Source organism: Heterocephalus glaber, unplaced genomic scaffold (assembly GCF_053883595.1).
Source record: "Heterocephalus glaber isolate CG9 unplaced genomic scaffold, H.glaber_assembly_v1.0 deba00001593, whole genome shotgun sequence".
Lineage (NCBI taxonomy): Eukaryota > Metazoa > Chordata > Mammalia > Rodentia > Bathyergidae > Heterocephalus > Heterocephalus glaber.
In genome coordinates this window covers 10,212,264-10,755,710 of record NW_028258368.1, presented here as the reverse complement: position 1 = coordinate 10,755,710, position 543,447 = coordinate 10,212,264, and the positions used below count along the sequence as shown (strand labels likewise).

At 42.5% G+C, this 543,447-nt stretch overlaps 3 protein-coding genes, 2 long non-coding RNA genes and 3 pseudogenes across 13 annotated transcripts; 4 read left to right on the top strand and 4 right to left on the bottom strand.

Annotated features, from left to right (window-relative positions):
• Positions 1–5,671: 5,671 nt before the first annotated feature.
• On the bottom strand, positions 5,672–26,959 carry Sft2d1 (SFT2 domain containing 1). The gene is made up of 8 exons (XM_004856930.3): positions 26,795–26,959; positions 15,787–15,873; positions 15,176–15,258; positions 14,066–14,147; positions 10,988–11,023; positions 9,425–9,480; positions 7,948–7,977; positions 5,672–6,182 (listed from the first exon to the last, which is right to left on the bottom strand). Exons 1-8 carry the CDS (start codon positions 26,855–26,857, stop codon positions 6,143–6,145), a joined length of 477 nt encoding a protein of 158 aa, XP_004856987.1. The 5' UTR covers positions 26,858–26,959; the 3' UTR covers positions 5,672–6,142.
• Positions 26,960–59,293: 32,334 nt separating this feature from the next.
• On the bottom strand, positions 59,294–74,757 carry Mpc1 (mitochondrial pyruvate carrier 1). The gene is made up of 5 exons (XM_087193523.1): positions 74,558–74,757; positions 73,130–73,133; positions 61,020–61,116; positions 60,108–60,240; positions 59,294–59,816 (listed from the first exon to the last, which is right to left on the bottom strand). Exons 1-5 carry the CDS (start codon positions 74,626–74,628, stop codon positions 59,792–59,794), a joined length of 330 nt encoding a protein of 109 aa, XP_087049649.1. The 5' UTR covers positions 74,629–74,757; the 3' UTR covers positions 59,294–59,791.
• Positions 74,758–74,844: 87 nt separating this feature from the next.
• Positions 74,845–80,277, top strand: LOC147823342 (uncharacterized). 2 transcript variants are annotated; one of them, XR_015444058.1, is made up of 2 exons: positions 74,845–75,089; positions 79,773–80,277. It is a non-coding gene; the product is annotated as an uncharacterized LOC147823342 (long non-coding RNA). The 2 variants fall into 2 exon arrangements; XR_015444057.1 differs by having other exon boundaries at positions 79,768–80,277.
• Positions 80,278–86,029: 5,752 nt separating this feature from the next.
• LOC101709205 (histone-lysine N-methyltransferase NSD3 pseudogene) lies at positions 86,030–89,312 on the top strand (annotated as a pseudogene).
• Positions 89,313–106,200: 16,888 nt separating this feature from the next.
• Positions 106,201–111,948, bottom strand: LOC110344353 (PRELI domain containing protein 3B pseudogene; annotated as a pseudogene). The gene has a single exon (XR_015444056.1). The product of XR_015444056.1 is annotated as a PRELI domain containing protein 3B pseudogene (transcript).
• A 161-nt stretch (positions 111,949–112,109) lies between these two features.
• On the bottom strand, positions 112,110–501,089 carry Rps6ka2 (ribosomal protein S6 kinase A2). 7 transcript variants are annotated; one of them, XM_013076709.3, is made up of 23 exons: positions 500,683–501,084; positions 497,046–497,111; positions 416,298–416,348; positions 215,403–215,519; positions 209,155–209,236; positions 194,624–194,704; positions 181,513–181,592; positions 179,067–179,173; positions 175,351–175,388; positions 173,788–173,930; positions 167,282–167,352; positions 166,005–166,093; positions 155,306–155,370; positions 147,270–147,372; positions 139,937–140,067; positions 138,651–138,776; positions 127,434–127,523; positions 125,514–125,672; positions 123,480–123,641; positions 120,473–120,549; positions 119,571–119,688; positions 116,215–116,352; positions 112,110–115,449 (listed from the first exon to the last, which is right to left on the bottom strand). In XM_013076709.3, the coding sequence occupies exons 1-23, from the start codon at positions 500,743–500,745 to the stop codon at positions 115,324–115,326; spliced, it is 2,283 nt and encodes a 760-aa protein (XP_012932163.1). In that variant the 5' UTR covers positions 500,746–501,084; the 3' UTR covers positions 112,110–115,323. The 7 variants fall into 7 exon arrangements, 6 of the variants coding, with proteins under 6 accessions (XP_012932163.1, XP_087049643.1, XP_087049644.1 ...); XM_087193517.1 differs by lacking the exons at positions 416,298–416,348; positions 497,046–497,111; positions 500,683–501,084 and adding exons at positions 240,049–240,122; positions 240,385–240,495; positions 294,032–294,345; XM_087193518.1 differs by lacking the exons at positions 416,298–416,348; positions 497,046–497,111; positions 500,683–501,084 and adding exons at positions 240,363–240,495; positions 294,032–294,345.
• Positions 314,770–316,250, top strand: LOC147823341 (uncharacterized). Its single transcript, XR_015444054.1, has 2 exons — positions 314,770–315,003; positions 316,125–316,250. It is a non-coding gene; the product is annotated as an uncharacterized LOC147823341 (long non-coding RNA).
• LOC101724831 (E3 ubiquitin-protein ligase MARCHF9 pseudogene) lies at positions 368,487–373,923 on the top strand (annotated as a pseudogene).
• Positions 501,090–543,447: the final 42,358 nt, after the last annotated feature.

Sequence of the window (543,447 nt, the reverse complement as noted above, 5' to 3'; positions counted from 1 at the left end):
AATTTAAAAGTTTCATATGAGCAGTTCCTGCATTACTTAAGGCTTATCATCAATTGTTTAGTTCTCCAAAAACGACTTTTCCATTCAGGAAGCTTTCCTGGTTGAACCTGGGTTCATAGCCAGATTGTGATGGTTATGGCCCCAGGTTAGCTCAGAGCATATGCAAACGTGGGTAAACTGGTGGCCCCTGCCAAGTCACAGCAGGATGGCACCCCCTCCCCGCCAGCTTCTTCCTGTCTTGAAGCAGCAGCAGCAGCAGCAACCAGATAGCTGCTGGATAGAGTAGTCAGGGAAACTTGATGGGTGGTAAACATTTCTCACCAGACTTGGGAGTGAGGCTGGCCATAACTTCCACCAGCACCTCAGAACCACCCCATATTTACATACTCAACAAACTGGAGACACCTTCAAAACTGAGTGCCAGGCCACAGGAGCCTTCCCTATCTCTGTCAAGGCCTCAGGGAGAGCCACCCTCTGCCTGTGGGCTCAATTTAAGTCCTCAGGTGCTGGAAGCACACACGGAGTTTTATTCCAGGTTAAAGTGTTTAGGAGGGTGTGGATATGTAAACTGTAGCTGGGGCCAACAGTTCTGTGCCAGGAAAGGACTAGGGGGTTAGGGGTGAGATGCCATCTGATCTGTGGGCACAGTTCAAGAGGAAAACCAACTAACAGCTGGATAACAGAATATCACCTATGGACCCAAGCAGTTCAAAAGCTGTGTTGGAGCCTGTGATAACATACAAAATCTAGAGTCTGCTTCTCCAGGTGGGCTGATGGATTGTGTCCTCAGGCTGCTTCAGAAGTAATGATAGTTTGAGGTGTGGGTGAGAGGCAGGGGTGGCCAGGCAGCCTCATAACAGTCAGAGCTTATATATACTCATGAAAATCCAAGAGGCAATTACTCCTCTAACTTCCATTTCTGTCTATTGAACTGAGAAACTGGGGCACTGGCCCAACACCACCCACCTCCAGTAAGTTTCAACTCCAGGAACGTGGGTCCAAAGCCAGATGGGACTATCACGCTAAAGAGAAGGAAAAGTCAGTTGGCGGGGGCTGGACTGTGTGAGTTGCCACCCCCAAACTAGTAGAGATCTAGGCACACCTGAGACAAGAAAATAAGTTTTTTTGGACTGATGTACATGTGAACCAGACGAGGAACTGGGATTTTCCATGTCCTCCAAGACGGTCTGTCCAGGCCCAGAAGCTGGGACCTGGGAAACTGCAAGTTGGCCTTCTCCTTGAGAGGCAAAGGGGAAATGCCAAGTGCCCAGGAAGGGCACTCTGTCTCCCCTACAAGCCCAAGTCAAAAGGCATGCTCTTGGGGAATGATATGTGCTCCTGTAGCCCACAAAGGGTGAAGAGTTATAGTTCCTGAAAGCACTCTTCCATTTTTTGACGCTGACAACAGCATCCAAATGCTGGCAGCACTTGCCCTTTGCCAAGTTACCTCTGACTTGAGACCTTTTGGCCTCTTAGAAAGTAGAAGAGTGGCTTGGCCTGGAAGGGAGCATGAGAAAACAGCATTAGTTGTTGGCTGAAGTCACTGGCACCAGTACGCAGGCCACTAGGTCAGCATGGCCAGCCAGTGACAGTTACAGCAGGGAGATGACACCAAGAGAAAGTGACCAAACGACTTTGGGATAGGAGGTGCACTGAAAAGTGATGAGAGAGTTAAAATAACTCAAAATTTAATGGGATTTTGTGGAACATGCTAGAACACAGCAATAGCCATACTCAATAGTGAAACACAAGCACTAGGACACCTAGATCACCTGTCTGTTTCAGAACCATTATTTGTGCTGGATGGATGGCCCATGCCTGTAATTCCAGTTACTCAGGATGTTGAGACAGGAGGATTATAAGTTCCAGGCCAGCCTGGGTAACTTAGGTGACACTGTCTCAAGATAAAAAGGGACTAATGTCTTAGCTTGGAGTATGGTTATGTGCTCTAGGTATGGGTATACTAGGGTAACTGGCCGGTAACAGGCTGATGTCATGAGCAGTCCACTGTCAAAGCTGAGGTACGCATTCAGTATTTTTCAACTGAGCCACTGGAAATTCAACAATGGCTTCAAAGAGGCCTCAAAAACACTTTCATGGCTAGTTTTACACTTGAAGAGATGATTTAATCAGTGTTTATGGGGATGCATAGTGTGAAGTCCAAGGTTTCATTCTGGGGATAAAAGAGAAGTTTGCAAACACCAACATGAACTCTTCCTTTGCCTATGCTCTACCCTCTCGTGCTGGTCCCTGTGCAAAGTCCCCCACTCAACCTCCCTAGCTACTGGAACCCTCAGTTCCTGTCAGTTACCTGGGCCATTGGTATAGAGGGTCCAGCTCCTGACCCTAACATCAATGCTGGTGCTCCAAGGATCTGTGAAATGCCAGGGGTCTTGCTGTGACAGCTCCCACCGACCAGTGGCCAGAACCCTGGGAATGATGCAGACACACCAACACTGCTTCTTCCTGACACCTGCCAGGCATGGACCAGCCCCAGCGGCCTGTACCACTGACTTTGGTGCCCAGGCCCTAGACATGCTTCTCTCTGGCTCACTGTGGGATCACTCAGGCACTGAGTTCACTATGTCCCCAAACATCAGAGAGATGTATAAAAGCAGCCTTTTCTGTATTTTACGGCAGCCCACTCTAACAGACAATATACCCATACCCTTTTTAGTAGCCTATACAATGAATGCTAAGAGTATGTGCCAGCAGTGCTCACGCGGTTCTTCCTAGGGAGCCTGTGGAGTCAAAACTAGTTCAACCTCAGTCTTGTTTTGTTTTGTTTTTTGAGATAAGCAATCTGAGGTCTAGAGTGAAGCACTTTCTCAGGCTTGCATGGAGGTGGATGGGCCCCACTCAGACCCCCATGCAGTGGTGGAAGGCAGGCAAACCTGCTCAGGGCCCTCTGCCCCAGCTCCAGTGCGCCTTCTTTCCTCAGAAAACACCTGCCGAACTCATGAGAGCTGTGTCACAGGTGTTCATGCCAGTAGATTTCAACATTTGGGGATGGCTTTGAGGATCTGGAAAAAACAATGGAACACTAAACTCAAACATTAAATTCTGCCTCATGGCGGGTAAAAGTGAACATGAAACTCTAAATTCTATCCATGGGCCTCTGTTGTGAGCCCTTGGCATGAATTCTCAGGAAGGCTCCTTGCACTTTCATGTGAACTGACCTTGGGTGCTGGCCACACCAAATCCAGCACACATTAACGTATACTCCCAGCTGCAATTCCTGCTCCTCCTGTTGGCCGGTTGCGTAAGTACCTAAAAGGCAAGGAAGAAGAGGGCCACAAAAGAGGAAAGGCAGGTAAGGACAGACATGCACAGTCACACAAAAGATTTGACTCAGAAGCCAGAGCTCAGAATGGCTGCAGGGTCCCTCCTTGAAGCCCAGCCAAAAGAATCCTGCAGGAGCTAAGTAAGACTCACAGGAGTCCTCTAGCTGGACCAAACAGAAGCTGAATTATAACTACTGCATTTAAGTAGACTCCACTCAAAAGGAGGTTGGGGCACAGGCTTCAGCTGACCCTCTTCATGTCCACTTCCACTGAGGACAAAAATGCAGCCAGCCTCCTGCTCCTCCTAGTCGGCCCTGACACTTATCCTCCCTGCACTGCATCTTTGTAGGGGTGGAGATGGTACAGACTCAACTGGATCTGCACTCAAATCCCTGAGGTGAAACCAGACTCCGGCCCCCTGCACAAGGGGACACCAGGTCCCCCAAGGCACAGTCCCAGCCTGGTGCAGAGCCTGTACTCACGGCTCACACCCCAAACCCTGCAGCCCAGGCCTTTCGGATGCCTGGGCATGCCAGCCATTACTGCCACCTCTGGGCTGGGTCCGAGGGCATCCTTTCCATCCAGGAAGCCTGAGAGCTCTTAGCAGGGTGAAACCTTGTGTGTCTTCCGGTGCATCTCCTCACAGCCTCAGAAGATCTAAGAACCTACTTCTCCATCCTGAGCCATGCCCCACCCCACAGTGGACCTCTTTACAAAGGTGCTCTATGTTCTCCCTAGGACCCTCCTCACCCATACAGCAGCACACGCCAGGGTGGGTCCTGGATGCACATCACCCTCAACTGCCACTCTGACAGGGGTCTCCACTCTATCTTCTGCTTCTGGAAGACCAGGCTCCCGGGCAAGATGGGTACATTGCTCTCTGCTAGCCATCTGTGTGCTCTGTCCCGCATGACTCTCACGCAAGGACTCCGGAGTTCAGCAGCTGGGCTGCCTGGACTTCAGGTTTTCCAATTGACTCCTGCTTCTCTCAAATGGATTCCTAGAAAGCCCTTCCTTTGGTCAGGCTAAACCCAGCCCAGCCAAGCAGAGAGCATTTCAACTTTAAAGTCAACAGCCATTTCTCAATGAGGTTCCCAATTCTGCTTTCTTCCTTGCATAATGTTCCTGCTTTATGCTGACAGACAGAGAAGCAGACAAGATGATACACAGGCACAGGCAGAGCACAGTGGGCGCCAGGAGTGGACATGCCTCTCAGACCTGGCTACCCACAGCATGTGCCTTCAGGACCTCAGCAGGACCACGTGGAACAGCCAGGTCCGAAGAGGGTGTGCAGCACATGAGGGCTTTTCCCCAATCTGTTCTGAGAACTAAGCTCTTTTATTTTATTACTATTGCCATTTATTAATTGGCTAAAGCAAGACTCTTCCTCTGGAGAGCGTTTTCCACAGCCAGTTTCCTGCACTGGCCCTACCTCCTCCACACCAGCTCCTTCCTCTGCCTGGCTGCCACATGGCCTACCCCACAGATGGTGAGCTGCATTCCACACCCCAAAGCACCTGTGGAGCCTCTGTAGCAGCAGCCCCCATGCCTCATTGTAACAACTGAGACCTCCTTGGGCCCAAGACACTTGTCCTGCACAGTTACCTCCTCATTCCTCAGAACATGCTCTTCTCTGCACCAATGGAGGAGGGTGCTGGCCAGGAGGTTCAACTCCCATGGTCCTTGGGTCTGACCCTGGCCAACCCTCCCCTCCTACCACCCATCTTGTATTTCAAAACCAATGACCTCAACTACTCACAATACCCTACCAATCACTACCCTGTCCTGAAGAGACTCATCTCCACGAGGATCTGCCTGCTGTCCCAAAAGAACATTTGCCACCCCTTGTTTACCAGGCTAACTATGCAAAAGCGATTCTTCTGCTACCCTCTTATGGCTCTTTTCCCTAACGAACCTCACTGGCCTGAGATAGAGCCGCCTTCTCTTTGCACTACTGTGCATACTGGCCATGCCTACTTGCCCCTTCTTGCTGAACACTGACCAGGCTGGGATCAGCCCATGGAGGAGGAGGGGCAGCAGGCTGCAGCTCCTCCCTCCCTGCTACCTCTCAATGGCCATCTCCCCCGCACTTCCAAAGTGGTCTCCTGCCCTGATCCCCACCTTGGGGTAAAGCAGCTTCCTACTGCTGGTGGCACCTGGGTCCCCTCCCCTCCACTAGCGCCTTCATAACCAGCGCCCCACTGTCATCCCTCCCAGAATGCCTCACCAGTGTTATTTTCAGTGCTAATAACTTTCACACACCTTTCTCAGCAGTATTTCTTAGGACAGAGTCTTGTATATTATTCATTTGTTTACATAAAGACAGTATGAAAAAAATTTATTGAGTTGAACCACTTAAAATACTACAAATTCGATCCAGAAAATTGTATTTTTCCAAGAATGCATTTATTTCAAAATTGTAAATATATATTATTTTTATTACATGTATGTAATAAGGAATTTTATGCTTAAAGTAAAACGTTTCACATTTTTAAAGTTAAAAAACGGGTATCTTAAAAATGTAGATATTTTTAAAAGCCAAAGAAACTGCATATATCTCACAGCACAGATTTATCCCTTAAATATTCACATTTCAAAAGCTCCTTTGTAAAGATTAAAAAGTGGCTAAAGATTATTTACAATTGGCAGTGGAAATCTCCTTATCTTTGGAAGATCATGTTAATAACACACAGTGCACTTAAAGCTACGAGCACAGAACAGTTTAACTAAGAGTGGTTTTACCAGGACATAGAATGGGCCTGAGTTGCCGCTGGAGTGATTACTGCACCAGGAATAGCCCCCAGAACAACAGATGACCCCACATTCCAGTGTTCTTTCCCATGAGACGGTTCTGATTTTCAACTTAGGATAGAAGAACAGCATTTAAGTACTGCATCCCTGGTGAAAAGGAGGAAAAAAGCAGATATAACAATATTCCTCAAGAGCAAATCTGCAAAATGAGTTCCTGCCAATTGCAAGACAGCCTCTTCACAGTGGAATTCTCTGGACTCTAGTCCATGTTTTTTGATTAACTAGAACTTTGCTGAATATCACCTAAGATCAAGAGCTAAGTCTGGAATATTTTGCTACTTTCCAAAATGGTGTTTACCTTAGGAAATCTTCACCAGCACACAGGCTGATCTTAATACAAAGAAGACTTAAATACCAAAAATAGCCTAACAAAAGAATTAACTTTGAAAAAGAATGAATGAACTGGATTTTATGTTTTATTCTGTTTTTGGTTTCCTGAGACAGGATCTCACTTTTGTAGCTCAAGCTGGTCTTGAACTCATGGCAATCCTCCTGCCTCAGCCTCCCAAGTGCTAGGATTATAGGCATGTACCACCACACCCTGCTAGAACATAGATTTTAAAAGCACAATGATTTATCACTTCATCCTGAAAATTACAAAACATTAATGTGATAAACCTCATTCACCTTTCACATTTTTTCTTAACTATATGTTTGAATTATTACATAATACATTTATTCATTTAAAAAAAAACATCTTTTACTTAGAATGTTAAATATAGCCACCAAAAAAATGTGAGTCTTATTCTACAGTTTGTTTAGTGCAGGATCCTACATTTCTGGGGAAGGGGCAGTCATTTTCCAGACCTGTGCCACCTACATAAGCCTGGCTCTGGACGGCACAGACCTCAGGTCTCCCTAACCCTCTCTCCATGCTGAATGCTGGAAAGAACTGGGAGGCCACCAGGTGAGAGCCTAGGGTGCACTATGGGATCTCTCAGAGCTCTTGTTCTAGCTTGACTCTAGTTCATTTTTTCTCCTTATAATAAATGTTTGTCAAAAAGAATAATCTGTTTGAAACCAATTTCCTTCACTGTTTATATTAAATACATAATTTTGCTTTTTCTAAGTATATACACATAAATATACAATATATAAAATATATATATATGTATCTCACATGTCTAATTTCACATAATACATATATATATATATGTATATATCACATGTCTTCTAATTTCACAAAGAAGCAAAGTCACACCTCTCCAGAATTTTTTTCCAAATTTCTCAGGTCTAAACTGGAATTAGTTTTGGTCTTCCTCCACGACTAAATTAAAATATCTTTGGGCTGGGGATTTAGCTCAGTGATTCCGCTGCCTGTCTAGCAAGAGCAAGGACCCAAGTTCAATCCCCGGTACCAAAAAAAAAAAAAAAAAAAAAAAAAAAAAAAAAAATATATATATATATATATATATATATATATATATATATAGTTAGAAAAGTTGAAGAAAATGGCAATTACCTCTTGATTATAGTCTATATACACTTCTGCTTCTAAAAACAAACATTCATCTATCACATCTCATTTTCCCAGTTTCTACATCCTAGTTACTGAACAAATTCAGACTCTCTTGTCAAAATCTCCGAACTGCAAATGTTCACATGATAAGGCAGGAATAAATTCCCACTCCATTTCCTCCACATATTCAAGATGCTTCCACGTGGATACTACAAGTGCCAAGCATCTTTTCAACTCATTTAAAAAAAAATAACTTACTTCCTTTAAGCAAGAAAGTCAACATCAACCAAAAAAAAGCCTCTTAAAATAATGTAAAAATTATTTAAATTTGTGTGATTTTTTAAAGATTATTAAAGAATCAGAAATAACACAATGGAATTCAAACAAGCTCACCTTGCATACGGGATATATGACAGACTGTACCTGCAAGAAAAGAGTCAAGAATGTTGATTGATACTTGTTCTACACCACAGCTTCCTTTATGCCAAGAGGCTATGTCTAACACCATGGCAAACAACAGCAGAGTGCCCTCTGGAGGCTCTTGGAGTGTGATCTCAGACCAAAGGAAAAAAAAGATCACTTGTGAACTTGGAGCATTAGGCCCCACCCAGACATCTTCAATTACAAGACTGTTTTATCCAGCAGTATTTCTTTTTTCCTTTTTTAATTTTGTTCTTTTGTTTTGTTATTCAGTGCTGGGGACTGAACCCTGGGTCTTGGCAAGCTAGGTAGGTGCTCTACCCCTGAGCAACAGCCCTAGACCACCATTACCAAACACTCCAGGTGATTCTGATGCATGCTAAAGTTTGAACATCCCATTATAAAAAGTTACTTTTATTTTTTAATAAAACTATAAAATAACTGAGAAATATATTCTCCTTTAAGAATAAATCAGTTACTGAGTACAGATTAGGCAACAGAAATCAAAATAAGAGAAAATAAGAGATTCAATTTCTTCACATTGCAGTGAAAAAACATCACCATTATATGATAACTTTGAAATATGTAGACAACTATAAACATTTGTTGATGTTTTATCTATCAGTGGAAAAGAGGAACAGGGCCAAAAGAACAACTGATTCCAGGCTGGATGACATCGAAAAAAAGATTTAAAACTGTAAAACCAGGAAGGGGTTAACTGGTACGAAGACATACCTCTAGAAAACAAAGGTAAACACTCCTCATCATCTAACATGGAAGAGGACAAGGAGCCAGCAGAGGCATATTCAATCAGACCAGTATTTGCAGCCTCTACACAGATGGACCAGATGTGGGGTGAGACACAAAGGGGTGCAAGGAGCAGGACAATCTGACCAGGGAGATGTGCACTTAGATGTTCAGAAAGTGGGGGAAAAAACTGCTAGTAGAATAGCTAGAGAACAGTACTGAACAAGTGTTCAAGTCACTGCCCACATAGAAAGCATCTCTAGATTATCACAGGACCACACAACTGACACTGGCAGGAGCTCCTGCTCGTAATTACCCAGCAACAGAGTGCAGAATGCCTGGCAGACTGACCTTCACTCATGCTCATCCTGTGATATGGCCTCTTTTATAAGATCATGAGGCACTGCATAGATTTCTTATCATTTTTCTTTCACAGAACATGTCACTGTATTTCTACATAAGCATACGCCCCACTGCACTACTGATGCAACAAACTTCCATAGCTCCCCCTAAAGGTACCACTGAGGCACACTGTCCCCAACAACAGGACTTAGCCCTGACCTCACCTCACCTCACAGGGTCTCACAAGATCTGGCTCCAAAGCACATGTTTCTAACCCTAATTTAAGAGCTTTACAGATTCCAAACAAAATGCTTCATGTGAGCTCATTTTAACTTTTTAACTAGTATGAGAAAAGACTTACCAGGTCATTGACAAGAACTGCAATATGCAGAATAATAAGGCCAGTCCGTTCTTATGCTACCAACAAGAGCAAAAACAGGAATGCGTTCAGGAGTTTTTAAAATACTTTTTATAATTAAATTCAATTTTTCTTTCCCCTCACAAATATAGATGATGGCTCCATTTATTTTCTTTATTAAATTTTAGTCGACATATTTAAAAAACTTATACATTCACAAAGTACATTTCATTTCAAAAACTCTTATCTATTAAATATCACTGAAACAATTGTGAATAAAAGTAACAAGCTTTTAAAGGTTAGATCTTAAAAAAAAAATTGATATTAACTTTTTTAGGACCGACACTTAAAATCCCTCTTAGACTCTCATGTGGAATTTACTTACTCATGCCCCTTTGTTCCTTTTCTTGAGTTATTTTTTGAAGTAAAACTGTTTATTATTGTGATTTTCTGGAATAATATAAAGTTTCCATGCTGATTATTTCTAAAAAACTAATCTATTTTGAAAATCCTGGTCTATCATTTTTTTGGTTGATTCATTTAGTTTCAGTGCTGGGGATTAAACCCAGGACCTTGTACATGCTGGGCAAGTGTTCTACCACTGAGCCCCAGCTCCAGCTCTATTGCTGTTTTTATTTAGTTGGTTCTTTATTGTTAAATTGCTTACAAACAGAATGCTAAAACATTCCAAAGATGGAAATCAATGTTTCCTAGGGATCCACAAAAAATTTTAAAGAATATTCTTTATAGTGGTTCCGCTGCCTGCCTTGCAAGCAGAAGGACCCGAGTTCGATCCCCGGTACCAAAAAAAAAAAAAAAAAAGAATATTCTTTATCACTGGGAAGTGAGACTAAGTGAATCTCATATAACTTTATATCATCAAAATAAAAAAGAAAATCAGGAGATTTCTAATAGAACATTTTAAAACTATATTATACATTGCCTTTCTTTTTAAAAAATGTATTATTTTCTTGGTAGCTCAAGAACTGTCACCAAGCCCTTTAGGAAGGAGGCATGGCACGATAAATGAATAAAACTGAGAATCAGGAGCTGGAGTAAGTGAAGCAGATTGTAATGATGTAACTTCCTAAGAGGCTAATGAAGAGCTGTTTACTTATCCATAAATGGTAAAAGACTGATTTAGGTTCTTTTGTCTCTTTCAGTTATTCTCTTTACTTTCTAGTCCTCTTCCCTGTTGGTTTAACCATCTTGTCAGCCATCCCTGCTCCTGCCTCCTTCTGAGCTCCAGGGTCAGAGCACAACTCACAGCAGTCAGAGCAAACAGAGGACCAAGACCTGCATGAGGCCTTTTCCCATCAGATGGTGTCAGAGACATCAGGCCAGCCTCAGCTTGTGAAGATTTACACATTCAACAACTAACTCCTTGTACACTGTAGACAGCAGACTTCACCTTATGCCTACGCAACTGGACTTACAAATTCCATTTTAGGAACACTTAATCTTTGGAGGGTTTTAAAAATTAGACTTGGAGCTACTTTGAGATGATGGTGAGATGACACTGCAGGTGGTGAGAACACACAGCAGCAGAAAGTCATCATGGCTTACCCAAAGCGCAGCACACAGGGTGAACACCAAGCATAGCTATAGGGAAGGAGAGGTAAACAGTTAGTCTGAGATCCTTCAAAAGCCTGATATAAATGTACAAACTGGTCTGCAGTCATCGGCATAATGTAATACAGAATAAATATGAGATGTGGACTCTCATTTAACTTATATATTCCATGACTATCATTTTACTTTAAAGACCATGACTGCACTATTCACAGTGTTATGGCTTGTATCTAGATGTCCCCCAAAGCCTCATGTGGTCATAGGTTGGGCTTTTCAAGGATGGCAGGATCTATGGTATATAATGCTGAAATTAAGGGTATGTGATTACTAAATTAGTCCACTGACTGGTTTAGCATAGTTCTGGGTAGGATTAAGGGTGTCCCACCCTGGATGTGTTACCCACCCTAAGGGTGGGTAGCCTGGATACAATCTAAAAGGACAGGAAGAATGTGCCAATTATTTCTTCCTGCTTGTTGCCTTGCTTCTTTCTGCCTGCCGTGAACTGTTTCTCCTCTGCAATGACCCTCTGCCCTGCTACCATGCCTTGGAGCCAGCTAATTATGGACTGAAACCTCTGTAAACTGTGAGCCAAATAAACCTTTCCTCCTTTAACTTTGAGCATGGGGGATTTTGTCACAGCAACAAGAAAAAAAACTAAGTTACTTGGCAAGCTGAAACCCCTAATAATCTGTTGATTAAATAAACTGAAAGAACTTCTGACAAATGTTTAGAGACAAAAAGCCATTCTATAGATGTTCCTGTTAATGTCTAGCAACAGTGATCATTAGTACAAATGCCAATACGCGGTGAATTTAATTGTACTCAGCTTAATGATTCCAGTGATTTTCATACAGAAAAAATGCATTACCTCCTGCTCCTATGAGAGCAGCTCTAGTGCCTCACCCTGTGTCACACACAGGCAGGCACTAGGGTGAGCAGGAGAAGTACGAGTCTGTTAGACTTAATAGGATCCCAGTCTTGACCCTGTCATCTCAGGAGCCTGATAATGGCAGTGAACCTGTCTAGACTTCAGTTTTCTTCTAACAAGATCTCTACCTCCCACCTCCCCTGCCTCGAGGGCTGCTATAATGAGAAATCAGAAGATGACTTTGTACAGTGTACCTGTGGTGGGCTGATACAAGAATGATTTCCTCAACATTATTATAAGGCATAGTCTATGTGAGTAGCAAATGAGACAGAGGAGAGCATTCACCTAGAGATACTGACTAAAGCTGATGCCCAAAATGTATCCCATTAAATTATGATGGTCCCTTTGGGAAAGTATTTTATACTTCTAAAATGTTCTAACATTCTCTCAACTATGTTGTATAAGGTATATTACTAAAAAGGTGAAGATACCTTAAATAGAACAAATCAAGTAAAATTTTAGTGAAATAAAAACTTTTCGCAGACTTAACAGTGCAAGGGAATTTCCTAGTTATTTAGGTTAAATTAAATGTTAATATTTTGATATACTGTATATAATACAGGTGATTCAAAAGAATTGGAAGTTATAAAAATAATAAAATATAAAATTAAACACATAAAAATAAAGCCCCCAAAAATGTTTTTGTTTTTCTGGTGAGAAAATGGAGTAAGACTGCCAAATTAATATAGGCTGGTTGTGTTTGAAAAGCTAACATTAACAATTCAATACTGGGGAGGGGGGCACTTTAAATATACAAATGCTCTATAGCAAGAGATCTCTAAGAGATGCTGATCAAGTGAACTGGGAACCAAAGGTATGATGTGAGCAAGGGGTTGTTTCTCCACCCATGCTACACAAAACATCAATTACCTAAAAACCCAAAGTGTATGATGATGGAAACACTTTACCCACAGGTATAAAGCACTGATTTATACCCCACACCCAGGCTGAAGATAAAGAGAACACTTAAGAATAACAACTGCTGGTCTTGGGCAGGACCCACAATGTATGCAAGGGTGATTTAAAAGTACAGTATTGGCTGGGTGTGGTTGCCCATGCCTATAATCCCAGTACTTGGGAGGCTGAGGTAGGAGGATTGCAAAAGATGAGTTTGAGGCCCACCTGAACTAATAGTGAGAAGTTGTCTCAAAAAAAAAACATAGTATTGTTATAGAGGTCACAATCTTCAAATTATTTGTCAAGTAAATAAGGCAGGTATAAAATCCAGATGACAAATAATGCCAGTTTTCCCTGAGAAGATTCAAATGAACTCAGAATTAACCTATCTTCTATCCTTACCCTCCAAATAGTAAAGACAATCCAATAATCTATAGGGCTTAAAGCTCTAATTTTCATTATACATACACACATGTACAATGTTAGTTAATATATAACAGAAAGTGTGGGACTGCATAACTCTGTAATCATAAAACTCCCCTAGCCCCAACTGTGATTGAATGTGAGTAAATACATAAAGATGCTTGTTAGTTCCGGGACACTAGATAAGATCCGTATCAGCCATAAGGTCCCAAAGTAAATTATTCAACTCTTCGTTCGAAAACTGATGTTCTGGACACCGCTATCTATAGAACAATCTACAAAACATCTGCTGACCATCAGTACACGTCAGGCTAATTAACATACAAATGTAAGACCACTAACCTTTGTTCCCTCTTCTGTAACTTTTGCCTCTTAACTTCCCTGCAATCCCCTATAAAAAGAGTCTCGGACTCTGGGCTGATTGCCTCTCTAAGCTACTTTGCTTTGGGAGTGCCGTCTGGCCAGACTAAGGTCTGTTTTACTTTCCAACTTGTCTGGGTGTTCTGGGTGTTCTTCGCTGCAGTCAGTTCCTCGGAGCGTTTGGTAAGGCCCTTGGTCTTACATTTTGGAGGCACCGCTGGGATCCCTGGGTGTGCTTCACTACAGTCAGCTCCTCAGAGCGTTTGGTAAGGCCAGTGGTCTTACAAAAGCAGGCTTTAACCAAACTATAATTTTAGAATACAGTATAATCCAAACTCTGTAATCACATAGCTTTGAGGATATAATTATTTTATTCAAGAACAGAGGTATAATATACATACTTATGAGCAATCATTCACAAAATACTTTTATAGTAAAAGTTTTTAAAAGCAGTATTTACTTACCAGCATAACAACTGTTGCAAGCAATCTTGTTGTTTCAAACATTTTCTTCAGCTGCTTCATGGGTCCCATTAAAAAGCATGTGCTATTGAAAAACAAAAAACAACAGAGATGGTTGGAATTTTTCTGGATAGGCAAAAATAAACTGCTTTTCAAAAAAACCCTGTTTATTTAATAAAAATCTCTCCTTGATGTGTTTTATTTTTTCTTAACTTTAAAAGTACACCCCACAACATGCTATGGTTCAAATGTACTGTTGAAGTGACAGCACACAGATGCAATGTGGCCGCAGGGCTGCTCCCTTGTAAATGAAATCAGGGCCTCGTGAACGAGGCATTGCCAGAGGCTTGCTCCTCCACTCTCTCCGCTGTAGGACGAGCCCTTGCCAGACAATCTAAGCCTTGATCTTGAACTTCTAGCCTCCAGAATTGTTAAGAAACAAACATTCACTTTAACTCAGTCTGAGGTATTCTCTTAAAGCTGCACAAATGGACTAAGACAATCCACATACCCAAAGATGCAACAAAAGTCTCAAAAAGGACTCTGAGCACACAAGCTAACAGCTACTCAGTCACTGAATTCTCTGCACTGTACTGATACTGTCACATTTTTTTCTGGCTTGTTGTTCAACCACCTCCTTCAGTAAACCTGAGCTCCACAGGAGCAAGGACCAGGGCATAGCACCTACAAACCTGGGCTCTGGAGCCCACTGCCTGCTGATAAACCTGCCCCAGTTGACCTACAAGGACCACCACTGTGAGCAGGTGACTCATGCTCTGTCCGACCAGATCCAGCTACCCCACAGGAATGAGACAGGCCCTTTCCTCATAAACCTGCTATAACAGATACAAGGCACTTAGAACAGTTCCTGCCATGTGGCATGTGCTCCCCAAAATGCTGCCCACTCTCCTCATTAGTGCTCTCTGTTATGGTAGCTGGCATGTAGGAGGAGTCAATAAGTATTTATGGAATGAACATAAATTTTGTGGCTGAATTTATTATATAGAGAGAGCTACAGAAACATCCTACTGGCAAAGTGCATATTACGAAGGTAAATTTGATAGTGAAAGCAAATAATACATTTTGAAAAGCCAAACATGCACACATACCTACCTAGCCAATGCTGCAAGATTTCCAAGGGTATAAAACACTGCAAAAAGCTTTATGCCACCGGGAAGCCACAGCAATCCAGTTCCCTAAGTCAGAAATTATAATTAGTTAAAAATAACTTCATGATCATAATGGTTGAAATTATAAATGTGGCATTACAGTAGTAATATAAATATTATGTAAATGAAGATTTCAATAAAAATATGCTAGTGTATATAGTCTCTGCATAGTAAAAACAATTTTCAATGTTATGCACTAATTTGAATCTTCTGCCTATTTGCATAAGTATACACAAATGTGCCATAACAAAACTAACTCTGAACTTGTCAATATATCTCACTCTATTAAAAATACTCATTTTAAAAAGCTAGTTAAAACAAGTAATAAACACATCTAAATTACTGACTCTCCAGTTCTCAAGACACACTGATTTTACCTTAGTAAAATCAATTCAACAATTTGTGAAACTCCATAGCTTCTACATCTTCATTTATTTCTAACCCTTTATTTCAGGTGACTAAATATGTTCCATCAAAATAGTCTAACAGGCACTTTTGATACTAGATGGGATTATTAGCTTAACACTAATAAAAATTATTAAGCAATATACTCACAAGGATAGAAAAAAAAATGCCAGCCACGAAGCATATGACAAACCACTTCAATCTAGTGTTGAAACTAAGGGATGACGCATCCAGGACCTTAGGAAGAGAGAGACAATTTAGAATTAAATCACCATGTGCTAATTTGACTCTACACTAAATAAGGCAAAGTTTTAACATACACACTCAGTGTTTGTTTTCCATATTGCAGCGTCACATATGTGGTTGCAAGAGTTATAAGAACAGGATCTCGGTATCAGATGACGCTGGGAATTTCACTAAGTCCAATAATTGTATTATTGATGTCTCACAAAATGATGTTTCTATTCTGGACAGTAGATATATACTGATGGGGATAAAATGGCATAATGTAAGAGATATAAGATACAGGAGGAGTGAAAAAATAGGGAACAGGTAAAACAAGGCAGGCAACATGCTGGTAACTGCTGAAGTTGGGTGGAAACACACAGGAATCACTTATATTCTCTTTGAATTCTGTGGTTTTTGGGGACTGTGATATACAAATCTCTCTTAGCAGAAGCATTTGAGGAAGTATGAACAGCTGAACAGGGAAGAGGAAGGTGCTAAGCAACAATGTGGCTTCAACTGGAGCTCAGCCTATTCAGGCTTCTTGAATCTCTTCCCTCAGTAATCACGGGCTGTAGCTGGGGGTGCAGTGGGAGTGACTGCATGGGGAAGCAGCAGTGCAGGAAGCTGCACAGGCTAAGGAGGGACCCTGGGCAAGGCCTGTAACAGTGTCCTGACCACACAGTACAATTAACAACTTTCATTATAAAAAGATTAAACTGAGTGTGGAGGCTCAGGCCTGTAATACCAGCACTCTGGGAGGCTGAGGCAGGAAGATTACCAGTGCAAGCCTAGAAAAATTTGGGACTTGGAGAGACCCCGTCTCAAAATAAAAATTAAAAAATAAAGGGCTGGGGATATAGTTCAGTGTGACGGCCCAGAGTTCAGTCCACCAACACCAAAAAACAAAAAAAGGAAAAAGTTCATTTTAAGCCAATTCACAAGAACACTAGGTACCTCAACTGTTGAAAAAATAATTTTTTAAAATGATTATTTGGCTGGTGTGGTGGCTCACGCCTCTAATCAGGAGGCTGAGGCAAGAGGACTGCCACGAGTTCAAGGCCAGCCTGGACTACATAGTGAACCCTGTCTCGGGGAAAAAACAAAACAAAACAAAACAAAAAAACACACACAATTAAAAAACCCCAAATAAACAAATGATTATATGCCATGCCCATGCAAATTCTAACCAAATTATGTAGGAAAAAATAGAAATTACTATGTATCTATTGAATATAATGATAATCCAGCACACAGTAATGAGTAAGCATTTAGATCACCAAGTATACTACTAAATTTTAATTTCTAACTTATACTACCATATACTCTCGTTGTGGTTTGGATCTAGAATGTCCTGCAAAACTCTCACGTACTCAGAGGTGGGACTTTTGAAGAGTGGGTTGTGGGGGCACTGTACTTCTTGGTGGATTCATCCACTGATGAGTTATGGGGCTGAATGTGGTGTTAAGAAGTGGGGCCCAGGTGGGAAAGGTGGGTCACTGGGCTCCCCAACTCCTCCCTTTACTCTCTCCTTCCTGAATGCCATGACTTGGGCAGCTTTCCTTCCCATCCAAGCCCTTCCACCACGCAGTTTCTACCTTGGAGACAGCTGGCCATGGACTGTAACAGTGAGCCAAAATAAACCTCTCCTCCTTTAAACTGTGGGTGTTGGGTATTCTGTCTGAGCAACAAGAAAGTGAGACAACACTTAAAAAATAAGACTACAGGGGCCGGGGATTTTAGCTCAGTGGCACAGCACCTACCTCGGAAGAGCAAGGTCCTGAGTTCAATTCCCAGTACCCCCCCCCAAAAAAAGACTACATATTTATGATATGTTTTTGAGAATAATGAAACAAAGACAGGAAATTTATATGAAGCAGCTCACAATGCCTTTAGTTATACTCCTTACCTCAGTATTTAACCTCAGAATCCTTGTGCAGCATGAAAAGCAAATAAAATAACTAAGTATTCTGCCAATGTAACACAGATTTAGCACATCTCAAACATTTTTTAAAATTTGCTTTAATTTCAGACATTCTTATTTCCAGTAGTGTCATCTGTTTATAGCAAAACTGATCACTTGATTAGACAAATGAACTTGCCTATAAAAACATTTAGTATTTATTGTTTCTGATCAGGAAGAATACATGATATACAATTTAACAAAACAACAAAATAAACCCCAAAGATTGCCCTTAGTAACTGATCTAATGATTCTCTAAAAAAATAGAAATATTAGCTTACTTTTGCCATTCCACAATGTATGTATATGTATATCAAAATATCCTGATATACAACATAAATATATACAATTTCTATTTGTCAATTTAAAACACGCAAACAGTACACTAATCACGATTTGAAATGGGTGATGTGAAGGGATGGGGATTTAGCTTAGTGGTTCTGGCCCCTGCCTCACATGCACAAGGTCCCAAGTTCGATCCCCAGTACCAAAACAAAACGAAATGGTTGATGTGAGTCCACAATGATGTGAGGACTAATGGAGAAAGGGAAAAGCATTCATTTTTATTTTTCTTTATAAATTTAAATCACCACATTGTTTCTAAGTGCAATGGTTAGTTCATTTTTAGTAGCTAGATTATTTTTTCCCTCAGTAATGATAGGACAGTTATCTGTATAGTAGTCACTCTTTTCCTCTTATTGCAATCTTCTGTGTGATGATCTTTAAAAATGAAGCCTAAGGACAAATTATTCTCATTTGTGAATATGGAATAATCAATGCACAAGCAAATGACTTTTGTCCTGGAGACAAAAGCAAGTCAGATTTCCCAACTCCTAACTGGAAGAATTGTGTAATACTTCAACATGCAAGAAAACCTCTGCGTTTTCCAGGTAGAAGATATAGGACAACCCCCACCCCACCCTAGTTCTGCTTTGCAGAAGCATCTTCATGTTACTTTCTTTTTCAACTAGCATGAGGAACAACCCCCACCACCTTGCTGATCTCTTAAAATTTAGCCCTAGAACAAAAATACATGCACGTTAAAATTGCCACCTTATCCTTCTCAAAAAAACTGCCACCAATTATTTTACTTTTGTTGCCAAAGGCAGAAGAAGCAAAGAGGGACGGGAGAGCAAGGTTCACTCTCCTCATTCTCAAGGGCTTCACGGCATCATGATAAAACAGCACTGCCTGTGACAGAACCCATGAGAAATTCACAAGCAACAGGGAAATAACAGGAAAAGCTGAGCAGCAGCTGCATCAGGGATGAGTGAAGGGATCCTCTGCATAGCCATGGACAAACTAGATTTGGTGGGGAGGGGGATACCAGGGACAGCTGGCTCCTGGGCTATTGCCCTCCAGGCGAAGGCTTCTGATCAGTGAGTACACCAAGTCCTTTACTCCTACCATTTCCTTTTCAAAATAACAGCAATATATAACAAGATAACATTATAACAGTGATGTATAACAAGATTAAAGATCTGTAGACAAATAAGCACAAGCCACAATGATTCTAGCAGTACCGCCGGCTGCCCGACTTGCTTGGGGTAGGGATGGTGGCTGACATGCTCAATAGCCACCCTTACTCTCCTCCTCTGTCTCCTCCTGGTATCATTCTCTCTCATTCAGAACTCTGATCACAGGTCCTACCTGGGTCCACCACATCCATGAGGTCAGCCTGACCTTTCTGTTCCTCGTCTCAAAATCTCCAGTGGTAACTTCCAGGGCTCTCCTACCACCTGAGATGTGTTCATCTCAAAATCCAAGCTCTTGTTCAACAACCCCAATTGCCTCCTGGTTAGGACCTGATTTAACCACTGCCACCTGACTGCTCCTCTATCGGGTCCGTTTATCTGGCCCACGGCCCTTTTCTTCTTTTGCAGTGGAAATTACAGGGTACATAGTTTCAATAAGACACTCAAAATTCTCGTTCTGCTGCAACCATCTGACAAATTCCCACTGTGAGGTAAACCTTCCTTCCTCCGCTCTTAGCAGTACCTCAACTAAGCACTGCTTGGTGGTGGTGGGGCATCATGGGACAGGGCAGGAGCATCTACAAGTGTCACCAACTTCAGCAAACCTAGAGACCTCTCCCTGCCTCTAATATCTGGTATTTTTTCTTTCTTTCTTTTTAAATCAGCCTGTTTTCTAACCACTGATTATATCAAGCCTTGGACCCGTGCCCCAGTATTTCACATCTCAGTGGGAACTCCCTCACCACCTGCTGTGACCAAACCACCACACCCAGCTAGAGAAGCATCCCTGCCTGTCCTCTGCTCTCCTTCCTAGGGTGGGACTCTTCCTCCTGTGAGCATGATCCACCCTCTCACCTGTAGTAGGGCCCCACCACTTAGAGCTTCTTCAGGAATTTACACTATCTGGTTTTTTCTGTAGAGAACTATCTTCTGTCTGAGACCATGACCATCTACTTTTACACGCTAAGCCTCTTCCACCCTAACAAAAATCTCACTTGTCACCACCCAGCCTCCTCCAACACACATTCCTCCATTCACTCCTTCACTAACTCATTTAACTAACATGCACTGAGTCCTGCTATGGGCTTCTCTAAGTACTGGATGCGGGATCCAGTGCCTGATTAAATACCTATGTGCTAGCTACTCTAACTAAAACACCATAACCTAGGCGGCTTCTAAACAACATAAATCTATTTCTCACAGTTGTTGAAGCTGCACATCCAAGATCAAGGAGAAAGCAGATTGAAGGGTCTGTCAGCTGGTGTTTGCTGCTGCCTCCTCACATGGAAGGAGCAAAGGGTCTCTTTTATAACGACACAAGTTGGGTTCCTAATCATGCCTCAAAGGCCTTACCTCTTAATATTCTCATTCTAGGGATCAGGATTCAAAATCTGACTCTGGAGGGTGAGGGGCCACTCAGGCCTGACCATACACAATCGCCCAGACTACCCACACCACTGCAGTCTAGGCCTCAGCCTTTGGCTGGCCCCAGCCTGCCCTTGCCCCTTCACATAGTTTGTGCCTCCCTTCCTGGGCTGTGTCTGAGGTGGGCAGAGGTCTGCTGGCAAGGGGCTCTCTTTGACCACTCTAGCTGCATCCTTAAATGACTGACGACTACAGACACAAAAGGCACCTTCCTGGCTTTGAGTCACAAGGTGCTTTGAGACGTGAATCGCCTTTTCATTTTGACAGCACTGGACACTTGGGCACTCACCCTGGATCTACCCTCTCTGCGACTCATTCCTGTGGCACTGCTCTGGACTGTCTTGTTCTTTGTCCCTCTGCAGCCTTGGATCCCTCTCCCTGGAAAGATAATGCTTCTTTTCCAGGCTCTCCTTGTCCTACTGTTCTTGATCTCTCACACGTTCCCACTGGCTTGAACCAATGGTGGTACATCCATGACTGTCTCATCAGGCAGCTTGAATGAATCCCATCACTCTTATTAGTCATTTTATTAATAAAATAAAAAGCCACCCAATGGAACAGTCATGCATGTACCACCAGTAGTTCAAGCTGCCCAGTAACAAGACATATGGATTATGTCCCTAACATGAACATGTTAAACACTTGTCCATCTGCCATGTGAATGTTGAAGAGCCAACAGGAGGCAACTTCCACTCAATTCTGAAGCTACACACCATGCAGGCTGCACTGCAGGCATGAACACAGCAGGCGTACTCTGATCCAAGTTGGTTCTGATGCCATGTATGTGGAAACAGCATCAGACCACAAAGGGCACTGGCTCAGTCCCTAGACTGTACCCCTTCAGAGGCCAATCACAGGCCTCAGGTTGTTTTGCCCATGCTTCTAGGGAACCCCTATCAACTCCCTCAGGATCTGTTAGAGTGGCTCACAGAACTCAGGGAAACACATTTACTGGCTTATTATAAAGATGTTACAAAAGACACAGATGAAGAGATTCATAGGTCAAGGTGTGGAAGCTGAGGTGCAGCGCTTCCACACTTTCTAGGCTTGGACCCTCCAGGAAATTCTACATGTTCAATCATTCCAAATTTCTCCAAACCCTGTCCTTTGGGGGTTTTATGGAGGATTCACTGCATAGGAATAATTAAATCATCAGCCACTGGGATCAATTTAATCTTTAGCCCCCTTACTGTCCTAAGGTTGGGGGACAGGACGAAAGGGCTCAACCTTCTAAACCTGCCTAGGTCTTTCTGGGGACCAAACCCCAACCTGAACCCAACAGAGGCATCCAGCCATCAGCCAACTCATTAGCATACAAAAAGACAGAACTGATTCAGAGATTCCAAGGATTTTAGGAGCTGTATGCCAGGAAACAGGATGAAGAACAAGTATGTATCTTACAGTGTCACAGTAAGTACACTACTTAGTTTTGTGACAAAGGCAGCAAGAACTTAAATTTGTATAATAGCAAGTATTTTTCTATTACCATCTTTCATGTAACTTTAAGGTGAAATACTGTAACAAATTATTTCTATTTGTAAATATGAAATAATCGATCCACAAGCAAATGACTTGTCTCAAACTTTGTGCTATGATCTGAATGTCTGCCTCTAATTCATGGGATAAAATCCTAACCCCCAAGGTGATGGCATTAGGAGGTGGAACCTTTGGGAGATAATTAGGTCATAGTATCAAAGCTCTCAGGTCTGAGACCGGTGCTCTTTCCAAAGAGGCTCCACCCCAGATAGCTCTCACTCCTATACCACATGAGGACACAGTAAGAAGGTACCATCTATGAACCAGAAAGCAGTTCTTACCAAATAAGGAATTGGTTGGTACTTTGATCTTAGACTTCTAGACTCCAGATGAATAAGAAATAATCTTCTGTTATTTATAAGCCACTTGGTCTAAGGAACTTTGTTACAGTAGCCCAAACAGACTAAGACATCTTGCAGACTTTTAAATAAAAGTGTATGGTAGGGTGTACAATAAGAGACCTTTGTAGACTGTTATGTTCCCTCATTAGATTCTTGCCACATGATTACGTAAGTGCTCCTCTTTAGCACCTGTCCAAATCCAAACCACTTGGGATCTGCTGGGCTAGTCAAGTCTTTATAAACATACTCATTGCAGGTACCTGGTAGGCTCTGGATGTACGACTGGAAACAAGATAAATGAGATTCAGCCCTTATGATGCTTACATTCAAATGAGGAAGGACACAGATAAATGAGAGGTAATGAGAGAATGGGGCAAGTTCTAAACAGGAAGCAAAGAGGTAGAGTAACTGGGATAAGAAGGGCCTCACTATAAAGATAGGCAAGAGATAATTCCAAACTTGAAAAGAAATGGGTTGCAAATGCCAAGCATCCTGGGCAGAAAAAAATGCTCAGCATGAAGAACAGAGATGGTGGAGCCCAGTGTGCCCTTGGAGGAGGGAAACAAAGTCAAGTCAGCAGAGGTCTGAGTGGCCATGGAAGGAATCTGGAGGGGAGAAACATGATGGGATGCTCTGAGATGTAGATCAGGCCTCTCCTCTTGAGTTCTTTCCAGATATTTCCTAATGAGGGCCCAGACTCTGGCTACTCTGCCTCTTCCCAGGCCTCAACCCCTCTTAGCAGCAGGACTGAGCAGCCCTGACTCCAGGAGGTCCCATGAGCCTCATTGCCTTGCCCAGCTCCATGGCCAGTCTAGAACCAGTCACATCCCAGGCCTCTTCCACTATGTCCCCTATCCTGCTTAGATCCAGCTGTATAAGAAATTTAACACTCAGGATACCCCACTCCAGGCCTGTGCATCTGTAATCTAAGCCCATTTCCCACCACCCCAAGCACCTGATGATGCTCCACATATCCTCACCTTCCTCTGATCATCCCCACTACTTTCCTGCTGGGTCTGACTTTGGTTTTTCTTGCATCCTCTCCAGGGGCCTGTGTTCTTTCCATGCACCCTTACCACTGGGATGGATAGTGGGGTAGGTGTCCCCCCTCCATACTCTCCTGCCCCTTCCTCTTTCCTAGAGACACCTACTTTCAAGTCCCCCTGGACAGTGTGCCTCTACTCACCTTCTTCACTGTGTTACTAACTCCCTCCTTGGTCACATTTTTTATTTTTCAAAAGTTACTGTTGTCTGTCGACCACATCTTAGTCTTAATGGCCTCACCACTGGAGTAAACAATCCTTTCCAAACTCTAGGCTATTGGTTCCTTATCATCTCCCCTCCAATTATCCAATCCTTCCCATTACTGCAGCCACTGAACCATGTATTCATTAATAACAAGCACTGCCAGTTGTGGTGGCACATACCTGTAATCCTAGCACATGCAAGGTGAGGGAGGAGGATCCATATGAGTTTGAGGCCAGCCTGGGCTACATAGTGAGTACATAGCGAGACCCTGTCTCAAAAAACCAAGCAAGCAAACAAACAAGCAAACAAAACATGTACACTTGTAATATTCACAGTGTGTCTGTAAGCTCAAGTATTTCACCTTACCCACTGACCCTACCACTTTCCCTCCGTTCCCCCATTCCCATTCTCTCTGGCTCTCCTATAATTACTCTCTGTATACACTCTCAACTTTGCCCTTTGCTTTTCTGATGTATTTATCAGACAAAATCTAAATTCCACCATGCACTCCTGGCTGGAGAGAAAACTGAAATTATGCTCACTTCTCTTTTTGGTACTCTGAAAATCTATGTATATCCCTACCTACTCTCCTATTGTTAACCACTTCACACTTTCTCCTTGAATGTCCAAGATCCACCCCCTCCAAACTTGAAGCTGGTAACCTAATTTCTTATTTCAGAAGGAACAATTCAGGAGTCCACAGTCCCACCCACAGCATCTGCATCTATGTCTCTTCCAGGCCACTCCAGTTCAGCCACTCCTGGTCAGCACCCTGACCCGTCAGCACCTCTCTGTGATCATCATTTTCCCCTTTTCTGGACTATTTCCATCTAGTATTTTCTAACTTAAAAAACAAAATGTTCCCTGATCCTACTTCATCCTCTGATTACCTAACCCACTTCTTTGCTTTACAGCAAAAATCACAGGGATACTGCACTGTCTTCACTTCCTTTCTGTACTCTGCTGAGCCACTTCTATCAGGCTTTCATCCTATCTATCAAAACTGTTCTTTCAGAAGTGATCCATGGCCTCCACTTACAATCTCAATTTTTAATTTAGAAGCCCTATTAGAGCACACAACCCCGCCTTCTAACACTCTTCCCTCACTTGCTAGGGCATCCCTTGTACTTGGTTCTCCTTCCTCAAGTACCATTCTTTTCAGTCCTCTTTTTAAATTCCTGCTCATTCTAACTTTTGCATAGTGGAGACATGTCAAGTTTAAAGCTTGTGTCTTATCTCTTTTCTGCTTACACACAACCCTTTGGTGAGCTCATCTCCCTCTTCTTTCCTCCCATAGAATTCAGAAATGTATATCCAACTGCCTTCCTGACACTTGCCTACCTGAAACCTCAGACTTAGCATCCACAATGAAGTGATTTTTCTCCTGAAACCTGCTCTTCCCACATCCCAGATAAAGGAGCTTCCATCTTTCCAGCTACTCAAGTCAAACACCACGGGACAACCTTGGCTCCTCTGGTTTTCACACATCCAATCTGTCAAACTAACAGGTGGCTCTACATTCAAGCCATTTAAAGAATCTGTCTCCCTGTTTTAAACCACTGTTACTTCTAACACTGATTCAAGCCCACGCAGTAAGTCATTTCTTACTGGCACTGCTGTACTAGTCTCCTGACCAGCTTCTGGGCTTCTAACTTCTACCTTCACCCTACACTTTGTCCTCCAGGGTGAGCCTTTCAAATCCATCAGTCATGTCACTATTCTGCTCTAATACTAGAGACAGCCCAACCCATTCCCAGTAAAAGTCAAACATACAAGCTATAACAGGACTGAGAATCCCACTTCCTGCCTGCCTGTCTCCTACACTTGGTCCGCCTCTCTCCCTCTTCTCCAGCCACCCTGGCCTCTGTATTGGCCTGGAACATGCTGACCACACTGTTCTCAGGGCTCCGCCATCAGGTGTACCCTGTGCTTGCTAGGCTCTTCAGAACTTGCCCTGATACCCCAAAGGCCCTTCATTCAGATCCATGCTCAGATGTCATCCTAATTGGGAGGCCTTACCACCACTTTATGTAACATGGCAATCTCAAGCTCCTCCACTTGCTTTAACTTTTTCCACGGCACAAAAGCTGCCTGACACATTATATACTTACTTGCTCATTAACTGTTCGATTTATAGAGTTCACCGTGTGCAGTTACATACTTATAGACTCTGGACCCTCACAGGCTAGTCCAGAGTCCTGCCCACAAGATATGCTGAATAAATATGATGACAGGTAAATCAGAAAAGGGAACAAACGGAAAAGATCCTCACGTAATACAAATCAGCTTCAAGTGTTCCACTTCTCTCAGTCACACAAAAATATGTTAGCATGCAAATAAGAAAACAAAGCAGTTCGGGCTCCACTCCTATTTTTAACCTTCTTCCTGGAGGAAGTAACCCTTATCAAGTCTCATGGGTAAAGCGCAAATACAATAAACAAAGGTTTTTATTTTTAAAAAAGAAAGAACTCTTAACTAGACCTCAGTGCCTGACAAAACTTTTAATTGTTACTTCACCTATCCATGCCCTTTGTGTTTACCTCCAGCCTCTCAATATCCAAAAGAACCCCCACACCTACAGCACCTCATTTACCTGCACACCGACTCAAGGCTATGGAGCTCGGGCTTCCCACAGCTCGCAACTAGGAGCCCCGCTCACACCTGCCGCACAAGGCCGAACCCGCCGCAGCGCAGGGGCCTGTCGCGCGCAAGGCAAGGACACCGGGGCTGAGGGCCAAGAGGGCTCCTGAGAGGAAGAAGCCACCAGGAGCTGGGGGTGGGGAGCAGGGGGTGGACCTCAGGGCGTAGCAGTGTCCCGGGGTAAAACCTGAGAGCGCCCCGCGCCTCCAGGAGGCCGGCCCGAGCCAACCGGACGTCCCTCGCCCGCTCCGCCCTTCCATCCTCGCTGCGGACGAGCAGACCCCGAGCCAGCGCAGGGTCGTTACCTGGGCGGTCAGGCCCTGCTCCTCGTCCTCCTGGCCACTCAGGACCCGCCGCAGCTTCTCCATGGCCCTGTCAGCGGGCCGCAGAGCGGTCCACTCCCTTTCTTTGTCGCGCGCGCGCAACCGGAACCCGTACCCCAAGGCTTCTGCCGGAAGTGCGGGTTCGCTGCATCCGGCGCTCCCCCAAGGCAGCCGTGGCAGTCCGCGCACGCGCGCAATTGCTTTCTCGCCCGAGAGCTATCCTTCCCACCTTCTTGCACGGTCCGTGAGTACTGCGCGGGTGCGTTGCAGGCCCTGGATGAAACAGCCTTAAGTCCAACCCTGCAGGCCATAGCTGTTCAGCCTGCAGGCCCGGGGTCCAGCTGACTGGCAGGCGAATCCTTCGGGCTAAGGTCGCTACGCGGATGGCCCAGAGCGTGCCTCTAACGGCCGCCCTGGGATCACCAGAGGCCTCAGCAGCGCTGCCCCCTATCCCGATCCTTCCCTGGCCTCCTGATCATAAGGGACAAACGCCTGAGAGTGGATAACGTTTCACGATGTCTCCAGAAATACAATAGCATGCGGCTTTGCCTTTTGTGTTGGGAAGGGGATTTACTTATGCAGTTCTGCTACTTAGGAATTTGAAAGAGTGAATCCCTACTTATAAGAGGAATAGCTAATCCAAACCTTCTTTCCAGTTTGGCATCAAACCTGCAGGCCTTTGAACAAGTGGTCACTGTTCTCCATCCAAAGCTGGGTAGTTGACACTAGCAGATGGTGTAGTGGCATTTTTTTTCTTCTGTCCTTCACCATACCAACAATGGAGAGATTAAAGATTAGGGCTGCCTGTCCAGTGTGCATTCTAGAGGAACTTAAAGCTTTCCAAAAACATGCCATGCCACTCCAGTCTTTTGAGTGGCTTTCCTCTTCCAAATGCTTTTAGGTTTGATTAGATGGTAATGAAAATGTCTTATTTTGTTCAAGTCACCCACTTTTCCCTCCCTAAAATTTGATCATTAAAAGGGGACCCCCCAAAAGATTCGTCTGTCCTAGTGCATTCAATATAGATTTTACCTACTTTTAGATAAAAACAAGTATTATAAGGCCCCTTAAAAAACAGGTCCATATACTTTCTCAGAAAACAATCCAGTGTTGGTATCCTTCAGGCAGAAAATATATTTGGTCTATTCGTTCTCCACTGTGAATTTTTATCCTTTTGTCTTGTGAAAGATCAGAACACAGATGATAAAATTTGTGAAACAGTCCAGCATAGTGGCACATACCTGTAATCCCAGCTTCTCGTGAGATGGAGACAGGAGAATTCCAAGATAGAAACCAGCCTAGGCAGTTTAGCAAGCCTCTGTACAAAATTTTAAAACTTAAAAAAAATTTTTATATTACCGTCTCCTGGTATTTGTTTGTTTGTTTTTGGTACCGAGGATCAAACTTGGGTCCTTGCGCTTGTGAGGCAGGCGGCAGAACAACTGAGCTAAATCCCCGGCCCACCATCTCCTGTTATTAAAAAAAATAAATTTTAAAAATCTGTTTTACTGTGCCTGCCTCAAAAGCACAAGGTCCTGAGTTCGATCCTGGTACCAAAAAAAAATTATTTTAAAAACCCCTCTATGCTTCTATTTAATAGCAATACATTTATAAGTTCTTTCAAAATTTGGCTTTTGAAGTATTATAACTTTATTTTTCCATAAAAATGAAATAAACTAACTCCTTTAGTAATGGAAAAAATGTTTTCCAAGCATACATGAGGTTGAAACACACAAAAGTGCCAAAGCTCAAGTAATAAAATTAAAACTAAAAAGGACATTTTCATGTGGTCAGCCTGTACCAGAGTATAAGAAATTTACTTAGAGGAGGTCCCCAGTCACGCGGAAGACACCGAATCAGCCCGCTACAGACAGGCAGGTCTGCGCAGGCCCTACCGAGGTCCCGAGTCGCAGGGAACAAGCAGAATCGGCCCGCGCCCCAGCAACAATCCACTGGACCCCCACCCCCGCTCCTCTATACAGCCACCTGGTTCCACACTACAAAGATGCAGAGGACACCAGACCACCAGACCACGGTACAGAGTCCCGCTGCTCCCTGCCCAGAGGTAGGGGCTTCTGAGCCACCTTCCCACTGCTCCTGATCCAGAGGAAGGGCCTTCCTGGCCACCATCTCTCCCCCTGCTCCCAGCCCAGAGGATAGGGCTTTTGGGCCACCTTCTGTCCCGCCGCTCCTGGCCCAGAGGAAGGGGCTTCTAAGCCACCATCCCACTGCTCCTGGATCAGAGGAAGGGGCTTCCCGGGCACCATCCCTCCCGCTGCTCCCAGCCCACAGGAAAGGGCTTTTGGGCCACCATCCCTACTGCTGCTCCTGGCCGTTGCCCCACCTCTCCCAGCTCAGAGGACATAGTCTGTGCAGGCGCCAACAACCCAAACCCCAGTTGAAATGAGAAAAAAAGTAAATAAGTCTCAAAACCAGACTTCCAGATCACCTACAGCAACCCCAAAGGGAAATGAGATGGAACACTCTGATACTCAACCACCTGGACCCACTGAACTGGCAACAAAAGGGGATCTGTAAAAAATGAAATCAGAAATAATTTCTCAGATAACAGGAGAAATTGTGCCCCTAGTGCAAGACATGATTAATAAATCTAGAGAGGAGCTCAGGAACATGATGGAATCCCAACATAAGAAACAAATGAAATCCATAAAACAGATGGAAATAGATTTCCAGGACATGAAAAGCTCCACTGAAAGTCTACACAGCAGGATGAGCCAATGTGAGGACAGAATTTGAGATATAAAAGATAAGATTGCAATTAGTGACCAGGAATAGAAAAATTGCTTCAAAATTATAAGGCAACATGAGAAATCAATCCAGCAGCTGCTAGATGATGCAAAAAAAATAACATAAGACTGATTGGGCTCAATGAAGAAACAGGACAGAGTGCAGATGACATGAAAAATCTCTTCCCAGAAATAATGGCAGAAAACTTCCCAAGCAGGGGAAAAGAGCTTGACATACAGATAAGTGAGGCATATAGGACTCCAAATAGCCTTGATCAAAAAAAATCTACACACAGTCATATAATTGTTAAGATTCCAGAAACACAACAGAAGAACAAAGTTCTCCAAGCAGTCAGAGAAAAGAAACAAATCACATACAAAGGAAAGCCCATCAGAATCACAGCAGACTTCTCAACACAAACCATCAAGGCAAGACGAGCTTGGAGTGACATATTCCAAGCCTTAAAAGAAAACAGCCTCCAACCCAGATTGATGTACCCTGCAAAACTCTCTTTCAATATGGATGGAGAAATAAGATACTTTCATGACAAAGAGCACCTTAGGGACTTCGTGAATACCAAACCAGCACTCCAAAGAATTTTACACAATAGCCTAGGAACAGACATTGAGGATCACAACCCCAGGAAGCAAAGCAGAATGAACCCATCTGACATGACAAGAAATTAAAGGTAAAGGAGGAGAACCCAACAAAAAGAAAAAGTCATGGCAATGACAAGTCAATACCTTTCAGTTATAACCATCAACATCAACGGTCTCAATTCACCAATCAAAAGAAATAGACTGGCAGAATGGGTCAAGAAGCAAAATCCAACAATATGCTGCATACAAGAAACACACTTCATTCAAAAGGAAACTCATAGACTGAAAGTTAAAGGGTGGAAAACAATACTGCATGTGACAGGAACCCGAAAAAAAGCAGGAATAGCTATCCTCTTGGCAGATCCAGTAGATTTCAAACCAACACTGATTCAGACAGATGAAGAAGGACACTACATCCTTGTAAAGGGAAGAATCCAAGAGGAAGAGATAACAATCATAAATATCTATGCACCAAACACTACTGCACCCAACTATATAAAAAAAATACTAATGGACATGAAAAGTCATATATGCACTAATACAATTGTAGTGGGGGACCTCAACACCCCACTGTCACAAATAGATAGATCAACTAGACTAAACATAAATAATGAAATACTAGAACTCAATTGAACTCTTGAACAAAAGAACTTAACAGATGTTTACAGAATGTTCCACCCCACAAAATCAGAATACACATTCTTCTCAGCTTCACATGGGTCATTCTCCAAAATAGACCACATACTCACACACAGAACATGTTTAAGTAAGGGCAAAGGAATTGAAGTTATCCCCTGTACATTATCAGACCATAGTGCGATGAAATTGGAGATCCATAGCAAAAGAAACTCAAAAAATTTCATAAACACGTGGAAATTGAACAACACACTTCTGAATAACCAATGGTTCACAGAGGAAATGAAAGAAGAAATCAGACAGTTCCTTCAATTAAATGACAATGGCAATACAACATATCAGACTCTATGGGACACAATGAAAGCAGTCTTACGAGGGAAATTCATAGCAGTGAATACGCATATTAGGAAAACAGAACGAGCCAATTAAGCAGCCTGATGCTGATGGTCAAGCTTCTAGAAAAAGAAGAGCAGGACAACCCCAAAGCTCACACAAGGGAGGAAATTATAAAGATCAGACCAGAAATCAATGCAATGGAGACTAAGAGAATGATACAAAAAATCAATGAAGCCAAGAGTTGGTTCTTCGAAGGAATCAACAAAATTGACAAACCTTTAGCCAACCTTGTCAGAAAAAGGAAAGAAAAGGCCCAAATCCATGCAATTAGGAATGAAAAGGGTGAAATGACAACAGACCCAGCAGAAATCCAGAGGATCATCAATACCTACTTCCAGAACCTATACGCCAATAAGATGGACAACACAGAAGAAATGGACAGATTCCTAGATACATATGAATTACCAAAGTTGAACGAAGAAGACCTAAAAATTCTGAACAACCCAATATCAACCAATGAAATTGAAAATGTAATTAAAAACTTATCAACTAAGAAAAGCCCGGGCCCTGATGGCTTCACTGCTGAATTCTACAAGACATTTAGAGAGGAACTGCTGCCACTACTGTTTAAACTCTTCAATGAAATTGAAAGGGAAGCAATACTCCCAAATTCATTCCTGGAAGCAAGCATCACCTTGATCCCCAAAGCAGAGAAAGACCCAACTGAAAAAGAGAACTATAGGCCAATCTCACTAATAAACACAGATGCAAAAATCCTTAATAAGATAGTGGCAAACAGAATGCAGAAGATCATCAAGAAGATCATACACCCTGATCAAGTGGGATTCATCCCAGGGATGCAGGGATGGTTCAATATATGAAAATCAATTAATGTAATACACTATATCAATAGAGCCAAGGACAAAAACCATGTGATTATCTCCATAGATGCAGAAAAAGCATTTGACAAAATCCAACATGCATTTATGATACAAACCCTACAAAAACTTGGAATAGATGGTCTCTACCTCAAACTGATAGAAGCCATCTATGAAAAACCAACAGCCAACATCATACTAAATGGTCAAAAACTGAAATCCTTCACACTAAAATCAGGAACAAGACAAGGATGTCCACTATCACCACTCTTGTTCAATATAGTTCTGGAAACATTAGCCATGGCAATTAGACAAGAGAAAGAAATAAAAGGAATAAAGATAGGAAATGAAGAAGTCAAATTGTCATTATTTGCAGATGACATGATGCTCTATATAGAAGACCCCAAGAACTCCACCAAAAGTCTTCTAGACTTAATAACCAAATTCAGTCAAGTAGCTGATTACAAGGTCAACACACAATAATCAATAGCTTTCCTCTACACCAATGACAGACTCACTGAGAGAGAAATAGGGCAAATAATTCCTTTCACAATAGCATCCAAAAATCTGAAATACCTAGGAATCAACCTCAGGAAAGAAATCAAAGACCTATTCTCTGAAAACTATGGCACTCTGAAAAGAGAGATTGAAGATGATATCAGAAAATGGACAGACATCCCCTGCTCCTGGGTAGGAAGGATTAATAGAGTGAAAATGGCCATACTTCCAAAACTGCTATATAGATTTAATGCAATTCCAATTGAGATCCCAGCAGCATACTTCATGGACCTTGAGAAAACAATACAAAAATTCATTTGGAACAAGAAGAGACCCAGAATAGCAAAAGCAATTCTAGGTAACAGAGACATGGTAGGGGGTATCACAATCCCCAACCTGCAACTCTACTACAAAGCTACTGTGATAAAAACAGCATGGTACTAGCAAAGAAACAGACTTGAGGACCAGTGGAACAGATTAGAAGATGCCGAAACAACTGCAGACACACTCAGCCATCTCATCTTTGATAAAGGTGCCAAGCACCCTCACTGGAGGAAAGATAGCCTCTTTAATAAATGGTGCTGGAAAAATTGGGCTTCAACTTGCCAAAGATTAAAACTAGACCTATATCTCTCACCATGCACTAACTAAAATCAAAAAGGATTTAAGATCTAAATATTAAAGTAGAAACCCTGAACCAGTTGGAACAGAGGTTAGGTAGAACCCTTGAAGACATCAGTGTAGGAAAAGATTTTATGAACAAAACCTCAGTTGCCCATGAACTAGCACAAACAATCAACAAGTGAGATCTCTTCTTATTAAAAGGCTTCTGCACAGCAAGAGAAACCACCAGCAGTGTGAAGAGACAACCCACAATCTGAGAAAAAATCTTCACCTGCTCTTCCTCAGACAAAGGTCTACTATCTCAAATCTATAGAGAACTTAAAAAGATCAGACCTCCCAAATTTGAAGACCCAATCCGAAAATGGGCATCTGAAATGAACAGACATTTCTCAGACAAACAAGTAGAAATAGCAAATAAATACATGAAAAAATGTTCAACATCACTGGTCATTCAAAAGATGCAAATGAAAACAGCGCTGAGATTCCACTTCACTCCCAAAAGAATGGCTGCTATCATGAACTCCACCAATAACAAATGCTGGCGGGGCTGTGGGGAAAGAGGAACCCTGCTCCACTGCTGGTGGGAGTGTAGACTGGTGCAACCACTGTGGAAATCAGTATGGAGATACCTCAAAGAACTAGGACTGGAAGTCCCCTTGGACCCCGCTATTCCACTGCTGGGGATCTTCCCCAAAGAATTAAAAGAATCATACCACAGTGATATATGTGCACCTATGTTCATAGCAGCACAGTTTTTAATAGGTAAAACTTGGAAACAGCCCAAATGCCCATCAACTGGAGACTGGATCAAGAAAATGTGGTTTTTTAATAAAATGGAGTACTACTCAGCCATAAAACATGAGAAATTAGAGACATTTATAGCTAAGTAGATGCACATTGAGGCGATACTCTTAAGTGAAATAAGTAGGACACACATGTATAAATACTGAATAGTTTCTCTGGTGTGAGAAACTGAAAGTGTAAATAAGGACTAAATGTATAATAGGTAATGTGAAATAGGAAGAAAAGGGGCAAAGGGGTAGGAAGTGGGAAGGATAGGGGAAAGGATAGAAGGGAATGGGATTAATATGAGAAAATGGAAAAATAGGAACAAGATCTTTGTAAATAGGGAAAAATGGAGGGGTTGAAGGGAGGGCTGGGCAAGTGTGAAAAATAAGAACCAAGAGAGACTATGTAAAGGTGCAAATTTCCAATGATGAATGTCATTATATTGTATACCTAAAATGTACCAATGATTAGAATGAATAATTGATAATGCAAAATAGGAAGAAAAGGTCCAGGCAGGTAGGGGTAGTGGGAGGGGAAGGGGAAAGGAAAAATGATGAGAAATGGAAAAAATGGAAATAAAGTCTTTGTAAATAGGGAAGGGTGGTGGGGGTGAAAGGAGGGCTAGGAATGGGGAAAAAATAAGAACCAAGATGCATCATGTAAAGGTACAATTCCCAATGAGAAATGTAATTGTGTTGTATACCTACAATGTACCAATAAAAGAATTTAATACAAAAAAAGAAATTTACTTGGAAAGTATTATAGAATGCTTAAGAATGCTGTGTTTAGTTGTACCCTAGAAGCCAATCTTGGTTTCCTGAATAGTACAGAACAAAGGTAATTTGAGACATAACCTCTATGGAGATGATAAAATGATTGAGAGTCGAGGCTCTGGAATGAGACTACCTGGATTTGAATCCTGGTTCCCTCTTTTTCTAGCTGTAAGCCTAAACTTCAGTATCATCTTATATGTGAAACTGGCATCATTCTGACCTTGCAGAGCTGTGATGAGAATTAATTGAAATAATATTGTTATCAGTCCCTGTCATGCACAGGTTCTGTATTTACAAATGCACTGACCCACTAAAATGTATTACCCCAAATCAATAGCACTTTGGAGGTCATTCAGGGACATAGGCATAGGGATGAACATTTTACATTGCCAACAACATACATTACCAGCTAAGATGGAACAGGGCAAGGCTCTGTCTTCCTGTTTCAGCTTATAGTTTAAACAAGTGTTCTTTTCACAATTATTTAGTGGCATGCTTTTTGCATTATGTGCTTTTTTTGTTGAATTCATTGTTGAGGATGCCCCTGGGCCCCAGCTGAAGTGTGCAGGCTCCTGAACACAAAGCTACGGCATCCCTTGTTGAAAGACAGTTGTGTAGAGAAGCTTCATTCAGACATGACTGATGGTGCTGGTGGCTGTGTGTTTGATTATATATTAAAGTGTCTTTGACTGTAAAAACATATAAAGCAAGGTTATGTATTGATGAGTTGGCAAAAATGTTGCGACTAGAGGCTTTCTACTACCAACCTTTCTATTTCCCCTAGGAGCAATGGTTCAGTACAGTATATTTCCAAGTTCAGTGTTTGTGCTGACTTTATAGAAGCCCTGTTACTAAGGATTGACCATACCTGTAAATACTTGGAATAGAGCCTAGTGCATGCCAACTTCTGAATAAATGTTGGTTTTTATAATTATTGTTTCATACAATTTCTGCTCTGGATCCCTGTCTTCCCAGCTGATCTGTGCGTTTCACTTGGGAGAGGTGCTACTCCCTCCTTCAAGAGGCTTTCCTGGACCTCTTAAGTATGCTTCTGTGCCCTCCTAGCTCCTGTTTCCCTCAGCATAGAATTACTAACCATCTCAGTGACCACCTTGGCATCACCTGGCCATGGCCCTCTGCCCAGATAACTTGGCTCATTCATGTTCCAACTGTCCTTTGGTACCTAGTTTGGTACATTACATGATAGTTTAGTGGATGCTTCTACAATGAATAAATGAATACATAACTAGAGCATAGTAAAGAATCTGAGACATAACTTGACCTCCATATGATAAAATATAAAATTAATTTTAAAGGAGAAAATAAATCTCACATGCTAATAATGAACAATAACTTATTGAGAGTATTTGTTGACAGAGCAGGTAAACAAATGAGAGAGAAACTGCCCTATGACAGGGATAGGCTGGCAGGAGAGGAACTTGAATAATTACAGTGAATAAACAGACTGTGGTATGACCAGACAAATGAATGAATAGTATTCAATGGTAAAAAGAAAAGAGTTGGCATTCAGAGTGGGACATCGTGTCCAATGCTGTATGACACCCATATGAGGATATTGCAGATAGACATTTGAGAGGCTAATCTGGAGGGAGGCCTGGAAGTTAAAAAAAATCCCCAGGAAGCTTGTGGCACTGAAGACGGACCAATCAAGTGCTGGGAAGCATACAAAGGGGAAGAGCAGTAAGCAAGTGGCAGGAGAATGAACTGAGGGGGAGGTGGTCAGGAAGCCTTAACCTGGGGGTTGCAGGGGGTCCAGATCACAGCTGATGTCTCCATATGTCTGCAGGTGTTCTTTCATAGAGCTGGTGAAGTGGTGACATCTGGAAAGGTACAAAATTGAGTATTCAAATGGTGAAAATAAAGCAGGGCCTCATTCTACTTTGGGGTACTTGTGGATCATCACTCCATGGCTAAAGAAAAAAGGCTTGGCTGTGTGAGGATTCATAAGCAATGATGCCCAGGGTGCCTTAGTCTGAGCTTCTCTTCCAACTTTCTGAGTATGTGAGCCATTTGGTAATGAGTGGGTGTGATATTTTCCCTGAATATCTGGTCTTGTAGAAAATATCCTGCTTTTAAATTTTGCTCATTACTGAAGCTGAATCAAGAAGATATAGACATTCTCAGTAATTTAATGAAGTTGAAACAATTTAAAAGAAAAAACTCCCAACAAAGAAAACCCCAGGTCTTGAAGGATTCACTGCTGAATTCTAGAAATTTAGAGATGATTTAATGCCATCAGTCCTCAAACTCTTTAATGAAATTAAAAGGGAAGCAATACTCCCAAACTCAATCCTAGAATCAATAATTACCCTGATACAAAAACCAGAGAAGAATCCAACTAAGAAAAAGAATTACTGGCCAATTTCCTTAATGAATATAGCTGCAAAAATCCTCAATATGATACTGGCAAATAGGGGCTGGGGATTTAGCTCAATGGCACCATGCTTGCCTCACAAGCGCAAGGTCCTGAGTTCAATCCCTGGTACCAGAAAAAAAAAAAGATACAGCAATTCATCAAAAAGATTGTACACCATGATCAAGTAGGATTCATCCCAGGAATGCAGGGATTGTTCAACATACACAAATCAATAAGTATAATATACCACATTAATAGAACCAAGGGACAAAATCCACATGATCATCTCAATAGATGCAAAAAAAAAAAAGCATTTGACAAAGTCCAACTCCCATTCATGATTAAAAAATAACTCTACAAAAAATTGGAATAGAAGGTCTTTATCTCAATCTGATAAAAGCCATCTATGACAAACCAACAGCCAATATATACTAAATGTTCAAAAGCTGTAAGCTTTCATTCTAAAATTGGAACAAGAGAATCCTATCACCACCCTTGTTCAATATAGTTCTGGAAACATTAACCAGAACAATTACACAAGAGCAAGAAATAAAAGGAGTGAGGATAGGAAAGGAAGACATTAAATTATCATTATTTGCTAATGACGTGATACTCTACAGAGAAGATCCCCCAAAACTCCACCAAAACTACTGGAATTAATACACAAATTCAGCAGTGTAGCAGGATACAAAATCAACACTCAAAAATGAATAGGATTCCTGTACACAAACTCACTGAGAGAGAAATTAGGGAAACGACACCTTTCACAAAAGCATCAAGAGAAAAGAAATACTTAGGAATCAATCTAACGAAGTGAAAGACCTATACATTGAAAACCACAGTCCTCTGAAAAAGGAGATAGAAGAGAGTATCAGAAAACGGAAAGATATCCCCTGTTCCTGGATGGGCAGAACCAATATAGTGAAGATACTCGTACTTCCAAAACTTTTATATAGACTTCACCCAATCCCAATCAAAATACCAATAGCATACCTCACAGAACTAGAGAAAACAATCTTAAAATTCATGTAGAATCAGAAGAGACCTAGAAGAGCAAAAGCAATTTTGGGCAACAAGGGCAAGGCAAAGGGCATCACAATTCCCAATTTGAACAGACCTGAGGATCAATAGGACAGAATAGAAGATGCAGAAACAACTTTAAGCACATTCAGCGACCTTATCTTTGACAAGGGGCCAGACACCTTCACTCGAAGAAAGATAGCCTCTTTAATATGTAAGTGGTGCTCGGAAAACAAGCTTTCCACATGCCGAAAATTGAAACTAGACCCATATCTCTCACCATGCACTAAACTAAAATCGAAATGGATCAAATATTTAAATATTAAAACAGAAACACTTAATTTGCTGGAAGACAGAATAGGTAAAACTCTGGAAGACATAGATGTAGGCAAAGACTTTATGAACAAAACCCCAATCACACAGGAAATATTATAAAGAATTAACAGCTGGGATCACATCAAATTAAAAAACTTTTGCACAGCAATAGAAACCATCAGCAGAGTGAAGAATCACCTCACAGAATGGGAAAAAAATTTTTACGTTGCTCCTCAGAGGACTAACATCTGTAATATATAGAGAACTCAAAAAAATTGGACCCCCTAAATTTAAAGACCCAATCCAAAAATGAACATTGGAAATGAACAGAAATTTCTCAGATGAAGAGGTAAAAACAGCAAATAAATATATGAAAAAATGCTCGACATCACTGGTCATTCAAGAGATGCAAATTAAAACACAGATTCTATCTCACTCCAGAATGGCTATCATCAAGAAATCAACCAATAAAAAATGCTGGCGTGGTTGTGGGGAAAAGGAACCCTTCTTCATTGCTGGTAGGAGTGTAAACACTATGGAGATCAGTATGGAGATTTCTTAAAAACTAAAACTAGAGGTTCCATTTGACCCAGCTGTTCCCCTCCTAGATATCTTCCTGGAAGTGTTAAAAGCATCATACCACAGTGATATATGCATACCTATGTTATAGCAGCACAATTTATAATAGCCAAATCTTGGAAACAGCCCATATGTTCATCAACAGATGAATGGATAAAGAAAATATGCTATTTATATACAATGGAGTACTATTATGTCATAAAGGAGGATAAACTTGAGACATTTATAGGAAATGAATGCACCTTAAGACCATAATTTAAGTGGAATAAATTGCAAACATAAGTTTAAATATGCCACTGTTTCTCTTGTATGAGAAACACAAAAAACATAATTGTCTTAGTTACTTTTATTGCTGAGACAAAATACCTGACACCGAAAGTTAAAGGAGAAAAGGTTCATTTGGCTTATAGTTCATAGAGATTTCTGTCCATAATCATCTGATTCTGGGGCACGATGGCACATAGCAGAGGGGCATTGCAGAGGAGAAATAGTTCATGATGCCCACAAGGTAGCAAAAGCAACAAAGGGACCTTAATAGTGTGTTTCTGCCCCTTTTATTTTATTCAGACTACTTAGGGTGGGCAAGTAGCACTCACACCCTTAATCCTAGTGGCCTTGGTCCTAACCCCACCATGAATCAATCACACTGTAAATCCAGCCATGTCTGAAAAAACATGAGGCTTTGGGGGGACACGTAAACACAAACCATAACAATAATGGAGGAGAGATGTTGAGAATTAGGTATGTTCAAATGGGAAAGGCAACAAGGGGGGCTGGCAAGGAAGGAAGAAAAGGGGAACAAAAAGAATGGAAGGGAAAACTGGAAACAAAGTTTTTGTAAATGGGGAGGGGAAGAAGCATTAAAGGGAGGGGAGGGAAATGGGGGAAAAAAAAGAATTAAGATAAATTCTGTACAGATACAAATTCCCTATGATGAATGTGATCATTATTGTGACAAATACGTACTAATAAAGAATAAAAAATGAAAATTTTTTTTTGCTGATACGTACTATTTCAAAGAAAGGCCCGAAGATGGTTTTTTAATAATTATGTGTTAGGGTTTATACTTTTTAGAAGATCACTTTTTTTTTGGTACCAGGGATCGAACTCAGGACCTCATGCTTGCCAGGCAGGCACAATGCCACTGAGCTAAATCCTTGGCCCATAGAAGATCACTTTTCATACCTCAAACCCTGTAATGAGAGAAAATACCTTCCCCATAACCGAGTCTCCAAAGAAAGAGCAGGGAGAGGCTGGAGCCCTAAGGTCACACTGCCCTTTGCTTTCTCTTTCTGACAGCAGCTGGCGGTGGCAGCCGTGAACCTCTGTGGCAGTCACAGCCATGCATGGGATATCGCTGCTGTGCCTTTGTGAATGTCCATTTGAGGCCTTAGCAGAGCCATTTGCTAGTCCATGAAAACAAATGCATCTTTCATGAACCAGTGCTTTTAATTATCAATGATCCAACAATAAACAAGGTTGAATTGTTGCTTGCTTAAAAGCAAAAGTAAATTCAATACCCGCCCCCCATCCATTGGCCATATTCCTGTTTGACTTCAGTTGATGGAAATGCAACTGTGGTATTACATAAATGAATAAAAATGGCCCCATGATAGCTGTGGCAGCAGCCTGGATGTAATCTGTAGAAAAGAATGTCATCAAAATGACTATGTACCAATTCCCCAAGATGAAAGTAATTATTATTATCACACATATATACTACTAATGAAAATATTTAAAAAGAAATTTAGAAATAACATAATCTCACCTTAAAGGCATCAGTGGATTAATATGCACTTGTATATTCCACACTTGATTTAGATTTTAAAAATCACTTATCATCTCTGCCCTCTAAGAATTCACAAAGTGGAAAGACAAAAGAAAAAAATTCACAAATTAATTTTTGAGATAAGATTTAATCAGAGATGAATGGAAGCAAGGGGACTTAGACCCATAAGGTCTCACTATTGTCAGCATGGCTGTGGACCAGCAGCAAATGCCCCTGGACACAGCTAGAAATGTAGCTTCAGGTCCTGTGGCCAGCTGAGTCAGAATCCCATGGGAACAAGGCACACAGGACAATGTGTGCAGTGTTTGTTTAGTCTGTAGTTCTGTGAGTGCTCATGGAAAGAGACTGGAAAGATATTTATATGAAAACAAGGACTTGGAGCCAAGTGTGGTGGTACATGCCTGAAATCCCAGCACTCTGAGAAGCTGAGACAGGAAGATTGCAAGTCTGAGCTCAGCCTGGGCAACTCAGAAATTTAGTGAGACCTTGTCTCAAAATAAAAAGGACTGGAAAGCCAGGTGTGGTGGAACACACCTGTAATCTCAGAACTTGTGAGGCTGAGGAAGGAGGATTGCTGTGAGTTTGAGGCCAGCCAGACTGGGCTATACAATGAGTTCAAGGCTAGTCTGAACTATATAGGAGATCATATTTCAAAAAATGAAACAAACAAATAAATAAAAAGAGCTGGAGATGTAGCTTAGTGTGAAGGCCTTGGGTTCAATCCCCAGTACTGAAGCGGGGCGGGGGGGGGGGTGTGCTCAAAAAAACAAGACCAAAAAAACCAACCAAGAACTTGGCTGCCAAGCTTCAGAGATCCTACTTTGCAAGTCTCTATTCATTTCCTCTTCCTTTCTCTGTCTCTATTTTTGTCAGAGTCTCTGCCTTGCACCCCCTAAGGAGAGAGCCCTCCCTGTCCCCCAGGGCCCTCCTCTCCCCTCTCTAGCTCATTTCCCATTCCATCTAGGAAGTGAGCACTGGGCTGAGATGCAAGTATGATGTCACCTCTCAACTTTAATCCCTGGATTTCCTGCACTTACCAGGATATGAACTGCTGCTGAGGAAGCTTGTGACCTTTGACGAGATGGTTTTCTGCTGCAGAGGGCAATTCCTAAAGATGGGCCCAGCTGGGAGCTGTCAGCAGCCAACACTCAGGGACATTCAAGATTACACATGAGAGCAGTGGCCAATCCGGTGATCACAGAGAGGTCAGCACTATTCTAATTCTAACGGCCATGTCAGGGTTGGGAGCTGGGGCAAGGCTAGCATCTGCTGGGGAAATGCTGTGGCAACTTCTGTAGACAGACTAGTCCTGTGTAGGGTGGAATGGTTCCCACAGCCAGCAGGGCTTTTTGATCACCAAGGGAAATTTGTGAGGGAACATGGGAACAGGGGGTTCTGTGGCTAATGAGGACAAAGATGACAGACTGGATTATACTTACATCCTAAGACTTCTTGAAGTCCACTGGCTGGAGAACTGAAGGTGACTTTAGGAATACCTTCCCAAGAGTCTATAGCAAGGGTAGGGGAGCAGTCCATATTTGAACCCCTATTCTTCTATTTAATGTGATCAGTTTACTCTGTATCTTCCCTAACTCCTATGACCTATACATTGAGAAGACTGTTAGTACCTACACTGTAGGGTTTTTGTAGAATTCAATGAGATCATTCAAGCAAATATCTTTGAACCACGGCTGCCACATACCAAGTGCTTACTCAGTGAGTGATACAAGTGGCCACCATTGCTTGGACAAAGCAGTCATTGTTTCCCAGCTTGGTTGCTTACTTGCTCTGTGATCATTGTTTTGTTTTGTTCTTAACTTCATGTCTCTGTTTAAAAATAACATTATTCCATGCACTTTTTTATTGATCACATCTTTTGAAAATTCTATTCCCTGGATAAGAAAGTGAACTGCCATTTCACTTGCGGTTTTTGAGCAATTGATTTAGGCAATCAATAACAACAAAAAGTTGTTTTTAAAAGTATTGTTTTGTGCTGCAGTAGGGAAATTAATATTCAGGATGCATGTATTATGCTCCTACTTTGCTCATAGCACTTTCTTTCTTGGTAGTGTATGTATTAAAATTGCTAAGTAAATTGCACACTGCCTTCACTCCAGAATGATTCAGGTTTAAATGTCCGAAAATGTATTGAACTGCACAATTATCAAGTCTTGGTGTCATCACCAAGACAGTGAATACATTTTAAAAACATTTGGCAGGGACATTTCATGTGCTGTAACCCAGTCAAATGCAAGAAATAGAATCTATGCATAAACATTTCTAAAAGTTAAAAGGAAAACTGTCACAGGCACACATGTTAGTTTCATATTTCCCTTAAATAAATGGGGTGATTTGTGACCATTGTGAAAATGGGGAAATTCTAGAGCTATGTGCCAGTTCTCCAGTCTGCCCACCAGCTATCCTCAGAGCCTTTGGAAAAAACCTGAACTGCTTTCTGGATGTCCAGGTGGGCTCTCCAGTTTCACCCCAGGATGATGACTAGTGTACATAGGAGTTATTTTTCTAAGTTCTGTGAAGAATTTTACCTGTGTGCAAAGTGATTCTTCACTCCTTTATATGGGTTTCCTAAGATAGATGTGGGTGCATGAGTTTTGCTCGATAATGAAGTAAGTCTTCAGAGGCCCATCCCTGCACTTTTCCCATAGGAACATCTTCCTGCTAGGAAAAACCCCAGGACTCTAGGCACCACATCCTTCTCATTTTGTGTATTCTTCTCTGTTGGGGACCAGCCGTGATATGCATAGATTGGTGGAAGAAAGGCCACAGGCCCCACAGTCCTAAGGCCAGATGTTGAATTGCCTCAGGAACAGAGAAGTATGCAAAAGGTCGCAGAATTCCTGGCTGTGTGGGAAGGCCATAACTACAGTGCTTCTGAGGCAAATTAGCATTCTACTGAGGACAGTATAAAATGTAGGCCTCCAAGTATGGGAAAGGACCTTAATTTGTTTCCATTGAGATCCTAAACTTGGGCCCTAGCTTGCTACCCTAATCTTAACTGCAGTTGCTGTTCCTGAACTAGTACACCACCCCCTTCCCTGCAAGCCTTGCTGGCTAAATAAAAGTGGGTCCACCAAGGAGTTTGTCAAAGCCTGTCCACTAGAGGCAGATTCCTCCTGGTCCCCCTTTTGTATATTGAATATTGAATATTGACTCTGTTTCTTTCTTTCATTCCTCATCATCCTCCCTACAAGTATTCAGGGGTCTGAAGAGCTCCTAACACTTCTCTTTATGTAGTCCCAGAGTCTAGCACAATCACATCGCATGGTAGATGCTCCACAACTGTTTTTTGCATAAATGAATAACCCAAGCATTATAATTCAAATTGTTTACTAGAAATTGCCTTGTATTTTTCTATTGAAGATCCTAGCCAAGAATCTTGATCTCCTGGAAGGCAATTCGATGCAAGACAAAAGTAGAACATGGAAACAAGACTTAAATAGAAAGTGAGGAACTAGGCTGAGCCACACCAAGCATGTGGCAAGGACCCCAAACAACCAGAACTGTCAGTATTTACTGATTAAAAAGGCATAGGTAAGAATAGGGTAGGGGGATACATGTGGTGTGGTATCTGGTGATATCAGCTGACACAGGCAAGGCTTGTAGAAAAGAGGATGAGGCACTCTTGCAAAAGGAGAAGAACAGACCAAAGGTTATTTCTTTGAGAATGTTTTTTTTGTAGAATGATTTTTTTTTTTTTTTTTGGTACTGGGGATCAAACTCAGGTCCTTACACTTTCAAGGCAGGCGGTGGAACCACTGAGCTAAATACCCAGCCCAAAGGTTATTTCTTATAACCTAGGTCCATGTGAAGGTTCTTTCTTAAAATTTATTTATTAACACATGCTTGCAATACATGAAGTTTACATTCACCTTAGGGAGTAGGTATATATTTATAACACTTCTTGATTCTTTTTTATTCATCTTCCCCCCCCTCGTCTCTAGATCCTCTTTCTCCATTGCCACTGTTACTGTTATCATCATTTTTAGTTCATGTTTATGACATATAATGTTTACATTCATTGTGGGAGCTTACTTTCCCTTCCTCTTCCCCTTTCCCTCATCCTTGGTCTCTCAGACCCCTCCTCATTTAAAAAAGATATATCTCCATTTCTTCCTATGTTCCTGTACTTTATTTTTGCTTTTTATTGACACTTTGCCTTACTCAAATGAGAGATACCATACAGTATTTAAGCTTATGTGTCTGATTTATTTCACTTAGCATTATATTTCCCATGTGAAGACTCTTGACCAATTCCTGAGAATGAAAGCCTAAACTTCCTCATGATTACATTGGGATTGTGGGAGACTGCAATATTGATTATGCTCAAAGCAGGCTATAAGCAGTGTGGGCTGTTAAGAGTTAACCCCACAACTGGCTTGTTTATGCAAGTGAGTCCAGCTGAAGCCTATGTGCTGAGGTCAGAGTAACTCACACCCAAATTCTGTTCCCACAATTAAAACTTTCTAACTAGAAGGACAATGTTCTAATTACAACAGTATATTTTGTCTATTCTATTCCTAATTCAAGAATGCTTTGTCTTGCCCTTCATGAGCCTTGCTTACATCAATTTCCATAGAAGCTACATGTGGTCCTGCCCTTCCATGTAGCTTGCCTTTACCCCAGTTGAGTGCCTGGGACTGGCCAGCACCTTTGTGGGCTGCACCAGCATTGGTCATCTTGGCACCCCACTTTCTCTCTCTTAGTTCTGTCTTTTAGTTCTTTTTTTTCCCTCAGTCCTGCGACATATACTGGGCAGGAAACTGAAACCTAACTGCAGGGGTCTCCAGCAGGGGTGATGCATTTTGGACAATGATGCTGCAAAAGTGATGCTGTGTTCTTCCTGGTGCACTCTGTTGGGAAGGTCATGATATCCATACATCTTACATGTCCTTTTACCAGGACTGTGACCCTGATCACCTGCGTAAGGTGGCAACAGCCAGGTTTATTCACTGCAGAGCCACTGTTTCCCCCTCTGTGGCTGATGCATGCCTTCTGGGGAGATACGGCAAATATTGCTTCTCATTCATTTTTTAAAGTTAATTTTATTAGTACACTTTTCATATACATAATGACCACATTCATCATAGAGAATTTGTACTTGTCCATAATATATCTTGATTCTTCTTTTTTCTCCATTCCCCTCCCCTCTCTTCTTCTCCTTATTTACAAAAGCTTTGTTTCCATTTTTTCCTGCTACTGTTTTCTTTTCCTTTTCCCTTCCTTATTGCTTCTGATTCTTACCAATACTTTTTATTATGGCAGTATTTGCCTAATAGAAACTTTAATTTATAACATTAATGCTACATGTATTCTTTGGAATTCTACTGTAAGGAAGAGCTATCCCTTCTACCTTCTTATATATTCAGTACTCATTTGTTTATTCATTTATATGACTGTGGACCCGCAGGTATTTATTTTATTCCACAGATTATTAATTACCATCTTTATTTATTTTGTTGTTTAAGTTGTCTATACCGGGCCATGGGGAGCCTCTTCATGCTCACTCTTGGGTTCTCTCACCATGTTCATTACCTTCTGAGAATTTCCTAAATATTTTACACCAAGCTCATCTTGGATCTTCCCACTGTAGCCTTGGAATCAACATTTCTCCAAGGAACTCTGGTTCGCTTTATTGGAAATTTTTGTTTCAAAATCAATAATTGGACTCTGGGTGTGCTCAGTGCCCCTGGGATATCATTGCTTCTGGACCACCTGAACAGATAGAGCTGGGAGGGGGGTAATGTATGTATGCACTTGGACTTACAATCATGTTTTCATGTAAGTGCCTCATATATAACTCATGGTTCATGTGGCTCATGGTTTATATAGATCTACATGATCTATAATTTGATGATATATAAATAAATATTAAAACGTATAAAATAGCTCATATGTTAGTAATTATGTATATTAACTATGAGTTCATATTGATACTTGCCATCCATTCTATCCCCCCCTTTCCTTTTTGTAACTTCTTTTTCTGACAGCTGAAAATCAATTCTCATCATCCATAGTATATTTACATATTTACTCAATCCTAAATTAAACATAGTTTCAGAATTTCTTACACATTTCCAAGAAGAGTAAACTCTGTGTACAAGTTTTTCTGTCTTTAGCATTATAATGCACAGTCAATAGTCTGTTTTGCACATTATGCAAAGTAGTTCTGTTCTTCCCAGTTCTTCAGGGGATTCACTTGTAACTTATACAGGCCCACGTGGCAGTGTGTGCAATCTATTGTTGCTCCCCTCACCCCAACTGCCTTCAATATTTATTTTTGTGAAGAATGTGGAAAAGCATTGTTCTAAGATCAGAATAATACCAGGAAATATACTCAGAGGTGCATCCCCCTTGTCTCTTTCCCTTTATTCCCTTCTACTCATTCTTTACACTCCATTGCTACCCATCTCTTATAGTAAACTGTCTTAGTTACTTTTCTTGTTGCTGAGACAAAACACTCAACATCCAAAGCTAAAGGAGGAAACATTTATTTCAGCTCACAGTTTATAGAGGTTTTAGTCCATAGTTGGCTGGCTCCAGAGCAGAGTTGCATGGCAGAGGAGGAACAGTTGATGGCATGGCAGGAAGAAGGCAGAAGGCAGGGAGCAGCAAGAACAACAGCAGCTGCCTGCCTCTCTCTTTTGTCCCTTTTAGGCTACCAACCTTTCAGAAGGTACTATCCCACCCAGGGTGGGCCTTCCCATTATCTACACCCAGAACTAGGCTAAACCAGTCAGTGGAGTAAATTAGTAATCACACATTTTTAATCTCAACATCATACACCCTAGGATCCAGCTACCTCTGAAAAGCCCCACCTATGCCCACATGAGGCTTTATGAGGTCATCTAGATAGAAGCCATAAGAGAAACTGAGTTAATTTCTGTTTTTGTTTTTGTTTTTAATTATTTAATTATTTATTTTGGTTTTTGAGATAGGGTCTTGCTATGTACTCCAGGCTGGCCTTGAACTCACTGTGTAGCCCAGGCTAACCTCAAAATCATGACAATCCTCTGGGATCAGCCTCCTGAATGCTGGGATTATAGGCATGCATATCACCATAACCAGCCTAATTTCTGGTTTATACTCATATATATATATATATATATATATATATATATATATATATATTTTTTTTTTTTTTTTTTTTTTTTTGCACAAAAAAGCAGATTCATCTATACTTTCCTACATCCTTCTGCTATCTTACAGAGAGGATATTTTCTTAGTTACTTTCCTCTCATTGCTGAGACAAAATACCTGACACCCAAAGTTAAACGGGGAAAGGTTTATTTGGTTTACAGTTTGTTGAGGTTTCAGTTCATAATTTGCTGGCTCCAAGGCAGGGTAGCAGAGGGGCAACAGTTCATAGTGGCAGAAGACAGCAAAAACGACAAGGGACCTTAACAGTGTCTTTCTGCTCCTTTTATCTTTTCAAGACTACTGGATCAGTGTGGTGCCAAACTAATCAGTGGACTGACTTAGTAATCACACACCCTTAATCCCAGCATCACACACTAGATTCACCCACCTCTGAAAAAGCCTATGACTGCATGAAGCTTTGGTGGGACATCAAGACACAAACCGTAATAGATGTGATACTATAGACCATGGATGTCCAATTTTTTGGCTTGCTGGACCACATTGAGTGAAGAGGTATTGTCTTGGGCTGCATACAAAATATAGAATATAGTTAATGTATATAAGTAAAAAAGAAACCTTCTTTTATTTTTCTATTTTAACTAAATAAGTTATTTTATGAAATAGCAAGCCCAAGTTTAATAATTAAATAGGAAAACTTACATGTCTGCTTAATAAGAATAAATGCCTGTCTTCAGAGGCCCACACACATGTAGGTGTGTTGAAACACTGTTATTGGTATTCACCCAGTTGCAAAGCACATCCAGGGCTGATATACGTGGTTTTGATTGGACTGTGTGTGGTGGGTGCAAGGGGTGGAGTTAGCACTGTTTTGCACCCTCTCTACACAGCATTCTGTTGTCCCCTACACGGTCTGCACTCAGGCTCCATCAGTCAAGTTATAAAAAATATCTCTAAAATTCAATTGACTTTAATAATCTTATCAGTTTGCAATCTTATGGGGCCACATTACCAGCTGCTGAGGGCCAAATATTCTTCATAATTGCTATTTTCATTCAGCAATATATTCTGGAAATTAGTCTTAGATATATCAGCTCTTAGAGTTGTTTTTATTTTTGTAGTGACTGCTGTGACTGAACCCAAAGCCTCATATCTGCTAGCCAACTGCTGTACCACCGAGCTATGTCCTCAGCCCCTATTTTTTTAAAAAACATAATACTACCTTATGTTCCATAGTTTTCTCATTGAATAGTTAGATTGTTTTGAATGTTTTTCAATAACAAGCAGTGCTGCCTGAATAACCTAATGAATTGTTTGAGTGATTAATTGTTGGCAATCATAAGTTATCTGTTGCTGCAGTCTCACCCAAGGCTCAGCTGAGGGAGAAATTGCTTTACAGCTGTCACTTGGCTGCCAGAAGGAAGCAGTCCCTTGGTTGTCCACAGGGAGGCTCACAGTTTGGCCGCAGGTTTGTATCAGAATGAGCAAGCAAACCAGCAAGACAAATTGAGCAAGATGTGAATCAGTCTTTTTTGCAAACTAATCTCAGAAATGACATTCCATCACTATCTATTCATTGCAAGAGAATTATGGTTCAGCAGCCACTTAGAAGGATGGGATTCCACAAGAGTACAAGTAACAAGGTGGGGAACACTGGGGCCACTTTATGCACTGCCTGCCTCAGAGTTGCATCTTCAAGGTAAAATTCCCAGAAGTAGGAGTTCTGGGTTAGAAGTAAATGCATGTGTGTTTTTGCTAACTATTGCTACATTCCTCTCCAGGAGGATTATATAAATTTGTATTAGATCAGTAATGCATGAATGGATATATTGCCAATGGGATATATTATTATGCTTTTGTACTTTTACCAAATTGACAAGTGAAAAAATAAAATATATATAGTCAGTCCTCTGCATCCACAGGTTCTGCATCCTTGGATTCAACTGAATACTGATCAAAAATAATTTTTAAAAAATCAAGAAATTTCCAAAAAGCAAAACTTGAATTTGCCACTTACTGAGTACTGTGTTGAAACCACATGAAGTGATATGTAGACATACTCTGTGTTATAGTTCAGATCTGGAGTGTCCCCAAAAGTTTCATGTGTTAAAGGCTTTGTTGCCAGCCTGTAGTACTACTGGGAGCTGTTGGAAACATTAGGGGGAGTGCTTAAGGGATGGGTATGGGTAATATCACTAGGGTATGCCCTTGAAGGGTAAATTAGGACTCTGGCCCTTCCCTCTCTCTGTTTCTCAGCTGCCATGAGGTGAGCAGCTTTGCTCCACCACGTGGTCCCCACCATGACATTCTTCCTCACCACAGGGCAAAGCAAGGGGCCCAAGCGACCATGGACTGAAACTTCTGAAACTGAAATGAAATAAACATTTCCCCCATCAAATTGATTTCTCAGGTATTTTTCATGGTGATGGAAATCTGACTGACACATTCTGCTATATCCTCCTGCTACTTCACAGATACTCGGTTTCTCTCTGGAATTCACTGAGCATTATTTGCCTTGGGTCTTGTTAGTATACTATGTAGTTAGGCCTATGATGGTGGCATCTGTCCTGAACATGTGCACTTTTTCAAAATTCCTAAACATTAGGGAATACTCTCTCTCTCTCTCTCTCTCTATATATATATATATATATTGCATCTCTCTCTCTCTATATATATAGCATTTCCCTGTATTAAGTATTATAAACAATCTAGATATGATTCAAGATAAATGGAAAGATGTATGTAGGTTATTTGAAAATACTATACCATTTTGTATAAGGTACTTAGACATCCACAAATTTTGGCATCTGAAGGAGTTCCTAGTACTTGTCCTCCGTAGATACCAAGAAATGACAATTCATGTGTGTGTTTATATTGTCAACCAAGAATAAAATCAATGTGGTTGAGAACCAAAATAATTACATTTATTTGGGGCTAATTAGGATTACAATCCAAGAAAACAGATTCAAGCAATCTTGAAGATGTACTATTAAGCCAGGAGACTAGGGAATACCAAGTCATGGCTGGACAGCTGGGTGTGACTTGTCAATTATGGAATGCTGTCAAATCGCAGCCAAGATGCATCTGTAGAACAGCTTTGGAGCCTTGGATCTGATGTCAAAAGAAGATATAAAAATGGCAGCCATTGACTCTCTTGTTTTTGCAGTGGCCCATCCTTGCAGGACATATCTTCATTTTTTTTCAGAGCACTTCTTCTTGAGTAATTCTTTTACCTTTCTTTTTACCTTTAAATAAATGTTAAACTGCTATGTTCATCAGTCGTCTCCGTCCAATTCTTTGAATAGGACAAGAGCCTGGAACCACTGGATACCACACCATTTGACTCTGGGGTTTCACAAAATGGAAGCTGTATTAAGAACATTAAACCACAAGGAGAGTTAGAAATTATGTCATCTATTAGTCAGGAATTATGATTGGTGCTGGAAAAACCTAATTCGTCTCATAAGAAAGGAGCTACGTGTGGTCTCAGTCATGTTTAGGAAACTGCAGTTTGGCCTAGTCCAAAGGTTAGTTGCATCTAGGGATGGGCATGTCTGTAGTCCCAAAGGTCTGTGTGCACAAAGATGTGCCCCAAACCCATGCTACTTCATGTTTATTTTCTTCCTTGACATTTTCCACTTTTGAACAAAATCTTTCTGTAGGAAAGCATTCATAATCAACCTAAGAATTAGAGATCGGGCGTGTTCAGGGTGGTATGGATGTAGATTCAACCTAAGAATTAGAGCTCACCCATTGCCAAGATAGATCTCTCCTGGGAAGTCATGTCGCTCATTTGGAGTTGTATTCAACATCTGTGGTGATGGAGCAAATTTTGGAACTATAGACCAAAAGTCAGTTAAAAAACCAGAGCCTCAGGCATGTCAGAAAAGATTTGTAATCTCTGAGGATAACAAGAAGTCAACTGGGGCCATGGCATGTTGCATATTTTCTAGGCAATGTGCTACCATTATTTTGGTTTTATTAGTAGTTGTAAGATATTGAGATACACAAAAGACATGCAGTTTAAACAAGGCAAAAACAGAATGGGCAATGATAACTAACAAAAGAACATTTGAAATCCTGACCAATACTGACAGTAGCCAAATAAATATTAAATTTGGGTCTAAAGATATGAAGTATACTTAGTAAGAGGTATCATGTAGAGGGTTTTGATAACTAGTCTGGAATGGGGACACAATAGGGAAACTGATGATAGGAATGGGTCACTGCTTTAAGCAAAAGCTCCAGGAGGGTATTAGTGACAGATCCAATAGTCAGATAGCTCCCCAACAAATGCCAGAGACTGTGAGGTGTTTGGACTGTAGCATTCTTTTTCCAAGATCAAGATTCGGGAAGATCTAAATTTAGGTCTATAAGGGAAAGAATGAGAAACTGAGAATTAAAAGCCCGGGTGCAATTTTTAAAGCATTAAGGAAGTTAGGGATTGATTAGATGCCAAATGTCTTTAGGGATGTTTTCTAAGGAAGGGCCAATTTGGTATATTAAGTGCAGAGTATCTGGAGTATTTGGTAAATAGTTTTTTTCAACACTATGAAAATAAACAGGAAGGTTAAGGGAGGATTCATAAGAGATTCTGCACAGGATTTAAGGTGAAGAGAGAGGCCTCAGTTTCAATTAGGACCCAATAAAGTCAGGTCCAATTTGAGTGAATGTCTCTCCCGAGGCATTTAGAGAATGAAGGGAAGCAACCTCTTTGTTTCTTCAGGGCCAGATTTTATCTTTGGGAGTTTAAATTAGTGGGCTTAAAAACAGGTTGAAATAGAAGGTCATAGAATCCCATAGCTCTTTTTCATCAGTTTATTTGGTGACATGTCAGTTCTTGTTCTTCCTGATTTTGGTTAGTGGTTTCACAAACCCATTGGTTTCTTCATCAGAGTTCGGGAACTTCTTACCCAGCCCAAAGTTATTGGAATCCTATACTTGTTAGAGTTCTTTCTGTCCTTTCCCTGAACCTCCTTTAATTAGAATTACAGTTGCTTGCAAACACCTTCCAGAAAGGAATCCAAATAAAGCTGCTTAGTTGTACACAAGAATTAAAAGTCGTTAGATGGCCGGGGATTTAGCTCAGTGGCACGGCACCTAGTCGCAACCGCAAAGTCCTGAGTTTGATGCCCAGTACCAAAAAAAAAAAGTCATTGTTAGAGACAAGTTTGGTTATTTCTGTAAAATATAATAACATTAGAATTATGACTGATAACATATACCAGGATATATTACATTTCTAGAAATCACACATAGTTTGAAACATATATTAATAATACATTCATACAAATAGAAGTATAAATGTGATGGTACCCACTTGTAATCTCAGCACTTGAGAGGCACAGACCAGAGGATTGCTGTGAGTCTGAGGCCAGTCTGGGCCACACAATGAGCGAGCTCTAAGCCACTGGACTGACTACATAGTGAGAACCGATCTCAAAAAAATCAATCAAGAAAATTTTTAAAAATTTATGTATATGTCTAATATATGTGTCACTTGGACTTTCAGTCACCCCCTGGAAGTCCCCAAATTAGTTGTAGACTGAAAAGACTTAATTTTGGACTTTGACTTGGCAAAGTTTGCCAAGCATATGAGAAGTTTAAAACAGTTAGATAGGATCAATATGAGTTAAAACTGAAGTAAAGCAAACCTGCTAATTTCCAATAAGTCCAAATCAAAGCTCTGAGAAAATTCTGCCGAATGCAGGAAGCAAACTTAAATTTCACACCAATGTACCTTCGATATCGATACTCAGCCTCTATGAAAACATATTTTAACCAATTTAATCATGCATAAAATCTTCCACAACAGAGTACATACCTGGCATGCAAGGTGATGAGTTTGTTTTCTAGTATTGAAAAAAATTTTTCCACAAAATCTACTTCTTTCCATAGTCCTTTTATAACTTCCTCATGCCTTTCATAACTTGTCCAAGTCTTTAGTTTTGTCCTATATCTCTCTTTCCTACTTTGGAACAACTATTCACTTCTAGGGCAAAAATTAGTTTTTTTCCCTTAAGACACCTTTCCCTTCCCCAAGGCAGCAGTCCTTCAGAGACATGGAGGACGAAGCAGCTCTAAAAGACTTTTTAGTTCAGAGACACTGTGTTAATTTGTTGGAGGGATGCCATCTTTTTCTGAGCTGTGTTTAGAAGCTCCTAAGTACTGTTGAAAATAAACCCTTTATTCATTTACTCTTTGTTTTAACACTAAGGTTCTCCAATTAATTTGGAGATTTTCCATGGGGGCCAATGGACTTTTAATCTTCCTTGGTTATTTAGGCCCATTTACCAGTAAGCAGTAAGTTTACATGAAAAGAATCCATAGGTGTTACTCATAAAGTCTCAGAGGGGGCAACCTATCAGCATTATTTTAGAGCTTACCCATTATATTTAGGTTACTACTTCTATTGGCCAAAAATTAAGGAAATAGTGTCTGGGGTTGTGATGTGTACTTCTCTCCAGGGCACCTCACCAAAAGTGTCATCAGTTGGGTCTGGAGCTTCTCTATTATATGTATTGGGATGGATCTTTGCCTCTTGTTAAAACTGACCAAAGAAATTTCTCTCCAGTGTCCTTTGAAGAATGTTTAGCTGTACTAGGAAGTACACAAATAAAGCAAAGCCTGCATTTTGACTAAAGAGTGGAAATTTCAGACAAAAACCCTAAAAGTCTTGCATCATCTTTGTTTATCCTGTGGAATCTGCAGATATTATATAACTCATTGAAATGCCCCCATAGGAAAATTAAACACCAAGTCACACTAGGTCAAGGGAATGTCACCTGAGATATTTTATGAATTTATACAATACAAGCAGTGGTGCAAAAATACATAGTATGGCATTTAGAAAGTTTGGGTATGAGTCATAACTTAAAAAGGACACAAGATAAAACTGTAACATGATAATCTCTCAGGGCAAGTTCAAAAAGTTAAAATATCTAGGTTCTAGTATAGTGCTAGAAACTCAGTGGTAAAAGGCAGAATTGATTGTTCACCCAGAGCTCACTGGGCTTAACTGATGAGAATGGAAATTTGAAGCTATTCCAGAATGAATGACACAGAAGGTTGACCATCTCAAAGGCCATAGGCAGAGTGGCCTCCAATCCTTGGTAGCCAGGTGTCACCTTCTAAGAACAAGCAGATGCTAGAGTACAGAAGCCGTTACAGTGGGCGGGTGGGGGGGGGGACCGCCTTGCTAAATTTTACTTTGGCATAAGTCTTCACATAATGGAGTAAAAAATGACTTCAAGTGAATTTAGAACGTTTACTTAAATGTACATATTTAGAAGTTGCATTCTAAGGACAGAAATGTAAAAAAATTCTGAGCTTTCATTCCATAGTTTCAGTTTGGGGTAATAATGGTATATTTTTTGTTAAACTATTTTTCTAACATAAAACAAGTATGAAATGTCTGTTTTATGAGAAATGTTATTCAGCATAAGACAAAACAGTTCAATTATTCAAACCAAAGAAATTGAACAGAAATATCATGCTAGGATTGAAGTGGAAATATTAATATGAATTTGTGATTTTAGGGAAAAATTCCCGTTGGCACTGTCTACTGAAGTGGCTAAGAAGTGGTGGCCCTTTGGTGGCACAAGCTTGACAAGGGTCCCTGCTGGTTACCAACACCACTCCTCCTAACCAGAGCTCCTTGAAAAAATATCCCTTCCTTGTCAGAGCAGTGAAGAAGCAGGTTAGCAGGAGGCATCCTGTGCCAGAAAACACAGAAGCTTTTGAAGATTAATGGAATTGTGTCAAAAGGATATCTTTAAAGGGTTTCCTTGGGAGCAAAGTTATGACATGAGTGCCCCCAAAATAATCATAGTCATAGTTGTTAGAAATGCATTAAATCTACGAAAATTCATGAGCCTATTACCATGCTTAAAACAAAAAATTCAATGTAATTATTACAGCTGAAATAGCCATGACACTAATTCCTTAGTTGCAAAATTTGATAGAAAAGGATAGATTTAATTGAGCCTGTATCCTGTCTTTTCAGTAGGATATTTGTAAGGGGAACGATTTACAAATAATTAATAAACTTCCACTTTACAGGAGACCACCCTGTAAATAGAAATAGAAAATCATTATATCACCCTTAATGAACTTACTAGTTTAGGTAGGAATTATCAGTTGTGGCCGAAAAACTTTAGATAGACGGTGCTTTTAGAGCATCTGGAAAGAATGAGCTGGAGGTCTTTAAAAATATGGGAGAAGCTGGGCCTGGTGGCATACACCTGTAATCCCAGCACTCTTGGAGGCTGAGGCATAAGGATCACAATTTTGAGCCCAGCCCTGGCAACTTTGCAAGATCCTGAATCAAAATAAAAAATAAAAAGGGAGTGGAGGGCCAGGAATGTAGTTCAGCAGTTCAGTGTCTGCCTGGCAAGCTCCAGCCCCTGAATTCGATTCTCAGAACCAAAAAAAAAAAAAGGAGTGGAGATGCAGCTCAATGCAAAGGCCCTAGGTTTAATTCCCAAATCCCAGTAATACAGAGAGAGGGAGAGAGAAATAATATGAGAGGATCACAGCCTGGGCAATTTAGCAACTTAGTGAGACTCTGTCTCTGAATTAATTAATTTTAAAAGGGCTGGAAATGAGAAGCTCAACCAAAAGGCCCTAGGTTCAATTCACAGCCCCTCCCCCAACAGGTTATGGGCGAAGAGCAAGCATCTGTGCCTGCAGGCTAATGAACTTCAGCTAAATGCAGATAAGGTAGATTTTGGCCTGCAGCTAGCTTTCCCAACAAGATTGGCAGAGGAGCCAATCCTGCACTTAATGTTACATCAACCAAAAATAACAACAACAAAAAAGTGCTGGGAGTCCTGCAGAACCGAACTGGCTGAGGTCAGTTCTTAGCAGCTGCCTGGGGCAGAAACATGAGGACTGCACCTTCCTAACTTTGATGGCTTCTCTCTAAGTCCTCTACAGTCTCCACCTCTCTCAGTCTCTAAGGACACTAATCCCCCAGGACTGTCCTCAGAGCTGCTTGTTCTTTGCTTGTGATGACACAGCCTAGATGTTTAGTATTCTCCTAGACCTTAAAACAGAAATGACAATTTTGACGTTACCAAATGTCTTCTCAGCAATCTGATGTAATTTCAGTGTCCTTGGGTATTAGGCCAATTTGGGCTTCTCATTCCTGTCTGTACACTCTCCATCCTAAGTAACCTAAGAATATATCTGAGAAACCCAAAATAAAAATGTAAAAAGAGTCATGGCACCAAACTTCAGGTTCAAAGTAGCAGAACTACATTGCCATTACATGGAGCGTGGAAAGAGGACTATAAAAGATGAGGTCTGTGACCTGAAGGCATCTCCACTCAAGAGAATTAAGGGAACAAAAGGCCATTGACTCTCATTTCCTCACCCTGGCAGCCTGGGGATGCACCCTGTGGGCCAGGACATAGTCAGGCCTGGAGGTTCTGGGTTGTGCAAGAAAGCCTTCAAAACTGTCACCTCTGCCCTAGGATTATGAAGGAACTGCCATTACCGCCTAGACCAGTTCAGTACTCCACTGTTGACAGCTGGTATCAAAGTCATGTTGGAAGTCACAACTCATTTGACTCTTCAAATTATTTGTATGTTACTTTAAAAATATTTGGTTTTAATTTTTAGAATTATTTTGGGAGAATGTCTTATGTAGTCACTTAAGATTCTGAGTATACTATTAGGCTTTTACATCAAGAGGCTGGCTTGCCACGTTTTCATCACAGCCACTCCTGTGAGCAGTTGGCCATTTTCATCGTGCCATCACCATTACTTTAATCCCAATCCTCTTGTAGCAATGTGTCTTCATCACTTGATGTGTTCTCCAATTCATGCCAGAATGCTGAGGTCACCATGGCTAGAGCCAGTGCAGATGAGGCTGGATCTCAGCTCTAGTCCTTGAGACTGAACACTGCCATGTACACTGCTTTCTTGGGACAAACTGGATGCTCACCAAGTGCTGAGATAATGTACTTACACGTCTCCAGAAGAGAAACCTCAAAGAATTCCCAGGAGAAAGGAAAAAGTTGTAGAAGCTTCCCAGGGCCTGGGTCTTTGTTTTGCCCAAGATTTCTGTCTCCAAGTCCACTGGGGTTAAATGCGTACCTCCTAGTTTTCTTTTGACAAAACCACTACTTATAAGCTGAACTCCCAGCTGTCCTGAGTGTCCTTTTTGCTAACAGTTGACGTTGGATATGGTGAATTTAAAGCAATTGAGAAATTTAAGAAAAATCTTGGAGTATATTTCTTCATGGCTGGTCTCAATGCTGTAGGAAATTACGAATCAGGTTCCAATAGGAAAATCTATACCCTGCCCTGTTTCAGTCATTTACTTTGCTCTCTTGCTGCTGTCTCCTTAGTGCTCAGCTGTGTGCAATATGACAGCTCAGATTCCTGTGGTGCTCTCAGTGAGCAAGGTGCTTGTGGCTCCCTTAGTGCACTCAGAGGCTGCCTTCTGCATTTGCAGATACTGATTGCTGGGTCACAGGGTGCTTATACCTCAAAGCTCCAGGGGCTGATGGGCCTGTCACTAAGTGGACTGAACCACTGACTGAACTCCCATCATGGCCTCTCTTGCTCTTATTTCCTGTAGCAATTACTCGTGCATCCCTGCAGCTCTTTGTGCTTGTAGCTGGTGTACCTCAATGCCACCCCTGTGAGAAGCTGGCCAACCTTCCTGAGAATGTGTGAAGAATCTCCTTGCTCCTCAGTACTCCAGGTGGAAGAGAACGATTCAAAACTACAAAACTTGGTGGTGGATAAATCTGGAGGCCATGCTGGGCCAAGAAGAAGAAGGCCTAGAAGGGTCATGGTTGTTATGTTCTGCCTGTGTGGTTTATATGATAAATAAAATAAAATAAAATAAAATAAAATAAAATAAACTGTTAAACTTAGTGATACAATTCATGGGCCCAGTACTGGTTCCTTTAACCAACTTCAACTCTAGCTTACTGTGGAAGAATGAGCCCAAGGGAGGTAGGGATTGGCACTGTTCCCAGCTGAGTCTGTCCTGCCATGGCCCCAGATGCACTGGCAGGAAGGGAGCCAAGGGCAGATGGAATGGCCTGATCCTACAAAGCACCGGGTATTTCACAGCTTCTGCACTATGCTCCCTCTATAAGAAGGGGTGAGTGAGGCCCCAAAGAAAGAACAGGCTGGTGACCCCAGGGCACATACATTCTGAATAGCCGGGGCTCTGGTGTTTTCCAGAAGAAACTGGCCTTCCAGTTCTATATACTATTGGGCTTTTAAAATAACCAGGTTTTACATCAACCCAAGTCTTTGCTTACACATTTCCACCATGCAACCACTATTATTTTAATACTGTCCTTCTGTTTTTCACCTGCATCTTTTCAGGTATACAGTTCTTAAGTTTCCTAACAAATATAACAAGATAGTCATACTCATATAACAAATATTTAAATCATTTATTGCCATAAAGTTACAGCATCTTAATATACACACTGCATGAAAATACACAGATACTTTTGAAATACAGGAAATCAGATTTTAGGTGTATGGTCAGCTATTGGATAGCATGTGGTCATTAAATAAAAAGCCAAGGATTTTGAGGACTTAAGTGCAACTAGTTACAAAATTTTGTTCTCTTTAATTTTTCACTAATACTAGATAATATACATATTACTGCAGATAAAACCATCATCAGAAATTATTAAATTAGTTGCATATTTTGAGCTACTCTTCACAAAGAGAAATAAAATAATCAGTATCATAAGGCAGCAGAGAGTTGGTTTAGGGACTCTCAGCTATTTATATAAAAATGGTATGGGTAGTAAAAATAGCATTGTTTGTTTTCTCCTTAGCAAGACTATTTATGCTGATGGAATCTGTGAGTTGGTAGCAGTGGCTAGGGTGCTGTCCCTTAAAGAGCTGGTTCTTCCCATTGCTAAGCAGATGCCTTCTTACTCATTCTGGAAATAATCACAAAGAAATCAAATGAAAAACCAATTTCACTGCCAGGCTGAGACTCTACATGACTTTCAAAGACACCTTTAACTAACATTTATTATGCCTTATGATTTTATAAAAACAGTAATCTCCTATTTTTTGTTAACTTTGATGTTTAATAAGTCAGGTTTCCCCATCTAGACAAGTTCCCCACTGCCTCATACCCAAGTTCCCTACTCCCTCTTAAGATAAGATTTCAATTTCATTGACCCCAATTCCCCCAAACAAAAATAATTAAACTGGAATCTGCTTACTCGTATTTGATCAACCGACTTCCCTGAATGAGCTGGGCTACTTCATTTGTTGCATGGCATGCAAACAGAAGCCAGTTTCGAGGCTGTACCTTGTAGGCAAATCTCATGAATGTCAAAGAATAGCAACAGAGGGCTGCAAAAATATCAAAGCAAAGAACATCAGTAACTCACCTAGAAAACTCAGGGGGCTGGGGATGTAGCCCAGTGGTAGAGCACTTGCCTAGCAAGCACAAGGTGTTGGGTTTGATTTCTAGCACCACACATACACACACACACAAACACACACACACACAACTTAGGGTTGAGAGGCCCACAGAGATTAATAGGTCAATTTTGTTAGTCAAAAAGAACTCTTTTGCTAAACCTTAGAAGATGGTAAAAGCTATTGCTTACATGCCTCTAGGAATGGAAAGTTCATGAAATATTTTACTGTACTGTGGGCCCTTTTGTTATTAACTATTTTTTTAGAAAAATATTTGTGAGAATAAGTTGAAATTAGCTCCTGCTGTTTTTTCTGTCTCCCTAGAATTGTTTATAACCCATTATCTGAAAGAATTGCTATTTATTCCTTCAATAACGGTTTTATGTTTAAATATTGGGGTTTTCAAGTAAGCTTAGTGACACTTTGCCAAACTGAGTTTACAATATAAATCTGTTGGGCTGGCTATTAAAACAACACATTCTTCAACTGGATGTACTAAATCTGAAAGGCAAATGGGATGTCAGTATATCTCAAATACTTCAAATCCTGTTCCGTCGCATAGACAGGTAGTATACTCTTCAGTGCCATTATATTCTTTTAAGTGACTTTCTAACAGTGATCATAACATAGCATTTAGTGCTATGAATGTAGGATATAAGCAAAGGCTCTCGTAGGTGTATAGTCCTCCTTATCCCAGTCTGAGTCCTTACCGAATGTCATCCGCCCACTGATAATCTCTGGAGACTTTTTCATGTCACTGATGGCAGCAATTGGGAGACCCCAGTTGGCTACTGGGCCCCAAAAGTGCTACAAAAAAATGAGAAAAGAAGAAGGAAGAGGAAAAAGTTAGGGTGGAACTATAAACAGCTGAAATTTCCCTCAGTTCAAACAATGTGAATATGTGAAAGCAAGCTTCATCTTTACATTTTGCAAGTTTGCTGGGTTAATTTATTGATGGTTAATAGTGAGGTTTGATTGTTCAAGTGTTTTCATATGAGTTAGCAGTTCTACCAAGAGAGCCCAGTGCTAGAAAGGATTTGGCAATTTACTAACGTCCCTACCGATTTTCAGATTACCACTCAGCAATGTGTCCCATTTGGACAATTTAATAATAAAACTACTCACACAATTCACTTTTGTTATAATTTAGACCTTATTAGGATTATTCTCCATAATATGTTTAAATCTATCAAAATGCCTTTTTTCAATTTTTATATTTGTTAAAGATTCGTAAAATTCAGAACTTAAACTGGATACCTTTTCTTTCTTTCTTTTTTTTTCCCCCGAGACAGGGTCTTGCCATGTAGTTCAGGCTGGCCTTGAACTTACTATGTAGCCCAGCCTAGCCTTGAACTTGCAAGGATCCCCCTGTCTTAGCCTCCGGAGCACTGGGATTACAGGTGTGAACTACCACGCCCAGATTGGATACCTTTTCTGAAGAAAGGAACTTAATAAAGGAAGAGAATGCTTTTCAATTCATATGAGCTATACTAAGATCAGAGAACTCAGAAGTCAACACTCAGGATCCCAAATATTAAGAAATTAAGATTGGAAAAAATACTTCTGAATAGTAAAAATTTACAGTAAAGAAATGGACCAACAGTTTTTCACTCTGCAACTACGACCACCCAAGGTTATCAAAATTAAGTTGTCGGTGTGTAAAGTAGCCATGTCCAATTTAATTTCTGAGGCTAAAGAAATAAGGCCTATGGCTTTTATCCATTAAAATTGCTCTTTATATGAGATTTATAAATATTTTAAAATCTGAAAGAAACCACACATTGTTGGTTAAATGCCCCCTTTAAATATCAGAACATTAAACAGTGAAAGTGGTCCTCACAGGACTTCTGTGTATCACAGTAAAAATTCTGACTGTGGAATACATTTCTAGACCTTGCTTTTCTATTATTGAGTAGGGGTAGTTAAAATCCAAAGTACCCTAAGAAATGAGAAACCAAGGGATATACAAGAAAAATAAATGAGAATTACATCTGGCATGATTTTTTTATGTAAGAATATTTTGAAATGCTTACTTAATATCTGAACTATGAACTGTGAGACCCATGCTTTCTACATCAAAATTCCTGTTCAGGCAGCATGGCAAGAACTTCAGGGTTGAATTTCAGTTATAATCTCTCTAGGCATGGTTGGTTTAAGGAATCTCTGAGATTCTGGGCTGTCTACTTAGTCTTATATATATTCTTATCTGAGTAAAACACTGAAGTTTTAATTTCTTATATTTAGATAAAGTATAGCCTTTTCTCCTTGCTTTTTACTCCCCATACTTTTGTAAGAAAAGTACTTATTTCTCCATTACCCACTTTACCTACTTCTTTTTCTACCTGTCCTTTTATTGGGTGACATTTTATTTTTTAACTCTGTTATTCCATATTCATTTTCTTTTTCCTCCTTTGTTGACCAGGCCTCTCTCTATTTGGTCTATTTTTGTCTCTTTTCCTGTTTAAATGTCTTCCCACTGCAGTGTAGTGCATGGTGGTCTCAGTGTCTACTTTTTCATGCACAGACTTGGAGGACGGTAATAGACCCCCTGAAGAGTTATTCTAAGAGGGGCTTTCAACCATGGTTTATCTACCACCAAGTGCACATGTGCCCTCTCTCATTGCAGTAACAGATAATGGCATAGATCCAAAAGCTTAAGCAGCCTTCGTTAAATGATGATATTAAAAGTTTATGTTAGATTATACAAGACTGTTCTGCAAGCTAAGAACTGTATATACTACTTACAACTGTAAATGTTGAGCTATATCTAAACTATATTCCTTAAACAACACGAAACCCAGCACAGTGGAGCATGTCTATAATCCTACTTACTAGAAAGCCTGAGGGCCTGGGCAACGTATGAGACGTTGTCTCAAAACACCACCAACAACCAAAAACTCTTCCAAAACAAAAAGAAATCAAAGGGCTGGGGGTGTATTCAGTGTTAGATTAATTGGCTACCATGTATGAGGCTCTGCATTCAATTCCCAGAACAGCAAAAACAAAACAAAACCACACACACACACAAAAGGTATAAATTGCTTTAGTTTGCTAAATACCTAACCTTAGAAAGTTTTTAATGCATACTTTCCATTAACTACAAAATTCTCTCTTCCTTTGTTTAGAATAACATGTTTGATCTACTCAGTCAATTTCTAGAAAAATAAGGAATTTCATGATTAATATTTCAAGAGGAAATTAATGTGTTTTGGATAGGATGGGAATATAATTTCATTCCATTATAATTCTTAATTATGACTGTAAAAATTTCCAAAAGAAACAAGTAGCATTTTGGGGAAATCAAGCCATGAAAGCAAGCTCCATGCTACAGAAAGAACCATCACTCCCTGCTTCCTCTCCTTTCTATTCCTTTCACCAGCTGCCAGGCTCTGAAGTGACTGTAGTCATTCAAACATCACGTGGTCCTTTCTACACAAGAGAGCCACAGCACCCTACACATGATCCTCACAGAGACAGAGCATGGGGGAGCACTCACCCACAGCTCACTGTCTAGCAGGGTGACTAGATAGGCCTCCCCAAACAAAGGATATCATGTCAGTTGTCCATAGCTCTGCTAATGCAGAAAGTCTCTAAGAGCCTGGAATGCATAGAAACAATTTTCTTACCGTACTATTTTGTGAGGAGTCACAAAGGTTCAGTCAGGGAAGACATGGAAAAAAAAAAAAAAAGATCAGACGGTTGCAAAGAGCTGGTTCTACAGGTTACTTTAACTTTACACATATTCAAGATTTAGTAACAGGACTGCAGTATATTTTCTCTTCTTTTTTTAGATTAAATAGTATTTCTAGTAATAACTTTGACCTATGAAATTAAATCTTAAAATTATTAAAGTAACCTTAATGTTTAGAGCAGAGCTGTCCAAACATAATGTACATTATAAAACCACATACTCACATGTAATTTTAAAATATCTATAAATCATATTTTAAAAAGTAATAACAAAAGTTTTATTAGTTTATTCTAATTATAAAAATATTTTGAACATGTAATCAGTAAGAATTATTAGATATTTTATGTTGTTTTGTACTATTTGAATCCTGGTGTGTACTTTATAGTCACACTTTGAACATGCCACATTCCAAATACTCAGTAGCATCCTGTGGCTTGTGGCTCTTAAGTTGGACAGCACAACCTTGGAAGGGTACTTATTGGGAAAGGACAAGTTGGAGAGAGGTGCTCTACTGCAGATGTTACTAACAATGAACTTTCCATTTCTACTGACTGCTGCAATCTCACCAGATTGTAAAGCCCATGGAGGTGTGCATATTTGTTACTGCTGAGTTATCTAAAGTGGTGCTGGGAATTTAAAGTAATTATCAATTGTAAAATGAATGGACAGTGAAACCCTGTTATCTTTTAAAAACATCAAAAATTGTATAGCAAGTTAAGTTGATTTCTGAAACGGTAATTTATTTTGCCAGAATACAGTACAACTATTCAGCCAAAAGCTCAAAGTTTAGCTACTTAAAAGTTATTGAAATAAAATAATAACATTCTTTATTTATGCATTCAAGTCTAAACAACTTTGTGTGTTGTTTTAATTTAGAGGTCACAGAATTTCTAATTTGTAACACAAATATAATCGTTCATGGTGCTAGTATACTTCAAATAGATTCCATTATGAAATATCCACAGCTAAAGTCTTGTCTAATAAATTATATCAAAATTATATTTCACAACAAATACAAATTGAGCACAGCATTTTTAGCAGAGAGGCATCAATTACCTCACCAGATCAGACAACATAACCTAGCTAGAACAGTTACCCACAACATTACTCTCCCTAAAATATCCCTAAAATAGGATGAGAATGCAAGCCTTTTATGTAACTAGAAATTATCAAGGGCATTTTTATTCCCTATAAAATATTTTAAAAGGCATAATACTTGAAATATAAAGTTTCAACTTGGAGATTACTATAATTTGGATGTGCTTTATCCCTCAAGGGTTCATGTGCTGGAGTTTGGTCCACAGAGCGACAGTAATGAGGTGACAATCCTTAAAAGGTACAGACTTATCTTAGCTGTTTTCTTGGGAAACCGATCTTTAAGGAGGTCCAGGCTCTCTTCTCAAAACTTTATAGTTCTGTACCTTTGAGCTTGGGAAGGAAAGCATGGGGGTCTGATTCCTGAGATTCCTTTAAGGCATTTTTTCCTATTATTCCGATGCAAAGTACTTGGCTTCATTTTAATGCTAATCTTTTCAACAACCATGCTCTCCTTTCCCCCAACTTTGCAGGTACTTCTTTTCTGGTGAAGTGCCAAACTTTTCAAATGGGCTTTTTGTTCCTAATTCTCACTGTAAACCTGGATGAAAGCAGTCACAAGTACCACTGCAACAGACTGAATGCTGGGCTACCTTGAAATTTCCTCTACCAGATTAATTAATCTGCTCTTGCTGCCCTTAATTTCAGTCTCCCACAAAGTCTAAAGACCTGGGCAAATGTATACAAATTTTTTGCCTTCAGTCCATTTGCCAATGGAGTCCTTTTTCCCAAATGAAACCTCCTGAGCCTGGCCTTTACCATCTGCATTTCTATTAGCATTCTGGTCTTCTGAGATCAAGCCAGAATTTTCCATTAAGCTCAGTTTATACCATTCCAAGTCTTTTCTATCCTGCATCTCCAAACCTTTCTAAACTCCTATGATGAACCATTTCAAGGCTTTTGAACCACATGGTCAGGTATAGTCACAGCAATGACCCTACCCCTTATATCAAAATCTGTCTTAGTCACTTTCTCCTTGCTAGGGCAAAATATTTGACATCCACAACTTAGAGGAGAGGTTTAGTTTGGCTCATAGTTATAGTCCTTGGCTGGCTGCTTCCAAGGCATAAAGGGCACGGTGAAAGGGCCTGGGATGAAGAAAGCTGCTCACATCATGGTGGCCAGGAAGCAGAGAGAAGAGGGAAGACACAGGGAGGGAGATATACCTTTCCAGGTCATACCTCCAGTGACCTGTTTCTTCTGATCAGGCCTTATCTCCAAACATCACACTCAGTGGCTGAACTCATCAGTGGATGAATCCACCAATGAGAACTGTGCCTTCATGACCCAGCCACTTTTCAAAAGCCTCATCTCTGAGTACATGAGAGTTGTGAGGGACATTGCAAATCTAAACCACAACAGGCCTAGTTCAAGGTAATTAGGTCACTGAGGCGAAATCAGTTGGCCTTATGGAGTAAGTTCTCATAAGAGCATATTGTTATAGAGCAAGGTCATCCCATGAACTGGCCCCTTCTGCATGCTGCCAATAACTTTGTTTCTTTGTCATGTGACACAGCCAAGGTGGGCCCACTTGATCTTGGACTTTCAGCCTCCCAAACTGTAACTTAAATGAGCCTCTTTTTCATATAAAGTGCCTAGCCTAAGGTGTTTTGTCACTGCCATAAAAAAGATTAAAATAGATAATTCAGTTTTTAATCTAGGACTCTTTAAATCATACAATAGTTCAATTATATCCTATTTTATAGCAGGTGATCTTAATATTGACTACAAAAATATGTGAATAAAAAATTAATTTTTGCCCCCCTACTCTACTCAATCCAAAAGTTCTACATGAATATGCTCAGAAAAATAATAGTCACAGCTTCACTTTAATAGAGGTTTACTGATTGTAAAACAATTTGAGAATGGTCATTCTAAGCTTTAACATTAAACACAAAAATCTATAACTCAACATTCCTCAATTTTATGTCAGCATTGTCTAAAACATGAATCAACTACTCAGTTAAAAAAAAATTTAAAAATAGGTGTCTAATATTCCCATGCATGAGGCATTAATGTATTTTGTATGTTTTCTCTTCTGTTTTAAAAAAAATTTAAAAGCATTTCTGGGCAGAGCTAACTGGGGTGGCGGGTGCTCTTAGTATATATTAATACCTGTTACAAAGAAAGATAAATTTGTAATCACATATACACTGTGATTTGGGAACACCAATATAAAGCTGTAGAAAATATCCTTAATTTTCTATTAGGTATGGTGCTTTTATGTTTTTATTCTTTATTTTTTGGTACCGGGGATTAAACTCAGGCCCTTGCGCTTTTGAGGCAGGCAGTGGCACCACTGAGCTAAATCCCTGGCCCTAGTGCTTTTATTTTAATGAAAGTAACAAAAAGAAAAATACTAGTAGAAATTTCTTGGGTGTTGGGAGCCATTCTACATAATTTTGGGGGCAAATCATTTCACAATTAAATTATGATTAGGGCTGTCTGATGCCTAGTCTTCTTGCCTGTGGGCCGGCTGTGGCATATAGAAAGCTCTGGTCTGCCTCCAGTCACAGCTGAGGCCTCAATGGTCCCGTGATACTGTGATGCTGTAGGGTAAGATTATATCAGCTAAAGACACCCTGCTTTGAGCACCAATTAGTAATTAAAAAAAAAAAGCTTTCACCTGGGGAGGGACAAATTCCTTATCAGTTTAACTCTTCCCACCTACTGTTGTAAGAGGTTTTGCTTATCTCACTGTCCTCATCAACATAAGCTCCTCATCTATGTAAGATCCTCATTGCCACAGGATTACCTTCACCCTCCCAGTCATCTGATGCTCCCTCCAGTTATAAAATCCTCCTCAACATAAGATTACCACTGCCCTCTGAGTCATCTGATATTCCCTCCAGTTATTGCATGAACCCAATAAATAGTGGCAAACTTGGAGTGACTGTCTTTGACCACTCTGAGGCACTGACCTCCCAGCCAACATACTTTGAAATTATACAAGTTTCTATTGTCTTTTTCTCTTTAGCCCTCACTATCTCCCTTTCTAGACAGTTGAAGGATTGATCACCATCACTTACTTGGGCTTACTTATGATCTTAAATTCTCAAGGTGGATTGTCAGTTTGAATTAGATTTCAAATAAAATCTGAAGAGAAAAAAAAATTCTCAAAGTGGAGAAACTATATGTTCTCTGGGTTTGGATAAAGGTATAATGGCATGTATCCATTATTGCAGCGTCATATAGGGGTTCCACTATCCTAAAGATCCTCTTATCCTAAAGATCCTCTGTGCTCTCTGTCTCTCCCTCCGCTCTCATTACTGGCAACTACTGTTCTTTTTACCATCTCCACAATATTGCCATTTCCATAATGCATATAGTTGGAGCCAGGTACAACTTGTAGTTTTCTCAGATTGGTTTCTTTCACTTGGTAATGGGCACTTAAGTTTCCTCCATGCCTTTTCATGGTTTTACAACTGATTTCCTTTCACTGCTGAATAATATTATATTACCTGGAGGTACCACTGCTTTTCCATTCACCTACTAAAGATGTCTGGTTTGATTCCAAGTTTTGGCAGTTATGAATAAAGCTGCTATAAACAACAATGTGAAGATCTTTGTGTGGATGTAAGTTTTCAACTCCCCTGGGTAAATACCAAGGAACATAATTACTGGATTGTATGGTCAAAGTAGGTTTATTTTTCTAAGAAACTGAAAGCTGCCTTCCAAAGTGGCTTGTAATCATTCTGCATTCTCACCAACAGTGAATGAGAGTTCCCGGTGCTACACATCCTCAGTGGGATTTGGTGGTGTTAGTGTAGAGTATTTTGACTGTTCTAATAGGTGTTAAATGGTATGTTGCTTTAGTTTACATTTCCCTGATGATACATGATGTGGAATATTTTTTGTATGCGTATTTGCCATCTATCTTTTTGGTACAGTATTTGCTAAGATCTTTTGCCTGCTTTTTATTTATTTATTTTTATTTATTTATTTAGTTAGTTAGTTTTTGAGACACAGTCTCACTATGTAGTTCAAGGTGACCTTGAATTCACTATGTAGCCCAGCCTGATATCAAACTTATGGTGATCCTCCTGCCTCAGCCTCCTCAGTGCTGGGATTGTAAGAATGTACCACCACATCCAGCTGCAAATGTAAATTTTAAATAAATTTTGTTACAGGTAGAGAGTCTGTGTCCAGTTTTAAAAAAATTTTTTGCATATGTATATCTACCACCATTTGTTTAAAAGACTATCTCTATTATATCATTTGCCTTTGCTCCTTTGTCAAGTTCAGTTGACTAATTTACATGGGTCTATTTCTAGGCTCTCCATTCTAGTCCATTGATCTATTTGTCTATTCTTTTGTCAATACCATACTGTTTTGATTATTATAACCTTACAGCAACTTTTTCTTCTTTAAAAAAATTTTTTTTGATGACATGGGGATTGAACCCAGGGAACACTGAACTATATCCCAGACTTGCCTCCACTTTTGAATTAAGGTCTTGCTAAGTTGCCTTGACAACACTGAATCTTCCTACCCATGAATATAAAATATCTCTCCATTCATTTAGTTCTTTAGCATCTTTCATTGTTTTCTTCATATAGATCTTATACATATTATCTAGATTTATACCTAAGTATTTCATTTTAGGGGGTGTAGTGTAAATGGTTGTTGTTTTTTTTTGTTTTTTTGGTACCGGGGATCAAATTTGGGACCTTGTGCTTGCAAGGCAGGCACCAGAACCACTGAGCTTAATCCCCGGCCCAATAAATGGTACTGTTTTTTAATTCATAAATTGCCAGTATATGGGAGAGCAATTAACTTTTGTATATTAACATTGTATCTTTTTTCACATTTAGTTTATTGGTACATTTTAGGTATACAATACAGTTACATTCATCATTGGGATCTTGTACCTTTACATGATGTATCTTGGTTCTTATTTTTTTCCCAATACCCCTGCCCTCCCTTCACCCCCTCCATCCTTCCCTATTTACAAAGACTTTGTTTCCATGTAACATTGTATCTTTTTTTTTTTCCTTTGGTACCACGGATCGAACTCGAGTCTTTGCGCTTGCACAGCAGGCGGCGAAACCACTGAGCTAAATCCCCGGCATAACATTGTATCTTAATTGCTTATAATCCCAACACTAAGGAGGCTGAGGTAGGAGGATCCCGAGTACAAGGCCAGCATGGGCTACATAGTGAATTCAAGACCAGCTTGAACTACATATCAAGACCCTATCTCAAAAAAATATAAACAAAGAAACAAAAATCTACACTGTATCTTAACCCTTCCCATAATTACTTATTAGTTCCACAAATTCATTAATTCTTTCAGATTTTCTCTATGGAGGACTATATTATCTGCTAACAAAGATAGTTTTGCTCCTTCCTTCTCAATATGCATTTTTAAAAAATTATTTTCCTGTATTAGCCAAGACTTCAAGTATAATGTTAAAAAGCAGTGGTGGGATGGAGATGTAGCTCATTGGTAGAGGGTCTATTTAGCATGTACGAGGCCCTGGGTTTGACTGCCAGCACCAAACAAAACCCCAATAAATACTAGTGAGTGGGGCATCCTTGTCTAGTCAGAACTTGGAAAAATCTGAGTTTCTCATAGTTATTCTTTCTTAGGATAGGGTATTTACATTTTTTATAGACAGTTGAGTCATCTACTGTTAATTCTTGGAGTCTATACTGGGAAACACACTTAAGTACTACCCTTCTAATAAAGTATTTTCAAGTACTTCTATTATTATTGCAATCTAAAGTTTGATGAAACAGGGTGATGCAAGAGGACTACCTTGGAAAAGACTTTAACTTTGCTTTCCCTTAATTTGGAATAGTCATTGGTTGGCTCAAGGCTTTTTCTAAGCTCATTTTAATTCTTTGTCTGCTGAGTACTGCCAATCCTAGTCTCCTATTGCATAAAATAACAAGAATTGACAGCTTTCTCTAGAGGTACAGGGAATAATAAGGGAATTTACAACTAACCTATAAGCTTATTTATAATTTACTTTAATACTTTCACAATAGTAAAAGGAATCAACTGAGGCCTACCCCAGTCTTTTTATAGTAGTATGTAGAGTCAGGGAGGATTTTGAGATATTCTAGATTGTAACTCTATACTGTGCTAAAAATGCTCACCTAGATTTCATTTATTATCAAATTTTATCCAATTTTCTAGTTTAAATTAAGATGAGAAAGAGTTTTAATAAGTAGAATGTGTGATGTTTAACTGTATATTTAGCTGGCTAAAAATGAATTAAATGACAGTAAAGACCTCTTTAAACTGGACTATCCAGGTATCAAGAGACCATTAGGCCAGTCTTGCTTTAAACACTTTCAGTTTGATTAAATTTCTAGCCAATTACATGTCAGGCAAGTGCTCAAAGAGTGTAAAGGCAGAGTGTGAGAAGCAGTTTGTAAAACAGAACAGAGATGCACAGTAAAAAGTATCTAAAACCTTATTTCCATTTAAAACCATTTCTATGCATGACTATTCAACTTTAATTCCCAAACTGACACTTCTCTTTTGGCTTCACAAGTTTGAGAACTTCTTAAGTTGTCTGTTTGGTCTGGATATCAATTTTCTCATGTGACAAGTGAAGCACTGGACTATCTGATTTCTAAAATCTGTTCTAACTAATATTCCATAAGTTTGGGAAACATTCCCTTTTATTCTATTGTAACTTTTTACCTGAGTAATGAGTATAAATTCTTAAAGCTGTCCTAGAAATTCAAACATTAAAGTTAACTTAGAATAGGACACTTTATTAACTTGAGAACATTCACTGTAAACATCTCACTAACCTCAAATTTGTAAGTGTGCTAATGATTAACAGATTTTAAAACACCGTATGATCTAGGTTCTAACCTAATAAAAGTGTGTATGTGTCCCCATTCACCTCTACTGTAACATGTATATTAAAATTAAGGGAAGTTAATCTCTAGAATAAATCTATACAGATGTTAACTCAGTTCTAAAATATATTTACTACCTCAAATTTGTTTGTGCATTCTAATTTATTCTTCTAAACTAAAAATCCAAAAAGAATGAGAGGAGAAAAGAGCTAAGGTTAGCTTCTTTAACTTTGTTACTACAAGTGAGAATTAGTTTCTATACTGAAATAGAAAACAGGAAGTTCTTGATTCAAAGTCCTTATTGATGAGAAAAGAGAGATGTTCCCACCAAATGGCTCCTGTAATAAAGTGAGCATAAGCCAGGTGTAGTGGTCCATGCCTGTAATCCCAGGACTCAGGAGGCTGAGGCAGGAGAATTGCTACATGTTTGAGGCCAGCCTGGACTACACAGTGAGTTCAATGCTAGCCTGAACTACATGGCAAGACCCTGTCTCCAAAAAACAAAATAAAAGAACAAAAAATAAAAATAAACAACAAAAAAGTGAACTTAGAATATTCTGAAGTTTAAAAAAAGAGAAAAAAAGGGTTGCCAAGAAGACAGCCAGAGTAAATCCAGATTAAACATGCAATATTAATTATAATTTAAAAATCAGCTAAAAACTTAGTTTTGTCAAGCACTGTGCTGCATCACTAAACAGCTGCCAAAGCACAAGAGCTTTGGCCAAGTTCACAAAACTAGAAGACTTTAGGGCTATGATTCAAACCCATTGCTCACACTCAAACTCATCACTTGCGTTAACATCACCATCAATTCATCTAACAAAACTCAGTCATTACTTAATATTATTTAACATTGACATCATATTTAAATGATTTAATTATTGGCAGAACTCTTGCCTATATATATATATTCCTATGTAATATATATATTTATATATTCTTATGTAATAGAACTGTTGAGTAATAAATAGTAGAACCTTTATATTCCTAAGGCATAATTAACTTTATTCTTAATCATACCATATGCTATCCTTAGCTGTACCTAACTATTAGGAAGGCTTATTATACAAAAAGGAGACATTAATGAAAAGCTAAAGAATGTAATGTTCAATGCAGTAAAGAAATTTAACTGTAAGGACTAAGAATATGTCTTTACATTCCTACTTTGCTCAAATTTTCCTCATATTAACCTGATAAACTGCTATGCTCCACAGTACTAAACATTCATTTTAATTAATCAGTCCTATTTAAGCATTGAAATTTCTTTTCTGGAGAGTCGGGTGAAGCTACTGTTTCCAAGTTTACCATACAACAGATTAAAATTTCATTACTCTACTCCTTTGTAAAATTAGGAGTAAAAAGTATCTGAACTAAAATTTGGGATTTAGAAAATTTATCTTAATTGCTGTAATCAAGTTGCCTTTATACAATACCCTCTGGATCGTTATAATAGGACTTGTTTCTCCGAGGCTTTCATCACTTTACCTCATTAATACACTATTAACTAATGAAAAGAGAAAGAATAAAAAAAGAAACACAGACCTGCAGTTACCTAGCTTTAAGATCATATGAAAATAAAAACACTAAAACTATGCTCCTAAATAACTTTAAATGGTTTCAAAGTTATGTTAGATACTTAAGAAAAATCGGCACCTCAAGACTGGAAGTAAAAATAAATTACTGAATTGTCAAGTCTTTCGAAGGAACTTCCTTTGTATTAGAATAAAAGGAAGAGTCCATGGAAAAGAAAACTTTTTAAAAAAGGTATGTTTTTAGAAACACATCAGTTTACTTTGGTTGAGAGAATACTCGTAAATAAAGGCATTTGAACCATATTCGTTCTCGCGCGTGTAGTCCTTAAAACTGGAAAAAGGGAAAAAGACCTCCTTATAGCACATTCTGTTTTCGTATCACAAAAGCAAGCTCTGGACTCAGGTTAGAGGCTCATCTGCAACGCGAGCGGGGTTAAATTCGGAGGACGAGGACGAGAAGGCGCCCTCGCCCGCACCTGCAACAGCCTCCACAGCCCTTTCCTGTCCTACGCCCGGCGCTGCGGCCGAACACCTGCTCGCAGGTACCAGGGGCGGTGCCTGAGCCCACAGCCACCCGTTCTAGGCCTTTGGCCAAAAGGGGTGCCCAGGGTCACCCGGAGGGAGAGGTGTCCCCATTGTCACCGTTCCAGAGAGCATCCCCTCTGTTCCCAGTGTTAGCGGGAAAGAGGGGCGTCCTGACTGCCACCGCACCAGGGAGAAATGTCCCCTCTGTCACCGAAGGGTAAGTGCTCCAATGTCACTGGGGGGAGGGGTGTCCCCAATGTCACCCCGCCCGGAAGGACCGTTTCCTAAGTCGCCGAATGGGAGGAGCGCCTCAATATCATCAGGGGAAGGGGAGTCCTTATTGTCACCCTGCCCGAAAGGAGAGTCCCCTGTCACCGAACGGAAGTGGCATCCCGCTGTCACCTGGCCCGAGAGGGCATCCTCTATCACCAGGTGAGAAGGGCACCTTCCCTGTCACCCCGCACAAGAGGTGCGTTCCCACGGCCGCCGGCTCAGCGCGGCAGGGTCCCACCGCGCCCTCCGGCCCTATTCGCGGGAGCCCCTCCCAGACTCCGCCTCCGCCTCCGCCGGCTGCTTGCCTCACCTCATGAGGTAGTCCCGGAAGTCCTTGCTCCGGACATAGTCCGCCGCTTTCCGAACCAGAGCGCTAGCCATGGCAGTGTCTAGACCCAGGCCGCTCCTACTCCCCGCGCCGCAGACGCTCCTTGGAGCCCAATGACACTACACTGACCCAGCTGCGGCCCAGAGAGCTCTAGCCCCGCGGGCCCGCCTCACGACAGTTGGCCACGCCTTACGTCAGAGACACGCCGCAGCTCTCGGCCTATGGAAGAACCCAGGACCGGCGGTAGCGGCGTGGATTGGCTGGCGCGGGCAGCACACCTCCTTCTCGCCCCCAGTGGCGCGCGAGGGGCGGGGCTTCTGTCGTAACAAAAGGCCGAGCCCTGGAGCAGATTGGTGGTTGTTGCTAGGCCCCGCGGCTGACTCCTCAGTGCAGAGGTGCCACTCAGCCGTCTGTAGGGCTGCGCGCCATCGTGAGGAGGAGGCGGGGTGGCAATGTTCTTGCACCGCCGGTCGCCTGGAGCCGTGCCTTTGACCGTCTCCTTGAGGGCACTTTAGTGAGTGACTTTCCTACTTCTCGTCTGCTAGCCGGGTGGACCTGCGGGTGGGGGGAATCGCGGCGCCCAGTGTGCTGGAGACCGCAGCCCGGACTGACCCCGCCAGAATCGCGGAGGAATCCAGGCAGCCAGTGATCAGTTTAGGAGGAATGAGCCCGGAGCCGGTCAGGAACGAATTTAATAATAGCACAAAGCCTTAGTCCCCAGAAGTGTGACAGCCTACAGGCTGAAAAGAAAGGTTATGTAAGTCCTGCTTTTATATTGAAAGAAAGACCATTAGCCAGGGACCTGCGTCAAGAGCTTGAAAATAAACGTTGGCGTTTAGAGAACCATACCCCTAATTTGATCTAGAGAAAACTAAAAGACCTTAAAGACATTTTTGACCATCTCGCTCCAGGGCAGGGAAAGGCTTACTAAAATTTCCCTTTTCTAAACCTTAAAAAGCCAGACTGCAAAAGAGTATACAATTACTTTCCATCCTCACGTTAAATTCTCCTTATCTCAGAAAAATAAGACATCATGACCACACAAGAAATTACTTTCCTTATGTGATGATGGCTATAACTTCAGCTAATTCAAATATCAAAGATCTTCCAAGTTACAATGTCTCAAAAACCATGTTTTCCCCATTCTCCTCCTCCTTGGTAGAAAAGAGGTACAATAAATTAGTTTCTGAATAAGTGGATGGATGATCACACTCCTGTGATTTTCTCCTTTTGCACATTAATAAATTTGAATGCTGAGCTAGCTGTGATGGCACATGCCTATACTGTGGGAAGCTGAGGCAAGAGGATCACAAGTTTCATTGAGCCTGGGCAATTTGGCAGCTTGTGAGACCTTATCTCAAAATAAAAATTGAAAAGGTCTGGGAATATGAAGGACCTGGGTTCAGTCCCAGTACCACACACACACACACACACACACACACACACACACACGGATACCACTTGTCCTATTTTATCAGTTTATTCCAGCAAACCTTGAAAGGGTGGAAGGGAAATTCCCCTTCTGCTTACAAATGCACAATTTTCAGATTCTGCACCAAAGACAAGAAAATATGGAGGGCTGTGTGTGGTGGCACATCCTGTAATTCCAGCACCTGGGAGGTTTAGGCAGGAGGATCACAAGCTCATGTCCTGCCTGGGCAACTTAGTGAGACCTTGTCTCAAAATAAAAAAGGGATGGGATTAGTTCAGTGTGAAGGCCCAGTGTCAGTCTCTAGCACTGAAAAAAAAGGAGGGGGGCTTTTGTACTTCACTTTTCCAGGTTTTTCATCTTTAGATATAGCTGATTAGACTACTGTATTTAAAATGCTTCTGTTGAGCAAGAACTTGAGAATGTTGGAATAATTTACATGCCCTTTGGCCCAGCAAGCCCATTTCTAGAGCTATCCTAGGATGACAAGCAAGTATGTGCAATTTTGTAGGTACAGCATTATTTTTAATATGGAAACATTGGAAAAAATTTATATACCCATCCATAAGGAAAAATGTTAAATACAGTGTGCTGCATCCATTCAATAGGTTAATATACAGCAGTCAGAGTAAGGGACTACTTGATGTGCTGATGTGAAACATCGCTAAGATGTATATGCAAAGCCAGGTCTGATGTTGCATGCCTATAACCCTACCTACTCAGAAACTGAGACAGAAGGATTGTGAGTTTCAGACCTGCTTGCTCAATAGCAAGTCCTCCGTCTTTTTTTTTTTAAAAAAGGACTTATTTGCAAGAAAAAGTTTATAACGTTGTATAAAGTGTGCTACTTATTTATGCAGGGGGACAAAAAGATACCTGAGATGTGTTAGCAGTGTCTGCCTGTAAGGATACTGAGGGGGTGAGGAACAGAGGAAAATTAATCTTCACTGTGTATATTCTTCTGTTTCTTCTGAAGTTTGTACAGTGAACTTATGCTATCTGTGTTAGCTTTTCATTATTGGAGATACTCATACTCGAGATAACTTATAAATAGAATAAGGTTATTTTGGATTAGTTTTGGAAGCTCCAGTCTATAACTTGGCCCTGATGGTTTCAGGCCCATGGAGAAGTAGTGAAACAGTTAATTTTGCACAAACTGAGCTCCAGTCATGAAGTTGAATAATGAATTCACAGACAAAAGGAGGAAGGTAGTAAAGTATTTATTGAAAGCAAGGAGAGAAAAATAGCTCCTGGATTTCCAGGAGCAGTCTTGAGTGGGTTGTCAGGTGTCCACTTAATCCAGAGCTTCTTATGGATAAGCTGAGTATAGAATTGCTCTATTACTTAATGACCACCTATCACTGGTGGCTCTGTGGATTTAAAATGACAATTGGAACTCATGCTGTCTTACTCAGTTATTCAGCACATAGGGTTTAAAGGAAACCAAGATTTTAAAGAAAAAAAGTTATTTTGCATTTTAAGTTCCTCAAAACACAGGAATTTAGTAAGCAGAGACTGCAACTCCCTTTAGTAGGAAGGGGCTGGATTCCATGTTTCCTGAGAAAGTTCGATCTTGGTTCAAAGTCCTAGTTCACTGCCTATTCTTAATTTTTAAATATGGATGATTGCCCAGTTCTAACTCAGGCCCTTTCCCTAGGCAGCTGCTTTTTTATTTTTTGAGATGAGATCTTGCTATGTAGTTCAGGCTGGCCTTGAACTCACTATGTAGTCCAGGCTGGACTCAAAAGGATGCTCCTGCCTCAGCTTCCAGAGTGCTGAGATCATAGGTGTGTGCTACCATGCCAAGCTAGCTGTCTTATTCACAGCCTAACTAAAATAGTTTTCAATAGTAGTACATCATGGCAGAAGCATATAGCAGAGCAAAACCCCTCACTTCATGGTGTGGAAACCAAAGAGAGAGGAAAAGAAAGTGCAGAGGATCCCAATATCTCCTTTGATGGTGTCCCTCAAATGACTCAATTTCCTTCCAACCAGGCCCCACTTCTTAAAGGTTCTACCACCTCCTAATAGTGTCAAACTTGAGACTAAACCTTTAACACATAGCATAGACCTCTGGGGAACATTTAAGATCAAAACTAAAGCCCTAACTATTCAACATAACATTAATGAAACAGAAGAAATGTCTTTGAGAATTAAAATAGCAAGGCTATGATTGAATTTGATCCATTTTGTTAGGATCAGTGGTCTCTGGGATACATCTGACCTTAATCTTCTATGAAAGTGTATCTAGGCATACAACATTGCCATCCCATAATAACACCAGGATGGTCCTTTTACTCTATAGACACTTCATGTTGGGGTGAGGAATGCACACACTAAGAAAAGCAAGGGGGCCTTGATTTTTAATGATATGATTAGGAATAGCTATCCCTCATTGACAACTAGGCACTGTGTGTACATCAATTCTTACTTAAACCCAGAAGGCAGAAAAATGCAATGATTTCTTTCATTAAACCAAAGTGCTGCTGCAAGGTTGGTTGAAATGAAGACTCCTCTGTGAGCTAGTGCTCCTGGATTTCCTAGCTGCTTGGTCTTATCTGCTAATATTTTTCTTTCCCTCATGAACAGGGTTCTAAAACTTGAACTATGGGAAGAATTCTCTACACAGGGCCAGATGCCTGCTGCAAACTCAGGAATGTGGAGTGGGCCCCAAAAGCTGTGTGGTTAGCATACAGTACTGGAGATTCTGAGCTTACTGTCCTGAACAGCATTTGGAGAAATGCTAGCAAGGCCATTCGCCCCTGATTTACCATTTCCACCACTGGGCCAGCATTGAGAAACTTTGCTTCTCACATCTGGGCCTACAATAGACCATTAGTTCCCATGCATAGAGTATTAGCTGGAGTGTTTATGTCAAGAGATAGAAGGGATACTGTGCATCTGCATCTAAGGAGCTAAAATCCCAAAATCTGAGCCTAGCTTTCTTCTCTGCTACTTGAAGTAAGAAGCAGGCAATGTGATCTAATGCCTAAGAGAACATAATAGTAAACAGACCTGGCTAATGATTCCCAAGAGTTCAGAAAGGCCAAGTGTACATGGTCCACTCATGATTTCACAGTGTGTGGAAAGTACAAATGCAAATACCACTGGCCTCTTTGAATCTCGTTGTGCAGAGTAAGTCCAAACCTCACATGCGTATCAAAGTTCCAAAACAACAATCACAGAACAGGGTGCCTCAGGCTTTCCTGTTGACTGTTAGATGTAGGATCCTTGAGCTTGGATTGAGGCAGCAGATTAGAGCACAGTCAGCTGGCTAGGCAAGTGGGTGTGATCTGTCAATCAGAGATCCAGGTCATGTGCAAAAAAACCCAGTTAAAAGTCCTGCAATTTGGACCAATTGAAAAGGGCTATTTTCAGTTCTTACTAAAATTCAAACAAGGTTTTGATAGGACAGCCTAGATCTGACATCTGCCTGAGGACAAAACATGGCCACCATTAAGCTGGTAGCCACTATGACAGTGGTAACAAACCTATAGCACGTGTGTAATTGTGTTTTTAAGACAAAAGATGTTAAACCTAAAAACCTCAGTATTCAGGTTTAATTGTAGTGTTGAGACTTTGCAATAAATACATGGGTTTGGGTTGCAGTTTGGCACTTAGTCCCTAAAAGGTTTGCCATTACCGCACTATGAGCTTCCTCAGTGGCCCACACTCACTCTGTAAAGGATATTTCTTTTTCTATGTTTAATAAATGTAAAACCTCACTACCTTTTCTGGTTGTCTTGACTAATTCTTTATTCAGTACAGCAAGAACCTAGAAGGCATCTCTAGAAGGAACACCCCAGAACCTTGTAACAGGATGGGTTTCTACAGTTGAAGCTAGAAGGACCTCCACTGTTGGGAGCAATGCTACATAATTCTAGGGAAAAATCATTTGATTAGGCCTAGTTCTTCCACCTACAGGCCAGCTATGGCATTCCAAGACATAATTCCATTTTGGCCTCGGGTCACAATTGAGACCTCAGTGATCCCGTGATGCTGTGATGCTCCAGGACAAGACCACACCTGTGGGAGACACCCTGGGAGGAACCAAATCTTCATCTGTGTAGTTCCTGGGAGGAACCAAATCTTCATCTGCATAGTTCCTCATTGTTCTTAGATTTCCACACCTTGTTTATCCCAATGTGAAGAATTGAAAGCTACATGTTCATTTGTTACATTTGTTTCTCCTGATGTACTGAATAAAAGGTGCTGCAAAGTAGGGGTTTTTGTCTTTGCTGCCCAGAGCAGCACTGATCAGACCCAAAGCTCAGCTTCTTCTCAGTCTCATTTTTCTACCTTTCCTGTAATTCGCCATGTGCTGCTGTGGCTCACAGGAGACTAGGACTTGGTGCAGAGGTTCTGGTAACATCCCCTTCCCCTGTTCCCTACACTCCACCATAGCTCAACATGGTGCGAATAGTTGGCAAGCACCATGTGCACATGATGACAGGTGCAGGAAGGGCTGCAGGAAGGGCTGCAGGAAGGGCTGAATGCCCTGCCCAGAGCCTTGAAAGGGGCCACCATTTAGCAGACATCTGAGGTCATGTCCTGTCCAAAAAGAGCCTCCCTCTTTCCAGAGGTTAGAGCCTTACACAATTCATGACAGCAATTGCTTGACTCCAGTTTTTAGTTCTGTGCTCCAGAATGATAATCTCCCATCATCTGAAAAACTCTTATTCATTTTAGAAATGAAGGAAAATGATCTCCTTTGAAGAGTTTCTATTGCTCTTATAACTATCTCAGACAAAAATCATTATCTATATGTTCAACTACTGACTAGGATTAATGTTACTGTTTCCATTTTTTCAAGAACAAAATATATGTATTATTAATTTGACTATACAATCGATCCTGCCTTTCTTTCTTTCTTTCCCTCCCCACTCTCTCTCTCTCTTTCCTTCTTTCTTTCTACAGAGTCTCACTATGGCTGAATTTGAACTCACTATATAGTTCAGGCTAGCCTCAAACTTGCAATGATCTTCCTGTCTCAGCCTCAAGTGCTGGGATTATAGGCATGTGCTACCATGCCTGGCCTGAAACATTAAATATATTTTTATTTTAAATTGACAATTATAATTTTACATATTTATGGAGCACAGTGTGACTTTTTTTTCCATGGTAGGAATGGAATCCAGGGCCTGGCATAGGCTAACCACATGCTCTAGCCACTGAGTGGCATGCCTAGCCCCAGACTTTTCAGTACATGTATATTATATTTAATGATCAGATCAGGGTGGCTAGCATATCCATCACTTCAAATATTTATAATTTGTGTTAGGAACTGTATTAGTTATTTTTCTCATTGCCTAGACAAAATACCCAAGACTCACAAGTTAAGGGAGGAAAGGTTTAATTACCTCACAGTTTGTAGAGGTCTGAGTTCATAATTGACTGGCTCCAAGATTAGGGTGACATGGCAGACAGGCATCACAGAGGAGAAACAGTTCATGGTGGGCAGAAGGTAGCAAAGCAAACAAGAGACCTTAGCAGCTTCTTTCTGCCACTTTTATACTCTAGCTAGGCTATTTATACTCTATCTAGGCTATCAGGATTAGGGTGGTGCCAAACCGGTCAGTGGACTGATTTAGTAATCACTCATCCTTAATCCTAGCATCACATACCCTAGATCTTGCCACCTCTGAAAAAGCCTCACCTATGACCACATGAGGCTTGGGGGGGGGACATCTAGATATAAACCATAACAGGAATTGAAAGAACTTTTTCTTTTTTTTTTGGTACCAGGGATCAAACTCGGGACCTTGTGCTTGCAAGGCAGGCACGGGAACCACTGAGCTAAATCCCTGGCCCTTGAAAGAACTTTTTATGTCATTAAGATGTTTTTAGTCATATACATTTTCTGCATCATTATGGATTTTTTTCACATATCTACACAGCATTGTGGGACTGCATAACTCTGTAATCATAAAACTCCCCTAGCCCCAACTGTGATTGAATGTGAGTAAATACATAAAGATGCTTGTTAGTTCCGGGACACTAAATAACATCTGTATCAGCCATAAGGTCCCAAAGTAAATTATTCAACTCTTTGTTCGAAAACTGATGTTCTGGACACCGCTATCTATAGAACAATCTACAAAACATCTGCTGAACATCAGTACACGTCAGGCTAATTAACATACAAATGTAAGACCACTAACCTTTGTTCCCTCTTCTGTAACTTTTGCCTCTTAACTTCCCTGCAACCCCCTATAAAAAGAGTCTCGGACTCTGGGCTGATTGCCTCTCTAAGCTACTTTGCTTTGGGAGTGCCGTCTGGCCAGACTAAGGTCTGTTTTGCTTTCCAACTTGTCCGGTGTGTTCCTTCCCGGGTGTTCTTCGCTCCAGTCAGCTCCTCAGAGCGTTTGGTAAGGCCCTTGGTCTTACATTCTGGAGGCACTGCTGGGATCCCTGGGTGTGCTTCACTACAGTCAGCTCCTCGGAGCGTTTGGTAAGGACAGCGGTCTTACAGCATTTTTATACTGATGCAATTAATTTTGATCCATTCACTTTTCTATCTCAACAGCTTTCCCAGTAGGCCCACACACTCCATCACACTGCTGATTAGCTTTATGCACACTTACTTCCATTCTTTCTCCTGTTGACCTTACATTCCCAACAACTTCCCTGATAGAAGAGTATCCAGTTGAATTAAAGTGACTATTTTTTTCTTCTAACAATCAAAATAGTTCTGAGTATGAGCTAGAATACTTCATCCCCCAGGTTACTCATCATATTGTCTTCATCTCAGCTTCATCTGGAAGGGCAGAGGGGGGGAATGTCGTCTGTCTGGCAGGGTTGTTATGATGACAAAGGCAATTTTCCTGGCAGTGCACATTGGACTGTGAAAGTGCTTTATAAATACAGAGGTACATGTTTTTGTGTTGCTGCCCAGCATTCTTTTGGCATAGCCCCTGCCTCTATTTGGCCCCAGCAATGTAGCACACATTGATTTGATTGATTCATAACTGAAAGAATGTAGGAAATGCATAAGCTAAGAAACAGTGACACCTAAATTTAAAGGCCAAGGTGCCATTTCAAATATGAATACACTATGTGGGATGTGTGAGGCCCTGGCTTCCAGACCTAGCACTGTAAAAACAAAAACAGCCCCCCTTCCTAATACCTAAATGCACATGGGTAACATTTTAGTCACCTTATCCCTTCCTGTCCTGCTTCTGATGAATCCATTGTGCCTGCCCAGGGCTTAGTAAATCCTTTCAGGCAAGCAGATTCCTCTTCTCTGATCTCTTTAAAGCTAATTGAGATAATTAAGCTAAACTATTGGACTTTGTCCTTTGATAATGTGTTGCCCATAGGCGCTCTTGCTCACCATCTTCATTACAGGTTTAAGGCTCTTGCCCTGTGGACAGAGAGGTCATGAAGAAATGATTTCATGGGCAAGAAAGTACAGCAGCTCAGTATCTTGCCAATGAAGAGGTAAAGGGAAAAAGAAAATAGAAATATTACTAGTTTACAGTCCCTATTGAGGGGAGTGACTCAGGCAGCAGTCAGTAGATACTAAAAGCATACATAGAAAGATGGGAAGCAGATGGGGCATCACAGGGTGTAACCTAAAGGTGATCTTTTGTGGAGAGACACTGAGTTACTTATAATTATTTAAATTGTACTACAGGCCTTTAAGGGCTTCCACGTGTGCTTCTGGGAAGACATAAAGAGAGAAAGGAAACAAAGGAGAGAAAAGATGGTATCCTATTTAGGTCCCTGAGATCAGACGAAGTGAGTCACAATGCTTGCACAGCCTACCCCAAACCATGTCACGTGTGTGCAGCCTGGCTCATTTCCCAGAGCCAGAACTAGGGAGGGAGCAGCTCTGCTCTGTTACCCCAGGTTCAGAACCACCTGCAATTGGCAGTTCTGCCCTGTTACCCCCTGACTGGAACTGCCCAGGGGCAACAGCTCTCCTCTGTTAACCTGAGTAGGAGCTGACCAGGGTAGCATCTCAGCTGTTTTCTGCCTTTGACTAGCCCAGGCATCCCTGCTAGTCATGCACAAATCTTTTTCTTTGTCTGGAACAAATGTCTTTCTTCCTGGAACATACCTACACCAACATTCATCAACAGATGTGGAAAGCAAGAAAAGTTGTATGCAACAACCAGACTTTGCTAAAAACTTTACCCCAAAGATCTTTATATTTAGGAACCTGTAACACACACAAGGATATCATGGAGGGTTTAAAAAGTCCAGAGAAGTCACTTAGAAATTACAAATCACACATCATTTCAGATAGGGAGATAAACTTGAGGCCAAAAATCACTATAAGAATATCAGACAAAATCAGATGGAGGGAAGAAGCAAGCTAGAATTAGAAAAGCAATCATGAGAGGCTAAAAAAAAAAAAAAAAACCTATAGGCAGGGTTCGAAAAGCAGACCTACGACCCAGGAAGGTCATGGAAGGCACCTGCAAAGGGACAAAACGATGCACTTCCTGCAGGAAGTAGTGTTCTTTCCTACAGGCTGGAAAAATTCAGAGACCATGTACTTCCCCTCCTCACTCCCATGTCAGGGTACACACTCTTAAATGTCCCTGGATTTATAAAAAATTTTCTGAATTCCCTAGCACTCATTAACCCCTTCCACCCTCCATCTCCCTGCCTCTCTCTGATAACTAATTCCAGAAAAAGTTAAAGGATTTGAGGTTTCTGACAGGTGAAATCCTGAGTTGGAGATAAGGGATAAGAAGGGAATTGAGGCTTTCCTAAGGGAGAGAGGAGGAAAAAAAAAAAGAAAGAAAGAAAACCAGTGGGCTCTTTCTTGATTTGAGTCCACAGATTTCATCAGGTTGAATGACCAGCTGAATCTGTGTAGCTTAGGAAATGTTCCCAGCTACCTACAAAAGGGGAGCCATGGCATCAGCCACACCAAATTTATGCCCTTTGGGAGGGATTGGGAGGGGGAGATAGAGAGCAAAAGAGCAGTTTAGAGTATCTCTTTTTATCTAAAGTTTTTAGGATCCGAAAATGTGTGAGATTAAAGAGATTGCTTCCCTTGGGTACCAGCCCAAAGATCAATCTTTTCCACGGTGTCTCAGGCCACATGAGATTCCAACCTCGTGCTGGAGTCATGCTGCTTGCATATCCTGCCCCAAACCATGGTCAAGTGTGTGTAGCCTGGTCCATTTCCCAGAGCCAGAACTGCCGAGAGATCAGCTCTGCTCTGTTACCCCAGGTTCAGAACCACCTGCAATTGGCACCTCCACCCTGTTACCCCATGATTGGAACTGCCCAGGAGAAACAGTTTCTCATGCCAGCTGGTTGATACATCGCTGAGAACACTGGATGGGTCTAGCTTTATGTGTCTCCCAGGTGAGGAAAGTTTAGTTCCATCTGACCCATGAACAGAGTTTGTTGACCTGAGGGCATACCTAATGAGGCCACCATACCATATAGAGAATACTCTCAACATCTCTTTCCATTTTTTCTTAGAAGGAGCAAGTGTTACAGTGAGACAGGAGTTAAGAGTCTGTTAGACAGTAAGGGCAGCAGCCCCAGAATGGAATCAGGAAATCCAAAATGAAGTCTGCTATTTTATGATTCACCAGAGATCTTACAAAAACAGCTTCAAGGTGTCCTTTGGCTGTCTGGGACCTCCCTAGTTTGTGATCAGGCCGCCATTGGCTCACAGGAGTATGGGGCCTACATAGGCACAGTGTAAACCCTGAAAAATATGTAGTCTCGTATAGGGTAGAGATTATATTGCTTATATAACAGCCAAAGCTCCCTTCTGAACCCCTTAAAAATCCTACACAGAGGCAGAGGGAGCGGTGGCCAGCGCGGAGCCGGTGCAGGGGCGAAGGCCAAAGTCGGGGGCTGAGCACTGGGCGTCGAGGGCGAGCGAACTCCGAACGAGCCCCGAGGACCCCGCTGCCCCGCCAGGCCGTCACCACAGGTTCCACTCGGGCACCGGTGGCAGCGCGGCGACCCCGGTCCCGCCGCCTACCCTCCGACGCTACTGCCCGCAGACTCGCTCCTACTGCAGCGCGCCCAGCCCAGCTCAGCCGTGGCCCTCCTAGGTGCCGGCCGCCATGGCGGGGGCGTCCGGCGCGGGGTGGGGAAATCTAGTCCCGGGCTTTTTTGGGGCCTAGCTCGGTTCTGTCTCTTCCCCTCGCCGCCGCGGCCCCTGGCCGTGCCCCAGCCCCACTCTGGGCCTCCGTGTCTCTGCTGAGATCTCGACACGGCCCGGTGGTTAGAATGGAACAAACTGAAGGCCCGATGAGATAAAGGAACAGTTAAGAATGCTGGAGCAGAACAATGGATTTTTCTTTCTCTTTCATGCAAGGGATCATGGGAAGCACAATTCAGCAACCACCTCAACTCATTGACTCCGCCAACATCCTTCAGGAGGTTGCCTTTGATAACAGCAGTGACATTGTTGAAGGTGGCCAGACACCATATGAGGCTACCTTGCAGCAAGGCTTTCAGTACCCACCTACAACAGAAGACCTTCCTCCACTAACAAATGGTTACCCACCATCAATCAGCATGTATGAAACTCAAACCAAATACCAGTCATATAATCAGCATCCCCATGGGTCACCCAATGGCTTTGGTGCAGTTAGAAACTTTAGCCCCACTGACTATTACCATTCAGAAATTCTAAATACAAGACCACATGAAATTCTAGAAAAACCTTCCCCTTCACAGCCACCATCTCCTCCTTCGGTACCACAAACTGTGATTCCAAAGAAGACTGGCTCACCTGAAATTAAACTAAAAATAACCAAAACTATCCAGAATGGCAGGGAATTGTTCAAGTCTTCCCTTTGTGGAGACCTTTTAGATGAAGTACAGGCAACTGAACATACAAAGTCAAACATGAAAGCAGAAAAGAAAAAAGGAAAAAAAAAGCAACAAACATGACTCATCTAGATCTGAAGAGCTCAAGTCACACAAAATCCCCAAATTAGAATCAGAGGAACAAAATAGACCAAATGAGAGGGTGGACTCCACACCAGAAAAGCCAAGAGAAGAGGCAGTGCTCAAAGATGCCATCCCGGTTCAGCCAATATTGTCTTCTGCCCCAACCATAGAAGTAACTACTGGTGTTAAATTCCAGGTTGGCAATCTTGTTTGGTCCAAGGTGGGAACCTATCCATGGTGGCCTTGTATGGTTTCAAGTGATCCTCAGCTCGAGGTTCATACCAAAATTAACAGACGAGGTACCCGGGAATATCATGTCCAATTTTTTAGCAACCAGCCAGAGAGGGCATGGGTTCATGAAAAGCGGGTACGGGAGTATGAAGGTCATAAACAGTATGAAGAATTACTGGCTGAAGCAACCAAACAAGCCAGCAATCACCCTGAAAAACAAAAGATTTGGAAACCCCGACCTCAAAGAGAACGTTCCCAGTGGGATATTGGCATTGCCCATTCAGAAAAAGCATTGAAAATGACTCGAGAAGAAAGAGTAGAACAGTATACTTTCATCTATATTGATAAACAGCCTGAAGAGGCTTTATCCCAAACAAAAAAGAATGTTGCCTCCAAGACCAAAGTTAAAAAACCCCAAAGACCAAAATTTGTGTTGCACATTCAACCAGAACAGACCAATACAGGGGAGGTGGCCTGTGCTCAGTCAAGTACTGACCTTCGGAGACACAGTCTGAGGCGGCACACAAGTGTGGAAGAGGAAGAACCATCCCCTGTTAAAATAGCCTGGAAAACAGCAGCCACAAGGAAATCCTTACCATTATAATCCTTTCCATTACAATGCAAAAAGGGAGCCTGGATTTGCAGAAGAGTAACATGTCCCTAGTTGTAAAAATTGAACAAGTGTTTGCTCTTCAAAACGCGGCAGGAGATGGGAAATTTATCGATTGGTTTGTTTATTCAACAAAGGGAATTGGTAACAAAATGGAAATAAGTGTCAGGGGTCAAGACAGGCTTATAATTTCCTCATCAAACCAGAGAAATGAAAAGCCAATACAGAATATATCATCTCCTGAAGCAACATCTGGTCCTACAGGCTCAGTAGAAAAGAAGCAACAGAGAAGATCAATTAGGACTCGTTCTGAATCAGAGAAGTCTGCTGAAGTTGTGCCAAAGAAGATCAAAAAGGAGCAGGTTGAAACAGTTCCCCAGGCTACAGTGAAGACTGGATTACAGAAAGGGTTGGCGGACCTTGGAGCGCAGGGCTCTGTCAGATTCAGTGACAGCTCTGTCTCCGCAGTGATTGAGGAAACTGTGGACTGAGATTCCTGTACAGTTTCATCCCAGAAACTCCAGACTTGTAGTCTCCATGCAAGATTTCTTTGTTGGAGGCTCAATAAACAGTTTCTTTGTTTTTGACTTCAATTTTGCCAATCATCATTATTGGCATTCTCCTGCCTGGTTTCTTCAAGACTCTGAACAATTGCTTTAAACACTCAGGTGATTTTTTCTTTTTTTTCTTTTTCTTTTCTTTTTTCTTTTTTTAGTCTGAGCTGGATGGATACAGCTTAAATCATGAGTCCAGCCTAAAAACCCACCATTTAACTTACATTGATCAATTCCAACATGGACTATTTTTGAGTTTTTTTGTTTTTAAATAAAGCATCATTAATGCAAAAAAAAAAAAAATCCTACACAAAGAGCTTTTGTGGATATCCTAGTCAGAGTCCTCTCCTGGCTAGCAGGCATTTTACTTCCTTGCCTTTATATCTTTTATATCTTTCAAATAAATTTGCTTGCACCCTATCTTCTCTGTCCATGTTTCATTCTTTCTCACTGATGGACATGACCCTGGTGTTCTGGTAACACAAGTTCCTCTTGTCTTTGGTGTTTTTATGTACAAGCACTCATTTTCTAGGAAATTTGGGAGCCTCTAACTTCTGAAATAGAAAAAACCTAAAGCTACAGAAGTTTGTAAACAAGGAGAAAGAAAAATGAGAAAAAAAACAACGAAACTATGCTCAGAGGGCAAGTGGTTGGGGGAAACTATGCATTAGAGTGAGGCAGGAGATTCAGGTGTGGCAGACTGACTGGGAAAGACTGACTGTTAATTGCAAAATCCCAGGACATATGCAGAACAGTTCTCAAATCCCTGCAGGTGAACTTCTCTTAAGAACTCAAACAGATTTCCAACAGGATGGCTGGGATGTGGAGATGTGACTCCAGCTTCAGGAGTGGGAGATACAGAAAAGGACAGTTACCACTGAACTCTTTTTTTTTTTGGTACTAGCGATTAAACTAGGGACTTTGCTCTTTTGAGGCAGGGAGCGGAACCACTGAGCTAAATCCCCAGCCCACCACTGAACTCTTGTTACTGCATTTGTTTCACAGTAGCCCACTCTCATCCTGTAGAGCATACCTATTTTTCTATTTTTACTTGATCCAAACTCACTCTGCAGAGCCTTTTCTCTTTCTTAAGTTTAATAAATTTAAAACCTGATACCATTTACACTTGTCTTGACTAAATATTTGCTCAGGGCAGAAAGAACCTAGAAACTACCTCTAGAAGGAGACTTCAGCACCTCCAAAACCTGGTAATACGCAGAGAAATGAGATGAATTATGACCTGGAACTGGGAATATTTATGGGGCCTTAGGGGTATTTTCAAGATGGGTAATATAAGATGTGTATTCCTGAGGTAGGGTAGAAGAAATAAAAATTAGATAGAAAGGAGACAAGGAAATTGAGATTTTTTTTTTTTTGAGACAATCTCACTATGTAGTTCATGCTGGCCTTGAACTCTCTATATAGTCCAGGATGGCCTCAAACTCAAACAAATACTCCTGCCTCAGTCTCCTGAGTACTAGGATTACAGGCATGTGCCTCCACACCCAGCAGAAATTGAGATTTTTAAAATTATACTTTTAAAAAGAACTATACCTTCAGGACACCACACCACTCTAATTTATTTTTCCTTTTCTCCCAAAACAGAGTAAAGCTGGGCAATTTCCTTTCACCTAAAAATAGGTTTGTCCATTCCCTTTTTACTTGCAAATGATCTTCCTTCATCTGTGAATAGACCACCTTTTAGTATTTCCCATATGAATGACCATTATCCCACCAGGATGAGCCATCCTCTTTTGTCCACTAGACAAGAGTAAGACTATAGGTTATCAAATTCCACAGATTTCCACCACCCAAAAACACAAAAGATTCTCAGTTCTCAACTGTATCATGTCTCCTTTCGCGGGGCACTAATACTCAGCTCTTGAGTGCGCCCCATATCTACCTCTAATAAATCCTTCTCGTGTCTCTTTTACTGACACGTTTTGAAACTTCTTTTTCCTTAATGAGACTTTGAGAAACTACAAACTTATTTTAATAGAGTTGTTACCAGGTTTTGGAATGTTGGAGTCTCCTTTTGGAGGTGATTTCTAGGTTCTTTCTGTCCTGAGCAAAGAATTGGTCAAGACAAGCACAAACAGTAGCAAAGGTAGGAAAAGAAACAAGCTCTGCAATTTGAGTGTGGGCCAAGTAAAAGTAGGAAAAGAGGTACAACCTACAGTGTGAAGGCAGGCTATTGTGAAGAGGCAGATAGTGAGTGCTTAATGGGGACTGTCTCTTTTTGTATCATCCACTCCTCAGGTGAATATCAAGTCTAGGTCATCCTATCAAAAACCTATTCAAGTTCTCGCAAGAAGTCCAAATGCAGGGCTTTGGGAACTGTTCTGTGCATATGTCCTGGGATTTTGTAATTAACAGATCACATCTACTTTCCCAGCCAGTTTTGCCATGTCCTAATCTCCTGTCTCAGGGTAGGTTAAATTCTTTATTTCTGATCTAGCCTGGGGACATTTCCACTGTCAGGTTACACATTGGGCAGGCTGAGAATGCAAGCCATTTATACGTGTTTGAAGTTGGGATAGTTCCTCATTAATATTGCTGCTTCCTTAAGGATGGAGAAAGAGCAATTTACAGGTGAAAAGGACAGGTTCAGAGCCCAATTTATAGGCTTGCTCTGTCTTTAAGACCTTTAGAAATATTTTTTTGAGTAAATTTCTTGGAAGGGAAAAAGGCTGGAGTAATTTTGTGTCCTGAAGTTGCAGTTTTTTAAAAAAGAGTACAATTTTTAAAAATCTCAATTTTCTTGCCTCCTTTCTTTTTAAAAAAAAATTTCTCCTATTCAACCATGTACTTATTTAAATTCTGTGAATTTATGATCCTCAAGGCAAAACAAAAAGTTTCAACAAAAGACCATAGTATGGGAGAAAAATTTTTCAAATTATATGTCTGATAAATGACTTGTACCTAAAATGTATAATAAACTTACAATTCATCATTAAAATTACAACCCAATTAAACAATGGGCAAAAGCTATGAATAGACTTTTCTCTAAAGAAGATATATAGATGGTCCATAAACAGGAAAAGATGCCCAATATCTTTAGTCACCATGGAAATGATAACCAAAACCACACTGAGATGCCCCTCCACACTTTCCAGAATGGCTATACAAAGACCAGAGAAGGCAGATGTCGTTAAGGTGTGCACAAGCAGAAACTCTGTGCACTGCTGGTGGGAATTTAGAACAATAGCTGCTTTGGAAAATAGGCTGGCTGCTCTTCGGATGTCTAAACATAGAGTTAGCATGTGACTCAGCAATCTTAATCTTCCTGTGTACTCAAGAAATGAAAATATATATGCACACAGAAAATGTGGACATCGATGCTCTTAGCAGCACTATGAACAAAGCCAAAAGTGATAACCCAAATGTTCAATCAACTGATGAATAAATTAAATACAGAATATCTATATAATGGCATATTGCTCAGCAGTAAAAAGAAAAGTATGGATATAGGCCACAACACCAGTGAATCTTGAAACAATATGGCCAGTGAAAGAAGTTAGATGCAAAGGACCACATATTACATGAGTCGTGCATATGAAATACCCAAAGCAGGCAAATCTACCAAGACAAGAAGTAGGGTGGTGGTTATCAGGGACTAAAGTGGCTGAGGGAAGTAGGGAGTGACTTGAGAACGCAGGCCAGCTGTCTTTTTGGGGTGATGACAATGGTCTAACATGGACTGTGGTGACAGTTGCATAGCTCTGTGAGTACACTTAAAAAAAAAAACCTCAAGGGGCAACAATCCACTTTCCAGTCCCCCTTCAGTCTCTCTTAGACAGAAGCTCTTTCTCTCAATAAATTTTTCCTACTCTTAGCCTCCATTGTTCCTAGAATTCATTCTTCGATTTTAGAGAAAATGAACTTGCTTTTCAGATATCTAGCAGGTTTGAGAGTTATATCTATTCCCCTATATCATTTTTGAGGTCTTCCACTGAGATTATAGGATAGAGGTAAGAGTTTGCTTTTGTTCCATGGGTTCTAACTTTGGTCTTCTTGGTTCATAGATTGTAATGTTTTGTTTCATAAGTTCTGGTTCTTGTTTTATAGATTCTGGTTTTCGTTCCATAAATTCTAGCCTTTGTTTTGGATTTTGTTTCAAAATTGTCTTAAATTCCAGGTTGTATGTTTATCCCCATTTAATCAATATTATCTAAGCAACTGTAGTTGTAATCTTACTAGTTGACTATAGTTCTGTCCCACCTTCAACCCCCTCACCTTGTGGCTTTGTCACATAAAACACCTTTAAGAAGCAGGGTGAGTGGGCAATCCACTTTCTGGTCCCCCTTCTGTCTCCCTTAGACAGAAGCTTTCTTTCTCTCAATAAATTTTTCCTACTCTTAAAGGAAAAACTCAATTGTGAACATTAAATAGGTGAATAGTATGGTTTTCAAATTACAGTATGGTATTCAAAAAACAAAGAAACAAACCAAAAAACAAACCAAAAAATGTAGAAAAAAAAGAAAACAGAATAAGAACACTGGACTCTTGTCATAATCAGTGCACTAACTCTTTTAGTAATGGAAGAGAAAAGAGCACCTGGTTTCTCGAGGTACTTCTGAGAGCCCTAGTGCTAGAAGAATGCTCTTCCCATACTAACTCCCACTAATAAGAATGAGGAAGATGAGAAGAGCACTAGTTTGCAAACCTGAAGTTATTGATTCAGACAAAAATCATGAAGGGACACTGAAGCCTGTGAGTCAGTGCTGGGCGGGGAACTGATGGGAGCAGGACAGCAGAGTAGTGCTCAAGTGCTCAGGGAGGGCACTGCTGAAGCTACTCAGCCTCGCCAGGCAAGGAGAAACACTCTGGCCACCTTCCCGGCCAATACTGTGCCAGGTCAACAACCCCATGGTTTGTATTGTATATAGCCAAATTCATGATCCCAAATCTCATCAAGCCATTAGCTCTATCCCACAGCTTATAGGAAACCAACAGGAAATAAGAGAAACCAGTTAAAGCAAAGTGTGAGGAAGGGATCGAATATATCCAGAAAGTAGAACATTTAGCAGGGTAACCAAGCTGCTTTCCTCATGTCACTGGCACGAAGACTGGGGATTCTGAGTCAGTGCTTATTGTTGCACCCAGTGAGAAAGAACCAACCAGAGACCGATATTAAATCCACACAGGAGTTTTTTTTTGGTACCGGAGATTGAAATCGGGTCCTTGCGCTTGCACAGCAGGTGGCGAAACCACTGAGCTAAATCCTGGCCCAACACACAGGAGTTTATTACCAGCCAGCACCCAAGCCGAGCATCAGACTTGAGCCCCGACTCCTCAGGGGAGACAAACGTGTTTTATACACCTTTGAGGCCAACAGTTTCTATGGGATAGAACTAGCAAAGCAAGCAAAAGGTACAGAAGCAGAACGTCCTGCTGTTAGAACATTTGTGAAACAATAGTTGATTAATTGTTATTTCTAAAGAGACTTTCTAAGGGGAGGAGGTTTTTAAGCTTCCTCCTTCTGAGTTCATCTAAAGGGCAGGCAGGTGGGTCAAGCAGCAATATGGAGTTTGTCTTGCTAACTAGGGTCTTTCACTTATGAGGAGCACAGAGCTGTGCTGCCTTGCTGCCCAACCTAAGGGTCATGGCTGACGTTCCTATAACAAGAGTCAGGCTAACAAGAGAGGAACAACAAATTTCTGTAATCCAAGTCTCATGTGGCAGGGAGTCTCTGCAGTGGAAGACCCAAAGATGCAGAGAAAACTGCTGTTTGCGCAATTAGGTTTGAAGCATGGACAGCATGTAGAAATGTGATTGGATACGGTGTGAGTGGATGGAAACAGACCGAGGGCCCATAGGCCTGTCTATGCTGATTCTCCTTGGCTTCTCTAGGTGGCATTGCTTCATCCTAAGCACAAGGCAGGATCACACTGGAATGAGCTAGAATCAAGATCTTCAAGGGAGAAGGGAGACTGTAAATAAAATCTTATGGCTTACTCTGAGGAAGAAAAAGGGAGAGGAGATGGAGGGGAGCATGTCAGAGAGGCCTTCCAATGTTCTTCAGTTCAAAGTACCCAGCCCTCCCCATTGCCACCCTTTCGGGTATTGCTCTGAGTCCCAACGTAAACAATAGAAATGTAATGGGAGTAACATTTGAACTTTGAGGTTTCAGTAGCCATATTTATTTATTTATTTTACTCTTTTTTTTTGCTTAAATTCTTTTATTGGTACATTTTAGGTATACAATACGTTTGCATTTATCACTGGGTACTTGTACCTGTACATGATGTATCTTGGTTCTTATTTTTTCCCCATTCCCTGTGCTCCCTTCCCTATTTACGAAGACTTTGTTTTCATTTTTTCCTTTTCTTATAATTTTTCCTTCCCCTTCTTTTCTTTCCCCTTCCCCTCCCACTTCCCCTACCCCTTTGGACCTTTTCTTCCTATTTCAAATGATCAATTATTCATTTTAATCCTTATTTACACTTTCAATTTCTCACACCAGAGAAACTATTCAGTGTTTACACATGTGTGTCCTACTTATTTCACTTAAGAGTATCACCTCAATGTGCATCCATTTAGCTATGTCTCTAGTTTCTCATTCTTTATGGCTGAGTAGTACTCCATTTTATAAAAAAAAACACATCTTCTTTATCTAGTTTCCAGTTGATGGGCACTTGGGCTGTTTCCAAGCTTTAGCTATTACGAACTGTGCCACTATAAATATGAGTACACATATGTCGCTGTGGTATGATTCTTTTCATTCTTTTGGGAATAGCTGGGTCAAATGGGAACTCTACCTTAGTTCTTTGATGTACCTCCATACTGATTTCCACAGTGGGTTGCACCAGTCTACCAGTCTACACTCCCACCAACAATGGAGAAGAGTTCCTTTCTTCCCACACCCCCGCCAGTTTTTGTTATTGGTTGATTTCTTTTTCTTTTTTTTATTTTGGTACCAGGGATTGAACTCAAGTCCTTGTGCTTGCGCAGCAGATGGCAAAACCACTGAGCTAAATCCCTGGCCCATTGGTTGATTTCTTGATAGCAGCCATTCTTTCTGGGGTGAGGTGGAATTTCAGGGTTGTTTTCACCTATATCTCTCAAATGACCAGTGATGTTGAACATTTTTTCATATGTTTATTTGCTACTTTTACTTCTTTGTCTGAGAAATGTCTGTTAATTTCAGATGCCCATTTTGGAATTTTGTCTTTAAATTTGGGGGTCTGATTTTTTAAGTTCTTTGTGTATTCTAGATAGTAGTCCTTTGTCTGAGGTACTACTGCTAAAATTTTTTTCCCACATTGTAGGTTGTCTCTTAGCTCTGTTTGTGGTTTCTCTTGCAGTGCAGAAGCTTTTTAATAAGATGAGATCCCAGGTGTTGATTCTTTGTGCTAGTTCCCTTGCTACTGAGATTTTGTTCATAAAGCCTTCTCCTATGCCAGTGTCTTCAAGAGTTCCACCTAACTTATCTTCCAGCAAGTTTAGTGTTTCTGTTTTAATATTTTGATCTTTAATCCACTCCGATCTTAGTTTAGTGCATGGTGACAGATATGGGTCTAGTTTTAATCTTTGGCAGGTTGAAATCCAGCTTTTCCAACACCATTTATTAAATAGGCTATCTTTCCTCCAATGGTGGTGGTTGGCTCATTTGTCAAAGATGAGGTGGCTGAGTATGTCTGGAGTTGTTTTTGCAACTTCTAATCTATTCCACAGATCCTCGGGTATGTTTCTTTGCCAGTACCATGCTGTTTTTTTTTTTTTTTAATCCCAGTAGCTTTGTAATATAATTTCAAGTTGGGGATTGTGATACCCCCTGCCATGTCTCTGTTGCTTAGAGTTGCTTTTGTTATTCTAGGTCTCTTATGGTTCCAAATGAATTTTTGGATTGTTTTCTCTAGTTCTGTAAAATGTATTGTTGGAATTTCAATCGGTATTGCATTCAATCTATATAGCAGTTTTGGAAGTATGGCCATTTTCACTATATTGGTTCTTCCTACCCAGGAACAAGGCATGGGTTTCCATTTTCTTTTATCCTCTTCAATCTCTTTTTTCAGAGTGCTGTAGTTTTCAGTGTAGAGTTCTTTTGCTTCCTTTGTTAGATTGATTCCTAGATATCTCATTTTTTGGGATGCTATTATAAAAGGAATTGTTTCTCTAATTTCTCTCTCAGTGAGTCTGTTATTTGTGTACAAGAAGACTATTGTTTTTTGAGTGTTGATCTTTTATCCAGCTCAGTAACCATATTTAAAATGTAGAAAGAGGGTTGGGGGTTACAAGTCATTGGTAGAGTCAGGCCCTGATTTCAATTCCCAGCAAATCCCTCCGTGGCTACACAAAATTCAAAAAAGTAAAAAGACACAGGTAAACCTAACTTTAATAATACATTTATTCAGTATACAGGATACAGTACATTCAAAATATTATTTCAACATGTAGTTAATATAAACATTATTTTTGAAATATTTTGTTTTCTTTTTGTACTGTCTTCAAAAATCTGTTGTGTATTTTATAAATGATTCATCTCAATTCAGATGCCCAATTTTCCTTTGTAACATTTGATCTGTATTTGAATTTCATAAAATTTATAGTCTTAAAAAGTACACCCCCCACCCCCCAAAAGTACATCCAGCCAGATGTGGTGGCTCATGTCTGTAATCCCAGCTACTTGGGAGGCTGAAACAAGATGATGGAAAGTTCAAGGCCAGCCTGGATAACGTAATGAGACCCTGGCTCAGAATAAAAAGTAGAAAGAGCTGAAGCTGTAACTCAGTGGTAAAGTTCTCCTGGGTTCAATTCTCAGTGCTGAAAAAGAAAGATAATCATGTACCCGTTATTCCAAATATTGTATACTGAAAAGTTTTCTAAAATTGAATTGAATATCAGAAAATAATTTTCCATTAACATTTACAGGCACATTAACAAAACAATTTCTTCATTTTTAGGAGAACTGACTTACTTTGAAGGAAGCACATGTCAACTTCAATATTGTATCATTTCAGGTTAATTCTATGTGCTTTTTTTTCAACTCCATTGCATTAACATCACAAATGAGTACATATTAGGTTGAGCATGATGGCCACAGCCACGAACTTCCTGTGTCATAAGTTACAGCCCCACCCCTCCTTTTCTCCAGGTGGGGCAGGTGCTGGTTTCCTCTAGCCACACATAGGTTGTTTCCTGTCCTGCTCCATTAGGTTTCTTCTTGGCCATGGCAATTCTGTTACCTCCCTCTCGCTCAGGTTTTACCATACAGTTACTTGCAAGCTCTGCTTCCGGTCAACCATATATATCTTTCCCAGGAAGCCAGTGCGGGTGGGGAGTTGTAATTCCGAGGGCTCTGGTTGGTTCATTTTCTTTTTTTTTTTGTATTAAATTCTTTTATTGGTACATTGTAGGTATATAACACAATTACATTTCTCATTGGGAATTGTACCTTTATATAATGCATGTTGGTTCTTATTTTTTCCCCATTCCTAGCCCTCCCTTCACGCCCTCCACGCTTCCCTATGGTTGGTTCATTTTCCAAATGTGATATGAGATGTGGAGGTTAAAATGCCAGCTCAACTAAATGTGATGCAAGAGAAAGGATAAATCACTGTGCTGCTCTGTGGCATATTGAGGCCAACATTAGATAAAGACAATACTGTGACATGGGCCTGTTGGGAACATTAAATGCAGAATGTGGCCAGTCTGTTTCTTCAGAAATCTCTGACTCAGAGAAAAGGTTAAAGTTTGACTGGGTTTACTTTGTTTATTTGACCTCAAAGACATTTCCACGTGGTCAGTTCTGGATTATTATCCCTGTGGTACATCTGGAAGCCAATATTTGGTGTGTGCTCATCTGTCCCCCTGGCTGGTCAATGAAAATGAGATGCATCATACAGAATCCCAGGCTGACCGGGTGGTGAGTGTCCTTGCATTGTTTCAGGGTCTGGATGGCAATTATTACAACATGACACAGAGGGAGAAAAGAGCCTGGTCAGCTGCCCACCTGCACAAGCTCCTGTATTTCCATAGCCCCTGAGCTCTCACAGCTCCCAGGAGAAGTCACCCTCCACATCATAGCCCTCTTCCCTGAGGCTCCTAACATGCTACTTTTCCATCATGCAGAGCTGGAATTCTAATCCATGACTCCCATGCGCCAAATTGTATGCATTTTCTACTCTTATAACCAGTACCATGTGTCCAAATTAAGTTTTACAGTGACTCATTTTGGGTGGGTGAGGTGGGAGCGGAAGAGGAGAGTTTTTTCTAATAAATCAACTCTAGATCAGACCTTCTGTATGGCTTGCACCTTGCTCTGTGGGTTTTCAACTCTCTTGTTTCACTGTTCACTCTTCACCTGCCGTACTAGTGTCCCTGAGTGCCTACCTCATGCCAGGTGGTGTCCAGGGACAGGCAAAATCAAGACACAGAAGGGTTCTGCTGCACTCAGAGTCCCATGACAGAAACAGGTTGAAAGAGAGGGAGTAAACTGTTCAGAGATTATGCCAAGAGGGAGGCAAGCAGATGAAAGAATGGAGTAGAGCTGGGGTGGGGGCAATGAGGAAGCCTCTCAAGAAGGTGACACCCAAATCCTGAGCAAGCCTCCCAGCTCGGGTTGGATTGGGTGTGTCATAGGACCTTGAACAACCCAACAGTTCACGGAACAGTGTGATCACACTCAGACAGTAAAGGTGCTGTATGTGTCCAGCAGGAGTCCTCACTCCAGGGAGGTGGATGTCTGAGATCCTGCTGGTTGGGTCCTGAGCACAGGTGGGCAGCATGAGCATGTGGCTCAGGCCCCTGGGGCACCTGCCCCTATACTTTCCTTTTGGGCTGAGAAAGGAGGTGTAAGACCGAGGGCCTTACCAAACGCTCCAAGGAGCTGACTGCAGCAAAGAACACCCGGGAAGGAACACACCGGACAAGTTGGAAAGTAAAACAGACCTTAGTCTGGCCAGACGGCACTCCCAAAGCAAAGTAGTTTAGAGAGGCCACTAGCCCAGAGTCCGAGGCTCTTTTTATAGGGGGTTGCAGGGGAAGTTAACAGGTGAAATTTACAGAAGAGGAACAAAGGTTAGTGGTCAGCTGACACATACTGATGGTCAGCAGATGTTTTGTAGATTGTTCTATAGATAGCAGTGTCCGGAACATCAGTTTCAAACAAAGAGTTGAGTAATTTACTTTGGGACCTTATGGCTGATACAGATCTTATCTAGTGTCCCGGAACTAACAAGCATCTTTATCTATTTACTCACATTCAATCACAGTTGGGGCTAGGGGAGTTTTATGATTACAGAGTTATGCAGTCCCACAGAGGGGTCCCCTCTGGTCAGGTGGAACACTTGATTCCCACCTTGTGTGATGTGTACTCCAGGCTGCTAACCTCCATTCCGGGCTTCTACAGCACAGTGGGAGCTGGTAGGAGGCCCCACCCTCATACTTCCATGCCCAGTGTAGAATATTAATGTAAGACAGCCGAGATACCACACATGCCTAGCTGGGCACAGGCACAAGAGCTCCAGATACATAACCCTGTGAAGTTCAAAACAAAAGTTTCTGCTAAAGTGTGGATCTCGAATGTCTCCCCAAGTTTGGCCCATGTGATGAAGTCTTGGTCCCCAGCTTGGCACCACTGAGAGGTGGTGGAGTCTTTAAGAGGTGAGGCCTACTGGCAGAAAGTTAAGTCATGGTAGGTGTGTCCTGAAGGGAGTTGTGGGGCCAAGACCCCTCCTCTTTTTGTCTTTTGAGTCCTGAGGTGAGCAGCCTCCTCTGTCATGTGGGTTGAGCACCCATTTTCAGGTACTAAGCCACCACAGGCCCAAAGCAACAGGCCAGTTTATCATAGACTGAACCCTCCATAATTGTGAGCCAAAATAAACCTTTCTCTTTTTAAGTTATATCAGGTATTTTGTTACAGGAATGGAGAGCTAACACAATTCCCAACCAGCTCAAGTGCTACATGGGGGGAAGGGAACATGGGAGTATAGCATGGGGTCAGTTTGAATTGCCCCCACCTCTTGGACCTACTTGGGGGAGAGGGTTGTAATACTTGTACTGGCTTCCTGGGCAGCCATAACAAAGTCCTCTAAATGGGCAAGTTAGGCAACTTCTATGGTTTAGCTCTAAAGTGTTCCCCATATCCTCCTGTGTTCAGAGGTAAGGTTTTTGGAAGATGATTGGGTCATGAGGGTACTATAGGCATCAGTGGATTAATGCATGGGTGAGTCCATAGCTGAATGTGCTTCTCAGAGGTGAGTCCTGTCTGGAGGCAGGTCGCTGGAGGTGTGACCTGGAAGGGCTATTCTTGACCCTGGCTCCTGTCTTGTTGGGAGCAATGCTACATAATTCTAGGGAAAAATCATTTGATTAGGCCTAGTTCTTCCACCTACAGGCCAGCAATGGCATTCCTGAGACATAATTCCATTTTGGCCTCGGGTCACAACTGAGACCTCAGTGATCCGGTGATGCTGTGATGCTCCAGGACAAGACCACACCTGCAGGAGATGCCCTGGGAGGAACCAAATCTTCGTCTGCATAGTTCCTCATTGTTCTTAGATTTCCACACCTTGTTTATCCCAATGTGAAGAACTGAAATCTACACATTCATTTGTTACATTTGTTTCTCCTGATGTACTGAATAAAAGGTGCTGCAAGTTAGGGGTTCTTGTATTTGCCACCCAGAGCAGCACTGATCAGACCCAAAGCTCAGCTTCTTCTCAGTCTCATTTTTCTACCTTTCCTGTAATTCGCCGTTTGCTGCCGTGCAGGAGACTAGGACTTGGTGCAGAGGTTCTGGTAACGTCCTCTTCCCCTGTTCCCTACACTCTCTTCTTTCTCTGTTTCCTTTCAATTGTGGATTGAGCAGTTTTCCTCTGCCAGGCCCTTCTACCAGGCTATTTTTTGCCTTGGAGCTGACCTACCATTAACTGAATCTTCTAAAAGCATGAGCCAAATAAACCTTTCCTTAAGTTGAGGCTGTCGTGTATTTTGTCCCAGTGACACAAAAAGCTGACTAATATGGCAACAGATGTACATTTTCACAGATCTGAAGGTTGAAATCCCAAGCTTAGGGTGTTAGCAGTGTGCTTTCTCCTGAGGTCTCTCTTCTTGGCTTGCAGATGGTGTCCTCTCCCCATGTTTTTCCTCTGTACAGTGTCCAAATTTCTCTTTTTATAAGGACTCCAGTCATTTTGGAATAGGGTCCATCAACCAAATGACCTCATCTTCACTTGGTGACCTCAGTAAAAACCCTGTCTGTAAATACAGACACATTCTGAAGTTTAGGGGGCTAGGACTTCAAAGGGAAACTTTTTTTTGGAGGGAGATAAGGGACACAATTGAGCCTGTAAGAGGAGCTATCCCGGATCTTTTCCTAGATCTGATTATAATTTTCTTCTTTCCTCTGAAGCCCATGTTATCTCGGGTATGTTGACAGCCAACTGTCCACATTGCTCATGGTTTTCCTGTGATTCTGAACCAAACTGGAAGGGGATGGTCATACCAAGCTGCACACAGAGGCTATCAAGAAGACAGGCTTTCTCTCAGGAAGGACTGGTGCTTTCACTATTTGTGACAAGTAACTGTGTTATGTTAGAAGAGGTGTGAAATTGGAATTGCTGCGGTCATTACGGCATTGGAAGCTAACGGCAGGACCTAGAAGGCTGTGTGGTCTGAGTGGCTGCAGTCCGGACTGTGGTGGTTATAATAGATGGGCTTTTTCTTCTGACATTTGAAAACTGGAATCCAAATTTTTTAGATGTCCTTAAAACACAAATTTCCCAGTCTTGAGCTTCCTGGAGCAGTTCTCCACATGAGGGTGGAAGTGAGAGGCAGCCACACACAGGGTGTCATTTTTCTGCCAGCAAAGAACACAGCAATGGTTTTGTGCAGAGTGCTAGAGCAGATGCAGCAACCAAGGCCCAGCAAGCAAGCACTGAGTGGCGCACAGAGCCCTGGGGCTGGTGTCTGGCCGTGTCGCATCTAGACCTGATTTTTCTGCTCTCTGAAAGTTCTGCAGATTATGTACCATTCTTTCATGCTTTCTTTCGTATTTGAACTTGCAAGAGTCATTTCCATTGTCTGTAAACCCTGATCAATGTACCAGAGTGGCACAATCCAGGGGACATACAGTAGCCACCAGGCTCATGAGGGTAATGAGCATTTGGAATGTTGCTGTGTGGCCACAGGGCTCAAATCTGAATTGTATTTCAATAAGTGATTTAAATGTGAATAGCCAAAACTGGGTACCGTGGGAGAGCACCATACTAGAACGTGAGTTTGTGGTTGGGTGTGCCTGGAGAAAACTGGTCATGGCCCATACCATTAGACCTCCAGGGCAGAGCGGGAGCCTGGACTTCCTCTTGAAAGTCAAGAGGTGCTGTGGATCTTTTTAGTAGAGTGATGAAGTTTCTTGAGAGTTTTGGGCTGTGAGGTGGAGTAAGTTGGGAGAGGCACCGCATACCAGGAGGACCAGGCAAGACTATCTTACAATTGCCAGGTGAGGCTGATGGAGGCAGAAGGGGGTGGCAGGTAGTGGGATGAGGGAGCCAGGTTCAAGAACAGTGAGAAGGACACCTCAGGTTTTGATAGTGGATGACCTGGTACTCGGCCATGAGACAGAGACTTATGGACCAAAGGATCTCGGATTTACCCCTTGGAAATAGTATTTATAATGGAGTCTCCACTGAACTGGGGAATTAGGAAGACTGGCCTGTTGGAGGCCAAGGCTGGGATGAAGACAGTGAATTTGGGGTTGCAGAGCCAGTGTGAGATGCCAACATCACATCCATGTGGAAATTTGTAGCACATGATGGATGCAAGATCAGGGGCCAAGTCCAGATGGGGGAAGCACTTTATTATTTTTAAGTCCCAGACCTCAAAGCTGCACTTGGTGTTGCAGAGCAGATCAGCCAAGTTATACCAGCTGCTTTGAAAACATAGATGCTTGGCTTCCTACCAGGCACACTGGAAAATCTCTTAGGGGTTCCTGGAGGGTTTGATTCACAGCCACTTCACAGTGAAGAGGCCTTTGTGAATTAAGCTTTTCCTGCAGACCTGTTATATTAGATTTTGTCTAATAAAGAGGTAGTTAAGTAACTTGTTTGCTCCTCTAAAGGAGACATTTTAAAGTTTTCTCCTGGATGTGAGATAACCAGTGTTAATGTACTGGATTCCTAAACCAACCAAACTCAGAGTCTTCTGTTTTCACTCGTGCAGGTTTACAGTGTGGTGTGTGGATTATTTGAATCAGCTTTCAGTCAGATTCCTTATTCTAGTTAGAGTTCCACACAACAATGACTTTTGAAGAGTGTTGTAGGAGGAGCCAGAGGCCAGATTCTGGGCCGGCAGTGTCGCCTCAGGGGCTCTGTCCAGCACAGTGCCCTGTTCTGTCTGATAGAGTAAGTGACAGAAGGCCTGGTTTTGGCTTTGATGCCTGCAGCTCCGGATCGCTCAAGGACCTTTTTAAGAACGTGGACCTCTCGCCCTCTAGTGGCAGTTTGTAACAATTGCAAACACACGGAAATAGCGACACTTAGGTAAAAGATTCTGGAAGGAAGTCAACCTGCCCATTCAACAAAGCCCCGGTCGCCCATTCAACAAAGCCACGGTCACCCACTGAAGACATCGAGGTTCATTTAGGGTTTTGTATGGGCACGTTCCCAGTGGGAACGGAACACGGAGCTCGTGCACCCCCGTTCAGCGACCTACCGTGTTCGTGTTAAAGCTCTCTGAGCTGGGAGGGCTTCCTTCTCTGAGGTGTAGGGAGAGCTTTGTGTGCAGAGAAGGCAGGTGCAAATGGTGAAGGAGCTGCTCTGATACCCAAGGCCCCTTAAGCAAACAGTGGTGCTCAAACTGGTTTCTGAATACCCTTCCCACAGCTGTGGGAGTTAGGCTTCTGTTGTTTTCTACCTGTGAGTTCCCACTACTGAAATAATTAGAAAAAGAGATGGGTAGAAATAGAAAAGAGGTTAAGCATGTGGTAGGGTCAGTGGATGTGCAGTTTACAGTCTCTTATCCAAGATTTTGGGACTGTCTGTATTTCAGAATTTGAGATGGTCTGGATTTTACAAGGGTAAAATAGTGTAAGTCCATATATTATGTAAGAGCCTCTGTTGTCTGGGACGTACTTTATAATCCTGCCAATAAATATTTCGGCAAAACAACATGAATATTTATGCACCTATGATAGTTAAGGTATTTAGAGGCCACCAATGTTCTCCCTATATCAAAGTCTTGCTTGGATGTACCATGTACAGGTGCAAATTCCCTATGATGAATGTTAGCATTATGTATGCCTAAAATATAACAATAAATGTTATGCTATTAAAAAAAAATAAAGTCTTGCTTTGCTGGTCACTGTGAGTGGTTCTCTGTGCTGCAAGCTTGCTGGAAATGCAGGTAAGACATTACAACCCTGAACTGTAATCCTGCTCTTCAAAGATGGCAGAAACAGAAGTGAGGCATACATGGCCTCAGGGTTGCATGGTAGCCCCATGGTAGTCAGGAGGCAGATTGGGTGGACTGGAGGGATCACATGGAACGTGCTTGGTATCACACTGCCTTAGGGCACTTTAGCCTGCTGCATAGGAGAAAGTTTGGGAAATATGACTCATATATGTTGACTAGGTGGCCAAATAAAGACTCTACAAAGCATGTCAAATAGCCAAACTATTCTGGGTCCTCCCTGTCTCCCACTGTGGCACATGTGTGCTGGAGCGAAGAGCTCATTTCCAGTCTGCTTGCTGCCATCCATGAGCTATAAAGGGAGGTGCTGCATGGAAGCTTGAGGGAAATTTTTTTGTCCTCCTGGGTTTTTAACCTAGGGCCTCCTACATTCTAAGCAAGGGCTTTATCACTGAGCTACATCCCCAATCCTTTTTAAATTTTGCTTTGAAATAGAGTCTCTATAAGTTGCTCTGGGTAGCTTTGAACTGGTGATCCTTCTGCCTCGGTCTCCCAGACTGCTGGGATTATAGGTATGTGCCACTACACCTGGCTTGATTTTGTAAATTTTTGAATGAGAGCATCATTCCTAGCTTGGCCAAATCCCTTCTGAGAAAGTTAGGTCTTTGGCTTGTGAAGCACAGGATCCCAGTGATAGTTGGTACTTGGGTGACTTGGCCCTTTGAAGCCTTCACGGGAAACACTCTAGAACATGCATCTGGCTTCAGCATAGCCTGAGCAGAAAGTGCAGAATCAGGTAGCAAAGAGCAAAGCTGAACTGGAAGGAACTGCAGGACTCCTGGGCAGAGTCTGGCTTGAGGATGCTCAACTGAGAAGGGTTGGCCCTACTTGTTGATCATTCTGAATCTATTCATGCTCCATGTTCCAGAAACCCTGTATTTCCCAAGAAGCCTGGAGACCTGAATGCTTCTCTGACGGTCACAGTGTGAGCCTGAGGACCCCCTAAACCTCTGGCTGCCTTTTGTCTAAGATGTCAAGTAGGGCAGTTGTGAGGACAAAATTCATTATTTTATCATTATTCATGGGAGTTTAGAAATTAAACTTTGGCTTCTTTTCATACCAAATTCTTTTAGATTGAGGTCTCTGGAATTTTGGAATTCTTTTGAGGCTTTCTAGATTTCAGTGGGAATATTCTGTAACTAGGCTAGAGTTTGTGTTGTTATTGAAATTTAAGGCTCTAAAATATGTTTTAAATTTATGAGGAGCCAAATTCTAATATTTTTTATGGTTAAAAGAAAGTCTTTATTAACAAAAGCCATTTCAATTCTTGTAAGTTCATCTTAATATTAAATAGAATAAGGTGCTTAATAGCTGTAATTCAACACTTTATTGCAGTTCAGTCCTTTTCAATGAACTTGCTGTGAACCTGTTTATATTTTAATAGAAGCCAAGAATCAAATATTTAGATGGATGTAGCTAACTGCATTGGAAAATGAAAATTTATAGATGTTTTATCATTAGAGCAGAGTAAAAAAATCCAATGAAGGATATGATAAAGTTTGGTTTAGAAAGAATTTATTGATAGGCATTATCCCTTTTTTAGAACAAGTATAATTTACACAAATTAAATGTCTCTTTCTGTCAAATATTAATACATACTTAGCACCTTTTTTTTTTAAGCTGAAATAGTATTTCAGTTGTTGGTTACAAAAAAAAACCAGAAACTTTATCAGAATTTAACATAATTTACAAATGTCCTAAGGATTCATAAGCCACATAATATTTTAAGTAGAAAAATACTAATTTTAAAAGTTTGGTACTGTTTCTGTGGTTTATATGTATTAACTGATCTCTTTAGAGGAAACCCAACTAAAAGTTGATCATATTAAGTTCTGTAAAATAAAAGCAAAAGCTAATCACTTTCTAACAAAAATTGTATACAACACCTCCGAGTACCAAAGATATCATTTAGTGGTTAATTGCCCAGTACAAAATACTAAATAAAATACATTTTCTGTATTGTTTTCAACTTGCAGCCACTCTGTTATCCAAAATAAGGATTTCCAATAGATAAAACCTGTGGTGCAATTTACTTAGTGTAGACCATTCCATTTCCCCCATTAGGTACTTAATTTTCTCCCCCAAGGCCTCCAAACCCCCACTGTGGCACCATATTATTAAAAACATTAAGTAACTGAGATTTATACTGCAGATCAAGGCATCATTTGAGTAATTTCAAATGATGTACAACTCCTCATGTAAAAAAGATGTTTTGTGGTCACAATTACCTCAAACAGTAATTATATTCAAATAACCTGACATATCATGCCTTATCAATTACAGAACCATGATTTTGACGCATGGCAATTTATAAGTTAAGCAACTATGAAATGCTAAAAGATGTGAACAGCTGTTCTTCCATTTAAGTGTTAAGTATTCAGTTTAAGAGTGCTGCAAAACTCAGGTAATGACTTTATTTTTGTAGTTAGCATATCCTACCCGCGGTACAGCATGCTGTCATAAAGTACAAACCCAGGGAAGGTAATCCCTTTACTAAGTCACAAAACTTTTAGCAACCAATACAGTGCTCTTTAATACAAGAAAATATTATTGTTGGAGTCATATATTACTTCAAAAATATCACTTAAGTACCAAATCAAGACACTGTGGTTCTTAGCAGAGCAAATTATTTTATACAAATTAATGTCTTTTACAACGATACAGTTTCTTCTTTTAAAGGGGGTTCCTCTCACACACAGTTCTAGTTTGCAGCAGGGCAACTCTGTGCACCTAAGGGGTGACTCTGCTTTGTTCTGGGGTTGGTCCACAGCCAGGTGAAGTCCCAATGCCTGAAAAGCTTTAACATTCTAAGTTAAGAAGATTCATTGTCAATACCAATTTTTTCCAAGTACTTTTTAAAAAATGGTTACCTTTTCATATAAATACTGGAACCCTAACAAGTAGTCATTTCAAGTCATACTAACAGCAGATGATCCCTGTGCTTTAGAACCTCTGTATCTCTGTGTTGATGAAAATCACACAGCCTCACTCCAGTCTATCAAAAAAAATTCTACCTAATAGTTGTGTTTTTTAAATAACAAATAAATATACTGTCAGCTTGGAGAGACCTGGGGGACCTGGTGCTGTAAACCAATTTTCTTTATCATTTCTCTACAAATGTGGCCACTGCCATTGGTGTCCTTACTCTTCCTCTTGCTGAAGCTGCCAATTCTTCAGTCTCAGCATTTAATTTGTGTATTACCCATGCCATTGCTTCTTGGGCCTTTATTAGCAATGGAAGATATCGTGCTTGCTATCAGTCCTTCAAGGTAACTGCTGAGGCTGACCCCTTTCACCGTGATTATGGCTTCCTGAGTCAAAACAGTTTTTTCTGCATCCTGAGAATGTGGTTTGTATATGTCTTTCATCTACTGAAACCATATTTGTAAATGAAATAGTAGTAGATTTAAGTTCCATTGTTTTCTCTACAAGATCAACTACAGAATGTTCTTAAACATCTGTTTTGGTTCTTGCTGCACCAATAATAGACTTCACAATGGAAGGCAGTCCCCACTCTGTGCTAAGAAGTCTGTGGCTGTGGAGCTTTCCAGAGGGATCCATATATCTGTCCAGCACGTCAACTCCAACCACACTGGGGTGCATTGGGTTTGGGTATTTCTGCATCGCAGCTGTTGTTAGTTTCCCAGGGGTGGTCAAATACGTGCTCCGCAGTCCAGATCCTCATGGTACCGGCGGCCTGCTCAATGTTTCCACGGCTTTAGGGGACAACAAGTCCCAATTCTAATCTTAACTTAAAAAAAAATCTTTTCCTCTGACAGCACCCTAACCTTTTTATCTGCTATTTAGGACAGAAAAACAAAACCTACTGCTTCGAGTTTGCCTAACTCTAGCCTGAAATCCATAGTTTTAACTAACAAAAACATGGAGTCTGGAAGCCTGGAAGTTTTGTCATTTCTCCTCATGCCAAAGTTCTCAGTCCTACCATGTAGCTTCCATACAAACACAGAACTGCTAGGATCAGCAAATGATTCCACACATCCCTTGGGCTGTGGGCAAAACCACAGGAAAACATTTGAATTGCACTCAGGGTCAATAATGTTGTTGTTGCTAAGCTGAAACTGTAATGTAATTTGGAAGATGTGGCTTTCTTGCTTGAACTCAGGTGTGATGACAAAAACATCTTGAAGGTTGTTTCTAAGCCATTTGTTTATCTGATGTTTTTCCTCATCAGAGCAACGTGACAAACACAGTCAAGCTGGACAGATATCATATGTTTTTTTAAAAAAAATTTACCTTATTTTAATCTTTTATTATTACTGTCTTTTGAGATGCGAATCTCATTGTGTTGCTCATGTTGGCCTTAAACTCCTGTGTTCAACAAATCTTCCTGCTGAGTAGCTGACTACAGGTGGATGCCAATGTGCCAGGCTTACTTTTTTTTTTTTGGTACCGGGGATTGAACTCAGGACCTTGTGCTTTTGAGGCAGGCGGCGGAACCACCGAGCTAAATTCCCAGCCGCCAGGTTTACTTTTGATGTTAGATCCTGAGTTTCACCCATCAGTGGGGGGCAAAGTGAGGAAAGCCATACAGGTGGTGCGTTAACTATGGGAAAGTAGTAGACTCAGACCTCGTGCTGATTTGCATTCCTCCGCTTCCTGAAACCACAGCAGCCCTTCTGGCCCTGCTCCACTCTCCATCTAGGGCAGTTGTGGCAAAGTTACAGCATGTGTGCTGCAACTGTTTGTTATCATTGAAAGCTCCAAAAAGTTTGCCATCCCTGATCTAGGGCATTCTGTGCATTTTACTTAATTATTGTTTGTTTTCTCTCTCCCCTTGCTGGAATATTTGCACTCCTTGAGGGTCAGGCCCAGGCTCAGCAGCAGGGACAGAAGTTGAGGACCCCACAACAGGGCTGCAGATCCAGGACCAGCCTGGGCTCTGTACCTGAGCAGCTATGTGTTATATCGGATCTTCCTTTGCAAATAAGATTTGTCTATTTCACCTGGAAGCTCATGGAACAGAAAAGATGCAAGGGTTTGCTGAACCCTGAAATGGGTGACTCAGGAGATTTTGCTCAGGGCCCCTGAGGCTCCTGTGAAATGAGGAGCTGGAATCCTGCAGCCCCTTGCAAGCCTGGCTTCCTGTCAGCAGATACTGCTCAGACCTAGATGGCCATCTCTTGGGACAAGTGAGTGCCTGAGCTTTGAGGAAACAAGTGACATTCTGCGTTAAAGGCAAATGGAGGACTATAAGTCCTATAAGAGACTAGTATTTACATCCTTAGATACATTTGAGGTGGAGACTTTAGTGTCTCCATAGGATACAGCCCAGCCCAGCCTCACTTTCCTCTCCTAGGCCTCAGTGGATGCTTGGGTAACACTCAATTCAATGGCGACAAGCCTGAGCCACTCACTGTAGGGAGGCAAATCTCCACCCTTGTCCTGCATTTCCACAGCAAAAATGCACAGTTACTTTGGTTCTGGACCAGCTTTCCAGGTATATCTGCAGAGTGGACAGCCTGGGAGGACTGAGGAGTCTCCTAGGGAAAGAGCAGGCCACCTTTGTCAGTGTAATAAAGACTGGAGAGGTGGCAGTTTGGTCTGTTGGGAGCACTGCATAACACCCACCCAGCCCTTTCTCTCATTCCACGTATAAGGGTCAGGGGCTGAGGGCACCAATGAGCACACTGGCTTGTGCTATGTGCTGTGATCTCTGACCCAGGAGCTCTGAGTTTTCCCCACATCGTGAATCTGGCATTGAGACTTGTCAGCTTTCAAGATGGGCACAGCCCAAGCCTCTCAGTTCTTACACCCTTTCTTCCTCTGGCAAAACCACACTGAAGCTGGGTACCAGAAGCAATGTGGTGGAATAGTGCTAGCCCATTTATGAAATCTCTTCCAGAAATCTCTGGAACCCACGTATATGTCAGGTGATGTGACTCAGGGGAATTCAAGTCGCTAATTAGCTGATCTTAAATTCTGGGAGCTTTCTTGTTTACTAGGCAGCAAAATAGCTGCTGCTTTGAATGATGCTGCCTTTAGGGCAGAGTTTAACAAATTTTAAAATTTGTAACCTTAGACATTGTCCTTTTCTGTCCATTTTCTTTGTCTTTGCTTTTTGTTTGTAACAAGTATAAATTCTTGTGTGCAGCCTCTAGAAAGCAAATGGTGAGGGTATCCTGGACTGTCCCAGTGGCCCATGTACTCTAGGGCTTCAAGGTGGGTGAGGCAGTAGAGAGGGGACCGAGTGGCAGGCTGGTGGGGCTGAGGAAGAACAGGTGAGGTCTGTCTGTTTTCAGCTTGGTGAGACCTGTCTGGGGCTTCTGCTCTACAGGACAGGAAGACAATGAATGTTTTGTGTGTCACAAATTTGAGGGACTTATTGTGGCAAACAAAATAATAGATGGGACATACAGATAGCTTTTCAGTTTACATTTGTTTCAGGTGGCATTCTTCGAGCATTTGTACTGGGTGTGGTGAGAGGCAGGATTTTGTGTGCATTTATTGTTGTCCTGAAATTCTCTTAGTAGTCCCCAAGCTCTTGCTCGTACAGAGGTGTAAGAGTCCAGGAGGAGCCCTCCTGTGCTGGAGTAGGGGGAAGCACACAACATGCAGCAAAGGTGTATGCATGTGAGCTTGTGTGGTGTGTATGGTGGGGTATGTGTGATGCTTCTTGGGATGTGCTGGTTAGGAATTTTCCAAATGGGAAAAAGAAATTAGGTTGGAGAACCAAAGACTAATAAAGGTTTGCTTTCTTCTGTGTTCAGAAAGGAAGGGCCTCCATGGCCTGGTAGCACAGCATAGAAAACAGAGTAAGGACTATCCCTGGCAGTCACCCCTGGTCATCTGGTCTGTCTCACAAGATGACTGAACATTGCCTCCTTCCAGCGTACCTGCCCCAACACAGCCGAGCTCCTCACAGGACTGGAGGTCTCACAGAGCACACTCAAATGCATACACATTCAAATGTGCACACACATACATATGCACTAGCAACCCTCATATACATACGTGTGTGTACACTTATACTTGTAAATTTACTCATGCTCACACCTCTACACACACACATAAACCTGCAAACGTGCACACACATGCATGTCATGCTCCCAAGCATGCACACATTCATACACACTTGTGCATCATGTACCCACATGTGCATGAACTCACACAACCACAGATACGCACATGTACACACACACAGGCTCTCAGCTTGCAGTGACTGTGATGCTGTCCACCTCCACATAAGTTACACACACACACACACACACACACACACAGAGGTATCTCAGTGGAGGGATGGGAGGCTGCCCATCATCCTCTGAGGTGCCACGTGGTATAGCAGAGGCTCACAATACCTGTAAACAGTGGGAAGAACAGAGGAATGAGGAGGTTATCCTTGGGCTGTTATTATAACAACATAGAAAACCCAAAGGTTCTTGTTATATTAGAAAAATATTACACTTCATAAAATCCATGTTTATTCAAAAAATCTATTCCGAAAGTCTGGAAAGCATAATAAATATCTGTACAGTGGCCGCCCGTCTCAAACATGAAATATAAAGCACGAACATGAAAATGATCTGTAAACACAACTGCTGAGCTTGTAAACAAAGTGCCAAGTTGGAGGAGCGGGACAGAGCAGCGCTTGGGGCAGGGCAACCAGGATGTACGTGGCGTCCCCTCCTGAGCTTTGAAACCACCCTGGGTCGCACCTTCCACTTCTCCCTACCACTCAGGGACTTGTAGCGTCCTCTCCCAGTCTAGAAGTTTTACAACTCTTGAAAGGGTGAGGGGCAACCGAATATTTCAGAGACGGAAGCCTGAAACAAATTTTATCCTGTGCTTGAGAGAATGGGTAAAGCATAAGGTAAAAATCCCATGTGCATTTTCAGGAATAACACCATTTACCACTCAATACTGGCTAACATTAAGTACTACTGTCGCTCACTGAACGATATTCCAGACATCAGCACACACAGGGCTGGATTAAAATCTTGCACAAATCTCACCTTAGGATCAAGTTGAAATCCTCATGCCTCACCTACATTTGAGTTTGGGGTTGGAATCTGGCAAAGCTCTCCCACCAGTGGGGTGAATTGGGTGTTCCTCCCAAACTGGGGTTTTGCTAGGCAAGATGGATCTACAAGAGGGCCAGAAGGGGCCACTCAGCACTGGGTTAGAAAGCCTGGTGCAAAGTAGTTTTTCTTATGAGAAATTTTAATTATGGTTTTGTGATCTCAGGGGCTATGATTCTGGGAGCAGGGAGGATTCTGAGCTTCCCGAGATGTCTGTATCATCTGCTAGAGCTTGTGGAGCCTTTCACAATGGAGGGAGGGTCACTGGATGGGGAGATACACACTAATGCTATGCACAATCTTGCACTTCCTACTGCTTATAAACTGCAGTCACCTGCTGTTACACTTTAGATGTTTAAAAGCTGAGTTAAAATATTTCTATCATAACCCCTTTAGGCTCATATTCTGTGGGGGACTTCAAGTATTGCTGTGCTCTGAGCAGGGGCAGAAAAATCGAGGTATTGTACAGACTCTCATCACATACAGGTTAGGGACAGTTGGGTGATGGTCACCTCTGTCCTTTTGGCATGCTTGTGGCTCAGAAGGTGAGGCATGTGACGTGGGCGTTACTGAAGGAGATGGTGAGCTAGCTCTAGAAGCCCACACAGATACTGTGTGATGACTCTTCCTCAGCGAAGTGCTCTCCTTTATTTCCCTGGTTCTTTGCCCTCATGGCTGGAAACTCATGGCTGGAAGCAAACCAACCAACCTAGGCAAAGGCTTCGAGCAGCTGATGGGCGAACCTATGCCAGTGTAGCAAGCAGAGGATTTAAATGACTTTTGCTCATTTCTAGGAGGATGAAATCTATGACCTAAGTACTATCCACTTTTTCTAGGTTTCTAATAAGAAATGAAATAATTCAGATCTAAATCTTGAAGTGATTGGGAAAGTTACTTTAGCCTCAGGAAAAAGCATTTTCCACTGAGAAAATATGAGCAATGCCCAGTAGGTCCTCTGAAGACAGGTACATATCTGCTCCCTACTTTTTAGTTTTTTGTAGTTCTCTCTAAAATAATAGCCTCATGGAATAATTAAAGCTTGTGAAACAAGTTTATATTTTAAGGTCTGAAGACAATTAAACCAAGCTGAGTTATTTTCCAGAATGCAGCACTTTCTTTGGGTTGTGGTGTTGGGTTCTAGAGTGAATCAAGATAGAGGGCAAAATAATGACATATCTATGGGCTTCTTAGTGCAAGCCCAGTGTGACCCACAGGGGCCTCTCAGTCACTGCCAGGTGCAGAGGGGGATATTCTTCAGTGGTACCAGGAGCAGGGGCCGCGAGCCACAGGTGACAGCATTCCCTGTCCAGCCTGATCAGCAATCCCCCAGTTTAGGACTGGCTGGGGCATCCTCAGTATCCCTAAGGGACGCTGGAGAACACACATGTCCTTGTGGGCTGGGCTGAGCCTGCCACGCAAGAAGGTTCTCACTCAATTCTACTTCACAAGTAACACACTTGCGTGCGCACACCACATTGGCATAAATGAAATGTTGATTTAAAAACATCTCTGTGCAACAGAAACACAAAACACAACATAAGCTACAGCTTCTACAAAGTACATCTCTCCTGTTGATGGTGAGCTCACTCTCCTGCTTCCATGAGTGAGTGTTGGGCTGATGTCTCTCTCCTTTCCCCAGTCCTACAGAGGTAGAGATGGGGGAGGTGGTAAAGTTCCATGTTCTACCCTTTATAGCTTCTCTGCAGACCAGAATGATGAAGGGAGTGAACACACCAAAACCTTCACCTTGGAGGCATGTGCAGACCCAGTGCTCTCTAGAAAGTCTCTGCTGCCCTTGTCACCAGTGAGCTGGGGACGTCAGGTCAGCCTCTGCAGGGACAACCTAGACAGAGTCATACTGGTTCCACCTGGCTCCTTCCCAGGGCCCTGCTCCAGACCTTTGCAAAATGGGACTGAAGTGCATACCTGGCTGACTGCCTCCTGCATGGGCTCTCTGCTCTCACAGGTCAGGGGCAGGGAAGGAGAAAGCAGCCAACACCTCCCTCATGCCCAGAGGAGAGACCACAGCTCTTTGGATGATATTGGGTAGGACCAGGCCTCGAACCTGAATGACCCTGTCACCCAATCATGTGTCTATCAAGAACCAAGACACCAGGACATCTGGATGCATCCAGCCCCTCAGAGGGGCTCTGCAGTTATCTGACAGCATCCCACACTGACATCCTTCTCCCTGTAGTAATAAGAACACCTGTACTGGGAGTCTGACCACATTACTGGCTTCAGAGCTGGAAAGAATCTCTCCCTATAACTACACACCATTATATGGACAGACCAGGACCCTGGAAGCAAGCCAGGCTCTGACATGGTGATGCAAGTTGACTGCATTCATTTGGTTTTGCTTGGGAGTGAAGGAGAGAGCAGGCGGCAAGTTCAGCACAGCAAGACTCTGAGGATCACTGCAGGACTCTCTTTGGGGCCAAGAAGGAAAAACAGAAACAGTGAAGGCCAGTTCTGCCTTTGAGTTGGACTTGTGGTCACTTCTGGTGCCTGTGAGCGGGGCCATGTCCAACGCCTAGGAGCCTGAGAGGGCACCAGGCAGGACAGTGGGGTTGGCGTCCAGGTGCTGCTGACTGCTACAACCTTGTGGACGTGAGTCTTTTCATGCCTCTGCGCTGGGCCAGGCTGGATGACAGCACGGGCTCCAGTCGTGGGGCCTGCGGTGTCCTGTTTAAAGCAAAGTAGGTTGCTGCCATTGCACCCTAAAAGAAAAAGGGAAGGCAAAGGTGAGCATGGTGCCCTGTCACTGCTGAGGGAGGTGCTGGGGCCACAGGACTCCATAGAGCCTTAGATCTCCCCAGGATTACTGGGGCTCTGAGTGTAGTGAGTCTGCTGCAGTGTCAGGCACACAGTGGGCCCATAAATTTTACTGTCACTGCATCCAGCCACCCTGCTACACCAGCCTCCAAAGGTGCTTGTGCCTCAGGAGTAGGTATTGTAGACCTGCATGGAGCCTGAGGATGAAGGCATGTGATTGGCTGGTTGCTAACAGGGAGGCCAGGTCTGTTTTGGGGCCTGCTGGGTCACCAAGAACACTGTCATGGCCACCCAGGGACCATCAACTTCAGTTTCTGCCACTGTAGAGTAGACTAGACTAACATAGTGACCGGCTTATCCTGGAGTAGCTCCAAATCCGCGGATGGATCTAGAACAGACCATACCTAACTGGATCACGCCATAGCGTGCAGGATGTCTGAAATGGAGTCCTGCCCAGAATACAGCTGCCTGAGAGATGAGTGCTATTCTGGCTGTCTATCACTAGCACAATGGGGATGTCTGCAGACCTCTGGTCTAGAACTGAGGGCCCTGGAACATGAGGCCATATGGCCGCCACTCTTTCCTACCCAGAAGTTGTCACTCAAATATGAATGCTGGGTGTGGCTGCACATGTATGATGAAGTGGCTGGTTGGTACCTAAGGGACACCTGCAGTTTCCTGCCCCCATTTGTCCCACAGCCACTTGGTACCTTCACTAGGTGAACATCTTGTCTGCTCAGCTGGTTCTGGGACAGGAACTCTCTGTTGACAATCCATGGGTGCTTCAGCACTTGCATAGTTGTGAGGCGCTGCTGTGGGTCCACGTGGAGCATCTTGGACACGACATCCTGCAGAGGGTCACAGGCAGAGGGGAGAGAGTGCTGGGTTGGTTGGTGGATGCCTAACAGAAGGCCTTCCATGCTTTTATGCCTTCAAAACCCAACAGCTCTTTTGAGGATGGCTCTTTGTGTTTTGGAGTCCAACGATTACTTTTAGGTTTATGGGCATATCATTTGTTACTCCTTATTTCTTGTTCTTTGTATATTATTCTTTCATCCCCCTCTGTCCCCTCATCAGGCGCCCAGGCATTCCCTAGTGACTGGTCACTCTGTCAACTTGACAACTGGTGGGGCTATTAACCCAACAAGATTTCCAATTGGAAATATGTGAAAATGTTAAAGGATGCAGGTAAGTTGCTGCAATACTCTTTTAATAAAAATGACAGCTTTCCAAAGGGGAGGCTGAAATAACGAATGTCCCACAGATAGAAACTATCACACAACAAAGTATTACATTTTTATCAAAAATATCTACAAATTTACACATCATCACAGAATCCATATAATATATGTCATTCTATATGCCAGTGGCTCATATCCAATCAGAGTAATCCTTATTTTATAATAACACAATAAAATTACTAAAATTGGCTTAAATATAGAGCTCTACATTATACTGTATATACATATCGGCAGTCTATGGGTGTGCTTACACAATGCCATACATGGTCAGTCACAAGTATGTTACATTTGCATTGTGTCTCATGAAACGACTTGATGTACTTCACACACTGCACTATAGCTAGTCCTCATATAAGCTTTGAGGTGAACAGAGCAAGTATTGTTTCCTCTATTCTGCAGATGAAGATATTAAAGTTCACAGGGATGAATTCCTTAAGGAAGACCCAAGATAAGAGTCACATTCTTCCCACTAGCCTGCCCTCCTTCCTTTGGTATTCCTCCCATATTTAAATATGAACTAAAATGAATTAGAATGCATAAATAGTGTGAGTTTGAATCCCTTATTAGAATTTCTCATCATAAACCACAACAAAGAAATACTATGTACTGTAATAATACCCTTTGTTATGGTTCATATCTAAAATGCCCCAAAGCACCATGTGCTCAGAGGTGGTGCTTTGGGGAGGTGATTGGCTCATGGGTGTGTGATACTTAGCAGTGGATTAATCTGCTGATGAGTTTACAGTTGAATGTGATTTTGGGAAAAGGTGGGGCACTTGGGGTGTGGCCTGGAAGGGTATACATCGCTCCCTCTTCCCTTGATCTCTCTCTGCTTCTTGCCTGCCATACCAGGAATTGATTTTCCTCTGCCATGCCACCCTGCCTTGGAACCAGTCGACTATGGATGGAAACTTCTACAAACTGTGAGCCAAAGTAAACCTCCCCTCCATTAAGTTGTGGGTGTTGGGCATTGTGTCTCAGTGATGAGAAAGTGACTAGGACACCCTTCTTCTGAAGAGATAACCAATGCCCTTTATTATTTGATAAAATCAACCTCAGTACCTCCTTGAAGAAATGTTTCCTGGAAGTGGGACCGTTCCCAGGTCCAGATGTGAAAACGGAAGCAAAGAGAACATTACTGACTTGCTTAAGATGACACAGCAAGAAGTGGTCCATTTTCATTCGGTACCTCCAGGATGTGGATAAAGACATACTAACAGGGAAGGAGTGTGGCTCAGTGGTAGAGCACTTGCCTAGCATGTCAAGGCCCTGACTTCAATCCCCAGTAATCTTCCTTCCCCTCAAGACATGCCATCCACAGCTTCACCTGAATTTGGAGGACTGGAGGTTCTGCTATGCAGTGAGTGAGAGAAGGAAAGGGACAGGGGAAGGAAGGAAGGAAGGAGGGACGATATGGCAGCGGCAGGCACTGGTGGTGACTGGTGCTGAAGGCAGGAAGAGCTGGTCAGGTTCTAGGAGGTGGCAAAGCTCCTTGCCTGCAGCAGTGGTCTTGATAATGCACCTTGTACTTGACTCCATTCATTTCCTGACACCTTCTCCCTGCTGCCCTCAAGCTCTAGATCACCTCCAGAACAAGCTACCAGCACTCACATTCTGGTCTGAGGCTCCATTTTGGGAAGCAGAACTAAGACAATACCTACACTCATCTGGGGAAGAATGGGTGTGTGGGGGAGCACTTGCAGTGTCAAGATCCTACCCACAGGAAGTGGTTACTAAGTGCCAGCTACTTTCTCCTTCACCATTACCCGCCCCATCGTTTTCACTATGACCTTCACTACCATCACCTCTACTCCACACTGCACCATCACCTCCTCCATCTCCTCCTCCATCTCCTCCTCCACCCCTGTCTACACCAACATTCACCACCCCAATCTGAGTTGATGGAAGATTTGGAACCAGAGCCCCAGCCTCCTACTCCTCTTTTAGCACCTTTACTATAATGCAGAAGGAAGGGTTTTAGTGTTTCTTACTGGTGGTTGGATTATAATTTACTATTTGATTAGAGAGCAATTTGATGATGTCAACTAAAAAAGAGTGAGTTGAACGGTCAGGAGTAATGAGGATGATCACAGTGTGGACTTCAGACAAGCTCAGATTCACACTGATTTAAAGTAACACATATATACCTTTGTACCAGACCTTGACTCGGTCAGTCTCGGGCATTCTGGGCAGTCATCTGATGACATCATGAAAAGTGAGGGGTTAATTGTATGTGTCAGCTTGGCTGCTTCGTGATGCCATTGTATACGTTGCTGTGAATGCATTTGTTAGACATGACTATCATTAAATCAGTGGAGTCTGAAAGAAGCAGCTATCTTCTAGTGGGGTGTGCCTCATCTAATTGGTCAAAGGCCCTAAGGAAAAAAAAAATTGAGCTCCCCAAGGAAGAGGCAATTTTGTCAGCAGACAGCTTCTGAGTCAAACTGCGGCCCTGACTCTCCCCTGGGTCTCCAGCCCCTTAGCCAGCCTGTAAATTCCAAACTTGCCAGCCAGCGATCTTATGAGCTAGTTCCTCAAAAATAATCCCTCTACTCCTCCTTTTGTCTCTAAATATTCACACCTGTGTACGTCTGTGTCTATGTGTATGTCTCCTGTTAGTTCTGTTTCTCAGCAGAACCCTAAGTAAGATAACAGAAAATGTGATTATTTTGCAAATAATTTTTTAGCTGTAAGACTTAAAAACATCATGAGATTAGACTACCTACAGTATTTATATGGAAGGTATCGTCTAGCCTCCTTACAAATAATATGGCTATTGGAAACCTCCAGGATCAAGAGTTAAGAACACTGGGAGGTGCACTCACTTTTGCTGCATCAGATATGGAGTCCCAATTTCCTCCAGAGAGGGCGTACTTCCCGCTGCCGATCCTTGCCAAGATCTCCTCAGGAGTATCATCAGGTCCATTGGCAAAAGGGGTAAATCTGTAGTGAGAGAATTGGTGGCAATGAGCTTCCATTTTATAATCTAAAAGAAACTTTACACTGCTCCTGAGAGGCTAGCTCCTCGCTGAGCACATGAAGTACTGTTTTATCATGAACTTCCTAAAATTCAGGCCAGCCTCCTTCCTCCTGTGAGGGCTACAGAAGCCAGGATAGATGGTCTAGGGTACACTCTAGTATTTAATAAATACCTTGGGGATGAATGGATGTTGTGGGGCCTGGGTTCTTCCTGGTGAGAGGGAGCCCTGTCACATCTTCTCCATTCTTGGAGAAGGAAGTGAGGCTGACATAGGGAAGGTTCAGCCCAGAACTCAGAGCTGCAGAAGCAGAGCTCAGTGGGAAGCAGGTGTCTAAACCTGGTCTCTTGCCATATATGTCATGTGTCATCACCAGGGACTGGCTGGGCATGCCTGAGGCCAGTAGGGCCCTGAGGGCAGCCATCCTCAAGAGGCTCTTTGACCCAGAAGCTCCTGGATGCTTCCTGGGCAGGAGAACACCTCCAAGACATGGATGTGGCTCCCTGCAGTAGTGGCCCATGCAGCCAGCAGAATGTAGACTTGAAGGCAAAGGCCTGAAAGTTTTGTTTCTGACCCTTGATCTGTAGTTGTCCTGAGGGGATAAAGAAGGTGGGTCGTGTCTATCCCAGCTGGGGCTGTCTCTTGTGGTGTTTGCTTGAACTCATTTCCTGGGGAGGGACCAGCCCCCTGCCCCCTGCTGAGGAGTGTGTCCTTGCTCTGACACACTGGGGAGCAAGGCCATCCATTACCCTGCCAGCATGGTGTACAACAGGATTCCCAAGCTCCAGACGTCACATGCCGCATCATAGCCTTGTCGCTTCAGGACCTATGAAGGAAGAAAGACCTGGGAAGTACTTCAGTAGGGCACTCAGCCTCAGAGCATGCTTCTCAGGGTACCACGAGTGGCAGAGTGATCATCAGCAGCAGGCCCTTCACAGTCTGCTCAGTGCAGAGTGCTGCCAGGCCGGGTGGACAGACTTAGAAGGAGGCACCTGTATTTGAGGGCAGAAAGTTTTATAAATTTTGTTTCACACACTGGGGATTGAACCCATGGCCTTCACACTGACCTACATCCCCAGCCCTTTTTATTTCTTATGTTGATACAGAGTCTTGTTAAGTCACTAAGCTGCCCAGGTTGGGCCTGAACCTGCAATCCTTCTGCCTCAGGCTCCCAGGCTGTTGAGATTACATGTACCCAAATGGGACACCATGCCCAGCAATCTTAATCATTTTCAAGTGTGCAGCTCAGTGGCATGAAGCACGTTCACAGTGCTGTGCAGCCTTCACCACTGTCCAACAGCAGCGCTTTCTCATCTTCCCAGATTGAAACTGTCCCTGTTAAATGCCAACTCTCCAGTGCCCTTCCCCAGCCTTGACAACCACCATTCTACTTTCTAGCTCTATGAATCTGACCACTCTGGGGACTTCATATAAGTGAATCTTCCCATAGGATCCTTTTATGACTGTTTTTTTTTTTCACTTAGTGTAATGGCCTCAAAGTTCATCCATGTTGTAGTATGTATCAGAATTCCTTCCTTTTTAAGGTTAAATAATATTTCATAGCGTGTTTGTGTGTGTGTGTGTGTGTGTGTGTGTGTGTGTGTGTGTGCATAATTTAAAAATTCATCCACCGATGGGCTTGAGTAGCTTTGGCTATTGTGTTTTGGCTATTGTGAATAATGCTGCTATGAACAGGGGTGGACAAATAGTTTTAATTGTTTTGTGTATATACCCAGAAGTGGAATTGCTGGATCATATGATAATTCTATGTTTAACTTTTTGAGGAATTACTGAGGCAGAAGAATTTTAATGCATCCTAGGGTTACATACTTCCATCGAGGGCAATCCTCTTGATATATTTATAGTTGAATAACAATGAAGAAGGCAGCATAAATGCTCAGGGATTACTGTAGGTTATTATAACAGTGTTGAACACGGGGTTAGGAGAGTTGCTTTCAATTCCTTTGGTCAGTTTCCTTTTACACGCTGAATTGCTTGGATGCTCACTGTCTAAGATCTAGCTTTATAATCCATTGGCTGAGTGCTTTGTAAAAGCCACATAAACACATGAAATTTGTTTTTTTCTGAATCTATGAAAGATGGATAATTGTTTGTATCCTGTCCTTAAGGTATATGAGAGAGAAGTAAAAAAAAGTCAAAAGTACTTTGTAAATGGTAAAGTTATATAGCAATACAATGCACCTCAAAACTAATAAACTCAATATTGTGGGACACCAGATCATGGTTCCCCAAATGTGCCTCCTTCTTCATCTGAGGACTATTGAGCTGTGGTAAATAAGCAGCAGCAGGTGCAGGAGAGCTCCCACCCCTCTACTGCCTGGAAGCAGGACACAGAGTCACAGGGACAGAAGGTACTTGCCCCCACCTGAAACACAAAGTTTACCACTCAAGATAGCTTCAGACCCTTCTGCCTGGATAAGTACAAGAGGATCTACACTGACTGGCTCTACCAGCAGCCATTATCTGCCCTCTCATGAATTGCTGCTTCCAGTGCCTCAAAGTCCTTCTCTGTGCCCTGCCCCTTCTCTAAGAATCCACTGATCTGTGGTGAAGATGCCACGGAAGCCACCCCTTTGAGACTCACCCCTTCCCTGAGTGTCTCCCATGTACCTGTGAAACAACCATATTCATAATCTTGTGTTTCTCTTGCTGGTCTGAGTTTTTGGACTGAGACCCTAAAAGGGCTGTGGAAAAATTACTTTCCTTCCTAGCAATACTCTATATTAACACCGATCAACTAGGGAATCCATGGAGGTTGTTTTTAGAGTGGCACAGGTTGCTCAAGTGTCTGGATGACCCCTAATAATGGCCTCTCAGCCTACTCCCCACTGCATGTCCCAGGACACAGGGGCATTGCTGTTGTGGAGCAGTGGCCCTGAGTTCCTCTTAGCCACTGGGCCACTATAAGATCCCAGGCTGCCTTTTTTCTCAGACTTGTCACTTGGCCACACTCAGGCTGAAGTAGCTGGGATAATTTCAATCAGAAGGACCCCCAGAGTCCAGTCTGCTTCATTCCCCACACCCTACTCAGTCCAGCAGCACCACCACTGTGCTCCTCCATTTACCATCAGCCCACACAAAGAAAAGTGGATTTATTTTCACACCCACAGTAGTGTTAGTAGAAATTGGTCCCACAGAACTTGAAAAGGAGGCTTCACAAGATGCTCAGGCTGAGGTTCTCTGAGATGGGGCCAGGAGCAGACAGGATCCTAAGTACATATGTGAGCTTTTAGTTTTAAGTTGCTATGGAACCTGGTATTCTTAAATTCAATGGCTATAAGTTCTGTCAGAGAAAGCAATGTGGAATAGGAACTATGGTGCAGAGAAAGCTCATAACTTCAATCTCTCTCCTGGGACAGGTGGGTCTGATCACAGGCAACCTATCAGCTCTGTGTCCCCATGTGTTATTATCTCACTTTCACTTGTAACAGATAGGCAGATTTGATCCAAGTTGTTGACAGCAGGATGACAATTTTACATGAAAATGTCACTGTTTAAAAGTTTTTCAGACAGGAAAATAAAATGATAAAATTAACCATTGGAGCAAGCCTGGCTGACTTCTAGGAGAGCCTGCTCTTCTTTCTGTCTCTACAGGAAGTCCTTACATCTTTCCTAATACACTGCTGGAGTCTACCATGATGTCACCACCACCCCAACCCTCTGGTCACTTTGCACACAGAAGCAGCAGGAAGCTCTCTTTGACCCTGCTGGGCTTGTCTTCCCCAGGGACCTCACCTCAGGTGCCACAAAGTTTGCAGTATAGCAGGGGGTCATCAGCAGCCCGTTCTCAGCACGCAGCTGCTTGGCAAAGCCAAAGTCACAGATTCGGATGGATTCGGGGTTTCCAGATTCATCCATGTACAGAATGTTACTGGGCTTCAGGTCCCGGTGTACAACCTGGAGGGCAGGAAATATCACGCAACAACATTAGGAGAGAGGAGAAGTGTGCTTGGGAGGGACTGTTTGCTTAGGGGCAAGTTCTCCAAAGAGGTACGGCCGGCAGTCTCACCTCTCACCTCTCATGCTGGCCCACGTTCACATCACCATCCCCACTGCAGAGAGTGACTGTGAATAAGTAAGTAAACAAGTGTCTGTCTCGGGGAGGGAACTGCTTAGTGGAGCTGGTCCACAAAAGGACCTGGGTGGTGAGTGGAAGAATGAAAAGGTTTCCAACGGTTGCTCTCATTCCCGAAGTATTTATTGGTGCCTCCCAGATATCAAGCACTGTCAGGTGCTAGGCAGCACCAGCATGTGGCCTGCTGCTATAGGCTCAACTCGAGGTGGTAATGAGCAGGAACAGGGCTGCACAGACATAGCAACTGTGCCTGTGCCCGACTTAGCACCAGCACTCCCCGCACACCCCACAGGGACAGTGACAGCTGCCACAGTGGCAGGGCCAGTGACACCTCAAAGCAAAGTAGCTATTTAGGGCACAAAGGGATGTCTTCTGAGGGGACAGAGGGCCACTGTGGGGACATGTGGTGTGTGCCTTTGAATGGCTTGGACCAGAGCATCTCAATTGTCCTGTTACAGCCCAGTGAGAGCATCTATAAGGGAAATTAAAGGGTCATGCTCAGGCAAGGAGCTTGCTTTGCAGACTCCTCTGGACAAGGAAATAAAAGGCCTGGACTCAGTTCTGTCACTTCCCTCTTTAAACAGAAGAACTCTGTGAAAGCCTCAGCTAGACGGGCTGCCTCCAGTGCTTGTCTACCGGGGGAAACTGTTGCAATACTCCTGGACCACAGGGTGTCTACACAAAAGGAAGCCTTGTGTGGTCCTGAAAGAATATTCTGTCCAGAGATGAGTTCATTTGAAAGGTTTACAACCTTGCATACACAGCTGCCATGGCGGTATCGCTTGCTTCCTGAAAATCACGAAGAAGGATGGAGAACAAGGGTTATTCATTGTTGGAGGCTGGGTGGGCCTAGAGCTGGAGTGTAACATTGGGTGGACCCTCCACCTTCTCAAGCTCTGGTCGCCTCACCTGTGTTGCCTGTGCAGTAATGAAAAGCTCAACACAGCTGGGGCATCTGAGGGTTTTCTGAACCTTAGCTGTCATTGTCATTTCTGTTGAGTGTCCCTTTGCACTGGTTAATAAAATTGGCTTTATATACTGCAAATAATGATAATTCTAAATGTCCTTTTATCAAGGCCAGATTTTACTTTTCCCCCCTAAAATCGGTCCAGGTAAACTTAATTTATTAATGTAGCTCCTGGATATACTATATATACAAATTATTTTAGACCCTTGAAGGGTAGCAGAACACGTCACCCCACAATACACTACTCTGGCATATCGATTATTTTGAGCTTCAGGAATTGAAAGAAATACATGGGAAAGCTCTCTGGCCTCTGCCTATTGACTTAAAAACAGGACCCAAACTGATAAAAGTATGTGCCTCCCCTTTCTACCAGGAAAGACAGAAGTTAATAATCCCCAGACAATCTAGACCCTTGCTAGCCTGTGATGGAACAAATCTTACGCGTCAGCTTCTGCTGGTTCCTGTGTGTTTACCTACTCAGCTGCTGAGAACAACGATCTGTTTGTGTCTTGCTTGCTCATCTGCCCTTTGTCACTCTAACTTACAAAGCCTCAGCAAAGAATACTCTTCCTCCCTCTGCCCTCAGGGAGGCAGACAGAATGAGAGACAGACAGTGGTCTGGAGGGACTCAGCATAATCGGAGGTCCTGCCTGGAATCCACATCTCCTCCATAGCTTCAGTTGGCCCATGGCTATTTCCGAAGCTGCTCTGGTTTCCTCGGCCTTACCCCCTGGGAATGCAGGTAGTCCATGGTCTTGGTGATGGTGCACAGCACATCGCTTGCCTCCCGCTCTGAGAAGCACCGCTGCCGGAGGATGCGGTCCAGAAGCTCCCCACCACGCATCAGCTCCATCACCAGGTACACGTATTTGCCGTCGTCATACACCTAGGAGCCGAGAGGGCTACATGCAGGCCTCAGTGGGCTGCAAGTCACCAGGGCCATGCTCCCCAGCTGCCAGCTATTATGAAAGATGGGCCAGAGGACAGAGGCTGCATCCCTGTGTTCCCTGGCGTAAGAGCAAGTAGGCAATGGGTCATGCCACAGTAGCCCTTCTGGGGGAAGAGAACAGTTGTGATACTCTCCTGCTAGGAGAGGAACAAGCGAACAGGCTCACCGTGGAATGGTTGGGGATTCACAGAAATGCTGGTGATGCTGCCACCCCTGTAAGGCAGAGACGCCCAGCATGGATGTGAATGCAACACAGCACTACCTACACTGTCCCCTAGGACTCAGCTTTCCAAATGTTCCTGTGCACGGCCCTGGGGATTCTGTCAGGATGCACTTCCAGCTGCACAGGCCTTGGGGAGTGGGCACCCTACATCTCTAAGCAGCCCTGGGGGCATCTGCTGCTCCCTTGCATCAGTCAGTTCCAAGGCCAGTGTCAGGTGCCAAAGCAGCAGGATCTGCAGCTAGCTCACCCTATTGAAGCCACTTTCATGTCAGAGAAGGGACAGAAAGAGAGAGCTTTTGTCCACTCTGGCTTTAATCTCTTGAACTCAACATTAAAAAACAACCACAGCAAAATCTCTGGCTATTTTTGTGCCCAGCCCCCATGTACAGGGGAGCCCACAGGCATTGGGCACCAAGGACTTCATGCAAAATAGAGCAAGGGACTGAAATAGGCTTGTTTTTAGCTGGTTGATCATCATTTAATCAATGCACTTTCAGAACAAATTAGTAATTTGCCTGACTTTGAACTTAGTAAAAGGCATAAGGTTAATTTTGGAGTGTTTATTCTTGAGTTTATGAACTCCAGTGGTCTACTTTTGAAAACTGAAAGATGATGCCATCACTGAATCACTCATCCCAAAAGTAATAAAAATGAGTTGAGGATCTTAGGAAGTCTCAGATGAGTTGATTTCTGCTTGTCAGTCTTATATTGGAAACAGCATTGAATGTGTGCAGTGGGGAGGTGACTGTAAACCTTGGGGACAGCGAGGGCTTCACATAAGCTTTCTGGACATAAGGCACTTGTTTACTTTGTCCTTCAGTAGTAAACTGCACCCTGAAGTCCACTTACTCCAGAGTTACCAGCCAGAAGGGACACTGAGGTGGCCCTGGCATCCAAAGGCTCTGGGCTCATGAAGAGGATGAAAGCTATCTTCTCTCCTCAGCCTTAAACCCTGCACTCCATTGCCCTTTATGGGATGCTGTGTGCTTCCCGACTAGCTACATGAGGCCAACTCCCACTCCATCCCCTCTTACTAGAGACAAAGACCAGCAGCCACCCACAGAGAGAGCCAGAGAAGCTTTGAGGAGAAGCTGCATGAGCCAGCCAGGCCTGGCACTGGGCCTCCCCTCACTCCTAGACTCCTCACCTCTCTTTCTGTTATAGTTAGGATAAAAACGATCCATGACATGTCTGGGTTATGACTTACACAAGGTGCCATCTCCCCTTATGCTGGTGCATTGTGTGATTTGGGAGCAGTAGGGAGCATCCAAGAGACATGCACACAGATCTCATATTAAGTGACCAACCCCAAGGGGTCAGAGGTACCCAGGGTGGGAACTGGCTTTGGCAAGCAATCCTAGGCACAGGAAACACTCAACATGTGCAGGGAGCTTATGCAAATAAATGGTAGTTTTTCTGTCAGCTGAAGAAACAGAAAGCGGAGGCACTGTGGCCACTGCACAGAGACCACTCACGTCTTTGAGGGTGATGATGTTGGGGTGCTGGCCATACCGCAGGAGGATCTCAATCTCTTCTGAGGGATCTCTTTTGCTCTTATCGATGATCTGGAACAAATACAGCATATAACAAGGACAGGCTTGCTGCTGGACTTTTAGACAGGTGTCTGGTGGATCTTTCAAAGAACAACAGACCCAAGTGGCCTCACCATACTCTCCCTGAACTTTTAGCCTCACACTCTACAAGACCACTTAAATCTCCTGGGAATTCAGAGCCAGGCCTTTCTGCCTCCTCCAGCATAAAAGAGTCACATTTATGTGAGGTGGGATAGGGTGAATTTTTAAATGAAAAAAAATTTCCTACAGTAAAACACACATAGCCATTAATCACCTTCATAATATCCCCCTCTTTTTAGCCGCACTTATCCTACCATTCTTGGCACTTTCTGAAGCAGTTCTGGAAATCCTCTTTCATGATTGTCTTTATTAGGTGTGATCCGAAATATGATAAATGCAGCCACCGAGTGCCATCCAATGGAAAGGCAGACTTGTAAAAACATTATGGTGCATCCTCATTCACCGGATTCCCTGGATCTGGCACCATGTGGCTTTTGGCTCTTCCCAAAAGTCAAAATGACCACGAAAGGTAAATGTTTTGGATTCAGGATGTTGAGGCAGCCAGTGACAGCACAACTAAAGTCACTAAGGAGCTCTTCCAGATCTACTTCAGAAAGTGGCAAGAATGATGGGTAAATGTGTTCCAAGTGGGGGGAAGTACTTTAAAGGAGAATAATGGCAATGTGTCTTTTACTGTAATAATTTTTTAAAAAATTTAAACATTCACTGTATTTTTCAATTAAATCTCATGAATGTAAACCTTTAAGCTCTAGCATATCATAAGGCTAGGTGAAGAAGGGTGGGAGAGCTGCATGGGCAAGTCTCGCAGGCACTAGCAAAGAACACAACCCATGTTTCACTGCTGTGCACCTCGAGCATGTTCTGCAAGCTACACACCAGCAACTCCATGAGGTGAAGTTCATGGTTCTCAACAAGAAACACTGGGGATAGAGAGCAGGCTGGATTTTCCTCAGGAGTGAGGTACAGGGAAGCCCTTTCACATTTCACACCCCTCCACATGCAGCACTTGTACCCAGTGTCTTAGGACAGTAGATAAAATTGTTTTACCTCATAAAAATAGTTGGCTTCCTGCAACAGAATGGCATGAATCCAACCAAGCCTGTCTCGAGACAGGAAGTCTCCTTTGGAGGTTTCTCTCTTAGGCCCTGCCCCCACCTTTGTGGGAAGGGAGCTGGTAAGGCAAGGGGATCATTCAAGTTATAGAGATGGCACAAACAGTGCAAACAACACCCGGGATAGAAGACTTTAGAAACGCCTAACAGCAATGTGTACTATTCTTGTGTGTTAGCTCCCCCTATGTTTAAAACTTTTACTCTGGCGAATGTGCAGCCACGTCACCACTAAAGTATGGGCATGATTTGCTTTTGGTCTCTGTAACACTGGGAACTCAAAATGGAGCTTTGCATAAAAGTCAATTCTTTCCTTTAGATGAACTCAAGGCTGTGGTAGCCTTTGACACACTGCTGTTACTTGATGCCCTCCTCCTCACTGCCCACATTCCATTGTTAGAAAAAGCCCTGAAAATCCTCCAATTGCAAATCCTCCAATCCATGTCTGTTTTAAAGGGCAGTCTGTCCAAGCCAGTCACATCCACGCTGGGCTGCGAGAGGCCTATGAATGGTCTTTGATGACAAACAGGCTGACCAGTGAGGCACCCTTTCCAACACAGGCTCTCCTTTGGCTACTTTTAATTCATGAAAGGGGACTCCTATTTCTGGGTAAGCTGGCACACAATGCATTGTTCTAAAAGAGAGACACCGAATAAGGGCCCATGAAGCCTGGCTCAGGAGCCCATACCTGTAATCCTACCATGCTGGGAGGCTGAGGCAGGAGGATCACTAGTTTGAAGCTAGCCTTGCCAACTTAGTGACTTAGCAAGATCCTATGTCAACATAAAAAATATCAAAATACACTTTACACATTAACCTGCTCCCCACTGTGAAACTAAGGGGCAGATGGGGCAAGGGGAGCCACGGGGGAAATGGTTAAAGTATGTTATGTGCATGTACAAAGCTGCCAAAATGAAATCCATTAATCTGTATAACCAATATGCATTAGTAAAAAAGTAGGAAAAAAGAAAAACTAAATTTAAAAACTGCTGGGGATATATCTCAGTGTGAAGGCTTTGAGTTAAATCTACAGTTCCGCCCCCCAGAAAAGAAAAAAAAAAGGTCCATTAACAGGACTGGGGCTCTTTACAGTGCCAAAGCGTGCTGGTGTTATGAGCCTGTCTTTGCAGCCCTTGGAAGGGACTCAGCTGAGAGGGGCCCAGACTCTGCCCCCTGGGCTAGGGTCTGTCTTTGTAATTCGAGAAGGTTAAAATACATTCATGAACTTAACAAAAAATCAGTAGCAGATCTATTTATTTTTGCGAAGCCCATTTCATGATAAAGTGATATATTTTTAGCATAAATATGTTTGGTTCCCTCCCAAAGGAACAGGATACAGAATAAACAAGAAAGAGGAAACCTTTTCTGTACTGCCAGGGACACTTGTCAAGAAAGACACAGTGCAGATGCATCCTATACTGTCACTTGATTTAAACCTGGGGAAGGAATGTAAGGAGACACCTCTACTTCCATATACATGCATAAATAACTGTGAAAGAAAAGAAAAATATTAGTAACCTTCCCTTCCTGTGGGGAAGGGAACCTGTACCTGGGGACCCCGAGTGAGAGACCTTGCTGTATTCTTTGGTAAAGTTTTTGAATTCCAAATGTGACTTTTTAATCAATTTAAGCAATGAAATATGAAGGCAATGTAACTATTACAAGAAGCACTTGAGATTCTGAATGATAGATTCATCTATTTACCCAAGTATCTATTGTATTCCTACATGTACTTTTGTTTTAAGTTAGGAGAAAATTTTTCATTTATACTGATAATTGTGTGTAATTCAAAAACAATTTACCTTAAAAATTGTACCAACATTGAAAAGTATTTTAAGATTGTAATAAAAGTTAACATGCATGTGAGACAGTTAGGATGGGACAGAAGGCTGGAACAATAAAATAAAGCCCCGGGCATGATAGATAAACTCTGACCCTTTGTAGCATGGCACGATTGTACTGACCATCACAACACCTCAATAAAACCACAGAAGCAGAATGTCTGCATGAAATGAGAAACTATTCCCATGCTCAGTTTCTTCATCTTGAGAAACTGGGACAGCCTCATGCATTTCCCCAAGTCCTGGTAAGATTAAATTGACATGTATCTATCTCTTCACACTCCATACAGAAAGCCCTTCACACAAATGAGTTATTCTCACGGCGGTGATAAAATATAGCCACCCTTATTACCCCACGTCAGGGACCAAGTGGCTGTGACTTGCCACACTTACGCTCCTGAACATCACTTTTGGTTTCTGTCTCTGAATCTTCCCTTCACTTCGATACCATGGAGCAGAACAATGTTCAAAATAATATCAGGGTAGAAAGGCCCCAGGAAAACATCAGCAGCCACACACAACTAGAGTTGGAGGAGGGCTTAGTGATGGGGTGGCTTGGTGAAGTTTGGCTGGAGTTGACGTGAACTTGGAAGGGGCACACTGTGCAGAGGGGTGGGCAGTCACTGCCTCCAAGGATGCCCGTCATTCCCCGTGAAGGAACTGTGGGTGCTCACAGGGGTTTGAGGGCCTTGACTGCTCACTAATCCCCTCCTGTGGGGTTTGTCTTCAGCTGTAGAATTGCCCAAAGGCAGAAGGCAAGGCCAGAGCACAGAATGTGACTCTCAGCTTTAGGGAGCAGGAGGAAGTGTGCAGAGGAAATGGAGACCTCCATTTGAAGAGGTTTCCCACTGCGGAGCTGTGACTGGAGTGGGTTCTTACCCTGCTTTCCCTACTCTCTGCCTTCTCCTAATCTGGGTCATTTCAACCCTGCCTGAGCAACTAGGTCCCACACTCAGACCAGATTTGAGCAGATCTAGGTTTGGTCCTCATGTCACAAGTGCTGGCTGCTTTCATCTGCAACTCTTTTTTTGAACGCTTTTTGGCTTAGTTTGATTTTCTTTTCCTGTTTGCAAGGAGGTGGAGTTATTTGAGAGAGTGAATGAGGGAAAGTGGCAATGAGGTGTGATCGCTGGTCCTTGAGCTCCAGGCTACAGTGAACCAGGGACAGCCTGGCCCCGGAGATGGGTTTGGAGTATATCGTTCAGAAACATCAAGTGATCATCAGTGAAATTCTTCTCTGTGAGGTTGGTTACTTGAGATTGATATTGTTAGACTTGTTTCTAATTAGAGAAAGCCCTGGTAGATCAAGTTCTTTATTCTGAGAATAAATTATTTTGTAATCTTTATAATGGAATGAGACCTAGAGAGGGATTGTTAATATGGGTGATTGAGAACCAGCCCCTGTCTCCACGGGCACGCTCCGTAAGACCCATGATCAGGAGCAAGGGCCAGGGAAGGGAAGAGATCATTCTGCTTCTCTCCTTATCATTCTCATCTGGCAGAAGCTGAGCGGGAAGGCCACCTGTCAGAAAGAAACACCACCCAGTGGGCAGTGCATGTTGAGTAACAGACTGTGTGTGTCCTCTGTCCTTAGAAATGCCAAGTCAGTGCCTGCACCTCCAGGAAGCAACTGTGGCTTCAACAATCAATGGCACAGGATGGTGGCTTTTCAAAGTGGGTGAGCGTACAGACCCAGGTCAAATACAGTGTTATCCCTGGTGGCCAGAGATGGTACATTCAAGGCTTTGCTACCACTGACTCCCCTTCCCCCTTTTGGTGTCTGGATCTCCCTTTGTTTTTCTCATATCTTTCCATCACTGGAAATACTCCTGGCCATTGATTGGGGTCGTAGACTGAGTTCAGGAGCTTGCAGGACATTTGTGTCCCCTGATTTGTCAAAGGATCAGTATTATGTTTGAAGAGAAGTAGTGGAGCATGTAATTACTTGAGAAATCTAACAGGTACTTTTTTTTTTGTAAAATCAATTTAAACAAATCACACAGAGAAAGAGCTCCCATGTTTCTCTTGTAGAAAAAATTAAAATTTCCATGTCAATCAGACCTTCTAAATATAAGCTGCATTCAGGCCAAGCATCTGCTTTAATTACATTTCTTTTTTTGGTTGACAAATTACACACACAGTATGAAAATGAGCACGGACATGGGAACACTGTTTCACAGAGCCTGGTGTGGATTCAAATTGCTGCTCCTCCTAGGGGAGCAAGCCCTGGCCCCAGGCATGTGTGTGGTAGCCAACCCTGACACTGTGATTAAGAACTGGGTGACGCATGCTCTGGTACAATTTTAAGGGTCTCTCCTTATTTTCATACAATTCCCCTGCCCATGGAAACTAAGGTGTTTTAACAACATGACAACAATGTGCTGCAGAAAGGCCTATGGCCTCCTCTTGAAGCACATGGCTCCCTCCAGGACAACTCAGCCACTGCTGACAATTCAGGTCCATCTCCTTACACAGGAGGGGTCTGCATGCCTGTGTCCATGTGGGCATGTTTGAAGAGGAACTGGGCCAAGAGAAAAGGCTAAAACCACAGAAAATTTCATTTAATTTCAGATTCTTAGTTCCATTCCAGTTTTTGCTGTAGCTTCTGGTTCTGTGAGTAATACAATTCCTAAAGGGCTGGATTGTGAGCTTCCTGAGGGCTGGACTGTGCTCACTGGGGGCCTAGCATGGTGTCTGCCCTCTATCCAGTAAAACAGTGTGTCTACAGCCCCAAAGCAACTAGCTTCCTATATGCAGCAATCTAGGTAGAATCAATACGATCATCAGCCCAGAAGTGGTCTGAATAATTTTATTGTAACCTTGATTTAAAAAAACCAAATTTGAAGTAAAGCGCCTAGTAACACTCATCCTTGGTACTACCAAGTAGTATAATGAATGATGATAAGAAGCTTCTTCATGTGTCTACTAAAGGTTAGTTTGCCTCTATTGGTGCCCAGCTTTCTTGAATTGTTGGACCTACTGAAAAAGCCTCAGAGGCCTCTGCTCCCTAGAGGCCACATCCAGGCAGACAGGCAGCACACAAACCACCAAACAGGTTGCGGTGATGAGCACTACAGGGAAGACAATGCAGGCACAGGAGAAATGAGTGACATGGACAGTCTGGAGACCGTTACAGAGACCCTAGCCCATGCACAGAGTTTGCAGGAGTGAGACTGCTGTCTGCAAGAGTCTGGAAATGATGCTCCAGGCACAGGGACAAAAGGAACTTCATGTGTTCTGGGAAGAGTATAGAGCTCAGTCCAGCGAGAAGATTGGGTCAAGGAGACAGGTGGTGAGGCCAGGACTGCAGTGGCAAGGACTCTCCACCTCAGCTGGGTGAGACAGAAGTACTGGAGGGGAGGTTTAGGTAGAGAAGACTGAGACCTCCCCTCTGCTTAACTTAGTCTGCATATAGAAAACAGACAGCAACAGGCAAAGGATGGACTCTGAGGCCCTGCAGGGAGGATGGGCCCTGCACAGGTGTACAATGGCACACAGAGTACGGCTGTGTATGGGGAGCTAGGATGTTTGCCACCACCACAGGCCAGACTCACACTTCTCATCTATTCTGAAGCATGACCCACTGTCCCATCCCACATCAACATCACAGTGGCTCACTGCCTTCCTTCCTGGGAGGCACTGTATGAAGAGGGTGTTAGGGCTCCTGAGTGGCATCAGGAGACAGAGTTGTGAATAGGCAGAGGGAGCACACAGGGGATGATACCAGGAGGCTTCTGATGCACTACCTGGACATCCTTCCTGGACACACTGGGGTCAGTAATCCTCTAGCAGTGACTACTCACTGGTGGGGATAATGACATGACTATGTGATGAGAACTAAGTGAATTAGCAATGCAGTGCTCTTGGAAAGCCCTTGGCATGAGCTTCGGACTATATTCACTGTCACCATTCTTGTCATGGCAGTGCCATTGTGTTAAGTTTCAGTGCTGCCCCGTGACTGCTGCTCCTACCCTTACGAGTGTTGGCTGTTGGGCTGTTTGCTCCTGATGCCCTTGCGTGGAGTTTGGAAAAGAGGTCAACATGGTGACATTGGAGCCTTTGTAGTGTAGGTTAGTCCTGTGCCCACCAGCCAGGCCCTGCAATAAACAGACACTGGTCAAGAGTGCTCTCAGGGTGAGCAGTAGTGAGACCAGGAGAAGCCAAGACATTTGTGTAACACTGTCAACTCTTCAGTAGGTTATTTCTGACGTGTTTGTTTATTTACGTATTTCTATCTCCTGCTCCAGAACACGGCCAGGAAACCTTCCTTTTATAGAAAACCGTACTGTCTAGAATATGTGCCGGGTTATATTGAATCATAAAGATTTGAGAACAAAAGAAAAATAACTCCCTCTCTCAGTTCCTGTAACATGATTGCAGTACCTTTGGTGGAAAGCAAATATTTTTCTTTCAAATACACCTTCATCCTTCCTTTTAATTCCACTCCATCACATGGCCTTTAGGACTTCACAATCAATTCCATTTAAATCATTTTCTAAATGCAGGAAGAAAGGAAGGCGACCTGAAGCCCCAGTGTGCACGCAGGTCTATGTCTGTCTCTGCACAGTCCAGTATGACATCTCCCCCCCACCAGCCTCCTGGGCGGGTTCTCAGGAAGCAGGGCTCAGCTGTCAACTGCAATGTGTCTGACAAAAGAAAGAGGAGGTAGGAGGGACGTGATGGTTTTCATACTCAGCCATCCTAACACCAGCCGGGGCATGGGTGGAGCGTCCGTATGGAGTCAAACCCGGAGTGGTATGTGTGAGGAGGAAAATGGGGTGGCTCTGCCAGAGGCTGTACTATCCATGGAGGATGCTGGACATTTGGTGACCAAGCCTAGGAAACCATATATATATATATAAAACAAGTAACGTGACAACTACTATGATCCTGCGCATGACCCAACATTGAGAAGTGACAAGCTGCTCACCTCCTCTCAGAGGGACCTGCAATCTGAGTCACTGCTGTTACTGTGAGGTGCTGACAGGGCACTGAGCTCATAGTCAGAGCATCACCCCATTGCCAAGAAAAAGCCCCTCAAAATTCAGTGAAGAAGGACCATGCCACCCTCATCTCCACAAGAACTCCCTGGAGCTTTATCTAGCTGAGCTCCTGCCCCAGCAGAAGGCTGCCCTTGGCTGGGCTTCTCAATCTGCCAACATTCATGTTATGGGCTGGATGATTGACAGGGTCAGGGAGGGGTGCTTACGGTGTTAAGCTGCAGCCCTGACCTCATACATCAATGGCAGAGGGATGTCCTGCCCTAGTTGTAAAAACTGAAATGTCTCCCCACCTTACCAGGGTCCCTGACTGATGATATCTGCCCAGGGCAGAAACCAGTGTCCCAGTCACAGTTGGTTGTGATTGCTGCATTCTTTGTCCTGCTCATTCCTGAGGGGACAGTTCTGAGCCATCCACGTACTAGATGAAGAGGCTGCCTCATCTCCCCGACTGGATTGTTCCTCAAAATGAAGCAGGTCCCCTTTTCATGTACAAAGTGTACAGGAATTTGGGTGGCAGAGTTTAGAAACCATTCAAGTAGTGGCCTAGAGTGCACAGCTGAATTTGAGTGCAGGAGTAGTTTTCCTAAGAGGAGAACCACGTTACACACCAAGCAATCCCCTGCTGTACCCCTAGCTGGGGGTCATAGTAGGAAACACACTGAAATGTGTTTCCTCATTACTCTATTCAGAAGCAGGGATTGTGCTAATTATCAACAGTCAGCTGACACAGAAAAGCCAAAGTAGTTCAGTTACATTCTACCTGGAAAATACTAAAAAGACAAAGTGGCCTGGCCTCAGCTAGAGCTGTTCTGGTGACCACCCTATAGAACGAGCACTTTGCCACAAAACTGGTGGCTCTTCCATCCTTGGAGAACCCAGACAGTGGCCTGGTTTTAGTTAGATGATGGACTTATTGTTGCCAGTCCAGAAGGCGGCTCAGATGTGCTTCTGAAATAGTTCTGGGTCCAAGGTGGCATGTGGGTCCCGAGCTACATCTCACAGAGAAGCCCATGATCTTCCCATGGTCCTGGTCCTTCCTGTGGTGGTTAATTTAAGATCTTCCAGAAATAAATCATGACCCATTGTTGTCTCAGGAAAAATGAGGGAAATCCCTTCATGTCTATCAGCTAAATTTGTCCAGGGAAGTCCAAGGCTTATAAAAAAGAAACAGGAATGTCTGGCTCTCTCTTCTACCATCAGCTGAAGGTACAGTGCCAGAGAGAGAGAGAGAGAGAGAGAGAGAGAGAGCTGACTTCCGATGGATCTTTGTGCTTTGTGTGAGGGTTGGATGTGGGAATGTTATAGGAGGACGGGCCACTGCCCTTGTCAATGGGGCTTATTTGCAAGGCATAGTAGCGGGGTATCTTTGGAAAGGCACTGGGACTGCCAAGAGGGCCACACAGTGGGCTTATTTCTCTGTACTTGCTGGAAAAATTGTTTTTTTCTAGTATGGCTGCTTATCACCTGATAAACAATCTGAAGAATTTCTGTAAGAAATAACTCACACAGAGAGGGTTCTAAGAAGCCTGTGTACACTTATGAAGCATATGGGAAACATGTTTCAGAGCATAAAATTCTCTCATTTAAGGCCAAATAGAGTCTCCTATCCATCATTAGTCCATCTGGACATGGGGCCAACATCTGGTGTTGCCTGGTGGGCATCTGTCTAGTTTCTCTGTAAACTCCCCCAACAGTGAAGTGGAGAAGCAGGAAAAAGAAACCTGGCCAAGAATACAGACATAGAAATACACAAGGGGTGGTGTCTGTGCTGTGGAGAGAATCAGCTCCCACCCACCTCAGCTTCTCCTACTCTGGCCTCCACTGAGAGTCTGCCATGACAGCTACCCTCCCAGAGCCTCAGCCAACATCTTTGGGAGTTTAACCATGATATGTTTACTTCCTGCAACCTCTCCTGCATGTGTTTAAGGCACTGGGAAGGCTGAATCTGGAGAATCCATCAGCTGGACCCACACATTACTTGTTATTCCATATTAAAGCATTTCTTTTTGTTTGAGAAATTAAAAGATAATTTTGTCAAAAAGTTAGGGTGTTTGGGCTAGTGTCTTTTTTTTTTTTTTTTTTTTTTTGCCAGTACAGAGTATTTTCACAGTCCAAGAAACCCAGGGCAGATGTCCCCAGTGGATATGCAGGTACTTGAGGGGTGGCTCTTGAAACACCTTTGGTTCAGCAAATGGCAGTGGAGATGAGGGCAAGCTGGGAGGATAGGGTTGGCCGTGGAGCCATCAAGCTGGGCAGTGTCTTCAGAGCCAGGAAAGCGACAAAGGGTGGCCATGATTCCTGCTACACTCTTCCTTGACAGAAGTCCCTTCTCTCCCCAGACATTCTTGGCAGAGCTGGGGCAACACACATGCTACAGATGCATTTGGAAACAAGCAAGAACCATGCAGTCATGAGATACAGGCTTGGGCCCTGTCCCTCAGAACCCCTGAGGAAGAGTGGTGGGCTTTACAGAGTCTCTCAAAGTCTAGAAGAGAGAATATACTATGTATACTTTTTATATGTTAGGTTCTCATTATAGAATAGCTTTGGCATTAATTCCTATTTTACCAACTAGAAAATTCTAGAAACTATCATTTTAGACTTTTAGTTAATTTAGTTAAAATGTTTACCAACGAAGCTAAAGTTAATATGTAGAGATTCAAGAACAATATATACTGTTCTTGATGGCTGAGAGTAAAACCACTAGCTCTGCTTAAGCTTTTGCAAATAATATTAGTTTCTACTTATTTCTTGGATTATTTTGGGGGGGGCTGTAACTTCCTTCTAACCCTCCTTTCTCTTTCTCTCTCTTCCTATTTTCCTCCCCTCGCCAAATGTCCTGCCTCAATTGTATTTTCTCTAAATGTTGTGTGGTCAGAGCTGTTATTCTTGGCATGTATTATACGTAAAGTTGCTAATGGTGGTAGCCCTTATATGTTGCATATGAAAATGTTAATGTTTTGCAAAACAATTTTAAATGGATGGGTGACCTCATCTCAAATCTAACAACTCCATCGTACCTCAGCTTAGAAAATGGCAAGCGGAGGGAATGTTTAGTTACGCTCCTAATGTTCCCATTGGTACTCCTGTGCACCTGAACAACTGTTGCACATGCACTGTGCTCACAAAATAAGCCTTCCCTACCTTCACAGCATACTCCGCATCCGTGGCTTTGTGCACACATCGCTTGCATACTGAGTAGGAGCCCACTCCGATGTCCTCCTTGATCTCATAGCCATCAGTGAAGTGGATATTGTTCCCATGTAGCTGCTGGAAGAGGTCAAGACAGGAGAGGGTTTTTAGTACTTTCTTGAAAAGGTCCATGTGCCCATAGAACTGCAGCATGCACTGAGAAAGTGAGGAAATGGAGGTCCAGGAGTTACAAGGTTCCTTTGCCCAAGGTCTAGAGCTATTTAGTGATGGTTCTAGATCTAAAATTCAACTTGTCTGGTTCATTGTGCTATGACACCTAATATTTATTTATTTATTTATTTATTTATTTTTGTTACCAGGGATCGAACTTGGGTCCCTGTGCTTGCGAGGCAGGCGGCAGAACCACTGATCTAAATCCCCGCCCCGACACCTAATATTTAGACAAAAGATTATTCCGTATCCATTGACCAGCCTTACTTCTTCCAATATTGTGAGAAAATGGGTGATTAGAAGCAAAAAGGCAGAAGCACTTGCAGATATATGGGATGTGGCTCAGAAGCCCATGTCCAGAGAGTGTATCTGGATAAAAACATCTAACTGGAATATATAACTCCGTGAGTCACAGCCTGCTACTGAACTACACACGAGGTCTTCACCTACCCGCTGTTAACCCAGAAAAACATTCAGCTAACAGGCACAGTAGGCCTTTACTTCACACATGCCACAAGGCCATAGGAGAGAGACCTTGGGGAAATGCAATGTCATTCAATCTACCTTGTAAGTTGAGTTTAATTTTAACTCTTCTAGAACTCTCTGTGTATGGACATGAATATGGTTAAAAAAAAAACTCTATAAGTCTTTGGCCTCCCAAAGACTTGGCACCCACAAATCAAACTTCTGTCTTAGGGTATTGGGTTGACTCTACACAACAAAGACACTTCTGGCTCAAGATACCTAAGGAGTCTCTGGCACAGATACCCATAGTGACATTCGTCTCATGGTCTTTTCTTCTTTTTTGAAGATGGACATACAGCAGGGGCAAAAGTAATGACTCACATCAGCATGGCAAAAGCCATGGCAACACTCAATAACCAGGAAAGTGTCAGGGAAGAGTAGGTGTCTGACATCCACCCATCTTAGCACCCAGCACCCCGAGGAAAACAATGTCCACCCAACCTTGACACCTACCACACCAGGGGGGCCAAGTTCATAGAATCATCACTGCTAGGCATCAGCTGAATACTCCTCATGTCTTACCCTGGGGCAAATGCAGTTACCTGCACAATCGGGTGAACAGGAGCCTTGTTCAGGTCTTGCTGCGAGGGTTCCTGGACCAGGCTGGAGGCCACAAAACTGAATCCTCTGAACAAGTGATGTGCATTGGCACTGGGGGGGACACCAGGAGAGTCTGTGGGAAACAGTGGCAGAGCTCAGGCTTTAGGAGAGTGGAGTGAGTTCAGGAGAAATGACAGTGTACATGTGTGCATGTGATATGTGTGTGTGTGGAAGGACATGTAGAAACCCTGAACCTATGAAATGCCTTTATTTTCAGTGGTGCCAGTAGTTTGATTTTTAAATGGACAACATACCTAGAATAAAAAATTTAGGATAATCATTAATCACATCTTTTATTTTGCTGCCTTCTGAATTTACTAATATTCTTCATCACAATACACCACCCATACCTGCTCCAGACTGAGAGAAAGAGTGGCCAATGATCCAGGAGGGATTGTCAGGGAACAGGGACACCACATGCTGTGCAGCTAATCTCTGGGTCCAGCAGGCACCCTGTGCAGGGGTGCAGCCAGTGAAGACCTGGCATCCTCCCATCCTACCTTCCGTATGTACACATCTCTCCTAGAACACTGAGGCAAAGTCATTCAACCCCACAGCATGTCAGGAGTGTGAAAGGAGCCATTCCATGAGTTATAATTTCTCTAAACTTTGTAAGATTTGTTCCAAAGTGTGACAGCAGTGAGACTGATCCCACTTCCCATTCATCATTGAGTAAAACAAGAGGATAAATGACCACAGGAGGGAATATTTACATTGTTTATAACAGACAAGAAGCTAAACTCTCTATTTTGCAAAGTGCTCCCAGAGTCAATGAAAAAGAGCAAAAGACCCCAAATAAGTAGTGATGGCTACCAAATGCATGCAAAGATACTCAATCTCTCAGATGAGAGGGTATATGCATATTTAAATGAGATTACAGTTCCACATAAGGAATTACCAAAAATAAAAGTAATCAGCCATGCTCAGGTTTGGCAGGGGTTGGGCAGACTTAAAGCTGAAGGAGGGAGCAGCATCAGCACAACCTCCTTAGGTGGGTGGGCCATACTGCCACATTTAAAGTTCACATGTCCTCTGAAGATCAGCTCTGTATCTAGAGATTTATCCTACAGGATTACTTTCGAAAGTACTTAAAATTAATGTAGAAAATGCTGGCTTCAGCAGTGTTTTTGTTACAGCTAAAAAGGAGACTGTAGCAGACATCCCTGCCCGGTAGTAGCAGGCTAAGAGTGACACCTGCTTCTTGCTTTCTATAATTCAGCTATATTGTTTTATATCAGAAGTCAAACTGAAGCTCTACATGATGCAAAACGGTATGTCAGATGGTGGACTGGATGAGTACAGCCCCTCCCCCAGTGGCTGCTGCAGAAACCTAGGCCCTGGTCTATAAAGTGGCAGGGCTCTGCTGAGTTATGTGGAGCTGGGTCAGTGTGACCCCAGTTAAAATTCTTTCCCCTAAGTTATGGCTTCTCACTGACCTAATGGGTTGCTTGCTAATTGCAACTGGTCCCAGTACCAGTTTGTTCTATCCAAGCAAGATAAGCAGTGCTCACTCCCTAACACCCCTGCCTGGCGCCATCATGCCAGGTGTTCGGCAGTATTTCACCAGATGCCTTCAAAGCATATCCAGCTCCCCAATCCTTCCCATGATTATATTCAATAAATACTGGATGCACTTGGGGGCCTTTGTCTTTGCTGCCTACAGCAGCACTGACTGGGTCCCAAGATGCAGCTTCTTCACTCTAAGTCTCATTTCCTGTCTTTATTCTTTAATTTGCCTTGTGCTGCAGTGGCTCACAGGAGGCCAGAACTCACTGCAGAGGTTCTGGCAACAGCCCCTTCCCTGTTCCCTATAGGGGACAACCTAAAGGCCAACCTCCATTAGGAAATCATGGTCATGATCAATAATGATCTGTGCATATCCAGGGGCTTGGCAATGCTTGTGATTAATTCTAGGAAGACTGCGATAATCAGATGATATGCAGCTGTGTAAACTACTGACACAGACACAAGCTCTCAACAGTTTGCCAAATGAAAAAAGAAAATATAACCTGTACAATATGGAGAACATGTACATTGTAAGAAAAATATTTGAATATATGTCTTAATGTATATTATATTGAGTACATGAATATATGGAAAATTCTATAATATTTAAATAAGTAATATTCAAAATATAGCCTATATCTTCATTTTTCTTACAAATATAAAGATTTTAAAAATACATGCTATACACAATGTTTTTAAAAGTTGCATATCTATATTCTATATTTCATATATATGCTAGAATCATTTACCCAAGGTGGGTCTGAAAAGGCCTTTGCCTTTCTACTCTCTACCCTTGACTATTTCTATCCTAGAAAGTTCACTTCTGTCCCTCATGGGGGCAAGGTGTGTTGACTGGGAGACATACCTGCAGAAAAAAACATGGCTTTTATTCTTTATTCGATTGTGAGGTAGGGTTATGAGGGTGTTTGCTTTGAAATCCAGGACTGAGACCATATGCTGCGAGGATGCTTTGAGGACTTGGGCTAGTCTTCAGCATCATGGACAGAGAGTCAGCTAGACCCAGGTCTCAGCTCAGGACTTGTGACCTTACAAAGGGCCTTCACAGACAACCCAGGTAGACAGGCCCACATGACCATTTAACAAGTGTGACCAGGGTTGATTGCAAGTAAAGTCCCAAAATCCTATTTGAGGGAAGCTTAATTAATAGACAAGGTGCAGGTCAGTATGTTTTAGGACCTGAAGTTACACTTCGTGAGATAGTGGAGATAACACGGTACTTTCTGAAGGCTGCAGCTTCCCAGTGACACTGAGCCCTTCAGATGAGCAGGCCTCTGTTCTGCCTGGAGTGCTCTGAGCTTTGTCTTTCTTTTCCCTGCATGGAATTCTGGCTTTGAGGTCTGCCTTCTCTTTTAACTCCCCAAGCTACGTTGCACAGCAGTGAAAGTCTCCATTGGAAAAGAGCAACTTGACAAATGGATACATCAGAATTTAAGAAATCTTCAAACCTCAGAGGTGCTTTAATGTGCTCCCTTAGGGCTGCAGATTTGAGAACTTGAGCCTGTTCTAGGACTTTGCCTGAGCTGTGCAGTGGTAAAGGCTGAGCACAGATTGGGATCTGTTTTACACACATTGAAGTGAATGTGTGTGTCTGTAGAATACAAGTCATGTTACTGGAAAATCTGTAGATCAAATAAGCAATGGCTGTTGACCAATAAAGAGACAGAAAGTACCTGGCACTGCCCAATATGGACATGGACTTGTACCTCTTCCTATATAGAGCAAGAGAGACAGTGAAAGCATGAGAACAGTTAGGGGGTCTTTACTACAAGTTAAAAAGCTGACATTTGATTGGTGTGGCTGGATAGCAATTGAATGTGAGTGGTATAAGTAAAATTTGGAGTGCTTTATAATTATGAAAGGGATGTTGATTTTTAGCACAGGGCTCACAGAAGACCAAAAATACAGGTTAGATAAGAAATGTAAAACTAATTGCCTAATTACCTTTGATGACTCCATGAATATTTTCTGATCTATAGTAGATGTCTCGTGGTTTTCAAATCTTAGATTGGCATCTCACACCAGTCAGCATGCTCCAGTGAGCAGCTGATGTGTGATCAGGAAGCATAAACCAGATGATCTCAGTTTAATTAAGAGTGAAAGTCAATTACAAGAAATGCCCTGTGTGCATCCAGAGCCTAAAGTAAGGGACTGGTAGATTATCCACTCTATAAGCCTCACCGCTATGGCTGCTCTTTAACCCAACCATGCAGTCGCCTACCTGCTTAGAGAATCTCACTCTTGTATAAAATCAGAGTGACTTTTATGCATCTTTAGCACAGCAGTTACTGCCTACCTCAATTGCAAGATACATGATGTGATAAATTAACTCGAAGTAAAACTGATTGAGAATCTGAAATAGTAAGGAATCAGAAGCCAATTTTTTTTTTTTTTTTTGCTGGTGGTGGTACTGGGGATCGAACTCAGGACATTGGGCCTGCCAGGCATGCACAGCGCCACAGAGCTACAACCCCAGCACTACAGTACCTTTCTATGATAGCCTACGCTGTGTTTCCTAGACGAAGGGTGTACTTTTTTTTTTTTTTGGTACCGGGGATCGATGAAGTGTGTACTTTTATCTTCGCTCTCACCCTTTTTTTTATTTACTCAGTCCAAGCAGAGCCAGTTTTTCTCTCACTCTTCATTTTTGCTTTCTTGAATAAACTTTGCCACTGCTTTTGCTCTTTTGATTCAATTCTTTGTTTGAGGTGAGAAGAACCTGGAATGCAACTCCAGAAGAAGTGAGCTATCTAGAACTTGGTAACTTTTAGTTGTCAAGCCACTATTTAGAAACAAGCTTCCTGATGACAGCACTGGGACAGAGATGGCTCATTGCCCTTTGGCTGGAAAAGACACCATTTGTCTTCCCTGGCATCCTCTAGAGCTTGGACTCTGGAGTGGCCTAGGGCTCCTGCTTGACAACGGATGCTTTCCATATGCCCCTCAATCCTTGGTTTCTTCTATTTTTTTGGCGGGGGGAGGGTAGCATTCTCCCTGCTCCCTGCTTTCTACCCTCTCCTCTGCTACTCTCTCACTCCCTTCTCCTCTCTTATGTTCCTGAAATTCTTTCTTCTCCCCTGCAGATGTTGCTTCTGTTTCTTGCCAGAGGTCCCTCTGCCAGCCCTGTGTCTCAAGTGCCTGGCACCCAGTGACAATTGGTGTCCTTCTGAATCTAAGCAATGAGGCAGGATGATTGGCACATGTTCGAGGCCAGCCTGGGCCAAATAGTGAGTTCAAGTTCAGCCTGAACTACATAGTGAGACCCTGTCTCCAAAAAAAACCCACCAAAAATCTTCTATTATTCTTTTTTTTCTTCTATTATTCTTATATGAGTACTACTGATATAGGGGAAATACATAATTCCCAACTAGATGTCAGATATGCCAAGTTCTTGTTCCCCAAAGTCGAAGAATGAACTCTAAGGAACAAATGGAGGTATAGAGTAGGGAAATTTATTGGGGAATAGGAATAGCTCCTGAGAAACAGGAGGGGTCCTGAATGGGTTGCCAGAAGCTAATTCTTGATGGTGTTGGAATGCACAGTGACAAAATATGTTTTTTTAGGCCAATATTAAAATAAAATTGAATTTTCTATGTGCATATAAGGATTATGAGGGTCATGGTCACACTGGCCAGCCAGGTTGGAGTCTAAATTCTCCATGAATAAAACAAAAAGCATATTGTATGAAAAATGTAGAGTTGACTGCATTAGTATCTTCTTACCCAGTGGCATAAGTGTGGTCTTGCTTTAAATATTTTAAGCATACAGCCACACATGATGGCAACTCAGGAAGCAGAACTGCCCACCCCATAGAGGACTCTCCAGGCTGCAGGGGTATGCACAGACTCACAGACAACCTGCTCCTACTTGGAGGTATGTGGTCTCTTGTTATTTTGCCTTTGGGTCAGCCACAGGAAAAGAAATAAAATAACATTTTCCAGTGAGCTGTGGAATCCCCAAACACTGACTTATCTTCCCAATTTTGGAAGCTAAAAAGAAATCCTCTTCTGCAAACTGGATTAATTCTGTCAATGAGAAGGACTGAGCCCAATACCTGGAAGATTCCTCTTCCTTTGCTTCTCATTAACATGCACCAGTGATGACTCAGAACTTTAGGGACAATTGTCACACAAGCCTCCTCATTGATGATGGCTTTGGTTCTCTGGGGACTGCATGGGACCCAGAAGACAGAGCAAGTAACCCGTCATGGCTCCTGGTTGAGGTGCACTGAGTCAGGCACTCCTTTTCTTCCTTCCTTGTTGCTTAGGCTTAGGGCAGCAGTGGAACCAGGTCCCAGGCACATCCTGCTGCAGGCTCTTGGCCCTGTCCATCTGCATTGGCTCACACCCACCCGCACGCCTCAGTGCATGGCAGCCCAGACCCAGGGCAGATAAAGGGTTTTCTGTGCTCAGACCTGGTGGGGGGGGGTTCTGTTTCTGGACCCAGAGAGGATGAGGGGTTTCTCCCTTCCAACTTTACCTACTTGATACTCACTGTTGACCTTCTACTTGTTTCATGATTATCTTTTAGAAATGCTGAGCAATTTTAGATGCAAAAGCAGTGAGGAAATCACGGTGAACCCTCAGTCCCTCAGTACCACCCCACACACCCTGAATATGCACAGAGGTTTTGAGCTACTATGAACATAATCACCACCCCATCACTGCTGGGCTGGTCCTAAGCCACAGTGTGGCTGTATTCTGAGACAGGCCTTTCCAAGAATAATTAAACAAGTGGGTCTTAATCGGATATGATTGATCTCCACATGAGAAAGGAAGGAGACACTAGAGCCTACATGCTCTCTCCACACTCAGAGGAAAGGCTATGTGAGGACAGGGAGGTGGCTGTCTTCAAGCCAAGGAACCCACCCTGTTTGAACCTTGATTTGTTTTTTAATTTTTTGAGGCAGGGTCTCACTATGTAGTTCAGGCTGGCCTTAAACTCACTATGTAGCTCAGGCTGGCCTTGAACTAACTCATGGCAATCCTCCTGACTCAGCCTCCTGAGTGCTGAGATTACAAGTGTGCACCACCATGCCTGGCCTGGAACCTTCATCTTGAACTTCAGAACTGTGGGACAGCTAATGTCTGTTGTGTAAGCCCCCAATCCTGTAGTGTTTTGCTACGGCAGCCCTAGCATACCAAGTCAATTACCACAGCAAGAAAAGTAAACACTAATTCATTAATATCACAAGTGATAATTTTAAAGGGAGCTGACCAGTTCTGATTGAACTTGATGGACTTTGAGAATAACTTTAGACATATCACAAAACTAAATTTATGTTTCTGCTTGCTATGCTGAGATCTAATACTGATACAGCTTTTCAAACAGCTTTTTGGATTTGCATGAATAATAAATGTAGCTCACAAATGCACAGACTTAAGTGACAGCCTCCCTCTTCCCACAGAAACCCTCTAGTTAAGTGAGAGATCTACTTCACCTCAACTTCCCTTTAGGGTTCTCAGCTGAGTGTCTCCTGAGAGGGGTGATCACTACCTGGTGACTCAGAATGGGAGGTGGGCTACCTAACATCTTGCTGAGTTCCCAGGTGGGCATTACTTAGGGAATACCACAGAACTAGTCCTGCCACTTCAACTTTTATCTTGGGGCAGAGAAAACTGGAAAGCGAAACAGAATTGGCAGTCATTTTTCTATTGGGAGCATCCTTGAACATGGGTACCTCTGCTCTACCTCTGTCCTCAGGGGTCAGATCGGACAGCCCCCCCAGAAAGGCCCACCACTGTCACACACCTGTGGGTGTCCGTGTGGTGAATTCAGGATCGAAGTGGAAGGTGTCCTCAGGCCTGCCCACTGCGGGCTTGAAGGGTGGCTTGATCTCCTTCCGGTACAGCTTCTGCAGGGGAAGCAAGACAGGCTCAGGCGAGGCTGGGATGGGCATGGGCAGCACCGGAGATATGCCTGGGCGTGTTATAGGCACCTCCACCTTCACCTACAAGCAGCCCTCCACACTCTGAACTTGTGAGGATGTACACAAAACGCAGACTATGTCAATGTGTTCTATTACATATGTCATACATGATAAATGAAATGTGATAAAATACAGTGAATGTTTAAAAACATCTTACAGTAAAAGATACATTAACACTAATTCCCCTCAAAATTCTCCCCCTGGTTTCAAACACATTAATTTCATCGTTCTTGCCACTTTCTGAAGCAGTTCTGGAAGTCCTCTTTCATGAATGTCTTAGTTGTGCTGTCCTGGCTACCTTGATGTCCTGATTGATTCAAACTGTTTACCTTTCATGGTCATTTTGACTTTTAAGTGGCATGGTGCTAGATCCGATGAACAAGGTGGATGAAGACACACTGTAATGTTTTAATAAGCCTGCCTTTCTGTTACATGGTACTTGGCAGTAGCATTCACTGTATTTTTTGTCACACCTTGTAAAGACACTCATGCCAGAGGACTTCAAGAACTGCTGTGGGTGCAAATCAGGTCAAAGGACCCTGGAAATGGAAGATGCTAACAACCATAATGTGTAGCAGGGCTGGAAAACTTGAGAGGGTCTTGTGCACCTACACCTCTAGTACCCTGTTGTCCTTATATTGCTAGGGGGTCAGGTTATTGGCTAAAAATACCAATTCCCAGACACTCTGACTAAGGGGTCTCGAGCTCAGCTCTGTAGCCACGGATCCACTGGCAGGGCAGGTCTGTGTGGCAAAGGCAGTAACTCTAGATAAAAACTTCTATGAATGTCTCAATGACAAGGGAAAGCAGATTTCATTACCTTATCAAACAACAAAACTGAGACTTGAATTCACAGAGCAACTTATCCAAGGCCAAGAATGACTGGAAGGAAGACAAGGAGGGGTAGGCAGGTCTCCTGACCCTTCTGAAAGTCCCAAGTACTGAGCAAAAGGTCTGGGTCTGGGGAATGGGGGCTTAAGAGGAAGTGAGCTCAGAGGCAGGGTGCTGACACCTGCCTTTTGCCCTGGGCACACCTGCTAAGCCAGTCAGAAATGGGGGTGTGGGGGGGCAGCAGAAACACTCAGTCCAGAGGGCCAGGGACTGGGCATCCACAGAGAACTGTGTGGAATTCAGCCTGCGCTCCTGGCCATTTCCTGGCCTGGGTGAACAGCTTTGTCAGGAACTGAGTCCTTCCATAGACCCTTTCCAGACAGAGAAACAGGCTGCATCCTGCAGTGATGGAAGCACAGGGAAGGAGCAAATCTCCTGAATGCGCACACTCCTTGGAAAGCTCTGGAACCCTGCTGCTGCTTTGTGTCCAGAGCTTTCCTGTCATGCTTCAGCTGGGTTAGCAAGTGAAATCTGTCCCACAAGAGTAAAGACATGTCTTCCTGGCAGGGGGACAGGGAGAAAGAGAAAGAAAAGGAAGAAAAAGAAGGAAAGAAAGAAAGGAAGGAAGGGAGGAAGGAAGAAAAGAAGGAAGGAAAGAAAGAAAGAATCATGAGGAGATAAGGAGGGAAAGATGAGATAGGGAGGTGAGAGAGAAAGGGAGACACGGAGACAGGGAGAAGGGAGAAGGGAAGGCTCCATTACAAAGGCAGTCTTCCTACTTTTATGAAAGGGATTTATTCACACGAAAGATTTCTATTATAAACAAAAAAAAGCAGACACAAATGGCTGCCACCCATGCATCCAATTCCAGAGAGAAGTGTTTGTCTCTGGGAAGCCAGAGCTCACATGGGCCATTTCAGTTTCTTCTCAGGCCTACAGGGACCCTGTGTGGGGAAGGAGGTGCGGCTTCACATGCAGGAGAAAACAGTCCCTCAGATCAGTGCTCCTTCCTTCCCTGAGGGCATCTGCATGCAGCGGGCCATCTGGCAATCTGTGGAGAGATTGGTCATCATCCTGTGCCTCTCGGAGTCCAGTGGGTGGAGACCTGGGCTGCCACTGAACTGTACAAAACTCAAAGAAGCCCTGCAACAGCCAGCATCTCCCCCAGATGTCAGTGACACCCACGTGGCCTCCTTGGCCTTTCCTCCCTTGCCTGCAGTCTGTCCATCTGCAATGTCACCACACATCTGGCTTCATGAAGCAGATGTGGATGTTAGGGTGATTGGGCATTTGTCCTCCCTAGGGGGATCCTGACATGGGCAAAGGTGACTGTGTGTCCTTGACCTTTCTTATGACATCTGGTAAAGGGCACATGCTGTCATTTCATGAGGAAACTGATGGTTTTTGAATTCAGGCTGCCCATGAAAGCAAGGTTTATCCCTGACCAGTCCTACTTGGCAGGGGGTTCACACCAGGAGGCTCCAAGATTTTATCCAGAAAGAAAAAGGACTCATTAGAGTCAGAGTCAGAACCTAGCAAGGGTACTCTGAGAGCCTCACTTGGGCTGAGAATAGTGTACAACACATCAGGGAGCCAGAGAGAGTAGGTAAACAAGGTCCCTCTCTCCCAGAGCGCTGCCCCAGGGAGCTTAGCCCAGGCCCACCCTGTTCACTGCCCATATTGTGCCCAATTTCTTCCTCTCCTGTCCACACCTCTGCAAGCTCAGCACTAGCAGCCACTAGAGGGTCCCACTGAACTGCCACAGAATCCAGTAATCATGTGGTGCATTTGTGTTCACACTGGGCTTTATAAAGCCATAAGCACAGGTGTCTCTCTTTTGCCTTTTCCCAACCAGGCCTGTGAGCCTCTGTGCAGGCTGCATAGCACCTGACCCAGCCATCGGGAGGCAGGCATGAGAGCTTGCATGGAGCAGGACCTTCCAGGGTCCACGTGCTGGTTATTTCTGGGAACATAATCTGTCCACTGGGGGCCACCACACCCTCTGCCCCTGAGGCTGCTGTAGTTTCAGTCCGGTTTCAGTGTCTGTTTTGGGGAGAAAGCAGCAATCTCTGCATTGCTCTCCTAAGCTCTTTGGAGCCAGGCACTCTGCCCTTTGCTTTGTCATCCTGGATGCTTGTTGAAATATTAAAGGTGGCTCAATTTCTTGCTGTTGTAGCATAAACATTCTGGAAGGTGCTAATATGTATTATTACTATATATGCTTTTCTTTTTCCTGTGTCCAAACCTAAGAAAGGATTGGAACGGTGTGGTGATTTTGCCTCTGCTTCTGAATGTAAGTTGCGGCACACACAGTTGAACTGAAGAGAAAGCAGCAGCAGCGCCCTCATAGACTTTGAACTTGATGAGGTATGTGCTAGGCATTCTGACCTGGAACCCCAATCTCTAGGAATCTAGAACAAGTCACATCCACCCTGATGGAAAGAAAATGGACCCTTATAGTTTAATTCGCCAAGCATCAGTTTAAAGCATCTCATTTGTTTGAAGATGTCAGATTGCACAAGTCTAGCAGTGACTTTGAGACAGGTATCATAACACACATGGATATGCAAGGAATCTCTGAGAAAGCACATTAGGATTCTGTTTATACTTAAAGGACCTTCGGATAAGTAAGAAAAGGACAGAGAGGGTACAATAAAAATGGTAACTGGATAATGGAGGAGGAAGCTAGTTCTAGTTTGGGGCCACAGACCCTAACGTCTGTTTTCTGCTCAGTGTTGGTCCCAGACATTTCAAATTAACATGTCCCAATAAGGCAAAGGACACTTTTATAGATTGTTCCTGAAATAGTAAACCAAACATATGCAGGTGCAGGAAGGTGGAAAAATGGAAGGAACAGGGTGAATTTAAATGATTTCCAGGGCATCATGGTAGGGCAGAGCTTTGCCTACAGTTTATCCCAGCTGTACGAGATTCTACAGAGCCATCTAGATTTACAGAACTGCTAAATCAAACAGTCTTGGTTGAGATCTTGCAAAGGTGAGCTCCCTTGATACAGTAAGCATAAGGATAGAGTGATGGAAATCTTTCTGTGGGCATTGGGAGTGGAGATGGTGTCTGGGCCCCTGATTTGACCCAGTGCCTGAAATCAACTCCTGTGAGGTGCTAGGAATGCTCTTCCTGTAGGCAGCAAGATCAGAGTGACCTAGAAGTCCCCACTCTGCTCCTGTCTATGAACATAACAGCCAGGGTGAGCACGCTTCTGACTGCTCTGTGCCTAAGTTTCTCCTGGGAGTCCCTCTCACCTCATAGGCTGATGTGAGAGTTGCTGATGTGTTTGGAAGGGTTTGAAATGTAAAAAGACCGTAAGTAACTCAGATCAATACAGTAATAATAAAAGTAATTGCAATCACACATGGGAAGTGGTTACTCTTGGGGTCCTGGCATGCTTGGTGCTCTGGGAACAAAGAAGCAGAGCAACCAACATCTTTTCCCCATGACAGTGTCTGGTGCAGCCCTGAGCTCTGCTGGTCTCAGCCAGGTCTCTGTTTAAAGGAGCCAGGCTGGGCTGGAAGCTACTGAGGACTGGGTGATGCAGCCTGCATATTACCTTTTATGAAGCTTATTTTAGGTTCACACTAATCCTGTGTTCTCAGCATTGCCTCAGCCACGGAGGAAAAATAAACACAGCTTATATTTGCTGGACTCCAGCACACCCTGTAAGAGGTTTCCAGTCTATAATTAACTTGTGATTTTTCACTTAGCTGGTCACACACGAGAGCCTCCAGAAGGCTGCCCTGGAGCAGATGTTAATGTGCCAGGAGCAGAAAGCCAGGGCAAAGGCAGGGCAGATGGGTGCAACCCTCTTCTCTTGTTAACGATGTGTTCTGCTCCAGCAGGTCACCTGAGCCCCCAGGGGATGGTTGGTGGATGGCAGGTGTTTATTTAAAGAAAAAAAATCTGCTGGCAGTTTTGGGTCATAGAAGGCGGCAGAGAGGAAAATAAATATCTTTATGTTTGTCCAGCTGGGTCCTGAGGCAACAGTCTGGGTGAGGTCCCTCCTGGCAGGTTTTCTCCTTCACTTCTGAGTGTCAGTATTGCAGTGGGAAGCCTCTGGCATCATCTTGCACCCAGGACTGACCTGTGGCTGACAATCACAAGGGCACATCTGGACCACAGACTGCTGAGTGAAACAATCCTTAAGTACATTCCCATGGACATTCTAAAGCACTGAGTGTAGCAGTGGGCCCAGGCTAGTCACTGAGACACAGGGGCTGTTACCTTGGCCACAGGTGCAAGGACAATGCCCAGGCCCCGCTTGTGGGGGAAGGGTCACGAGGGATGGTGAAATCGCTTATTCTGCTCAGCAGGGCCTGCACGGCTACCAAGGCCATGGAGACCATGTGGGCCCAGTGGTTCTTGCCAAGACCCTGCACTGTCATGCCCATGGACTTTATTGAGAATATCCTTCCTGTCCTCCCTGTGCCCTCTCTTGGTGAATTCCCAGGCTTCTCCTCTCCTCTGCTTGGACACTCACACTGTGTACTGCTTCTACAGTAGGACAACAGTCTTCTGGTGCAACAGATTCCACCAGGTATGAGTGGCTTGAGGATGGAGCTGTATTTTCCAACCATTATGTTGAGGCTAGCTCAATTATACTTAATTCAAGCAGGTGTCACACATTACTTCTTGAATAAATTAATGGATGAACAGCATTTCAGGGCTCTCTACCACTTACAGGCTCAGTTAATTCAGAGGGCTAGATAGAATGAGGGACTTGCCCCCCTCCAGCCTCTATGAGGGAGCCTTTGGCAAGGGCAGGAACAAGAGTAAACATGCTTGATCCTAGCGGACAGAAAGACCTCTCTCAAAATCCATCTTCCCGTTCAAACCCCAAGACTTTGCCAAGCTTGCCTAGCACCACTAGCACGCCCTCCTGGACACTACACTTCCAGCTGAGACAGCATCTGTCTGCAGCATTTGCCAAGGTCCCCTTTGGCAAAGTGCTTTGTGGAGCAGTCACCAGGAGACATGGCTGGGGATCTCCTTTGGATTCCCCACCCTAAGCTTCTTCTCTTCCCACCTGCAGCTCCTTGCACACCATATCTGCCTAGCAATCCCCTTCTCCACTTCCCAGGCATGGTCTCTGGAGGTGACAGAGAAAGGGACAGTCTCTTTCCATAGCCACCACTCCTGTCCTGAGGTCCCTCCTTTGGCCCTCAGGATACATGCACTTGCTCTTTCCTTTCTTCCTTCCTTCCTTCTTTCCTTCCTTCCTTCCTTCCTTCCTTCCTTCCTTCCTTCCTTCCTTCCTTCCCTCGGTTCCTCACACACTGGCATTCATCAGGTGCTCTGCTCCGGCCTGGGGGATGGCTCCAGGCCAGAGCCCCAATCTTCTGTAGCTTGCACCCCAGAGGCAGGAGGCAGAAAATAATACACAGCAGACATCAGTCATATGGTGTGGCACATTTAAAGGTGACAGGTGGGAACAGGGCTGGGTTTGGAGGTAGGGTGAGGGGACACAGTTGGATGCCTAGGAGAGGGCAGGGAGGAGGAGGTGGGGTGGGCCTGCAGAGTTTGGGATGAGGCTCCAAGAAGATGGGCCAGCTGGAGCCCAGCATGGAGGTGAAGAACACACTGTCCTCCCACCTTCCCACTTATCCTGCCCTGTCCCACTTCCTCCCCCTTCACAGCAGAACATTCTTCCGGTGAGGAGGTACACATTCATCTGTTCAATAGGACATCAGACTCCAGAGGTGGGACTTTGCTTCCGCATTGGTCTATCTCTTGCCCAGAAAGTGCCAGAAACACAAAATACCAACATAGGTGGCTGGGTAATATCTGCAAATATGCAGATGATAAATGAACAGAGCTGTGCACACTGCCCTGAATGCCAGTGGGGAGCCCCAAGTCATATTGACAGTGTCACCAATACCTGCCCACCAATGCAGGTCCCAAAGTCCTGGCTCCAAAGCCCAGATGCTGAGCTGTGCGAATCTTCCTGCAGGGACACATACTGGCCACTGTCAACAAGAGGTGGGGCTGGTCTATAAGCCAGTCTCCATGGATAGGAAAATCACCCCAGAAAACACTCCAATCATGAACCATGGACTGGAAATGATCTTTAGGTGCCTGCATGAGACTGAGTGGCCTAAGTATCTTACAAGCCTAAAATTTCAGGAAAGCTAAGCAGAAGCTCAGGGGGAGGCATTGTTTTACCTCTTGGAGAGCCTGCATTCCTCCTACTTTCTCTGGGGAGGAGGATATAACCTGATTTCGATTGCTCTTGGAGCATGGAATCCCACCTGCTGGGCACTGTGGGGATCTTAGAGTAGATACTTCCCTCCATCTTACTTGGAGTAGAAGCCTCATTTAAACAAGTTGTACACTTGTACATCAGAGCTTGAGAGTTGGGGTGGGGCATAGAAACTCCCCAGACTCCCCAGTGTGAATGGGGCTCAGGTGGAAAGAGGAGGAGAGCTGGTTTTACCCAGCATCAATTAGCACGCTCTCCACTCTTGGAGGCCCTGGACCAGTGGGGACACAGAGCAGAGACAGGAGGCCAGAGTACACAACAAACTCCATGCTCTCTAAAGGGGATTTTGATTTTTAAAGACATTCCTTTAAAAATCCTCTGAGATTAATTTGTGAGCTCAGGAAAAGAAAATCTCAAGTGGTTTTTTTTTTTGTCAACTTAAAGGAAAGGGCTGTAGGCAGCTGTTATCAAGGGGGGAGTCTCCTCTGGACAGGACAGTAGCCTGTTGTTCTTGGCTTCCTGATGCTTCCTGGTCACCCAGGCATGAGAAATCAATGGTATCCATATCCCAAACAGCTGGTGCCTGGGCAGAAACTGGTGGGGCTGGGGGTGATACAGGGGCCATTTACACCTGCACCAGTGAGTCATAGGTGGGGCGGGGTCTCAGTCTGTACCTCTTGCAAGCCAGCCCTGAGAGTTCTCTGCCCACAGGTGGTTCAGTTTGGACAGAGCTGTATGTGCCAAGCAGCTGTCTCCTCCCCCACCCCTTTCCCTGTATCTGTGTACCGTTGGGGACTGTGGCATACAACTTACATTCCAGTCGATAGTAACAAAGAAAGGATGACGCTTAATTTCCTCTACTCCATCAATGCCAGCACCTGCCATAACAATAAAGCAGAGATGGTGCATCAGAAGAGATGTAAGATCACCTGTTGTCTCTGACAGTTCCTAGTACGGCAGTGTGAGGGGCTGGGGGCACAGGGGAGGACCTGTGAGCTCAGGTTGCTCCCACTCCCCTGTAAAGCCCCCATTCAGCATGTGACAAGGATGGTGGGTGAGAGGTGGTGAAGAGAAGGCAGGGGTGTGGAACTGGTGCTCCCTGCTCCAGGCCTGAAAACGCTGGACACCCAAGAGGGGGCAGGTGGCTAAATCATGGCTGAGGACTTCCTGCTTGAGATGCTTAGAGTGCAGCCTCAGGCAGAGCCTCTGGGAGCCAGATAAAGCCCAGCAGAGTGGAAGGGGCCCTGGGCAGAGCCCCTGGTTCTGCAGCTGTGAGGCCCAGCAGGGAAGGGAAGAATGCTGCAGGCAAGGTGGAGTTTAGGCAGGACTGAGCCCAGGGCACATGTAGCCTGGCCCTGCATCCCTCTGTCAAACCGTGGGGCGTGCTCAAGACTGAGATTGCTTCTCTCTGCAGACAGCTGCAGCTCTGTCTGCTTTGTCCCTTACTCTTCCTTACTTGGTTGCTTATATCAAAATCATAAGGCCCTGGGGGGAGGGGGAGGGAGTAGGCAAGACATGGGGATGACCAGATCACTCAGCATGAGGCTGGGATGCTTGGTGGGAGCGTCCTCACACATCTGCCAGAACTCTCACTGCCCATCAGAGGGAGCCTGATGTAAATGGTGGACTTTAGTGACAGTGTCAGTGTTGGTTCATCAACCGTGACAAATGCCCCAGTCAGGTAAGATGTTCACATTTGGGGAACTGAGTGGCAGAGGAGGTGCTAGCATACTTTCTGTTCATTTTTAGAAGTAGACTTAAAACTGCTCTAAAATTAAGGACTATTAACTAAAAGAAAGAAAGAAACAACCCTTCAGTTGTATGAGGTTGGTGCTTTCCCCAGGATGGCAAGGCTGAGGAGAAGCCTGATTCCTCCCTTCTGCCAGTCAGGGAGTGGGATGGAGGGGAGAGTGGGTAGGGGTCTGGGTCTCCTGCCAGCTCCCACTCCAAGTCTGGGGAGGTATGGGCCCCCCACTCTGCACATGGAGCTCCCTTCTGCTGCTCTGATCGGGCCTCCTCTGAGTCCATCTCCACGCAGCCTAGCAGATCCCATTCCATCCTGTCCCAAGGTTGGCTCCTTCTGTGTGAGAAACTCAAAGCAGCGAGCCAGGAGTGAGGGGCAGCACAAGGTCATCCTGCAATGCTGCGGTGACCTGTCCTTCCTGGAGCCTTACTGTCTGGTCTGTGGAGTTAGGGGACTGACCCTTTCTCTACAGCATGTGGGTCACTGGAGACAGAGCCACCATGGGCTCCATGACTCCCACCCTGGTCCTTCTGTTCCTACTATGGGAGGGACATGGACAGGGCTTCAGAAATGCTCTCTAGTGGATGACAGCCCAGGGCCACCTCCCATCTCTCCCCTAGAGATTTTCTGGGCCTTGTGATTCAAAAGAGCTGCTTTGACCAAGTGTCCCATAGCATTCTCTGGTCCCTCTCTACCTGGGAGTGTTCAGGCAGCAACTGTGCTTCTGTATGAAACATACAGGTGGGAGGCTAGAGAAAGGTCTAGGATCTGAAAATGTCACTGCCCACAAGAGCCTGGTAGAGGCACCAGCACATCCACTCCTCACTGTGGCACAGAGATAACCTCAGGGTTATTTGCCATGCATGAAGTGGTTGCTTTACAGATGAGAAAACTGAGGCAGAAGTAGGGTCGGTACCTTGCTTCAGGGTACCTTGCTTCAGGGCACATCAGCTATGAGTTGTAGAAATGGGATTTGAAGTTGCACCTGCCAGACTTAGCTGAAGTCTCCCCTTCCAGGGACTCTACTTTGATCTTTAGATCCCATCTTGGTCTTTCCTCACTGGACATCACGCTCTCCTGCCCCATCTCTGTTTTACTCTAGAGAAGGGTGCAATGTAAATTTGAGACGTGGTACAGTGCGGGAAAGGGTCTCATTCTCCCATCACCCTATCCTACCGAGCTCCTCTGCTTCACATGTTAAACATGGTAACTCCCTCATTTCACTGTGGGCTTCTTAATTCTCAGAAAATATTCCCCAAAGATGTTATTATCCACCAAGAAGATTTTCGTTATTATGTTTGCAGATAGCTCTTGGAAATAGTTGATTCCTTTGCAACATTCACATTTTTGCTGTTCTTTTAGAGTCATGCAAAATCCACTCGGAATTCTTTGGGAGCATCCTGAATGCACTCGCTGTGGCCCTCTTCCTGGCACACTGCCTGCTTCTCCCAGTGGCAGACTGGAAATGTCCAGGCGGTCACTCTCCAGGTGACTTCCAGGATTCATTGAAATATACATACTAGCTCTACTGTTTTGTTTCTTAATCATTTGTGGATAATCTACCTATTACTTCTTTAGTTCTTAAGGTATTTTCTGCTCATTTGGAATTTCATCCATTTGATCATTAAGATTCTTGCCTAGCAGTGGCTGTATCTTGAAGGGCACCATAGTCAACAGCCAGGGTAGGTGGGTGCAGATCACCAGACAGCCCCAGCCCCATGGGTCCTTGAGGTTTCCCTGGGCTGGATGGGAGTAAAGCAGCTCCAAGAAGGGGTGGGAGCTGTTTGTGTGGTCTCAGAGCAAGTGGCCAGAGGTTGGATTATAGCATGAGTTTGTAGCACTGCTCATGGAAACCCAGGTGAGATTTTCAGCAGCCAGGATGGACAACATTTGATATCATGACTGCACATCTTTTAGAGCTCACTTCAGGGCAGGAAACAAGAGAAACCAAAACCCACAGGTGCCTTGGAGGAGGACATGATTGCATTAGTCGATGATTGCTTACTTGCTGTGCTATTTTTGTGTACATCAGCACATTTAATTCCTTCCTAGTCTTTGCCTCGAGTCACCTTGGAGAATCTTCCAAGAGTTTCTGGGAGAAGCAGTGGATACTCATTAGGTGTGAGCTAGAAAGCTCTCAACTTTGGGAAGAAAGACTGAGAAGTAGATTCAATAGGTTTATGCTCCCTGTAACTCTTCCTGTCCCACAGGAAAGTCAGGAGAGGAAAAACACCGGTTTTGAAAACCAGCTGTCCTAGTCCCTGTCACACTGTGGTTAGACATTGATATGACATAAACTTCCGTCAGAAGAGGCTTTACTCAAGTCAGGATGCACCAAAGAGCACTCCACCTGGCGCAGCCCACAGAGCCTATCACAGACCTGCTCCCCAGGCTGGAACTGATGGCCACCTGGGTCCAGGCAGTGCAGCAGAGCCCAGAGGCAGTGCAGGTCTGATGAGCTCTGTTTTTGCAGAGTGTAACCCAGAGCCTTTCTCAGTCTGCATCTCAGTCTGCATCTCTCATGTGATGACTGAACCCTGGCTTCCACCTCTTCTTTCTCTTACACTATTCTGAAATTCCCAGATTTGCAAATTATCGACAGTCACAGCAGGCTAGGCTTGGGAGGGACCTTTCTGGGCACAGGTAAGGGACCTGAAGGGCAGCAAGGGATGAGAATCCCCAGGGCTTTAACCATGGAACATGCCTACTCCTCTGCCCAGACCTGTTCACCCAACACAGCTATACCTAAGCAACTGTTCTGGTTGAGGCTGATGTGCCCCTGTCTTCCTCCTTCACAGATCCTCCAGCCAGTCCTGCTCCTTTAGGGCCGTCTCCAGCCTGGTGGAAATCCTACATATCCATAGACAGGTGTGCCATTTTTTTTCTTTTATTTTCTCCACTCCTCTGCAGAGTACTGGGGATTGAACCTTAGCACTGTGCTCCATCCCCAGCAGTTTTTGTTTTGTATATTTGAGACAGGGTCTCGATAAATCCCTAAATTGCCCAAGCTGGCCTCAAACTTGTGATCCTTTTGCTTCAGCCTTCTAGAGTTCTGGGGTTACAGACCTGTGCCACCATGACTGGCTGGGTGCCCCTTTCTTTGCTTTTGTGATTTTGCACAGAATGCTTCTTGGACCTGAAATGCCTCTGACCCCCAGCACACTGCATACTCTGTGAGCAACCTGAGCATTCTCAAGGAGCAGCTCCACCACCTTGCTCCCGACCACAGCTGTTTTGGAGTTTTGAACTCTCTTTTATCTATGATAATCTCACAATGTGTAATAAGCAAATGTATGGCCCAAACACTATTGAAGTGCTGCCTCTCCCGTCATGGCCTGGACATGACCACAGGTTGCCTGCATGCTAACTTGGGAGGTGAAAAGGGCCAGCACTCTTCTTAAAAGAGAGGGAGGAGGATAAATGATTACAGCACAGTAAAAGACTAGGGTGTAGGGCACACACTTCGCATGCAAGAGGCCCCATGTCCAATTTCCAGTATAGGAAAAGAAAGTACAAAACATTCATGCAAACAAGAAAAACAGTGTTCTATATGGTTCTTCCAGAGGTAAGGAGGTCTTTAGGTAAAAACCTTCATAAAATGTTTGATTTCAGAAATACAATCTTATATCCTTAAGACTATGGTTATGTAATTATCTTTCTTATTTTTCTAAACCTTGATAGTCTCTTCACCCAGCTGCTCTATGAAATGATAATTCTATGTACAATTCAATGACACAAATAAATTGAGGTTTTTTTATACAATTCATTATATCCAACTAATGTGAAATTTCAGGGAATTCTCCTCTACAGGAGAAGAGAGGAAAATTTTATCTTCAGCATAAATTAAAGTAAAATAGAATCAACTTGTGAATTAAAGATAGCTCATTTTTCAAGCCTGACAGGCAAGTGCAAGAACTCCTGTGAGAAATATAAAACTATGCACAGGAGTCTTCCAGAAAAACCTCTTAATTTCCAGTTAAGACTTTGAGGCACAGAAGGGGGCCTTTGTTGCTGCGTTAGAAATGTTACCAATACTTAGTTCTGATTTATGGCTTCTAACACCTGACATTGCTCTAGAATCCAGCCAAAGCCCCCTTTGCAGTGGAACTGATGGATCTTACACTATGCGCTCCAGGGTGAAGGTCCTGCTCTGAGTTCTTTGATGAGAATGTGCATCTCGACTCTCTCTGATCCATTGTTTTTGAGGCACACAGGCAGTGGGAACCCTGACAACCCAGGCCCTTTCTCATTTCACTTGGGTTGTCACTGGGAATTCTGCACCAGCTTTTTGGAGCCCCAGAGCCAAACCTGCCCCTCTAAGGGGACTCTCAGAATCTGGAGTCCCCACAGCTCCCCAGGATGGGCTCTGTCCAGTGTTGCCCTGTTGCGTGGGGAGGAAGTTTCCTCTGAGCCCTGTGCAAAAGACTGGCTGAGAGGTTCAGTGCCACGCTTCCTCTACCCGAACCCAGAAGAAGGAGATCGTCTTCAGTAGTTGACTATTTTTTGCCTTAGAAATCCTGAGCTGGGAGAAGTGATGGAGCCCCAGATTGATTAGATGACAGCTTGGCATTGCTAAGGCTGTGATCTTGGTCAGTTTCAGGTATCAGTGACAACTCAGGCTGACTCTGAATGGTTTGTCATTAGGAGAGAAAAGTAATTTAGAGAATCAAAAATGTTTTAATGAACTCCAGTTTCAGTAAGGGAAACCCTGTTTCTTGAGAAAGGAATGGCGTCTTGTAAATCCCTGCCTTGCCCTTGAGAGACTGTGAAAAGGATGTGACCTGACCTCCCACCCTTTTCACAGTCTCTCAGGGGCAAGGCAGGGATTTACACTCATTCTGCAGATGTTACCATGGCAGGGACAAATTAAGGTAACATTCTGAACTAGTTATCGCCCCAAAGGGAGCATTCTTAGCAAAGGTGACTGCATCAGCCTCGAGACTTTCAATATCGAGTCCTGATATTTGCCTGACTGTCTGATGAGGTGGGAGAAGCCTGAGAAACTGTGTAACAATAACACATGACTACAGGGACAAGTGTGGGGGGATGGATGGGTGTCACGCACAGGTGTCACAGCAGGGATGAGGGCCTGGGATGCCCATGGAGGGAGGGGGTATGTACAGAATCCCAGGCCATCAAAACTAGGCAGGATCACAGGCTGTCCACCTGACTGTTTGCCAGGGTGATTGTCCCCAGTGGGTTTGGCCTGGACTTCAGCGTGCTGACGACCTGGCCACTGTGGACATGGACAGAGAACCACCTTGTGGGCACTGTAGCTGTTTGTGGCCATAATGCTTTCCACCACTGCCACTACAGTAAGGCAAAGAAGCTCCTGTAGCCCTGGGACACCACCAAGGAGAAGGGTGGGTGTCCTCTCCTCATGGAATCTCAAAGGGTCAAGAACACTGATTCTTCAACTCAGGGGCCCAAATCCTCTTCCAGTGGCATGAGCATAATGAGCAACACACCCTTCCTAAGTAAGGGACTTGGATTGCTCTTCCCTGAAGCCTCCAGAAGAGATCATAGGGAGGCAAGGGCGGACAGAGACCCTTCCACTGCCACGTTTCTCCCTTTGCTCTCCTAGGTCTTAGGGGGCCTGAGGACTCACAGCAGAGTCTGTTGAAGCAGCTTCTCCACACTGGCCGGCGAGAGGTCAAGGGAGGGGGCAGATGAGACTGCTAGGGAGGATGAAATGCCCAAAAGATGAGAGTGTGACAGTCACCAGGGAAAAGCACATTGTAAGTGAGAATACTGGGTGAGCACAGGTAAAGAGCAACTCTGTCTACACACAAGGCCCATGCTGTGCTGCACCGGGGGCGTGACTCATCTGTACATGCTTATTGTCATCGTCTTTTCTGATTTCTCTCTGGACAAGGAAATTGGAGAGTGATGAATAGGAACACTGAGAGTTGGATTCTGCCCTGGCATTCAGCATGTCAGAGTCAAGAGGTTTCAGGACGCCCTAGAGAACACTCACCTTCTTCCATTCACTCCAGTTCATTCAGTGCCCATTAGGGGTTTGGTGTGACCCAGGAGCCAAGGTGTGAAGGTGACCCAGACACTGCCTCTGCCTCCCTGGAGCTCACCACTCTCACACATCTGAGTGACCCTTGGTGGCTGCTAATGAACCCTCATATCCAGCCCTCTGTTCCTGTCGCTCCAACCATAGATACATGTTTTCCTGCCTTTCTTTTAGCTAGAAGTGCCAGGTGACAATTCTAGCCATTAAGAAGTGTAGGGAAGTCTCAGAAGCTTCCTAACAAACTTTACTTTCCTAATGAGAATGCAACTATCTGAATCCGTTTCCTTCTTTTCCCTCCTTCAATATGCATGTGATGCCTGGAGCTGTTACATCTATTTTGTGATCATAAGACATCAAGCATGAAGATAAAAAGGCCATTAAGCACTGAGGATGGTAAACTAAAAAGACAGAGCTTTTGATAACAACAGTCCAGCTGCCAAAGCAATGCCTACAACTCATCCACCACCATATGTTTTTTTTTATGTGAGAAAAATAAGCTACAATTTGAAAAACTAAATTGAATTAAAAAATTTTAAATTATTAGAAAGTTCTGCTCTTTGTGGCTAAAAGCAATTCTTATGGATGTACCTGTTTTCATAAATGAATTGAGTTTCTCCTTTTTATCACCTTTCCAGTATTGCCATGAAGATTTAAATATATAATGGTGGCTCCAGCACAGTCTTAATGAATATCATTGTTATTGTCCCAGAGAGGAGCCTGAAGCTGGGGAAAATGCAATGGCTTGTTCACCTAGCTTGGTAAGAAGCTACTTGGGCAGAGGGTGTCAGAGGCTACCACCTATTCTCCTCACCACTCTCCGGGCATGTCTCAGGGTCACACTAGATGTGGCCACACATGCGGGCCAGTACAGAGTGCTTGGGAAGGAGCAGCACAGAATCACAGCCAAGATGCATCCCAAGTTGGGACCAACTGTAGGAGAGGGGTGGACCAGGGCCAGGACTCTGCCATGGGTGGAATTGCAGGGCTGCAGAAATGAGCACAAACGACAGGTAGGGATGTTCATGTGCACTTGCAGTGGCTCACAGTGTTGTAAATCAGTGCATTCTGGTCGGGCTGGGATCCACTGGGTTGGGAGGCGGGTCCCTGATGGTAAGCCTGGAGTGGTGGTCTAGGGAGGTCATCTCAGCGCTGCTTTGGTACCCATGGAGACTTTAACAGAAGCTAACTTATTTAACTCCTGACTCAGATGTCAGGTCAGAAGTGCACAATTAGGATTCTGAGGGGGCACAGAGACAAACCCTAAGGTTCTGCAGTGATTGGCTTAGCTGAGTGCTATGGTTATCATCCTAACTTATGTCTGCCTCAAAATACGGGCTTACAGGAAAGATGGCCTCTCCTGTCTCTACCTCAGGCTGTGTGGTGAGGCCGCCAGCTGCCTGGCCAGGCTGAGCTTGAATTGAAATCTGCAGTGAGACTGCAGCTCCAGCAGGACACAGGGTTAGATATATCTGGGGTCTTGTGACCCTGCTGCTGCTCCGTGAACTACCCCCTGCCTGGGTGCTGACCTGCAGCAGGCCCAGAGCTGGCGTGGACTCCATCCCCTGAGGGTGAGCACTGAGTGACTACTTGTCATTGCTGGGCATCAGGGAGCAAACACAAGGAATTCCTAAACACAGTTCATGGCGCAGACAGCAGAGGAGTGGGCACTGCTGGCCTCACAGGTGTGGGATGATGTTGCCCAGCAATGGCGTCGTAAGCCATTAGTCTCTCCAGGAGAGTCACAACAAGGCCGTGGGACCTGTTTGGGATTTTCTCCAGCAACAATACCTCAGGGAGGTTCTGTTGAGGCCACACAATTCCCCTGCACTGAGAACTTAGCACACACAGCCTCAGGGCCACTTCAGTCACAACCAGGAGTCAATGGGTCCAGACTAGAGATCCCATGGGGGCCGCCTTGTAAAAGGCTCACAGTATCCCACCAGCTGGTGTTGATCACTCTCTCTAGCCTGGATCACTGCTCTTATCACAGACACAATCAAGATGCCATATTGGGGGTTTTGGCGGGCTCAGGCCAGGGCCTACCCATCCCCATAACAGGCTGGACTTTCTCTCTCTGCATCCTGAGCTAGCCTCTGGGTACCTCTCTGTCAGGTCCCAGTGGTCCCCCGTACCAAGGGACCTGCTCTAGGGGACCTGCCAGTGTTGTCCCGAGACATGTCAGAGTCACAAGTTGGTAGAGAGGGGGTGCCGCTGGCCCTTGGTGACTACAGTAGACGTTGAAGGAATCTGACTGCTCCCATCCTGACCAGAGACCCCTCTAAAGCCCCTCCCAGAATAGCGCATCTGGTGACTCATAACATTATCAGCCCTGCTACTGATAACAACCACTACTCTGCAGGTTCCCAAGCCTCGTCCTTGGGGAAGCATCCTCGGCAGGCAGCCACAACCCCTTTCAGGGAACTCCCTGCCCTCCCTCATGACCCTATGAAAGACCCCACAGCCTGTAGAAGAGTTACTGGTCTGGTCTAAGTACTAGAGTGGTCCCTCTCTCTCAGGTTTGTTCTGAAATAAACCTGTCTTGTTGAGCTCACATCTGTTTTTTTTTTTTTTCCTAACAGATGTGTCACTGAGAAGCTTATAAAACAGAAGTTTTAAATACTCAGTTATATGCAACTGTCATTAAAGGTAACTATGGAAAATTTTTATAAAGTTTATTTTGAAAATAAATCAGCAGGAAAAGATAATTGCATAAAAGATAAAATCTGGATTACATATAATTAATAATCAGAATAACATTAATAATTCATAATAATATAAATTTATGTGAATTACTCAATATTTTAAATGCATAAATATTGATTAAAGTTATGTAACTGCCCTTTTCCTAAGGTCATGAAATTGTTGCACATAAATGATTATATATATTGTGAAATATTCCAAGGGAGTAGATGGTACTTTTAATATTAGTCTTACTTCTAATAACTGAAGGATAATAAATTAATGCAAAAGTTCCCTGAAATTAAAGCTGATATGTGAAAGAAATTTAATGGGGTCTGAGTTTCCTGTGGGGTTGGGCCAGGCAGAGAAGAAAATCTAATTATTTTCTCCAAAATGAAATATTTCCTGACTTAACTTTTGCCTTCCTTTCTTAACTGTCTTGCATCTATAAAGTTAGAGTTAAAAGAGCAGTAATTAATTTGTTCCTTGCATCTGTTTGTGTAATGACACAACCTGGACAGCCCCCTGTGCTCATGCGGCACTATGACTGAACCACACTGGGCCTTACCCTGGACGTCTTAGAGCTGCCCTGAGATCTGCCAGGCCAAGTAGGCAAACCCTTCCATAAATAGTCAACAGAAGAGAAAGAAAAGGAATCAGGGCTTAGTTAATGCTAAGGTAACCCTGGATTCTAATAGCTCTTGAGTTCCTTAATTTAAGAGATAGAAAAGTACAAGTGGCTTTTCAATGGTTCTGTCCTTAGTTTGTGGAAGTCCCAAAAGTGAAGGAAGTGAAATCAGGAGGAGAAAGTGCCACCATTTTGCGTGAAAACCAGCAACTTTATGCTTTGGTGTGACTATGTTTAAGAAATCACGACCAGACCTGGTGACCCGGGAGCTCAGACCGTATATGAAAGTATTTCCACCCCTGTCCAGGACCCTTGTGTTTGGAGTGAACTTAGCCAGGCAAAGTGCAAGAGTAGAAGTGGAGCTGAGGCAGTCCTTTCACATCCCCAGGGGATAAGGGGGGGCCCATGTCCCCCAGGGAGGGGTGTCATGGGCTCTTACCCAGTCGGTTGCAGGGGTTCCTCTTGAAGAGGGCTCTCAGCAAGCTCTGGGCCTCCATGCTCAGGAACTGTGGCATCCCCAGCTTGGCTCTGAAAAGCAAACACACTCAGGATAAGAATGAGCCACTGAGGGATGGGGACTTGCTCATTCAGCACTAGCAGACCCCAGAATCACCCAGGGCTGCAGTGCCCAAATCTTGGCCTTAGATCTCTTCTGCACCTTAAAAGTTTTTGAAGACACCGAAGAGCTTTTGCTTATATGTGGCTTGTAGCTGTGATATTTATTATATTAGAAAAAGAGAGTGCAAAACTTTTACAATTATAATTTACTAATTCATTTAAAGTATAATAAAAAGATTAAAATAGCAATAATGATCCCATTAGCATCAACAACATTTTTCATGGAAATCAGCTATGGTTTCCAAAATCAAGACAAAAAAAGCCTTTAGCAGCCAGTGGCATCATCTATGCTGAGGTGAGCCTCTGCCTGGCTCTCTGGGGACAACCGCACTCTCACCTGCCTCTACATCAGGCCATTGCAATACTGTGAGGGACACCTGGGGAAGGAGGACTCTGCAGACCCAAGGAGGGCCACTCACCCCAGGTGACTGGGGTTCCCTGGCCCATCTTGAGGACCCAGACAAAGACCATGGTGTCTACTCCTCAGAGACCCTACCACTCCCTAGCGACTGGCATTAGTTTACCCCTGGGCTTGCTGGAGGGATGATTCCAGCTGTAAACCACTAAAGATTGTGCTCCCCTTTAAAGTTCCAGTGAGCAGGGGTGGTCACCTCAAGAATCATAGTCATAGCTACAGGCACCCCACAATCAAAGCCACTCTCTAGAAGAGAAAACTAATTAAATAAAAGGACAACACCTTGGCTTTGCATATAGGCCTCAGCTCTAGGATTTCCTCCATCCATCTCTCATTGCCTGTAAAGGAGGACAGAATTTACAAAAACTTAACTGACAGCATCTTAGGTGCCTCTGATTTTATAAAAGCTATTCGACCAATTGCAGCAGAGTTCTTGCTGTGGTCACAAGTTATTCCATCAAGTGGTCCTAATTCTGCTGCCTTGCTCTACAGGAACAAACTGACTTGGAGTCCCACCCACCTTGCTTCTTGCCCTTCTCTGACACTCATGCTCAGCTCACATCTGGGATCTTGTGATCAGGTGGCTCTGAGAGCCCTATTTGTCCACTTGCATGAGAAACCATTTTCTTCAGGCTCAAGGCTAGTGATGCCAACTTGCACTCTGGGGTGCCTGCCCCACTCACTTGAGGATGAGGGCCATCGTCTCCTTCCGGTCCTTCCCCTGGAATGGCAGGGACCCAGTGAGCATCTCAAACTGCAGAGCAACAGAGAACAGGGTGAGTTTGTTCCTTATTCCCCAGTCCCATAGAAATGCATCTGCTGGCCTCTGCTGGGCACATCACCAGGGAACAATGGTCTTGGGAGTTCTCACAGGGAACAGGTAAACTGTGTGGGACTTAGGGACCCTCCTTCTCTGCTAGGGGTTGGGGAGGAACTCCACCAGTAGCTGGAGGAGGAGGAAGGTGGGTGCAGTGTTGCCCCAATTATACAGCCCCTTAGTGCGATCTGACAATGTGGCACTGGCATCTCCCAGATGCAGTCAGTGCACACTGGCCAGGAGGGAGCTGGAGGTGAGGGAGGACTGAGGGCAGCTTTTGCCGAACAGGGGTTCCTGCTCCAGTTGCCCTCGGCAAAACCAGGGTTGATTCCATGGAGGAAGAGGCCCAGAATCCCATGGTGTGAGAACACACACATCTGACCCCTCCTGGTACAGGAACCAGGGCAATCACCACAAGAAGTCTTTTTCACATACATAAAACCCTGAATCTAACAGTAATGTTCCAAGGCATCTGCTCTGCTCTGTCATGAGAAGGAAGCCTAGTCCACGTTTTTCCTGGTTCTATTGAATCTGCTCTAGTCTTGACATTTTAATTGCATATGTCTCTGTCCCTTTGCAATTTACCCTTTAGCGTTTTCCTTTGCATTATGAAAATATTGGGAAATGCAGAAAAGTAGAAAGACCAAAACCAATCACCCCACTCCTATTAAAGATACCCACCATGACCATTTGTTATCTCCTTCTAGTACTTTATTCAAGCTGTTTTGTCTGTTTCATTTTATTTTTATTTTATAAAATCATAGATAAGGCTTGGTATACTAATTCTTAAGAGTAATATAAAACTTTCTGCACTTACTAGAAAATATGTGCAATATCATTTTATATGTGAGCATATCAACACAAAACAGTGCACCGACTGCTGGACACTTAGGATGTTCCTAATTTCCTGTTAGTGTAAGAAGTATTTCTAAATGTTTTCCTAAGATTTGGAGGTATCTGTAAGATAGGATACCATGAACGAAATTACAAGCTTAAAGAAACAATGCAGTTAAGACCTTATTAGTATTACTCATCTGATTTCTGAAAACAAAAATTTAAAATAGGTTCCTGCCAGTTCAGGAGTTTGAACCCCTTTCCATCTTATGAAACCTGCTGTCCACACAGAGCTTCCGGCCTCAGGCAATAATGAATGGATAAGTAAAAAAACAAGAAAGTCCAGATGAGAATTTAAAAATAGACAAAAGTAATTAAGTTGAAAGGCTAGAATGCACCTACTTGCAGATGAGCTATTTATCTGATAAAACAGGACAAATATTTTAAAGCTGATTATATAAATTATAATCTCTCTTAAAATAGGGTCATATTAGGAAAGGGAAATTTCTTCCTCTTTTGGTTCTTTTCTTCTTTCACTCTCATTCTGGCTTTCCTGCAGTCTACTAAGAGAATTCATAAAATCCCACTTCCAAGGAAGAGCCCATGGCTACATGGAACAAGAGGGCTGCCCCTCCACACTTGCCGTTTAACCCTTGCTGCTGGAAGCTGCCCATATCCTGACACCTGCATGTCATCAGCTGCTGGTTACTGCTGGACTAGTCTGCCTCATATGTGCTGACTACTACGATCCTCTCATGCTCAGGGTCCCTGTTTTTTGCGTTCCCTCCCCCTCCCCTTCCTCTGCCCACATGGTTCTTTCCTCTGTAACTAGGCCACATGGGAGGACACCACCTTCTATGAATCCTTAGGACACAGCCCCAAGTGGGCACTTAGTAAATATTCTCTATGATGAACATGATGTGAAGAAGGTGATAATGACAAGTTATTTTTGCCGCTTGCACAAGTCTTGGCACTTTGGCTTCATTTCCAGGCCCCTTGAGGGCCCCCACAGAAAGGGGATCATTTCTGTACCATTGTTCTGAATGGAGCTTCTGGAGAACATTTTAGTCTGAAAGTATCTCATTAACTCAGGGTACAATGGATGAGCTTCCTGGGACATCACCTGTGATGAGACTTTTGCTCTGGTGTTGGATAACAAAGGCTTCCAGGAAACACTGGTTAAAGTCATGGTTCACTCTGGGGCTCTACCCTGGAGCACGCATGCTTTAGGGGAACACTCCAAGTGATGCATGCACAAATCAGCACCAAAGTCAGGCTGTGGAAACCTACAGAGGGACTTTGACCAGACACAGGCCTAGCTTCACTGGAATAGCTATGATGTTACTAGGATAAGGAATAATTTGATATATCTCAAGTGGAATGTCTCAGATTCCAGGGGGCATTTCCCAAATGTGAGACAGTTTTGATTTTCATGGCAGGAGGTGTTGGTGATACATGCATCCAGTCTGGGATGGCAAGGTCAGGAAGGCTGATAAACATCCTATGATGTACAGGATGTCCGACAACAAAGAACTTTTCAGGCTCGAACTTTGATAGGGTTAGGGTGAAGTGTTGCCTTAAGGGACGTCTGATGAACCCCCAGGCAACGGCCAGCCATGGGGGTCAGGCATGACCCACCCAAGTGGCCCAGAGAGGGCTGAGGACAGCTGAAAGAGAAGATTCTCTGTGGTCCTTGAGAGCCTAGGATGTAAATTCATTTGGTGGGTCAACATTTTTAAGAAGAAAGCAACAACAATATAGTAATTTAATCTGAAAACATAAGGATAAACCAAACTGTATCATAGATGGCTGCAGGTGGTGGCAGAGTTGCCTCTGTGAAATGGGGTGTGGTGGGGCAGTATCCAGTGGGCAGACTTGCATGTGTGAGTATATAGATGGGCCTGAGTGCCCAGGTAGAAATACTTGCCCTGATAGTCACAGGTGTCCACCACAAAGCTCTGCAGAACCTCTCTGCTGTGGTGGAAAATCACTGTCTTTAAGCAAAACTGACTAAAGTTCAAAGCTTAGAAATGGAAAAGAACCTGACCAAATGGCAGCTGTTTCTACAGTGACGGTGAGTCCTGGTTCACTCTGTACTGGCCTGAAGTCAATCTTCAGGAAGGTGTTTAGGTGAAGGCTTGTAGACCTTTGAAGACTTGGAAACTGGCTGCCTCTGGTCTGTGAGATTGCTTTAGATCAGCGATGGCGAACCTTTTAGAACTTTCAGTGATAACAAACAGCCCACTGTGGCACACGTGCCATAGGCTCACCACCACTGTCTTAGATCCTCTGTGGTCCTGGACAGTGGCACCTCAGGCGCCAGGTAAACTGTGCTGGGCCACCTCAGCAAGTACTGGGGGCTCAGACCTCAGTAGTTGTCCCAGGCTCTGCCTTTCACTGTGGGGCCTATCCCTGGTCTGTGGGGTCATGAGGACAGTGCCCACCTCCATGGGCATTTCAAGGTGCATAGCTCATACTCTCTCAAGCCCAGACCAGGGCAATTCCCTCAGGTGCTGCCTATGTGGGCCTCCAAATTCTGATGAAAGCCCAAAGTGGCACCTCACAGACACACTGACTTCTAAAGTAATCCCTTCCCCAGGCTCGGGTAAGGCAGGACACTAAATGTCACACAGGCCCATCTCTTAGTTGCAAAGGAGAACTTGGAAGGAGTTTCTGATGTCGCCCAGGGAATCGTTGAGAGCCTGAGGCTGACATGGTCCAGCTGTCTGCTGGGAGCAAGTTATCACTCAGGCCAGAAGGATGAGGTGGCTGGACACCGCATGGATGCAGGTCAGCACAGGTGTTGTCTGGAAGCTCATCAATGCTCTGAGCCCTGGTTTGCATATCTGTGTATGGGCAGAACACCATCTCTGGCTCACTTGGAGATCTTTTGTGAGGATCAAGATCAAATGATCAACTTGATCACAGATCAAATGTGGCGATGTCTATAAATTCTCAAGTGCTATGTAGACTGTAACATTCATGCCCATCTCATGCTCATGGGCAAATGGCAGTTCTGGAACCAATGTGGTTGTCCTTCCTAGCTGTCACAGAATACCGAGTCAAATCGTTTTGGCTGAAATAACAGGATGATTCTGCCAAACACTGAGCAATTTTGTAAGGAGGGTCCTACGTTTGTAGGGAACTCAGGTGACCATCTTGGGGATGCCATGATGCCACCAGCTGCCTCAGTGAGGGTGCCTTTGGGGGCAGGAGCCACCCCAGTGTCAGCTTCTCAAGCTCTGAAGGCCGAGGGGCATGTGGTCTGGGCGGTGCCTGTACTTTCACTCTGTCCCTTGGGGAAGCCTGGGTGTGCTGGTGATGTGGCACTTGAGCACTGGGAGGTTTGCAGACACTGCTCACTGTGGAAGGTGGGTGATGTGGAGCAGCCACACACCAGAAGTGCCAACATGCGAAGACGGAGCCACAGAACCAAAGGGGGAAGCCAAGAAAGTCCCCAGAGATGGCTACATGGAGAAACAGCACGCAAGGGTGCCATGCTGGAGCCAACTCACAGTCGGTCTTGCTCCCACCTTGGGGGCTCCTCACCTTCCCTTTTGCAACCGTGCTGTCCTCCCTGAGCACTGCCACATGCCTCCCTGATTTCCAATAATTTTAATCAGAAAGGTGTTGAAAGGTACCGTATATTATGGGATAGATCTCATGGCCACTTGTTCCTACAGAAGAAACAGATCAGAGGAACGTCCAGGGTCTCTGGAAGTCAGACTAGTCTAGCTGGCTGTGCCTATGTCTGTCGTTTTTTCTGTTGACACAGCCTCATTAGGTTCAGGCCACTTCTTGCTCTCTGAGTTTCCAGGTAGCCTGGAGATGAGGCACAGCATTTCATGGCTTCCATTCCTTAGGTAAAGGTTTATCTGAAGCACTGGCTAGGTAGACGACTCACAAGCTCAGATTTACTTGCTCCATTAACTTCTTTGAGGACAGAAGATCACCCAGCAATCACCTAGTAAAGGACATGCAAGGACAGGGTCCAGAGACCAGAGGAAGCCAGGAGTCCTTGAAGGAACCTGGACTTACAGCATGGTGGCCTTGCATTCTAGGAGAACTTGGGTCTCAGGAGGGCTGGGGGACCTCAGGGAGGTGCATCACCCCCACCTCCCAATTACTGTTATCAGGGACTCAAAAGAAACTATTAGGATGTGAGCAGAGCTATCTACCAAAATCACCTTGAAGAGAGCAGAGATAACTAATTGTTTCATTAACATATCTAAAGAAAGACACTTTTGATCAGATAAAAGCAAAAGGAAAGCCTTAGAGACACCTGTGGTCTTCAGGAACAAGATGAATTGTATTTTAGCTCTTTCCATTACAGGCCTGAATAATCATAAACAACAAACATCACCACCCTCCTGGCTAACATTTACTGAGCTTTTATGAAGTCACTCTGCACTTTGTGTATATTAACCATTCAGCCAAAGAACTCTGTTGTGACTCCACTTGACCGAGCTGGTTCTCATTAAGACTTAACTTCCCTCATAGTCGCCAGCAGGGGTAAGATGTGCTGGTTCTGTGGGCAGGAGCAGCCTCTAATGTAGTGTGTGCATCTCTTACTGTGAGCTGAGTCATCTCCCCAGCTTGTCTGATGGACACTGTGCCCCAGGAAGAAGTTAGCAGTCTGTGTCACCAGAGCCAGGATTTCTGAGCCCTAGGTAGGACCAGGATCTAGGGGAATTGGTGACCTCGAGGTGGGTCCCTAGGACCTCAAACACCAGCATGGGCTTCCCAAGGGACACATCTGATTGGAGTCCTGTGGTGATAGTGGAAGAGAGATGGCAGGTGGGTGGAGGCATCTGGGTTTGGATGCACATGGCCAAACCTGGTGCTGGTTGGGTGACTGTCATCACACTTAATAAAGCTTTCCTACCTTGTTTCCTCCTTAGGAAATGTACAGCATTCCATGATTGGCTACCATTCATGTCCCATTCCAGAGTGGCAGAGAGTCAGGCCCACAGAGAGGCCATGCTGGGTCATGAGGCACTGCCCTGCTCAGGGAGGAGGGGTGGGGTCATTACTATGAGCACATGTAGGGACAGAGACTGTGTTGGTGGAGTTCCTGGTCTCAACAGCATTTGATTAGAGGCTCTGTCTGAGAAGTATATTCCTTTCTAAAGGTAGATGTAAAAATGTTTAATTCAATGTATACTTTAGCTCATGCTAAATTTTATGACTAAGTTAAAGGATTTTATGTTTGAAATAAAAGTATCTTTCGTGTGGAAATCACTGCATCCCTTAGAAATCCTTGCTAAATCTGTAAGAGTGTTAGTATAAAGGTTTGACCTTTAATGCATTTACATTCTTATTTAAATCCCACTTCCACTTTGTGATGGGGAGGCTGGGATGGGCAGAGGAGGATGCTGCCAGGGCATGCTCTGAAACTCACTGTCTCTTTCTCATGCCAGAGACCACGGTAGGCTTCCCCCCCCGGAAGGCTCCAGGGCTTCTGGACCAATTTGAGTGGGAAAGTCCACCTGGGGACAGCTACCCCTGCACAGGAGGCCACCAAGGACAAGCCATTACCATCAGCACTCCAAAGGACCACCAGTCGGCACTCTGTGTATGTCCACGCCGATTCACCACCTCAGGCGCCATGTATTCTATGGTCCCGCAGAATGAGTAGGCTCTCTTGTCATGATCGATGGCTTCCTTGCTCAGGCCAAAATCTAAATGTAAGCAAAACACAAGGTACCGCCTCGGACTCAGGCTGTGCCTAGGCAGACCCTGTTACTCCTGTCAATGTTGTCAACTGACCATAGAACCCTTCATCCCTCCCTCCCTCTCAATCAGGGGCAGCAGAGCCTTACTGAGGGTGGCCACCAGGCCTGAGTGAGCATGCAGTGTGGCCACTTCCTGAGGACAAAATCCACCAAGTGGGGTAGTTGTCTGTAAGTCTGTAAGTTTTGGTGGGCCTTGAAACAATACCAAGAAGCTTATTGGTAGCTGACATGAAGTCCCCAGAGATCCTTGTCCATATAAAAGCATGAAGGGGCCTTGGATCCAAACTGAAGGTTGGGGATGCAGGGTTGAGGCACATGGTGCTGCTCTGATAACACAGGAGGAAGGCAGAAGGAAGGATGGGTGGCTCGGGTGGGAGGTTCATAGCTGGCAAGGTTCAGGGGACCGGGGAGCCTTGCTAACTGTGAAGAAGAGACCAAGACTGGAGTGAGAGGGCAGAATGCGGAGCCCAGAGATAGCCACCTCCTACTCCCAGAAAGTGAGAACAGGTGATCTTACAGGGCACAAGGGACTTGCTGGTGTGGTTAAGGATCTGAGGTGGGAGATTGTCCTGGGTTATCTGGGTGGGCCCAACATCATTGCAAGGGTCTTTGTGTGAAGGAGAAGACAGAATTCAAGGACAGTAATTGGAAAATGGTGCTTTGCTGGTGTTGAGGGTGGAGGACAGGTCCGTGCCACGTGATGGGGCAGCCTGTAACAGCTGGGGAAGCAAGGAAGGGGTTCTCCCCAAGGCTTTGGAGGGAAGTTGGCCTGCTGACATCTTACACTCACTCCTGTGAGACTTGTGGCCTCTGAAACTGTGAGATGATAAATTATTTGTGTTGCTTTAGTATACTAAATTTCGATTTGCTAGAGCAACCATAGGAAGCTAATGCCAATGGGGCATTGTACCATAAGATGATGTTTTCAGTTTGGCTAAATTTGCTGGCAGCTACATGGTTTGGATGCAAAAGGGAGACCAGGTAAGTGGCTTCCACACAGGCTGGTCATGGCCAGGGATGTGATAAAAGTCACAAGACTGTAGCAGTGCTGCACAGGGTGACGCACTACAGAGAGACCCTGACATCTACCTGGGGGTCACCACTGGCTCAGGGTCACCCTCAGTGATGCCCAGCACAGACCCTGAGAGGGGCTTAGACAGGGCATGGGGGTGGGGTGAGTCTAAATGCTCCCATTCTATGAGGACACACAGCACAGCTAGCCCATGTCCTTGAAAATTCAGCCACATCAGAGGTGAACAAATGGTTGGCAAATGCTTGTGGGACAAAGAGCTGTGGCTGTGAAGTAGTCTTCAACTTATGAGGACTGAGATGAAGTCACCGAGGGAGACTATTGTCTCTTACAAACCTGTGATCTTGATGTGCCCTTCTTCATCCAGCAGGATGCTGAAAGAGAGGGACAGAAAACACAGGCTTAAGAGAGTCCAGCCCTGCCTGCCCCATGTATGGCACTTAGAGTCGGGTCCTGGGCAGCTTGAGCATCCTGTGCTTAGCACCATGGAGCCTATTGGGTGTGAAGAGCGGTTCTCAGATAGACACTTCCCTGTCTCATGGCCTCTCCCAGTCCAGGAGAGTAGTCAAAGCATCTTGTTCTTGAGCCTGAGTGCTGCAGGTTTGATACCTTTCTCAGTCTCCATAAAAGGGCTGGGACCCTCCAGCCTATTCTGCAGGAATAAGAGGAGGCCCCAGACGAGACTGGCACATTCAGGATGCTATGGCCATAGACATAAGACCTGAATAGACTTTTTTTTTTTTTTGGTACCAGGGATCAAATTTGGGACCTTGTGCCTGTGAGACAGGTGGCGGAACCACTGAGCTAAATCCCGAGCCAATAAGCTTGGAAACAGCCCAAGTGCCCATCAACTGGAGACTGGATAAAGAAGATGTGGGTTTTTTAGTAAAATGGAGTACTAATCAACCATAAAGATGGAGAGACTAGAGACATTTGTAGCTAAATGGATGCACATTGATGCCATACTCTTAAGTGAAATAAATAGGACACACATATGTAAATACCGAATAGTTTCTCTGGTGTGAGAAACTGAAAGTGTAAATAAAGATCAAAATGAATAATTAATAATGTGAAATAGGAAGAAAAGGTCCAAAGAGGACCCCCTACCAAAGGAGTAGGGGAAGTGTGAAGGGTAGGGAAAAAGAAAGAAGGGAGAGGAAAAATATGAGAAAAGGAAAAAATGGAAACAAAATCTTTGTAAATAAGGAGGGGTGGAGGAGTCAAAGGGAGGGCAGGGGAATGGGGAAAAAATAAGAACCAAGATACATCATGTACAGGTACAAGCTCCCAATGATGAATGTAACTGTACAGTACACCTAAAATGTACCAATAAAAGAATTTAAGGAAAAATAAAAGAGGAGGCCCCACAATTGCCCTGGCCCCATGGATTACTGGGGAGGTTCTCCATGCCCAGAGACCTCCTTCTCTCTTAGCTCCTCCCTGAACCCAGCCTCAGATCTTAGGACCACCCCTGGCCTCTGGCTGGATATGTGCCTAAACTTGGGCTTCAGCAAGGAGGAGCTCTGGGGTTCCTCTGGCTTCACCTTGTGACGAGACCTGCTCCCAGTGAAATGATCCCCTAGGGTACTGGTCTTGTTCCTGCTCAGCCTTGTCACATCACGAGTGGAAAGCTGGCTTTGCTTTTCCCAGTGATCATGCCTGATAGCGTGACTCCTCGTTAGAGAACAGAGGTGGGTCTGTAAGGGTGAGGGGCAGGGGTACCTCCATCAGCCCTTCTCTGGGCTGCAGGAGGGGGCTGGGGTTGTAACATCTCCAGACCCCAGGGTTCCTACCTTCCCCGTCTATTTTTTGGGCTGTCATTAAATCTCCAGTGAGATCCTGGGAGGTACCAGCCCAGCCCTAAAGAGATAAAAAAGTGGGATGGAGAGAAAATAAAAGCACAGTTGTGAGGAATGATATATGGTTATTGTTTTTTAAAAAAATCTGATAAAGAAGGAAGCCCAGCCCTCATAGACTACAGCCTGGATGACCTTAAGGATGCTATACTGAGGGAAGTCATCCAGCCACAGAAAGAGAAATCCTGTTGGTTTCCATTCACCTGAGCCCCCTTGAGTCATCAAGTTCACTGAGACAAAAGTAGAATGAGGTCTTGGAGGGGGTAGGGGAGGGGGATGTGGGGATGGAGTTTAACAGGAAGAGAGTTTCAGTTCTGCAGAATGAAAAGGGCTCTGAGCAGGACGGTGGTGATGGCTGCACTGCTCTGCAAATGTGCTCAGCACCACTGCACTGTTTAGTTAACCAAGGTTAAAGTGGCAAATGTTATCTGTATATTAACACAATTGTAAAAACCTGCCATGGGGTTAAAGCACATATACTATTTTATGGAAATGTGAAGAAGGAAAAGGCTATAGAATATTAACTAAGATGACAAGTTATAATTAAAGAAGCAAATGTTTTATCTTCGCTTTTTGGTTATACCCAGTCTCTGGCCAGAAATCAAGCAACTTTCAAGATTTGTTCCCTAATGACTCTAATTGAACAACAAAACCTTTCTCTTCACCCTGCAATTAAATATTACTATTTTTAGATGCAAGGTTCACTCTGTTCTTTAAGAAAAAGCAAGGACCAGTGCTCCTTGCTTAACAGGTACAGGGTGTGAGAGGGCTCTGTGCTCACGATAGGCTGCAGGATAACTACTAGGTCTGGGGGAAGGAGGATCGGCAGTCAGTGCAGGACTTCACCCTGAGACTCTTGAGCTGGAGGACAATTCACATGACTCTGACCGCTGAAATGACCTTCACACATAGCCAAATCCCCTTTGAAAGGCAGTTTGGCTTCGGGTCCCTGCTCCTTGAGGGAGACAGCTGCAGCTTGTAAGCTACTGCTCTCTGGGGCACTCAGCACAAGGCCTTTTATGGTTGTCTGCAAATGTACACACAGGTGCAGTCAGAGACATTCTGCTGACTGGTAGCAATGCCAGAGCTGGTGCCATGTGTCATGCATATGGGCAGATATGCTTCACTGATGTGCTGTCATCTGGCAAACCTAGATGTTTCCTATAAATGACAGCCACATCTAACCAGCTGGCCTCAGAGAGACATTTGTCTTTATCTTTATCTCAGCACAGTGTAGGTGGCAGGAGGGATGAGGAGCAGGGGCCGGCATCTGCCCTGACCCTGTGATCCCTTGCAGTTAAGGCACAAAGTGGGCTGTCCTGGTGTGCCCATGCTGGCTGGCTGTACCAGGAGGCATCTTATCTGGGCAGGTGTGAGCTGTGGTCTCCAGGCGGCACAGCTCAGCCTCACAGGTAGTGAGTAGCACGTGAGAAATCAGTGACTTCACCTCTGGGACGTAGTGTACCTCATCTTCTCTTCTAAGTGGGCCCATCGCAGTACATCAGTCCACAAAGCACACATAACAAAAAACTCTAAAGTGAGAGCACTGTTATTTTTGGAGGGATGTTAATACTTTAATTTAGACTAGATTAACAGACTATCCTAGAATTAATAGATGAGAGATTATGGTTTTGGTGGGATCTTGGCCTGGGGATTCTGAGGCCACTATCTCTGGGGTGACTTGTCACCTATAAATGGATCAAAAAGTCCACCAAGAGGAGGCAAAATGGACCATATTCCTTAGGTTTGTTGAAGTAGCTCAAAAGCTCCCTAAATCTGGAGCCAGGAGATAAGAGGGAGAGAAGCACAGACCAATGTCTTGTTTGGGGTGCTCCCTAATGGCAGAGGTGACCTACTTGAGAGGGAGTGGGAACATGGAACCAGAGCCACGGGCTCCCCTCCAACCTACTGGGCACCCACATGCCAGCCATGTGAACCTGGGCCTTGCCACTTTTGGGGCTTAATGAGGATTGGGTGTGAACAGCCGTGGGGAAGAGCTGCAATACAACTGGGCACCTTTCCAGGGTGGGAATGTGGCATCTCTCCCTACTGGAATTCTAACATGAGTCTGTCTCCAGCCCACTGTCTGAAATATTTACTTAGGAAATAAATACTGGGCAGTGGCCACTAATGTGGATAGAATATCCACAGCCAGGTGATGGGGTGATGGGGCTCTCCCACTTTCTCCTCACTTACTTCTCGGGCTTCAGGTCCCGGTAGATGATCCCCAGGCCATGCAGGTGGTCCAGAGCCAGAGCCAGCTCTGCCAAGTAGAACTTGACATCCTCCTCGGTGAACATAACCTACAGGGGAGAGAGGGACCTGCTGGTTAGCTCATCTCCCAGATGTTTGTTCTAAGGAACCCTGCAAGGACCCCAGGACTCAGCCCAGGAAGGCACACATGATACAAGTCCTGGGCCTGGAACAAGGCTGTTCTGGCTTCTCTTTTGGAAAGGTGAGTTCTCTTCACAGTTTCAAGGTCAGTGAGAAGCAGTCTCAGAATCCTCAGTCAAGGCTCCCTCTTTACCAATCTGTCCTCCTTGCCCCCCTGAATCATGAAGCTCTGGAGTGTGTTTCTGGGTTTCTATTCTAATATGAGTGCTTTTGATGCAAATTCATCACATCTCAGTGCAAATAACTAAGTCACACTGTGAAGGATGGAAAAGCAGTATAGAATGCAGATCTCAAATCTCACCTCTCTCCCTCGGGTTGACGCAAAGTAACCCTAGTAAACCACTGCCTGCCTGAAGGGATTAGTTCTACCGAAGGCAGCACACAGGTGGTGCTTCTAGCCAGGGAGGCTTGCTGGAGAGGGGCTCATAGGTGTCAGGGGCAGAGGCTCTCAAGTGGCTGGGACAGCTACGTGCTTGGCAGAGACCAGGCTGTCACTGAAAGGACACTTCCAGTTGGGCCTGCAAGGTCCTGGACAGCGACTCAAATCCTTCCTTGGATTCTGGAATCCCTGTTCCATTTCCCATGGGTTAAAAGCCCCTTTCCTGCCTGGCTGTTTTTTTCTCTAAACTGGCCAGTTTGTCCAGTGGGCTTGCTGACAGTCAAAGTTGCCTGCTGTCAGATTCTCCCTCCGTGGACTCTGTACACTTTTGTGCTGACACCACAGGTCCTGTGTGCAGTACATTACTCAGAGGACCACTGAATTTTTCTACTTGCCCAAGTCTCAGTGTGGTCCCCAAGGAGAAAGACAAGCAATTTACCATAGATATGGGTCCCTTGAAGGCGGTTACGGTACCCTGCACGTGGCAGGATGCTGCCTATGGTGCTGTTGACCAAGAGAATGCAGGGGAAGTGCTTTTCACATTTCCACACTCCAAGAACCTGCTTGCCCATGTGAGACAACCTCTGTTCTACAGTAAAGAGTCTAACATGTCTCCACTGTGAGGACTGACAGGGCCTTTTGCTAATTATTCTTGCCTTTGGCTAAGAAGCCTGACTATAGGTTGGTTGAAAGCAGACCCCAGAGGCTGGTTTCCTATAGAAGAGATGGGCAGAGAGCAAATTGATGGATACTGCATGAGAAAGTGGCAGGCGCCTATCACTGGATGGGTCCCTGCACCCAAGAACTTTGTCCAGAACATGAAATAGATTTCTCTCACCCACTGTTGTCCCCTAAATAAGCTGCCCCACGTGTACAGTGTGCCATGGCCCCAGGGACACCTGATGGTAGAGAGAGAGCAGCCCTTAGACCTGGGGACCCCTGCCTTCATCTACTGTCCCGTTTGGGTTTATGTCAGGCAGAGGGTTCCTGCTGAAACATGGGGAAGGTGAGAGAGGGAGAGGGAAGCTGACACCCATGGTAACAGGGAGCTAAAACCACCACAACAGAAGGGCATCTGGAGCACAAGACACCAGTTCCCCATGCTAAATGAGCATGTTGCTGCCTTCCCGCTTCTTTGCGGTGTATAAAATGGCCTCACACAGAATCACTCGAGTGAAAGCCTGGTGTGAATGGAGCTCTGGCCTTCTCCATCCCATGGCACCCAGCACTCCTCAAACCATGAGGGCCCCTGAGCCTCTCTGGGGAACCCAGTTGACACCCTGGGAAGTCCCCAGCTGAGTTGCAGGAGGTCAAGGTCACTCCAGGCTTTGAAAGAGCTGACAGAGCTCAGGCTGGGCCAGCAGGCTGCCGGTTTCTGAAGCTGTGTGTGTGCTTGGACACTAACACACATGCACTGTGCACACACACACACCAAATGCCACACACATCGCACCCCCCCACCCCATACATATCACATACATCCCACACCATGCGCACCACACAATCCTACATGCAATACACACTACACACCACACGCACACACTACATACTACACACATCCCACACAACACACATATAACATACACTCCACACCACAAATCACACATCTCACACACCACTTCACACTCAGATACCACATGTACATACAACATACATAAACCACACATGTACACCATACTACACATACTATACCACACACCCCACATACATTCCACACATCCCCCACACGATACAATTGTCCACACCACATCACACAGCACACACCCACACATCCACACACCATGCACTCACCTTCACAGGCCATTTCCCCTCAGGTTCCCCAACTCCAGAACTGCAGGCAGAATCCCACAGTGGTGGCAAGTGGCTCACCTCTTTGGACAACCTGGTGAAAAGGTCCCCACCACGCAGGAAGTCGAGGATCAGGTAGAGTTTTCCTTCTGTCTGAAAGGCTGCAGAAGGAGACACAGGTGAGTCCTCCACAGTGCACAGGGGTCCCTCTAACAATCTCTTTGTGGTTCCAAGCCCAGTTTCTCTTTGGCTTATACAGGACTGGGTAACTTGTAAGCTGTCACTTCAGAAGTGCATGGGAAGCCAGGGGAGGACAGGGACAATAAGCTGTGTCTCACTTTCCTTGGAGTCTTGAGGTGTTTTTTTTCTTTTTTCCTTCTTCCTTCCTCCTCCCCTTTTAATCACAAAGGGATCCACAGAAAGAAAGGCATTTTCATGTCTAAATTATTCTCAGTGTCCCTACAGTTAATTAGCTTTGGTTATAGCTGTGTTTGTCTAGGAAGCTGACTTTTGCAGAGTGTTAGTTAGTGAATACTGTGTGGATGTCCTTATAATGTTGAAGCAATGTCTCATTTATCTGCATCCTAACAACTCAGAAGACGAGATGACCCACCACTGGCCTTCTTCTCTGGCAGTGTTGGTAACTGGTCATCTGGGTTATTTGCGTGTGACAAGTTCATGTTCCCTGGTCTGGTCACCATGTGTGACAGTGGGTTTATTCTTTATGGTTCAGGGCACAGGCAACCCACACAGGAGGACCAGGAGAAACCAGGGACCATTACCACTGCTGTGACAGCCAGGTCACTGTGAGCAATCTGTTAGGTCTGTTAGACCAGTGTTAGGGCCTGTTATCTGGAACCTGTTGATAGACACAGGAAGCACGGCTGGAAAGAGTCCTGATACTTAGGTACTCCAAAACTTCCAATTTTCTAAATGTAAAAGCTGGAATCACTATTAATGCTGGGGTTTAGAACCACAGTCTCTAACTAGAAAACCCTTTATGGGAACTGTGTACCATAGAACGTGGAGCACATATCCATCTTGTGGCTTGATGAGCAGTTGCTGATATTGTGGCCACTTACAGAGGTAATGCAGAGAATCTGCTTTAAAGTCTTTGTGCCAAATACGGTGGTTCATATTTGTAATCTCAGCTACTCAGGAGGCTAAGACAGGAAGATTGCAAGTTTGAGCATAAATTGGACAACTTAGGAAGATCTTGTTTCAAAATAAAAAATAAAAAGTGCAAGGGATGTAGTTCAGTAGTAGCATACCCTGGGGAGTGATGTACCACACACCCACACACACACCTATAAAAGTCTTTGTTTTTTTAAAAAATTAATTTTATTGGTACATTTTAGGTATACATTATAATGACGTTCATCATTGGAAATTTGCACCTTTACATAATCTCTCTTGGTTCTTATTTTTTCCCCATTCCCCTACCCTCCATGCAACCCCTCCATCCCTCCCTATTTGCAAAGGCTTTGTTTCCCTTTTTTCATTTTCTCATATTAATTCCATTCCCTTCTTTCCTTTCCCCTACCCCTCCCACTTCCCCTTCCTCTTTGCCCCTTTTCTTCCTATTTCACATTATCTATTATACCTTTTAATCCTTATTTATTCTTTCAGGTTTCCAAACTAGAGAAACTATTTGGTATTTACACGTGTGTCCCATTTATTTCACTTAAGAGTATCACCTCAATGTGCATCCATTTAGCTATGTCTCTAATTCCTCATTTTTATGGCTTAGTAGTACTCCATGTAAAAAAAAACCCCACATTTAATTTTTCCAGTCTCTAGTTAATGGGCATTTGGGCTGTTTCCAAGTTTTAACTATTACAAATTATGCTGCTATAAACATGGGTGTACATATATCACTGTGGTATGATTCTTTTAATTCTTTGGGGAAGATCCCCAGCAGTGGAATAGCTGGGTCAAATGGGACTTCCAGTCCTTGTTCTTTGAGGTATCTCCATACTGATTTCCACAGTGCTTGCACCAGTCTACACTCCCAGCAGCAGTGGAGCAGGGTTCCTCTTTCCCCACAGCCCCGTCAGCATTTGTTATTGGTTGATTTCATGATAGCAGCTATTCTTTCTGAGGTGAGGTGGAATCTCAGCGTTGTTTTCATTTGTATTTCTCAAATGACCAGTGATGTTGAACATTTTTTCATATGTTTATTTGCTATTTCTACTTCTTTGAGAAATGTCTGTTCATTTCAGATGCCCATTTTTGTATTGGGTCTTTAAATTTGGGAGGTCTGATTTTTTAAAGTTCTTTATAGATTTGAGATAGAAGACCTTTGTCTGAGGAACAGCAGGTGAAAATTTTTTCCCAGATTGTGGATTGTCTTCAGTCTGTTGGTGGTTTCTTTTGCTGTGCAGAAGCTTTTTAGTAAGAAGAGATCCCACTTGTTGATTGTTTGTGCTAGTTCACGGGCAGCTTAGGTTTTGTTCATAAAATTTTTGCCTACACCAATGTCTTCAAGAGTTCTACCTAACTTCTGTTCATAAAATCTTTTCCTACACCAAGAGTTCACCTTCAAGAGTTCTACCTAACCTCTGTTCCAGCTGGTTCAGCATTTCTGTTTTAATATTTAGATCTTTAATCCATTTTGATTTTACTTTAGTGCTTGGTGAGAGATATAGGTCTAGTTTTAATCTTTGGCAAGTTGAAACCCAATTTTTCCAGGACCATTTATTAAAGAGGCTATCATTCCTCCAGTGAGGGTGTTTGGATCCTTTGTCAAAGATGAGGTAGCTGAGTGTGTCTGGAGTTGTTTCTGCATTTTCTAATCTGTTCCACTGGTCCTCAGGTCTGTTTCTTTGCCAGTACCATGCTGTTTTTATCACAGTAGCTTTGGGTATAGTTTCAAGTTGGGGATTGTGATACCCCCTGCCATGTCTCTGTTGCCTAGAATTGCTTTTGCTATTCTAGGTCTCTTTTTGTTCCAAATGAATTTTTGGATTGTTTTCTCCAGGTCTGTGAAGTATGCTGCTGGAATTTCAATTGGGATTGCATTGAATCTATATAGCAGTTTTAGAAGTATGGCCATTTTCACTATGTTGATTCTTCCTACCCAGGAGCAAGGGATGTCTTTCCACTTTCTGATATCATCTTTAATATCTCTTTTCAGAGTGATATAGTTTTCAGAGAAAACTAGGTATTTCAGTTTCTTGGATGCTATTGTGAAAGAAATTGTTTACCTTATTTCTCTCTCAGTCTGTTGTTCATGTAGAGGAAAGCTATTGATTTTTGTGTGTTGACCCTGTATCCAGCTACTTTACTGAATTTGGTTATTAAGTCCCTTTTGGTGGAGTTCTTGGGGTCTTCTATATACAGTATCATGTCATCTGCAAATTATGACAATTTGACTTCTTCATTTCCTATCTTTATTCCTTTTATTTCTTTTCTCTAATTGCCATGGCTAATGTTTCCAAAACTATATTGAACAGGAGTGGTGATAGTGGACATTCTTGTCTTGTTCCTGATTTTAGTGTGAAGGATTTCAGTTTTTGACCATTTAGCATGATTTTGTCTGTTGGTTTTCCATAGATGGCTTTTATCAGATTGAGGTAGAGACCATCTAGTCCATTTTTGTGGGGTTTTTATCATAAATGCATGTTGGATGTTTTCAAATGCTTTTTCTGCATCTATTGAGATGATCATATGGTTTTTGTCCTTGGCTCTATTGACATAGTGTATTACTTTTATTGATTTGCAAATGTTGAACCATCCCGGCATCCCTAGGATGAATTCCACTTGGTCAGGGTGTATGATCTTCTTGATGATCTTCTGGATTCTATTTGCCAGTGTCTTATTTAGGATTTTTGCATCTATGTTCATTAGTGAGATTGGCCTATAGTTCTCTTTTTCGGTTGGGTCTTTCTCTGCTTTGAGGATCAAGGTGATTCTTGCTTCCAGGTATGAATTTGGGAGTATTGCTTCCCTTTCAATTTTATTGAAGAGTTTAAACAGTAGTGGCAGTAGTTCCTCTCTAAATGTCTTGTATAATTTGGCAGTGAAGCCATCAGGACCCAGGCTTTTCTTAGTTGTTAAGTTTTTAATTATGTTTTCAATTTCATTGATTGATATTGAGTTGTTTAGAATTTTTAGGTCATCTTTGTTCAACTTTGGTAATATATACATATCTAGGAATCTGTTCATTTCTTCTGTGTTTTCCATCTTATTGGCATATAGGTTCTCAAAGTAGGTACTGATGATCCTCTGGATTTCTGCTGGGTCTGTTGTAATTTTACCCTTTTCATTCCTAATTGTATGGATTTGGGCCTTTTCTTTTCTTTTTCTGATAAGGTTGGCTAAGGGTTTGTCAATTTTGTTGATTCTTTCGAAGAACCAAGTCTTGGCTTCATTGATTTTTTTGTATCATCCTCTTAGTCTCCATTGCATTGATTTCTCCTCTGATCTTTATAATTTCCTCCCTTGTTTGAGCTTTGGGTTTGTCCTGCTCTTCTTTTTCTAGAAGCTTCAGGTTCAGGATCAGGTTGTTTAATTGGGCTCGCTCTGTTTTCCTAATATGCGTATTCACTGCTATGAATTTCCCTCGTAAGACTGCTTTCATTGTGTCCCATAGATTCTGATATATTGTATTGTCATTGTCATTTAATTGAAGGAACTGTCTGATTTCTTCTTTAATTTCCTCTGTGACCCATTGGTTATTCAGAAGTGTGCTGTTCAATTTCCACGTGTTTATGAAATTTTTTCAGTTTCTTTTGCTATGGATCTCCAATTTCATCACACTATGGTCTGATAATATACAGGGAATAACTTCAGTTCCTTTGCACTTACTTAAACATGTTCTATGAGCGAGTATGTGGTCTATTTTGGAGAATGACCTGTGTGCAGCTAATAAGAATGTGTATTCTGATTTTGTGGGGTGGAAGACTCTGTAAATATCTCTTAAAATCATTTGTTCAAGAGTTTGATTGAATTCTAGTATTTCGTTGTTTATTTTTTGTCTAGTTGATCTATTTGTGACAGTGGGGTATTGAGGTTCCCCACTACTATTGTATTAGTGCTTATTTGATTTTTCATATCCGTTAGTATTTGTTTTATGTAGTTGGGCACACAAGTGTTTGGTGCATAGATATTTATGATTGTCATCTCTTCCTGTTGGATTGTTCCCTTCACAAGGATGTAGTGTCCTTCTTTGTCTCTCTTAATCAGTGTTGGTTTGAAATCTACTTGATCTGCAAAGTGGATAGCTACTCCTGCTTTTTTTCTGGGTCCTGTCACATGGAGTATTGTTTTCCACCCTTTAACTTCCAGTCTATGAGTTTCTTTGTGAATTAAGTGTGTTTCTAATATGCAGCATACTTTTGGATGTTACTTTTTGACACATTCTGCCACTCCATTTCTTTTGATTGGTGAATTGAGGCCATTAACATTGATAGTTATAACTGATACATATTGACTTATCATTGTCATGACGTTTTCTTTTTATTGGATTCTCCCCCTTTGCATTTAATTTCTTGTCATGCCAGATGGATTTATTTTGCTGGGCTTCCTGGGGTTATGATCCTCATTGTCTTTTCCTAGGACATTGTCAAAAATCTTTCGGAGTGCTTGTTTGGTATTCATGAAGTTACTAATGTTCTCTTTGTTGTGAAAGTATCTTATTTCTCTATCAAATTTTAAAGATATTTTTGTGGGGTACATCAATCTGGGTTGGACACTGTTTTTCTTTAGGGCTTGCAATACATCACTCCAAGCTCTTCTTGCCTTGAGGGTTTGCATTGAGAAGTCTGCTGTGATTTTTCTTTTTTATTCTTAAATTCTTTTATTGGTACATTTGAGGTATACAATACATTTACATTTGTCACTGGGTGCTTGTACCTGTGCATGATGTATCTTGGTTCTTACTTTTTCCCCATTACCTGTGTGCCCTTCACTCCTTCCACCCTTCCTTATTTATATAGACTTCATTTCCATTTCTTTAAAATTTTCTCATAATTTTTCCTTTCCCTACTTTCCTTTCTCCTTCCCCTCCCATCACCCCTACCCCTTTGGACTTTTCTTCCTATTTCAAATTATCAATTATTCCTTTCAATTATTTAACCCTTATTTACATTTTCAGTTTCTCATACTAGAGAAACTATTCAGTATTTACACATGTGTCCTATTTATTTCACTTAAGAGTATGGGCTCAACATGCATCCATTTAGCTATAAATATCTGTAGTTTCTCATTCATTATGGCTGAGTAGTACTCCATTTTATAAAAAAAACCCCATTTTCTTTATCCAGTTTCCAGTTGATGGGCACTTGGGCTGTTTCCAAGCTTTAGCTATTACAAACTATGCTGCTATAAACATGGGTGCACATATATCTCTGTGGTATGATTCTTTTAATTTTTGGGGGACGACACCCAGCAGGGAAATAGCTGGATCAAATGGGACCTCTAGTCCTAGTTCTTTGAGGTATCTCCATACTGATTTCCACAGTGGTTGCACAAGCTTGTACTCCCATCAGCAATGGAGAAGGGTTCCTTTCTCCCCATACCCCTGTCAGCATTTGTTATTGGTTGATTTCTTGATAGCAGCTATTCTTTCTGAGGTGAGGTGGAATCTCAGCGTTGTTTTCATTTGTATTTCTCAAATGACCAGTGATGTTGAACATTTTTTCATATGTTTATTTGCTGCTTTAACTTCTTGTTCTGAGAAATGTCTGTTCATTTCAGATGCCCATTTTTGAATTGAGTCTTTGAATTTGGGGGGTCTGACTTTTTTCAGTTCTTTATATATTCTAGATAGTAGTCCTTTGTCTGAGGTACAGCTCCTAAAATTTTTTTCCCACATTGTAGGTTGTCTCTTAGCCCTGTTGGTGGTTTCTCTTGCAGTGCAGAAGCTTTTTAATAAGATAAGATCCCAGTTGTTGATTGTTTGTGCTAGTTCCCATGCTACTGAGGTTTTGTTCATAAAGTCTTTTCCTATGCCAATTTTTTCAAGAGTTCTACCTAACTTATCTTCCAGCAAGTTTAGTGTTTCTGTTTTAATATTTAGTTCTTTAATTCACTTTGATCTTAGTGCATGGTGATAGGTATGGGTCTAGTTTTAATCTTTGGCAGGTTGAAATCCAGTTTTTCCAACACCATTTATTAAATAGGCTATCTTTCCTCCAATGATGGTGGTTGGCTCCTTTGTCAAAGATGAGGTAGCTGAGTATGTCTGGAGTTGTTTCTGCATCTTCTAATCTATTCCACTGATCCTCAGGTCTGTTGTTTTGAGAGTACCATGCTGTTTTTATCACAGTAGCTTTGTAGTATAGTTTCAAGTTGGGGATTGTGATATCCCCTGCCATGTCTCGGTTGCCTAGAATTGCTTTGGCTATTCTAGGCTTCTTCTGGTTCCAAATGAATTTTTGGATTGTTTTCTCTAGTTCTGTGAAGTATTTTGTTGAAATTTTAATCAAGATTGCATTAAATCTATATAGTAGTTTTGGAAGTATGGCCATTTTCACTATATTGGTTCTTCCTACCCAGGAACAAGGGATATCTTTCCATTTTCTTATATCCTCATCAATCTGTTTTTTCAGAGTGCTATAGTTTTCAGTGGAGAGGTCTTTTGGTTCCTTTGTTAGATTGATTTGTAGATATTTCATTTTTTTGGATGCTATTGTAAAAGGAACTGTTTCCCGAATTTCTCTCTCAGTGAGTCTGTTATTTGTGTACAAGATGGCTATTGTTTTTCGAGTGTTGACCTTGTATCCAGCTACTCTACTGAATCTTGTCAATTAAGTCTAGAAGACTTTTGCTGGAGCTTTTTGGGTCTTCTATGTAGAGTATCATATTGTCAGGAAATAATGACAGTTTAACTTCTTCCTTTCCTACCTTTATTCTTTTTATTTCTTTCTCTTTTCTAATTGCTGTGGCTAATGTTTCCAGAACTATATTGAAGGAGTGGTGATAGTGGGCATCCTTGTCTTGTTCCTGATTTTAGCAAGAAAGTTTTCAGTTTCTGACCATTTAGTATGATGTTGGCTGATGGTTTTTTATAGATAGCCTTAATCAAGTTCAGATAAAGACCTTGTATTCCAATTTTCTATAGTTTTTTTTTTTTTTTTTTTTTTACCATGAATGGGTGTTGGATTTTGTCAAATGCCTTTTCTGCATCTATTGAGATGATCATATGGTTTTTGTTCTTGACTCTGTTAATATAGTGTATTACATTTATTGATTTATGAACTTTGAACCATCTTTGTATCCCTGTGATAAATCCAACTTGTTCAGGGTGTGTGATCTTCCTGATGACACTCTGTATTCTGTTTGCCAGTATCTTGTTGAGGATTTTTGCATCTATGTTCATTAGGGAGATTGGTCTGTAGTTCTCTTTTTGGGGTGGGTCTTTCCCTGGTTTTGGAATCAAAGTAACACTTGCTTCCAGGAATGAATTTGGAAGTATTGCTTCCCTTTCAATTTCCTTGATGAGTTTAAAGAGTAATGGCGTTAGTACTTCTTTAAATGTCTTGTAAAATTCAGCAGTGAAGCCATCCGCACCTGGGGTTTTCTTTGTTGGTAAATTTTTTATTACATTTTCAATTTCACTCATTGTAATTGGGGTGTTTAGAATTTCTATATCTTCTTCATTTAACTTTGGCAATTCATATGTATCTAGGAATCTGTCCATTTCTTCTGTGTTTTTCATTTTATTAGAGTACAGGTTCTCAAAGTAGGTATTGATGGTCTTCTGGATTTCTGTTAGATCTGTTGTGACTTCACCTTTTTCATTCTTAATTGCATGTATTTGTGCCTTTGCTTTCCTTTTTTTGATAAGGTTGGCTAAAACTTTATCGATTTTATTTATTCTTTCAAAAAACCAACTCTTTGATTCATTGATTTTCTGTATCATTCTCTTAGTCTCCATTGCATTGATTTCTGCCCTGATGTTTATAATTTCCTCTCTTGTATTCGTTTTGCTCTTCTTTATCTAGGAGCTTGAGGTTCTGCATTAGGTTATTTATCTGAGTTTTCTCTGTTTTCCTAATATGGGCATTCACTGCTATGAATTTCCCTCATAGAATTGCTTTCATTGAGTCCCATAGATTACTGTATGTTTTACTGGCATTATCATTTACTTGTAGAAACTGGCTAATTTCTTCTTTAATTTCCTCTGTGACCCATTGGTTGTTCAGGAGGGTCTTATTCAGTTTCCATATGTTTGTGGGGGTTTTGCGGTTTCTTATGTTATTGATCTCTAATTGTATTGCACTATGGTCTGATAATATATGGGGGTAACTTCAGTTCTTTTACATTTACTTAGACATGTCCTATGGGCTAGCATGTGGTCTATTCTGGAGAATGACTCGTGTGCAGCTAAAAAGAATGTATATTCTGATTTTGTGGGGAGAAACACTCTGTAAACATCTATTAAGTCCATTTATTCAATAGCTTGGTTCAGTTCTAGAATTTCATTGTTAATTTTTTGTCTAGATGATCTGTCTATTTGTGATAGTGGGGTATTGAGGTCCCCCACTAAAACTGTGTTACTGCTGATTTGGTTTTTCATGTCCATTAATATTTGTTTTGTATAGTTGGGGGCATTCATATTTGGTGCATATATATTTAGGATTGTCATCTCTTCCTCTTGTATTGTTCCCTTCACAAGGTTGTAGTGACCATCTTTGTCTCTCTTAATTAGTATTTTTTTGAAATTTACTTTGTCTGCAAGTACTATTGCTACCCCTGCTTTTTTCTGGGTCCCTGTGGTGTGGAGAACTGTTTTTCATCCTTTTACTTTAAGTCTATGAATTTCTTTTTGAGTTAGGTGTGTTTCTTGTATTCAGCATATTGTTGGATTTTGCTTCTTAATCCATTCTGCCAGTCTATTTCTTTTGAGTGGTGAATTGAGGCCATTAACATTGATGGTTTTAATTGATATATATTGACTCATCCTTGTCATGATGTTTTACTTTTGTTGGCTTTTTAATTTATTTTTCCCCCTTCCCTTTAGTTTCTTACCTTGCCTGGTGGCTTCCCTCTGTTGGGCCTCATGGAGTTGTGACCTTCATTGTTTTTTTCTAGGATATTGTTTAAAATTGCTTGTAGTGCTAGTTTGGTGTTCATGAAATTTCTCAGGTGTTCTTTGTTGTGGAAGTATGTAATTTCCCCATCAATTTTGAAAGATAATTTTTCCAGATTCAACAGTTTAGGTTGCAAGTTATTTTCTTTTAGGGCTTGAAATACTTCACTCCAGGAACTCCTTGACTTGAGGGTTTGTGTTGAGAAGTCTGCTGTGATTCTAATGGGCTTTCCTTTGTAGGTGATTTGTTTCTTTTCTCTAACTGCTTGTAGGATTTTGTTCTTCTGTTGGGTTTCTGGGATCTTGACTATTATATGTCTAGGTGTAGACTTTTTTTTGACCATGGCTAGTTGGAGTTCTGTATGCCTCATTATCTGTATGTCCAATTCTCTACCTCTGTCTGGGAAGTTTTCCACTATTACTTCTTTTTTTTTTTTGGTACCGGGGATCGAACTCTGGGCTTCCCGCTTGCAAGGCAGGTGGCACAACCACTGAGCTAAATCCCTGGCCCTCCACTATTACTTCTATGAACAGTTTTTTTTTTAATGTCAATTGTACTTTCTCCTGTTTTTTCATGTACTCCTATCAGTCTTATGTTATTCTTCTTTGCATTATCTAGCTCCTGCTGGATTGATTTCTTGTGGTCTCTTACTATTTTTAAGAAATCTCTGTTTTCATGGTCATTAACCACAATCCTGTCTTCTATTTCTGATATTCTATCTTCACATTCCCTTAATCTGCTGTGCATACTTTCAATGGGGTTTTTAATATCCTGGATATCTGTTTGAATCTGTTTCATGGATTCCATTTCTTTCTTATGCTGGGCATTCATGGCTTCCAGCATGTTTCTGAGCTTATCTATTTTTTTTTTATCTGTTTGTGTTCTAGAGCCTCTAATCATGTCTTTCACTTTGCTCACCATCTCTGTAGTTATCTGGGAGATTATTTCTGCTTTGAACTTTTCTAGCACCTCATTCATCTGTTTTGTTACTTCCTGTGCTATCAGCTCAGGGTGTCCAGGTAGTTGATTATCAAACTTTTCCACCTCGTTTCCCCCAGAGTTTATCCTTGGTGGGGTGGAAATCTGAGTTTGTGCCTTGCTTAAATGCGTTCTCATTTTTGTGTTTGGTACTGTCCTTGGTTTAACTCCTGGGTTGATAGTTTGAAATTGCTTATCGTAGGTATCTTTGTTGCTTATAATTAGAACCCTTATGGAATGATTGCTTCTTAGAGGTGTCTTCCAGATATATCTGATCTTTAGGTTTTGAGTCTCTAATGACTCTGAGACTATCTAATTTTCATTATACCAGGAAGGACCACTGACTAGATCAATAACAACACCTTAGCCCAAGTGATACAATCAGCAACACCATAGCATCAAGTACATCTTGGAAAATGACATTTTGTGGTAGTTATTAATCTAACACCTTTAACTGTGTGAATTAAATCAAAATCAAGGACATATGTTTATAGTGAATAAACTCTTCAATACAGCAACTTTACCCTTTGGGATGGGGAGTTGGAAGGAGTTGGGGAGGGAGGGATAGATAGGTAGAAGGATAGGGGAAGGTTAGCAGTGAGGTCAGAGGACAAGGGTGAGAGAAGGAAAAGAGAAGAAAAGATAAAGAAGAAATCCAAATTAGAGCCAGAACAGGAACAAAAAGGGAGATAAAGAACAATGTGGGACTACAAGAGAGTGAGTGTGAGAGAGAGGGAACAGGAAAGACAAAAGAAAGACGGAAAAAAAAAGAGAAAACAAAAATTTGCAAAGAAATTTTTGCAAAGGAAAAAAAATTAAAAATAAGAGAAAAAAACACACAAACCAATAATACTAATTTTGGAAATGAAAAATAAAAATGAAAATGAAGGGCCTCCTTCCGGGTATATTTCTGCTGTCACAACAGACAATGTGGGCAGCAGTGTGCAGATATAAGTCAATGAGTCTCAGCAAGCCAGTCACAGGCCTGTGCAATTCCAGCAGATTTCTGGCTGTAAGTCCCAAGTTGAGCTCCCTGTCCTCCTGTAGGGTTGAACCCTGCAAGGCTCTACTGAAGGTTCTAGCTGCCCTTCCCCTGAAAATAATCCAAGTTCCAATGGGAGGTGATGATCCCTCAAACTTACCCAGTATGGTGGTTTGTTTTGTTTTTTTTTTTGGTACCAGGGATTGAACTCAGGAACTTGCATTTGTGAGGCAGGTAGCTGCACCACTGAGCTAAATCCCCGACCCCCACCAGTATGGTGGTTTGGTGGTCTGGTGTCCTTTGTGTTTTTTTAGTGTGGAGCCAGGTGGTGGTACAGCCAAAAGGCCAAAAGAGTGGGGGGAGGAGGGGGGAGTCCTTCAGGTGCCTGCACGGCTAAGTGGATCACTGCTGTGTGCGCAAGCTGTATGGAGTGGGTTCCTTGTGACCTGGGACCTCTCTCAGGCATCTGCTGATGTCAGTCTGCTGTGATTCTGATGGCTTTCCTTTGTATGTGATTTGTTTCTTTTCTCTAACTGCTTGTAGAATTTTGTTCCTCTGTTGGGTTTCTGGAATCTTAACAATTATATGCTTGTGTGTAGATTGTTTTTGATCAAGGCTAGTTGGAGTCCTATCTGTCTCACTTATCTGTATGTCAAGTTCTTTTCCCCTGCTTGGGAAGTTTTCTGCCATCACTTCTGTGAACAGTTTTTTTATGTCATCTGCACTCTCTCCTGTTTCTTCATTGACTCCAATAAGTCTTATGTTATTCTTCTTTGCATCATCTTGAGCTTAGTTTTTAAAATGCTTGTCATATGGCAGTTAAAAGATGATGTTAGCACCAGGGTTTAAAGAAATTAGTGGGTCACACAACATTTTATTCTGAAATAGCACAAAATGCATCACAGTTCACACCAATCTAGGTCAGAGACCTTTGTACCCATTACCACAGGTGACAGATAATAATGGATAGGCCATCTCAGATTACATCTTGGGAATGAAAACAGGTCATCATACTCTTTGAGGGAAAATAAACACAAGAGAGTAAGGATTGGGGACCAGCCAGGACAGAATTCTGTGACACAGGGAGGATTTTCTTCTTCCTTATCTATTATTTTGTCCAGTTTCCTTTGATATGGAGGAAGCTGCCCTGAGCCCTTTCTGAGCAGGTCCTATGTCACCATGTCACTGTACTTACCATAATGGAGCTTGACAATGAAAGGATGATTCACTTCAGCCAAGATGTCTCTCTCCATTTTTGATCTGACTCGGTCCCGGACTGCAGGACAGAAATAAAAGGTTTTCAAGAGGTGGGAAGTAGGAATTCTGAAGAACACTGAATACAAAATATGAGCTAAACTAATCTCTCCAACTTTGTATTAAAAACTTTTCTAATGTATACAAAACCTGGAGTAGTACAAGGATTACCTGATATTCTCAGTTACTTACATTATGTAACATTTGCTTTCTCACTCTTTGTGTTTGTCTCTGTCTGTCTCTCATGAGGAAGGGGAGGGGAATGGAATGTAAAAAGAATGAAGATGTGTCTTGTACATGTACCAGCTACGCACAATGAATGTATTCATTATGTACTAATAAAAACATACTAATGAAAAACACACTAATAAAAAAATTGTAGAAACCATAGCATTTTATAAGATCTCAGGTGCCTTGGCCCATATCTTCTAAGAATAAGGACAATTCCTTACATAACACTAATCTGGCATCACATCTAGGAAACTATTGATCATTCTATGATATCATCTGACATCTAACCCATGGTAACCTCCTTAACTTGTGCGATTTACAGCTCTTATTTTTTCCAACCTATGATCTAGTAAAGGGTCACACATTATATGGGTGGTAAATTGCTTTATTTGTAAACATCTACCTTTCATGGTCATTTTGACTTTGGGGAAGAGCTAGAAGTTACATAGTGCCAGATACAGTGAATAAGATGGATGAAGACATACAATAATGTTGTTATTTGACAGAAATTGCCATAAACATTTCGAATCAATTGAGGGCATGAGGCAGCTACACAGTGCCATTAAAGACACTCACAAAAGAGAACTTCTGGAACTGCTTTAGAAAATGGCAAGAATGATGAAATAATTGTGTTTCAAGGAGGGGTGGAATTTTGAGGGGGGATTAATAGCAAAGCATCTTTTACTGTTAATATTTAAATATTCACTGTGTGTTTTGATCATATCTTGTATATTTTCTTTTAACTTAGTGTGTTTTAACAAATTACATTATTCTTTTTGGTGCTTGCACTGTTTTAAGTTCAGCCATCTGGGAATGCAGATGTAATTATTTCTGAGGCAAACGAGTAAACAAACAGAAAGATAACTACCTGAGAAAAAGAACTATTCTGAGACTCCACAAGCTAATTGATACACTCAGGAAGTATCGAAGTGGCTTCCTGCAGCCTCACAGGAATGAGGGTAGAAAATTCTTCAGATTTTCTTCTTGTGACAAATACAGCAAGTATCAACTGAACTGGGTATTGAAATTCACCCATATTTTACACTTGCAATATGTACTCCTAAAATTTTATTTAAGAAATCCTTCCTAATGGACAACAGCAATAACACTAAAGTGAGATATTATCAATGTTGGTAAGAATGTGGGGAAATCAGAAGCTTACTACACTGCAGGAAAGAATGTAAAATGGTGGAGTCACTGTGGAAGATAGCTTGGTGATTCCTCGAAAGGATAAACAGAATTATACTATAACCCAGGAATTCCATTGCTAGGTATATAACCAAAGGATTTGAAAGCAGTAACCTGAATAGGTATTAGGCTATCCATGTGCCTAACAGCACTATTCATAGTAATAAAAGATGAAAGAAACCTAAATGTCCATGTGCAGAATAATGGATAAAAAAATGTGGTAGAATATTATTCAGCCTTAAAAAGGAAAAAATTCAGACACATACCACAACAAAATCAATCTTGAAAATGTTATGCTAACTGAAATAAGCCAGACGTAAGGGGACAACTCTTGTATGATTCCACTTATAAGGGGGGCTTAGAACAGGCAAACTCACAAACAAAAAATTGAACAGTAGCTACTAGGGTTGAAGAGAAGGGGATGATGGGGTTTCTGCCTAACGGGTTCAGAGTTTCTCTTTGGGTGATGAACAGGGTTTGGGGATAAGACTGGTGAAGCTACTCAGTACTGTACATTTTAATGCAGATAAGAAAACAGAAATTCTTCCTTATCCTTGGGCCCCCAGGGTGGTCTCCTACAGTCTGCTCTACACTCTTAGTTTTGACATTTGTATTCAGTTATTCAAGCTCTCTGGATCCACCTGTGTCTCTGCCTGATCGCTTTCCCTGGCTGCTCTGTGAGCATGTCATGTCATTGCAGGGTGCTCTCTGCTTCTGTCTCCTCGTGGATGCAGGGTGGATAGCTCTGACCCACAGGGTTACCATGAGGAACACAGGAGGTGAGATACTGATCACAAAGATGGCTGGTGCGGCACTGTGCCTGCCTTAACTGTCCTCTGCAGTGGCCCTGTTAGTGCTCTGTCCACTCCTGTGCCAACACTAGCCAGTCACTGTGGTGCTCCGTGACATTCCTTAGAGCATAGAGATCAGCAGTGTGCACGCTGAGGACATTGTGATGGGCAGCTGCAGGAGCCCTAGTGGCTGCCTCAGCTGTAGCACTTGCCTCTATGTCCCTTGTTGCTCTAATTCCCTGAGATCAAAGCACCAAGGCAGAGGGGGAAAGGAACTAAGGTACCCACAGTAGGCCCTCCTTCTGCTTAATGAATGAGGAGGAATTTCATTGCCTGATAGACCTCGAAGAACACATCATTCAATTGGGCTACTTTACAGAAGAGGAAAAGGAAACAAAGCTTTTGTGGGATACAGGTGCAATGTGCACCTTTCTAGGGTATGGTACATTATTATCGCCTGAAATAACAGCAGCACAGAGGATGAGATGTCTGAGAGGAGGAGAGAGACACAGTAAGCTCAGTAGAAAGGGGTGGACAAGCAGGGTTAGGAGTGAACACTCTGACCCAAGTGTTGAGAGCAGAGCACTGTATTCTGAAGTGAAGAGAGTTGCTGAGCACTTTTATCTCATAGTTTTATATTCATGTCTGTGACTCAATGTCTGGAATAATGAAGTTCTGAGGTTCTTTCTCTGACTATGGTGGTCTTGTGTGAGCTGTCTAGAAGGCCATTTTACAGGGTTAGACCTAACACCCTCTCATTGGTGAGTTAACATCGTAGTGATTTGGATTCTGAATTTCTGTCAAGGTAGTTTTGCTTTTCCATGTAGATGAACTGGAAAATGGGCCACAGGGTGGCGAATTTGAAGTTGTTGACAATAGAGTGGAGGTTGGGACATGGCTTCACATTCATTTTGTAAACAGTACAGCTGAAAGGGGAGGCCATAGCTCTTGCCAATGGCCTCAGATTCCTGCTGCCTCCCACCTTCTCCCTGCCCACCCCTTTCCCATTGCCACTTCACAGTCTCTCTGTACTGCACTTGGAGCAAAGAGCTAAGGAAGGGAGAGGTTAGTACTGCAAACTCACCCTTTCTTGTGGCCAACCAGCAGTATGTAGGAATAGGGTGATGTGCTTGTTAGGTTGTCTGCTCAGCAATCTGTGCCTCTCATTAAGAGGGTGCCTATCCCTGGCCTGAGACAGTTGGAGCACCTTTAGTTTACCTACTCTGAAGGGCTTGCTTTCCTTCCCTGGAACATGTGAGAGGAAGTATTTTGCTTTCCCTCTGGTGGGCAGGAGATGTAGACACACAACTAGGACCAGTGACTGGAAACTGTCTCTTCAAAGTTGGATGCTAATGCCTGAATCTGTCTGATTTAACAAATATCCTCATTAATATGTATCATATGTATATTACATCATATATCATACTATGATGTGTCAACTTAGCCAGGCTAAGGGATACCCAAAGATCTGGTAAGCATTCTGAGAGTCTAGTTTTTTTTTTTCAGTACTGGGGCTTGAACCCAGGACCTTTATACATCATCCTTGGCTCCTTCCTCTCTGATTCTCCTCTCCTCTCTGCTTCTTGGCTGCCATGAAGTGAGGAGTTTTTTTCTTCTGTGCCCTTCTGCCATGTAGTTTCTGTCTCACCACAAGCCTAAAAGCAGTGGAGCCCATTTTTGGATTGGGTCTTTAAATTTGGGAGGTCTGATCTTTTTAAGTTCTTTATAGATTTGAGATAGTAGACCTTTGTCTGAGGAAAAGCTGGTGAAGATTTTTTCCCACATTGTGGGTTGTCTCTTCACACTGCTGGTGGTTTCTCTTGCTGTGCAGAAGCTTTTTAATAAGAAGAGATCCCATTTGTTGATTGTTTGTGCTAGTTCATGGGCAACTGAGGTTTTGTTCATAAAATCTTTTCCTACACCGATGTCTTCAAGAGTTCTACCTAACCTCTGTTCCAACTGGTTCAGAGTTTCTGTTTTAATATTTAGATCTTTAATCCATTTTGATTTTAGTTTAGTGCATGGTGAGAGATACAGGTCTAGTTTTAATCTTTGGCAAGTTGAAGCCCAATTTTTCCAGCACCATTTATTAAAGAGGCTATCTTTCCTCCAGTGAGGGTGTTTGGCTCCTTTATCGAAGATAAGATGACTGAGTGTGTCTGTTGTTGTTTCTGCATCTTCTAATCTGTTCCACTGGTCCTCAAGTCTGTTTCTTTGCCAGTACCATGCTGTCTTTATCACAGTAGCTTTGTAGTATAGTTGCAGGTTGGGGATTGTGATACCCCCTGCCATGTCTCTGTTACCTAGAATTGCTTTTGCTATTCTGGGTCTCTTCTTGTTCCAAATGAATTTTTGGATTGTTTTCTCAAGGTCTATGAAGTATGCTGCTGGGATCTCAATTGGAATTGCATTGAATCTATATAGCAGTTTTGGAAGTATGGCCATTTTCACTCTATTAATCCTTCCTGCCCAGGAGCAGGGGATGTCTTTCCATTTTCTGATATCATCTTCAATCTCTCTTTTCACAGTGATATAGTTTTCAGAGAAAACTAGGTATTTCAGTTTCTTGGATGCTATTGTGAAAGAAATTGTTGCCCTATTTCTCTCTCAGTTAGTCTGTTGTTCATGTAGAGGAAAGCTATTGATTTTTGTGTGTTGACCTTGTATCCAGCTACTTTACTGAATTTGGTTGTTAAGTCTAGAAAACTTTTGGTGGAGCTCTTGGGGTCTTCTATACATAGTATCATGTCATCTGCAAATAATGACAATTTGACCTCTTCATTTCCTATCTTTATTTCTTTTATTTCTTTCTGTCTAATTGCTGTGGCTAATGTTTACAAAACTATATTGAACAAGAGTGGTGATAGTGGACATCCTTGTCTTCTTCCTGATTTTAGTGTGAAGGATTTCAGTTTCTCAGACAAGGAAGTAGAAATAGCAAATAAATACATGAAAAAATGTTCAACATCACTGGTCATTCGAGAGATGCAAATGAAAACAATGCTGAGATTCCACCTCACCCCAGAAAGAATGGCTGCTATCATGAAATCAACCGATAGCAAATGCTGGCGGGGCTCTGGGGAAAGAGGAACCCTGCTCCACTGCTGGTGGGAGTGTAGACTGGTGCAACCGCTGTGGAAATCAGTATGGAGATTCCTCAAAGAACTAAGACTGGAAGTCCCATTTGACCCCGCTATTCCACTGCTGGGGATCTTCCCCAAAGAATTAAAAGAATCATACCACAGTGATATATGTGCACCCATGTTCAGAGCAGCACAGTTTGTGATAGCTAAAACTTGGAAACAGCCCAAATGCCCATCAACTGGAGACTGGATAAAGAAAATGTGGTTTTTTAAAATAAAATGGAGTACTATTCAGCCATAAAAAATGAGAAATTAGAGACATTTATAGCTAAATGGATGCACATTGAGGCGATGGTCTTAAGTGAAATAAATAGGACACACATGTATAAATACCGAATAGTTTCTCTGGTGTGAGAAACTGAAAGTGTAAATAAGGACTAAAATGTATAATAGGTAATGTGAAATAGGAGGAAAAGGGGCAAAGGGGAAGGAAGTGGGAGGGGTAGGGGAAAGGAAAGAAGGGTATGGAATTAATATGAGAAAATGGAAAAATAGGAACAAAATCTTTGTAAATAGGGAGGACTGGAGGGGTTGAAGGGAGGGCTGGGCAAGGGTGAAAAATAAGAACCAAGAGAGACTATGTAACGGTGCAAATTTCCAATGATGAATGTCATTATATTGTATTCCTAAAATGTACCAATGATTAGAATGAATAATCGATAATGTAAAACAGGAAGAAAAGGTCCAAAGGGGTAGGGGTATTGGGAGGGGCAGGGGAAAGGAAAGAAGGGAAAGGAAAAATGATGAGAATTGAAAAAATGGAAAGAAAGTCTTTGTAAATAGGGAAGGGTGGAGGGGGTGAAGGGAGGGCTAGGAATGGGGTAAAAATAAGAACCAAGATGCATCATGTAAAGGCACAATTCCCAATGAGAAATGTAATTGTGTTGTATACCTAAAATGTACCAATAAAAGAATTTAAGAAAAAAAAAAAAAAGCAGTGGAGCCAGCCAACCATGGACTGAAACCTCTGAAACCATGAGCCAAAATGTACTCTTCCTATTTTAAGCTGTTTTAAACTGGGAAAGTAAATTCCTTGGCTATTAAATATCCTAAGTGTAATTAGCCAAGATGTGGCTTCCTGAAGAGTAATTCAGGAAGTCTGATGCCCAGGTACATGGGAGGCCCCAGGTAGAGGGCAGCTATCATAGGATCAGCATAGGATTGGCTGTCACCATCTCCAAGCAACATGATTTTGAACTGAGTTTTGCTGCTTTGAGTTGAGTTTTCCCACTTGTAAAATAATATCATTTCTCCCACTAAAAAGAAAGGAACCTTTAAATTTGCCTCATATTCCCTTCACAATCTGAAATTATTCAAAAGAAATCAAAAGAAATAAATGAGGTAGCACAGAAATACAATCTGAACTCAGGCAGCCACTGAAACTTGGTTTTGTAGTGAGTCAATGTTTTCTCGTGAAGCAACTGGGCTAAGAGAGAAACAAATACAGAGGTGCTGGAAATAACATTCTGGGGGACTGCTGTGGGCTGAGCCTGAACATGGTGCTTCATCTCCTCCCTACTCCCTTTCTCCTCCATAGACTAGATAGACCCTGGATAGCACGGGCACAGGAGACAGTTACATTATGTATCCTTCCTTGTTCCCTTTCTGTGCATGCCCCGATCACGAGACAATCATGCTACATTCAGCCTAGGCCACATAGCACTAGTTACCTCACCTTCTCTTCCTGTTTGTCTTACACTATAGATAAAGATTGCGCTGGACCCCAGGCGGCCATTAGCTCCTGACAGGCTATGGCTCCACCTGGTCTCAGCTTTCAAGCATAATCTTGGTGTTTCTCATTTTTCTTCATCTCCCACTGCTCTCCCTGGCTTTGGACCCCATGCCACGCAGGTCGCGGGAGGGGATAGGACCAACTGGGCTAACTCTGATTGAGGACTGCTTCAAGATGCTATAATCAGCAGAACTGTCATCAATACATGTGTGTATATGAGTCACTACAGTCAGTTCTGCATGCCCATTGTGTCTGCAGAGAGAGGCAGTCAGTGAGAGGACCGAGGGACAGCTGGCAATATCCTGATCAGGTCCCCCTCCCCTTGCTGATGTCCCTTTGCTGACATCCATGTTGCCATGTGACCTGCTCAGCCACCAAGAAGCCCAGGTGAAAATATCTTAACTGCCAATCCATGATTTCACCCACTTGAACAAATATGTCTGGCCAGAAGGGCATTGTTTTCTTCCACAGTTGACAGGACATAGCCTCCCTCCTTCGAAGAAGGGAATGCATATCACCTCTGGGCTGACAAAGCTGACTTGTAGGGAAAATAGTTGGATATTGAGGAGGCATGAAAACACAGGTAAATCCCATTAGGAGACAGGAGTGGGCCTGTGGTTTCTGCTATAGTCCTGGTCCTCGTGAGTACTTATCATGTTCTTTAATCACACAGACTCTTCTTAGTGTGACAACAGCTTAACCAAGACAGAATTCTTTCTAACAGATGGCAGTTCACGTTCAGCCAGTCAACCAAACCTAACTAAAGAAGGCCTAGTGTCACCCAATAGGGTCTGAGGAGGTCCCACAAAGACAAGATGGGGACCTAAAATTGCCTTATGGAATAGGTCCATCAACTCTTGTCACAGATGTGTCAGTGTGAGGCACAGGCAGATTTATTAGTCAGGGTTAGAAAGTAAGCAAAAATAGAGAAAAGGCTTCAGCATGAGAAGCTGAAGGAGGTCACAGCTCTGATGGAGAGGATCAGACTGGCTGATAACAAAAGAAGATCAGCTTTTCCACATTAGCTGGGTGGGAAGGTGGGGGAGGGTTCAGATCACCATCTCAGTTGTGCTTTGGCAAGACAACTCCCAGACAGTCCCGATTGCTTGAGAGGGTACTCTGGTCCCCATGGCATGATAATTTCCTATTCCCACCATCTATCAGGAAAGCTCCATGTTATACGTGCTAGAGGCACAGAGGAGATTTAGGATTTTCTTGCTCCGCTCAACTAACTTAGATCCTTGGGAGTGGCCACAGGCAGCAGCAGTTTGTGACAGTCCTCAGGCAATTCAGGTTTGCAGCCAGGTAGAGAACAACCATACAGGACCTTTCCTAAGGCAGGTAGCAATCAGACGTGCTCTGAGACTGGTCCCAGGCTAGGAACCTCATGGCTCAGCAATGTACAGCATACACCTGTCAACCAGGTTACTTTGCAGCATAGTGCAGGGAGGTTGCCTGAGGAATGGCTATATTTGGAACACATGATACCAAACTGTTACCTGTGATCACTCTATCCAGTCATGAGTAAGGAAACTATGAGTTTCAAGAAGCTGGAGATTTTAAAGCGTCCTTAAGCAGCCTCATTCCTTGATGAGTGTGAGGTGGGAAAATGAATTGGGAAGAGCGTTGAGCTGTGGTGGGTAGTGGGCGGCCATACATGCCCGCCAGCTCCTTCTTCCTCAGCTGAAAGCAGGTGACATCCCCTCAGGAAGGATGTGTCATCTCTTTAGAAAAATGAGGGGGCTGTGCTTGACACCCCAATCTCATTTAAAGGTAAAATAGAGCTATCAGAAACTATTATCCTATCCGCGATGCCCATGCCGAGTTAAGTGGACTCCCACTGACAACAGTCCCGCCCGCCACATGACAATCACCCACGTTTGTTAGAAACAATCTGGAGTTTTAAAATTATTTCCACAAGCTCCCACCCCCTTTTCATTTTCCCTTTCCAAAGTGATGGCATGATTCAAGTGCCTTACATTTTCCCTTGGGTGGCTGCCTGTACTCCTGGAGTTTTGTGCTTGGCGAGCAGGGAATGCAACTGTGGTTGTTGGTTACAGTGCATTCCTCTGCTCTCCACCCCACTGTTCAGGGTTATTAACTGGCTACTTGAATAACTCAGGTTAATGAGACTCAGAGGTGTTAGAGCTAAAACTTATGTAAATGTTCCTTTGAGTAGACTCTTCTTCCACCCTGTGGAGGTGGCTCAGGTCGGGGGTGGGGGGTGGGGGTGGGTGGATGACTTCCCCAGGCTAAGCCTGGGCAGAGGACACCAGTCTCCTCCCCGTGTGACCTCTGCCTCGTGGTGAGACCCTGTGGCTGTCACATACAGAGCCCTGTTTTGTATAAGACCTTTTTTTTTGGTACCAAGGATTGAACTCGGGTCCTTGCGCTTCCGAGGCAGGTGGCGGAACCACTGAGCTAAATCCCTGGCCCCAGAGCCCTGTTGTGAAGCCCTCTTTTCTCTTGAGAAAATGAGCTCCAATGAGATTTCTAGAAAAAAATACCTATTCCTTAGTGATGGCCCATTACAGAAAGCTAAAATGGCATAGAATATAAAATAACATTTAGTTTTCAAGCTGACTTTGAAAGGAACACAAAGAAATGTAATATTTTTCCATTTTCTATGCTCATTTTCACAATATGAAAGCAGTTTTATGGTTTTTCCTACCCCGCACATTGCCGGGTGTAATGTCCATCTATCTGTGCTTCCTAGGATCAGAGTGACCTGTGCTCAGGTATGTGCTTCAGGGAGGTCATTCCTTGGTATGCAATGGGTCACCAGGTCAGCAGAGGAGCCATGCCTGGTCAGGAGAGGTAGGTGGCCAGGATCTGCCAGGCATCCAGGTCTCTGAGTCCCCAGCACTGAGCTCTTGCCTGCTGTCCTATACCATATTATGGCTATATCTCCAAAGTATTACCAACTTAAGGAAGACTCTTAGGACCAAAGCACTGTAGAGAAGGTTTCTGTGGCTGGAACTCTGGGTCCTCCTCAGTGTCCTGAGGGGGGCTCCTCTCCTGCCACCACCATGGCTGTCACTCCATTGAACAAATCCATGGGGATTTTCATGGGGGCAGCAAACAATGAGAGAGTTCATTCTCCTTGTGGGCCCTGCTAAATGCTGAGTCCTTGATTAGTGTGGCCATAGGTAGTAAGGTAGCTGAATTGGTGGAGTTCCTGGCTCTTGTGTATCTAATGAAGGAGCCGACCACCAAGGCAGAACTGCTGTCTGCAGTCACTAAAAAGTATGAGCTTCATAGAAATCTTCCAGTGCATGCGGCCAGTCTTTGGCACTGATGTGAAGGAAGTGGTCCCTCCCTGCCACTCCTATTCCTTGTCCCTACCCTGGGGCTCATCTTTGATGAGACGGTGGGTGATATTTGACCTGGGTGTCATCTTCATTCAGGGCAACATGCCAGTGAGGAAGTCACCTGGGAAGTGCTGAGTGGGATGGGGTGTATCCTGGGAGGGAGCACTTCATTTAGGGAGAGCCCAGGAAATTCATCACTGAGGATTTGATGCAGGAACAGTATCTACAGTATCCACAAGTGCCTAATAGTGATTCTCCTCAAGTTGCTGTGGGGTCCAAGGGCCCACACTGAAACCAGCATGAAGAAAGTCCTAGAGTTTTGGGCCAAGGTCAAAGATATCACCCTCAGAGCTTTTCTTATCTATCATGAGAAGAGTTCAATTCCCAGGGCCAGTGTAGGGGTGATGCTTAGGGCCAGGACCTGGGCCAGGGCATATTCCAGGGCCACATCCAGCAGCTTCTCCTATTCCCTGTAATTTCTGAGGCAGATTCTTCACTTTGTGTTGGCAAAGAGCATTCACTTTTCTAAATAGTGCAGATGCAGAATGGGGATTGGGTAAATTCAGTAGATAATATTTTTGCATTTCTGTTCTATATGGGTGACTAGAAGAGTTTCTTTTTGATATTTTTTCACATGTTCTTCCTTTTAATAGAAGATTTAATTAACTTCAAGTTGTAAAGACTTTTTGTTTTTTGTTTTTTTTTTTTTTTATACAATGTCTCATAATGTAGTTCAGACTGGCCTTGAACTCACTATCCTAGGCTGGCCTGGAGCTCACTGAGATTCTCCTTCCTCAGCTATGAGGGAGTGCTGGGATTATAGGTGTGCCCAGCCCAAGCTGTAAATTTTTAATGGCAGTGGTCACAAACATACTTATACATTTTAAGAGTTTTCCTAGTTTGTAAAACAAATCGTAACATCTTCCATTCTATTTTGTGATCTAGAACAAGATAACTTGTCATTGTTATAAAAGCTTTCTTGGAAATGTGAGGAAAAAAATGAAGTTTACATACCCAAGAATATTGTTCTAGAATATTTACAAATTATACTACAAAAGTTCTTTACATTACAAAAAGTTTTTGTTGTTGTTTTTGAAAATTTGAAATACAGAGCATAGGGAAGACAAGCAAAGCTACTATAATCTTGTAATTCAGACAAAGCCACAACTTTTATGTCTTCTTCCCTATGAACATGAATCTGCCTGCCATGCATTGCATGTGTGTGTGTCCCACTGGTGGCCCAAGGCACTCAGGTGCCCAACAATGCCATGCTTAGCCTACGGCACGGCTGCACCTCTTGCTGATTCTGTATTGGACTGGAATCTCTGGGCTTCCCCTAAATTCTGTAGCAGCCTGTTCTGAGGAGCACTTGGGATAGACCATAAACAAATATGAAAGTTTATGCATCCAAGGAGACTGAAACCTGGAGAAGGCACGCTTTACACGTAAGTTAAGAGGTTAGGGTCAACCCCGATGGAGTTTAGCAATGGTTAGACACAGAAGAGCTTCCTGGCCCCTGCCTTAGCTGCACTCCCAGGCCCAGGGCTGGACACGCCAAGCTCACCGTGGGTTTCCTCCTTCCTTTCTCCTTTTCTCCCTTCCAGCCAGGAGGGTGGAGCACACTGAGGGGCAAGAACTGGGAGTCAGGGAAAGGAGGAACTGTTCAGGTTACTTCCCAGACTCAGCTGGGGTTAACACAGAAGCTGGACAGAAGCAAGAGGGGTGAGTGGCTCCCAAGACCAGTCCGATTGTAAGAATGGATGTCTCTGCTTCTACTGACTTTGTCTTCACCTGGGTTTGAGACAGTACATTGCCACCACCACCACCACAGTCAATTTTAAGACATTTTCATCATCCAAAAGAAGCCCCAGACTCATGAAGAGTCACTGCGTGTCTCTAACCCCCCACCCCAGAAGCCACTAACCTAGGCTCTGCTTCTCAGGGTTCACAGGTTCTGAACTTTCATACAAATGGAACCACACAAAGTGTGCAGCTCTGTGTCTGGGTTTTTTCACTCAGCACCCTGTTTTTAACATCCACCCACACTTCTGAGAGTATCACAGATCACACTATTTTCCCTTTCCAGTTGGGGGCCATTTAGTTGTCCCCACTTGGGGCTGCTGGGAATTGACCAGTGCTACTATGAACATTCCTGTACACTGTTTGTGTAGATATGTATTTTATTTCTCTTAGTTATCTAGGAGGGGATAGCTGGGTTATGTGGTAATCTGTTCTTAATCTTTTGAGGAATTTCAAGAGAAGTTTGTTTTTTGGGCATTCAGATGATCCTGAGTTAGAAAATGTTTAATATAATCTGTTTCAATGAGACAACTTTTAAGTGATTCTTTCATTAAAAGTTGGGTATAGAAAGTCAAAAGTTGCTGTATTTCTTGTGCCTTTTCATCAACAAAGATTCTGTGAAATAATACAGCCATGAGTATCTTGGAATATTGTGTTATGATAAACAATTGTAGGAGCATTATTGTTCAATAAAAAGGGTCAACTCTGAACAGCATAGCTTAAATTATGTCACTATTGGTGACACTTGACTAAAAACTCAAGTCCCTAAAATAAACTAGAATGCCCCATAAGTAGTTTTTAGGTACATGAGAATTACTGGAAAAACTTGATTAAAAAACTACGACTCACTAGTCTGTGTTTACAAGGACCTCTCCCAAGTACACACAGGTGACTGATATGGTTCCATGCTGGCCAGAGTGGTTGGTGTTTGCATTTTCTAACCATTAGTTGTGCTAATGACGCCAAAAAGATTTCTCTCTTCCATGGAAATAGTCATCCATCTTTTAATCCTCGGCTCTCACCTTCTAACTCCTGGGATTCCTTCACTTGGAAGAGTTCTTTCCTCTTTTGTAAACCTAAGATTTTTAGTCTGTGTATATTTGATCCATGCATTTATTGCTGTATATTATTAGTTATATGTGGATCTAAATATATATCTTATTTACCCAGGTGGATAGCAAATGACTTGAAGGCAGAGAATGCCATATTTCTTGTATGGCTCTCCTTATTGCTGCTGAGGGGATTGTGTTATAAAGACTTAAATGACTAAATCCTGGCTTCAGTTGACATCTTTAGCCTTATGCAGCACCAAAGGCTTAGCCACAAGCACTTATGCTCTTACCAAATAAGCTCCACTCAGGGGGAAGGGCCCCATCCCACTGGTCCCTCCCAAGCTGGGCTAGGTGAACCCCATCTCGTTTGCCACCTGTCAGGCTTTCCCTCCCTGCAAGCCCCAGAACCACTCACACATGCCAGCTACATCATCTGCAGGAATCAGGCCACCTCAGCCCCTTGTTCCTACAGAGCTGCCCTCTGCAGCCCCTGCTCCTGAGTGCAACCCCTTGTGACCCACGTTGTTCTCTTTGGGGGCAGGGCGGCATGTGGTGCAGGTGTGTGCACTCATCCATCTTGTCTATGCAGGTGGGATTTCCACCCTGCCCAACAGAGAGGACAGGGCTGATCAGAGCAGAGTAGGTGCTGGGAAGTTGATGCCCTCATGGGCCCGACGGCTGTGTACTTCAATGGTGGCTTTGGGCAATGTCTTTATTTTGACCCTGTGTTTACTGCTTACACCTCATTTGGTGCATGGGAATTCTGGGAGACTGGAGCCCAGTTGCTGAACTGAATTTCTAACTCCCAGTCATGGGGACAACAAAGGAAAGTGCCACAGTTGTTAGTCATGTCCTCTGTGAAACTGAGCAACCCAGTTGAGCCAATGGAATCAGGCTGTCTCACCATACAGTCATAACAACCTGTTTCCCCTTTGCTGCTCTTTTCCCCAAACGGCTCTCCACAGTGGAACATGTGTAGGAAACTGGTATTTATGCAATATGGCTCTTTACTGAAAACTGTGCAGATTTTGCAGGGATATTTTAAATATCCAGGGAAATGTTTACACTATTTACCATCAATCAGAGAGTTATGTGCCTGGTACATCCCTTTGGAGATAGCTTCAGAAATCATGAACACTGAGGAATCAATGATCTCTCAAATAACAGAGTGGAGACTGCAACAATGTGTTTCAAAAGCAGCCAACTCCTTCAGGAGGTCCTTACCTTTCAAGGTGGCTTTCTTAAGGACCTTCATCGCATATAGCTGGCCAGCATCAGACCCCGTGACCTTCCTCACCAGGAACACCTAAGAAGCAGAGAACATTTGAAACTGATGAGACTTCAGACTCACTGTTCCTATTGACTAACAAGGGGACACACAAAGGTTTAGAAAAATTCCAACAACATAAATGCCATAGGAAATCTGAAACTCTCTTCAGCATCTAGGGTGCCAGGAAAAGCTTCCTCTGATTTTCTGTAGTTCCCTGAATATTGTCACGTTTGTAGGAAGAACTGACTGTTTTTGGTACCATCAACCTTCTATTTGAGGCCAGTTGTATCACCCCTCCCATTTTTGAAACTTTAGAAAAACAAAATATTTAGAAGTTTTAAAGGAGATAATTTATTTTGTTTTAAATATCCTTCTATAAATCCTGCATCCGGGAAGACACCTCAGTTTAGTAGACCACACAGAACAGGCTGTACTCAAATGTCAAGATATACTAGTTTGCCCTCATTTGAACTTTCTTTAGTCCAACTTTAGCTAGGGATAGCTTAAGTTTACAGATTGAGTTAGTTTCTGAGAGGGTCTTAAAATACTCATGTGGCTATTTGATGCCACCATTAAAAACCATTATTTTTTCTGTAAAACCGAAAAGAAAGGGGAATTGACAGGCTGAGTTTAAAGTTATCTTAATGATTTCTGAACAAAATCAGGAAAGAAACAAATCTAGAATAATCTTTTTTTACCAATAGAAGCAAAATGTGCTCACCTGACAGGAGTCTGGTGAAGCAGTGGATGGAAGTGGGGTGTGGGGTGTGACTTGGAGGGTGACATTACATTTCTCCTTTCTGAATGTCTCCTTTATCAAGCCTCAGAAGCCAGAGCACTGGCCTTCCTCCATCCATGTTGGGGTACTCTAGATCCATGCAGACTCTGTCCCCAGCCAGCCACATATGCAGAGCCTTTGTGAGCCCAGCACTTGGAGGGAGGGTGGCAATCTCTCCCTGCCACTGGCAGAGAGGTGCAGTACATAAGCCCAGCTCCACTGGGCTGGGGGGAGAATTTACAGGGCACAGGGTGTCACCAAGACACACTGAAGTAGAGAGCAAGGAGACGTGTGGCCTAGCATAGGAACATGCATTCATGGAGCCTGAGCATCAGTTCCACATCTACACCAAGCATCACAGAAGCCATTCAGCTGCCTCCTGACCCCGGTGGTGCCCCTGCCTGTTCCTGAAATGCCAGACAGAGACAACAGACAAATAGAAACAGGTTCTCTCTCTCTCTCTGCATGCTTGCCCCCCCCCCAATCTTTCTTTAGAGACAGGGTTTTGCTAAGTTGCCCAGGTGAGGCTGGCACTTGTTATCCTCCTGCTTCAGCATCTCAAAATGCTGGGATTTATAGTACTGTGCCATAGTTCCTGGCTTCTTTAGGGATTTTGGATGTGCTGTCTCTCAGAATTATCTTTTCTGGAGATGTGTGGAGTGTCTGTGTGTACATATATGCACATCTCCACGGCTGGATACATGGTCATGAGCTGCAGGTGTGGGGGACAGCCTGTGCTCACCCTCATATGTACTGACTGTACATAAGATACGAGGCACCGAGTCCTTCTGCAGGACCCAGCGTCTCTGTTGCCCCCACAGTCCTGCAGTAACCCAGGAAGTTACTGCAGATAGGACATAGCTATCTTGGGAAATGTCCTGCCAGGCCAAGACCACTCCTTTGGTGTGTGGAGATGAGCTTCTTGACAGGCAGACAGAGACATGACAGCAGTGGTCAGAAGAAGGCAATTTTGCAGAGAGAAAAACATTGGTGCTTAACTCCTGAGTGTCTCTGTCCTGTGAATCATGGCAAAGCTGAGGGCTATGCACAATTTCAGTTTCCATCCGATGCCGAAATTCCATTTACTCCTCCAACTGTGCATGGAGTTTTGTGTATCCACTTTGACTTGGTTATTAGTGCTGTTGTGGCATTCCTGACCCTCACCCCTGATGGTACTGGGTTATTGGGAAGCAGGAGGCAAGGCAAGGAGCTTAGGAGGAGGGCGAAACTGAGTGAGGGAGTCCTGTGTTCCCAGAGGGCCATGCAGGCTGAGGATCAGCCACTGAGCACCCATCCCCTGACCTAAGAGGGGGCAGCCCTATGGGCTGAGCACAAAGAGGATAAAGCAGAACATTTGGCTGCACCTCCCTGTGGCGGTGGCTGTATGTACAGCATGGGTCACTGCTCCAGAATAGGTATCCTTGCTGCTGCCTGACCCTGGGTGGAGTCTAGCTGGGAGATAGAAGAATTCCTTCACTCTACTACAGTGAGGTTGATATGAGCCCAGGAGGAAGTGTCTTTGTAGCCAGAAGACAGACAACAACAACAAAAGCCCTTTCAAGAAGGGAGGGAGAAGGGAGAAAGTTCACAGAGGATGTGGGCTTGGATGGTCCAGCCTTTGAAAGGTCCACAATCGATCTTGTCTGCTTCCTCTTCACCCAGCCCCTGATAAGATAAGAAGGCGTTATGGCTTGAATAAGTCCCCAGAATTCATGTGCCAGAGTCTCGATTCCTAGTGTGGTGGTGTGGGAAGTGGAGCCAGATGTTAGGGCATGAGCATGCCTGCTGCACTCGAGGGTCAGGACCACTCTTTCAGGACCGGATCAGCAGATCTCTCTGGTGCCTTGGTTCCAAATATAGCCAGCTCTTTTGCACTTGCTCTTGCCCTCTTCCATGAGATGCCTTCTACCATGTAGGATGCAGCCTGTACAGATGCCAGGAGACCTGCTGCCCTTTCCTGAGACTTCCCAGCCTCCAGAGTTGTGAGCCAAATAAACTTCTATTTTTCATAAATTACCCTGTTTCTATTCTGTATCCGTTATAGCAACACAAAACAGACTAAGAAGAAGATATGACCATATGAATTCAAAGAACAGAGAAAGCCCATTCCTCTCAAGTTTAAACTGAAAGCTACATCCACTTGGGCAGTGGGCAGCTACCAGTTATGATTTAGTTTAAACAATGTCAAATTTTGCATAGATATTTACATAACCCCCTTTCCCTATTGTATTTCAGGCTTTACAAACAGGGTGCCAGATAGCGAGGGCCACTTATCTGTTTAAAAACAGGAACAATCCTGTCCTGTCAGTACTTATCGAGCTCCCATTGAGTGGCAGGAATTGCCTAGGTATTGTGACAGGTGGTCCCTGTGGGTGGCAGGGGGCCCAACAGGAGACACATGGCACCTTGAGATAAACGACAAAATACCGTCAATGCTTAAACAGGAAGTAAGTGACAAGTGGAGTGACACACTGGATCCACAGCAGGGATTTTGCTCTAGCATTACAGCACTGCTTCCCTCACTTGCTCTTTGGTCCCCCTCACACAATTTAGGAATTGATTTTGATGTAGTGAAGTAAGTTTCAAAACAACGCTGGCAATTTTAGTAAATGTCATCACTGGAACTCTAACACCTAACCCAGCTCTACATGCCACCTCATTGCATTTTTAGAACAGCTTCTGCAGCAGTGCAGCATTCCACACCACAAAGATGACGGTGACAACCAGGGCCTGGTGACAGACATGATGTCATCCCGCATTGCCCCAAGTTGTCAGGGATCTCAGTAATCTGAAAACTCACTACTTGACTCTCTTAGCCAACTTTTCAGCGCTCTCTCAGTGTTGGAATGTGGCAGGCGGTCTGCAGAATGCTCCATGGTGAGGCCTGATCCAGCGAGAGCACTTTCAAGGGCTGTTAGGGTAACAACCTCCTCCAGAGAGGGGCATTTAGAGATCACTGGAAGACCAGCCCTGGGTCCTAGGGATGCAGGGTCTGCACTTGCTGGGGCAGAGGCAGCAGGTAGAGGGTAGGCAGTAGGAGCTTTGCAGGATGGACATGCAGAGATTTCTTTCCCCTTACAGGTGACAAAGAGGATTGCTCCTGCCCAGAGACACAGTGTCTTTTATAGAGAGCAGGAATAAGATTGCATGGGGCAGCAGAATACATGGCTTTCCCCTGCTTGTCACTGGTGTTTCCTTTCTGAAACACTAATAACAAAAAACCCATTTCATTTGTGTGGACAAATATAATTTGTACTTGTGACTGCCTTAGTTCCTAATGTTGGCTCCAAACCCATTCCAGGCAGATTTGGAGTGAGGATCCCAAGCTCATCCTCTCTACTTCCCAGAGGCCAGGGCAGGTCAGTGCACTAAGAAGACATGACCTCACTCCCCAGGTCAGCTGTGGCTTAGACCAGCTGCCACAGACAATCTCAGAAAGCAGTAGTTGTGCTAGCCAGGTAAGGGTCTGGGGTCCAATGTCCTTGGGTGCTTCCTGTCTCCTCCAGACCATTATTCTCTCATTTATTCCCCGAATAACAGTGACATATGTCGATATAAGATTAGAAGTTGCCAGGGGCTGGGAAAGAAATGTGTGGCGTGTCATGAGCATTATCATTCCTAGAGGATTCTGCTACACATCAATATTTCACTTGCTGTTTTCCAAGGAATGTCTCTTTAAAAGCAAAAGTAAAATTCAGAATTTGAAATTTGCATGAGGGACTTGGGGAAGCCTTTTCTCCTGTCACTTTTAATATCCAGTTCTCTGAGCAGGACATTTTGATGGGTATTTCTTGTTCAGGCAGGTCACTGACAGGACACCTGGAGCTTCAGTCTGATTCCAGGGAGCTCAGGAAGCAATTTGTGTCTTCCTGGGACCAGGCCCTCAGGGGTGTGGCTTTGGGATGGGGTTGCAGCAGCCACAATATCACAAGAGATAGTGGAGCCTGTCAGTCACAGCCCATGGAGACACCCCTGGTCATCACCCTCCTCCCTGGAGTGAGCACAATTTACTGACATGTACTCACTTAGACTGCTTTGCTCTCATGGAACAAGACCCAGGCAATGCCCTCTAAGGGAAGTGAAGGGGGAGGACCCTTGTCTGTGTTTTCAAATCAAAGACAGAATGGTTCCTCTTGCACTTTTTCCTACTTTTCTGATTAATAGCAAGACATTCCATGGCCACCTTAAATGGGCTCTGTCATCTTGTTTTTAGTAATGGCTGTTTACATCATGAGAAACTGAAATCATTATTTCATTCTTTCCATAAAGTCCACATGGACTATATTAACAGCCATTTTTATAGATCAAAAATGATTGAATACTAATACATTCTTTATCGCATTCACATGTGGAAAAGAAAAAAATAATTCTACCTTATAAGTTTAACAAAAGATAAATTCTGCAAATACTCAAAGTTATGTGGTCTGTAAGCAATTATCCAGAACATTAACATACTCTTAATCCTGTGCTTGAATCAAATTGGATTGTATCCAGGTCCATTTTGGCTGAGTCATGTGAAGAGTGAGGATATTTGGTTAAATGTTCACGAAAACAGTTAGAGATCCAAGGTTGTCCAGCTCACATTAAAGAATGGCTGGCTTCATGGTGCTCTAGGAATCAAGTTGTCAGAGCCTATGTATATTACCCAGCAGTTAACACCAAGGATGTAGAGAAACCACCTATGACCTGGAATAAGTCACATTTTGTAATCAAAAACCACTTATTGACTTCCCATTGTGTATGGATGTGGCATTAAATGAAGAATCAACATTTATCATTTCCTGAAAGGAATTAGCTTTTATTGCTACAATTTGGAGGTGAAAAAAGAAAAGAAGCAAGCAATTTTAGTGTACAAATGTATCTTAGGCAACTGCTAGATGGGATTCATGTCTGTTTAATTTACAGCATTATTATCAAAAACAGGTTACATTATCCTCACTTTATAGATGAGGAAACTGAGGCTTTGAGAGGCAAAATAACTGTAGCTGACATGGAAGTTGAAAAAGGAGCCAGGCTGCAATCCTAGCCCCTCTGACTCCCAAGTGACAGACATGTGGTTTAATCCAGAGAAGCATTTCTCCTTTTCTCTTTCTCTTATTTTTTTTCTTTTGAAAAATAGCTATTGAGGATGTACTTTTAACAATGCATTGGCTCATGTTCAATACCGTACTCCTCTGGTGACAGACCTAAGCCCAAAGAAGCCAATAGAAGAGGGGATAGATGAGCAATAGCTTTGAGAGCACAGCCCTGTGGTGATGAGATTCTAGCTATGCACCACCTGGTCATAGCCCTGATGTACACAGGTTTCAATGAATGGCTGTGCCAAGCAAGGACCTGCAATGTTTGGCCCATCAGGCTCAGCCCAGGTATCCTTTATGTTCAGGAATAAGACTCACTCTGCACAAATCTGAGAGTTTAACCTACCTTTCCATAAGATCCTTGTCCTAAAACCTTCAACAGTTCAAACTGGGAAGGGTCTGCCTTTTCAAATCCCTCCTTTACATGATGACTGATGTCGATCTCCTTCACAATGCCTTCCTCCTATAAGAGAGCAGGGACACACGGTAAATACATCAGGGGTCCCTCCATCCACCATGACTCCCCTCCACTGAGGTCCCTATGAACTGGCTCTGCTGGGGACTTCCAGTGCTTGATCCTGGAGTCAGCCTACACAGCTTTGTACCATCATCTCCAGCTATGTGAGGCATTAAGTGTCTCTTTCTTCTAGGGACTTCTGTCAGTTGGTCTGACCAGTGCCATAGGAGAACGGAAATGTACTCTCAAGGAAATCCATTCTGTGTCTTAATCGTTTGGGCAGGAGTTTTGGTGGGGATGAATACAACAGCTACGGAACAACATGAGCCCAACTCATGTTGTTCATGAGTGCTTCAGCATCAGAGGGCATGGACCGACTCTCACAGTGAAGTCATTTACAAAATGCAGATGGCTTATTCCCTTTCTCCTTCTCATTCACACTCTCCCTGATATTTTTGACATAGATAATGTGAAAAATGCTTTCTTGCCATCCTACAGATTATATTTCAGAAACAGCAGTGAAGATTTTCTGCCAGGCTGGAAATAAGATTTCTCCATAGGAGAAAGAACCCTTCATCTTTAAGCTAAAACCTTGACAGACACTGCTACGAATTTTCATCACAGAAGCTCTTGACCCAAAGACACATGACTTCACTTGTACAGAGTAGGCAGGCTCTCCGCCTCAATATCAGCACTTGGGAGTGGGGAAACTGGAAAGCAGGTGGTGTGCCCCACACCAGAGCCCAGCCATTTCCCGAGTCCAACCCTATGCTGCTTGGAGAAGCTCCCCAAGCAGCCATCTCTGGCTTTTCCTGACCTCCCACAGTGTGGGCCAGATGACAAGCAGGCAGTGAGGTGCTGGGCAGCATCAGAAGTCAGCGCCCAGGAAGTGCACACCAGGCCTATTTATAGTCATTCTTCTGTTCCTTACAAAAACTCTGAGGTGGAGATTTCCTTCCAGACTTGGTCAGGCCAGAGCTTGTCCTCCAAGCCAGGACTAACTTTAAAGTCACACACCGCTTCCCACAATTTCAGTGCAAGAGCAAAGATTTCAGTTGAAATCCCAATAGTCACCACAGGCATTACAATGTTTGGAAAATGCAGTTAGTTACTTATGTCCAAGTAACTTCCTACCTGCAAGAGCAGAAGAGGGAGAGGATGTGTAGTTTTTTCTGGAATCTCCATTCTGACACTTACAGGAAATATTTCTATTTCAGGGACTATTTGCCATGTTTGTAAAAACACTTTTAAAATTTGTAAAAGCAAACAGTGAGTACTGTCTCATTGTCACTACTTTTTGAATAAAGAGATTAAAAATAGTGGAAGCGCAGCCACCCAACAGGTGCCAAGATAAGACTGTAGGTTTGGGATGTCACCTCTGAGGACACTGAGTACTAGAATGCAGTCTTTCTGGGCCTGCAGGACCACATGGTGCCAGAGCTTCTGTGCCGAAATCTCTCAATTTACAACAGGGAAGAAAAGTCACGGGGGACGTTGGAGCTCTGTGTGTCACTGTGTCTGTGAGGAAACTGCAGGTGACGGAATTCTCACTAGGAAAACAAAGCCAACAGCCAGGCTCAAAAAATTCCCCAAGTCCCTCTAGAACATACGCTATCTTTCCCTGCCACTGACCTACCAATGGCAGGAAGGGATGGGAGATTATCTATCATTTAGATAAGAAAAAGAAACTTTTCTGTCACAAAACAATGGCTTGAGATTGTCCATCCTCTGCCTACAGGACTGAGGCGGGCAGGGATGTGAGTCAGCCAGAATCCTGGCCTTCTTCCTGAAATAATTCCAGCCACACAGCTGTGTTAATGCAGCAACTGCGTCACCAGGAAGGTAACAATTCATCGAGCACACTCCAGTGATGTAAACACATGGGCAACCACACTGCTGAGTAGAATGTCATACTCAGTAACACACGGAGTCTGGCTAGGGGTCGGGGAGAAAGTGGCCAAGGACATGGTTGACAAGAAGTTCAGATTCTCTCCTTCCTGAAGTGGGTTTCACAGCATTTATGTTCTGAGAGATTTCCAGATCATTTCTTCTCAGCAGCTCTTTTGAAAGGCCAGAGGGTCATAGGTGTGGTAAACGAAGTCACAGTCCCCTGGCTGCCTTTGAGGAACACATCCTCTGACAGGCTTGCCCAGCAGAGCCTGTGGCATCCAGGCCAATGCCTAGCCACAGATCAGGAGCCTGGTCACATTCAGCCCCTCAAGATTCCCACCCACTTCCCATGTTCCTGGCAGGCCAAACGCTCAAGTGGCTTCACACCAACTGAAATTTCTAAGAACATCAGCCCAGCATCCCAGGTGCCCTCAGCTTCTTGCAACCTTGGCACTCTGACCTCCATTTCAGCCATTCATCTTCTTGAGTTATGGCCCTAACATTTCAAATCAAAGGTTTAAAGACAAGTCTCTCATGGTGCTTCAGCTGCAAGCATATTCACATTGTGGAAGAAGAAACAGACTCAAAGCCTGTATATAATTTTACCTCCTAGAATGGCATTTAAAACTCCAGATTTCTCCTCTGATAATACTGCAGTAAATTAACTTCTCCTTTAAAATCAATGATGTATCTGGGTGTGGTGGTGCATGCCTGCAATACTAGCACTCTGGGAGGCTGGGGCAGGAGAACTGAAAGTTCAAATCCAACTTGGGAAAATTAGTGACTTAGTGAGATATTGGCTCAAAAAAATAAAAATAAAAACGGCTGGGGATGTAGCTCAGAATAAAGGGCCTGGGCTCAATCACCAGTACCACAAAGAAAAACAATCAATAAGGTCTTCAACAACAAAGGATCTCAATAGAAAAAACAAACCTAGAGGGCTATACTTAAGGTTTTAGAGTTCTGCATTCATACTGATGTTTTGGCTTGAACTTGTGCGAGGTCACCTAACTTTGTTCCTTTCTCAAGAACTAAAGTGAAACAAATGGTCTGGAGCTGAAGGCTACCCATGTGGACTGCAGGCCATGTGAACCAACAGCAGCCTGGAGAACAAGGGGGCACCTCTGGGCAGGCTGCTCCTACCTGCCTCTGGCATCCTGTGTGCTGGGTCATTTCCTGATTACTGTCTTAGAAGGCAACTAGAATAAAAATATTATTCCTGTCTCATTTTGAAATTGTATTTTCCTTTTCTCTTTTGTGAGATTGGTCATTATATCTAGAACTCGATGTGGGTTTTAATTGCCATTCCCTTAGGAAAATAAAGCCTATTTCTAAATCAGCTGCATACATGGCACTAGGCATTTGGATTTTAACACAGTGCTTGTGAACAGTATTTTTAAAAGTAACTTGAGAGATGTAGAGAGAGAAGCTGGTTTCATAATCAGGGGCTAGCTCCACAGCAAAGATTCCAAAAATTTTGCAATGTGAGAGATAGAAACTAGAGATCCAGTTTATACAATGTCCATATATGATAAAATGACTTGTGACGATGAATTTTTCAAATCTCAGCTGAACAGTGTTTGAAATTCTGACCAACTTCAGGGCCCATCAGCAGACCAGAAATTTGCCCAGAGCCAGCTGCCTGCTCAGACTCTGCTTTCTCCGGCCACACCCCTCTCTCCTTTAGGGGATTTCCTCTGTTCTGAGTCATCTGTGATTCATGTCATTAAAAGTATAATATTTATAAAATCTCAATACAAATTAAAAGTTGTGAAATAGTAATAAAAAGCCATAATAAATGAATTTAGACAAGTGTTAGGTTTATTTTTGAAAAAAAGGGGCAGAGGTCATTCTAGAAATTACCAAATCACACATAGGAGGATATCAATTCCTAGAAAAATGATAGAATGTAGTATGTGTTGAATGTTTAAATTAAAAAATTTATTATGGTAAAAGACACTGCCATTAATCTCCCTCCAAATACTCCCCCTTACTTCAAATACACTTAGCCCTTCGTCCTTGACACTTTCTAAAGCAGTTCTGGAAGTCCTCTTTTGTGAGTGTCTTTTCATAGCTGCCACAATATCCTGAAGTGAATCAAAATGTCTACAGCAATTTCTTTCAAATAAAGCCATTATGGTTTATCCTCTTTCAACTTATTCACCAGACTTGGCACTGTGCAACTGCTAGCTTTACCCCAAAGTGAAAATGAACATAAAAGGTAAACGTTTTGTTTTTTTCTTTTATTTTTTAAAAATTTTAAGTAGCTATGTTTATTATTACTTTTTTCCCAGCAATCTTGAAAGAGGCAGAAGTGTGACACTGAATTGAGTGAGACGAGCATGTGGTTGGGTTGGCAAGGAGCCTACCTCTTGACTCAGGCCACTGGCATGTCAAGGAATGGCTGGTTCCACAGCTGAGCTGTGTTTACTCTTTTGCTTCAAGGAAAAGGGTTTCTTGAGGGAAGAACTTTGCTTCCAATAATGATCTATTGGGATCTCGCTGAGTGACATCTCTCCTAGGAAAGGTGCTCAGTAACTTGAACTCATCCCATGGAAATCCTTTGGAAGCTATGAAATTAAAGACAATCTGGAGCTTATTGCTGGCTAGGAAACGTCACTCCAAGGTGTCTGGATCTGAAGTTTGCGTACAGGCTCACCATTTTCTTCCTTTGGCTCTGGAGGCAGGGCTTGTTCTAAGGAGAATCTAATGGTCTCATGTTCCTCTTCTTGCTCTTTGCAAATCTGCTCCAAACAAAACTGTTCTGCCATCTCTCTCTTACGAGCTTCCCTCTTAGCCCTGTCAGCCTCAAGTGAAAGATGATAGGCTTTATCTTGCTCTCTCTTTACATTTTCTCTGGCTTCACGTTCATCCTTGTCTTTTATATCTTCCTGTTGTTGGGCTGAGAATATCTCCATTGCAGCCAGGGGTCTCATCATCAACTCATCCACTGTAGTGTTACCTTGTATCACATTCAACACTTCATTAGATGATCACTTTCCCATAATAATTAGGGAAAGTGGAAAATGATAGGGTTTTTGAGTCTGAACAGTTTGCACAACAACACTGCCAAAGTGTTTATTGCACATTTGTCTTTTGGCAGATCCCAAGCCCAGGTTATAAAATTTTGACTCAGAGAAGAAACAATGGCACAAAGCACAAAGCATTTGTGAGTAGAACACGTTGGTTAGTACATTTTCATCGTGATGGAGGTAGATAGCAAGAATCTTTCTATCTCAGTCTTTGAGGTAGAAGGCCTCTTGAGAAGCAGCTTCTAATGAGCCAATAAAAAATACAGGATGGCAGTCACCAAATCTTGAAGAAAACTCTGCTGTAAATTGTAATAAGCCATCTCCTTCATTTTTTGTGTTTTCTGGCATCACTGGAGATTTGCTCTGTAAATGTTTTAAATTGATTCAGGACATAGAGGCAGCCATGACAGCACAATCAACTAAAGACATTCACAGCGAGAAGCAGGTGGCCATGAGCCTGGCTTTGGTGAGAGCTTAGACCTTCCCATGGCTCAGCACATCAAGAGGCTGACTTACGATAAAAGTTCAAGGGTGGAACACACAAGCCACTCTTCCATGGAACAAAATGTGACATGCTCTCCCAAGAAAACACTGGTCTAGTGATTCTCAACCTGGCCATGGTGCTCACTGGTGCACAATGAGCCCAGGGAACTGGCTGGAAATGTAGATCTCAGGGCTGGACACCAGGCAAGCACTCTACCACCGAACTGCATCACCAGCCCTCGGACAAGGCCCCCTTGGTTTGGATTCTCTGGACAGGGATCCCTAGCTATGACCACAGCCATTTACAACTGGTTTCTACCACCAGGTAGAAACTGGGCTGTTGCTGAAACATCAACCCCCCTGGGTTCCCATATCATGTGTCAGATTTAGTGGTCAGATTCAGTCCCCCGTGACTCTGAACGCCACAGACTACCCTGGATTCTAGGGCCTTCTTTCCTCCTGGATTCCAGACCCCCATTCCTCTGCTTCACGGTGGTTCTTTCCTAATCTGCTTGTCTGCTAACTTCACCCTTCCCAGGGTTCAGTCCCTTTTGCCTCCATGCATTACCCTCTTGGGGCCCCACTTTGTCACAGGTCTTTTCCCCTCGCTGTGATACCATGGCTGTCACATCTCCACCTCCAGCTGGAGCCTTTCCCAGATCTGTAGCTCCAGAGGCTGGGCATGGGCAAATGTCCTGAGACACATGTGTGCTGTGTGAGGCGTGTGTGAGGCATGTGTGTGCACATGAAACACATACATGTGTACTTGAGGTTTCTAATTTGTGCAGGGTGGCCAGAGGGCAACGGGGGGTGGCGTGGAGACAGCCCGAGTTATGTCACAGGGCCCCCTGGCCCAAGCTCAAGCTGCATAGGCAGTCACTCCAGAAAAATGGGTATCTGCTTGTCTTCCTCCTGTGGGCTCTGGCTCTCACCAAGGTCTTGGCCTGAGTGTGCCTAACTCCCAGACTTACAAATGCATTTACGTAGTTTTAAAAAGCCCTTATATCCAGCATTTTTGTTTTGAGTCTGAGGGCTGGTCACACCAGCTGTACCGCATTGCTGGAAATTAAGTTTCAGGGAGCTTTGATAGTGGAGAGAAGACCTAGTGGGTAGCTCCTTAGCCTCCTCTAGAAAGCAGTGAGGAGGCAAGCTAGCCTGAGAGTACAGAGGTGCATCCACGGGAGGGATGCTTCATCCTTGCTCTGACTGGATAACTTGAGAGTCTGAGGTCTTCATTACCAGTAAAGCTTACTGTACCAATACACACTGTGGCTCACTAGGAACAGCCTCCAGGAGGCTGTCATTGTACTTATTATTCCTATAAGGGAAAAATAACTAGATCTTTGAACCATAGACTCTAAGAACCAAAAGGAGCCATCTTGTTTTAGATGGGCTGGGCATCTTGTTCATGGAGCCAGGTGTCCAAGCTACAAGCAGAGTTCCAAACTCTTGGTGCAGAATCCACACGCTAGGCCATTAGGCATCTACTCTGGCCAGGACCTAGGGAATGTTTGAGATGAGGGCCACTGAGCTCCACATCTTCTCTGCTTGCTGAACTCCCCATCTTCTCTGCTTGCTGAACTCCCTTTCCGTGGCTCCCTAAACCTCCAAATGTGTACCCTTTCACTGGCAATAGTAACATAACTTGAAGTCACAGGCCCAACTATACTTGTCCAGTGCATTTTGTGGAAAACCCTTTCTGCAGATGGTGTCTTCACCATCTCCAAAAGGCTTCATCTGGGCTGAGCCACTTGGTACAAACAAGAGCTAAAACAAGGCTGGTCACAGGGGCACCTGCAGGATGCCAAGTAAAACAAAGATCTTTTATTTCAGAATAGATCTGCTACAGAATCATAGGAGGACAAAAAGCAGGTAAGAGAGGGAAGGAAGGGGAACAGGAAGGGTTGGATGAAATGTCAAGACAGTAGATAGAAGTTCTGAAATTTCAGGAGGGTGACACAGTACACTATGTAGAAAGAACAGAGACATGATTGGCTATTTGGCACCCACTTTCCAGCCCTAGTGATGTTCAGTGGGTGCTGCAGAATTCTGGAGGGACTGGAATTGTAACCACATGGCTGAGCGCTCTCTTCATCTACTTGCAAAAGATTAGGAGCACAGGAGTGCTCACAGAAGTCGGTGCGAGTATGACAGGAAACAAGAGCTGTGCCTATGGCCTTGGGCTGAGGGCTCCCTCTTCAGAGAGAAGTCTTAGTGAAGCCACTGGCCAAGGCTCCCATTTCACCTCAGCTGAAGGCACCATCCTGTGATATCACCACATCGGGAAAACAGCCCTGGGAACAGAACATGAAGACCAAGAGAAAGCAGTGCCAACACTCTTTGCTTTCTACTCAAACTTGAGTCTCAATCTTCTTTCCTCCCTGACCCCAACTGATTTTTGTTATTAAGGCAAAATAAATCCTGCCCTGTCCCATTTTTTCAGTTTCTGCATGAAAGCTCTACCCTCCTCACTGGCTCTGTCTTCCTTTGCCCCTGCTGATAGTCTGTGCTCCTCAAACTGTCTTCCTTCCACCCCTCTGTGAGCCTCAGTCTGCTGGTAGTTTCATCAGTTATCACCTATGCAATGGGGCCCTGAAAGCTGGGGTTCTAGCAGATGGAGCCTCATTTATGCCTTTCCACGGTAGGCACCGCAGAGCAGGTCCTGACACCCAGGAGGGACTCAGAACTGTTGCTGGGGTGGGCTGATCCTCGTCAGTCCTTAAGTTCCCAGCTTGCTGAAAAGGCAACATGCTGGAACATTGCCCTGAGACACCATCACAGTGGTGCCTTGACAATTTCCACCTTGCCTCACTAGTTATACCTCCAAGGATGTGCTTTATAAAGAATCATGTCTGACCTAAGGAGGTGAAAGAGTTGTTATCTACTGACGTGGATTTGTTAGCATGCAGGGAACAATTTCCCAAGCACTTCAAAGCTGTGTGTGGATGGGAAACAGGAGCCCCATAGAAGCTTCCTATGGGAAATCTGCTGCAGGGCAGGAGATGCTGCCCAAGGGGCTAAACAGATCTGAACTCTTGAGCACAGTTTTGAAAGTAATGCCAAGAAGGAACCTCAGACAGCAGCACCGGGGCGCATGCCTGCTATGCACAGAACGGGAAATTACTTAGGCTGATATGTCACTCTAAGGTAGAAAATCACACTTTTCTTTTTCCCTGATTCTTGCTAAACATCTTTGTTTTGGCTTTGAGTATGTAGTAAGAATCTTCACTAAGAGTTGAGAGAAAACTGGTAACATAGGTTCTTAAGTCACAAATGACAAACCTATATAATGGGAAACTGCATGATCAGTATAAGGAAATTAATGTAACATTCCAGTGAACTAGGTTCACACAACAACCTGTACATAAATGTCCACAGCAGCTTCAGTTGTAACACACAAACTGGAACAGCCCAGATGCCTCAGTGGGTGAGCAGTTAAACTGTGGCATGTTGTACCTCAGAATACAAGGTAGCAATGAAAAGGAATGAACAACTGGTGGGCACAGCTAGTTGTCCAAGTCTCCGGAGAATGGCAGTGAAAAAAGCCAGTCTCAATGTATATTGCATCCTTGAAATGCAAAATTACAGAGAATAACAGATTAGTAGGTGAACAGAGGTAAGATGGTTGGTGTATGTGTGTATGTTCTTAAAAAGTTACCATGTTGCCACAAATCCTCACATGAGAACTTTACACACAGACAAACGCACACACCTATATAGACATGAGCATATGTAAAACTGATGAAATCTGAAGCAGGTTTTTTGATTGTACTATAAGTCAAATTCCTAGTTTACATTATCCTAAAAATATATAAAATATTGGGGAGGGGGTGAAGGGTAGACAGAGTCCCTCTCTTCTAGTTTTTGCAGGTTCCTGAGACTCTAAAATTATTTAAAAATGAAAGTATTTTTAAAATGATTTTGAAGGCAATATTAAAAGACTTTTGCTTTTGGATTTTAAAAAGACAGTAAAATAGATTTCATGTATATTATTATTGGTGTGACATTTTATAGGAAAATATTCATGGAAATCACATCAAGATATTAAAAGTGATAGTATTAGAGAATATAAATGATTAATTTCTTTCCTTAGTTTTCTAAATTTCTTTTCCAGAAACAGAAAACGGATCAAGATTAAACAGTCTTCTGTATAAGAAAACCACTATCTATATGGGTTCCCACACTTTACCCAGTGCTATCATCTACAGATGCACTGAAATATGGTGGAAAGATTTAGGCAAAATCAACTGTGAATTTTGAAAAACAAGTAAGATCAGATAATTTTCTAGAAGGAAAAAAAAAGATGGAAGCCAATGGAAAAGAATCTGAATAGCATTTCTGGATACAAAGAATACAACTAATTGGTGAAAAAGTATAACTCAATATTTTTAAAGCTATTAGAATTTGAATACTCAACAGGAAAGATTCAATTTGCGCATTAATACAGAATTTCCAACCAGGGAACAGATAGCAAACAGAAACCTGTGTGATATGAATAGCCACACAAACTTCCTGCCGGGCAGAGAGGCAGCGAGTTAATGGAATTTTTTTTTCCTCTGGGAGAGGTGGCATGCATGGATATCAATTTACTGGCAATGATAAAAAATTTTATCTAAAAATTATGGCTGCTACAGCTAATCAGACAAGTGAGTTATATGTAATAAACTTATTTCTTTTTTTTTTTGCTTCAATTCTTTTATTGGTACATTTTAGGTATACAATACGTTTACATTTATCATTGGGTGCTTGTACCTGTACATGATGTATCTTGGTTCTTATTTTTTCCCCATTCCCTGTGCTCCCTTCACCCCCTCCACCCTTCCCTATTTACAAAGACTTTGTTTCCATTTCTTCCTTTTCTTATGAATTAACAAGGATTTTTGCATCTATACTCATTAAGGAGATTGACCTGTAGTTCTCTTTTATTGGCTCTGTCCTTTTCTGGTTTTGGAATTAGGTGTAATAAACTTATTTCTCTTAAATAGTTTCCTAGGTATGAAGATGAAAGGTTTTTCTTTCTTGTACAGTCATTAGTAGTAACACAAGTGATATCGATGGTGGTCATTTTTGTAAGGTGTATGGGCTGGATCCATAACCTTTAGTTCTGAGGGGGACACAGAATGGGGTTTCTATATAGAAGGCGAATGTGTAAATGGGAAACTCAGGGCAGTGGGAAAGAACTATTTCTGTTCATACTCTCTGGTCTCAGCTAGTTCCCAGGTTCCTGATGAAAACAGATGATTGCTACGGTCTTTTGTGAAGATGCCAGTCCGGTTAGCAGAGCATCTATCTGCACAGGTGTGGTATGTAGCTGCCTCTGTTGTATGCACTATTTTTCCTAACCTGATCATTCTTACAAGTAGAACCCAGACAGAAGGCAACCAGGAACTTCAGAATAAAGTTCAGTGACTTCAGCAGGAATGTGCAGATATCTTCTCTCAGTTCCCAAAATTGTTAACTTTTGTGCAAAAAAAAAAAAATCATTATGAAAAAAAGTTAACTGAATAACCATTGTTTTTTCTTTTTACAGTCAACTTGATTCTTTTACATCCTAAAAGACTATGAAACATTGTAGTAAAAGAAAAAAACTAAGGGCCCAGGATTTAGCTCAGTGGTGCTGCTGCCTGCCTCACAAGCTCAAGGTCCCAAGTTTGATCCCTGGTACCAAAAAAAAAAGAAAAAAAGAAAAGAAAAAAACTAGATAGGGCTCAAAGTTTTCTGGGGGCCCAACAGCTCACTTGATGTCATGCTGCCCAGCACGCTGACTGCAGAAGTGGCACAGTCGGCAGCTTGGCACAAAAGAATAACTCAGATGGGGACAAGCTGACTGTTGAAATCAACACATACATCAGTTTTTTGCCAACATGAGCCATAAATTACAGAACACCAAACAGTTGTGAGCAAAGGCAAATTTCAAGCAAAGTGACAAAGTGAATTCCTCTGCACAGCACGGTGTTCTTTTGTAAAACACAACTTACTTCTAAGATCAGCATTTCCATGGTTATTCACAAACACCAAGCACAGATGATTTAAGGAGCTACTGTATGGGCCGCGAAGACTCTGGATGATTAAATATTTACAACAGAGCTGAGCACAGTGGCACATGCTTGTAATCCCAACGCTCAGGAGACTAAGGCAGAAGGATCACTAAACATTTGAGGCTAGCCTAGGCTTCATAGTAAGTTCAAGGCCAGCCTGGACTACAGAGCAATACTGTTTTAAGACAAAACCAAACCTTTTTAACAGATGGATCCCATCTCTTCAAGCTCCCAGTGACATGTGACACAGTTAGAAGGAAGCCCCCTTGCCTTGCCCACCCTTCTAGGAGAACTGAGACAGTGTGCATGGAGGAGATGTAGCAGGCATCTCCCTATGTGTAGAATTCCCCTCAGGACAGGATACACTGGTACTAACACCGGTTTTATTCTCTGTTGTGTCCTCTTCTATTGACCAAAGTGTCCAGCAGATGGTATTTCCTCAGTGAGTATTTGTGCAGGAATCAAGGAAAGCATCATAGAACAGTGTCAGGTAAATACTCCCCACACCGCATGCTGGTACCCCAAGGATGCTTGGACCATTAATGTCTGTGTAATGACCTCACCATCATGATGAGACAGTACCTACTTGTGGGGTAAGATGTGGACTAGGGAACTTCTCATACCACTGATACCATTATACACAATTCTTAAATTCAAAGAAATCACATTAAAAGTATGAAGAATCTCTCCTAGCTTGAGGTCTGGCAGAAGGCTTCAGCCATGTGCAACACACCCAGGTATGTACAACATCAAGATCATGTGTCTGGCCCAGATGAGACTCTAGTGATGGTGGAGAAGATCTCAAAATGTTGTGAGGCTCTGCTTGTGATATGACAAAAAATTACCTAACTAAAATGAGTAGCTTGTAAACTTGGTTAGGAAACCTATCAGTTGTGGATACTATTCTGATTGCTAAGTGAAAGGTCTATATTTTCCCAAGTCCAGAGACAATCAGAGCTGATTCTGATGGCTCAGAATGATGGGTCCACACTACCTACAAAGCCCCAAATGTGGGTGCAGCTGGGATCCTGGCAACAGCCAGGCAAAAGCTCAGACTGGTCTATTGGCTCTGCAGTAAAGTTGTGACTCTTATCTACCAGGCTCCATTAACAGGGTGAAATCTAATGTTTCATTGTCTTTAGCACATGAACACATACCAGCATCATATTGCTAAATTAAAGATTCTCATGTAGGCTGAACTCAGATCCCAGAGGTATCAAGTACAAGTGGCCACTTATGCTTATTCCACTTTCTGTTTTGGGGTTAAATCTCTTAATACAAGACAATGCTTAGGAAAAAAACAAGATTTGTGAATGAATGGGCCTCACTGGGGGTGTTCATGGGTAGCAAGCATCCTGGGGCAGCAGGAAGGATCCTCAGGGTTAACCCAGTGGATGGATCCTCTTTTCAAGAGCAATGGTCCCTTTTCTCTCTGCTGGTTCCTGACTCAGTCAGTCTGCCCTCAGTCAGCACAGCGCCACATATTTGGCTTATCGCACTGTTAGAAGACATCATTATGCAGCCAAGTACAGGACACTGCTTTAAATGGTCTTGACATATTTCTGCGTCAATTTTAGGCTGAGACATTTCAGAAAGAAAAGCAGCTTACTATCATCTGTTTTTGAATGTTTCCAATTTGCTCTTCTGTCCCAGAACGACAGCTTTGGGACATTAGCCCAAATCCCCACTGAGATTGGCATCCATATCCTTGGATCTCACCCAGAACTTACCCCTGCTGAAAAATACAGAGTTAGGTCAAACTCTGCTCATGGGAAACTGGCATTAGTGTCTCAGAATGGCTCCCACCAGTAGGCTGCCCAAAGCAGAGGCACACATGTGTCTGGGGGAGCATATGGAATATTCTAGAGCATTTCTTGGAGCTGCTGTTGTTGAAGAAATTCATGTGGTTCATAAGTTCAACTTTCAGCCACTTCTTCCCACAGGGTGACATATTTTTCTTATTATAATTTGAACTTTTAAAATAATAGTTACCAGGAAAATTACTATTGTCCCTTTCCCATAAGTAAGATTTCAGTAAATTCACTAGATCATGAAAATTTTAACTTCACTTTCAGAAGTAACACATTCCCAGACTGTCAGGTCAGTTTTATAAAGCTAAATGTGATACATAGCTTAACCTGCCCCCTTTTATTGTGAAAATTGAATCCAAAAGAATAATTAACAATTGAATTAGGTGCTGCTGGCTGAATGAAAATCCCATAGGAATTTCTGTTTCATTTCTATTCTTCCCAAGCCTGGATGTGCATTCTGTTTAGGGGAGGCAAAGAGAAATGCTCTGAGTCACCCCCACCCAAGCCAGGAGACCTAATCTGATGTAAAGAATCAAAGAAGTGTGCATGCTGGTGGGATGAGGCCACCGTTCTAGCCTGGGACTTTTTACTCCATCGCTCTGCCCTAAAAGAGGTGTGAGGGGGGTAAGCATGGCCAATGCACTGAGTCTGGCACTGCTGGCCTTGTTGCTCTGAAGAGGCTTACTGTGATGGGGTGCAGACAGCACTGATGATACACTGTCTCGGGTGCAACCACAGTGCAAGTCTTAGAAACACATAGGTAAAAGTCAGGCAGGGTGGTCCATGCCTATAATTCTAACACTGGAAGGCTGAGACAGTAGGATCATAAGTTTGAATCTAGCCTGGACATATTAGCAACTTAGCAAGACCTTGTCTCAAAATAAGAAAGGCTGGGGATGTAGCTCAGTGCAAAGGCCCTGAAATGAATCTGTAGCTGTTAAGGAAAGATATCTATCTATCTATCTATCTATCTATCTATCTATCTATCTATATATATATAGAGAGAGAGATAGATTACACATGCGTCCAGCTTACTACATGGAGAAGGTTATGAGTTTTACAAAGATAAATTGATAACTGACAAAATCTGGTACTGAAATGACTCAGAATTATTACAGATTCTTTTTTACCAAGCTGGAATATTGTTCAAGTAACATCAGAAAACATCAATTTGCTAAACACTATGGAAAATTACCAATGAATCCAGGGATTTGGGCTTAAATATACTGTAACAGCTAGAACCAGACCATGCACCTGAGCAGACACATTTGCTTTCTTCCTATCTGCGTGGCAGGTTTTACAGCAGGAAAGGGGAGTCCTCCCCAGGTCATGGTTATTCATCTATCCCTTTGGAGGGGGCTCCCCACCACCTCTAATGTCTGAGACTTCCTTATTTTGGAAAAATACAAAATGTCTCCTGGAGAGTGGGTATCCTTCCTTCTCCTCGCCCAGCTGTGTCCCTTCATTCTGAACCTGGGGTGTGGGCATAGTCACTCTGTTTGTAGGTAATAATATACAGGGTCTGCAAAAAAAAATGTATACACACTTCAGGAAAAGAAAAAAGTGTATATTTTAATACTACATTTATTGAGACATCATGAGATTAACATAAATTACCTTGGCCTCTACAATTACAACAGGTGCTCAAAGTGGTAGGAATTAGCTTCCAGGAAATTATTAGTATTGCAAACTGCTGCTTGGACAACCTTGGTCACTGAGATTGTTACACACGCATTTTCAATTTCTTCTGTAAGGCCTGGGATGGTGGTGGGTTTTCTGTGATATACTGCATCCTCTAGGCTCTCTCATAGGAGGGTAACATCATCTGTTGAAAAAACATTACACTATTTTTCTTTTCCTGAAGTGTCTATACATTTTTTGGTGCACTCTGTATTTTCAGCAGACCATACGAGGAAGGAAAGAGATCATGGGGACCCCAGATAAAGGACCACTACAGATGAAGTTGATGAGCTTTCCTAGAATGCAGCCATTGCGTATGTGTGTGTGGGGGGGCGGGGCAGGGCAGATGCAATGAGGACAATCTGAGCTCATGGGCTCAGATTCATGTCTGGAAATTTTGGGGGAAACAGATGCTTTCTGTATCCCTTTCTGTGATCCAGAGACTATCAGTGATGCAGCGAACAACCTGGTCCTGGGGGGGTGGGGGTCTCTTCTCTCCTTCTCCAAAGCTCCAGGTCAATAGACAGTCAGGAACAGCCTGTTCTGTGGGAATCTTTGTCCCAATTCCTGAATGTTGATGTGGCATCCCTAATCCCACTGGAGGCTCACAGTCTCACCCTTTGGGTGCTGAGCATTCAAACAGACTTCCTTGTCACAGATTGCTGGCCACTGGTGTCATCACAATGGTGCTTTCATTTCTCTTGACTTGTGAATCCCTGATGATTTCCTTCTTAAACCATTACAGGAATGGCCATGCCTAGCCTCACTGCAAAGCACCCACATGTGTCCATCTCTACGTCTGATTTAACTGGTCCTTTCAGCACACCAGTCTTCACACCTATAAGGATGTGAAGATGAGTGTAATGTGGCTGAGAATATGGTACAGTTCGCCACTCACAGGAAGAGAGATGGTTAGGTTCATCCTGGGACAGATCCAAGAGCTGGGAAACAGTATTGGGAATACTTGAAAAAGCACTGTAAATAACATAAATAACAACCCTTCCTCTGTAATTAGGACTACAATGTTCAAAAGAAAATTCCAAGTTACTGCTTTCATGTAGAACATAATAACTGCACCCACTGTCTGAATTTAGCATCGTTATTCTTGGGAGAGTATCTAAAATCCTTGGATAAGTTCCACCAGAAACCAAAACAAAACTAAACTAAAGCCTGCAAAGTGTACTCCTCTTGCTCCTGTCCTCTGTTCTCTGCTGAGGCAGGTCTAGAAGCCCATTGGGGCTGGTATGTGGGGCATGAACGCAAGGTGTAGTACATGCCCTGTGCTCCAGTCACTTCCACAGATTTTCAGTTAGCCAATGACAGAAACCCACCTGCAACATGCAGTCTCTGGGGCATGAACCAGTCACATCCTGTCTCACAAATCTGGTTTTCTTTCCCATTGCCAAAAGAAGCTGGCCATGATAGTGAGCAGCAATGACCCTCACCTTTCCCTTCTCCGTAGGAGGGAAATCCTGGTGCTCTGCAGGTGGCTTGGTGCTCCCACACATAGCAGGTAATTCAGCTCTCCTGACTGAATAGCAACCTTGCTTGTGTTTTTTGGGTTTTTCGGGGGGGGGGCAGTACTGAGAATTGAACCTAGGGCCTTCACACTGAGCCACATTCCCAACCCTTTTTATTTCGTTTTTGGTGACAGGATCTAAGTCACTGATTTTCTCAGGCTGGCTCAAATCTGTGTTCCTTCTGCTTCAGCCTCCCAAAGTGCTGGGATTACAAGCATGTACCACCAGGCCCAGCTTGCATGGGTGTTTGAATGCGCTTCCACATTTGGTCTTAGCCAAAAGGTTGAGAAGAGATCTGAATGTGCTTCTAATGTCTCTTTGAGCTGCTCTACACTGTTAAAGAAAAAATTCTGCTAAGTGGAAGACCCTATGAAGAAACATAGGCACCCAAAAACCTGGAAAAGCCAACACAACAGAAGATTCAGTCACTATACACCATGAACATGGCCTGGGAGATGTATACAGCCTCTTTGTGACACAGCGCATGAACTTACTTGGCTACTGAGCTACACTCCATTTAAAGTAATGAGACATTTGGTGTTTCAAATGCTTTATGTGAGGCAGAAAGATCATCACACTGGAGTTTCAGGAGTTTGGGGGCTCTTTGGGGAAAAGGGCTGTGCTTTGAGTTAATCAAGCTGGAAAAATAAGTTCTACCATTTAAAATTAAGGCTAGGAAACGTGGAGGTGTTTGGTGTCAGGCTGCCATGCCCCTAGCACTATCCTGTCACTGTGTAGTGGAGCTGTGGGGTAAAGGACATTCAGGAGAGGAAAAAGCTGTGCACTTCCCTTCTTAATACACAGGGTTGGTGGTGTGTAGTTTAGGAGAAAAGCATGGATGGGAACATATGACAAGTGAATTTTATCTGCACTTCTCATGACGCAAAAGTGTATCAGCCAAACATGCAAACATTCATATGCTTTCTCGACACTGAAATCATCATGTCAGATGGACCAGAATGAACTGAGACAAATGTTTTTCTTATAAAATATTATTAGTTCTTAATGACATTGTTGTAAAAGAACTATACCATTTGTCTAACACTAGATTTGTTACTGCATTTCAGTCACTTATATGAATAAACATAGTAATCATGGTCTCCAAAACATGACCAAAAAGAAAAAAAAAATCTACCCTAGAATCAATGACCAACATTTTACAGGAAGTATCAACAACTATCTCCTTTTGACATTTGTGAAGAAACTAGGAAAACATGAAGTGTGAGCTCACTAAAATGCAAAAACCCTATGAAGTTCTTCATCATTACTTCCTGTCAGATCCCCAAAGAGGCATTTCAACTATGAGATTTATGCTCAGGTGGTATTAGTAGGCACCTCAGGTACACTAGACCCTCAGACTCTCACATGGTGCTAGGTAGACCAGATGTTCCAGATATACCCGGCCACACCTCCTGTCACATTTGAATGACAGGCCATGGAGAGAAGACATCGACAAACACTGCTCAGCATGTACTTCTGACCCTATATGTTTGGGGTGGGGGTGGAGGAAGGATCTTATTATTGATTGTCCAAGTTCCTGGATTTTAAGCAGATATTTCACTGTGTTTCAAGGAAAACAACACATTTTTATTTCCAAGAACAAGTAATCTTAGCATTTCTTTCAAGGTCTCAACAAGTGCCTCTAATACAACAAATAATAACCTACACAGTGCAGGGAAACAAAAAGATAAAACCATCATTCCAATGAGAATGCTTGCTTTGTTCTGACAGAAGCAACCATCCCAGGCCATTGTGCAAAAGGCAGCATTAGGAACAATGATGCTTTCAATAAATGCCCCTGGAAAGGGTTAATCAGAATTCAGAAGAGACAGGTCTTGGTGTGCTTAGGGGCGTCCGAGGGAGGAAAATCACAAAACATATGTCCATGGTGATAGGGAAATCAGTGTGGAATAAAAAAGAAATGGGAAGGTCACCCACAGGCAAAGTGCCTGGAAGCGGGGGAGGGAAGGCTTGCTCAGGGAGTCACAAAGGCAGCAGGGCATGAGCTTGGGGACACAGTGCTCAGATGAACAGGAGGGCCAGCTTCCCTACCCTGAATCTGCACCATTCTTCCTACAGTTTTATTTTACTTCTGTTCTTCCTCCCTTACCCTTCACCAAGTGCACAAGAAAAACAAACCCTGATAGTGACCACTGATTCTCCTGCAGGTGCCTTGATCTGACGTCCTCACAGTAGATTTATCAGCCCAACTTGGTGTTTTTGCCCTCTCATCAATGTGTGTCAGCAATTTAAGCCCCATAAGTGAAGCACACGCAAATGCAGACATCAGTCATGACAGGCCCCCAAGTCGGACCCCCACCCAAGCAGACCCGCTACCCACATCCACAGGAGCACAGAGATAAAAAGATGCCAACAGCCACCCTCTCACCACCGCCCTGTTTATCAGCCACCCCCAGGCCCATCACCCATGGGACTCTAAAATTTGCCCCCCTCTTGACCAGTGCCCCCTCCCCTACCTAAAATGCCTCATATCAACCACCATCATCCTCCTCTCAGTGCCAACGGCCTTCTCGCCCTTGGCCCATCTGTACCCAGATGGCAATAAACTCATCTCATGTTGCTTAGACTTTGCCTGCCTTGATGGTCTCAATTGTGCCTCAGTCTGACCTTACAAGTCAGTCAGAGAGAAGGGCTCAACTCATCAATCCTTTAACAAATCAGCCTGGTGCTTTTGCAAAACAATGATGTCAATGGATTTCCTCTGAGTTAGAAGTGTGTCACATGTATATAGGTGTGTACATACTCCTTCCAAATCCCTGCACATTCAGGGGACCTGGGAGCCAGTCAGGCACAACTTGATCTCCACATCTGCAAATGTGTTTCCATCTTTGCCATCTGCACACCTCTGTTCCAGCTGGAAGGATGAAGGCCCTGTGTCCGGTCCAAGGTCCAAGCCTGTCCCATTACCTTGAACTCTTGGTCTTTCTTCCTCTGGCCTCTGGAGCAGCCTCCTAGTGGGCTCACTTCCTGGACCTTCTCACCAGCAAGCAGGTGAAAATAATCTGTTGAACATGTTTCTTCACTAACCTGGCACATATCTGGTCTTTCTTGTCTTACCCATGACTCTCCCAAAATCAAATCAGTTCTTTGCTGTTTTCGCTTTGCCCACAGCTGCATTCCAAAGCCACAAGCCTGACTCAGGGATAGAGACTGGTGCTTGGTGTTTCTGAATCCTTGTTGGTGCCACCTCCCCTCACCAGGAATCACCCTCATCATCCTGCCCCCATGGGAGTAGTCCTGGGGAATGCTAGCTTTTAGGAACTAGGCTGTTTGAGCTTTGATTTTACCTTGTGACATAACTGCTACCATACCCTAGTACTTCAGCAGAGAGTGTGGTTCTGGAGAAGTCACAGGACACTAACTGACTTCCATGCTGAGCAGCAGGCATACAGAGGAGAGCAGTTGCAAAGCTGGGGTAGCAACAGCACTGTGAGTGGGACTCAGGGTCAGCACCGCACAAAGCACTCTGCACATGTTGTGTCATTCTGTCTTCAGAGCATGCTGAGTGGGAGGCATTGCAGACCTGGAGAGGGAGCCCAGGATGGTGTAATGTGGCCAATCAGCAGCCTTGCACTGCAGGCCCCAAGGTTGGAAACTGAAAGAGAGGCCTGCAGGACATGGAGCAACTTAAAACTACAGGCGTTGGGTAAGGCACCCAGAACTAGACTTCTCTCAGGGTACAGAGCAGGTGGCTTAAACCATGTCCCGGAAGGGTGATAGAGAAGGAATACCTGACAGAGGGCCTAGGGGGACCCACAGGAAACCCTCATGGACTCTGGCCATGGAGCACTGTGGATAGTGGCAGAGGCCAGTCCATGAATCTGGATAAAAGGAGCCACCCTTCATAAAAAGTTCAAATGAAGTTAAACTTATAATATTGTTTACATGGAAAAAATGGTTTGAAACTCAATTTACACACAAACTTTATCAATTATGAGTGTTTCATGTGCAGGTGGAGATGGGGAGAGAGAAGGGACTGTTACTTTCTATTCTCCACAGGAAAGATGACAAACAGGTGAGCCTGGGCACTTTACCATGGACCAGGGTCAGTCTGCAGAAACACTGGCCGATCTGCTGTGAATCAAACTTCCCAAGAACAGTGATATAGTTAGAGAAGCCTCTTAAAGTTTCCCGGGAACAATGAAAAATCCATTTTCTGAAGACTTTAGGCCCGTTTGTTTTTTTACAGCCCTTCCCCTCTGCTCTTGTCCCCGTGTTCTGCAGACCTCTCTCCCATAATCAGATCATGGGTTGGCATAATACCTTCCATGTCCAGTCACTATGATTTGCCTAATTGTCAGTGGCACCCCCTGTCCCACCTGTGTTTCTGGGTTTCTAAGTCCCAGGTGGACTCTGGGGACTTAACAGGGTGGGGGCCTCATCTCTCCTTTCTCCACACCTTGCTAAAAGTGGGTCACCAGCAACCAGCCTAGAATACCCCTGAACACTGGATCCTGCAAAGCAATGACAGGTCACAAGAGCTTGGTTCTGGGGGTGTCATTTGTGCCTAGAAGTGTCTGCTATCTACCATAGGCAGTCTCTTCTTGTCTCTATCTCATCTCCATTGTTGTTTTTCTCTTTTTCTTGTCTTTTTTTAAAGTGTGGGACTGGGGATTGAAACCAGGGCCTTTGTACTGAGCTACATCCCCAGCTATTTTTTTCTTTTTTCTTAACTATACTTTCAGACAGAGTCTTAGTAAATGGCCATGTTTTGTCTAGGCTGGACTCAGACTTGCAATTCTACTGCCTCAACCTCTTGCAGTGCTGAGATTATAGAAGTGTGCCACCACACCCAGCTTCATCCCCAACTTTTAGAAGTCTCTGAAGAAGATAAGCTTGAGAGCTGACAAATTTCTAGATGAATGTTTAAGGTTTGCTTTTAGGTCTCTCACATCTGCCCTTAAATTGAAGTGTTACGAATATTTTTTCTCTGTAGGAGACATTCTCATTCTGACACAATAAACTGGATGTTTTTCTGATGTGCAAATGACACAGTCTAGAAAGTCCATGGGAGAAAGACTTTGTGTGTCTTCTGAGGTCACTGGAGAAGGTTGCATGTTGGTGTATCCAGTGACCCTTTCTTTCTAGGGATATTTTTCTCCCAGCCATGCTTCCCTGCAGGAGGATGGAGGCGCTTTGGGGTATTAGTCTCCTTTGCACATCTGAGCCAGCCCACATGGCCATGAGACTGCTCTCAAGGATGTCATTGTAACAACCTACAAAGAAGCTTTTACTCAGTCACCCATGCAGAGGCCACAGCAGGGAACAGAGTAGAAAACCACCAGTCTTTAGATAAAGTAGGAGGGGCTGGATCAAAGTGGTCACTGTCTGCTGCTGCGTCCAGCTCACCTGAGGTCAGTGGCCTCCTGACCTTCTCCATTGTGATTTCAATATTACAGGGCTTTAATGCCCAGAAACTGCCTCTTATGTGACAATGGTATCAGTTCTATTTCCTTTCCAAGGCTCCTAAACCTCTTAACTTTAAAAAGAGAAAAGGAAAATGAGTCTTTTACAAAAATCTTACTAAAGGTACCCTTTATGTTCTACCGTACATAATAGTTTTAAACAGTGGAGATGTGTTAAAGAGACGCCAACTTTATTCTAATGCTAAAAATAATCTAAGTACTGAATCTGTGTGAACAGTTACGATGGGCTTCACAAAAGATTTTTTAAAAGTTCCAAGATTGGTCTTGGCACCTGGGCCTGTAAGAAAACAGCAGGTTTAGAACCATGTGGCACTAATTCACCTCTGCTGGGTAGTTCCCCAGGTTCTTGTGTCTCCTATTGTTACCCCAAATAATTTATTTCATAACCAGTTCCAATCACTAAACCAGATAGGGAGAGGTTCATTGTCTAAGCTGGAAGATGGTTGTGACAGAGAAAAGGACTTGGTTCCCCACTGTACTTGGTCACTTTCTTGGTCCCCCTCGGGTTTCTCACCCCCCAGGATTCAATGTCCTGTGCAGCAGCTTGGCGGTCCTTTCTGCTGAGCCACCCACTCTGTTTGTTTTTCAGTGCCGGGGATCGAACTTGGGTCCTTGCACTTGCGCAGCAGGTGGCGAAAACACTGAGCTAAATCCCTGGCCCTTGAGCCACTCACTCTGTTCAGGACCATCCCCACCAGAACCATCCTGGCCCATCTCTCAGCATGGAACACCCCAGGGACCTAGACATGCTCACAGGGTGGAGATCTCCAAGCAGACAGTCTCAGAGAGTTTAGAGTCAAGTCAGTCATGGACACCATGAGCCAGGAACCAGGTGCTCTTGGCCAGCTACACAGCACAACCCGGGACAGGGTGGCAGCCCTTGGGGAGCCAGTGGTGACCAAAGTCCCGACTTCAAGCAGAATCCTGAAGCCTGGGTCCTCTGAGTGCTGTTCTGGGAGCACCACATGCAGCTGGGGGGGTGGGTCACCAGGGATTAGTCCTATAGACACCAGGCCTGCAAGCTGTTGCATTCAGCAATGCTAGGCAGAGATGTCCCCAGGATGGACATTTCTAACAAACAAAGTGACCTATTTCGGCATAAAATTGCCATGAAGTTCTGACAACATTCTCAAAAGAAAAACATAGAACTCGGGACGGGATGGGAAAGAGGGTAGGGAGGATATCACTTAAATCTAGACTGGAATTTCAGAGTTAACCTATTGAGCTGACTGAGGTATGTGACAGTTTATAATGTCATGAAGGTACACACAGCGGTAAGGCCATTTTCCTCTTGACTACCCTGGGAAGGGCCTACATTGGCAAACAACCTCTAGAAAGTACACCCAGGTCATATCCTGGCATTGCCACAGGGCCAAGTAGTGGTGTGGGCACCATCTCTCAGGCACAGTCAAGGGCTTCCTCCCTTCTGGGTTCTTCATCCCTCGGTGTGACCAAGGACCAGGCCACCCTTGTTACCCCAGCAACACCAAAGTTGGTGCCAAGGGCTCTGTTTCCAGACATGGTCGAGGTTCTCTAGGTGATTCCAAGTCTAGCCCAGCTGCTGCAAGATGGCAGGGTGGGGAGAATGGCCTTCCACTTACTCAGTGGCACTCTCTGGCTCTCGCTTGGTCCAGTTGGCCAGCTTCTGAGCATCTCTCAACCTTCACTTGAAATCTCATTGGGCCTCATAATGAAAGTTCTGTCTAGCTGGGGTTGCCATGTACCTGCCCACCCATTCCTACCCCAGTGGCCAAGACCCCAAGCTCAGCATGCAGCCCACCAGCAGTGGCGAAGCAAGAGGGAAAGTCTCACCACCCCGGCCTCTCTACCATTGTCAAGTCAAAACTGCCTCAGCAGATGGGCCATCCTTCTGTCGTACCTGAGAGACTTCCTCACACACTGCTATATGCAGAAGCCAGGGAACAGGGAGCACAGTGGAGACAGAGCCAGTGGGGGAAACCCAGCCAGGCTTTGGAGGCCCATTGGGAGGATGACAGGGGTCCCAGGCCTGACACCATCACGGAGCTCAACTCCACCAGGTCCACAGGTGTGAGTGATTAATAAAGAGACTATGACCTGGGGGACTCAGGCCTGTGACTTGAGAATCAATGGTGAAAATGGAGCCACGTAAGAAAAAGCAATGGTATATGAACAGACACTCACAAGGAAAGTCATTTAGTCTGAGAACAGAGACATGGACAGATTATCCACAGGGGATGCCAGCACATCACAGCACCTGGTTTCTAACAGCAACTTGTGTCCAGGAAACCAGCTTAAACAGAGAGGAGAAAGCCAGCAGCTGACTGATTTGCTTTGTCTGATGCATGATTCACAGTGCCACTGAACTGAGCCTAGGTGACAATACAGCTGGGTGCGAGAGAAACCACACACTCCACTGTCTGACCTAGGGAATCTACTCAGAGTCCCTGTGCCATTTCCACTGACATGCAGTTTCGCATACCAGCAGAGTATGCTACAGGGGGTTGTGTCTTTTCCAGAAGCCTATGCTAAACTTAAATTTCCCAAGGGCCTGTTGGGAATAATGACTTAGAGAAACTTATTTCCTTCTTCATCTAAAACCTGCTCACTTAGGGAAAAGAGCCTGAGAGAGTGAATACCTCTACATGTGCATACCTCCTAGAACCCAGGCAATGACATCCCGGGTGTGGATGCAGGACAGATCACACTTGTCCGATGCTTCCTGTTTCCTGAAACCAAGAAAAAGGGAAACCTGGCTGCCTGTGATGGTCCTCAGCTGTTCAAGTGACAGAAATCTTTGAGAAAAAGAAGAGACTGCGTCATTTTCTTCCCAGAAAAACACAACAGCACACATCTACAGAAAACCTGTCACAGAAAGTCAGCCACATGAGGAAACCATGAGGAACCCCAAATTTCTTACTGATTAGGATATCTCAGGGCTGATTCATCTCACTGTTCTTAAAACATACCAGATTTCAGAGATCCACTAACCATACACAGCTATGTCCTGGAGCTGGTGTGACAGGTCTTCATGTAGCTAGTGACCGAAGCCCAGACTCCAAGTCTTCTCCCACTGGGACTTTGAAGGTCTCTGGAGTAATACTACACAGCAAAAGAAGCAAATGACAAGAGTGTTTTGTCCAAAGGATACAATATTTTGAATTAGGAAATCTCAGTTTCAATCTGGATTCTGTGCCTTCCTTCTATAATTTTGGACAAGTCTCCTCATTTCATTTACCAAACAATGTATGTTCATTCAAGGTATATTTAAAAATTAAACTTATATTAAGAAATGCATAAAAAGTATTATATTTTGGATTTACTAACAAAGAAATTTACTGAGAGAAAAAAAACCAGGAAAAGCCTGTAAGTAAAAAAAAAAAGCAAGTTTACTACAAATGAAGAGGTATGCACAGATGTGTTTCCTTTGAACTTGGATCTCTCCAAGGACTGGTCTGGTCCTCAGCCCCAGGAGCTGAGAAGCCATGTGGAGCTGCCTGACTCCTTCTGCTCTGTCCCCAGTCTCCGAGGCAGGACTCAGGGCCTGCACCACTGTAGCTGCTCTTTACATCCGGTGTTCTCTTCATACTACCAGCTTCCTGTGTGCATTGTAGGAACCAGTGGGGTAATCTGGGAGACACACAGTCCATTGCTAGGAGTGCCTGGCTCCTGGTCCCCCATCTACAGCCACTCTGGAGTCTGCTGCTCTGACCCTTGAGCCACTAGGGATGGGCTGTGGGGAGGATCGCCAGCCAGTCTCTGAGGCTCTGCAAGGAACACATACTGTGGGCAGTTGCACAGGCTTCTATGTCTCCATGACTGCCCTTGGGCAGATGTTTATTCTGCTCCTGAGGTTTGGTAAAGGAAGGATGGTAAAGTCCTTGTACACAAAAACAGAAATGACAGTCTCCGTGCACTGGCTCTGAGCTATTTCTCGGAAAGAACATCTTCCCAAATCCTACACCACTGTAAGGCAAGAATAGGCACTGCCTCATTCTGCTGCCCAGGAGCAGAGTCCTGTGCTATGCTTTTAACTCTCTACCAAGAATGGCAAGAGTCATAAAAAAAGACCGTTTTTTTTCACTTTGTAGGTCTTAAGCTCAGAATAAAAGTATTGATTAGATAAGTGTCACTTGAAGGAAATTCAAGAAGTCACATGCATGCAACTGAAGACAAGGCTCAGGAGCACAGGATGACCTGGAGCTGGATGATATGTGAACACTCTGCAGTGGTGACCACAGCGCTATCTTCATCACAAGCACACTGATCTCTACCCTTGGGGCTGCGCGCCATCCACAACAGTGTGTCTGCTGGTCCCCTGGCCCCCTGGTCCCCACCCCTAGGGAAAGAGCAGGACCCAGCACATTTCAGAGCAGGCGGTGGCTCCGCCTCACCAATAAGGACAAAAGGGTCATTCCGTGGGGGCTATTGTACCCTTACAACAGGGAGTCACTTCTGGGAGCTGTCACTGTCCCATAGTCAGAAATTCATGTCAACAGTAAAGTGTAATTTTTACTCTGTGCATTGCATCTGCAAAAACAACCCCCCAAACTACAACACTTATAAAGATAAAAATTATCACCATTACTTAACACTCTCCTAGAAATCCTGAAGAATGAAGCAAGCACAGAAAGAGAAATATGAACTACAAATATAGCTCGGAGGCGGTATGCTGGTGTATTCAGCATACTGAGAACATTAACCAAATAAGCATTATAGATCTAATAATAGAGGACTTGATGTAAAATACCATGCACAAATAAATTCTATTCTTATACATTAAAATTAGCAAGACAGTGAATACCATAGGGAACCAGACAGCAGTCAAAGGAGTAAATATTAAATATGTACAACTAAATGTTTAATGATGAATATTAAATATTGAAGACACAACAACTAAAGGGTATATTGAGAAGCAAACTGAAGCGTGAGAGTTACAAGGTAGATTTGAATATGTAGAGACATACGCTAGGAAGACTGTTGATTCTTTCCAAAGTAAACATATTTAACCCAGCACAGATCTACAGTGTAAGGGGCTGGCTTCCTCAGGAATTTAAAACATGACCATATTTTCCTTCACTTCACATGAAATAATAAAGAATAGTATAGAAATTTTGAGAAAATAGAACTACAGAAAGCTGTGCTGTCATGTGCTGTCAGATCCTAAACTAAGATGCAAGTCTGGACCAATTACAAGAGTGGACAGAGGCAGGAGCTTAGCTGGGAAGAAGAGGAGACTGGGGGCCTAGAGCTTAATGCACAATAAAGAATCCACATGAAACACGTGACCACGAGTCCACAGGTGGTCCTGGGAGAAGCATTTTCTCTTTGGAGGCGGGAGAATTGAGTCCATGTCCAGGTGACATCACACACCAAAAGACTTTCCAGCTGGTTCAACAGTAAATGCTCACACAGGCATGGAAACTAGGAAAAGTATACTCGAGTATCTCCCTGCTTTCAGAACACGAAGGCCCTCAGTCTACAAATAGTGGCACAGTGGGAAGAGAGAAATTTAACTACATAAAAGGTCTTAACCTTTAAAAGCCCATAGGCAAAATGAAAAAGCCAATGACAAATAGAGAAAATATTTGGCACCAAAACAATAGTGTGTGTGTATGTGTTCCTGCCCCCATATAGGAAAAGTGGTCAGAGGGATGAACAGTTTACATGTAAGGAAATGAAATAGCCAAGAAATATATTTCTTTAACAAGTAGTGTCACTAGTAATCAAATAAATAAAATTAAGTAGATGAGAGTCTTTCTCTTTTTTGCTATCTATGTAGATAGATGCTGAGAATAAAAACATCCAATATTTGCCAAATCAAAGTGTAGTGATCACTCGCTGGAAATGATGGTGTAAGCACAGCCTAAATGATCATTCTGGAGAGCTAAGTGACCGCTTTGAATCAAAAATCTCAACTTTGAAACAACTATTTTTATTTTGTGTATTGGGGGGAAAAACAGACCTAGGAACAATATTTACACCCAAGGATGCCATTTCAGTATTCCTTATAGTGAGGGGCACTAAGGGGAAAAACCTCAAATAGTCTGTATTGTTTAAATAAATTAAAGGCTTAGAACAAATAATTACATAAAACAAAATTCTTTTTTCTTTTTTGGTTCCAGGGATTGAACCTAGGGCCTTCACGCTGAGGTATATTCCCCCGCCCCACCACCCTTTAAAAAGTTTTTATTTTGAGAAACAGTCTTGCTAAATGGCTAAGTTGCCCAAGCTGGACCCATACTTTCCTGCCTCAGCTCCCCAGAATGCTGGGATTACAGGCTAGGCCTAGCTCATTTATAGTAGTATTTAATGACATAGGAATATATCTATAACATTCAGTTTCTTTTTAAAGAACACAAAATTTGATGTCCAGAATTGTATTAGTTTTATAAAAAGTTTCCTATGTAGGTACAAGTTTAAGAAAGAACAAAAAGATCTTATAATATGGAATATTTATATCTGAGTGGTGGGATTTTTGAGGGATTCTAATTTTCTTTATAGTTTTCTGATTCAGACATCTTACACAACATCTCTCACATAAAATTTTCTCAAAAAATACTGATGAAAAGAAGAATTTCAAATTTTCAACACAAACATATGAAATAGTGAAAATTGAGAAAGGAGCAAAGATATGTCATGAAATGACACTTAACTAAAAGAAGTATTGGTTTAAGAGAAGAATCCTCCCTGCCAGGCGGCTGGAGCCTGGCAGCCTCGCTAAAACAAGGGACGTTGGTCATTGGTTTAGTTTGTCAGATTTCACAGAAAGCACCCAAGTGGCCACTTTGTGGTGGGGATGAGGGCATCTATGCCTGGATCTGCCAACCCTGCCCCTGTGCCAGCCCAGCTAAAGGGTGAGGGAGGCACAGAACCCGAACTTGAGTCTACCTCCTTCAGGGCATGAGGCCAGGGAGCTGTTCCCATACCCTGCATGCCCAAGGAAACCTCATGTTTGGTCTCCCAACTGCCTGCTGTAGAAGGACACTGAGGGGAGGGGATGGCAGCTGTGGAGACAGGGCCCTGGCAGCCCGTGTGTGGGCAGAGGACCTATGGTAGGGAGAGGCCACCTCTGCACACATGGCCCTTCAGCCCTCTCCATGGGGACATTGGTAACCAGGAGTTATCAGGAATCTCAGAAACCCTCCTTTCCTGGCAGAGTTGGGGGTGGCTTGGCACATTGGGGCAGGCAGGAAGACATGGCCCTTGGTCAGAAGCCACACCAGACCGAGAAAGTCCATTTCAATACAACACTGACCCTGCACAAATCCTGTGACCTGCAGGGCATCACGGCCCATCTTCAGAGGCACCCTACTCCTAGCTTGGACCCTGTGTACCCGTTACACATGTGTGGACAGAGAACGCCACTGCAGTCTCAGGGAAAGCAGAGGCCACCACTGTGGAGAGTAGCCAGGCCTGGGCCTGCAGGGTGACTCAGTCTTTGTGTCTGATGAAGACAGTGTAGTGCGGACACACGTACCAGTGCTGGAGGGTGTGCCAATCCACTTGGACGGGGACAGGAGAGAACAGCAGAAACCAGGAGCAAAATTACTGCTGAGGGGTCAGGGAACATAGGAAGCTTCCCTGCCATGGGCCTTCATCGTGCCAAAGTGGGCTGTCCATAGGTTGCCATCCAGTGGATATTATCCCACCCACCTCTGATGTACCTTGGCGACTCGCTTTTCATGTTGTCACTGTGGCACTGATGTTCTGCTGGGAACCCTGATAGTATGAGATCCCAACTAGGAATAGAAGCTGGGGAGGGAAGTATGCTGGAATTTTGCCAAGTTTGAAAAATAGTCAAAGTTAACTTATAAATAATTCACATGGACTTCAAGGAGGCAGAGGACAATAGCCTCTATCCCTGGGGAGCTACTGCACATGCAGAAATTCACTTCAGAGGTCACACTGACCCTGCAAGGTGCAGCTCTGATAATCTTTAGGAGGAACTTCAGTCCTAAGAAGCTCAGAATAAAGCCATCTCCCTGCAGTCCAATCAGAACGCACATGGGCAGGGCTGAAATGGCCTCTTCTGGCACCCAGGACCGAAGCTCGATGTCTTGGCCTTCCCAGGCCCATGTATCACTAGGCTCAGGAGGCAGGGAGATTTTAAACAGCACCTCATTCAGAGGGAAAGGGGAGCTGGAAGTGGAAGCCATGAACATGATGACAGAAGATCACACCAATGCATCTGGTAAGTGGAAAAGCAGGACTGAAGTGTAAAATCTCTGAATGGCCTTTAGAAAAAAATGTCTATCACCTTCAGATACAATAGTTTTAATAGGACATAGCGAATGGGCAGTGGAGTGGAAGTGCTACTCTGGCCAACAGACCAGTGATTTTGCCTTAGAAATACCCCTGTTTGCCCCTCTGTTTTTCTACTAGCCACTGGTGGGCCAAGCAGGAAGTTACTTCTTCAGTGACAGTAGGTACTCCTACCACTGACAATATAAACACAAAATGCCAGGCTCCTTTAAACACAGCTTCTGTTTATAAAGGCTATACAGTTTCTTGGAGCATGTTAGAGGGAACATTTGAAAACTATAAAAGCAATGACGTGAAACTCTGAGTAACTGCAATGACTGATGATTTTTTTCCCCTTTTTGTCTTAACTTTAAAAGCCACATGCATACCACAGGTTAAGGGTCTGGTCAGTGCACGAGGAGCTCTCAGAAGTGTATGAAGAAAATCCTTTTCAGTACTGGCTTCTGCCTAGGGCCCTGATATTTGCCAAATCCACCAAGGGTGGGCACCAAATTGTGGGGGTGGAAAGCAATTCAAGAAGGCCAGTGTTTGTTTCCTGTGTATCTTATTTATATCTTATTCTTCCCAGAGCAAGAAGATGTCAATTCCTATTGTAAATGATGATACACTAATTAGCAAATGAGTTTAGTAATGCTTTTTAAAAAATTATTTTCTCTATACCTAAAAATACTTCAACATTTAAAGTACACAGAAGTACTACATGTGGGTTTCTTTCCTTTTTACGTGCTGTCATTATTAAACAGTTAATCCAAGGAGACTTCAGAGCTCACAACAGTACCCAATCATGACTGGAAGGGAGGAAATGACAGTCCCTGGCCTCTTTACCCATCAGAATAACTGCCTGTCCTTCAACAGAAGCCCTCCACCAGTTCATTCAGAAGAATAAAGTCTTCAGGCAAAAAGAAGCTCATTGAAACAGCAATCGATTCATTTTAGAGGAAGAAACCAAATTTCAAAGACAAGAGCAAATGACTGAAGGCTGTAAACAGGCAGGATAAGCAGGATTGGACCTTCCTGGATCCAACTGCTGGGACTTGTGTCCCTTTCATGAAAGCACATTGCCATGGGCTCCTCCATCACCCTGCATCTGGGCAGTGAGTCTCATGGCTGCACACACAGGTGCTGTTCTTGGGCAGAGTCTATGACTGGGCAGCCCTAGGGAACAGCACCTGTGGAAGCAGTCTGATGAGCTGAGGTAGCCTCACACAGTCCGGTGCTGCTGAACCCTGCCAGTGGACAGGAGGATCCAGATCTGGCTCCTGTGTTTAGGATCTATGTGACCTTGGACAAGAATCTTAAACATTCTATACCCTTCGTCAATTCTGCAAAGCAGCAATGAGTGCTTTTGTTCTAGGACTGTGACATTTAAAAGTGTTAAATGATGTTGAGAGCAAGCATTGAAGATTCTTTGCTACTACTACAATACAGTTCTTTCTGTAAAATTATGGAAGCTCAACAACCTGTTCTTAATGCTCCAGTCTAGGGAGTGAGATTTTATCAGGCTGGTGCTTAGGGACCCACCTGTGCTGAGGCAGTAAGGAACTGCCTGGAATCAGGGTGCTGGGACCAGGATGAGCCAGTGGCCCAGCTCAGCGCCATGGACTCTGCCACATGCCTGTGCTATGCGTGTGCAGAGAGCAGTGTGCACTCAGTCCGACCTCTCAGCGCTCTATAGACGCACCAGCTCCAGCAGAGGTCCAGCATAGAGATGTGGCTTTTAGAAACTGTATCTGAGATGCAACCTGACTGAACGGCATGTTATGACATAGTGAGAAATAGTCAGTACATAGTGAGAAAGCCCAGAGCAGAAGAAAGTGACAATTCCAAAGTGGAGTCATGTGGACTGCAGGAGCAGCTGAGGACCAGAGAGGAGAGGATGGTCGCCCAGTCCAGAGCCCTCAGTGGGCCACATGGCCGCATCCACCTGAGGATTTGTGATCTTACAAGTATTTGTTTATGCTCTTCAGTAGCTGCTTACGGTTGTTTTCTAATTTCTACGTTCAGCCTTTTATGAGTAACATTACTATAAAAAAATTTAGAAAATCTAGGTTGCACTGAGGTAAGAAATGATGACCACCTTCTATAGGGATGCCACTCACCCAGTAAGCAGTCTGCATGGCACTGTCACCCCTTGTCCATTGGTCTCTTCGGAGCAGACAAAAGTGTGCAGGAATGCTATGCATGCACCCACAGGCCTTGATGGCAATTCTACTGTGACTATGCAAGACACATTGTTACTGTATATGCTCGTTACAAGTGAGTTCTATTTAAAGAGAAAAAGTTTTAAAAAATGTTGCCAAGTATAAAATTGGTTTGGGAGAGAATGAAGCGCCTGTGACATGTGAAATTGGCATACTTGAGATCAAGCCATCGGGAAACATTATGAGTCACACCGTGAGAATGAGGCAGGCCTTTAAAACACGAGAACAGTGCATTTGGCATGAAAAGACCAGTTCTGCGGCATTTCATGTTGCTGCATTTCATGAGTTATCATTCTCTACCTTTTCCTCTTTCTAAGGTCTAAAGATCACCTTATTACAGTTTTATTTTTAGATTAAGAATGGGCCTTTCGAAGAATCTCCCTTTTGATTGTGTGAATAACTCACATACCAAATACTTTGAGAACAGTTTGTCTGATATCCCAGCTGAAAGAATAAGGAAGACATAATTACGATGGATTCCTAACTAGGCAGTACTTTAACAATTTACACCATTTAACGTGTTAAAGAATTGGCTCTCCGTGGCTCACTCCAGCATTCTGGCATTGCTGCCCCAACACAGAGGCCCCAGGCCCATGGGCCCTCTCTCTCCACCCTGATGACTAACCGTGTCTTCACTTCAAGCCTGCTGGGCTGTGGAGTCCCAGATGACACAAGGGTGACCGAGCTGCATGGACAACAGCTGGATGTGAGAGCAGCAGGGATGGGCGAAGCTAAACTCATGTCCTCAGGCCCCAGCAAGATTGGCAGCCTCAGTCCACCCTGCCGCACACCCGGGCTTACCCAGGACCCCATGCAGATACAAAGGTGTAGTCTGGGGATGTAGCTCAGTGGCACCGCATCTGCCTGGCAAGTGCAAGGTCCTGAGTTTGATCCCCGGTACAAAAAAGAAAAACAACAGCAAAGGTCTGAGAGAAAGGAGATCCTACCAGCCCCTGCATGTGATGGATGTGATTAAACTGAACTAAATGTCCTGATTCCATCTGTCCTTGCCCCTGCTCTAAATCCCCAGCAGAGATTGGAGGCTGAACAGTCTGTATGGGGTATTGCCCTGGGGAGGAGATGACAGGTGGGATTATGGGGAGGGATGGTAAGAAAGGACGTTAAATATTTATTTTATTTTATTTTGCAGTAGTAAAGATTGAGCCTAGGGCCTTCCCTGAGCTGCATCCTCAGCCCTTTTGTATTTTTTATTTTGTGATAGGGTCTTGTTAAGTTGTTCAGGCTGTGCTCAAGCTTTTAATCCTCCTTCCTTAGCCTCCTGAGATTAGAGAAAATAAACATTTAATGGTTAAAAGTCCAAAACCCAGATCAATTATTTTTGATGAATAGAAAAACACTGAGAAATTTTAAATCCTTACTGAATATACATATTGCCTAGCATTCTTTATTTGAAAAGTTGCTCAAACATCACTTCTACTTTTGACATTTATCTGCTTTTCTCATTACAAAAAGTCCCACTGAGAGGCAGGCATGGAGGAACACAGACAGTGCCTGGGCACCCCAATGTCCCCTGTCCTGATGCCTGCTCTGCTCAGCTTGTTACCTATCTGGACAGAAGGTCAAGCAGTTTGGATGTGATGCTTCCTCCCAGCCTCACTCCTCCCCTCCCTTGGCCTGTGAGACAAGATCTCCCCCAAGGTGGGACTAGGTACTCTCTCAGAACTAAAGATGAACCACATAGCATGTGGCCCACCCAAGTTCAGATGTGCCAAGTGCCTCAGGGCAAGCATTCCCCATACACCACCTTCTGTTTTAGTGACATAGAATAGTGCTTAGATGAAGACTGGTCTAGACCAGAAAGCCTGAGAAACCATTTAAATGAGGAGCCACTGGGGCAAGACATTCCACTGGGCAGGTAGCCCAGGCAGCAGGCTGAGCGGAGCTGGTATACAGGCCTTTAAACAACTGTTCAGGGTGATCAGGCCTGTAGGCCACCTTCTAGGGACACAAGCCTTTGTGAAATAAAGCCTGAAGCCTTTTGCCTTGAGCAGGACATGTACAGCCCAGCTCAACATGTGAGGAGAGTGGAGGGTCTCTAAATGCCCATTCCCAGCCCACTGTACCCACTGTCCACAGCTGCCTACTGTGTGCAGATGCACAGACTATAACTTAGAAGCACACATCTCTCAAATGTGGCATGAATCTGTGAAGGCTGTTAAAAATAAGTCTTGTAGAATTTTTACCAAATTCATAACATAATGTAAATGTATATACCCTATTTTGGAAAATTAAATAAGCACTTTCTTTTGCTCTAGAAAAAGTGTCAAAAATTAGACAATAAATTTTCCATTTTTCAAAAATGTTAGACAGTATATGATTTCTATGTGACTGGAAAAGCCAGAGTACTTTGAAAGAACTTGTTTTAGAGGATATATTCATCAGCTGTTCATCACTGTGAGAAAATACCTGAGATAATCAAGGAGGAAAAAGTTATTTTGGCTCATGATTTCAGAGGGTTCAGTCTATCATCATTTGGACACAAAACATCGTGGTGGGAGCATGAGGTGGCTGCTTACCTGATAGTGGCCAGGAAGCAAACAGACAGGAAGATGCTGGGTCTCAATAAATCCATCAAGGACATGTCCTCAGTTACTTCACTTCTTCCCACTAGGCCTCACATGCTAAAAGTTTCACCACTTCCCAGTAGCTCCACAGGCTGGTAAGCAAGCCTTCAGCTCATGGGTCTTTGGAGACATTTATTATATAAACTATAGCAGAAGGTCTAATGCAAAAATTGCTACCATGTATCCAATTTACAGAGAAGGAAACCAAGAACAGAAAATCTTTTGCATAACAAAAGCTGTATCATGTGTAAGTGTAATAATAAGTTGGTTTTGAACGTCAATATTTTTGATAATTTAATGTGGATAATAATTGGAACATTCAAGAAAAATAACTCACACTATTTTTTATCCTCTATCTTTTCTCCTACTTTAAAATTTTTTGCCTTGTCTTAATTTGGTGGCTGACTATTTTTATTCATAATAAAGTCACTGGGGAAAAATGGAATTAAAGTATAAACACAAGATGAACTTGGAAAAACAAATTAATTATTTGAACATCAATTCTAATTAAGATGCAGTGATTTGGTAAGTTTTATTCTACATCTGCATGGTCTTCAAAGTATTATACAACACATAATTAGTTGCTAGAAACTACCCAGTTGCTATTTGTGTGCTTATGGTGAAGAAGTCACGCATGCAGAGAGTGTGTGTAGCCCTGTCTGTGGGCAGGGCACCTGCGCAATTGTGCAGAAGGAAACATCCTTATTGGCACTGTCAGTTTGAACCTGTAGAAATGACTTGCTCCAGTTTGCATCTGTGAAGTTTACTGAACAAGGATCTTGTTAAATTCTTGCACAGTTTAAGAGTATACAGTGAGAGCCAATGGGAGAAGAAACTGGTCTTCCAGTATCAGGGAGTCCTGGTCTTTGTCTCTCAGCCATGGCTGAGACAGCACTAGGATCCTTGACTGTCACATGTAATAAGGATTCTCCACTGCTCAATGGTGACAAAGGAGAGCTGTCCTGAAAAAAATATCTGCATGGGACAATGTGTCACAAAGAACTGCAGCTAAGCCAATCAAGTTCTGGGAGATCAAAGATACACTGCTGCCTCTGTGGTGGTGGATGTCCCTGATAGGTGAGGAGGCACTATGCAGTGAGAGGCACTGTGCAGGATGGAGAGGGTATCTGTTCAAGAGAGATGTGAAAATTCACCGGTTTCCACATTTTCTTGCACCATCTCACATCCATAAAGGCACCATGGCTTCTAGGTAATGGTAACACAGCTTACAGCAAAACATGGCTCCTATACTGGATTCATTTATTTTAATTTCATTACCCAGTAGTGACAGTGACACCATAGTTAAGAATCAATAAAAATTCACATCCTAAAATATATTTTATAGCTCCTTGTCAACCAGTTATGCCATGAAATAAAGTCCATAAATGAAAAATGCCTTGGCATTTTTTGATACTAAGTCTGTTTGAGCAGCTATAAAATATTACAGACCTAGTGGCTTAAAGAGACATGTATTTCTCATGGTTCTGAAGCCTGAAAGTCCAAGGTCAAGGTGCTGGCCAGGTTGGTCCTGGTGAAAGCCATCTTCCTGCCTTGCGGGTGCCTGCCTTCCCATTGTGCCCTCCCACGGTGGAAAGACTGCTTTCTCTCTTCCTACTTGAAGGACAGTAATCCTGTTGAGTCAGGACCCTACCTTTGTGAACTCATTTAAACTTAATTACTTCTTTACAGATCCTATTTGTAAGTAAAGCTACGGGCATTCAGGGAATCAACATATGACCTTTGGGGGAGTCACAGCACAGCGTGCTACCCCTGTGTGTAGTGATTTCATTATTTACTCTATACTGAGAGGTTAACTCTTAAGACTCAATAATAAGTTATACTTTAAAATACATTTTATAGTTCTCTTAGATCAGTGATGTTGTGGATGACATTAATAAATGAAAATGGCTGGACATTCTATGGGTACAAGATAGCTCTTCGTTATCTGAAGGAATCTAAGCAATGTACATCAACAAATTTAAATGAAAGCAAGGAGTCATGCCACCATGCCACATTTTCAGTATGTGAGTTGTTGGAAGGGCTGTGAGCAGAGAAATCATCCAATAGGATTCATTTCTCACTGAGAGATCATGAATGATCTATTTGAAATGTGATATTGGTTTAGAAACTCAGAAACATTTGGCAGAACTTGGTGTTTCTAATAACAACATTCACTAATGTCATATTTTAAGATTCTGGCTGGGGGTGGCACATCAGAGCATCAAACCAAGATGTCTTAGAAACACAGGCTGGTTTCTACTATGTGTTAGCGTGGAAACCCTGCAAGCTCCCCAGTGTCTCTGTGCTTCTGAATGTGGGCGCACACATGGGGCTGGGTGGCTACTAAGACACGAGGCTCAGAGACAGAGGTTCCGAAAGAAGACTTCAGCTAGCACATTTTTCTCTCCACTCAAAATGTCCTGAAATTAATAAAGGATACAGCTGGCTGTATAAAAAAGAGACAGTGAGCTACGTGGGATTTGGAACCAAGACAGCCACCTGGGGACCATGGTTCATTCTCATGGTGCTGGTGACTTTGGCTTCTTCATTGTCACTTGTCTTTCTTTTGGATGGTGAGGAACTGAAGCTTGCTCATTTGTCTGTATTGATTAGTGTGGGTCTCTGATATTACTGTCAACTTAATTTTACTGAATCTATTTTTTATATTTATTTATAACCATTTGTAATTGCCTAGGGTTTTGACATTAAATTTTTTTTAATATTAAAGAGAAAAACTGCAACATGACATCAAGAGACTTTTTTTTTAAGCCTATCAACTACTCTGTATTTAAAAGAAGAAAAGAAAGGCCTGTGCATATTCTGAAGCAATGACAGATTTAACATGAATCAGCTACACAAAAGGTCAGAATTCCTCAACACACCCCGGTGGAGGGAGCCAGCAGCCCACCAGGAGTCCATGCTCTTCTACTGTAGGTGGGGCTGCAACGCCAGGACTTCCAATTCCCACTCCTCTCTGCAGACAAGCATGGTCACGTGACTAGTTTTGGCCATGGAATATGAGCAAATGATGTTCCGTTAAGAAGCAGCATGGATTAGATCCCTGGTACCAAAAAAAAAAAAAAAAAAAAAAAAACAAGCAGCAGTATGGAATGCAGAGGAAGGGGGTTCTGGGCCACCATTCCACTGCTCCCAGCAGAGAGAAAGGGGCTTCTGGGCTGCCATTCCACTGCTCCCAGCACAAAGGAAGGGGCTTCCGGACTGCCATACCACCACTCCCAGCACAGAGGTAGGGTTTCTGGGCGGCTGTTCCACCACTCTCAGTGCAAAGGTAGGGGCTTCCGGGCTGCAGTACCACCACTCCCAGCGCAGAGGAGGTGAGCTGTGTAGGTGCCAACAGCAACCCCCACCCCCACCCCGTAGAAATGAGAAGACACATAAACAATTCTCAAAACCAGCAACCCTAAAGGGAAATGAGATGAAACACTCTGATACTCAACCACCTGGACTCCCTGAACTGGCAACAAAAGAAGATATGGAAAAAATGAAATCAGAAATAATTTCTTGTGTAACAGCAGAGATTGTGCCCATAGTGGAAGACATGATTAATAAATCTAGAGAGGACACAGATAAAAAAATAAAGGAGCTGAGGAACATGATGGAATCCCAACATAGGAAACAAATGGAAAAAAGATGCAAACAGATTTCCAGGAGATTAAAAACTCCATTGAAAGTCTACATAGCAGAATGAGCCAATGTGAGGACAGAATTTCAGATATAGAAGATAAGATTGCAATTAGTGACCAGGAAAAGAAAAATTGCTTCAGAATTGTAAGGAACCACAAGAAATCAATCCAGCAGCTGCTAAATGATGCAAAGAAGAATAACATAAGACTGATTGGAGTCAATGAAGAAACAGGGGAGAGTGCAGATGACATAAAAAACTTTTCACAGAAGTAATGGCAGAAAACTTCCCAAGCAGGGGAAAAGAACTTGACATACACATAAGATCCAACTAGCCTTGATCAAAAAATAATCTGCATATAGGCAGTAGTTAAAGATTCCAGAAATCCAACGGAAGAACAAAATTCTACAAGCAGTGAGAGAAAAGAAACAAATCACATAGAAAGGAAAACCCATCAGAATAACAGCAGACTTCTCAATGCAAACCCTCAAGGCAAGAAGAGCTTGGAGTGATGTATTTCAAGCCCTAAAGGAAAACAGCCTCCAATCCAGATTGATGTACCCTGCAAAACTATCTTTCAAAATTGATGGAGAAATAAGATACTTTCATGACAAAGAGCACCTCAGGAACTTCATGAATACCAAACCAGCACTCCAAAAAGTTTTAGACAAAATCCTAGGAAAAGACAGGATCACAATCACAGGAAGCACAATAGAATGAATCCATCAGGTATGAAAAGAAATTACATGTAAAGGGGGAGAATAGAACAAAAAGAAAAAGTCATGACAATGATAAGTCAATGCATTTCAGTTATAACCATCAATGCTAATGGTCTCAATTCACCAATCAAAAGAAATAGACTGGCAGAATGGGTCAAGAAGCAAAATCCAACAATATGCTGCATACAAGAAACACACTTAATTCAAAAAGAAACTCACAGACTGAAAGTTAAAGTATGAAAAACAATACTCCATGCAGTGGGAACTTGAAAAAAAGCAGGAGTAGCTATCCTCTTTGCAGATCAAGTGGATTTCATACCAACTCTAATTAAGAGAGACAAAGAAGGACACTACATCCTTGCAAAGGGAACAATCCAACAGGAAGAGATGACAATCATAAATATATATGCACCAAACACTAGTGTGCCCAACTATATAAAACAAATTCTAATGGACATGAAAAGTCATATATATACTAACACAATCGTAGTGGGTGACTTCAATACCCCACTGTCACAAATAGATAGATCAACTAGACAAAAAATAAGTAAGGAAATACTAGAACTCAAACGAACTCTTGAACAAATGAACTTAACAGATGTTTACAGAGTCTTCCACCCCACAAAATCAGAATACACATTCTTTTCAGCTGCACATGGGTTGTTCTCCAAAATAGACCACATATTCGCTTATAGAACAAGTTTAAGTAAGTGCAAAGGAACTGAAGCTATCCCCTGTATATTATCAGACCACAGTGTGATGAAATTGGAGATCCATAGCAAAAGAAACTGCAAAAAATTTCATAAACACATGGAAATTGAACAACACACTTCTGAATAATGAATGGGTCACAGAGGAAATTAAAGAAGAAATCAGACAGTTCCTTCAATTAAATGACAATGACAATACAACATCAGAATCTATGGGACACAATGAAGGCAGTCTTATGAGGGAAATTCATAGCAGGAAAAACTCATGTTAGGAAAACAGCAAGCCCAATTAATAACCTGATCCTGAACCTGAAGCTTCTAGAAAAAGAAGAGCAGGACAACCCCAAAGCTCATACAAGGGAGGAAATTATAAAGATCAGAGCAGAAATCAATGCAATGGAGACTAAGAGAATGATATAAAAAATTAATAAGCCAAGGGTTGGTGCTTTGAAAGAATAAAATTGACAAACCCTTAGCCAACCTTATCAGAAAAAGGAAAGAAAAGGCCCAAGTCCATACAATTAGGAATGAAAAGGGTGAAATTACAACAGACCCAGCAGAAATCCAGAGGATCATCAATACCTACTTCCAGAACCTATATGCCAATAAGATGGACAACACAGAAGAAATGAACAGATTCCTAGATACATATGAATTACCAAAGTTGAAGGAAGAAGACCTAAAAATTTAAACAACTCAATATCAATCAATGAAATTGAAAATGTAATTAAAAACTTAACAACTAAGAAAAGCCCAGGTCCTGATGGCTTCACTGCCCAATTCCACAAGACATTTAGAGAGGAACTACTGCCATTACTTTTTAAACTCTTCAATAAAATTGGAAGGGAAGAAATACTACTGAATTCATTCCTGGAAGCAAGCATCACCTTGATCCCCAAAACAGAGAAAGACTCAACCGAAAAAGAGAACTATAGGCCAATCTCACTAATGAACATAGATGCAAAAATCCTTAACAAGATACTGGCAAATAGAATGCAGAAATCATCAAGAAGATCATACACCCTAACCAAGTGGGATTCATCCCAAGGATGCAGAGATGGTTCAACATACGCAAATCAATCAATGTAATACACTGTATTAATAGAGCCAAGGACAAAAACCATATGATCATCTCCATAGATGCAGAAAAAGCATTTGACAAAATCCAACATGCATTTATCATAGAAACCCTGTAAAAATTGGAACAGACAGTCTCTACCTCAATCTGATAAAGGCCATCTATGAAAAACCAACAACCAATATCATACTAAATGGTCAAAAACTGAAATCTTTCACACTAAAATCAGGAACAAGACAAGAATGTCCACTATCACCACTCCTGTTCAATATAGTTCTGGAAACATTAACCAGGGCAATTAGACAAGAGAAAGAAATAAAAGGAATAAAGATAGGTAATGAAGAAGTCAAATTGTCATTATTTGCAGATGACATGATACTCTATATAGAAGACCCCAAGAATCCCACCAAAAGTCTTCTAGAATTGATAACCAAATTCAGTAGCGTAGCTGAATACAAGGTCAACACACAAAAATCAATAGCTTTCCTCTACATGAGCAACAGACTCAGTGAGACAGAAATAGGGCAAACACTTCATTTCACAATAGCATCCAAAAAACTGAAATACCTAGGAATCAACCTAACAAAAAAAATCAAAGACATCTTCTCTGAAAACCATAGCACTCTGAAAAGAGAGATTGAAGATGATATCAGAAAATGGAAAGACATCCCCTGCTCCTGGGTAAGAAGGATCAACATAGTCAAAATGGCTATACTTTCAAAACTGCTATATAGATTCAATGCAATCCCAATTGAAATCCCAGCAGCATACTTCATAGACCTTGAGAAAACAATCCAAAAATTCATTTGGAACAAGAAGAGAACCAGAATAGCATAAGCAATTCTAGGTAACAGAGACATGGCAGGGAGTATCACAATCCCCAACCTGCAACTATACTACAAAGCTACTGTGATAAAAACAGCATGGTACTGGCAAAGAAACAGACCTGAGAACCAGTGGAACAGATTAGAAGATGTGGAAATAACTCCAGACACACTCAGCCATCTCATCTTCGATAGAGGTGCCAAACCCCCTCACTGGAGAAAAGATAGCCTCTTTAATAAATGGTGCTGGAAAAATTGGGTTTCAACTTACCAAAGATTAAAACTAGACCTATATCTTTCATCATGCACTAAACTAAAATCGAAATAGATTAAAGATCTAAATATTAAAACAGAAACTCTGAGCCAGTTGGAACAGAGGTTAGGTAGAACTCTAGAAGACACTGGTGTAGGAAAAGATTTTATGAACAAAACTCAGCTGCCCATGAACTAGCACAAACAACCAACAAATGGGATCTCTTCTTATTAAAAAGCTTCTGCACAGCAAGAGAAACCACCAGCAGTGTGAAGAGACAACCCACAATGTGGGAAAAAAATCTTCACCTGCTTTTCCTCAGACAAAGGTCTACTATCTCGAATCTATAAAGAACTTAAAAAGATCAGATCTCCCAAATTTAAAGACCCAATCCAAAAATGGCCATCTGAAATGAACAGACATTTCTCAGACAAAGAACTAGAAATAGCAAATAAACATGAAAAAATGTTCAACATCACTGGTCATTCAAGGGATGCAAATGAAAACAATGGTGAGATTCCACCTCACTCCAAAAAGAATGGCTTCTGTCATGAAATCAACCAATAACAAATGCTGGCAGGGCTGTGGGGAAAGAAGAACACCGTTCTACTGCTGGTGGGTATGCAGACTGGTGCAACCACTGTGGAAATCAGTATGGAGAGATCTCAAAGAACTAGGACTGGAAGTTCCATTTGACTCAGCTATTCCCCTGCTGGGTATCTTCCCCAAAGAATTAAAAGAATCATACCACAGTGAAATATGTGCACCCATGTTCATAGCAGCAAAATTTGTAATAGCTAAAACTTAGAAGTAGCCCAAATGCCCATCAACTGGAGACTGGATAGAGAAATTGTGGGTTTTTTTTTTTTAATAAAATGGAGTACTACTCAGCCATAAAGAATGAGAAACTAGAGACAGTTATAGCTAGATGGATGCACATTGAGGCGATACTCAAGTGAAATAAATAGGACACACATGTGTAAATACCGAGTAGTTTCTCTAGTGTGAGAAACTAAAAGTGTAAATAAGGATTAAAAGCTATAATAGATAATGTGAAATAGGAAGAAAAGGGGCAAAGGGGAAGGGGATGTGGGAGGGGTAGGGAAAGGAAAGAAGGCAATGGAATTAATGTGAGAAAATGAAAAAAGGAAACAAAGTCTTTATAAATAGGGAGGGACAGAGGCATTGAAGGGAGGGCAGGGGAATAGGGAAAAATCAGAACCAAGAGAGTATGTAAAGGTGCAAATTTCCAATTATGAATGTCATTATATTGTGTACCTGAAATGTACTTATAAAATAAAATTTACAAAAAAGAAGAAGCAGTATGTGCTAGTCATGATGGCATATGCCTGTAATCTCAACGTTATGAGAGGCCAAAGCAGGAGGAACACAAGTTCACACCTAGCTTGGACAAGTTAGTTACTTAGGAAAATTCTCTTTCAAAATTTTAAAAGGGTGGGGCTGGGGATGAAGCTCACAGTGAAGGACCCTGGTTCAATCCCCGGTACTGAAAAAGCAAAAAAGAGAAGAAGAAAGAGAAAGGGAAGGGGAAGGAGAAAGAGAAGGAGAAGAAAGAAAAGAGAAGAGCAGAAGGAAGAAAAGGGAAGAGGGAGTGGAAGAGGAGAAGGAGGATGAAGAGGAGTAAGCCAGATGCTTTCTGGGCTAGTGGAGCTGGAAGACAAAGGAGCCTGGGTCCCTAAATCACTATGTGGAAGAAGCCACTGCCCAGAAACACTGACATTAGAGAAGCACATAGGCAGGAGATGTGTTTTCTTTGACAGGCTCCCTGAAATCTCATCCATAAGCTCAGGCTGGAATATGGATAGGGCAGAATCAGGACCCTGGGCAGATCAGTCTTCCTGGCTGCACCTATACCCGTGGGCAGAATGTAGCAGTGAGGAGTAAATAAGTAAGACATGCCAGACCCTTGGTCTGCTTTGGATCAATCCCAGTCCCTATCCTGCCCTAGGGTGGCTTCAGGTAAGGTCAGGACTTGCTCTTGGCTTCACCTACTCCTCTGCAAGGAGAGGGAATTCCACCTTAACCTGCATGTGCGAGGACTAAGTGAACCTATGCACTCAGACCCCCAGAGCAGTACCTGACACAGGTAGCACTCAGTCCTTCCCGGATACCTCATGCCATAATACAACATCTTTCAAATCAAGAAAGCAAATCATCATAAAATAAACATAACAAAAATATAAACTATATAAGTCAATTCAGAAGTATAAGGAGGAAAGCCTTATTCTCAGAAAAATGGTGGCTTTAGTAGACAAGCTGGAAGCCTGCTCTTTCTGAAGTGTAGCAAAGCCTGAGCCTCTCTCTCCAGCCTCCAGGGCTCAGCTCTTCATTCACTGCCTTCTTTGGCCCTCTCGGGCCTCTTTTCCTCACTGGCCACTGTGGGACCTTAGATGTTTCTCCTAGGGGAGGATTTTGTTTGGTTTCTTATTATCTCCTAAAGGAAAATTCCTGGAATAAAGTGAATGAAAATTGAGATTCCAGTGATAGAGAATTTCAGGGCCATGAACTAAATTGGAACCTCTTTCAAAGAAGCAGGAAAGATGATCTCTTTGCCTCCCAATATGGAGTTGAGATTTGAAATAAACTAGGTGCCCTACCAATGGCCAGGTAGGAACTCAGCCCACCCTGAGGCCCTCATCCTCACTGCTGTAAGTGGGTTTGAAATAAGGGGTGAAGATCGCCAAAGAGTTTTCCCCATATTAAAGAGGGAGAGTAGAAAGAAATCTTCTCAACGAAATAGCATATGGCTATGTCTACAATGTGTGTAACATACACACTTGTGAGTACGCATGTATGTGCATGCATGTGCACTCATGTTTGTATGTGCACATGCACTTGTGTGCAGGGCCCAGTGTATTATGTCTGGATGAGTGTCCCCCAGAGGCCCATTTGTAAAAGGCCTTGTCTCCAGTGAGGCACTATAGGGGACACTGTGAATCTTTAAGAGCTGAGGCCTCTGGAACGTTCTTAGGTCACTGGAGTTGTGTCCCAGTTTTATGCCCTCTCTCTGCTTCCTGGGTTGTGAACTGAGCCACTTTGTCCCACACCTGCTCCCACCACTGAGATCCAGCACCATCCCCACAGCATCAAAGTGATGCAGCTGCCATGTCTTGGACTGGAACCTCCAGAATTGTGAGTAAAACAAATCTTTCCTTTGGTAAGTCAACTGCTCTGGGTACTTTGTAAGGGGAAGTATGGGGAAGATTACTAAGACATGGAGGCATGCTCGCTTTGTGGAGAAACCTAATCTTAGATGCAAGGATCCTGAGCTGAACTCCATTCTCTCCACCATTTTCCAACGGTGGCCCTCCCTTGGGGGACTGGGCTCATTTTCACAGAATAAAGAAAAAGATGGGAAGTATTAGCATGCAGACTACACGTGCAGTTCTTTACTTTTTCCCTCATTGAGATGGTGTAGATAATAACATTTTAGTTTCAAGGATTCAATAAAGAATTTTAAATTTTAAGACACAGTTCAGAGCACCATTTTTAAAGTTTGGCATATGGCACCTGCACAAGAGATTAAGTTTCTATTTTCAGGCCAGGCATGATGATGCATGCCTGTAATACCAGCACTTGCGAGGCTGAGGGAGGAGGATCACTGTGAGTTCAAGGCCAGTCTGAACTACAAAGCAACACCCTGTCTCAAAATAAATAAATAAATTTCTATTTTCAGGTGACATCAGAAGCAAGTTACCTCAGGAGTGGCACATGCCTAGAATCCCAGCTACTCAAGAGGCCAAAGCAAGAGGATTGCAAGTTCAAGTCCAGCCTGGGCAACTTAATGACTTAAAAGAGACCCTGACTTAAAAGAAGAAGGAAAAGAAGCTGGGAATGTAGCTCAGTGCAAAAGGCCTGGGTTCAATCCCTAGTACCACAAAAAAAAAAAACAAAAAAAACTGGGGTGAATGAACTGGACTATATAGGCTACTGTGCACACAGAACTTGGGGTCTCAGAGGATTCCTCTCTGCAGAACAAGAACCCTTCACTGCCCTTCTCCACAAGGACCGTGCACTGGAACCCACAGCTCCCAGCTGAGTTCTGTGGTCCAGGAATTCAGCTTGCCCCACTCCTCTATACCCAGCCAGGCTGACATTATTAGCACATAAGAATTGCCTGTGGAGACTGGAATTTTGCAGGTACACAACTCTTGCCCTACAGAAAACCAAGCCACAGCAGGACTGGGTCCTATCATCTCAGCTCCCAGAACCATTGGCTTTGTTGCATGGTCTTTTGTCAGTTCCCTGTAACTGGGGATTTCTATCACTGCTTTGATCATGGATATGGAGTTTCTGGAAGCTCGGGGCCCTAAGGAGCCAGGTTGTATTATATCATGGTGCACAGGCTGTGGTAGACTGAGCTCCTCACTTGTTCCCAGTGCACCCAACCAGCAGAGTCCATGCGGGCTATCTGTACAAGGGGCTGAGAAAGAGATAAGTGCTTCCTTGGAAAACTTCCAACTGGGAGGAGGAGTGGGTGGCTAAGACCATGGGGAAGTTCATAACATGGAGTGGCTCTGGCCAGGGTAGGGGGAAAGCTTGGAGTTCTGGGTGAGTTACAGCCCAAATTAATAACACTGGGTGGTCACTACTCTTTCAAATTAAGAACTTTAAAAGACAGCTCAGGTCTTCTGGGAACTGATGGTCACAATGAAATAAAAACACTAGCTATGGTAGCAGTTCCCTCCTACCATCAGCAAACACAAAGGTCAGTTCATGTTGGACAGTCAGTGTGGAGAAAGGTCAACTGCACAGCTTTATAGGAGATGAGAACTGTCCCAAACTCCCCAGAGCACCTGGGCTCATTTTCACAGATTAGAGAAAAAGGATGGGAGGTATTATCCTTCAGATTACATATGCAGTTTTGTGAACACATGTCCTAAAATATTGCCATTACATATTGACACTGGAATTGAAAAGTAAGACATCTGATTCCCAGGCCCACCAGACTGACCTCCCTGATCAAACCGGCCTCTGTTCTTGGTAGGGTAAGGAGGGATCCACACCGCCCAACTAAAAATAGCTGAAATTCGTCATGCTTCACCAATGTTAGCATTCTACCCTTAGGACTTTTGTTCTATCTTTATTTTTTCAAGTCATGGATAAGTGCCTACAGATACACTAGGAAAGACTGGACTTTCAGGTTTTATTCAAGCTCCTATGGTGACTTTTAATAGAAAAAGGGCCCACATTACCAATGTCTCCAACATCTGTTCATTAAAAGTATAGATCACACTATATCACTCACATAAAGAGTTTCAGGAAATGTTTACACCCATACAAATGATATTTGTTGCACATATTTTCAAAATCTCCAACTCAGTACTTTGTATATAATGTAATTCAGGTAACAGGAATAGAATGGCAAAAGCGTGTATCTATCTAGAGAGATAAGATCATGTACACCAAGGACATCCAAGGTCATGGCAGGCCAAGAGACCAGCAGAGGCCACAGGGAGGGGGTCAGGCCAGCTCAAATTTGGGGTGTGTCCAGGAGGAGGCTGGGCCACGGGGGGAGTATAGGCTGCTGGGGTGGGGTGGGGATTCAGGGGTTGGATTGGGCACTTCCACTGGATGATGAAGACTAAATCTACCTGGTAAAGCAAGCTCTGTATTGTTTTTACCTTTTTACTTAAATCTTGGAAATAGTGAGCAAGAAAATCAGAATAATTACTTTACTAGCTTCACATCACTAGTCTCAGAGGAGCTAGGACTTATCAAGAGCTGGTGGACCTGTAGTACTAGCTCCTCAGGGGGCTGAGGCAAGAGGACTGCTTCAGCCCAGGAATTCAGGACTAGCCTAGGCAACATAGAAAGAATTTATATTTTGAAAGAAAGAAAGAAAGAAAGAAAGAAAAAGAGAAAGAGGTGGTAAAAATAAATCACAAAGGCCTGACAGATAAAATCCACAGGAGGAAGAAGATCTTATTTGAGAACTCCAAGTCCCCCTAAGTGGACCCCTAAATGTGACTTGGCTGAGAATTACAACATCAACCTGCCCAGGGAAACCCAAAAATGCTGCAGCAAGACTGGAAATCCCACTACTGGTGGGACTATGGTTAATAAAATTATACAGAATATGGGTATGCAGGTAATAAAATTGTATAATAATAAAATATGTACAGTATATGGGGTTCATGCTAAATAAGTGAATCATAGTCATTCTCACAACCACAGAAATAAGTAACTGTGAGACACTGGCTAGGTTCGTTTGCTTCACAAGAATAACCTTTTCATAATCAGTTTGTATCCCCTGGCATCATGTTGTATACCTTAAGTATATACAATAAAAGCATTCTAAAAAAATAGAAATAAATACAATCCTCCTTGGGGCCAAAGCAAGTATAATTGACCCTGAAGAAAGAACCAAGGAGCTGTTCTCATTACACAAAGAAAGACCAGGATGAAAATGTGGAGAAAAGAGTGTAGACTGAGGGGACAGACACTTAATCAAGGTTAGGAAGTGTCACAACCTTGAGCAAAAGACCAGAAAACCTGGATCAGAAGAGATAAACAAAGATAAAACTTCGAGTACAACCTTTTTAGATTTCAACAGAACAAAAAACAAGCCCTTGAAAATAACATAAAGATGTCTTCCCCAAAGAGTCAAATCTGAGCATTACTCAATTATGAGAATCCCAAAAGCAGAAAACCAGGTTATCTTAGTCTGACTTGGGAATTCTCTTCTACACGTTAAGCACCAGAATATAACAGAATGTAATATTTGTTGAGCTTTAGGCACCAAAAGGCTGCACACAGAAATTTTACAGGTCACTAAGTCACCCCAACTGGATGGCGTGATGGGGAAAGAACTAAGGAACGAACCTCAGCCAACAGGCATCCATGCACCCTTCTTGCAGGAGGCCTCAGAGGCACCTAAATAGTGTTACCCTTGGAGCAAAGGTAAGGGCTCATTAGTGGAGAGGTTCTATCTGGTGTCAGCAGAAGGTTTCAGAATGGCAATGGTGGGGTGGCCACAGTTAAGGTAGTAATCAGCACGCATTATGGGTTAAATTCTGTCCTTACCCACAAAAAATATGTTGAAGGCCCAGGCCTCAGCATATGGCCTTATTTGGAATAGGGTCATTGCAAATGTAACTGGTTAAGATAAAGTCATAGCAGAGGAGGATGAGTCCTAACACAGTATGGCTGGTGTCCTTATAAGGGACATGAAGACACAGGGAAGATGGCCATGTAGTGGTGGACGCAGAGCCTGGAGTGATGCCTCTATAAGCCAAGGAGCTGAGGCCACCAGAAGCTGGGAGAGGCAGGAAGTGTCCTCCCTTTTGGCCTCAGTGAGATCTGCATGCCCACAGCTTGATCTCAGTCACCTGACCTCCAGGCCCATGAATTCACAGTCTTTAGTGTTTAAGTCACCTAGTTTGTGTGACATTGTCACCAGAGTCCCAGGAAACTAACCCGGCATGTAGCAAACACTGTGATATTTTACTAAAATATCCCCAGGACACCAACCCCCTCCACTGCAACCTGCTGCTACCACTTTATAATTAATTCCATCAAATCTAATGCTGTAAGAATAACCTCCAAATCTGAATGGAACAGTCCAGTGGACGGATGGGACCTTCCACACCTTCTCCGGTGGAAACATCTATGACTGAGAAATCATTCAGCACTTAGGAACACATGAGGAAAGTTTTATGGAAATGAGAAAATTATCAGGGGGAGGAAAGGTGGGAAAGACTGGCCACTGGGGGCTAAATTGTGCTAAGGAGCAAGAAGCTATGGTGTGCAACTGCACAGTAGGTAACTACTACAGATGACAGTCATGTACTGTTTAAGTCAAAAAGCTGGAAGAGAGGACTTTGAATGTTGTCACCATAAAGAAGTGATGAATGTCTAAGGAGACATATATTCACCTTCATTTAGACGTTACACAGTGTATACATGGATCTAAACATCACTTGGTGACACCTCATTAATATGTACACGTTTTATGTTTTTAATGTATCCCTTAAAATAAATATAATTTTAAAAAGTAACCAGCCAGATTGCAGCAGGAGATGAGAAAGGTTTTAGCTATCCTGAAGGGTGGAAAAGAGATGAGACCTGCTTGTTGAGAAAACGATGGCACAGAACATCAGCGGAAAGATAATTACTTCTCAGGGGAACTAGAGCCAAAAAGTATAAAGTAAATAGGCGTGGGTCATGAGGATGGCAAGGGCATAATTGACTGGCAGCTGTGTTTGGGACAGCTGCCCGAAGAGGACGTCCTCTGGGTGCACTGCAGAACCAGCCCCCAGGGGAGTAGAACCAGTGTAATCTTTGCACACTGGCCTCCAGGCTCTACCCCTGGCTTCAGCTGGGATAACGGCCACACAACCCTGGGAATCAGGCATTATGTGAACCTCACTTTATATAAGGGAACCTGAGGTGTGGACTTACCAGTTCCTCATGTAGCTACTGAGGAGCTGGAATTTGAACCCAGAGTCAAAAGTCAGTGTCTCTGACTGTGCTGCCACAATGCCTTCTCTATGAAGAGGAGGCAAAGTAGGACCTAAGTCCATGGCTATTTCTGCCTCAAACCCTGAGGAATGAGGGAGCCACCTAGAAAGGGCAGGAGGGGCAGGGGGAGGACAGACAGGCATCACTCCCAGGAGAGCTACAGCTGGTGATACATTCCAGGGATGCTCCTCCTCCACACTCACCATCTGTTCTTCACACTCTGGGAATACCCTTGGGCATGTTGCCCACTAATGCTTAAGGGCCAGGCCTATAGGAGCCAGACCACAAGGCACCTGCCCTACCTGTCCCTGTGTACCCAGGATTGTCAATCAATTAGCATGGATTGGTAAATGCCTAAGGGCAAAAGTTCAGCACAAACTTGTAGGGAAAGTATTTTTGAAACTCAAATTCAATATGAAGAAGACAAAATGGACAATTTTGGTTGTTCCAGAATTTTGGCTGTTCTTCAAAGCTTAGCACTCACATAACCTGTATAAGAAATGCTGGTGCAAAAGGCCAGTAGGGAGGAGGGCAATACAAGGACCCTGAAGAGTAGTTTCTGAATATAGTATAAGAACCAAAGAGAGCAGATATGAGACTGAACGAGAATGCAGAGGATTGCCATAGTTCATTTTCCTGGATAAAAAAAAGTGACTTTTAATTTTAATCAAATCCTAATGTATACTTCAAGATTCTAAGCTTTTGAAAGGAGAGTTCTTTATAAGTAATACTACTGCTAAAAGAAAAAGAAAGATGAATGGATAGGAAATAAATCTAAGACTATATATAAAAAAGAAATACCTAAGACCAAAGTGGCATTTAAAATTGCGGGTAAAAGATAGCAAGTTCCAGAAACTATGCTGTCCCACATTCTACAGCCATCTGGAAATACTGTGACAAAGTATTAAAAGTAGAGTTGTTACTTAAGTTTTTCTTTTATTTCTATCATAATTTTTATAGACATGCATATTTTTCAATAATTATAACAAGTATGTTTTAAAAATGAAGTGTCAAAAGTAAAAAAAAGAAGAAGAAGCAAGCCATTCCAAACACATGGATTTTTCAAACATCTGTCCTAAAACATCTTTTCTTTTTTTTTTCTGGTACCAGGGATTGAACTCAGGACCTTATGCTTACGAGGCAGGTGCAGAGCCACTGAGCTAAATTCCCAGGCCCTAAAACATTTTTTTGATATAAGAACATCAAACGTTTCTATTCAATGTGTATTGGAATGCAAAGAAACAACAGGAGTATAAAGATAAAGAGATATAATAATGTAATACAAAGAAATCTGGTCACTGGGTCTGGAGTTTTTAAATTAACTAGTCCAATGACCTAAGTGAAAGTTTTCCACCTTTGTTTTATAAGCCAGGGAAATGGAGAATTCTGACTGTAATTTTGCACTCTGTAATTCTACAAAGCTGTGTCATGATTCCAAAACCTTTGGTTCAAGGACAGGAAAGCTGGCCCGGGAATCAGGCCGAGGCCTGGCATTCCCCAACCAAGCCTTCCATGGGGACTCTGATTCCTCAGACCCGTATTTGTAAGCCTTTTGTCTCTAAAACACAGAAAGCTGTTAGGTCACAGATGGTGAGTTCTATTTTTCCCTTGCCCACATTTTCACACACCAGGAACTTCAAAATCAACCTCACAGAAGGCTGTTTGACAATGATCCTGAGACCCACACTTCTAGACAGGAAAACAATCTAATATAAACACACTAAGGGAGTTGTACTGTATTCATAGGAACTACTAACAAGGAAGACAGGCAGAGGGGCACAAAATGGTAAGGGTGGATGAATGGAGAACTAACTGGGAGTTGTCTTCTGTGTACTGTCACCACAGAAGGAACGGGATCCCTTCCTCTTCAGTGTGGTGAGGTGAACACAGCTGTGCCAGTCACATTGAGACCTCCAGAAATGCAATGCCCTTGGAATTTATTGCCACAGTAGAAAACCAATTTTTGAAAGCCTAAAACATGGCAAGCCTGGAGGTTTAGACCAGGGTCTGGATACAGAAACCTCAAAGAGTCACTAGTATCTGAACTTACAGGAAAATAGAAGGCTTTTTGATGGGTTAAAATCTAACAGCTGTGTGGTGATGCCAGGGATAGCTGGAGGCCACAGGGGAAGTCAGCTTGGAGAGGAGGAGGAGGAGGAGGAGGAGGAGGTGGTGGAGCGCCCAACCCATAAGCTAGAGAGATTGCAAACAAAGACATCTACTATGCAAAGGGAATTATGCTAAACTTCAAGTGATTTCACAAAGGATCTTTCTGCAAAACAATGATACTGTAGTTGATAATATACAAGATTATAGCTCTAATGGATAATATATGCTAAACCAAAAATTTCATGAATTTTTCTTGGATTTAACTAATAGCATCAAATAGCCATTTCAAATTATTAGACATCAGGAGACAAGAAATACCCCAGGCCATCATTAGGGCGAGAAATGCATTTCTGAGTTGAGGGGCTGGTGACAATGCCTCCATCCCCAGGATCTGCTCCCTGCTCTGCCTGTCCCAGTGCACACTGTCCTGTCTCTGGTTTCCAGCACGCAGTTCCGGCTGCTGTGTTGGGAGCACGTGATCACCTGAGAGACCACTATGATCATGTAATCAACCAAGCTCTATGTCTGGGGTATTTTCTTTCTATGAAGATGTTCCTCTCTGTTCTACCTCTGTGAGTCAGGAGCAGTGCCCAGGCTGCTTTCAGCTTCACTGAGGCACCAACTACCACAGTCCTTGATGTCACCTGCCCCTTACCGTTCACCTTTCCAGTCAAAAGCAAAACAAACACCTCTGAGAGGAGAGGTGAATGAGAAGGAAAGAGGCATGTGTGCCATGAAGGAAAGAGGCTTGCTGAGCACTCTGGATTCCTCCAATGCTCCCCTCCCTGGGGTCCTCCTCCCTGAGCCTGGCTGAAAGGATCCTCACAAAGGCAACATGGATAGAGCTTCATGTTTGCCTTCCCACAGGCACCTAGGTTCTTACAGCAGCAACTTGGAGAGACTTGAAGATGGGTAGAAGGGCTGCAAAATTAAGACTGGACTCTACAGTGTGGACCGATACAGGACAACAAAAGAATAAGAAGTCCAGCTATATTTAGAACTAACAAATTTCTGCTGATTTCTGCGTTAGAGAAGCTGGAATCAGATGACCTGAGCTGCAGGATGTTTGAACAGCCTGGAGCTAATCATGGATGGAATCACGGGTGGTTTGTGGGGGTCAAAGTTCTAAACATGGGCTGCTAAGGGCCTCTGTGTACACTGCATTCCTTCCTGTGGCATCAGGCAGAGGAAGTCTGCTGGCTCTGGGCAATGAGGAAGGAAGAGGAACAAGGTCCTGGCATTGTAAGATTGTGGAAGAACCCAGGGAGTGAAAAGGGCTGTACAATCATCAAATGTGTTAGTTACTTTTCTTGTTGCTGATACAAAATATCTGACACCCAAAGTTAAAGGAGCAAAGGTTTTTTGCCTTACAGTTCCTAGAGGTTTCAGTTCATAGTTAGGTGGTTCCCAAGCAGGATGGCATGCCAGGGGCCATCACAGGAGAAATAGTCTGTGGCAAGCAGGGGATTAGGGCAGTGCTAAACCAATCAGAGGACTAATACAGTAATTACACACTCTTAATCCAAGCATCACAAACTTTAGATCCAGCCATCTTTGAAAAAGCCCCACCTATGACTGCATGAAGCTTTGTGGGGACATCTAGACACAAGACATAACATCCAAGCATATTCCCTTCCTGACTCCTTTCTGTCTTTTCTCCATCTTTGGATTCTTCTATAGCTGACCAGGACTCAATCCTGTCCCCATTGGACATTGCTGTCCAATGGCAGCTCCAGAGCATCCACCAGCCAAGCAAGGAAGGGTGTCAAGGGCAGTGGAACTGGGAAGGCCTGGGTGACCAGCATATCTACATCAGTAAAACTGCCCACTCAGGTTCATAACTGTTGTCACAGCTCAGTTATCAAAAATTCTGAATGAGTTTCATCTCAAGAACTCACTACAGAGCAAGGGGATTCCTTGTGTGCCCAGAATATGAGACCACTCTGGCTGAACATTTCAGAAGCATGGGTCAGGGTATTGGTACTAAGGACCAAAATCAGGCAAAAGTCTTCAGAAAGGTGAATTCTGCAGATCACAGAACAGGGACATTGAGGCAAATTTGAGGACGTCTCAGAGAGGATTCTCTGACCAACAGTCATCAGAGGAGTTACACCAAATGTAAGCTGCTTCCTTTTCTCCTGTGATGAGCCTGCCAGGTGGGCAGATGTGGGAAACATGGTGAACATTGTATTTCTCTGGTCTTCAGGAAGACATTTAATAAGTTTTTCTTATTACGCACATTGAATAAAATAAAAAGAGATGAGTGGTAGATTAATAACTGCCCCAACCAAAGGGGATGACTAATCAATCACGTCCACCAGGAAGGAGGGTGACAGGCATGTATTGGCCTGTCCCAATCAGCATTCTTGTAAGTGCCTGGGTGACTCATGCAGCTTTGTGAGGCTGAGGGACAGTTCTTTTGTCAGATGACAGGGTATATATCTCTAAAAATACTAGCAAATTGGAGAGTGAATTTAACCCCCAAAATGACAAAAATAACAGAAATAAACATAAAGTCTTACTCTTGTTAAACACTTCATGCATTCCACAAAGCGAATAAAAATGACAAATGAAATTCTCATACATTTGAAACTAGTCTTATCAAAATCAGTAGGAAATTAAATTTTAAACTCAAAGTTATTTTTGTTATGTTATTCCTATTGAAATGTACCTTGCTTTTGCTCACGGCATATCTGATAAATACAATAAGTTGCATTCGAATGCATACGATATGGCTCCACATATATAATGCGCAAACCACAGACTTCAATATTATATAGTGTTTAGAAAACATACACTAAAACATAGAGATGGGTAGGGATGAGAGACAGCAAAGTCAGGGCAATGGCAGATGAGCCTGGGGTGTTGTAAATGTGTGTTCAGTTAAATTGAAACATTATTATTTCTTAAACTAGATTTACAGTACATAGGTGTCTGTTATAGCATATTTTGTTTGTAAGATGTCTGAAATTTTCCATTAGAAAATTCTGAAAAAGATTCAAGTCAGTATTTCTGTTTACTCAACTGAGAAAGTCTTCTGCAGGGCAGCAGACTATCTGGAGAGTGGGAATCAGAGTGGGGGGGGGTCCCTAGAGACTCAGTTTGCATTTACTTTCTGAATGACTTTGCTCAAAGACTAAGAGACCTCATGTTTGGAAATGTAAATGCCAACTTCAGTCTACCTAGCTATTCACTGTTGAGTTGTTCTGAAATGGTATTAGTATTAAAAGGGAACTGGGCTGTTAAGAATGGAGCATCCTAGGTCCAGGAAGGTCATTCCTTCTGCATCCTAGCTTGGCTCTGAGGTCTCTGTGTGACCCACATAAGGTTTCTCTTGGATAAAGGAGCAGCTGAGACTGCTGCCTGTGCTCTTGCTTTGTGTGGCCGAGGGCACTCCACAGAGGACTGTGCTGCTCCATACAGGCCACTCAGCAACTTTATGTAGGTTGGAGGGCACAAACTTGGGTGGAGCTCAGGAGGATGTGTGGTGACTCCTGCTAATTTATGGTTGACCAGTAACCTAATGGGCAGCTGGAGTCAGTTGTCGGATATGAAGTGCTGTCTGGCCTCAGATTGGGCTGACTAGGGGGTGGTGCATGACTTTCTGGAGGCGAGAGTGCCTGGACAAAGAGCTGCAGCAGGGAAGAGTGGGTCACTGAGGGGTGCTGTGAGGGGATTGACTCACTGCAGCGCAGGAAAGGGGCAGGTGCCACGAAAGAGGGCCCAAACTGTGAGCTAGATGAAGTCACAGGCACAATAGGGGCCCTCAATATTGCCAGTATTTCAAGACCTATGGGAAAGAGGTCATGAAACCAGCTGTGGCCCAGGTGTATCAATGAACACCCCCACCCTGATGCCCGGAACATAAAGTTGGGGATGCAGGAGGATTCAAGGACATGCCCCAACACCTGCCAGACTGCAGTTGTTTAGTGTTGTTTTGGCAGACAGTGGCAAAAACTGCAAAGCTTCCAAGTCAGAAAGAGTGAGACTGTACCTAATAACTTCTCCAACTCTCCCTACTGCATCCTTCTTCCAAAGGTCACTAAAGGAAAGGGGTGAGCCTATAAAACAAGAAGAATAGCACACAAGCCAAAACACTTAAAGATGGAAAGAAAGCTAGCAATAGTATTGCATACCTGTAATCCCAGTGCTCTGAGAGGCTGAGGCATAAGGATCACAAGTTTGAGTCCAGCCCGGGCAACTCAGCAAGACCCTGTCTCAACACACAAAATAAAGGGGCTGGGTGGGGATGTAGCTCAGTACAAAGGTCCTGGCCTCAATTCCTAGTGATATGAAATAATGAAAGAAGAAACGGAAGGAAGGAAGAAAGGAAGGAAGGAAGGAGGAAGGAAGGAAGGAAGGAAAGATCCATGGCCCTCAGGCCAGGGCCTGCTGAGACTGAGAGAGGGAGTATGGACTGCAAGTGTGTTCTCAACCATCCAGTGCCTCATCTGAGGTCAGAGTTCACAGAAGGACAGACCTCCTAGGCTTATTACAGGGATCAGACATAAACACAGTAAATACTTAGAACATGAGCATCTCAGGACAGGGGAGGCAAACTATTATCAAAGGCTAACATTTGTACAGCAAAGCAGTTTTCATACGGTCCACGCAAAGAGCAAGCTGTCTGATATCACTCTACAGGGCTTTGCCACCCCAGGCTTCCCCTGACACTCAGGTCCCTGAGCAGGATTCACCTCCTCCCTTTCTTGGGCTTCAGTAACTTGGTGCCCTCATGTGGGAGATCCCTCCAGACCTGCATTCCAGGGGCACTCCCTTCAGCCTCTCCTGGAACCAGCTCCAACCAGCCTTTTCTTGAAGATCCCAGACCTGGAAGCTGCAACCTGCCACACAACCAGCAGCACGTGGTCCTGGCTCCTGGGACCTGGGTATCATCTGTATTTGTTCATCTTATCAAAGGCTCTTGTTTTCTCTGAAGCATTGCTATGTTTAACCCATGACACACACTAGACATAAACTCCTCTAGCATCACAATTACTTCAAAATATTACTTTTTCCTCCTTAATTAGATGGCAAGCTCCTTAAAAAGCAACCTTTGGGACACTGCTCAGTCTAAAAGATGGACAAGATTAAATTCAAGGTCCCCAAAGTACTGGCTTAAGACTTCAATTTACTTGTTAAAATTAATCCAATTGAAATACCGGGATTTATAAATCTCTCATAGACATTCCTACTTAGATTTTTAAATTCATACTTCCTTTCTAGGCACTTGAATTATGTAGAATTTTTCTTTTTTTTTTTTGGTACCAGGGATTGAACTCGGGACCTTGCGCTTGCGAGGCAGGCGGTGGAACCACTGAGCTAAATCCCCAGCACTAGGTACTTGAATTGTGATACTTGATTATGGTGCAATATGTTAACATGTGAACAAAGATTCTACCTGAAAGGGCTTTCTGCAAGAGGTGGAAATGCACATGCACATACATGCCCTTCACCTAGTCATCAGAAAGGGTTCAAAGGTGACACAGAAATGGAAATAACACTCCAATCCAACTGGAAAGAGCAAACCAAAAAACTGCTTCCTGTGCTGATAAGAGCTAAGAGGAAAGCTTGTTCAATGCTGAAGAAATGGGGCATCATCCTGCCTAAGCCATGGTGATCAACATAGAAAGCTTTCACCTTGAAGGGGACGTGAATTTCACAGAAGAAACAAATCACTGCCCACCCATTATCAGTGCTCAGGCCTTTGGTCTTCATTTCCTACTGCCAGCTCAGCACCTTAATGAATGTCTATAAGAGGTGAGGATACCATGGGGGGAGGGGCTCCATGTGTTTGGCTTTTTATTATAGCTACCACTTGGGGCTGCAGTTCTGACAATTCCTGTTCTTATGCAAATAAAATGGACAGGACTATTTAAACAGTCAAGACATCTGCACCTTATTTCTTTTGAGAGCCACAGACTTAAGCACATTTGGTAGACATTCAAGTATTTCCTTTGCAATACACCTCCCCACTCACCATGGGGGGACCAACATGAAAAAGACCCTGCCCTTTTCTTGTATTATCCACAAAAATTCCAGGAGAAAGAATTTAATTCTACACAAGGATAACTGCTAGAGATCTCAGTATTATGCAGGCTGCATAGGGCCTTCAGTATGACTGCAAATTATGGTGTGATTAGACAGTTCTCTCAAAAGTTATGGCCTTTATGCCACAGGCAATACCATCAAGAATGGGAAAGACAGTCCACTGGGGGAGAAGTATTTATAAATAATGTATCTAATAAAGAACACATACATAATTGTTACAATTCAATACTAAAGTCATCAAATTCTTAAAAGGGAACATGAGTCGAGTAGACATTCATGCAAGGAAAACATACAAATGGTCAATAAAAACATGAAAAGATGCTCAAAAGCATTAGTCATTAGAAAAATGCAAATCAAGACTACAAGGAGATATCGCTCCATACCTACCAGGAGGGTGATATCCAAAGAAGTGAACACTAACAAGCACTGGTGAGAAACTGGATCCCTCTATCACTGCTGGGAGACTGTAAATGTTGGAGTCACTTGGGAAATGAGTTAGAAGTTTCTCAAAAGCTGAAACATAGTGTCACTGTATATGCAGTAGTTCCACTCCTAGGTGTTAACCAAAGAGAAATGAACACACACACATCCAAACAACAACTGCACAAAAATGTCCAACGCAGTGTGAGACAATAGCCCCAAAATGGAAACAATTCAGATGTCAGTCAATTTATTAATAGATAAATTAAAATGAGATACATCCATACAACGGAATGTTATTTGGCAATAAGGAGAGATACCCATTATGATGTGAAGTGAAAGAAGTCACCACCCAGCAACACCTATTTATTTTATCATTCCATGTGCAGAAATCTTTCACAGCAAACCATGCTCTAGGGACAGACGGGGCTGGAGTGGGAGGGACCAGGCGGGAAAGAACAGAAAGTACGCACAGGATTAGAATTTGAGGCAACGAAGCAGTTCTAGATTGTGGTGACAGTTGTACAGCTCTGGGAGAACACTAAGAAAAACATGGTCTTGCACACTTTACATGGTGAATGGTGTGGCTTGTGGGTCAGACCTCACACAGAGTGTATGGCGTTCAGGACAGTCCAAAGCAGTTCATGAGAAGAAACTCCTACTGCCTTTCATGATGGTGGCACCTAACAGAGTAGGAGGCTTTCTTGCCACACGTCCATTTGCAGCTCTGAGCCAATACTCAGGAAAGATTGGGGGATTCTTCACAAAGTCTTTGAGGATTCACTGGCTTAGGGTATAATGGGAGAGCTCCTCCATATGTTTGCTGGCTTACAACACAAGAGAATTTAGGACACAAGCAACCAGACATGTTTCAGACTGGAGTGGAGCATGGTATAAACAATGTTTAGTCATTATATAAAACAACTATGCACTATTGAAAAGCTGGATAATTATTTGCATACTGATAACAAGTACCTCTATATCTATTTAATCTTAATTAAATGCTACAAAAACAAGGAAAGCTAGACTCAAAGTTCTCACAACTAACTTAGCTAGAGAATCCATTGGTACATACAAGAAAAATATTCCCATGTAAGAACTGCCAGTTCATGAATTCAAAATTATTTTTCTCTTTGTACGAGGGGGACGGTGGGGGGAGAGTGAGAGCAGGGGTTGGGGGAGAGACTGAGGATGAGAATCAGGAGCAACTCTGAAATCTCATGGAGAACATAGCATTTTGACCACTGTTTAAATCTAAAAGAAAACAAATGCCCTTGGTACCAATCTGATATGGGCAATATATTACAGATTCATGAAAAGCCTCCCATGAGGCCAAGAGAATTTTCCATTAGTTTTCGAAGATTCTTCTTAAAAGAAAGACTTTCTCAACTTTGGCTTTACTGGCTCAGGACGATGTATAACTATCTTCTAGTGTTTATTCTGTCTCTTCTAAAGTTGATGCATTGTAAGACACAGAGTCATGTTTATTTGCAAATCCAAACATCCAGGAAGTTAAGGATATTTTTTTAAATAGAACTTTTATTTAAGGAAAAAAAAGGATAACTAAACAACTTCTGATTGCAAATTTACTCTGAAGGTCAACTTTCAGAATATGCAATAGGGCCAGCCCCAAGTCAACTGTGTGGATGCTGCCAGGTAGAATAGAGGCTGGGCATTTTGTTCTCCACACTCAGGACTCACAGGAGGAAACAACAGGACACCCAAATAACAAGGTTGTCCCTTAATCCCCTCATCCTTGGAAAGTGTTTGCAAAGACTCTAGATTCTTGTTTTTCAAACTTGGGTTCTTTGGGACCCTGAGTTCTGTGGAATAGGCTGAGGGAGATGAAGCAGGGATCCCACTCAGCCGAGGGACCCTTCTTCAAAGTGTGTTCTGACTCTGGTCCTGCATGCAGGGTCTGGGAACAGGGGTCCGTGTACCACGTGGATGTCAGTCTTGATTCAGATCTGCATTCAGGGCAATCACAGAGAGGACTGTGGGGCTGCCCAGCAGCAGAGTGGGTGGCCCTCATCATCATGTTCCACACAGGGTGCTGCTCCGTCACAGCCACGGTGGTGCGCCATGACACCTGCTGTTCACCACAATGGCTCAGGGGCACTTAAACAGTGTAAAGCATACTCTGCACTGTCCAATGTCTGTGTTTAGAAAACTTACTGGCAAGTATAGCATGTCAACTTGTGATTATTTGGAAATGGGAAATTTGCAAACTGGAATATTCAGGTAATCAGAAAATATCTTTGGACACTTATTTCAAGATAAAGAAAATGTATTAGTCTCGAACCTCTTGTTCTTGTGTCCTTTTGTATATTTTTGTCAGGTCCCTGGCCTCAAGCCCCGATCTCCTGCAAGGCAATATGAAACAAAACGAAAGACACAGAAATAAGACTTAAACAGCTAGCAGGGAACTGGGCCATGCTGAACATGTGGCATGAAGCCAAGCATGTGGCAAGGACCCTAAGTAACCAGGTCCATTGGTATTTATTGATTATACAGGCATGGGTAAGAATAGGGTAGAGGGACTCAGGTGGCGTCCGGTGATATCAGCTAACACAGGCAAGGCTTGCAGAAAAGAGGATCAGACACACTTGTAGAAGGAGTGGAAGTGACCAATGGTTGGTTGTGGTTTAACTACGAAGCTACTGAAACAATTAAGGGAGGAGTAGCTCTGGGGATGGAATGTGGATGGAGCCCCGAAGTACTGGGCTGCAGTATTATCACACTAGGAGCCCTGCAGCTCACAGATCAAGACTTAGATCTCTGTGGCAGCCATTGGTGCAGAAGCTGTGCTAGCCCTCAGCACCATCCATGCTCCTATGAGTCATGTAGGCTTCAGTCCAGCTCCGGGTACATTATAGCCAATTATGAGGGGGAAAATGCCTGCTCCATATTACAGCCTGATCTGACTTTAGTCATGGTGGTCTGCCACATATTTTTCCAATCATTCCTACTCATTTTTATTTTCTTGTTTGGGTTTTTCTCCACTCCCATCTCCTCACAATATCTTTTGCTGTTTATTTCAACAAGAGAGCTTTTACTACCAAACCGCTTGTTGGTAAATAGAGTGTAGAAACCATGTTCCATCATGCTTATATAAACACACAAGACAGGAACTATAACATGTGGCCTGTCACTGAATGAATGCATAAGTAGCAAGTCATAAATTATTCTTTTCACTCTCAAGCAGCTTGGCAATATCATGGAAGGTAAATACAAATGCCTCGTCATTTCTTCCCATAAATACAAAGATAATCCAACCAACATAGACAATAGAGGAAGGGAGAAGGCAGAAAATGAATGTGAATTTTCTGAATTCTAAAGGAATTAGCTGCCCATGAATTTAAGCAAAAAACAAGGACATAATTTGAAGGAAAGAGCTCAGGATGAGTAATATATGTAGATAAAATCCTACACAGTTGGGTTACACATTTCATGCCACCAAATACTTAAATGTGCATTTACTATATACGTGTTTCTGTAGAAGCCTATGAATACCTCTGGGCCAGAAAAGCCTATTTGTGTCCAGAGTTCATCAGGAGTCTTTAGCTTGTAAGTCATACTTTTGTTTTATACAACAAATTCCTTCTAGTATTATATCAAAACATGATTATAGCAGTTAGAAGGTAGTCCTAGCAAACATTTAACCACAAAAGCATATGGAAAGTAATAGGAAAGAAAATGTTACAGTGTTTCCATAGCATTTATTTTGCCAGTGAATACATAGTATGCATTTATATGTAGTGTTATGTAATAATAGAATGGTTTTAAGAATTGGAAAGCTAAATTAATAAGATACTGTTTCTAAAATCAATATTCATTTCTAGCTTGCTTTTCTGAATCCTTACTTTTTAAAACTATTGTCTACCTAATCTGGGAGATCGTTATGAGAAAGAAAAGTAGACATAAAAGGAACAAAAGAATCACGAAAACGACTAAACACACTGACAGAATAAAAGAATGCTTGTGGATAAAAACATATTTGTTTTTTCTCAATGAATGAAAGAAACCTAATTTTCCCAGCTTACCATCTCAGTTAAACTGGTAAATTTGAAAAAGCATGTATACTACGGTTTGAAACATAAATATAAAAGTATTATTGTATTTTCCAGATCCACATCCTATTAAGACATATCTATATTTTTTTTAACATGTGATTGTTTAGGAGAATCCCATCAAATGTGTCCAAAATTGTCAATTACACCATATGTGCCTGTTTATTCTAATGATCCAATAACACATGTCCATCACCGGAATCAAGCCCCTCCTCCTGCAGATACTGGTTGACAATAAGGACACTGAGAACCTGTTCAGTCTCTCATGCCTTCCAACATGGCTGATCCTGCTTCTTGCCAGGTTCTTACCATTTATTATACAACACACAAGCACAGAGGGAAGGTGAGGGTGGCAACAGATACCTAGGGTCTGAAACCTTAACTCCAGTTCCAGGGTTCAGCAGCAAGAGGGCCTGCAACCACAGACCTCTACGTTCCTTTGGGAGACAGTGGGGACACGCACACACTCCTGTCTTCTATCTGTGTCCAGCGAGCACCCATTACCTACCAGGCATGGTCTAAAACAAAAGCACAATGGATAGCTGGTAACACATCTCCTTGTGACTTTGTGTCAGAAAACATCTTTAGGATGGGTTTTTCATGAACAATGTGGATAGAACAGGTAATCTGATATACACATGTCACACTAAATGAGACGATATATATGTATGTCAGGATGGCTTTACTTGCATAAGAGAAAACCCAAAGAAAACTGGTTTAAATAATAAAAGGAATTTCTTAGATCTCATAACCGAAATGTCCCAAAGTAGTATGCACTTCAGGCTTGGGTTGATCAAGGCTCCAACCTAATTTTTCTGTAGATTTCTTTTCTTTGCTTCCTCTGCATGCTAGCTCTGTCTATAGGATCTCCTTTATGGTCACAGGTGTCTGGAGAACTACATATCAGTTCTCTTAGCTTTCTTATTCCTCCATAGCTGCTGAATAAAGGTCTCAAGGTACATCCAGTATGGACTGTTTGGGCCACATGCTCAACTCTAAACTTATCACTGTGGATAGGGAAAATGCTATGTGTAGTGCATATGCACATAAATGCACACATGTATGCACACACATGCAAACATATATATGCTTATATACAAATAATATATACACAAAAACATATATATAATATGTATTTATATATATACATGCAAACATACATATATTCATCTAAACATTCCTAGATATGATCAACTTATTTTAATCCCCAGAGTGTCAAAGGGAATATTCATATTCATCTCTGTTGGAAGAGAAAACTTACATCATTTATGACATAAGTTTATGGCTCAGTCCTCTTTGCCTGAAAATCTATGAAATGTATGAAAGACTTGTTGGTTGGAAACATAATGCCCATTTCACCGAGGCTTGCCTCTCCTATTGTTCCCCTGGATGCAGGCATTCTGGGAATCTTTCTTATCTGTCATATTTCAGTGACAGATGAGTGTCTGCAAACACGGAATCTGCATACACAGTGATTACAGCTAACTTCATGTTTTCAGATGCTGAAGTTGGCTGCCAGCAATGACAGCACTGTGGAAGTGTAGGGTCCAGGAGATGCTTTAACAAGGATGTGGGGAAGGAAGACAAAAACCTCGTGAGCTGTCATTCTGGACTCTGTCATTGGAAACATGGGAAGAGCTCTAAAAATTTCAGTCATGTGGGTTCCCAACAAATATTTTCTACCACTGTGTGGGTTAAAAAGTCTTCTTACATTTCCATAATGCTTTCCTACTTGTCAGAACTCATCAGACCTCACCAGGGGCTGTGCAGGTCAGGGAAATGCCCGCTGGACTAGAGGGAAGGGCTCAGGACAGGGGTCTCTCTGGGCTAAACATAAAACATCCCCTGCAAACAACTCCTCTCCACCTGCTGCATCCTCTCTGACCATGTGGAGATAAACACTGTGAAATAACCAAGCACCCTGCTTTCTCCAAATCCCTTCATAAAAATCTGGTTTTTTTAATCCTTCCATTCCTTATTCTTTCTTCTAGGTCCTCTGCTGCCAGTCTCAGTGTGAGGAAGGACCAGGCCAGCAGACGGTAGCTCTGCTGACTGCCTGGGGAGCTGAGGAGCCTGCACATATTCCCTTGGGGGAGTGGGGCTCACATGCTTCCCACCTCCAAGTGTGGTGTGGGCAAGGGTGAGAGAAGAAAAAAACTATGACTCCACCATTTCTGGCATCTCAGTGGCCTGCCAATCGACAGTCCTCCTCCTCTCCATTGTGCACTAGTGAAATTCCAAATGCATAGCTCTTCCTTTGGGGGAAGATGTAACCCAAGATGCATCACAGCTCCGCGGACATGTGTTACGCACAGCTGGCTTCCTCTCCTTTCCCTCACTTAGCCTGGGGGTGGAGGGGGGCAGTGATGGCTCTGTCCAGGCTCTGTCACTAGCTGAGAAGCTACTCTGCAGAGCCTGGGGCTGGACTCCATTTGTCCCGCCCAGACCAGCGTTACCATCCTTGCTGAAAGCGTGCTGAAATGGGCTCGTGATGTTTCATGGTCTAGATGTTCATTTCTTCCCACATTTGTATATTTTTTCCTTGGTGACCACTCCCAGTCTCTTTTACCTATCTTTCTCCCTTTGCCCTTGTCCCTGGGTCTCCCCGATTCCTACATTTTGCCCATTTCTCTGACTCACCTTCTACCCTTCTCCTTTTTCTTGTTTTTCTCTTTCTGGTCTCCTCTACTCCTACTCCTCAATTATTGTTTAAAAAATAAGTGATACACAGAGGTTCCAGGGCCTTAGATAAGAGCACTGGGCAGAGGAGATGGCACTATCCTTTTGGTTACATCTTCAGGACCCAAATCTTCACTGGAAAGTGCACAGCTGAATGTTCCAGCATGCTTGCTGGGTGCCTTTACTCACAAAGCAGTATCTGCAGTCTTCCAACAGTGCTTCTGACACTGCATTTAATAAACCACTGATTTGTACCAAATTGTGCTGCCACTGATCCGATCCTACTGCAGGGCTGGTGTACAGGAGGTGGGTGCAGTGTGGCTGAGAGTTATTGAGACTTCAGCATAGTAAACAGATTGTAGATCACACAGGAAATGTGATGCTTTCTCAAGAGCTTTGAACCTTGCTCAAATCTGCAGGTGAGTGGCAGTCTGAGCCATCTTGGATTATGCAGAAACCAGAGAACTGTCTGCTTTGCCAGCTTATGCTCTTGTGCCATTCTGTCCACCTCAGGATGTGGTGGTGGGCAACAAAGGAAACATCTGGATCTTCTCTTCTGCTCACAATGTACATCTAGGCCACAGGCATGACTGGTACCTGCTGGTGTTAAGTGGCAGTTCCAGGAGCTAGTTAACTCATTTCCCACCCTTTGCCTACCTTCCTATGGTCTATTTCCACAGATCTTATAAAACTGAGATATAATTCCATAACCTCTATTTCGGGCCTTCAGGATACAGCCAAACCCCTTGCAGAGGCCCCATGGCCATGCCCACTTGCCTGCCCCCTCCCTGGGCACACTGACTTTCTAGCAGGGTCTGCTCAGCCATCACCTGGCTCAGGACCTCAGCCCGATCTCCCACACTACCCCTCATACCACTCCCCTCCACAGAGGGCTTACCCAGATGCCCAGCCCAACCTGTTTTCCTCTGTCTTGTTTAGCCCTGCCCAAGCTGTGGGACTTTCCTCCCTCACAAGTTCTGCTATTTGAGATGGCAATATTTTTGTAGGTAAACTCTCTCTCTTTTCTCTAGTGGGATTTGAATGCCATGAGGACAGGAGCCATTTCTCTGCCCTGTCCTCCCTCAAAGCGGGTACCGAGTCAACCCCTACAGAACTCCCCTACAGTGCTGGACACGACGTAGGATGCTGGAATGCCATATAGACAGCCAACAATCTTAGCCTGGATTATTTTAACACCTTAAGCACTACCCCCACGTGGACCCTCAGACTCATGCTGACTGGTCGTATCCTGGGAAGGCTCTGAGTGCTGGTGTTCACCTTCTGTGCCCCAGGCCTGCCCTGCTCTAGAGTAGATGACTCTTACCCCCACGGAGACCTCCCTGTGCTGGCCTCTGCTTCTATCTGGCCAGCTGTCTCCTCTGCAAAGGGAACTCTACCCTGATGGTGGCATTTTTTGCCACTGTTGTGGTAGCAAACTGCCACAAACACAGGTTGGTTTTCTCTCTCACAGGTCAGGAGAGCAGAAGTCTGAGTTCCACTCCACAAGTCAGCAGGGCTGGACCTGTTTGGAGGCTCTGGGGATCCGTGTCCCTGTCCTCTTCAGCTTTGTGGATCCCTAAGATCAAGGGCCACAGCCCCTTCTGCTCACCACAGTCACCTTCTGATATCACTTCTTTACCTCTTGGGATCAGGCTGTGGCTATTAGGGCCATCAGCTAGCCTTCCACACCCACCAGGGAGACTGTCTGCCCAAATTGAGACACCTGCTAAGTCCATTCCTGGACACTGGCTGGGACTTTGGGAGGCCCAGGGAGGGTGGGGGTTAGATGAGGGGGCCACTGAGCAGTCCCAGAACTGGAACAGGCCTCAAAGAACTATCCTTACCTTATTTCTTGCCCCTGAAATTTCAGCAGGAAATACTGGCCTTGTTCACTGGCACCTTGTTTCAGAATTTTGGTCCTGCTGCATTCCGGCTAATGCATATGGCCAGAAAACAAACATATGTGTCCCCTGTAAGTGGGCCATCTGACTGTTCTGCACCTGATGGTAAACATATTTCCCCCATCCTGCTCTTCAGATCACTGCTGAATTCACTGCATGATGTGCTGGCCAGAGATTGCAGAAGCAGACAGGAAAGCAGGAGGTATCAGGTTTGGGCAAATGGGAGAAAGTGTTTTAAAATTGCAGAAGATACCAGGTATGCTGCCTTTTTTAAAAAAATTAAGAGAAGAACTGGTTGAAGGTTGGAATAAGTTTTAGGATTATGTTAAAATGAAGCCCTGACCTTCTGAACTTGATGAAGCCATGCCTGTCCTGCCTGGAACGTGGAGGCAAGAGGTACACAGCAGTGTAACACAGAGCAATGCTTCCTCTGCTTGGACAGGTATGCGACAGGCAAAAGCACAGGATTTGAAGACAGAGGCTCTAGAATAAAGGTGGGATCTAGAATGAGCAGGAATGCCTGTTGTCCCCCTCTCCCCAGTGCACCCTGTCTTGGATAATCCTGAGACTCACCAAAGTGCCCCAGGGAAGCTGTGTGCTCCAGAAAGGAGACAAAGCCATACACAGGTGCTCTGTCTGCTGTGGAGACATGGCTGAGACATATGCACTCACTGGGCTTCTGGGTCAAAGCACCACATTCTTGCCTGCTTTTCCATGAACAAACAGATGGCTCTCCTGCTTTTGAGAGGCGCTACTGTGTGCCAACACATGGCACCAACTGAGAGAGTTCTTCATGTTGTCATTTCTACTCAATGTAATGCAGCTTAAATGGCAATTTTAATTTTTTTAATGTGAAAGTTAAATGTTTATTGAAAGTTAAGAAGAAAAGCAAAAGTGAAAAAGAAGTGAATAGAAGAGAGAAAATACGCCCTGCACTCAGAGCATGTCCCTACAAGAGAAAGAGGGCAGTGGTGACAAGGGCCAATGCCTAAGGTCTTTAATATCATACTTCTGATGTCAGATCCAGGCTGTCTGAAGCTGTTCTATGCATGCATCTCAGCTGTGTTTTGCCAGCTCTCCTGAGTGACAGGTCAAATTAAATGGAAATTTTACAGCCCATGTAAGACCTGTTGCTGTGTGGAGCACTAAGTCTCTTGCATCTACACTGTACCACTGTTTGTGGAACAGAGGACCAGAGCTCGGCAAGCCATGAGGAAGAGAAAGAGTTTGTCTAATGCCTACCTCACCTACCACACTGCCCTTTGCTGGGTGCCTGCAAGACCCTGTGGACAGGCCATTTCATTTACTGCTGGCCCAACCTTCTAAGGCAGCTGTGATGCTAATTTGGCAAAGGAGGGAACTGAGCTTCAGCAAGTTTCATTGGTGACCTTGCCAAAGTCATGCAAGTAACAAATGGTTGCACAAGGACTCAAATCATGGGGTCTAATTGCAAAGTCATACCCTGCCTACCCCCCATAACATGTGTCATGGGCCAGGCCACAGACAGACCAACTACCACAGGAGGATGAAGTAGACATAGGAAATCATTATGCATCACTATCAAAGCCTGTACAACTAACTAGCAACCAGCACATGTCCATTCCTCCTGACCAGGACCATGCCAATCAAATCACCTTTTGTCCAGCAATATGGCTCTGTATACCTGAGGGTACAGCTCAGAACAGCCTTGTGTAGAGAACCTTAGACAGGCTGGGTGCTCTTAGGTGCAAGATGCAAAGATGAACAAACTGCCCCCAATTTCAAGATGCTTACACTAATGGCCCAAGTGACAGACAGTCTCAGAGGGAAAGATTACTGGGATAGAATGCTGGTGTGGAGAGAGGGTAGCAGATGAGAGGGTATCTGGGAGGGAGGACATGTGTGACAGTAGAGGGTCAACCTCACGGTAGTGAGACACTCTGTTTTAGCTCACTGCAAGAGTCAGCTTTCCTGTTGCTGGACACAATACAGAACACCTACAAATTAAAGTAGAAGAGGTTTCATCTGGCTCAAGGTTTTTTTGGTACTGGGGATTGAACTCAGGTCGTTGCGCTTGCAAGGCAGGCAGCGGAACCACCGAGCTAAATCCCTGGCCCTTGGCTCAAGTTTTAAGGGGATTCAGCCCATGGTCAGCTGGCTTCAAGGCAGAAACATGGCAGAAGGGCCTTGTCTTAGTCACTTTCTTCATCGCTGAAACACAATACAAGACACCCACAATTTAAAGGAGGAGAGGTTTATTTTGGTTCATGTTTTTAGTCCATAGTTGGCTGGCTCCAAGGCAGGCAGACATGGTGGAAGAGTCTGGCAGAGGAAAGGGGTTCACCTTATGGCATCTAGGAAGCAAAATGGGAAGGGAAGACTGGGGAAGGAAGCATACCCTTCTGAGTCATGCTCCCAGTGACCCACCTCTTCTGAACAGACCCCACCTTCTAATAGCAAGTCAGCTATAATGCCCCTATAATCCAATCACCTTCCAAATACATGAGCTTTGGAGGCTATTTCAGGGGTGATGGAGCTTAGTTCACAGTGGCCAGGAAGCAGAGCAAGGGAACAGCACCAGAGTGGAAGTGGCCAGGTACCAGATGTAGACTCCAAGGTCTCCATGACCCATCCTGCTACACCCAAAAGTGTGCTCCACCAATTTCCAGGATAGACAACAAAGCCAATCAAGTTGACATTCTGCCCTAACCCCCACACTACCTCTGGCAGGGTGGGAGGATATTGACACAAGCACAGACTGATGCTCTATATTTCCCATGATGATCAATCTCATAAGTGTGAGGCCCACCAGTGTGGGGAGGACATCCCAGGTTTACATCTCTTCTCCCTCCTTCACACATATACAAAATGACTATGGCCAGTTCACTCTCATTTTTCTATACCAATTGCTGGGTTCCACTGTCATAACCCTCAACACCACAGTGAATCAAAGGAAGGTGTGCTGATGAACATTCAAAGTCAAGGGTCCAGATATGTCTGATCCCTGAAGGGCACACTGGACAAGAATGGACAGGAGCTCTTTGTATATCAGCTCAAATACACCCACTATCAGGTTAAAAAGTTTTATTCACTTCTCTGTTGTGGTGGATTCCGCAAGGACTTGATTGAGTTATATATCAAAGTTCACATATTTTCTTTTTTGCTAAGATCTACAAATATATAAGTCATACCCACTCTTGTGTTGTTTCTGGGGACTCTCTGGGATTAGGGCAGTTGGCTATAACTGCTGTTTTGAGACCAGTAACCCAACTGTCCCATCTCCTAAAGAGACAGCAAACTAAGCAGAATTTAAGAAGCCGAAAATGTTCTAAAAATAAATGTTCTTTTCTATTTTGCCTGTTTTTCTTTCCTTTAAATTCTCTTCAATGTCAACCAACCAACCAGCATGGCTTTAGCAAGTCACAGGTAAGAGGGTCTCTTCAGACCTTTGCAAGTGTGCCTCATGTGCTGTGGTGACGTCATGTACCAGTTTCTCCATGGCTTCGCCCTTTAACAGGAGCCTCTGGTTGCAGGTGACCACAGGAGCTGGCAGCCTCTTGCTTCTCTATACCTCCCCAGCATCAGTCCCACCCACTTCCACCCCCACCACTTTTCCCCCAGGCCTCTCCAGGCAGTTTCTCCATCCTCCTGTGCTTTGTGGGCCTTTCAGAACAAGCTGGTTTCTTGCTTTTTCATGCTTAGAAAGAGACTATCCATGGGATACTTTGGATGTAAAAATCCATGTGGAAATTAACAGTCATCTGTATTCAGGTCCTGAAAGAGTGCACTTATCCTGGGCTGAAAGCAATCAGACTGACCTGGGTGAGCAAACGCTTAAGCAGGCACGGGAGCATTTCTACCATGACCATTCCCAAATAAGGCCTTTTAAAGTTGAGTGCCTCCACCCTTTCTCTTATAAATTTGGCTGCTAGGTTTAATGAGTAAAAGCTGCAGGGCTGTGGGCTGTGGGTAGGAGGTATGGCAGAGCAGCTTGCGGCACAGGCCCTGAAGGCTCAGGGCACTGTGGAGACCACTCTCCAAAGGAGGCTCCAGACTTGTACTCTGGCTGGTGCCTATCTAAATCCAGAGATGGTGAAAGTGTGGTACTGGAGCCATTGCTCAGTCTGAAACACCCTTCTCTACTTCTGCCACCGGAGGAACTACATCAGCCAGGAGCCTGCACACTTGTCCTCTGACTCACTTTTTGAATTTTACTAGTTTCACAGAGGATATAAATGGCCCAAAGGACAACCAGTTCTTTAAGAACCTAGATCCTTTCCGAGGGCACCGTGCACCCCTCTGGCACCCCTCCTGCTCAGTCATTCTATGAGAGCCCATTAAATACAATCCCAACTCCAGAAACAGTCTGAACTTACCTCTTCTTTACAATAGCTCCTATTTCCATGGATTATGCTTTTAATGACAGCAGTGAAGATTAAGCCTTCATAGCAAGTAATTTTAACTCGGCTACAACCTAGGAAAGCTGTCTGGATGGTGATAGTACTAATGTGAAACAGATGTGCATTCACAGGGGCGAGGGTGAGGAGGCTGGCAGAACCTATTGTGGTGCAAAATCCTCTACAGGGAGGGGCCAGCCAGTCAACACAGTGCAGCCCTATGGAGCACCCACTGCAGCTTTCCCCCACAGGCGCAGGTCACTTTGCAAGTACTGGCCGCTTGAAGATGACTGTCACTCTAGGGTTAGCTTTCTATTGCAGCTGGGCAGGCAAGTGATCAAAAGGATTAAGGGCTCTGGTATATGGCAAGAAGATGAGGGAAGTGGACAGTCTAGGAAGGGGTAACCAGTGGAGTCTCAGAGGAGCTTAGCGCTGGAAAGGGTGGGTAGTAGGGACAGACACAGCCTGGCCCCAGGGTACAGAATCTTCCTCCACTGCTCAAAGACAGCTGAATGAGCCTCTGCAAACCAGTCACTGGGGAAAGACCTGACTGCTGCTGGCATCAAACAGGGCTCTCTGCTCTGTGGTCTTATCAGGATGCCCTGTAATGCACCTCAAGGAATTAAGCAAATGACTGCATAAGACCTGGTTGGTCTGCATACTTGTTCTTGCTGCTTAGTAATAAATCATAGGTGTGTGCTTACTGCACATTCATCCTCCATAGCCTGGTGTGTAGGTTCCTCATGTTTAATGATAGCTGCACCACTATCATATTGCCCCAGCTAAGTAGTCAGTAAGAACGTCTCATAGCTGTGAATCAGACATAATTAACAGTATTTTATATAGAATATGTTTGCCTGATCCATTTACATGATTAAATTACACTTGTAGCTTAACAGGTTATTTGTTGAAAATTTCTACTTCTTTGAGTTCAACTTCATAGCTCTTAGAAATGAAAACCTATCAGCAAGCACAGCATGCCAGCAAAGAATGTAACAAAACATAGCCCAATGCAGCCAGAAATAAAGGCAGGTCATTCTAGAGACTCTGCCTAATTGCAGACTAGCTTTGAGTAGTTAACAAGCACAAAACTTTGAAACAGAAGATGCACAGTATTTCTAGCTAAGTCCCTGGCTACCAACTCCAGATTGTATAAAACAGACTCAACCTTGGTTTCCTGCATATCAAAGAAGAGCTGTCCACAGGCACCATCCTGGACATTTCCAATGATGCACAAACACTGGTCACCATGAACGTCCATTCATCTCCAAGCTCCAGCCCCAACATCTCTCTCTCCATTCTCAAATCTGCACCCTATAATTGCCTCAGGGAGCTCATGAGGGTCCTGACTACCCATGTGTTCTTCTGCCCCATCTGAGAAAGGTCTCACCTTGCATTTGAGAAGCAGAGTGAAATCCAAGGTAATTGGTAAGCCGGATAGGTGGGCAGATGTTCCATCTTTTATTTGTTGATCTTTAATTTTATTCTACTTCTGAGTGTATGAAAAATAGAACCAATAGTCTTCACTGCATAAAGTGAATGATGGAAGCTGGCTAGCATGTGACCTTGTGGAATGAATGGGGCAAGGTGACCAAGAAAGAAAAAGGGGCAAAATCTCAATTGCTTTGATTTTCTTTTCACATATTTTTGAATAAGCAACATATTTTGAGGTATTTCTTGGATATAAGGAGAGAAAACATGTAAAGAAACTGCCCAGATAATACAGATCAGGGACACCATGACCACAAATAAGAAATTAACTGTAATGTCTTTAAAATAAAGGATAAATGCACAAAATGAGTAAATTAAGTAATCACTAATATGGACTATTATTTGTATTATTTGTGGTCTCTCTGGTTAAAAAAAGCACAATAAGACCAGGTTTAACAGAATTTCTTTGGGTACATTTACTGAGAGTACCTGAAAATTATTTTAATTAGAGATGGTTTTCCTGGAAACCACCCAAAATCTAGAAAAAGTGCTTACCTATCAAGCACCAAGACTAACCCTTGATGGAATACTTTCCAGGAAGCTTTCTTTCTACCCATCCTGAGAGCCAACACCACTCGCAATATTTGCTAGGAGCCTCGTAGCATTTACATTATCAGGATACTATGTTTTTCTTAAAAAGGGACAAGCAATTGATATATTTTCATGTGTGGGCATAGACAACTTTTTATTATCTATAACCATGAGGAAGAGAAATAAACTGACAATTGACCTAATTGAACTATTTCAATCCAATAATACCAAGAATCTTATAGGACTTAACTCCAAGAGCAGGCTTCCAGAGACTTACCTCGGTTGCTCTATAAGTTCACTGAAGGCAGGAGTATATCTTTATGACCAAACTGCTTATCACAGTGATAAAATTTTTTGAGCATATGAATAATTAAACAAATAAATAAGTGAAATGAAATTCTTCTTCCACTCAACAATTCACCATTCCAACATCCCAGTTGAGGGCTTATATTTCGTGCTTCTCACCACTAAAAATCTTTGAGTAGAAATGCCATTTTCAGGTAAAATGGCCCAAATAATAGATCACTAAAGAGGACCCTCTGGCTTTGGTAACCCCATACAAAATAACTCTTGCCTATATCAACTGACCTTGCATAGTGATATCTTTAGCAAATTAGTTGATATTTTACCTTTAGTAAATAATAATTATTTTAGAACCTATATTGCCTCTGGGAGGACTACAAATCAGCCTTTGGAGCCTCACACCCTTTGAGGCTTTGCTGACATATAAGGAAGTTGGCGTGGGGCATTCCTTCCTGTCCAGTGGGCCTGAAGCTCTCTTAAGTGGAACATACACCCTGGAGCATTTTCTTACCCTAAAAGCTGCCCTCGCTCAGGGCGAGGTGACCTGCAACAGTAATGCATCCCTGGATAAGTGCAGCTGACTCATGAAGCAGACGTGCATGATAAGAAGAAGGTCTGCTGCTATCCCAGCCAGAGGATGGTAACTCCATCTGAGCAAATGAGGCTGATCTTATCTTGTGAACAGCTTGGAGAAACATCCTGGGAGAATTGATCTTCCCTTTGGCACAAAGGAAGGGAACAGGAACTCTTAAACACCAGGCAGAGAGTTTACCACTGAGACCGATCTCTGGTTTACATAGAATCTGCAGCCATAGAACAGTACGAAAACCTCAAATATTAGCCCAGAAAATATTAACAATATCAACAATGAATAATTAGCAACTGAGTGTTTTATCATCCACAGTCCTAAGTTAAGCATATATATATATATATATATATATATATATATTCACTTCTTAATCACCAATGATGTAGGAACAATTACCATTTTCATTTTGCAGTGGAGAAATAGGAGGGTTAAAGTGGTTAACTATACTGCTAGTGAAAGGAAGAGTAAGAATTTATGTGCACCTAATCAAATTCATCAAGAGTTTTCTGACTTCAGAAAAGGCTTCCTAGAAAAATTTTAGGTTATGGAGAATATTCCAAAATATTCCATGCAGTAATTTCCTTTTAAAAATCACAACAACAGCCCCCTCTTTATGCCTCACTTACTATATGGTATATTCTAATAATCATCTGACCCTACAGGGCTAAAATGGATAAGAGACAGCACTGTTCCTTGAGCAGTGGGAGCATGAGTGATTCACTTGGACTCCCTGGTCTTCCACTTCCTCATCTATAAAATGGACCACTGAATGAGCCCATGGTCACAGCTTGGCCACGTCATCGTGCCCTAGAAGCCCAGATTCTTTGTCAGACATGGCTCAGAAACTCATGCAAGGTGTCCATCTTTCCTTCAGAACCTCCGAAACCACATCTGCTAGAGTGAGTCACCTGGCCATTTCACCTGATGTAATGCTGATATGTGACAAAAATATTTAAGTCAATTTAAGCTATCATTCACAAAATGTTTCTGAATATTATTAACTGGCATGGGTTCCACATCAGAGGCTTAATAAATGTTAGATTCTAGAAATAAAATTTATTTTAAAGCAAGCATGACATCATCAGGACAAAGTCTCTCCTGAAATAAAGACATATTCCTTTAAACTTAAAGTAACAACTGTTAATTTCCTGTTTATTCCACTGGTCTTTGAATTGCAAAGGCAACATTTTTTCAGTCTCTGTGTATATTTAAAATACAATTCTCACAGTAACAATTAAAAATGTTTCTTTTTATACTATGAGTTTTCTTTTTTATTCATGCTAACAGGAAATATACAACTAGGCTCAGGACTTTAGGTCCTACTTCTCAGTTCTTCTAAATTTTACATTTTTGGATGAGTGCTTCTTGACCTATATAACCAGTTGCCATTACAAAAACAGGCAGCTTCTTTGGAAAAATGTGGCTGAGGAGGAATATGGAACTGTAACACACTGGTCTGAAACACAGAGTATGCTGATTATTAGATACCCCACAAGGTAGAAGTGCCCGAAGGCCTCTTGAATCTGCATTATTTTGGGGTCTGTAATGCCCAGAAACAATCTTGACCCTCAGAACACTTCCATAAACATGTGGAGAATGAATATGTTGGTAAAGTTTTTAAACAAGAACCCTCAATTTCTCATGGCTTGTTTACCCTTTGGCAATAGAATAAAGATAGTAGAATATGTTTCCTGGATTTTCACAAGCACCAAGTGACAGAAAATTTGTGAATACACTTGTAAAAAAATAGAACATTGTATTAGTATCGACCTTCTCTTCAGTATCCAGGATGGGATCTGGAACATAGGAAAAGCGCTGATTCCTTGCTGAAAGAACACATTCTTTTTCAGTCCTTTTGACCTTCTGCATATCTGATAGTTAATTTCATTTTCACGTTAAAGAAACTTCTTTCTGTTCCTCACTCTGTTCCTCCTTATAGTTTTTGGAAGTCTCCCTCCATCGGCTCTTGGGACTTCCAGGGTCACCGGTGTCTCCCCAGTAACACTTGGAGTTTGCCTGGATGGTGTTTCCCTTAGCAGGGACAATAAATGGAAGGAGACAGCGAGCTGTACAATAAACCCTATTTCAATGAAATAGGGAATAAAAATATGCTTGGTATAATGATAAATACTGGTCTGAGTTTCTGTTCTTGTCGACTCTAGATTTTTACAGGGCCAAATTGCATAATTTCTCTCAACTTTAGGTTTAAAGCAAGCCCTCCTCCACTACTGGATTAATAATTTTATTTTTCTTAAGCTGATATTTCAGTCTCAGGGATCCCATCTAGCACTCTGATCCTGAGCTAAAGTAGAGCAATAGAAATTTTTTCAAGAAGTAATTCCCTGCTGCTTTCATGTCTATTCCTTGAGCTTTGCTTAAAGATCTCTTAATTGCTACAGAACACTTGTGTCTAATATCGTGGCAGCTGGGGCAAAGATATTTAAGATGAAATTTGTGACATCGTTTCAAATAAAACCAGAAAAAAAAAATCCATAAGGCCTGGACTGAGGCAAAGGGGAGGGCAATGTCAAACGAAATCTCCAGGTCTTAGGTCCTGTAAGCTACCCATCACAATGCCTCTATTCAACACATTTCACCATTTTGTCCCCTATGGACTCAACAACGTGATGTGAACAATGAGATGAAGAGCTTAAGATTTGGTTGCTGAAATAAAAACCACCATCAAAGAACCATCCATTGACGACTCTGAACATCCGAAGATGCTGAGACGAGGGACACTGGGGAAGGACAAGATTTTTCAGAGTCCTCTGGGCTTTCAGGACAAACCCTGTCAAAGGCAGGGCTGCAGGATATTGCATCAGGCGCTTTGCTCCCAAATCAGTCTTCCACCGCCCTGAGCCTTTGTGCCGCTGCCTCCAACCCCGTCAATTCTACGCTGATTTCAAATACTCTCACCATCTACACTATGAGGTAGTGCTTGCCTACCTCTGGGCAGGGCTAAAATAAACCAGATCCACGCAGCCGTGGGCAGGGCGACTCCCGAGGTGCTTTCCAAGCGCCTCCACACCATGCGGGAGTCCAGCTGCATTGACCGGCTCCCTTCCTCGGGTGGGAGGGACCCCCAAATTTTTTGCGGACAGAAGTACCGAACAGGAGTCTACTGGGTTTAGCCCCTGCCAAGGATTCGTGTCCGTCAATTATTATGAAGTCCCAACAACATTTGGATCCGTTTTTATTTGCTTTCAGGAAAACTGGGCCAGCTTTCAAATAACTTTATGTCCCAGGCCTGGGCATGGGGTGGCCGCCAGCGGACAACCAGTAGGACAGCGTCCTGCACACGCCCACTCCGGGCGAGGGGACTGGGACCTGCGCGCTCCCCCGGGCGACGCCTTTACCTCGAGCCGGCTCAGGCTGGAGCTCTTGGAACGCGACTTCTTGCGCAGGTACACGGAAAAGAACCTGCGCACCGTGAACTTCTTCATGCCCAGATCCATAGCCCCGCGCCCAGCCGGGAGCAGCCGCAGGGCCGGCGGGAGCGCATTCCCGGGGCATCCCAGGCGCAGGAGGGGTGCGCAGGCGGGCGCGCGGCCCGGAGCCCGGCGCAGTGGCGCCGGTAGCAGGCGCAGGCAGCGGGCACAAAGGGCAGGCCGCGCCGGCCACTGCGGCCGGGCCCAGGGATCACTCCCGCCGCGCCTCCACCTCCCGGCCGGAGGACTAGCTCTGGCAGCGGGCCCCGCCCCTGGACCCGCCCCTTCCCCGCCCCCGCCAGACCTCCAACCAACGCCCACCACAATGCCACGCCCACTCCACAGTCCGCCTATCAGTGCCCGCCGCCCGCTCCCCCGGGGGCTCAATCTCCTTCCCTCTACTCCTCTCCAAAGAGTACCAGCTTCTGGCGGCCCCACTCCTTTCCGCCCACCGCCAATCAGCGCCTGCCGCCCCGCCCATAGGTGCTCCGCCTCCGCCACTGCCTCCAATCAGTGCAAGCCGCTCACTGCTCCAGGCGCTCACCCCTCCCCCTCCTACTACTCCATCCTTCAGAGTACCTGCTCCGTGCACACCGCCCCCACACGGCCTCACCCACTACCCGCTACCACCAATCAGCAATCGCAGCCGTCGCATGCCTAATGAGCCCTACCAGGACCGCTCCCAGCTATGCCGGCTAGTGCGGATGCCCAGAAGCTGCTCCCGGAGCTGGCTCGTCTGCTCCTGGTCTTTTTGAGCCTTTTCTATCTTGGAGTGTCATTATGTTTTCTTTCCTTAAAACATCCGTGTTCGCATCTTAGCTTCGTGCATTTCTCCGCTGAACAAACTTTAGCGGTTAATGAGCAAGCGCTCTAAAAACGGCCACCACGAAAGCTGCGCTGTCCATCTCTCCTCCCGGGCCCGCGGGTCCCTGACAGCCGGAGGTCTGGGCCGGGCCAGGATGAGAATGGGGGTGCCTCTCCTGCTATTCAGAATCAGTCACCCTCTTCCTGCTTGCGGCGAAACGTATCCCTCACGTGGCCGGGGGACCGGGCGGCCGGCTGGGGAAGCCTCCCTTTGCAGAGGCTGGAGAACAAAGACACATCCGCTCTCCGTGACCTCTGGCTCCATATATAGAAAGTTATCCAAACAGATGACTTATCAGGCCCTGCACAGGAATATCCTGAGACGCGGTGACCTAGGTCTGCGGGTGGGAGCTCTTGCAGGATGGCACAGGATTTGCCTTAAAGACCCCCCCCCCCCCCCAACATGCTCAACAGAGAGCGGCAGGCAGACTCTGGGCAGCCTGCTCTGTTTTTCTCTCTCGCAAAATTCGCTCACTGAGCTTATGTTTTAAAAGAGGGGGAACCAAAACGCACTGATATACTACTATAACCGCCAAGAAAAACCCCAAAACATTTGTGTGGTGTTGAGTTTTCAAGAATCTTTTGTAAAGCAAATTGCAAACAAAACAAAACAAAACAAACCCTGTGTGTGCTTTTCTTCCTTCTGCTGAATAAATGTTGCATTAATACTTGCAGTAGGCCACATTTTGCCACAGTGGATAAAGTGATTGGAATATCCCCAAATAAAAACTTGTAAACTCATACAGCACCCAGGTGGAAGTGAAGTCAGACAAGCTTTCTGGATTTACTAAAGACCTGTTTTTACGGTGCTCCCTGGCTACATGGTGAACAGTAGAAAGCATTTAGCAGCAAGACTATGCCTCTTCCTTAATTGATAACCTTGGACACATTTGCATGCTAAGTTCCCACGGCTCATCTCTAAGATGAAAATACCAATAAAATCCACCACACCTTCCTTCCTGGGTTACTATGAGGCTTATGCAAGATATTGGATGTCATTGGTGCTTTGCAAATTAAGAAGAGTAAGTGATTTTCATATAACATATTACCCAACGTGAATATTTTTCTCTGAAGATCTGCAGAGCCCCACAATGAAACCGAACATTCCTTTTGCTGCCTCTCAGGCCAGTTTGACAGTGGAATGCCCATCAGAGTTGGTTTCTTGCTTCCCTGTGAGATTCTGGTGGGAGGATGGCTATTTGCTTCCTGGTGGTTGTTACCTGCTAAGTCCCCCTGAGACCACTTAGTCATCCTGGCTGAGAGCAAATACAGTGGACTCTGGAGTTATGAATGGCCTGACACACAACTTGGGTTATGACCGGAATTTTAGTTTTAACTTATGACCAAAGTCTTGAGTTACGACCTGAATGCTGGCCACTTGTGCTTCCAGATGGTCTCAGATACAGATTTAACCCTTAAAGAGTTCTGGAAGGAACATTACAACATCCTTTCCTTTGTGGGGTTAATTGAGAAATCCTGGGCCAATGTTTCTCTAAGGATACTGAGGTCTGCCTGTATACAGGAGAGAGACTCTGAAGGTTGTGTAGAGGAGCCTGAGCCTTCAATTGACCAACTTGAGTTACAACCAGCCCTCAAGAATGAATTGAGTTTGTAAGTCAAGGGTCCACTGTACATAGACAGTATGGGCCACACAATGTTGTTATTCTGGCAATGAAATCAGCCAACAGAGCTTGGACTGGTCACTGTCTCCAGGAATGAGGAAGGAGCCAGCTTAGCCAAGCTTCCCACTATAGGGGTGCTGGTAAAACTTCTCAGACAGGAGAACAGTATGCCCACTATTCCAACTCATGGGCATCCTGTTCAAGATGCCTCAAGACAGGAAGGTTTGCATTTTACCAACACAAATATTGGATCTGGGCCTAATAGAATTAGAAAGGAAATGTCTCATTCATGATTCCCTCAAAGTTAAGGACAACAAAATTCATTTATAAAACAAGTCTGTTTGCTCTTGTTGATGTCTTGGTAAGATGCTTAATGTAAGGAAAACCTCCAGACAACCAAGTTTGGCATAGATATCAGAGCCCACTTTAACCTGGGTCCAAACAATCCTTCCAAAATATTAGAAAAGAAAATACAAACCTAGCATTAAGGTTTGTGTCCAGATAATGGAGTGAGACTAGACTAAAGAGAAGACAAACAGCCCAAGTGATCTCTGAGTATCCTGAACTTTGCTCTAACCTAGGCATAGTAAACTTGGAACTAAATTCCATGACTCCTGTTGCTCTAGAATAGTACCAAATTAGCTAGTGTGCATTCAGTCAGCTCAACAGGTAATAATTAGACAATTGCTAGCACATGGCACAGTGGGTGGCATCAAGGAATCAGGAGTATAGCAGCTCAAGAAGTCCACAGAATCATGGAAGAGAAGATAAGATAAGCAAATTGACAATTGTGACACACTTTTTTATGTAACATGAAAAAATATGTAAGAAAATGCTATGCAAACAGATAGGTGAGAAGTCAATTCTACTTAAAGAAGTTGAGGAGGTGGTGGGCCTTGGTCTAGACCCTGAGGGGTAAGAAGGCATTCCTTGGGCAGGTAAGAGGAGGCTCATCTCTCCACCCGAGACAATACAGTTTATTGGCAAGGTTGGCATGGTCTCTGCATTTTTAAAAGATGTCTTATTCTCAGGGCACCTGACAAGCATGTAATACTATTTTTCTGATGGCCCAAGAGGTAGATCCAAAAGCTTCTAATAAGTTCACTTCTACCCAAAAGTCTAGTTCTGCCTGAACAGTCTTGCATGTTACTGAGATTTCCAAACTTTTAAAACTCATTTATTCTTGTAATTATTTCTAATATAATACCAAATTACACTTAGGCCAAATTTTCTGTCTCGAAAGTAAAGAAAAATTCTGTCTTCATTAAAACAAAGGTTTTGCATGTTGCTGGCCCACCGTGGCTAAATTCACCAAGATCACAGGTCATGAATTGTGTTTTTTCAGAAGGCTCCTTGGTAACAGAGTTGTCTTACTTACCAGGCACTCTAAAGATAGCACTGCCCAGCTAATATAAGGCAGGAAGTCTTGCTAGAGCACTGTGCAAACAACTTCTTGTGTCTGTATTATGAATACATTTAACCAAGATTCCCTTTGTGGAGTCCCTGAGCATACAGAAAGCACACCCTTTGGTGGTAGGATTATAGGAGAGGGTGCCAGGATTAGCCCCATCTAACTAAACTCCTCTTCTCAGCTGTGTCCCCATGTTCCTAAAGCGCTTATTACTAGGATGCTTCCTGGAGGTGGGAACTCAGGAGGACAGCCTAGTGTCGATGAGTCTCTGGACAGTAAGTGGTGATGAGCTATCAGCTGGGGCACGTCCAGAGCAATGCCATGTCAAAAAGAGGCTTGAAACTCTCAGGGAAGGGTCTCATTTGCCTTTGCTATCCCAGCTCATTCCTGGCTCCTCACAGGATGCTGATCTCAGGTCTCATTTCTATACCTGGGGACCCACTGAGTCATGTCAAAATGACAACAGGCCTCCAAGCTCAGGAATTTAATATCTCTGCAAATATTTGTGATTTAGTAAGAAAATCTTAATGACCAAAAAGTCTTTAAAATATTGGAAACAAAGCTATAATGATGAAATTCCAGGCAATGAAATTTGGATTTCAAACACAGGCCTCAGTTTCCAGGTAGAGGTTGCTGGAAAAATACAAAGAATGAATGAGGGAGGATATACAGAAATTGATGTTGTTAAAATAAGACAGAGAGAATATGAGGCATAAAGACCAAGAAACCAAGAGGGAAATCCTGAGTAAAAGAAAAGTGGGAATGGGGAACTTAATGGGTGACAAGAAAGCAGAAATGGATGGTGTGACTTGGGGGTTGGGATTGGATTGAACCAGATACAAACTGAAAGACTGTAGAAAAGCCAAGAAGAGACAGTGATGAATACGAAATACATCCGAGGGGAAATTACCACATTCACAGAGTGAGGCATAAAAGTGAGGCAGAGTGGAGGAGTAGGTCTCTTCCACTCTCTCTGGATGCACATGTGAGGATGCGATATCCAGAGCTGGTACAGCTATGTTGGGACCATGAGGGAGCCAGTTGTCACGAGAAGCATGTCGAAGCTGACACGTGGAAACACCCCGGGTCCTGATGACCTGGCTGAGCTGCTGTGCTAACTGATCCTGAAGCCAAACTTCTTTGAGGGCTATTTCTATGGACAATAACAAATCTCTTTTATGAGCTGGGTTTTTTTTGGCTATTTGCAGCTCAAAGAATTGTAATTGAGATATTGAGCAAGATAGTCATTGTTTAGTCAGTTATTTAACTAGATTTAAATTTAGTTATTAAATCTAAATTCATATATACATTAAATATTATTTTAATATTCATGATATTTATAAAATATTGCAATAGAAAATGCTACAAAATTACAGTTATAATGATAGAAAAATTACTTATTTGAATTCATGAAAATGTTATGCATACAATAATTTCTCTCTCAGTACTCAGCTCTGTGCACTCCTTCAGAAAGATCACAGGCTAGTTACTAATTATCAGATATAAAAATATTCTATGATGAAGTGAAAAGGTCTAACTTTTAAGGAAAATAAGCAAGCACCTAATCCATCTGAGGAACAGAGGGAGCAGAGGGACAGAGAAGGGACAGCTTTTCAGACTGAGCAAAGCAGAGAAGGGTGCAGAAAGAAAGAGCATCAAGTGCAAAGACTTTAGGATTTGACATGCCAGTGAGCCAGGCCTTGCTAGGTGGTGAGTACATGGGCTCAAGGTATGGAAAGCAATAGAGAGAGTGTGACATTTGTCCTAAAATGACAAGTGAGAGATGAAAAGAGTTGATGTGAGTGAGATGCAAGATCACATCAGTGATTTAGAAAGTATTCTTGGCAACAGGTGCAGAGTACTGAATCCATGGAAAGTAGAAACTGTTCCAGTGAAAGAGAGCTTATGACAATCTTGGACATGACAGTGTCTTGATGAAAAGTGAAGCCACAGCAGGTGCAGTGATGAGGGAAGGGAGAGACGTAAGAGAGACCCTCAGCAGCAGAGCTGGACCACTGCCAGGGTTCCTGGGCAAGGCTACAGTCCACAGGCTGCACAGTGGTGCTTCTCCTGCTGGCCCTTATACTGAGTCTTATATGTGGGTTCAGAGGATTCCCTATAAACCTGCAGCTTCAATACCATCCAGAGTGACCACAACCATGGAGAACAAAGACACCTGTAAATCACTGAGATGAGAAAGAAACAACTAAAAATGGCAATGTCACTTTGTCAAAATTTAAAATTGTTTGGTTTATTTTCATACCATAACTATCTCAAATCCTAAATATACAGAAAACATATCCAAACATTAGGAACTGAGACAATTTTTTAAAATCCAAAGAAAATAAAATCATAATTTAAATAAGATCAATAATCAATATAAATCAACTTGTACAATTAGACCAGCAAACTAGGATGTAAAAATTCAGTTGTGTTTGGAAGTCATTTTGTGACTCACTAATCATTTGTCAGCTCTCTTCTACATAAATCTGAGCATGAATGAGTGAGAGACAAGCTGTCCAGGACATCTGCCTGCCAGGGCTCACTGTCCTGGGCTTGTTGCTATAGGGCCTGGTGAGCCTGGGTACCCAAAGAGAAGGTGGCACTAAGACCCTGTCCTGGCAGCTGCTGCAGTCACAGGCAGGGCAGACAGACTTGAGCAGCATTTACACCTATGGGATGACTCTGAGCAGGAGTGGCCAGGAAGAGTCTATTGCCCAGCTGTGATTAGAAAGGAACATTTTCATTCATACTTGAGTGCGGGTGAACATTCACCACCCACAGGCTCCAGAAGGTTTCTCCTCGATTTTCAAGTCCTGATGATGACTTCCGTGGGGCAACCAGAGAACTTCAAGATGCCAAGACCCAGCAGTTAGGTCTGACTCCATCTCCCAAGAAGGGGTACAGAAGTCATTCCTGAGAGCTGGACACTGAGGAAGCCTGATCTCTCAAGGTGCTGGGCAATGGGGCTGTGGGATGGGCCAATGAGGAGTTCTCAAGGCCCTGCCTAGAGCCCAGCAAAGATGGCCCTCCCAGTTTGTCTTTTATCTGTCCTCACCTGTCCTCAGCTCCTAGTCCTGACCCTGAAGAAGACAAATGTCTAGCCAGCTGGGGACTCATAAGGTGGAGAGTAGAAAAGCCTCTGGCATGTTTGCAGCTGGCATGAAGGCAGCTAGAGATAGGCACAGGAAGCAGCTGCATGGGGCCAGCTTGAGCACAGAAATGCTGACTACGTGTCTCCAGCATGGGTATGGGCTACCTGTTGTCCAAGAACAGCAGAAGAGCCTACAAAGCTACAGGTCCTCATGAAGAGCAGAGGATGCTCACGTATGAACAACACAAATGTATGTATTTTGAGCCAAATCCAGCATATCAGTGACACCTGGATGGGGTGAGCTCAGATGAGGGAGGGTAAGGATGGTGTCCAGGCAGCTGCACAAGGTCCCATTGCACAATCCTGAGAGCAAAAAGGACAAATCACCTACCCATGTGGGCAGTCCACCAGGCTCTGTGCTCCACATGAGGGGCACTCAGTAAACCCCTTGCAGAGGAGGAATCCAGCTTAACAGGGGCCAGGGAGGCAGTGAGAAACATCTCCTAGGAATTGGTGGTCACTGCCAGCCATTACACAAGGCTGTGGCTCTGAGTCACTATCTGTGTAAAACTATCACCAACAAAACCTCCAGCTGAAAAAGCCTACCACAAGCCAACACAAATGCTTCTAGAGAAATCTATATTAAATCCATACTCCAGAGAATCCCTCTCAGAGCTCCAAGAAACATAATATTACCATCATCAGTCACAAGTTCACAGACATTGGGTGTCAGGACCAAAGCCAGCAAGACCCCAGGCCCTAGAATCAGACACAAGAAGACTCTCTCTTGTGGAGTGGGCCTCTGTAGAACACAAAATAGTCAAATTAAGTATTTTTAAGGAAATGAAAATATGGTTAAATCCCAAGAGACTATGAAAGTGACCAAATAAATATAAAAATGAATAAAATACTTCTGGAGATGAAAAGTTGCAGTACTTGACATCAGTTAGATACAGTTGAACATAAGTGGACTATTTAGTAGAGAAGTTAGATACAGCTACCAACAGGCCAAGGGCTGATCTAGAATGGACTCCACCGAGCAGTCCTGCAAATGGAATGAATATCGGAAGGTAAAGTGTCTTGAGTTAGATTTCTACCCCTTGTTTGATCATGTGATGGATGCACCCTTTGCTGGAAGTCTGAGTCTGAGAACAGTGGTTCTCAACAGGGGTGATTTTGCCATTGATGGTAGTTGGCATCCATGTCTAGGGACATTTTTGGTTGTCATCTCTGGGTGGGAGGTACTGATGTCTGGTGGGTTGAGATCAAACATGGTGCTGAATACCTTACATTGCACAGGACAGGCTCCCAAACAAAGAACCATCCTGCCAAAAATGTCCCATTGATTTTTCCATGAACCTAAAATAGTACCTAAAAGAGTAAAGTCCATATAAAAAACACTTGCTCATGCTGAGTTGAGCAGCCTGCTCTGCACAGCAAGGAGAGAAGGGGAGAAGAGATCTGTGGGGCTTTGTCACAGGTGGCACCCACGGAACTGGCAATTATATTCCTTACCCAATATGTAGAAGTGCTCGTAACATGCATGGTGTTCACTGAAGCTATGATTTGTAAAAACCCTTCAGTTCCACATAGAAAATTAACAAAACCATGAGAGAAGCAGATGCCCAAATTCCAGAATCTTTACCTAAAAGCTCCTTTATGTCTGTCCTGTTGTGTTGCTTTCTTGCTCATACCAGAAGTAAGAATCATCATTAATTTCTCTGGGTTACTCCCAGGTTAGATAGACTAGTCAGCATGACTTCTAAGTATCTTCCTGTCTTCCCTTCTTTCCAACTCTGCTGTCATTGAGTCGGGGCTCTTGTCATTTCTTGCCAGAATTTAGTCATCACTGGCTAAATGCTTTCCCAAACTCCACAAGCAATCCTGCCACCGAACCAACCTTTTTAGAAGCAAATCCAGTCAAGTGACTTGGCGTACCCATAGCTCTCCATGACTTTCAGAAAAAAGGGTCACACTCTGGAGCATGACAGATGTCCCTGAGCGTAGTCTCTACTCTTATAGGCTTGCATCCTGTGAAGATGAGCTATTCATTGTGGACATGTGTGACTTAAACCTGGGCCATCCTCCCTACCCTACCCACCTGCCCTGTGCCCTCAGTGTTGCTCCCAGGAATCGATCCTCCCCATTGTATCGAGGAATTTTCTGTGCTCCTCCAACCGGCCCAGTATATGGTATTGCAGCTCTCATTGATCATTTTGCCTTTTTCATCAATGCTAAATGGCCCAGGAAAGCATAAGTCTATAGCATTCCACATCTGTTTGTTTAAAAGGATTTTACTGCTGGCTGTAGTCTACATTATTATTTTATCTCCATAACATGTTTAGTTTCCAGACAGAACAAACCCCGCCTGATTCAGTGAGAAGACTGAGGCCCAGGGGTTAACCGACTCCATCAACTAAGAAGAAACTTTTTCTCATCAACCTAGGCCTGAGCTTCAATTATACAGGAACTTTGAAAGGAAGGGAGTTAGCAGGAAAGAGGAAACAGGTTAAAACTATAGCAGGAAGGACTTCTGTAATTAAAAAGAAAAAGAAAGCCGTTATAATAAAAAAAAAAAACAACCCTGGAATAGGTATAAAGGAGAATGAAAATCCTTGCTAGAATTTTTTACAAGACTTTTCATCATTTAAAAAATATTTCATAGATATTTATAGCCTTTCAGACACTGAATACATATATTAGAAATGAGAGGTAGATGAACACATAGCAGTACCCCTCAGGGAAAGCGAAGACAACAGGGTGGATTCTTTGAGGTGTGCAAACCCTTAAAGGGGGTGCTCTCCCTCATCACAGCAAAGGGCCATGGAAGGAGGTAGGTGCTGGAGGGCTTATTCTGGGACTTACACTGGAATATATTTGTCAGTAAAGGAGAAGTTAGATCTGGACAGAATTGAGGGAATGCAAACCAGGAAGAAAAAGATAGGAATAGAAAGAGTAGTTAAGAGATATGAAAGACAGAGGGAAGAAAATCCAGCAGGCCCTTGAGTCTTAGAATGAAAGAGAATAACAAAAGCAAAGTAGAACAGTGTTCAAAGAGGTAAGACAATAGTTGAGAATTTTTCAGAGTTGATAAAATATACCAATCTTCACATTTATAAAAGCCTAAAATTCCCAAGGAGGATTAAATAAAAACAAATCCATACCTAAATACATCATATTAAATCTGCAAAATACCAAAAACAGAAAAAAATCTTTCCAGAGCAACCAGAGGAAAAGACAGATTTTCTAAAAATGAATGTTAATTAGAATGTCAGCTACCATCTCAACAGCAATGTTGGAAGCCAAAAGAGTGGAATAATTTATGCAAAATCCTAAGAGAAAATAACTTCAACCTCAAATTCTCTACCCAACAAAAAATTTTTCACAAACAAGAGCAAAATAAAGAGATTTCCTCATAACCTGACAATGTCCACCACCAATGAAATCTTACAGGCAATGATAAACACACATGGACTCAAAGAAAAGAAGTGTATTTGTGGATTGAAATCAAGTTAGAAATGAAGTCTTGGTTTTAAAAAATTACCTATGGAGAAGAAGGTTGGTCATAGTTAAAAATTTGCAGTTTTCTGGACATAAATGAGGAGGTGACTAATTTTAGGTGATGTTAAATATACATGCTAAAATTCCTAATGTAATCAAAACAAAAATACAGACACAATGTTAAATTACCAAACCAACAGAGACAAAAGTGTAGAACAAGAGAAAAATTTCACAAGTGAAAAAAAAAACACACACACACAGAGAAAGCAGGATAAGCAGAAAATGTAGTATCAGGCATGGCCACCAGCATGGCCCAGAGTCTCTGATTATTCCTGCTGTGATAGGGAGAGTATCAGCCCCAGTCATCCTCAGCCCAGGCCCTTTTCCAGGGCTGTTTGTAGGGAGCTTCCTTTAGAGATGAGGTAATGCTTCCTGCCAAGATGAGAGCAGGCTTGCTTCCCACTTGCTGGGGAACCCTAGGTTCCCCAAAGCTCAGCATTCCTCCACTGGAATGCAATGGCACTAGGAGTACAGTTCCCTTCTGGGCCATCCAGCACTGCCCTTTAGGACCTGTAGGCAAAGGAAGCCAGTGCAAACATATTCATGCTGCTGCCCCTGTCTCTGACCTTGGAAGTTTAATGTCTTCCTCCAGGATCCACAAAACAGTGCCTGCCTGACTATTAGTCTGTAAAGCAAAATCAAATTTCTACACCTTACAGGGACTAAAGGGTAGACCATAAAAATTACAATCAACATTGATGGGTCAAATTCTCCAGTTGAAAGAAAAGGAGTGCTAAACTGGTTTAAAATAAATGTAGTTACAGAGACATACCTAAAACAAGACACAGAATTTTCCAATAAAAGAATGAAAAAGAATACATCATGAACATAGTAAAAGAAAAGTCACAAAGTAATATTAATGTTATACAAATTACACAACAAGCATTCATAGGCATAAGAAAAGCAATACATAATGGTGAAAGTTTCAATTCAGAAGGAAGATGTAATAATTCTAAAATTGCACACACCAAATAATGTAACTCAGAATATATTGATCAAAAATTGACAGAACCAAAAGCAGAAACTGAAAAATCCACTATCATTGGGGGAATTTTTAAAAACACATCTTTCAATAAATGACAAATCTAACAGAAAAACAGAAATCAGTATTTTAATAAACAATATACTTAAGAAAGTTCATTTACTGTAGATATACTGTACAATATTCAACCATGTTCATCTTGCATATTTTCTAAAGTCCACACGTAATATTTTAGAAGACCACATTGTAATCTAGACCCCAAAGCACAGGTGAGTAGCTTAGCTAGAAAATGATTTCACGAAGAATTGCTACTACATAAACTGATTTTTTTTTGCCATGCTTTTAACTCAACTTTAGTTTCACTATTTAACAACCTTATGACTGGAAATTTTAAAAATAAAAATTTAATTACCCCAAGTCAAATACTATATTACGATAAAAATTGGAAATCATTTGTAACTGGGAGATTAAAAAACCATTGTCTATCAATCTTTATGAAATGCTATTAGCTTAAATTGGAATTAAGCTGCTTATGGTATTAAATCCTCCTGTTATAAAGAATGATAAAATTAATAAGCATATAACTTCAAAAATTAGGGAGGGAAGCTCCAGCAGAATAAATTCAAGGAAAATAGAAGGAAAACAATAACAAAAGTGAGAATCAAAGTTAATAACAGAGAAAACTGGGCTATAATAAAGAAGATAAGTAAATTTAAAGTGTATTTAAAAACAATGCAGTGAAAATTTGGGAAACAGTTTTAAAGGAGATGAGAAGCCATGGAAAACCAACAGCCTTGAAAAATAGCATGTTGAGGCCCTACCTGCCAGGTGTCTGGGGTTCGCACAAAGCCTTAATTCAGTGATGAGTCCCCTTTGTACGGAAGACAGGGTGGCCCCAGTGCAGGAGTTGAGTGGACAGAGGAAGTGCACCCATGCACAGAGGCCATGGACTCTATCACAGGCTCCATGCACACAGCCACAATGGTGCCACACAGATCTTGGCCCTATTCCCAGATCTTGCCCCTATTCCCTATTCCCTTGGTCTCCCTTTGTCTTCTTACAAACTCAAGCAAGGCTGCAATCTGGAGCCCATTCCATGGAAACTACTTCATACAGACGTGGAAACTGACCTGGGCTTTCCATGTTTATCTAACCTTCCTCTTCTTTTGCTCCCCGGGACCTGCCACTTGGACCTTCTGAAAATCCTTCAGGTATATCAGACTCACTGTCTCGGCCACCGTACATCCTGCTATCCCCATCTGGGCCATGCAGCACCCACTTTCACTCAGTTATCAACACTGAATCCTCTTCCAGCTCTGGCTTCAGCATCAGTCTGCAGGGACAAATCCCATGAGCCCCGGAATCACTCAGACTCTCTGGGAAATGCTCCTAAAGTGATCAGAATTACTCAGATGGGAATACTTTGACTCTTAGGAGTACAAGCGTGATAATTTGATTGATGCTTTATCAGACTATAGACTCCATGAGGGCAGGAATTACACCTATTTTGCAAACTATTATACACAGTGCCTATTATTAAGGTCTGATTCTCAAAATAATTATCTGCTGAGTGGATAGATGAGTGAAAGCAGCCTGCCAGGCAGCCACCTCTGCCTCCTTTACACGGCACACTTGTTTTTGTTTTACAGGAAAACTAAAGTGAATGTTTTATTTTAACAAGGTCAGTGCTGCATCGCAGGGGGTCAGTACGCAGGAGGGAGCCCTTCCAGAGGAAAACCTGAGAAGCATCTGGGGCGTCCTGCTTATATAGCAGCTGCAGGCCTGATTCCAAGAGGCACACTTGTGATGCAGGACAGAAGTGCAGAGGAAGAATTAACTTGGGACTTGCTCAGCTCCTCCCGTCTCCTATCTCCTCATTCTTCTCTTTTCTTCTGTTTAAATCAGTAAATAGCACATCACTTTGGGTAACTAGGGCAATATCAGTAACCCTAAATAATATTTTTAGGTTTGCTAAAGACATACAACATGTAGTTAAAAAGAAAGAAATTCTTTAGTAGGGAACAGGTGCTGTCATCACAATGGTATATCCTGACTTCCTGGCACCCAGGCCTGTGTGAAACCCATACTTCTGAGCTGCTGTGTGCCTATTTACACTGCCTGCTCTCCAGCCTGTGATATCACTTCCTCCATTACTCCTGTGATTGTGCTTACTTCCTGGAACACCAGGCTGGGGATTCTGGTGATTTTCCAGGAAGTTTGACACTAATCCCATCACCATATGCTGGATGCCATGACATTAGTTAATCTTCCAGGCTTCTCAGGGAAGGGTAAGGCTTAGGTTGTGAGCATAGAGCTATATTAAAGGCATATTTTAGCTTGGAAATATTCTAAAGGCTTGAAAATATGAAAAGTAAAAAAGAAATTAAGGCCTTGAGAATTTGTCATTTCTATATAGCATTAACATAACTAGGGTTGTTGGCTTAACTGTATCCCCCCAAAAGATAAGTGTAAGTGACAACCTCTGGTACCTGTGAATGTGACTTTATTTAGAAGTGGAGCCTTTCCAATTGAAATCAAGTTAAGATGAGACCATAGTTGGAGCCCTACATGCAGTCATGACTGGTGTTCTTATAAAGACACACACACACACACACACACACACACATACACAGAAGAACTCTATGTGAAGATGGGAATAGAGATCGGGGTGAAGTGTCTTCAAGTTTAAGAATGCAAGGGTTGCCACAGACACCAGAAGCAAAGGAGGGGCATGGAGTAGACTCTCCCTTAGAACCTTCAGAGAGAGCAAGGCCCTGCCCGCAACGTGATTTCAGACTTCTCCTTGGAGCTGTGGGAAAATAAATTTCTATTGCTGTACGCTGCTGATTTGTGACATGTTGCCACAGCAGCCCTAAGAAACTAATGTAACTACTCATTCATCCTTTAAAACTGACTGTTGAACTTTGCATTTGACAAAGGCTTTAAAATGTAACAAGGTCCATAATAGCATCAATAAGTGTTTACTTTCCAGTGTAAAAATTGACATCAATATGCAATGGATATTATGGCCATACTCTTAAGTGAAATAAATAGGACACACATGTGTAAATACCGAATAGTTTCTCTAGTGTGAGAAACTGAAAGTGTAAATAAGGATTAAAATGATTAAAATGAACAATTGATAATTTGAAATAGGAAGAAAAGGTCCAAAGGGGTAGAGGAAGTGGGAGGGGAAGGGGAAAGGATAGAAGGGAAAGGAAAAATTATGAGAAAAGGAAAAAATGGAAACAAAGTCTATGTAAATAGGGAAGGGTGGAGGGGGTGAAGGGAGCACAGGGAATGGGGAAAAAATAAGAACTAAGATACATCATGTACAGTTACAAGCACCCAATGATAAATGTAAATGTATTGTATACCTAAAATGTACCAATAAAAGAATTTAAGCAAAAAATAAAAATAAAAAAAAATAAAATAGCCCTACCTGCCACCCCAGGGCCAGTTCTGCCTCACTCTGGGGCTTGGTAAAAAAAGAAAATTGACATCAACAATTGATGACAAGGCTACCAAGAAGATCAGTAAACTGCAAAATGTGAATTAGAACTATAACTTTGGTTTCTGAAGGACCAATCTTGTGGAAAGCTCACTGAAATAACAGGTGCTAGAAAAAGTGTCAGAAACCCAGGTTTATGCTCTAGTTTGGCCACTTTCTATAAATTGTCCTCAGGCTTTTGTACACCCTGTTCCTCTGCCATGACTCGCTTTTCACCACCTCATCTCCCCTCTCTTCACCTGCTGATCTCCTCTCCTCTCCCAGCCTTGGGAAGACCCTGGCTCTTCCAGCTGCAGTAAGTTGCCCCTGGCATCTCCGCATCTACCTGTGGAGAAGGATGCCTGTGAAGCCTGGCCCCAACCCATGACAGTAAAGAGGATAAGTGAGGTCAAATTCCTCGTACAGAGTTTGTAGCACACAGTGATTAGTTTAAGGATCTAAACGAATATATGAATTAAACAATGACACTAACTGCCATGCTTCTGTAAGCTCAAATGATAGTTTACATATTGTTACTTTTCAATTATCTGTGTGTGTGTGTGTGTGTGTGTGTGTGACGTCCATGTAAAATAACAGTTCTTACCCAAGGGTGATTTTGCCTCCCAGGAGACATTTGACACTTTTGGCTGTCAGAATCTGGGGCTGCTGCTAGTATCTATGAGGTAGAGACCAGGGTGCTGCTCAACATCCTATAAGACTCAGGGCCACCCCTACAAAAATGTCTTATCCACCCTAAGTGTGAATAGTGCCTTGTAGGAGAAGCCCTGATATAAAGAATTACAATCACTGTATTATCAGCAAGTAATAGTTTGTGACCTTGTCCTACTAATTATTGTTCTTCCTGGCATCTCACTAGAGAAGGACTTAAATATTTGTTAAGTGAATGTTGGCCTAATAGATTTATAAAGGCAGTGTTTCATCAAGAGGAGACACTTTCATGTCATTGCACATTTTAGGGATTTTGGAATAATCCAAAAGTGTGTTTTAAAGATTGGAGCCACTATAAGAGATGGGAAAGATGAGGTTAAGTCTGTGCCCAAATCCTAGTAGGGTGGAAGTATGCAGCTCTGTTCCTCTCATACCTGCAATGACTCAGGTCAAGCCATGCACCCACTTTGATGCTGTCAGGGACAGCCGCAGGCCCCACAGCCTGGCATACAGACCATCCACCAGCTCCTGAAGACCAGCCCCGGTTCTGGCTGCCAATACAAGACTAAGTTCTGAGCAAGGGCTAGGGCCCGCTATTCTGGCACAGAGACCTAGCCCCCAATAAGACCCACATACGTAAAGTGGCCCTAGAAGACAAAAGGCAAAGAGGAAAAAATCCTTTTACCAAAAGAAGAGCTGTGGTCATCAAAGAAGACACCTTGGCAATGAAGGTCAGAGACTTTGATCTCAAAGGACAAATTCCAGTGAGGGAAGAGGAAAGTCCAAGGTTGGGACTGTGTCTGTAACTGAATTTGAAGATGCTACCACAGGGCACAAAGGACAGTGGCACAGATGGGGAGGAAGGGCATGTCCTGGGTTCATAGTGCTGTGGTAGTTTGTTTTTCAGGGGGCTTCTCACTCCAGTGCTTCACCCATGTAGGGCCCTGTAAGCCCCCAGGTCTCAGGCTCCTCACTGTCTACCAAGCAGAACTGTTTTTGGCTCCTTCAAGAGTCTCAATTCAGCCTTCTCTTCTATTCCAGCCCCAGTTGTTCCCTCTCTAGCAAATCCCCCTGTGTCCTGGGCCTTCATGGGCTCCTATGTGGGCTGTCCTTCTGCGTCCTTTAAACCCCATGGATACCTCAGCACTCCTTCAGCCCAGTCCTTCTCATGGCCAACACTCATCCATCCCTTCCTCCCAGATCCAGGAATGTGAGTCCCCACCATCTACACAGGCTCTGGTGAAAAGTTCACTCCACAAACACTTGGTGCCTCATGGAGCTCTTCCCCTCACCCACACTCAGTGATTTCCTCCTATACTTTGCAGGAAAAAGCTCAAGTTCCTTTCTGACCTCTTCCCTACATTACCCTGGTAGGAGCACCTTACTACTGAATCAGTGCTCCTGTTTTCAGTTTTCTGAAAAGAGCATATAAGGTATGATCAAATGCTACAGTGAACATATAAATTTTTTAAAATGTATTAAAGTAAAAGACAGATTATCATTAATCCCCCTGAAAATATTTCCCCTCACTTTGAACACACTTATCCCATTGTTCTTTCCTCTTTCTGAAGCAGTTCTGGAAGTCTACTTTCCTGAATGTCTTTAGTTTTGTTTACATGAATCCCTTGATATCATAAATTGGCTCAAAATGCTTATCTTTCATGGTCATTTTGACTTTGAGGAAGATCCAGAAGTCACACGGTGTATGGTGCCAGATCTGGCAAATAAGATGGATGAGAACACACTGGAATGTTTTTGAATAGAAATTGCTAAAAATAGTTGATAAATGAGGGGGTGATCAAACTATACAGTGAATATTTAAATGAAAAAATTATTACAGTAAAAGATACATTGTTATTAATTCTCCTCAAAATACTCATCATTTTGAACACATTTATCACAGGGTTCTTGACAATTTACTATAGTAAGTTATTTTAAATTTTAAACATTCACTGTATTTTCCCATCACCCCGTGTAGTTCTAAAGACCACTCCCATTTAGCCAATTCCTTCTCATTCTTCCAAACTTCACTGACAAGTATGCTTCTCCAGGAAGTTTTTCTATACACACTCACACAAATACATATTCACATCACACCACACACACACACACACACACACACAGGCACATACCAGATGGATAGCATACACATATGCCCCACTTCTAATTCCCACACTTTTTCTCTGAGCTCCCAGAGCACCCGACACATCCCCATTATGTAATTCTTAATTTGCTTTTGTACCTATCACCAGACAAAGAGCTACCTGAGAAGAAGTCGTGTTGCCTTGGCAAGTGGTCAGACATAGACAGAGGATAGATATTTCATAAATGTTTCTTGATTGAACAGATGATTGAGTCTGTGTATTTGTGAACCAGTGATTCTCATCCAGAGACTTGCTATCATCCCTCACCATGACATGGTTAATGTGTAAATCTCTGTTTCCATTTCCCACATCTCCCAGTAGCCAGCACCTCCATTTCTCAGCTCTGTGATCACTCCATGTGCCTGTCAACCCACACTTCATTACAGAGTTTTCTCCTGTGGGAGACTGCAATATTGATTATGCCCCAAAGCAGGCTGTAAGTAGTGTAGGCTGCAGAGGGTTAACCCCACAATTAGCTTGTTTATAGAAATGAGTCCAGTGGAAGCCTACATGCTGAGGTCAGAGTAACCTGCACCCAAGTTCCATTCCCCCAACTAAAGCCTTCTTAACTAGAAGGACAATGTTTTAATTACAACCATATGTTTTGTCTATTCTGTTCTTAATTTGAGAGTGCTTTGTCTTGTCTTTTATGAGCCTTGCTTACATTAATTTCCATAGATACCACACAACTGCACATCCTTGCACATAGTTCTGCCCTTGCATGTATGTGGCCTTTACCCCAGTTGATTACCAATAAAAATCAGTGCCTTTGTCAGTTGCACCAGCATTGGTTGTCCTGGCACCCCACTTGCTGTGTCTCTTAGTTCTTTTAGTTTTTTTTCCGTCAGGCCTGTGTCATATACTGAGTAGGAGACTGGAGCCTACTTTAGAGGATTCCAGTAATGTTTCAGGAGTCCCCAGTAATTCCAGTGCAGCATCTTGTTCCATATTTTGGAGCATGGTGATGGCCCCATTCAGCTCCAGTCATCAGATTCAAAATGTGGGTGCCTGGCACAGGAATCATCTCCACCCTCCTGTTCATAACCAGCCTGCAAAATTTATTTTTGCCAAGCCTCAGAAATTACCATTTCCTCTTTGACCACTGACAACATGGTCAGCTCTTATTGCGGCCCCTTCCTCCTCTCATTGCAGCCCAGGAATGCATTGCCATCGCAACAGTCACCATGTACTGGTTAGCCTATTAACCTCATGTGCCACCAGTGCCAATGCCATTAAATCCACACTACCATCCAAACCCCATTGCCCATCCCTATGTGTCCATGAGCCTCACCTTCCACACACATGAGCTTGCACTGCACTCTGCCAATGGCAAGGACAACAGCTCACCCTGTCCCACACCCTCCACCTTTAGATGGTCTATAGAGCTTTCAACAGGACTTTTTATTCATGCATGTCCTGATTTTCCAATAAGATGAAACTTTCTTCTATAAAATCCTTAGCATTTTATAACTATTATGCCACTAACAATATTTTAACATGTTTTCTAGTAAGTGGTTTTTCTGTTAGCTTCCCTGTTACATTGCCTAGGATTACCCTTCTCATCTATGCAGGACAATGTTCCCATTTCAGGCCATTGTCACCCAAATCAAGGAAGGGATTATGGAGTTGGCTGAATTCCAGGCCTCATGGCACCTAATGAGGGAAGAGTGGTGCAAGGTGCACACAGAGCAGATATCCTGGCTGCTTTGGTGGATGCACTACCCAGCTGCAGGGCTGTTTCTAGCCTTGTCTCATGTTGACTCTTGTGACCAGAAGCGCCTTAGCACAGATTTCAGAATTGTCTTCACACATCACTTCCACAGGCAGATCACCATGGAGCTTAGAAATTGTTCTTACGATTTTTTGTTCTTATTGTTCTTTAAGTTAGTGTTATGAAAACAGGCCTTTGTGACCCTTACAAAAGTCTGGTAGGCTGCTGTTTTTCTTAAACACCAGGGGATATATTTGCATGAGGAAGACTCTTGGTGGCAAGCTCATTCTTGTTGTTGGAAATTTCAAAAGACTCACAGTTGATGCACAATTGATTTAATTTCCCTCCTTAGCCATGATACTGGGCAAAGTCCCTTTCTGCTCATGCAGGTGAATGAGAGATCCCCCGGGATTTCTATTTTAGGGTCCCTTATAGGAGATCTTTCATTGCCACTTTCTTGTTCACAGACACTAGCACACCAATATAAAATTTGCATGGGGACTAGGATATACAAAGGTAGTGTGGTCTCAGGATATCTGAAGGCAGAGGGGAGTGGGGTGGGAAGAGGATCCATAGCATCATCCCTGGTTCACTACTACATTTTTAGGGTCAAGAAATGACATAACCTGCATTTGCTGTGGCTAGCCTCAGACATGTGCAGTGGCCTTAAAATGATATTGTGGACTAAGAAAAATCAATCAGCATGTCTGCACCAATGGGGTCCTGTGGTGGCTAGAAAGCTACATTGCTAGTTTCAAACTCACCCATCCCCCTTCCCTCCATTCTAAGTGATTTTGCCTCTGGAGCTGTCCTTACAGAAGGCCTCTCCAGAGGATCACGGAGAAGACTGCAAGAAGCAGTTTGGGCAGTTTGTAAGAATTTGAGGTGGGTGCACAGAGCCCACAGGCTGAGGGGGGTTGGGTTTAGCTCTGAATAAGCCATTGGGGGAGCGTTTTGCTTTCAACACATCTCTGTTCAAAGATCCCTTGACTGCTTGTTATGAGTTATATCTAGCTGTCTGCAAAGCCTCACAGGTTCATAAGTGGGCCTTTGGGGAGATGACTGGATCATGCGTGAGTGACACTAGATCATGAGCATGTGATACTGCATTAGTCAGTCCACTGATGCATTTATACCTGGGTGTGATGTTGGAAGGTGAAGGTTGTTGGGAGGAGATGGGTCACTGTGGGTATGGCCTGGAAGAGTATATATTACAGATATCCCTCCTACTCCCTCGACTCTACTCTGCTTCCAGCTTGTCATGCCACGGGCTCTTTCTCCTCTGCCCTGCTCTTCTGCCATGCTGCCCTGCCTTAGAGCCATTTGATTATGGACTGAAACCTCCATAAACTGTGAGTAAAATAAACCTTCCTCTTTAACTCACGGTTTGTCCCAGGAATAAGAAAGTAACTAAGACGCTGCTGGGTGTGACGGAGATGTGTCATAATGTCACTAGATAATCAATCACTTTTGCCAGCTCCTGACTACTGCTGCCGAAACTGAGGCTGTCACCAGAAAATGCCAGTGTTTTCTCAGATCACTGTGCTGCACAGGGGTAAACACATTAGAGCCCTCATCTCTTGCCTTCAGAGTGTTATTTTTCCTACTTTATCTCATAGTTACATCTTAATATATGTTGCTTTTTTTGGCTAAAAGCAGAACATATCCTCTACTTCTAGATGACCATCTGCAACCATTTATACAATTCAGCAAGTACAGAAAAGCGTATCATGTGGGCAGGAAAGTTTTTTTTACACAATTATGCAATTATTTCAGTACACAGCATTATGTAAGTGTACCTGTATGACAGGTTGTAATAAGAATATAATCAGATTTGTAGTTGACTTTCCTTATGTATTTCTGTACTTTGCAATGGATCTGCAATGTTTGCTTAGTTTAACATTTTATCTGTAGCAGACAATTCTGTACAGACAGACAAAGAACACAAGGAAAGCTATGAATGCTTTTATTTGAAAGAAAAACTTCCTTAAAGTTCTTTACCTGTCACTTTGAAATACTGGTGACATCATTTGACGATAATCAACTGGGCCATATAGTACTAAGTTTGCTTAGAATCCACAAAGATCACAAAAGACCTTCTGCAAGACTCTTGGATGTTCTATCCTGACCGGCTGGTCAGTGATAACTGTGACATTTAGGTGGTGATGTATGGCTCATAAGATGCATGTACACATTATGGTAGCTGACTATTCTGTTCAGTCCTTTGTAAGGACCATTTCTCTGAGTCCATTTGAGTGGACCAGCATATCTGATGTTATGGTTTATATCTAAATGTCATCCAAGAGCCTCATGCACCCATAGGAGAGACTTTTACAAAGTAATTGGATTATGGAGATTATAGCTGACTACTGTCAGGAGGTGGGATCTGACAGACGAGGTGGGTCACTAGGGGTGTGGACTGGAAGGGTTTCCTTCTGTCCTGGCTTTTCCCTTCACTTTCTCTGTTTCCCAGCTCCCAGGTCTTGAAGGAGCTTTCCCTCTGCCATGTCCTTCTGCTATGCTGTCCTGTCTTGGAGCCAAGGGACCATGGACTGAAACCATGGCAAAGTGTGAACCAAAATAAACCTCTCTTCCTCTAGTTGTGGGTGTATAGTATTTTGTCCCAACAACAAGGAAAGTGACTAGGACCCCTGGCTCCCTAAATGTACATAATGTGTGGTGATGACAATTAGTGACTATGCTACTCATTTATAGATTTACTAACTGCTTTTTACCGTTACTTTATAATCCTTTTACTTACAAAACCAAGCTTACTGTAAAACACTCTGCCACATGGTACTAAGGTTTACCAGAATGCACTCTGTCCTTAAGTGACAAATGACTGCTGCATGTGTCTGTGTGTGTATACTGGCTCTGTCACCAGTTGTGCCCAGCTGTCCAGGGTACAGGTGTGAGTTTCCAAGCTGTGGGAGGGGGCAGAAGTTTATCAGTTTACAGTTAACTGGTCTCCACACTCCACTGATACCAAGGGAGGCTGATTGGAAGGTGCAGCACTGGGGACATGCCACTGGGAAGAAAACTGCTACCAATGGCCCATGACAAGCCATTGGTGTAAGACCTGCCCCGGTGTCAGTGATGACACTCAGTAGTAACATCTGTGTACCTCAAGCCAGTGCAATGAGGTGAATGATGCCATATATACCAAGCAGCACAAATCAGTCAGGACACATAAAAGGCCAAATTTCGGAACTTGTATAACCATCAGATCAGCTCAGCCATGCAAGCCTCCTGGGGACTCGCCTGCCTAGGGCTGGGGGCTAGTCACCCTGCAGAAGGAACTGAGACAGGGTTGGGCTGGGCTGGTGGGTTAATAACTGAAGGACAAACAAGGGAAATTCTAACTTCACATGAGAACAAATAAAAAATTAAGACTCTCTGAAAGAACTAAGATCCCTATTGCTTTCTTATAATTCAATATCTCTCACAGCTTTCAAACTGGTGGGAGCAATGTGGAGCACCCAGGCCTTCCATTTGCAGCTGGTTTGGAGAACACTAAGATTCTATCCGGTCAGGTGGATGCACACAGTGACCTAGGACCACAGGAAGCAGAATGTACACAGATGTACAAAGAGATATCCAGGGCCACCTGCACCCCTGCCAGCTCCATGGAATTCCTGAGGAAGCATGGAGAAGGGCCCTGGCCCATCATGCCTGTATGTATGACAAGAACAAGGTGGATTTCCTCACACCATGCAGTTCTTGAACTGAGGACTACAGTCACCTAAGATGCAGCCCCTGGCATGCAGAATCCCTCTGCCAATACACATTGACTTGAGCAAAACAGAGCAGCCAGGAAGAGCTGGAGAGATGGAAAGACATGTGCAAAGCCTCCTGATTTCAAGATATTCTCAATCTTGGTTTGAGAGGAATAAATTCATTTACACAGGAAGTGTGAGTGTGGTACCCTGGGATTTGAGTGAGGTGGGCAACAGCATCTCTGCTGCTCAGAGGCCAGAATTCAGCGAGGAGCCAGAAAGCTGTGCAGGTAATGCCAGCAGTCCTTGCAGGAAGACTCTGGCCTCTTGGGGCTGCCAGGCAGATTCAAGGACCCTGGTTGGCAGGTGACCTCTGGAGCCAATATTCTCAGTGTTTGGTTTTGTGAGACTTTATCAGATGCAGATACAGAAAGAAGAGGAAAGGACAACTACCCTGTTTTCAGGACCTGAGACCAGAGCTGGAGTCACCACTTGGGTGTAGGACACTCAAGTTGACCCGAGCTTTGCTCCATCATCTGCAAGACTGAAGAATGCAGTGATGGGCTAGCAAGATGCTAGGGGACAGCAGGGCCCAGAGCTGTGAACCACATCTATACATCTGCGTCCTCGTCTGAGCCTCACAAGGAAAACCAGAACCTTGTGTGGACTAGGAGACCACAGCCTGGGTCTGAAGGTCACTTCTCACTGGGAAACACTGAGCAAGAAGCAAAGCTGGACAGCAGGATGAGTGAACTCACACTGGTAAATGAACATTAGACAGTAAATAAGCACTTGTCTGGACATTGTTGATTTACTAAAAAGAACATTAGGAAAAGTTGCAACAGACACAAGGGAGAAACATGGCTTATTTTTCACAAGCATTAGGAAAATTCACCAAAAGATGGCGTAGATGAGACTCAGGTATATATAGCAATAACAACATTCTTCAGCTGTAGAAAAGGAAAGCTGCCAGCTCATTATTGTAACTAACAATGTGGACTGACCACTGGTTCCAAACACAGAACCTGGGAAGGCTGGGCAACACAAGGGGTGATCCACGGGCAAAACTCAGACAAAATATAATTAACAATAACTCACTATATATCTCAAAATGGTCAGAAGCGAGGAATTTGAATAGACTCACCATAAAAAAATGATAAAAGTTTGAGGCGATAGATATGCTAATTGCATGTATATGCTATGCAATGCAATGTATATATGAATCAATGTATATATGTATGTATCAAAGCATCGCGCACCCATAAGTATGTATGGATATTATGTGTCAAAAACAATTTAGAAAAAGAACAGGGACTTTTTAGGATACCCAGGAAGGAGGGATTAGTGCTATTACTGTAATGAGCTTATGAGTTGTGGAAGGTCCTCAGTACACTTAGCACATGACAAAGGGAAAGGGATCTACCAGAGCTGGGCTGTGGGATTTCTAATAAAGGAACATGCAGTCAGTGTCCAAAGTGGAAAGAGGTAAAGTACAGATGGACATTGGTCTCAGATGCTTAAGAAAATATTGTTCAATACAGGGCCATGGAGGAAGCACTGTTTCTGAGGTACAAAGTCACACAAATATGTCTGTGAGGCCTTGTGACAGAAAAGCAGAGCCATATACTGAAAGAGGCCAAGAGGATGAGTCCACCACTCAGGGCCAGGCTGACTGAGACTTCCCCGTAGGATCTGTGTGTGGGGAGTGGGCAAGTGTCCTGAGTCTGCACTTGCTAGGTGTGCACTACAGGTCAGTCGCTGTGCCCAGAGCTCCCTGCACCTGTCCCATGCCCCGCAAACATCAGCCATGGCACATAGGAGGGGACTGATGCTGTGACTCTGCCTCCTGCTACATGCCTTCCTCCCATGTCCTGCCCACTCTTTATTCTGCAAACTCCAGGAATGATAACAGTGGAGGCCGGGCAGCATCAACGAGTCCAAGACAACTTCCAATTACACACTGAAGTTTTCTCAGAGGAAGAGCCTAAACTACTCAGTATGCCACCTTCTATTGTAGGATGGCCTGGAAACCCTGACTAGACCATCCCAGGGGCCAGGCAGTGGAAGGCACTGATAACAGCAAAACCTGCAAAACGAGGGTTTTTCTGAGCAACTCCCTAGTGTAAGACACTGAAGACAGCAATGGTCCCCATACAGTAGGAGTCTGGTGTCTTCCAGCACAAGAGAGGCTCATGGTGTTAAGTTGGCAGATCCCACTTGCATTCACCTATGGGGAACTTGCTGGTCGGTGCAGTCCTGAGCACTGAGGCACTGCTCTTCCCCGTCCCTCAACACTGTCATGAGTAAAGACCCTGAAGCATTGCTGTACCATGCCCTGAGGAGGGTCAGGTGGACAGAAACCAAGTGCTCACAACCCTGGACACAGGCCACTGTGTGGGTAGGTTCTTGGAGGAGAGGGGAAGCATTTCTGCAGAGGCATTTGCCATGGGAGCACACTAGGTCACAGAAGACCAGACTCACTCACCGCTATGCCCTTTTCCAGAGGTCAGTGTGTGGCCCTGAAAGCTCCTGGGAGAGACGATGCACCTTGGGAACATGCCCTGTCATGTGGCTGAGCAACCAAGCAGCACTGGCCACAGACAATGTGCTTCCCCTGAGCCATACACCTTTCCCAGAATTCCATATAGGTCTCCTCTCTGAGGACCTGGCTGCAGGGAACTTTCCATGCCCACCAGTCTCCCCTTTCTCATCCCCACTGCAGGTGAAGATAAAGCAACTTCCTTTACTCAAGGCTTTTATGGTATTTTGAAATGCGTGGTCAGAGTTGTCAGCTGAGTATACAGATTGGACAGAAATTCAAAACAAAGCGTTAATGATGCAGGAAGAAAAGAAAGTCAAATGTGCTAAAAATATTAAGACAAAAGTGCCAGTTCCTAGTTTCAGCCCTATTAATTAAAAACAAAATTAAAATTGTATAGGATCACTCATTAAGTCTTTAATTTATACAGGCTGACAAGCTAACACCACTGACAACCTCCCCTCGCTGCACCCTATAAACCCCATGCAGGGCTGGGAGCTCTGGAGAGGGCAGGGGGTTGTCCACAGAGGGATGCTGTCTGCAGGATGGTGGAGCCACAGCTGCAAGGCCCACAGGCTCAGAAAGGATGGGCAGTTGTGTGTCACGTGAGGATGTTTCCAACAATGACAGGCCACATCCAATTATACCACCTGGTGATGTCATGGCTGACTTGGTTTGTGTAAGCACATGCTATAATGCCCACACACTGATGGAGTAGCCTAACGAAACCTTTCTTGGAATGTATCCCTGCAACGCAAGCCTGGATTTGCTTCCAGATTTTGTTTTCTTCTTTTCTAAACAAAGGCTGCTGCCATAAAATGGGTTGTATTGAACGTCGACTCTGTGCAAGAAGGGACTCAGGCAGGAGGAGAAGGATGTGGTGGAGCCACGAGAGCATCACACTGAGGTAATCTGGTTACTTCCCAGCGCTGGCACTGGTTCCCAGGCTCTGTGGGTCAGAGAATGGAGACAGAAGTCTTGATCATTCTGGCCTGTGGCTCTAGCACTAATTGCACCACGAGGGCCAACTCAGCTTCCTGGGCTTTACTTCCTTTATGGGGATGGGAAGATGTTTACTCTTATGTTACTGGACGGTTATAAGAATTAAAGGAAATTAAGACTATAGGAGAATTAATTTTGTACACTGGAAGGCAGGGAGTAAGTATAAGGCACTGGTATTTCCTGTTAGAAGAACTGAGGAGTTTCCAATTCTGTTTTAATTTCTTTATTTACTCTTATGGGTTTATTTATATTTTGTGGTGCTGAGGTCCAACCCAAGGCCTTGAGCTTGCTAAGCAAGCTCTACTACAGAGCTATACCTTTAGCCCAGTCATGACATTTATAGATAACTGCCATAGATCAGATGGAAACATGATGCCATTTTTAAAAAGTAAAGAATCCATTATCTTCCTGCCCACAGATAATCCGGGCTGTTGTTTTCCCCCCGTGAATGAGTACGTCTAGTATCTCATTTTCTATTTGTGTGTCAGTGAGGGAGAGCGATAGATTATGGAACAAGCAGCGAAGTCCCTGCCTAACACACAAGACATCAGGCCGCCGTGGGTATCCTCTCCAGAAATCCAGTGGCAAATGAGATGAACAGATTCCTACCTCATTGGCACAAAGTCTATCTTCAAAAACATAAAGCAAACCAGTACTTATACAATTAATAGTTTAACCACAAGAAGGATGCATATTACAAAGAATAAATTTGGTGATGTGAATGTGGGTAATAGAAAACCCATCAAATTAGGACATCATGATAGATACTGTCTTACACCTGATTTCTCCACAGAGCATTGCTGATGGCTGCCTCATATCTTCATCATGTAGAGAAACACCTTTGCTCTGTTCCCCCATTTGGGTTTTTTAAAAATAAAAAATGCAGAATATAGTGTTCTTAAACAAAAATTATTAACTGATGTCTTATGGTGTTCGTAGAATACATCCACAAACATTGGAATATTGAGATAAAAGTCACAATAGCTTTGAGGTTAACGATCCAAACATCAGCTTTTTCCTGAAAGTATGAATCAATCTACATTCTTACCTGCAGAGTTGAAATATATTTCACAGAAAGATAGCTAGTAGTATTGTCTTTTTCAAAGACAATAATTTTTTTAAAATTGGCAATTTGTATGGCCAAAATTTTTACTATTTTAGTTTGCATTTATTTGATTAGTAGTAGTGCTTAAAATTATTTACTGGTTCCTTGTATCATTTTTCTATTTTGTACATTGTATCTGTGTCCTTTGCTCATTTTTTTCTATTAGAGTGTTGGTATTTTTCTTACTGTATTCTAAGAGAGATTTTGTACATTATGGTGTTTTGTTTTATTTTGTTTTACTCATTTATCTATCTGATTTCTTCTTGCAAGTTTTTTTTCTCTTTTATATGTACTCTTAGAAAGACCTTTCCCAGAAAGAAGGGAAATGAAAAATTATGAGAAATGGAAAAAATGGAAAGAAAGTCTTTGCAAATAGGGAAGGGTGGAGGGGTGAACGGAGTGCAAGGAATGGAGAAAAAATAAGAACCAAGATACATCATGTAAAAGTACAAATTCCCAATGAGAAATGTAAACATTATATAACTAAAATGTACCAATAAAAGAATTTAAAAAAAAGACCTTTCCCATTTTGAGTTCTATTAAATATTCAACTACATTTTCTTTATTATATGATTTAGTTATTTTTACTTAATTCCAGTCTATATTGAGTTTGTTTTGGGGTACAATATAAGGTGAGTATCTTCTTTATCCATTCCCAATTTTCGAATGTGCTTTATTGAGTTGTATAAAGCTGCTCCATGTTTGATGCCTATTTTAAGACACATTACACATTAAAGGACAACTTCAGGATGTTTATCTCCAGGGCAATGCCTCAGTACTTCTGCATCTCTTCTGGTGGAAGTCCTTGCTGTGTTTCTGACTTAATGGGGAGGCATCCAGTGAAATAGATAGGTAATTTATCATGTTATGAATATTTCATGCTTTATTATGTTACGAATATTTCTTAACTCCTACTTACTTAGTATTTTAAAATCTGAAATGGCCTAAAATTTTATGAAATTGATATTTTCACAAAATCTGTTGTGATTATCACAGGTGCAAGAATCCACTGCCTCGCCGGCATCTAATTCATTGTCATTTTTCTCCCTGGGATACTGCCATCCCAGGATTTAGCTGGAATTGTGGAGGATGCCCTTTTCAGTGAGGTAGGTTAACCTCTGATGGACAGGCAAAAGGCACATTTGATGCAGCCGTGGCAAGAACAAGATTGATGCTCACCCACCAGACCCCAAATCATCCCTGTGTTAGGCAGATGCTTTTTTGGAGGGCATGAGAACAGGCTGGGCCTGCAGATCTCATGCCCACATCATGGCAGTGTTCATTTTCCCATTTGAAAAAAAGTCACTTAGCATTTTGAGGGGTCATTTGTGTATCAACACCAATAAATTAGCACCAGTTCCAAGGGCATAGAGATATAACAGGAGACCAAAATGAAACACAGAAGAGAAGATTGATTTGTTATTTAAGCCCATCAGGTGAACACATTTCCTCTGGAACCAACACGTTCCAAGAGCCACCTGTGCTGTTCTGGCTCACAGTGTGAATGTGAGAACAAACTGAAGAATAAGTAAAATGCAGTGATGACCTGCAATGCACGTGAATGTAATCAGACATGAGCGTGGCTTATGTAGCATGTGCTTGCCTCTCTAAGTAGCTCACAAACCCAGTAATTCATCAAAACCCACTAAACCAGATGAATTACTGTAGTCTGAAATGTGTTCTCAAATTCATATGTTGAAGCATTGATCCTCGGTATTGCAGAATGTGACGGTATTTGGTGATAAGGCCTTCAAAAGTGACTAAATTAAAATGGGTTCACAGAGGTAGACCCTAATCATATTTGATGGACATCTGGACACACAGACACCAGGGATGCATGTTCATAGAAGGACAATCATGTGAGAACATGGCCAGGAAGTGCTGTCTGCAAGCCAAGAGTGGGACCTTGGAAGAAACCAGCCTTTCAGCCTCCAGAACTGTGAAGAAACTAATTTCTGTTTTTGAAACTGCCCAGCCTGTGGCACTTAGTTAGGGAAGCCCAAGCAGATTAATGCATCAGCAGAAAACTGAGCACATCCTACTTTTCCCCTCACCAAAGACCTGAAATCAAGAAACAAAAACCAATACATAATCTTACTCCATCCTCTCAGAGCACAAGAAGAAGAACTCTCTGCTAGGTCAGCTTTGCTTTAACGAAGATCCTAAGCACAGTGAGAAAAGACAGCTACAGACAGAGTTCAAAAATCTGGACTCACAGTTGTATGGGTCTCATCACCTCCCACACCTTGGCTCCCCCTTAGAATGCAGACTTTGTACCCTGGCAAAGCCCAAAGCCAGGGCACTGCATACTGTAATGCCAACCTCTACCCTGGCCAGTGGGTCCTTCAGGGAAGACCCAGCTTTGCCCAGTGCACAGGAAGACATAGAAAGCATTAGACCCCACTGGTTGCTTAGTTTGTCACCTCTCCTAAAGGAATTCCTTATTTTCCCCAAAGCCTCGCAGCCAGACAGTCAGGAACTTTATTCCTACAGTCCCTCCAGTTTAGAAGCAGGTGCAGAGTCTTTTCTGTGGGGCCTTGGGGAGGGTCCTCGGTCAGGGGAGAGGATTCAGGCAGGAGAGGGAGAAGAAGCAGGCATGGGGACCTGGGGCTGCCAGGCCAGCTTATTCACTGCTGCAGACAAGGAGGAACTACCCCAACTTCCCCCACTTTCCTCACTCATTCTTATGCCAGGCAGGTTGAAGTCCTCTCTGCTCCTCATAAATTCACAAACTGCTTCATTCCTGCATTGTTCAGAACACCTTTTAGGCATCGTAAGTGTGCTTCTGCCTCCCATGCAGAACCAGGTTCTTCTAAAATTGTATTCCTTTCTTTCTTGCGGCTGTGTGTGTGTGTGTGTGTGTGTGTGTGTGTGTGTGTGTGTGTGCTAGCACCTGCACGTAAGGGAGTGAACCCAGGGGGTTCCTTTTTTATTTTACTTTGAGACAAGGTCTTGCTAAGTTACCCAGTCTGGCCTCAAACTCACAATTCTTCTGCCTCAGCTTCCCCAGTAGCTGGGATTACAGGCTTGTGTCACTGGCTTAAATCTGTATTCTTCAAGACTGCATTGCAAAATCCTAGGAAATCACATTCTTCAACAATTCAGCTCAGAGTACTCTCTTCTCTAATGAAGTTTAATTTTACATAAATGCCATAAATGCAAAATAAAACAACCCTCAGTTTTCTCCCTTCAATTCTTCCCTTGGTCATTTCACATAAGAAACTTTGGTGATCCTGGATAAGGTTTCTGCTCTGTGTCTTTCCCAACAGGAGAGAATTTTCATGTAGACTCAGTAATGTGTAAAGGCAGAAAATGACTGTGATTCTGTTGTGCTTGGGATCCAAATGTCCCCTGAAGGCTTGCAGTGTTGAAGGCTTTGTTGCCAGCTGATGGGACTTGGGGGAGCTGAATAGAGCATGAAGGCTCTGACTTCATCAAGGGGATTGATCCACTGTGGAGCTTAGTAGCTAAATGGACTGTTAGTGACCTAACAGTGGGTCACAGGGTCATGTTCTTGGGACTATATCTTATTCCTGACTCTCCACTCTTCCTCTTCCTCCTTCTCCTCCTTCTTCCCCCTCCCCCCGTCTCTCTTTCTGTCTTTCTCTCTCTGCTTCTGGCTGCTATGAGATGAGAAGCTCTCCACCACCATGCCCTGGGCCATGATATTTCTCCCTCACCACAGGCCTAAAGTAATTGAGGCATATCACCATGTACCGAAACCTCTGAAACTATGAGTCAAAACAAACTCTTCCTGTTTAATCTGTGTGTGTTAGGTACTTTGTCATAGTGACAGAGAGCTGACCATCACAGACTCATCCTAGGGAAGGACCAGGGGAGGTGGGAGAGGGAATGACAGGGGTGGGAGCTTCACAGAGACCATGGGACCTTCCTCAGACTGTCATTAGCAGGGGGGAAGAGGAGGCCTCCAAACTTTGGATCTTCTAGCTCTAACTTCCTGTGTCTTCTGCTTCAGTCAGTACCCCAACATACTTTACAGTTGTGGCCAAATGCACAGCAGACTCTGGGAGGGGGGTAATGAGAATTGAACTGGGGGCCATTACACTGAGCAACACCTTCAGCCCTGTTTTATTTTTAATTTTGTGGTGGGGTCTCGCTAAGTCACTAAGTTGCCTAGGCTGGGCTCCAACTTGCAATTATCCCACCACAGCCTTCCAGAGTGCTGGGATTAAAGGCATGTGCCACCACCCCTGGCTCAAACATTTGTTGACCGTGGAAAAAAGTTTGGCATAAAAGTTTTAAAATCCTAGAAATTATGAATATTTGGATGCCTGTTTTCCAATGAATTTATTATTTATTAGAATGACATTTTAAGCATGGTCACTAGGAGATGAAACCATATTTATTTACAAAAAATATTAATTCTATAGAATTTAATTAAAGTATGTACCCTGGTTGTCCAACTACCCACATGAATAGGTAACAAAATGGTAAGCCTGGAGACCAAAACTACAGATGACTTAGTGGAGATACTGCTTTTTAAGTCACAACACACATGGAACAAAATATTTTTACTTAAATTGGGTGATGTAAAACAGTGCAAATCTAGAAAAAAGGGACAAGGCAGATCAGGCAGGACACAGCCAAAGAAAACTGAGAAGTAAAACAGGGCTGCCTGCAGCCACGGCATGGGCCAGGCTACAGCCAGAGACTGACCCAGGAGGCTCTCAGCCTTGCCGTAGCTGCCAGGCCTCCCCTCAGTAGTCCATAAGGCCTGTCTGGAACAGGCATGACCCAGAGGCTTGAGTAGGGACTGCTCTGCTGTGCATCAGCCCCGAGTCTTCCACTTCCTTTAATGCACTTCTGCTCTAAGTCAGTCTCTGTTTTACAGCGAGGAACAGATACGGCAGGAGAGTGAGAAAATATACCAAGAGAAAGAGCAGGGCTGTGAATTGGCACCAGAGCTGAGGAATGCTGTATTTCCACAACACACTCCAACCCACGGATGTTTGGGAACTGCAGCAACTGCATCCAGACTGAGGAGTCATCTGGGCCTAGGAATCTGAGGCCACATTCCAAGATGTAAGGGTTCATGGGCTGGCTGCACAGTTGACTTCTATTATTTCCTAACACGATCACTCTCATTTCCCAACCAAAGCAGAAGACACAGTTATTGCTCCAAGGTGCAAAGTTAAGAACTAAACCATTGGTCCCCTGGGAACCATGCCTATTCCTGGCTCAGGACCCAGGCCCAGTCTCCTCAGCAGCACCTCTCCACCAGTGTCTTGCACCCTTTGTCCAGTCTCTCTCTCACGTCCACTGCTGGCCAGCACACCCCAGCAAGGCAGAACTTTCCTTCTGCCGGTAGCACCCAGGTTTCCACATCTCAGTTCCTCTTTCTCATAGATTCTCTGCCATAGGACCAGGCCTTTCCTGTGTTTCTGCTCTGGAATTTGCTCTTGGTGGCATCTCTATCCCCAGGACTCAGGGATGGAAAATTCACCCCCACATCTGGCCTTCTGGGATGCTGAAGGCACCAACTTTAGTGTCCCCTGCTAAGGATCGCTTGTCCCACAGCACCACCTGCAGCAGGGACCACCAACTCATGACCCTTGCCTCCCGTGCTCTGCACCCCATCATCTCTCCTGAAGGCTCAGGTCAGGTGTCCATCTTATGACACCAAATGAGAGCGCAAAAGATTAGTGGCTCATTGTTAGGTTGCTGAACAGTAGAATCTAATTCATCTTATGTTTTCAGATGCTGCTTTTCTGCTTAAGCTACAGGTAATTTACTCAAGGAATGGGTTTCAGAATAAACTTCCACTTATTATAGGCAATAAATTGTACCAGATTTCTCCTTTCCTCTTCATTAATGAATTGAGTAACATAAAAAGCTCAATTAAAGATAAAGAATCATGGATCATTTTGTTCTTTTTAGTTGCTTTAATTTAATAAAACTTTGCTATTGCATTGTTCCAGTGGGGAAACAGAGTATTATTGCCTTCTCTTCCTGGCTCTGATTCACACTGAGCTAACATCATAAATACTAGAGGTGTTGTGTATGTGTCCGTATACACGTGTGTGCATGTATGTGCATGTATATGTGCATGTGTATGTTCACCCAGCTCTATCACAGCCTACAGCCCTGCCAGCTGTAGAGGGTGCCAGCCATGCAGGCCATGGTGGGAGGCAGAGAACCAATAGCCCTGGGCAGGAAGGGCGGTGGCAGGAGGTCAGGGTGGAGCTTTCTTACTCTCACCAACCCCAAATCCAGAATAGAGAAGGAGACATAATGGGGACCTGCTGAATAAGAAGAACTTCAAGATGGAATGGGAGCTCTGGGTAGACCCCAGTGACAATGACACAAAGGAGCAGAGGCCATCTTCCAACCAGAACAGTGGAGGAGCCCCCAGGCTCAGAGGACCCTCTCTCAAGGGTCCTCGGCCATATCCAGCAAGCACACAAGCCCAGAAGTGATCCATCCCAGCCATCAGTATCCTTGTCTAATTCCTGCTTCTATGGGTCCCAGGTAGGCATTTGAACCCTGGCTTTTATAAGTGCAATTTTACAGGCCATTCACCCTAAGTTCAAAGGGTGACAAAATCAACAAGAAAATGAAAGGAGAGCCTCTGGGCAGGTCAGCCAGCTGGGAACAGGCTTTCTCCCAGGCCTGGGGCCGGGGCAAGTGGAGTCACTCTCAGGTCCCCGCTGGATCAGCCTTCATGAGGCCCACAGTGTCGTGCCTGTGGCAGAGACAACCAGTAAGACGGAAGGACATACCACCCTGTGCCCACACAGGCACATGCCTCTGCAGCACACTGCAGTGGGGACAAGGAAAGTTTTAAAATGTGTAAGTTATATGTGATTGTAGGGTCTTCATTTGGGAGAAAACTTTGCAATGGTCCACCCAAGCAATGGGTAAGCAAGAATAAAACATTTATTTCTTGGGTCAATTAAAATCTATAGGCCATATTCCCTGGTCCTAGGGATATGAAAATATGTTTTTAAATTATCTTATTAGTTTAGATAATTAGTTCTAAAGTTACCTAATTAGTTTGAGTGATTAGTTCTTAAATTACCTTATTATGTAGCCATATAAGAAATTGGATTTCAATTGGAATAAATCAATCAATGACTCATATTTCCCTCCACTCATCAATACACCTTTCTTTTTCTAGCAGTGCCCCACTGTCAGGGAAATCAGTGTCCCTGTCCCTGGTCATTGTGGAGGCATGCATGCTATCAAGGCATCTCCTGTTGAAGACTACAGAAAAGAAGATGCATGCTAGAGCTTCATGAATCCAGAGCCCCGATTGCAAACCTGGGATGTAAGAGCTAATTCCTGTCCTACCAGGAGGCCGAGAGTGAACAGGTGTCCATGGAGAGTGGCAGTATCCAGGGCAACATGCAGGTGTATGAGATGGAGCAGCTGATGACACATCTTAGATGGTCGGTATGCTGTGGAGGTAGTCAAAGATGGCCAGTGCTATAAGACAGCTGAGGAAAGAGGACAAGGGAGGGGGCAGCACTACACTCTGGGGCCTTGAGGGCATTGCTTTACAGTCTTGGGTGGAGGGGTAAAGAGAGCCGGCACCTGGAGCAACTCATGAGCTTTCCCAACCATGTAGAGTCAGGAAGGGTCACATTCAGCAGGTACCAGCACTGCCCCGAGGAAACAGGGAGTGGTCAGGACCGTGGTGACCGGGAGGGCCATCCTACAGGCCCCTACACTGTGCACAGAAGTCAGAGCCCAATCAAGTTGCTAGGAATGAAGTTCATTACCAGATATGTGGAGCCACTCAAACTTGCCTGCCAAGGGAGCATCTGGCACACAGTGCACCCATCACTTAGTGGACTCCTGAGCTCCTCTACCACCGCAGCTGTGGGGGCCAAGGTGACCTGGACTGAGCTGTAAAATCCAAGCACAACTGTGTGACCTCCTGAGACTCCAGTACCCGCCCCGCCACCTGCCAGACAAAGTAGACCTGACATACATGTCAGACCCATGGCCATCGTCCTCTGACAACACAGCCAACCCATCAGTCTTCTGTCCTGGTCTTCATGGCTTAGCTTGGGCTCTCCTCTGTGCCACCTCTGCCTAGAATGACTTGGCTCTAAAAACTACAGTAACAAAAGTCAGGATTCAAGATGGTTCAGTGGCACATGCCTGTAACCTCAGCATGTTGGGAGGCTGAGGTAGGAGGGTCACAAGTCTAAGTATCACTTGAGCAACTTAGTGATTAATAAGACTCCCCCTCGCCCTGCACTTTATCAGCATGCAGTAGGTCTATGTTCTACCAGGAATCATTAGCCGCTCCCCCCCAGCCATGCTTATTTGCTGGATCCACATCTAGCCATGGCTCTGGTACCATGCATGCTGGGACAACACTACACTACTTCCTTCTCCAGTGGCTTGAGCAGAAAGAGAAGGACAGTGGGGATAGTGGATGTAGGCATGAGCAGGAAAGATGGCCTGAGCCCAGGGCAAGACAGCAGCTGGGGACACATGCTGGGGCTGGTCTGTGCCTTGACCCTGTGCTATCACAGCAAGCTCTACAGAAGAGAGATGATGGGTAGAGAGTCTTGCTGTACCTGGAGCAGCTCCTGCTCTATGGAGCTCCATAGAGACAGCAACTCCTCAATATGTTTCCATCCCTTTGGTGGCCATGCAGCAGTACAGCCACTGCAGTAGCAGAAACCACTCTTGTCCTGATTTTTTTTTTTTTTTGTACCGGGGATCGAACTTGGGACCTTGTGCTTTCGAGGCAGGCGGCAGAACCACTGAGCTAAATCCCCGGCCCCCTTGTCCTGATCTTGATGGGTCCCCAGTAGCAAGGGCAGGCACTCAACAGCTTCATCTCATGAGCCCTGATGAGGAGACTGAGCTGCAAAGTGTGCTGGAAATACATATGTGTCCATAACTGAGTGCAGAGCTTGGTGTTCAGTGTAGATGGATTGTTTGCATATTCGTGGTCTAGAGAACAATGGGCACCTCACCTGTAGTGGGGCAAGCTAGGAGGCCAGAGGAACTTTCTACCTCCAATGTGAAAGAAGTGGAAGAGGTAGTGTGGAGGAAAGGCATCAACTAAAAACTCTTCAAATCTATTGGAATTTACCTGACCTCACACAGTTTACTGTGTTTTTTGGCTGCATGAATCCAACCATTCTTATTGCTAAGATGTGGGTTGTTCACCTTTGATTTTCTGTGCTGAAGAGCAAACAGGATGTTTTGGCACTTGGGAACATTGAGGTCAGGGCAGCAGCCTCTCTGTGGCCTTGTGGCTGGGGATCCGAGCTCTCGGCAACATATTATTAGTGTTGGCTCAGAATTCTATGCTCAGAGGCGCACACCTGCCTTTCAGTACAATTGCTCTTAGATTATACGTCTTTTCAAAGGTGACTCAGCCCCTCCCAGCAGGCATGAGACCTGGGAAATACATCCCAGGAGATTCAGCTGCCACCCACCTTTGGGGCAGCTCAGTCCAGTGTGGAAGCCACTGCACAAGATCAGCACAACACCACAAAGCCTCGAGGGGTAGACAGCTGCTCACATGGAGCCCTCAGTGCCCTTAGCTGGGGACAGGGCAGTGAGGTCCCTCTCAAGAACAAGGCCATGAAGCTTCAAGGAGGTTCATGATGTTGAGGGCCAACTGCTTAAATGGAGGAATCTACACGTTAGTTCTTGCAGGATCTGACTCCATCTCAGCCCTTTGCTCTCCAGATTCAAACCCAGAAGCCCTCGAGCTCAGCTGTGTATAGGTATACAGACACACACACACACACACGCACACACGCGCGTGCACACACACACCCCTATGCCCATTTAAGCACAGGAACACAAGTGCAGTAACTTAGGGTGAGGAGCTACAGCAGGTGACTCAGAGGGGATACTTTCAAGGTGAAGTCTGCACAACCCAGATCCATGGGAATTGGCAGGGAATGGGGGATGGGCCCATATCTCAGCACACAGAGACCAACCCTAGGAGTCCTCAGAGGCTCTGAACAATATACGTTGCTCCAGCTCAGGTTGGGACATGAAGAGGACAGTGCCACCCTAGCACAGGACTCCAGATACCCCAGACACCAGTGCTGTCAATGCTCCAGGTGCAGAGCCCTCCTCTTCTCCTCCCACCTGCACACCATCCCCTCTTGATCCTGTGGCTGGCCTGTGGCTCCTGGGGAAAGAGAAAAGAAGTCTTGGCGACTCCGGGGCCCCATCTTTGATGACACAGCATGCTTCCTGCTTCATGTCATGACCTCACAGAGGCAGGGAGTCTGCCGGGTTTGTGTCATGCTCACTTCTGCCAGAGGCTGAGGCTGCCTTTACAGGAAAAATGTCCCTATTCCTATGGACTGTGAATGCATTTGTCTCTGAAAGACACAGCTGCCTAGAGGGGTCTTCTGCACTGACTGCCTTTTAAGCTTAGTAGTAGTCTTTTCCAAGTGATCTACATTTTCTGCTGTTGATCCCCCTCTGCAGTACAGTCAGTATACAGAGTGAAGTGCTTCAGCTGAGTGAAAATGCATTTCACACTTTCTTCCCTGACGGCACTAAATGATATCGCTTAAAACTCCAAGAATCTAAAGATAGCCAGAGCTGCCACCCAAAGGTGATCTCTGTCCTCCTGATGTGGATGGTCCAGTCCTCGACAGGTGAGAATGCAAGCCATGAGACCGTTGTTCCCATGAGAAGCATTTGTCTTTCCAATTTGTTGCACCTCATGTTTCTGAGTTTGTACCATTTCTTTGGTCCTACAGAAATGACCTTTTTCCTTTCACAACTAAATTAACACAAAAGTTCAGCTGGGTTCTGGGATGGAGAGCAGCCTTTGAGGTCCAGATGTGTTCCTGAAGCATGTTCCGGGAAGTCCCTGAGGATGGCCTGTGGACCACACCCACCCTGGATGTGTGTGTGTGTGTGTGGGGGGGTTGTGTGACCTCCCAATCTGAGACAAGGAAGAGTTTTTTAAAGTCCACAGTGTAATATTTACTTAAATGAATAAATAAATAAGAAAACTTAAGAAAAAAAAGTAGAGTTAAATCTGAGCAAGACCAATGCCATTTAAAAAATTCCCAGGATGACTCATGGAATCAGATCCTTCCAGCTGTACACCTTAGGTTTTCCAGCACTACTGGTGTTGTGCATGAAGCATGTGCAGAGGCCTCATGGAACAGGCACGGTAGCCAAGTGCAAACAGCCAAGCCCTGGGAAAGTGTGTCAAATGGTCCTTCTGTTCAGGAGGAGGGGGTAAATCAACCAATCAAAACTTTCCATTCTGCAGAACAGGATAAATGGCTTTATCCCTTAGCACCGAGCACCCTAACCCTTGAGCTAATGCAGAAAGGCAGGTACGAAAGTGCAGAAGCAGATGGGGTTCTGTCAAGTACCTATCTGAGTTCAGTTTGATGGACCTGTGTTGTCAGAACTGTGTGTGATAGCCACAAGCAGTGTCTCACAGGTCTCAGGATGCTTAAAAGGGCTGGAAGACACACACTGTGGTCTCCGCACATTCTGACACACAGATTCGACTCCTTGAAATTTGCTTTTTCTTCTGTAGACAAGGCCCATGTTCCTTCCCTGGGGCATAAGTATGCTGTGGTCCAGCTCTGAGTTGCACTCCTAGTTTCACTACTACCACTCCGAGTAAGATAAGCCTTCACTAGGTTGGCCTCAGTTCCTTCAGTATAAAGTGGACCCAAACTTTGTATTTAGCAAACACACTCCTTTACCATAGCAAGTCCTGGAAGTAACTTGTCTAGGATTTCAATGGCCACAGACACAAACACAGTTGCTATGTGTTGTGCTGAAGACTGAGATCTGTTCTTTTTATTTACTAGGGAAACTTCTGATAACAGGGTCCTCTGAGTGTGCCTGTCATGAATGGGTGTTTGGGAACTTACTATAGGACATGTAATTCTAATTGTAACATTGCATAAGAACACGAATGAAATGAAAATATTAAATTGGTTAATTTGGTACTAAATAGTATACAACATCTATGATAATTAATAGCACACACAGTGTCAGCATATTCTTAATGGTTTTCAAATACAGAAGATTCTACTTCCCAGAAGGTCTGAGCATCACCAACTCATTTTGGGAGACCAGATGTCTGTTGTGAAGCTGCATTTCTTCTGCCCAGTGGCTCTAACAGCATGGAAGTGAGGCCCCAGCTCCAGACTCCCACTAGCCTGTGAATCCAACCTCAGATCTCAGCATCCCTGTGAATTTTTCCATCTTTGCTCTGTGTTCACTGCCCACAGCCCAGGTGAGGCCCTACTCACTCTAACACCCTCCAAAACAGTTTCCCAATTTCCATCTCTCCCCTGCTATGATCCAGTGTGACACCTGCCAGCCTAGTATTCCCAAAATAACTTCTGTCTTCTCGTGTGTCACCCTGCTCAGTACCACCCCTACCTCCCTCTGCAACCTGGCTCTTGTCTCTCACACACACTCCTCTTCCCCGCAGGGAGGAGCCCAGGGAGCTGACCCTCTCCATGACAACTTTTAGCTACTGCAGCAGCTTCCTTCTGACTGGGTATGTACATGATTTCACCATCAGAGCACACCAGGAACTGGTCATGTTCTGAGGGCCCCCACCCAGCTATCTCCGCTTCAAAAAGATTGGAAGCTTCTTAGGTTTGAGGCAAAGGCATATGACAAGAGTGTCAAGGGTACTGCCAACACTTATTCATGCAGCTACCTATTTATGCATCTTATGTGCAATAAACAGGGCAAAATAAATCATACATAGAAATGCCAACAAAATCCAAAGATAAGATGAAGAACAACGGGAGAATGGAAGGAACCTGAGCAGGCACCACCCCCTGTGTCTGTGTGGCCAATGAGTGGCTGTGGTGAATGGGACCAATGAGAGGACAGAGTGCACAGGGCCAGGGTGGGAGGGAGTGGGAAGGGACATCGACAAGTCAGAAAAACGCAATTACATTAAATGGTGTCCAAAAGGAAGAAGCAGAGAAAGGAGCATTCAGGTTTCTCAGACAAAAGTCCCCCGTTCAGCTAACTGTGACCCTTTCCAGTACCTGCTTTCTTGGGGGAGGAAGAACAAAGGAGGAATAGGAGAAAAGGGGGTCAGATGAGAGAAAAAGGAAGCAAAGCAAGGGGAAAACCTGGAAGGAGGGAAGGAAAGAAAGAAAAAGAAAGGAATAAAAGGAAAAAGAAAGAGAGAAAGAAAAAAGAAAGCAGAGTTCACTGTTCTGCCTTCTGTCCCAAGCACAACAAAAACTAAAATCGTTCCTTACTGAAAATTGGCATAAGAGACTGTGAAAAAAGCTCACTGTGCCCCTGAGCCAGTGACTAGCCATGGGATTGTGACCAAACTGCAGCAAAGTCAAGGATAAAGTCACATAACACTGACAGACTGCAGGTCTGACAGACAATGACAGAGAGCAGCCCAAAATGTAAAGAACAAACAGAAATAAATAGAAAAGTTTGTACCTAAATAAGGGCAGGAAATAACAAGCACAATGAATGTTTTAAAAAAATACTATTAAGTAAAATATTAAGGGTGAAGGGTGAGTAAAAAGTTAAATGTCATCATCATCCGCTACTATGCAGAAGTGATTACCTAACTGAGTTACCTGTTTGGTTCCAAAGAGGATTGAGAACCAGCATAAGAACAAAAACAGAACCAAAACCACCACATGCTCCATGGTGCTCTGTAACCACAGAACCCAGGGTACTTACTAACAGTATCCCGTAGAACTTAGAGAAGGCTTGGCGGAGCAGAGAGAGCATTGGGTTAGAAATGACGGTGATTTTGTCCAGGGAGCAACACCATCTAATTCTTCAGGCATGGAGAATCTTGCTTCTCCATGCATCAGCAAGCAAACTTTCCAGTGGAATTTATAAACACCAGGCCAGTTCTCACTCAGGATCATCCGAAAGTCAGCAGAGGGCAAGAAGCAGTTGCTCACAGCAGCTAGAATACATAGCTCCACTTTTAGTAACTGACCTAGCCACACTCCCAGGTCACTTACTTAATATAGGGCTGTTCTTTCAATTGGGTGGCCAGTAGCAAGGTTGGCCACCTGCTTGGCTCTGAGTCCGCCTGCCTTGAGAGAAGCCCAAGTCACCGAGGGCCATGCACATCATGCACAGCTGGCAGGAGCTGTAGCAGCAGCTGGGTCTCACCTCAGGGCACCACTAGGAATCCAGATCTTCTATGCTTCCACAGACTCCAAGCCAGGTCCCTGAATATGTGAAGAGCTATTCTTATGCTTTTTCAATATCATTATTTGTTTGTTGTGTTCCAGAGACTCTATTTTTGTAATCCTAAAATTCTGATCTCCTTGTACCACTGGCAGGCCCTCCACTGAAGGAACTTAAACCCTGGAGAACTTCAACTTTGGACTCAAGGTTACAGGGCTGCTCCTCAGGTCCACTAAGTCAAGACAGCTCTCAAATCTGTGGCCATGAATATTTCAAGTACATTCAAATTGTTCATAAAATATCTCTGGGAGCTTTATAATAATGCGTGTTTTTTTTTAAAGGCTGCACCACCCCACCTTAAAGGGATCCTTTTGGCTCATTCAACATTAGGCTGCCTACATTCTGCTACTACAACCCATCTCTTGGAAATCAGCCACATCCATCTCTGTGCACACACAAATAGCAGCTTAGATGGATGTTAGGAATTTGGGGGATAAAGCCAACAAAAATAAAAACATTTTCTTATAAGCAAATTCCACTGACCATGCTCAGACACACCTTTTAGACAGAAGTTACTTGTTTGGTTTATTGCACACTAGTTTTAACCCTGGGATAAGAAGATGGTGAATGGAGAGGATGGAGGGAAGCTAAGTCCCGAATAACTACCTGGAGCAGAGTTCCACACCAAGCTGCACGGCTCAGTCTGGACAATTTTCTCTGGAAGACATTACTTCCCTCTTATTTAACTCTCAGGATTTGGGAGTTTCTGCTACAGCAGCTGAGCTGCACATACCAGCGCTATACACACCTATCGTGTCAATCACCACAGCCTTCATTTGGAAGGCGAGTGACTGTAGTCTGCCTTTCTCATTGCATGGCCCCAGGGAACAGAAGAGAACCTGACCAGAGCGGGCACCCAGTGAAACATGTTGGATGGAGGAGCCACAAAAATGCAGACTGGAATACAAAGGAGGTGAAGGAATGGGAAGGCTACCTGGCTGCATCTCTCTTACAAAGATGTGCTGTGAGGAGGAGAAGAGGGAATGTGAGGGACGGGGCTCTGTGTGTGTGTGCAGTGTGCACAAGATAGCAAGGGGGATATGTTAGCATGTACTTAAACAAAACAGAAATAATATAGGAGACAGATATGGACTGAGTACTTGACTGATGTGTGAACATCCTGATTGTTTAGTGAGAGTGACACATGTTCTTATATCACTAGAAAGGAAGAGAGGAAAAAGGTGATAATATCAAGGACAACCTGCTAGACCAGAGGGGAGAGCTAGAGAGTGTCTCTCAGTGACAGATGTAGTGTTCTGCACAGCAGGAAGCAGGGTCAGCCCTGGGGAGAGTGGTGGCCAGCATGGGCATCAGGCTGTTTGCTGGGGAAATTGGAGATAGTCACCGCGGAAAAGTGGAGAGGAGTCCAGAGCTATGGTTAGAGTAACAGTTTGTAATGGCTTCCTCTTGAAGGTAGGCACCCTGCCGTCTCTGTTGTAGTCCCAGCAGGGTAGGCATCTGTTCTCTGGGGCAGTCTGCCCACTGCAATGTGTCTGATTTATTTCACTTAACATAATGGTCTCAAATTGCATCTGTTTTCTTATAAATGACTCAAATTTATCCTTCTTTAGGGCAGAGTAGTACTCTACTGTGTATAAATACACCATTTTCTTTATCCATTCATCTGTTGATGTTTATATAGGCTACTTCCAAGATTTAACTACTATGAATTGTGTTGCTACAAACATGGATATGCATGTCCTCTTTTGGGAAGATATCTAGAAGGGGTATAACTGAGTCAAATGGAATTTCTAGCTCTAGTTTCTTGAACAATTTCCATACTGATTTCCATATTTGTCATACTAGTGTGCAGTCCCACCAACAGTGTAAAAGAATTCCTTTTCCCCATAGCCTCACTGCCAGCATTTGGTACTACGTGATTTATTGATGATGGTCATTCTTTCTAGAGGGAGATGGACTATCAAAGCTTTTTAAATTTGCATTTCTGTAATGGCTACAGATGTTGAACATTTTTCCATGTATTTATTGACCGGTTGTACTTCTCCTGAGAAATGTCTATTTATTTTAATTATGTATTTTTGACTGGGTCTTTTATTTTTCGAAGATCTAATTTTATATTTGGAAGATCTAATTTTTTTTGAATTCTTTATATATTCTACATACTAGTTCTCTGTCAAAAGCACAGCTGGCACAAATTTTCTCATTCTGTAGGCTGTCTCTTCACTGTTAGTTGTTTCCTTCAGCATGTAGAAGATTTTGCATTTGATATGATCCCATTTGTTGATTCTTGAGATTATATCTTGTGTAATTGGGGTTCGTTTCAGAAAGTCCTTGCCTATGTCTTCCAGAGTTTTACCTATTTTATCTTCCAGCAGATTAAGTGCTTCTGTTTTAATGTTTGTATGTTTGATCCATTTTGATGTTATTTTAGTACATAATGGGATATATTGGTCTAGATTCAGTCTGTGTGTGGATAACAATTTTTTCTAACATCGTTTATTAAAGAGACAATCCTTTCTCCCGTGTATGTTTTTGGCACCTTTGTCAAAGATCAAATGACTGAACTATCTGGGATTGTTTTTGCATCCTCTATTTTATTCCATTGATCCTATATATCCATCTATTTTTGTGCCAGTACCATGCTGTTTTCATAACTGTAGCCTTTGATACATTCAAATCTGGGATTGTGATGCCTCTTGCTTTCCTTTTGTTGCCAAGGATTGCTTTTGCTGTTCTGGGCTTCTTCTGCTTTCATACGAATTTTAGCCTGTTTTCTCTAGTTCTGTGAGGAATGTTGTTGTTATTTTGATTGGGATTGCTTTAGGTCTACATATCAGTTTTGAACGTGTGTGCATTTTTGACAATATTGGTTCTGGCTGTCTGGGAACAGAAAACATCTTTCCATTTTCTGACTTCTTCTTCACTCCCTTCCTCCAGAATACTATAGTTATCATTATACAGATCTTTCACTTCATTTGTTAGGATAATTCCTAAGTATTTAATTTTTCTTGAAGCTATTGTGAATGGTTTTGTTTTCCTAATTTATTTCTCAGTGGTTTCATTATTGCTGTACAGGAAAGCAATTGATTTTTGTGTGACGATTTTGTATCCTGCCACATTGCTGAATTTGGTCATTAGTTCTAGGTGTCTTTCGGTGAAGTTTTTTGGGTAAAACATCATGTCATCTGTGAATAAGGATAGTTTGATTTCTTCATTTCATGTATATATACCATTTATTTCTTTTTCTTGCTTAATTGCTCTGGCCAAAGTTACAAGTCCTGTATTGAACAAAAGAGGCAATAGTAGACATTCTTTTTCTCTTTTTCTAATTTTTTTTCCCCATTAACTTTATTGGTACATTTTAGGCATACAATACAGTTACATTCATCATTGGGATCTTGTACCATTACATGAGTCTTTTGGTTCTTATTTTTTTTCCCCTTCCCTTGCCTTCCCTTCACCCCCTCCACCCTTCCCTATTTGCAAAGACCTTGTTTCCATTTTTTTCCTCTTCTCATATTTTTTCCTTTCCCTTTTTCCCCTTCCTCTACCCCTCCCAATTCCCCTGCTCTTTTAGGCCTTTTCTTCCTGTTACACAATATCAGTTATACAGTTTTAAAATTACAATATTAAGATCTAGGAGACATTACCACAGATTTTACAGAATTTAAAAGGATATAGAAAGCATATTACAAAAATCTTTTTTGAAATAAATTTGACAACTTCTAAGAAGTAACTTAGAAGACAAATTAATGAAACTAACTCTGGAAGAAATATAAAATTGGAATAGCACCTATTAAAGAAAGTATATTCCTAGCTTGAAAACCTACCTATATGACAACAGCAGGCTCATAAACATTTTAACTGATAAATTATATCAAACAATTAAAGCAGAAAAAAGAAGGAACACTTCTCCCCTCATTTTAGGAAATCAACATTGTGCTAATCCTAAAACTGGATAAAGATAATAGAAGAAAAAAGTATGAACATAGATAGAAATTTGTTTAACAAAACAAACTCTTAGAAGTCAGATCTGGCAGTATGTAGAAAGTGGTTTTGTTATAGGGATGGCAGTGTTGGTTCAGCATTGGAAGATCCACCCCCAAAAGTAATCATTTTAACAGAGGAAAGGAGAAAGCCATATGATCCTGTCACTAGTTGGAGAAAGAGTATTGCACTAAATTCTACAGCTGTTCATGGTAAAAGCTATCAGGAGACTAGAAGTAGAACAGAACCTTCTCAACAGATCAAAGACATGTACTCCATACTTCCAACAAAAACTCCTTCTATGAATGGAGATGATACAATGCTTTCTCCCTAAAGTGGGGAACAAGGGCATATATGCTTACTCTTTATCTATCTGTTAGACTTTGAAATATAGGTCTAAACCAAAATAGTCTGGCAATAAAATGATACAACTAGGATAGGATTGGCACAGCAGAAGCAAAATCTTTATATGTAGATGAAATGATCATCTACAGAGAAAATACTAAGAAATCTCTAGGAGCCCCTAGAACTTGTACTTAAATTTAGCAGGATTAGAAAACCCAAGGTATATATAAAAATTCAGGTCTGTGTATACTTGCTATAAATAACGAACTGGATATTGAAATTTTAAAGTTATGTAGGAGTACAAAGGACCCAGAAAAGCCAAAAACAAAAACAAAAACAGTGTTGGAAAATGTTTAGCACCCAATTTTAAGACTTCTTCTAAAGCTACAGTAATCAAGGCAGTGTTGGTGTAAGGAAAGACATATAGATCATTTGAATAAGACAGAGAATCTAGGAATAGAACCACACATATATGGTCCACTGAGTTTTGAAAGATTATTTAACATTAGCATTTTATAGAATATAAACTCGATTCAAGAACTGAGGAAGAGATAGTGTCTTCAGCAAACGGTACTAGAACACCTGGTATCCATATATAAAAAATTAACCTCAACCCTTTTTTTCTATACATGAAAATAACTTGAATGGATCTATGAACCTAAATAAGAAAGCCTAAAAGTATAAAACTTTAAGAAGAAATTATAAGAGAAAATATTTATGAATTCAGGGTAGGCAAGAACTACCTAGTATACAAAAACTATGATGTATGAAAGAAAAAAATTGATGAGATTCCAACAAAATTTAGAACTTTAAATGACATCATTAAAATGAAAAGTAGTCCTTAAACAGACCATATTTACAATGCATATAACCTATGACCAGAATATATAAAGAATTCTTAGAGCTCATTAATAGACAAGCCAATTAAAATGTAGACATAAGAAGATGATAAATAGCCAGTATAGCACAAAGAATGGTGTGCAATTCTAGAATCAGAAAAATACTAATCAGTACAATTATAAGATTGAATTATACACTCATTAGGGAGATGAAGTCAAAAGTTTTAAAAGCCTTGTCATGACTTATTTTTGTTGTTGGATTCTCCCCCTTTGCATTTAATTTGTCACGCCCAATGGATTCATTTTGCTGGGTTTCCTGGGGTTGTGATCCTCACTGTCTTTTCTTAGGGTATTGTCTAAAATTTTTTGGAGTGCCGGTTTGGTATTCATGAAGTTCCTGAGGTGCTCTTTATCATGAAAGTATCTTATTTCTCCATCAATTTTGAAAGATAGTTTTGGAGGGTACATCAATCTGGGTTGGAGGCTGTTTTCCTTTAGGGCTTGAAATACATCACTCCAAGCTCTTCTTGCCTTGAGGGTTTGCCTTGAGAAGTCTGCTGTGATTCTGATGGGCTTTCCTTTGTATGTGATTTGTTTCTTTTCTCTCACTGCTTGTAGAATTTTATTCTTGTTGGATTTCTGGAATCCTAACTATTATATGCCTATGTGTAGATTTTTTTTGATTAAAGTTAACTGGAGTCCTATATGCCTCACTTATCTGTATGTCAAGTTCTTTTCTCCTGCTTGGGAAGTTTTCTGACATCACTTCTGTGAAGAGTTTTTTTATGTCACCTGCACTCTCTCCTCTCTCTTCATTGACTCCAATCAGTCTTATGTTATTCTTCTTTGGATCGTCTAGCAGCTGCTGGATTGATTTCTCATGTTCCCTTACAATTTTAAAGCAATTTTTCTTTTCCTCCTCACTAATTGCAATCTTATCTTCTATATGTGAAATTCTATCCTCACATTGGTTCATTCTGCTGTGCAGACTTTCGATGAAGTTTTTAATCTCTTGGAAATCTGTTTGTATCTGTTTTATGGATTCCATTTGTTTCCTATGTTGGAATTCCATCATGTTGCTCAGATCTTCTACTTTTTTATCTGTGTACTCTCTAGATTTATTAATCATGTCTTGCACCATGAGCAAAATCTTTGCTGTTATCTGAGTAATTATTTCTGATTTCATTTTTCCCAGATCCTCTTTTGTTGCCAGTTCAGAGAGTCCAGGTGGTTGAGTATCAAAGTGTTCCATCTCATTTCTCTTTGGGGTTGCTGTAGGTGATCTGGAGGTCTGTTTTTGAGGCTTGTTTATGTGTCTTCTCATTTCCACAGCGGGGCGGGGGGTGCTTCTGGTGGCCACGTGGCTCACCTTCTGTGCCTAGGAGCTTGGGATGGCAGCAGGGGAGCTTCCTTGCGGGTGCTGCGACCAGCTGAGCTTCACTGCCCTAGGAGCCTGGGATGGAGGCGGGGAGCTCAATAGTAGACGTTCTTTCCTTGTTCCAGTTTTCTCCCACTTAATATGATGTTTGAAGTATGTTTGTCATAAATGGTTTTTATCAGATTGAGATAAAGTCTTTCTATACCTATTTTCTTCAGTGTTTTTCTCATGAAAGTATTTGGATTTTTGTCAAAGGCTTTTTATTTGTCTATTGAGATAATCGTGTTATTTTTGTCCTTGATTCTGTTTATGTATTACATTTATTGATTTTCACATGTTGAATCATTCTTGTATCCCTGGGATGAAACCAACTTTGTCATGATGTATGATCTTTTTGATGACTGGTTGCATTATTTCTATCTGAATCTTGGTGAAGATCTTTGCACCTGTTTCCATTAAAGAAATTGGCCTATAATTTTCTTTTTAAGATGAGTCTTTGTCTGGCTTTGGAATCAAGGTAATACTAGTTTCCTAGAATGAGTTTAGCAGTACTCCTTTCCTTTCAATTTGATTAAAGAATTCGAGGAGTACTGGCATTAGATCTTCTCTGAAGTTCTTGTAGAAGTCAATGATGAATTATTGGGTCCTAGGGTTTTCTTAGTTAGCAGGTTTGTTATTGCCTTTTATTGGGTTATTCAGGGATACACTAAAATCCAAATGATGGAAACCAATATTCCATACAAAATAAGCAAGAGTAGCTATCCTATTTCAGACAAAGTGGACTTCAAGTCAAATGGATCTGAAGAAACAAAGATTACTATAAACTGGTTAAGGGAACAATTCAACAGGAAGATATAACAATTATAAATAGATATGCATCAAAAATGGGCACACCTAAATTCGTGAAACAAACACTACTGAACATAAAAGATCAGATAAATATCAATACAATTATAATGAGGGAGATTCTCAGTACCCACTATCACAAATAGGCAGATCAACTGGATAATAAATCAACAAAGAAATATCAGAGTTGAACCACACCTCTGAACAAACTTGATATCTATAGAGTGTTCCCCCAAAGAACAGAATACACAGTCTTCTCAGCAGAGAAGGAAACTTTCTCCAAAATAGACCACATACAAGCCCATAAAGCAGGCTTCAGTAAATACAAAAGAATCACAATTATCCCATGCATATTATTAGATCATAGTTTAATGAAACTAAAAATCAATGGCAAAAAACTCCTAGAAATTTTGCAAACACATGGAGATTAGGCAATATACTCTTGAATAATCAGTCGGTCACAGAAGAAATCAAGGAAGAAATTAGATATCAAATGATAATGCCAGTACAACATACCAGAACCTATGGGACTCAATAAAAGCAGTCCTAAGAGAGCAGTTTACAACTGTGTGTTTGTTTGTTTGTTTGTTTCTTTCTTTCTTTCCTTCTTTCTTTCTTTCTTTCTTTTTGGTACCAGGGGTCGAACTCAGGACCTTGCAGGAGTGGTGCCACTGAACTAAATCCCTGGCCCTTAGCAGTTTACAGATGTGAAAGTCCACATGAGGAAAACCAGAGAGAGCTCAAATAAATAGGCTAATGATGCATCTCAAGGTCCCAGGGAAACAAGAACAATCCAAATTCATCAGAGTAGAAATTAATGAAACTGAAACTTAAAGACTAATACAAAAAAAAAATCAATGAATGGAAGAGTAGTTCTTTAAAACAATAAGCAAAATAGAAAAACTTCTGGCCAATCATAAAAAAAAAGGAAAGGAAAGAAAAGATCCATGTTAAGGCAGTTAGATAAAAGTCAAAATCACAACAAACACTGCTGAGATCCAGAAGATTACTAACTACTTCAAAAGCCTGTATTCCAATTAATTGGAGAATCCAGAAGAAATGGATAGATTCCTAGAAGCATATAAATTACCAAAAGTGAAACAATAAAATACAAAAGCTCTGAATGATCCAATCACTCTAATAAATTTTAAAATGTAAACATTTACTGTGTTTTCAATTACCCTCTCATTAATAAAGTCTTTACACAAATTTCAGTCAAATAAAAACATTATTGTATCACTTCATCCACCTTATTCACCAGATCTGGTACTGTGCAACTTCTGACTGTGCCCCAAAGTCAAAAGGAGCATGAAAGGTAAACATTTTGAATTGATTTGGGACTTCAAGACAGCCATGACACTGTTAGTAAAAACACCCACAAAAGAGAACTTCCAGAACTGCTGCAGTAAGTGGCAAGACTTAAGGAATAAATGTGTTAAAAATGATAGACAATATTTTGAGAAGAATTAATGGCAGTGTGTCTTTTACAGTAATAAAATATTTTAAATTTAACCATTCATCATAATTTTGTTCATGCCTTATGTAGAACATGGCATGATGCCATGCTCACAGTAAGCTTGCAACAATCAACAAATTTTTTAAGGTTCTAAGTGTAACATAGGATGCCATACATGTTAATCTTAACATTTAAAGTTTTTTTTTTTTAACCTAAGTTAGGTCTTATTTTTCTGACGCTATACTTGGAGAGGATTTTCTTTCTTTTCTTTCCCTTGTGTGTTTGGCTTTCACCTTTTGCCCCTGCCCTTTTCAAAACTGTGCCTTCAAAGCCACTTGTGTGATCATACTAGATATTGTTGGAAATTAATTTCTCCATTTTCCTTTTCATTAGGATTGTGTGATATCACATCCTCTAAATCATGGGCTGAGAATGTTCCTATCCTCTCAGAAGATCTTCCTCTTCCTGAGCCCTAGCTGTGCCATCATAATTTATGGTGCATGGAGAGCCAGGGTCTGTCCAGCTCACTCTGTTGGGTCATGACTTGTGCTCCTTCCTGCAATAAACCTCTCCAAGTTTGTCTCTTTCCACTCTGCAGTTCAAGGATTTTCTCACATGCCTTTTTCAGGGAAACAGGGGAAGTGGCAGCTGCACATACACCATAACTAGGTCTAATCCCCTAACACACATCCCTTTTGAAACAGGTGTAACTATTCAAACAAAACATTAGCCGGACATTTGCATGCTACTCAGGAAATGCACCTTGGATTCCTGCCTCATGGAATGCATTTTCTTTCCGTTCACCCAAGAATACTGGTAAAGTCATGTTTATCCCCTGTGTGACCTATAACCTGTGGAAAATTTATTCACCTAAGAATAACAGTGGCTACACATATTGATTAAATCTCCTTCCTAGCTATGTCACTGTAGGAATGAATGGACACTTGTCACATGTTGGTGACCTTTGTTTTTTACCTTAAGAAATGTTAGAGTTCAGTCTTTACATGGGAGGGGGTGGCAACTGTGTTTGGATGCACATTTTGTCTAGTAAAAGGGTTTAACTAACATTAGACGAGTTTTTTGTTCACAGAATATGCATATTATCTTCATTATTAAGCACAGAACATGATTTTACCAAGTTGCCACATTATGCAAACAGAGAGTAAGCTTAGTTTATAATCAAAGCTGAAGCAACGCAACAGCAAGTTACATGTGAAAGGCTGACACCCAGAGGGGGGCCTTCCCTTCATATTCTGCATTATTAAAAATACATTTTTTTCCCTCTTTGAAAGTGACACATGGCATGTGAAATCAGTCTGTGAGCTGTATTTGGAAGATTGCAGGGTTGCAGTGCTGTAAGACAACCAAGACAGGCTGTGGCCTCTGGTGATCTTTCTGAAATTTAGTTTACAACTATTGAGCCTTTTCACTTTCAGGTGTTAATTTTTCTACTCATGAAAAACCAAAAGGAGAATGGAAGAAATTGTAAGACTACATAATGCAACAGATGAAGAAATGGGATATCACTACATATTTTCTTTAAGTAACTTTTGTTTTATGAGACAACTTCCACTTTTTTCTAATGATGCCTTTAAAAGAACATGAATAAGATTCTAGATATTATTTTCATTTTGTAAGAAGAAAGTGGCTCATGCTTCTCATGCATGGCAGAGGGACTGGAACCTGACTTTGTACAACACAGCTGAGGGTTACATCTGCAAAGTCCTGCTTCCACCCCAATAATTAGGATAAGAAAACTAGACACTAACTAACCAAGATTTTAAGTAGCCTTCATGCTTATAAAAAATTCTAAAATAAAGCAGTAAAAAGCCAGGTGTTTGTAATCAAGAACATATAGCCAAAGTGAGCCAGGTAAATTTCTTCTGGAAGGATCTGCAGGTTGTCTCCCTCACCTTTCCACACCCACACACCTGGCCTGCTATGAACACAGTCCAGATACTTGCATGATGTTGACAGAAGAATCCTGGTTTGCTGCCTCATGAAACAAATTTGCAGCTGGTGGAGTCGGTGGCTGACATGTATGAATGTAATGTAAGAGACATGTGGGTCATAAACCAATTTCTGCATACACTAGCTTCAACCTGCAAAGCAATATGGAGGACTGTGACAAAGACAATCCCAACCTGACACAGAAGAAGATGCTTCATAAGCCATGTCCAAGGGTCCTATGTCTATCTGGCACATGGTCAACCTACAAAATGTCCATTGGTCACAGCTCTCTTGGATCTTTTTGCAGAAGGGGCCAGCCCCAGATAATGATTCAATACATACCTTACTGGCATCACACTGCTTCATACTTCTTCCACTCTGGTCTCCAAGGCTCAGCCACTTCAAGGCTTTCTCAGTTGCCTTCTACCAGGATGCCTCATCCTCTCTTGATTGTATAGAAGTACTTCTGTTGACAAACTTAATTCTTTCCACAATTCTGGTTGCAAACTGAATTGGATGAGAACTGAATCAAATTTCCCCATAAGGTCAACATTGAATCCAACCATTGCATTTGATTCAGTTCTCATCCAATTTTGGGTTGGGTGGGGACCAAAGAGGTCACATTTAACTAGAGGACCTTGTTTCAAACAAATAGGGTACCTAGTTTTGAACTAACAGGGTACATAGAATGTAGTAAAGAGACTCTACATGTGAAAGTTTTAAAAGTGCGAGAAGACTAAACACAATCTCTAGATGTATTGGTTGGTGGTGAAAACTGATGAAATACCCCAAACAGGATGTCATCCAAGATGTGGATCGTTAGTGTTCAGGAAGAAGGGAATTACCTAGAAATGCTATGAGCACAGTATGAGGAAAGAGTGAGTGGAAGGGGAAGAGCCACAGCTTCTAGCATATCCTCCATGGTGGTCAGCAAGTGTCACTCAGTGAGTGTCATAACACTGTCACTACACTGGACTGAGCCAGATAGAGGTGATGCCCCAAAGCCACGTCATAGACCAGCATAGGGCCAGGATTGGGATATGGCTGTCCCATAGTGGAGGAGACTTGCAAGAGAAAGTGGAGATCAGTTCCAAAATGCACCATGATACTTAACAAGAAAATATTGTTGGTTTATTAAGAAGGAGATAAATGAGCATATGCTTGTAGTCCCAGCATTCTGGGCAGCTGAGGCAGGAAGATGGCAAGTTCAAGCCCAGCCTGGACAACTTAGCAAGACACTGTCTCACGATAAAAAATGAAAAAGAGCTGGGGATGTAATTCAATGTTGAGGCCTTGGATTCAATTCCCAGTACTGGGGGAAATATGGGGCAAATGAAACCACCTAGAAACAATTTCTTTGGGATAGTGAGGGACAAAGCCAGATTGTAGGTAGAGGGTAGTGAGGAGGTAGCAGAGGAATTGAAATATCATGGCTTAAATTTAAAAATAGCAAATGTGTAGGCACATTAAAAATTGTGGAAGAAAATAGTAGAAGTATAGAATAAAAATAAAGGTTAATTATGACAGGGCAATTCCAGATTGCAGGAAAGGGATTGAGAATGAGAAGTTGTCTAAAATATTATCTGAAATCTATACAGTATTTTCATTACTATTATTATTACTTTAGAATAGGTTTTTTTCTTAATTACATTGTACAAGCATAATAAAAGGGAAAGAAATTCTCTAGTATGATTAAATCTATATATTAATATCTGAATTTACAGTTAGTTCATTTAAACACATGTGTCATTTGTTGGACCTGGAAAAAGCCTGACTTAATCTAGTGTATTTCTGTCATTATGTTGTAATTCTGGGGGGAACAATGGAATTGACCATATGTCAAGTGTCAGAGTGAAGCCTTCTAACAGCAGCTACTCAGACTCAGTATAGAAAATCCAACTCTCAAAAGCCATACTAAGTGGTCTTCTTTCTTAGAATGTTAAGGGACATAAAAATAATTTCAGGGCAATGACCCCTTTTCTTGCAACTCCTTATCCCTCCTACCTTGTGATTCTGGCACCAAACTAAGAACACAGAAGGTGCTGATGATGTGTTTCAGATGAAGAAAAGGCATTTAATACACCAAATGAGAATGCACAGCACCAGGCAGTGCACTCCGGCACAATGCTCAGGCCCTTGTTAGGAACTAAGTAATTAGCAATTTTTAATTACTCTAAGGTTTTGACACAGTGGCTTCTTTTCCAAAACAGTGAGACTCGTCCACTTTCAAGTGTGGTCACGTATTTGGGGGACAAGTAACTTGCAGTGAACGTATCAGGTTCTGAGTGGGGTCTGTTGACAACTGGCAGGAGTGACCACAGGGAGCTTGCTGTTCCATTTGCCACTACTCGGAGTAGGGGAAGAGGAGCTGGGGAACATCTCCTACAAGCCAACCTTGGATGACAATCAGATGCATTTCCAGCCCTAGTAGTGCGCTGGCCCATAGGCACCACTCCTGTCCTACCAGGTGTTTCCTCCTGTTCCAGAGAGCAGCAACTCATCTGCTTGCACTAGCTCCCGGATTGCTGTAGAGATGTAAAGTGGTACTTTTTCCTGTGTTCCTTAGGCTGAGTACTACTATAATAAGTTATTGCTTTTATTAATGGAAGAATAAGAATAATGATCTCAGAAGCCAGAAACAAAGATGGGGTATGTAGTTAAAGATAAGTACATGAAAGAAGAGAGGACGATATTTAAGATTCCTTTGTGTTTTATTTTAATTTCAAATCACATTCCATCTTTGATCATTGTTATTCTTTACACCATCTTTTTCTTCATAAAAGTCAGAATATCAAAGGAAATTGGTAAAGAATGTGGTGTACAGGTGGGTTAAGTGGATTAGTGAATGTCATATAACAAAGAATAAAAGGATGAAATTAAATCTGGCACATTCTTTAGTCAGCTGTACTTACTGGTCCCAGCCAGCGCCTGGATTTACAAGTGCATAAATGTACTTTCTTTTCATCACAATGGCTTTAATCATCACCAAGAAGTATTTTGCAGATAAACACTTCAGTTTCTGTCTCGCCTCTGAGTCATCACAGCTGAGAACAAATTAGAGGTTGAAAAGGTTCATACTGTGTACAGAACAGCTATGATTTTCTAAATGAAATGACATCTTTAAATATTTGAGAGGACATCGATTTTCATGTATGTCATGTTCTCTTACTGAACTAGGATCTTCACTCTAAAGTGATACTCAAAAGCCCAACAGAATACTAATCAAACAAGTGTGATTTAAGTGTAATCATGTACATTTCTTAAGTCATCACAAAGTGTCTTTCCCCTTTTTTTTTTTTTTTTTGGTACCAGGGATTGAACTCTGGTCCTTGCATTTGCGAGGCAGGCAGCAGAACCACTGAGCTAAATCCCCGGCCCAAATAAGTGCAGATGAAGCTGTGGAGAAATGAAAGCCCTCATACGCTTTTGTTTGTTTGTTTGGTTTTGGTACCAGGGATTGAACTCCGGACCTTACGCTTGCGCGGCAGGCGCCGGAATCTCCTTTTCTTATTAATCTCCTAATTTACTGCTGTAAAGGTAGCCACTTGTGGATTAAAGAAAGCCTATGGTAGCTGAATCTCCCAACATCTGAAAGGTTCAGATCAATTTTGCTTTTTATGTTTATCCCTATTTGGAATCTGGAGTACTCAGGGCAACACTATAGCTTAACCTAGTGACCTGCCAAGGCTTCAAATCAGTTACCTCTTGCAGAGCATCCTCAGACATTGTTTTCAGCACTGTGATTTCCTGCCACAGTGTACTCTGTTCTGTATTTAATATACTTTCTGGTAATATATGTGTACTTTATACACATACCCTCATGTGTGTGTGCATGTGCACATGGGCAAATACTGTCTCTGTTTATTCCATCCTGAGGTGCATGTATTACGTGTCCTTCTACTTCCAGGAAGGTGGAACAGCCAGACTCCTCTTCCTCCCTCTGAGTTCAGCTATCACCCTGGACATCTGCAGGGAGACTGAAGGTGGAGAGAAGGCCACTGGGTAAAGACCTCAGGACCAAGGAAGGACTTTGGGTGAGATCCCCTAGGCTTTCTTTCTGTTCATGTATCCCAGTGTTAGAGCTGTGGAAACCAGCAGCCCAGAAATACCAGCAGGCACAGACTCCCTCCCTGAAAAAATTTCAACAAAATCCTGTTCTTGAGCCAATGGACCAGGAAGGGGACAGAAAGTATGCAGACAATAACCCTCTACTCAGCCAACACCACAGAGAAAAGTGCCACCCACATCCACCATATCAATTATGCCCTTGGGAAGCCTGGAATTCCACCCCTGCCAGGTTGTGAGAGAGTACAGCACCCCATGGGGGAAGAGGGGTGTCCACTGCCTAGTGAACAGAAAGGACTTTACTCATGCCCAGGGGCTGTGAGACCAGTCCTCTCCTTGGGATCAGCGCGAGGCCATGGGGAGTGAGGCATAAGTGTGTACTCCTCCATGAATTAACAGCCTCAGATTCCCCCATGCAGGACTTAGGTACTGCCTGATTTCCTTCATTGGGGTGCATCAAACAGGCCTGGAGATCCAGTCTCATGATACAATATCCAAAAATGTCCAAGTTTTGATTTAAAAATATCACACCAAGAATCAGGATGATCTCAAACAGAAAGAAAAACAAAAGCAGCCCACAGGTGCCAAATCTAGATGACAGGGAAAGTTTGAATTACCTGACAGGGGATTTCAAATCAGCCAGGATAAAAATGCTTCAGCAGGAAATTGCAAATGCACATGAAACCAATAAGACAAAGAGCCTCAGACAAGAAAGAGAAAGTCCTGGAGAAGAAATAGTTTCTAATTTTCAGATCAGAAAATCCAAAAAGCAAAATACAAAGTTCACAGGTTGGGCTTAATAGCTGAATAGAGGGAACAGAGAAAGGAATCTATAAAATAGAGGGTAAAAGGGCAGAATGTTCTCACTTCAAAAACAGAAAAGAGAAGATTTAAAAAAAAAACAGAAAAAAGCAACATAAACCCAAAATAAGCACAGGGAAGGAAATAAATGCATAAACAAATCAAAAGAAAAGAGCAGAAATCAATAAAAACAGGAAAGCTATTCAGAGAAAGCTAGTGAATTAAAGAGCCGCTTTTTAAAACAATCAATATAATTACAAATCTGTAACAAAATTAATGGGGCAGAGGCAGGCAAAGAGCAGAGAGGAGGGGAGGGACAGAAATCACCAATATCAGGAGTGAAACAGAATATCATTATGGATCCCACAGACACTAAAGGAGTTACAGTTTGGATCCTAATGTCCCTCAAAGGTCATGTGTTTAAGGCTTGGTCTCCTGCTGAGGATGGTGCTATAGTAATGGGAAGTGGTGGGCCCTTTAGGAGGTGGGGCCCAGACGGAGGAAGTCAGACCGTTACAGGTGTGCCCTTGAAGAGGGTCTAGGACCCCAACATTTCTGTCTCTCTGCTTTCCAGCTGCTGTGAGCAGCTTTGTGCCACCACATGCCCCCACCATGATGTGCTGTGTTGCTATAGGCTCAAAGCAATGGGAACAAGCAACCATGGACTGAAGCCTCTGAAATAGTGAGCCAAAATAAACCATTACTCTTTTTAAGTAGGTTATCTCAGGTGTTTTGTCACAGTAACAGCAAGCTGACTGACATAGAAGATGATAAGGGGACCACAGACCACTCAGACCACATAGACCTGGTGACTTAGATGGCACTTATGCCCATCCAGTAAGAGGTTGCATGGCTCAAGAAGGCAGCTTCTGGTGACTGCAGTAGGAAGCTCTGGAATCTGGAAGTTGGAGCGGGTCTGGGAGGGGGGTGGATGGGCAGTTCCCCTGTGCTCACAGATCCTCCAGGGCAGAGGCAGCAGCCTAGAGGTACTCTATGCTCAGGGCTAGGGCCAAATGCTGCACTGACAACAGCTTTGTGTTCTTGCTATCACCAATGAGGTGGTACTAGTAGATGCACAGGGTGACCAGGGACTTGAGTTGAGAGTTCACCCCCATCATGGAGGTTTACAGAAGGTGTGACAGAACAGCCAGGGCCTAATGGTACAGTGGGGGTGGAATTACATGCCCTTGGTGTGGGCATGAGCCTCATATGGATGAGGTGGTCACAGATCTGCTGCATCATTTGCCCTGTCCTAGATGACTCACACTTTAAAGGTAAGGCTCACCTGCCCTGTCCTATGCTGGATGGCCACACATGACACACCTTGGAGCTTCAGAATATACAGGCCATCTGAGTTTGGCAGGTGCTGGGAGGAAGGCAAACCCAATCTCTCCCTGAAGCATGAGAGAAGCCTGTCTCAGATGCTCCTACCTGGTCCTGCACCTCAGGTGGGAACAAGGAGAACGTCATGCCAGCTTGTTCTGTGGACAGCTGATTTATAAACTAAGCCCTGAATCACAGGCTCAGATCAAGGATATGGTGGTGTGATCACTAGACTTGGCACTTTAGATAGCACAGTCCATCTCTCCACTGAGGCAGCCTCCGTCCTTTGTCAGCTGTCAGCTTGCTTCTTCCCCCCTCCTGTGACCCACAGGTCCACATCCCAGCACCCCTACTCTCTTCTTCACCTTCTGCACTTCCCCACCTCCCAGTGCTGCCCACTGACCCTGCGGTCCAAGAAGACAATCACTGTCTCTTCCTTCAACATGCAAGAGCACCAGATCCTGGGTGAGCTGGGGCCAGGTAGCTTCCAATCAGAACAACCAACCCACAGCTGGGCTTTCACACCTGGGAAGTGTGAGGTTGTTTGTGTGTTTGTTTAATAAAGTCAGACTTAGTTGAGCAAACTGAGGGGACAGTAAACCCAAAAGATTCTGAGGGAGATGTAGGAATGCTTTTTTTTATTCAACAATCAGAGAGAGGCAGTTCAGATGGGCTGGGTAGGACCATGGCAGGATGGCTTTTTTTCTGTTCAGCCCCGGGCAAAGACACACAAGGGAAAGAAGGAATAGAAATACAGAGGAGTAACAGGAAACATAAGGAGAACAGACATCAACATGTGAGTTATGGATGCAAGAAACAAACCATTTCTGCCCAGGGTAACCATGAGGTCAGATTCATTTTTCCAGCAAGCAAAGAACACACGACTGAATTTTGAAAAATATTCAGAGTGACACCAGAGGCAAAGATTACATGAGTCTGACTTAGAATATCCTGGTCAATGTTATTTTAGAGGTGACTGGTATCACAGAGTGATGTTCCAGAAATAGAGGACATGGGCCAGGTCATTAGTGCCTTAGCCAGACATTGGGACTGTCTACTCTTCTACAAAGTCTCTCTGCTGCCGTGCACATTAGCCCCATCGCTACCACCATTGCCCAGGTCAAAGCCTTGGGGCTTCTTGCTTGGATGCCCACGATGGCCACTCTGGCCTGAGCTCCCTTCTGGTTTATCCCAGGGACTCTGAACCATGCACTTTTCCTGTCACCTCACTGGTGGCTGGACCATTCCAGCCCATAGGACAGTGTGCCATGTGTCCCTGGCAGGCTGGGAGGTGTTCCCAGGTGGGCTGTGTGCTGCTGAGTTGAGCACAAATCCTGTCCTTACCCAGAAATTGCACTCTGGATTGTATCTGTTTTCTCACAGGGAACCACATAGAAATTATTACTCATGGCTGAGCTTCCGAGCTCTGGTTTCAGGACCTGGGACAAGTCAGAAGAAGAAGGAGGGAGAAAAAATGGTTTATTTACTGTCCCGTTAGGACTGAATTGTATCCCCCAAAGATGTGTTGACAACTTAGCCTAAAGCACCTGGGACCATAACCTTATTTGGAATGAGGATCTCTGCAGAAGTCCTTCGGTTCTGGCAAGGATGTCAGGGTGGCCTTAGTCTGACATGGCTGGTGTGCCATAAAGCCCAGAGGGAGGTGGGTGCACAGGGACAGGCGGGGACTGGGATGCTGTGTTTCCAAACTGATGATACCCAGGATGAGCAGCGGCAGCAGAAGATCAGGAAAAGGCATGGACCAGATCCTCCTTGCCAGCCTCAGCGGGGCCGGCCTTGCAGACATGCAGATGGACTGCAAACAGTGCTCCAACATGTGGAGCCCTTCTATCTATATAGCCGCACCCTGGGTCCTGGCCACTCACCTCTTGAGAAGGAGAAGTAAATGTATCCAGCAGACTGCATTTGTGAAAATCACCCCAAAATGCTGGACAACAGGAGACAGCTTATCCTAGCAAATTTTAAAATGTTAAGTTAAAATTAACACTAAAACACAGATTAATGGAATAGAAAAATTCAGACAGATCTAGTGTATCTAAGAGTTTAGGATATACGTGATTTTTGATATCAGAAGGGAAAAGGATGAATTCTAATAATGAAAGGACCAGTTTAAAAAAAAAAAAAGTTAAATTCCTCATTACACACCTCAAACCCCAAACACCAGAGAAAGTAACTGTGAACATGTGAAAACCAAACACCAAAGTACACAGTAAACCAGGCTGTCTTTGAGTGTAGCCTTCCTAAGTAGAAAATTTAAAGGATTTGGATGTCAAGACACTGTACAGGGCCCAGGGATTTAGCTTAGTGGTGCCACCAGCTGCCTTGCAAGCAGAAGGACCTGAGTTCAATCCCCAGTGCCCCCCAAAAAAAGACGGTACAAAAGTTAAAGAAACTGCAACAATGGTTCTGCAATTTGCAGAGTTTTGGTGCCGCACAGTGAGTTTGTGCACAGCAAAAGAGGCCCAGAGCAGTGGGTGGGAAGGGTGAGGCCAGAAAGGAAGGAGTGGGGAGGAGGGACAGAGGCAGGCTAGGGTAGGGATGGAAAGCAGGCAGTCACACGAGGGCAGGGGTCAGAATTGTCTGAGGTTCAGGGTCTAAGGTGGAGGCTTGGTCATTGGCCAGGAGGAAGGAGCACAGCACTGGAGAGGGGCCTGAAAAGAACAGCGAACCACTGGGACTATTAACGTGCACCTCCCTTGCAGAACTCTGTGAGGAAGAGCTGTAGGAGACAAGGGGCTAGAGGGGCCAGGGTGCAGACAGACTGCAAACACTGCGAGCACCAGGCAGCTGGTCTGGGCCTTGGGGAGTCCTGTCCAGCTCTGTGTACTGGTCTGGAGTGGGGAAGGAAGCTGCAAGAGTTTGTAGCAGGAGCCACAGAAGAACTGGAGTATAACGAAAATCAGGGTGTTAATGGAATGAAAGTTGAGGAGATCGCTGCAGACGGAAGGACCCCAGGTTGGGGTTAAGAAGTTGATCAGGGAGAAGGGGAGGGCAAAGAGTAGCTGAATTTCATAATTCAAATTACCTCTCTGAGTTCCAGAATGTTCAAATAATGCAAGCTAGCATGCTGAAATGTCACCAGTAGTGCTTCTCATAATTAATTTGTACTTGGGCAAGCACATTTGACACAGATTTTTTTTTTTTTGCTAATGATTGTTTTATTGATTTCTTACTTTCTACAAAGACAATAACATCCATGCACTTTGACCTTCCCTTCCCTCTACCTCGGCACACTGAGTGGTCCAATGTGTGACTGGGCCACAACTGGGTAATGGGCACAGCGGAAGTCAGTAATACTGTCATCAGCTGCAGGCTACCTGCCATTTGGGGTGCAGGTCAGCCTCAGGAGGAAGTTAGCTGTAGAAAACCATGCCTCACCTTATTTATCAGTCGGTGCTTGAATTTTCTGAGAGGACTAATTCATCAGGAAAAAGCAAAAACCTTTGGCCATAATTTGTTCTTTTGTGAAGATTAGGCTAGAGCATCAGCTTCATTGGCTTGGGAGCCACCCAGGGGATTAGCAAAGCAGTTCTGGGTATGTCAGGTGTGACCTTGGGAACTATGTCCGGTCCCTGGGCTCTTCCTCCCTGGAATTGGTCCCCTGATCTGCTTTGCAGGCACCATGAACTAAGCATCTTTGCTCTGCCATGCCCTTCCAACTGATTTTTCTGCCTAGAAGCCAGCTAACCCTGGTCTGAATCACCTGAAACCATGAGCTAATTAAATCTCTTCTCATTTAAGTTGTGGGTGTCAGATATTGTGTCTCAGGACAAGAAAGTTGAACTAATTCACCTTCATAAAGAGCGAGTGTTCTCTGTCTGTTTGAATATAATTAATAATCTTAAGGCCATATCAAAATCTCAACCAACACATTAATTTGTAATCATACAGTACAATACAAATACATCAGAAAATATAAAGTATGAGATTTTGTGAGCACATAAAGTGTTCTGAATAACTTGACCACAAAAGAGGAATTAATGAGGATGTTTCCAATAAAGCAGCAAACATTTCATATATATATATTAATATCTCACCATTTTACATATGTGTGTTTTACATATGTGTATGTGCACATGCATGTGTGCACTGAAGGTATGCAAACTTGCCAAATACAGTGGGATCGGTTATGTCTCGGCAATCAACCTCAGGCTCATGAGAAGCGAGGTCTCAAATTCCTAACCACATTGAGTTGGTCCTCTACTTGTTCATAAAATGGGGAGGAGTGGAAGAGGTGAAACAGGTTAGATTTTTTTTATTTGTTTGTGGCTCTGTGTACGTGTATGTATATGTGTAGATGAAAAATGTGACATTCAAATTATCAAGAATTTTAGGAAGCCAAAAACCCTCAGGATTGTTTACTGGCCACAAGGTACAAACTCAGTATTTTGACCAGAGCTAGACTCTGACAACAAAGACAACAGACTCAGCAGCAGTCTGTAACATTTTACGGCAAGGGGCCAGGTGTTTTAGGGGCTGTGAGACCTCTGCCACAAATACTCAAATCTGTCGCTTTGGTGGAAAATAGCACAGACAACATGGTAATGAACACACATGGCTGAGTTCTTATAGTACTTTATAGACCCTGAAATTTTAATTTCTTTATAAAAAATTTATTGGTACATTTTAGATATGCATAATGATAACATTCTTCTTAGGAAATTTGTACCTGTACATGATAAATTTTGCTTCTTTTTTTCTCATTCCCCTTCCCTCCCTTCAATCTTTCTCCTCCTTATTTACAAAAGCTTTGTTTCCACTTTTTTCTTCTATTCTCTTTTTTTTCTTTTCCCTTCCTTCCTTTCCTCCTCCCCCCTCTCTTGTTCCCCTTCCCATTTGAACATTTTTATCCCATTTTCCATTATCTATTATACATCTTGGTCCTTATTTACACTTTTGGTTCTCACACTAGAGAAACAATGTGGTATTTAAACGTGTGGCCAATTTATTTCACTTAAGAGTACAGTCTCAAAGTGCATCCATTTAGCTAGAAATGTCTCAAGCTTATCCGTCTTTATGGCAGAGTAGTACTCCATTGTATAAAATAAACACATTTTTTATATTCATTCATTGGTTGATGAGCATTTGTGCAGTTTTCAAAATTTAGCTATTACAAACTGTGCTGCTATAAACATGGGTGCGCATGTATCACTATGGTAGGATGCTTTTAATTCTTTCAGGAAGATACCAAGAAAAGGAATACCTGGGCTGAATGTAACCTCTAGTTTTAGTTTTTTTGGGAATCTCTATACTCATTTCCACAGTGGTTGCACCAGTCCACACTTCCACCAACAGTTTTTCCCCACAGCCCCGCTAGAATTTGTTATTGGTGGATTTTTTGATATTAGCCATTCTTTCTGGAGTGAGATGGAATCTCAGTGTTATTAATTTGCATTTCTTGAATGACCAGCGATGTTGAACATTTTTTCATGTATTTATTTTCCATCTCTACTTTTTCATCTGAAAAGTGTCTATTCACTTTAGATGCTCTTTTTTGGATTAGGTCTTTAAATTTGGGGGGGTTGATTTTCTTGAGTTCTTTATATATTCTAGATATTAGTTCTTTGTCAGAGAACAATGGGATAAGTGTGTTAAAAGGGAGAATATTTTGAACATTTGAGGGGATTAATGGCAATGTCTCTTTACTACAATAAATTATTTTGTTTAAACATTCATTATATGTTTCGATCACCCCTCATTCATCAAATGTTTATGGCAATTCTTGTCAAATAAAAACATTATGGTGTGTCCTCATTCACTTTATTCACTAGATCTGACACCATGTGACTTCTAGCTCTTCCCCAAAGTCAAAATGACCATGGAACATAAATATTTTGCGTCGATTCATGACACTGAGGCAGCCACAACAATGCAACTAGATACTCAGGAAAGAGTAGCTTCCCAAATTGCTTCAAAAAGAAGCAAGAACAATGGGTGTGTTTGAGGAGAAGAGGAATATTTTGAGGGGGATTAATGGTAACGTATCTTATTGTAATAATTTTTTTAAAATTTCAACATTTGCCATGGTTTGATTACATATTGTATATTCAAACAGTAATTGAAATAAACAGGCTGGGGTCAAGGACCGATGGCTGTGAGGTGATCTGGTCCTGGGGAGAGGACCTCTTCACTGCCACCTATGCTATGCCAGCATGCAGATCACCCCTCTCCACCAGCATCTCCCTCCAGAGCAGAAGAGGGCTTCGGCCCAAAACCTAGACCAAGTGGTTGCAGCCCCAGATCATTCCTCCAAAAACTCCCTCATCAGGGATTTCACCAGGGGTTCTTTATTTCTATTTTTAAAAATTTCTAGAAGACTAAGCTAAAAAAATGACTTCTTAAAGTAGATATTTGGCTTTCTTGAATAAAATCACATGTGAATGTACTACAGCATCTTTAAAAATGAGGCCATAGGATGCCTTCATGGTCATTCTGGCTGGTCACAGAGATCCAAGCCGATCCTTCTGTTCCAAGGCAGAAACTCCTGGACTGGGCTGGGTGGTGCAGAGCTGCAGTGGGAACAGCTCACATCAGAGCAACAGGATGGCAGAGCTGAGGTCAGCTGAGTCCCCCTTTGTTTTCTGCCTTTGTTCATTAGCTCAATCATGGTCTGCAGCAGCTGCAGATCCAGAGGAGAGGGGGACGTGCCGAGGTCAGCACCCAGATGCAGATTCTGTGACTCAAAAACAACCCTGTCCCCACATGTTTCTCTGCTGCTTGGATGCCACTGTTGCCATGAAATAATTAGGTACATGATTCACATGCAGTAAGTCATTAAGATAGTTCATTTTATTTGGAATGCTATGATGGAGTGAATATAAATATAGGAAGAAAACATGTGGACAGAAATTAATCAGAATATAATGTAATCAGACAATTTAGAAACTATCTGTAGAATATATCAGTAGGTGGAAGCAGTTTGCTTTTTAGGGATTGGGAAAGGATGCTGAGAATAGCTCAGAAATTCCAGCAGCTTGTTCTGAATCTCCTTCAGAGCTGTCCTGCCTCTTTCACATCATGAGAGACCTGAGCTTGGAGCTCACAGGTCCCCGTAAGGAGAGTGAGTAGGGCATAGGCCTGAGGTAGGGGTGTAGTCAGGCAGGCACTGAGCAAGAAAGATAAGTTGAAAAGGACTCCAGGGACCACAGGGTGGGAGACAAGAGCATCTCTCATTTTGCTTTCTCTCTTTTGGTCAAAAGGACAAATGGGTTCTAAAAATAGCATCCCCCACATCACACAGGACTCGCAGGGCCCAGCTGCAGATGGCTAGGCTGGCACTCCTGAGACTGGTGTTGCCTGTCAAGCTTGGTCAGGAGTGAGATGCTCACTCAGCTCTAGGTTCGTTGGCTTTTTGATCACCTCTGGAGTCATGGAGGAAGGCTGCTGTGACACCGTTTGGACTGGGCCACCTGACTGCTATAAAGGGGGCATGCTTTCATTTCCTTTAATCCTATCTCCCCAAACAGTCCCAAACCATGCCTCCCTGTTTGAGATTTGCCTTTCCATCTGCTTGGATTCTGCCTCCAATTCTCCAGTTTTGGTCACTGCAGAGACTGCAAGATAAACCTGGAATATGGTCCCATCAGGACCCAGGTAAAGTTGTGCAAAGAGAGCACTGAGTCAAAACACCTGTGCTTCTACCAGGCCCAGTGCAGGGAAGACCTGGGCTGGGCTGAAGCCCTAGGTGGATCCTGCTTCCAAATGTACCAGCCCTGAGATCAAGGACAGTTTCCAAGTTTCTTGTTGAAGTTCTAGTCTGAAAAGTACAGGGCTAACTTCAAATGATCAAATGAGATTCCATGTTGGAGAACTTGGCCTTTGCCATACAGTGCCTGAAAGGACAGGCATGTACTCTGTCCTCACCCCAGAACATATCCAGTGCCCAGGAATCCTAGTGTCACCGGAGGGGCTCTGAAGGTGCTTTGAGGTGGCAGCAGTAAGAAAATCAAAACAAAGCTAAGGGCACCATTCTCAATTGGTTGCACTGTGATTAGAAAATAAGGCCTGAACTACCTCCATGTTTAGGAAATGATTGATTGTTTTTCCTTTCATGCATGTAATGTTTCATGTATACTTGAAAGGCAGGAATTATTTTCAGGTTATCACCTTCTCTTTTTTCTTTCCACATACATCCTGTATGCATGTCTACATATGAACATAAATGTGGGGATATATAATGTATTAATTACATCTGAATATGTGTATACATATATTTATATATTTGCTTCTGGTTTATCATATTCTAATAGAGAGTTAAATTTTGCTAATTTTGTGATCCTTTTTGTCCTTGTATTTTCTGAAGTTTTTGCTTCATGAGTTTCGATGCCATTATTTGATTTATGGAGGCTCCTGGGAGTCAGTTCATCTTTGTAGATTGTACCTTTATCATTAAAAGTGCACTTTAATGTTTTCATCTTTGAATTTGACCATGTTTGTTATTCCTATCACAAACTTTGCTCTTTTTTATTTGGAATCATTTTAGGCCAGACTTTTCAAGTTACTTTTCACAGACATGTTATTGAGGGTGCATTTTTTTACACCGATAATTTTTTACTTTTAACCCAATCTAAAAATTTTATAATGTGTTTCCCCATTTACATTTTTAACATGATAACCATGCTGGATTTTGTTACAGCTCCTATGGTTTCTTGTTTTCACACATCCTTTGTTTTCTATTGCCTGCTTGATTTCTTCTGTGTGTTATGTTTCCTTTCTGTTGCTTAATTAAACAGTTTGATAATAGTTCCAAACATCTACTTCTTGATTCATTAGCTTCACACAGCGGGACGTAAACTAGGGTGAATGCATACTGGTCACCCACCTCCTACCACCTCAGGTCCCCTCTCTTTTAGTTTATCAAATTATGACCTTGAGTTTTTCTGCCAGTTCAGTGCTTTTCTATCTGTAGAGCTGAAGTACTCTGCAAATTCTTTACTCTGGGACTCAAGGAAATGTTTCACACTCGTCCCCCTTTGCCTTTCACTCTAGTTTTTGTTATTATTATTTTACGTTTAAAATTGAAGACTTTATGCTCTTCTTTAACAAAAATTCCACAGTTCTTTGGCTTTTCTCTATATTTAAGTAAAATAAGATATTTCTTTTATGTTCTATTTATCCCTTCATTTACTAGACTTTTTAAATAAAGACTTGATTTTGGCCTGTTACATGATCTCTCTCATATTTAAACCCAGCTCATTTTCTTTCTCTTTGAAGACAACTTTGTCTCTGTATTAAATTCTTTCATATTCATATCCCATAACAATTTCTCCCTCTCCCTCTCTGTCTCTCTGTCTCTCTCTCTTGTTTTTGATACCTGGGATCAAACTTGGGACCTTGCGCTTGTGAGGCAGGCGGCGGAACCACTGAGCTAAATACCCTGCCCTGACAATTTCTCTTCTAAAAATTACACTTAGAACAAACAAGTATTACAACATTCTAAATCCTAGAATTTACTTTTATCTCTTTATTTATATCATATTAAGATAAATAACTATTATTTGATGATAATTAGAACTGAAAATCATCTGAGATAACCCCTAAATTCAGATGTGGTTTAAATCTTAAGACATTAAAAGAAAAAAACCCAAATTAAAAAATTCATGATCAACTCTGTTTCTATCACATAGAAAACATTTTTAGCTCTTTCTAAGACTTAGATTTTGTTACATATTAAGTTGCCTTCTGTGTCTGAATATGCTAATAAAAGCAAAACAGATGCAAATTTAAGCTACAACCGACAGCAATTAATCTGACTGTGATAGGCAGAGCACAGGCGAGAGGAGAAACACATTCTCTGCTAGAGTACTGTCACCCAAGTCTTAAAAGTAAGCACAGCTGTCTGGCGACAACCTGTGGGTAGATGGGGTTTGATTCAGATCAGAGTGTGTTTCTCTCCATATATCTGGCTCTTCTACACAGAGAAGTCAAGGTTTGCTTTTGTATAAATGTCCGTTTATGTACAAAGGTTTTCAGTTCAGCTCAGAATCTTACAGACTTGCTCTTTTCCTGCTCAGGAGCATAAACCAGAAAGGAGAGAGGGATGAAGGAAAGGGCTCCTGCAGAGGCCCCTGGGCATTCATCTGCTGGACACATAGGGCCTTGCACTAGCATGAGGGTGGGACAGGGTCTCCAGCAGTGACTTCCCTCTAGCAGTGACTCCTCACATACATGGTTTCACGTATCTCAAACACAGCAAGGTGAGCTTTGCTTCCTGCAGCTTCTCCTGGAAGAGCTGACAGGGGCCTGGAGCAAAACCATCTTGATCAGCCCCTTGCCCGTTCTCCTGCTTCTCAGGAAGAGGGGGCATGCAGCACAAACCCACTCATTCTCCATCCAGACTTTCTCATGTGCACTCACCCCTTCGCCCTCCCACCCTGTCTACCCTGACTGTTCTGTCCACCCTGGGACCACAGTCTACCAACAACCCCATGGAGATGCAGCTACCCTGACCTCTGCTCCTCATTGTGGGCATTTTGGGGTTCAAGTGCATTCCCCACTTTAATGCTCGTTTGTACTTCAAGTCACCACAATTTGACTTCAAATCCCACCTTTCTAGAGAGCCCCCAGTAAGGTCCTCTGTGGCCTCCCTGCCATTACTCCAAGGTCCCTTCTCAACCTAGTCATCCTGAGGGCTCCATCATGTGCTGCTGCCTCTGCTCAGCCTCAGCAGGCCATGACCAGCTTCCACTCTCTGTGAGTCATTGGCCTGCTGACTCGGGTGGCTACTACTCACACAATACAAATGTGTGTCCTGTGCATTCCTAACCTAAGTCCTGTGTTCTCAAGTTTGTGTTTTTACTTGTCACCTGCCCCCAGCAGAAGCTACTCAACCCCCACCCCCAGCAACAAGTCAAACTAAATTCTCCAACTCTGTCCAAGAAATAGATTTCCTAACTTAAGTACCATCATAGTTTCCCTACTGGCCTAGGCTAGAGACCCTAGTAGAATACTAAGTTTTCGGTCTTTTCACCAATGTATTTAATTCACTGCAACTCCTCAAATAGTCTACCTGCATGTTTTCTCATGCATACCCCACTTTTCCTTGGGTCACCATGTTCCCTAGATCCCATGATCTCCCCTGGACCACCTCCTCCTATGGATTGGAACAGGAGGAAACTAGACTCCTCAGCTGCCTGGGGAATGTGAGTACCCAGCAATGTTGGCCAAGCAAATGGAACAGAGATGAAACTTGGGGCCAACAATCCAAGTTCCTTTTGCTCTACCCAACCCACAAACAGGCCTGGCCAAGACGATGCATCCCCAGAAGCTTCTCTGTTGCTCTTCACCAACCATACTATAGCTTAGTTGACACACGTCCCGTACACACACACACACACACACACACACACACACACACACTGCTGCTACTGCTTCAGCCAAGGTGAAACTCTGCCTGTGAACTCAGCTGTTTGGCTAATTCCCCCTCAGACAGCAAGGACCCAGTCAGTTAAGACCCAGATTAACCAACAGCACAGAGAAATGGGTCTCTTCCAACCAGCACATTTATAAACAAAGAAAAACATTTTTATTCGAAGTTAAAGGTCTTCATTTCAAAGTCATGCTAGGCTTTCTAACACAAGATAACATTAGGGTGTTAGGGAAGCTCTAAGTGTATGGGCACTCTCTAAACACTCAACTTGCTGGAGTGTCACTGTGGTTATCTTCTCTGAAGCTTGCCCAGGGCAATTGAGAGACATTAGGAAAATAGTGCAAGTAAGTTCCTTCCTTAAGACACTAAATTAAATTAAAAGGTAAATACACCTCACCCATTAGGATAGCTACTGTCAAAGCAAAAATACAGAGAGTGACAAATACTGGGGAGGCTGTGGGAAATCAGAGCCTCTGCACGCTGTTGCTGTGGATGGGAATGTGACACAGGGCAGCCTATGGAAAATAGCATGGCAGTCCTTAAAAATTAACATAAGATCTTCATTTGACCTGGTAATCCCATTTCCAGGAATATCCCTAAATAAATGGAAAGCAGGACCCATGTTCACCCAGTCATAGAATTACTCAACATCAAAACACAGGAGGTGAATCACTCCAAGCGCACAAGAGGAAGCTTTAGGGCCGCCATACCACCCCTGTGAGCACACGGGAGGTGAGCTGCTCCCAGCACAGAAGAGGAGGCTTCAGGGCCACTTTACTATCCCTGCCAGCACACAGGAGGTGAGCGGTGTGGGCGCCAGCAGCACTCCTCGCCACCCCCGTCAAAATGAGAAGACACCTAAATCTCAAAACCAGACTTCCAGATCACCTACAGCAACCCCAAAGGGAAACAAGATGGAACACTCTGATACTCAACCACCTGGACCCACTGAACTGGCAACAAAAGGGGATCTGGAAAAAATGAAATCAGAAATAATTTCTCAGGTAACAGGAGAAATTGTGCCCCTAGTGCAAGACATGATTAATAAATCTAGAGAGGAGCTGAGGAACATGATGGAATCCCAACATAGGAAACAAATGGAATCCATAAAACAGATGCAAATAGATTTCCAGGACATGAAAAACTCCACTGAAAGTCTACACAGCAGAATGAGCCAAGGTGAGGACAGAATTTCAGATATAGAAGATAAGATTGCAATTAGTGACCAGGAAAAGAAAAATTGCTTTAAAATTGTAAGGGACCATGAGAAATCAATCCAGCAGCTGTTAGATGGTGCAAAGAAGAATAACATCAGACTGACTGTAGTCAATGAAGAAACAGGAGAGAGTGCAGATGACATAAAAAAAAACTCTTCACAGAAGTGATGGCTGAAAACTTCCCAAGCAGGGGAAAAGAACTTGACATACAGATAAGTGAGGCATATAGGACTCCAACTAGCCTTGATAAAAAAAATCCACAAATAGGCATATAATTGTTAAGATTCCAGAAATCCAACAGAAGAACAAACTTCTATAAGCAGTGAGAGAAAAGAAACAAATCACATACAAAGGAAAGCCCATCAGAATCACAGCAGACTTCTCAATGCAAACCCTCAAGGCAAGAAGAGCTTGGAGTGATGTATTTCAAGCCCCAAAAGAAAACAGCCTCCAACCCAGATTGACGTACCCTGCAAAATTATCTTTCAAAATTGATGGAGAAATAAGATACTTTCATGACAAAGAGCACCTTAGGAACTTCATGAATACCAAACCAGCACACCAAAAAATTTTAGACAATATCCTAGGAAGACAATGACGATCACAACCCCAGGAAGCCCAGCAGAATGAATCCATAGGGCGCGACAAGAAATTAAATGCAAAGGGGAAGAATCCAACAAACAGAACAAGTCATGACAATGATAAGTCAATATATATGAGTTATAACCATCAATGTTAATGGTCTCAATTCTCCAATCAAAAGAAATAGACTGGCAGAATGGGTCAAGAAGCAAGATCCAACAATATGCTGCATAGAAGAAACACATTTAATTCAAAAAGAAACTCATAGTCTGAAAGTTAAAGGGTGGAAAACAATGCTCCATGTGACAGGAACCCGAAAAAAAAAAGCAGGAATAGCTATCCTTTTTGTAGATCAAGTGGATTTCAAACCAAAATCTGAAACACTCTGGTCCCAAGAATTTCAGATAAGGGACACTCAACTTGTATGTACAAACCTGTTGTGAACATGTGTTTTCTTACCTCTCAAGTAAAAATTTAAGAACATGCTGATTCTTAACAGTAATACATTTCTATACTGTTTTCCAAAATGGTTTTATCATTTTACATTCACATTAGCATATTAGAAAGTTCTAACTGGTTCACACCTAAGATGACATTTGTTCTTTTAAAACTTTTAACTTCATCTCCCTAATGAGTGTATAATTCAATCTTGTTATTGTACTGATTAGTATTTTTCTGATTCTAGTGTTCTACACCTTTCCTTGTGCTGTAGTGGCTATTTATCATCTTCTTGTGCCTACTTTTTAATTGGGTTGTCTGTTAATGAGCTGTAAGAGTTCTTTATATATTCTGGTCATAGGTTATATGCATTATAAATATGATCTGTTTAAGGACTACTTTTCATTTTCTTAACAATGTCATTTAAAGTTCTAAATTTTGATGGAAGCTCATTTATCAATTTTTTTCTTTTATACATCATGTTTTTTATACCCTAGGAAATTCTTGCCTACCCTAAATTCATAAACATTTTCCCTTATAATTTCTTCTTAAAGTTTTATACTTTTAGTCTTTCATATTTAGGTTCACAAATCCTTTCAAGTTATTTTTATATATGGAAATAAAGGGCTGAGGTTAATTTTTTATGTACAGATACCAGGTGTTCTAGTGACGTTTGCTGAAAACACTATCTCTTCCTCTGCTCTTGAATTGAGTTTATGTTCTATAAAATGTTACTGTTAAATACTCTTTCAAAACTCAGTGGACCATATATGTGTGGTTCTATTTCTAGATTCTCTGTTTTATTCCAGTGATCTATATGTCTTTCCTTACACCAGCACTGCCTGGATTACTATACGTTTAGAGGGAGTCTTAAAATTAGGTACTAAATGTCTTCCAACAATGTTTGGTTTTTCTTTTTCCTTTCTAGGTCCTTTGTACTCCAACATAACTTTTAAATTTCAATATCCAATTCTTCATTTAAAGCAAGTATACACAGACCTTAATTTTTATATATACCTTGTGTTTTCTAATCCTGCTAAATGCAAATACAAGTTCTAGGGGCTCCTAGAGATTTCTTAGTATTTTCTCTGTAGATGATCATTTCATCTACATATAAAGATTTTACTTCTACCTTGCTAATCCTATCCTAATTGTGTCATTTTATTGCCAGACTATTTTGGTTTAGGCCTATGTTTCAAAGTTTAATGGGCAGATGAAGAGTAGGCATATCTGCCCTTATTCCCCACCTTAGGGAGAAAGCATTGTATCTTCTCCATTCATATAAGGCTTTTTTGCTGGAAGTATGGAGTGCATGTCTTTGATCTGTTGAGAAGGTTCTGTTCTACTTCTAGTCTCCTGATAGCTTTTACCATGAACAGCTGTAGAATTTGGTCCAATACTTTTTCTCCAACTACTGACAGGATCATATGGCTTTTTCCTTTCTTCTGTTAAAATGATGACTTTTGGGAGTGGATCTTCCAATGCTGAACCAACACTGCCATCCCTATAATAAAACCACTTTCTACATACTGCCAGAGCTGATTTCTAATAGTTTATTTTATTAAACAAATTTCTATGTTCATACTTTTTTCTTCTATTATCTTTATCCAGTTTAAGTATTAGCACAATGTTGATTTCCTAAAATGAGAGAAGTATTCCTTCTTTTTTCTGCTTTAAATGTTTGATATAATTTATCAGTTAAAATGTATATGAGAAGGAGCCGCCATTTGCCACAGCCGAGTGCACGGGCCGAGCGGCCGGGAGGTCGGAGATGGGGGGCGGCCCTGACGCAGGAAGATCCAGGCGTGTAACCCCGGGAGCCCTGCCCGCTTCGGACGCAGACCCGCGGCGCGGCGCCCTGAGCCCCTTCTGAGCTCGCCCCCTGCCCCGGGCATGGCTGCCCGCGCCGTCGCCCCTGGGCCGCCAGCCCTCTCGGCCCCGCGAGGCCCGGAGCCCCGGCGGAGGCAGCATTGAGCGGGCCCCCGCAGGCCCAAAGACCCCGGCGGGCTCGGCTCCCGGCGCGCGCCCCTCCTGGCCCGGTCCCGCCCCTTCCCCGCCCCGAGCCCAGAGCCCTTCGCCCCTCGCGCTGCCCCCCGCCCCGCAGCGTCCTGACGACGCTCAAATCCGGGCTCCGCATGTTTGTGAACAAGCTGAAGCTGCTGGTGCTGACGGGCGGGGGGTGGCCCGGAGCCGAGCCGCAGCCCCGAAGGGGCGGGGGAAGCGGCTGAGGCTAGGCGCCCTTTGCTGGTTGCTCCTCCCGGGACGGGACGGCGACTACGGGTCGGAGCCGCGGGCCCGGGGTCTGGCCGGCGACAAGGAGCCACGGACCGGACCCCCGCCGCCGACCGCACCACCGCTGCCGCCCCCGGGCGCTCTGGACGCCTTGTCGCTCAGCAGCAGCCTGGACAGCGGGCTCCGAACCCCCCAGTGCCAGATCTGCTTCCAGGGCCCGGAGCAGGAAAAAGAGAAGCTCATGTCTTCCCTCCAACTCCCATCCCTCATCTCTTTGGTATGGGAAGTTTTCCTTGAGCGCTCCTTTCCTTCAAGGCTGCAGCCTTAGCCTCTTGTCCTGTTTGGGTGAAAGGGCGGAGTATTTTTAAGGGGGAGCTCCTGAGCCCCTGCCGCTGAGACGGCTCAGTGCGCTGCACACACCAGCCCTGCCTCATCCACTGGATCAGCAAGAGGGGCTCCTGGAGCTAAGAACTCTTCTACTTCAAATACCAGGTCCTGGCGATCAGCACCAAGAACCTGCTGCAGTGGCAGGCCATCTCCCTGATGGTCATCGAGAAGGTGCAGATTGCAGCCATAGTTCTGGGTTCACTCTTCCTCGTGGCCAGTATCTCCTGGCTCATCTGGTCCGCACTCAGCCTTTCAACCAAGTGGCAATGGGAGGATCTACTTTTTCAAATCTGCTACGGCATGTATGGCTTCATGGATGTTGTCTGCATAGGCCTCATCGTCCATGAAGGCTCATCTGTCTACTGAATCTTCAAGCGCTGGCAGGCAGTGAACCAGCAGTGGAAGGTCCTGAATTATGATAAGACCAAGGACATAGGAGGAGATGCAGGGGGAGGGACGGCAGGGAAGCCAGGCCCCAGGACCTCATGGACGGGCCCTCCTGCAGGGGCCACCAGCCGTCCCCCAGCTGCCCAGCGCATGTGGACGCTCTTGCCTCAGCACTGTGGTTACACAATCCTGCACCTCCCTCAACAGCTGCGGCCACCAGATGCCCGTTCAAGCTCCCATTCTGGTTGAGAGGTTGTCATGGAGGTCACCACAGTCTGACCTGGAGTTCAGGAGCAGGGATCCTGTCAATGCATCAGCCAGAGAGGAGCTCTCATAGCTGCTGGAGGTGCCACCTGGACAAGGTGGGGCATGGTGCTCTCACCACTGAGGATCTCTTTGGGCGCCCTCAAGCTGGAGACATTGTCTGGCCTCTGCTGCCCACTGGGTAGAGACACCTGGATGATATTCCAGCTCCCACTGACAGCTCCTCATACTCATCTTTAGGTGGCCAGTGAGCAGGACAGGAGAGCAGCTTTTCTTCCCTGAAAGAACCGTCTTTACCTCAGCTCCTAGGGCCTCCAGCCCCTAGGTTCCACCATGGTGACTTGGTGATGGGGGACCAATGCCAGAAGAAAGGGGCTGTAGACCCCCATTCCCCACCCCGTGGCCACAGGGCATCTGGCAATAAGACTAGTATACATTGACCTCCCATTCCCTGCATGAGGGTGGGGGACTTCCCCCTGCTCCACCCCCCACCCCCCATTGCATGGGGGAAGGGCATAAAGAGTCATTTATATGCACACGGAGACTCCTTTCTCATCTGGGGCTTTTCTGGAGGGTTAGGAGTTGTGGGGAGGTTTCTCTGCACAGGTTGCAAGTCCCAAATGCAGCAGTGGGTTCTGAATTGGAGGTGTGACTCCCACTTGCTAGTGAATAATTCACATTGGCTGCTAGGTGGAAGTGCTCAAAGGGGTGGGCCTGCCACCTGTGAGTTGTATGATTTAGAAAAACATCTCTCAGCTATGGTTTTCCTGTCTACCTCATAGAGTTGGAATGAGGATAAATGAGAGACAGGTTGGGTACCATTGCAAAAAAAATCAGTAATGGCATTAAAAAGATTTTTACACGAGTTGATGCTCTATTTCAAATAGCACCTGGTGTAACAATTCAAAAATGTGTTTTTCATCAGGAGTTGCACAGAACATTGGAATTTTGTGTTGAATGACATAATGTATATGGAAATAGGGAAAATAGACATTACAAATGTTAAGGATGGTGTTTTTTTGTAAGAATGAGAACTCCTCTGACCCTTTAAATGTTGAGGGCTAGGGGAAGGTTGGAGCCCACTGTCTTGTTCTAGAGATCATCTGAGTTCTAGCAGTCCTTCCCAGGTACTGTGCTCATCCAGAAAGTGGTATGAAGTGAATATGGACTCATTTGGAGTGCGTTGGAGGGAAGCCTACCAATGTTACATGTGTCTCACCCCAATTTAAGCTACTTCTGTGGCAGTTCAGGTTAGAGGGCCTATCCTGGTATTCCCAGCTATCAGTATTAAGTAAAGGTATTGAACTTGGTGGCAGCAGCATAGAGGGCTATTTATAGAGAAAAGATTAGGAAGGATTGGTTGAAAAGTGGCTCAGAGGGCTGGAGATGTAGCTGAGTGATAGAGCACTTGCCTAGCATGCGCAAGGCCTTGAGTTTGATCCCTAGCACTGAGGAGCAAAAAGTGGGTAAATCTGAAGCCTGGTCTCTTTCTTGTGAAGCGTGGGGGCTGTGTATTATGTGAATGATGGTGTCTTTTAAGTGAACCATTCATCAGCAATTAAAATAATTCCTTCATACATTGCTAAAAAAAACAAAAGAAAAAGAAAGTTATAAGTATATGTATGTATTTTTGGTAAGGAAAGCTTTTTGTATAAGATTTTGTCCTACAAGTATGAAAAAAAGGGAAACATGAAGCAAAACTAGGAAGTCCAAGTCTGTTGAGAAAGTTTTGTGGAGAATAGGGTTTATAAAAGATTTGTAGGGAGAAGGGAAAAATAGGGGCAAAACCAGGAAGTTTAGCTGTTCTTTATCTGGCTATTCTAGGTTTTTGCTCTTTGAGGCAAAAACTTTGTTAAGCTTAAGAGGTATTCATTCTAAATCTCCTGGTTGTTCAAATGTGGCTTAAAAGGGGTATGACACTGATTCTCAATCTTCAGTTACTCTCCTCCAGTGTGGGGCCAGATAGAATCAACAACTGGAACAGCATTCTGGCGATGGGGAACAATGGAAACAATGATTGATCATCAATGCCTTCAGAAAAACTCTCATAAGGACAAGACAGAAATATAAGGAAAGCATAAAAGTCATGAATATTGTGATGGAGTCACTTGTGTTAGCCCAACAAAAGTTGCTGGACCTCAGGACCAGTTTGCATTCACCTGTAATGAACAGCAGTAATCTTTTATGTGCTCTCCCAGGACTACATGCATAGCCCCAACCTTTGGCATGAGGTGGTAATTGTGGGGCAAGAGACAGTAGACCTCCTCCAGCAAGTGGGCCTACAACAACAGAGAAAAACCTGGAACAATGGCTGACTGCCGCAAAAGCCATCTTGTGGGACACAGGGAACACTGCCTCCTCCCAAAGTCCTGATAAAGATGTCCCTACAGCATGCATGAAAGACTTGATCCTGGCTAGCGGTCCTGCTGGCTCATTTGGGACAGTGGTGGCTCTGTTAGTGCCCTTCACCAACCGCCCCATCCATGATGCAGTTGACGCCTGAAATGCCAAGAACTGGAAGCTGCTGCACACAGTCTGAAAGAAGCTTTGCTAGCCTGGGAGTGAACCATAATGAAGACAAGGTCCAGGGACCTGACTTAGTCTGTCAAATTCTTGAGTATTATCTGGTCTGGAAAGTAATTCCCAAGCCCATTATCAATATGTTACAGGCATACCCCAGACCTATGACAGTATGCCCATTGCAGGAGTACATGAGCTTATTGGTTTTTGGCAGACATTTATACTGCACTTAGCTACCCTGCTGTGCTCTTTGTACCAGATGACCTGGAAGGGAGTGACATGGAACTAGACAGATGGAGCAGAAGCTGCTTTTCAGGACTTGAAAAGGGTAGCCCCACAAGTACAAGTCCTCCAAGTTGTTAACCTTACCCTGGCTTTTACCCTGTTAGTATAAATCATGTTAGGTTTGGCTGGGGTCTGTACCAAAAGCAAGGGAAGTGGAAGCACCTTATTGGCTTTTGGTAACAGTTGTAAAAAAGAGGCAAGATTGATATTCTCTGAGTGAGAAAAAGTTTAGCAGCAGTGTATGCTGCTCTGCACGCCTATAAAGAAATCACAGGACAACAGCCTATGAAAATGCAGACTAGATAACTGAGAGAGGGCTGGGTCTACACATGGATGTCTCATCCCAAGAGTGGAGCAGCCCAGGCTCTGACAATGGGGGATCTCCTTACAACAGGGGACTTCCTTCTCAGCCAGACCATTGGCAGCTGGATTAGCAATATGATTCTTACACAGGTAGGGACTAAATCCATACTCAGCAGGAAGCAGTTCTGAAATATGGAGAATGTTGGCCTTCAACAATCCACAATGAATTATGGGAACCATGTTTCTTAGGGGGGAAATTAAGGTAAGAGGTAGAGCAAGGACAAATAAACAACAGAAAGCTGTGGAGTAACAATTGAGAAACTAGTACAGTTAAAAACAAAAACATTAAGAGCCCAAATACCCGTCAACTGGAGACAGGATAAAGAAAATGTGGGTTTTTTAAAAAATAAAATGGAATACTACTCAGCCATAAAAAATGAGAAATCAGAGACATTTATAGCTAAGTGGATGCACATTGAGGCAATACTCTTAAGTGAAATAAATAGGACACACATGTATAAATACTGAATAGTTTCTCTGGTGTGAGAAACTGAAAGTGTAAATAAGGATTAAAACATATAATAGGTAATGTGAAATAGGAAGAAAAGGGGCAAAGAGGAAGGAAGTGGGAGGGCTAGGGGAAAGGAAAGAAGGGAATGGAATTAATATGAGAAAATGGAAAAATAGGAACAAAATCTTTGTAAATAGGGAGGACTGGAGGGGTTGAAGGGAGGGCTGGGCAAGGGTGAAAAATAAGAACCAAGAGAGACTATGTAAAGGTGCAAATTTCCAATGATGAATGTCATTATATTGTATACCTAAAATGTACCAATGATTAGAATGAATAATCGATAATGCAAAATAGGAAGAAAAGGTCCAAAGGGGTAGGGGTAGTGGGAGGGGCAGGGGAAAGGAAAGGAGGGAAAGAAAAAATGATGAGAAATGGAAAAACTGGAAATAAAGTCTTTGTAAATAGGGAAGGGTGGAGGGCATGAAGGGAGGGCTAGGAATGGGGAAAAAAAAGAACCAAGATGCATTATGTAAAGGTACAATTCCCAATGAGAAATGTAATTGTGTTGTATACCTACAATGTACCAATAAAAGAATTTAAGTTAAAAAAAAGTATATGAGCCTGCTGTTGTCATATAGGTAGGTTTTCAAGCTAGGAATATACTTTCTTTAATAGGTGTTATTCAAATTTTATATTTCTTCCAGAGTTAGTTTCATTAATTTGTCTTCCAAGGTACTTCTTAGAAGTTGTCAGATTTATTTCAAAAAAGACTCTTGTAATATGCTTTCTATATCCTTCTAAATTCTGTAAAATCTGTGGTAATGTCTCCTAGATCTTGATATTGTAATTTTAAAAATGTATAATTGATATTGTGTAATAGGAAGAAAAGGTCTAAAGGAGCAGGAGAAGTGGGAAGGGTAGGGGAAAGGAAAGAAGGGAAAAGAAAATATATGAGAAAAGGGAAAAAATGGAAACAAAGTCTTTGCAAATACAGAGGGATGGAGGGGATGAAGGGAGGGCAGGGGAAGGGAAAAAAAATAAGAACCAAGATACTCATGTATAGATACAAGTTCCCAATGATAAATGTAACTGTATTTTATACCTAAAATGTACCAATAAACTTAATGGGGAAAAAAATTATTCGCCATAGCCAAAAGGTGAGAATAACTCAAAGGTTCAAGTCCATCAGTGAACCTGATTTATTTTCTGCAGTACTGGGAATTGAACCTAGAGTCTTTTCACAAGCTATAGCCACAGCTGTTTTTTATTTTATTATTTTTTAAAACTTTGAATCAGGGTCTCACCAAATCACTAAGTTGCCCAGGCTGATTTCAAACTTTTTATCCTCCTGCCTCAGCCTCCCAGAATGCTGGTATTACAGGAATGCACCACTGCTTCCAGGATTTATACTTCAATAGGATATTATTTGGCCTTAAAAAGGAAGAAAATTTTAAGACATTCCACAGTATGCATACACCTAGAAGACATTATGTTAAGCGAAGTAAGCCAGTCACAAAAAGAAAAATATTGTATGACTCTACCTCTGGAGTCACAAGAGACAGATAATAGATGGGGGCTGCCAGGGGCTGGGGGAGAGGATGATGGGGCATTGTTGACAAATGGGCACAGTTGCAAGATGGGCTAGATGAAAATAGTTCGGGAAACTGTTGTTCAAAATCGTGACCGTACTTGATACTATTGAACCACACACTTAAAGATAGTTATGGTGGTCAAGCTTACATTATGTGTATTTCAGTACTGTTTTTAAAAACAAATAAATTGCAAACAAGATTAGTCCTTCAAATAGAACATCTGGCATGAAAAAATATGCAGTGCTATACACATAAACCAACAACTACCCTAATTTCACATCCAATATCCTAGGGATCAGTGATGTGCAAAAACTTATTAAGAACATAATAAAATTGTGTTGAAAGATAATGTTTTTAAAGGAAGCTATTTCACTAATTCCTTACGTTACCCACGGAATTTACAGGGCATTTCAAATGAAATGTTCATTATTTCTAAAGAGGATAAAAATTGCTCTTTCTGCTCAGTATGACAGCAGGGATCCTCAGGCTTGGTAGGAGCTTAGAAGTCACGGGGAGGCTGTTTGGATACAAAATTCCCTCTCCTCTGATGCATCCAAGGATCATTCAGCTACCTGCTCTCCAAAATTGCCAACAATGAGGGGCATGCTGTCTTCTGGGGCAACACAGGCCATTTGTATAAAATACCAAGCTGCAACTGTGCTCTGAACCTGCCAACTCCTTTCTTCCCCTGCCCAGGGTGTTCATTCTCAGGGTAATGGTCTGCCCACACAGAATATGTTTACTTGTGTACAAGTGTCAACACCCTAGGTATCCAGCAGAGCTAACCTTGCAGCTCCAAACCTGTGGTCAAGTTATGTAACAAGCCACCCAGCGTGGGGCGTTCTCTGTGTGCCAAATGGCCTTGCAGCTTTATTTGTTCTTTTTATGTCATTCACTTTCTACCAAGGGAGCAACCACACAATCAATGTTAAGAAATTATGAACAATAACTCCTCAAGTAGACAATAAGTACAGAGAACTGAGAACTTGGTAATCACATCTAGCTAGTTATGAAAACGCATCAAAACATGACCCCTTCTGCCAAGGTGAACTTCATTGAATCTACAGACCAGCAACAGCATACTCTTATGCTGGCTGAAACATTTTAGAAGGTTCTTGAGAATTCCTTTTAAAAAACAATTGTCTTGGTTCTTTGAATACATTTTTTAAGTTTTTGCATTCTCTGGCCTCTGATTCTTTTCTTGAGTCCTACTTGTTTACTGAGCATTATGCTAAGGAGCCATTTCTATGGGTCATCTTACTTGACCTTCAAGATGACACTAGGTACTCATTCAACTTCATGAACCTGAGGTCCAGGGAGCCAAGCAGGGCCCAGGTATGTGGCCATGCCCCAGAGCTCTGTTCCCCACACTAGAACAGGGCTCATGGATGTTTAGGTCTTTGAAGACTAGGAAATCTGGTTGTATCTTTCCTACAATTATTTACTTGAAACAAACAAGACTCACTGTGAATAAAAAGAAAATTTCTATCCAAGAATTGTGGGGGGGGATAAAGATTTAAGTCTAGCTGAAGGTTTCTCTTTGATGAGAAGCATGTGGAAACGGAGGGTCTGCTGTTTTTGGCCTCGAAGCTCCTTGGTTTCTGTCACAGAGACTGAGGTTGGCTGGAGTAACCAAGAGGGCTCAAAGCCAGTCAGGGGCCCTATCCCCAAATGTCTGACCTTTCTCCATTCACCCTGGCTTTGTGGCTCTGATCTCCTGGTCTTTACTCCCTCTTTCTGGTTCTCGATGATGCCCCAGCACCCCAGCTGTTTAGCTCATTATAAAATTCGGTGAAATCTTTATATACATGTTACCTGTGATAGGAGAGTGAGGGGCAGAGGTGGCCCTGCCATGAACCCCACAGTGCAGAGGAGAAAAGGGTGCCTATCTGTCATCTCGCCCACAGAGACCAAAACAGGCAGAAGCCAGTCTGCAAAGAATGTCCAGAGCCCCTCCTCCCTTTTGCCCCTGTTTTGGTTTAGATCTAAAATGCCCCCTACCAAGTCTCATATGTTTGGAAGGTTACTGGATAATAGGGCACTGCACGTGCTGTTTGGAGGTGGGGTCTGGTTGGAGGTGGGTCACCTAGGCTGTGACCTGGAAGAGTATATTCTTGTCCCCAACTTCTCCCTTCCCTCTCTACTCTTTGACTTCCATGAAGTGAGCACTTTTTCTCTATCCAGGCCCATACACCATGCTGTTTCTGCCTTGGAGCTAGCTGATCATGGACTGAACCCACGGAATCTGTAAAAATCTCTCCTCCTTTAAATTATTTGGTCAGATATTTCATCCCAGTGACAGGAAAGTGATTGATATAGTGCCTTAGCCAGCAGCCAGGCCACCTGGTGTCTTCTGCCCAGCACAGAGCCCTCTTTGTCTCTTCTGAAACCCATAGTCAGGCAGATTGCTTGAAAAAATCAGCAAAGTGACTGACCCTCATGGAGCTGACTCATAGGGAGGTGGAAAAGGTATGGTGGTGACCATGGTCCCAAATAGTGAGGACAAGAAGCTTGGGAGCACAAGGAATAGGGAGGGCTGTAGAGGGAGGAACCGCTCTTCCCCTCCCGAGGGAGCTTAGAATTTGTTTGCGCATCATCTGGGACCCACCTGGGGCTGTGATTTGTGACACACTGCTGAGGTTAGCACCAGGGCAAAGACAGAGAGAGGGGGTTCCTATATCTACTGGGATCCAGTGCCAACGAGGAGAGGGGAGCACAGAGATGCAGGGGGACCAATTGGTTTATTAAATTGAGTCATATCGGATTTGGAACAGCCTAGTTCCAAAAGCTGATCAGAAAAAAGTATTTTCAGTCCATGAGTAAAATGTAAAAATAGGCAGTGTCTTCACATATTTCTGCAAAACCCTGCAGTTTTGTTATTGGTTTTTTTTGGTACCAGGGATTGAACTTGGGACCTTGCACTTGCACAGCAGGCGCTGGAACCACTAAGCTAAATCCCCAGCCCAACCCTGCACTTTTTAGGTCTTATAAGTATGCCCTTAGGCTACTGCATAGGTTTAATTAGCCTATGGTTTGTAACAAAGAGCTAGCCACTGCTATATCCTGAAGCGGATGGCCCAGGGCTGGGGATACACAGCATGCAGGCAGCTGGGAAACATTAAAGAAATGGCAGTTCCCACAGTGGGAAGGAAGGAGACCCTGGAGAAGAAGTATGTCCACCTGATTCTTCACACTGCAAGCAGAAATTCAGTGCTTTACTTAGCAAATTCTCAAAACACCAGTCCTCGGTCAGCAGGTGAAATGTTTGTGCCCCAAATCAGATCAATGCCCAAAATCAGAAACACAAGAGGAACATTAACAAAAGGATATATATCACCTTCCAGGTCAGACATGCATGCCTTCAATAAAAACGTGTGAAGTTTTTGAAGGCACTCTTTAGCAGACCAAAAATATATAGCCCTAATCATCTTAAATGAGTAAATTGTTGCCCAAGAAATGTATCTCACACACTCGTGCTTGTGAAGTATCATTTGAAAACAGAATTTCATTACTTTAATTGCAATGCTAGTTTCAATAAATTTATTTGCATTCTTGTCAAAGTTTTAAAAATAAACACCACAACAGCTGTAGGCAAGGAGCGTTTTACAGTTGTATGGGATGCAGGGCTGATTCTCTCACCCCCCTCTCTGCTGGGAGCTGAGGCATCTCAGGGACAAGCTGGTTTATGGTGGCGAATTCCAGGCTGTGGAGCCTATAGTTTTCATGACGATTTTTCTATTTGTGTGCACTACCCCTACCGCCATCTCCCATTATTCAGAGTTGTATTAGTACTCTTCAGCTGATCAAAGCTTGTACAATTTATATAACGAGACTTCTGCTATGTCCACAGTTGTTTTTTTTCTTGGGGACCATTGCTCCTACATTTCCCACCGGTTGGAGATGGCTTCTTCTGAAGGCATTATGTAAAGACAAGCACGATCTTTTTCAAGAAGCCACAGAAGAGCTGGTACAAAACCCACACAGTACACTTTATGTGTCCTCGAACAGGTTACAAAATGACTCAATTGAAGTCAAAAGAATTGAAAGTAAAACACTTCACATCATATTATTATGATGTATATTGTTATATGGCATGCTATTTTTAAATACACACACACACACACACACACACCACTGGGGTAGGATACACCCTGTAATGTGTTATTAGCCTCAGACGTTTAGAAGACAAGCTCAGGGAATTGGGGATGACCAGGTGACATTGCTGTTCTCAGGACACCAGAGACCTATACCCTGAGTGTGTATCACATTGCCTGTGGCCATATTATCAGAAAGAAGCTGGAATTGTCCTGAACTAAAGCCATAGCTTAGAAACCCAGCAGCTTGCCAACCCCCAAAACTGAGCTGCGATGGCAGCTGCAGAAGCCAAGTGTTAGGGCAGAAGGGGGCGCTGGTCTGGCCCAAAGCAACATCCCCAAAACTGCTCACACATCAGGAACTCTGGGCCTCATCCCAGAGCTACCAAACCTGCATGGTGAGCGCAGTCCCCAGGAATAAAAATGTAAGGATTCCTCAGTGAGTCACAAAACCCTACAGGATGAGACTGTTCTAGGGACTGGTGTGGTGGTTAAGATAAAAAGGTCAGTAACTGGCACAACTCCAGATTACTAGTCCCTCATTCAGCCTGGGCTCCTCTTCCTGGCTCTAAGAACAGTCTTCCTTTGGGTAACACAGAGAAACCTCCCCTCCCATCTTGGCTAGGCCCACTTCTTCCAGCACATACCTCTGGATACACTGACCAGGGGAAGCAGGAATGATTAGTGCTGGGAAAACGTCACAATAAAATCAACCAAAAGCAGGATTTCCACAGTGGACTTGCACCATCTTGGTGCTCATAGGCTGCTGTTGCTGGACACCCACTGCCAAAGCCAGGGAGAGAAGGGAGATGTCTATAGTGAGGTGCCTGCTGCCACTTCCTGGGCATTCTCAGAATCCTGTTGGCATGCTAAAATTCATTTTGCATGCTAAAATTTGCATGCTAAATTTCTCTAAGTGTGTAAGACCTGACATATCTGTTGTTGGTTTCAGTTGGTTTACTTGGTAGGATTTACATGGTGCTGCCCTTCAATACCTGTCAGAAAAGGTGACTGCTGCCCAAAGGATCATGGCCACATCACAGGCTAACCTGAAAAGAAGTGTCAGGCATGGGAAAGGTATGCCAACCTCCTTCCTCTATTTCTGCCTCCCCTCCTGCCCCTTCCTACCAGGTAATACCCAAGCGGGCACAGCCCACACTGAGTGTTAAGTGTAGTCTGCATTCATTGCATGCATCTCTGAATTCCAATCCTCCATCGCCACTGTTCTCTGACAAGCCACCAACAGGCGTGCTGCCCCCATGTGCCAGCATGGGGGTGGGGAGGACAGCATAGCTCCAGGCCAGTAAGTGGTGGTAGTCACACTAAGGACATGTATGGCATTCCAGCGTAGCCACTGCTCTCAACAGTTTCTTATAGTATACAGAGAAATACAGAAATGCTCTTTTTTAAAAAAATTAAATTCTTTTATTGGTACATTGTAGGTATACAACACAATTACATTTCTCATTGGGAATTGTACCTTTACATAATGCATCTTGGTTCTTATTTTTTCCCCATTTCTAGCCCTCCCTTCACACCCTCCACCCTTCCCTATTTACAAAGACTTTAAGAAATGCTCTTTCTTTAAAAATTGGTCACTGTGACTATCTAATATTTTCCTCCTTACTCTTTAATGACTTAAAATCAATGAAGTCTGTCAGGGAAGAGTCCCTGACCTTAGTGGGCTGGAGGATGCTCAGCTGGGAAAGCAAAGACAGAGAAAGGAGCCCTTTGATCTTTATCTAAGAGCCCAGCAGGAGAGAACTGTTGAATTATGTCACCTTAAAAGACACTGAAGACCTCAGCCCTGTACCCCAGAAAGTGACTTAATTTGGAAGCACAGATGCTGCTGAGCCTAATGATAAGGTTACATCCCAATACACCCTTCATAACTTGAAAAGACCCTAAGTGAAAATGGCATGGACTATGCCTGACTGACTGGCCATCCTAGCACAGCCACACATCATCCTGTAGAAAGCTAGATGTCCCTTCAAGCTCATGGGACTGTCTGGGAGCTAAGATCACATCAAAGTTCAAAATTCCAACTACAGTTTCAGCTGAATGCATATCACTTTCAAACCATCTTACAGTTGAAATATTTAGTCAATTCATTGCAAGTTGGGGACTCTGTGGAGATTGGAAGATCATGTTAAAACAGGATCATTAGAGTTGACACTAATCCATTGGGACTGGTGTCCTTATAGCAGGGGGAGGGATCTGGACATAGACAGCCTAGGGAGAAGGCCATGTGAATATGGAGCAGAGACCATCAGAGTGATGTGCTTTCTACAGTAAACCAAGGAACATCAGGGGAAGGGATGTTCTTCCAGCATGGAAGAGATCCTCTCTCAGCCTCAGCTGACATCTTGACCTTTAACTTTCAGCCTCCAGAACAGTGAAACAATACATTTCTATTGTTTAAATCTTCCAGTGGTACTTTATTAGAGCAGCTCTAAGAAACTAATGTAAAAATAAAACAGTAATGAAACCTGGCTTTACCACAACTCTATCAGTCCAAGCTCCCTTTGCCCTTTCCTCCCTTTTACCTTCTGGCTCGTGAATGTAGACTTCTTACTGGTGTCCAGAGATTAAACACAGGGGTTTAGATTTAGGCCAGAGGCAGAGAGTTTGTAGCCAGCAGTTGTCTCTGGCTAGGCCATACTTCCATCTCCTGGTGTTTATACACCAGGTGTGACTGAAAATAGTGAATCTTTAAGATTTTTAAGAATGTATTATACTAAGTTAAATTAAAACCCTCAGAATACTCCCCCTCACTTCAAATTCACTTATTCCATCATTCTTGCTGCTTTCTGAAGCAGTTCTCTAAGTCCTCTTTTACCAGTGTCTTTATGAGGTGACAAAAAATATTGTGAAAGCTGTTGTCAAGTGAATGCCATCCAACAGAAAGACAGACTTGTAATGACATTACTGAGCATTCTCATCCACCTCACTTGCTGGATCTGGCACCATGCAACTTCTGTTCTTCCCTCAAGTCAAAGTGACCATGAAAGATAAACATTTTGAATTGACTCAAGACACTGAGGCAGTCAAGACAGTACATCTAAAAACACAACACAGGGCTTCCAGAACCACTTCAGAAAGTAGTAAGAATGATGGGTTAAGTGTGTTTGAAGTGAGGGAGTACCTTGAAGGTGATTAATGGCAATGTGTCTTTACTGTATTTTTTTAAATTAAACATTCCCCATATTTTTCCATCAAGTCTTACAGACGGTCCTTGATTTTGGCTCTTGCCTTGTGCTAAACATGGTCTCTGTCTGGGTCTTGATGGGTCAGCAGCCCCTTGGTCATGACCCTAGGTTGGGTCCCAGGAGCATCACCAGGTCAGACACAGGTGCACCTGCCTGGGCCAAGGGGAAGGAAGATGGCTAGGCCGTGTCTGTGAGCTCCGGGTCTTCACCAAGGAGGCTGATGTGTGAAGCCTGACCACAGAAACACAGTATCTGCTTTTAGGGTCTGTTTGGAACCAGTCACTAGGAAAAGGGATCTGTGCCCTGGAGACAGTTCTTTTAACTTAGGGACCTGTAGGACATCTGAAAATGTCCTTATTCTATGCAGACATCCTCTTCAGGCACTTGCAGCAGGAGTCCTTAAATGTGTGCACCAGGATTCTCTCTGCAATATTGTTTCAGAGCCTGGTCACAGACAGCTTGGGATGGAATGGTACACAGCACCAAAAAAGCCACAAAGTGTCTGTAAGTAAATCTTAGAAACAGGTTGTTAAGGGAACTAATACAAACTGTAGAATAACATACAAAGTGTGATTTAAAAATATAGTGAATGTTTAAAATTGTTTTAAACGTGTTACAGTAAAAGACACGTTATCATTAATCCCTCTCAAACTCTCCCTCAGTTCAAACCCACTGCTATGGCTTGTATCTAGATGGCTGCCCAAACCCACATGCTCTCATAGGTGGGCCTTTTCCAAGGTGGCTGGACCTAAGGGTATGAATATGGATTAAGGGGGTGTGACAACTAAGTTACTGTAGTCCACCGATTGGTTTCGCATCGTTCTGAGTGGATAATGGGAAGGCCCACCCTGAGTGTGGGTGGCACCACCCAATCAGTTTGTAACCTGGATGGGATAAAAAGGAAAGCAGAAGGGAGGCTGCTGCCTTCTACCTGCCACTCCATGAAGTGTTTCTCCTGTGCCATGCCCCTCTGCCATGCCACCCTGCCTTAAAGCCAGCTGACTATGGACTGAAACCTCTATAAAATGAACTAAAACAAACCTTTCCTCCTTTAACTTTTGGATGTCGAGCGACAAGGAACTAGGTACACATTTATCCTGTCATTCTTTCAATTTTCTCAATCACTTCTAGAAGTCTTCTTTCCTGAGTGTCTTTAGTTGCACTGAAGACCCAAAAGTCACATGGCACCAGATCCATAAATAAGGTGGATGAGGACACGCAGTAATGTTTTTATAAGCCTGCCTTTCCACTGGATGGCACTTGGCAGCAGCATTCACCATATTTTTTTATCACATCTCGTAAAGACTCATGAAAGAAGATGTCAATAGCTGCTTCGGAAAGTGACAAGAATGATGGAATAAGTGAGTTCAAAGCGAGGGAGTGTATTTTGAGGGGGATTAATGGCAATGTGTCTTTTACTGTAATAAATTCTGTTTAAACATTCACCATGTATTTTGACCACCCCTTGTATGATGTAATTTTATATCCCTAAATTTGAAATATATAAACCATTCCACGTATTATTATTATTTAATAAATATGTTTAACAAAAAGTACAAAACAGATTGAAAGGTCTCCTGGCAAGGTTTTACCAGCAGTGCCTATAGAAGGGACTGGAGGGAGAATAGGTTGTGGAGAAGTAATAAAATTATTGAAATATCTTTTGTGAAAACTTTAATTCCTCTTGCTTTTCTTTTTGGTTTATCAAAAAATAAGAAAAGGATTTTTAAAAATATGTCAAGGGCTGGGGATTTAGCTCAGTGGTACTGCCGCCTGCCTTGCAAGTGCAAGGTCCTGAGTTCGATCCCGGTACCAAACAAAACCAAATGTCAAAATATTTACTTAGCAAACTGAATGCTGGTAACCTTGTATCTGTTAAAATTTTTCTTGCACTTCTCTATAGTTTTATGACTCCCTAAAATATCCAAATTAATAATTCTCAGAAGTATTTCTCCACTAGTATAAGCTGCTCTCAGAAACTTTCAAAGCCCTCTGCGAAGCCAGTGGCACATGCGATCTAATTATTGGAGAATGGCACAGGAAAGAGCTGGACTCATGGACATCAGGACCATGATGGAGCTGGACCTCGGCTCATTCACTCTGTGGGATGTGACCAGCACCAGGCTGTGTAAGTCTCTGTGCGGTGAATTTGGGATTCCCAGCCTAACCTTTAGGTGCAATCACAGGTGTCAGTTGACGTGTTTGGAAAACAGATTCCCAGCTTCTAGACTGCTGAAGATCCAGCTGGAACTAAGGAACGGTGCTACCTTTGCAGGAGCTCTGCTGTGGGGTGTCAGCAGCAAAAAGGGGTGGGCACAAAGCATATGGCTTGGGGGCTGATAGGGCGGCAACCAGAGTTCTGAAAGCTGTCCAGGCTGAGCCTGTCCAAGGCGGGTGCTTTGGAAGCCAGAGCAAAGGCAGCCCAGCTCAGAGGAGAGGAGTCCTTCCACCTGAGATGTGGTGTGAACAGCAGAGGTGCACACAACACTTCCCCTAGGTTCACATCTGTGTCCTGGAGGCTCAAGGTCCTCTTTGCTGATTCCCTTGTGAGTGTGAGGGGCAGACAGCACCCAGACCATGAGAGCTGTGGCACATCTCGGGGGGCCTTTGCAACATTAATCAAAGCACACTTGGAAATAATGCTATCAGCCTAGACTGCAGTGGTGGTGAACCCATGGCACACATGCCGCAACTGACTGTTTGTTATCATTGAAAGCTCTAAAAGATGTGCTATCACTGGCCTAGAGGAAGGAATGTGTGAGGCTAGCCCAGAGCTCAGGCAGTGAGTGTATCATAGACTCTGCTGTTCCTAAAGCCACAGGTCTCCTACAGGTCTGTCTGAATGATCCCCAGCTCTATAACAGGGGTGGCTCTGCTTTCTCGGTCAGCTTATTGCTCAGAAATAAGGAACCATAAGATTAATTGGGATATTCTCCTTGCAGGTGTCTAGGAAATTCAGAAACATACAAGGGTAGAATCTCTTCCCTCCCAGAATGGATCTGGGCTGCTAAATTGAACTTTCCTCATCACAGTCTTATCTGCATTCTCTTCATCTCATTTTCTTTCATTCTAATTTTATCTTGTAGCATATATTTAGTTAGGTAAGCTAAAGACACTTCAGAACCGATGTAGATGAGACGGTGCCTTTGGGTTTGGAGACACTGAAATCACTAGCATCTCTCCCTTGGGAGAGATTTCAGAGAATGGCTGAGGCCCGGGTGGCAGCCCAGTGGGTTCTAGAGCTCACCCTATGCAGCAAGCAGTGGCTGCCATGCAGACAGCATCCTTCACTGCTCAGGAGAGAAATGGGCAGAGAAGCGAGTATCAGAGCAGAGTATATGGTATGGGTTTCTGTAAGAAAGGATTAAGGTGAGTTCACAGCCAGAATACAGTGAACTGAAAGAATGTGAGGTGGTGAAAATGAACAAGATACTATTTCCACTGAAACTATCTGGGGTCACTGCTGGGATCCATGGGACCAAAGCAAGGGTGTGTGGACGCGAAGTGAGAGGAGAATAAACTGCCCCAGGCTTTAGGAGTCAGAGAGGGAGAGCCAAGCAAAGGTGCATTTCTAAGATCTGACAGATTTCTGGAGGTCATCTGTTGGAAGTTGGGAAGAGCTTTCAAGTGCGGAAAGCCAGAGGCAGCCAGCTGTACACAACAGGGAGTGGGCAGTACCCGGAGGAGTTGTGTAGTCACAAACACCAGCTCTGCTGGGTCTGTGTGATCAGTGTACAAGTGCTTTTGCAGAACTGGCTGCTCTCAACACCTCTACATTTTCTCTCCTTTACAGAAGGGAAGTGTTTACACTGAAACAGACAGAGGCCGGAGGTCTTCTCCAACAGGGTCTCCTAACCAAATGGAAGATGAGGGGATCACCCTCCCATTCAGATTTTAGGAAGTAAACATCAGTTTCCAGTAATCATTCCAACATCTCACACTTAGCTGGTGTGTAACTCCTCTGTGCTCACAAGGGTCGTTGGTCTTTGGTAGTATATTAGGAGGCTCTGGCAGTCAGTTCTTTCCTGTGCCAGTTAGCACACCTGGAATTGTCATTAAAAGTATTAAGGGACTTAATGAATTTAAAGTACAGGTCCAGGGCAGGGCAGGATTTTGAGAGCAAGCAGCAAGGACCTGCTATCTTCCCATGGCACTGTGCAGAGTCACCATGGCCGAGGTGTGCTGCCTGGCCCAACAGGCCTTACACTGAGCTGCTGCACAGCAATGCCATGCTTTATTTATAAAGCAATTTCTCCTTCAGGGGTATTTAAATATTTCATAAATTTGTCTCATGAAATATTAAGCAACCTCACCTTTCTCATGACAGTCTTTTCAAACACAGAATGATAACATTTTGAGCTCACATCCTTTTATTACAGCAATCGGTGAAATATGATTTAGACGAGGAAAAGTCTAGGTTTAAAAATTCTAAAACTTGATCTCTATGTCCTTGTGCTGCCACTTAGTTTATATCCAATGTAAGACAATCTTAGATCAAATTTCTACCAAACATGAAAGACCTTTGAGGAGTCACTACACTTTCCCATGTTGGAGAACCATCGGCAGCATCAGAAAAGCTGAAAATGATTGCTTTTCTTGTTGCCAGCTATCTCACTTTAGGGGCATATGCTGTGGAGAAATTCTTGCATACATAAACAAGGAAATTTGCTTACAATAATGATTTTCAAAAGCAAACACAATGCAAAACAAAAACCCAGAAACATATAAATGCCTGCAGAAAGAACTGATAACTAAGACCATCAGGATAGTCTCTTCTCCCATTTGTAGGGGACACTGCCACCAACAGCTCTGGGAACAGGGAGAAAGAGCATGCAATGTGATGCAGTGGAGTAAGACTAATTGTTAATAATGTATTTTGGAGGTTTCAGAATGATAAAGGTCTCTGGAACAGCCAGACCCACCCCCCACTGCAGAGCAGTTGGCTGTCCAGCTGTGAATTACAGAGGAAGACTGAAAACACACAGGTAGTTTGGAAATAAAATGTACTCATGTGACATTTTTCTCTGTTTTACTCCCAGAAAACCATGGAGACTTTGGAGCTGAAGGTTTTTATTCTGTACACCTTACAAGACAAGGGTGAAGTTCTTGGCCTCAGAACACATTTGCTGTGTGGCTCATCTGGTTTGGTTCTTTTCCTTTTTGGATGTTATTTCAGATCCCCTAGAGATTTTTCTCAACAGTCACATGGAGTCATCTCATACAGGAGGAGCATGTTTAACTATAGTTTGCTTAAATACTATCCTCAGGTGATTCTCGGGTTAAAATTTTATTTGTGCCACCCTTGCTGTTTGCCATTTCCATGGCATTAAAAAGACTAGGTTCTACAACATTTTCCCTGTCACTTTCTTCCAGTCCCTTTTGATTTCTCCCCTAGGGTATATCCAAATTCAAGGACATGAAATATCAAGATTGTAAATCTTGGAGAAAGTCAAGATCACTAAAAAAGCTTTCCCAGCCACAAGAAACCCATTCCCAAGTGTGCTGTCATAGTTTGACGGTGGAAAGAGCAGTCTTGGTTTGAGATTTACTGGCTCCTGCTGTTTCTGTAGGTCTCTGGTCCCTCTGGGGGGCAGTGGCCAGATTCTGCCAGGAACTTCTCTGAAGCAGGACAAGTCTTTTCCTTGTGATACAAAGCCATGGCAAGAGGAAATAATAGCTATCTCAACATTAGAAGTTTCTAATGACAAAACTAGAAACCTCTTAGAGATCTACATGCTAGATCCATGCTTGCTCAGGGTGGGAGGAGAGAAAGAAAGGAAAAAGTGTAAGGGGAAGCAGAGACAGCAACACCGACAGAGCCTAAGTTTTTAACAAAGCTGGAAAGATACAGATACATTCTGTTGTGCCTGGAGCAAAGGAGGTTCTTTGAAATCCTAAGATATTAAATTTCTAGGTCATTTCTTGTCAGTTGCTAACTAGTGATTATTCTGTGCTTAGTCTGCAAAGAAAGGGACTGCACTTATGATTTAGAAGCAAATAAATCTGCAAGGTCATCGACCCTTCTATCTAGCAAATCATGCTCAGCCTGACACTTTGCCCCAGCGGCAGCCTCAGGTAATACTAGGTATGTAACCAGTTTGCTTTTCACTCCAAAAAGTGCTTAATTGTCTCCCTTAGATTTGAAAGCATGTATAGCCAGACATTTTGAAGAATGACTTAACATTTTCCTCTTCTCTTTATAATTGACATCAAGGAATCTTAAATACTATCCTCAGGTGATTCTCAGGTTAAAATTTTAATTTGTGCCACCCTGCTGTTTGCCATTTCCACGGCATTAAAAAGACTAGGTTCTACAACATTTAAAGTTAAGACAAGCATTACTCGGCAGAGGTATTAAGGAGAATTCTAAACTTCCTCTTTACAAATTAAGTGAAAAACAGAATGAGCTTTCTTCCCTAGGAAGCTACTACTCACCCTTTTAAGCCCCTAAGATTATCCCCCAGTGAGGTGTGACTCCCAGCCTCCTGAGTCGTCAGCGGGAGACTGTCCCCTCTATTAGTACCCCATCTAACTCCTGGAGTGTTGTAATGGAGTTGGTGGTGCCCATGACCTTAGCAGATGCTGTGTCCAGAGTCACGCATTCCCTGTTGAGCTGGATACTAACCTCAGATTCCTCCTGTTACGGTCCATTTAGTATTCTCTTTTTCATAAGGACAAATGACCTCACTTTTCTGATTTAAAAAAAAAGCACATTTCTCATTGCAAAAGAAATGGAAAATGCAGAAAAGTATACAAAGTAAAATAAAAATCTCTATCATGCCATCACATAGTAAGAATCACTCTTAGCACCATTGTGTGTGTCCTGCTAGAATTTATATGCACACATATGTGCTTATTTTTAATTAGAATGTAATTTGTGCTATATTGCTGTCTCATGTCCTTCCAGCCTTTTGCATTTAACGTGCATGGATATTTTTTCTTATCAATAAACATATTGAATGCATTATTGGTGAATATTACTGTATTAATGTTTATTTAAGTGTTCTCCAGTTCATTACTATCATTATTATAAGCAAAACGACAGGAGGGAGGCCAGGAAGAGTGTCAGGGGAAGTAAAGGGGCTGCTGCAGACCATGAAGTGAAGGACTGAGGCAGGCCCGTCACACAGACGCACGCTGTGAGAACCAAGCAGGGCATCAGTGGCCACGGCATTGAATGTTCAGAGCGATTGCAGCTGCCTCTGAGCTTTCTGCTTTACGAGGTGCACTTGTCTACCTATCCTCAAAGCCTAGAAGTAGTTACTGAGATCAATCTAATTTCACAGATGAAAGCGCATACATCGCTCTTGGGTTAGAATCAACTACATAAGCTGATGAGACAAAATGTGCCAGGAGGACAGCCAGCGCTCACCCAGAGCCAGGGTGATGCGGCTCCAAGGTGCTTTGGAGAAACAAGACTGATGGGAAATGCTGACTACTGCAAGAGGTGCACCAACCACCGTCCCCCTGGTCATGTGTCACTTTGCTGCCAGTGCACCTCAGTGAACACGCAGCGAGTGGGGAACAGTCCCAGTTCAGAGTCAGCCTTCAGCACTCTGCAAGATGAGTGCTCCTACCAGCACCCATAGGTTTTGACATGTGAACACTTTCACTCACATGCTAGCAACACTGCCTCCCTGGAGAATGAAGGAAAAATCAGGAGTTATTTTTAAAGAGAAAGGGGAAAAAACACTCTAAAATCAGACATAAATTTTCCAAGAGCTTGCAGATATTTGTAAAACTCACGACAGACTAAGTGTCTGTGCTGAGTCATTGAGGTTTAACTTGTCTAAACTCTGGTCTTCAATGATGTTAACATTTCCCCTTTCCCTTGATATTTTTCATGATGTGGTTCTATATTTAAATAGTTCTAAATCTGAAGCTGTAATGCTAAAACACATTAACCAGACTGTGAAATCCAGAAAAACCACTAGGTCTAGTGGATGACTAGAGCACAGCTGTGGGTCAAGGGCATCATCCTGAACAGGTCTGCAAATGCTATGCTGCCTGTGAAGGAGGCCTTTGGCCCTGCCTCTTAAAAATGTTGGCCCTTGCATTTGGACTGTGAGCCAAGAGACCAGGGTGCAACTGCCTGGTGCACTAGCAAGTTTTGCTCTGTGTCTGAGCCAGGCGCTCCAGGGAGCACGAATACTGTATACTCTGTAAAAGACAGAAAGCATCATCACTGAGCTGGGAATCTCAGCTTATGGAGCCTTCTTGACCATCAACAGCAGTCACATATCCACCTGTCCCTCCCTCTGTACAGATGCAGACCCCACCTGAAGTCACCTGTGACAAACAGCCATCTCACACAGGCATCACACCTCAGAAAGAGTCTGAATTTGAAGCTAGCCACATGTACACTGACCTGGCCCCTCACATCATGGTATCAGGGGACAATGAGGGCAACCAGACCCCTTTCCATAAAATGGCTAAGTATTTCAAGCTGTCATATTTCTACTGTGTGTTTCCTCTCCTGTGGACCCACAAGCTCCTTTGCTGCTTCCTATAGGGCTTTACAGAAAGAAAATCTATTGATGAAATACTTATAAAACTCCTACTGTACATTTTAGCGGGTGGCCATGGGGCCTTGGAGCTTTCTGTGAGCATATGTCTGGCTGTTTCTACTCCTCATAGAAGTGGGATGAGGCTTATCTGATCCCAGAGGGACCCACTTGAGCTCTAGACTTAGCACCTCTTCTGTTACGCCCAGGGAACCGCTGGAGGAAGCCCAGCCTTGCCAAACATCTTGACTTGAGATGAACATGTTGATAATGACATGCCTATTCTGAAATAACCTTCAGCCTAATTGCCTGTTTACTGGTGGTTGAGAGGTTCATAGTACATAAAATGTTTGTTTAATCCCAGTAAAAATATATAGTAGAAGCAATAATGAGGAAACAGACTACCGAAAGATGAGTTCAATTGATCCACATAGAATAATTATCTTTCTATAGGAAAAATAAAATTAGGTTCCTGTATCAGACAATACACAAAACTGTATCTAGTACAACAATGTGATGTAAGAAAAAATACCCAGTCTTTCTGTTCATAAGTAAGGAAAGCTTTTTAAACAAAATACAAAAAAAAGTTACAAAAATATTGATTGGTTTGAACACTTAAAAACTTTCTTACTATAAAAGACCATATACTTAGACAAAATAACCAAAAGCTATTTGAAGATATTTGAAACATTTGTGACAAGGAACAGATTTCCAGAATTTATGAAGAATGCTAGGAACCACTGAAAGACAGATGATCCAACAGAAAAACAAAGGATGGGAACAGGCAATTCAGAGACAAAAAGACAGAAAGGGCCAACAAAATATTTGAATAAATGCCCAGCCTTTCTAGTAACAGGGAAATCTAAATTTAGAATTTCACAGTGTAGGTTGGCAAAATGTTTAAAATGTCTGAAAACATCAAAGATACCCCCACCCTGTTAAAACTCTAAATCCAGAGTAGCTGGCAACACCTAACAAATCGAGAGGGTACATGCTATGTGATATGATTTCACTTCTACATACATAACCTGGAGAAACTCTCATCTATAGAGGCTCAATGGGCAAAATTTTTAGACAGTGTCACTGCCCATCAGAAAGGCTATAGTAAGGAAAATCAAACAGTTGAAGGAAAAAAGTGCATTGCAAAAATAAAATAAAAGGTACACCATGATTCCACTGACAAAACTAAAAACACAAATCAGCTTATGAACTATTCATACCCATGTCGTACAATGGAAACATGGACAAGGGTTACAAACTAAATTCAAGCCAGTGTTTGGTTTCAGTGGGCAGGACTAAGGATGGTACAAGAATTTTCAGCTTTATTTTGCCATCGTCTGAAGCAAATGTGCCAAGTGTTTATTCTGGCTCTGTGCACGAGCAATTGTTATGTCCAAGATTTTGATGTTGAATTTTAAATCATCTTCTGTATTTTTCTCTATTTAATTTCCTCCCAATAGAAAAAGGGAAAGAACAGAAATAAATACAACCTAGCACTTATGTGGATAACTTAACTCCTAATTACACATCAACTAATCAAATTAGGATAATTAGAATCTTGGTGTCATTTAATGCCATGCTGATTAATCATCAGCTTGTAAGTACACCCTAAATGTGCCAGCTGGGACTAGTCATACCCACTGGCAGCTTCCACCCTCCCTTCCCAGTGCTGCCTCAAGGCTAAGAGTAAGATTTGCAGGGGAACCCAGTGTGAGACGGCTCTCCGAGCCCTGTTCTGGGGCAGGCTGGTGTCCAGCATTCCTCTTCCGTCAGCCCTAGCTTGGATGGCTGCCTGAGGAAGACCAGGTTCCTAAAACAAACATGCCCATTGTTAAAACCTGGCACAGACACACACCACCCACGAGTAAACTCCTTCTCCAGTGTCTGTCTGTATACAGCAGTGCTTGGAGGAATGACGCTTAAGAGGGAATGTCTTCAGGAAGAAGTGTTGAATTCAGTGATTTTGCAGTAGAACATTTATTTTCAAGGGGAACCTTTGAGGAGGAGGAACCCTCTCCAGGCTGGGTCCCTGAGGACAGCCTAATAGGAGAAACTGAAGTCCTAACAGGAGAAAATGATCTTGCTGGCAAAGCACCAAAAGTGAGGTCAAACCTCAAACAAACCTGTGATGAGTTCTGTCCTCCCACAGCAGGTGCTGTGTGGTAACTTCTGGGCTGGAATGGAGTGGAAATACGCTGCTGCTACTTGGATGCCCATTGCTCCTCTCCCCCTCACCCACCAGCCTCCTTCCCAGCAATGCACTCCTCTTCCATGCTCTTTCTCCACTATGTGTCAACCGTCATACCACACTTATTATTTACACTAATTAATTAATTTTTTAATTGAATGTAATATCCCTGGGGGCAGGGACTTTTCACTATTTCACTCTTAAAATTATCCTTTGTCTGTGAAATGCTGAACTGCAGAATGGTTCGGGGGACGAAGGCTCTACCGAAAGTGCTGGCATAGGGCCATGGTCATCACTCAGCCAGGAGCCAGAATTCTTTCCAAGACACACGCCATACAGGTAAAGAACTGGAATGAAAGAACCTCTTGCCATCCTGAGACTGTTCTGATAACAAAGAGAACAAGAGCAAGTCCCTCAACCACCACCCGCTAGCATTTCTATACTTTAATTCTGCAGGGATCTCTGAAACTCCTTCAGGCCCCTGGAAGGAGAACAGGGAAGCAGCCCCAGCACCGGCCTTCGACTTGGAAGCTGTGAGCCCCAAACAAGAAGAGAGAAGGAATCTCATGGCACATGTTCCTTGCTGAGAAAGGAGCCGTGAATGTTTTAGGAGTGGGCAATGCATGCTGACTCTGAGGGTCACAGGCTCTCGGGGGTCACATGGCAGGGCAGGTCCTCACGCTGTCCACAGGGTCACAGCAAGGCCAGCATCCAGACAGGAAGACTCGGTGAGGGACACTCCTCAACACACACAGACCTGACAGTCCCACAGACCAAAGAATGAATGTATCTTGAATTCTGGCTGCTTAGCTATGAGAAATTTTGAGAAGTTTGTAATACAGAAACTGCACCTGGCAGGTGTTCGGTGCTGTGCACATCTGAACACAGGGAGAGGTTGGCCTTAGAGTTGCCATGACAACACGCTGTGTACTCCACAAAGGGCCCATCAGTCCTCTCTTGGGTCTAGGAGCTGCTGCTGTCCCTGATAACTTTGCCCTACTGGGACTGGCACATGCAGACACGAGGATTTTTCAGTCATTTTTTTCACCTGAACAGTCTGTCACACTGCACTCCAGCCCCACAGTTCTGCAAAGGGAATTCTCTCCCTGCTCCACTTTTCCTTTTTGCTTGTAAGACTTAAACAATACACTGGGCCTGCACTGTGAGTGCAGCTCCTTCTCCCTCAGAAGCAGAAGCTCAGATGAGGAAACTGGAGGTCTGAATATTTTCTTCTAGCAATTTCTTTCAACCTTCCATCTCCATCAGCCACTAGGTATCTTTCTTGGACCCTGAGACATCACAGGCCATCACAACTCCTCCTCCAATTCATCCCCTGACCCCTACTTTTCTGAGTTTCTACATCCAGGAATAAGCCTCAAACATGCTACTATGACCCCCTCTCCCACACAGCACTTTGCATTCACGAAACTCTATCCACTGACCTGGATTTTCCTTTTTAAAAGGTCTCTGAGGACAGCCACCCCTGCAGATGCAAAGGCCTCCTGGGTCTGGCGCAGCCTGTGGCCCTCTGTGAAGCAGGCAAAAGTACCAGGCCCCACCAGCGCATCAGCCTCTGAGCATAGGTGCCGTCCAGTCTGCTGAGCCATCAGCTGCTCATGGGCCATGCTGGCCGTGGTTGGACACACAGAGGCTTTCGACAGCTGCCAGCACGTTGCTGCTGACATCCACAGGAGCTAGAGCTCATGGACAGGAGTGGCGCCCTGGAGGCAGTAATTAGGGTCCCAAAGGCATTCTTCTCCTTCCCAAACACGCAGCTCTATGGTGACAGACCAAAGAAAGAACAGTGCCCGGCCTCTGAATCCAGGGACCTGCAAGAGAAACTGAGCTGGGGCAGGCTAGAGCCACACTGGGGAGAGACAGTCCTTCAATTCAGCTGCTAAAGGCCAGGGCTACTCATGCCCATGAGTGAACATATGCACTCCCACACATGGCCAGTGTCCCTACCTGGCCTCAGCTCTGCCCATATAGTCAGTGACTGGAGCTACCCCGGCTCTAGGTGGAGACACTGAGGCAACCCCTCAGCCCAGTGCATTGCCTTTCAAAAGCTCTAGGGTCCTGTTCTCTCCTAGCACCCAGAAGGGGCTGCTCTACCACCCTCCTCACTGGTTACTTGCCTGACCTGGTCAGCTAGAGCTTCATAACAAGGCCCCAGGCTGGGCCATTGGGCAGCAGGAATTGACTTCCTCCATGCTGGAAGGTGGAGTCTGAGATCAATGTCATCAGGCCTGATTTCTCTTGGGCCTGTCTCCCCCATTTGCAGATGGCATTTTCTCCCTGTGTCCTCATATGATTGTCCCCCTGTATGTCTGTGTCCTAATCCTCTCGACTGATGAGGACACCAGTCAGATTGGATGAGGGCTCACTCAGATGGCCTCGTACCTTAAGGACTCTGTTTAAGGACGATAAATCCAAATACAGTTATATTCTGAGGTCCAGGTTAGGACTCCAACAGGACTGGGGGATACAACTCAGCCTACAGTAATGACCGAGTGCCCAATGCTGAGTTCCACCCAATATTTGTTTAGAGAGCAAGAGAGTGAGCACAGTACCTGGCTGCTGTTACAAAGGCACCAAAGGCTCATGGCTCTGTGCACGACACTATTCTACCTACCTCGGGATCCTTAACCCATTTCCTCTTTGCTCTGAGGATACTTGCAGGCTGGGCCTACAGCTGAAACATTTACCCTGAAATAACTCCAGGGTTACAGTCCTAACCTTACTCCCAAAGTTTGCCATGAAATATTTTTGCTTTTATTATTATTTTTCCATCTCTCTAGTATGTCAATAGTCTTCGGAAACAAAAGACATCATTCTATTTATAGCGTCCTGTTTTTCCTAGTGGTATTTCCATTTAAAAAATACAGTAATTCTTGATTGCTGAAAATTAAATGAATGCTGCACTTTTATTTTTCTAAATGGAAAATGTGTTAAGGCCCAGGGGCACACTCAGGCCCACTGGAACTCCTAGTGTAGCACTGTGACAAATGATCTAGCATGTGTGGAGGCTGTGACCCTCTGTCCCTACAGCTGGTGACTCAGAAGGCAGAGTGTGGCTTGGAGAGGACACAGGAGTCCAGCAACCAGCACCACCTGCAGGGCCCCTGCAGCTCCCAGCCCTTCTCTCTCACACACTTGCGCAACTGGAGGCGGAGCCCCTCTTGTGTCCCTACTGCGGCTGCGCATATGCCTTTGCTCTCACCCCTCTAACTGTCAGCCTCCATGTACTCTCCTCCAGTAACAAAGCTAGCAAGAGCACATAGGCAGCTGGAGCATGCCTGTCACCCCAGGCAGCACATGGCACAAGAAGACCTGCCCACTTTCCTCTGAGGGCCCAAACCCAGCAGACAGGGACCCAGATCCAAACTCTCCTTCTGAGGTCATTCCTTTTCTTTTGTTGTTTTTTTTCTTTTTTGCAATTTTGAAGTTTTGCAGTATTATGGACTGAACCCAGGGCCTTTACACTGAACTACAGCCCCAGTCCTTTTTCATTTTTTATTTTGAGACAAAGTCTCATTAAGTCACCAAGTTGCTCAGGGTGGGCTGAAAACTGTGATCTTCCTGCCTCAGCCTTCCAGAGTGATGGGATCACAAGTATTCTCACCCTGCCTGGCTCATTCGCCTTTTTAAATCTGGGGTACTGTGAGGATGTAAGAAAGCCCAAGGACCTGAGTTGGGAGCTTTGGAACACATGCATGTGCCAGAGGGTGACACGCAGGGAGAGGGTACAGAAGGTCCACACCCCTTCCCTCCACCTCATCCTGTGCATCTCTTCACCTGCATCCTACGTAATGCCCTTTATGATAAACCAATAAATGTGTTTCCCTGAGTTCTTTGAGCCTCTTCAATGGAGAAAATTAATGGATCCAAGTTGTGACTGACTGGAAATCGAAGTTTTCTGTACATGCTCAGCTATCCACAGACACACTTTCAAAGACACACAGGAGGAGGAAATCCGAGCCACTTGTCAAGAGGTGACTGGGTTGCTGGCACACAGGATGAAAGGTTCCTGTTACTTTCTTATTCATGTTTTAACTTTAGAACAATGTGGTATGTATTAACCTCTCAAATAATAAAAGTAATGACCAAGGGACATGAAGCTCTTCCATGAGGAGCCCCCTCACAAGGCCCTCTGTTTAAGGGAAGGCTCAGCAAGACCTGGGCTCTCACGGGAGCACAGGCCACTGTCCAGAGCTCATTCTCACACCCACCAGCACCGACAACTGTCCCAAGTGTGAGCAAACACTAAATTTTGAAACACAATAACCACTGTTTCTGCAGCATTTCTGCAGGCATCTCACCTGGAGGATCCCCAAATCCTTCCACACAACAGGAAGTAGGGCCTGGTCACTGGCAGACAACCAAGTGCTCAGGATACCTTCTGGATAGCATCAAAGCTGGCCTCCCCAGCAGCCTGGAGTCTGAGCCGTCTGCGTCCTCCCCATAGTCAGCTGTCCCTGTGTCTCCCATGATTCCTCCTACTGTTCCTCCCACTTACCCAAGACACGGGGGCAGATGTAGCAGCAGCCAACTGGAGAAGGGCCAGGAGGAGAATGCAGTAACTATGCCGAGTGTTCCAGTGTGCCCTGACCCATAGACAGGCCAGCTTTCTCCAGCGCCACCTTGGCTGCCCACACATGAGAACTCAACCCACCTCAGGTTGTTTCTCTGACTTGTGAGGTATGCGGTACCTGATACTGGATGTTTTCCTGGTTGGCCAATGCTGCTCCTGCCCTTCACTGACCCTCCCTCTACCTGGACCCCATCTCCTAATAGCTCAATCACCTAACTCACTGATGAGTTTGTGCTCACATGATCTCAACACATTCCTAGATCCCCACTCTGAACACTGATGCATTTGGATTCAAGCCCTTAATATGTGAGTCTTTTGAGGACACTTCATATTTAAACTATGACAGTTATTATGTAATAATAACTGGGGCTCAGAGACAAGGCTCCTCTCTCCTGCTAGACCATGCTGGGCAATGATGTAACCTGCAGAGATAGTGACCATAACATCTTTAAGTTTTGACTCCATGTGTCCTGAATTTTCAGTTTGTGGGCCTCATGAATTTCCATTTTTGCTAAAGCCAGTTGGCTGGACTTTGCATCACTCATACCTGGTAATGCTGATATTTAGCCATTTGCGGGGTTGATACAAAGTCACACTGACCCTGGATGTCTATAGAACATGTCTTCATGGCAGACAGGGCCAAGGTGTATGCAGAAGTGATAACTGTGAAAGGCAGCCAGACTTCTTCTGAGAAACAGACCCCAGAAGAACACAGAGGGGCAAGAATAGCAGGTTCTAAAAAATGTTTAACACAGCAAAGGTTACTCATCATTTTTTCCTGTCCTACCATAGGATATTTAATCTACTCGAATATTTATATTTTTAAAAATCTTGCTCTAAAGACTACATTGATGTCTCATGTAAGCTTATTAGAAATTACCTGAAACCAATATTTGTTATTTTAAAAAGACTTTGTTTGAACTCCTTTGGCTATGAGAAACCTGTGATCAGGCAGGGCCCAGCTCAGCAAAGTGGACCACAACCCACATCCCAGGTCCAGTTCCTCACACTACAGAAACTTAGTGTGTGGAAAGCCCTGCTGAGCGAAAGTTCCTGAGGCACACTCTGGACAGTGGGAGGAGGGCCAGCACACAGATGCCACCGAGAGAACCTATTCTGAAGCATTTGAAGGACATTAAAGTGAAGTTCTCAGATGCTGGCCAGCCTATGAGTTTTATCTTAGAATTTCACTTTGAACCCAATGAATATTTCACAAATGAAGTGTTGATAAAGACATATAGGATGAGATCTGAACCAGATGATTCTGATCTCTTTTCATTTAATGGACCAGAAATTATGGGCTGTACAGGGTGCCAAATAGATTGGAAAAAAGGAAAGAATGTCACTTTGAAAACCATTAAAAAGAAGCAGAAATGTAAGGGACACGGGACAGTTCGTACTGTGACTAAAACAGTTTCCAATGATTCTTTCTTTAATTTTTTTGCTCCTCCTGAAGTTCCTGAGAGTGGAGATCTGGATGATGCTGACGAAGCTATCCTTGCTGCAGACTTTGAAATTGGTCACTTTTTACGTGAGGGTATAATTCCAAGATCGGTGTTGTATTTCACCGGAGAAGCTATTGAAGATGATGATGATGATTATAATGAAGAAGGTGAAGAAGCGGATGAGGAAGGGGAAGAAGAAGATGAGGAAAATGATCCAGACTATGACCCAAAGAAGGAGCAAAACTCAGCAGCGTGCAAGCAGCAGTGAAGCAGGATGTATGTGGCCTTGAGGATAACCTGCACTGTAATAGCCTAAACACAACTATTATTCACTTACAGCCTTATGTTTTTGTATTTTCTTTGTAGACTCAGTAATTTTTTTAAAGGAATCGATATTTTAAAGACCAATTTGTTTAACTAGCATTTTAACTATAGTTTTACTGCCAGATACATTGAATGCACAGATTATCTGAATCATGCTCCTTCATTGCTGCAATTTGGTTCTTTGCATCATATAATAATTGGAGTATAACTAGGAAAATTAACTTTTTCCTGAAGAACCAAAAGTTTTCTTGCTAGTAGTAGAGTGGGTTTAAGTCAGTAGCATAGTTGTGGTTTTCATTTTATTGTATTATAAAACTGCAGTGACTTATATTAAGACAATTAATCATTTAAAGGAAAAAAAAAGAACTTATGGTTAAGAATTTCCAGTAAGACCAAATCTGATAATTGGTAGCTTATTAATGGATTTTTATATTTTAGGTGATAGTTAATTATAAGGAAGCCTAACTTACGTGGTTATGGTTACCACAGGGAAGTGAATAAAACCTAGAATTTGAAGAAGTTAAATTGATACTATTTTAGTGTACTTCTAAATTTAACATCCATTAACTAAGCATCTTTTTTTTGCGGTAGGGTCTACCTTCTGCTTTCCTGGAAAGGATGACTTTACATCATTTGATGAGCCTATTTCACGTTTTTTTTTTTTTTTTTTTTGGTTGTTTGTTTGCTTATTTTTGTTGTTTGCTGTCTAAAATAAAAATGTTAAATGCAAAAAAAAAAAAAAAGAAAAAAGAAATAATCCCATCTATGTGATGTTCATTTAAATCCAGGAAAACCCACATGTGAAGCTGCCCATTAGAGGCTGGCTGGGGACAGAGCATGGGAGGAGCCTGGACGTGGGGCTGGGCCTGTGCTGCTCGACATGTCTGCTTCCCGTGGTGGCTGGTGTCACTGTGTCACCACAGTAAATGTTTGGGTTATAGTAAAAGACACATTGTCATGAATGTTTCTCAAATATTCCCCATCACTGAGAACACATTTATCCCTTCTTTCTTGCCAATTTCTGAAGCAGTTCTGGAAGTCCTCTTTTGTGATTGCCTTTAGTTATGTAGTCATGGATGCATCAATGTCCTCAGTTGGCTCAAAATATTTACATTTCATGCTAATTTTTACTTTGGAGAAAAGCCAGAAGGTACGTGGTGCCAGACCCAGTAGGTAGATGGATAAGGACACACTATAATTCCTTTAGGAGCCTGCCTTTCTGCTGGATGGCACTTGGCTCCTGCATTCAGCACATTTTTATCTTACTTGCAAGCAAGGGGGAGTATTTTGAGAGGGGATTAATGGCAATGTGCCTTCTGCTGTAATGCATTTAAAATTTTTTTTCACTATATATTTTGATTACCTGTGTGCTTCAGTATTCTTTATCCCAAAGGTAAATGGAAATAACTTTCATTCACCTCATATATTAAAAATACCATTTTAGAACCATTTTCAAAATTAAATTTACCTTAAAACTTACTTTCATGGACCAAGATCTACAAATATAAGGATATGCACCACAAATCCACATATAACTAGGCATATAATCACTTAGAACTATGTACCAACACAAGAGGATCAAAGCATTTCAGATCCCACTAAAAAATTATGAGGATACAGAAACTCATAGATTTTGTCAAAAAATGTTAAGACCATAAATCATATCACCATGAGTGTTTCAGTGATTTTTAAAGGTATATTTGATATTTTGCCTTTTCAAAAAGAGGCATACAAATATAGTAGAATTAAAAATAATTTCTCTAACATGTGCAACAAATACACTGTAGGAGCTGTTCATCAGGACCTGGATAGGATGGTAATCAGATGTATACTTACTGCAGTTTACTATAAATGTATTTGGGTTATTTAATTTAAAATGGTCAGATTTGGGGGGTACAAGGAATAAGGAGTTGGTGCTCAAGGGTACAGAGCTTCAGTCTGGGGTGTTGGGGATGGTGGTAATAGCCACACAGCCATGGGGGTGTGCTCAATGACACTGAATTGGACACATAGAAATGGCTAAAATGCTACATTTTATGTTATATACATTTTACAATAATAAATGCTTTAAAAAACAAAAAAGATTATTTAATGGTAAATGGGGAGATGTTGATTAATTGATTCTCCTCGCCTAAAACTTTATCATTTAGTGACAGTATAATATTACCTCTGTCATTCTTTCCTTTTTTTGCTTCTAAAATTGCAGAAAAATGACTGGTACCCTTGCCTTCAACTGTGAAAATACACTTGAGAATAATATTAAATCTGCCTGGGCTCTGACACACCCTCAAAAGCAAGAGAAATTAAAAACCAGAGAGAACTTTAACCAGAGACACTGGCTGCTTTTTGCACCCACCTGTGACACACAACCTAGGCCACCTCTCCATCACCGATATGTGACATTTCACTCTACCCTGGCAAGTAGCTTCTTCTCTTTTGCCTTGTCTTCACTGACCAAGCTCTTGGTTACAGTAGCGATGCCCAGCAATGACTAAAGATCATCCCATGCCTCAGGAGTTCCTAGTCCAGCTGAACGCTCCCCTTACCTTTCCAAGAAACAGTTTCTGCAGTGTCCTGTGGGGCAGCCTGATCATCGCTTACTGTTGGGGCTGGGCGGGTTCCATCTGCCCACCCTGCAACCTCCTCTCCTTTTATCACCTCGCTCAGCACTGAGTCCCTGCGTGTCACCAGGCAGCAGCACCAGGCACATTTTCCTTCCCTCCCCCTTGGCCTCTTCTGCAGCCACAGATACCACTCAGAGGAGACCTCCACCTGGTAGGCAGTAGCCAGCAGGCCACTTGGAGCTCCAAGAACTCGGGGAAGAAAGAGAGCCAGAGAGAAATTCTCCTCAAGGCTGGCAGAGCCTCTAAGTGCAGACTTATTTACACTGCTCTGCATCTGAACAGACTTTAACACAACATCTGGTAGAATCCATCAGAACTACAGCCTCACGTGGAACTAGTTAAAAGTTAAAAAAAAAAAAACCTGTCAAAAATACTCCAAGTGAAAGGCCATGTGACCACCCCACAGAGCACCTATCCAACTGTCGCAGGGCAGGATGACAGGCTGCTTTAGTGGCACGTGAAATGACACCTCCTTCTCTTCTTTCTGTGTTGTTAAAACTCACAGGAGGAAGCATGTGTAGGAGGAAGGTAAAGTAAAATGGTGCTGACTTGTTTTTTAGGTAGATCAACTAATGTGGGGACTATGCAGGGATGACAGTATCTATTCACATGACCCCTTCCCTTCGGGGTCTCGAACACAGAGGTATCTGTCCTACGGCAGGTCACAGCATCAAGGAAGATGCCACTGCCAGCTGGCACTAAGTAGTAACAGGAAGATTGGTAATACTAGTGCTCTTTCTAGTCTCACACACATGTTGCCTATTTTTTCACCTGGGCCTAGGCAGTCTCTCTCCATCTCAGTCATGACTTCTCTCCTTGTCTCATCACAGGAAATTAATTTCTTTCCCTGAAATTAATCCACATTTTACCCCTCTGAAAAGTTCTGTCTGAACCCTGTTCCTGTTGGGCCATCCACACATTTGGTGGCGCCTATTCAGACCTGCTCACTACTTGGAGGCAAAGCTCCTACCGAAGACGTAGCCTTAACCCAGTCTGTGTCCCCTCACAGTGGCCAGTATGGTAGGATGGAGACATTGTTAAAAGAGATGTTGAAATACTCCAGGGTATTTCTGAGTGTTGAAGGGGACAATGTAAAATATCTCCCGTAAGACCTGGACTCTTATGGTCCTTCATGACCATTTTGTTTTAATTATTTTACTATACAGTATCTAGACTTGATTGAGACTTAAAATGATTTTTTATGGAATTTTTAGTGTGTGTGGGCGTGGGTAGTGTTGAAGCTCTGAAATTGTTTTAAGGACATGAGAATACAAATGGAAAGTTTGTTTTTACTCTCTGTAGCCCATTCAACCCCTTAGGAAAGACCTTAGCTCGTGTGTGGACATGGTCACAGCTTGGCTCCCATCAGTGTCACCGGGGAATAGTTATTTAATGGAGGGAGAACAGTGGGCTTATTTTGTTGCACAGAAATTTTCTCATGTTATTTTACACACAGAACAAAATTAAAGGCTTCTTGAGAAATTGTTTGAACATCTGCTTCTAAAGGCAGATATCAAAGAAGGAATCCTGAGTTCCACAAGATGTGTCTCAACAACATCAAAGCCAAACTCACCAAAGCTGTGCTGAACATCCAGGGTAGAGAGCTATGCTGAGCATCCAGCTTGGGTAGAGATACCCTCCCTGGTCTGGATGTAGACTATGGAGATTTTGAGCTTATTCTTCTATTCCTGGGAACAGATAGGTTAGATGAACACAAACCACAGGGACACAAAAACAACCCTACCAAGTGATCATCCTTCCTGCACTGCAGGAAAGAGCCTGCTCTCTGACAACTTCTTTCCCACCTCCAGGCTCAAGGCTGAGTTGGTGAAAGAGAAGAGGAGAACTGAGTGGGAGAAATGGGAAGGCAGAGCTGAATAATCCTGACCTAAAGTCATTAGTTTTTAATAATTGTATTTTGAGTTATCCTAAATGTAATTTGATTCAAATGAGAATTACAAGGTAATTATCCAGGATGTAGTGCCTTTGAACACGGATTAGTAAAACAGATTGGGTCTTTGATCTGTGGGTAAAGAGTGTCCATGTCAGATCAGGGGCTTTGCAACAGAAACCTTTATTCTTAATGGAATGTAAATGCAGATGGCTGTGTGTTTGTGGACCTGATGTTGTCATGGTGACTACGGCAAGCACGCGCCTTTTATTTTATGCCACAGGAGATCGTCATAACAACCTTGCCCTATTCATCTCCAGCTATGTTTTAAAAAACTATTTTGAAAAACAGCTCTCACTGTTTGTTGGTTACTGCTGTGAAGGAATTGCAATTGTTGTCCCCTGGGTATCTGTTCCCAGCAACAGAAGCAAAATGATCACACAGGGCCAAGGAGTAAACAGCCACCACCACCCCAGGAAGCATCTGCCCTGTGCTGCCATCAGCCACTGTGACCTCAGCCTGGAAGCATCATCACAGGTCTTACTCTGCTACACCTAGAATTGCAGTTCTATGCCATAGTCCCCATAGACAATAACAGGCTTCTGTCAAGGATAACACCTGGGCTGCTGGGCCTAAGGGAAGTAGGCCAATGAGACCACATGGCCTTCCCACCAGGAACAAAGATGGAAGTGAACCATCACTTCCATCCAGGCAATGAAGAGGTTCATGCCCGGGGTCATGATGGAATCAAGGAAGCCTGGCACAGTAGAGCTGCTGTGTGGGAGCAGTGAAGCTGTGAAGAAAAGCCTGGCATGGTAGCCTCTCAGGGAACCCTGCTGACCCTAGTGCATGCTGAGGTTCTGCTGTTGGTGTTTGTAAGTCACCACAAGACCCCAGTCTGTCCAATCTGGACTGTTACAGCTTGTGTTTAGATCTCCCCCAAAGCCTCATGCAGACATGCGTGATGTTTTTCAGAGGTGGCTGGATCTAGAGTATGTGATGCTGGGATTAAGTCTATGTAATTACTAAATTAGTACACTGATTGGTTTGGCATAGTTCTGGGAGTAGAAAATGGCAGGATCTGCCCCGAATGTGAGTGTTACTCCCCTAACGGTGGGTAGCCTGGACAGAATATAAGGGACGGAAAGAAGGTTGCTGTGGCTGCTTGCTGCTTGCTTCCTCACTACTTTGCTTCTTTGGTGCCTTCCTGCCTTATGCCCACCATGAACTGTTCCTCCTCTGTGATGCCACTCTGCCTTGGGATAAAGCCAACTATGAATTGAGACCTCTACAAACTGTGAGCTAAATAATCCTTTCCTCCTTTAACTTTGGATGTCGGGTATTTTGTTTTAGCAATGAGAAAAGTAACTAAGACATGAACTGAGACATGCGACATGAACCTTGAAGATAGATGATCTGGCTGTACAAAAGGCAGCTGAGGTTAGAGGCAACTGAGGCAGCAAGATAATAATAGAGTTCTGTCTCCCACAGCCCCTCTCCAATCCCTCCTCATCTACACTCCATTGCAGTTACCCTCACATGGTGTCCTTTAGCACATGAGAATGGTGCTCTGGTCCTTAGCATACATCAGGGCACTGGGTGTGCAAGAGAGAGAACAGAAACAACAATCTTAGTCTCCTACGGTACCAAGCTCGGGCCTCAAGTGGCATTTGTGAACAGCTAATAGAAACAGCCTTCTCCTAGGGCTAGGGATTTAGCTCATTGGTTCTGCCGCCTGCCTCGAAAGCACAAGGCCCCGAGTTCGATACCCAGTACCAAAAAAAAAAAAAAAGAAAAAGAAAAAAGAAAAGAAAAGAAAGAAAAAGAAACAGCTTCCTCTTCTCATGCCAAAGCTGGTCTTGAGCCACTCAGGTCCATCTCCTGGAGCAGATGCCAAGGTCACACTGCCCTCTCCAGTCCTGGGTAAGTGAGCAGCTCCACAGGGTTCTGGCCCACAGGGTGGTTCTCTACTCTACCCTCCCAGAAGTCTGCCTTCTTTTCTGCCCACTCCAGGGACCAAACAGCAGGATGGAGCAACCATGCCCCAGATGCCAGCCTGAAGTGGGAATTGCAGGCAAGTGCTGAAGCTGTCTCATTGTTCTGGGTAGACTCTGCACGATGGTTACTTTCTACAGCTGGGCAAACACTGCTTCACAAGTATAATGCGATGCACCCCATACCTCATGGTGGATAAAATTCCATTTTGTTTAGAAGGAGCTATACTTGGATCTGGAATGTCCCTCGAAGAACAACATGTTGAAGCTTTGTTCCCAGGGAGGTGATGGAACCTTTAAGAGTTAGCAAGGTCTTCGGGAAATTTGGCGGGGGGGGGCTGTAGGATCCCAGTCTCTTTCTGTTTCTTTCAGCTTCCTGTCATAATGTGAGTAGCTTTTCTGTACCATATGCTCCTGCCATAATGTGCTACCCCCATCTGAGACCTAAGGTAATGGGTCTGCCTGATGACATACTGGAACCTCTAACATATGAGGTGCTTCTTTATAAGTTGCTCATCTCAGGTGTTTGTTACAGTGGTGGGAAGCTGGCTGACAGAGGCATTGATGGTTCACATGACTCTCCCCAACACTTGGATACCAAACCCACAATTACAACCCTGTGCATCTGTGGTTTGCTGTTACCACTACTTTTAAACGACGGTCTCATATTAAAAATGTGTAGGACCCACTTACTCAGAAGTTCCAGGGGCAAATGAGGACTGTGGGAGGAATCATATTTCTGATCCACAGGCTTGCTGAGTCCTATTAGATGTCATTCCTTAGTAGAGAGTAGGCAAGGGTAAGAGCAGTTTTAATATCCATTTTGAGTCATCAAACGGTTATATGAAGAAAAGGTAAAAATGTTGTTTATTTCCACAAAATAAATTGCCAGGGAGATTCTCTTGGGTTTCAGCAAGTGTCTTTATCACAACATCAGGTTCAGAGCAAAATTCAAACCCTGACCTCACAAGCAGCTCTGAGACCTATGAGGTCTGTGCCTCATGTTCTCATCTGACAATGGGGCAGATAATAGTAGTGACACAGTATGTAACTACAACGGACAAATGACTTAAGGTTGGTAAAGTGCTTAGAAATGTCATAAATATTATATAAGAATTTGTCAAACTAAAGGAAAACAGAAACAGGAGTAAGGGAAGACATATTTGTACTGGGGAAATAAAGAGTTTTAAAAAAAAGTCAGAACAGCCAGGTTGTCCATTGTCTTCCCTGGCTCACAAAGTCACCAAGAAAAGCATTTACAAATTATGAGGCATTAAGCAGATAAACCAGCAGCACCTTTGCTAATTCAGGGGTAAAAATCAAGCCCCAGTGACCCAGAATGATCCCAGCCACAAGAGGCGCACTTGCCCTACCACCTTGACAAGGAAGGACGGACTGAGCTGTCCTGCACAGACATTTGTTTCAGATTCCTGACTGGATGATTTGGTTTTGCCTACTCATCTGCCATCAAATCCTGCATCACAGCCAGCACTCAGTATCCATGGAGGACTCCTTCTAGGACTCTCAAAGCTCGGGGCACACTGTACTCTGTTTCCCAGGACAGCTCAGTGGAATGAAAGCCCAGGGCTGGCCTGTGGGGGGACAGTGAGGAGGGCAAAGCCTGGAACAGGGAGCGCAACACTCCCAGACTAACTTGGGACAAGTCAGCCAGGGCTGTGAGGTGCTGAGGCTGGGATGGAGGCAGGACCAAAAGCCATAGTGAACACTGAGCTTCCCTAAACATGGGAGCTAAAATTGGTTCTGTCCTTTCAATGAATGTCCATCCTGGTGGCCCAAGCTGACTGGACCAAACAGCCAGGGAAAGGGAACTGCACCAGGTCTCTGTGCCCCTGGGTGGGGCTTCCTTAGCCCCAGCAGCCACTGCCAGATGCCAGGGCTGTAACAAAGGGAATAAAGGGTGAACCACAGGGGGTGATCAAAATATACGATGAATGTTTAAATTTTTATAAATGTATTAAAATAAAAGACACATTGTCACTAATTCCCCTCAAAATACTCCCTTTCATTTCAAACACATGTATCCCATCATTCTTGCTACTTTCTGAAACAGCACTGGAAGTTCCTGTTCACGATTGTTTTCAGTTCAGCTGTTGTAGCTTCCTTGATGTCCTGAATCAATTCAAAACATCTACCTGTCATGTTCATTTTGACTTTGGGGAAGAGCCAGAAGTTACATGGTGCCAGGTCAGGTGAAAAATGTGAATGAAGACACACTGTAATGTTTTTATGCACCTGACTTTCTGTTGGGTGCCCACAGCAGCAGGATTCATCATATTTTATCACACCATGTAAAGTCAGTCACAAAAGAGGACTTCCAGAATTACTTCAGAAAGTGGCAAGAACAAAGCAGGGCATGGTGATACACATCTGTCATTCCAGTACTTGGGATCCCAGCACTGCCTCCCAGGCAGGAGGATCACTGTGAGTTTGAGGCCTGGGCTACATAGTGAATTGATGGCCAGCCTGGAATACCAAGACCCTGTCTCAAAAAAAAAAAGAGAGAGAGAGAAAGAGAAAGGAAGAAAGAGAGAGAGAGAAAGAAAGAGGAAGGAAGGAAGGAAAGGAAAGAAGGAAGGAAGGAAGAAAAGAAAGTGGCAAGAACAATAGATAAACATGTTTGAAGAGATGGAGAATTTTGAGGATGATTCATGACAATGTGTCTTTTACAGAAATAATACTTTTTAAATTTAAACATCAATCACAACTCATACATCATAAAGAAGGAAAACATCCCAAAGTAAAATCATATAAAAAAAAGAATTACCATGCATTACCAGGCTAAACTCAAACTGGAAAGCCAGTAGAAACAGTTGTGAGTGTCACATGGTATGGCCTATGAAATATCTCCACTGATGGACAAGAAATCTCAATCTTGGCTCTTCAGGGTACTGAGGCCATGAGCAGTTCACCATGTCACTAGTACTGGGGCTCAGAAGGTGCCTCCAGCATGACCAGCCATTGAGGAGACCTCCCTAAGATGCCTGAGGCTACTGTGGGAGCTCTCCAAGGCCTCCTGCCATGCCTCTCCTGACCTGTTCCCACCTGACATCCCCAGGTGCAGTGGAGCAGATGTGACCTCAATCAGGCACAGTGCACCTTGGCACATGGAGGCTCAGATAAGGCGTGGAGTAATGACCACTCATTGAACTTTCAGTAGGTTATAAAAGATGATAACCATGATTCCCTCTGGCTCTTTCTATCTGAGACCAGGATTCAGAAAGTGCTGGCCTAATTTGGAGTAGAGGGAGTGAGATGTCACCCTGGCATTTAAAAAAGAGAAAATGAGGAGCATCCTACATTTTTGAGAGGCTCACGGCTGGCACTGTACTCCATTACTGTGCAGTGTGGCTCTCCATAGTCTTTTGATTTTAAGGGAAGGGAAGCAGGGTGCATGGCCCTCACAGCAACATGGCCCCCAGTGCCTGTTAGGGATCAACAAGATGCTCCCCACTGCTTCTGCTTTGTTGCAGGTCGAAGTCAAAATGGCTGTGCTTATAATAGAAAAATGTACAGGTGGATCGCTGATTCCAAACAGAACTGACAGTTAGGGACCACGTTGATGGGACAGGGGTGGGACAGGAGCCTTAGAGGGCAAAATAAACCCTTGGGCACAATAAATTACTAACCCTTGTAGTGTGGTAGGTTGCTGTCTTACCCTGGGGTTCTTTTCAAGAGATCAACACAAAATCCTGAAAAAAACACAGAAGCAAAATGTCTGCATAAAATGAAAAGTCGTTCCCAAAGAAAACATAACTAGGCTCTGTAGCATCACTTGCTCTTAGTCAACTCAAAAATTACTAATTTTAGAGATCCCACAGCTGGCCAATACTTTGTTAGCTTCCCACAAGCTTTGTTTGAGATAACATCTCTGGTGTGTGGGTGGTGATAACAGTTGCCTAAAGGTCACTTTCACAGTGAAAACATTGGCCCTTCACTTTAGCATACAAAAATCTGATGCATGACTAAGAAGGAACAAAGGCTTGGTGACTCCATCTTCCTATTGTATCTGTCTCTATTGTTTTATCTCTTGGGTCAGATTCTACACAACTCTGCATGTAGACATGATGATCATTTAAAAATATTTAGTTCAAGACTACAATGCAGGGATAACTTGGCCTATTGTCTAATGGAGCTGACATGTGCTTTCTTTTCCTCTCTCTCCTTTTATTGGTCTCACACTTACGTTTCTTCAAAAGCCACAACAGCCCAAGCATACCAAATCTGCCAGCCCTGTCATAGGACACAGATCCACAAGGCCAGGATGTTTTTCCCAGAATAATGGTTCTAGACACACAAAAACTCAACAACCTGTACAAGACAGTGATCACCCAATAGTCCAAGCTCATCACAAGAATAAGCACCTTTTGGAGCCGTGCCCCACATCAGTGGGGATTACCAGACTAATCCACCCAGCAAATCAATAAAAACCTGCTGCTCTCTTTGTTCTGCTACCAGTTTGGTCTCTTTCTTGACCAACTGCTGGCCCCTTCCAGCTGTAGTTCCAATTCAGCTGATGCCCCCACCGCCCAACAAAGCTTTGACTATGTAGGAGTGTGTGTGGCTTGCAATGTTTGATCAGTTCTCATTTCCACCATTTCTAGGTCAAAAGATCCTGTTGTCCCGTATCATGTCCCTCCCTTTGGGTTACTTGTAGTACAGAATCATCTTAGCAGCTCCTAGGCTACAGATAGAAGTAAGCTGTGATGACTTATTACATGAATGGATTAAGTACTGAGTAAAGACCACTTTCCTTGGTGAAAGTGCCCAGGATTTGAGAGTTATCCGTATGTTACTGAATCTAGGACACACTGAATAAGATAAATTTGTGTTGTTATTGCACAATGATTGCAGCATTATTCTCAATAGTTTTAGGCTGAGTTGTGGTGTTATTCTCAATATTTTAAAAACATAATTATTGTACCAGTAGTACTGTTCTTCAGAAATTATAAAAAAGATGTTGAAGAAGAAAATACAAACTACCCATGATCCTAGAATTGGGTGAAAACACCTTGATAATTTTTGTTTTTTCTTTTTCTTTCAGGTTTTCCCCACAAGTCCTATCTACTGTGTGTTAGCAGCTAGGAGGCAGAAGATAGCTGACTGTGATAAAATGTTGGATGATAAATGCTGAGTCAACCATTTTTCTTGAAATTCACGCTTGGCATTTTCCCCAGCTTGCCCAAAAGGAAATTGAAAATTATGAATTTGATAAAAGGTCTTTCTTAACTCAAAATACACCTTTCCTCTGCATATATCACTAGTATCTGCTGGGGTGAAGCACATAGGCTTTGCAAGACCAGCTAAGGATTGGGTTCAGGAAAATTATGTTCCTCTTTTTAGTGATCATTCGGGGATAGAGCACAGAAAATCTCAGGTTTTCATGTTCACTTTGTTAGCTGCCAGTCTTGCTCTAGAAGCTTCCCTCACTACCTTACCTGCCTAATGGATGCCCAGTTCCACCTGGTACCCCTGGAAGCCCTAAGGGGCTTCTCCCTCCACCAAGGGACCCCTTCTTGCTTTGCTGACATGTGCAGGGATGTGTCTCCCTCTGTCCTTCCAGCTGCGCACAGAAGTCTTCCTAAGTCACTGGGTCAGGGCCTACCCAGGTCAGGAGGTTCTGCATGAATAGTCAGCTTCAATTTTTTTTTTTTTTTTTGTACTGGGGATCAAACTTGGGACCTTGTGCTTGTGAGGCAGGCGGCAGAACCATGGAGCTAAATCCTTGTCCCACCTTCAAATTTTTGTTTCTGAAAGCAGACTTGTATGTTTTGTTCCCTATGTTTAAGCCATTTTTTTCTTGTCACCTTTTACCTCCACACTATCAATGCCATCAGAAAACAAAATACATCCATAACTCAGCACTTCATATGCTTCCCTCGCAGTGGAGGCAAACCATAATTCAACAAGAAAGGCAAAAACAAATATCTCTGTGTTAGCTTTCTTTGCTGTGATAAAATACTTGGTATAAACAATGCAGAGGATAAAGATTTATTTTAACTCATGGCTAGGAGATTTCAGTCCATAATCAACTGGCTCCATTGCTTTTAGGCCTGTGGCAAGGCAGAAACATCATGATGGAAGGGTGTGGCAGAGGAAATCAGCTCACCTTGGTGCAGCCAGGAAGCAGGGAGAATGGGAAAGAGTCAGAGAAGAAGAAGACAGATACCAGATATAGTTCCCAAAGTCATACCCCTATGACCTACTTCCTTCACCTAGGCCCCACCTCCTAAGTGTCTACCACTTTCCAGTAATGCTATCGAATTATGATCTCATCAATGGGCTAATCCACTTGATGAAGTTAGAGCCTTCATGGTCCAATTGTCTATAGACACACCCACTGCTCTTTACTAACTGCCTAAACATTTCTCAATCCAATCCAGTTGACAATCAAGATTAACCATCACAATCTTCCTTACATCCAAGACTCAGATCAGTTTGGTCCAGGATGAGAAAGATCAAAGCATAGACAGAAGAAAGCAAGACAAAAAAAGAGGAGGCAGGCCATGCTCCAGTTGCAGAATTCTAATCAAAAAGCTAATTTTGTGACTCAGATGGGATGGCCGCTGTTCACCAGCATCCTGAAGACTATGCCTGTGTCAGCCAAAAGGCCTCAGAGAGAAGCTGGGAAGGGTGAACATTCAGCCAGTATTTGTAGCACCTCTTATGTTCTCTTGCAGGGTCTCCACACATTGCAGCTAAGTTGCTTTTCAAAGGATTAAATTTGAGTCATTTCCTTATTTCATTTTCGTATAAAAGTATCTGACAAAAGAATAGACTGTTTCACAAATTATTAAGAATGAAAAACAATACAAATAAACACACATGCACAGGCCCTGATGCCAGATAGGCAGCTGTGGGTGTGTGTCATGGGTACATCACATATTCTCTCTGTTCCAGGGCAAACCTTAGAGCTGCTTTCATTCTTTATCCAAGGACCACCCTTGTCTCTCCATCTGTGAAATCATAACCTTGGTCTACACTACTGCATTATAAGAATCAAACATGGCCACATTATTGTGTGCTATATAGCACCAAGTCTGGGATAATGCCACTCTTTCCTTGTCAGGATCCATGGAATCCACAGATCACTGAAAATCAATAGTTCAGTGAGCAGCACAGCTGTATGAAATGGAACACACATGTTCATTACAAAGAAAAAGAGGAGGGAGGACAGCCACAAGGCTCTTCAGCAGACAGAGTGAGTGCTCTGCATTCCCTTCTGATTTGGTTGAGTCTGGGAACAGGACAAAGGCAGCATCCTCCTCTGTGAATTCTAACATACTTTGTCTCTTTTCTAAGACATCTTTTTACAAAACCAAGAGTGACATCATGATTAAAAAAAAGGAAAAAATGTAATTAGTTATTAACCTGGAGGCAATTTGCAGGTTTCATTAGGAAAAACACATAAAAGACACTAATGGTTGTGATTGCTACATCAGCCACCTCCATGACAGCTCTAAAGAAATAGTGGTGTCTGCTTAGTCCCAGCAGCTGCATTTACTCTGGGATTTTCAATAAGAGATGCATAGTACTCTGACTTGTAGAACTGTCTATTTAGCATAGCTTTTTGCAGATTTTTAGTTAAAATATTTATGGAGAGAGGGGAAGGAAGGAAGAGAGAGAGAAGGGAACAGCTTTTAAATCAGTCACCTTACCACCTTTCAGACTTTTGCAATCCTTGTGAATGATGCTATGTGAGGTCTGATTTGTGGGGTTTTGTTTTTTATTGTTTTGAACCTAGGGCCTTGTTTATGCTAAGCAAGCACTACCGCTGAGTTACATCCACTGCCTCTGATTGTGATCTTTACCTCAAACATAAGAGATCCCTGTCTGTCAAGTTTCAGGTAAATCTTGAAAGCATGGTGTTATGGTTTATATCTAGATGATGCCCCCCCAAAGCCTCATGCATTTATAGGTGGGGCTTTGGGAAGGTGACTGGATCATGGGGGTGTGATACTCATCAGTGGATTAGTCCTCTGAAGAGTTTTTATGTGATGTTGAGAGATAAAGTCTGATTGGAGGAGGTGAGTCACTGGGGGTGTGGCCTGGAAGGGTCTGTCTCCCTTCCACCTCCTTTGATCTCTCTGTTTCCTGTTGCCATACCATGAACTATTTCTCCTCTGCCATGTTGCTCTGCCTTGGAGCCAGCTGACTATAGACTGAAATCTCTACAAACTGTGAGCCAAATAAACTTTTCTTTCTTAGAGTTGTGTATGTTGAGTATTGTGCCTCAGCAGTGAGAAAGTAACTAAGACACATGGACTGGCTCACCAGGGTTAAATGGAGTAGAGGGGATTTGCTACAATATTGGCCCTCTATTGCCTGGTGCTAGGATGTGATCTGGAAGCAGTATCCTGATGGGAACAGTGGAATTCTTTCACAGTTTCCATTCCAAACATGGCCTTGAAGGACATCACTGCTGTCTGCAGCACTGACTTAACAGTAACATCCTACTAGTGCCATCATCACCTCTGAGTCCCATTATCATCTCCCACCAGACCCATTTTTGTTTTCTTGGCCTAGATACATTTCTATGACCAAAGAAAAAGAAGATACTCAATAGAAATGTCCTATGCATTGACATGTCTAAGCTAACTATGGATTGTGATCCTACATATAATAAGGAAACTTTGATTTCTCAAGAAACATAACTCCTTTCATATCTGTACAAAGCCAAGTGAAGTTTTCCTAAGAATTGCCAACTAGAGTGTAACTCTCCTACCTAAGCAGGTTATAAACTAAACTGAAAAGAGTTTATGAGAAAAGCACAATCGGATACACTTCTCCATCCTTGTTTCTGAGTTCATTTACATTAGGGTGGAACTCAAAATAGTATTCCAGCATTTCTCTAGCCACTTAGATAACAACAATTAGAACCACCTTGAGGATTTATATAGACATAGATTAGTTATTATTAACCACAAAATTTTATTGGCACAATTTTTGTGTCTTGTAAGGAGACTCAATTCTGCAAGATAATGGCATCAAGAATCTCTTGTTCAACCACTTAGTATCCAGCTGTTAGTAAAAACACACTCATATACACACAGGAGAACTACAACTCTCACAAAGTAAGACAGAAGGGCTCAGAGGGAAGCACTGTTGTTTTGCTATCTGACATTCAGACCAAATGTTTCAGGTACTTTCCTCCAGGGTTTTGGTACTTGGCATTCCCTGGGTCTTCAGGTAACTTCCACCCACGGTGGGGGCTGGAAGATGCCTGCTACTGCAGGTTACGGATACCCTGCACTTGATCTGCTTCTGTAGGAGAAGGCATCATTCTCTCGGAAGACCTTTCTTATTTATTTATTACTTTTTAACCTCAGAAAGCTGACAAATATGCCAATACAAATCAGGAATATTTTTGTGGAATACGAACCACCAGGTAGTTTAGTGCATTAATGTAGACTGACATAGGCCCAGCCAGAATCTACCTGCCTGGCTGCTGTGGGTTCTCAGCCCTGATCACTGTCTCAGGTGCCATTACCACATTCATATGATGGGGCAGATGCATTGAAACAAACATAAAACTGTCTTAGAAGCCATCCTACTCATAATGTTTCTAACAAAGCCAGATAGCTGTTCAAAACATTGTAGAAATTCATCTTCATCTAAAATATCCATGTTAGACCGAATTCCTAAACAGGTGCTGCTGAGCACCTGGTCTGTTGAGGCATAAGGGTCTACCAGCCAGTGTTACCAACTGCACATCCAGAAGGTGGATGCTGCTCCTGTCTGGATATCGACTCTTGCCATTTGTGACCCCAGCTTATCTTGAAGTCACGTAATTGGTATTTTAAAGGCACATGAACTCATATCTGTATCACCCCCAATGATCCATAGATTCTGATGAACTCCCCCAGGGATATATAGCACAATGCAGTTTCCAGCTCAGCATGCATGCAGCCTCCTGCTGTATAAAGACATTGCTGCATAACTGAGCACACTTGCATCCTCTCCAGGGTCAAAAAATTTGCACTTTACTGTATAGAGTTCTACTCTTCTGCAAGCACACCACACCTCGATTTGTAGGACCTGGGGAGTGTAAAATCATCAAAGGAAGTGAGAAAGACTGCACATTTAATATTTTTAAGACTATAACTTACATTTGCATGGAGGAAAAAAAAACCCTGCACGGTATTTCTTACCTCTGCAGAGGCAGCTGCTTGTGTCTCGGCTGAGGTCGCATCACCTTTGCCCTGGAAAAACAGAAAATGGAGAAAGAAGCTCTGTAAGTCTCTGGATGTATTTCCAGCACACAACTTCACCATTAAGGACACTGTAAAGGATACCAACCAAGCCTCGGAACTTTTTGTGCCTGAACATTAATCTCCACATGACTTTGTGTGACTCCTGGAGCCTCTTTAGCCTGTAGAAAGCTCTTTAGAGAAGACTTAAAGAGAGGAACTTGCAACTTTGTGCAACTTTTAAAATTCCACCAGAGGAAGTGATGACATTTCCAACATCAACCTCAAAATTCAACTGAAAAAAGTCACTTGCTTAAGTTCCTGAGGTACAGCGGATACCCAGCAAGCCAGTCAACACTGGCCGAGCTTTAAGGCAGATCTTTAAGGTCACTTTACATGTCATGGCATCAAAGATGCTAGCTCCAGCGACTTTAATCTGCAAGCATATACCTAGACAAAATTCTAATCATGCTGAGTCACTGACTTCCAAACCGAGGAACACATCCATCTAGAACTCCTTTCCTCTTCCAAAATCTGTTTTTGGCTAGAATGATTTGGACATTATTTGAAGATGTACTTAGCATTGTGGCTGTAGAACAAGGGAGGACAGAAATCATGGCTGTCCTGATCTCTGTGCATACAAAATTCAGGGGCTAAATTTCCATCTTCTATTTGATACAGGGCTTTTCCTTGCCATGTTGTCCTATGCCCTCTGTCCGTTGGCTCTGATCCACTAACAAATAAGAAATAAAGAAAAAGTCAAAATTCAAATTCATCTCCTTTGCCCCCTACTAATAACTGTGGTTCAAATATTAGGAGAGAGTTAGAATTGCCATCTAAACAAAATAGGAAGTCTGAGGGGATTTGATGGATCTCTGCTGCCTCCAGCTGTTCCAGGTTGCCAGCATCATAAACTTAGGAGTGTATCCTCCACTCCAAACATGTTATTGGAGAAGGTGGCTGTGAGGAGTGAAGGAGTCACTGTGAGAGGCAGGACAGGGCATGAAAGGACATCATGCCTTGATGCCCTGTGACACTCTCAGCTGGAGGGTGTCAGAGACCAGCAGGAAATCCTGACTCCTGAATCAATCCACTTTGGTCCCTTCCTCTTTCCTGCTCATACCTCCTAAACACCTTTGACATTTTCCACACCCCCAACTGGACAGTATGTCAAAATACCTTTAGCATAATTTTAATGTCATCATGGTCGTTTAGATGACATAAAACTCTTTGTATAAACAATTGCACTCCAGGAAGAGTGCAGAGAAAACTCTGTGAAGAGAAAACTTGTCAGTTCCGCAGATAGCTGTATATAAAGTGCATGAAAATGGTCAAATATTTTGGTGTTGTGTTCACTTGAAACAATATACCAAAAATTTCTAATCAAATGATAGATAAACGTTTTAGGAAAAGATATGGGTTGCATCTGTTCTTGAAACTTAAGACCATGAGCCAGTGTCCTGGGACAAATGCAGACAGCAAGAAGTGCAGCCTTTGTGAAGCTGGGATTTCCAGCCCAGATGATCAGGCAGCACTTGATCATCGCAGGCCGATTGACTTTGGCCTTTAAGTGAACCTGATAGGACATTTTGCCCCTGAAGAAGGGAGTCAGGTCTCTGTCTTCTGGGTAACAGATGATCCTGAAAACTTGTACACATCCCCCTAAACCACATTTAAAGAGTGGTAGGCAAGCAGCTAATAGAAGCCATACATGTGTGCTGTTTTCTAAAGAAAATTGTACATAAGTGGTGGCTTGGCTGGAGTATCTGCAGATGTCCCAGTGTTATCATTGCTGGCCCCTGGGAAGCTGGGCTCTCCCTGCTCCGTCCCTACCTCCAGCTCTGTGCTGCTGATCTCTCAAGGCGCCTCAGTTGCTTCCCTCCAGGGTTTATGTCCAGCACCAGACATGTCCGGTCACTTACCCACCCAGCCTCAGCTTCTTGCTATACAGTGGAGGTGAGACAGGGCCTGCCGTGCTCAGGCTGCTGGAGACAGGAGGTGCCTTTAAAAGCTCCTGTAGACAGCACTGCCAGCAGACATAGGCCTGATTCCCTGGAGGGAAAAAGGGGGTTTCCCAAATTATAGCAGCACCAGGGACCCACAGGCCTCGAGCCCTTCTTTGAGAACACTGCCAATGTGGTTCTTGCCTATGCTCTCCTAGAATCTGCCCTCAAGGACTGAGGAGACGAATCTGGGGACCTGGCAATTATCCTGGACTCCTCCCAATTCTCAGTTTGGGAGGGAGGAAAAGCTGAGGTGGGGCTGGGGAATCTTGCACAGGCCAGACCTCTTGTGTCTGCTCAGCAGCACCAGAATTCTGTTTCCTACAAACAATTGGGCCATTCAATCAACCTTAAAATTCTATCATTTTGAAATCACCTGGAAATTACCAAGATAGTTAACATGAATGTTGGGGCTGAGCATGATAGTGCACACGTGTAACCCCAGGATTCTAAGCAGCTGAGGCAGAGGGATCCCAGATCAAGCCCAGCCTGGGAAACTTGGTTACTTAGTGAGACACTGTCGCAAAATAAAAAATTAAAGAGAGAGTTAGGAGCCTGGAGATACAGCTCGGTGTGAAGGCCCTGGGTTCAATCTCCAGTATTAAAAGAAAAAGTTGGGTTAGGGGTAATATTGTAGTGTTGATCATTAAATGTCTCTGGTGGCACTGAGACACACTTTGGGCACTTCTTCCAGAAAATGCACATCCTCCCCCTCTTCCACCATGCTCAGAATTTAGAAGATTCCCAGCCCATGGAGAGTCTCTCTAAACATCCAAATCTCTCTCCCTCCCTCCCTCCCTCCCTCCCTCCCTCTCTCTCTCTCTCTCTCTCACACACACACACACACACACACACACACACACACACACACACACACACACATTTTCATTCTGAACCACTAGATGTCAGCAGAGCACACGGTAAGAGGAAATTTGCAGACAGCAGCCAATGAAATACTGGAAACTCGTGACTAAAAATAAAAGACTGGCCTTTGTTTTTAAGGGCTTATTGATGTGCTTCTGGAGGGATAAAGATGCTAATTATAGCAAGGATGAGTTTGATTTTCATGACCCTCAGTTCCCCTCCTCTCCCTCAGCCTGGCCACCTAAGCTCGCCATAAACCTGCCAATGGTAGTTGTATTCTATTGGTTCTAAATGATGAGATTCTGATGCTGTAGGACCAAACAAAAAATGATCTCACTTCAGACATTTGCCGGTTTGGGGATTTTGACCTGTGAATCCTTCCTAGATGAAGCAGCATAAATATGTCCAAGGATTGTGAGTCTGAGCTCCTGGGGTTTCACAGCTGAAGCTTGAAGGTAGGAAGTGGTAAAGATGGAGGAGACAAAGGAGGAGAGAGAGATAATTCATTAGAGGGGATAGTAACCATTCTTAGGGGCCAATGGGGCCACTGGACAGTCAGAACAGCAACACAGAAACAGGGGAGGCTGGAACTAGACATGATGACAGAGACTGTGCCTTTGCCTGACCACACAGAAGGAGGGAGTGTGACTGTTACAGCTATAGCAAACCAAACATCAATGCTCTTTCCCCCACCGCCAGCTCTGGTCCATGATGAAATAGTTACAGAGAGAACAGCTTAGAGGACCTCAACCTCTAGCAAGGTGGCAGTAGGGAATAATTTACTACATCTGTTTGGAAGTGATGAATAGAGCAAGGTAAAAGGAGAATGAAATGAACAGCTGCATTTTTAAAATGAAAGGTAAACCCATAGCATACAGAAATGAGGAGGGGCAGGAAGAGAAAGGATCAAGTCCCTGAGATTGTCCTACGTAATCTTCCAGTTTAGGTTTTCTGTTTTTACATTAACTTTTTTATTGCAGTGAATTTCCCATCACAGAACATTAACTATTTAAGAACAATTGTCTGGGGATGTAGCTCAGTGATACAGGAATTGCCTAGCATCATGACTCCCTGGGTTTAATTCTGAGCACGACAAAATAAACATGCACATAAACAACTAAATAGTGCTTAGTACTGTCATGATGCTCTGTTACCCTCCAATTCCAAAATACCTGCATCATTCTGTACCCCTTGAGCAGTCAGTTACTTCCTTTTACTCCTTTCCCAGCCCGTGGACCAGCCATCTGCCCTCTGTCTCTGTGGATTTACATATTCTGGACATTTCATATCAATGGACTCAAACATTCTAGGCCTATTATGACTGGCTTCTCTCACCCTAGCATTTTTACAAGGTTCATCCACATTGTGCCCTGAATTAGTACAGTATTTCATTCCTTTTTATGGCTGAGTCATATTCCATATGTGTACAGAGCACAATTTGTTCAACCATTCATCCACTGATGGATACCTGGGCTGTTTCCACCTTTGGGCTGCTATGAATAATGCTATGAATATAATGTTTGTACCTATTGGTTTCAGTGCCTTTAAATAATCTTGGGTATATTCTTAGGAGTGGAATTTCTAGAGCACACAGGACTTTTCAGGTGCTCACCTGCCACTTGAGCATTTTCTTAGGAGTAATGCTTATTCACATCCCTCACCCATTTTTTATTTGAACTATTTGTCAGTGGCTCAGGCATAGACCATAGCTCCTTAGGACATAGGGAAGGAGGATGTTACCATGAGGTGAGGAGTTGTCATGGAGATTGCTGCACAGAAAGAGGGGGTATAAGACTGAGGCCCAGCCCTGGACAGCCAAGAGAGGAAAAATGTTGAGTATGTGACCTGTCCTGGGCTCATGTTAGAAACATAACATCTGTAAGACTTCCCCCATAATCAAAAGTGCCAGGCCTGAGCCTTCCATGAGTTTGAGTGTGAATTTATAGTGGCAGCATGGTCCAAGGTGAGGTTTCCCATGGCAGTTGGTCTTGTGCCAGGAACAGGTCTGAGCTCCCTGGGGCACAGGCAAGCAGAGTGCACAGAAAGAGCAAGCACCCCAGACGCACTCATGACCAGAATTCTCAAAAACCCAATGGGACAATGCTCTGGAAAAGCAAGGCGTGAGCCAAGAATTTCAGATAGCAGAGGAGCAATACTAAAGATAATGTAAGCTAAATAGTTTTTCATTATAAAATCATAAAAGACACAGTAAAAGAAATAAACGTAAACAAGTTAGAAAGAATAAAATAAAACTGGTGTCATAGATGACACAGTCTCTATAAAATCCAAAAGATTATACCAATAATTTGCCAATCCTAGTAAGAAGGTGCAAAAAGGTTGTCAGCTGACAAGTGTAATATTTAAAAATTAGTGGTGCTTTTGTGCTCCAGCAACAGATAATTTTAAAAGACAGCATTTGCTGTTGAGAAAGAGAGAAGAAACCTGAAAGATGTAAAAGAACAAATTTAACAAAAATGTCTAAAGTTTTCACCAAAAAATATGGTAAACTTAAGTTTGAAAAGATCAAAATAGATAATGATAAATACCATATTCAAGAATGGAATTCTTTTTTTATTATTACTTAAATTCTTTTATTGGTACATTGTAGGTATACAACGTATTTACATTTCTCATTGGGAATTGTACCTTACATGATGCATTTTGGTTCTTATTTCTTCCCCATTCCTAGCCCTCCTTTCAGCCCCTCCACCCTTCCCTGTTTGCAAAGACTTTATTTCCATTTTTTCCATTTCTCATCATTTTTCCTTTCCCTTCTTTCCTTTCCCCTGCCCCTCCCACTACCCCTACCCCTTTGGACGTTTTCTTCCTATTTTGCATTATCGATTATTCATTCTAATCATTGGTACATTTTAGGTATACAATATAATGACATTCATCATTGGAAATTTGCAGCTTTACATAGTCTCTCTTGGTTCTTATTTTTCAGCATTGCCCAGCCCTCCCTTCAACCCCTCCATCCCTCCCTATTTACAAAGACTTTGTTTCCATTTTTCCATTTTCTCATATTAATTCCTCTCCTTTCTTTCCTTTCCCCTACCCCTCCCACTTTCTTCCCCTTTGCCCCTTTTCTTCCTATTTCACATTGTCTATTATACCTTTTAGTCCTTATTTACACTTTCAGTTTCTCACACTAGAGAAACTATTTGGTATTTACACATGTGTGTCCTATTTATTTCACTTAAGACTATCGCCTCAATGTGCATCCACTTAGGTATAAATGTCTCTAATTTCTCATTTTTTATGGCTGAGTAGTACTCCATTTTATATATATAAAAAAAAAAAACAACCACATTTTCTTTATCCAGTCTCCAGTTGATGGGCAATTGGGCTGTTTCCAAGTTTTAGCTATTACAAATTGTGCTGCTATGAACATGAGTGCACATATATCACTGTGTTATGATTCTTTTAATTCTTTGAGGAAGATCCCCAGCAGGGGAATAGCTGGGTCAAATGGGACTTCCAGTCCTAGTTCTTTGAGGTATCTCCATACTGATTTCCACAATGGTTGCACCAGTCTACACTCCCACCAGCAGTGGAGCAGGGTTCCTCTTTCCCCACAGCCCCGCCAGCATTTATTATTGGTTGATTTCATGATAGCAGCCATTCTTTCTGGAGTGAAGTGAAATCTCAGTGTTGTTTTCATTTGCATCTCTCGAATGACCAGTGATGTTGAACATTTTTTCATGTATTTATTTGCTACTTCTACTTCTTTGTCTGAGAAATGTCTGTTCATTTCAGATGCCCATTTTTGGATTGGGTCTTTAAATTTGGGAGGTCTGATCTTTTTAAGTTCTTTATAGATTCAAGATAGTAGACCTTTGTCTGAGGAAGAGCAGGTGAAGATTTTTCCCACATTGTGGGTTGTCTCTTCACACTGCTGGTGGTTTCTCTTGCTGTGCAGAAGCTTTTTAATAAGAAGAGATCCCACTTGTTGATTGTTTGTGCTAGTTCACAGGCAACTGAGGTTTTGTTCATAAAATCTTTTCCTACACCAATGCCTTCAAGAGTTCTACCTAACCTCTGTTCCAGCTGGTTCAGCATTTCTATTTTCATATTTAGATCTTTAACCCATTTTGATTTTAGTTTAGTGCATGGCAAGAGATATAGGTCTAGTTTTAATCTTTGGCAAGTTGAAACCCAATTTTTCCAGAACCATTTATTAAAGAGGGTATCTTTCCTCCAGTGAGGGTGTTTGGCTCCTTTATCAAAGATGAGATGGCTGAGTGTGTCTGGGGTTGTTTCTGCATCTTCTAATCTGTTCCACTAGTCCTCGGGTCTGTTTCTTTGCCAGTACCATGCTGTTTTTATCACAGTAGCTTTGTACTAGAGTTGCAAGTTGGGGATTGTGATACCGCCTGCCATGTCTCTGTTACCTAGAATTGCTTTTGCTATTCTGGGTCTCTTCTTGATCCAAATGAATTTTTGGATTGTTTTCTCAAGGTCCATGAAGTATGCTGCTGGGATCTCAATTGGAATTGCATTGAATCTATATAGCAGTTTTGGAAGTATGGCCATTTTCACTATATTAATCCTTCCTACCCAGGAGCAGGGGATGTCTGTCCATTTTCTGATATCATCTTCAATCTCTCTTTTCAGAGTGCCATAGTTTTCAGAGAAGAGGTCTTTGATTTCTTTCGTTAGGTTGATTCCTAGGTATTTCAGTTTTTTGGATGCTATTGTGAAAGGAATTATTTGCCCTATTTCTCTCTCAGTGAGTCTGTCATTGGTGGAGAGGAAAGCTATTGATTTTTGTGTGTTGACCTTGTAACCAGGTACTCTACTGAATTTGGTTATTAAGTCTAGAAGACTTTTGGTGGAGTTCTTGGGGTCTTCTATATAGAGTATCATGTCATCTGCAAATAATGACAGTTTGACTTCTTCATTTCCTATCTTTATTCCTTTTATTTCTTTCTCTTGTCTAATTGCAATGGCTAAGGTTTCCAAAACTATATTGAACAAGAGTGGTGATAGTGGGCATCTTTGTCTTGTTCCTGATTTTAGCATGAAGGATTTTAGTTTTTGACCATTTAATATGGTACTGGCTTTTGTTTTTTCATAGATGGCTTCTACCAGTTTGAGGTAGAGACCATCTATTCCAATTTTTTGTAGGGTTTTTATCATAAATGCATGTTGGATTTTGTCAAATGCTTTTTCTGTGTCTGTGGAGATAATCATGTGGTTTTTGTCCTTGGCTCTATTGATATAGTGTATTACATTGATTGATTTGCATATGCTGAACCATCCCTGCATCCCTGGGATGAATCCCATTTGATCAGGGTGTATGATCTTCATGATGATCTTCTGCATTCTATTTGCCCATATCTTATTAAAGATTTTTGCGTCTATGTTCATTAGTGAGATTGGCTTATAGTTCTCCTTTTCAGTTGAGTCTTTCTCTGCTTTGGGGATCAAGGTGATGCTTGATTCCAGGAATGAATTTGGGAGTACTGCTTCCCTTTCAATTTCATTAAAGAGTTTAAACAGTAGTGGCAGCAGTTCCTCTCTAAATGTTTTGTAGAATTCAGCAGTGAAGCCATCAGGGCCCAGGATTTTCTTAGTTGATAAGCTTTTAATTACATTTTCAATTTCATTGGTTGATATTGGGTTGCTTAGAATTTTTAGGTCTTCATTCAATTTTGGTAATTCATATGTATCTAGGAATCTGTCCATTTCTTCTGTGTTGTCCATCTTATTGGCGTATAGGTTCTGGAAGTAGGCATTGATGAGCCTCTGGATTTCTGCTGGGTCTGTTGTAATTTCACCCTTTTCATTCCTAATTGCATGGATTTGGCCCTTTTCTTTCCTTTTTCTGATAAGGCTGGCTAAGGGTTTGTCAATTTTGTTGATTCTTTCGAAGAACCAACTCTTGGCTTCATTGATTTTTTTGTATTCTCTTAGTCTCCATTGCATTGATTTCTCCTCTGATCTTTATAATTTCCTCCCTTTTATAAGCTTTGGGTTTGTCCTGCTCTTCTTTTTCTAGAAGCTTGATGTTTAGCATCAAGTTGTTTAATTGGGCTCGTTCTGTTTTACTAATATGCATATTCATTGCTGTGAATTTCCCTCAGAAGACTTCTTTCACTGTGTCCCATAGATTCCAATATGTTGTATTGTCATTGTCATTTAATTGAAGGAACAATCTGATTTCTTCTTTAAGTTCCTCGCTGACCTATTGGTTATTCAGAAATGTGTCGTTCAATTTCCAGGTGTTTATGTAGTTTTTCCAGTTTCTTTTGCTATGGATCTCCAATTTCATTGCACTATGGTCTGATAATATACAGGGGATAACTTCAATTCCTTTGCACTTACTTAAATATGCTCTATGTGTGAGTATATGGTCTATTTTGGAGAATGACCCATGTGCAGCTGAGAAGAATGTGTATTCTGATTTTGTGGGGTGGAAGACTCTGTCAACATCTGTTAAATTCACTGGTTCAAGAGCTTGATTGAGCTCTAGTATTTCATTACTTATTTTTAGTCTAGTTGATCTATCTATTTGTAGCAGTGGGGTATTGAGGTCCCCCACTACTATTGTATTAGTGCATATATGACTTTTCCTGTCCATTAATATTTATTTTGTAAAGTTAGGTACACTAGTGTTTGGTGCATAGGTATTTATGATTGTCATCTCTTCCTGTTTGACTGTTCCTTTTACAAGAATGTAGTGTCCTTCTTTGTCTCTCTTAATAAGTTTTGGTTTGAAATCTACTTGATCTGCAAAAATGATAGCTACTCCTGCTTTTCTTTTGGATTCCTGTCGCATGGAGTATTGTTTTCCACCCTTTAACTTTCAGTGTATGAGTTTCATTTTGAATTAAGTGTGTTTCTTGTATGCAGCATATTGTTGGATTTTGCTTCCTAACCCATTTTGCCAGTCTATTTCTTTTGATTGGTGAATTGAGACCATTAACATTGATGGTTATAACTGAAACGTATTGACTTATCATTGCCATGACTTTTTCTTTTTGTTGGGTTCTCCCCCTTTGCATTTAATTTCTTGTCGTGCCAGATGGGTTCCTTCTGCTTTGTTTCCTGGGGTTATGATCCTCATTGTCTGTTCATAGGATATTGTGTAAAATTCTTTGGAGTGCTGGTTTGGTATTCATGAAGTTCCTAAGGCGCTCTTTGTCATGAAAGTATCTTACTTCTCCATCAATTTTGAAATATAATTTTTCAGGGTACACCCATCTGGGTTGGAGGCTGTTTTCTTTTTGGGCTTGGAATATGTCACTCCAAGCTCTTCTTGCCTTGATGGTTTGTGTTGAGAAGTCTGCTGTGATTCTGATGGGCTTTCCTTTGTATGTAATTTGTTTCTTTTCTCTAACTTCTTGTAGAATTTTGTTCTTCTGTTGAGTTTCCAGAATCTTAAAAATTATATGCCTATGTGTAGATTTGTTTGGATGAAGGCTAGTTGGAGTCCTATATGCCTCACTTATCTGTATGTCAAGTTCTTTTCCCCTGCTTGGGAAGTTTTCTGTCATTACTTCTGTGAAGAATTTTTTTTATATCATCTGTACTCTCTCCTGTTTCTTCTTTGACTCTGATCAGTCTTATGTTATTCTTCTTTGCATCATCTAGCAGCTGCTGGATTGATTTCTAATGTTCCCTTACAATTTTGAAGCAATTTTTCTTTCCCTGGTCATTAATTGCAATCTTATCGTCTGTATCTGAAATTCTGTCCTCACATTGGCTCGTTCTGCTGTGTAGACTTTAAATGGAGCTTTCATCTCCTGGAAATCTATTTGCATCTGTTTTATGGATTCTATTTGTTTCCTATGTTGGGATTCCATCATATTCCTCAGCTCCTTTCTAGATTTATTAATCATGTCTTGCACTATGAGCACAATCTCTGCTGCTATCTGAGAAATCATTTCTGATTTCATTTTTTCTAGATCCTCTTTTGTTGCCAGTTCAGGAGGTCCAGGGGTTGAGTATCAGAGTGTTCCATCTCATTGACCTTTGGGATTGCTGTAGGTGATCTGGAAGTCTGGTTTTGAGACTTATTTGTGTCTTCTCATTTCGACCTGGAGGTGGGGTGCTGTTGGTGCCTGCGTGGCTCATCTCCTCTGAGCTGGGAGAGGTGGGACAGCAGCTCAGAATTCCCTTCCTCTGGGCTGAGAGCAGCGGGATGGATGGTGGCCCAGAAGCCCTTTCCTCTGGTCCAGGAGCGGCTGGATGGATGGCGTCCTGGAAGCCCCTACCTCTGGGCCGGGAGCGGTGGAATGGCAGCTCAGAAGCCCCTTCCTCTGGGCCAGGAGATGCAGGATGGACAGTGGCCCAGAAGCCCCTTCCTCTGGGCCGGGAGTGGTGGGTCAGATGGTGGTCTGGAAGCCACTTCCAAGAATGGAATTCTTAAGATGGTAAAAATGTTAATTTTCCCCAAATCAAGCTATGAATTTGATTTAATAAAATCAGATGCAAAAAGGATTTACTTTTTTCTCACTTCAACTCAATGCTGAAGGTTGAAGAACAGTGACTACTACCCTAAAGGGAGAAGCAGGTAACACCTGCCAGGTGGAAGGGAGAAATAAGGATATGTAATATTCATCTGTAATATTACAGGAACTAAATTTGTGCAATGAAATTTGGGCATGGTGGAACACACCTATACTGTCAGCACTCAGCAGGCTGAGGAAGCAGGGTCACCACAAGTTCCAAACCAGCCTCAGCTACATAGTGAGTTCAAGGCCAGCCTGAACTACATAGCAAGACCTTGTCTCCAAAAATAAATTTCTGCAAAAAGTAGAACAGACCCTGGAAGACCTACCCTTCCCCAGGAGGTCAGCAAGTGAGAGATGACCCCCAGGAATAGTGCTGACCTTAGCTAGACAGTCATATCAGACACAAAACTAAATTTGAGATCTGTTAAAGACCAGGATGTGAAAAAGCCAAATTCTTGAAAAAGCCAAATAATTCTTGGAAAGACATTCAGGAGACTACTTTTTTCACTAGTGCTACTAAAAGGATTTTCAAACCAGTCAAGAAGCCATACATTGTTTTTTAAAAATTAGATTTTACCACATTTAAATTTTTAAAAACCAACATTTTGCTAGTCAAAAAATACCACAAAGTCAAAATAAGCCAGAGACCAGAATCATATACTTATAACCCACGCAAGAAATGATTAGAATCACAGATGTTAAAGTGAACTCCTGCATTAACGAGGTGCATCTCCCATGGATCTCACAGGAGAATCCTGCTCCAGCAAACATTGGGAGAATCTGGAGATGCAGGCACGCTGGCACGTCACTGCACAGTACACTGACCCTCTGACATAGTCAGAGCTCAATCACTGTGGAGAGCAATTTGTCAATTGTGACCCACCAACTTCACTTTTAAGCATCTAGACAAGAGAGAACGACAATAGTACACGAGGAGACAGGTGCAAGGCTTGCCCCAGAAGTGGTTAAAACACAAAAAAAGCGGAAATAATCTGTTTTTGATAGGAGAATGGAAAAATACATTGACATTTTTCATCCCGTTTTTTATACCATGAAATACCATACAGCTTTCAAGATGAATAAACAAAGCTGGACTTGGTGGTCCACACCTGTAATCCTAGCTCTCTGGAAGGCTGAGGCAGAAGGATCACAAATTTGAGCCTAGCCTGGGCAATTTGGTGACTTTGTGAGACTCCTTCTTAAAATGGAAAAAATTTTTAAGACGGCTGGGGTGTAGCTCAATGTGAAGGCCTGGGTTCAAACTTCAGTACCACACACACACAAAAATAACAATTATGAATAAACTAGAACTACATGGTCAATACCAATAAACCTCAAAATATAGAAAAACGTAGAGATTTATTTTTAAACTATGCTTCAGCCTTGGGATGTGGCACAGTGTTAGAGCAGTTGTCTGTCAATGTGCAAGGCCCTGGATTAATTCCCAGGACCAAAAAAGTTGGGAAAACAGTATTTTAAAAGGATACACAGACTAAAATGTTTCCTGGTAAAAATTTAAAATGCATTGATAATTATAGATACAGATGATTATAGGCAGACTTGTATACTCCCAAATTCTATGTTGAAGCTCTAACCTACAGAACCTTGGAAGGTGACTAGACACTACGACCCAGAAGTGACCATGCTGTTAACACCATCAGAGTGGGCTGAGTTCCAGTGACTGTGTCCTTATGAGCAGAGGAGGCTCTGGTGCATCTGGAGGAAGCAGGCCCACAGCACCCTGGTCTGGAACTTCATCCTCCAAGACCCTGTGACAGCACTGACTGCTGTAAGAGCCCCCCACTTGGTGACACTTTGATACCGCAGCCATGGCAACTAGAATACGGTAGAAACCACAAAATTCCACTGTGGGCAGACAGAACAGCCAGAGAACCATGTCAAATATCTGTCCAGTCTTTAGCAATGGGAGGAGCTGGGCTTGAGATAACTCCACCCCAGACATGGTGTTGTTTTCTGAGAATTTAATATGCTATTTATAGACTTCATCTGCTTCCATAAAAATATATGCTTATTGTAAATGGAGATCCAAGCCAAAAAGTACGTTTTCACCATTGCTTTGCAAATCAGCCTCGGTAGAACATGTGGACAGGGCCAGGCCTGTTTTGTGACTTTCAAGAGCTTGTCAGAGCCAAGCACATTTCCCAGCCAGTAACCTACATGGTGACTTTGCAACCTAACTCATCCAAATCCTGGCCACTCAGTTATTGGACTACTTTGCCACCATGAAGAGACTAGCTATCATTTCTATAGAATCTTACTAGAACTCTGAGGCTGGGGAAGGCTGGGATGAGAACTCTTTCTGGAGAAATGGTGCCACTTGTTATAAATGGGAGAGCAGTCGTGACTCCAGAAAGACCAGTCCATGTATAAAAGTCTTATTAAATGCATTTCAGAGTAGGTAGGGTCATCAAGAAAATAGAAATCACATTATATTCTTAATTATCCATAAGATGATGATGCATTTGGGGATTATGCAAGGCAACTTCTTTATGTGCATGGCTCCTCTCTGTCACCTGCCTATATCCTTGCCTCAGCTGATGTTCTCAGGGAATGTGATCCTTGCTGAGGCAAGCACTGTCTGAGTGGCAGCTCCCAGCAGAGCCCAAGCTTGGCTCTTGGAGGGTCAGAGACACCTGAAGGACCCAGGAGACAGGTATACAGGCGACCACAAGTGAAAGAGCCTTCCTGAGGACAGATGGTAAAGCAGCCTAGATGTGGTGATGCATCTGAGAAATTCAGGAGAACTGACCCTGAGCCAGGAAACAGGCACAACCCCAGGGACAGACAGAGGCATGGGTGCAATTCAGATCAGGGAGCAACTCCTTTCAGAGCCAGGAGGGCCAGGGGACTCTAACTCACCACTGTGGACATTTCAGGCAGATTGTTCTTTATCATTCAGTCTGTTCTGTTTGCTGCTGGTTTATGCTGTACACAAGCTGAGCTGGGTATAAAGATAGTTCCTGAGATGGGGGCAGCCAGTTCTGCCCTGGCTATCAGTACGATTGTGCCCACCAGCCATGCAGGCCCAGAGTACAGGCATAGGGAAATAGGGCTGAGTAGAGACACAGCCTGAACTGGCAGGTGTGTCAGCAGTGGAGGACACAGCCAGCATCTGCCTGGCCAGAACACTCACTGCCCAACCACCTCCTGGGGTTCACTCAGGCATGGCCAAGGGGCAGCTGGCTGCTGGGCAAGGGGACACAGCCTGTGGTAAAGTTTGGGGTGTCCCTAAAGGTTTCAGGCACAATCATCTACCAAAGTCAATAAAGAATAATATCTAGGAATATCATAGGTCATTTCAAGCATACGTGTTAAGAGCCCACATAGTAGATGGAAAGAAAAGTTTATCTACAGAAAATTAGAAGCAGGCTGGTGAAGAGGTTCTCTGTGAACATCCCAGACTTCAGAGAAAGTTACAGACTTCACAGCCTGTCATGAATTATATCTAGACATTCCCCCAAAGCCTCATGTGCTCATAGGTAGAGCTTTTCAGAGCTAGCTGCATCTAGGGCTCATGATACTGGGATTAAGGGTGTGTGGTACTAAATTAGTTCACTAGTTGGAATTAGCATAGTTCTTGGTGTGGATAATGGGAAGGCCTATCTTGGTTGTGGGTGGTACCACCCAAAAGGCTTGTAGCCTGGATGAAATAAAAGGGAAAAAGAGGCTTGCTTTGCTGCCGATTCTGCTGCTGCAGTTTGCTGCTTCCTGCCTACCTTGCTGTGGACTGTTTCTCCTGTGCCATATCTCTGTGTCACACAGCCCTGCCTTGGAACCAGCTAACTGTGGACTGAAACCTCTACATACTGTGAGCTGAAATAAACCTTTTCTCCTTTAACTTGTGGATGTCATGTATTTTGTCTCAGCAATGTGACAAGTAACTAAGACATAGCCCAAGAATCTGCACCCAATAAAGCCATTATTTCAGACTTTGGCAATAAACCCATCATCTCAATTCATCATCCATGTACTTACTTGCCCAGAAAAATCATGTTTAAAAATGTGCTCTTCTAATAAGCCCCACGTCAAAATAAAGAATTTAAGGAAAGAGACTTTATAAATAATGACAAAAAGCAGAACAGAGTTGATTGAGAATAGTGCTCTTAATATAGCCATAAATATTCAATCATGAGACAAAATAATTATTTACATAGAAAAGGCAAAAAATAACATAAATGATAACATAGATATAAAAATATAACAACAAAAACCCCAAATAGCAGAAAGAAGGGATGGAAGAAGGTAAAAGAATTCTTACCTCCCAGAATACTGGAATTTTATAGTGATATAAACAAAAATGTTAAAATTATTGCTTTTAAAAGGGTACATACCTTTTAAAAAAAGGTACATACCTTCACATCATTGAAAGAAAAAATGCTAAACATAACTCGTATAGCAAAAGACAACAAAATGGAAATAAATTGTACATGTTAAATTTTTAGCAATTGTATTCTAACTTACAAATGGTTGTGTTCATGTTCCTTATGCTTAATTTGGGTTATTTGTGTCAGTTGGATCAGAGTAATCTGCCAGTTAGATCTTTTCTGTCTTTTCAACAGGACCACTAGAGGGCAGAAAAGAGAACAAGAAGCCAGAATCTTGGTGGTCCACTGTGCAGACTTTATTTCTTGGTGTGGGTCTAGGGAGCCCAAGTGGGAATTCACTGTGTTGCTGCCCAGAGGGCATCCCAAGGTCTGTGCTGAAAACTCAGACTGAGAATTAACTGTAAAATAGGCATGTTCATGTAAAAATATACAAATTCTTTGACCTAATAACTCTAGAAGTTTATTCAAAGATAATAACTGATGTATGCAGATGTTTGTCATAGTGGTTCTTTTTTATAATGGTGGAAAATAGAAAATTTACTCAAATATTTAACAACAGAGGGTTATACAAATAAATTATGATATAGCTATAGAATCAAAACTCTATAGTTGTTAAAGATCATGTTTTTAAAGAGATTTAAGAATTTTGGAGAAAACAAGAGAACGTTATTAAAAGCATGATTTAGTATTATTCAATATCGGTAGATTATATAAATAGTGGTGATGTAAACATAGAAATATGCAGATACTGATGATAAAGACATACATGTAGATGTGAACATAGAGAGGTAGCTAGGTCATGAGGTGAAACACTGTTTAAGGGGATGACTATGTTACATTTAAGATGATTCTAAATGTTTATGCTTTTTTATATTTTTCTCATTTTCTATATTGTAATATGGTCCTTTTAACTCTATGGAAAAAAGAAATATACATTAGGTGTATTTACAAAACAAATCCAAAACTCTTTTTGATTTGTCAATGTCTTAAAACTGTGAAGCCAAATGCATGTGGGATAAACTTGTTCTGGAGGTTGATAGTGGAAAGAAATCTGTAAATCTCTGCTGTATTTTTCTTATTGTGTTCTCAAAGCTATTTTATTTTTATAGGAGAAAATAAGGAAACTGTTGTCTTTAAAGTAGCACAACTCAGATACACAATTGCTTTTCCTTCAAAAACCTACACCCATAAGACACTGAAACTGGTCCAGAGGGCAGGCAGATGTGACCAGGTGGCAGTGAAGAGGCGCATCCCAGCGGGGGCTCCAGCCACCCGGCCCAGCTCCCTGTGCAGCCCTGCAGCAGATGGACCAGTGGCCCTGCCTTCTCACCCCAAGGTTGTCGGGATCCCACTGCAGGGGTGCACAGCTGCTACACTGTCATAAACTTTCTTACCTCCCATTTGCTCTAAAAACCTCACATGTCTTTCTTCAAGAAACCTACTTGGTCTTCCCATAAGACCCTTTATGCTTCATTCCCTTTCCCCTGCTAAACTCAGGATATAAACTCCACTGTAACCACCTCCTTGAGTTACTCACCACTGAGTACTCTAAAATGTATGCCCGATGGATGTGTAAATAGACTACATTCTTTGGCTAACTTGGCTCTTGTCCATTTAATTTGCAGGCCCTTGGGTACTGACCCTAAAAAAGTAAAGGCACTTGGGGCCAGGGATTTAGCTCAGTGGTTCGGCCACCTGTCTCGCAAGCACAAGGTCCCGAGTTTGACCCCCAATACCAAAAAAAAAAGTAAAGGTACTTTTCTCCCCAGAACTGCACTCTATCTTTCCGGACTGTTCATAAACAATGGATTTTAAGCCCAAACTAAATGGTCATAGTGCAGTTTCATCCATTCAAACACAGCTGGGGACAGAGGCAGAAAAGGTCCATAGGTTGGAAAAAATTACTCTTTGTGATCACAGGGCCCACCACTGTATTCCTGTGTCTCCTTCAGGGGCACGTTCCATGTCCCTGGCCAGGGAACCACTCCAGGTCTGTGTAGGGGGTGTGTTGGAGATGAGAGAGGCAGAGGATACTCACAGAAGTATGCCATTAAACGAAATTAAATTATATTCATAAATGCTGTAACCATTAGTCCTGATGTGCCAACTTCATTGGATTAAGAAATATCCAGTAGATCAATAGAACATACTCCTAGGTATGTCTGAGTGGGTCATAGTGTAAGTGGCACCACAAAATGCAACTGTGAAAGTTAGATTTTTCTTTTTCTTTTACAGATAACTTCTCCAAACTTCTTCCTGCTAAGCACATAATGAATACCTCTCCTCTCCTCAGCCCAAAAGAAGTGACAGAGTTTGCAGATGCTGGCCTTAGGAGGTCACAGCCCAGTTTCCTTTCTACAAAAAAAGGGAGAATGAGCTGAAGATGGCTGGATGTAATAAAGCAAGTGTGAAGATCTGCACTATCTTTCAGGGCTCTTCCTCCACTCTATTTCTTACTGTAAAAAAAACCTTACACACTTGTACATGGTAAGATGGTGATTTGAGGTAAATGATCCCTCCATCTCCACAGAGCTAGATTTGAATAATATGGATCTCAGTGGCCCGTAAAAAATGGAGGCATGACCTTGGATACTGTACATGGTCCCTTGGCCATTCTTCTCTCACACTGTTTCCCTGTCTATATCCCAGCAACCGAGAAATAAGCAACTTTGTTCCACCACACTCTTCCACCATCATGATCCTGCCTTGGAGCCCTCTCACCATGGACTGAATCACCCCCAACCATGAGCTAAATTAAACCTTTCCTCCTTTAAATTGTGAGTGTAAGTATTGTGTCCAGCCAAAGGACAGCTGACTAATACAGTGGTTATTTTTAATCAATTGCATGGCATAATTATTACTTTATTTTAGACCAAAATTATCAACGTGGAGAATGCCTTGAAGGATTTCTAGGCATAATTATCTTGCTAAGACATATGAGAACCTCCACTGATGGGGGTTAAAAGGTGTAAAAGGCCCAAGAGAGGTTGGAAGGTAAAGGAACCAAGACAAGCACAGTTACAGTACTAGGGCAGAAGCCAGGAGGAATGAAGACAGAGCCCAGATCTATCTCTTCCTTGGTGGAAAGAAACTAAGACAATGAGCATCTGAGAAGTGATATCACTCTCCCTCAGGGAGGCTGGGAGGGCAGAGGTCAAACTGTGGGCAGAAAGGAATTTGGGGAGTTTGTAAGTTTCCATCCAGCCACTTGTTCTCTATCTTCATCTGTGATAATCAACACCTGATGTTAGCACTGAGCAACAAAACATGCCTGTCCAGTTCAGACCACTCAGGTGGCCTGTGCAAATGGCTGCTCAGCTGTGTGACAGCCACGTCCTGCTACTTCACTCTGCTTGCACTCACCAGCACAGAGAGTGGCTTCCAGAGTGGGTTAGAGGTGACTTCATAAAGGAACAAGGCCACTGCCTGACACCTGGGCTACACACCTGGGGTGTCTGCAGGAGTGCTCAGCTACTCCAAGTGGATGACTCTGGGTCTGATGTCTGGTATCCAAGAGAAACACTTCTGGGCAAACTATTTAGACTCCTAGTGCTTTCCAAAAAAGGCCATTTCTGAGCCTGCCCAACAGTCTGGCAGCATCTCTGTGCATCTGTCACAAATTGTGCCCACTGTGGGGTTTGCTCAGACCCTGAAGACAATGCCCCTGAAATTGGAGATGATGCTCTCCAGCTGCTGTGGTCCTCAGATTTGAGTAAGAGTAAATGTAAAAACCAGAACCAAATGTGGCATGAATGTTTTCAAAGTGATTACCATTTGCAAATCCTTAATTTCCTAAGTCACCTGTTTGAGACTCCCTCTGGCCACATCCCCTTCACCACCTCCCCCCTCACAGTCTCCATGTCCCCATGTTCTCAGCCCACTCAAACCCCAGTCAGCGAGTCTTCCCGTGGTGCAGGCCCTCCCCTCTGCGGAGCCCTCTGGTTGTACCCTGATGACTGAGGAGACAGTTCTGCAGCCAGAGCAGCAATTTCCACTTCTTCACTTCCAACAACACTGAAGGAGACCTAGTCAAATTGCCAGCTGATAGATCTTTAGAACAAGCCTTTGTAGCAATCACAAGCTGGTTCTTGGCAAACAGTTTGGAAGGAGCTCAAAAAAGTTGAGTGACATTATAGCAAATCTTTTTCCATTTCCATGTTTCATTTCTATTTACGTGAACAAGTTTGCTTCAGTTTCTAAAACTGAGAAGTAGAGAAAATAGTGATGCTGAGCCCTTCTTATCATAGGACCACTCCATGGACACTGGGCCCGGGGAGGGCCATCCGTGTTATCACATCTGTTGCATCTCCAATAATTTTACTTTTTATATTTAATTTTTATCAATTAAAAAGTTTATCTTAACTTTAGTCAACTATATACTACTAATAATTATAATGATAATTCAAAGAAACAATACTTGAGTCTCATTGTCATAGAAAATTACATTTGAAATTAATTTCAATCTATAAATAGATTTTTGCTATAAGAATAGAAAGGTGATGAATAAAATATTTTTGAGCAAAAACAAAAGTACATCTACCACACTGGCATAGTATTCCAAAGAAGTAGTAGAAGTGGTCGAATGGGAATCTGAACCAAAGGGTGAAAAGGAGTCACAAAACAGTTCTGCATGCCCTGAAGAAAGCATTTTCATGTGTTTTGTAAAGGATGATAGATGGTGGGCAGTCAAATCACCATAGTAATTAGAAACCACTGAAAACACTCCAGCGTGACACAGAGTTTTAGCTTGAAATACCAATATTTTTTAAATGCCAGAAGATACACCCTCTCTAGCTAGTGAGATGAGGCATTTCTGTGGCCCGGGTATATCTGCTCCAATGCCCACCAAGGTCAGAAGGAGACAGGGAGATGAGGCTCTGGGTCTAGCACCTGCGGCATGTGCAATAGCACCTTCCTCAAAATTATGGACCCTTTTTGAAAAATCAGGTACTTGTTTCCAGTGTGCCAAACATATCTGAATCCTGGCAAGTAGATAGCTCTGACTCATTAGGCCATCTACTCAGGAGTTCTTGAAAAACATGTACAGCTCTGACTCACCAGAGTTCTGGATGAGGAGGAAACAGGCAGCAAGGCCAACACAGTGGTCCTGGTCACAGTTCAACTGAGGCTGTTTTGTCCACAGTATAACTACCTTCTACCTCCAAACCCAGGCCAGGTTGGGAGGCAGCCCAGCCCTGGACATTCAGTGGTACCTGCCAGCCCTGCAGTCTGGTCCCCAGTACTTCAGGTTGCTAGGCCTGGCTAAGATAACTTAGAAGAAAGAAGGGACTGGGTGTGTTGGCTTCAATGTCCATGTCCCTCCAAAATTCACATGTAAGAACCTAGACCCCAGTAGGATAATACTGAGATATGGGAGCTTGGCATGGTGGCCTATAATAATCCCAGGACTCTGGAACACTGGTAAGAGGATCACAAGTTTGAGTCCAGCCTGGGCAACCGAGTGACTTTAGCAAGAGCCTGTCTCCCAATAAAACAAAAAGGTCTAAGGATATAGCTCAGTACAAAGGCCCTGGGTTAAATCCCCAGTACCCAAACACACACACACAAACACACACACACACACACGTAGGGACTGTAAGAGGTGACCGAGGCACAGGGGCATTTAAAAAGGCTCAAGGGGAATTAAATCAGCCTTTCTGCTCTCCTGCCCCTCTATTACTGGAAGACACAGAACTCACATCCTCTAGAGGATGCAGCAAAAAGGTACCACTGCAAAAGCAGAACACAGCCCTGTTATAGCTGAAGCTGCAGGCACCTTGACCTTGGACCTCACAGCCTTCCAACCATGAGAAGTACATTTCTATTTCTTATATACTACCTACTCTCGTGTATTTTGTTACAGCTACAGGAATAGATTAGCCTATGAGAATGGGGTATTTCCTAGATGATACCTGCAAGTATTTGTGTAACTGGTGCTATGGCCTGTTTCCCCAAAATGCCTGTGCTGAAGCCTTAGCCCCATATGTTGGCATGAGGAAGTGGGGCTTTGGGAAGTGGTGGGGGTATGAGAGTGGGGCCTCATGAATGAGAATGGTGCCCTTTCCGGAGAGATGGGAGAGCTCCCTCCCTGACTCCCTTGAGGATCCAGAGTGAGAGGGCACTGTCTAAGGGCCAAGAAGTGGGCTTTATCAGACACTGATCTGCTGGTCTTGGATATCAGCTTCCAGAACTGTGTATAAATTTTAGTTGTTTAGAAGCCACTTCATCTACTGTGATTTGTTAGAACAGCCCAAGTGGACCAGTTCAGCTGGCATTTCTTTGCCTGAGATAATTTCAAGTGCCATCACTGGAAAAGTTTTATTTCATGACAGGCACTGAAAATGTATGCCTGCAGTTTGTCCTATAATTGCAAAGAAAATTAATAATGCAAAATAAGTGAAATATGATTCCTCATTTCAGCTTTTAAAGTAGGAAGACTCTAAAGTAAATAAAACTTCTACTCTCCAAAAGGAATAGTATCAATGCCAGAGTTTTAGATGTAACAGAAATGAGAGTGAAACTGAGAAATGCTCTAGATTTTCATGGGCTTATGGTTTATGTGAAATTATAAAGAAAAAATATGATACTGTCACTTTTGAAAATGGTTTTACTGAAAGTAAATTGGTGGGATTTATAACAGTTTCTATGTACTTTTAAAGAAATTGAAAGCACTTAAAAGGATTTGATATTCTAAATTTGTGAAAGACTTAATTGATAAAGTTTGAAACCAAATCATAAAACACAAAAAAACAGTATCCAGGGAGGATGAAGACACTGCTGGTAGAAGAGGGGAGGGTGGGGATAGAAACAGAATATAAACAGAGAAGTTTATATAATTTTTAATGAATCAAATTATATTCATTATTATATTCAACTTTTAAAAGCTAAACAATATTTTAAGTTTGTTTAAAGTATTCCGTATACATATACATCTGCACATAATTTTAAATCAGTATATTTGATTATGAAAAAATTAGCATTAGAGAAATCAAATTAGTGGAATTTAAAAGTATTTTACTATTAGCCATACAAATAGCTTATAATTTACTAAAAGAGAGTTATGTAGAGGGAAATTACTCAACAGTCACAATGGTGTGCAGTTTCAAAAAGGTAGAAGACTTCATATCCTAAGAAAGAAAAATTCAGACACGCCATTTTACAAATAAAGACAAAATAAGTTATTTGAATATACCCATAATGTTAATTGCTATTAAATTACAGTGTCTATTTTTAAAAATAATAACCTCTGTAATCAAGTAATGAACAATAGATAACAAAATGATGATATGAGACCAATTAGAATAATGTTTTTAATCTACACCAATTTTCTATCATTGCTTTAACCAATATTCTTTAAACAGTGTGTGCTAAATGTCTCTTTAGAGGCAACTTTGACCCTGATGCTTTGTGCAAACTAATTGGGAAATAGGAAAAAAGGATGTTAAATAGAGATTCATAAGTTATCCTCCACATTTACTAAATATCCTCCAAAGGGAAAATTGAAAGTACTTTTGAGAAATGAAGATTCCATGGGTAAATTGTACAGGAAGCTTTATTTTTTTAAGTCTGACATATGATACCTAGACAGGTAAAATACATTTCCATTAATGGAAATGTACACAAAATCTTATAATCTAGATTGTATTGTTGTCCATAGTTCCTTTAAAAACCCCCACTGTAACACAATGCTGGGCTGATAGACTAAGAATTAAATAACTGCCTTTCCACAGCACAGCCCAGTTTGCTTTGGTAAACAGAAGTCCACACAGGCTGCACAGGTACTGTCTCTTTTGCCCAACTCACCAGGGAAATCAGTGCTGAGTTGACACAGTCAGGCACCAGTCTCTGGCCTGACCTCCTTGGCCAGAGATGCCCACAGTGCAGCGGATCTTTAGAGAGATGGAAGCAGCAGGGGAGCCTGTGAGAGTGACTGCTCCTAGGGCAGATGGGCAGGTGATCCCTCCTCACTATCATGGAAGTAGGTGCTGAGGGGCAGCAAAATAAACCATCACTTGCCAGAAGCACCAAATCCCCAGAAGTAATCTACAAACGAGACCCTGGCAGCCATGAGGCAGTGACTGTTCTGTAAAACTCAGCCAATTCCATGGAAATACTAGTCCCAACCAGGCCCTGAATGCTTGCTCGGCTGACTCAGATTTCAGCAAAACCAATTTCCACCTGTGAGCTTCACAGATCTGTCAACTAGGAAATCCCAGAGACTAGTTCTATGTCTCTCAACATGTGATTCACAGTGAAGAAGAATAAGATGTTTTAATTTACATACAATTTAGAAAATTGCCTCTAAATTTTCCATGGCTGTATTTCTGAGCCATTTTTTTATTAATTTAAAAACAGAAACTCCCTTGGGAATGAGCAAAATGCCTGAAAATTACTTTTAAGATGTTAGAGGGTGGCTAAATGCAATGCTGTTATCAAATTGCAGCCGAAATGTGCTAATGTCTTTTTTAGTCTCTTCTGTGGAACCAGATAAATTTTTTAAATGTGAATCTACAAAAATGTTCTTCTCAATGGAATGAGAAACCTGTCAGTTTTTGAAAGTTCCTGATGATGTTACTGCTGATTTGATTACATTTGCTAGCTTTTATCATTGGCTTTTAGAATCTAAGTAATACAATATAAAATAATTAAAACTATAATAATATATAAATTAATTAATAGAAATGAATTAGTTAATAAAATTACAGTTAACATTAAAGCTTCCTGTTGGAAGGTAATTAATGGTCTTCAGGCCCATAAAAATAAAGGTCACTGAAAGGTTGAAGCATTATCTAGAGTACTTTATAATTTTCTATGTGTTGATGATCTTGTATTTATGTGATGTGTCTTATGCCTTTTATTGTTATTGTTCATTAATGAAAAATATTAAATATTAAGCAACATACATTCATATTTTTCTGGTATTGCCCAAGAGAAGATTAAAATTCACTCTGTGATCTGTGTGCCTCTACTAAAAAGAAGCATGATTTCAATCTATAAAGATAACAAAAAGCATCCCCAAATTCTTCAGTTTTAATTCAAGAGATATCTCAGAAGAAAGCACACTAACAGATTCATCAGCCAAGCTTTTTTTCTCTTTCCTCCTGAGACCTCATCATTACTTTTTTTTTTTTTTTGGTATTGGGGATCCAACTCGGGTCCTTGCGCTTGCACAGCAGGCGGCGAAACCACTGAACTAAATCCCCGGCCCCATCATCATTATTAAAAAAGAGATACAAGAAGATTCCTGGAAGGATGGCACAGTAGAAAGGAGAGGGATCTACCTCCCACATGAACAGCAGCTCACTGGTGTAGTGAGTTTGGAGCTCAGGAATCTATGAGGCTCACACCTCCGGAGAAGACTTGAAGGGTCAATGAGGGTGAACTGGTCACCCTCAGCTCCAGCTTTGTGCAGGTGTTCCTGGAGTAACCTGTGCACAGTCTTCTGGGCACAAGAATTCTGCCCTCTCCTGATTGGGAACTGTGCTATATTACATTGCAGAGGCCAGTAGGGCCCATTGTTACACACCCCACCTTCTGGCTGAAGTAATTCCTGGGAGATTTACAGGGCTGGTACATTTTACTACTTCAGTTTTCTCATTTTCCCCATTTGGGACCCAGACACAGAAGACTAAGATATTCAAAACTGTTGGGAGCAATGCTACATAATTCTAAGGAAAAATCATTTGAGTAGGTCTAGTTCTCCTGCCTACAGCCCAGCTATGACATTCCAGACATAATTGCATTTTGGCCTCAGGTCACAACTGAGACCTCAGTGATGATCAGGCGATGCTGTAATCTCCAGGACAAGACCACACCTGCAGAAGACACCAGGGAGGAACCAAATCTTCATCTGGATAGTTCCTCATTGTTCTTAGATTTCCACTGCCCCCCAGTCTTTTGTTACATCTGGTTTATCCCAATGTGAAGTACTGAACTGTACATTTCACTTGTTACATCTGTTTCCCCATGTACTGAATAAAAAGTGCTGCAAGCTAGGGGGTTTTTGTCTTTGCTGCCCAGAGGAGCACTGATCAGACCCAAAGCTCAGCTTCTTCTCATTTGTCTACCTTTCCTGTAATTCACCCTGTGCTGCCCTGGCTCACAGGAGACTAGCACTTACTGCAGAGGTTCTGGTAATGTCCCCTTCCCCTGTTCCCTACACAAAACCAGCCACAGATACAAGAACAATTAGAAAGTAACCATGTACGCCCATGGAAAGGCAGAGGTCCAAAAAAGACCCAGAAAGACCTAAAACTTACACTCTGGTTTAATATGGCATAGGAACAGCTTACAGCAACTCTCTAAGAAATAGAAAGCCCTAGGAAAGGATGAAAAGCTCATTTCTAGAAGCTTCCCAAATTTGAAAGACATGAATATAAACATCTAAAAGTTCAACAAACTCCCATTATGAGCTCAGCGGCTCACACTAAAAGACACCTTATAATCAACCTACTGAAAGAGAAAGGCAGAATTTTGAAAGCAGCAAATGAGAAGCAACTCATTATATATTGAGGTTTCTCAATAAAATTATTAGATTTCTTGTCAGAAATTTTGGTAGCCAGAGGCAATGGGCTGAAATAATCAAAGTACTAAAAGAAAACCAAGATTCCTATTCCCAGCAAAACTGTACTTTAAAGCTGAGAAGGAAATTAAGAAATTCTTGATAAATAAAATCAGAGGAAATGTATTATCACTAGACTTGCCTTTCAAAAAAAGTTAGAGTCTTCAAATTTAAAATAAAAAAACACTAACATAACTTAAAACCATTTGAAGGAATGAAGATATCACTGAAGAAGGATCTTTACAAAGGCTAGTGTCACTCTAATAACGATATCTAATCTACTTTTTTGTTTCCTGTATGTTTAAAAGATAAATACATTAAAAAGTTATTAGCTTGTATTGTTGAACACACATTAAAAATTTAATTTTGTTATATCAACAAAAATGGTGGGGATGTACTTTCTAAAGAAAGGAGCAGAATTTTGGTGTGTTATTAAAGTTAACCTTGTATAAAAACAAATGAAATCATTGAAACTTTGGGATGATAAATTTAATCCCCATGGTAACCAAATAAATAGCTAAGAATAAACATAAAATAATATGAAAAAAAATTAACTTTTATTTTAAAAAATCAAATAATTACAAAAGAATATAATAATTTCAGAAATGAGGGTAAAAATTCTATAAGGAATATAGAAAACAAATAATAAAATAACAGACGTCTTTCCTTATTAGAATTTTTTTAGAGAGGAGATGAGCCAATCCCAGAGCTCAGCAGGAGGCTCCCTGGCTGCCATTCCACTGCTCCCAGGGCAGAGGAGGTGAGCTGCACAAGCACCAGCAGCACCCCCCCAAACACACCGTGGAAATGAGAAGACACATAAACAAGCCTCAAAAACAGACTTGCAGACCACCTACAACAACCTCAAAGGGAAATGAGATGGACCAATCTGATACTCAACCACCTAGACTCCCTGACCTGGCAACAAAAGAGGATCTGGAAAAAATGAAATCAGAAATAATTTCTCAGATAACAGCAGAGATTGTGCTCATAGTGCAAGACATGATTAATAAATCTAGAGAGGACACAGATTAAAAAAAATAGAGAGCTAAGGAACATGATGGAATCCCAACATACGAAACAAATGGAATCCATAAAACAGATACAAACAGATTTCCAGGAGATTAAAAACTCCATTGAAAGTTTGCACAGCAGAATGAACCAATGTGAGGATAGAATTTCAGATATAGAAGAAAAGATTGCAATTAATGACCAGAAAAAGAAAAATTGCTTTAAAATTGTAAGATCCCATGAGAAATCAATCCAGCAGCTGCTAGATGTTGCAAAGAAGAATAACATAAGACTGATTGGAGTCAATGAAGAAACAGGAGAGAGTGCAGATGACATAAAAAAACTGTTCACAGAAGTAATGGCAAAAAAACTTCCCAAGCAGGGGAAAAGAGCTTGACATACAGATGAGTGAGGCATATAGGACTCCAGCTAGCCTTGATCAAAAATAAATCTACATATAGGCATATAATAGTTAGGATTCCAGAAACCCAACAGAAGAACAAAATTCTACAAGCAGTGAGAGAAAAGAAACAAATCACATACAAAGGAAAGCCCATCAGAATCACAGAAGACTTCTCAATGCAAACCATCAAGGCAAGAAGAGCTTGGAGTGACGTATTTCAAGCCCTAAAGGAAAATAGCCTCCAACCCAGATTGATGTACCCTGTAAAATTATCTTTCAAAATTGATTAAGAAATAAGATACTTTCATGACAAAGTGCACCTTAGGAACTTTGTGACTACCAAACCAGGACTCCAAAAAATTTTAGACAATATCCTAGAAAAAGACAATGAGAATCACAACCCCAGGAAGCCCAGCAGAATGAGTCTGATGGGCATGACAAATTAAATGCAAAGGGGGAGAATCCAACAACAACAACAAAAAGTCATGACAAGGCTTTTAAAACTTTTAACTTCATCTCTCTAATGAGTGTATAATTAAATCTTGTTATTGTGCTGATTAGTATTTTTCTGATTCTAGTGTTGCACACCTTTCCTTGTGCTGTACTGGCTATTTGTCATCTTCTTGTGTCTACTTTTTAATTCAGTTGTCTATTAATTAGCTTCAAGAGTTCTTTATATATTCTGGTCATAGGTTATATACATTGTAAATATGGTCTGTTTAAGGACTACTTTTCATATTAATGATGTCATTTAAAGTTCTAAATTTTAATGGAATCTCATTTATCAATTGTTTTCTTTTATACATCATGTTTTTTATACCCTAGGAAATTCTTGCCTACCCTAAATTCATAAATTTTCCCTTATAATTTCTTCTTAAAGTTTTAGTTTTAGTCTTTCATATATAGGTTCATAGATCCTTTTAAGTTATTTTTATGTATGGAAATAAAGGGTTGAGATTAATTTTTTATATATGGATACCAGGTGTTCTAGTGCCATTTGCTGAAAACACTATCTTTTCCTCTGCTCTTGAATTGAGTTTATGTTCTATAAAATGTTAATATTAAATAATCTTCCAAAACTCAGTGGACCATATATGTGTGGTTCTATTCCTAGATTCTCTGTTTTATTCCAATGATCTATATGTCTTTCCTTACACCAACACTGCCTTGATTACTGTAGCTTTAGAGAATGTCTTAAAATTAGGTACTAAATGTCTTACAACACTGTTTTTGTTTTTGTTTTTAACTTTTCTAGGTCCTTTGTACTCCTACATAACTTTTAAATTTCAATATCCAATTCTTCATTCACAGAAAGTATACATAGACCTGAATTTTTATATATACCTTGTGTTTTCTAATACTGCTAAATGCAAATACAAGTTCTAGGGGCTCCTAGAGATTTCTTAGTATTTTCTCTGTAGATGATCATTTCATCTACATATAAAGATTTTGCTTCTACCTTGCCAATCCTATCCTAAATGTGTCATTTTATTGCCAGACTATTTTGGTTTAGGCCTATGTTTCAAAGTTTAATGGGCAAATGAAGAGTAGCCATATCTGCCCTTGTTCCCCACCTTAGGGAGAAAGTATTGTATCTTCTCCACTATATAAGGCATTTTTTCTGGAAGTATGGAGTGCATGTCTTTGATCTGTTGAGAAGGATCTGTTCTACTTCTAGTCTCCTGATAGCTTTTACCATAAACAGCTGTAGAATTTAGTCCAATACTTTTTCTCCAACTAGTGACAGGATCATATGGCTTTTTCCTTTCCTCTGTTAAAATGATGATTTTTGGGGGTGAATCTTCCAATGCTGAACCAACACTACCATCCCTATAATAAAACCACTTTCTACATCCTGCCAGATCTGACTTCTAATAGTTTGTTTTGTTAAACAAATTTCTATCCATGTTCATACTTTTTTCTCCTATTATCTTTATCCAGTTTAAGAATTAGCACAATGTCGATTTCCTAAAATGAGGGGAGAAGTATTCCTTCTTTTTTCTGCTTTAATTGTTTAATATAATTTATCAGTTAAAATGTATATGAGCCTGTTGTTGTCATATAGGTAGGTTTTCAAGCTGGGAATATACTTTCTTTAATAGATGTTATTCAAATTTTATATTTCCTCCAGAATTAGTTTCATTAATTTGTCTTCCAAGGTACTTCTTAGAAGTTGTCAAATTTATTTCAAGAAAGATTTTTGTAATATGCTTTCTATATCCTTTTAAATTCTGTAAAATCTGTGTAATGTCTCCTACATCTTGATATTGTAATTTAAAAAATGTGTAATTGATATTGTGTAATAGGAACAAAAGGTCTAAAGGAGCAGGGGAATTGGGAGGGGTAGGGGAAACGAAAGAAGGGAAAAGAAAAAATATGAGAAAAGGAAAGAAAATGGAAACAAAGTCTTTGCAAATAGGGGAGGGTGGAGGGGGTGAAGGGAGGGCAAGAGAAGGGGGGGGAAGAAGAACCAATATACTCATGTAATGGTACCAGATCCCAATGATGAATGTAACTGTATTTTATACCTAAAATGTACCAATAAAGTTAATGGAAAAAAAGAAGAATATACATGTAAATGAAAAACTCTCCAATCATGATACAGAGATAGAAAGAATGAATTTAAAAAAACAGCATCTGACTCTATGATGTCCACGAGAGACTCACTTTAGATTCAAAGAAGAAAACAGGTTGGAAATGAAATAGAAAAAAGCATGCCATGTACACAGTAACCAAAAGAAAGCAATAGTGGCTATGCTAATATCAGAAAAAAATAGATCTTAAATAAAAAAGGTTTATAAAAGACAAAGGAACATGTCATAGATTATAAAATATTTAATACTGCAAGAGCATATGACAATTATAAACAACTATGCACCTAATAAGAGACCATTAAAATATATAAAGTAAATATGAGCAGAATTGAAGGGAGAAATGGATAGTTCTTAAATAATAGTTGGAGACTTTGTACTTCACTTTTAATAATAGAACACCTAGAAAGAAAATAAGTAAGGAAATAGAGGAACTGAAAAACAAAATAAACCAATTATATACAAATGATATGTACAGGATTCTCTACCCAACAACAGCAGCACACACATTTTTCTCAAGTGCCCATGGAATATTTTCTAGGATATAGTATATGTTGGGTCACAAATTAAATCTCAATAAATTTTAAAAGATAGATATCAAAGTATCTTCTCTGGCTGCAATAGGATCAAATTAGAAGTCAATAACAGAAGTAAACCTAGAAAATTCACAAATTTGTGGAAATTAAATGATACTCAATGGTAGTTCAAAGAATAAATCCTAAAGTAAATTAGAAAACACTTAAAGGTGAGTGAGAATAAAAAATACAACATACCAAAACTTACAGAACATAGTGAAGGCAATGCTAAGCAGAAAGGGGATAGCTATAAAAGCTTACATTGAAAGAATAGGATCTTCAATCAACAACCTAATTTACAATTTAAAGAACTAGAAAAAGACAAACTTAACTCAAAGATAGTAGGAGGAAGGAAATAAGAAAGATTAAAGTAGAGATAAAACAGAGAATAGAAAAATAACAGAAAAATCAATAACATCAAAAGGTGATTCTTAGAAAAGATCAACAAAACTGACAAGTCTTTAGCTGGTAAACTAGGGGAAAAGGAGAAAATATTCAAATGACCAAAATCAGAAGTGATTATGAGGATATTACTATCAATTCTACAGAGACAAATAAGATTATAAGAGTACTGAGAGAAACTGTATGCTAAAAGTTAGATAACTTAGACAAAATGAATAAATTCCTAGATGTCTAACACTTACCCAAACTAATTAATAAAAAATGGAAAAATCTAAACAAACTTTTAACTAGTAAGAAGATTTACTCAGTAACCAAAAGTCTCCCAAAGAAGAGCATTAGGCCTGGTGCTGATTCACCAGGAAATTGTACCAAATATTTAAAAACAATCTAACATCAAACTTTTCCAAAAACTTTGAGAGGGGACCCTCCCTAACACATTCCACAAAGCCAGCATTATTCTGATGCCAGAGTCAGACAAAGGCTCTAGAAAAAAGAAAGACATGAATATAAACATCTAAAAATGAAAGACTAACATCCTTTATGAAATTGATGCAAAAATCCTCAATAAAACAGCGGCAATCTGAATTCAGCAGCACATAAAAAGAATCATACACCAAGGCCCAGTGAGATTTATTCTTGGGTGTAGCTATGGTCTGACCATTGGAAAAAATGCACAAAGGATGACAGAACTCCGTCTCTCAAAGTGCTCATCCCTAACTGAGGCTGACTGACCATGACAAGGCCCTGCCTGCAAACAAGGGTCAGTCTGTTCGAACCATGCTGTTCACATGTCTGCACTTTTCCCTAGTAATTTCACTGCTCGGTATGCCCAGAGTGGATGGCTGCAGGGCTGCCCAGGGTCTCCAAGCATGAAGATGCTATGATGAGTCTAATAGAGAATGCACATATGTTAGAGCACTGTGCTCAGGCACAGGTGAATGTGTCCTTGGAGACAAGCATATTAAATACAATGTCTTTGAACAGAATTGCCCATAGCAAGATTATGTACTGACTGGCCAACAACAGTGCTGTGAATAGAGGCTGGGAGGAGCTGAACACTGTATTTCCCCAGGAGCAATGGTTCAGTATTCTGTAATTCTGACTTTGTGGCAACGTTATAGAAAGTAAGTGGTGTGAATAGAGAAAATTGACTGTACCCACAGATGTTGCGGCCTTTTTTCTTTTGGAACTAGATCTGTGGCCCAGCCCACAGGACTGGGAAGTTGCCTCCTTGGAGCTTAAATAGGCTTCCAAATATACCTAAAAGTGATTATAAAATAAACAAATCATTTTTTCAGTGCTAGGGATGGAACCCAGGGTCTTTCAGATGTTCAGCAAGTGCTCTACCACTGACAACTTCCCCGGCCCAAGCCAATCACTTCTAAACAACATAGTGTGACTGTGTTGGGGAGCACCAGCTCTGGGGAGGAAAGGACGTACTGTGTGCCCCACAGTGACACAGCTGACATAAGGTTGTGTGCAGTGTCATAATGATTGCACCTCAGGCAGCTGCAGTGCAAGCTCCTCTAATTCCATCTCCATGAGATCACTGACAACAAGTCTCACTACTCATAAAGAAAAAGTGATTTCCTGGCCCTGTCAGTGTGGCTGCTGTGACCAGAGTCAGCAGGCTAGACCCAACTTCTTCCCTTGGTGGCCACTTTTTTCCTTTGGCACCTACAAGATGCTGTGCATGAGGTCCAAGCAGGGCTGGGGCTAGGGCTAGAGTTGGTTTGTGGCAGCCCATGGGAACAGAACAGTTACCATGCCCATGAACTAACTGTTCGTGCTGCACGGGAGAGAAACAGCACGAGTGCTTCCTAAGTTTGTATCATCTGTGCAGTTGGGTGACACTGCGGGGAGTATATACAGTGGAGACCGAGGTGAGTCTGTGAGAGCATACATGTGCCACTTCCCAGAAGACCACACCATGGCCACACTGGGGGAGGCATGTGTGACGTTTGACCCCTGAAAAGTACAGTACCCTTAGGATGCCAGAATCAATATTTACTAATGATTACTAATATTTTAAATGTACAAAACCTCATTTCACTCTTTGGAAAAAATACATTTCCTGACCTTTTAAAATACATCTAAAATGTCATTCTTGCAGTTCTGAGTACAGCCTACCTCCTGCTTCAGTTCTATGATGAAGATATAGAAAGTCTTGGTTAGTCACCTATTCCTTTTAATTGAGTTATCATATATATGATTCCTGGAATAACTGCTCTCAAAAATTAAAATTCATTTAACAAGAAAGTGGTAAGAACATAATGACTTCTTTCTCCTGTGACTGCAGAGTCCTCTAAAGGATAATTTGGTACCTTTTCAGGATGCCAATTATGAAGCTGAACAATAGCTACCAAGTACATGGTAGACTTGAAAAGGGGCAGAGAGAACTTCATACAAAACCTTCTCTCTCATCTCCTCCTGTAAGATAAATGGAGGAGAGCAGGCATGGGGACCTCTCAGGTGCACCCTGCAGACCACCTCCCCACCTGTCCCCACCACAGCCCTTTTGAACAAATGCTTGGCTTGGATGTCACATTGCAGTGATGCCTGCCTGGTACTCAATGGGCCAAGGTGCCTGACAGGTGCTCTCAAAGCTCTACACCCCTGCACTCTCTAGCAGGCTATTGAACACAGTGGAAAACTTTGGTGCAGTGTCTATGTTCCATGTCTGCCCTCCCTCCTCCCTGCCAGACTATGGACAGGCAAAAGCTCTCACCATTGGCTTCCACCTGCACTCTTGGGCAGTCCTCAGCCCCTTCCCTACAACTTCACATCTTGCTTCAGGAATAATTTTAACTGAAAATTTGAAATATTTTTCAAAGAACCTGCTCATTTACATGTTTTCAAGCAACCTCATAGGCAGGTCACTTTAACAGCTTCACACATCTTTCATCTCTGAGCTTCACAGATGCATAACTGAGAAAATGACAAGGAGTGTTTGGTAGGCAATGAACTACAGCCATTCCACTGGAGACCAAGCAGCACTGAGACAGAGCATTCCCATAAAAGTCAGAACATTATCCATCTGCAGCTGAAAATTAACTGTAAGACAATTAAGAGCAAAAGAGGCCTTATAGGTTTTGTTCTCAAACAATCCATATAACTCAGACTAAATCATAAGACCCCTGTGCATCTCCATGTTCCCCAATTTCATTTGTAGCTCAAAGGGTTGAAAGGTGTCATGTGTCTCAGCTGGACCCTAACCATTATTCCTTAGAAACCAATCCAGATTTTTCCTATGTACTGTATAATTTTTCCATGTGGTAGACCAAGGGGAAGGTGGATAAAATCTCCTGTTATGGTGGGGCCCAGCACATTTGCTGAGGACAGAAGGTCAAACAGCAGAAACTAGGACAGGCACCTCCTGACACACCCCACCTGTTCCTCTGGTCATGCCTCAGGTGGCTGCCCCACATGGGGCTCCTGGGACCAGCCACATCTAGAAAGTGATTCTGTGAAAACTGCAGATGTGCTTGTGTCATACACTAATAACATGGCAAGGAATTCATTCTATATTTTCTAATTTGTTTTCTAAGATCCTTTATAACATACTACATTAGTTCCCTAGGACTGCCATAGCAAAGTACCATATAGTAAGTGGCTTAAAAGAACAGAAATACACAGCCTTACACTTCTGGAGGTCAGGGACCCAAAACCATGATGTCTGTGGGGTTATGCCCCCTACAAACCATGCTGGAAGCATCCTTCCTTGCCTCTTGCCCTTTCTGATGGTTGCTTACAGCCTCTCGTGAGCTTTGGAAGATGCATTACTCTGACCTCTGCCTCCACAGCCTGGCTGAGCCCCACAAGTCTGTGCTTGGCTCCTTCCAAGGGTGCCAAGCATATATGATCAGGGTGCACTCTAATGAGCTCTTCTTAACTTGCCAACATTCATAAAGATCTTATTTCCAAATAGGATCATATGCATTGGTATTGGGGTCAGAACTCCCATATATCTTCTTTTTTTGTGTGTGTGGGGTACCAGCGATTGAACTCAGCACCTTGCTTGTGGGGCAAGTGGTGGCACCACTGAGCTAAATCCCTGGCCCTCCCACATATCTTTTGAGTGATACAAGTCAACCCATAACATATAATAGGGAACACTTACTTTTGCTATAAACAAAATCCTTTGGAATTTTTTCTAAAGAAAGTTTGTCAAAATTGTAATTAAATGTAGAGTTACTTCATGGAATGATAATATTGGAGATTGATTAGTCTTTTACTTCACTGTTCTCCAGTACATTTATGTTAGAATTTAGTTAGATGTGTCTTGTACCTCAAAGTTTAATGATAGCTGATGCCTGGTAATTTATCTGGCATACATCAAGTACAAATATTTTCTGTTGATTACTGTTGATGAAGTTCTTGTTATTGGCATACATACATTTTGCAATTGTAAACAAAATATATTTAATATCTTTCAATAATATGTAAGTTTTATGCCTAATTTTTTTTTGTTTTTTGAGATAGGGTCTCACTATGTAGTCTCACTATGTAGTTCAGGCTGGCCTTGAACTCACTATGCATCCCAGGTTGACCTGGAACTCATGGGGATTTTCCTGTCTCAGCCTCCTGAGTGCTAGGATTACAGGCATGTGCCACCATGCTTGGCATTTCAAGGCTAAAAATTTTATTGCACTAGGATTACCTTATTAAATACTACATAGATGACATTATGTTTTTTTAAAAAGGATTATTAAGGCCAATTGTAATTTGAAATGATTTTAAAATGTTAACTATACTAACCAGTAAAGAACATACATACTATTTTAAAAATGTAATCTAAAAATTATAGGAGTTCCTTGATTTTAAGACACAGTAAAGCAAAGGCACATTTCTTTTAAATTGCTCATTGTTATTCACTGAAGCTAGAGGAAGATATTTGGGCAACATATGTTGTCGCTGTCTTATGAATCCTAGAAAGATAGGGTTTTACTCTAGAATTTAAGGACAGCATTTGGGGATATAAGACAAAAGAAAGGCAAACTGGACAGGTCTGTGTCGGGCATGACGTATTAAAATGATAATCAAAAATCACTTTTTATGGACACAAAGCAGGAATTGAAGAATTATCCTGTGGCCATCATTCAGACAATTTTTCACTCTTTCATTTCCCCTCTGACTGATGTGGGGACCCTATGAGACCTGCAAGGATCACTAAGGCATGGCATTGTTTCCAGACCACAAACCACTGCACCAAAGGCTGTTTGCCAAGTGCTTTACTGGATGTGATATGAGAGATGAACATTTATTGCATCAAACTGCCAAGACACAGGAACAGCCTGTTACCACCTTCTAGCCTACATTGATTTATGGTTGTTAGAATAAGGCAAAAACCTTTACAATAAAAATGCTAGTGAGGGCCAGGGATTTAGCTCAGTGGTTTTGCCGCCTGCTGCGCAAGCACAAGGACCCGAGTTCAATCCCTGGTACCAAAAAAAAAAAAAAATACTAGTGAAACTAAATTCAAATGAAGACACTTTACACCAAAACCATATCATCTGATCTGTAATTTAAGCCCTACAAACATCAACTAATTTAGGAAATAGTCCCCTGTGCAGAAAGAAAATTCCCACTTAGAACTGACATTGGCTTGGTTAGTCATATTCAGTACTCTTCCCAATACACAGGGACATTCAGCTAACAGGTGGAGATTTTAGGGAGGTAACAGGGGCCTGAGATGAGTGGCAATGGCACTAGAGAGAAAGTGACAACAAATACCGAAATGTCCAAAGATTTGTTAGTTGAAGACGTAGGGAATGGCTGCTGGAGTTTTGAGCCTGACTGAGGAGAGCTTCAGGACCAAGGACAGTGAGTTTTTTGCATTTGTTTGGTTCTCCTTGGTTTTCATCTGGACTAATTCATTCGACAGCTAAGAGAAGTGAATTCCAACCAAGTTGTGGCTCACCCATGGCACTAGCTTCATGTTAGCATAGCTCCAAGCTTGTAAGAGGCCATTCAAGTTTTGAAAATGATGGCTCTTCTGAAGATAACAAAGAAGCCCAGAAACTACAACTCAGGTTTTAAAACATAAATGTGGATGTCAGATGCTTGAGATCTTAAAACTGAAGTTAGAATTCTTCTACAACCTCATGTAAGCAAAATTCTGCTTTATTCCAATATGGCAACCTCCCTGACCATGTCTGCCATATCACCATTTCCTGGAAAACTCCACAGTTCCTTCACTGCCCAAGGCACCTACCTAAAAATTTACTGAATTAAACTGGAAGATGGTGGCAGCACTTTCCTCATTACTGGCTATTTGAGAAAAATTTCAAGATATCTCCATGCTACTGCATGGAAAGTTCTCAAAAAACAGAGACAAACTGTTCCCCATGAGGAACAGTCCAGGAAGAAAAAAGCAAACTCAAATTTCTAACATACTCTTATGTTTCCCTTCAAGGCAGGAGAGCTGCTTCAAGCAGTTCTAAGGGCCAACTTCATGAAGCCTCATTCACTGATGGACACCTGGGCTGCAGCAGGAGACAAAGTCACCAAGGCCTTGCTGTTATCTCTCCCTCCAACCTGTATTTTAACAGGTGCAAACCTGCAGAAAAGTTTAAATGTAGTACAACAAATGTCCACCCTCACATTCTTACTTTGGCATGTTAATTGCTATACTTTTGTAATATTTCTTTTATCTTTCTCTATGTATTCTTATACAACTTTTACCAAATCCTTTGAAAGTAACATGCAAACACCTTGCCATTTCACCTCAAAATATTTCAGCATGTTTCTTATTAGAATCAAGATATTCTCTATCACTATGATAATATTGTCATGTTGAAGAAATTTCAAATTAATTTATTATAAAGTTTATAATTTATATTCAGATTTCTCCAATTGTCCCCCAAACATCTTTGTACCCTTATTTAAGTCCAGGATCAAATCATTGATTGCATTTTGATGTTGCATCATTTTTACTCTCTGATTAGAACTCCCTTCCTCCATTTTGTCTCTGCAGAGTCCAGGCTGGCTGCATTGTGAATTTTCTACAAAATGGAATTTTTCTAATTGCCTCCTCATTTTAGAATAAGATTAAAACTTTTTGGCAGGAATGCTACATTGGTGATGCGCTGTATTTAGGAAGAACATGGCTGATGATGCTGTTTGATCCATTGATTAAGATGGACCAGACCTTCACATGGAAAAGGCCCCTGTGCACTACTCAGCAATAAGTAATTTCTAATGTGATTCTTTGAGACCATGCAACAACTGTGTTCCTCAACAATTTCTCTAGCAGTTCTAGCATCTTCTATAACCTCCCTGCAGTCAGTGTTAAGTGGGAGGTTTAAAATGGTAATCTTCACATTCTTTCATTCCTTTGTTACAATAGATTCATCAATTTAAAAAAATTCATCCAATGCCATTATCATTCTTTTGCGCATGCAAGTTTTAAAAATTTGGCCAACAGGAGCTTCTTTAAATCAGTTTATGTGACCTTTCTACATGGTTCCACTGGTCACTGGGTGTGTTCTTATTTTCTGGCCCAATTTGCACTTTGCCTGGTTCAGATCCAGAATCAGCCTCTCCACAGGGGCTCTAAAATATAAAGATACCATCCAAAAGCCCAAAACTTACTTTTAAAAGTATGCTCTGAGGAATTTTAATCCAATCCTTACCTTTTCTACTTAATTCCTACACATTCCATTAAAGAGAAAATTTTCATTCACCTCAGAAGGATCCCATCTGTGTGGTACTCTTTTGTGTGTTTTTTTTACAAAATTAGAAAATTTATAAAGATATATGTTTCTCATTTTTTACATGAAAAATAGTATTACATGTAGATATATATAAAATACGACAGGCTATAAACTTGTTATACCTAATATACAGTCTTTCAACGGTACCCTGGTGGTGACCAGATGGTACAAGTATTTCACAGCCTCCTCCTCATTGCCAGAGTCGTGCCATGCTCTGCTGTGCAGAAACACCTGGCTCAGACCAGCCTCGTGGACAGCAGGAGGTTGTTTCATATACAGTCTCTACAGGCAATGCCACAGAAACACTTGTGCGGTGCTGTCCCAGTGAGTGGTGTCTTCTGGATAGACAGGATGAGGCTGCTGGGCTGAAGGAAGAGCGCCTACAGCTCCCCAACTCTACAGAGCTGTGCTCTCTGCCATCCCACCTTGGGGAATTAGCATTAGAGATCTACCTTTCAAACTGTGTAAATCCAGGGTTAAAAAAGGAGTACATCAGAGCAGTTTTCAATGTTTCCTTTCCAATGTGTTTAAAGATGTCTTCTCTGAGCCATCTGTACATATCTTTGTTCTTTTACCTATGGGGTATATACACATATACTTAAATAAAACTTCCTCTTCTACTTGCTCCAACTCCAGATATTCTGACCTTGCTCTTTCTTGACCTCTCCATATGCTATTACTTTTACAAATAAAACTGCCAACCTCTCTTCCCCTTAAGTCCTGTAGGCCTGGCCAACACCTAACCTTCCTTCAGCATCCTACTCTGATACCCTTTCCTCCTCAGAGGTTTCCAGGATTTCCTTCCTCTGCCTTGATCTCGGGTTGAGTTAGGGCCTCTCCTCTGGGTCTGAGTCTCAAATGTGTTATTCAGCCTTGGTTAGAATTGTCTTCAGGTGTGTAGGTCAAGTCAGAGGATCTAATGAGAAGCCCAGTGTGAAGAAGAGCTTTGCTTTAGATGTAAATATGAAAGAATGGGTTAGAAAACACACTCCTGCTACATATAATTTAAAGTGAGTGCCCATTTTATTACCTTAAATCTGAGTGTGTAGAAGACAATATTTCCTATGATATTGAAAAGTTTGCTCCAATAATTTCAAGAAGAGCTGACTTGTAAACTTGAATTATATATGCATGTTAGAAGAAACCACATCTCTCTAACAGTTTGTGGAGAAGGGTGCTCATTAAATTTCAAACCACTCTTATCATAAGGGTAAATTTCCTTCTAAGCAGAAAGTAATTAACCCTTTTATGATGACCTTAATTATTCTACTTAATTGGCCAATTATGATGTCAGAACGGCACTGTTACTTACTAGTTAGAGAGCATTATTTGAAATCACTCCTCCTTACCTAAGATGTATGCATGTAAAAAAAGTTAACAAGAATCTCTGACAGATGAATTTTTAAACACAGCACAAAAAAGTATCTTATCACAGAGAGCTAAGGAATACTGACAGGGCCATCTGGGAGTGATGGGTCTGGGGCTGGTGAGACTTACAGGCTGTCAAAGCCAGGACATGAGCATTGCATACACTCATGAGAGTAAAAGAATATAAATCTAAAATAAAATTAGGCAAATTTGCAATATTACTCCAAATAGTGGCTCCCTTTTTAAAGTATAGAGGTGACCACATAATACTAGAGAAATACTCCTTGGACTTTTTCTGGTAGACACATCCAGGAATAACAGGTGACACCCACAGGACCACATAGACTGTGAGCATACAGAGTATGATGTGTATCGTGCAGCATGAATGAGGTGGGAATGGCTCATATCACACAGAGGACAGAAACCATCCTGAGTGGAAAAACAAGGGAAATGACCTGCAAATCTTAGGTCAAAGAGGAAGCATCCACCTGTCCATTAGGATGATCAGCCCACTACTCCCTGACTCCTCCTGCTCCCTCCTCCCCAGCTGTCTTGGCCCCTTAAAACAGTTTAGTCACCTTTAAGGTAAATCAGTGCATAGTTTCAACAGTGTTATGGGCTGAATTGTGCTCTCTTTCCTGAAAAATTCATATGTCAAAAGCCTTAACCCCAGTAACTCCAAATATAATGGTGCTTGGAGACAGGGTCTTTTATCAGATAAGTAAGTTAAAGTGAAGCCATGAAGTCGGGCCCTGATCCAATCTGACTGGTGTCCTTATAAGAAGAGGAGTGCTCACTTCAGCAGCACATATACTTATAAGAAGAGGAAATCGGACACACTGAGAGATGCCTGGGATTTGGGTGCACAGAGAAAAGAAACAGCAAGGAGGTACCATCTACAAGCCAAGGAGAGAGGCCTCAGGAGAAAGCACCCCTGCCAGCACCTGGACCTTGGACTTCCACCCTCCAAATCTGTGGGAAAATAACTTTCTGCCATTGCAGCCACCTCCCTGGCACTTGTTAGTGCAGACCTATGAGACTGACAGAAGGAGGTCACATAAGAGTGACTCACATTCCCATCCTGGCTTTCTGCTCCTGCCCACCTCCCTAGCATTATTTCTTTCATGTGTTTGTCTGTAGGTCTGTTTGAATCCCTTAAAAAAACCCCAACACAATCTGTAGTCCCAGCATTCTTTGGGGGCTGAGGGAGGAGGACTGCAAATTTAAGTCCCATGTAGGCAACTTAATACGACCCTGTTTCAAAATAAAAAGTAAAAGGGGCTGCGGACATAGCTTAGTAGCAGAGTACTCATGGGTTTAATCCCCAGTACCATCAGAAAAAATCAACACAAGAACATGTATCGTCTGCCTTGTCTGCTCTGATTACCCACCCCTGGAGCAGGGTCAGGAACACAGGGACTCTGTAGGTTTCTGAATGAATGAATGAAGGCTCCATGTTGCCAGATTTTACAACTTCCCTAAAGGAACCATGAAACTGAATTTCTATACACAATTGTATGATTTCTAAAACACAAATTTTCTTGGAGAAGTTATAAGCTTCTTTTAAGAAGATATTCCTGCTAATGCAATGAAGAAGGTAGTGGTAGGATTCAAGTGTCACTATTCCACTCCCCTTGACCAGTTCATGGGCCCTGGTAGTGACCAATGATGGTGTCTCCTATAAAGGGAGACACTCAGACATTAACAGAGCCATCAACCCCACCTGGGAGGAAGACATGACTAAATCAAACAAAAAATAATCAACCTGAATATAATGAAGATCTTAGAACCAACTTACAGGGAACAGGAAATAGAAGGAAGCTATTCAGTGACCCAAGAAGGAAGTTATCTGTCATATCCAGAATGTTGGGAGCACTAAGGACAAATGACTCAGCTTCTTTTACAAAGGAAAATACAAAATACTGGAGAGATGGGAAGAAGACCACAAATTAAATTAGGTTTAAGAGGCATAAGAACCAACCACAATATAATTCTATGTTGCTTAATAATGGAGATGCTTTCTGGAAAATAGTCTGTAGATAATCTCACCATGCAAACATCAGACAGGGCACATAGCAAACCTGGATCCCAGAACCTGGAAGGAAGCTCCCCCGCTGCCATCCAAGGCTCCTAGGGCAGAGAAGGTGAGCAGGTCCCAGCACCCAAAGGAAGCTCCCCCACTGCCATCCCAAGCTCCTAGGGCAGAGAAGGTGAGCTGTGTGGGTGCCAGAAGCACTCCCTCGTGTGGAAATAAGAAGACACATAAACAAGTCTCAAAAACAGACTTCTGGATCACCTACAGCAACCCCAAAGGGAAATGAGATGGAACAATTTGATACTCAACCACCTGGACTCTCTGAACTGGCAACAAAAGAAGATCTGGGAAAAATGAAATCAGAAATAATTACTCAGACAACAGCAAAGATTTTGCTCATGGTGCAAGACATGATTAATAAATCTAGAGAGGACACAGATTAAAAAAAATTGAGGATCTGAGGAACATGATGGAATCACAACATAGGAAACAAATGAAATCCATAAAACAGATACAAACAGATTTCCAAGAGATTAAAAACTCCATTGAAAGCCTGCACAGCAGAATGAACCAATGTGAGGATAGAATTTCACATATAGAAGATAAGATTGCAATTAGTGAGGAGGAAAAGAAAAATTGCTTTAAAATTGTAAGGGAACACAAGAAATCAACCCAGAAGCTGCTAGATGATGCAAAAAAGAATAACATAAGACTGATTAGAGTCAATGAAGAAAGAGGAGAGAGTGCAGATGACATAAAAAAACTGTTCACAGAAGTGATGGCAGAAAACTTCCCAAGCAGGGGAAAAGAACTTGACATACAGATAAGTGAGGCATATAGGACTCCAGCTAGCCTTGATCAAAAAAAATATCTACACATAAGCATATAATAGTTAGGATTCCAGAAATCCAACAGAAGAACAAAATTCTACAAGCAGTTAGAGAAAAGAAACAAATCACATATAAAGGAAAGCCCATCAGAATCACAGCAGACTTCTCAATGCAAACCCTCACGGCAAGAAAAGCTTGGAGTGATGTATTTCAAGCCCTAAAGGAAAACAGTCTCCAACCCAGACTGATGTACCCTGTAAAACTATCTTTCAAAATTGATGGAGAAATAAGATACTTTCATGACAAAGAGCACCTCAGGAACTTCATGAATACCAAACTGGCACTCCAAAAATTTTTTGACAATACCCTAGGAAAAGACAATGAGGATCACAACCCCAGGAAGCCCAGCAGAATGAATCCATTGGGCATGACAAATTAAACACAAAGGGGGAGAATCCAACAAAAAGAAAAAGTCATGACAAGACTTTTAAAACTTTGAACTTCATCTCCCTAAAGAGTGTATAATTCAATCTTATTATTGTACTGATTAGTATTTTTCTGATTCTACAGCTGCACACCATTCCTTGTGCTATACTGGCTATTTATCATCTTCTTACATCTACATTTTAATTGGGTTGTCTATTAATGAGCTCTAAGAATCCTTTATATATTCTGATCATAGGTTATATGTATTGTAAATATGGTCTGTTTAAGGACTACTTTTCATTTTAATGAAGTCATTTAAAGTTCTAAATTTTGATGGAATCCCAGTTATCAATTTTTTTCTTTTATATATCATGTTTTTTGTATCCTAGGTAGTTCTTGCCTACCCTGAATTCATAAATATTTTCCCTTATAATTTCTTCTGAAAGTTTTATACTTTTAGGCTTTCTTATTTAGGTTCATAGATCCCTTCAAGTAATTTTCATGTATGGAAATAAAGGGTTGAGGTTAATTTTTTATATACGGATACCAGGTGTTTAAGTGCCGTTTGCTGAAAACACTATCTCTTCCTTGGCTCTTGAATTGAGTTTATATTCTATAAAATGCTAATGTTAAACAATCTTTCAAAACTCTATGGATCATATATGTGTGGTTCTATTTCTAGATTCTCTGTTTTATTCCAATGATCTATATGTCTTTCCTTACACCAATACTGCCTTGATTACTGTAGCTTTAGAAGAAGTCTTAAAATTAGGTACTAAATGTCTTACAACACTGTTTTTGTTTTTGTTTTTAACTTTTCTAGGTCCTTTGTACTCCTACATAACTTTTAAATTTCAATATCCAGTTCTTCATTTATAGCAAGTATACACAGACCTGAATTTTTATATATACCTTGGGTTTTCTAATCCTGCTAAATTCAAGTACAAGTTCTAGAGGCTCCTAGAGATTTCTTAGTATTTTCTCTGTAGATGATCATTTCATCTACATATAAAGATTTTGCTTCTGCTGTGCCAATCCTATCCTAGTTGTGTCATTTTATTGCCAGACCATTTTGATGGGGACTAGGTTTCAAAGTTTAATGGACAGATAAAGAGTAAGCATATCTGCCCTTGTTCCCCACCTTGAGGAGAAAGCATTGTATCTTCTCCATTTATATAAGACATTCTCACTGGAAGAATGGAGTACATCTGTTGAGAAGGATCTGTTCTACTTCCAGTCTCCTGATAGCTTTTACCATGAACAGCTGTAGAATTTAGTCCAATACTTTTTCTCCAACTAGTGACAGGATCATATGGCTTTTTCCTTTCCTCTGTTTAAATGATGACTTTTGGAGGTGGATCTTCCAGTGCTGAACTAACACTGCCATCCCTATAACAAAACCGCTTTCTACATTCTGCTAGATCTGACTTCCAATAGTTTGTTTTGTTAAACAAATTTCTATCTATGTTCATACTTTTTTCTTCTATTATCTTTATCCAGTTTTAGGATTAGCACAATGTTGATTTCCTAAAATGAGGGGAGAAGTGTTCCTTCTTTGTTCTGCTTTAATTGTTTGATATAATTTATCAGTTAAAATGTTTATGAGCCTGCTGTTGTCATATAGGTAGGTTTTCAAGCTAGGAATATATTTTCTTTAATAGATGCTATTCAAATGTTATATTTCCTCCAGAGTTAGTTTCATTAATTTGTCTTCCAAGGTACTTCTTAGAAGTTGTCAAATTTATTTCAAAACAGATTTTTGTAATATGCTTTCTATATCCTTTTAAATTCTGTAAAATCTGTGAAAATGTCTCCTTGATCTTAATATTATAATTTTAAAAATGTATAACTGATATTGTGTAACAGGAAGAAAAGGTCTAAAAGAGCAGGGTAACTGGGAGGGGTAGGGGAAGGGAAAAAAGGGAAAGGAAAAAATATGAAAAGAGGAAAAAAAATGGAAACAAGGTCTTTGCAAATAGGGAAAGGTGGAGGGGGTGAAGGGAGGGCAAGGAAAGGGGGAAAAAAATAAGAACCAAGATACTCATGTAAAGGTACAAGATCCCAATGATGAATGTAACTGTATTTTATACCAAAAATGTACCAATAAATTTAATGGGAAAAAATAATAATAATAAAATAAAATCGAGTATGACTCAGCCATAAAAAATGAGAAATTAGAGACATTTATAACTAAATGGATGCACATTGAAGTGATACTCTTAAGTGAACTAAATAGGACACACATGTGTAAATACTGAATAGTTTCTGTAGTGTGAGAAACTGAAAGTGTAAATAAGAACTAAAAGGTATAATAGATAATGTGAAATAGGAAGAAAAGGGGCAAAAGGGAAGGGGAAGTGGGAGGGGTAGGTGAAAGGAAAGAAGGGAATGGAATTAATATGAGAAAATGAAAAAAATGGAAACAAAGTCTTTGTAAATAGGGAGGGATGGAGGGGTTGAAGGGAGGGCAGGGGAAAAAAAAAAACAAACAACAAAAACCTGGATGGTTCAGCCTGCAACACTGCTGGGCCACACAACCTGCCCGCTCCAACTGGGTGTCCCACCTGTGCATTGCACTGAATGTGGAGGGTAGATGTTACCAGATAAGATCCTATGCAAACTTAAACCAATTCAAACACAGAAAAGACACAGTAAAAATACTTGGCAACAAGAAGCTTTCTACTGCATCATAATCTTACAGGACTGCTCTCATACTTGCAGTCTGCCATGGCCTGAAATGTCATCATCCAGTGTGTTCTGTGTAACTGTATGTGAACCCCATATAGATCCTTATTCAAACTATTAAGAATTAGATAACCAGAGAAAGCCAGAGACTTGACAGTTGATGATATTAAAAATTATCAAATTTTTGTGCACTGTAGCTGTTTTGTGTGTGTGTGTGTGTGTGTGTGTGTGTGTTTAAAGACTGACTCAATCTTTTTGGGGGATCAAACTCAGGACCTTGTGCTTGCAAGGCAGGCCTGGTGCCACTTAGCTAAATCCCCGGCCCAAGACTGACCTAATCTAATCTTTAGAGATGCTTCTGGAAAGGATGCTATTGAAAGGATGTCATGGTGAGTTTCTTCATTATCATCTCTGTGAGAGTGTGCTCAGGAAAGGGGCTGGGTGTAAGCTGGAGAAGACTTCCTGTGAGCGATAGTTGCTGAAGCTGCAAATGGGGACAAGGGCAATCACGATGCTGTTTCCCCAACTCTGCAACTGCTCAGTATGAATTTCACATGCAAGACCAGAAACTATGCCACATAGAGAACCAACAGGAATCTCACTGTCAAGAAAGTGAATTTGGCTGCTAAAACTATGGAGAGAGATGACCTTTATTTGACTAGGAAAGTCCAATTTATTCCCGTTCAATTGGGAAAAACTTGAAGTGTCTTACTATACCAGATGTAGGGGGATGAAGAGCCCAGGACCACTCACATTTCACTCCTGGGATTACAAAGTGTCACTGCTCATTTGGGAAACAGCTGGGTACTCTCCCCTGAGATACATTATCCACATCCATGTGTGGACCCCATCCCACACTCCCCTCAACAGCTCAGTCCCCAGTAAGGTGTATATGCCTGTGCTAATGTGCACAGTACACATCTGTGTGGGTATGTGTAGACTCTCACACAATTATCACACATCAAGGAGAAACTCTTGCACAGATGTCTCATTATCATATACCAAGAGAATGAATGAATGAGCACAGAAAGCCAGTGACTGTCTAATGGAGGGGTACATGTGAACCAGTGACAAATTGCGGTGTAAACCCAAACCAGCATTTTCCTGGTGCCAGTCTCTGTCTGAGGACCACTACAACACAAAACTCTGCCCATAGCGCCTGTCCAGCCTGGGACCTCCATACTGTGTTTCAGACGATCTGTGATTTTCACTATATAGGAAACTAGGGATACATTGCCCACCTTTCTACAATCATTTTCACTTCAAAAGAAGCTTGAATTCTTAATTGGCCCCAAAGCCAATAATTTTGTGTGTGCATATGCACATGCATGTGTGTGTTTGCACCTTATAAAAAGAGAAATCACACCAAAACAGTTAAAGCCAAGGACACTGTGCTGCAGCCTTGTCTGCTGCCATGGTGGCCCCATTTGGGCACGTTACTTCCCAGGGTGATGGAGGAGCCCCACGATGCTTCCTTCTCTTCATGGTCTCTAGTGGAAGCAAATATCTAACAACTTCCACGTTGGCAATAAGGTCGAGTGTTGTCTTTCCACAAATAGATTAAAGGGGCTTTAAAAATCCATGGGGAGGAAGGAGCAGAGGGAAGGGGGAGCTAACTGCTGTGGGATGTGGAACAAAGGGAGGATGAGCCCAAACACAAGGGCATAGGTGACCATGCCCAGGACAGCTGTGCATTCAGGGACCCAGCAGCAATTTCAGAAAGAAAGAACTGTGAACTCTCATTTCTGCACTCCACCTGGGAGCCAGGCCAACGTCACCTGGTATGAGGGGGATCCTGACAAACTCCCTAGGCCACTCTGATGGCTTCTATCACAGAATACCATAGACAGTGGTTTATAAACAGCAAGGAACTTTCTCAAAGTTCTGGAGGCTGCACACCCAAGATCAAGGTGCCAATGGTTTGTTGTCTAATGAGCATCCATTTCCTGGTGAACAGGTGGCATTTTCACATGGTCTTCTCACGTGCTGGAAGGTGAGGGAGCTCTCCGGGGGGCCCCTGTATAGGGGTGCTAATTTATTTCATGGAGCCCAACTTCCTAACCTCATCACCCCCTACAACACCACCTTAGGGGGTAGGACTTCAACATATGAATTTGGAGGGACACAGACCTTCAGATAACAGCACAAATGAATCCTGCATCAAGAAACAACAGGTCCCTCCATCTGTTTGCCACCCTCACATACCAACAATCATGAGTAGAAAATCAGGAAAACTGGATTAAACAAGTCTGAAACAATGAATCCAAGTAAGTACAACAATGAGTCACTGAAAACACTGTGGACATAAATAGACATTCCCTTTTGGAAATTTTTCTAGGTTGGTGGATATTTTAAGTTGTACTGAGGAAAGCATGTGAATTTTATTAGGAAGCTGGAATAATTGGAGAACAGAATATATTTGTCCACACTTTTATTTGTCCTCCAAATAAACTCTAAATTGATAGCTATCTTATATTTTTTATCTAAATATTGATATGAAGTTTTCCATCTGTCCTGAGGAAATGAGACAAAATGCTCACATCTTAGTTATGTTTAAAGTGTGAAAATCTGCCGTGTGCAGTCACCTAAGAGTACTGTGGATAGGTCGGGGATTTAGCTCAGTGGTTTCGCTGCCTGCTGAGCAAGCACAAGGACCCAAGTTCGATCCCCAGTACCAAAAAGAGTACTGTGGATACCTGGAGGCCTCAGTCTCAGCTCCATACACATAACCCAAGGGCCACTTCCATCTGCCCTCTGTATACTGGTAGCTCTATGATCTGGGTTTTACAACAGCTTAGCTAGACATTGCTTCTCTGAAGCTTGCCAGGAAAATGTTTTATCCATGTGCTCTCTACAAATTATGAAACTGGGTCCTGAATTGAGCTTGTGTCACCAGGGGACTCAGCCAGAACTAGTGCCTGGTTTCCCAGAGGACTCTTCACTAACCTCTGTCTCATCACACTCCAGAGCACAGCTACTGATACTGTGAGAAGGACATATAAGAAACTCACTTATCATAGAGCTTTGTCTACTGGTTTATGCAGGGTTTCCTTGACAGGCACATATAGGAAATATTAGCCTCACACCACAGCTCTACTGAAAGGCTGTTTTAATGTGCACATGTTAAGAATTATAATAGGGCCAGGGATTTAGCTGAATGGTTTCACTGCCTGCTGCACAAGCTCAAGTACCTGAGTTCAATCCCTGGTACCAAAAAAAAAAAAAAAAAAGAAAGAATTATATAACTGACGTTTTTCTCCTTAGGAGTTCAAAGTTAATTTCTAAACCCATTTTCAACACAGAAGCAGAGAGTAGAATGATAATCACTGGGCTGGTGGGGTAGAGAATGTTGGCCGAAGGATACGACATCTCTGTCCCCCAGGATGAGCAAGTTCTGGAAATCTCGTATATAGTGTCAGGACTATTGTTGGTAATGCCTTACTGTATGCTGGAAATTTGCTACAAGAATAGATCTTAAGTGTACTCACCACAGAAATAAATATAGAAATGGTAACTATGTGAAAAGATGGATTTGCTAATTATCTAGACTGTACTAAGCTGTTAATTGTGTATGTGTAAATCCAAATACCATGCTGTACATCTTAGATGAATTAGTCAGCTTTCCCATTGCTGAGACAAAATACCTAACACCCACAATTTAAAGGAGAGGTTTAATTTGCTCACAATTTCCATCCATGGTTGAATAACTCTAAGGCAAAAACATCACGGTAGGAGGGTGCAATGGAGCAAAGGTGCTTGTTTATGGTGGCTGGGAAGTAGATCAGAGGAACAGTGCTAAAGTAGAAGAGATCAGACATAGACTCCCAAAGCCATATTTCCAAGACCCATTCAGGCAAACAATGTGACTATGCCTATTGCCACTTCATTGTACTCTTGAAAATGGTTATGATGCTAATTCTAAGATTGTATATTTTACCACATTCTGACACAAAACATAAGTGTATGTTGCTGCTGATCATATGCCAGGGGCAAGGTTTGGAGCCATAAACTCTGTCCTCATTCCTGCACTGATTTTTAAGACCTTTCATTTGAGACCCAGGATACTGTTCCTTTCTCCTTTTCTCCCTTCCAGACCAAATCTCTTTCCCTGGAGCCCTGACCACTAACACCCTCTGACCAAACCCTCTCTCCCTCTGAGTGGACCATATCTTGTAGAGGACTTCCCTGGCCACAACACCACCAAGGTCTGACTGCAGCTAAGTGACCATCCCTATCCCCACACTGACCCCAGCCCTGAAGCCTGGAGCACACACCCATCCAGCTGCTGGGGGCACTGATTCCCTTCATGGGAAGTGACTTCCCACTAAGGGACTTCCTCACTTCAGGACACTCCCTTCCTGGAATAGTGCACATTTCATGATCTGGCAGGGAGGCCTGTCCCTTCCCTCTGGTTTAGGCTTGGTGAGGCCTCAGGCATGTGTGATCCTCCTCTACCCAGGCATCCTCCTGCTCTTACCTGCAGGTGTGGATGCGAGACACATTGCCAAAGCTTCCATAATGGAGCCTCAACTCAGAGTCTGCACCCTGACCCACCACATTAGAAGTTCTAGCCCAGACCCATTCCCTAGGGTTCTTATTAGCCATTTCAGCCATTTCTCTTCTGCTCGGGGCCCATATGGGTGCCACAGCCATGAGGACAATGGAGGTTCTCTGAAAAGGCAGACAGACTCTCATAGTCTGGCCAGGAGAACAGAGTACACATGCTTACTCAGATGTACCCTTAGACCTCTGTGTGTTTTCACATGATCACACAGCCTCTCACCCTGTCAGATAAAAAGATGTAACCCTAAGGGCAGTGAAAACAAAGCCACGGAACCAATGCTGCCACCTCCTCTGTACCTCCTTGTGGGCCTGCTACTGTACAAAGGAAGGACTCTGCCCCTTTTGGCAAGAGTCCCACAGAGCATGTGCATGCTCTCCTCTTCTTCCCCAGGCCTGATCTTAGTAGCAAAACTATAGAAACAAATACTGAAATTCAGAGTGGAAACTGTACCAGGAAATATGTCCAACAAACTAGATAGAAACTTAGTACCCCGCAAATGATTGATTGAATGGATAGTATGACCAAGGAAGAACATGAAAATGCATACTAGATTTTCAATTTGGCTTGAGTGAGACAAGGACTATTTATAATGATTATAGGAAAGAGAATAAAAAGGAAGTAAAGGGCTGAGGGTGATGGGATTTGCCAGCCCAGGAATATAGGGAGAACATCAGTAGTTTAAGGATGAGTTAGATTTGCACATGTTGAATTGCTGATTGGGAGCAACCAGCAGAGCTGAGTGGACATCTAGGCTGTCAATACAGACAACTGGGAGAAGCTGAGCTTGGATTTGAATCCAATTTAAACCCATTCCTGATGAATTCCAGATCCCAGGTTTGGATTTCCAGGCAATACTGTCCCCTGCTACACCTCTACATGGCCTTGAGACCACCAGACAAGACAGCTCTGAGATGGAGCAGCCTAGAAGTGAGGATTTTGTCAGTGTTCTGTGACAGCTCCACTAAGGCCAAGAAAAACCACCCTCTTCTTGACTCAAATCTTCCAGAATCCTCTTGAGAAGACTACCAGCAAAATAGGACTGTCCATGATGTAGATGCTAAAAAACACATAAGATCCAGAAAATGAACATATTTTTACCAAATTTTTAGTTTTGATGTTCAGTGTTACTGATCTGAGCCAATTGGAGAAACTGTGAATTAATGAAAATCATGAATCACTCTGTCAATGTAGTTCACTATGAGTGCAAACACTCATAATTAAGCCTTAAGGAACAAATTTTGTTCATAAACTTCACATTAAAATGTCTCATGGCAAATAGATCTTGCCAATGTATTTGAAGACAGCTTCCTGTTTTATGTACAAGCAATTTAATTTGTCTAATTAAGATGTTTAGCAAACTTATTCTCTCGTGATAACACAAATAATCATAATAGCAAACGCTTAGCGACTACTTACTATGTGCAGGCATTTAGCTAGCCACTTGCATGGTGTCACCTCATTTCATCCTCACAACCATGAAACAGATAAGATCTGGAGATTGGATGCCCACAGATACCAAAATCCATGGGTGCTCAATCTCTTACATAAAAGTGTGCACTATTTACATCTAACATCTCATGTATTGTTTGAATCATCTCTAGATTATTATAATACCTAATACAATTTAAATGCTGTGTAAGTAGTTATGCTTGTTTAGGGGGAAAATCAGTAACACTGCCGACACATGCAGTTTTCTTTGAATCTGTGGTTGATTAAATCCATGATGCAGAACCTGGATACAGAGAGTTGATTGTACAAATATCCACACAAAAGATGAAACTGAAACTTAGGAAAGAGGGGAAAATATAGACTCACAGCCAAATGATCTGATGAAAGAGTCCATTCATGCCTAGTGAAGGAAAGTTTCAGGATTGGCAAAAATGAAACCATCTACAATCTGTATTAATGGAGCCCAAATTAATAAGCTTTATGACTGATTATAGACTTTTCCTTATCTACTCTTTGAAAATGATACTCTCTAGAGTTTACATTTTTTGAAGTTAGACTTAATTGAAGTATAATCTATGTACAGGAAAATTCACATCAATAAATTTAGACAAATCCTTATGTGACAAATCCTCATGACAGTGTGTTTTCTCAGCTTAAAATCTTCCCTTGGCTTCCTTTGTGGTCAGTTTGCTACTGTAGTCCACATCTCTGGGAAACTACTGATCTACAGTTAGAAGTGGAACATATAAGATATGTTTGCGATCTGGTTCTCTTAAGTAATCTATTGTTAAGATGTGCCATGTTGCTGCACACACCTTTGAATTGTTCTTTTACTGGTGAGAAGAATCCCATTTGTAGAAGCATAACACAATTTATTTATTTATTCAAAGGTTAATGAGCATTGGAGCTTGTTAGATTTTGTGTGTGTGTGCGTGTGTGTGTGTGTGAGAGAGAGAGAGAGAGAGGAATAAGGCTGCTATAAATGTCCATATGTAGGCATTCTGTGCACATATATTACATCTAAGAATGGAACTGTTGAGTTATATGAGTTATATGTTTTGTAATTTTTATTGCCCAGCTATTTTCCAAAGTAGCTGTCATTTTGCATTTCCACCTACCATAGAGGACAGTACGATATTTCACAATTTTGTCAGCACTTAATATTGTCAGACTTAATATTTTAACACTCCAATTAGTATACAGTGGTATCTCATTGTGGTTTTAATTTGCATTTCTTAAATGACTAACGATGTTGAGCATCTTCTCAGGTACTCATTTGCCATTTTTATATCTTTGTTAAAATGTTTGTTCACATCTTTTGCCAATATTTTTAAATTGAGTGTTGTCTTCTTATTTTCTAGCTATAAAAGCTCTTTACATAATCTGAATTTAAATCCTTTATCAGTTATATTTTGAAAATATTTTCTCCCAGTCTTCACGGAAGTCCTTATTTTTATGAAGTCCTATTTATTTATTTATTTATTTAGTGATCATGTTTTGTGTGTCCTGCCCAAAAGACCTTTGACTAGTCCAATCGTGTTCCTTCCATCACCGTTACTATTATAGCTCTTAAATTTAGGTCACTGATCCATTTCTAGTTACTTTTGTAAATTTTGTAAGTACGTGTGATGATAAAAATTTTTTGTTTACAAATACCTAGTTTTTCAAACATCATTTGTTAAAAAGATTATTTTTTCCCCCATTGACTTCACTTGGCATTTAGGTCAAAAATCAATTGATCCTAAACATGCAGTGTTCCTTTTATTCATTTCATTAATTGACGTGTCTATTTTTATGCCAATATTACACTGTCTTGATTTCTGTATCTCTGTGCATGACTTTAAATACAAGTGTGAGTTCTCCAATTTTATTCTTTTGCAAAATTATTCTATTGTAAGTCTTTTGCACATTCATATAAGTTTAAGAATCAGTTGTCTACGGGCTGGGGATTTAGCTCAGTGGTTTCGCTTCCTGCTGTGCAAGCACAAAGACCTGATTTCGATCCTTGATACCAAAAAAAAAAAATTAGTTGTCTAACTCTATGAGGAAAAACTAAATCTTAGAATCTGTATGGGTAGGCAGACCCTCACGGTGCTTCTGATGCCTGGTTTGAACGTTCATTATTTTTTAACTTTATTCTTTTTTCATCTCTCAGCAGTGCTTTATCGTTTTTGGTATGCAAACCTTGTGCATTTACAAGATTTACTCTTAAGTGTTTAATATTTTCCAATGCTATTGTATAGCATTTTAATTCACTTTCTAGGTTTTTGTCTATGAAATACAACTGACTTTTCAATTTTTACCTTATATCCTCTAATCCTGTTATACTCATTAGTCTTAGTTTTTTATAAATAATTTGGAATATTTTATGTAAATTATCATATTGTTTGAAAATGAATGCAGTTTTATTTCTTCCTTTCCAATTTGCATGGCTAATATTTCTTTCCTTTCCTTTTATTCTGTCTTATTGGACTGTAATTTCCACTGTAATGCTGAATACAAACAGTGCAAGTGGACATCTTTCTTCCCAATCTTAAGGCAAAAGCATCATTTTTCACCATTAAGCATAATGTCAGCTTTTTTTCTCTTAAAACACTGAAGATATGCCTTTTAAATCATAATTTGACAGTTTTTACTGGGAATGGATTTGAAGTTTTCTCAAGTGATTGGTGTGCATCTGCTGATATGATCGTATAGTTTTTCCTTGTTAGTTTGCTAATATGGTAAATTATACCAGTTTATTTTCAAATGTTAAATATTTTATTTTTGGAATAATTTCTACTTGGTTATGGTGTTTTATTCTCTTAATTTTGCTGATTTTAACTTTCCATTGTGTTTGTGAGAGACATTGTTCTGTAATTTTGTTAGCCCTTATGTCTTTGGTTTTGGTTGGGAAGTAATCCCTGCTCTTATAGTTTTGTGTAGAATTGGTTCTATTTATTCCTTCAACACTTGATAGAATTCACTGCTGAATCCATCTAGTCTTGAAAGCTTTGTGTGGGAGAGGTTTTTAATTGCAAATTCAATATCTCTGACAGATAAGAGAATTGTATGGTTTAAATTTTTCAATTCATCAACTTTGAGTTCTCTGATTTTATTCCCACTGCTGTGTCCAATCTGTCAATAAGCTTGTTAAAAAATACTTCTATGAGGTCAGACCGAGGCACGATTGAAACCACCGAGGCAGGCAAAGTCTAAGCAACATGCAATGAGTTTATTGCCATCTGGGTGCAGAGGGGCCCATCGGAACCAGTACTGGGCTCATTCACCGTTGGCCCTAGGTGAGTGAGGTCCACCTGGGATCTCACTCCCTCTCACCCTAGAGGAGCTCTGCCTGCTCACCCTTCTCTTGTTACCCCCTCTCATTCAGAGTGCTCTGTCTGACCTGGCTCAGGTTCAAAGTGTGCTCGAAACCCAGTACTGGTCACACTCTCCAGAACCAGGTTCCCCTGACGGCCACCCAACCTCAGGGACACCTGACTTGGTCGCCTGTTCACTCTCCTGGCTTCAGAAAATCTGGTTTCCTGTTTCAGACATCCCTCTGGGCAACCTCCCTTCCTCTATTCCCCCTTCTCCCCTGGCTTGTGTTCTTGAAAACCTCAAACCTCTCCATCTCACTCTCAACCTGAAGCCAAAATGCCTCATTTTCTTTCATAATTTGACCTGGCCACAATACAAATTAGACAATGAATCACACTGGCCCAAAAATGGCACTTTCAACTTTTCAGTTCTCTGGGAACTAGACAACTATTGCCACCAGCTGGAAAAATGGTCAGAGGTCCCATATGTCCAGGCATCCCTCGCTATTCGCAGACTCCCCTCTCTCTGTGCCTCTTGTGACCCCACTGAACTTTTCATCTCAACTCCTGTCAGCTCCCTCCCCTCCGCCTCCCCACTACCACTCCTCTCTGACCACCAATCCTTCCTCCCTAGGTCTGCCTCCCCAGTCCTCCACAACCTCAGCCCCTTACTAACCCAGCCCAACCCCAACAGCCTCCCATTGCCCCTGCCTCCCTGCCCACTCTCCCCACTCCCTCCCAGACCTGGTCTGATCTCTGTTGGCCTCCATTCCAGCTCCAACACCCGCCCCCAGCTGTAATGCTGAAGTTGCTTAGGTTCCTTCAGGACCTCCTACTGTAACATCCTCTGCCCTGGCCCCTATTCTCTCCACTTATCTGACACTTCCAACCCTCCTCCTTATCTTAGCAAGACCATTCCAAAGCCCTCTCATACAAGGTCTGAACTGCAGCTTGGCATTTCTTCGCTACCCTCTGCTCCTCAGTTTCTGCTTAGGGATGTATCAAGGGTGGAAAAATTAGTCTAAGTTCATGCCTCTTTTTCTCTGTCTGATCTTTCTCAGATTAATCAGTTCTTGGGTTCCTTCTTTACAGACTCCACTGAGTATGTTCAAAAATTTCAATATCTCACTCAGTCTTATGACTTAATCTTACTTCTAGTGTCATCCTTACTTCTACATTCTCCCCGAGGAACAAAAACAGACAAGATTTGGTCCCTTGCTCAATCCTATGACAAAAACAGATGGCTTGAGCCCAATTTAGAGGATGAAAGCTTACTACTTTAAACCCTGAGAGTCCAGAAGGACAACTTATTTTAAGGATGCATTGTATTACCCAATCTTCCCCAGATATTCAAAAGAAGCTCCAAAAATTAAAATCTAGCTTTCAAATTCCCATCAGAAATTGATAAATCAAGCATTTCAATAATCATGATATGGTGCCCCACCAACATGATATTTCTTATTAAAACTGCTTGCATCCACTGTAAGAAACCAACCAAAAGGGCTGAAAGCCAATCAGGGGCCAAATAAAACCTCTGGAGATCCAAAAAATGGGTCCAAGACCCTGCTTTAAGTGTCACCAGACTGGCCACTGGGCCAAAGAATGTCCCAACCCAGGACTCCCTCCCAAGCCGTGCCCCACGTGCAGAGGTCCTCATTGGAAGGCAGGCTGTACCAGGGTGGCTGAGCCTACCTCAGGGGTCTCCTCCCAGGGCCACTCACCAGGGCTCACGTGCCCTCATGGTCCTGTCCTGATGGGTTGGACCTCAGATGATTGACACACCCCAAAAGTCTCAGATGCTCCTTGGACCATCACAGCCGCCGAACTCCAGGTAAATCTTGCAGTGGAAGGTAAGAGTTTCATTTCTGAGCAATACAGTGCAATCCATTTCACTCTCTCTTCATTCTGAGGACAGCTAACTTTAGCTTCAATTACTGTTGTGGGAATTGATGGTACTGTGTCCAGGCCTCTCAAAACCCCTCTGCTCTTATGCCAATTAAAAAAACAGATGTTTACTCATTTGTTTCCAGTCATTCCCACCTGTCCAATCCCACTCCTCAGACATGATATTTTAACAAACTCTCTGCCAGCCTCACTATTCCAGGCTCTGCTCCTGCCCTATCACCACCCTTCTCACACCTACAGCTATACCCTCGCCTACCCCATATCTTCTCCCTGCCTCAACCCTCCAGTTTGGGACATCTCAATCCCCTCCGTCACTCAACATCACCTGCCTCTCCACATCCCTCTACTTCTAGTTCTTTCCCCTGAGCACATAGATTTCATTACTCAGATCCCAACCCGGACCATGGCACAACAGTTCCTTTCCTTCTTGAAAATCATTAGCTATTTCTGTCTCTGGATTCCAGGTTTTGCAATGTTCACAAAACCCCTTTATAAACTAACCCAAGGGGACCCCTCAAACCCCTTAGAGAACAAGCCATTTCCCCACTCCTCATTCTCCCATATTGCCATCAAACTGACCCAAATTCTGGAAGATATATAAAAGCCATGCTTTTGTGTGCCTTGTCCTTTTATTTACGTCCTTCATTCAGTCTGCTTTTATTATATTTTCTTATATGGTCTCATTTTCATATTGCCCTCCTCCTGTTTGACAATTGATAGCAAAGCCTCTGTTTAAAGATCTGACTCAACTGTCTTTTGCCTCAGAGATGGGACCACTTCTCACACTCACGCAAGTGAACACCTCCCTTCCTCCTCCCTACACCCCTTGACTCAGTTAACCTTCCTTTTCTTTCTCTCTCCAAGCCCCACTGCTGCTCCCAATTACCTTTACAAAACTTTTCATTTAACTCATTCCTGGCTGAACCAGCAAAATCTGTCCTTAACCAAAGACCACTGCTCACTCCCCTCAGGCTTATTTGCTGAAATTCCTTCTGCCCTGGGCAGAACGCCTCCTTTTCCCCCACCCTCAGATTGATTCCCTGGATTCAGTTCCTCCTCTGGATCTAGGATCTCCTATTCCAGGGAACCCTCTGAGACTTCTCCCTGAATAAAACCCACCTTTACATCCTTTTCCTGACCCTCTGTCTAGCCACACTGGCAGCCTAACTCCCTTGTATATTGTTGTCTTCCCTTCCTACTCACATATATACCCCTGGCCCTCATATTCTCTGCCGGCTTAGCTTCAGCAGCCCCCTAGGATCAAGCCACCAGGTGCAAAAACACAGGGAAAAGGGGGTCATATTGATGGTTAGGAAAGTCTTTTCCAAGCAAGCTAGATGTCCTGGCTTCTCCCCATGTTAGAGCCCCTATTCCCAATCTTTCTACTATTACTGATAGGACCCTACATAATAAAGTTTTTGACAGATTTTATCCAGGAACAGATCCGATCCATGACATCCAGACAATTCTGCCTGACTGCCCACTACACTTCAGTCCCACAAAAGCCTCCAGCTGACCCCTGAGTCCCACGAGAGCCTTCAGCTGATCCCTGAGAAGGACCAGAAGGTCTCCACTACCTCACTCTGGGACTGAACAAACACTCCTCCCCTATCTCTCCCCATAGGATGCCTATGCTGTCCCCAGTCATGCTGGAAGAAGTCATGAGAAACTATATCCCCTACCCTTTTCTCCTTCTCCTTCTTCTTCTTCTTCTTCTTCTTCTTCTTCTTCTTCTTCTTCTTCTTCTTCTTCTTCTTCTTCTTCTTCTTCTTCTTCTTCTTCTTCTTCTCCTCCTCCTCCTCCTCCTCCTCCTCCTCCTCCTCCTCCTCCTCCTCCTCCTCCTCCTCTTCTTCTTCTTCTTCTCCTTCTTCTCCTTCTTCTCCTTCTCCTTCCTCTCCTTCCTCTCCTCCTCCTCCTCCTTCTTCTTTACAACAGACAGGGATGACAGATTCCCCAAGTGAGAGCCCATCCAAGCAGACCCACTACCAGCATCCATGGGAGCACAAAGATAAGAAGCCAGCAGCTGCCCTGCTGCTCTCATCACCACCCTGTTAATCAGCCAGCCCCAGGCCCATCACCCATGGGACTCTAAAATTTTCCACCCTCTTAACCAGTGCCCCCTCCTCTACCTAAAATGCTCCATATAATCATGAGCATCCTCCTCTCAGTGCCAACGGCCTTCTCGCCCTTGGTCCATCTGCATGCAGATGGCAATAAACTCATTGTATGTTGCTTAGACTTTGCCTGCCTTCATGGTCTTAATCATGCCTCGGTCTGACCTCACAACTTCCTCTCTGGTATCATTTTTCTGAGCTTCTAGCACATCCATTTGACTCATCATTAGAGTTTTGATCTCTGCTAAAACTTGGCATCTGTCCATGTACATTGTTCAACTTTTCTACCAGATTTTTATTGTCTTGAGTATAGTTATTCTACAGGTATCTGTTGTTTCCATTGTCTGTGTCAATTCTGACAATGGCTGGTGTTGTTTGTCTGATTTTGGTTTGTGTTTTCTACTTGTTTATTAAATGCTAGATGTTATATATGGAACAACACTAAAGGCTGAGATATGATGTCCTCATACCCAGAGCTGGCCACACCTTGTGCTGCCCCTTTCTGGGTGTTAGGCTGAGTGCATCTCCTCAGCAGTTGACCTGAGCTTGGATGTTATAGCTGCTTCATTGTGGCAGTGTTCAAATGCTGCACTTACTGTGGGAGGTGGGATGCCAGAAAGCCTTCCAATATCTGTGTAGCTGTGGGGTCTCAGCAGGTGCCCATACCCACTGAGGAAGACTGATGTTGATGTTTCTGTACTGTGTTGCTCATGGTGGGAACTGGGGGTTCTTGGTCCTCTTTTAGAGGAAGCCCTGGGCACCTAGGTCCCAGGGCAGCAAAGTCTCCCCTCTTTGGAGGTTTGGAGCAAGGAGGGCCCCAACCTCCTGGGGCCACCATCCCCTTCTTTCAGCTCAGGATGGTAGTAAGTCCCTGGACCCTTCAGGCCATGGTGCTCTGTATCCACCTCTCACTCCGGGAACTTGAGCAAACTTCCACTGGGCTTGAGGGCCACAGCTGCTGCAGCAAGGACCCTGGCCTCTCTCAGGTGGCAGACCAATTCCTGTACCCTACCAGCAGGGCCCTTTGTTCCCCTGCCCCATCCCTCTCAGCACACTGGGGAGGCTGCAGTTGGGCTAGCTAGGGTGAGTGTGGACCTGTGTCCCCACGTCCCATGAGGCCGTCCCCCCAGGGTACAGCCATATGGCCACTTGGCTCACTAATTATCCACAGATTACCCAGCTCCTTCATTGCCAGCAATGTTGCCCTGTGCTTTGCACATCCTAAGCTGAACCCAGCAGCAAAGTTCTCTGTTGTGGTAGTGAGTTTGTCATTTTCTTTTTATCAATAACCTGTCCAAATCTCTTCCCTCACAGAATAAAAGTAAACCTCTCGTGTGAGAAATGGAAAGTAAGATTTTTCCCAGTTCAAAATTAGTTTCAGAGCTAGTTTCTACCTCTGCATTCAAGACTCATAAAGATAAGACTGATTCTCTGCATGAGCAAGTACTCACTGGCAAAGATCCTAAATCCCAATCCCCAAACCCCTATGGGACAGCTCCTGAGTCACCGGGCTCAGAACCTCTGTCTCCCAAAGCCTAGTGTGAGGTCCTCAATAGCTAAAGTTTTTGGCTAAAATTAACAGTTAAAAATCAATGCCCTGCCCAACAAAGCTCCAATTCAGCAATGACGGATGTTTCTAAGTAAGTACAATAATGTAACATGTGGAGAAAGGCAGGAAGACATGACATACAAATGTACATCGTGCCTTGACCTTGCTAATGTGATGGTTTGGGGGAAGGCAAGAATGAAGTGTCAAACTGTCAGTGATAATGGCATTGTGCTTAGTAGGCAAATGTTCTTATTTCTGAGAGAGATACAGAATACTGAAAATGTTCTTATTTTTGAGAGAGGTACAGTGTATTGAAAATTTTAAAGGTAAGATGTTATAGTTTTATACTTTAACTAAAAATACTTTTCAAAAAATATTAGAAAAAAAGATGAGGTGATGTTTTCATAGAATTATCAGTTAAAGAGTTTTTGTAGAAAAGTAATTTTAGTAAGTCCATAATAGGCAACGTTTAGCAACAAATTATTTTCCATGTCAGTTTTTCATTACAAAAAAATTATACTAAAATGTGTACTAAAGATACTATGAAGTCCTATGGGTATTCTTTTGAAGACTAAGGTTTGAGGGAAAACTACTTTGATTATATGTTGATGTGTATAATGACACTTATTTAATATTTAGTTGTTTAAGCATTGCACAAAGTAAGAAAGTAGAAAAACTGTAGAAAACTATTTCTGTTTCTTTCCATTCCTCATGTTTATCAGTTTAAAGGATTCTGAGCACTACTTGCATGGATAATGGTTTCTGTTGAGTGATGGTTATATCTGAAAAGTTTGGATAATTTTCCAGGACTTAATGAACTGTTCAGCTCATAGTTTGTGACAGTCCAGTACCTCAGTGGTTGATCCTGTCTCTATTTAGAATTGATTTCACCATTGAAATGTGCCTCTTGATTTCTATTCAAAAATACCCCAGATGGAAAATGGATTGAAGCTGCATTTTTTAAGTAAAAAAAAATGGCTGTGCTCTAAGCCACAATATTTATCTTTGGGAACATTTTGAATAAAGAGAAGCTAAAATTGAAAAGAAAATCAACAAATATGTAGCCTACTGTAAATTCCCCAACTATCCCAAGAAATGTCTTTTACAGTTAGTAGAATCAGGATCAACCATGAAGTGTGGGCTGTACACATTTCTGTGTTCCTTAGGTCTCCTTGGAACTGGGCCCCTCTGGATTTGGACTTGCCCTGTAGACAGAGCAGATGCCCGACAACTCCTCTCTGCAACAGGAATCATGGCCCCAGTCTGGTCCATGTGCTAAGCCCCAGAACCTAAGTGTCATGGTAGCTGCCCTGTCTGTGAAGAACAAGGCCTCCACTGGACAGCAAAAGCTGCCTATAGTTTCAAGCCCTGTATTTACTGTGCTTCTTTCCTATGCACACAGACATGTGATAAACTTTCACCTTTCACCTAAAAGAAGCACTTATGGCTTCTGTTTAGCATATACAAATGGCCAACATGACTACTCTTGAACTGTAGGGCTGTTACTTAGTAAAATCAGGGTCACTTGAACACAAATGATTCTGAGGCAGTTGATCTGATCACTGCAGTGGCTACTAAATTACTAATAGGTGAATAACACACACAGTGTGGATACACTGCACAACGGGATGGCTCACATCCAGGCAGGTTGAATGTACCTAACTGAAACCTCAGAAGCAAAGCTGTGTGCGAGGAGGGAAGACTGCAGAGCAAAAGGACTTCATAGATGTGACTAACGATTGGAGGCAGAAGGATCTTCTGAGCTAGCTGGATGGTTCAGTGGAACACCAGGGGTCCTTCCTAGAGGAAGGCAGCAGGGTCAGTGCCACAAAATAAGAAATGCTGGCTGAGCCAAAAGCAATCAGAGTGACGCTGCCTGGGTAAGGAACTATGAACTATGGACACTCAGCAGCAGAAGGGACTTGCTGGTACTGAAGGGGAAAAATGCCCATCCATCCCAGGGTTCTAGCACCCCCACCCTGGCCTGCAAGATAATGCACTCCTGTCATTCAAGACCACTAAATTTGTGGAAATTTGTTTCAGCAGCCAGAGGAAACTCACAGGAGCATCTTCTGGGTTATGAGGTTATATGTTTTTTCCACTTGTTTCTTCATCTGATTTTCCCTATACTTTGGTGGTTCTGGTTAAAGAACTTTCTGCATTGTTTTATAAATTCATTGCCATCTACTTTACATTGTAGCTATTGCTCCTGCTGACCAACACCCCAAAGCCAGAGGACATGTTCTTTATCACAATGTCTCCTAAACTGCCTTTGGAGGATAGAATCTGCAAAAATATTTGTTGGATAATTAAGTGGATAACTACATCTTGTTCCTATAGTAATGTCTAAGGAAAGGAAAGGCAGATAGAATGAAGAGGAAAGAGACTAGACCATATCTGTGAGTTTAATTCTTTTATGTGTCTCATCACTTCCTAAACACGACATTAACATACAAGTTCTTATCTTGTAATGGAGACTTTTGAATGGTGAAGTTCACTGGTTTAAAAACAGATGTTATCCCAGTGTAACCACAAGGGCCCAATCAGAGGAGATAGGACCACAGAGAGGGAAGATTGAAGCAGAGGTCAGAAAAGTGTGAAGAGGAAGCAGCTGAAGGCAGGAAATGCAAGGCCCTAGGAGCAAAAGAGGGTGACATGAAACTCATGCAGGAGTGTAAACTGCCTGTGCCTCAGTTACAGCCCCAGGCACCTGACTGGGTTTTTGCTCTCTAAAATCCTACAATGATAAATCCATGTTTTTTTAATTAATTAAGATAAAAAAGACAAAAATCTACCTCTTTAGTAGGTGAGCTGAGCTATTAAATAAAATTAGTATTATCCATGTTCCTAGCAAAACATTTACTATACCCCCAATAAGTTTAGTATTAACATAAAAAATAGATGTCATAGGCCTCTTGTTTGGAGAAAGGAGATAGTTCTGTCACAGCTCTGGAATTCTACCCCAAAGTTCTCCTTTGCTTCTGGAATAGAACCAACAGTCTCCTTCAGTGACCACAGAGACTCTGGAACCCAACTCTACAGTCCTAGCCCAGTCCGCAGGTGCTGTCCTGCCAGGTGGCACACAACGATCTTCACCAAAGAGCCACAGCCCTCCCCCTCATCTCCTTCCCACAGGTATATCTACCGCCTTGGGTACCATTCCCCTCTGCACCCAGGAAACAGAACCTGTGACACTCCAGGGCTGAGTAGATGATGGTTTCAGGAGTTGTTTTCCCAGCATGCTATTAAAGTCATATAGGAAAATAAAGGAAGGATTTTCTCATTTCTTCATCCTGTGATGCCAATTTCTCTAGGGACAACACTGCCTTATTATAATGAACTTTCCATTACTATACATATTACATGTAGTATAAAACATACAATACTCCCTTGTTTCCTGAGCCACAGAGGCCTTAATCATGCAGCACATGCCACACGTGGTTTACCAGGAAAGCTGGGCACTCCCGATGAGTTAGATGGGCAGCCTGCTCCACAGACTCATGGCTCTGGGAGAGGCAGAGCAGTGTGTCTGGAGTCTGGAAGCCCAGGTGTGGCATCTGCTGCTTGTCACCTGAGCCAGGTAGCTGCCAACACCCTCCCACTCTCTGGAAGATGGTAGCCTTAGAGATAACAATGAGCAGTTACCAAACACTGAATCTGAGTGAACCAGAAAAGCTGCAGAACAATGCAGTTTTTCAATGTTGTAGGAAGGCAAGATGTGAATATAAGAATGAAAACCTAATTGCAGAAGCAAAAACACAAACATTACACAGGTAGGAGGTGATGGTCTTTTCAAGGTGTTCCATCTAGACACACAGCACTCCAACTGCCTCCAGAGCAGATAGAAAGCTAGTGGGAGATCATGCCGAAAAAGGACCCTGGGATAGGGATGGGCACCCTGCTGTTGAGGAATGAGAGAATAAGGGTCCAGTGGCACCTTATATTAATACCAGAGCTGTACTACCTGTGACCACCCACTGAAAGAGACAGGGACTGGCAAGGGTGGGGTGGTGTAAGTGGGGGATGATTGCCTGATTAGGGTCCCTCTGGCTTGAGCAGTCTTCCATGTTGGCTGGCCCCTTCTGAACATTTGGGTCCCAGCCTTAGCACCACATGCATTAAGAAACTCTGGGACCATGCCTACTAAAACGACCCCAGTCCAAGACTTATTCTCACCTTCTTATTTTGCCACAGCACTCACACAACAAGGAACGAGTTCTTTTAAGAAGTTGTTCGTTTGGGTGGCACTAGCAAGTAAAATCTATGCTGGTAGAACTTTTTCATGTAGTGTTTATTGCAGAATCACAGGTGCCAAGCATGTGGCAGACAAACAGCCAGGGCATAGCAGTTGTTGAAAGAATAAAGTTGGAAGAGGGAGGGGGAGAAAGGGAAGGAGGAAAGGGGGCAGCTTGAGCCAGACATGTAGCCTGGAAAGTCAGGATGCCCAAGAACAACAGTATCACATCTGTGGATACCCATGAGACAATCCATTGGCTCAAGAAGGGAATCTGTTATGTACAAATACCAACTCCCCACAAGGAATCTGATCATTATGTGCTGCAACCATGTACTAGTAAAAAATAAAAATTGAAAAAAAGGAGGGAACTAGGGAGCAACAGAGATGGTGGGCTAGAGACAGCCTGTGCTCACAAAGCACTCTGGGGAATTCATCAAAAGCAACAGGTGCACAACTCTGTGAGGAGTCTGAGGTGCACTGGGAATCTCAGGACAACATCTTGAGAAAGCTAACAACCAGGCAAAACCCAGCAATACTGGTAATTAGAAAGATAAGTAAATAACAAATAGAGCATCCATCTTGGAATGAGCAGGTGGGTCAGAGGGGAGACAGGGATCTTCCTCTCCAATGCAGCAATAAAAAGGAAGGTCACAGCATCTGCCTGTGAGTGCTGGCTCTGCTTTAGAACAGATGCAGCCATGAAGACTGCAGATTTCACTTACAACCAACTGAATAGAGAAAGGAGTGGTAACACCATCTTGTCCCTCCCGATTTAGACCGAGTTTGATTGAGAAGACACTTTAGATCTCCTCCCTTCCTACATCAAACAGGAAAAATAAACTTGGGTAGAACCAAAGTGAAGAAGCATCTTGGTTATTCCCTCCACCTAGGCACAGAAAATCTCCATATTTTCTATAACTCCAAGATATAACTATCACTACCCAATAGGGAAGTACTGGCTACCAACCCTAATAATTAGAGTGGGGCCAGGAAAAAGATGAATGTGATACAGTAAGACTAAACTAGTGAAAAAAGAAGAGAAGTCCCACTCCTTGGCTCTCAAGAGTCCAACTCTGGACTGGGAGAACCCCAGGAGTGCTTATGGACAGCATGAAACACTAGAGGTTTGGTTTGGTTTGCATACGGCAGTAGACAAGTGCAAAGCAGGGGGGTTATAGTAAGAGGGGGTCTAGTCTGGGGGCAGCAGAAGGCCAGTGCCTTAGTGGTCTCTAACATAGTCCCTGTGCTCCCCCTCATCCACTTGAAGGCCCTCAGAGAGTAGACAACAGCACAGTCATGGCCACCCATGCCTCCAGGAGCACGAACTGAAATTCTGCAGAGTTTTATCTTCTTCCAGACCTGCCTGTAGATGGTATAAGGGGCAGATTTGGTGGATGGTCTGGATCGTCCAGGCCCCTCACTCCCAGGAAGAGTTTAAAACAGCTGGTGGGAATGAATTCAGCCACTGCCCAACTTACTCAGGTTCTCAGCCACAACCACAGAAGGATGGAGCTCAGTCCCCTGCAAGCTCTAAAAGGCTTCTCCTATTTGAACTGAAGCAGAGGAGTACTCTGGTCTAACTTAGACTCCAGTGTAAATACCATCACAAGGATGAATACTGGATATGGTTTTCTATTTTTTAATAGTGTCTCTTCTTGAAAGAGTAGAGGGGTGTTCTTATCACTTTTACTTCTATAGTATCTTACCATGTCACATTATGTTCTCCCACACCAAGGAGTTTCATAGAATTTGATAAATTAGTATTTCTGTTAGGGCATTAATTGGATTCAATCTCTCTGTATTTTCCCTCACTTTGCATTTAAATTCCCTCTGACTGTCTTTGCTCTCCTCTCACATGCTCTCAAATCTCCCCCCTATTCCTTTTCTTTTATTGTGTATAAACACTATCAATAAAACTTATTTCTCTTTCTCTTTTAGAGTGTATGTGTGGAACATATGTGTATATACTACTGTGTATGAATATTTATTATTGCTTTAGTCTCTATAGCTTTAATTGACCTGTCAAGTTCTCCCTCAGCAGTTGTTCTCTTGGATCTTCTAACATTGGATTTCTGCTGATAAATTACATGGATTCAATCTCTGTGAGCTTTTCACGTTTTCCATTTATATTTCCTTCCTGTTTTTTCTTTCTTTCAACACCCATACATAACCTCTCAAACCTCCTCTCCCTGCCCCCTTTGGGTATTTTCTGTGTATAAAAATATTATGTCGAGACCTATTTTTCTTTCATTCTTCTTTGTCTCTTTTTTATCCTATGTCTTTTTTATTAATTTTTTCTCTTACTTCCCAATCTATTTTCCATTATTATTATTCTTTCATTTTCCTGGGTTTATGAAAGAGTTGAAAGCATTTAAAACAAGTTTTTAAGAATATATTGATTGATATATCGCTGGTTCTTGAGATATTGATAGTACTAGTAGTTGTTCTTTCCTCATAGTGCAGTGCTAGAGACTGAACATAATATTCTGAATAGGGTGACTGGGTGCCTAAACATTGAATCATACCCAAAGCTAAAGGCATATCACAGGGAGAAACTCACCCACTAAAAAGATCTCCACAATAGTGATAAAGCTGTTCTGTAACCTTCAACACAAAACCATGAGAAAACAAAGCAAGAAGATGCCTCCAAAAATTCATTAACTCCACAAAAGCTGAACCTACAGACATGGAAGTAGATGGAATTCCAGACAAAGAACTGAAAAACCAATAGTTAAAATTATTAGAGAGCAAAGAAGAGAAAAATAAGCAGCTGAATGAGCTGAGGGAAAAAAAGCAGGCTATAAAAGCTCATTCAGTAAAGATTTAGAGGTTAAGGGCCGGGGATTTAGCTCAGTGGTTCCGCTGCCTGCCACACAAGTGCAAGTTTGACCAAGTTTGATCCCTGGTGCAAAAAAAAAAAAAAAAAAAAATTAGAGGTTTAAAAAAAAGAATCAGGGCTGGGGATTTAGCTCAGTGGTTCTGGCACCTGCCTCACAAGTGCAAGGTCCCAAGTTTGATCCCCGGTACCAAAAAAAAAAGTTTAATAAAGAGAATCAAGCAGAAATCCTGCAAATAAAAACCTCAATTAAAAGTTTCAGCAAAAAAAAAAAGTTTCAGCAGCAGGCAACATCAGTCAGAAAATAGACTATTGGGACTTGGTGACACAGTGGATGTATTAGAACACTTATCATTACCAGTAACAATGAAAAAAGCAACAAGAGGCAATCAAAAGATGATCCAGGGCTGGGGATGTAACTTAGCAGTGCCTCATCTACCTGGCAAGTGCAAGGTCCTGAATTCTATCCTCATACAAAAAAAAAAAATCCAAGAGCTCCTAGACAACTCTAAAAGAACAAACTTAAGGATCACTTGAGAAAGGGTGAGAGGTAGAGACTTGATAGTATAAAATATTATTCCCAGAAATTATTGGACATAATTTCCTAAATCTAGATAATGATGTAGATACCCACAAAGAAAAACCTTTAGAACCCCAAATAGATACAACAAAAAAAGAATCTCTCCATGACATGTCATAGTCAAAATCCCAGAAATTCAGAACAAAGAAAGAATACTAAAAGTTGTTACAGAGATGCTCCAAAAGACATGGGCAAACCAATCACAATAATAGCAGATTTCCTAACCTTAAAAACCAGGACAATTTTTCAAGCTCTAAAAGAAAATAATTGCTAACCCAGATTACTGTACTTTGAAAGTTAACCTTCAAAATTTAAGGAGAAATAAAGACATGATAAAGATAAACTAAAGAAATTCATGACTACCCAACCAGCCCTAAAAATACTTAAAGGAACCCTAAACAGAAGCTATGAGGACAATGAGATCCAAGAGCTGAAGGGAAAATATAAATCTCCCTAGGAAGTAGTTAAAAGGAAAATAGAAAGGAAGCAAGCACTAGAAAACAATATAATAATAGGGGTCATTACATATCTTTCAATAATGACATTCAATGTAAATGATTTTAACTTTCAAACCAAAAATACAGTTTGGCAGATTGGATCAAAAAACAAGGTTCAATTATATATTATCTAAAAGAGACATATCACATCCACAAAGACATTCATAGACTGAGAGTGAAAGAATAGAATATGGGCTTCAAGTAGCTGGAGCCCAAAGGCAAGCAGATATAGCCATACTTAAATCTGCCAAAGTTGACTTCAAACCAAAACTGGTCAGAAGAGACAAATAAGATTACTACATATTGGTAAAGGGAACAATTAACCAAGAATAGATAACAATTGTAAATATATATGCACCAAACCTCAGTGTACCCAATTTTATAAAACAAAAACTACTTGACATAAAAGGACAGATAGACATCAATGCAATCATAGAGGGAGACTTCAATATCCTACTCTTACAAATAAACACATTAATTAAGGCAAAAAATTCAACAAATAAATATCAGTGTTAAACTACACCATAAAATAAATGGATCTAACAGATATCTACAGAATGTTTCATCCAAAAATTGCAGAATACACAATCTTTTCAGAAGCCTATGGAGCTTTCTCCAAAATAGACCAAATTTTAGGCCTTGCAGCATATGTCAATAAATAAAAAAGAATTGAAATAATCTCTTGCACCTTATCAGGTCACAGTGGAATGAAACTAGAAACCAATTGCAACAGAAACTACACAAAGACATGGAGACTGAATAATACATTCATCAGAAATCAGGGAAGAAATTTTAAAATTCCTAGAATCAAAAGACCATGGAAATATATCAGAATCTGTGGGACAGAATGAAAGCAGTTCTAATAGGTAGGTTGATATCTATGAATGCCTATATTAGAAAAACAGAGCAATCTCAAAAAATAACTTAATGATGCATCTCAAATTCCTAAAAAAACAAACAATACAAATCTAAAACTAGTAGAAGGAAAGAAATTATAAGGTTCAGTACAGAAGTGAATGAAATTGATACTAAAAAAAATACAAAAGATCAGTGAATTAAACAGTTGGTTCTTTGAAAAAATAAATAGGATGGATAAACCCACTGCCAAACCTAACAAAAAAAGAGGAAGAAGGCCCATATCAATAGCACAAAATTACAACAGACAACACTGAAATCTAGAGGATTATTAGAAACTATTTGGAAAACATGGAGTCCAATAAATTGGAGAATTTAGAGGAAATGGATAAATTTCTGGACACATATGACTTATCAAAATTGAACCAAAAACATAAAAACCCTGAAATAACCAATTACAAGTAATAAAGTAATAATGGAGTAATAAAAACTCAACCAAGAAAAACTCAGTGTCCAATGGATTCACTATTGAATTTTACCAGAACTTTAGAGAAGAAATAACGCCAATACTCCTCAAACTTTTATATATAATTGAAAGGGAAGGAATGCTTCCAAACACTTTCCATGAAGACAGCATTATCCTGATACCAAAACCAAACAGGAACTCAACAAAAAAGAAAACTCCAGACCAATATCCTTGATGAACACAGATGCAAAAATTCCCAACAAGATACTTGCAAAGAGAACTCAGCAAAATTATTTAAAACGATCATCCACTATGACCAAGTCAGCTTCATCACAGGAACACAAGGATTGTACAACATATGTACATGAATAAATGTGACACACCACTTAAATGGGTTCAAGAATAAAAAGAAATTATCATCTCAATAAGTGCAGATAAAGTCTTTGACAAAAAATCATGATTAAAAAAACCTTGATGAAAAAAGAGATAGAAGGATCCTACCTCAAACTGATAAAAGTCATATATGACAAATCCGCAGCAAACACCATATCCAATGGAGAAAATAGAAAGAATTCCCTCTAAAATCAGGAATAAGAAAAGCGTGTTCACTCTCAGCACTTCTGTTCAATATAGTGCTCATAACTAGCCAGACTAATCAGGCAAGAGAAAGAAATAAAAGGGGTATAAACAGGAAAGGAAGTCAAATTATATCTATTTACTATTCTAATACTTAATTCTATTTACTATTCTAATACTAAAAATCCGAAGACTGGAGAAGACTGAAAATAGAAAAGAATAGAAGACTAAATAGAAGAATGAAAGAAAAGACTGAAAATAAGGGACTGAAAAAAACTCTACCAGAAGACACTTAGATTTGATAAATAAATTCAGCAAAGTGGCAGATTACAAAATCAAAGCACAAAAATAAATAGTGTTCCTGTACATCAACAATTAACCCACAGAGAAAAAAATTAGAAAAACAATTCCATTCATGATAGCTCCAAAAAATTCAATATTTAGGAAACAACCTAACCAAGGAGTTAAAAAAAAAAAAAAACCTCTATAATGAAAACTACAGAACTCTGAAAAAATAAATTTAACAGGACATTAAAAAATGGAAAGATATCCCTTCTTCCTAGATAGGTAGAATTAATAATGCTAAAATGGCCATATTACCAAAAGTGAGCTACAGATTTAATGCACTCTAATAAAATACTAATAGCGTTCTTCATAGAACTAGAAAAAACAATTATAAAATTCATAAAGAACCAGAAGTGACCCTGAATAGCCAAAGCAATCCTGAGTAAAATGAGCAAAGTGGGAGGCATCATAATACTGAATTTTAAGTAATACTATGAAATTACAATAATAAAAACAGCATACCAGCACAAAAACAGACCACTGGGATAGAGCAGAAGACAAAGAAATAACCCTAGGCACTTTCAGCCATCTGATTTTTGACAAAGAGGCCAAAAACATAGAAAAATCCAAAACCACACAAATATCCAAAAACACTGGAGAAAAGATAGCTTCTTTAACAAATGGTGCTAGGAAAACTTGTGGTCCACATGCAGAAAATTAAAACTAGATCCATATCTCTCAAGCTGTACTAAAATCAAATCAAGGGCTAGGGATTTAGCTCAGTAGCACCACCTGCCTCGCCAATTCAAGGTTGTAAGTTCAATCTCTGGTACCAAAAAAATAAAAAATAAAATAAAATAAAATAAAAATGGATCAAAGACCTCGGTATAAAAAGAAACTGAAAGTGCTGAAAGAAAACATAGAGGAAATATTTGAAGCCATAAGCACAGGCAAGGACTTCCTGAACAGAATTCCAATAGTACAGAAAATAATATCAATAATCAACAAATGGGATTACATCAAATTAAAATCTTTGGCACAGCAAATCAGTCAATCAACAAAGTGAAAAGCTAACCTGCAGAATGGGAAAAAAACTTTTGTCAGCCACTCTTCTGATAGAGGACTAATATCTAGAAGATAGAAAGAACTCAACAAAAATTAACCCCCAAAATACAAATGTCCCAATCAAAATATAAGCAAATGAACTGAGTTGACACCTCTCAAAAGCAAAAGTTCAAATCACCAACAAGTATATGAAAAAAAAAATGTTCATCATCTTTAGCCATTAGGGAAATACAAATCAAACCAATGCTAAGAGTCCTTCTTACCCCATTCAGAATGGCTGTCATCAAAATACAAAAAGCAACAAATTCTGGTAAGGATGTGGCAAAAAAGGAACCCTTCTGCATTGCTGTAATGAATGTAAATTAGCACAACCACTATGAAAATCAGCATGGAGATTCCTCAGAAAACTAAAAATAGAAATTCTATCTGACCCAACTATACTTGTCCTGGGTACATGCCTAAAAGAGCTAAAGACATCATACTATAGTAATACATGTGTATCTGTGTTTATAACAGCACAATTTACAATAGCTAAACTCTGGAAACACCCTAGATGCCCATCAACAGAAAAATGGATAAAGAAAATGTGGTATGCAGACAGAGTGGAATATTATACAGCTATAACAAAGAATGAAATTATGTCATTTGCAGGAAAATGGACAGAACTTGAAGCCATAATGTTAAGCAAAGTAAGTCAGACACAGTAAGAAAACAAGAAGACAGTCTTTTTGAAGATAGAAAATGGGACTAGGGGGAGTTAGAAGCAGGCAAGAGTGGGGTAAGAGGATAGAAAGTTATCTAGATATGTTGTATGCATTTACCAATTTCCCAAAATTAACATAACCATGTATTACATATTGCACACAATAATGAAAAAAAAAAACTAGGAAAGAAGTAGGAAAGAGCCCTCTTTTTGTTGTATTTACCCATGAATTTGAAAGCATGGAATTATATGTCTGAAGCACTAAATAGATGGAACACTGAAGAACAGCAGCCTTGTTTGTTCATGTTTAGGTCCCATGTGCCTAGCACGATGCCTGTCTAACACGGAGACCCAGCAGGCTTACTGACCTCTGCCTCGAAGCCTAGACTTCTCCCTTCTGCGTCTATACTGCCATTTATGTCTAGTCTGCCCATCCACCCTACAGGAGCCAGAAGGTGGCAGATTCTTGGGGCCGAGAAAGTGGAAGCCCCTTCTCAGTTTTCCCACAGGGCCCTCTGAGAGAGCAATGGGGCGACAGCCACCTCCGTGGAGCTGGCTGGGTGCTCTGTGTGTGGTTGGCACTGTGGGATGTTTTGGTACTGCATCCTGGAAAAAATATGTTTTGATCATTCCCTAGATATTTTGTATGACTCACACGGATTGTGAAGTCTGTGACTCCACATCCAGCTCCAGCTGCATGAATGTTAGGAGGGCAAGTCCCTTTGCTTCACTTTCCCTTTTATTACTTCAAAGATTCTGAAAGTAATAAACTACATACACAACTTTTTAACTGATACCTTCCATCTTTCCCCAAAATAGCATTATCTATGGGAGAAAATCTCAATTAAAAGTGTATGTACCCTCTCCTATCAAAATTACTCAAATTATCCATTTGAGATTAATAAAATATAAGGAATTTTTGTAATTCTTGCAATTCAATAATATATTCCACCTGAGAGAAATATTAGCTAAAATGGGGGGGAGTATAATTTTCAAAAGCATCACCAGCTAAAGCTGTGTAAAGTGTATACACACATTAAAATGATTTTTCAAATGTTTTAACTTAAAGAGAGAAGAGAGGATTTTGAAAAGATAAAAGGAGGAGATAGAAATAGCTCTTTTTTATTTTTGTGTTACTGGGGATTGGGCCCAGAGGCATCACACTGAGCTGCATCACCAGTGCTTTTATTATTATTTATTATTGTTATTATTATCATTATTATTACTATTATTATTATTTATTTTCAGACAGGGCCTAAGTCACTAAGTTTCCTAGACTGGGATTGAACTTGAAATGCTCCTGCCTTGCTAGGATTATAGGTGTATGCCACCCTGACTGGGTGAGGACAGGAGTCTTGGCAGCTGCACATGACCTTGGCCTTGGCTGAGCCTCAATCAGGACCTCATCACTCCCCTGGACCATACTATCCTCCTGGGAGTGGCTCCGCTTCAGGCAGTGGTGGCTTGCCCGGAAAAGCAGCCACAGGTGAGGCTTGCAGTCAGGACACAGGCCTCTCACATGCGTGGTGAGGAAGAAGGTGACAAACAGCACAGCTATTTGAGCAGGGTCTCAGTGTCCCAGAGACACCTGCAGCATTGTTTTAGGGCCTGAACAGAGTAAAGACTGAGCCATCATGTGTGACCTCTGCCTGTATCCCATTTTCCAAAAATCTACCTCAAACTTTAAGTACATTAGGGGAAAATTGGTGATTCTATAAAAAGAACATGTTTGAAATTCACTTTTCTGTGGGTTTGCTGCCATAGTCAGCAACTTATGTCAGCCAAAGAGGGGGAAGCTCAGAGGACATACTGTGCTTCGCATTTCAGCAATGATTCCATACAGAACAGCCTTGGTTGTGGCAGGGACAGCACCTCTGCCCACAGACCACCCGTGCAATTGCTGAGCCATAGAGCTGGCTCCTGTGCTGCCCAAGGACGAGGCCCTTGCTGGTGCCCATGCTGCAGTGTGAGATGAGGACAGCACTCGGCTCCCCTCCAATCAAAGGACACACTGGACTTGTATCTCAGGCCTACTCACACTGGCTGAGAGATCTCCTTACATCTGACAAAGCATCCTGGAAGTCGTGTAACCCCTGACTTTGCTACAGATGAAAAGTAATGATGTCAGGAATGAACAGAGGTATAAACCATCCCTACAAGTCCTTGATGATGAAGGACACTCAAGTGAGAAAGGAATGACCCCAAGGACAGATATCTAGAAATGACAAAAGCCAGACTCCATGTCTTCTGAGGACTCGTGCAGATAATTGCCACTTACACATCAAATAACATGTTGCACCAAGTTTTGTTGCAAAATCATACATGTCCTTCATTTCTGCCTCAATAAATGCTAATATTCCATGGAATCAATGCTGTTGCTACCTGTCCTCATGTGTTTAAACACACATAGGGTATTCTTGGCCACATTTTCATTTTTCCAAAAGGCATTATGTTTACACTACATTTTTCTGAAATCTCTATGAGGATTAAAATAATTCTGGTCTGTTGGACAGTAAAACAGTGAGAAATACACATAAAGGGATGGTAGTCATTGTGACTGGGATAGCACAAGCTTCTAGAGATACCATTGTTGTCTTCAAAGACAGATTATATAAGATAAGAAGCAGAACTTGGAAGATTGCTTTAATCTTCTTTCAAAACTGTTAACTATCTCTTTTAAACTCTAATTGCATTGCTCTTAATTGCTTTATTAGTTCCTAGTCTCCATTATTCATCTTGTCTCATTTATATTCAAAAAAACTTCAGATTGTTTTTTTCTTCTTTCTTGTTCTTTTTCTTCTTCTTTTTAAGGGACACAGTGAGTCTCCTTCTACCTTCCAGACTCAGGAAAGATGATGCACTGGCTCTGCAGGTGCTGCATGGGTCGCTCATTCTGGCCCAGGTGACATTCCACTGGTACCATGACTTCAGTCCAGGCCCTTGATGACACTCTTACATTGCTTTCTCCTTCAGGAGCTCTGTGTGTTCCCACCAGTCTCTTCCCTGGCCTTCCTCCCTTACCTCTCTACCAAGTGGAGAGATCAGGGGTCCAATCCATGACCAATTGGGAAATCAGGAAACTGATCACTCCAGGAGACCACAGTGACAAGTACTCAGAAGATCATCAGAAGCTGCCAGCAGACCCTGCTGACATCCTGAGAAGGGCTGTATGTGAACTGCAAGGGTCCCTCCCTGGTCTCTGTGCTGCTGCATTCTCTGACATCCTGTTGACTCAGAGAGCTGAACTTTGGCAGCCAAGTCTAGTGCCCTCTCTAACTCTCCCTGCCCAAATGATGGCTGGCACCAGAAGGGTAACTTCTCACCACTCAGACACTTCCTGTTCTGCCATCAGAATGGGGAGAGGAGGAGAAATGTCCCAGTACTCATAAGAAATAAAGTTAAAATGTGCTAATATTTTAACAGCTTCCTGGATCTAGTTTTCTAAATTTAACAGATGGGAAATTTGTCTTTATGATGATTAATAAACATAACCCTGAAATCTAAACACTGTAAAAAATATGAATTCCAATATTTTCACAGGTTTTTCTGTGAAATAAAAGCTCACCTAAGCCACTTATGAATCTCAGAATACTTTGGGACCAAAGATGACAAACAGACCAGGGGTCTGGTGTTGCCTGGTAGGTAGGAGATTTGGCATCTGAATCACGGAAATGGACTAGTTAAGCCATCTCCTGGCCCAAAGTCTTCTTACTCCACTGTGACAACTCCTCCTTCCCACCTCATTCCCCAGAGTCTCCAAGGAGGCCTAGCGGGTACTGTCATCTAGGCTAACATCACCCTGTGCCATCCTCACATGGATGGACAAGCTGCATACACTCCTCATGCAGTGAGAAGTCTGCCCCGGGTGTGCTTGGCACAAAGTCCAAATGGGTTTCCCAGGCAACCAGGCGGCAGCTGCCTATGGACCCATGATAAATTCACTCAACCATGCAGGCAAGGCTGCACTGTGGCCACCTGGGACCTTCTTGCCTCCCTAGCTCAGCACAACAGTATCCAAGCAAAGTGACACATTTGTTGTCTGCATTAAACTTTAAACCCCTTAAATATCATAATTTCCCAGCACTGCAGTTTGCTTTACTGTGCATAATCTGCAAAAAAAAAAAAAAAAAGAAAGAAAAGATCAGCAAATAACAGCATCCCAAAGCTGCACACAGCAGGTGCCACATCAAAATTCATAGAATAAATTTTGCTTCGGGGTTTTCTTTCTGTGCCTATGATCTATCTCTATACTGAGCTTCTTGTAACAATCCCTTAAAGAGGTATTTCCTAATGGAATCTGCTGCCTTGTGGATTTTGTTTAGAATATAAAAGTGCCTACTTTATTCATGTCAAATAAAATCAAACTAAGTCTACCCTCTTGGAAATTCATATCCCAAACTCCCCCACATTGATCCTGATTTCTTGAGAGAGGAATCCTTACAACAATACTGAAGAAAAAAACGTGTAGCATTAACTCTCAAACTCAGATAGATTTCTTGTCTCATTTCTACACCAAAGTGCTTTTTCCCAGAAGTTGACAGAATCATAACATTGAGACACAACCAGACGAGAAACACATGCTGGGATAGTTATGCATAAAACATTCCAAATGTGTTCAACAGTTTAAAAAGAAAGAAGAATGCCCCCCCACATACACAAAGGCCATGTTGATTAAGGTAATTACAAGTGGAGGAATTCTAATGTCCCTCCTGCACTCTTCCATACAAGCTGTTCTTAACTCTTTCTCCTTCAATGTTGAGTCTGGTGTTTGTACCACAGGTTATAATTTGAATGATTTTTCCTAAATAAAATGACTTTAATTATTACGTATGTTCAAGATGGTAAAAGGTATGAGCCTTTTCTACTCAGTTCAGTGGCCATCGAATTTTCCTGTTTTATCTCAGCTACAGATGCTTTAGTAACAGAAGAGTTTGCAAATTAACCACTCTGAAAGCCAAGGAGGATGCATGGAGAATAATTTCACTGTAACAAACACTAGACACCACCACAGGAGACCAGAAGGGCATCCACATATAGCCAGCCTGGAAAGGTATGGGTTGATTTTTCTGCATAATCTACCAGAAACATTGAGTAAACAAGTAATTTTCTCCAATATGTTTTCACTAGCCCTACAAATACTAATGAATGCATCTAAATAATATTATGGTCCTGCAAAATATTGCTAACATTTTTGGCTCTCTCTTCCTTTATTAAGAATTAAAATACACTGGTTTTCTATCATTCTCATAAGGTAATCATCAGGAAATAAAAATTTTCACTATCTCACATTCCATTATCAAAAATACCTTTTAAAGAGGCCAGCTGTTTTTATCACATTCCTATAATAGGTTCACATCTAGATCTCTATCAAAAATGTTGGTGTAACACAACTTGAGAGTAGAAGGTCTTAGAAAATATTGTTAATGAATTTCAAATTTTCTGTTACTTAGTTAAGTACCTGTGACCTTTATCGTGTGCTTTGCTCTGAAAGTCTGTGTTCCCAAAAAATTCATTTGTTGAATCACAACCTCAAGGTGATGGCCTTAGGAAGAGAGGTCTTTGGGAGGTGATGAGGTCATGATATAGAGCCTTGTGAACCAGATCAGTACCCTTATTTTAAAAAGCTGAGAAGTCCCTGGCCACTTCTGCCAAGGGAAGACACAGAGGATGCAGCCCATGACCAGGAAGCAGTCTTTCACCAAGTACTGAATCTATCAGCGCTTAGATCTCGGCTTCCAGGCTCCAGAACTGCAAGAAATAAATATCTGTTGTTTATAACTCACCTAGTTTCTGCTATTTTGTTATACAGCCCAAATGGACTGAGATATCATGCTACACAATTTTGTTGCTCAGTTGGAGCTTATAAAATGAGAATGGTCTACACACATATTTTGGCTTAGTGCTGTAAGGCTGTTCCTGAAGCCAACTGCTAAATTACCACAGTAATCTGCCCATAGTAAATATTCTATAGGTTCTCCCCAGAAATCAAGTTTCTATCAAAGCCTGGCAAAGTGTTCCTACAAGTAACGGCTGTGGTTTATTTTTCCTGACATCCTGAGCCCTGTTACTCAGTGTAGAGGGTATGGCTTGCCTCTTTACCCTGCAACTGTGCAGTTCTGAAGTGAACATCTATCTTTTTAGGAAAGGCACCGGCTCCTGTGTCTTTCTGACCTCTGTGGCACTGGGATAAGCGAGCTATGGCTACTTTCTATCGAATGCCAAGGTACACAGCCAACCCAAATGCTCTGCTCAAGACTGCAGCAAGAGCACTGCCAAGCTGGGGAAACAGCTGAGTGCCAAACTCCCTGACCGGCAATGGAAGCACAGAACTGAATGGCAGCCAGCTGAAGATGAGGCAGCTTAATGGCACTTTCCCTTATTTAACCAATATATTATGTCATCTGATCATAAGATCTGGTGGCACCCTGCTTACATTTCCACAATGTTCATGGGGCTAGATGGAAGTGAAATCCAGTTTTCAGCACCCAAGCAGCCCACTATGTGGGGCCAGTAACATCCATCAGTCCTGCCCTCCCAGACACCACACTTTGCAGCTATTTTTAAAAGTCAACAGACTAGCAAATTTGACAATTTCTGTGGTTTCCAGTGGTACATGGTCCAGCAGACTGAGGTTGCTAAGTCCTGTTAGCTTCATTGGCAATCTGTGGGTCCAGCTGCCTTGGAGAGAATGTCTTTACGATGTCAGAAACATGCCTGATAACTAGAATTTCTCACTCCAGCTGCAACTCAACTTTGGAATTTAGCTCTTCAATGTCCTATGTCTTCTTCAAAGATATGTTGTTGTCACCAAATCGTCCTCTATAATGCCAGTGCTGCCTTTATTAAAGTCCTAGACAGGTTTCTTCCTGCTGGTCAGGAGCATGCTCCTCTGTGGCATGACAGTGGGCAGATGCACAGCCAGAAACCTCCAAGCTCTTCCCTCCTGTACATGTCATTTTCACCTCAAGATGTTACCTCCCACCCCGCCCCTGCTCCTCTTTCCCACCTTACCTTCCCTGTACCCTTTTCTCCTTGTCCTCTTCCAAACCCCTCCCAACTGTCCTCACACAGATCATGACCTGCCAGCTGGAAAGGCAGCTTTCCCACACAGGAGCCCACTTTCAGGTATCCCACCATTCACTTTAACACTCCAGGATCTCATGTAAGAGCTGCTACTAGGAGAAACTACCAGCAATGGTACTCATTTGTCTTTTCTAGCCTCTGCTGGGTATTCTTCCTGCTTGTCCTGAGTAATAGATCCATCACACACCACTGCCCTCCTAAAAACAGCCAACCAGAAGACCAGGGGCACACCTGTATTTGTGTATGTATAGACACATTTCATTAAAATAACCACTAGCGGGCCATGAATTTCAAGCTTCCATTTCCTCTCTCTTCTCCACTTACTGGAGCCACTCTTTCCAAACAACCAGACCATAATAAAACACATACAGTTACTTCTTCCACGGTGTCTTCTGTGGTGGGTTCTGCATCCAGACTGAGCTCCTCCTCAGTGGTCTGACAACAAAGACACATGGGAAGTATAATTAACATGCAACATTTTTCCAAAAAGCCTCAGCCAGGTAATCAGTGCAAAGAAAGACTAATTAAATACTCAGTATTGGCTTGGAGGACATGGAAACTGTACTGTGTCTCCTTTCCACCTGAATTTGCTTGTTGCTGTGTGATACTTCCTGCTAGAGACAGACTCCTTAACAGGTGGCCAAAAGGCAGGTAGTTTTTGGATCCAAAATCACAAATCACTAAATCAATGAAGTATGTACAACTTCTAGCACAGCTGAAGGTGAGCAAGGAGATTTACATACAACCTCCTACCTGCCAGGGTGTGGGTTTGCATAAAGCCAGGATACTAACACAGTTAGGAGGGACACAGGTGATGGTGAAAGACTTGTAACCACTCCTGACTGGAATGTCAGGTTAGTGCTACAAAAATTTTTAAGTCATAGACTAAAGCCCTGGCACATACATACATAAAGCAAGTTATCTATGTAGTATACAGCTTGAATAGGAGGACCTAAAGCTGGATCTCTGCTTGCTACTCAATGACCTGGAGCAAAATGCTTTAGCTGGGCCTCAGTTCTGTCAGATTTTTTTTTAAGTTCTGTCAGATTTAAAACCAGGGATATAACAAAACCTACCACCTTAAGATGTAGGGAGAATTTAATGTAATAACACCCACTAAGGGATTTTTCTGGAGGTCCCAGGCTTTAATTAGCATGTTCCCTTGTCTCCACAGGCTCTGTTGTGCTGTAGATGCTCCAAGTTAGCTGCTTTCATTATCACTACTTTTAACCTAGTGGCCTTAAGACAATAGTCATTATGCTTGCTGACTGTGGGTCATCAGGAAATCATATTTGATCAGCACTGCTTGAAAATGGGGGCTTTTCCTTTCTCTAATGCATTGTGACATCCCAGAGGACAAATCATGCTTGCACCTCAGAAAGAACACAAATCAAACAGGTCAACCAGACCCTCTGGGCTGGTGCATGCATTGGCCTTACTCATCTTTTCTCACTGTGTCTCTAAAGTGTGCCTTTGGCCATTGTAACCCTGCCGAAAATGATGACTGAAAGTCCTGCTCCTGAGATGTACCTTTAATGTTTTAATGCTAAAACAGAATTCACAAAATACTACATGATTCTCTCTCTAGCTAGATTCTTTGAGGATATTTTAGAGATCCCAGGTTTTAATTGGCATAGGTATTTTCTTGTCTGCACATCCCATTTATGGGTAAAATACCATAAAAGGTAACTCAAATAATTCATAATACCATAGTTACTTTCCCTAGACAGTCAAATGGAGTTCCCCTGGTCTGCATGCCGAAGTAGGATGAAGTCTTATGAAGAATACGCAGTAATGTAGTTCAGGGAGCTTTAGACCCTCTTTTCCCTCAGATTATGAACAAGAAAAATGGGTGGAGAGGAAGCAACAGGAGGAAGTGGTTGGAGTGAAAGGATCTCCAAGCCCTGGAACAATCAGTTATGTTAAATTTGTGTAAAAATAAATAACCATCAGAACTGAAACCTCACAGCAGACGTTTATATAAGAACAAGTGTGCATACTCGTCACACAAGGGCCATAGGACATTTAATTCAGAGCCCAGAAACTACCTGTGGCTCACCTCAATTTGCCCACCTCCTTGATATGCAAGTGGTTTTGATGCCATAGAATATGAAATGGGCAAAATGAGAGAGTGAAATTGGCCTAAGAGGTCCAAAGCACATGGATTTTACATTTTTGAGGATTTGGAAGTTTCTTTGGGAACTTGAAATACCTTATGGTCAATATTAATCTCTCTGTGGAAAGGATTCTGGTTTTTCTGGTTCCAAATAACTATGAATATTCCATCACAAAGATACCTACCCTGAAGGGTTTCCTATTCTAAAAGTCTCACCCAAGAGCCTGAAGAAAGCATCTTGTGCTTTCTTGGGGCTGTACACAGTTCAATCACAAGAACTTCCACAATCTCCCCTCTCACTGGCCACAGTGCACCATGGGTGGCATAAGCTCTGCTTCCAGTCCTTTGAATCAGCAGGAGCTTTCCAGGGTCACAACATATTTTTATAATAATATGAATCTCCTTGTGGCTAGTCCATTTTCAATTAACTTGAGAAATATTTAAATCCCAAGATACTCCTAGGGGGCTATGCCTGGTCACAGTGACAAGTCCAAAATCCAGGGAAGACTGCTGCAAAGCCTCCTTCCTTCCCACCAGCCCTACCCAGCCCAGCACAGTCCTCCCTGGAAGAAGCTTTGGGTGCTAGACCTCACAGCTAGGCATCCCTCCGCAACACTTCAAGAGGCTCCAGGAAATACAAAGAGAACTTCTGCCAGAATCATTTGTTGAATGATTAATTCAATTTTTAGAAAAATCAAATTTCTCAAAAGAAAAAATAAGAAGTGGCAACCCCTGAAGTGAATGGCTCTTATTAAGGCTTTGTCTTTGACTTACATAGAGCATCAAGTATGAACAGAATAACCAATAGCAACAGAGCCTGGTGTTCCTCTCCCCAATCTCCAGACTGTTCCAGCTAAAAAATAGGCTTGGTGTCTGTGTTGGTCTCAGCAACCCTGTAGCACACCCATACCTATTTCAAGGATTATCAACTTAGTTTGTCTGCCCGGGAAAGCATTAAATATGAAATATCAAATAAATTCTCTTCTAAAAGAGAATCTCAGTTCAAAATTAGGTTATGTGAATATCACAATAAACACTACATATATATTAAAATGACTATAATTTAAAGTAGCATTGAATTTATAAGTATGACATTGGATGTAGGGGATGAAGCAGAAATTATAGCTTGGATTTTAGGAGACTTAGTAAGTTATTAAAATTACCTATTTTTAAATGCAACTTGAATTGCTATCAACAGAGCACAGGAAATCTAAAAATGTAATAGCTGTTAATTACTTTGAGAAAATTCTCAGAAAACTATGTGTTGGTCCTTTCTAATTCAAAGGGAGGAAATGAAATTTCTTGGGACAGAGATTTCCTTTTCCTTGGGGTCTGATGTCAGTAATGTCTCCTGCACTCCAGCAGTCCTGGGATATGCTCCTAACATTTGCATCTCAACATTTCCTTCTCCTTAGTGCTCCCTCTTCATCTGAAAATGCATTTTGAGGTTGTACTGTCTCGGTCCTCTGTTCTGACAAAAGGACTCCTTGGTGGGCCTTTTGCTTTCACTCTCACTGCAGCAAATGGAGGTCTAGGATTTGAAGCCACTTGTTGAAGGAAACATCAAACTGATGCAGACCTATTTGGGAACACAGGAACACATGTAGTGTGAGAAGTATCCTGAAGGATGGCTTAAGAGCAGCATTTTTCTTCTATTGATCTGTTTACCTGTTTACATCACACACAGTGCCATATGGTACACGTGTAAATAAGGTTAATATGTGCATATGTAACTCAGATATCTATGCACATTAAATATCTGAATCTGTGCCATATATAATATTGACTCGATAAATCTTAATTTGTTATATCAAGTATCAGTCCATTTGCCAGAGTAGAGATTTTTCAGGATACTATGAAAAAGTACATTCACCCCCTTTCTGTACTCACCTCTATTTCCATGGGCTCCACTTCTATCTTTTTCCATAGTTCCAGCAACTGTGCAATCGGCATTTTTAAAACTTTCCTTTCCTCTGATCAAGTATTGATAGCAAGAAAATTAACAGCAGAGCCGACCGAACGGCCCGGGAAATGAACGGTGGGCAGATGCGGGAAGCCTCGCACAGCTGAGCCGGCAGGGATCAGTGGGCCGAGTCAGGCGGCCTCCCGGGAGCTGGGCAGGGTCTCTCCCCCAAGTCTCGGTGCGGTTGCCGGCGTCCTCTCCAGTTGGTCCTGCCTGGGGGCTGCGGCAGGAGGAGGAGGCGGAGGAGGTGAAGCTGGAGGAGGAGGTAACCTGCTTCAGAGGATGCCTGCGTTGGTCTGGGATAGGCGCTCCCCGCAGCCTGGAGCTCCTGCCTCCCGCGCCGCCTACTACACACACACACACACACACACACACACACACACAATTTTACCTTAATTGGCTCTAAATGAGGGTGAAAGTTGAGTCTGAGGATGCGGCTGCCATAGAAACTGCCTAGCAACCGAGGGCTGGGGAGCGGGAAGGAGCACACAGTGACAAGGTCTGCCCTCCTTTGCCACCTCTGCGACACCTCAGACCCACGCCACCTAACCCCAGCACCCTCCCCTGACACCTCTGCGACACCCCGAGCCACCCCGAGCAGCAGGCAGATGCACAGCTGCTCTTCCGGAATCAAGGTTCAGAGATTCGCCCGCCAGGCATTGCTGCTGACCTAGCACGGTGGCTCCCCGCTGTCCCAACCCAACCCGCCCAGGCGAGGGGACAGCATACACCCAGCAGAAAAGAAGGGTTGGGGCTAGAGGCTGCAGTCGCCTGCTCTGAGCTGTGGCAGAGGGCTCTGCAGGGACTCTGGGTTGGCCCCTGTGTTTGTGTGTGTTCGTGTGTGTGTGTGTGTGTGTGTGTGTGTGTGTGTGTGTGTTTAAAATGAACCGCTAAACTCCAAACCACAGACCTGTTGGGCATGGGGCAGAGATTTCTTGGGGGAGAAATAGTTATTCAAACACTGGCATCATGCACATTATTCGGTTTTCCACCAAACATGGATATCACAGTACCATTTCACAGATGAGAACACCCAGTGGCTCTGCCATAGGGAACAGCCTGGAGACACACACCCAAGTGGCCAGCCGGAGAGATGAAGTCCTATATCCCTGCCTGACTCCAGCCGATGACTTCAGCTTCTCCAAGCGGGAACACTAACCAGGACAATGTTGTAGGGGACATTTCCTGCCTTTAATTCCCTTTTAGGGAGGGAAGGTTCCTTTTGCCTCCCTTCATTTCTGTCATGGGAGAAGAGAAAATGAATGAGTAAAAACACATTCATTTCCCTGAGTCCTAAGCAGAAAGCATTTTAGTTCCCCCTCTTGGGAAATTGTATTCAAGTCTAATACAATTTAATTTTGCTCTAGGAGGAAGTGTATTCATTTCTATAGCAAATGCCTTTATCTTTGAGAAAAATATCTAAGAAAATGACTTACTGGTTCTAATAATTATCAACTCTTACACATCTCATCTTTATAAAATCACCAAGAAATGTAGTTCAATAACCAAAGTGGAGAAAATTCAAATTCCAGATATTTCATATTTCATAGCAAAATAATAAATCTGAAATTAACAGAGGGATTGAGTACTTAGGGCTCATTTATGATAGATATTTTATCCTTCTAAAAAAATGGGCCAGTAAGGATCTTGGAAATTAATTGCACTCAGAATAAAAACAGCAATAGTATCTATTCTCAAACGGGGCATTTGCTAATTGACAGGATAGAGTGAAGGTTTCCTAAACTTTAACCATAATAAGGTAATCTGGGGCACACCATCAAGGGTCACAGATTCATAACAGACAAAGTGAAGCAATTTTCTGGTAAAAATAAACAAACGGGAAATCACTCATAGAAGATGGTGCTTATGAAATGTGAAGATTTAATCTAATGACTGAAGAAGTGCAACTCCAGGAAAGGATGGAGGAAAAAATAAAATAGGACTCCTTACTGTGTTTGCAAAGCCTCCAGTTTCTGGAACTTTGCAGAGGTGTTCTAAAACCAGCAGACTGAAAAAAACACTGGTTCTTTCCTTTGAGGGAGGAATAAGAAGGAAAAAAAAAACTTTGGATGGGGCTGCTTTTGTGTGGCCATGCTTCCTGAGAAACCACAGGGAACCCAAGCAGTTCTAAAACCCTGGCCAGAATTAGGTGTCACCAAACACAAGAGCTACTACTGTAAAGACTGTGGCACAAATACGTGGAATGAACCTCACCTAACTCCTTCATAGGTGAAGTGCAGAAGCCTGAAGAAACAGTGATTGCCAGAGAGCCAGACAAGACTGAACTACATTTCTACATTTAAATCATTCTGCAGCACTGCCTGTGAAGATACATAAGATAGTTATTCATTTCCCTAGAAGGTATCTGCAGAGGTACAGTATGGAACTCCTGGACAGGAGCAGAAGAGACTTGCAAATAGGCTGTGTAGGACTCAAGGTACGAAATAAAATTTTAAAAGAGAACTTTCATGAGAAAATATAGATCCTGGAAAATATTAGTTAGCCCCATTTTAAAAAGCTTACATTAGGAAAGACGAACAATTGGAGAAAGGGGGAACAATCTTTCTGAAAGGCAATCATGATTTCATCAAAATATCTGAGAGGATAAAGATTTCAATAAAGGACCAAAGAAATTAGGTGCATTGGGTATGTTTTCAATTCAACTAATTTCCAAGAAAACCATCTGCCAGCATCAATGTCCATGAAGAGATAGCAGTTGAGATATCTTTGTTGGAAACGGACCTCTAATGAGCCAAACCCTACAGAGTAAAAGCAATGGGAATTACTGCCAGAGTCCCATGTCACAAAATCATGGTGATATGGGAAGGAGTTGGCTTCAAACTCAGTGAAACTCAACCCCAAGTGGAAATCTCTCTCCTGTCCAAGTAAGAGACAGTGTACTTCTGTACTCACAAACCTTAAATCTTAAAAAGGGTCCCTTTTCTCTCAGAAAGGAAGGAAAGAGGAAGGGAAGGAGGGCAGAGGGATCTATTCACCTCATGGGTTTCCAACAACCAGAGGAAAGCAAATTGTCCCAGGGATGCATGGAATATGGGGTACTGGCCCCACTTCTGCCATTCACAGATGTGCTTCTCAGCTCAGTTTCCCCCTCTGCACAATGGAGGAAGCCCTAGCAATGACATGTTTTGTGAGCTAAGGGAAAAGGTCCCGGCTACATCCCAGCCACCTGGTGCTAGGGATAGTGAGATGCCCTTGACCACCACTGCTGACTTTGATGAACATTTTCAAAGGACTCAGACTGAATAGAGCAATACTATACAATAAGACAGGCCCTTTCCTTGCCTCCATGTTTTTTTATTTTTTTCCACAGAATATTTTGTTCCAGAAATGTAACAGTTTGTGCTGCTGGGCAGAGCTGGTGCCCAATGTATTAAAATGTTTTGTAACTGTTTGAACTTCCTGACCTCTCAGGAATGTTGTTAGCTCCACCCCTTTCAGGAATGTTCTATAACTCTGTCCCCCTTCTTCAGTGAACATGCTCACCTACCCAGTAGACAACTATATAAGGAGGCTCCCATTTCTACTCAAGCACTTAGACTTCGAGTATGAACTCCACTGCTCCCGCCTGCGGAATAAAGGTCACCTCTTCGAGTGACCATTGGATTCTTGAGTCTTCAAATTGTGGTATCTGCTAGGCTGAGCTGTAACACATGGTCTGTGCCTCAGAGCTGTGACACTCCTGAGCTGTAACACTTGGCTGTACCTCACAGCTGTAACACTTGGCTATAGCACTGGGCTGTTCCACTTTGCAGGTTGTGACATATAAAACATTTAACTAGAAGGAATTACTAGTTTCTAGTGGAGTGATTACCTGCCTTGCTATTTCTACTCTCCAGAATTTCACAACATTTTCCAAAAATACCAAATTCATTTTGACTAAAAGGCATATTATTCATTGTTATGGGCTGAATCTGTGCCCTTGACCCCAAATCCTTATGTTGAAATCCTAACACCCACTACTTCAGAATGTAATTTTATGTGGAATTAGAGTCCATGCAGATTGTGGTGAATTGACTAATGGTCCGCTTGTAACACCCAGCTGAACTGAATCAGCATGGCCTGTGCATAGAGGATCCACCTGAAGATTGTTACCGATAGCCATAAAAAGAGAACTAGAGGGAAAGATCTTGGCCTGTTGATTTTCTAGGAGAAGCTTGCTGTGGATGGTTTTCCTATGCAAACTAGGATGTTCTCTGAGGAGGAGCTCTAGGCCTTGCTGTCACTGGGAATGGCTGCTGTTTTCATCAGGGGAGCTCTGATCTTCACTGTGAGCATCACTTCCTGGCTCCAGTGTGGATCCCTCAGCTTGGTAGCACAAATCCTTCATCTTACTAGCGTAGGTTTTCTAGCTTCCACCACTGGCTTTTGGGCCTTCCAGGTGCAGACCCTTAATACAGACAAGGAAGAGACATTGTCATGGGCTCTAGGCCACTGGCTGGACTCAAGGAGGACATTGCCTTGGACTCTAAACCTTTAGCTGAACTTGTGTGGGAAACTGCTAGGATCTAGGCCCTCTGCTGAATCCTTTGGGCTTCTAGTGTGTGATTAATCTCTTGCACTCCTTTGCATTTGACTTTTTGGGTAGTTATCATAAAATAATCTTAGAAATTATGTGTCTTGTATTTAATGTGTTCCCTTGCCAAATCCTGCTGACTGCAACACAGATGTCGTTAGCTAAGATGAGGCCACACTGCAATGGTTAGGTCCTTAATCCTATGTGATTGGTGTTCTTGTTTATAGGGGGAATTTGGACACAGACTCATTTGCAGGGAGAATGCCATAAGAAAGTGGGGTTCTGCTGCCATGGACCAAGGAACCATAACCCCTCCCAGGATCAGAGCAAAACTGGGGACAGATTCTTCCTGGGGTCCTCAGAGGGAGTACAGGCTCAGACTGGCCAGTCTGATGTCAGATTTTGACCTTCAGACTATGGACAGTACATTTCTACTGTTTAGAACATTCTATTTGTGATACTTTGCTATCGGAACCCTGAGCAGAGCGCCCCGTCCTTTAGAGGATGAGGAGAGAATATAACAATACATCAAAAAGCACTGTAATGCTACAATCCCATGATAACCAGGAACCAGAACTTCATAATAAAATTGATGCATAAAGACCCTGCATGGACATCTTCCCTCTGCAGGGCCAGCCATGCACGGGGGACATTTCCTTAGACATACACAAGAATGTCATCTTAGCCATGCAGGGACATCATCTTAGCCACCCACAGGGACATCGTTTTAGCCAGCAATGTTATGCTTCAAAGCAGCTTGCAGAGGCTCAAAGAAACCACCTCATCTACCAACAGTCTGCAGTTTGGTCCAGAAAGACACAAAAGGCATTTGGAATCAAAGCCAGCCCTTTACAGGGTACAGGCAAAGCCTCATTTCCAACACAACAGAGTCATGACACATTGAACATAACAGCAGCTTTTTTTTCTAAAGAAATTATTCGCAAGAAAGGAAAAAGGCTGAGCACAGAGTAAACAGCTTCTCTTTATGATGAAAAACAAATTATAAGCTAGGGAAAAATTTTACAGGAGCTTGTCTTCTCAACTGAGATTTTTATTTCGCTGTTAAGAAAAGTCATGGTGACCCAACCTGCCCACATTCTTAGGATATCCTGTATCTTTCTATGGGCTGAGAGAGCACCTCACCTCTGGGTAGCAACACAGCTCTAGGCAAGTGCTTTTTGGCTCCAGTTGCATGAATGTCCTACTTAAGATGAAAGATGTGTACATGTATATGTACATGTTTGCACGTGCACACACACAAATCAGAAAGATCTGAAATTGATGTAACATCTGCATTCTCTTTTCAATGCACCAAGCTTGCGTGCTCACACATATTTTCCAGAAGTTAGCATGAACTTATAAATATATATAAATATATATATATATATGTATATATGTAGTGTTTACCAGCCTTCTGGATGGGAGTCCTACTAACTGGCTGGTCATGCAGAGAGGGTAAGAGCTGTACTCTTTCCTAATGCAGTGCTCTAAGCAGGAATTGTCAAGTAAGTTATTCCTAGGGATCTATTTAATTTAGCCTCAAACCAAATGTATTTTTTCTAAATTTTATTTCAGTTGTCATAAGCCTAATTATATAGCAATGTAAATAATACAACATGAACAAACAGTCATTCAAAAGACTCAGCATTTACTGTTCCCCTTCATATGGAAAGATATTCTTCTATTGGAATTCACTTGGAAACATAGCCTTGAACAAGGTTTTACAGCAAAACAAATATCTTTCTAGATGTATATCTAGATATATTTACTTTTCTAAAAGAGTGTTCTCTATTGAACCAACTCCAGTTCTTTTGGAAAAAAAATGTCAATATGCTGACATCTATGACGCTAATGTGGAAATGACTTTTTAAAAGTGACATCTGTGGAAGTTGTAGAGACAGAGCAGTTGGTTTTGAGCAGTGAACAGTGTCATGCACCATCCCAGACCATTGACATACAATTTTTTAATAATGCTTGGTAAGTTTTAATAATGGTCAAATGTCTTATAAAATATGAATGATCACCAGCTATTGGGTTAAGAATGGGAGAGGAGAAGAAATAAATACATCAAAATGACTAAAGCATATAGTTCAGAATCTGACACTACTCTATACACAGTACACTTTGGAGAGAATTGAAACAACTCCTCCCAGTAGTTGATACTTACAGAAGATTAAACATGCACAGATGGGACTCAATACATTCTCTTAACCACAGTAGTTTCTGTCAAGAACATAATAATCACTAAAAACACGGTGTTTATAGGAAGGAATCTTCCAAATAATCCTCAGAGTCAATTATCTGCTCCTGGTGTCAGTACTTGAAGTGCAGCACTGTATTTACACATCACAGAATAATAACTACAATGGCACAGAGTTCTCCTTCATGAAGAAACAGAGAAGCTGGAAATGCAGCATGCATTTGATTCCATATGGGAACTAGGCTTCTTGAGAGAAGAACTGAGGACAGGCAAATTCCTAATGGGAAACACAAATTTCCGTCTGTGAGAATGAAACCAAACCCAGATCCCAGAAGCACATCTCTGGCACTTCTGCCTGCAGGGTTTTTTTCCTGTTATTTTTTTAACTGATGCATAAAAAATAATAATTGTACATATTAGTGGATTATGTTTTCATGTATGTATATATTATATAATGTTTAGTTATCTTGTAAAATATTTATCATTTACAGTGAAAGCTTTTTGAAATATACAGTATATTATTGTCTAAGCTGTTTTTCATGCTCTTCACTTTAATTTCTACATCTTTTTTTTTAAAGAAAAGAATCTATGCTTGCTTTACCTTGTCAGGAAAATGTAAGAACAGAACAGATCACCCAACCTTGACACACAGCCTTGCACAAAAACATGTTTTTATTTTTTTTCCTTGAAGTGTTTACCTTCAGAAATGACTAGAACAGAAAATGGTAGGAATGACTGTTTCTGCATCAATCTGTAGGCAGATGAAAAGAACCATACAAAGAAAAACCATGGAAAGGTAACCTTAGAACAATAAACTAGCAAAACTAGAGGACTGCAGCAATAACAAATCAGATTCTTTGTTTGAATTTGCACTATTTGCTCTTGAAGAGGGGACTAAGAATTCCTTTTGATTGGGGGATTAATTAGGAGGCCAGAGTGTGGAAGGCCAGTTAGCCACACAAGCAAGTGTGTCTAGATCACAGTTGGAACGATAGAGATCTTTCCAGGCTGAGATGACCAAAAGTTTGCAAGGCAATAGGAGAGAGACACTGAGAGCCTAGCTTGGCCAAAGGTCACACCAGCCACAAGCCCAATGACAGGCATCTCCTGGTCAGAGGATGGACGTGCACTGTTGTGTGTACTGCACTTCTGCATGGGATGAGGGTGGGGGCTTGGTCACTCCTTATATTGATTAACATCAAGCAAAGCCTCCAGTACCCATGGACAAGCTATTCTGTGTTCATGGAAGTACTGAGAAAAGCATACAAATGCTTAAAAATGACAGCTGAATGGTTGCTGAGGAAATGTTTAAAATATTAGCAACATTATGTTTATATCTGTGGATGTTTATTTGCACATGTGTATGAGGGTAACCCACTGCTTTCTGGAAAAAATAAAGGTTACAAAACTTTTCCAGGGGCTAGGGGTATAGCTTGGTGGTATAGCACTTGCCTAATATCACTGTGAGGTCCTGGGTTCCACTCCAGCACTGGGAAGGAGGAAGGAAGGAGGGGAGGAAAGAAGAAAAGAGGGAGGAAAGAAGGGAGGATGGAATGAAGGAAGAAAAATTTTCTACACTTTCTACCTTTTTTCGACTGAGCTCATCAATTATCCAAGCAAAGAAAAAAGAATTCTAGTACCATGACCCCTGCAACATGGCGGGAGGGCTCTTGTGTGTTTCTAAGGCCAACCAGAAGGCTTGTTTCATATGGTTTTCCATTCAGTCTTCAAACAAGTCTCTGATAAAGGAATATTTGACATTCTAGAGAGATGAGTGTGGGAAGAAGGGTATAGCACCAATGATCAGGACCCGACAAAATCTCTCAGTATGAATGGCTCAATTCTTGACTTTCTCAAAACGTTACTGTATGGAAGAGTAGTTTTAAATGAAAATTCTGTAAGATGAATATTGAGTATATTAATGAGAAAGCTGGTGCAGGAATCATCATACAAGAGTATTTTTAAGTCCCTGTAATATCATTAAGATATTTCTTGAGAATAGTCCAAATCAACTTTAAATTCTTAAGCTTATGGTGAAGTGAGATATATATCTTGTAAGGATATATACATTGCTAAAAAAAAACTTTATATACTTCATATACTTTCTGCATGTATTTTTCACAGAGAGGGGTCACTTATCAACTTGGAACAAGAAAGAGCTTTTCAGAAGACTTCCTCAAAGAGAGACTTGCAATCAGTTAACTATTCAAGCACCTTTCTTTCATTCATTCCTATGGGTAGAAGAGTGCCAAAGAAAATCTGAATCTCCAACCATCACTTTTTTAAACCTAAACCTAATACTACCCCTAGCCCTTACTCTAGCACTAACCATGATCCTAAACCTAAACCTAATACCTACTCCCTAATCCTAAACCAATACTAAACCTAACCCTAGATCTACCCCTAGCCCTAATCCTATCCCTCAACCTAAACATAAACATAATCTCACTGAAACCTTCATTTAAAATAGCAAAACAAATCTGTGATATCACTTAGACTTCTAACCAAGAATTCATGCTAGTGAGAGATTCAGAACTCTGCTGTCACCTGCTTTTCACCCTTTAGGCCAAACTGCTATTTATTATAGATGCCTGATATACATGACCTCTGAAAATCTGTGTTGCAGATAGGCACACATTGCAGACAGCACACCCAGACTCCATTTCCTGTATCTAGCCTCTAGTTAAATACTGAAAGCTCTAGCTGTTTGCAGTTACAAACTGTACTTTATTGTACTATTTTTCAGTTCATTTCTATTGGTAGAGAAGTGCCAAGGAAAATATGAGATTAAAACCTTCATTTAAAACAGCAGAACAAATTGATGATATCAGTTAAATTTCTAGAGTTCATGGTAGTAAGACAACAGAATTCTGCTGCCACATGATTATCAACAGAACTGAATAGTATTTTTCAGACCATACAAACTATAGAGGCCAGATATGCATGCATTCTGAAAATTAGAACTGCAGATAGGAAGACATTCCAGAAAGCACTGCTGGACTGCAATTCATATATGTCTATACCCAAATACTTAGACTTTGGCTGTTTGCTACTACCAGTTGCACTTTACATACTATTTTCAATGCACTTCTACAGGTAGAGGACTGAAAGAAAAATACAAGTTTTCAACCTTCATTCCTTTTAACCCTAGCTCCCCTAAACCTAACACTAAACCATAATCCTCCTTCCTACACTAACTCTAGTAGTCCTACCTGCAGGACTAGATATAAGTCTAGCCCTAACCCTAAATGTAACCCTAACCCTAAACCTAGCACTATCCCTAACCATAAATATAACACCAAAGCCTAACTTTAATCCCAGACCTTAGCCCTAGCCGTAAACCTAACCCTAAACTCTAACCCTAAACCTAAACTTAACCCTAACACTAACCCCAACCCTAATCCTAACTGTAACCCTAAACCTAGCCATACCTTTAGCCCTAGCCATAGCCCTAGGCCAAACCCTAACCTTAAACCTAATCCTAACTTCAACCTAAATTTAAAACAGCAGAATGAAACTGTGATATGAGTTAGACTTCTAACTTGGAGGTCATACTAGTGAAATATTCAAAATTCTACTGCCTCATGCTTTTTGAATAAGCTAAACAGCACTATTTAGGCCAAGCTGCTCTTCTCTATGGAAGCTTGATATACATGCACTCTGAAAATCAGTGTTTCAGGTAGGCATGCATTCCACAGAGTGTAGCCAGACTCCACTCGCTGTATCTGGTCTATACCAAACACTGAGGCCTCTAGCAGTTTACAGTTACAAACTGCACTGTACACACTTTTCTTCCTTTCACTTTTATGGGTAGAGGAGAGCCAAAGAAAATCTGAGTCTACAACCTTCATTAAAAAGAGTAAAACACACCTGGGATATCAGTTAGATTTCTAACCTAGAATTCGTGATAGTGAGACATTCTAAACTATGTTGCCTCCTGCTTTTCAATGGAGCTGAATAGCACATTTTAGGCCAAACTGCTATTACGGCATGATCTACATGGACTCTGAAAATCCGTGTTGCAGATAGCAGACATTCCAGACTGCAGAAAACTGTAATACTGATTATGCACCAAGCAGGCTGTAAGGAGTCAACCCCACAATTGGCTTGCCTATAGAAGTGTCTGGCCAAAGCCTACATGCCAAGATCAGAGTAACTCGCACCCAAAGTCCATTCCCACAACTAAAACCTTTTAACTAGAAGGACAATGTTCTACTTACAACCATATATTTTGTCTATTCTGTTCCTAATTTGAGAATACTTTGTCTTGTACTTTACAAGCCTTGTTTACATTAATTTCCATGGAAACTGCTCCTAGCTCATCTTTACTCCGATTGATTGCCAATAAAAGTCAGTCCCTGGGACTGGCCAGCATCTTTGTCAGTTCCATCGGCATTGGTTGTCCTGACACCCTACTTTCTCTCCTAGTTCTTTCTCTTAGTGTATTTTTTTCTCAGGCCTGCATTGTATACTGGGCAGGTGGGTACTGGAACCTGACTACAGGGGTCTCCGGCACCAGACAGCACAGGCAGACTCATTTTCCTGTGTCTAATCTATACCCAAACACCGAGATCTCTAGCTGTTTGAATTTGCAAACTGCAATTTACAAAGTATTCTTCTATTCACTTCTATGGGTAGGACTGTCAAGGAAAATCCAAATCTGCAACCTTTACTTTTTAACCCTAACTCTCACCCTAACCCTAATCCTAATTATAGCCCTAGCCCTAGACCTAGAACTAACCCTAACCCTAATCCTTAACTTCTCTGTGATAGTTGATTGTGTCAACTTAAGTAAGTAACACCCAACTAAATTGGCTCAGCATTGCTCTGGGTAGTAGAAAAAGATATAGCTCTAAATACCAGCTATGACTCCATAATCAGCTACAGAAATGAGGATTGTAATTGTAGTAGTTCTCTCCTAATATGATTCCAATGTAATAGACTGTTGATAGAATTAATACTGGTTAAATATTGTTAAATACTGGTTAAATATTGTTAAATCTATGCTATATAGTTCAAGTTATGAAATGTTAGGAGTAAGCATCTCCCAAAGAAAACTTGCCTTCTATTCTGGGTGCAAATTAGTACATTTCCATTTGTATGCAAAATAGTTATAACATGTTAGGTATAATTATGAACTTGTCTTTACATCTGGGAACTATGGTTAAAGAAATGTGTCTTGTTATCAAGTTGACAAGAAGTGAGTTGTGATAGTTGATTGGGTCAACTTGAATAAGAAACACCCAACTAAATTGGCTCAGCATAGTTCTGGGTGTGGAAGACTCACCCTAGGGAGGATTATCACCAGAATTGTATAAAAAGGGAAAAGAAGAAGGAAGGATTGCTTCTGCTTTCTTCAGAGGAGCCCCAGTCTTTGCTTTTACCTTGGATGTGGTCTCCTGGCTCCCAGCACAGACCCTTCAGCCTTCCATTGCAGCCCCTTTGGCCTCCTAATATGGACTCACATGGGACACCACACAGAGCTCTGTACCTTTGACTAGATCTTTCAGATCCCCGGTGGACAGACAGACCTTTTGCACTCTTCCACACTTGACTCTGTGGGTGGCCATTATAAACCAATCTTATAAATTCTTGTATATTTGTATATCTTGTATTATATCTATTTCTCTATTAAGTACTGATTGATACAGGTAAGATTATGATTAGTGTTAGAGTTAGGGATATTCTTGGTGTACAAGTACCCAAGTACTGGGATGTGGGTATTAGGATTAGGTTTAGAGTTGTTTGGGATAGTGTTGGAATGCAAGTCCCTGAGTATTGGGGTGCAGATATTAGGGTTAGGGCTAGGGATAGTGTTGAGAAGCAAGTACGCATGTATTGGGGTGCAGGAATTATGGTTAAGGTTAGGGATAGGGATAGCGTTGGAATACAAATACCTGAGTATTTAGGTGCGGGTATTAAGTTTATGATTGGGTTTGGTTTAAGGTTAGGGATAGTGATGTCATTCAAGTACCTGAGTATTGGAGTGCTGCTATTAGGGTTAGGATTAGGGTTATGGATAGTGTTGGGGTGAAAGTATCCAAGGATTGGGGTGTGGATATTAGGGTTAGGGTTAGATTTAGAGTCAGGGATGGGTGTTGGGGTGCTATTACCCAAGTATTGGAGTGCCATTATTAGATTTAGGGTTAAGGTTATGGATAGTGTTGTGGTGAAAGTACACAAGTATTGGGGTGCAGATATTAGGGTTATGGTTAGAATTAGGTTTAGAGTTAGAGAGTGTTGGGATAACATTACAGGAGTATTGGAGTGCACGTATTACGGTTTGTATTAGGGTTGGGAATAGTTTTGGAATCCAAGTAACCAAGTATTGGTTGCAGGTATTAGGGTTATGGTCAGGGTCCAGATCAGGGTTAGCTTTAGGGGTAGTGTTGAAATGCAAGTGTCTGAGTATTGGAGCACAGGTATTAGAGTTAGGGTTAGGGGGTAGCATTAAGTACAGTGTTGGAATGTAATTACCTTATATTTGGTTGTATCAGGGTTGGGGTTAGAGGTAGTGTTAGCATTAGGTGTGGGATAGTGTTGGGATGGAAGTTCCCCAGTATTGCTGTGCCAATATTAGGGGTAGGGATAGGGTTAGGAATAGTGTTACAGAAAGTGTTGGAATGCAAGTACCTGAGTATTGGTGTGAGGCTATTAAGGTTAGGGTCATGTTTAGAGTTAGGGTTAGGATTAACTAAAGGCATAATGTTGGAATGCATGTATTAGAGTATCAGAATGCAGGTATGAGGGTTAGAGTTAGTTCTAGTGTTAGGATTAGGATTAGAATAGTGTTGAGGTGCATGTACATGAGTATTGGGGTGTATTAGGGTTAGGAATAATGTTGGGTGCAAGATCCCATATACTGGGGTGCAGGTATCAGGGATAGGTTTAAGGTGATAGATCTGGTTAAAGTTAGGTATACTGTCAAAGTGAACATACCTGAGTATTTGGGTATGGGTATTAGGGTTAGGGTTACAGTTAGGGATAGATTTGGGGATATCATTGGGGTACAAGAATCCAATATTGGGGTGTATATATTAGGGTTATGGTTAATGTTAGTGTTAGGGATAGTGTTGGGCTGCAAGTATACAACCATTGGAGTTCAGGAATAGGTCTTAGAGATAAAGTTAGGGTTTGAGTTAGGGTGAGTAATTGTTTAAGGATTCAAATACCTCAGTATTTGAGTTCAGGTATTAGGGTTAGAGTTAATATTAATGTCAGAGTTAGAGATTTGTTGGGATGTAAATTCTTGACTACGTGGGGTGCATGTAATATGGTTAGGCTTAGGGTTAGGGTTCAGTTTAGGTTTAGGCATAGTGTTGGGTTGCAAGTTACCATGTATTGGGCTCTGTGTATTAGGGTTAGTGTTAGGATTAGGGTTAGGGATAGGGTGAGGGATAATGTCCGGGTACAAGACACTGACAACTGGAGTGCGGGTATTAAGGGTCAGTGTTAGGTTTAGCAATAGTGTTGGGGTGCAAGTACCCAACTATTGGAGTGTGCATATTAGGGTTAGAGTTATGGATAGGGTTAGGTATTGTGTTGGGATACAGGTATCCAAGTACTGATTTGCAGTTATTAGGGTTAGGATTAATGTTTGGGTTAGGGACAGTATTGGAGTATAAGTACTGTATAAGTATAAGTATAAGTACTGTGGTGCAAGTTTTAGGTTTAGTTTTAGGGTTAGTTTTAAGGATAAGGTTAGGGTAGTATTTGGGTGCAAGTACCCATATATTAGGGTGTGGGTATGAGGGTTAGGGTTAGTGTTAGTGATAAAGTTAGGAATAGTGTTGATTTGCAAGTACATGAGCATTGGGTTGTGATAATAGGGTTAGGGAAAGGAGTAGGGATACTTTGGCGGTGCAAGTTACTGGGTTTGTTGTGGGGGTATAGGGTTAGTGATTCAGTTAGGATTAGAGATAATGTTGGGGTGAAAGTACCTGAGAATTGCGGTTTAGGTATTAAGGTTAGGGATAGGAATATAGTTAGGGATAGTGTTGGGTGCAAATACCCAAGTGTTGGGGTTCAAGTATTAAGATTAGTTTTAGCAGTAAGAATATTGTTGATTGCAAGTACCTGAGTATTAGGGTGCAGGTATTAATGTTAGGGTTGGGGTTAGAGTTCAGGTTCAGGAGAGTGATTGTGTTTGGGTATAATTACATGAGTATTGGGGTGCCAGCATTAGGGTTAGGATTAGGGTCAGGATTTTGTTTAGGATTAGTAATAGTGTTGGAGTGCAAATACTTGAGTATTAGGATGTGAGTATTAGGGTTATGATTCAGGATTAGGTTAGGGATACTTTTGTGGTATACGTACCTGTGCTTTGGGCTGCAAGTATTAGGGTTAGGTTTACTTTTAGGGTGCAAGTTAGGATTTGGAATAGTGTTGGGGGTGCAAGTACTCAAGTATTTGGGTGTGGATATTAGGGTTAGAGATAGGGATAGTGTTGATATGCAAGTAATTGTGTATTAGTTTAAGGGGTTGGGTTAGGCTTAGAATTACTGTTAGGAATAGGGATGAGGTAGTGTTGGAATACAATTAGTCATGGTTTAGTGTGCACATATTATGATTATTCTTAGGATTATTTGGGTTAGGTTTAGGGATAGTGTTGAATTGCTAGTACTCAAGGATCTGTGTGCAGCTTTAGGTTTAGGTTAGTGTTTGGGTGAACATACCCAAGTATTGGGTTGTATGAGTGTTAGGGTTAGGGTTAGGTATAGGATTAGGGATATTGTTGGGGTTTAAGTACCTGAGTTTTGGGATGTGGGTATTAGGTTTAGGCTTAAGGTCAGGTTTTGGGTTAGGTATAATGTTGGGGTGCAAGTACCTTAGTATTGGGGTGCAGGTTTTAGGTTAGGGATAAGGCTAATGTTAACATTAGGATTAGGGGTAGTGTTGGGATGCAAGTACCAGAGTATTGGGTGTTAGGGTTAATGTTAGAGTTAGGGATAGTGTTATGGTGCAATAACCGAGTACTTGGTGTGGGTATTAGAGTTATGGTTAGGGTTAGTGTTAGGATTCAGGTTAGGGATAGTGTTGGGATGCATGTGCCCAAGTATAGGGGTGTGGGTATTAGGCTCAGGGATACAGTTCTATTTAAGTTTTGGGTAGTGTTGGGGAGCAAAACCTGAGTACTGGGTGTAGTGTTAGGGTTAAGTTTACAGTTATGATTCAGGATAGGGTAAGGGATAATGTTGGGGTGCAAGTGTCTGATTATTGTGGTTCAAGTATTATGGTTAGGGTGTTAGCATTAGAGATAGGGATAGTGTTAGGGTGCAAGTATCTGAATTTGGGGTGTATTAGGTTTAACATTAGAGTTAGCATTAGGTTTCTTATTAGGTTAGAGATAGTGTTGGGATGCAGGTATATTAAATTGGTGGTTAGCATTAGGGGGCCAGTTAGGGCTAGGTTTAGTGTTGGGGTACAAGCATCAGAGTATTAGCATGCAAGTATTAGGGTTAGGGTAAGGGTTATGGCTAGGGATAGAGTCGGGTGCAAATACCTGACTATTGTGGGGCAGGGTTTGGGTTAGGGTTAGAATTAGGGATAGGGTTAGAGATAGTGTTGGGTTGCAAGTACCCAAGTACTGGGGTGAAGGATTTGGGTTAGGGTTAGGGTTAATGTTAGGGTTCAAATTAGGGATAGTATTGGGGTGCAAGTACCTGAGTATTGGGGTGCAGATATTACTGTTCAGGTCAGGGTTAGAGTTCTGTTTAAAATTAGGGATAGTGTTAGAGTGCAAGTACTGAATATTGGAGTACAGATATTAGAGTTGGGCCTAGGGTTCTAGTTAAGGTTATGCATACTGTTGGAGATCAAGAACCCTAGTATCACGGTGCAGATATTAGTGTTGAGGTTAGTGTTAGAGTTTGGGATAGGGTAAGGGATAATGTTGTGTAGTGCAAGTACTTGAGTACTAAAGTGTGGGTATTACTGTTAGGGTTAGGGTTAGTGATAGCTTTAAAGTTAAAGATAGAGTTGGGGTATAAGTATCCAAGTATTGGGGTATGGGTATTAGGATTAGGGTTCAGGAATAGGTTAAAAATAGTGTTTAGTTACAAGTTACAAGCACCCAAGTTTAGAGATGCATGTATTAGGGTTAAGTTTAGGGAAAGGGTTAGGGTTTGGGTTAAAGTTAGGGTTTGTGTTGAGGTACTCAAGTATTGGGGTTAGTGTTAGGGTATAAGTTAGGGTTAGGAATAGATTTAGGTTACCCAAGTTCGGGGATGCAGATATTAGGATTAGGGTTAGGGATAGGGTTAGGAATAGTGTTGGTGAGCAAGTACATGAATATTGGGCTGTTAGGGTTAGAATTATGGTTAGAGAGAGGGTTAGGGTTTATGTTGATGTGCAAGTATCCAAGGATTGGGTGCATGTATAATGGTTAGGGTTAAGGTTAGGGACAGTGCAGTGATACAATTACCCAAATATTGGGATGCTGCAAACAGGGTTAGAATAAGGCTCAGAGTTAGGGATATTGCTGGGTTCCAAGTACCCTAGTGTGGGGGTGTGGGGTAGGGATATGTTTCAGCTTAAAGTTAGGGATAGTGTTGGTTGTAAGTACCTGGGTATTTGGGTATGGGTTTTAAATTTAGGGTTAGGGTTAGCATTAAGAATAGGAATAAGGATATTTTTTAATTGCAAGTACCCTAGTATTGGGGTGTAAGGATTAAAGTTAGGTTTAGGGTTCAAGTTAGGGATAGTGTTGGGGTGCAAGTACCTAAGAATTTTGGTGCAGGTTTTAGGGTTAGGTTTCAGGTTAGGGTTAGCAATATGTTTAGAGATACAAACGGTGTGCAAGTCCCTAAGTATTAATGTGTATCAGGGTTAGAGATAGGTTTAGGGACAGAACTGTGGTGCAAGTACCTGAGAATTGGGATGCAGGTATAAGGGTTATGGCTAGTGTTAGGATTAGGGATCATGTTTAGGTGGAAATATTTGAGTACTGGGGTTTGAATATTAGGGTTATGGTTAGGCCTATGTATGGGTTAGGGATAGTGTTGGAGGGTAAGTACCTGAGTATTGGAATGTGGGTATTAGGTTAGGGCTAGGGATCAGGTTAGAATTATGGGTAGTTTTAGGGAGTAATTACCTGTGTTAGTTACTTTTCTCTCTTTTTGCTGAGACAAAATACCCAACACCCAAAGTTAGAGGGGAAAAGGTTTATTTGGCTTACAGTTCATAGAGGTACCAGTCCATAATTTCCTGGCTCTGAGGCTTGGACAGCAAATAAGCATTGCAGAGGAGAAACAATCTGGCATGCAGAAGGCAACAAAGGTAACAAGAGAGTTACCAGCATCTTCCTTTTATCTTATTCAGACTACCAGGATTAGGGCAGTGCCAAACTAATTGCTCACATGTAGTGGTTTAGTAATCACATGCCCGTAACCCAGCATCACACATTCCAGATTACACTACCTCTGAAAAAGAAAGTCCCACCTCATCAACCTGAGGCTTTGGGGGCACATCTAAACACAAACCATAACAGTACCAACTATTGGGGTGCAGGTATAAGGGTTAGGGTTAGGGTTAGGGATAGGGTAAGGGATAATTATGGATTTCAAGTACCTGAGTATTGAGGTGTGGGTATTAGGGTTAGATGTAGGAAGAAGGGTTAGTGTTAGTTAGGGATAATGTTGGATTGCAAGTTCCCATGTATTGGGATGCAAGTATTAAGTTTAGGTTTAGGCTAGGGATCAGGTTAGGGTTAGCAATAATGTTGGTGTAAGTACCTGAGGACTGGGGTGTGGTGATTAGGGTTAGGGTAAGGGTTAAGAATAGCATTAGTTAAGTCATGCAGAAAACACCGAATCAGCCTGCTGCAGACAGGCTGGTCTGCAGACACGGTTCTGAAGTCGCCAGTCATGAGGAAAACACCGAATCAGCCTGCTGCAGACAGGCAGGTCTGCAGACGTGGTCCCGAGGTTGCTAGTCATGTGGAAAACACCGAATCAGCCCCTGCCCTGGCAGCAATCCACTGCCTCTCCCCCTGCTCCTTTGGTTTCTTCTCTGTACAGCCACCGGGTTCCGCACTACAAAGATGCAGAGGACACCAAACCACCAGACCACTGTACTGGAGCTAATCAAATTCTCAGCATTTAAAGAATTCCTGCCCAGAGGTAGGGGTTTCTGAGCCACCTTCCCACTGCTCCTGGTCCAGAGAAAGGAGGTGCCCGGCCACCATCCCTCCTGCTGCTCCTGGCCCAGAGGTAGGGGCTTCTGAGCCACCGGCCCACTGCTCCTGGTCCAGAGGAAGGGGCTCCCGGGCTGCCAAACATCCCACCGCTCCCACCTCAGAGGAAGGGGATTTGGGGCCACCATCCCTACCACGGCTCCCAGCCTTTGGCCCACCTCTCCTAGCTCAGAGGAGGTGAATCACACAGACATCAACAGCATTCCCCCTGCCCAGCCAGTCAAAATGAGAAAACATGTAAATAAGTCTCAAAACCAAACTTCCAGATCACCTACAGCAACCCCAAAGGGAAATGAGAGGGAACACTCTGATACTCAACCACCTGGACTCTCTGAACTGGCAACAAAAGAGGATCTAGAAAAAATGAAATCAGAAATGATTTCCCAGATAGCAGCAGAGATTGTGCTCATAGTGCAAGACATGATTAATAAATCTAGAAAGGAGCTGAGGAACATGAAGGAATCCCAACATAAGAAACAAATGGAATCCATAAAACAGATGCAAATAGATTTCCAGGAGATGAAAAACTCCATTGAAAGTCTATGCAGCAGAATGAGCCAGTGTGAGGACAGAATTTCAGATATAGAAGATAAGACTGCAATTAGTGACTAGGAAAAGAAAAACTGTTTCAAACTTATAAGGGAACATGAGAAATGGATCCAGCAGCTACTAGACAATGCAAAGAAGAATAACATAAGACTGATTGGGCTCAATGAAGAAACAGGACAGAGTGCAGATGACATAAAAAAATCTCTTCACAGAAGTAATGGCAGGAAACTTCCCAAGGAGGGGAAAAGAACTTGACATACAGATAAGTGAGGCATATAGGACTCCAAATAGCCTTGATCAAAGAAAAAAAAAACTACACATAGGCATATAATTGTTAAGATTCCAGAAACTCAACAGAAGAACAAAGTTCTACAAGCAGTTAGAGAAAAGAAACAAATCACATACAAAGGAAAGCCCATCAGAATCACAGCAGACTTCTCAACACAAACCATCAAGGCAAGAAGAGCTTGGAGGGACATATTCCAAGCTCTAAAGGAAAACAGCCTCCAACCCAGATTGATGTATCCTGCAAAACTATCTTTCAAAATGGATGGAGAAATAAGATACTTTCATGACAAAGAGCGCCTTAGGAACTTCATGAATACCAAACCAGCACACCAAAGAATTTTACACAATAACCTAGGAACAGACATTGAGGATCACAACCCCAGGAAGCAAAGCAGAATGAACCCATCTAGCATGACAAGAAATTAATTATAAAGGGGGAGAACCCAACAAAAAGAAAAAGTCATGGCAATGATAAGTCAATACGTTTCAGTTATAACCATCAACATTAATGGTCTCAATTCACTAATCAAAAGAAACAGACTGGCAGAATGGGTCAAGAAGCAAAACCTAACAATATGCTGCATACAAGAAACACACTTAATTCAAAAGGAAACTCATAGACTGAAAGTTAAAGGGTGGAAAACAATACTCCATGTGACAGGAACAACAACAACAAAAAAGGCAGGAGTAGCTATCCTCTTTGCAGATCAAGTACATTTCAAACCAACACTGATTGAGATGAAGAAGGACACTACATCCTTGTAAAGGGAAGAATCCAAGAGGAAGAGATGACAATCATAAATATCTATGCAAAAAAACCACTAGTGCACCCAACCATATAAAACAAATACTAACGGACAGGAAAAGTCATATATGAACTAATACAATTGTAGTGGGGGGCCTCAACACCCCACTGTCACAAATAGATAGATCAACTAGACAAAAAATAAGTAATGAAATACTAGAACTCAATCGAACTCTTGAACAAATGAACTTAACAGATGTTTACAGAGTCTTCCACCTCACAAAATCAGAATACACATTCTTCTCAGCGGGACATAGGTCATTCTCCAAAATAGACCACATACTCACACACAGAACATGTTTAAGTAAGGGCAAAGGAATTGAAGTTATCCCCTGTATATTATCAGACCATAGTGTGATGAAATCGGAGATCCATAGCAAAAGAAACTCAAAAAATTTCATAAACACCTGGAAATTGAACAACACATTTCTGAATAACCAATGGGTCATACAGGAAATTAAAGAAGAAATCAGATTGTTCCTTCAATTAAATGACAATGACAATACAACATATCAGAATCTATGGGACACAATGAAAGCAGTCTTACAAGGGAAATTCATAGCAGTGAATATGCATATTAACAAAACAGAACGAGCCCAATTAAACAACCTGATGCTGAACCTCAAGCTTCTAGAAAAAGAAGAGCAGGACAAACCCAAACCTCATACAAGGGAGGAAATTATAAAAATCAGAGGAGAAATCAATGCAATGGAGACTAAGAGAACGATACAAAAAAATCAATGAAGCCAAGAGTTGGTTCTTTGAAAAAATCAACAAAATTGACAAACCCTTAGCCAACCTTATCAGAAAAAGGAAAGAAAAGGCCCAAATCCATGCAATTAGGAATGAAAAGGGTGAAATGACAACAGACCCAGCAGAAATCCAGAGGATCATCAATACCTACTTCCAGAACCTATATGCCAATAAGATGGACAACACAGAAGAAATGGACAGATTCCTAGATACATATGAATTACCAAAGTTGAACGAAGAAGACATAAAAATTCTGAACAACCCAATATCAACCAATGAAATTGAAAATGTAATTAAAAACTTATCAACTAAGATAAGCCCGGGCCCTGATGGCTTCACTGCTGAATTCTAAAAGACATTTAGAGAGGAACTGCTACCACTACTGTTTAAACTCTTCAATGAAACTGAAAGGGAAGCAATACTCCCAAATTCATTCCTGGAAGCAAGCACCACCTTGATCCCCAAAGCAGAGAAAAACAAACCGAAAAGGAGAACTATAGGCCAATCTCACTGATGAACATAGATGCAAAAATCCTTAATAAGATAATGGCAAACAGAATGCAGAAGATCATCAAGAAGATCATACACCCTGATCAAGAGGGATTCATCCCAGGGATGCAGGGATGGTTCAATATACGAAAATCAATCAATGTAATACACTATATCAATAGAGCCAAGGACAAAAACCACATGATTATCTCCATAGACACAGAAAAAGCATTTGACAAAATCCAACATGCATTTATGATAAAAACCCTACAAAAACTTGGAATAGATGGTCTCTACCTCAAACTGATAAAGCCATCTATGAAAAACCAACAGCCAATATCATACTAAATGGTCAAAAACTGAAATCCTTCACACTAAAATCAGGAACAAGCCAAGGATGTCCACTATCACCACTCTTGTTCAATATAGTTCTGGAAACATTAGCCATGGCAATTAGACAAGAGAAAGAAATAAAAGGAATAAAGATAGGAAATGAAGAAGTCAAATTGTCATTATTTGCAGATGACATGATACTTTACATAGAAGACCCCAAGAGCTCCACCAAAAGTCTTCTAGACTTAATAACCAAATTCAGTCAAGTAGCTGGTTACAAGGCCAAAACACAAAAATCAATAGCTTTCCTCTTCACCAATGACAGACTCACTGAGAGAGAAATAGGGCAAACAATTTCTTTCACAATAGCATCCAAAAAACTGAAATACCTAGGAATCATCCTAACAAAAGAAATCAAAGATCTCTTCTCTGAAAACCATAGCACTCTGAAAAGAGAGATTGAAGATGATATCAGAAAATGGACAGACATCCCCTGCTCCTGGGTAGGAAGGATTAATATAGGGAAAATGGCCATACTTCCAAAACTGCTATATAGATTCGATGCAATTCCAATCGAGATCCCAGCAGCATACTTCTCGGACCTGGAGAAAACAATCCAAAAATTCATTTGGAACAAGAAGAGACCCAGTGTAGCAAAAACAATTCTAGGTAACAGAGACATGGCAGGGAGTATCACAATCCCCAACCTGGAACTATACTACAAAGCTACTGTGATAAAAACAGCATGATACTGGCAAAGAAACAGACCTGAGGACCAGTGGAACACATTACAAGATGAAGAAACAACGCCAGACACACTACTCAGCTATCTTATCTTTGATAAAGGAGCCAAACACTCTCACTGGAGGAAAGATAGCCTATTTAATAAATGGTGCTGGAAAAATTGGGTTTCAACTTGCCAAAGATTAAAACTAGACCTATATCTCTTGCCATGCACTAAACTAAAATCGAAATGGGTTAAAGATCTAAATATTAAAATAGAAATGCTGAACCGGTTGGAACAGAGGTTAGGTAGACTCCTGAAAACATCGGTGTAGGAAAAGATTTTATGAACAAAACCTCAGTTTCCCGTGAACTAGCACAAACTATCAACAAATGGGATCTCTTCTTATTAAAAAGCTTCTGCACAGCAAGAGAAACCACCAGCAGTGTGAAGAGACAACTCACAATGTGGGAAAAAATCTTCACCTGCTCTTCCTCAGACAAAGATCTACTATCCCAAATCTATAAAGAACTTAAAAAGATCAGACCTCCCTAATATAAAGACCCAGTCTGAAAATGGGCATCTGAAATGAACAGACATTTCTCAGATAAAGAAGTAGAAATAGCAAATCAACACATGCAAAAATGTTCAACATCACTGGTCATTCGAGAGATGCAAATGAAAACAATTCTGAGTTTCTACTTCACTCCAGAAAGAATTGTTGCTATCAAGAAATCAACCAATAATAAATGCTGGTGGGGCTGTGGGGGAAAAGGGACCCTTTTCGACTGTTGGTGGGAGTGTAGACTGGTGCAAGCACTGTGGAAATCAGTATGTAGATACCTCAAAAAACTGGGATTAGAGGTCCCAGTTGACCCAGCTATTCTCCTGCTGGGTATCTTCCCAAAAGAATTTTTAAAATCATACAATAGTGATACATGTGCACCCATGTTCATAGCAGCACAGTTTGTAACAGCTAAAACTTGGAAACAGCCCAATTGTCCATCAACTGGAGACTGGATAAACAAAATGTGGGTGTTTTTTTTTTCATAAAATGGAGTACTACTCAGCCATAAAGAATGAGAAACCAGACATTTATAGCTAAATGGATGCACATTGAGGTAATACTTTTAAGTGAAATAAATAGGTCACACGTGTAAATACCAAATAGTTTCTGTGGTGTGAGAAACTGATAGTGTAAATTAGGATCAAAATGTTTAATAGATACTGTGAAATAGAAGGAAAGATCCAAAGGGGAAGGGGAAGGAAAGAACAGAAAGGAATTAATATTAAAAAAGTAAAAATGGAAACAGTCTTTGTAAATGGGGAGGAGTGGATGGGTTGAAGGGAGGCCAGGGGAATAGTGAAAAAAATAAGAATCAAGATATATTATGTAAATGTACAAGTTCCCAATAATGAATGTCAACATATTGTATACCTAAAATGTACCAATAAAATTAATTTTTTAAAAAAAGAATCTTTGTATAGGGTTGTATTTGTGTTAGGTATAGGGGTAGGGAACAGGTTAGGATTAGTGATGTTTTGGGGGTATAAGTCCTTAAGATTTGTTTGAAGGAATTAGAGTTAGGGTTAGGGTAAATGTTAGGGATAAGGTTAGATATAGTGTTGAGTTGTAAGTACCTGAGTATTGGGGTGTACATATTAGAGTTAGGGATCATGTTGCTGTGCAAATGAAGGGTGTGGATATTAGGGTTAGTGTTTGGGTTTGCTTTAGTTAGAGATAGTGTTGGACTGCAAGTACCCAAGTATTGGGGTATAGTTATTAGTGTTAGGTTAGGGTTAACGATAGTGTTAGGGATAATGTTGGGTTGCAAATGCAAGAGTATTGGGTTGTGGGAAGTGGAGGTTAGGTTAAGGTTAGTGTTAGTGTTACTGTTAAGGATAGTGTTGGGGTGCAACTACATGAGTATTAGGGGTGCAGGTTTTAGGATTAGAGCTAATGTTTGGGATGGTATTAGGGATAGTGTTGGTGTGCAAATACTCAAGTATTGGGATAAGGTTGGTGTTAAGGTTAGTGCTTGGGTAAGTGTTGCAGATAGCGTTGGAGTGCAAGTGCTCAAGTATTACTGTGCAGGTATTAGGGTTATGGTTAGAGTGACTGTAAGGGATAGGATTAGAGATATTTTTGGGTGCAAGTACCCAGTATTGAGGGGGGCACTTATCAGGCTTAAAGTTGGGGTTAGGGTTTGGGTTAGGTTTAGGGATAGTGTTATTATCCACATTATGTATTGGGGTGTGGGTGTTAGGGAGAGGTTTAGTGTTTGAGTTAGGATTAGAGATAGTGTTGGCACACAAGTATCCTAGTATCCTAGAGGTTTTTAGGGTTAGGTATAAGGTTAGAGATAGAATTGCAAATACCTGAGAATTAGGGTACAGGTATTAGGCTGATGTTTAGAGTTAAGCTTAGGAATAGTGTTGGGGTGCAAGTACCCAAGTACTGGAAAGTGGGTATTAGAATTGTAGTTAGGGTTATGGTTTGAGTTAAGGGTAGGGATAATGTTGGAAGGCCTATACCCGAGTAGTGGGGCTCATGGGGATTAGGGTTAGGAATTGGGTTAGAATTATGGATAATGTTGGGGAACAAATACCTGAGTATTGGGGTGCAGGTATAAGGGTTCATTTTAAGGATAACATATGGAATAATGTTGGAGTGCAGTAGCCATGTATTGGGGTGTGGTTATGAGGGTTAGGGCTAGGGTAAGGGTTAGTGTTAAGGTTAAGTGTAATGGAGTGTAAAATTACATGTACGGGGGGGTGGGTATTAGTGTTATATTTAGGGCTAGGGTTTGGGCTATGGTTAGTGATAGTGTCAGGGTCCAAGTATCCATGTTTTGAGGTTTGAGTATTAATGTTAAGGTTAGGGTAAGTAGGTTAGGGATAATGTTAGGTATAGTGTTAGAGTGCAAATACCCAAATATTTGGGTATGGGTAGTAGGGTTAGGGATCAGGCTTGAGGTATAAGGTTAGGTTTAGGATTCTGATTAGGGATAATGTTGGGGTACAAGATCCCATGTATTTTGGTGCAGATATTAGGGTTAGGTTTAGAGCTAGGGATTGGGTTAGGGTTAGTGACTGTGTTAGGATGCAAATACCCGAGTATTGGGGTGCAGGTATTAAGGTTAGAGTTATGATAGGGTTACAAAAAGGGTTAGGTATAGGGTTTAGGTATAAATTCTTGAGTATTGGGATGTAGGTATTAGGGTAGTGTTAGTTTAAAGTTTCATTCCAGCTAGAGATAGTGTTGGGCTACAAGTACATGAATATTGGCGTGTACATAAAAGTAGACCCTCATATACAAACAACCTAGGTTATGACTGGAATTTTAGTTTTAACTTGTGACAAAAGTCTTGAGTTATGAACCAAATTCCACCCACTTGTGTGGCTGTAAACAGACTCACGATGCCAGAAAAGCATATGTAAGCTTATGTAAGCATTAGTCTTAGCCCAGATGCATGTGGATGTGATTTGGGCCAGTGCTTTATATAGTTGCTAGAATTACTACTATCAAAATGACCCCAAAAAAGCTAGAAAAGAAGCTAAGGAAGGAAGGGAAGGTAAAGACAGAAATCACAATCAAAAAGAAGGAAATTGTGGAGAAATATGAGAGTGGCATTCCTATGACTGATCTTGCTAATATGTACAGCATTTCAAAACCCAGTGTCGTGACAATCTTACAGAGAAAAGATTTGTGTAAGAAATCTCATGTTGCTAAAGGTATTACTCAAATTAATAAGTCATGATCAACAGTGTTAGATGAGGGAGAACGGCTATTCTTAGTGTGGATAAATGAAAGGCAGATGGCAGGTTACAGCCTGAGTCTATAATTTGTGAAAAAGCTAGGACTATAAATGTAGATCTCATAAAGGATAATTCATCAATGAGTGATAACAGTGAAACATTTTGTGCCAGTTCGGTGTGGTTTCACAATTTTAAAGTGAGAACTGGGGTTCATAGCATATCTAGGCATGGTAAAGCAGCCAATGCGGATAAAAAGGCTACTGAAAATTATATACACTACTTTGAGATTATGTCACAGAGAAATGGCTTTTACTCTCATCAAGTTTTCAACTGTGATGAAATGGGCCTTTTCTGGAAGGAAATGCCCAAGAGAACATACATTACCCAAGAAGAAAATAAAATGCCAGGCCACAAGCCTATGAAGGATAGGCTTACCTTACTGCCATATGCCAATGTGAGTGGTGAGCTCAAGATAAAGCCTCTCTTGGTTTATCACTCTGAGACCCCTTGAGTGTTCAGAAAACATAAAGTCATGAAGAATAGGCTAGGGGTCATGTGGAGATCTAACACAAAAGCCTGGGTAACAAGAGTACTTTTTCTTGAGTGGATCAGGGAGGCTTTCTTCCCTACTGTGAAGAAATATCTATAGGACAAAGGTTTACCACTCAAGGCTCTCCTCATCATGGACAATGCTCCTGCTCATCCATTAGATTTGGAAGAAGAATTGGCTAAAGAATTCCCATGGCTCTCAGTTGAGTTCTTCCCACCTAATACAACTCCTCTACTACAGCCTATGAACCAACAGCTTATAGCTAAGTTTAAGAATCTATACAACAAGGAACTGTTCCTGAAGTGTTTCCAGATGGTCTCATGTACAGATTTAACCCTTAAAGAGTTCTGGAGGAAATACTACAACACACTTTCCTGTATGGAGTTGAGAAATCCTGGGCCAATGTCTCTCTAAAGACACTGAGATCTGCATGGAAGAAGGTATGGCCTAAAATTATACCGGAGAGAGAATTTGAAGGCTGTGTAGAGGAGCCTGAGCCTTCAATTGACCCTGTGGTTGATGACACTGTCACTATAGCAGAGCTGACAGGCCAGCAGGTAGACAGTGGTGATGCTGAGGAACTGGTGGAGAAAGTCAGAGGAGTTGTCAACAGAGGAACAGAATGGCAGCTGAGGAGCTTTCTGAAGAGGAGGGAGAGTATCAACAATCAGTGTAGCAAAGTTCTTCTGAAATAAAGGAAATCCTGAAAAGTTGGACAGAGCCACAAACATGTGTACAGAAGACCCACTCAGACAGAGAAAAAGCCAATCACTGCATTCACTTGCTTAATGACATCATGTTATACTACAGAACAGTGTTAAAGAAAAGACAGAAACAGATAATCCTAGACCAGTTTTTAGTTCTGAAAAGGTTTTGACCCAGTGAGCCAAAAGCAGGTTCTAGTTGGCTACAGACTCTCCCAAGGAGAGAAAGGACACCAGAGAGCCAGATTCCTGATGTTAAGGAAGGGGACTCTCCTTCCAAACAATAACTACCTTCCATCTCATCCTCCCTTCCTGCTAGCCAAATATGTCAATTTGAATGGTGAGTACAGGATGAAATTGTTGTTTCTGATAAACTAGGCACACTTTATAAGTTTTTGGTTAATACACTAGGAAAATTATTGATGTTTCTAATAATTTCTCAGTTATGCACATTATACAACCCTTTTTATTGTGAAAAGTTTAGTTAAGGGGTGCTTTGGAAGGTGTGGAATGAATTATGGGTATTTCCATTATTTCTTATGGAAAAAAGTCTTGACTTACAATCAACTTGAGTTACAACTAGCCCTCATGTGTGAATTGAATTTGTAAGTCAAGGGTCCACTGTATAAGGGTTAAGATTAGCATTAGGATTATTGTTCAGTTTAGGTTTAGGGTCAGTTTGGGGATGCAAGTACCCGAGTATTATGGTTATGGGTAGCAATAATGTTAACATTAGAGTTAGGAATAGTGCTGGGCTGCAAGTACCCAAGTATTGGGATATAACTGTTAAAGTTTAGGTTAGGGCTAGTGCTATGGTTACAGTTTGGTTTATGGTTAGGTTTGGGGAGAGGGTTAGTGCTAGGGTTTTGTTTAGGGTTAGAGTTAGGGCTAGCATTATGGTTACGGTTGGGGTAGGATTAATGCTAGGAACACGGTTATGGTTTGGATTACAACTAGGGTTAGGTGTAGAGTTAGGTTTAGGGTTATATATTAGGTTTGGGGCTATGGTTAAGGCTAGGATTTAAATTATGTTTAGGATTATGGTTAGGGCTAGTGTTAGGCTCATGGTTATGGTAATGGTTCAGTGTAGGAGTATGTCTATGGCTAGTGTTAGGGTGAGGGTTAGCATGACAGGTTAAGTTTAGGGATAGGGTTAGGCCTATGGCTAAGGCTAGGGCTAGGGCTAGAGCTAGGAATATGTTTTGAGTTTGAGTTAGGGTTAATCGTAACTCTAAACTTAACACTATACATAACCCTACACCTAATACTAGCCCTAGCCCTTGTCCTAGGCATATCTAAATCCCTAACCCTAATGCTAACACTAACAGTAACCCTAGTGATACCTGTAGTCCTAGCACTATCCCTAGCCCTAAAACATTATCCTAACTCTAATTTCAACCTTCATTTAAAACAGCAGAATAAATCTGTGGTATCAGTTAGGCTTCTAAATTAAAGTTCATGTTTGTGAGATATTCAAAACTCTGTAACCTGATTTTTAACACAGTGGATTAGCACTTTTTAGACCAAACTGGTATTCACAATAGAATCCTGATATACATACACTCTGAAAATCAGTATTGCAGGCAGGCAGACATTCCAGACAGAACAATCAGACTTCATTACCTGTATCTAATATATACCCAAAGACTGAGACATCTAGCAGTTTTCCCTTACAAACTGTATTTATGTACTATCCTTCTATTCATTACTCTGAGTAGAGGAACACCAAGGCAAATCTACAGCTATGACTTTCTTTTAAATTAAATCTAATCCTAGCACTAACTCTAACTCTAACCCTAACCCTAGCCCTTGCTCTAGACATACACCTAAACCTAGCACTAACATAACTTCAAACTGTAACCCTGACCCTCAACCTAAACCTAGCCCTAATTAAAAACCTAACCTTAAATCAGATATAGCCATCGCCCTAACCCTAGGCCTAACCTTAACCCTAAAACTAATCTTAATCCTAACTCATAACTATAACCCAACCACGCCCTAACCCTAACCCTCACGCAAACTGCCTCTATCCATAGGTCTAGCCAAAACCCTAAAACTAAACATAACCCTAATCCTAGCTCTAGTCCTAACTTGACCCCTAACCCTGACATAATGTGAACCTTAATCCTAACCCTAACCTAAACCCTAAACAAAACCTTGTCATAACCCTAACAATAGCTTTACTATAGTCCTAGCCCTGCAACATGACTATCCCTAAACTAACTCTAATTTAAACACTAAACATAGCCTTGTCACTAACCCTAGCCCTGGCCTAGTTCTATTCCTAGCCCTAGCCCTAACCTTAGACCTAACGCTAACCCTAAATCTAGCAGAAACTCTAATGCTAACCCTAATCCTAACCCTAGACTTAAAACTAAATCTAACCCAAACTCTACCCATATCCCTAACCCTAACCCTAACCCTAACCCTGGCTGTAACCCTAACTAACCCTAGCACTAACCCTAACCCAAAACATAACCCTACCCCTAGCATATACCTAAACCTAATCAGAACCCAAAAAAACCCTAATGCTAATCCTAACCAAACACTAAACCTACCCTTAATCCTAACCCAAACCTTAAGCATAGCCCTATGCTATCCCTAGCCCTACCTTTACCCCTAATTCTGATGCCAACATTAACTCCATGCTGACCCCTAAAGCTGTACTTAATGCAAACCCTAACTATGGCCCTAGCCCTATCTCTACACCTATCCATAACCCTAGCCCTAACTCTAGCCCTAGCCCTATCTCTACACCCATCCATAACCCTAGCCCTAACTCTAGCCCTAATGTTAACCCTAGCCCTAATCCTAACACTAACCCTAACTCTAACTTCAACCTTCATTTAAAAGGATTCTGTGAAATCAATTAGAGTTCATGTTTGTGAGACATTCAAAACTCTACTGCCACCTCCTTTTAAACAGAGCAGAACAGCATTTTTTAGACCAACTGGTATTCACTATATAATCCTGATATACACGCACTCTGAAAATCAGTATTGCAAGCCAGCAGACAGTCCAGAGAGCATAGTCAGATTCCATTCCCTGTACCTACTATATACCCAAACACAGAGCTCTTACTGTTTGCCATTACAGACGGCACTTCATGCACTATTCTTTCATTTACTTCTCTGAGTAGAGGAGTTGCAAGAAAATCTCAGTCTGGGACTTTTCTTTCTTTTCTTTTTTTTTTTTTTTTTTGACTTTCTCTTTTTTAACCCCAACGCTAACCCTAACTCTAACTCTAGCTATAGCCTTAGCCCTAACCATAAATATAACCCTAGCCCCACGCTTAACTGTAGCCCAAATACTATACCTAACCCTAACCCCTAACTCAGTGACAGTGAATCTTTCAGAGCTTTCAATGAGTCTGCTGCAGCATGTGTGCCATAGGTTCGCCACCGACCTAACGTTAACCTTGCCCTACCCCTAACCCTACTCATAACCTTAGCCTAAGCTTTACTCTAACCTTAAACATAGTCTTAACCCTAACCCTTGCTGTGGCTCCAGAACTAGCCCTACACTCAACCCTGAACCTAACCATAACCCCAACCCTAACCCCTAACCCAAACCCTAAGTCTATCCGTAGCCCTAACTCTAACCCTAATCCTAACTACAACCTTCATTTAAAACACTACAACAACCCTAGTCCTAACCTACTACTACTTAACAGATTGCATGTCTCTTGATGAGGAAGTCTTGGTTCCCTACCAAGTCTCTAAAGGACCCCTCTCCATGACACATGACTGTGGCCCCATTCATGGCAAATGGAGCTACCCTGAGGATGCTCCTGGAGCAGGCATCTGTCAAGAAAGACAATTACCCCTGAGCAGGAGTTAGCAGCAATCCTCGACAGGTGCTTGCCCTTGGCCATGGTGACTGCCATCCATTCTTGACCTATGCTAATCCTCCTAAGGCTCTCTGGGAGTCTGGAATGGTCCAAACTCTTTTCCAAATTAATTTGGCTTAAAGAAGAGAAATTAGCTGTTCTGCACACATGCACTTATGGGCTGAATTTTCTGCCTACAAGGAAAGAAAGCTTGGTTTTCTCCCATGGTGGTGGGAAAAAAGGTCACTATGCCTCGGAGTGATTTCACAACACTCAGGCTTCCTGGTCTGGTTAAATTATATTTGGCCTAAGACTGCCTCCTTACACAGCAAGATGCAACCTCTCCTAACAGGTAAATTAAGAACTACCCCACCAAGAATGCATTCTTGTAACAAGAACCTAATCTCCACCAATCATAGCAACCCAGCTTCAGCCAATCACAGGCCCCCAACTTTTCTGACCATGCCCATCAAGTCAGCAATGCCCAACTGTAGCCAATCAGGCAGCTTCTCTGTATGGCACTTTCTATTTATAAAAGCTAGCTGCCTTAAATTCTATGTTTTTGCTGGTTGTGAGTGTTGCTGATGCCTTGCATAATTCTTTAGTCAGATAAACTCTGAGCAGTTTTCTCAGGTTTGGGTTTCTAGGATAACAAAATTGCTTGCCGAACTGGGAAAACTTGAACACCCTTGATAATGAAAGAAAATTACTTTTTTCAGCTCTTTCCAGCTATCTGATCCCCAGCATGTAGTATCCAAAATGTAGTAAAATGATGTTATTCAAATGAACATCTTGCCTCTCCACTGGCCTGCTCCAGTACGCTGACCTACTTGAAGTGGTGAATGTTGGAGCAGGAACATTCTCACGTTCTGCCAGTGATTAAACTTCACTGTATGTTTCATTGACCTGGATCCCTTTAACATAAAAATATTGAATCCCCAACTATTTAAAAGAAAATGAATAGCCCTCTGATGTGTTTATTTCATCCAGCTTGTTAAATAAAAGTCAATCTGGCTTGATATTCTTTAAAAACAGCCTTTATCTCATGTTTTGAGTATGTTTTATCTTCCCCACAGCTAATTACTGCAGTCTTCTAGATGGCACTTCAGCCAGCTGAGAAGATGTTTTTCTTCAGTAAAAATAGATATTTTCTGATTGGAACTTCTGCAAGTTTCTCTGTACAACCAATATAAACCTTCTCACTCTTAAATGTTTTCTAAATGAACTTTGAAAATCTAGGAGACAGGAAAGTGACATATATACACATATGCATATGTTATTTTGATCTCTAGATTATGTGTCACTGATTATCTGGTAGACCAAATATGAGAGAAATGGTTGGGATGAGGAACACAGAGGGAAGGAGGTGGTCAGCTTGAGTCTGGCCAGCAGTACTTCCACTGAGACCAAGTGAGTCACATAAGCAGGAGGACTTATGGTATGCACCCTAATCTCCCCTCTTCTGTATCAACCTTTATCAACCCAATGTCCCCAAACCTTGGAATACATGAATATATATAAACTTGCACTAGGTAAGTATCAGATCAAGAGGAAACTCTAATTCCCCTGAGACCAGAGCTCACTCAAGCCAGAGTGAGGATAGAGACTTGATGGCTTTTCCCACTACGCAAATGTTGAGACTTGCCCCAGTCTCTTAATCTTACACAAGGGAAGCAGTTCCATGCTTTTTTCAGACTGCACCCAAAAACTATCGTCACAACGGTAGCCCCATTAGTCAGTCCTGCCCCTCTACCCAATGTTTTCCTTAACTATTGGCCCTTTTTAAGTACTAAAATGATGATGTAGCCAAAATAAACCCTTTGGCCCATTGTTTCATTTTTAACTTTTTAGGGCCCTAAATGTCACAGGTCATTCATATGCCTAGATTTCTGCACATATGATCTGGGTATAAAAATCTGAGCAAAACAGACAAAAATTCCTGTCCAGATTGCATTTTAGTAGCAAGAAACCAATGATAAAAAAATCAGTATTAGATGTCATGATTTATGACAGCAGAAGGGTGGACAGGAAGGCTTGGTGAGGAAATTTTAGCTTAAGCAGTCTGAGATATTCTCACAAGGAAGAAAAGGTAAAGCAGTCTCAGAGCTGGCAAGTGAACTTGGCCTGAGCTGACTGTGTGGTGCACCTTGGTCCGAGCAGGAGCAGCCAAGACCTGAAGGGGCTACACTTGGCAAGTGCAGGACAGCCAGGAGGAGATCTTGGCTGGTGGAGGTGGGGGAGTGGAAACAGCAGGAACCAGAGAAGAGGAAATTTTACCATCTTGTAGATACAGCATCTTAAAAATGTATTTTTCCACTTTGTTTTATCCTTTAGATGGTAGTCTATTAAAAATGTTTTCCAATACTTTTATAGTTCTCAAAATTACTTTATATATTACTTTATATATACTATACTATAAAATATATACTATATTAAAATATACTCTATATACTATATATAAATATATATACATGTATACTATACTATGTATACTATATATACTTATATACATTTATATATACTATAATATATACTATATATAAATATACTATATAAAAATATACTATATATAATATATAAAATATATACTATAAAGTTACTTTTTATATTACTTTATATATACTGTATTCTATTGTATAGATACATCTTAATTTATGGAATACTTCCCCATAGGTGAACATTTTTGCTTCAATAAACACCTCTGTACCTGGAATTTTCACTGTATGCTTATAGCAAATTCCCAAATATGAGCTTGTTAGGTAAAGGGTAGGAATATTTTTATGCCTCTTGCTATAAAAAACAATATTTTTAAAGCATCTTACAAATAGGAAAAATGAGCTTTGCTTCTGTGAGTAATTTTTAAAGTGGCCTAAAACATCTTAACTCAAACATACTTTCCATTTGGAGCTACTCAGATGAACACAGACATGGGCACTTTATAAGATTCACTTATGGACCTTAAGTAAATCATGTGCCATTTTCCTGACTAGAAAAACTGAAAAGTGTAAAAACACATACTCTAAAAAATTAATTTTAATTTTATCATGAATATAGTCAAAACCCAATTGGGATTTACAACTTAGGAAAACAAACAAAAGCGTAAAACTAAACCAAAAAGAAAAAATAGGAATAACAAGAATATCGACAATATACTACATGATGTATGCTTTCAGGAAGGTTTACTGGTTAAAGCAGATATACAACAAAATATACATATAAATCAATGGAAGCAAACCAATATTTAAAGTAAATACATATGGATTTAAAACACCTCAGGAAAAGAACTGAACCAATCACAAGGGGACAGATTATTGAATGACACTGTGGGGAAAACTGACAATTGGGGGAGAAAATTATTTTAAAGTCTCATTTCTAAATTACAAAAAAAATTCATTTCAGATAATTAAAATCTTTAGTATAAAAATATGAAAATATAGGTGAATATTTATGTGACTTGGCTAAGGAATAAATTTTTAAGGATAGAAAAGGAATAAATTTCAAAGGAATAGACTAAACCATGTCTACATAAAATTTAATGACTGTAATTAATAACCTAAACTAGTAGTAAAAGTTAACAATAATAGCTTTTTAATAGCTCATGTACTATATAAGATTTTAAATAGATAAATCGACATGTTCATTAGCATAACATGTTTATGAAACCTTCCTTGTCCTTCCTGCTTAGGAACAAAAACTGTTATCTTTCCCCCTATTTGGAATAAGTCTTTTAAATCATGAAATGTAAGCATTATCCATATATTGCCTTACATGTCTGCAACATTTTTGATGTTTTCTACTACATTTTAATAAAGCATCTGTCCAAAAATTGTTTTCAAAAATTGAGAAATTAGTAACTGGTTAAATTATAGACTTGTTTTTGGTTGTACACTTGATTGTAGTTTAGCAGTTACCATCTGAGCTAAACTGTCTGAGACGTTAGGAAGCAACTGTGGTTTAGGGAGTAGAACCCTAAACAAGCTGCTTAAAGGGACAATCTTAAGCAAAAGAGTGGTTCTGAAATCCATGTTGCCTTTGAGAAGACAGAAATGTACATTACTGCATGAACTTGACCAAATTTTTCAAGATTAAAAAATAAAACTAGATTCAGTTGAGCCACAGCGAGTGAACATAGCGAACAGGATACCCACAAAATCAAATCAAGAATGAAGTAGTTGGGAGAACCATTTCAGCAGATGATTCCACAGGCAAATTATTCACCAGATATGAATAAACCTAGCTGTGAAAGAACCCTCTGCTTGGAGTGAAGAGACTGACATCCTGAGTCCTGACTCTATTTTGTCACTGTCTTGTGATCTGGGGGTGAGGGTGACTTTTTTTCTCTGAGCTTCCAACTTCTGCACAGAAAATAAATGTGCTTGTGTTATAATCAACAATAGCAAGCAGAGCTATCTAAATACTGCAGCTGCAGAGTAAGAGTATTAGCTTCCCATTAGTTTAACAAACACCTAGGTTGGTCAACTTATAAAGTATTTTTTCTCACAGTTGTAGAGGTTTCAGTCCATGGTCACTTAGCCCTGTTGCTTTGGGGTCTTGTGGTGAGGCAGAGCATCATGGTGGGAGGCATGACAGAGAAAAACTGCTCACCTCATGGCAGCCAGGAAGTGAAAAAAAGAGAAAATAATGGGGCCAAGGTACTAGATCCCTTTGCCAGGGCACTCCCCCAGTGACCTAAAGGCTTCCCATTAGGTCTCATCTACTAAAGTGTCCACCATTAACCATAGTGTCATGCTAGAGACCAAGCTTTCAACACATGAGCCTTCGAGGGATATTCAGGATCCGATCTATAACAGGGATTAGTGAATTTCCCTGGCTTTAGTGTTCACCGAAAGGGTCCCTCTCGCTTCAACTATAAGCTGCACAAAAGCGAAGTAATGATATAAGCCTACAATCCAGGCAAGGAGCCAAAATCCTCCCAAAAGCTGGCCTATGGATCAGAAGGTTAGGGAGTGATGCATGGGGCACATTTGGAGAAAGTTGGGAAGTGTAAGTCCTTCAGCATTCAAGGAGCATTGCTGGTGTCACAAACTTGCTGCCACCTTGGGAAAGGGAATGTTAGCTGGGTCTGGAGTGTACATGTGGAGAGTTTTGACTTCTGTCAATCTCAAAGAGTTATTGCAGAGGTCAAATATATCTAATAAAATGTGGGGGTTTTTTATATGTCACAGTTAACTATACAAATATTAATTTGTCCTGTCATTGTTAGTGAATGATTACTCATTCTTGAAGGTTTTGCTTCTTTTTAAGACTTTGCTATCTTCATCCAAGACCACTGTGGATGTTATGATTTATATTTAGGTCCTTCCCTCAAAACCTCATGGGTTCATAGTGGGCTTTTAGGAGGTGACTGGTTCATGTGTAATATGCATCAGTGGTCCATTGATGAGTTTACAGCTAAATGTGATGCTGGGAGGTGAAGCTTAATTGGAGGAGATGGGTCACAGGGGGCATGGCCTGAAAGGGTGTATCTCCTTCGTTCCTCCCTTGATCTCTTTCTCTCTGCTTCCCACTACCATGCCACAAGCTGTTTCTCTTCTACCATGCCCCTCTGCCATGCTTCCCTGCTTGGGAGCCAGTGGACTGTGGACTGAAACCTCTACAGACTATGAGCCAAAATAAATCTCTCCTCCTTTAATTTGCAGGTGTTGGATATTTCACAGTGACAAGAAAGTAACTAAGACAGTGGACCACTATACAAGTAGAACACAGCACAAGTCAAGGGGCTGAAATGTGAGGAGTATGAGCCGTGTCCTGTGCATAGCCTGTACAATTTTATGCAGCGCCTTGATCCCCAAGGTAAATCCATTCCACACGCCCTTTATATCTACACTGTGCCTTGTGAGGCCCTTCACAACAGCTGCCCAAGCATGTTGTACTTGGCTTCACATTGCTTCCCAATGCCGATCCTCCACTCACTCTCTCTCCTGAGTGGCATGGCTAAGAAAAACTGATCACTGCATGGCAACCAGGAACCAGATAGAGGAGAAGCCTATGATGAGAATACATGCTTTCTGGTCACACTCACAGTGACTCTCCTTACACCAAGCCCCACCTCGTAATAGCACAGTTACTGAACTCATCAATGGATGAAACCACTGATAAATATAGCTTCCCCATGATCTAATCACTTTCCAAACATATGGGTCTTTAGAGGATTATTTTAGATCTAAACAATAACATTCCTCCCATGGACCCCAAAAGACTCACACACAACTCTGTGCAAAATGAATTTAGTCCACCTCTAAGAGTTATCAAAGGCTTCACAGTTTCAGCATTGCTGAAAAGTCCAAGTCCAAAATTTACACTGAGACTCAAGGCAAACTCTTAGCTGTGAGCCCCTATAAAAATAAAAAAAGAAAGTTAAACACTTCCAACACACAATGACATAGGATAAACATTCCCACTCCAACAGGAAGGAACAAGGCAATAGAAAGTATCTGGCTGGCCCAAAGCAAGACCAAAATCCAGCAGATAAACATTAAATCCTATGGTTCCATGTCCAGCACCTGGGGCAAGCTGTGGCAAGATGTGCGCACTAAAGGATTTGGACAGCCACATCCTTATATTACTGGCTTAAACCCCTATGACCTTTCTCTTGGGCTGTCTCTGCTCATTGCCTCTGGCTTTCCTCAGCACACATTCCACATTCATGGCATCTCCAAATTCCTAGGGTCTTTATTGTATGATCAGCTTCACTCTCATAGCTTTACACACTGCCTTCTCAGAGACACTGCCTGACTTCCCAGGCCTTCTTCCAAAACCCATGACCCCAAAATTTTTGCATTCTGTGTCCATAATACCAGAATCACATGGATAACCTCAAGGTCTGTCGCTAGTTCAAGGAGTAGTCAGGCTCCCTTGTATCATGGCCACAGTGGCCTCTAAGTTCCTGGATGGCAGGGCATGGTGAAGTAAATCCTAGGGAACCAACATCTTAGGTGACCCTGAATGAGCAAGTGGCCCAGGGTCTCTCTTCTCAAATGAAAGGTTTATACTTTTACACCTTTAAGCAATGATGTGTGGGGTTTTCTTGATTCCTGAGATGTCTTCAAATTATATTTCGTATTATTTTGATGCAAAGTACTTGGCTTTGTTTTTAAAGGTAATTTTTTCCAACAATCATGCTCTCCTTTGTCCCAACTTTGTAGGTGCTTCTTTTCTGATGAAACTGCAAACTTTCACATCTGTTTTTTACTCCTGATGGAGTAAAAAACTGTAGGTCTGGCTAAAAAAGCTAGCAGTATCCATGCCACAGCCTGAAATTTGGCCTGCCTTGAAATTTCCTCCAACAGATTAATTAGTCTACCATCTTTAAATTCAGCTTCATACAAAATCTTAGGGCAGGGACAAAATATAAATAAATTATTTCCCAGAATAAAACATGCATGGCTTCTAGTCCAGTTTTGAATAGAGTTCTTCCCATCTGAAACCTCCTGAGCCTAGCCTTTATTCTCTACATTCTTATTAGCATTCTGGTCTTCTGAACTCTAACCAGAACCACCCATCAGATTCTGCTTATAGCAGTCTATGGCTTCTCTAGCCTTCATCTCTAAAGCTTTCCAAACTACTCCAGAAACCAGTTTCAAAGGCCCCTAAACTACTTGGTCAGCTCTGGTCACAGCAACAGCTCCACTTCTGGTACCAATTTTCTGTATTAGTCACGTTCCCATCACTGGGACAAAATGCCAAATACATAGACAATTTAAAGGACAGGTTAATTTTAATGCTTTAAATGGGTTCAGTCCATGATTAGATGTCTCTAAGAAATGCCATGCCAGTACAGTATGACAGCCAAAAATCAGAGAAAGAGGAGGAGCCAGGGATAGCCGCAGTGGAAGAAATAGCACTTGATGGTGAGAATCCCGTCATCTGGGAAAAAGAGTGGAAAGACTGTGGGGGATTGTTTTTGTTTTCCATCTGTCCTCCCTACTAGGCCATGATTCCCCTCAAGGAAGGAGACCATGATTTTCCATTTCTGAATTCCCAGGGTGGGAAGATCGGATCCCTGTGTTTAATAAACAGAAAACTGAGCTGACATGCTCACTCCAGCTACACATCAGACTTTGCAGTTCACAAAACCTGTTCACATTCAGCATTGAGTCCTTCAGCAATCACAACCTAAACCAGTAGTCAGAGTTGTATCCTGAGATGGGCTAAACATTTGCATCCCCCTTTCCCAATTCACATGTTGAATTCACAATCCCAAGAAGGTCGTATGAGGAGGTGGTGCTTTGGGGAGGTGAAGGCCATGAAGTGGAGCTTCCAATTGGATTAGTGTCCTGTGATGGATGGGGCTTGCTGCTTTGCCACTCCCAACGGTGAGAAACAAATTTCTGTTGTTTCTAAGCCGCCCAATTGGTCCGTGGTACCTTTGTTATAAAAGCCCAAATAACCTCCACCTCACCCCACTTTACAATGTTAACTTTGAGATTTGGACTTGAGAAACTTGGTAGCATCATCTAATTTGTAGCAGAACAAAAGCATAAATCCACTTTTCTTTCCTCTAAGCTATTTCCTCATGCCTGCAGTACCAGCTGATGAAAACTGAAATGGGGCCCTCTAATCTTTTCTGAAGAAATGAGAATAAAATGAATTGAAGTCCATAATACAGAAGATTTTAATAGACTTTTATTTGCTAATTTCCCAAATGTCCCTCTCTGCAGAGGCCTTTGTGGTCTCTCCAACTGTATTCTGAGCAAGACAATAGCTCCTTTCTCTCTGTCCTCCAAACTGCCTGCTCAGCTTTGGGACACCATGTAGTCATAACTCTCCAGTGCTAATAAACGGTTGACTTAGTATTGTTAATTTAAAAATACTCCTGAGTAGTCTTATTATTGACACCATTACTGATTCACATGGGTTTTCTATGAAACATAAGGTTAGATGTAATAGTTTAAAATTTCCTCTTGGGCCACTGTTCAGAAAGTTCTCATATCCAGCATATAAAAAACTCTTCTGGGCTGGGGATTTAGCTCAGTGGCACTGCACCTGCCTCACGAGTGCAAGGTTCTGAGTTCATTCCCCGGTACCAAAAAAAAAAAAAAAAAAAAACAGAAAAAGAAAACAAAACTCTCCTAAGCACAATGAAGCCAAAGCTCAGGACCTCAGAGAAAGGACATGGCAGTTGCTTATGGCTGCCTTTTGTGTCTACCGTTGGCCCACCAAGCTGCTTATGGAAGATAGGACTACCAGGGAGGGCACTGGTGACCAAGTGTCCGGGGCTAAGATCAGCTTGGCTGCAGTGTGCTAAGCTCTGGTATATGGCACAGCCCCATCAATGATTCACTCTCCCCCACTGGCATCTTATTTAGGGTAAAACCCACAGAGAACAGTGCACAAATGGCTGAACTTTCAGGTACTGGCTGAGCATTGCCTTAACATTTTTCCTGGGTCTCTTATTCAAGGGTAATTCTACTGTAAGTTAGAGAAGAGAAGACCACATCACACCTGTTCTACATACTCTGAGGGGAACCTGCACCAATAAAGCCATCCTAGGGAACCAAGATGCTGAGCAAAGATTCAGTCCTCATTCCCTTGCAAGGAACATTGTCCAGGACTGGGGAGATGACAATGGTGCTTCACTGTGCTGTGTTGTGCTCTTTGTAGTACAAATGCAAGTGCAGCAGGATGATTTCTCCCCATAGCTCAAGGACATTTCTCTCTTGCTGGCTTTTCAAGAGGGAACATTGCTTGCTCACTCAGCCTTCCCTTGAACATTTCCTCCCTCTTCTGCTTCGATGCCTACAGCTGTCAGTGGGGTGGCTTCCAGCTTCCCTGGGGGTAGCAGACATGTTTCAGGAAGGTTAGGAACTACAGTCAGTCATACACAGGAGGCAGGAGATGGGAAACAAACTATGTAAAAAGGTGTCATCACAGCATCACAAAAAGAAATGAAAAATGGCACCCCAATTCTGCATGGGAGGGGATCCTGGGTCCCCAGCATCAATGCTTCTGGGACAGATTGTTCCCTAGAGGTTGATGGTAAGTTGGACTTCTTTGGAGGGGAGGGGAGGGTAAATACTCAAGGCATTAACCCTGCTTAGGCCTGCATTAACCCTGTTTAGGGACTCACACCAGGTAGGTGGGATGGGATTATCCGAGCATTGGCTTCTGGAACACACTTCACGTAACCTGGCACGTGTCCTATCTTTGGTCTTGCTGCATACATTTTACATGCTCTGTAAGAATGTTAGTATATAAACATGCATGTGAAGGGACTACAAATTGTGACCTGAATTTGGAAAATGCCCAAAACAGAAATACAATGATGCCAAGAACTGCTGTGCCTCACTCATACTTTACTCATCACAGTAAGACATCGACAGGCTCTTCCTCCTACATGAACTCCATTTACTCTGCAGCCCACAAATCTTCCCAGCATGTCTCCATTTGAATCTCAGTCTTCTCAGACTAAGATGACAAATATGCCTTATTTTTCAAAATAATGTCTTGTTTTGAGAGGCAATGGCAGATTTTGGACTGCATCTGAGAAGCACTGAAAACTTTCTTCCTTGACTTTCCAAGGCTATAAAATAAACACAATTCAAATCAGAGCTCCTATGCAAATACTGACCTTGAAACCCTAGCCTTGAGCCAAGTGTTTATAAGATGACTCAAAGAAACAGCAGCCATCATTTGAATGACCTTGAGGATTACAGTTCTCTTCTGAAGGACCCTCCGAGGGAGAGGTTTCCAGTCCAGAGGCAAAATTTCTCAGTTTTTACCTGGCTCATCTCACAAACATCTCTACACAAACTGTCAGTGTAGGAAAGAAACACACACACTCTGGGTCAGCAAGCCCAGGGGAAACACTGGAAATGGGTGCTAGTTCAAAAGGTAGCAAATGGACAAGGCCACGTGTGGGGACTGAGGCAAAAGAGGGACACGGTTCCTGGGGGTAAGCTGCCAGCTCCTCTCTTTGTCCTAGAAAAGGTAAAGGACTGCTTTTGATCAAATCCCTGACA

Excerpts from the sequence above, each read along its gene's own strand:
- Mpc1 (XM_087193523.1), bottom strand. The coding sequence starts at position 74,628 with ATGGCTAGCGCTCTGGTTCGGAAAGCGGCGGACTATGTCCGGAGCAAG. Across the intron at positions 60,241-61,019 it reads CAGTGGGCGGATGACATTCG|CCCTCTGTTGCTATTCTTTG; the intron begins GTAAGGACTCAG and ends ATATTTTTGCAG. Across the intron at positions 59,817-60,107 it reads AGTCGGTTGATCAAATACGA|AATGAGTAAGAAGGCATCTG; the intron begins GTAAGCAGATTC and ends GATTATTTCCAG.
- Sft2d1 (XM_004856930.3), bottom strand. The coding sequence starts at position 26,857 with ATGGAGAAGCTGCGGCGGGTCCTGAGTGGCCAGGAGGACGAGGAGCAG. Across the intron at positions 15,259-15,786 it reads GCATTTTTTTTTCTATCCTT|GGAACTGGATTGCTGTGGCT; the intron begins GTGAGTATATTG and ends TTTCTGACTTAG. Across the intron at positions 14,148-15,175 it reads AATCTTGCAGCATTGGCTAG|CACATGCTTTTTAATGGGAC; the intron begins GTAGGTATGTGT and ends GTTTTTCAATAG.
- Rps6ka2 (XM_013076709.3), bottom strand. The coding sequence starts at position 500,745 with ATGCCGATTGCACAGTTGCTGGAACTATGGAAAAAGATAGAAGTGGAG. Across the intron at positions 119,689-120,472 it reads TTGTACACCATGCTGGCAGG|ATTTACCCCTTTTGCCAATG; the intron begins GTAATGGATGGC and ends CTCTCACTACAG. Across the intron at positions 116,353-119,570 it reads CCATATCTGATGCAGCAAAA|GATGTCGTGTCCAAGATGCT; the intron begins GTGAGTGCACCT and ends GACCCTCTGCAG.